The 576,716-nt window shown below is 45.3% G+C and overlaps 7 protein-coding genes across 12 annotated transcripts; 6 read left to right on the top strand and 1 right to left on the bottom strand.

The window, feature by feature from the left end:
* Positions 1 to 39,215: 39,215 nt before the first annotated feature.
* Positions 39,216 to 56,043, top strand: SLC5A7 (solute carrier family 5 member 7). Its single transcript, XM_060117749.1, has 8 exons — positions 39,216 to 39,384; positions 43,841 to 43,954; positions 44,711 to 44,866; positions 48,673 to 48,821; positions 49,652 to 49,795; positions 52,907 to 53,060; positions 53,634 to 53,851; positions 55,414 to 56,043. Exons 1-8 carry the CDS (start codon positions 39,378 to 39,380, stop codon positions 56,041 to 56,043), a joined length of 1,572 nt encoding a protein of 523 aa, XP_059973732.1. The 5' UTR covers positions 39,216 to 39,377.
* Positions 56,044 to 236,413: 180,370 nt separating this feature from the next.
* Positions 236,414 to 244,746, top strand: LOC132501379 (sulfotransferase 1C4). Its single transcript, XM_060116967.1, has 7 exons — positions 236,414 to 236,576; positions 239,231 to 239,356; positions 240,080 to 240,177; positions 240,464 to 240,590; positions 240,806 to 240,900; positions 243,584 to 243,764; positions 244,631 to 244,746. Exons 1-7 carry the CDS (start codon positions 236,423 to 236,425, stop codon positions 244,744 to 244,746), a joined length of 897 nt encoding a protein of 298 aa, XP_059972950.1. The 5' UTR covers positions 236,414 to 236,422.
* Positions 244,747 to 255,330: 10,584 nt separating this feature from the next.
* GCC2 (GRIP and coiled-coil domain containing 2) lies at positions 255,331 to 292,251 on the top strand. The gene is made up of 23 exons (XM_060117083.1): positions 255,331 to 255,406; positions 255,520 to 255,576; positions 256,519 to 256,603; positions 257,944 to 258,011; positions 262,710 to 262,814; positions 263,837 to 266,293; positions 267,024 to 267,093; positions 269,594 to 269,694; positions 269,788 to 269,886; positions 273,509 to 273,628; positions 274,076 to 274,240; positions 274,758 to 274,862; positions 275,509 to 275,671; positions 278,702 to 278,802; positions 278,899 to 278,976; positions 279,699 to 279,836; positions 280,626 to 280,747; positions 282,103 to 282,279; positions 283,995 to 284,212; positions 285,681 to 285,875; positions 286,867 to 287,006; positions 288,945 to 289,146; positions 290,205 to 292,251. Exons 1-23 carry the CDS (start codon positions 255,401 to 255,403, stop codon positions 290,273 to 290,275), a joined length of 5,043 nt encoding a protein of 1,680 aa, XP_059973066.1. The 5' UTR covers positions 255,331 to 255,400; the 3' UTR covers positions 290,276 to 292,251.
* An 11,268-nt stretch (positions 292,252 to 303,519) lies between these two features.
* Positions 303,520 to 404,327, top strand: LIMS1 (LIM zinc finger domain containing 1). Of its 4 annotated transcripts, none has more exons than XM_060118063.1 (10): positions 303,520 to 303,640; positions 386,881 to 387,040; positions 393,473 to 393,539; positions 394,185 to 394,305; positions 395,130 to 395,279; positions 396,542 to 396,692; positions 397,129 to 397,221; positions 398,032 to 398,080; positions 399,180 to 399,255; positions 401,635 to 404,327. In XM_060118063.1, the coding sequence occupies exons 1-10, from the start codon at positions 303,609 to 303,611 to the stop codon at positions 401,747 to 401,749; spliced, it is 1,014 nt and encodes a 337-aa protein (XP_059974046.1). In that variant the 5' UTR covers positions 303,520 to 303,608; the 3' UTR covers positions 401,750 to 404,327. The 4 variants fall into 4 exon arrangements, with proteins under 4 accessions (XP_059974046.1, XP_059974047.1, XP_059974045.1 ...); XM_060118064.1 differs by lacking the exon at positions 303,520 to 303,640 and adding an exon at positions 338,774 to 338,991; XM_060118062.1 differs by lacking the exon at positions 303,520 to 303,640 and adding an exon at positions 359,865 to 360,015.
* Positions 404,328 to 415,719: 11,392 nt separating this feature from the next.
* RGPD4 (RANBP2 like and GRIP domain containing 4) lies at positions 415,720 to 466,416 on the top strand. 3 transcript variants are annotated; one of them, XM_060117467.1, is made up of 29 exons: positions 415,720 to 415,902; positions 420,638 to 420,705; positions 422,000 to 422,111; positions 422,639 to 422,791; positions 427,120 to 427,350; positions 427,694 to 427,839; positions 429,732 to 429,924; positions 433,791 to 433,878; positions 436,015 to 436,224; positions 437,225 to 437,406; positions 437,492 to 437,667; positions 437,826 to 437,949; positions 438,632 to 438,793; positions 439,061 to 439,198; positions 439,277 to 439,423; positions 440,488 to 440,667; positions 440,755 to 440,838; positions 443,497 to 443,632; positions 446,931 to 447,025; positions 447,899 to 452,690; positions 455,618 to 455,788; positions 456,405 to 456,497; positions 456,799 to 456,977; positions 458,611 to 458,815; positions 459,401 to 459,502; positions 463,089 to 463,234; positions 464,137 to 464,410; positions 464,537 to 464,862; positions 465,234 to 466,416. In XM_060117467.1, exons 1-29 carry the CDS (start codon positions 415,831 to 415,833, stop codon positions 465,537 to 465,539), a joined length of 9,291 nt encoding a protein of 3,096 aa, XP_059973450.1. In that variant the 5' UTR covers positions 415,720 to 415,830; the 3' UTR covers positions 465,540 to 466,416. The 3 variants fall into 3 exon arrangements, with proteins under 3 accessions (XP_059973450.1, XP_059973451.1, XP_059973452.1); XM_060117468.1 differs by lacking the exon at positions 422,639 to 422,791; XM_060117469.1 differs by lacking the exons at positions 446,931 to 447,025; positions 447,899 to 452,690.
* Positions 466,417 to 467,344: 928 nt separating this feature from the next.
* On the top strand, positions 467,345 to 522,103 carry CCDC138 (coiled-coil domain containing 138). Its single transcript, XM_060117727.1, is given in 17 exon segments — positions 467,345 to 467,437; positions 467,908 to 467,965; positions 468,433 to 468,471; positions 468,474 to 468,557; positions 470,561 to 470,682; position 471,849; positions 472,358 to 472,545; positions 477,786 to 477,944; positions 481,182 to 481,301; positions 484,001 to 484,078; positions 484,191 to 484,298; positions 486,991 to 487,155; positions 493,709 to 493,825; positions 503,626 to 503,818; positions 510,900 to 511,076; positions 519,620 to 519,758; positions 521,650 to 522,103. Coding segments are annotated over 17 exon segments (2,007 nt in total). The 3' UTR covers positions 521,816 to 522,103.
* Positions 522,104 to 527,079: 4,976 nt separating this feature from the next.
* EDAR (ectodysplasin A receptor) lies at positions 527,080 to 543,988 on the bottom strand. Its single transcript, XM_060117705.1, has 11 exons — positions 543,938 to 543,988; positions 543,319 to 543,441; positions 542,736 to 542,917; positions 537,914 to 537,999; positions 532,421 to 532,507; positions 531,039 to 531,164; positions 530,870 to 530,944; positions 530,681 to 530,753; positions 529,671 to 529,830; positions 528,810 to 528,870; positions 527,080 to 527,402 (listed from the first exon to the last, which is right to left on the bottom strand). The coding sequence occupies exons 1-11, from the start codon at positions 543,986 to 543,988 to the stop codon at positions 527,080 to 527,082; spliced, it is 1,347 nt and encodes a 448-aa protein (XP_059973688.1).
* Between the last annotated feature and the right edge of the window lie 32,728 nt (positions 543,989 to 576,716).

The raw sequence follows: 576,716 nt of genomic DNA, 5'->3' as shown, positions 1-576,716 counted from the left end.
TGTGTTGATGGTTAACTTTTAATTCTCATAGAACTGTTATACTACTCTTTCCCACTTCCCCAATTTCTTGATTTTTTTTCTCCAGAACTTGGGATTCTGAAAAAAACATGAATTTCCTGAGAAATACTAGGAGGAAATCTCCTCTTAGAAACATTACATTCACTTTACCATATGTCGTTCTATTAAAAAAACTTGACTTTGTGCTTTAAAACAATTATCTGGATGAGAGGTTTCTTTTTCTTTGTAATGAATATCCATAGGAGACGATTCAGGAGTAATGTGAAAACCTGTGTTCTTTTGGATGAGATTAAATACCTGTTATGTCTGGTATTCTATTTTCTCTCCAAGCTGTACCTTGCTTTGCTGCCATGAAGTCAATTTTAGGCCTCAATCTTAAATTACTCAGATATCTGCAAAGGTTCTGTCCAATATTTTATGTTCACATTTTGTTAGCTCTCATGTTCTGAAAATAGATATTTGCCAGCTGGGAAATCTAGCTTCAGTGTCACAAATGGGTAAATGCTAGAGCTGAATATATCTAATCTCTTTCATCAACACTTAAACAAAGAGTCTCAAACACTCCATTTAAGTCATCATGGAAACATGATTTTTGTACCTGTCCAAGGAGAGAATGTTGCAATGTTTGTTTGTTTGTTTTGACTTAAAATAATCCTTTGATAGTTTTCCTTTTCTTTCCTTTTTGTGCTCTTTCACTCCATGTGGTTAGTGACTATCTTACCAAGATATCTTCAGGGATTCTTAGAGTTTGTGTCACTGGGAACTCCCAAAGCTGATCAGTGTGGGCTATATTTCCCTACATTATACAATATGACACTTTGAGTTATGCCCGGGAGCTTGTTCTGACAACCTTCCAGTTTTTAGATCCCAAGAAATTTAGATGCTTCTCCTGATTCTCGTTGCCAAGAGCAGCCAAAGACCAGGAGCAGTGTCTCTTTTATGAGTTGTTCTTGGAGAAAGCACAAAGGAGCCACCCTCTGGATACAAGGAAGGTCAAAACTCAAAGTGTCCTTAGATCTCTGTTTGTTCAAAAGAGCCTTTGAATAGCTTGGTGCAAATGATTATTAAGTCTCTTTGTTCGTGGTGATGTTGGCAATGTTGGAGGGTGGGAGTGGGGTCCCTACAGCTCCAGGATGGATGCAGAATAGCTGGCACTACCAAGGACCACAAATTCTACAATCCTTTAAGTCTCTCTAAATATCCACACAACCCCAATCCACAAAGCTACCCACACCCTCACTGACCACGAGTGTCTGCTCTTAATCTGTATCCGGAATCTGGGCCAGTGCTTACCTCTGCATGTGGGGATAAGTATGCAGACTTGCCCTGTAGTGTCTGCAGGAAGAGTCAAGCTCTGTCCCTGACACTGCAGCCTACCCTGATACCCTAACATTCCATCCTGCCCTGCCCAATGCGAGCAGCCTCTGAAGAGGTCACTGGGTTGCTACATTGGTTTTATCATCTTCCTGGGTATTGATTTCCACTTCTCCCTGGAGTGCTACAGGTTGGGTCATTCTCAGCTTCAGTCTCAGAAGTCCTGTCACCATCTGGTCTCGGGCAGCAGGAGTTACTCAGTGACGGTGCCACAGATTCCATCACTCCGTGTGGTCAAGCCCTACCCTGCGGCTCTAGCCGCAATTCAACAGGTCCAGTTTTCATTTAAAGCAAACACGGTAACCTAGGGGCAGGACAGGAATAAAGACACAGACGTAGAGAATGGACTTGAGGGCACGGGGAGGGGGAAGGGTAAGCTGGGACGAAGTGAGAGAGTGGCATGGACATAGATACACTACCAAATGTAAAATAGATAACTAGTGGGAAGCAGCCGAGATCAGCAGGGAGATCAGCTCGGTGCTTTGTGATCACCTAGAGGGGTGGGATACGGAGGGTGGGAGGGAGACACAAGAGGGCGGGGATATGGGGATATATGTATACGTATAGCTGATTCACTTTGTTATACAGCAGAAACTAACACAGCATTGGAAAGCAATTATACTCCAATAAAGATGTTATAAAGTAAATAAAAATAAATAAAATAAAACAAACACAGTAAATTCCAATTAAAGGTCCTAATTTGAACTGTGGGCAGAATACATATGCTATTAGCATAAGGAAAAAAAAAAACAAATGTAGCATAAGCAAAATATGACCCCATATGATGTAACTAATCAGTGATTCTATGATATTCCTATGATTCTATAACTCATATGATCATATAATATTCCTATTATTCTAAGATAACAAACTCTATGAATAGGATTCAGGGCAGAAGGCTCACTAAAATAATTACAAGATGTATTTTATAAAAATAACATAGAATAAGTGCTGTTACATATAGAGAAGATATATAACTTTTAAAATCAAATTCTTAAATGCATTTTCATTTGGATTTTCTTCTCCAAACCGTTCTCAAAGATTAAAAGTTTAATATCAACACCACCATTTTCTGGAAGTTGGAAAGGTAATCGCCACTACTAATGCCAATCTGTACTCTTCTCTAAATTTATTTAAATTTGGAATTAAGCCTGAATTACACACTCCAAGTCCTCAGGTAGCATAGTTGCTTCCAGGCCAGCGGGAAGTCTCTACAGCCTGAAGTCTGCCACTATGCCATCTCACGACCCACTTTTTGACTAGAAAGTGTAGGTGACCAGATGCCAATGGGTACATTCCCCAATGACTATTGGGAAGGAACATAATATCTTTATCTTATATGCTGTTCACATCCAACATAACATCTACTTCACTATCCATGCTCGGTTTTAGATAAGAGACCTTAAAAATAATCATAATAGGGGCCTCCCTGGTGGCGCAAGTGGTTGAGAGTCCGCCTGCCGATGCAGGGGATACAGGTTCGTGCCCCGGTCTGGGAGGATCCCATATGCCGCGGAGCGGCTGGGCCCGTGAGCCATGGCCGCTGAGCCTGCGCGTCCGGAGCCTGCGCGTCCGGAGCCTGTGCTCCGCAACGGGGGAGGCCACAACAGTGAGAGGCCCGCATACCACAAAAAAAATAATAATAATAATAATAATAATAATCATAATCATAATAGGGCTTCTCTGATGGCGCAGTGGTTAAGGATCCACCTGCCAATGCCGGGGACACACGTTCGATCCCTGGTCCAGGAAGATCCCACATGCCGCAGAACAACTAAGCCAGTGCACCACAACTACTAAGCCTGCACTCTAGAGCCTGTGAGCCACAACTGCTGAGCCTGCGTGCCACAACTACTGAGCCCGCATGCCAGAACAACTGAGCCCACACACCTAGAGACCGTGCTCCGCCACAAGAGAAGCCACCGCAGTGAGAAGCCCGCGCACCACAACAAAGAGTAGCCCCTGCTCGCCGCAACTAGAGAACACAGCAACGAAGACCCAACGCAGCCAAAAATAAATAAATAAAAAGAATCATAATAAAAACCTTAACCTACCCTAAGGACTGATAAATGTAAGAACTTTTAGGACAAAGTAGCACAAGGCATACAACTTGAAAATCAGCTTATTTTATTTCTTGCCTTTTTGATAGAATGAAGTGGCTCTCTTATTATGCTTTTTTTTTTTTTTATCATTCATCTTGTTCTGGTGTTCTGTGGAGTCAGTATTCAAAGAACCAGGATTCTCTTTTCTCTCCTGTGGGGGGAGCATAAGAACAGGGGTGATGTGCTTTAAATAAACGGGAGCTTGGGAATAACCATGACACTGGCCCACACTTGCAAAAGTAAGTTGTCTGCCTAAGTCAGGAAATGGGATGAATATTTTTCTGCCTAAGTCAGGAAATGGGATGAATATTTTTAAATGTGTCATTAAAAGCCAATATGTAAATAATTTCAACAATTATATGGCACCTGTGCCTGGGCTGATTGAAGAAAATAGCAGACATTTTTCACTCAGTCATGCACCAGCATAATAAGTAACCTTCACCACTCCAGTAGAAAACACACACAAACACACACACGTGCACACACAGGCACATGCACGCAGGAATGGCCTGTTAGTCAAGATGGGACATTCACACCTCCCCCCTCCCTGTTAGCAATTTTGTTCCTCTGTGTCTGCCTTATTTGCACTTGACTCAGAACAGCAGGGGTCTGCAAACAGCACGTCCAGCCTCTTTGCCCTGATGGACTCACTGAAGTATAGAGAGGTTCGTTGTTGCACGGCTAGGATAAAACTAGGTTCTTTTTAAAAACTAAGCTACACAGATGTAGAAAACAAACTTAGGTTACCAGGGGTTTAGGGGGTGGGAGGGATAAATTGGGAGATTGGGATTGACATATACACACTACTGTATATAAAATCGGTAACTAATAAGGACCTACCGCGTAGCACAGGGAACTCTACTTGGTACTCTCTAATGACCTATAGGGGAAAAGAATCTAAAAAAGAGGGGATATATGTACATGTATAACTCATTCACTTTGCTGAACCCCTGAAACTAACACAACATTGTAAGTCAACCATACTCCAATAAAATTTTTTAAATAAATAAATTTAATTTATTTTTTAAAAATAAAAATAAAGGGCTTCCCTGGTGGCGCAGTGGTTGAGAGTCCGCCTGCCGATGCAGGGGACACGGGTTCGTGCCCCGGTCTGGGAGGAACCCACATGCCGCGGAGCGGCTGGGCCCGTGAGCCATGGCCGCTGGGCCTGTGCGTCCGGAGCCTGTGCTCTGCAACGGGAGAGGCCACAGCAGTGAGAAGCCCGCGTACCGCAAAAAAAATTAAAAAAAAAAAAAAATTAAAAAATAAAAATAAATAAATAAAAAGCTAACCTAACCGTGTTTAACTCTAACCTTGCTTAAAATCCTTCAGTGGTTACCTGTTAATCTGCTAAAATTCCAAATCCATGGCCAACCTCTCCAACCTCATTTTACTCAACACTTTCCTGAACTCTCTAAGTCTGGCCATAAGGAGTATTTCTTTTCTATGCCTCAAATGCATTCTCATTCCAAAACCCCTTTCATGTGTTGTTTTCTCGGCCTGGATTACTCTCCTTACGGCTTTGACCACATAATATTTACTCACCTGTAGGTCTCTACCTAGAAGTTATTCCCTTAATAGAGCCTTCCCTGTGCCCTTGGTGAGAGCTATGTTCCCCTGCTATAAGCTCTTTTACCCACACTGTCCCCCTATTTTGTTAAGACTCGTCACACTTTTAATTATTTGTCCCATGTGTGTCCTTCCTGCTGGACCGTTGACAATTGGAAGGCAGGAATGACTTCTGTCTCAAGATAACTGTGTCTTCAGTTTCATGGGGCAGTACATAGACATACTACATATTCAATTAAAATTGGATTATTTATTCTTTATTGGTTAATCAAGGTGTCTTGCTTGCAATGATTATTTCTGAATTATATCGTACTGCTTCTTCAATACAAAATACATTTTACAAGTACCCAACTCTGTAAATGTTTACTGCTTGTTGCAACTAAAGATGCTTTGAGATGTTTCCTTCAGTAATGACAGTTACCGTACCTAGTGGGAGAAGCCAGGGATTTGAAAGGCAAGCATGAACGCGGGGTCTCACTGTGTCAGTGTAAGAGTTTTCCCTTTGCATTCTCCCATTCATGGTAGGGATCAAGGCAAATTTTGATGGTGTCTTACGGGGCTCTCTCTCCTCATTTCTAAGTCAAATCCTACAAAAAGGCGAAATCTGCCCAGTTACATTGTTTAATTACTATTTAGAAAAGGTTTTCTAGTCTTCTGAGCTCATTAGCTCTCAATTAAAGCAAATTTCTCATTTGTGTCTATTATTTTTCATAGTATTTTCTTTGCAGATTAGTAGCCTACATTATTCCCAACAAAGAGTCTACCTGGGCTTCCCTGGTGGCGCAGTGGTTGAGAGTCCGCCTGCCGATGTAGGGGACCGGGTTCGTGCCCCGGTCTGGGAAGATCCCACATGCCGCAGAGCAGCTGGGCCCATGAGCCATGGCTGCTGAGCCTGCGTGTCCGGAGCCTGTGCTCCACAGCGGGAGAGGCCACGATGGTGAGAGGCCCGCATACCGCAAAAAAAAAAAAAGAGTCTACCTGCCCTTTACTCTGCTGCTAAAGTCGTGAAGCAGAGGCAGCTTCCAATCAGCGCCCTCGTACCTCTGAGCTGCCTCACACGCTGGTTCAAACAGCATTAACCATGGCGGCTAAGTTATCAGCAATTCTGGATGCCCCGTTGAAGCATAAAAGGTGCTCAGCGTCCAGAAAAAAATTTAGATCGTATCTACTCTCATCGGCATTTCTCTGGCTTTTACACATTTAAGTATTCATGTTCAAATGACCTGATGCTCTGATACATTTAAGTTTTTTACTCTCATAACCAGCTGGGGAAAAATACACTCCCAAGTAACTTATATTTGCAAAAAGCCTTAAAAAGGTTGACATTATCCTAAAAGTTTGTCTGATTCATTTATGGTCACTGGACAGGGAAGCAGTCCACTGAAGCACACAGGATGGCTCATGGTAGGAACAAAAGTGATGAAGGGGTGACTTGGGATGTGATGAGTGAAGAGAAAATTCAACAGGAACAATCATCATTACTGTCATCATCACTACTGTTTCCCCCCATCAGGACATCCAAGGCTGAAAGCTGCCACAGCCAGACCCACACTAGAGACTGTCTACACACCCTGTCCCTGACATGGTCATAAAGGCCCAAGACGCCATATGGCCAAGGGACATTTTATTTTTTTTTAATTACACAATATTCCACATATTAATTGAACTGTTTTATATTTTTATTAATTTATATTTTTCTGAATTTATATATTATATTTTTCTTAATTTATAGTATGTGTGTGTGTATATATATATATATATATATATATATATCATCAGTTGTTTACAAGTGATTGTACCTGATTTTTCTGGGCACCGGGCTCCATTTGGCTTAATTTTTTTTTACATAAATATGTGCATTTTATTTTACTTATTTTTTTGGCCGTGCCACGACGCTTGTGGGATCTTAGTTCCCCGACCAGGGATGGAGCCCAGGCCCTCATCGGTGAAAGCACAGAGGCCTAACCACTGGCCTGCCAGGGAATTCCCCATTTGGCTTAATTTTTATTGATTCACAAATATCGTGTCCCAGATTGTTTTGAAATGCGTGCTTGTTAATTAGCATTATCATATGCAGTGTAGTTAAAACTGAACAGAGAGACAGAGAGAAATAGAGTTCCGTCAGCAACAGGAATGACGTGGCATGAAGTAAAAATCAAGTAGAACCACGCTGGGAATCAGTACAAGCCTGTCCTTACTTTCCTGTCACACCAGGGAGCCAACCCTCAAGCTGCATTATTCAGAAATGAAAAGGAAGATCATTAGGTTCTTAAAGGACTAACTTCATTTTAAAATCAGATTCGGATTGTAGCTCAGCCTAATCAAGAAAAACCCAGTAGGCCTAATTCTTACACATCCCTGAGCACCCCCATTTACACTCCTGTGCCTGAAACGCTCGGTGATTTCAAAAGCCCTGAGCCGCCCTGGGCAAGTGCACAGGGAGGATGGAAACTGGGCCACATGACTTTTTCTAGGAAATATTAGAAAATTCTGGTGGTTTTCAGCCAGAAGACAAAGTTTCCAGGGGACCAAAATCTCTTTGATTAAAAGTGTGAAAAGTAAAACTCACACCAACAGACATCAAGACATTATCCTCTGGGATTGTCAAAACTAGATAAATACCAGAGTTAATAGCTCTGCAATACTTTGAACTGGTCCGTTCATATCTTTTCTCATTGGTTAACCCCACACGCTTATACCCGACAGAGGGCTCAGAATTCAGGCTAAGATGGCTCATTTATTGGCGCACAATGTCCATGCTGACCCTGACTGGACTAAGTGAACACGGCTGCCAGGCTTGCGTTGACTCAGCCAGGGTCTGTTCTGCACCCAAGCAAGTGCCGAATAAAGGGAAGAGCTCTGAAGTGGAGGGGATCTTCATTGTTTCCTGAAAATAATGCTGGAAGCCAATTTTTGACATGGTATTTCTAGAGGTTTCCTGGCTTATTTCATCATTCTTGTCATAGAGTATCAAGGGGAGAGAAACTTCTGATCAGAAGTGCCTTTACCTGTTTCTCTGCCTGAGTTGATTGAAAATTGCATCACTCTTTCTGCTGCGTGAGAGAGAAGACCTGGATTAACTGAGAGAGAAAATTTGCTTACATTACCTTTGTTTTCTCAGTTAAGGTATATTTGGGGGATATTACAGAGATATAATGACTCACCATAAACTGAAGTATTGCATTTAATGAGAATGAATGAGCACCTTGACTTCTATACAATTGAAGGAGAAAAACAGCTCCAATACAATAAAACATTCTCCAAAATGAATTTTTATGATTCTTTTCAGAGATTTATGACCGCTGGAACACAACTTCTAAGATAAACTCCACATCAAAGATATGAATAAAAACAAATATAAAATCCTATAAAAATTTACCAGGGTCATTTTGGTTGCAAATGACTGTAGACCACAGCCCAGTTTCCTCAGGCATAAAGGCAGCATCAGCTCACGTAACCGCAAAGTCTGGAGGGGACGTCAGGGCAAAGCCCAACGCTCCCGTCTCCTCTGGGTTCGGCTCAGTTTCTCCTCTGGTTGTTGCAGATTCTGAGATAGAAGCTCTAGACCTTACATCCTCCCAAGTTCATGTCCAAGGCAGGAAAGAGTCCTTTTCAGAAGTCTCTAGGTCTTACTTACGTCTGGCTCACCTACCTCTCCCCACACGAGTCCCTGTGGTCAGGGGACTGCAGCATCCAGGGTCCCGTGCTCCACCCTTAGACTTGGCTAAGACACTTTGCTAAAGCCACACGGTCTGTGAGTGGAGGACCAGGTACCTTTCCATGGGAAAAGGAAGGTTTGGTTAACAGAAAGAGCAAATGCCTTTTTGTGGGAAATAAAACAGATGCTCACAAAAAAAACACGTTTTCCCTTCTTTGGAGAATTTGGAACACAAATTAAGAGGAAATCTAACAGTACCCACTGCTCCAATACCCAGAAGCATATTCCATTAATATTTTGAAGTATTTTTTTACAGATACCTATTTTTTTCCTCCACATAACCTCATCTGTTCTATTTTTAACCAACGGACTTTTTTTTTTTAACAAACTTATGATCAAAATCCATACGTTCTTGGAAAATGTACATTTTCTTTATTTAAGGCCATTTTGTTTAGGCCATTCTGTGAAGGCCTTTGGGAGAATCAATGTAGTCTTTATGTTAATTCTTCCTGAGCAAAATTTATATCAGATAATCTGATCGTTAAGCCCATTCTGCCCTTAAGACAAAGTAAGTTAGGTGTGAAAAGGTACAGAGGTGCCCCTTTGATAATAGTATATATTTAATATAATTGGTAGCACACTCTTGAAATATGCCCCACCCGGACATGTATCTTTATATCATGCTTATTTTTGTATGTGTCTCTGGATAATATTTAACAGCATCAATTTTAATAGAACCTTGTATTCCTTTGTCTGGATGTTCCATATTTCATTTGGCTGATTTCCACTCTGGTACTTCAAATATTACAATTTTAACAATTCTATATAAAAAATAACTTCAATTAATATTCTTGCATATAAATCTATCTTTGCATCTCTAATTATTTCCTTAGGATAAATACTTCAAAGCAGAATTACTGGGTAGGACGATCTAAAATGTTGTACGGCTTTTGATACGTATTTGCCAAAATGCCCTCCAGAAAGATGGCTCCATTTATATTCACAATCCCACTCTTGCTAACGCTTGGTTTTAAAATTGTGTTATTTTAAATTTAGAAACAGTGTGCTCACATCGTTAAGAAATTCAAACAGACCCAGTATTTCAATAAATTCTGCTTTCAGCACATCTGCTGATTAACACTATACAGCCGTGGAATATGTTTCTGTTTCCTGATACGTCAAATTTGAATTAACGCCTGTGCTATAGATTAAGTAGCTCAGCTCACCTCTACCACCTCCCTCCCCACATCTTCCCGCAATTTTTATATTATTTATATATTATTCCATTATTGTAAAAATATATTGTTTTATATTCTATTTTTCTGATCTCCATATAATTTGCTCTTCTAAAACTAAGAGTTTTAGTTTTAGCCATTGGAGTTTTCTTAAATTGGGGCAGAATCCTTCACTTCTCCACACAGTAAGATAGAAATGTGTTCACAGTACCTCTGCCCCCCTCCTCCCCGTATCCAGTCCCTTCACCTCCGGCCCATCGGTCAGTACAGGGCACCAAGACAGTGTGACATTGATGATTGATATTTAAGGTCTCGCTTCGTCCACAGCAGGGCTTCTCCACCTCAGCACGACTGACACTCGAATCACAGCATCCTTGTTGTAGGGTCTGTGTGGTCCCTGGAGGGCATCCCTGGCCTCTGTCCACCAGACGCTGCCACTCACCCTCCCCGTGTGACGATCCAGCGTGTCTCCCAACTTGGCTCAGTGTCCCCCGTGGGGGCTTCACCCCGGGGTGGGGGGAGAACCGGGGGGCTCCCAGGAGACCCCCAGTAGGGCTGTCCACTCTGCTGTTTTGACTTCCTGGGAAGAGCAGTGTGATTCCAAGCAGGGCTGCAGCAGTTGGGTTCGGGGGCAGGTAGAGGTGACAGAGGTGCAGCCAGGGCTGAGCAGGGGCCCCTCTGCTCGGCTCTTTTCCTTCCTGAGAAAAACTGACCACTTTTACCCCCAGGCCTGTGTGGATACTTACCATCTCCCTTCTCTCAAGGAACACCCCACCCCCAGAGCCAGAAAGGGGATCCTCACATATTTAAGTTCCCTTCTAAATCTAGCTGCAACATTTCTTTCCTAATGTTTCGTAGTTTCCTTGCAGATTCAAGTCCAACCTTGTGCATTTTGAATAATTGAAGGACTCTTATTGAAAATTGTTTTCAGATTACTCTGAACTTAGAGCTCATCGTTTGTGAATTCTCTGTGTCTAATTTTTGCTCTTACTTTGGACTCCAAACTTATGCCCAAGGTGCCTCATTTTCCGCAGGAGTTTTGCCAGGGGCTGGTGATGGAGCCATCAGTGTGGGGCAGTTTTGCCTCTCGCCAGGCACTGTGAATGGCACCAATTTCACAAATCAAGTATTTATGGTTGATTTCTTAGCTCATGATTTTCTCACCATGTAAAAAATTCAAGATTGGATCCCAAACTTAGGCAGAGCACACATTTGGGTACCTTGCTTTCTTGATGCTGGAGATTCTTTCCATGCCCGTGGTCCAAGGTAGATGGCATGCTGTATGGGACGTCTCTGGTGTGGTGAACACAATTTTATTTTCGTTTCCATCCATTCATTTATAAATACCTCTTTTCAGCTCCCTTATTCAAGGACCCTGGTTCTACTTCACATGGAGCACAGGGAATGCAGCCCTAATGCCTCTGTAGAACGGACGTGAAAACCCTACCTGGAGATGTAGACCAAATTCCAGTCCTTTGGGGTTAATTGTCGGAAGCCATCCTGGAGCCATTGCACCATGACAAAGTCATGAAGCAACGGAAGGCGAAACTGCAAGGCAGGGCCATACCAGGAGGGTGGACTACAGCTCTGTTGTTATGTTTTATGATAATAAATTTACATATAGGGGCAGTTTTAGGGGGATTTTGTTCCACGTGAGAGAAAAATTCCTCTAAGTCTCCCCCTCCTGAAACTACCACAGAATGGGAAGTACCCACTAAAGCCCCGGGGAAATGGGTAAAGAATTAAGAGCCTGGAACTAAGAGGATGTTTTTATGGAAAACACCCTCTAGTATGGAGTTATGGCCATGGACCGGAGTTCCTGATGACGTAGGAAATTTATGGTTCTATTATAAAGGAAGATTAATTATAGAAAAGCAAATGCCTAGAGCAGAATTGGATGTTAGGATAGGGAGAAAACACTGTCTCAGTTGGAGGAAACAACAAGAAAGGGCATGCAGGGTATATTGTAAATATTTTTGTGGAACCATTGTAAAAGGTTGCCCATGCAAGAAGAGAAATAGGAACAAATAGATCCAACTTCTGCGATTAAAATAATTATATAACTGCTTGGCTTGATTACTAAGAAATAACCTGTGCTTAATGGGAACTTGGGGAAATATCTTAATGGGACATCTAGAAACTAGGGGATATTCTTTAAAAATCTTTATAGAACATTTTTTTTTTTTTTTTTTTTTTTTTTTTTGCGGTACGCGGGCCTCTCACTGTTGTGGCCTCTCCCGTTGCGGAGCACAGGCTCCGGACACGCAGGCTCAGCGCCCATGGCTCACAGGCCCAGCCGCTCTGCAGCATGTGGGATCTTCCCAAACCGGGGCATGAACCTGTGTCCCCTGCATCGGCAGGTGGACTCTCAACCACTGCACCACCAGGGAAGCCCTATAGAACATTTTGAGGTCAGATTGTGCTAAGATTGTTTGGTCACATACCTGGTAATGTAATCAACTACAATATATAAACCTGTGATTGTAAACAATAAAGGAGAGACATGCTCTGCTGATACTTAAGAAGTGTAATAGATTTATTATTTCCTTCGCCGACGCTATCCATCCCTTGGGTATCCCTGGACCCGCTGGAGCTGGACTCTGGCAGTTAATGGATGGTCCACTCCTTCTCAGGCACCTAGAGGTTTCCCTTTCTTACCTTTAAGCTCAGCTATGCATTTTCTTTTATTTTGTGTTATTTTTGCTATTGCTGCGACTTAGTTCCTGTCTGTGTTTAGAATGAAGGTAAGAGGCAGCATCGCACATCGGTCTCGTCTGCCATCTGGACCCAGTGCTCTGCTTGCATGTGGGGACAAGCACACCCCCGGCACACAGAGACCAGGTGCGCAAGGCAGGGCTGCACAGGCCTGAAGCCGTGAGGCAGACAAGGAACAGGTAGGTGCCAAGGGTGTCACGTGGCACAAAAATAAACCCATGCCTTTTCTTCCCTCGTAGGGCCGGAAGTCAGTGGAAATTTTTAAGCATTGGCAGGGCATGACCAGACACTTTTTAAGAAGCAAACTCTGACAGTGTGTAAGCTAATTGATGGCATGGAGTATGAACGTCTAGTGAGGTGAGCCATTTAGAAGGTGGAGGTTGGGGTCAAGCTGAGATAACGTGATATGGAAACGCATCGATGCAGTGCTAGTCACGATGGGTAGGAGACCGAATTTAGGGAAACTTCCTGAGGTGGCTTACCATGTTTGGTGATCACAACGGATGAGAAGGGATGGGGCTGGGAGGACACTGAGGTTGCTGCGTCATGGGAGGGAGCTTGTGGACACATGAAGGACCAGCAGGGGTGGGTGTGCACCACACCCAGACATCCACGTCTTGTGCTCCCGGGAGCACGGGGCTCAAAAAGAGTCATGGGGGCTTCCCTGGTGGTGCAGTGGTTAAGAGTCCGCCTGCCGATGCAGGGGACACGGGTTCGTGCTCCGGTCCGGGAAGATCCCACATGCCGCGGAGAGGCTGGGCCCCTGAGCCATGGCCGCTGAGGCTGCGCGTCCAGAGCCTGTGCTCCGCAACGGGAGAGGCCACAACAGTGAGAGGCCCGTGTACCGCACAAAATAAAAATAGAGTCACAGCTGGAAACATAGATTTGGGGACACAAGGCAGCACCAAGATTCAAGACGTGGGAATTCCAACAAGTACAGGGCAGGTAGAGAAGGAAGAGTGGGGAGCACCGATGAAAGTTAAGACACAGTGTTAGGAGGAGCATCCAGGCAAGACCAGTACCGGCAGGAAGACATTAGAAAGAAAGGATTGTCCACATGGTCAATTCTGCAGAAAAGTGGACAGAGAAGTACTGAAAAGATGAGGTGAGTATTTAAATGTACTGAACGATTTTATTTCTTAAAGGGGGACTATTGAAGAGCACATGAGGAAGTATTAACCTAAGACAAAATCTACTTAGTACTTTTGCGGAAGTGTTATATTATTTTTGCGTACTTCCTATACTTTCTATGTGTATAGAAATACATAAAATGTCATTATTAAAATTTAATAGAAATGTAAGGTAAATAGTCGAAGAGCTGATTAGATTGGGTGATCCAAAGACATTAGCTACCTTATTACAATTCTTTCCACATTAGCGGGAGGCAAGCACGTCAGGATGAAGGGATTTGGCTGTGGAGTAAGTAACCAAGAAGAATAGTTATTCCTACAGAAAGTTTAGAGCGTAGAAATGGTGGAATCAGAACAGTTGCTTGAGGTGCCAATAGGACTGAGGGAAGAGTTTTGAGAACGGGCCACAGATTTGTGGACTCATAGCAGAAAAACAGAGATTAGACATTTAGGAGACAGAAGAAATAGTTGATGAAAAATACTGGAGAAGACAGCCATTTTTCAGGTTAATAATTATAGAAAACATTTTAAATGAAGTGTTCAAATCATCAGTTACTGCTATGTAACAATTCAAACCTAGATACCAGTTTTCTTGGACACAGAATACATTTTAAATTGAGATCTCCTATCCAAGCCTTGCGAAGGTAACCTCCAGAGAGTTCACTCTCAGAAAATGTCTTGAGGTGTCCTGAGCGTGGGCTTCAGAGAGCACCTGATACTGATGTTCCCCAAATCTCAAAATGCCGGAGACAATGGTTAGGGCTGTGATGTCATCAGCAGGTGTGTTGGTTAGTAATCATTGCTTAGCAGAACTTCAGGTAAACACAGACATCACAAATTCTAATGATCCCAGGGAAAAAGATAAGCCAAACAGATCTTCAAAACTGTCTTCAGCTGTAATTTCATCAGCATATAAATTGTATAATAAATGTGAGATACAGTAAAAGGAATCTATGTTCCATGATATAGTTTCATTAATTTCAAATTTCTTGTATATTTGCTATAAAATTTTAGACTCACTGTAATAGAATTTAGCATCCAGGGAAGATGATCTTTACCTTTGCCTTTTTTTTTTTTCTTACATCTTTATTGGAGTACAATTGCTTTACAATGGTGTGTTAGTTTCTGCTTTATAACAAAGTGAATCAGTTATACTTATACCTATGTTCCCATATCTCTTCCCTCTTGCATCTCCCTCCCTCCCACCCGCCCTATCCCACCCCTCTAGGTGGTCACAAAGCACCGAGCTGATCTCCCTGTGCTATGCGGCTGCTTCCCACTAGCTATCTATTTTACGTTTGGCTGTGTATATACGACCATGCCACTCTCTCACTTTGTCACATCTTACCCTTCCCCCTCCCCATGTCCTCAAGTCCATTCTCTAGTAGGTCTGTGTCTTTATTCCTGTCTTACCCCTAGGTTCTTCATGATATTTTTTTTTCTTAAATTCCATATATATGTGTTAGCATACGGTATTTGTCTTTCTCTTTCTGACTTACTTCACTCTGTATGACAGACTCCAGGTCCATCCAACAAACACATGAAAGAATGCTCAACATCATTAATCATTAGAGAAATGCAAATCAAAACTACCTTCGCCTTTTAAGCATTATCACTGAGGAACATTTTTTGAACATCAACTATATATGAAGCCCCTAGGTTAAGCATGGGAAAGGTTGTGACAACAGAGTATCCCCCAAGGAGTTTATCTCCTAGCGAAGGAGCCCAGTGGTGTTAATGAACACTAAAGGCCACCAGAGCTGAGTGTGGGCCAAGCGTGGACCTAGCTTGCTAAGATTTCAAAATGGAAATATTGTACTAATTCTATATTTCACCTCAATAGCAAGTAGGTAATTTTATCTAGATGTAGAAGTAGGAAAAAAGTAAGAATGCCCGGGCTTCCTGTAAATTTGCCCATAGTCCTTGAGTCGAAGGGCAGACACCAAGGTCACCACATGGTGCTCCAGACAGGAAGGGTCTAAATGTCAGCTGACACTTGGGGCGGTTAAGACTTGAAACCAGGGACTTGAATTTGCGATTCGTGTCCCACGTTGCCCCTTACTCCACGAGAGTTTGGGGAAGAGATTTAATCTCTCCAAGTGACTGCGCCCCCATCTGTAAAACAGGGCTATGACTCCTACCTCTAAAGTTATTGTGAAGATTAAATAGATCATGTATTTTGAAACTGTCTTGTAAATGCAAAGCTTTATGTAAATGTTAATTACACATAAACATTAAAGGAAGTTATAAAGAGAAGAATGTCTTTAAATATGAATAAGCTAAATACATCTGTAGAGAATATGTATCCTACATGAAAGTGAACTCTTTCTGTATGCTATTCAAGAATAAAAACTTCATTTCTTTAATAAAAGCCATAAAAATTATGCCCTAGGATTCCTTTCAGTCGGTGCCCCAAGAAATGATGCACGACTTTTGATTTGCTACAATTCCATATAGCAGATGGTGTTTTTAACCTTCAGCAGCATTTTACATTTTAGTTTTAGTTTATCAAGAGGTGGGGAAAGTGGGCTCTTTCCAATATGTTTTACATTTTGATAAACTTAGACATAGCCAGTAAAACTAGAAACCTTCTAGCAAAGGAAACACATTTTCTCCTGTGAGAGCAAAAAAATAAAATACTGATTACAGTGACTAGTTTTTAAAATTAACACACAGTGCTAGATTTAACAACAGTTTATGATTATATGAATTATCATTTATTATCTCTTTGCATGCCTTTTTTCCCTCACTGAAAGCCATACATTTTCAAGTTTCCAGGTATCATTTCTGCACAGAACCAATTAGTTTACTCGTATTTTATTTTTTTTATTTTATTTTATTTTATTTTTTTTGCGGTACGCGGGCCTCTCACTGCTGTGGCGTCTCCCGTTGCAGAGCGCAGGCTCAGCAGCCATGGCTCACGGGCCCAGCCGCTCCGCGGCATGTGGGATCTTCCCGGACTGGGGCACGAACCCGTGTCCCCTGCATCGGCAGGCGGACTCTCAACCACTGCGCCACCAGAGAAGCCCAGTTTACTCGTATTTTAAACAAACCCCACCTCATTTGTCTAGGAAAGGTAACAATATATCAAGCCATCCAACCTTCAACAAGCCACAGTGTCTGAGAGAACAGGATTCAAACCAGGAGGAGAAGGCAACACTGAATAAATGATGGGCAGTTGTGTGATCGAGCCACGGGCTCTTACCTGAATTAACGGCTAACTCATTTCTGCCGTGTAACGGGCTTGCTTTTTTTTCAGCGATGACATGTAAGGATTTGTTCCATATTACAATGGAATAATTTAAAGCATCTTAGCAAGAGTCTTTGGAATGCATACATTTGCTTTCCAGGTCGTAAAACCACCACGAATAATTTAGGTCAGATTGGAAAGTCTGCAATGCACTGATCACCAGCAAAGCCCAGTGCTAATCCATATTTTATGGAACATACATATTTAATGGACTAGGAGCAGTATTCCATTCAGAATGAAATGAAGTGCAGTTGCTCCGTAATTAACAGGAGGAGGGTGGTGACAACCACCGGCTGCAATTTGTGTTTAATACTCAGCTTCCGGGCAGGGACCCTCACCCCAGGGAGAGGCCACAATTCTCTCCTTCTCCTTTTAAAGCTGTGGGGCAGGGGGCAGCACTGCGTTCACTTCCCCACAATTGTCTTTAAACATTCCTGTCGGAGGCTATTTAAAGTTCACCCCAGGTATGTTTGCCTCACGACCCCAGGGAGAGTGTACAAGAAGCCCACGTGACTTCTCTCTCCAAGGGCTAATTTTGGTTTCTTCTGTAGACAGTTTTGGCCAAGCTAGTAAGGGTTTGCCAGTGCCTGGGGGTGGGAAGAAAAAGAAGAGATCATTTCACCAAGAACGACTCACTTCTGTGATCCCACAGTGAGACACGCTAAAATAATGAGCCTCACCTGAGTTTGGATACAGAGCAAATAGACACACAGTCTCAGAAACTTGACTCAGAGAACCTTCCTCCGTGGTTTGGCCCCAGCACTCAAAATGTCGCCAGCATATTTTAGCCCTCTGGGTAAAAACACGTGTGTATCCAGAAAGATTCCACCATGTGCAAAACCTCTAAAACAATCGAGTCCCCAGAAGGGATAAGAGGAGACGTGTAACTGGCAGGTTGCCTTATTATTAGACGTGGTGAGTGCACCGAAACTGTATTTATGTTTTGATTCCTAACAATCTTCATGGCCGAGTACCAACGTCAAAACTTTTAAGATGCCATCCTACAATCTACAAGCAAGAGAAATTTGGAGGACAAGCAGGGAAATGATTTCATTAGGTTGTTTCCAGTGAAAATCAAGGGAAGAGAGAGCAGAAGAAAAATATATATGTTATTTGTGAATGCTTTTAATTGACACAGAAACAGAAGACATCAAATCCAATCAGTAATCAACTCCTAGCCAAAGAACGCACTGACTGAGTAACCACTATAAGTTTATCCTCAAGGGGAGGGCACGATGCCTTAATTTGCTTCCCCGTTGGATCTGACATTTAGACCCGAGCTGTTTTTAGAGAGGTGCAGAACGCTAACCTAAATGGGTACTGGGTTTTCTGTGTGATTTCTGGCTCAGCTTCTTTGAAACCTTTTCCTCTACCCCCCTCTAGTGAGTCAACGGCAACAAAACAGAAGGAACACGAGCAACTCCTGTTAAAATTTTAAATTGGGGGGAAAAGTGAAAACAATGAGCCCCCAAGGTTTGTATGCCAAAGGTCAGAGTATCTTGCAATTTAAGCTCATATTTGTTTCAGTTTGGGCATTCATTCTATTTTGGTGGAGACTGTTTCCGAATACAAATAATCAGATCTTTTAAAGTAATGTAGAAGAAATCAGAAATTTTACCAAGTCCGTCTGTGCTGGTAGAACATCTCTGATCCAGGATAACAGGACTCGAGAAGCTTTATGAGGCAAGAACTAGGCAGTTCACACACAGATAACACGTGTTTCAAGAATCCAGGTGGATGTGTCAGAACAGAGATGGGCTGTCGTCTACACCATCTAAATGACCAGCTACATAATCACGTCCCCTCCTTTCTACCAAGCTCCTCGGAACCCAAGGGAACCTATGAAAACAAAGCCACAGGAGGAGAGGAAGCTGAACTATGTGCCAGTTAAACTCAACGAGTGGCAGTGAATTTTTGGATCTGACAGGCAAAGCAAAGGCAAAAATAAATGTGTGGAACTACATCAAAAGAAAAAGCTTCTGCACAGCAAAAGAAGCAATCGACAAATGAAAAAGTAATCTGTGGAATGGAGAAAATATTTGCAAACCATGTATTTGATAAGGGGTTAATATCCAAAAAATAAGGAACCCATACTACCCAATAGCAAAAAATCAAACAATCCAATTAAAAAATGGGCAAAGGACCTGAACAGACATTTTTCCAAAGAGGACATAAAAATGGTCAACAGGTACATGAAAAAGTGCTCAACATCACTAATCATCACGGAAATGCAAGTCAAAACCACAATGAGACGTCACCTCATACCTGTTAGAATGTCTTTTATCAAAGAGGTAAGAGGTAAATGCTGTTGAGAATGTGGAGAAAGAGAACCCTTGTGCACTATTGGTGGGAATGTAAACTGCACAGCCTCTATGGAAAGCAGTATGGTGGTTCCTCAAGAAATTAAAAATAGAGCTACCATATGATCCAGCAGCCCCACTTCTGGATTTATATGCAAAGGAAATGAAATCATTATCTCAAAGAGATATCTGTATTACCATGTTCATTTCAGCATTATTCACAATATCCAAGGTATGTAAACAACCTAAGTGTCCACTGACAGATGAATGGACAAGGAAAATGTGATATATACATACAGTGGAACACTATTCAGCCTTAAAAAGGAAAAAAATAATCCTGTCAACCTTTGTGATAATGGAGATGCAACTGGAGGACATTATGCTAAGTGAAATAAGCCAGACAGAAAATTCTTGATACTGTACAGTATCACTTCCATGTGGAATCTTAAAAAAAAAAAAAAAGTTGAACTCATAGAAACAGAGAGTAAAATGGTGGTTGCCAGGGGCTTGAGGGTGAGGGAAATAGGAAGAGGCTAGTGAAAGGGCACAAACTTTCAGTTATAAGATGAATAAAGTCTGAGGATCTAACGTATAATACGGTGACTATAGTTGATAACACCATATTGTATAACTGAAACTTGTTGAGAGTAGAACTTAAATGTTCTCACCAATAAATTAAAAAGGTAAGTATACGAGGTGATGGATATATGGTAATAACTTGCTGGTGGAAATCCATTCACAGTGTATAAGTATATTAACTAATCACGTTGTATACTTTAAACACATTATAATATTGTCTATTATACCTCAATAAAGTTGAAAAGCAACCCAGCTATTAACCTCACTGTATTTCACAGCTGCTTTCTCCCACCCAGTTCTGTGTTCTACCCTTCAGACCCAAAGTGCAAGCCCTCATGTCTCTGAGTCCCGATCCTGTAATGCTTTAACAGGACTGGGTGGGGAGGGTGGAGAGCCCCCAAATATGTCATCTTATCCTTCCAAAGTCTTGACTCATTTTTATTTCTTATGTGGGCTCACCAGCAGAGGGCCCCCTGATACCATTTTTCTTCTCCCCCTGCAAACAAAACGATTTGAACAAGTGGCCAGAAAAATCAGAATCCACTTGATTGCATAATATAGATCATTTATCATCCTTAAAAGCAATCAGAGGTGCTTGTAAGGTCACAGAACATATGCGTGTATCCTTCTAGATACGAAGACAGGCTGTGTGTCATGCAGGACACGCTAAGGGGTGGAAGGTAGTTTGTAGCTATTCCAAGGAACACCTAGCCTGACTTGACAAACGTTATTTAATATGAAATTCTTGCAAACGATATTTCAGGATTAATATCAAAATGCTTGCTTTTGTAAAGGGTCTGATTTCTTCGCAGGCTAACTTAGCTGAGAATTTAGTCTTCAATCAAGCTGGAGAACCCAAGGCTATTACTTTGCATGATTTCTTCGCAGGCTAAGTTAGCTGAGAATTTTGTCTTCAATCAAGTTGGAAAACCCAAGGCTATTACTTTGCTTGATTTCGAGTCTAGGTTAATCAGTTAAATCATGTTATTTGCTTCCAGCCTACTTTTAATTAGTCAGTTTGAACTTTATAAATGCAGAGTGTTTTCACCATATCTCTTTTGGGGGTAAACTATTCTAAATCCATAAACTACCTTATTTCCTATACTGGTTTTTGTTTCTCAAGGCATTTAATGAGGAATAAGGACTTTACTTACCTAACTCATTTTCTCTAGGAAAACCCTGTGGTCTGTAAATGTTAATTTACTTAAAATTAAGTTTTGTGTTCTGTCTGATACTGTGTAGACGGATACATGACAAAATCCACAGAACCGAACAACAGAGTGAGCCCCCACGTGAATTATGGACTTCAGCTAATAATAGCACATAAATGTTGGTTTATTGGTTCTAACAAATATACCACGATAAAGGAAGATAATAATAGGGAAAACTGAGTGATGGGAAGAGGGGTAGTTTTTCTAAAGAGCTAATCTGCTCTAAAAAATAAAGTCTATTGACAGTCTTAAAGTAGAGAGAGAGGGCTTCCCTGGTGGCGCAGTGGTTGAGAGTCCACCTGCCGATGCAGGGGACACGGGTTCGTGCCCCAGTCTGGGAAGATCCCACATGCCGCGGAGCGGCTGGGCCCGTGGGCCATGGCCACTGAGCCTGCGCGTCCGGAGCCTGTGCTCCGCAACGGGAGAGGCCACAACAGTGAGAGGCCCGCCTACCACACACACACAAAAAAAACTGCAAGCCAGTGAATGTAGTTTTTTGGTAAAAAGTAAAGATGAAGAGCTTGAATCTGGGTCTATTACTGACAGTCTTCAATGTTGAACAAGTCTCTTCTGTAGACTCTGTTCTTATCAGTAGAAAAATGCTCCCAGCCATTGTCAGAGCACTGTATTGGGAAGATGGTGAGATGCTACTGACAAGGCTTTGTGGCTTCCTCAACTGCTTAATTTCAATGCCATCATGCCACAGACGATTCTTATTCAACAAGCAAGAATATTTTATCACCTGTCACGTTAGCCTGGATCATAGTTGGTCCACATAACACAAAGCAGTCATTAGAGGGAGGATGTCAACATCTGAAGGGGAGACTTGCCTTCATTTGGTGCCTTTCCAATAAAATGAAGACTTCTGCAAGTAGTAAAAAGGCAGGTCGTTAAGGAAGATTTCAGTCGATGGCCTGCCAGGTCCTTTCTTCTAAAAAGTAGTGAGCAAGTTTCAGAGCAAGGTCATACATTGCACAGGAATCAAGTGAGAGATGGTAGGGAGAGGCTGTAATTTTCAGTTACTATGTTACTTACGGTGTCTCAAAGGAAAAGATGGACAGAAGTCGATGGTTTCCCTTTTTGTTAGTATAAACCAATGTTTCCCAAAGAGTCATTGGGGAACGCCAGTTTATTAAAATGTTCTAAAAAAAAATTAAAACATAACATTACATGTTTAGGAAATGCCTTCTCACCTTTAGCATATCAAGGGCTCTTAGATATCCTTTTTTAAAGAAATCCCTTCAGACATCATTGGACAAGCAATTCCCAAACATACACGGCCACATATCAATTTGAGGAAAACTGGCCTAAGCCTTCACTTCTCACTGTCAAATTTCAACAAATGGGAATCTACTGAACTCTATTTCTTTTTACTGTACTTATATTTATTATTATTATTATTATTATTAATTAAATATTGGTCTGTACGAGTCCTCCTCGATGTGATTACATTCTGCATGATGTGCTTATCCTAGGTGAACTCGTCCTCCCCTGTGAGGCTGTCTGGAAAGTTCCATCTCTGGGACGTGAGCAAAAGCAGGAATATAATGTCCATTGGGCAGCCAGTTAGTTAAAGCAGTAGCTGCTCAGATGCCATGTACCTTAAACCTTGTCACAGACAGTGAAGAAAAAAGGACCCATCCTGTGTGTTCAAAGACTCTGCAGGGACAGAGAGGTGTGGACTCGGCAGTTATGGAGACTTGCATTTGAATCCTGGATCCACCGGTCACTTATTTACCCTCAGGAGGCCTTGGTCCCCTCCTCTGCAGAATAGGAACAATGTTACTACCTCATATTGCTTTGGGAAGGTTAAAAGAATTCACGAATATAAAGCAACTGATACATAGTAAGTTCTCTTCTTCTCATTCCTTTTCACCTTTTTGTCCCAGGCCTGTAGAACGAGCAGTGGTCAGAAAGTTGAATACATGGGCTAGTTCATATCGTTTGGGAATTAGGCCATCATCTAATCCAGTGGCAATGATTTCAAAATTATACACATGGATATTCAAGAAGATATTGAGCCTTAAATGGGTTTTGTAATGTTCCTCAGGAAAGAATAAATTTATTAAGGAGTGTTGTCTTTGAGCACTGCTTAAGCAGGCAGCCTTTTCTATAATATTTTATTCAGGTGGTACTTTTAGCTTATTACCCAGACATCTAATAATAACTTAATTAATGTTACTATGAAATGAAAATAATTTATAGATGAAACTGAGTATGAATGAGAATTACTTGCAAAGATCATTTGCTTGCAGAGTTGTACAAAGAAACCAATTCCCAGTGTGGTTAGAAGCAGGCTGGGCAAAAGATTTTACCCAGTAAATTAGAAAATCTTGACAAAATTTTTAATATTTCCAATTTCTGACATGAGAAACAATATTTCAGTGGTATTATTTTAGGAATTATTAATGTGATCTGCATTCTAAAGAGGAAAATGCTGTCGGCAGTAAAAAGCATTCAAATGACAGTACCCAGTTCCTTCCAGAGTCACAAAGGACACCAGATTAAATGTTTGCTTTTCTTTTTTTTTTTTTTTTTTTTTTTGCGGTACGCGGGCTTCTCACTGCTGTGGCCCCTCCCGTTTCGGAGCACAGGCTCCGGACGCGCAGGCTCAGCGGCCATGGCGTACGGACCCAACCGCTCCGCGGCACGTGGGATCTTCCCAGACCGGAGAACGAACCCGTGTCCCCTGCATCGGCAGGCGGACTCTCAACCACTGCGCCACCAGGGAAGCCCAATGTTTGCTTTTCTCACATGATCCTAAATTATTACAACAGTTTTGCTTTAGTCATTTTTGAACAGGAATGGTATTTTTAGTTTTATGTTTTTTTTTTTTTTTTATTGAAGTATAGTTGATTTACAATGTTGTGTTAGTTTCAGGTGTACAGCACAGTGATTCGTTTATACATACATATACATCTATTTTTTTTCCAGGTTCTTTTCCTATACAGCTTATTACAAAATATCGAGTACAGTTCCCTGTGCTATACAGTAGGTCCCTGTTGGTTATCTATTTTATGTATAGTAGGTGTATGTGTTAATTGCAAACTCCTAATCACTAATGAACTTATACACAAAACAGAAATAGACCCACAGACATAGGAAACAAATTGAATGGTTACCAAAGGGTAAGGGGGGAGGGATAAATTACAAACAGGAATAGTTTTAAGAGAAGAAAGGAAACAAGAATACGGCTGTGTTGTAGGGAAGGCAAATTTCTGATGGCTTCCCTGAGAATTCATCTAACTTCCACCATCGTTACCTAGCAACTGGTCTCAGAACCAAGCTGTGGGATTTCTCTTGATCCCCACTATGTTTCTTCATCTTGGAGCATCTCTAGCCTCACCTTCAACCCCCTCAACCTCAGTGTCGAGATGACCACGCTCTCAACAGAGCAATCACTTAGGGCTTTAATTGTAAGAGCTTCGGCTGAATCCACTGCCACTGTGTCTTACGAACTGATTTCTCTCCTGCGAGCTCTTCCAGTGGAAGGATTAAGAAATAGAAACCCATCATTCTGTGAATCCCCACGGTGTATAATGAAAGTGTTGAAAGTTAGTGATGGTAAAGCCTGCCTGGAATTATGGACGTTTTTTCACTTTCTTTCCCAAACAATATGATAAATCCATTCATGGATTTGACTGATGTTCAAGTAATGACAGATGAAGTGATCAATTTTTTTCTCTGGTGGAGTTTTTCCTTTTCTCTGGGTATTATCTTATAATTCTTGCCAGGAATTACTTTTTACTCAACAGAAATCATCTTAACCTCCTCAATAAATCCGTTATCGGGTTTTTTTCACATATACTATCAATAAGTTTTGGAAAATTTGTTTGTAGACTTAAATGAAGAATACCTTTGAATAAGTGAGTTTAGGTTTTGGCCATGATCTAAAGATTAGTGTATATTTGGACTAACAATTAATGACACGGGGAATTCAGCACTAGTTCAGGGGATTATCATGCAACACACAATAAAAAGAGGTACATTTTAAAGGATGAAAAATGAATGAGGAAACAATTATCAAGGATTTCGACTGTAGTTGCCTGGACCACGAACTCCTTTATAAAAATATCACATCTCATTCATTTCTGTGTCCTCAGGTCTTAACGGAGTGCATGAGCTCTCATTAATTCAATGTCCACTGCACTGAATTTAGCTAATGAAACCCACAGCACACATACATACACGAGTGCATATTTATTCAAAATAATGTTCAGGTACAGTGGAGGTCACCACTGAAATATGCACATAGTACAATTAGTGAGAGGGAAAGAGAGAAACAATTGACCCTCTCTGCCCATCTTTTATTTTCCTACTTTTGGTAGATATTAATTCAATAAACAGTGCATTTTTCTCCAAACCCTCACTCTTACTCTAAAATGCAAAGTAAAGATGTAGAATTAAATGCAAAGTGACACTTGCCCTTGGCCTCAGGAAAGCAAGAGCCGTCAGTGAGGCCCGTGGCTCCACACTAAAAGGGAGCAGCGACCATTCTACCTGAGCCATCATGTCCTTCCCTGTGGAAACCCACAAAGCCAGGCCAGCTCATCAGCTCTCAGGAGAAATCTGAATTTTGGGGGAAATCTGGTTTTAAGGCATTCAGATATGTCGGAATTCTGTGACTAAAACACAGCAGACCTGCAGACTGAACCCAGCTCATGGAACATCTCCCTGCTCCTGGGAGGGCCAGAGAGCTGAGTAAGTAGGAGCTGAAAGCTCAGTGAAAACATGTCCGTCACCAATCCCAGTAACGATCGTAACAATAAACCATTATCTCTCTACTACTAATACAGGTTTAGGTGCACATGACTAGTATAAATTATTGGGATGGAAAGAGAAAAAGATCCTATCCACCTGCCCAAGATTTTATTCCCCAGATATAATGACCTACTTTGGCGAGGTGGAGAAAAGAAAAGAACAGACAAATGGGCCGAAATTCAGGCTCTCACCTCCTTAGCCACTGCCCAACAGCATTTAGTAAGCAAAAGAATCAAGTTACTGAATTGTTTGCTTTTTTAAATAAAATACTACCCTTTCTATAATAATGCCACATTTATTTTTATTTGAAATACTTAAGTAGACAAATTAAAAGAAGAGTGCAATGACAAGTATTAGGCCAAGGATTAGGAAAGCACGGTTAGCAGGACCTTCTGTGGTCCATGTGCTACAGCACCTAAAAGAGCACGTAGGGAGCTCTGGGTCAGCAAGGAAAGAGAGAGGTAAACAATAATACACACCTTGTCTTGCTTACTCACAATACCAGCACAGTGTGAACCAGTGCTTATTCCGAGAGGATCACAAGTGCATAATTACATGTGTCTTTAAATAAAATTTGACTCTTATGACTCAACTTTCATGGCATGCAAAAAAAAAAAAGATTAAAAAGCTATTATGGGGGGGCTTCCCTGGTGACGCAGTGGTTGAGAGTCCACCTGCCAATGCAGGTGACACGGGTTTGTGCCCTGGTCTGGGAGGATCCCACATGCCATGGAGCGGCTGGGCCCGTGGGCCATGGCCACTGAGCCTGCGCGTCCGGAGCCTGTGCTCCACAGCGGGAGAGGCCACAACAGTGAGAGGCCTGCGTACTGCAAAAAAAAAAAAAAAAAAAAAGCTATTATGGGGACTTCCCTGGTGGCACAGTGGTTAAGACTCCGTGCTCCCAATGCAGGGAGCCCACATTCGATCCCTGGTCAAGGAACTAGATCCCACATGCATGCTGCAACTAAGAGTTCACAAGCCACAGCTAATGAGCCAGCGAGCCACAACTAAGGTCCAGCACAACCAAATGAATAAATAAATATTTAAAAAATAAAAATATAAAAATAAAATATTCTTAAAAAATGTTACTCTTAAAAAAAAAGTTATTATGCACGTAAGCCTGGCATACAATTGGTGATCAATATATATTTGTTGAAAGAATGGATTGTTTTCTTACCATGTCCAGCACAAGAGCATATATGGGTCTTAGACATTTATAACTAAAATTAACAGGAACATACCACTGGGTCTGCTTATGTAACAATTTAAAAGCCATTGATTATAGACTTATTGCGGCTAATAAAATTCAGTCTGAATATAAACATAAAAATATATACAATAAAGAAATACATAGAAATTATAGGTTAAATTGCTTTACTATTATTTGGACCAAAGGTGAAATCTTTGCATACAGAATAAATCTTCTTTTAATAATCCAGGGTGTCTAAAATTATTTTACATTAAGAGTATAGGTAAAATGTTTATCCTTAATAAAATTTGGAAATCTATTGTTTATTTATTTTAAGGAGTTAATCAGTAATATAAATAATTACAGTGTTGGGCTTCCCTGGTGGCACAGTGGTTGAGAGTTCGCCTGCCGATGCAGGGGACACGGTTTCGTGCCCTGGTCCGGGAAGATCCCACATGCTGCGGAGCGGATGGGCCCGTGAGCCATGGCCGCTGAGCCTGCGCGTCCGGAGCCCATGCTCCGCAATGGGAGAGGCCTGCGTACCGCAAAATAAATAAATAAATAAATAATTACAGTGTTAATTTCTGTTCATTTTTATATCAGATATCTTCTGAACATCCACATCTATTAAGTTGTTGAATCATGGGTTGGATAGTGGTAAAGATAACGTTCATTTTTGTTTTCTTCCTTACTGAGCAGTAATGTCAGAAGCACTTACGTACAGAATGTGTTTACATTCAACATATGAACAGAGTAAACGATCAAAACCATCAGTTACAATGTGCAGAACATGACACCCAATCCAGACGATTCTCACTGTGACTAAGGAATGATTAATGTCTCACTGCTATGAATCACAGAAGAGGCACCACATGGCCCATTACACTCACATTCACAGACTCACTGTAAAATTGAATTAAATGCTTACAGAGTTATTCATCTCTAAAATAGCAAGATAATTATTAGAAAAAAACTAGCAAAGAGACCTATCTTTAGTTTCTAGTTTTTATGATATTTATCCCCTAAAAATCTAGGATTCCACAATTTTAAACATAATAGTCCCCAAAAGATAGCGTATGTATCTTAGATGACATCAGGCCTGCTTGGTGATACTGGGAATAAAAGAAATTGTCTTATACAGCATTGTAAATCAGCAGTATTTCAATAAAAAGTTTTTTTAAAAAGAAACTGTCTTCCGTGGTTAAGGAGTAGGTCTTCACGTCTGCTGGATTAAAGCTGCAGCATCAAATTTCTCCTAACAGGAGAGCATGATTTCTCTCTGGCAACAAGAGTGGTGGATGAAGAATTGGCTCATCTATTTTCCCCTTCACTTCTAAGTAATACTAATAATACTAATAATATTAGTACTGATACTAATAATAATTCATGTGAATAGCAGGTGGAAAACTAAAGTCCATTCCCAATTATTCATCTTAACTGGGTTTCAATTTCCTTAAATGCATAAAATATTTCTTGTGAGTACGTAGTACAGAATCCTTTATGTTACGAAAGAAAACTACACAGAGTTCAAGAATCTCCTGGGCTAACACAATTTTGTTTTGTCATTAAAATATGATGTTGATGTTGAAATTCTGAAACCTCTATACACGTGTACTGGAAGTGAACAACTAAGCAAGTGATGGAAGATGATGGAAATCAGGTATCTCATTCTTGGAGTTGGAGGCTGCAGAAAAGTGAGGGGAAGAGGCTCAAATGATGGAAGATGATGGAAATCAGGTATCTCATTCTTGGAGTTGGAGGCTGCAGAAAAGTGAGGGGAAGAGGCTCAAATGACCCCTCGGGAGCTGGACTAGATTGGGGGGCATCAGTATGAACTGGTGTTTCAAAACACATTCAGATGGATGTACCGATACAGATGGACCTATGTAGACTATTCATAGATATGTTCATAAACAGTGGTTAGTATTCATACATATTTCCAAACTCTTTTATCTGAAAGGAGCTAGAAGAAATGATATTCCAGAAACAATGAGCTCACCCACAACCATTGTCCATAAAACAAACTAGGGTTCTTTGGCAAAAGGGCTCATTCTACAGCAGGGGTGGGAGATATACAAAATGAGTTTGGAACACCTTGTAGTTGTAGAAGGTAAAGAAATGCTAACACACACACACACACAATTGGGGACATCAAAGGGGCACAGTAGACAACTGTAAAGCTCCTAATTCTAAAGCTGGAACAACTTAAGCAACAAAATAGATAATTCAGTTGAGATAATACTAATATAAATAAATATTTATTTATTTATTTATTATATTTATATTATATTATATATATATATTATATAATATATATTATATTATATATATTATATTTTATATATTTTATATATATATATATAGGGTAAAATAGACAAATCTTCCATGCAGAAGAATTCCAAGTAATGTATGTAGCTATTCCCCCCAAAAAGAGGTAGAGTATAACTCCTCACCCCTTAAACGTAGGTTCCTATAGCAAATTTTCCAAAGAATATAGTGTGGAAAGGGGGAGAGGAGGGGAGGGGAGAGAAACTTTTCAGTGGAGATAACGTGACAACACGACCTCAACCGAGTAATTAGGGTCAACATCATCAGTGGGTTGACAGCATGTATTCTTTTTTGTTGTTGTTTGTTTTTGCGGTACGCGGGCCTCTCACTGTTGTGGCCTCTCCCATTGCGGAGCACAGGCTCCGGACGTGCAGGCTCAGCGGCCATGGCTCACGGGCCCAGCCGCTCCGCGGCATGTGGGATCCTCCCAGACTGGGGCACGAACCCGCGTCCCCTGCATCGGCAGGCGGACTCTCAACCACTGCGCCACCAGGGAAGCCCCAGCATGTATTCTTGATACGATACGAGAAGAATGGTATTTTACCTCTGTGATCTTCCTCCCCAAAACCTGTAATCACAATCTGATCATGAGAAAAACATCAAACAAACGCAACTGAAGCACATTGTATAAGTTACCTGATCAGTGCCCTTTCAGATGGTTGAGGTCATCAAAAACAGGAAAAAGTCAGAGACACTGTCACAGCCTAGAGGAATCTAAGGAAACATGGGGACTTGATGTCACACGGTATCCTGGACAGAAAGGGTAGAGACTAAGGGTATCTGAATAAAGCATGGGTTTTAGTTAGCAAGAATGTATTTTAGTTCAGAGTGACAACATTACCACACTAATGTAAAATATCAACAATAGGGGAAGCAATGTGGGATATATGGGAACTCTTTTATCTATTCACAAGTTTCCTGTCATTTAAAAATATTCTAAAATAAAAATTCATCGAAAAAATATAGGATGTTGATTTTTCCCATATTGGAATAATGGTATATTTTTGGAATCTACCGTATTGGAATAATGTAGATTTTTTGTTTGGTGTTCTCCTACATGAGCGCTTGCTTCCTCTCCGTGTTGCTGAGATTTACAACCTCTTACTGACTGCAATGCTGAAAACTGGCCCGTGCTGCCAGCCATTTCCCAAATCCTTACTGACGATACCTAGGATATAGACAGTGAATCTCTATTACCCTTTTAATTATATTTACAACAATAAGAAACGTGTTAATTATCAACGTCAAAATCCAGTACCGGCACATCTCAGAGATACTGCAGGTTTGGGTCCAGACAACCTCAATAAAGCAAATGTTGCAGTAAAGCCAGTCACACAATATTTTGGGTTTCCCAGGGCATAAAAAAGTTATGTTTACTCCATACTGTAATCTATTAGGTGTGCAAAAAACCAACTAAGCATCTAAAAAACAATATAGATACCTTATTAAAAATACTTTATCACTCGGGGCTTCCCTGGTGGCGCAGTGGTTGAGAGTCCGCCTGCCGATGCAGGGGACGCGGGTTCGTGCCCCGGTCCGGGAAGATCCCACATGCCGCAGAGCGGCTGGGCCCGTGAGCCATGGCCGCTGAGCTTGCGCATCCGGAGCCTGTGCTCCACAACGGGAGAGGCCACAACAGTGAGAGGCCCTCGTACAGAAAAAAAAAAAAAAAAAAAAACTTTATTGCTAAAACATGCTAACCATCATCTGAGCCTTCAGCAAGTTGAGGTAGTAACATCAAAGGTCACTGATCACAGACCTCCATAGCACATGTAATAATAATTTTAAAGTTTGAAATACTGTAAGAATTACCAAAATGTGACTTAGACACATGAAGTGAGCAAATGCTAAAATTGGCCCAATAGACTTGTTTGATACAGACTTGCCACAAACATTTAATTTGTTTTTTAAAAACATTGGAATATCTGCAAAGTCCAATAAAACAAGGTGTGCCTGTGTTACTACTGCCCTCACAAACCTGTCCAGGCTGGATGTTCTCAGGAAACCCATCCATTACATATCCTATTCCTATGTTCTCTGCAAGAGGCCTTTGCAATCGATACAAATGCACATGTAAAACTATTTTCTCAAAAGAGCATAATTTAAAGTTAATGGAGAAAGTTCTCAAAAGGATGCAAGAAAAATGTTACTCTAGTTTTGAAAAATAAAGTCTTTCTACCTTAAAAGTAACATATAGTACAGTCATATAGTCTCACTTGTACTCAGAGAAAAAGAAATCAATATTATTATTAAGTATAACAGAAGTCTTTATCTTCTAACTGTTTAATAGTTTAACTGAAAAAGCACACTCTTTTATATCAAACAATCAAGCAAATATAGAGGGGAGAAATGGAATGTAATCATAACTTGCTAACAGTAAGTAGCATTGAAACTTATTAAAATTAAATTTCTGGAAAGAAGACTAGTAAAGGTCTATGAAAGAAAGTGTCAGGTGTTTACACATCATGAAATGCAAGCATACAATTTTGGCTAACATGTTTTTCTTTATATTACAGCCAATTACCTTAATAAATCTTTTTGTACTGGGCCATGATTTTTGTTTGTTTGTTTTTGCAGTACATGGGCCCCTCACTGTTGTGGCGTCTCCCATTGCGGAGCACAGGCTCTGGATGCGCAAGCCCAGCGGCCATGGCTCACGGGCCCAGCTGCTCCGCGGCACGTGGGATCTTCCCGGACCGGGGCACGAACCCGTGTCCCCTGCATTAGCAGGCGGACTCTCAACCACTGCGCCACCAGGGAAGCCCTGGGCTATGACTTTTAAAGAAAATTAAAGCATTAAATGATTGTCCCAAAAATGTTTATTTCAGATATCACATTTGTCTTCAATTCAATTCTATAAACCAGGGTCCCTGAAGCAGAAAACTAGGATCAGTGAGAAGATTTTGAAATTTTATCTGGTAAACCTCCGGCCGTTTGCTGATACTACAGCCATCTTTGTTTCCATGGTTTATTTGAAACCCCAGCTAGAAATAAAGATGTGGAGTAGCAATACTAACTCTGTTTCTAAAGACTGAAACAAGAGCACTGCACAGAACTCAGGGTGCTACCAAGGATTGTGTAGAAGTTAAAAGTGGCTCTGGGCCACTTTTTTGTCTTTGTTTCTGTTGTCTATTGCTGGCCAGTGGTTTCAGCAACATCCATTGAAAAGGCTATTCTTCCTCCATTGAATTGCTTCTGCAACTTTATTGACAATCAGTTGAGCATTTTTGTGTGGGTCTATTTCTGGGTTCTCTATTCTGAGCCATTGATCTGTGTCTATCCAGCTGCAATATCACATACTCTTGATCACAGTAGCTATACAGTTAAGTCTTAATATCAAGTAAAGTAATTTAGCGCACCTTATTTTTATAAAGATTGTTTTAAATATTCTAAGGCTTGTGTTTTCCATATAAATTTTAGAATAAGCTTGTATAAGTTTATTTTTTTTAAGTTTTTCTGTGATTTTGAAAAGAATTGCACTAGAACTTTGGGGAGAATTTACATATTTAGTCTGTTGAGTCTTCTAGTCTATAAACATGGCACATCTCTCCATCAGGTCTTTGATTTTTTCCATTGGTATTTTGTAAGTTTCAGCATGTAAATTCTGTACATGTTTTGTTAAGTTATACTTCAGTGCTGATGTTGTTTGGGATAATAGTAAATGATACTGCTTGTTAAACTTTGTTTTCCCCACCTTTATTGTACATATGTAGAAATATAATTGACTTCTGAGTATTTATCTTGTGTTCTGTGACCTTGCTGAACTCATTTATTGGTTCTTAGAGTGTTTTGGTAGAATCCTCGGAATTTTCTACATGGATTTTATGGCAGTTTTATTCATGATCCCCCAAACTTGACAGCAACCAAGAAACCAGGATGTCCTTCAGTAGGTGAATAGATAAATGAACTGATACATCTGCACAATGGAATATCATTCAGCACTGAAAAGAAATGAGCTATCAAGCCATGAACAGTCATGGAGGAACCTTAAATGCATATGACTAAAGGAACAAAGCCGGTCGGAAAAGTCTGCATACTTTTTGATTCCAATTACAGTGGCTCCCCCTTACCTGAAGGGGATAAGTTCAAGACCCCTAGTGGATGCCTGAAATTGAGGATAGTACAGAATCCTAAGTATTCTATGTTCTATCTTATACATACATACATATGATAAAGTTTAATTTATAAATTAGGGCACAGTAGGAGATTAACAATAACATAATAAAATAGAATAATTATAACAATATACTGTAATTAAAGTTATATGAATGTAGTTCCACTCTCTCTCTCTCTCAATATCTTATTGTACAAATTCAATGCCTTTTCCATCTTAACTAAGCACTTGTCATGCACTGTGGCTGTAACTTTTGCAGTTTGAGGTGCAACAGCAAAACCAGAACAAATTTCTTCTTCTTTCTTCACAGTTTTCATTGATAGAAAATTAATTCTTACCATAGATCTTAGCAACCTCAACATACTATTTTTTTTCTTTCCTTATTAAGTCGAGAACTTTCACCTCACTTAAAGGAAGCACTTTACAGCTTCTCTCTGGGGTATCCGAATTGCCAGCATTACTACTCTTACACTTTGAGGCCATTATTAAGGAAAATAAGGGTCACTTGAGCCCAAGCCCTGCAATACCTTGACAGTCAATCTGATAACCCAGATGGCTAATAAGTGGTTAATGGGCAGATCTGCTGGACACAGGGATGATTCACATCCAGAGTGGGATGAAACAAGATTTCATCACGCTAATCAGAACAGCACACAATCTGAAACTTATAAATTGTCTACTTCTGGCATTTTCCATTTCATATTTTTAGATTGGGGTTACTGAAACCATGGGAAATGAAACCGTGGATAAGGGGAGACTACTGTACATTCTGGAAAAGGCAGTATGGAGACAGTAAAAAGATCATTGGTGGCCACAGGTTAGTGGGGAAGCAGGGATGAACCAGTGAAGCACAGAGGATTTTTAGGACAGTGAAACCACTCTGTATGACACAATAATAGTGGACACATGTTCTTATACATGTGTCCAAACCCACAGATTGTATAACACCAAGAGTGAACCCTGAGGTAAACAATGGGCTCTGGGTGATGCTGTGTCCGTGTAGGTTCATCCTTTGTAACAAGTGTACCATCCGGTGGGGTGTTGATGATGGTGGAGGCTGTGACTGTGTCGGGGCAGAGGGAGTATTTCAGAAATACTTTCTTCTTCAATTTTGCTGTGAAACAAAAACTACTTCTAAAAAAAAGAGAAGAAAAGAAAAAAGAGAGAAAGTCTATTAAAAAAAGATTTCAACTCTTACCCAAGATCTCCTGAACCTGAATTCTTGTGGTGGGGCCCTAGGGTCTGAAATTTTTAAAGCTCTGTGATTCTGATCATCACCCTGGTTTGGAAATGACAGGCCAAAATTGCAATTGAAGCTGAATGCAATCAACTAAAAACTGTGAAAGTTCAAGTAGAAATTGTATGAGGAAACTAAGACATGATGAAGGACAATGACTTAAGGAAAATGGATCCTCAAAAATCTCACTGTGCATTTTCATTCCTATCTGAGTCAGGTTCAGTATGTATAAGCCAAGTGATGTCTTTCTCAAATTACCAATGTTATTAAAAAGGAAAAGGTGATGCTGGTGACATTGCTTTGAGGACCACACTTTGAGTAGCAAGGCTGCAAACTGTAAGCCTGCTGAGGACAGGGCTCTTTTCCTTCAAGTCACTTGACTATATACCTACCACAGATCAGAATTCCTGGTGCATAGTGGGTGCTCACCATGTGTTTGTGGAATGAATGCTCCCCTCCTCCAGGGAGAATATCCTATTCTGTTTAAGGCCTTTTGTTTGAGTTTTCCCTGAAATCCATGTGTATAGATGATACATCTTTCCCAGTGTTTATAAGAATATACTGGAGGACAGCTTCTTCTTGTTTCCTTTTTTCCTTTCACTAATGATAAATTGCATAAGAGCAGAGGCTATATAACAGTCTGCATGTTTCTCTGTACTCAGGACAGTGCTTGGAACATAAAAGACACTTAGGAAATGTCTATTAAGTAAATGAATGATTTGGAAAGGCAATCCCTGCTTTTCTGTCCACCAAAGCTGCAACTGATCTTCCACTGACATGAATTTCTCTAAGTGCATGCGTGATCACGTATTCTCTGGAGCATGGACAGAGAGATGGTGCATATTGAAGACAAAAGAGGAATGGGTGTCAGGGAGAGCACGTCCTGGAGCAGAAATTCACAAGCAGCGTCATCCTGAGATCAGGCGGAGAGGCTCAAAGGACACGACAAATGAGCAAATGTCTCCCCAGAAGTAGACTCAGTACGTCAGCTGTTGTTATTTTCAACTGGTGCTCTTTGTCATAAAGGACAGCTCCTCTGCCAGGTCAGAATTTGTTTGGCCACCTTCAAGGTCATTGTACCTCCCAGATCTGGCACTGAATCTGGACTCTGGCAAGTCCAGCTTCTTAAAGTGGATTAGGTGGGCCCCACGGAGAGCCCACATCCTGGCTGCATTCCGACGCTTATACCTTAAAGCCCTGGTTATATTTCTCTGAGGACAGCCTCCTATTTCGTCCCTCTCTGGATCTGAGTCTACTTCCTGACCTTAGCAGTGGACACTACTTCACACACTGCCATTGCCCATGCCGGGCCTGCTACAGTCACACGCTTTCTGCCATCACCACCTGAAGTATATTCTGGTAGGAAAGACCGAAGTTAACCTGTGGCCAATGTCCAGAAGCAGAAATTGAGTCATAACTGTCAAAAACAAAATGAATGAATGAGTGAATGAATGAATCTCTGCTAAAAGCACTTGAGTCATTATATGAAATTGCATCTCTGTCTTCCCTCAGTCAGTTTCTTAAAATTGCTTAAATTAATGTAAATGTAAAACTGTAAAAATGGAGTTATATTGTCAGGCTATGCAACTGTTTTCCAGAAAAGCCGTGAGCTAATCATACAAACCAGACAAGAAAACCACACACAGGCCCTTCTCCTCGATCTGAATTGTTTGACCTCCGTAGCTTTATCTCGGCCAAGGTGGTTGGATGCTGTCATTGTGTATACAGAGAACAAAGAAAACGAGATAAGTGTGAAAGTTCATTTCCAAATCCAGTGTAAGAAAATGAGGGACGATCTGAAATCTTGCGCAGAGAGAGGTGGACAGTAGTTAAGGAACACTCATTTATTCGATCTTTTACTAGATTTTCATATATCACTGTTTAATTCACTGACACAGCTGGTGGAATACGGGACCGAGAGAACGGCCAGTAGGGCTGTGGCTCTATGGCATGCTCACGCTCTCCCTCCCTCTCTCTCTCTCTCTCTCTCTCTCTCTCTCTCCATCCCCTACACTCACACACTTACAGATATACACACAGATATCTGTATCTATCTATATAGATACATAAATATAGCTAGATGTAAATATAGCTACAGATATGCACCTATACCCGTGGATATATAAGGTAGGTGTTAGATATAGATGTCTAGGTGTGGATAGATATTTAAAACGTATATAGCAAAATTTTGCAGCACTGGAATAGCGTACTTCGGTGGGCAAGCAACCTTGCTGGCTCAACTTGTCTGGCTTACCTGCTACCTCCATTGCTGTTGTGGATGAGTCCTACAGGCTTTCACTTTGATCCTATTTTTAAGAGGAAAGGGTATGAATTTAAAAATGACTCTCGAAACCTTCCCAAAATATCTCCCTCAGAGAACACCTTGCAGGGAAGCCAGAATCGGCCTCTGGTGGAGGCCGGGGAGGGAGGCAGCCCCTGAGCACCAGTGAGAGGCCCCTCAAGAAACCACTCCCGCAAAAGTCTGGGCAAACAAAACCCCTCGACCCCTCCTCTCTGCTGCACCTCCAGCGGCTGCACCTGAAAACAACTTCCTGAGACCCTCCCCGTCTCCCCATTCCCTGCTTCCAACCAGAGTCGTGGGAAGTAGGCATTGGACATGACCCTGGGGAATCACGCCCTGCTTCCAGGAGGAGGGGAGCGCGAGTGGCAGCGCCGCGCCCGTGTCGTCAGGCCGGGACCCCGCCGGGCCGCTGGCCGGGAGCCCAGAGCCCAGCCCGGCCTGGTGGCTCCGGCGCGTCCCCTGCGCCCCACGCCCGCCGGCTCGCGGGGCACTTTCCTCTGACGTCCGCTTCCCCGGCTCTGACGATCGCCCGCCTGCCGCCCTTATAAAGGGGTCTGTGGCCAATACCGGATCGATCGCCACTTCGCCGCGCCCACACCTGTCAGCTCCGCGCGCGCCGCGTTCCGGGAGACCCGGGGTGCGGAGTCCCCGGAACCTGACCCTCCTGGCCCTGCCGCCCTGCGCCCCTGACCACCCCTCCCGTGTCCCGTGCAGCCTCGGCCTCCACGCTTCCCGAGAGGAGCCCGAACCCGCGGAGCGCTTCCCTGCGCGGCGACCTCTCCAGGTAGGAGCGCGTCGGGGCCAGCCCTCCGACGCGGCTCTGGGCCTCCCGCGGGCACGCCCGGCGGGGCGGGTCCCGCAGTCCGGGTCCTCGGGTGCGGGTGCGAGCGGCTGTGAAGTCGGGGCGCAGTAGGGGCGCCGGAGACGCGGGGACACCGGGGGCGCAGGAGGGACACTGGGGCGCGGGAGGGACACCGGGGGCGCGGGAGGGACACCGGGGGCGCGGGAGGGGCAGCGGGGCGCTGGAGGGACACTGGGGCGCGGGAGGGACACCGGGGGCGCAGGAGGGACACTGGGGCGCAGGAGAGACACCGGGGGCGCGGGAGAGACACTGGGGCGCAGGAGGGACACCGAGGGCGCGGGAGGGGCAGCCGTCCCTGCCAGCTCTGGCTGAAAAGGCAAAACCCACCCCACCTCCCCACCCGCCGCCGGGGCTCCCTTCGCCTCCCCAGAACCCCAGGGGGGCTGGTTCTTTCGCCCAAGGTCCGTCACCCACCTGCGTGCGCAGATATCTGAGTTTTCCCCCAGAAACTTGTTTGTGTAAATTGGGGAGCATGAATAGACGCGGTCACGCGGGGAAAATAAGAGAGAACAAGAGAATTCCAGAAAGTAAAGGCGTTAGAACTTGGCATGTCTCTTCCAAGCGTCTTGTTTTTAGTGCCTCTGACGCTCCATTATGTTTTAGGTATCTCTGTATTTTAAATCGTTTTCTTGTATGTGCCATTAAGGGGGTGGAGGACAGATCGGAGGAACGGAGGACAGCGGATGGGGACAGTTGATCGGGAGGGAGACCCTCTAAACAACGCAACTCTTCAGTGGCTGCAGTAACTTAAATAAACCTCGGGCACTTCACTTGTTGAAAATTGGAGGCCGTGTGGTTTTGAAATGGATTTCCCTAAAGTTGTTTTTTTTTCCCTCCCAGATATTTGCATGTCACATTACTTCTGGAACAACTCCCTGAAGTTGTTTGAAAGGAGGGGTAGGATAATGAATGAATGAGTATGGGTCAATTCTCAGAATAGTCTTTTATGATACACTTACACTACTGAGCAATTCTAGATTGAATAAGTACATAGTTCCAAAAAGCAAATACAGACACACTGTTTGTAAGTGATTTCTTGACTGTTACTGAGTTAAAACACAAGACAAGGTTAATTTTACATTGCACGAATTTATTTAACACAAAATGATTATTCCGTAAACAGTATCTCCAATTTTTTCTGTTTCTTGAAAACCCAAAACAAGGTTCAGTTGTTGAATAGAAATAGAGTGTTGGAAAGGACACTTGGCAACCACAGGTGACCGTGCGATTTCAATGTACTTCTTCTTTAAGTGGCACAGGATGTCAGGAGCCAGCACTTTCCAGGTGGAAGGGCTGATAGCCATCGTGGTGTTCTACCTTCTCATATTGCTGGTTGGAATATGGGCTGCGTGGAGAACCAAGAACAGTGGCAGCTCGGGGGAGCGCAGCGAGGCCATCATTGTGGGTGGCCGCGACATCGGGCTGCTGGTGGGCGGATTCACCATGACAGGTGGGTTCCCACGCGCCTACCCTGGCAGCCATCCCACCCTAGCTGCTCCAGGGACAAAGCAAATCTTGTTCTTTGTCCTTGGGGGATTCTCCATGTTCACTACTTATATATTTAAGAAATAATTTTTTACATTTATTTAGAACAAAATTAAAACGGTTTCAACTCAGTAGCGCTGGAACTAATGATTTTATAATCAATGACTGGACAGAATATCAGTGAAACAAATCTGGGCTATCTGGGCTGTTGAGCCGGTGGAAGCAGTAAAAACAAAGAGGTGGAGGAATGTGCAGAAGTGCCTTAGCCTGACAAGTTGTGTTTGTGTTCATTAATGTGATACAAGCAGCATCCCCTCCTGTCCATGAAGACAGGCATAAAGTTGTGACTTTGAGTTGTCTTAATGAATACGAACTAGTCAATGAACACTAGCTAGTGATTTTAACGAACTAGTTAAAACTGAATAAATCAACGTGGGGGCAACCCAATTCCAAATTGATGGATGTCCTGTTTTGAAACCTTATTCTCCCATGTAATGAAATAATTTACTCACAGGAAGACGATCACATGTTATGAACCCACGGCTCTGAGAAAAACATTCCCAGGAACATTGATATGAAACGAAGAAAGCCAGGGTGTGTCCTAGTAGGAGTCCCTCAGTTACCAGCTGCAGCTCTTGCCCATTCAAGCCTCTCTGTGCTAGGAGCAGTCTTTCCTCCTTTGCCCAGAGGTGATTCTGATTAAGTGGTGGCTTGTTTTTCTCTTGTGTTCTTCTCGGTTGTTGAAAATAATATTGAAAAACAACCATTTAAAATTATATCTGTAATATCACCTGCAATGTATTCACTAACAGCACACATTTCATTTTAGACTCTTAGTTCTTAAATGTTAGCGACATAATCCATACTAACAGGAACTCTCAGTGGATTAATATGAGTGGAGTGCTCAGTGGAAAAATATCCCATTGCAAATCATATCGAGATGATGTCAAATTTCATTCCTGAAGTGCTAGTTAAAATTGATTCACCCTGTTTATCACGAAGTTTTCCAAACCAGTCTGGGAAGACTGCATCCCTATTTGGCCATCTGAAACCTATAATGTTGTAGAATAACTGACAGACGATCGATTCTACCTTTCAGATATTCACATCTTGTTTGTTTAACTCTTCGCCAGCTGTACATGGTTTCATTCATTCTTCATGACATCACTATGGAAGGGCTCTGGTTACGTCAGGACCCAGCCTCCGCGCTTAGTAAGGACCAGAGCCAGGGCTACACCCAGGTCTGGCAGCCATGCCAGGACCCCTGCAGTGACCACACCCAGCCCTCCACAGGTCTCTCCCCACTTCTTCGTGAAGGTACCCAGGGTGAAAAGAGCTCTCTTTTACCCTGTTTCTAATTTTTTCTACATACACACATATGCAGAAAAAAAAATGTGTTTTGCAAAATATTTTCTGTGATGCACAACATACAAAGTTAGAAAAATACAGAAACATGAAGAATAAAAATCACCCACTTACCTACCACCTGCAGATGTTTACTGAAACGTTCATGTAGATTTTCTTGTTTTTTCTCTTAGTATCCAACTGCTGATGAATACACACCTTCATACCTTCATTTTCAGTTTTCATTAGAGCACAAACATTTCTTCTTCCCTCTAAAGATCCACATATGATACTGTATCTGAACTGCATTAAAGCATTGTAATTATATTTCCTTCAGATTTCTCCTATGACAAAGAAAATAAGAAGAAAAGCAAAATAGAAGGACAGAAGTTTTTGATTTCACTCAAACTGTTGAAAAGAATAAATGAGCTGTTGTATACCAAAGTATTTTGTTCATTGTAAATTATGATAATGTTCTATTACTCTAATTTAATAGTACATTTATTATGTCCATAAAGATAATATTTCAGAATTTATCTTTTATCAGAGTGATTTTTAATCTAATAGGCTATTAAATGTATAGAAAAAATTTGAATTATGATATTTCTTATAAAGTGTCATGCTCGAGCTCAGCTTTTAAAGACTTTTTTTAATCTCTCAGAACTGAAAAGAGCCTTGATCAATATCATAATTCAATTAAAAGCTGAACCGTATTATCTAAACCTTGTCAGATTCATTGGTTGTATTATTCGATAAAGAATAAAGATTGAAAATAAAAATGCATATAATTTAAAAGAATTCTTGTTCTCACTCATGAATCTGACATGAAATATACAAACATGCAAAGGACCAGATGGATAAAAATGGAGGGGCTTTAGTCATAATAAGTAACCAAGTCTGCACGTCTATATTATAATATTTGCAATCATTCAGGCACCAGTTTTCTTTCTGGAAGTGGAGAGGAGACCTACACAATGAAAAATGATCACTAATAAGTGTTGTGCTTGTAAGACCATCAGATATTTACTTAATGTAGCAAAACATTGCTGGTGTGGAGTCAAGGGTCCCAGGTGCCAGGCGGAAGGTGAGGTCTCAGGGGCTGTGCCTGTGAGAATCTGTTGCTCCAGGTCCTGGTTACTCGCCCAGTGAGGGGTGGGGGCAGTTTTTAACATTTCAGCAGGGTTTAGGATGAGAAAAGCACATCATAGCATTTGTTATATATCAACACCATGGAAAAGCTACCGTGAAGATGGGGTGGCTGCTAAATACTCATTTGTCCACTTGAGGATTTTGTATATAAGCTCTCCATTTGGGCTTCCCTGGTGGCGCAGTGGTTGAGAGTCCGCCTGCCGATGCACGGGAGACGGGTTCGTGCCCCGGTCCAGGAGGATCCCACATGCCGCGAAGCAGCTTGGGCCCGTGAGCCATGGCCGCTGAGGCTGCGCGTCCAGAGCCTGTGCTCCGCAGCGGGAGAGGCCACAGCGGTGAGAGGCCTGCGTACCGCAAAACAAAAAACAAAACAAAAAAAACCTCTCCATTTAAATGTACTTAAAATTCCTTTGCAGGAAGGTCTTTTCACGTTGACTTTTAAAAATAAGATTAACCCTTGAACGTTCTCTCTTCTTTGCTTTGGATTTGGATTAAACGCCAGATAAATTTTGGCAAGAAACACAAAAGAAACACTTGTCTCTGGCAGTTTCATATACATATTATTTATTTTACTTACATTCTAACCGTGAAACTTCAGGGAATTTTTCAGAGTCAAATGTTATTCCCCACTGCATGATACAGCCCAGAATTCAGTCTCATATTTGATAAGCTTCATGCCAGCCTATGTTCCTCATAATTTTACACAAATTCTACCTAGGGATTATTTTAAATATTTTGACTATACTCGTAAAAGGATATAAACTGCAAAGATCTGAGTGTTCCATTAACTTTAGCTTTTCAGCAAGAATCAACTAGTCTAGTGTCTTCTCAGAGAAAATGATAGAGTTTATAGAGCATTCTTGGCCCAAACTTGTTTAATCAAAATGTCTTTTCTTTGGTTCCATGGCCCTCTTCACCTATTATGCTACAGAAATGTTATTAAATAACATCTGAAGAAGACATATTTCTTATTATTCTTTATGAAATATCAAGCATCTCACTGAAAGACCTGGAGCAGAACAAAGAATTGCAAATGGGCATGCAGCCAATGTTGTAAATTCTCCTGAAGGCTGATCTAGCCCTAAGTGTAGGTCGGGTTCTTGGGAAGACAGAGAAGGAAAAGCTAACTTAAGCTCACTTTAGGGCACCTGGCACCCACCTCCCTCCACTCCCTTAACAGTGAAAGGGAGTGAGTACAACTTCGTTATAATTCAGAATAGATTTGCCAAAATCCTATGCACCCAGCATGCTTAGAGTGACTCTATTGGTGAAAAGCACACACACACACAACCATGCGTGCACATGAGCACACACACTCCCCTCCCACTCCTTGAAGACAATAGTCATGATCAATGAGAAAGATCAATACAATTAAAACAAAAGGCCCTTGATATGAAGACACTTGACCCCATGTTACGGAGGCAGGGGGAAAAGTCATAGTATTACTGAGAAGTAGTCATTTAGTATTATATACTGTATATGATCTCAGACTTTATGATATAATAATATCATTTTAAAATGTTGATGACAATGGATTTAGAAAATATCTGGGGCAACACTGTTCAATGGAAACATGATGTAAGCCACAAATATAATCTGAAATCTTCTACATATCACTTTTAAAAAACATTAAAAAATAGGTGAATTAATGTAAATAATAGAATTGCTTAATGCAGTACATTGAAAATGTTTTACTTTTGCCATATAACCATTACAAAAACAAAAATGAGAAACCTTACATTTATTTTTCCACGCTAAGTCTTTGAAATCTGATGTGCCTTTTGCATTCTTCCAACACTTCAGACAAGCCATGTCTCCGGTGGCTGTTTCACCAGCCACTTGATGTTCAGGGCCACCGTGTGGGGCTGAGCAGATCTCAGGGATGACAGGTATGACACGTCTTCCCCTCACTTCTCATTCTGTTTCAGCCACCTGGGTCGGAGGAGGTTACATCAATGGGACAGCCGAAGCCGTGTATGTTCCAGATTACGGTCTAGCGTGGGCTCAGGCACCAATTGGATATTCCCTTAGTCTGATTTTAGGTAAGCAAAAGTTTACACCTGAGTGACTCAGTCAGTAAAGTATAAAGATCAGGAGTATAAATAACAAGTGAAATAAGTCAAACGATGTAAATAACTATTGTGGGAAATGCTACCAGAAATCCCTAAGTAGCTGTTATCAGAAAGTGGTAACACTAATGTTTAGGTGATTGGATCTCTTGATTAGGGAATATGTTTTTAAAAATTCCCTTGATTGTTTTGCTATCAAAACAGTGAATTTCTTAACATAATGATGTTTTTTCTTTCCAAAATATCGTGGACATATCGTTAAAAATGAATCAACTTGAATTGTACCTGCATTTCATTTTGTAAATCAAACTAATAAAAGGTCAAGAATATTATATAACAGAGAGTTCCTAAATTTCTTTTGCACTTAGAATACTTTTGTTGGATCTTGTGGTTAATCAAATATCTGAATGCCCTGCTGGGTGACACAAATACATGAAGACATTTTACGGAGTGCAGTGCTGGTCCATGTTTTTCAATCCACATGCCTCTTCCATGCCATGTATGGCCTTGGATGCACACAACGACAATTGTATTAAGAAATTTCCACTTTGTTGCTAAATATTTCTTGGTCCTGTACTCACTGGATTTTGCAGACAGGTTCCTCAACATGTATCAGTGTTCTAAAAAATTCATTTCCCTTCAGAAATTATATATCGTAAAAGGCTGGCAAAGACTATTGTATTAGGAATTTTTCATTTTCTCATTAACGCTTGCTTTCATTTCCTTTAGGTGGTCTGTTCTTTGCCAAACCCATGCGTTCCAAGGGATATGTGACCATGTTAGACCCCTTTCAGCAGATCTATGGAAAGCGCATGGGAGGACTCCTGTTCATTCCCGCACTGATGGGGGAAATGTTCTGGGCTGCGGCCATTTTCTCTGCCTTAGGTAAGGACCAAAGAACGTCGTTCTGTGCGCATCTCTGGTTGAATGAGCATCAGATGCACAGCTTTACTTTCTTCAGCCACGGGCCAGGCCACCCCCAACCTCCAGCACCTGGATTAATGCCACCACCACCCTGCTTTTCTCCCATAAGACCGACTCTGATCACGTCCCTTTCCTGCTTAAAACCAGACCTTTGAACCAGGCTAGGAAGGCGTCTTATGTCTTGGGCTTTTCCTTCTCCCTTCCTCCAGAATGGCAGTTCTGACTCCTTGCAAGCACGCTGCCCTCTGCTTAGGACTCACGCCCCTCTCTCCTTTCTAGCCAACCAGGTAGTTTCTTCAGATCCGCTAGAGATGTCACTTCCTCAGGGAAGTCATCTTGAACCTGCTGGATGCCTTTCTTATGGGCTTCCTGAGGCACCAGGAATTCTGTTTCCATTGGATTTATCACTTTGTATGATTACGTGCCTATTTATCGATTTCCCAATTTCCAACCTCACAAAAGGAACTACAATTTCTTGAAGGCAGGACCTGTGTCTTGTTAACACATACAGTCCTATCACAAATGAATGGATGAATGAATCACCTATAGCTACATGTTCTTCAAAAGAGAAAAAGGAAAACAACAGTCCTTCCTTTCTCAGTGTAATCCCATTACATCTTAGACTGTTGGGTTGTAGACATATTCAGGGATTTGGAAAATGGACTTAGACTCTTTGGGGTCTAACTTACTATCAAGATCCATCAGTGCTGAGGACAGCCTGTCTTGGGTCCTTGGATTCTCAGCCCACTGATACGACCTAGAAAATGAGAAATGTCAGTGGGAGATCTTCAGGCTCAGTACCCTCCCTGTTCATCAAGGAGTAATCTACACTGTCCTACTGAGTGTTGAGTTCCTTCCTGAAGACCAGCAGAGCTGGACGTTCCTTGTCCTTCCTCAGTGAGCCGTGTGTATGTGTGACACCCAGAACACGCTGTGTTACTCTCCATCTCCTCTTACAAATGGAAACAATGGGCGTATGTCCACAGTCAAACTCTAAGTGTACAAAACAAAAGTCAGATAAGATGAATTTCCTTCTCTGTTGCATATTAGACTACAAGCTAGTCTTCTAGTCTCAGTATTATCATCAGATCTGGTCTCTGTAATATCAGATATTAGTTTACACCACTCTTCATTCCTGTCTCTCTAGACTCTTGTATAATCATATCTTATTTTCCTGGTCTCCAACTGTAAAATGAAGGAATGACTTGATGTAGAAAAGAAGAGAACTTGACAGTTTAAAAAAAGCTGTAATAACTCAGTGAAAATGTTGCACTTTCCTGGCACTAAGTAATCATGCTCCACAACCACCACTGCCATATCCTAATGAAATTTTATATAAAAGCACAGCTCCCTTCCCACCTTGCCCTCATTAGCTAAGAAACAATGGTAGTTTATTTGTCACTGGTTTCAACACCAGAAAATGTTGGCTTTAAGAACAAACTGCCTGCTGAGTTATCAAAAAAAGAGTGGGCTGAATATCTAACAGAATACAAAATGTTCACTCTCACTGAATAAAGATCAATTTATATAACAGAGCCTTGAAGGGAGAATAGAATGAATAATTATTATTTCTAAAGTATTTTGGAAATTTAATAGCTAAACTCAACTTTGCTGCAATTAGTTATTTTTGTAAATATATGTGTCTACATCTGTGTGTGCCTGTCAACACATATGTAAAATACATTAATGTCTCTCTACACACACACATATCAAACAGCGTTTATGAAAATATTACTGCTGTTCTTGAAATATGTGCTCTGGTAAAAAGAATGTGTGTGAATTTTAAATTAACACCTCTATTTTCTTCAAAAATAATAGTTGGACATAATTCAAAGTTAGTGTTTATTAGAAATAACTTGGGACAAGATCTTTTACCACCTTACTGTGAATATGTATGAATGAGCATAGTTCACCACTAAAGCTTAGGAGTATCTTAAACTATCTTCTTGGTATAAACAGACAACACCCTTACAGCTTCTTAAAGAAATGTATATTTATTTACACTTTTAACAGCTCAATTCAGATAATTTTTATGACTTTATTTGTAGTATATTTAGTTTTATGGCTGCATGAGTTAATTAATATTTCACAACATATCTGGAAGTATAGCTTTGATTTTACTCACTACAAATAATGGGGTGATTTAGAAAATATTTAGAGAAAAAATTCATCCCAACCTTAATAGTGGGACAAAAGTAGGTGACTTCTTTAAAACCACTGAGTTACGGCCAAATGGCAGCATTTACTAGGACCCTAAATCTTTAGGCTCCCCGTCTAGTGATCTTTCTTCTATAACATACAGCCTCCTTACCTTTTGGATGTGTAGGATTAATAGAAGTTTCACAAAAGTGTGGGAAATTAAACAGTATTCAAAAGAGGTTGGGTAATAATTGGACTTTTCATAATTCATGGGGTATGACTCTAAAATGTTGCTCTTAAAGTAGAGAACTAGACCAAAGATGAATGACAAAGAATTGTGACTAAAGTTTCAACATGAAGAAAATAATCTCAGGAGAAAAAAAAAATAACTTGTTAAATATCCATATAACAATAATTCAGTCAGTTATCCAAAGTCACTTGTAAATAATGGACCTCTTTCCCTTGTCTTCCTCTCCCAATTCCTTACTAGGCATTTCATTTCTCAACTGGTTTTTATGCAAGAAAGTAATTCAATTTTGATACCAAAGCCAAAGCACTAAGAAAAAATTTCTTGAAAAATATTTTGCATTGTTATCTGAGATCAAAATATACTGCTCTTTAGATAATGGATTTTTCATCTCAGGTGGGCTGCCTATGCTATTAGCACGCCATTGAGAAGTGATAGTAGAATGCAAGACTGCAAGATATGATTCAAAGAAATCACAGATTTGTTGCATGTATGTTAACGTGGCAGGAATATCATTGCTGCGTTTAATAATACGAAATATAAACTATACCACTTTTGAGAAGAACAGGGAAAGGGTGTGTAGAGCAGCAAGTGAATTCTGAACTGGCAGTCCAAGAACTGCAGCGGTCTAGCTGTCCATACCATAACATTCTATTGGAAATACAGACACCAACAAACACAGTAAACAAAGTCAGAAAGTCAGAAGAGCATAGATTGACTTCTAAGGCAGGTTTACAATTTTGATGCTGAAAATTACTTTAAAACATGATGCTAAAATCTACGACTCTTCAGTGCACTGGCGTCCTAGGGGCAAGACTGGAATGCTCCAGCAAACAAATAAAATAAAAGTAGTCTTTCACAATGTTGAAAAAGTTGGAAGGAACAAGTTACCAATTTTATTATTTTCTCCTACAAGTTTGTTTCAAACCTTGGTACCTTATACCATGTGTCATCTAATAAAAGCTGGCTGAGGTCAGAGTTAATGCAAAAGAGCAAATGAATGCTGATAGTAAAATGTGGAGATGGGTGGTTATGCTTATCATAAAGGCTTATTTTTCTCATGGATGTGAGTAAATATACTGCATATGTTCAACAAAGTCAGAGTTTCAGGTAGTTGGTGGCATTACTGCAAGATCTTATAGTAGTATTCAGTATAGTATATGTCATAGATCTGTAATCAAATCGTGAATTTCAGGTGTCCCCACATAAATAAGTGAGCAAAGCACTAATTTCAGAAAGAAAGAAGATTTTTAAACATATGTATATATATATATATGTATATGTATATAAATGCAGATATGCATGTGCATATTCAGTTTACTGAGATGGAAGAATTTGAATGTGAGACTTCACCTGGGCTGTTCTCATCCAATCCTTCCAGGAGCCACTATCAGCGTGATCATTAGCGCCGATGTGCGCGTGTCCGTCATTGTCTCCGCCCTTATCGCCACGCTGTACACCCTTGTGGGCGGGCTCTACTCCGTGGCCTACACAGATGTCGTTCAGCTCTTCTGCATTTTCGTGGGACTGGTAAGTGGGGCCGTTCACAGACTTTCTTCCTTCCTTCCTTCCCTTCTTCCTTTCCTTCTCTCTTCCATCCTTCCTTCTTTTCTTCCTTTCTCCTTTTGTGAAAGATAATGTGGTATTTTATACTAACTCAGCAAAAATTAACAGAAATGCTATTTTCCCATCATGGGTAATACACAGTAAGTCGTATACTGTTGGCAATTTTTCATTTCTCTGTGGATCAATTGAATGAAAAACCTCTAGTCACGTTGTGAGATTTTGACAGAAAAGTGCCCTCAGTTAAGTCTTAGTAAGGTCTAGGGCTTCCTCTCCTTCATGTCTCCATTTGATGGAAACACATGTGGGATCTTCCTTGAATAACTTCCCTCAGAGTTAAAATTTAAATCTTGACACTAATCTGTATTTGTCTCTTAACCCTTCCTTATATTAGCTTTGGTTAATCCATGAAACTGCTCATGGGACATAGAAATTATTTTCAATCAAATCTTCTCGGTCACTTTAAGAAATGGATATCTTCTTCTAATTCTAAGAAAACACAAAAAGTTTATATATAAACATATGTAAAGTTCTCAAATTCAACGTTTTCTTCCCAAAGGTCTCTGGTGGCTGCTCTGTAGTTAATGTGAAATGGCATCATTAGCACAGAAGCTAGGTGCTACTCTAACTCTCCTAAGTCAGCATTTCATGGTGTCCCACAGAGAACATGCTTCCAGGCCCTTCCTTGAACAAGAGGAACACTGAGCTGTGCCATCTACGAGAAAAAAATAATAAACTAAATCTTGCATGTCCCAGACAGCCACACGGCCTAACGCTCTCCCGTGCTCTGGTTGCAGTGGATCAGCGTCCCCTTCGCACTGTCACATTCTGCGGTTGCTGACATCGGGTACACGGCCGTGCACACCAAGTACCAAAAGCCCTGGCTGGGGACCATTGAGCCGTTTGAAGTCTACACGTGGCTTGATAGCTTTCTGTTGTTGGTAAGTGATGCTCTTACCCAAGGAATGCACTCTCACTTGTCCTAAAATCAAACGCACTTCCAAGATTTTAGTGTTTATACGTAACACTAAAATGCACGCTCCTGTCTATTTCTGGGTTGACTGCTTCCTGCTGGAAGAAGGATGGGGCCACTGACAAGTGTCAAAGCAATCACTTCCCTGGGGTTATGTGTGGTGTGTCCACACTTGTGCTGAACACCACGCCCTACTGCCGGATACCTCCCCCAGTCTGAGAGCCACACCATCTAAAAATTCTATTTTGTATCTTGGATTAAGGCATTAAAATCCAACTTCTTCTGAAATAAGTAATTCATTCAGCCTCTAATTAAATTTGTGGTGTCATAAGGCCTTAACTGCATGAGATACGTAGGGAAGGAAGGTGTCACCCAGGACAGATGCCAAGAAAGAAGGCTGGGAGGTCAGGCAGCTGAGAATGTGCAGAACCTGTGGGTGAAGGTGGTGGCCTTGAGGGGTGGGCATGGAAGAAATCAAGGCAGATCACAGACTGAGGGAGAGGGAGCACCAGAGAACCTCTCCCTCAGAGATTTTGTGATTTTGTGATTTTGCTAGAGGGGTTATGTATTTTAAAAAAACAATGTATTTGATTTCAAAGTAAGCAATAGATTAATTGTTATCAAAATTAAGGGGAAATTGTTTATGTTTGTTCCCTTTTTAGAAGATTCACAATATTTTGTGATTTCATTTTGTGTCTGTGGCACTTTGTTAAATCTTAACACTGAAAGTAGATGTGTCTGCCCCCGTGAAGAACTTACTGGTAAGAAGACAGGAAAACTTGTAAACTAATGTTTCCAGTGGTGGGGAGGAGGGCTTTTTCCCCAATGATTGTTAAGAAATGCATTGGCTGAAATTTTTCTGGCATGGTTTATAGTTATGAATTGAATGGAGAAGGCGATTAAATATTATATGTATGTATGATTTTACCTTCATGGCTGGTGTATTTTATGGTTATATGGGAGAGATGATGAGACTTAGAAAAACTAGGCAATTTTTTGATTATCAGTCACACCACTGTCTGAGTGACAGATTGAAACAGAGAACCAAGACCCCAAAGTCCTTTCTCCTACACCACACTTTAGTCCTCAGATTTACTCATCTTCAAGATAAGGCATTATATCCAGTGGTTGCTACAATTTCTCCCATCTCAAAAACTTGTATGACTAAGTCATGTTCATCCTTCAAATTGTAAGATAAATTGAAATGAAATAATAGATGCGGAATGACTGACTGAATAAATAAACTGTAGATGCGAGCCTTGAAACGTTTCACCAATGGTCTCTGATCTTCCAGTTGCCATGGAAATGACTTGTCAAGTCCTGCTCATGGTACCCTAGAGGCATCTCCCCGTCCCACCCTAAACTTCCCCGTCCCTATATTAGCACTAGATCAAGCTCCTGGATCACCTGGCCCTATTGTGACAGCCCCTCACTGGTCTCCCCGCTGGCAGCCCACCCACATCCCACTCCTCCAAGCCCATTTCTACCTTTCCATCAGAGCTCCTGTTTGTGAGTGGAGGCCAGATTTTACCTGACTTACAAACCTGGATGACCTAAATGTCCATAGACACAGGTATGTAAATTATGATATATCAATTCACATAGTCATTGAAATTTTATTGACAAAATATTCATCAACATGGAAGATGTCAATGATATACTGATTTACAGGTTGCAAAACAAAAGGAAAAGTTTTGGAAGCATATAGATTTGAGGCATGGGGTTATGAATTTTAGAATTTCTTCTTTTGCCTTTGTTTTGTTTTGTTTGTTTTGCTTTTGAGCTTGTATGGCTTTTATAAGAAGGAAATTGTTCTGGAGCCCATATGTGACTGGCACAGATGTGACAATAATAAACAAGACAGATATCCCAGAACTCGGAGCCAGTGAGAGAGACAATCAAAAAAGCAACTTCAATACATTGTGATGTGGGAAGTTCCCTCCTCAATTCACTCACTCACATGATAAATATTTACTGCACACTGACTCTACGCCAGTGAGAGGATTCTCCAGCCTCCTCTCTCACCACCCACACACACCCTGACCTCTACCCATACCAAACACACGGTGGTCTAATGGCTGCCTCTTTGTTTTTTTGTTTTTCTTTTTCATATTGGGTTCTTTCCCAAGAACTCTCCTCCCTCTCCATCTCCACCTAGTGACACCCTCTTGATGCTTAAGGGGACTCAAATGCTGTTTCTGTAGGTTACCATGCCTCTGTCTTCCTCCCACCTTTCCCCTCCCTCTGTTACCCCCAGATGATTGTTTCTCATTATTGTTCCCATATGTACCTCTTTGTAGCATCAACAGATTACACGCAAGTTCAGTGTCTGCAAACTTTTTTATTGTATATCCTCAGTAAGAATGTAAGGCACAGCCCCAAGGTAGGGGTAGGAATTATAAAGTGCTTACATGTACTGTACTAGCACGTCGTGTAAATCATTAATAAAACAGCAATATAACATTTAGGTAGGAGGTAGAAATGAATATAAAGAGAAATTCTAGTATCTTCTTGATGCTCTATATTGTCTTGAGCCTCTGCACACCCCAGTCTAGAAAACACCATAATGCACTGACTCTCCCAGTGGACAGTGATCTCAAGAGCAGGAACCATTTTTTCACTCATCTTTGGGCTCTGACAACCATTACATTGCCTGGCACATGATTGGAATCCAGAAATATTCATTGGGTGTTTTGAATCAAATTAAACTTCATGGTTTCAGAGTCTTAATTTTTTGAGATAACTTTGTGGTTGTTAAAACTTCCAGATAAGAACAAATTGAAGGTTTCTGGGTAGTTGTATATCATGCAGCTTAAAGTAGGTAAATTAAGCAAAAAAAAATATTGTGCTACATAATTATGAGAGAAAAGACCTCGAGAAATTCTGCGCAACTGAACCTATGACAATGACTTAGTGACAGCAGTGGAGACAAGTGGCACGTAGGACCATTTTGTACCCTTCAGAGCCATACATGTGACTATTCTGAATGTGATTGTTAAAAAAAAAATCTCATTTTAAAAATGCCTAATAGATGCTATTTGCCTCCAATTCATTTTGAGTCCCCGTGGTTCCCACGCAGATGCTGGGTGGAATCCCATGGCAAGCCTACTTCCAGAGGGTCCTGTCTTCATCCTCAGCCACCTACGCTCAAGTGCTGTCCTTCCTGGCAGCTTTTGGGTGCATGGTGATGGCTCTGCCAGCCATACTCATTGGAGCCATTGGCGCATCAACAGGTAAATCTCTTGCAGCTTCACTAATTGACTCACTCAGGCTTCATCCAAGTCACCAGTTACCGCTCAGCTGCCCTCCCTCCCCCACTTTCCCTCTTCCCCCCACACAATTAATGGTTTCTCATATGTTCATATATCTACCTTTGTAATATGTCAACAAATTGTCTTATAGTTCAGACACCATTGTAACATTGAAGATGAGAATTATATATTAAATATATATTTAATTTTATACACACACACACACACACACACACACACACACACACACACACATATATATATATTTCACACCACCATATTCTGTTCAGGTCTTGTGCATAAGACTAACTGTAACCCATTAGAAGCTGGAATATATGAGACAATTTCACTGGACTAGTACATGGACTTCCCACCTAATTAAACTAACATGCCCTATTAGACTAATTAGATTTCTCACTGATTGACTAGTTTATAGGTTCTGATTTTATTTTGAAAGCTACCTAGTAAATAGGATGACCCCAGATGGATGGATGGATGGATGGATGGATGGATGGATGGCTCTTTGGTTGTTCTGTTTCTTGTTTCTATCCACAGACTGGAGCCAGACTGGATATGGGCCTCTCGACCCCAAGGACAACCAACAGGCAGACATGATCTTGCCGATTGTCCTGAAGTATCTCTGCCCTGTGTACATTTCTTACTTTGGTCTTGGAGCCGTTTCTGCTGCTGTCATGTCATCAGCAGATTCTTCCATCTTGTCAGCAAGTTCGATGTTTGCTCGCAACATCTACCAGCTTTCCTTCAGACAAAATGTAAGAACAGTGTTTTCAACATAATGTTAGTGCTCTTGTTCTCATCCTTGCACTTACTGTGTAGGTGTTTCTCTATACTTATTAATAGTCTACATGAAAACTTGACCCTACTTTGATTCAGCACTTTATGCTGTATATGAGGTTTTTAATGCATGTTGTCATTCACGCTAATACTGAAGGGCACTAATCAATATAACTATTTCCCAAGAGGTACAGTCATATTGCAATAATTTAAACGTCTTTTCTTTCTAATGAACGAGCAATGAAACCTAAAATAACTTAGAAAAACTTTGAGTTTAACTAAATACGATAAGAAATTCAGGAACCCTGGCAGAGGCAGAAGATAATGAGTAATTATTTCATGGGTGTTGGTCTCACACCTGTCCTGCTCTTCACTTGAACCCCAAGTCCTCCTTTGTCAGAAAACAGCCTCTCAATCTGATTTTCCTTATTGAATGCAAGGGCGCAGAGCAGCACGATCGGGCTCACTGGGGGCCCAGAGCCCCCCTCCACCTTCTTCCTTGACTCAGGCTTGCCTTTCACTAGGTTTTCTAGGTCATAGTTAACAAAATGGTCCCACTTGTTTTTTAAGGCGGTTACCCTCCAGTAAGAGAGGAAGACAGATAGGCTACAACCTCTCACTGCCACGTGAAAAACTATTCCTTAACGTGGAAAGTAAAGAAATCCTCCCCTGCATTTTCATTCCCCTACCAGGACCCAGCGCGCATCTCACGTCTCCCTCTGACATATTCAGCGAAGAGCGCGAGAGGGCTCTGTTTACTGCATATGGGTCACTGAAGCATCTCCCAAGGTCGCCCAGGGAGGCTGCCTAGATTGCTCGCTTCACATGCTGTGGTTTCGGCCAGTTTTACCCACAGACTGAGCCTTTTGAACCAGGGGGATTCTCCTTTTTTTTTTTTTTTTAAGAAGATGTTGGGGGGCCTCCCTGGTGGCCCAGTGGTTGAGAGTCCGCCTGCCGATGCAGGGGATACGGGTTCATGCCCCGGTCCAGGAGGATCCCATATGCCGCGGAGCGGCTGGGACTGTGAGCCATGGCCGCTGAGCCTGCGCGTCCGGAGCCTGTGCTCTGCAACGGGAGAGGCCACAACAGTGAGAGGCCCGCGTACTGGAAAAAAAAAAAAAAAGAAGATGTTGGGGGTAGGAGTTTATTAATTAATTTTATTTATTTTTGGCTGTGTCGGGTCTTCGTTTCTGTGCGAGGGCTTTCTCTAGTTGCGGCGAGCGGGGGCCACTTTTAACCGCGGTGCACGGGCCTCTCACTGTCGCAGCCTCTCTTGTTGTGGAGCACAGGCTCCAGACGCTCAGGCTCAGTAGTTGTGGCTCACGGGCCTAGTTGCTCCGCAGCATGTGGGATCTTCCCAGACCAGGGCTCGAACCCGTGTCCCCTGCATTGGCAGGCAGATTCTCAACCACTGTGCCACCCGGGAAGCCCCCAGGGGGATTCTTTAGAGCACCTTTAAAACACAGGAAGGCATCTCATGCTCCTCCTAGAGGAGCCAGCACGTCCTGAGAAAAACTGACTCGCTGTCGATTTCCTACAGGCTTCTGACAAGGAGCTCGTCTGGGTCATGCGCGTCACGGTGTTCGTGTTCGGAGCTTCTGCAATGACCATGGCCTTGCTGACGAAGACGGTGTACGGGCTCTGGTACCTCAGCTCCGACCTCGTATACATCATCATCTTCCCGCAGCTGCTCTGCGTGCTCTTCGTCAAGGGGACGAACACGTACGGGGCCGTGGCGGGTTACATTTCTGGCCTTTTCCTGAGAGTAACCGGCGGGGAGCCGTACCTGAACCTGCAGCCCTTGATCTTTTACCCTGGTTATTACATTGATAAAAGTGGCATATATAATCAGAGATTCCCATTTAAAACCCTTGCCATGGTCACCTCATTCTTATCCAACATTTGCATCTCTTATTTAGCCAAATACCTATTTGAAAGTGGAACCTTGCCACCAAAAGTAGATGTATTTGATGCTGTCGTTGCAAGGCACAGTGAAGAAAACATGGATAGGACAATTCTGGTCAGAAATGAAAATATTAAGCTAGATGAACTTGCACCTGTGAAGCCTCGGCAGAGCGTAACTCTCAGCTCGACTTTCACCAATCAGGAGGCCCTCCTCAACGTGGATTCCAGTCCAGAGGGGTCTGGGACTGAAGATAATTTACAATAAACACATCCTCGCTGCTTTCCTAGACGGAGCACTATAGCAGGCTAGTCCCAGAAGGGTGGTTTGCGGCATATAAAATATATTTTAAAAATAACGTTCAGGAGGACAAAAATCCATATAATAGTGTAATTGCACATCCAAGACAAGCCAGAAGGAAGCACCCCTGAAGCAGCATCTCTCTCTCCCTCGTGGACACATCTCATCCTCATTTGATTTCGACTCTCAGTAGTTTTGTTAAGTATTCAAACATAAATAAAACCCCACTCAAAGAATGGAGAGCCAAAAAGAGTGTTCACCTTTATTATGGAAAAAGGAAGTAGATGTGAGAAAGTCAAGGAGACTGGAGAGCCTTGATCCCGACCTTGTTTGTGAATGTCCTGTGAGTCTAGTTTAACTCTCACACTGAAGTTGTGAGAATAAATCCCCATCACTCCAGTGAATGGTGCTGCAAATTAATCAGCTGATTTCCCTGATGTGATGAATAATTCCTTCTTTCATGTTCTTAATTATAACATTCGCTGAATATGCAATTTGTTTTTCTTTTAGTAGCGGTATGTATTATTCTGAGTGCAGGCAAAGCAGACACACACAAAAAATATTGTGTAGTGGCATTTCTTGACATGCAAAATGATAGGAAAGTAGATTCCATCCTGATAGAGGATCCCTGGTTCCTTTGGGTGTGTCTAAAACTACCATACAACTACCATATGCATTGGGGAAAGTACCTACGGCGAGAAAGTCGTGATTATTGGGCAACCTTACAGCAATAAATCAAGAAGGCCACTAAGTAGAAAGTGACAGGAACAACAGTGAACTTTACCTTCATCGGAAGTTTAGAAAATTTTGCTTCATGAGAAAAGAAGTAATCTGTTGACTTGCTATGTATTAGTATTGGAAGTGAAATTGAGCCATTTGTAAGGTGAGATAGCTACACACCGATCAAGCTTAGTGAGAGGCAAACCACACCTCCTGATAGTAGTAAGATTAGAAAAACGAAACCACTCGATTTTGAATGTTAGTTAATGAGGATGATTTAGTGTCAAGAGAGCTACTCTGTGGCCCTTTTTTGCAAAAACCGGTCTTAGGTACTGGACAGATCACCACTACAAATCGTATATAGTGAATTTTAAAATGCAGAAGAAAGGAGAAAGTAAAATTAAGTCCTAAAGGGAAGAAGGACTTAATTTTAACATTTGGTGTCTACATAACTTTCATGAGGTTGGTCATTAAATATTATTTTACTCCTTTTCTGGAGTTAAAAAAAATATGTGTATATTTATATGTAATGGTTTGTATCCATTTTCGAATTTTAAATGCTTTCCCATCAGTCACATTATAGAAATAACAGGAGCTGCGTCTACAAAAGCAGAGTGAGCTGATCAGCAGAAAAATTATCTAAGCATTTGATCCAGTTAAAGAAAGGCAGCCTGAATTATTCAAACTAAAGCACTTTTTCCAAAAAATATTTCTTTTTTTGTGATTCATAGACAAAGTGAAAATTCAGTGTTCGACATTAAGTATAAAAGTTGTGTTTGGGAAGCTAGAATTCCTTTTTTTATTGCAATTGTCCAAAAGCATCAAATAATATTCTCCTTTGTTATTAAACATGAATTAAATTTACAGGGTAATTTTTAAAATGTGAAATTAAATAATTTTATATGTTGCCATTCCCATATTTTTAATGCTTTATCCAAGCTTGATGGTAAATGTGACATTGCATTCAGAATCTTTACAAAGCATCATCTGTAACCTAAATGAAAAGGGAATTTTTTGTACCCATCTCTTTGCTCAGAATGGAGTGCTTGGAAAGGAGCACAGTTTTGGAACCAGTAAGTGTGGGAGTCCCAAGTTTCTCGGACATGGGTTGAGAGAAGAAACAGGGTCAGGAAACACATTTTTTAAAAACTACAAAGGTGGAAATATTTGACAGGTGAAGGTAGTTAATTGATGGGGACTGCAGCTCCTGGCAAGGGTGATACTTCATATGTGCCTCTTTCCAGCACTCTACCTGAATAATTATTTTCACCCTCTCCATCATCATACATTTTTGTTTCAACCCCTTTAGGCACATGCTTTCATAGAAACACATCACCCATGTTATAGTAGAGTGAAACAGGGAAGTATGGCCTCTACCGATATTATATTTTACAATTTTGTTGGGCAACAGTTGTCCAAATGACCATATTTAAATCCAGTGAAAAAGAATTAATACTAATAGTGAACATTTCTTCCATTCCATTCATTTTGTAATAGTAGAAAGATAAAGGGGGAAAAGCATTTACCTTGTCCAAGATATTAAAAACTAGAAAACTTAAATAATTTAAGCTAATAAATAATGTTCTGTGTTTATTTAACTTTTTCTTTCCTACTCTCAAACTAGATATACAAAAAAAAAAAACTAGGTTAGGGTAAAATACACCAGTAAATGGCTAAATATTAGCAAGATAATTCTTTTAAAAGAACACAAAAAAAGTTGAGGATCAAAAGGAATGAAACAACAGTCGTAGGGTCTTTATTTAGGATCATTTACACACAAATCCCCCAGCGTCTAAGGAAGGAACAAAATTGTGAAACATGGTAGACAACGCTTTATGCTCATCATTTACTCTGTCTCGACATCACGGGTAATGCACGCGGCTTTGTAGTCTTCTGTCTTTCCTCAGTGGGCCTAATTTTCAAAAACCCATTCTCAATGAAAATAAAAGAGCAACATCTCAGACACTGGGTGTATTAACCTTTGGAGGCAATACCTGTGGATAAAGCGTTAGAATAAAACACTTATTTTCATACTTTTACAATAAGTGTAACATGTTTCTTGTGTCATTTTAGTGTTTCTTTTCACACATGCTTTTCAAAATATCAAGCTTGTAGCCGGACTGAAGTGTTAGGAGCAAACTTTCAAACACTCCATGTTAACATCCAACTTCACTGCTACACTTATAAGTGATGAATTTGATGTGACTATCAAATGACTGTAAGCTTGAAATAAGTGAATCTAATGTAATGGCTGTTAGCTTTTTTTATTTGGAAATAATGAACTAGTACTGTATTTTAAACATAAATGTGACTTTTTCTTTTTAGTCTTTAAGAAAATTTACTCTGATATAATGTATAATTTATTGCAAGTTTGCTACTGAATAGACAGATACATATAACAGTTCTAAACATATATTTTTGTCTGTCAAAGTATTATATAAATTGTGCTTAAAATAAGTAGATTTGCAACTGTCTGTGTAAATGTTTTAAATGTAATGGTACTGTATTAAATTGTGCTGGTGCAATTCAGGATATAATTGTCTAGGTTTGGCTTTTGGGGCCCTCTCTTATAAGGAATATAAATGGTGCTGCAAGACAGTAATGCACCGGAACTGAAGTAAACCATCTCATCACCGGAACATATGAAAATGCTAAATGGAAATGCTGCACCTCACATAAGTCTTGGGGCAATATATGATATCATAGCTCCAAAAAATGTGAATTATTTTGCTTGGAAAAGAAGTTCTATCACTGTACCCAGGCCTCTCTTTAAATCAAAGAAATCAACAGACATTATATCTATACCATTAATATCAAGAAGATCTGCTTTTTAAAAACCATAGTAACTGATAATTGTTGATTTAGGATATGCAGCCAGTCGTTAGGTGATGAACTTGTTCTTTTTGTGCTCCAAGTATATACTTCATATCTCTTATCTAACTCCCTCAGGAGTCTTTAAAAGTATTATTATATAAACTCTCAGAAGAACCTTTGCCCCTTACACCTCAGGCATAAGCATTTGTGCCTACAGATGTATATACAGGGAGTAGGGGCCTCGAGTAACCTAAAGAATGAATGAAGAAAAGAAAAATAGTTTTGGCAGGAAACTGTTAACCACCTGAGATAACATCAGTTTGGTCTGCCATATGGACACATTTCTGGAGAGCATGTACATTTGCTTTATCATAAATCTATACTATAGGAGAAATTATTAAGAGCTAGAAAAGAGAATTTAGAATATGATATTGGAGCTTGTATCCGCCTTCTTCATTTTGACCATTGTATTAAGAGAGTTTAATTTGACCATCAGCATTCTCCTAAGACAGATATTGTGAGAGAAATCCAGGGAGCTACAGGGTAATGAAAAATGATTATTCCTTCCTTTTTTATACAGTCATCTAAAGAAAAACTCCAAAATAGTGAAAACAGTCATCTGATATTACTCATATTCCCTAAAGTCAAAGAGTGTATGGAAATTTTATGTTGATTTTTAGTTGGAAAACTATGGTTACCTATTTAAAAGAAGTACTGCATTATGTATTTTGAAGCCGAAATACTCTGTTGGTTTAGTAATTTTTGATCTAGAAGTAGTTAAAAACTAGTTAGGACTAAAGGCCTAATGATAGAGTAGTGGGTTTTAATGAAAGGAGTAATTGGAAATATCCCCCTAAGAGTGCTGTGAATGCAGCTGAAGTGAGCCACAGCACAAGAATCAGACTCCTGGCTTCTGGCCTGAAAATGGATGTAGCTGGGAGAATTACTGAAATCTCTTGGGCTCTGTTTTGTCCTTTTAACGCTTGTGATTCAGATCATCTTTAATGTCTCTTAAATCTCTAAATTTTGATGACACTCTAATTTGGAAACCCGGGTAGGGACCACAGCATAACTTGGGGTCAGCAGACAGGAGGGAGACCACAGAGTAGGACACATGTGGCTTTGATAGCAGCTCTGCCTTAGACTGAGGGTCCAACAGCTGTGCGATCAGGCCAAGTCTCTGAACCTCTGGGGCCTTAGTTTCCCAAATGAGGTTCACAGTTACCTGTCATTAGGCTGAAATTATAGGATACATAAGAGACTACATGGTAGAACACACCTTAAAAATGCAAATATATAGAACTATAAACAGAGATCTCCAACTGAGAAAATTGTGACAAAGCATATCTAGCTACTTGGGAAACCATTCTGACTTTGAATCTTGTCATATTCAACTAGTTTTAAGCATGGATTCTAAGTTAGGGATGAAGAAAGGAGAGTCATGTTTTAAAGTACATTGAGCTAGAGATCATATTTGCTCTATTGGGCTTTTCAAGGACCTAATTTAACAGAATTTTAGTGCTGCTCTGAATGCAGCAAATTGTGGATCGCATATGAATATGGCTGAACTAGGAGCGGCGAAGTCTATGGGAAGCTGACCTCTATTCATACTGGGATTTTCAGGCAATACCACCTCCCAAGAGTACTTTGTACTGAGAATAAGGAGTAGAAAGTCTACGGGAGGTGTGCAGGTTTGGAAAAGTCATTTTAAAATTCTTTAATTTAGTTGCTCTCTATATTTCTGATCATTCCATTAAAAAGCATCATGATTCAAACAATTCTTTACAAGGTAATAAAAATTATAGATTGAAAAAGCAAATTTTGTTCTTCAAATACCACCCAAAGCTGAACTTCAAAGTCCATAAATGTATATGCCTGGGTGTGAGTGGGAAAGAGTGCTGATAGAAACCAATAAAAATTAACATGAAATGTAAAGACATCAAGGTCAAGAAAGTATTGCAAACCATATTACTCTATATAGGTTAAAATGTCCCAGGCCTAGATGGCCAAGGGCATAAAATATAAGCTATGACTTAAGTGCAGGGAACAATCTGGGTTGAATCCATGCAAGGCAATCACAATCCCACCACATTTGTTTGTGTTCTCGGAGCTTGAAGAGATACAATGGACGCTGCAGCCTCTATTTTCTGCTAATCAACAGTAAGTTGAAATTTAGCCTTCGGAAAAAATCTGACCTACATAGGCTTCCATAGGCTTTGTTTTCATATACTTTAGTTTTGAGTAAAATTTCTATTAAATGATACTACGTTTGGTAAGTATTTCCCACATTTCATTTTTCAGAAAGAACTAGAGATTTTAAAACATAGTATAAAATAAAAACATCTATGTGTGTGTCTGCTTCACGCACATTTGATTCAGTCTTCTATTCCTTTTACACCTAGTATCTACAAAACAATTCTGAGATCAGTTATTTAGAAAGATGGCTAAAAAAAAACCTTTAAAATTCACTTTAGTTTACTCTATCTTCTAATTTACGAAAAAAATTAGAGACTTTTAAACAATGATGTCTGAAATAAAAGCAAGTTTTCAACATTCGTTGAAAACGAATTAGGGCTTGTACTTTCTAGCCTTTACCACCTCCTGAACCAAGGAGTTAGGAGACGCAGCCCCTCACTCCTGGTTTTGCTCCTGTTTGATCTTCAATGAGCTAATTGACCTGTCTTGGCCCCAAGTCACTTTCTATAAATGATGATCTATAGGGCATCTCTCTGGCTTGGAATTTAACAACTACATGAGTCTACAGCTTCCCTCCGTATCAGTCCAGACGTACTTCATTACTCATCCTAGAACTACTCAAATTATTTGCTTTCCAATATCTCAAATTCAGTGTTTTCTGTGAACTGAAGAATTATGGAAATGGAAGAGTACCTTGTGGTGATGGATCTGTTCTGTATCTTGATTTGGGTGAAGGGAATTTAGAATGGCTGGCAGAGAAGGGGGACAATGAGCATTAGCTGTGGCCCTGAAACCACGTGCGGTGGTGGGGCTGTAGTTGGTACCATTTGCTTGCCTCTTCCAAGTTTCCCCCAGGAAAAGAGATCCACTGGAATCCTGAAAGACGCACTTAAAACTTCTGGACCCCTCAGTAATGCTTGTCTACTCCCTCCTTCTAAGTGGTCCTTCAGAGCACACTGAAAGATACCAGTGAAGGATCCTCACCAACTCCTGAGTCCGCCTACTCAAATATTAGAAATCCCCTACTATTCAACAAACATTCATCTTGTTGGGCAAAATCTGCATTTCCTTTAAACTTGATCTCTGTAACAAACTGCAAAGTTAAGCTTCCTTTCCCCCAGTTTTGATTGAAAACAAAACCGGAATTAGAAAAGATACATGCACCCCAACGTTCATAGCAGCACTATTTACAATAGCCAAGACATGGAAGCAACCTAAGTGTCCCTGGACAGATGAATGGATAAAGAAGAAGTGGTACATTATACAATGGAATATTACTCAGCCATAAAAAGAATGAAATAATACCATTTGCAGCAACATCGATGGACCTAGAGATTATTATACTTAGTGAAGTAAGTCAGACAGGGAAAGACAAATATCACATGATATCACTTATATGTGGAATCTAAAAAAAATGATACAAATGAACTTATTTACAAAACAGAAATAGACTCACAGACTTAGAAAACAAACTTAGGGTTACCAAAGGAAAAAGGCGGGGAAGTATAGTTAGAATTTTAGGATTAGCAGATACACACTACTAAATATAAAATAGATAAATAACAAGGACCCAATGTCTAGCACAGGGAACTATATTCAATACCTTGTAATAACCTATAATGGAAAATGATCTGAAAAATTATATATAGATATAGATATAGGTAAAGATATATAACTGAATCACTTTGTTGTATACCTGAAACTAACACAACATTGTAAATCAACCATATTTCAATTAAAAAAATAAATAAAAGAAAAAAATGATAATTATCATGAGAAAAAAAAGATTACATGGTCAATTACCATTTGACAAATAGAAGTTGCAAGTTTCTTTTTAATTCCATCAGCCACTTTGGTTGTGACTAGTCCTAATTTTTAGTCCTCTATTAATTTTCTACTATATTAAAACCCCACTCTTTTGTTAAATGTAATTTGCTACAAGAATCATACACAAAAGCCTTTACTACTGTAATCTCAGCTAGGAACCATAGAAATATATAACTATAAATATATGAATACTTCAATATGTACAATGAACCTGTTGTATTTTATTTTCTAAGTAATGCAAAAAGATAAAGCTATAAGGATAAAGCTATCAAGATAAAACCTATATATCATCTTTTTGACAGTAAACGAAAACGTGGATGGTGACAATATGTTTTCTTCCACAAGGGTAATTTACTGAAAAACTGAAACATTAATCTAAAAGGAGAGAATATTTGGGACTTAGCTGCTTCTGTGGCCAGTTTTGCCATTATGACGATACTGGATGTATTTTTTGACACGACTCATTTCAAAAAATGTGAAGCAATATTTCTGCTGAAACTCATATGCTTATGGCTTCGTGAGGTTCTCATAACAATATACCCACTGTGACTGCTAGAAATCTACCACAGCACTAAGCAGTGACACTGGAGGAGATGGGATATTAACCAAAAATCCCCAAAGAGCCCCAAACTCTAACTCGAGTTGGTAAGGTCAATGTCTCTACTCCTAAGCATTTCACCGACCTGCATTGTTTTACAAGTTCTTGAATTTGATTTTCTTCTGCTCACTCTGAAGTCAGCCAGTCCCAGGAAGAAGGACCTGCCTGAATAGAGGCCGGAGCAGCAGCCTCCATTCCTAAAGACTTCACCCAGCAGACCTGGTGTGTAGGCAGAAACAAAGGACACACCGAGCACAACCAGAAGCTTGGCTGATCAGGGGCTGCTTGACTGTTACATTCTGAGCACAGAAGCCAGAGAGACAGAGAGCTTTCCCTGGGGGACCAACCCTTAATAAGTTCATCACCTGCCTGGGGACAGACACTTAAATGGCAGTGCCGTCACATGGACTTATTTGTCGTCCTCTGTAACTTCCCAGGATGGAGGCCAAAACCCCTGGGTGGGAGCTGCCCACAGGAGGGCCGTGGAGCAGGGCGGAGAGAAACTAGGGCTGCATTAGCCCAGAGCAGCATCTTAGCTCCAGGGAGCCCAGAGCAGAGAAGCCACGCTGCTCGGGGAAGGAGCCCCCTGCTTCACTGGGATAGGTTTTGAACTTTGCTCTTCCAGAGCAGCAAAAAAAGGACTCTCTTCAAAAGGGGGTTTCTTCTGCAGGGTGTGTTTTTTAAAGACAGTCTACAGACACACGCTCTCCAGAGGAAAGCTTTTGGTGAGCACGAATACCTATGCTGTGCAAACTGCTTCAAGTCGCTTTCAAAATTTGCAGGTGCAGACGATCACCTTTCAGCCTATATTAATCATCTTTGATACCTGCTGATCCCAAATGTAACAGGCAGACTGAGAGGAAAGGTTTTTGGTTGAGTTGCTGTTGTTGTTTTCATTTTCTACTCTACAGATTATGAAACTAGTATAAAAAACAGGAAGCGATACTATGACACCTAAGTGTTAGCATCAGGCTGTAGGGCTTATGAGAAAAGATTATGTACATCTCCAGATATAATACGGAAGTTTATTTTGGAGACGTGATTTTAGTTCATTTAAGTTTGCACAGTGTTTGCAGGCTCCAAGTAGAAGAATGGTTCCCAGACAGATGGCAGGAAAGGCTGACGTCTGGAAAAACAACTGGGCTGTGCACTGTTTCAGTGTGAATGCCAAGGCTAAAAAGTCGTGCCAAAGTTCTGGCTGTTAAACATCCGGAACGTGGCTCTGGAAGCAGGAGGCCTGAGGTGGAGCATCAGAGGAAGGCTGGGAGTCCCTGGGCTAAGTTCTCAGGGAGTGAGGGAGCTGCAGAAAGTTCTGTCCATCATTGATTATCCAACAAGAAGAGGGATGACGAGAGGAAGGTTTTGGCTTCAAAGAAAAAGTCTGGAAGAGGGAGAACAAGGTTTTCAGAGAAGCCGGGCTCTGCGGGTTCATAGCGAAGTTCCAATCTAGAAAACCACAAAGAAAGTCTTAAAGGAGAACCAGGGGCCAAAAGTTAAGCAGAGGAAGCATTTTCGGAAGGTGTAAACGTTTCAGTGGATTACGATGGAAAATAAAAGGACTTTAAGATGCCTAGAAACTAATAGAAGGATCCTGGCTGAGGAAGCATGACGTCCTAGGGGAAGGAGAATTTCCCTTAAGGGGGAATTCTCATAATTTCCCCTCTGTTACTCCTCTGGTGAAAAGGTTTTCATAGGTTATACTGTCTCTGCTAAAGGAATCGGGGACTTCTGCATCCACTCCCGGCGCAAGTGTTAAAGGTACAAGCGATATCCCTTAATCTGCTCCTGCCGGGGGGCCAAGTAGTGCTGGAGGTGAGCTCAGGGGACAAGAAAAGTGGACTTCACTTAACTGTCCCTTCCTCCAGGGAGTCTCCTTCCCCTGGCAAGCTCGGAGGGTTAGGGTTTTACTTCATGAAGCAAGATAATAATCCACTGACCACAATAGCCAATAGTAGCTAGTATTCATTCCTTGTAAAAAATAAGAAAAACACCAATTAAAAAAATAACTATTTATTAAGCCATCACCCTATGCCAGATTCTGGGCTACACCCTTCACACATTTTTAACTTATTAAATACTCCCCTGACATCCCTGTTAGAGATGAGAATCTGAGGGCCAGAGAGGTTAAAGAAACGCCCCAGGACCGCACCGCCAAACCTAAGGATGATGTTTCAGAAAGAGCAACGTGATGCTGTGCCGCAGGCTGGACTGGGGGGGAGAGGGGAGGGGGGAGGGGCGAGGTTGCTGAGTACCTGCTCAGCTGGGGGTCAGGGGGAGGGGAGTCCAGCTCTCTCCTCGCCTCCGCCTCCGCCTCCGCTTTGAAGCCCCAAAGGCTCGCACAGCCGTGGCTCTGCTTCTCTAACTCTCTGCCCTGGATCTGTTAGAATTTCATTTTTGCCCCAACAGGACACGCGAACGCCTCTCGCTGGGGTCACCAGCAGCCTCCTTTCAACGAAATCTGATCATACCTTTCAGCCTTTGCCTTCCTGGGGACTTCACCTCCTCAGGGACTGCATTTTGTTGCCCACCCGCGCCGCCCCAGTTCCCGCAGCCCCTCCCCCTTCGCGCTCCCTGACAGCACCATTTCCTGGCTCTCTTGCTAGTTTTGTGTCCATCCTACGCCCCGTGCTGTGGGGCCTCCTTTGAAAGCCCCTTCCCCCCCCGGTCCCCCCCCCCCAGCTTCCTAAATACCGGATTCTGCCTTTGCCCTTTTTCCTTGTAAATATCCTCACTAGGTCACTGCATCCACCTTTTTGGTTTTACCACCTACACTACAATATTCCTCAAATCCTGATTTTTAATCCAGAGTTCTCAGTTCTATTCCTACTGAAAACCTCCACAGACATCTCAGATACTTCCTGTTCAAAGCGGAGCTCGTTGAGTTACTTCTCCCTGGATAGTCTTTCCTAATGTATGGCAGCCACACCCATCCAAGCCCCCAGTCAGAGCCTTGGGTTACCGCTCACCGTGCAGTCACCAAGCCCCTTAGGTCTTTCTACCCTGGGTTCCTCCCCTGTCCCTGCTTCTCCATCCCCGCCACTGACTTACTCCCACTTCACATCCACGCACCTGGGACATTCTCTCCGGCCTCAACTTTCTCAGATCTATACCCTGGGCTCTTACCAGAGACAGCTTTCAGAAATTCGGATCTGATTATATCACTCACTCATCAGATCAAACTGTCCAAAATCTCCAGATCTTGAGAATAAGTACTCTTCAGGGCCTGTGAGTAATAAAATTTAATCCTCAACGTTCCCTAATGATTTTTGCTGAACTGTGTTGTGCATTCATAATAAGAACACCAAGGGCTGGTCCAGGCACAAAATTGGCCCTGAAAATGCCTGTAGAGGCTTGCTTGGAGAGTGACTGCCCTGGTGAGTATACCAGGCATTGCTAGCCAATAGCATCCCTATCAATAGACTAGGACAAACACAAATGTCAACCCAGAACTCTATACCCTATGAAAATATTCAGCATGAATGTATGCAAAATAAAGGTATTCTCAATAAAATAAAACTAAAAGGAACTGTTGTCAGTCACATGCACCAAAACTAATGGTAAAAGAAGCTCTTTAGGCAAAATGGAAATGATATCAGAGGAATCTAATACTTTAGGAACAAAGGAAGAGCAAAAGAAATGGCATATATCTGGGTAAATACAACAAAAGGAGATGATTTTTCACCTAAGTTCTGTAAAATATGTATGTCAGTTGAAAGAGAAGTTATACGATTGTCTGATAGAATTTTCGATGCCTGTGGATACAATAAAAGTGTAAATTATAACACAAGGGAGGAGGAGGAATGGACGCATATGGGTGCAAGTTTTCTGCTTGCACTTGAAGCAGTAAATAGTAGTTCTAAGTAGACTGTTAAAAGTTAAGTTGCATATGGGCTTCCCTGGTGGCACAGTGGTTGAGAGTCTGCCTGCTGATGCAAGGGACACGGGTTCGTGCCCCGGTCCGGGAAGATCCCACATGCCACGGAGCGGCTAGGCCCGTGAGCCATGGCCGCTGAGCCTGTGCGTCCGGAGCCTGTGCTCCGCAACGGGAGAGGCCACAACAGTGAGAGGCCCACATACCACAAAGAAAAAAAACAACAACAAAAGTTAAGTTGCATATTGTAATCCCTCGCTCAACCACTAAACATATTGTTCAAAAAGATACAAATGGCCAATAGATAACTTCAAATGGAATACTAAGTAATATTCAAATAATAGAAAAGATACCATGACAAAGAAGATAGAGGAAAGAAAAACAAAGGGATCAAACAAGATAAATAATGAAATTGCAGAACTATATCCAGCCATGCTCATAATTACATTAAGTGCAAATGTTCTAAAAGTATCAATCATACTGAATTTAAAAAACCAAGGAAACATGCAACCACATGCCAGAAACACTATCAGAAATCCACTTGGAATGTCATTGATATAGATATGTTGAAATAAAAGAAAAACTAAAAAGAAAAAGGCAATGAAAATACTAATTTAAAAGAAAACTAGAATAGCAATATTAAAATGAAAAAACATAGACTTCAGAGCTAGGAAAAGTGCTAGGGAAAACAAGAGACACTCCATAATGTTAAAAGGGTCAATTCACTAAGAAAATAAATCTATGTTACCTGCCATATTAACAGACAGAAAAGAAAAAGCATATGATCATCTCAATAGACACAGAAAAAAATTTTTGAGAAAATTAAATATTCTTTCCCAATAAAAATTCCCCAGCAGACCAGGAATAGAAGGAAACTGCTTTAATCTGATAAAGAAAATCTACAAAAATCCTACAGCTTAAAACATACTTGGGCTTCCCTGGTGGCGCAGTGGTTGAGAGTCCGCCTGCCGATGCAGGGGATACGGGTTCGTGCCCCGGTCTGGGAAGATCCCACATGCCGCGGAGGGGCTGGGCCCGTGAGCCATGGCCGCTGGGCCTGCGCGTCCGGAGCCTGTGCTCCGCAATGGGGGAGGCCACAACAGTGAGAGGCCCGCGTACAGCAAAAAAAAATAAAATAAAAAAAAATAAAATAAAACATACTTAATGCTTTCCCCCTAAGTTCAGGAAAGAGGCAAGACTGTGCACTTTTGTCACTTCTATTCAACATAGTTATTTCTGGCAAAGGAAGGAAGGAAGGGAGGGAGGGAGGGTGGGAGGGAGAGAGAAAAAAGAAAGAGGAAAGAAGAAAGAAAGAAAGAAGGAAAGAAAGAAAGAAAGGAAGGAAGGAAGGAAGGAAGGAAGAAAAAGGAAAGAAAAGAAGAAAGGACATACAGAATGAAAAAAAAGAAATACAACTGTTCATATTCACAGAAACATAACTGTTTATGTAGAAATTCTCAAGGAATCTACAAAAATCTCCAAGAATAAATGAATTTAGCATGGCTGCAGGATACAAAGCCAACATACAATACTTAACCATATTTCTATACACTTGAACAATTATAAATTGAGCAATAGTAAACTAAAATTAGTAAAACAGTACCATTTACAATAACACCAAAAGGAATACTTAGGAATAAATAAAACAATATATGCACAAGATTTACATGCTAAAAACTATGAAATACTGATAACAGAAATCAAAGAAGACCTAAATAATTGGGGAGATATGCTGTGATCATGGGTTAGAAAAATTATGATAATATAGGTAATATATCGATTCTCCCCAAAGTTATACATAGGTTAGCTCAGATGCAATCAAAATCCAAGCAGCGTTTGTTTAAATATACATAAGCTGACTCTAAACTGATATGGAAAAGAAAAGGAAATAATAGAATAGCCAAAAAAACCTTTTCAAAGAAGAATAAAGTTGGAGGACTTACACCACCAGCAATCAACACGTGATATGGGTGGAGCCACATCTGGGAGTGGGATGCGCCTGGACTGGAAGCGTCCCCCAAGCAGGCAGCTGGAGCTCTGTACTCACTAGCTCGCTCGCTCATATTCAGTTGCGCTCTCTCCCAGTTTCTTCCACCCCTGTGCTCCCGCACTCCCACCTGGCTCACGTGCTTTGCGCAGGCTCCCTCTTCCAGGCAGGCCTCTGAGGTCCACACCATGGGCTTCTGTCACATGCCCCGCCCAATTCCCTCACAACCCTCCCCCTCCCCCACCCCTTTCCCATTCTAGTACCAGAGTGTGGTATTAGCAAAAATATAAGACACAGAATAGAGTCCAAAGATAGATTCATGGTAAGATGATCAATTGTTTTCTGACAAATTTGAAAAGGCAATCTAATGGAAAAGATAATTTTTTAAAGAAATGAACAATGGTGGACAGATTGACGATGAAAAAATATAAGAGAATTTGGGGAAATGATGGAAATTTTCTTATCCTTATTGCGGTGCCAGTCACATGGTTCTATGCGTGTACTGAAACTCATGTAACTGTACACCAAGAGGAAGTAAATTTTACTGTACATAAGTTTTTAAAAAGCATTTGCACTGTTGTCTGTGAAACAGTAATTGCATAATGGAAAGGATCCAGAAGAAAAAGATTCAACCCCAGCTCTGCTTCTTCAAGTTTGTGAGTGTGAATATTTTGATAGTTCTACCCTCATTATTTTAATCTAAGAAGTAGTAACATTAATACCTTTCTCAAAATTTTGGTGTGAGCGTTACACATGAGGTAATGTGCATAAAATATTTTGTGTAGTAAAAAAGCATTATATAAGTACTGAATGTGATTATGATAAAACATGCATCAGAAAAAAATTTTTAAAGAATCTTGAATTATTTATTTAAAGGGTATATTAATTAAAATCCAAGCAGGAAAGATGCAACACACTCAAACTGGGTAATTTTAGGAGAGCATAGGTAAGCGAATATTTAAAGGTTGTGGGTAGGGTGCAGGGAAACCCTGAGGAACAGCAAAGTCCTTGGGCGTAGCTAGCAACACTGACGGGTTTCTCGAGGTAATGTTGATTCTGTCATACTTACATTTGAAATCTAAAGGTCACTACCAGTAGCAGGGGGACAGAGGGGGAAATAAAGTTAATTAACAGGAAACAAAGCTCTGGGAGCCCCAATTCTGTAGCTGCTCATGAAGCGTAAGTTGGTGTAGAGCTCCATATTCTCACACCCAATCTTTGCCCCCTGTCTTTTCCTGCACTGTAGCTGTGTGGGACTGTTTGCCCAGCAGGATGCATCAAACCTTTATTCTTTTGGTATCTGAATCCTTGCGGGTCTGATTTCTGGGTAGGCCGCAGGTTTTCACAGACCAGCACGTTTCGACGAGACAGTAATGAGAGGCTCCCCAGTAGAGCTCTGACCCAGGCATGGCCCTCCTCGTGTAAACTGTGTAACAGAAACCTAGATTTCCTTCAGTCACTGAGATCGACCCCGCAGTCATCACGGCCACACCCTCTTCTCTCTCTGTTGGTTCGATAGCCGAAGAAGCCAAAACGGCCAGGAGATGGTCTCAGCTTCCAGCTCAAGGAAAGGATGGTCATATTCCTGGATTCCTCCCTAGGGATCAGATCCTACACACACACACACACACACACACGTCCAAGGTGTGGGAAGGAATCGAACATTCTTCCAGTGGGGTAACAGCTAGGATAGTGAGAGTGACCTTTCCCACCTCTGGGTCCATGGTGGATAACACCATGTGTTTTCCACTCGTACAGAGCATTTACCACACGGGTAAGTGTGCAAACTCACCCCCAACTCTCCCATAACTGAACCCGCTGTGGGCCATGCAGGATTCTACCCGGCCAGGTGCTTCTGGGGTGTGGGACCCCATAGTCAGCTAGGGCTGCTATAACAAATGCTGTAGGACAGATCCGGAGGCTGGAAGTTCAAGATGCAGGTGCTAGTCGACAGGGTTTCAGGGGAGGGCTCTCTCCCCGGCTTGCACGCTGCCCTCTTCTCTCTGTGTCCTCGCATGGCAGAGACCAGAGAGGCAGAAAACCAGCTCTCTCCTCCTTGCAAGGGCACTGGTCCCATCAGGAGAACTCTTCCCTCGTGACCTAGTCACCTCTCGAAGGCCACATCTCCCAGCACCACCACACTGGCCATTATAGTCTCAACATATGGGTCTGGGGACCTTGGTAAAAACCAGAGAACCATGGTTGAGACCCACTGTCACACGTCCTTTGCTGCCCACTGTGTCCCCTGTAGTATGTCGATGGATAGAGATGCTTACAGGTCAGGGAGTCAAATCCACAACTGAAATGTGAGTCCATCCACAAGGGCAGTGGATTGGGGTCTAATATGGCCAGGAACCCTGAGCCCAGGGGCTCACCCCATCCCTTTTTTCTTCCACGCCCTCCTGAGCTCCAGCATCAGACTACTTTTTTTCACTTTTTACATCTTTTTTTGATAAACACAACCAGGAATCATTATTATTTTCATAATATGATAGATGAGAATAAAAAGGTTATCTTTGATTTATGACATTTGATTTTATCTTGATTTTTAAATTTTATCTTGAACTTGATTACTGAGATATTCTCTTTTGATAGCCATATACTTGACGTGTATTTCTACCTGTCATATCCCGCCTGTCAGCCTCTCACTGTGATGACCCTTGGGAAGATTTGAAGTTATGAGTCACCAGTTCTGTGAAGTTTAGTGATGGCTGAAAACCTAAACCCCTGTAAAAATCAGCACAGAAACATCAGCCAGTAAATAAAGCGTAGTTTCTCATTACCTGTGTCTAGTCCTCTCGCTTTATTTTCAAGAACAAAGCTGCCCGCTAAATCACAGGGAGCTGGAATTCGACTGGCATTCCATTACACAGGGCCTCCCCCCAGAAATCAGGCCACAGGCACAATAATAAAACAGCCAACTGTACAGGAATGAGAGAGCAGGGAGTATGAGGCCATCACCGCTGCTGCCTGGTTGTATTTTCTGTTTTATTTGTATGGAAACTATTCACACAATAGAAAACATTCATGAGGAAGCAACTTCCCTTCTGTTGCTTCAACAGAAGACAAGATAAAATTCAAACTCACAAATTAGGTCATTACCTTCCTGATGGAGCTTCATCACTGAGGAAATGAATATCAAGGTTTTTAACGATTTGTAAGAAATGCAAAAAAAAAAAAGTAGACATCAGTGTTTTGATTGCAATAAACCTGTGATTAACCTTTCTAGACAGGGAACCAACAGCTTGTGCTAAAGAAAGGGTCTCTAGATAGAAACCATACTTCTCACCCAGCAGGATGCTTTCCATTAAAATAAAATGTTCAATATTTCTGCACACATTAGCTTTACTAATTGAGACTAATCTAATGGAGAAACAGAGATATTTGCAGGCTTTTACTGGCGGCTTAGCAGCATGTTTCTGTAAACAGGTGGCACAGCGGTTGGCCCACCTGGAGATGTACCATCAGACCTTGATGAACAGTGTTCACTCTCATTTGCGTTAATGGCCTCTGACATCATTGTTTCACACTCTACTGCCGGCCTTCTCAGTGGGTATGGATGCCAGCTGCCCTCGGGATGGCTTGCCATTTGCATTAAGTATTCATCACAGAGATAAATAGTCAGGGCCTGGCACAACAACACATTGTGGATTTGGAGAAATCCCAGCAAGTCCCTGGGGGTAGAGTGGAAAGGAATGTAAGGCTTTTGCTTTCAGGAGATTCAGCCCGTCTTTGCAAAGCCCCTGGGGTTCTCATTTCAGTTGGCGCAAGTGCAGACATCTGTTTACATCAAGCTGTGAAACGCACCCTGTCTACCTACACAGACATTCGGCGTCTATTCATTTATTCCACAAATACTCTTCAGTTTCTACACGTATTAGGCACAGCTCAAGAAAGTGTTCCCGCGTAGTTTCTAAAGCCAGTGAGAAGAACCGATGATAAACAAATAGCTCCATCTCGACGTAACGTCAGGGAGGACATCCCTGTCCCTTCACGGGAAGTGGGTGTCTTAAACAGGCTCAAACCAAAGTACAGTGGAGAGTCCCCCTCACAGCTGAGCTCTGTGTGGGTTTACAGAAGAGGGGGGCAAACAGGGAATTCCAGACCAGACCTGAAAGTAAAAAGAAAGGGAAGTAGAATAGAAAAAAGGAGAAAGAACAATTAAAATGAAAGGAAAAGAGGGAACATGAAAATGAGAAGCAAAGAGAGAAAAATAAGTGAAAGGAGAGGGGAAGTGACCCCTGTAAATGGGGCAGGAACACAGCACCCATGACTGGGGCCCAAGATGCCTCTGTTCACCAAGACCTTTGTGAGGTGGATGACCTGCACACACACACACACACACACACACATGCACACACACATGCACGCACACACACGCAATGATGAATATGAAGTGGACCTTTCATGTCACACAATGAATGTGTTTTTTCCTCTGCCTTCAGGTACTGTTGTGCAAACACCCCTTGTACGGAAAAGTGTGTGTGTGTGACATCGGATTTGATGCCTGCTAGCAGCCTGGGAACTGTATCAACGGATCTGCTTATGTATAGAGGGCAGAGAGACGCCCATTGTGTTTAGAATCTTTAGAATCGTTTAGAATCTCTCCAGAGATCCTGATCTTCAGCTCTGTAATTTTCTTGTGTTTAACATGAATGAGTAACCTTACTTGTGCTGCGAATGGAAGGAGTCAAGTCAGGGTGAATGAAAGCCATTTAGGCAAAACTCAAGTAAAAAAATCTGTGGTCAGAGGTCTCCGTCAGCCTTTAGGAGAAAGAGGGCATTCATTCATTCAAAACTGCAACAAATATTAACTCTGGGCCGCCCTTATGTCAGGATCAGGGTTCAGCTCTTGGGATAGGAGAGCTGAACAAGACTGGCCAGGTCTCTGCCCCACGAGCCCCGACCCTCCGTGCTGTCACCCTCCCCAACCTCTTAGCAAGAAGCCGCAGGAAGAGGAAGCGTGGCCTGCGAGGGTCAGTTTTGAATCGGGCTTAACCCTGAAAACGTAAGTGGTGAGGCCTCTTCTCCTTCTCTTTCTCCCCCTTATACTTTTTTTTTTTTTTTTTTTTTTTTGCGGTACGCGGGCCTCTCACTGTTGTGGCCTCTCCCGTTGCGGAGCACAGGCTCCAGACGCGCAGGCTCAGCGGCCGTGGCTCACGGGCCCAGCCGCTCCGCGGCATGTGGGATCCTCCCGGACCAGGGCACGAACCCGTGTCCCCTGCATCGGCAGGCGGACTCTCAACCACTGCGCCACCAGGGAAGCCCTCCCCCTTATACTTTTTATTCCGGCAGGATGGATGGGGAGGCTGAAGCTCCTCCCTGGGGGCCACTCCAAGCACTGGTGGGAAAAGGTCCGTCCTGCTCTCGGCCACTCTTTCCCTTCCTTTTCCCTGATGCGGACTCTCCTCCATGGTAGGTGTTACAGCTGGCATGGTCATCAGGGAGGTGTGGTGATGGCATCTCGATGGGGAGACCCAGGGATGCCTGGATCCTGCTGTGACCTGACTGCCCCTCCCTCCCTGCCCTGCACGCACCTGTGCAGGTGCAGAGAAGAAGCCAGGCCGTGCACATCTCAGCTTCCAATCCCAGGCACTCAGGGGCCCTTCGTAATCTCCACATTTTTCACAGACTCACACGTGATCACAGCAGTGGCATATTCATCATCTGTTGATTGAAAAAAAGCCTTAATGGTGAAAATTTTTGAGATGTATTCAATAATTTTTAAACTGTTTAAATTATTAAGCATAACAATCTCTGCACATTTAGAAATCGCTCCGCATATGGGAAGAAAAGCTGTGTGTTCGGTCTCCAGGTTGTGCAAGGTGCACACTTCGGGGGCAGATGCCCAGCTTCACGTCGTCCACGGCCCCAGGGTTTCCACCCCCAGGTCTCCAGCTCACCGGGTCTATGTGGTTAGACTGGACTAATTTCCCACTGGTACAGGAGACTGCTGCTTTATCCCCAGATGCTCGGCCTCGTGAAGCCGCCTCAGTGCTCTCCCCTCCTCTGCAAACAAAGGAAGACTGTGGCTTTGCAAGAGGCTCGTGGGGCCAGTTGAGGGTCCATGTCCCTGGTGAGGACATCCCGGAGAGAATAGGACAGCCACTTCCACCCTCAGAGCAGAGCCAAGAGACAGTGTGCTCTGGGCGGGGCACATGGGTGCTTCTTTAATGTTGATTTGCTCAGAATTGCTATGGAATAACTGACCCCCACCAAGGGGAGAAAAACAATTTGATCATCTTGCAAGTGAACTGTGTTTTCTTTCCTTTGATTACCCAAACAATGACCTGTTCTGTTAAGTGTGTGTGTTGGGGGGTGAGCCTTTCTTCTCCCCAAGGAAGTGCAAACTTCCATTCATAAAATAGAAACCATATTTTCACATTTCCCCTTTATCCTTAAGGGAAAGAAGGAAGGAAGGGAAAATCTTATCTATTCCTTTGGTGAGGCATTTCCTTATCCCTTGGGGGAAACTGTTGTACACATCAATTTATACTCTGAGCAAGTCTGTGGGTCAAAAGAACCATGATTTGTCAAAGACAAATTTTCTAACGCAATACATTTTAAAGATAGGAAAAGCTTCCAAAGAAATATACATCCACTTCTAAGAAAGGGATACAGATTAAACCTTCAATCTTTCTTCTGAAGCTCGTGAATAAAATCCACTTGATGAGTACTATGAATATGACTTGCCCAGAGTCTAAATATACTGCTGTTTATTCATTTTGTTTTCTTGCCAAGGAAGCATTCTTCTCAACAGAGCAATAAGTCTAGTTAATGCCAGGAATGATCCTACCCCAAGTTCAGGTAATAATGGCATTGAACAATATGCACCTTAATTCTCTCCTGACTTGAAAGAAATACATCCAGAGGATATTTACTTAGCATCAGCTGTGCACCAGGTTTCAACAGCCGCGGAAATAGGAAGGTAAATAAAACATAATCCCTGTAGGTGTAGGAAAAGCACAGCCTGCCAGGGAAGCACACAGGAGAGGGATCAGGCCAGTCTTGGGGACACTGAGGAAGGCTTCTGGGGCAGGGACATCTCAACTGAGACCTAAAGGAAGAGAAGAAGTTGTGGAGAAGTAAAGCCAGTGCCCCTCAAAACAAGGACCCCCCCCCATGCCAATCGCTGTAGTTATCATGGAGAGAAAAGTACAAAACAGAGAGCAGGCATGAAGAAGCTTTTCTAGCAATCTGAACTACCCTGACATCCAAGCATGAGATCAGTAGGCTTATATTTTATGGCTTTTGTTTCTTCTTTTCTAATAGTTCTTTTTATTGTATTTTACAAAAAGTACTAGTCTGTAATGCCTTGGAAATTTGGTCCTTCCAGCTTCCAGTTGAGAACTGTTTCTCCCTCAAACAATTTCGTTGGCTCAACACGACTTAGAAAAATGTCTACAACCCTGCAGTTGTTTCCTTTCCCTACACATGAACAAAGCTTTCAACTTGTTTCCCGTGGCGACCTGCGCAAAAGATGACCGTGGCTTGCACTACCCAAAAGCACGCTCATCATTTTGATTTCTGACCCCTTCGCCCCCAATAACGCTTGCTAGGATAATTCTCAGTCCAAATTCCCAGATTTTGGGAAACTTTCATGAGGATTCTTTTCTTTCCCCTTTTTGCTCATTTCAAACGAAATCAGGGAAGAGGATGACTGCAGTAAAACTCGGCCATGATGACTGGAGCTCCCTGAAAGCCGGCTGCCTCTGGGAGTTCATGCCGCAGCTGGTTTCCTTCCTACTTCATCCTCCACCTGGAGCTCCAGGTGGCAGGGAGGTTACCAGCTGATGCAGCAAACACACAGCGTATACTCTGATTGTAAAACTTTCTAAAATGCAAACATCTCCTGCAAGTGCCCAGACGGGAAGCTTTTTTTGTTTTGTTTTTTCAAATGTATTCCAGTCATCCGAGAAGCAAACTCCCCATGAGTTTTGCCTGTGGTGATAAAAGGGTTTGAGTCTGTTGCATGAGGGGAAGACCATATGGACAGCTTCTCTGAAAGAGGCAACGAATAGAGTTACATTTCAGGGAATTTCAAAGAATGTTCCTGGGGGAAAAGGTATTAAGGATCGTCTAAGATAACCTGAGTTATTTTATAAAACTAATTTGAAAATAAATCTTCCCTTCTGCTCCCTTCCTAAACGTACTATGAAATCAGCATATTCAGCCTGGAATCCATAGTTTTATTGCCAATTCTTTATTGTCAGGATTACATTGCCAGTACGAGAGGGGTGCCAGAAGAAAAATTAGTACTGGGAGATGGAAACATTTTGACCTACTGACGAAGTAGGTGGGTGCCACCAACTCCATTTAATAAGAGGACTTTCTTCCAGGTCAGTTTTGACCTTAACTTGCTTTGTCTCACCCTTGATGTCATACATCACACTCACTGCTTCAGCCAGTTTATGGGATTTCTTTCTACTTCTGAATATCTCATTTAAAAGATATTTAAATCTAGGATTACCGCCTTCATATCTGAGATAAAAAGTTCGCTAATTCAAATAAATTAGCATTAATTTTGTCTTATTTTCCAGATTTTTGCTTTTAATATTTTCCTTTTTTCTTTGGCTTCAAGTATCTGTTCTACTTGGGCTCCTTAGTCGTATTGACTAAAAAATTAAATGCACAACTTAAAAGTTGAGAGTTATGCTTTATTCAGCGGGAATGTTTAGGACTTCAAGCCAGGGAAGCAACATCTCAAGTAACCCTTAGAGAACTGCTCCGAGGAAACGAGGTGGGGACCCAGGTTATATAGAAGTTTTGCAACAAAGGGCAGGTAGTCAGAACATCAGAAGATTATTGTTAATTAAAGAAAACCAGGTATCTCAAGTTAAGGAATGTAGTGCATTTCTATGTATGGGAAGACACAAGAGTCTGGGCTCTCTGAAATCATTCCTTTGATGTGCACCTCAGCCATCTGGGGCCAGTATCCTGTGCTTTCACATTCTGAGTTCCCTCAGGGTTTTCACATCTTTCCCCAGGGCTCACCTTAGGGAGTGGCTGCAGTGTGATGGCTGCTAGGTGGCAAGTATTCTTTTCCTTCCTGAGTTCCCTCAGGGCTCACCAGCTCACCATCAGAGGTTGGGTTGCAATCTCCAATGACTGTGACATCCTTTGTTTACTGATATGGCAGGAAATATTCCATTTCTCAGTTGATTTGATCATTAGCTGATTAGAATAATTATCTTTCATGTCTGAAATATAACAAATTGTTAATGGTAAAAGACGCATTTTTCAGGTCATTCATTGCAATATCTTCATTCTAAGTTGGAGCTGGAAGGTTTAGAGGACGCAGCGAAAGCTGACTGACCCGGCTTCCCCGGGACCACGATCTCCCTCCTCCTTGTTTCCCCGCTCCAAGATTCAAACATGCTGCTCCCCAAGCACTGCGTTCCTTTCCTAAAAAGCAATAGTTAATGTCGACTGAAAAACAATGCACAAGGTGAGAGTTGTGAGTTAAGTTTTATTTGGGGCAAAATGAGGACTGTAGCCCGGGAGACAGCATTTCAGATAGCTCTAACTGCTCCAAAAAGGCAGGGGGAAGGTCAGGGTATGTGTGATTTTGTGAAGGGGGGATACATGCACATATTTTTTTGCAGAAGGTTCTGCTAGGGCTTCCCTGGTGGCGCAGTGGTTAAGAGTCTGCCTGCCGATGCAGGGGACACAGGTTCGTGCCCCGGTCCGGGAAGATCCCACGTGCCGTGGAGCGGCTAGGCCCGTGAGGCATGGCCGCTGAGCCTGCACGTCCGGAGCCTGTGCCCTGCAACAGGAGAGGGCACAACAGTGAGAGGCCTGCGTACCGCAAAAAATAAAATAAAATAAAATAAATAATAATAATAATACTATTCGTGGTGAAGCAGCAGTGGGAGAGGGCAGTGGATCTCCATCAGATGCACAGCAGAACCACTTGGATGGGAGGCGTTTTGTTAAAATGACAGTGTCCAGGTCCCACTCCAAGCCAAATAAATCAAAATTGCTGAGGGTGGAGTCTGGTGCTGGTCACCTTTCTAGAGGCTCCTCCCACCCTGGTATTTCCAACGTGCAGCCAGGTTGAGAACCACTGTGCAGTGGAAAGCTCTCCCACTTTGGGTTCAAAACACCTGGATTTGAAATCTGTGTCTGCTCTTACCTGTGCTATGATTTGGGATAATTTAATCATTTCTCCAAACCTCAATTTTCTTGTCCCTAAAAACTGGAAGCGTAGTTTGTGAAGGAGCCCAGCACAATAATGGGCAGATAGCACGTTTTCAATAAATAATAGATTCCCTCTCCTGTCCTGTCAGAGTCACAATATTAGAAACATGATTCCTTAGGTCACGTAATCAAAAACATACATATCTGCTTATGTTTTCCAAATAACAAGCTGTGGAGTTTCCTAGAAGAGAAGATGGGTGCTTTTTGCACATATTACATTCATATATGATGGGCTACTAGAAATGTGCCCTCAGACAACCAAGTTAGAGTATGATTTGCCCAATGAACGACAGCTGACCTAGTGCTTAAGCACTAATGCTTAAGAGTTTTTGAAGCTGCCTTTATCAACGGCATACTTAAATTCAAGGCTAAGTAGCATTTTGAACAAGTTCCAAAAATGTACAGTAAGACCTCACTTGGCGAGAATGCATCACAAAGCACGTAAGCCTTAGTAACCAGACTGAAACTAAAAAGAGCTTCTGGGCCAAAGTCAAATTTTGAATTATACTCTGACCAACTACCAAGAAGCCCTTATGCGTCTAACTGGAGAGAACTCAGAATGTCTTGGCATCCACTATCTCATTCTTGTTTTGTTATTTGATATTTATAATCTATAGCATGAGGGCAAGTTAAATGTCCCAGAAGAGGGAATACACTCAGAAAGTAGAAATACAGGATAGTGATGAAATATACTTATTCTCAGTCCATGGTTAGGAATTAGGTGATGGTTGTATGCAGGAATGACTACAGTGACTAAACAGATCGATAACATAGTTGAGATGCATGAAAAGCGTCTCACCTGTTTAATAAGACAGGGTGACTCCAAGACCATGGAATACACAGTGACCTGCCTCACTCCAGCTGGTGCTCCCTGATGGACATAACGCTGGTTATTGCATGTTAAACTGCATTCCTTAAAGTTTCTAGAACTTGGACTTTACACTGACTCAGGCTGGCTGTTTTCCCCACCTCGTCCAAGTGCGTGAGCCTTTGATGCTGTGATAATTCAGATCACTCAGCTAGTGCTGTGGACTGAATGTTTCTGCCCCCAGAATCCATATGCTGAAGCCCTCGTCGAGGATGTGATGGTCTTTGGGTAAGGGTGATTAGGCCATGATGATGAGGCCCTCACGATGGGATTACTGCCTTTATAAGAAAAGACTCCCAAGAGCTTACTCTCTCTCTGTCTCTGCCGTGTGGGCACCCAGGGAGAGGGTGTCCACTTACATGCCAAGGAGAGTGGCCACAGAATGAAACCTACCTTGCCACACCATGATCCTGGACCTCCCAGCCTCCAGAACTGTGATAACTTTCTGTTATTTAAGCCACCTAGTCTATGGTATTTTGTTATGGTCGCCAGAGCAGACCGGTACAGAAGGGCGAACAGTGACAGGGAAGCAAACAGACTGGAGGGGACCCAGGGGGCTATCTGTGACCAGTTCCCCTACCCTAGCTGATGCCACTCAGTGGAATTAATAGAGGTAATTACTTGTGCTTGGATGCACTGCTGGCCATCCTAAATTACAAACATAACTTTAACATTGGTCATATATTACTTGTGATTACTCCTATCTAGAAGAGACTGTCATAAATGCAGTCAGCCAGGAGTGGGGAAGGCTTTTGCTAATAGTACTGTGTGTTTCAGAGAGTTAACAATTAATCATCCACCCCTGTTGTTTACGAAAGGGCCAGCCATCTATCTAAGGTGGGACAACAATTACATACCTTAATAATCAGAACTTAATAATAAAATGCATAACTTTACAACAGAGGAAGTCCAAGAAGCTACCTCTTTCTTTCTTTCTTCCTTCCTTCCTTCCTTACTTTCTTTCTTTCTATATTGAAGTATAGTTGATTTATAATATTATGTTAGTTTCTGGTGGATAACATAGTGATTCAATATTTTTATATTTATACTCCATTTAAAGTTATTATAAAATAATGGCTGTATTTCCCTGTGCCATACAATATATCCTTGTTGCTTATATATTTTATACATAGTAGTTTGTACCTCTTAATCCTCCACCCCTATCTTGTGTCTCCCCCCTTCTCTCTCCCCGCCTGGTAACCACTAGTTTATTCTCTATGTCTGTGAGTCTGTTTCAGTTTTGTTTTATTCGTTTGTTTTATTTTTTAGATTCCACATATAAGTGGTAACACAGTATTGTCTTTCTCTGTCTGACTTATTTCACTAAGCATAATACCCTCCAGATCCATCCATGTTATTGCAAATGGCAATTTTTCATTCTTTTTTATGACTAATATTCCATTATATGTATGTATACATACAATATATATTGTTCTATATATATATACACAATATATATATAGTTCTCTCTCTCTCTATATATATATATATATATGTATATATAATTTCTTCTTTGTTCAGTCATCTGTTGACAGACACTTATGTTGCTGCCATATCTTGGATATTGTAAATAATGCTGCTATAAACACCAGGGTGTGTGTATCTTTTCAAATTAGTGTTTTCATATTTTCTGGATATATACTCAGGAGTGGAGTTGCTGGATCATATGGTAGTTCTATTTTTAGTGTTTTGAGGAATATCCATACTGTTTTACACAGTGACTTCACCAATTTATATTCCCACCAACAGTGTACTAGGGTTCACTTTTCTCTACATCCTCACCAACATTTGATATTTGTGGTCTTTTTGACAATAACCATTCTGACAGGTGTGAGGTGTTGGTCATCCGTATTTCTTCTTTGGAAAAATGTCTATTCAGGTCTTCTACCCATTTTCAATCAGATTTTTTCGATAGCGTTGTCTGAGATGTATTTTGTATATTAAGCCCTTATCAGCTGTATCATTTGCAAATATTTTCTCCCATTCCATGGTTGTCTTTTTGTTTTGTCAGTGGTTTCCTCTGCAGTGGAAAGCTTTAAAGTTTAATTAGGTCTCATTTGTTTATTTTCACTTTTACTTAGGATACACACCCAAAAAATATTGCTATGATTTATGTCAGAGTGTTCTGCCTATGTTCTTTTCTAGGAGTTTTATGGTTTCCAGTCTTACATTTAGGTCTTTAATCCACTTTGAGTTTATTTTTGTATATGGTGTGAGAAAATGTTCTAATTTTATTCTGTTATATATAGCCGTCCAGTTTTCCTGCCACAACTTATCAAACAGACTGTCTTTTCTCCATTGTACATTCTTGCCTGCTTTGTCATAGATTAATTGACCATATGTGTGGGGCTATATTTCTGAGCTCTCTATTCTGTTTCATTGATCTAAGTGTCTGCTTTTGTGCCAGTACCATGCTGTTTTGATTACTGTAGCTTTCTAGTAGTATAGACTGAAGTCAGGGAGCATGATACCTGTAGCTTTGTCCTTTTTTTCTCCATTGCTTTGGCAATTTGGGGTATTTTGCAGTTTCATATAAACTTTAGCATAATTTGTTTTAGCTCTGTGAAAAATATCACACATATTTTGATGGGGACTGCATTCAATCTGTAGATTCCTATGGATATTCCTTTAGTTAAGTTTATTCCTAGGTATTTTATTCCTCTGATGTAATTTTAAATGGGGTTGTTTTCTTGCCTTCTCTTTCTGATAGTTTATTATTAAAGAAAAAGCAATAGATTTCTGTGTATTAATCTTGTATCCTGCAACTTTCCTGAATTCATCTATTAGTTCTAATAGTTTTTGGGTGGAGACTTTAGGGTTTCCTATATATAGTATCATGTAATCTGCAAATAATGACAGTATTGCTTCTTCCCTTCCAATCTGGATGCATTTTATTTCTTTTTCTTGTGTGATTGCTGTGCCTAAGACTTCCAGCACTGTGTTAAATAGAAGTGGCAAGAGTTGGCATACTTGATTTGTTCCTGATTTTAAAGGAAAAGCTTTTAGCTTTTCACCATTGTGCATAAAGTTAGCTGTTGGTTTGTCCTAAATGGAATTTATTATGTTGAGATATGTTCCCTCTATACAAACTTTTATGCGAGTTGAATTTTGTAAGATAATTTTTCTGCATATATTGAAATGATCATGTCATTTTTATCCTTCCTTTTGTTAATGTGGTGTATCACATTAATTGACTTGCTGATGTTGAACCATTCTTGCATCCCTAGAATAAATCCCATTTGATCATTGTGTATGCGAAATTTTTTTAGCATATTGCTAAATTCGGTTTGCTAATATTTTGTTGAGGAATTTTGCATTGATATTCATCAGAGATGTTGGCCTATAAATTTCTTCTTTGTGGTGTCTTTGTCTAGTTCTGGTATCAGGGTAATGATATCCTTATAGAATGACTTTGGGAGTGCTCACTCCCCTGCAATTTTTTTGAAATAGTTTGAGAAGAATAGGTATTAGCTCTTCTTTATATGTTGGGTAGAATTCCTATGTGAAGCCATCCAGTCCTGGACTTTTGTTTGCTGAGAATTTTTTGATTACTAATTCAGTTTCACTACTAATGAGTAATCTGTTTTGATTACCTATTTCTTCCAGATTCAGTCTTGGAAGATTGTTAGTTTCTAGAAATTTATCCATTTGTTCCAGGTTGTTTAAGTTGTTGACATATAACTGTTCATAGTATTCTCATGATTTTTTATATCTCTGTGATATCAGTTGTTATTTCTCCTCTTTAATTTCTTATTTGATTCATTTGAGTCCTCTCTCTTTTTTTCTTAATGAGCATGACTAAAGCCTTATCAATCTTACCTTTAAAAAAAAAACAGCTCTTAGGTTCACTGACCTTTTCTAATTTTTTTTTTTTTTGGTCTCCATTTTATTTTCTCTGTAATCTTTATTATTTCCTTCCTTCTGCTGACTTTGGGCTTTGTTTGTTCTTCTGTTTATAATTCCTTTAGATGGTATGTTAGGTTGTTTATTTGAGATTTTCTTGTTTCTAGAGGAAGGCCTGTATCACTATAAACTTTCATGTTAGAACCGCTTTTGCTGCATTCCATAGGTTTTGGGAAGTTGTATTTCCATTTTCATTTGTCTCGAGGTATTTTCTGATTTCCTCTTTGATTTCTTCATTGACCCATTGGTTTTTTAAAAGCATGTTGTTTAGTCTCCACATGTTTGTATTTTCCCACTTTTCTTCCTGTAATTGATTTCTAGTTTCATACAATTGTGGTCAGAAAATAAAAATGCTGGATATAATTTCTAGCCTCTTAAATTTGTTGAGACTTGCTTTGTGGACTGGCATGTGATCTATCCTGGAGAACACTCCACGTGGTCTTGAAAAGAATGTGTATTCTGCTGTTTTGGGGTGCAATGTCCTGTAGATATCTATTAATTCCAACTGATCTAATGCACCATTTAAGGCCACTGTTTCTTTATTGATTTTCTGTCTGGATGATCTATCCATTGATGGAAGTGGGGTGTTAAAGTCCCCTACTATTATTGTATTATTGTTCATTTCTCCCTATATACCTGCTTTATATATTTAGGTGTTCCTATATTAGGTACATATATGTTAATTAATGTTATATCCTCTTGTATTGATCCCTTTACCATTATACCATGTCCCCTTTGTCTTTTGTTATAGACTTTGTTTTAAAGCCTACTTTGTCTGTTTTGAATATTGCTACCTCAATGTTTTTTCACTTCAGTTTGCATAAGATATCTTTTTCCATCCCCTCATTTTCAGTCTGTGTGTGTCTTTAGCTCTGAAGTGAGGCTCTTGTAGGCATCATGTAGATGGGTCTTGTTTTGTTTTGGCTTTTTAATCTAATCAACCACCTTATGTCTTTTGATTGAAGCATTTAGTCCATTGATATTTAAAGTGATTATCAGTTGGTATGTACTTATTGTCATTTTATTATGTGCTTTCCAGTTGTTTTTGTCATTATTCCCTGTTCGTTTTTCTTCTTTTAGTTTCTTCCCCTGCAATTTGATGATGGTTTTTTTTGTTTATTTTATTTTATTTTATTTTTTGCGGTACACGGGCCTCTCACTGCTTTGGCCTCTCCCGTTGCGGAGCACAGGCTCTGGACGCGCAGGCTCAGCGGCCATGGCTCACGGGCCCAGCCGCTCCGCGGCATGTGGGATCTTCCCGGACCGGGTCACGAACTCGTGTCCCCTGCATCAGCAGGCAGACTCCCAACCACTGCGCCACCAGGGAAGCCCCTGATGATGTTTTTAGTGGTATGTTTGTGTTCCTTTCTTTCTTGTTTTTGTGTTTCTATTGTAGGTTTTTGATTTATGTTAATGTGAGGTTCATATATGTTGACCTGTAACTATATCTACTTGTTTCAAGTAGCTAGTCCTTTAAGGTCAAACACATTCTAGAAGATCTACATTTTTTTACTCGCTTCCCCTACACTTTGTGTTTTTGATGTCATATTATACATCTTCTTGTATATCCCTTACTGCAGTTATACTTAATTTTACAATTTTTCATCTTTAAATCTTTGTACCACCTTATTTAAGTTGATCCTCAGCCTTTACTATATATTTGCCTTTACTAGTGGGATTTTTCCTTTCCTATAGATACTTATTTCTTGCTATAGCCTTTTCTTTTCCACTTAGAGAAGACCCTTTAACACTTCTTGTGGGGTTGGTGTAATATTGATGAATTCTTCTAGTTTTTGCTTGTCTGAGAAGTTCTTTACCTCTCTCTCCTTCAATTCTGAATGATAAACTTGCTGGTAGTGTATCCTAGGTTGCAGGTTTTTTCCTTTCAGCACTTTAAATATATCCTGCCACTCCCTTTTGCCTGCAGAGTTTCTGCAGAAAACAGCTGACAACCTTATGGGGCTTCCCTTGTATGCAACTCTTTTTTTCTCTTCTGTCTTTAAAATTCTCTCTTTATCTTTAATTTTTGCCATTTTAATTATGAAATGTCTTGGTGTGATTCTCTTTGGGCTCACCTTGCTTGGGAGTCTCTTTGATTCATGCACCTGGAAATCTGTTTCTTTCTTCAGCTTCAGGAAGTTTCCATTTATAATTTCATCAAATGTATTTTCAATCCTGTACTCTGTCTTTTCTCCTTCTAGGATTCCTATGATGCAAATATTGGTATACTTGATGTTGTCTAAGAGATCCCTTGAACTATTCTCATTTTTTAGAATTTGTCTTTCTTTTTGCTGTTTTGATTCATGATTTCCATTAGTCTATCTTCCAGATTGCTTAAGCATTCTTCTATATCACCCAGTCTGATATTAATTCCTTGTAGTGTGTTTTTCATTTCAGTTGTATTTTTCAGCTCTGACTGGGTTTTTTTTTTTTTTTAGTCCCTTGTGAAAATTCTGAGTTTATCTATTCTTTTCCCAAGTTCAATTAGCATTTTTATTACTAATAATTTAAACTCTTTATCTGGTGATTTGTTTATCTCCATTTCATTAGTTGTTTTTTCAGGGTTTTTTTCTAGTTCTTTCATTTGAAACATATTCCTCCATTCTCATTTTGTTTAATTTTCTCTGTCTCTATGAAATTAGGTCAAACATTTACCTATCCCTGTCTTGAAGGGGTGCCCATGTGTGGGAACATCTCTATAGAGTCGGCATGTGCCCAGGGGCTTTGGTGGGAGAGCTAGATTTGACGTGAGCTCCTCAAGGCCTGTCCTATTCAGGCTTGATTTGCTCTCCTCCTCAGCCTGCCTCTAATGCTGGCATTTCAAAGCATCTTGTGCCCAAGCCTATATTTGTCCAAATATATCTCCCTTGCCAGTCATGCCTGGCCATCTGAGATTTTCACATTGCTAACTACTTAGTTTGGAGATACTGAATCTCCCTGTTAACCTGAAAATGTTATCAAGGAATATAACCTATTAAGCCATTTTCAGCCTATAAATTTTTTTGCCTGTTTGTGTTTCTGTTTTGTTTAATTTTGTCAAGACTAAATAGAGGCACCATTCTTTATCTGAAATACCATCCCACTCATTTCTACCATTCCTGAATCAACAGATATTTCTAGAACAAACCATTTAAAATTAGCTCCAAATAAAATTAAAACCAGCATTATTAGATACTCAATTTCAAAAAATTGTATTTCTCTCTCTAAGAATATATTATATTATATGTCTTCCTCTCATGATTTATGTGTATTCCTATTTTTTTCTGTATCCAACTTAATTACCTCTCAATCTCTGTGAATTCACTGAGCAATTTCTCTGCCATTGTGGGTCATTTTGTGTGGGAAAGGCAGCCACTAAAATCTTAACTCAAGTGAAATTACTGTGTAACAGGCCAGGTATTACCTAGAGAAAATGGAACTTTAACAATATTTTCTCTGGAAGCAGTCCCAGAACTAGAATTTGAAAATTCAGGGTAACAGGAAGTCTAAAAGGGGGCTGGGGAGAATCTTCAGATGAGCCATCCCCCAGGGCCACTAAGAAATCAAAAGTTCCCAAGAGTCATATGTATGATTTTAAAAGTCATAAGGGGAAATAAAGGGCTCAGCATCAGATAAACCTTGCAGCATGACTGTGGGCAGTTTGATTTCTTTGAGCCTTGGTTTCCTTATCTGTAAAAGTGTGTATCATAATATCAATTGTTCAGGATATATGTCCAGAACAAAGGAAAGGAAATATAAGAAAATGTTGAACTGTGCCTGGAAGAATAAAAGAAAAAGAAAACTGTTTCTTTCAACCAGCACCTCTGCTGCCCGTCACCTTTCCATCTTCTGCAGGCTGTACCTGCAGGCACCTAAGGCCTTGTGATAGAATGGGTTCATTAGACAGTGAATCAGGAAAGTAAGGAAAGGACAAAGAGCCCGGCCACTGAGATTTTGCACAAGCAAATCGGCACCTTGAAAATAACTTGCAAGTCATTTTAGGAATCACAGAGCCTCCCATGGAACAGGACCTAAGGAGTCATCTGGCTAGAATTAGAAACTCCAGTGAGATCTCCCTCCCCACATTCACTGGCTCTGACTAGCAGTGTCAAAGAAGGGCCACACCAGGACTGCCCATGGCTTTCCTGCTGAAATAGATGCTTCAGCAGAGTTAACTTCAAAATAATGAAAGTAAGGAGGAAATGCACATTGCAATGCCTGCCATGGGTTCAATCTATATTCATAACCTCTCCCTCCTGTGCCTTAGCTTTATGACTTGGCAGTGGAAGTCATTTTGACACAAGGTCCTTAATAACATCGGTATTCATCCCAGACTACTCAATACACCCAATTAATATGTTCTGCAGATGATCTGTCACCCTGCAAAGCTGCTAAATGAATCAAACTCATTAAGTGCTCTTCTTTTATTAATAGCACAAGCGTCTCTGCAGAAAAGCTGTTAGCAGAGCTGGTTTCTGGCTCTTGTTGGAGCACGTCATACAGAAAGGATATGAATCAAGATAAGTGGAGCCTGTCCATAAGCCTGGAACAAACGACTCCAGGCCTGGCCTGGGGGCAGCCGATGCACTGCCTCACCGGCTCCCAGGAAACAGGTGTCCAAGGCGAGTTCCGGTGGAGCGGAGCCCACCCACACGTAAGTCAGCAGAAAAACCATTATTTAAGAACTTCTCTCTAACAAAAGCAAGCAAAGGAGTCATACATTATTAGATTAGGAAGGCCCTCAAAGATCATCTAGCCCAGTGGTCCTCAACTGTTACCGTAAATAAGAATCATCTGGAATCTTTTAAAAAGTATCAATAGTTACTAAACTGGTACCAGTAAATCCCAAAAGATCAAAATAGTACAGAGTCCGTTCTCTGACCACGGCTGAATTAAAATTAAAAAAGGTATCAGAAAAGTCCCTTTTAGAAATTGTGCAACAGATTTTCAAGTAATCCATGGGTCAAAGAAAAAATTATAAGTAAATTAGAAACTGTTTTTAACTGAATGGTAATGGATATACAACATATTAACATTTGTGGGATGCAGCAAAAAATAGTGTTTAAATATAAGTTGATGGCTTTAAATGGATATAAAGAAAAATTTAAGTCAGTAATCTGTGATTCTACCTTAATAAATTAGGGAAAGAAGAGAAATTAAGCCCAAAACAAGCAAAAGACAGGGAATACTAACAATGAGTGGAAATAAAGAAAATAAAATAGAGACAAACAATAAAGAAAATAAATGAAATCTAAAGTTGGTTGTTTCAGTTCTTCAAAAAATAAATAAAGTTAATAAACCTCTAGAAAAACTGACCAAGAAAAAGAGAAGCAAATTATTACCATCAGAATAAAAAAGGAGACATCACAAAAATTCTATATATATTAAATGGAAAGCAAGCAAATATTATGAAAACTTTATTCAAATAAATGTTAAAAGTTAGATAAGATTTATAAATTCTTTGAAAGAATTAACCAAAATTGACAGAAAAAGAAACAGAAAACTTTAACAGCACTATCTGTTAAAGAAATCTAATGAGTAAACAACATTCCGGTGAAGAACGTCAGACCAAAGAGTGTTTCACTGGTAGGTTTTAACAAACATTTCAGGGAAAAATACTCCCAATGTGATATGAAAACCAGACAACGTCATTATAAAAAGAGAAATGCATTGTTAATATCCTTCACAGACATAAGGACTTCCCTGGTGGCGCAGTGGTTGAGAGTCCGCCTGCCAATGCAGGGGACACAGGTTCGTGCCCCGGTCCGGGAGGATCCCATATGCCGCGGAGCAGCTGGGCCTGTGAGCCATGGCCGCTGAGCCTGCGCGTCCAGAGCCTGTGCCCCGCAACGGGAGAGGCCACAACAGTGAGAGGCCCATGTACCGCAAAAAAAAAAAAAAAAAACAGACATAAGAATATTCAACAAAACATTGGGAAATCAAATCCATCAAAAAATAACCATGATAATGTATGCATGGCCAAGTGTACCATGTCAACATAATCTTGGAGAGGCAGCAGGGAGTGGTGGCGTGAAGCGAGGTCTTAATTCCCTGCGCAGGAATTGAACCTGGGGAGCCGGGATGAAAACAAGGAATCCCAGCCACCACACCCCCTGGCTCTTGCACCCCGTGAAAAATGCATTTTTCACAGAGGCAAAACTCTAAAAACAGGTACAAGTTTATTATTAGAGACATAGCCCAACAACAAGTGGGAGAGCACACAGAGAAGCAGTCTGTTTAGTTAAGACAGAAGCAAGGCAGAGATGCACACCCCGAGAGAAAGGGTGTGGGCGTCCCCCCAGTTAGGAGGAGCGCAGTAAAGAGGCGGTTAAGTCATTCATATAGGGCAGTTCTTCCGGGTCCCTGTTTACCTCTGGCCAATTATCTGGTTTCTTTCTCCGCACCTGCCCTGCCCTAGCACCCTCCCCAACATGCCTGAGCAACTTTTTTCCAAGATGGATTACAGCCCAGAGGCCTATGGGACGGCCTTAGCATCACCTATTATGAGGTGGTGCCCCCTCCTTTTTGACCCCGAAGGAGCCTTTCTGTGCATGTACAATGTCTCCCTTGCCCCAAGGATGGGAAATATGTGACCTCTTGATCTTTTAACAGGGTTTAGCCCCTCTCTGTCCCTGCCATGACTGTTATCTTACGGTGTCCTCAAGAGACAAAGCCTGGCTACTTACCCTGTTTCTGCTGTTACTTCCATTTCGGAGAGCAAACAGGAGGCTGATTTTAAATGTCTAACCTGGAGCCCATCTATCTCCTAATGCAAACAGGAGACTAGTTGTAAGTGTCTGGCCTGAAGCCCAGTTTTTCCTGCCCCATGAAATGTAAATGGGAGGCCAGTTGTAAATGCCTAGCTTGGGGCCCATCTATGTCTTGCCTCAAACAGAATAGAGTTGAAAAAAAACTCTTATGACCTCAGATCATATAGATACAGAAAAAGTATCTGACAACATTCAATACCTTTCATGATAAAACTTCTCAGCAAACTAGGAATAGAAGAAAAGTTCCTCAATTTGACAAAAGTAAATTTCAAAAATAACCTTACATCAGACTTCATGATGAAAATTACATGTTTTCTCAATAACTTTGGGAATCCAAATAGAATTTAAACAGACGAGTGGGAAATGACTTCTCCAAAGCCTGAGACACTATTTAGATAGACTCTCAGGCCCACACAGGGTAGACCAGCCTCCTGAGATAAATAGTCATTGGAGCTGAAAGGGGAGGCGGGACCCGTCCAGACACAGTCTGTGCACCCGCAGCCATGGCAACACGCTAAGTGTGCCCATCACTCCTCACACGGGCCAAGCGTCAGGAGGGGCCACCAAACTGCCCCCATACCTCACACACGCGGGAAAAGCCAAAGTCGGGCCAGCGGTCCCCAGCTGGTGGGAGGGAACCAGGGTGATCCCAAGAGGAAAACTGCATAAATAAAACCAAAAGTCAGGCCTCAGTCCAATCAGAGATTAGTCCAAAGTGGGCGAGTGACACCAGAAGGGGACATCAGGTTTCTAGATGAGCCAGGGTGGGTCCCACCGTGAAACATCCTATAAAGGCAGATAAGCGGGGGAGGCTTGTGTTCGGTCCCAGGGAGACTGAGTCCCACTCTCGGCCACTTCTCCACCTTTGACGGCCCTGAAACTGAAGAGAAGGGATGTCCCAGGAGGTGGCTGGGCCAGGTGATGGGGGCTGTCCCTCCCTTGTGTTTTCCTGCCCCTTTGACACAGCAGGTGGCAGGTACTTCAGAAAGAAGCTGCCCAGCGGCCCCTGGGATGCTCTAGAAGCCTGGGAGTGGGGTGGGGAAGGAGAGCCTGAGGGGTCGGCTGGGCCCCCTCTGGACAGAAGGTCGAGGGCAGGCAGTGGGAGGAAAGGGGAAGCTCTGGATTCTTGCTGGCTGGAACTTTCTACGGCCTTTTAAGCCATCAAGATATCCTTCCCAGAGCACCAAGTGAGGAAACACCCAGGAAGTCTCCACCAATCATACTGTGGGTCTGCCCTAAGCAGAACTGTGGTTCAGCTGAGTCTACACCTAGTCTCACCCCACAACTTTGTGAAAAGGCCTCCAGATGTCTGAGGCTCCAGATGCCTGGAAACACCCGCAGACTGGAGGCAGATCCTCCGCTAAACTTTCAGACTTAAATCCTCACATCTTAAATCCTCGGGGCAACGTGTGTGGCTTCCAGCAAGGTTAATAAAAGAGTATCAGAAAGGAAGCATCCTTCCGGCCTTGCAAGAGTAAAGATGCTCTGAAGCACCCCTTCCTCACCCACCACCTCTGCTGGAAACTTTGTGCTTAGGACACAGGGTGGTTTTGATACCAAGCAGGGCCCTGTGGGGCTCCTGGGCACAAAGTCTTTCTGCGTCCCCCATTTCTTTTCAGCCTCCAGAACCTTCCCTGAGTTCCAATGGGCAGATTCAAGCAGTTGGTAAATAGGGAAGGGAGGGGATGCAGAGACCAGGGAGAAACAAACCGTCAAGAGAAACAACAGCGCAGCCTTGGGGCAGGGTCCTGGTTCCCCCTCAAGGGATGCACACAACAATGTCTTTGAGCTGGTTTGCAGGTATTGAAACCCCTCCAGGCAGAAGAAGTTAACTGTCTGCTGCTCACAAGCACAGAGACCCCAGACTGGTTGGAACCAGGAGGTTGATGATGCCGACTCTCGATGACCTCACCACCAGCCAATCAGAAGAGTGGCCACGAGCTGACCACACCCTCTTTGAACCATTCCTATAAGACTCTTCATGACCCCCTCCAAATTGGGACACACAGTTTTGAGGGCACTAGCCTGCTGTGGCCCCCTTTGCCTGGCAAAGTCATAAAGCTATTCTTTTCTACTTCACCCAAAACTCTGTCTCTGAGATGCAGTTTGGCACTGGTGCACAGAGAAGCTGAGCTTTTGGCATCAATTTGGGCAGAATATTTGGGGTAGGATCACTGGGGTGGCCATGAGGTAAGGAGGACACAAGATCTCCAACAAGTAGATCCAGGTACTTCTACTTGCTGTCCTGAGCCTTCTCTGTGCGCCAGGACAAGGCTGCCCTGTCCAAACCCTTACAGAGAAACCTAAGCCAGGTGAGATGCCAGCGTAAGAGGGAGAAGGAGAGAAGGAGAGGAGGAGGTGTGATGAGAGACGTGAGAGCCCGAGAGGAGCATCAGAGAAAGAAGCCGCTGTCCACCACAGCAGATGTGTTCCAAGGTCAAAGGAGATTTATGAATGCATATTTGGGGGGGCAGGCAGAGCCATACTGTGCAAGCCTGACTTGAAGGGGAGCTGCAGGCTCACATCAGAAGCAAGAAGGTCCTGGGGGCTGTGACTACAGGGCGAGGGCTCGGCCGAGTCACACCAAACTCTCTGTGATTCGTGGTGGCTCTTTCTGTCTTAATGCATTTTTGTGATATTAAAAAATCCTATCAAAAATCAAATTGAACCACAACTTAGCAGTTCACAGATCTTCCCCCAAATGTCACATGCTTTTCATGGTTCTGTCTTGTCTTCTCCGGCTCCTTCGTAACCACTGGGACGTGAGAAGAGGTGCCGTCCTAGTCCCCAACCCCCTACCCCACGCTGACTTAGCGATGCCAACGCCTGTATCTTCTCCCGGACCTGGACAAGCCCACCCAGCTGAGGTCAGTGCGTGGAGGCATTGTTTCTTGCTGACTCGGAGCGCAGCCAACCAGAGAAGAGGCTGCAGAGGATACTTGCTATTTCATTCCTTTTACACCCGTTGCCCGTGTAAATCCTTGGAGTCTGGTCTCAACTACATTAGGACCTAAGCTCCCAGCCTCCTGCTGTTCCCCTTTCTCTCTCTGTCTGTTGTCTAACTCTACAGCCTCAGGGGCAGCCACATCCCAGGCAACAAGGAGGAGAGAGAATGACCAGGGCTGTGCTGGATTCAGGACACGAGGGCACAGGGGAGCTTGGGAGGGTGGAGGCAGGGTTCCACTGCTGCAGATTCGGAGGCCATTCCGAGTGTGGTGTTAGCAAGGGCTGCACAGGCCAAGGTCGGGGAGGTGGAGGGCCATCCATCACTGGTCCAGGACTAGCACAGGCCCAGAAAACGTGGGGATCTGCCCCATGAGACCTGTGAGCCTGAATCTGTAAGGAACAGGACAGGCAACGGGCAGCGTTCCAGAGACAACATCTGCATTAGGTGGTCCGGCATCAGCGAATCCAGGAAGCCAGGCTCGGGGGATGGGGGGTGGGGGGGTGTAGATTCAGCTGCTTCACCCAGAAGCTGTCTCCAGATGCTGCATTCCCGGCTCAAAACCCACAGCGCTTGCAGACACGCCGATCACATTTGCTCCCAATTAAGGTGGCCTCAGAATTTAGAGCATGTGATTACAATGGGGAAATGTAATTCCAGAGCTGCATAAGTAGTTTTTCCAGAAACTTGGCAAAGCCTCTCCATCATCAGCGAGGCTGGTCTGAGGCTGAGGACCATCTATTGCCCAGCCGTCCCCTCCGCAGCTCAGCAATCCCGAAGGAAGGGAGGTCGAGTTTGCATGACTGATCTGTCTCCCAACAGGGTTCTCAGCATAACATCTTTGGGAATTTTTTATTGTTTTGCTCTAATTTCTTGTGTGACCTAACATTTTTCGAGGCAAATTGGATGAAGAGGGTAGTTCAGTTGGTTTATGAAAGCACAGGGATTGTCAGAGCCCATTAAGTAGGAAAAATTATGATCTAAACAGATGAAGCTCTTCTCGTTTACGTTGATTTCCCTGGGGCTTCCTACAGAGGCCGCCAGCAGCTTCATTAACGTCAGTCTGCAGAAGAGGCCCCCGGGGCTGTGCCTGCAGCTTTAGGGTCAGGTTGGAGACCTTTCTGGAATCGTGCAGCTTAGGGATGGAAAGCTTCCCTAGCACACTGAAGGTCTGAGGTACCTCAGGATACCATGCGTGTGGTCTTTCTTCACAGCAATATGCTTTGTGAATTCAGCTAGAGGGTAACTCTGGGATCTGACTGCATGATATTAATTGGAATTACCTGCAGTCTGGCTTTATTCATTGGCTGGTTTGTTTAGATTACACCAGATCTCAGAGTTCTAGTAAAATCCCACCAGTAATTGTTCTATACTGAGATCTCCACAAAAAGATGAACTGTTAAATTTGGGGGCCCTGATCCAGCATCTATTTTATAACAGTTTGTTTTGACTGTATAATAGTATACATAAAATAATGCATGAATCAGAAATGAAAACAGAATAAATTCTTGTTTTTGTTAGAACAGAGAGCAGGCTTTGAGATGCAGCTTAAAGCAGACACCAGTACAAGAGCCAGGCTGGGGGGCTTGCCCATGCCCACCCGGGAAGCTGCGCATCACCTGCTCTCTCCACTAACAAAGACTAGTCTAGCCACAAGAGCTCCCAGAAAGGAGACTGAGGCCGCAGTGCTGTGACTCACGGGGTGAACAACAGTCCCAGCTGGCCTGCTGCTGAAGGGTTTCCTGGGATGTGGACCTTTCAGTGCTGAAGTCTTATTATGGGGCAGGACAACAGCCCTCACACCGCTCCTGCCTGAGCCCCCTCGTGTAAGGTCCCATGAATGTTCCTTTCCAGTTTCCCACTCCAGACTTCTGTCTCTCTTGTTTTTTCCACTGACAGACTATTTGGGGGAAAGTACAACAGTTTCACTGCACTGTGCTTTTTCTTCTTGATTATATAGGAACAAATATATTCTTTTTTTTTTTTTTTTTTTTTTTTTTTTTGCGGTACGCAGGTCTTTCACTGTTGTGGCTTCTCCCATTGTGGAGCACAGGCTCCGGACGCGCAGGCTCAGCGTCCATGGCTCACGGGCCCAGCCGCTCCGTGGCATGTGGGATCTTCCCAGACCGGGGCTTGAACGCGTGTCCCCTGCATCAACAGGCAGACTCTCAACCACTGCGCCACCAGGGAAGCCCCAAATATATTCTTATCTTAAGTGTTCCTGACACTTTGTTGAGACGTCTCCTTGCAAATAAAGCGAAGAACTCAGCAGCAGCATCTGATGTTCCGGCCCCTCGCAGGTTTACCGGGGGCCTGATTAGACCTGGGCCAGGCTTCAGGGTCGCGCAGCCTCAGAAGTGTTAGGAAAAACAGTCACAGCTGAGATGCCGCCACCACTTGCTGGGGCCGCATTAAGGGCTCCACGTGCTAAGGCATCGGACCTGCTACTATTCACATTTTCCATGGGAAGAAACTGAATCTGAGAAAAGGCAAGTGACTTGCCAAGGCCCACACGATCACCATGTGATGGACGCTGCCCCACACCCAGGATGCCTTGTTCGCGCCAAGTCCGAGCTCCAGGCGCACAGAGAGGCCAAACGCACTGAAACGTCAGAGTGTGGAGCAGAGAAGGGTTATTGAAGGGCCACGCAAGGAGATGGGTGGCTCTTGTCCTAAAAGCCCCGAACTCCCCGAAAGGTTTCAGCGAAGCCTTTTTAAAGGCCAGGAGTTGGGGGGTGGGAGGGGGCGTCGCAGGGTACGTGATCAGCTCGTGCATGATTCTCTGACTGGCTGATGGTGAGGGACAAGGTGATGTCACAGGGAATCAGTTATCAGTCCGGAGGCTCCAGGAGGCCTGGGGCTCTGTGCTCGTGATCATCAAGTAGTTCTTCCATTTGAGGGGCGGGGGCAGTTCACATCTGCAAAACAACTCAGGAGTGTGCATCAACTACTGTTATCCAGGTGCTTCAGAGACGAGCTAACCCAGAGCATATGGGGAAGGCACCAGAGGGTCCTGCTCGGTTACAGCCTGGCTCTAGAACCTGCGCTCTTAGGGGCTCTGTTCTGCTGTCTCCTCTCAAAGACTCCCTTGGGTGGGGGCCCTCAGGAGCTGCAATGAGATCCTGCTGGCAACCCCACGGAGGACAAGCTCTTGTCACCAGGTAGAGTCAGATGACGGTCATGTCACAGGAAGACTGAGAGGGAAGCTGCCTGGGGGCTCACCAGCAATACCAGGAATTGTAGAAATTCTCCAATTGGCCAGAGGAAAAGTAATGACATTTCAAATAATAAATTTACTAAGAATTATTTCGTATGTCTGCTGGGAAAGGCAAAATTTTGATTAGTGGCATTTTATTATTTTTCTCAGCTTTCGCTCTCCCGCGGGATACCAACCCCTCCAGATGGAGACGTGGCCCTCGTTTCTTTCTGAACCGCTTATTTCTCAGCAGAGCTCAGGGTACAACGCTCGGCATGTTCTCAGCGTTTAGGAGTGGATTATACATCCCGACCTTGGCTTTTCTACTTTCCTTTGCAGTCACGTGAAGGGGAGACACAAGTTCACAAGTACTGACGGTGAACGAATGATTCCTCCAAAAGCAGCTTGCAAACCCAGCTACCCCAAGCCTGTTGAACCAAGTGGAAGCTTTATTATTCAGATTCACACTCCAAACTCTTAAAGTGTGAGTGGGCATAAAAAATAAACCACTTCTTTTTTTTTTAAGATTTTTTTGATGTGGACCATTTTTTTAAAGTCTTTATTGAACTTGGTACAATACTGCCTCTGTTTTATGTTTTAGTTTTTTGGCTGCAGGGCATGTGGGATCCCAGCTCCCTGACCAGGGATCGAACCCACACTCCCTGCATCGGACAGCGAAGTCTCAACCACTGGACCACCAAAGAAATCCCTAAACCACTTCTTAATCCATAGAAAATAGACACCCAGGGCAGTCTCTTCAGATCTCAGCTAACAGTGACCACGGGGACAAAACGGGCTTCGTTGGCAGATGCCAGGGCATCACGCAGCAGGTCACAAGGGCAGCTGCCTGCACAGGCGCACGTTTTTCCAGACAGTGGCTTTCGATATATGTATGGGCTCTCGGAGCAGAGTAGTCTGTAATGCAATTTCAGCTCATCTAATTGAGAAAGAAAAATGGGCAGTGTTTACCAGACATGTCTGCCTAAGCCTTCGCTGGATCCACGGCATTTGTATCAATACAGGAAGTCAAGGAGGTAATTTAATTTATAGACTTGTGAAGAATAAATCAATTTCCCGTGGAAAAACCCTAAGACCAGAGCTTATCCATAAGCTTCTTCCTTGGCTATTTTTATTTGTATTTGCTTAGAGCGTTGTACAAAACAAAGAATTGTGACAAGTCTAAAATGAGTCATTTTTGGAATGAAACCTTTGAGAGATTTTTCTCTAATAGCGGAACTTTCCTCTTTCCACATTTGTCTTGATTACCTGGCAAAGCTATGGAATTCAATAACACTTAGGTTTTTTAAAAATCACTCTTAGGATATTAAAACAGAAGGGAAGAAAGGAGAGTATTTTTAATCATTTATCTTTCTAACAGCCATTCAAATTCTTTCTTATATTCTCCTCTTTAGATCATAAGTTTGAACATATTGAGCAAATGTGATGTTTTAGAGATGCCCATATAGATCTAAATGACTAAAATGAGCAACATTCAGATCTTAAACAAATTACATATCTTTCCATGTTGCACCAGGCAGGGTTGCAGCAGGAAACAGATGGTCCCCTCAAGCGGCTGACGGAAGAAAGGTCAATGTCAGGACAGCTCACAGAAGTGTGGGCTCGGTCAGGCCTCAGGAGAGGGAGGTGAAGCCCCCTCACAGGGGTGAGGGAGAGGGGCTGCCCGGGAACAGGCTTTGCTGCAAGATGCTGCAGGATTCTGTAAGATGGGGCTGCAGGGAAGGGGCGTGGCCTGGCCGCAGTCAGGATGGGGGGCGGCGGTGGAAGGGGCACCCCTTCCCCTCTACCTGTCCTCTCTCCAGTCTCTTGCTGGTGCCCCTCATTGGCCAAATGCAACCAGAAGTTGACAAGGAAGAGGTAGATTGATCCCTGCAGGCTGATCTTCAAGAAAAAGCCGACCTCCTCCAAAGCTCCATGGAAACCAGCTACAGCCCTGTTCTTAAGGCCATGGACCCTGAATAACCTCCAGGCTTGGCGCCCAAAGCTGGCCCTCCCCACACACCCTCGCTCAGCCCTAATCACAGCTGGAGGGATCCACGCTTCCCTAATCACGCAGCTCTGATGCCACAGCCGCAGCCTTCCTAACCGCAGCCAACGCCACTAGAGCCCTGCGCGCTGCTCTAGAATGAAAGCGAAACAAGGAACCCCCACTGGTCCTACTGATCCCACACCTGAGTTTTCCCAGCGAGTGCCCCGTACGTGTGCTCCCTGGTCACCACTTCTGTTTGCGTTGAGCAAGGAAGCCAGGTTGACGTAATGCATTGAGGTCAGCATCCACACAGGGCGGGAGGCAAGAGTGTGCGGACTTGATCTGGAGGGTCAGGCTGTGCCAGACACCGCCGTGTTGGGCGCGCGCGCGCTCTCTCTCTCTCTCTCTCTCTCTCTCGCTCGCTCTCTCTCCCTCCCCCTCCCTCCCTCCCTCTCTCCAAGTAAGCCCTATGATCCTCTCCTGTCCTCATCTTCACATTAGGAAGCTCAGGTCACCTGCCCAGGAGATGCTCTCCTTCCCCAGTGGCTGACTCCTCCAGGCTCCCAGCAGAGGACGGTCCACCCAAACAGCCACCAGCCCAGCCCACATTCACTCCACCTCTGACTGACTTCATTTGCTGGTGACACTGATCAGGGCTGAGGGAGAAAGCTGATGATGAATTGATTTCTGTCCACCTCCGTTAGGGAAGATGAACTTGGCACTTTCCATCAGCTTTCTGTTTACCGCCCAGCGAGGTTTCGGGAATTTCAGCCATGGGTTCCCTCTTCTGCTGAATATAAACCAGGAATAGTAATATCAGCAATTGCATTAATAGCTACCAGGGCGAACATTTATCATTTTTCTATGTGTACACACCATTTTTCACATTTCTCATTTAATTCTCTCAACAACCTTATTTACAATGTTAAGTATGAAAAAATGGAAACAGAGAAGATAAGTTACTTGCCTCTGTTTACACAGCTGGTATGTGGCAGAGCTTGCTTCAAACCTAGATTCAATCTCAATTATTATCGTTATTCTTCAATTTCAATTATTATTATTAGACTCCAGCACACGGACTGTAGGATTTTTTTTTTTTTGCGTTACGCGGGCCTCTCACTGCTGTGGCCTCTCCCGTTGCGGAGCACAGGCTCCGGACGTGCAGGCTCAGCAGCCATGGCTCACGGGCCCAGCCGCTCCGTGGCATGTGGGATCTTCCCAGACCGGGGCACGAACCCGTGTCCCCTGCATCGGCAGGCGGACCCCCAACCACTGCGCCACCAGGGAAGCCCGGACTGTAGGATTTTGAAACAGCACAGTCCCTGAAGCCGAAAGACCTAGTTCTTCTTCCTGGCACCCGGCAGGTGAGCCTGTCTGAGGCCAGCAGCTCCTGTTTGAGGCCAGGAGGCAAAGGAAAAAGAGTATCAAGGGGTCACAAGACGGAAGCTGAAGAAATCTTTAGAGATATGAAGGCCAGTTGCTTGTTTGGAAAACCAGTCTTAGTTTCCTGACATTACACTGAAGAACCTAGAACCCTGACCCCAGGTTCCCAAGCTGAGCTGGGACAGACGCCGGTACAGAGTCACTGGTGAAGCTGCCATCCCCAGAGACACTCTTGTCTCACAGAAGAAAAGAAAGTATGAACCAGCATAGATGGTCTTTCTCAGTTTCTTCCAATAACCAAACAATTTTACCTGCTAGCTCCGACCCCGTAAATACAAAGTAAGACCCCCCAACTGCTTCCCTTTTTGATTGGTTCATGATGGTAATGCCGATCACCATCCCTGTATGAAGCCCCAGGCTTTGGCTCAGACACTTAAACCCTCTGCATTTACACGTGAGGACACAGCAGCGTCGTTACCAAGACGGGATGAGGGAATCCATGTAAACCCTAAAGCACGCTGAGGCGTAGCCTGGGATCCAGTAGTCCATGGCCAGCAGAGTGTTACAGGCCATTGAGATCCTTGAAGGAAGAAATGGTCCTGCTCTGCAAGAACATTCGCTTCGCATAGACCACCCTCCCACCCTGAATGGGGCAGACGCAGCGCCCCACTGCTCGCATGCTCCCGCCCAGCTGCCCGGGTGTGGACCGATTTCAACAAAGCAGGAAAGATCAGAGGCCTGTGATGTGGGATGTCCTGGGATCAACCTGCTCCCTCACAGTTTTAAAGGGATGCCCCAGACTTCAAATTTGACTTTACAAAGCTGAATGCTGATCACAAGCACGGGATGTTAACAGGGATGTAGAGGATGCTCTCAGAATACGAGGACCAGAGACCCAGGCTGGCTGTGCAGCTAGGAGACCCAAGGCGCATCACTGCTGTGTGCTCAGGAGGGAGCTCGCCCCTCTCACTCCACTGATGAAAACCCGCTATCAATTAAAGAGATAAATCATTAAAAACCACTTTGTGGTTCCAAGCCATTAACGGCAGAAGGATAAACACAACTATTTCCACTAAGTGTATTTTTAATCAACCTTCCATTTTAAAATTTTTGTGTTTAAAAATGGACACCATCGACTATGTTGCTTTTCCAGACTACAAATTCACATACATTAGGGGAGATTCCTGAATGAGTGCATTCAAGATTGGGTCCCATCAAGTAGAAACCAGGGGTTTTCATTATCTGCAAATAACCCAGAGACCTTCAGTGAGTCGCATAAACCCCTGGAGGCCAGAGTTCCATCATGGGGGCGGGGAGGAAGGGGAGCAGGTGACTCTCAGCTCCCTTGCAGCTCCCACGTCACCAGGTCCTAGGATTCTCCCAATATGGGCTGTTTTCTGTCAGTCACAGCGCCGGAAAGAGCAGGCTCTGCTCCACCGCGGACTCCCGTCCACCGCGCACCGCGCTCCTTGGAGATGCTCTGAGGAGCTGCGCTCTGTCCACGTGTGCAGTTTCCTTACACCTTCAGCAGCTCCTCTCCCTCTTGGCCCCATTAGCTCAGCTGGGTCTTGGACCACCCCACCACCACCCTCCACACAGCCCCCCTCTCCAGCTGAAGCCCCTGAAGCACAACTGCCAACAGAGAGGAGGACAGAAAGGGAGACTGACCCGCTGGCACCGCCCCTCCGTGGCTCCCACCTGTGCAGGGAGGCGAGGTTCCGCCCAGCGACAGGTGGTAAATCACCGTGTCTCTCATTCAGCGGAGAAATTGCTACTGGCATCTTGGCGTCAAAACTCCAGCACAATTTCCTTTGAATTTTTTTTTCCATTGGCATTAAAAAATTTTTTTTATTGGAGTATAGTTGATTTATTTTGTGTTAGCTTCATGTGTACAGCAAAGTGAATCAGTTATGTTTATACATATATCCACTCTTTTTAAGATTCTCTTCCCATGTAGGTTATTACAGAATACTGAGCAGAGTTCCCTGTGCTATACAGTAGGTTCTTATTAGTTATCTATTTTATATATATAGTACTGTGTATATGTTAATTCCAATCTCCTAATTTATTGCTCCCACCCCTTTCGCCTTTGGTAACCATATGTTTGTTTTCTACATCCATGACTCTATTTCTGTTTTGTAAATAAAATCTGGAGAAAACCATAATTCAAAAAGATACAAACACCCCAATGTTCATAGAAGCACTATTCACAACAGCCAGGACGTGGAAGCAACCTGTATGTCCATGGACAGATGAATGGATAAAGAAGATGTGGTACACATATACGATGGAATACTACACAGCCACAAAAAAGAATGAAATAATGCCATTTACAGCAACATGCATGGACCTAGAGCTTATCATACTAAGTGAAGTAAGTCAGGCAGGAAGAAAAATATCATATGCTATTGCTTATATGTGCAATCTAAGAAAAACATGGTATAGATGATTTTTTTTAATTACGATGAAAATAACAACCCAAATTCTCTACCATCTTTCCTTAGTAGATGCTTGTTGTCTTCCCTAATGATGTAATTATTGCCTTAAGACTCCTTGTGGGCTTATGTGCTGTCTGTGGAAAAGGTGAGTTTCCAGAGATGCGGGACGGAAATGACAAGAACCCTTCCGAGGCTGTGTCTGGGGAACAGGAGCCTGACTCCTTGGCCCACTGTGGGGTTTTGCTTTGTAGTTGGAATTACACAGACCAGGGGAGGATACTGAGTTGTCCTGGACAACAAAGGAGTATTTGAGAGGCCACCGCCAGCAGCAGGAGGGGTGGAAAGGGACACCTAGAGGAGGAGGGAGCTGTCTCCTAGAATCACCCACGGAGTCCCTGCTTCCTGGTTTGCAGGTGCTTCTGCTCCTCCTCCCATCTCCATGGCGTCAGGGTAAAGAGGGAGGCTGCCTGAGGGGCACCGGATCCTGAGGGTGCAGACAATTTGTGCCCCCAATTTCCCTGGAACATAACCCTCAGGAGATCGGACTGTATCATCCAGCCAGTTCCATCTGTTGAAAGATGATCTTACTGCAAACAAAGGGAAGGCACTTGCAACATGATTTCATTAAATACATAAGTTACAGAAAATAGGGCCACCTGAATATTTTGCTGTGGAAATATTTTGACCACGGAAATCGATATTATCAAGAGGATGATAGAAGAACGAGTGTTCACTCACACTCGCCCTGTGGCAGGCATCATCCTATGCACTGGAAGGCCCTTGAGAACTCTCAGGGGGTCCTGCCCTCCTGGGCTCACATCCCAGGAAGAGACAGACATTAAGTAACATAATTACTACTCCTGTAAGTGCTAAAAGGAGTGTGGAATAATAAGAAAGAATATACAGGGAGACCTGCCCTGGTCTGGGGAGTTGGGGAATTTCTCTGAGGAAATGATATTTAGCTAAAATCTGATGGGTGGGAAGAGATAGTTTCAAAGAGAATGCAGAGCAGCAGCAGGAGCATGTACAAAGGCCCTGGGACAGCAAGTGGAAGGACGTGCTTGTGGAGCAGAAAGGACGCCATGTGGCTGGAGCTTGGAGGACGAAGGAAAGAGGAGCAGAGCAGGGCACTCAGGGACTTCAGCAAATCTGTCCTAAAGCTCGGGCGACCCACTCACCCCAGTTCGCCTTCGATTTTCCTGGTTTCAGCGCTGAGAGTTCTGCATCCCAGAAAACACCTCTGTCCCAAGCAAACAGGGACAATTCCCCCCAAGACTGTCCCAATTTTAAAACTGAAAGACTCACCTGTAGGAATCCCCTTCCTCTTGGGCACACCAGGCCCGCTGGTTCCCCATACTTCGGAGTAATGGAAACGGCATGGTCAGATTTGTTTTAGGTGATTTTTTAAAATCGCGTAGCCGCTTGCAGAGGAAAGGATTAAATAGGCTTAAGATGTGAGCCTGGGATGTAAGCTAGGAGGATCATACGGTCGTGGTGTAGACTCGGCTGAAAATACAGTGAAGCTGAGAGCAGCTGACAGAAGGGGGCTGTAGGCCTGGGCCTTGACTCTCTGTGCGGGGCGGTCCCCACGTCTGTGACCAATGGCGCGTCCCACTGAGTCAGAATCAGAAAGAGGACATGGGTTTGGAACATGAAGTCAGGAGTTCGGTTCGGAAGGACCTGTGTGTCTTCCTGAGAGCGGCATCTACTAAGCAGTTGGAGCTTCAGAAAAGCTTCTAAGTATCTGGATGTGAGAGGGAAAAACCTAGAGAGGAGATATTTATCTGGCAGTTATCAAATAGAAGTTGAAGTCTCTGGAAGTTACTGAAATAAACTAAGGAGAATGTGTAGTGAGAAAGGGGTCTAATGACTGAGCCTCCAACATTTGGAAATTTAGTAAAAGCAGATAATCCAAGAAAGAAGGCTGAGAATGGAATACCAGAGAAGTCGGAGAAATACAGGAGGAAAGGTCATCATGGAATCCAAGGAACAAATGGCTTTCAGGAAAGATGAGAGATCGGTGTTAAGGGATCCCCAAAACCACTACCGAATTTCACAAGATGCAAGTCATTGGTGAAACTATTTTTACTTTTGTAGATGAAATTACTATTTATTCTTTCAAGTATTAGTTAATATTGTCAATTCTTGGTACACAGGAACCATTTGGATCCTCAAAAATAGTAGGTTGCATCTATAAAGGGACAAAAATATACACACTCATCTCAGTAAATCCAGCATAGAATTCAGGGGCTTCTTTGAAAGTTTTATTTGTATGGAAGCAAAGTGCTTATTTCCCTGGAATTATAAGTGAGGTTGGTGCTACACGGGCCAGATCTTGGTGGAGATAACATCCAAAGGTGAGAAAATAAGGCTTCTACTCAATGTATTTTGATTGTGCAAAAGATATTAACTGCAAATACTGCAAACAGTACAGTGATTTTTTTTCACAAATATACAGAAAATGCTTCATCTTAAAAGATGTATTAGGGGCTTCCCTGGTGGCGCAGTGGTTGACAATCTGCCTGCTAATGCAGGGGACACGGGTTCAAGCCCTGGTCTGGGAGGATCCCACATGCCGCGGAGCAACTAGGCCCGTGAGCCACAACTACTGAGCCTGCACGTCTGGAGCCTGTGCTCCGCAACAAGAGAGGCCGCGACAGTGAGAGGCCCACGCACCGCGATGAAGAGTGGCCCCACTTGCCACAACTAGAGAAAGCCCTCGCACAGAAACGAAGACCCAACACAGCAAAAATAAATAAATTAATTAATAAACTCCTACCCCCAACATCTTCTTTAAAAAAAAAAAAAAAGATGTATTACACTAGGGATTGGCAAACTGTTTCAATAAAGGGCTGGAAGTAAATGTTTTAGACTTTGAAAGCCAAAAGACAAAATTAAGGCTGTATGTAGAGTTTATTTTGTAACAAGAGAGAAAACAAATTTCCACAAATATATATAAATAGAGCAGTTTTTTTGTCTACCAATGAAAAGAATGTTTTGGGGGGTGGGGAGATAGCTAATTTAATTGGAGTTCAAAGTTAATTTTCTATATTATCATATTGATTGCAAATGTGTTTCTGTAAAATCCATTCTTATTTTGTGGATTGTACAAAAACAGGCAGCAGGCTGGATTTAACCCATAGTTCCTATTACACAACGTACACACACACACGCACAAATATGTATAATATTTATATAAATTTTTCGCTGAGATAACTGAATAGTTTTTATCTAGGACCACAAAATCTCCACCAAAATGAAGATTTTCTTTAAATTACTGAATTCACTGAAAAGGGATTCCAGTGTTCCATAACAGATAAGATATAGCTGAGACAATTGCAGAAAATTATCATTTATTTTGGGAAAATTTATTTGGGAAAAATAACAGAATCTTTTGCTTTGATCTATCTTGTTTTAAAAGACCATGACTGGGCTTCCCTGGTGGCACAGTGGTTGAGAGTCCGCCTGCCGATGCAGGGGACACGGGTTCGTGCCCCGGTCCGGGAAGATCCCACATGCCGCGGAGAGGCTGGGCCCGTGAGCCATGGCCGCTGAGCCTGCACGTCCGGAGCCTGTGCTCCGCAACAGGAGAGGCCACAACGGTGAGAGGCCCGCATACCGCAAAAAAAATAAAAATAAAAGACCATGACTTACACACATATATATATATATATATATATACATCTCCACACATATATACGTATATATCTCCATATAATACATAATTTATAATTTGTCTTTTAGTCTTAAAATTTATATAATAACATTTGTATCATTCTATTATGTTTTTACTCTTTTAATTACAATATTTTATCTTTCACTTAAAAATCTAGGAGAATATGACAAAATAGAAATATTTGTTAATTTTGGTAGAGTATGAACAGCATTTAGCCTTTATTTTCCACAGTGGAATTTGTTTGCTTCTTACCTATAGGGACATTCAAGCTTCACAATCTGAAAAGAAGGCGTAGCAAGACCTCAGAAAGGTCTCCATTCCAATCTCCAGTTAGTTTATGACTAAGACAGTGACCATCACTTAATTGCATTAAAAGTGGAAAATCAGGGCCTCCCTGGTGGCGCAGTGGTTGAGAGTCCGCCTGCCGATGCAGGGGATACGGGTTCGTGCCCCGGTCTGGGAGGATCCCATATGCCGCGGAACGGCTGGGCCCGTGAGCCATGGCCGCTGGGCCTGCGCATCCGGAGCCTGTGCTCCGCAACGGGAGAGGCCACAACAGTGAGAGGCCCACGTACCGCAAAAAGAAAAAAAAAAAAAAGTGGAAAATCAAGCAAAGGAATTTGAATGGGAGATATTTTATCCATTCAGATAACAAAAGAAACTACTAAATTAGCAAGTACATGAACATGGAAATAAAGATGATACAGGAGAACTGAAGGGGGAAGGGCATTCTTTTCCGCAATTTGAAAATATTGTTTCTGGAACCTTTTCAGATCTTCCAGTGACCAATCATATTGTTCGCCCCGGTGGAGAAAACTGCAAAAGTCAATGTGGGTTAACTCCAAGCCCTGCCTCAGTCCTGTCTCTGCGTCACATGAGCTGTTTCTATTTTCCATTTGAGGTGACCCTTCAGCACCGCACCCACCTCCCTGCATCACCAAGGCCTGCCCCACCCCAGGACCACCACAATAAGCCGCTGTCTCAGTTGACTACGGGTTTCACTTTTTGTCATTATCCAGGCCAAAGTAAAAACAAAAATCCTAGATGGACAGCGAGAATACTTGGACAAATGTGCCTGGGTCACTGACATTTTAGATTTGTAATAACACTGAGGTTTGTCTTAGCTGATTTCCCACACAGGCAGGTGCCAAGAGGAAGGCTTTTGTAAATGTAAATTATTCAGGAAAGTGATTCACAGGGAGCAGGAATAAAGAACAGGGGATTGAAACATGAAGGGGGTAAAGCTAGTAACACTGGGACACAAAAAGGAGTTGGCTCCTGCTATGGGCTGCCCCGTCACGCGGGACTGTTTGAAGCATGTGTCGGGTTGCCTTCCCTGGAGTAAGAAAGGGGAAAGCTTGTCCATCAGTATGTGCCACCCGTTAGTCAGTGAGTCCACGGTGACCCCACAGTTGCACACGCATAAAAGCCGACGGGCACCCAGGGCCGCAGGGTCGGAGAAGCTCCAGAGCACGCAAGCAACTGCCCTGAAGTTGCACAGCAGCTGTGCAAAGCTGGGAAGCCTGCCCAGCCCCAAGCATCTAATCGTGGGTCTTCCCATAGGAGAGGACGAACCTGAGGTTCCTCCCAGCACAGCTCTGAGCCTGGGTACAGTTAGGCTGCTGAGACATGGCCACATGTACTGGAATGTGACCTGAGACTTACGCACATTAAACAGTTCTCATCCCAGGCTGGAGAAATTCCCACAATGCCAAAACCGAAGTCAGAGTTTCAAGGTTTGCAAAATACCCTCCTCCCTCCTTCCCTCCTTCTGAATTTTTTTCAGGGGTAGAGAAAAAGACTACATCCTTTATGTTTGTTAGAAAGAAAATCTAAACACTGCCTGGATATGAACATAACTGGACATTTATTCCCCCACTTTTAAGATGTTAAATCCAACTTATGAGTAAACAGATGAAACTTCCCTAACATCCCAGGCCTCCCACCATCGCCTCATGTGACTGTTTTGTCTGTTGTCAAATAGAGCTGAGCTTTAATTATTAATTTACAAGTTAAATGATCTCTTCCATTGAATCATTCCCCCACAGACTGAAGGAGTGCTTAAACGTTGTCTAGACGAACGTCTTGCTTTGCAGATGAAGGAAGTGAGGATGACAAAGAGGAAGCAACCTGTCACAAGTCAGCCAAGGAGTCAAGCTCAGGTCTTCAGACTCCGGGTCTAACGTTTTCTCTCTGTGACTCCAGTGGGATTGCTTTGTCTTCTTGATATTTCATTTCATGCAGCTGTACTTCCTATTTCCACCTGAAATGCTGCCACCGTCATTTTTCTGTAGGACCGCACTGCAGTTTACGGCTCATTTAGTTTATAGTGTTCGGGCAGCCAGGCACTTCCTCCCCCAGATGGAATTTTCATGATGAATCCTGAGTGTCAGGGCCACCCCAAGAGGCACTGCTTATACTTCCCACAAAATGCCTCTGGGGTTGAACTCTTGCGCCCTTGTGAGGAAGGGGCATGTAATCGGGGCCAAGCACGTGAGGACCCCAGGGCTCTGAGGTCCTGGTGGTGCACCCTCACCTCTGGCCTCCGCCACCCCGCACCTGCACGGAAGAGTAGAAATGCAAGGGTGTTAGCTTCGAATGTAAAGACCCCACGTTTAGACTAGCGGGGTCAGGACTGCTTTATGAGCAGGTGGAAGATCTACCAACAAATGTGGCTGGAGAAGCCCGGACGCCTCTGCTCACAGGTATCTTCCTCTGGGACCTCTGCTCCAGAAGTTTCCCCATGTAACAGCACTTGCACTTAACTGAGTTTCGTATTTTAAACATTCACTGGTCAAATACAAATTGGGTCCCTCACAGCTGGGTCTAGCGAGGATAACTCACCTCATAAATATCTCATCGTTGCCTCTCACACAGCAGGGACTAGGGCACTAATGTTGTGAAACCAGTGGGGTAGAAAGAGACCACACACCAGGATAATAATGTAATATCACGCAGACCTGGGAGCCGGGAGCCTGAAACTGGTCCTCCAGCCCCTGGGGCATCTTCTTCACCCCCAAACGTCTTTTTAGATTTCTTGTAGTGGAGGCTCCCAAAGACAAATGATCTCGGCTTTTGTTTATCTGAAATGTTCTTATTTTTGCCTTTATTTTTGAACGTTATTTTCACCAGCTAGTGAATTCTAGGTTCATAATTCCTTTTGTCTTTCAGCTTTTTAAAGGTATCTTTCTGCTTTCTTCTGGATTGCTTCATTTCTGATGAATGTTCAGCACTGGTTTTTTTTTTTTATCATTGTTCTTCCTTTCCTCTGAATGCTTTTAAGATTTTCTCTTTCTCTTCTGTTTGCATCAATCCAAAATGATGCAGTTTCCTTTGTGTTTGTCCTGCTTTTTAAATCTGTAGGTTGATATCTTTCATGAAATCTGAACATTTTCAGCCATTATTTCCTCAAATATGTAGTTCTAGCCCAATTTCCCTCTCTTCCTTTTCTGGCAGTTCGATCACATGTGCATTAGACCACATGCCCAGAGGCTCTGTTATCTTTTTCAGTCATTTTTCTCTCTGCATTTCTGTTCCCATCACCCTATCTTAAAACCCACTAAACTTTCTTCTCTTAACCTGCTGTTGAGCCTAACAGATAAAATTTCCAGTTCAGACACTGTGTGTGGCAGATGCAGAATGTTCATTTGGTTCTTTTTCTAAAGAATTAATTTCTGTACGGAGTCCCCATCTTGTCATCCTTTTTGTGCCCTTTCCCCTTAAGTCCTTGAACATAATTATCACTGCTGTATTCAAGCCCTTATCTTACAAGTCCAGCATCCCTTGGGGTTTTCATTTTTTATGGATTTCTGAAAATTGTAGATGTTATGTTGCAGAGTCTGATTTATGTTAACTTCCTTAGAAGAAGATAGAGCTTTATTTTATTCATTTACTGGCCAATTAGCTTTATGCTGTTTGTGCTTATTTTTAGGCTTTGTAAGGCAGGTTTAAGCTCCCATACTCTAGGGCTAGTGCACCCTGTGCTCTGACCTTGCTGGAGTCTCAGTCGGATGCCTGCGGTACCCACGATGGCTTCTCAGATCACCAGCATCTCTCAACATTGTGTGACTCCGACAGCCCCTAGTAGCTGCTCTTTGCCGGCCTTCAAGGAGTTTCATCCTGTGTCTGTAGAACTTAGTATCCGGCTAAACACTCCAGGGAACTCCTACACAGGGCTCCTCCTCTGTGTGCCTTCTTCTCTTACACCCTGTTCCTCACATTCCAGCAGCCTGAGTGCCCCTGAACTTTATTCTGTGTGTCTTCCACCCAGCAATGACACTGGACCTGGGCTCCATTACCCTATGGCACAGTTGGAATGTACCCCCAGCAAGAAAACCAGGGCACGTGTGAAGCTCATCCCATGAGAGTCCCTTCCCCCGGGACCACAGCGTTATGTTCTATCTCATCCGATCCCTAAACACAGCGGTTTCATAGCTGTTTGCACTGGGAAGATACATCTGCTATCCATCACTGAAGCGTGGTGCAAACCAGAAGCACCAGCATTACTTTTAACATAATGAAAATAAGCTTCTTATAAGTACACGTTGAATTCATTGAGAGATGCCATGGTAGCAACACGTTATAATTGAATAAGGTCTCTTATGGGTTTTAGAAATTTGGGCTTAAGTTCCCAGCTCCGTGACTTCAGTTAATCATTAATCAGTCTAAGCTTCAACCTTCTCATTTGTAAATTAAAGAAGGATCTTCCTAGTTCTAGTATCTTTTTATTCTGTGGCACAAAGATAAAATTCATGAATTTTTCAGTTTTGAAGTAGTCCAAATAAGCAACCCCTTTATTTTAGCGCTGGTAATAGTTCATAAGGGCTTTGATAAGAGAAGATGTGGAGAGAAAACTGAGTGCTTAATGTGCTATCAATTGTCTTCTATATGCTATGTCTAATGCTCAGCATATTACAGGCATTTAAATTTCCCGTAAGAGTAACTGTAACATACCTAATAGCTCAGTGAATAATACCAAGAACTCATTACTCCCTCTTCTCCCAAGTGGAACAGATAATGTGTTTTATATTAATTCTAAGAATGACTTGAATAATAGAGGCCAACTTACTTGTCTAGACTTCCTCTTTTATTGTAGACTGTTCTGGTTTACTGACCAGATTTAAACAAAATTGGAGTAGTTGGTGTAATTTGGGACTGAAGGATCACAACTGTTACCTTCATTTATTTATTTACTCTGCAAATATCTATTGAGAACTTATTACATACCAGCTTCTAGAGACAAAATTATGAGCAAAATAAACTGGCTTTCTGCTGTCACAGAGTCTTGTGGAGGAGACAGGTACTAATAAAATAATAATTTATAAATCAATGTAAAGTTTCAACTCTGAAATGGTCTATCAAAGAGGAGACGGTTATAAGAGGCTAGAGTGTGGATTTTAGCTTGGGAATAAAACCGCTTCCCAGGAAGAACAGTCTGTGGTGAGAGGGAGGTGGTGGGCATCCTTGTCTTGATCCCTATTTTAGACAAAATGCTTTCAACTTCTCACTGTTGTGGATGATGTTAGATGTGTGCTTTTCATATATGGCCATTTTCATATATGGCTCTTATTATGTTGAGGTAGGATCCCTCTATACCCACTTTGTTGAGAGTTTTTATCATAAATAGATGTTGAGTTTTGTCAAAATCCTTTTCACCATCTATTGATGATCATATGATTTTTATTCTTCAAGTTATTAATGAGGAGTATGACATTGACTGTTCTGCAGGTATTGAACCATCCATGTATCCTTGGGATGAATCCCGTTAGTTTTCTAGTTTTAGCAATATTAATCCTATCTTCCATAAAACATAATAAAATTACCTACACATCACCAACAATTCCTCGACATAGTGTTCATTCATCACTCTGAACATTTACACACACTACTCAAAGCATTGTTTAAAGTGACAAAAGGGCTTTCCTGGTGGTGCAGTGGTTGAGAGTCCACCTGCCGACGCAAGGGACGTGGGTTCGTGCCCCAGTCCGGGAAGATCCCACATGCCGCAGAGCGGCTGGGCCTGTGAGCCATGGCTGCTGAGCCTGTGCGTCAGGAGCCTGTGCTCCGCAACGGGAGAGGCCACAGCAGTGAGAGGCCTGCATACCACAAAAATAAATAAATAAATAAATAAATATAAATAAAGTGACGAAAAATGCAGACGACCCTATGATCTGACAGAATGATGTACACAGCCATCAAACATTGTAATATCAATCCTATTAGTTACTGACATAGAAAATATCCATACTAAATTATTAAGTTTAAAAAATAAGTTGACTTTCCCAAGGAGTATGTTAACTAATAACCTAATTTGGAAATATATGCATATGTTACTGTATACATAGAAAAACACCTAAAAAATGTATACACTACAGCTTTAGCAATGGACCTTTTTGTTATAAATTTTTATTTTTAATTTTGTACATGTTTTTAATAGCTTGGGTTAATTTTACAATCCAAAATTTTTTTATTTTATTTTTAATGGAAATATATTAACAGATTGTTTTAAACAAAAAAGTGAGGTGATAAGATTTTCATATTGAAAAATTCACTCTAGCACATGTATGTATGCAGAGTAGATGCACATACACAAGTGAAAAGGCTTGCACAGAGGCCCAGGCGGATGACCATTTGAACTAGGGGTTTGGTGTTGTGACAATGAGATGAATTCTAGAAATAGTAGAAAAAATTGACATGAATTGATGATGTTTAGTTACCTTCTGCTCTCAAAATGCTACACATTTGGGATAAGGACATGAACAATGAATCTCACTGTCCATTTTCTTGTTGAAATTATAATCACCTGTGACTGTTTGTTTCTTATTTAAGTCTTTTTAAGCACTTAAAAAATCAAATCCATGTAATTATTTTCCAGTTTCATAGCAATCCCAAACTGTCAGAATGGTATTCATGAATAACATACGTATATTAAACCCAAATAATTTCTGTGATATCGCCAATGGTTGCTAAGAAAATTACTTTAATAAAATAATGGTCTAAGTTGAATAAAACAGTGATAACTTGCAATGGACTTGTTTATTAAATAATTTATTTGGCAAAAGCTGACTGAATAACTACTATCCAACTTTGTGCAGGACTGCATGTTGTAGAAGATTATGATCAATTGAATAACAAATGGTCCCTTTCCCAGAGAATTCATAATCTGGGGAGGATACTGAAGAAACACATCACTAACCATACTGCAACGTAATAATAACAACGATAGTCAGCATATACCAAATATATATACTGTGTCAAGAGCTGGAATAAGCAATCTACATACATTATCTCATTTAAGCCTCACGACAACCCTATAAAACATTAGATATAAAATCATTATCTCCATGTCACATATGAGGAAACAAAGATTTAGAAAGGTTTTGTAATTGGATCAGTAGCAAAGAGCTAGTGAGGGATAACACAGAGACTCATGTGCATGATTCCAGAGCACAGGTGCTACACTGTTAGGCCAACAGGATGAACAGCTTCTGCACAGAACACAAACAGTTCATTCCTTGGGGGGAAACTAAGGAAGGCCGTACAGAGAAAGTGACTTTTGTTCCAGACTTGAAATTTTCCACATGCTTGAAAATGGGTAGGAATTCAAGGCAGAGACATTAGAAGAGGCATACAGAACTAAAAATGAATGATATATAGTCATGTATGACTGAAAAACAGAATGTAGAAAGCTATTCACAGATGATGAGACTTCAAAGGAAGGAAAAGTACTTCCTGAATTTAAACAAAGGTCCTTAAATGTCAAAGAGCCAAGAATAACATGGCTTTTATCTAGTCAGAATCTCATTAATTTTTAATGAATATCAGCAAATTCGATGTGTACATAAAGCTATAAAATGGCCACAGGGAATATACCATCAGATAGTTTGCATTCTTTAATTAAATACTATTAGGAATTTAAAGGTTTGAATTTACTGTCGCATAAATACATACATGTTTGTCAGCTGTGTTGGATGTGGTTGACCAATAGTTCGAGTTTAATAACATGCAAAAGAAACAGAGTATATATCCCCTGTGATTTGAAAGTCACCACAAAGCCCTGTGTGCCAAAAGTTCTTCAGGCTAGCCCATCACTGAGAGAGAAATTCTTATACTCAGTCACCCTTTACGTTTAAGACAAACTTCTCTTAAGTGAAATAGAGAAAGACAAACACAGTATGAGCTCACTTATATGTGCAATATTTTTTAAAAAGCCAAATGTATAGAAACAGAGACTAGAATGGTGGTTTCCAGGGGCAGGAAAGTGAGGAAAATGGGAAGATGATGGTCAAAGGGTACAAACTTCATTATAAGATGAATAAGTTCTGGTATGTAATGTACAGTATGGTGACCATAATTAACAACACTGTATGTATCACATACTTGAAAGTTGCGAAGACAGTAGATCTTAAATGTTCTCACCACAAAAAAATTGTAATTCTGTGAGGTGATGGATGTGTTAACTAATACATGATTGATAATCATTTCACAATTATATGTATATTAAATCATCACACTGTGCACTTTGTTATATGTCAATTGCATCTCAGCAAAGCTGGAATGAAATAAAAATAAATAAGACAAAATTCTCCACAATAGCACAACTAGGGGCAGAAAAGGATGCCCGCTACTAGCATAAATTCCTTCTTGGTTTCATGATTAACCTTAAGATTTAACATGAAGTGAAGCTGATGCTCTATAACATAGCCATAAATATACAATAAATCTATAAAAATGTAATGTCATTTAAAAAATTACTCATCACAATGTAATCTTAGCACTTCATGAAGAAGGACTATAGTTATCCCATGACTTACACTGCATTCAGTGGCCAGATTCCAGTTTAAGAAGTACTGGATTAAGATGCTATCTTTAAACACTGTTTTTAGAGCCATAACTTTGTCCTCTGACAGACTGGCTTGGCAATTAGAATACAGGGCCAGAAAGGAGCAGTACACAGAAGCTGTGCATTTCAGCAGGACTGGAATTAGACACTGAGTACGGTTCTATTGATAGGGCACTGCCAGGAGAGACAGCCAGTGCCAAAGGGGGGCTTGGAAGAATTTGTGAGGAGGGTGGAGGAGAGGCAGGGAAAGAGAAGAAATGAGGTTTTGAGTTAATATCAATATTGATTTTAGTATGAAACCCATAGACTGTACATGCAAAGGAAGAAGACAATGGTTTCAATGGAGGTATTAACATAGAGGTAAACACTGGAATGAAACTACAAACTACTTCAAATAGCAAAACAAAATAGTAAATATTAATTTATTGCAATCTATAGACCTTATTTAATCTTAAGATGAACTTTCAGTATTAATGGGACCTTAAATAGCGAGTAATGGGTATTTGATGATAAAAAGGAATTATTGTTTGTTTTCTGTGCTGTGAATGGTATTGCAGTCATTTTTTTATAAAAATTATTCAAAGAAACATACTGAAATTTTTACTAGTAAAATTATATGATGTCTTGACTTTGCTCAAAATAAGCAGGGAAGTAATTGCGGTTATAAATTAAACAAGACTGGCGATGAATAATAACTGTTGACATTGGAAGATGCTTACATGGCTTTCCTTGCAGTGTTCTCTCTACTTTTGTATACACTGAATATTTTCCATTAGAAACAGGCAAGTGTTGAGAGGCAAAAGTAACATTCAGAAGCTAGAAGACAGAGCTCTGAGTGGGAAAGATCGGAATGAGAAAGGTCGGAAAGCGGGGGGAACGGCAGGGAATCGGGAGGGAAAGCACATCGGGGGAGGGATGTTGTTTAATAAGCAGTTGATGATATTTACACCCCCCAATTTCACCTGTAAAATCTTCAAATTGTTTTCTTACATTCTATACTTCTCGTTAGGGCTGAGTACATTCTTTCTAGAAAATGCAAATGGCTCTGAATCCCTGCAGCAAGGTGGTTGGTTGGCAGGCAGGCAGCAGCAGAGACAGAATAGTGCTCCAGGCAAGGGCACAACGAAAGGCACAGAGAGCAGAGAAGCTCCTGTTGGGAGGAGACACTAAGAAAGAGGATCCGAGTTGGTAGAAACCTCATCCCATGGAAGATGTGCCTGTCTCACTGGTCCTTCTGCAAGTAACAGCTCAAGCGCTAAGCAGAATACAGAAAAGCAACTACCTGAGGACTCTGGACTTCGATTTTTCAAAAAGGCAGATTTGGAGGCTGTCTAAATTTGGAGCAAGCCCCTGATTTTTTTTGCAGCTGTGCCCTTAGGGCAACACGGTCACCGTCGCAGCAGCATAATGATGTCTGAAATACCAATACAGAAGCCACTGTCTTACATGACAACCTCAGAACACACAGAATCGGGGGAAAGTCAAGCCCAAATGTTTTAAACTCAGCCCAAACCTCCAAGATTCCTAACCGTGCATGTGTAGGAAAACTGAAAGTGATTTGCAGCTAAGGCAGGAAGACTGAACTGAGAGCTGAGGGGCAGCCCAGAACAGCTGTGCAAGGTGCAGTTTGCATCCGAGTTAGTTCCCTTGCGTAACAAAATGGCAAAATTCTTCAGAACAGTGAGAAAATACAGAATTTCCATAGCATAATATTTACACCATCAAGAATACAATCTGGAAGGACTTGGTATGTGAATATAATTTTATAATGGAAAATTATAAACCAACTTTAGAAGAAAGGCCAGCTAATTAATACCAACTCTAGATCAATCAGATGTAATTATGAGACAGACTATTTTTTCTGAATTTTTAACCTTTTTAAATTAATTTTTATTGGAGTACTGCTGCTTTACAATGTTGTGTTAGTTTCTGCTATACAGCAAAGTGAATCAGCTCTACGTATCCATATATCCCCTCTTTTTTGGATTGCCTTCCCATTAGGTCACCACAGAGCATTGAGTAGGGTTCCCCGTACTATACGGTAGGTTCTCGTTATTTATTTGTTTTATACATAGTAGTGTATACATGTCAATCCCAATCTCCCAGTTTATCCCACCCCCTCTTCCCCCCCACCCCGGTATCCATACGTCCGTTCTCTACATCTGTGTATGAGACAAAGACTTTAAAGCAGCTATTATATCTATGCTTGATGAGGTAAAAACTACACATAGCTATGTACGTACACACACACACGTATATATGCATGTATAGCACATATATATTTTATAGCACATATATATTGCATATGTTTTCAAAAGGGAAATAAAACCATTTTTAAAAGAGCCAGAGGGAGTTTTAGAACATAAGACTACAATAGCTGAAAAAAGTTCACTGAATGTGTTTAGTAGAAGAACAGAAGGAAAATCAATAAACGTGATGATAGATCAATAAAAACTATCCCATCTAAATAAGAAAGGGGAAAAAAATGATGTTAAAAAAAACCCAGAGCCTCAGGTACCTCTGAAAGAAAGTAACTAATAAGAGTAAGAGCTAAAATCAAGTAGAAAGAAAAATCAAACAGCAAAGAAAATTAACAGAGCCAAAATCTGATTCTCTGAAAAGACTGACAAAATTGACAACCTAGCTAGATTGATGAAGAAAATAAGACAGGGAGAAAACACAAATTGCCAATATTAGAAATGAAAGAGCAGTGATCACTACAGTTACTAGAGACATTAAAAGAATAGGAAAAAAATGATCAACAATTTTATGCAAACAAATGTTACAATTTAAAGGGACAAAACTAGAGATTAATACTCCTCATGAACATATCATAAAACTTCTTAACAAACATAGCAAAATAAATCCATAAATATTTATAAAGGATAAAATATGATGAAGTAGGGTTTACACTTGGAATGCAAGATTGAGTATTCAAATGTTAATAAATTCAGCATATTAACAGGAATAAGGGAGAAAATATACAATAATCTACATACAAAGAAAGTGTGACCAAATTCAATCATCCATTCACATGTAAATATGAACTTTCCTCCCCTCAGAAAAACAGGAATAGAAGGGAACTTCATCTGCTAAAGAGCATATACCAAAAAAAAAAAAGTCTTTAGTCTCATCATATGTAATGCTGAAATATTGAACATCTGCCCCTTATGATTGGGAACAAGTTAGGAATCGCCACTGTCCGCATTTTTATTCAGCATTGCACTAAACTCCAAGCCAGTACAATAAGACAAGAAAAAAATCATCAAGATTGGGAAATAAGATATAATGCTGTATCTCTCTGTAGATTACATGTTTGTTTACACAGAAAATCTTCAGAAATCAATAAAACACTTAAAGAAACTAGTAGTAAATTCAGCAGGACACAGAATACAAAGTTAATAAAGAGAAACTAATTATATTATATTCTATTAGCTGCAAACAATTCTATTTTCAAATTCCATTGTAATGGTGTCTAGAAAAACACCGAATGAAAGTCTTAAAAACCTCCACTCTGAAAACTACAGACACTGCTGAGAATTCCATTGTTCAGTTAATTAACTCCAGTTCACCACAATTGCTGGACTTATAAATACCTGAAAATTCACTATGTCTAATTCAGTACCACTGATGAAATGATTTTTATAGTCTCTCATTACACAGCTCACAAACTGAGAAAAGGCAAATGAAATAAGTTTTATGTATTTTCTCCATCACTTTGCTCCACTGTTATTTATAGCAGCTTTCCAGAGTAAAATGGTTCAAATTTAGAGAGAGAAAGCAGTCTCGGGAGTATTCAGAGAGCAGTGAGTTTAGTTACAGCCATTTCATCATGGTTAGAAAGACACCAACAGTGGTACCTTAAAGTTGTCATTACTCATTCTGAAAAAAATAATGAATAATAGTGTTTTGGAAAGACTCAAGTCAGAAGCATGAGAGAAAATGGATTTGCTTCAGTATGAAAATGTATATGGATGCAAGGGATCATATTCTCAAAACACAGTAACGAAGGTGGAGTCCAGGACACAGCAGCTTTCCAAAAATCAGACGACTATGGCCACTCATCGCTGCCAGCTTTTCCCTGTGAAGGGCTGAGGATGCTTCCAGTCAAGGAGACCTTCCTGGATGAGACATGGTAGCTCTGGGTGTGGTCAAGGTGTCCAGAGACAGATCATAGACCATCTGAGTAAAGTGCAGCACTGATATAGAGAACGATCAGATGGGCTGTTCTGATTATAACACCAAGGGAAAGCATCACAGATGTACATGATTTTGACAGATGTTTCTGGCACACACTCTATTTTCTTGAGCACACTCTACATTTAAGATATTGGGCTAGTTGCTGGAAAGAACACAAATATAATTTTAACACAACTTCCACCTGAAGTGACTGACAATTCATTAGGGTTAAATGATTTTCTATGAAGATGCCACTGAAATTCAATGAGGAAAGTCTTTTCAGCAAACTCTGGGGAGGAGCTACTGGATACCTTTGTGGGGTAAAAAATAACATTAACCCTTAACTCAAGACAAACGTGAAAATTTGCTCAACACGGATCATGGGACTAAATGTAAATATTTATAGAAAATAAAATAAATAAGATTCACACAAAAATAACTACAAATTGAGGCATAAAGGAAAAACTTCACAAAAACAATGCAAGGCATAGTAAACAAGTCAAAAAGAGTGAAATTGTCTCTAGATGAAAAGAAACTACAAGCCTTCATGAGGAGTGACTCTCTTGGGTTGCTCTTACGCTGGTCTTTAAAGCGATGGGAGAATTAGCATTTATCTTTGTAAAACACTGGCAAGTAGTAGAGAGAATCTGAGCTGGTCACTAAATACTAGGATGGGACAGGGACAGGAGATCTGGCCAGTTGCAGGGTATCTAGGTAAGAGAAGGAGAACGTCCCTCTGTAGGGAACCTGCTGACTTCTACAACAACTTCAGACAAAGTGAGCGAGCCCTGGACGTCCAGGGGAGGGTAGAAGACAATGGCCAGGTGTTTGGGCAGGAGGGACAGGCACAGTCAGGTGGAAGAGTGAGTACCATCCTGAAAACACACCCACAGGTGTCGGAGGAGTGAGCCTAGAATTCAGCAGCGAGAGGAAATCGGAATTAGTAGCGCAGGGCATCAGAGGCTCCCATGGATGGCGCTTCAGAGAAGGTGCTATGAACTCAATGTCTGTATCCCCCCCAAATTCTTATGTTGAAATCTAGTTGTCAGTGGGATGGTGTTTGGAGGTAGAGCCTTCGGGTAAAGTCATGACAGTGGAGCCCTGGTGAATGGAATTAGTGCCCTTAGAAGAGGCCAGAGGTTGGCATCTTTCTACCGCACGAGGAGACAGCGAGAGGTCAGCAGTCTGTACCTCAGAAGAGAGTTCTCACCAGAGCCCAACCACACTGGCACCCTCATCTCAGACTCTCAGCCTCCAGAACTGTGAGAAATAAACTTCTGTTGTCGATAAGCCACTCAGGCTATGTACTTTGTTAGAGCAGCGCAAACAGACAGAGAGAAGAACTCCAGTCTCAGAGAAGAGGGGACCGCTCATCAGGGCAACTGTGGAGCTGAAGGAGGACAGGAAGCAGTTCTAGAGCCTGGGATGAAGGCTGGTGAGGTAGCAGGGTGAGGAACTCGGGCTGAAGACAGGTGAGCTTGGCAGCACAGAAATTCAGAGAATAAGGTAGAATTCGGTGACGTGGCTGGACCATCACCAGCTCCTATTAACATGTACACTCCTCAGTCAGTGCAGGCAGCACTGGACCTGACAGTCGAAAGCTGGGGCAGGAAGAGGCATCGTGATGCCCTCAGGTTGGCTTCCCTTAGTAACACACGTTGAGGCAAGAATTTGAGGGTAAGTCATTGTTTGAAACATGATCCCAGAAAGCACTAATAGGGCAATATGAAAGGAAACGGGGAAAGAAATACAGGAATCATTATTGAGCAGGTTACTGCATCTAGAGGTAAGTCCCGTGGAAAACTTCTGGAACACAGTATAGAATACTCCAAGAGATGGCCTTTCGAAAATGGAGACACCCAGAGCATTCTTACACCTACTCCTTTTTGTCATTGATTAAAGGATGCATCTGAGACTATTAACTCCTTTAATTTTGACCTGCCTTGTGTATAGGTCAAATATGTTCCCTTCACCAAAGAATATTTGTCAGGAAATTTGATGTGCTTGCAGGAAGAAAGCTTCCATGGGAATGGAAATGCTGAAGGGATTCTGGCGGGGCACCAAACCTATCCACACCGTATACCTCCATACTGCCCAGGTCCACCCATGTTCCATGTTAAGATCGTTTTGTCCTGTCCCTGACTCTTCAATATAGTGGGCAGTTACAGTTTCTGATAACAAAGAACGTTTTGCATGACTTACCACATAGGGGTAATTGCCCTGAATTCTCGTCCCTCCTACTACAATTGCTCCCTGGACGACAATTTATATTCCTCATTTCCCTCTTTCAACATCCATCTTGCCATGTCTTCGTCAGGCGAGGACTGGGGCAAGTGCCCATTTGTGGGTTTTCCTGGGAATGGAGGCACCAAGAAGTGCCCCACAGAATCACCCATGTTCCTTCATATTCCGCCCACATTAAGTAGCAGCAAGCTTATATGATCATGATTATAAAGGTTCATTTCCCCTGACAGTATGACTTCTTTCATTGCCTGCTGGTCCATTGGTGTAAGAAGCCCAAAATGATGACCCATAGCTTTGGGTTCAGTGGAACCCTTACTATAGTCCCTGGTAGAAGCATCCCACTCCAACCTGGAACAAGGGTTTCTAAATACCACATAGATTAAAGTAACAGCTACAGGAAACATAAATTCCCCATCGTCAATTTCGAGTGATGGTGAAGAGGAATACTCCTTCCATTCCTCTGTTCCTGAATACAGGCTCTCCACCCACCAGGGACACGGTGCTGTATAACGGTTATTGGTTCGAAGTGTAGCCTATGTCTAAAGGACAGAGCCCAAAGCAAAACAGCATCATCTCCAAAGTGACACCTTAGCCTAAGGAGGCAATCCTCATGCTCTATCAGGCCAGCAGCTCCAGGTAATGCAATAACTGGTCCAACCTGTACCAATAAATGGTCCTGTAACCATGCACCTGTGGTTCTGTAGGACCTCATGCTGACAACTCATAAAGCCTATGAACCCTCAAAGAGTGTAAGCTGAGGCACTGTGGGAAAGGAGGCAAACCCAGATCTAGTACATACATCAGTCCCAGCATGGACAAACCACCACTTTCTCCAAAACAGAAATCAACCTGTCACCAAGTAGCCCACTGATTTCCTTGAAGGATGGAGGGATGGTACCATCTTGAGGTCTCAGTTTTAATCTCTGCTGACAGCTCATAAATTCAACGGTGGCAACAGCTAGCCTGACCTGGGGAAGACGGAGCCCATGCGGCCGCCGTGTCTGCCCTGGTGGCAGAGCTGCACACACAGCTCCACTGGGCCAGTAGGGAGGTGTCCAATTCCAGAGGTTGGAGTTCATCCTTTGGACAAAGCATCCGTCTCCTCAGTTGCTTAGCGCCCCTCTGAGGTGGATGCTCTCCAGCAGGTGTTGACTGACAGGTGCACACTTTGAACCACTCCCATGGACTCCTTCACTGGCCTCTCCCCTGTTTCCCTGACCTGCACCCCTCCAATACTGTCTCTTCCGGTCCCCAGAGCAACAAGTCACGTCATTAGCTGTACCCGGAAGGCCCTGTTGAGTCCTTACCTCAGACGGATCTCTCTCCATGTCAAGTTTCTGACCGGGTTTATCGCTCCGAGCTCTGCCCATTGCAAGGAGGTACCCCATCCACGGTCTCTCAGAGCTGCTCTAGTATGTGGGATGGAATGTACCAACAATCCAGTTTTGCTCGCATCAATTTATCAAACTAATTTATTCATGAACTAAACATGAAATTGTTAATCCTCTATCAGCTGGTCATAGGGAATCTTCTAAGGGACCACAGGTGTGTGCTGACAGAGACACAGATGGAGCAGAAGCTGTGACCCGGGGTCTGAGCTCCTACTGCATGACTATTCCTGTAGTGCACTGACGCCCCTGGACCTGTTTACACGTGATCGATCACATGCCATTTCCAACACGTGATGGATCGCTGCTGTGCTCACCCAACCTTATGACAGGTGAGTAGCATCACCCGGTGACCTTGTCACTTGATGTCCAGTGTCAGGCACTTAGTCTCTACCGAGGTCTAGCTGCGTCCCAGGACTACTTTCCTGCAGTGAATTCCGAGTGAACACGAGCAGGGGATTAGAATCACGTCAGAGAGAGAATCCAAGGACAACACTGAGTACGTCAAACACCTGAACGTCTATCGTTCCAGCTTCGTCATGGTGACCTTCCCTTGGGGTCCTCATGACCACATTCCCTGGGAGCACACGCAGCCTCAAATGTGCAGTCACATCCCCCAGCATGCACAGAAAATAAGCAAAAACCCCACAGTCGAGAAATCAGAAAAACAGTAGGGAAAAGAGTCACTCTTAGTCCCCAAACCAGCCATTTTTGTGCATTTTACCGAATTGAAACAGTAATTAAAATTGTCCAGATGCTGTCGGTTCAGGGGAGCACTAAAGTAGAAAACACAAAATTGCTTTAATTGCCTTGAGGTGATTAAATTTGGAAGTAATGGGTTCTCCATCAATCTAGCCTCCTTTTTTAGCAGAGAAAACACTGACCAGGTTGCATTTCAAGAATATCGATCTGTCTGAGCTGTGTGTGTGTTTTTAAATAACTGTAGGCAGGTTATAAATCTGCTTTCCGATTCTTAGTGGTGCCTCAGACCTTCCTATTCATCCCACCAAGACGTGTCTACTTCCCAGTTCTACCTCACTAGCTCAGAAATTTCTCAACTGGGTGCACACACAATAGCAAAACTATAAAGGTAAGCTCTCTGGGGTAGAAATTCTTATAGTGTCTCTAACATAAAAATAGACTAGATTGATGAGGTCACTTAAAGTGCTGCCTCTAATGAGCTGAAGACTCCCATCTGTGCTATTTTCTCATGTGGAGGAAGCCAGGGAGAACGAAAATCAATGAAATGTTGATGACCTCTTCATCAACATTCAAGTAACATTCAAGTAATACTCAGAGGGGGGTCCTGAAGGCACTGAGGTTTTAGCCTAATAACTGAAGACAAACAAACAAAATTAAAGCGTTAATTCAAACCCTGAGTGACAAATGTAGCTGTAAGAAAATGCAGTCCTCTGAATCTACAGACATTAACCAAACAAACAAATCCTCCCTCCCCGAAGGAAAGTACAGATCAACTGGCAAGTTAACGTTTCCTTGGAAAATAAGACACACCATGGACCCTTCCCCGGGTGAGTGTCACAAGCGTTCCGTGATCCATCACTGTTTTCCAGATGCCAGGAGACTTGGCTTCTGAGTCTTCAGTTTGCTAATGTGGTGAAAGGCAAGGCTGAGAGAAAGCCAAGCAAAATTGGACTCAGAAAGTGCAGCAGAAGGTGAATGAGCATAGTGAAATGTTTGTGTTTTCAGGTAAATCATGTTTATAAAATACACTGGAGTAATATTCATACACCTGTGGAAAGTTACCGCGGAAGTTCTCAGGAAAATATCTTGTTGCACTTACCACTACTTTAATACTTTGAGGCAGATACTTTACTTTGCTGGCTAATATTCAGGACTCCAGTTGACAAGACTGAAAGAACGATGCTCAGAGATGGAAGGAAATGGCTTCCCTGAATTTTCTGCATTTTCTCCTTCGGACGTTCAACTAGCCTAGTCTGACTTCACTCTCCAATCCTATCTAATGAAATATTCCAGTGGATGTTAACACCTGCTGCAACCTGGGGTCCTTCAAAGTGGAGTGCCCTGCACAACAGTTCATTCAAAGGAAATGCAACTGTCAGGGCAGAAACAAAATGTTCCTTTGTGAATCTGCCTCAGGACCTCGCAGCTTCAATAGCAGCTGTCCTTGGGATGGAATAAATGCGGAGCGGAGGGAAGAAAATTATTTAATGAGAATTCCATACTTATAGGAAGCATCACGCTTGCAGAGAAGGGCACACTTCAGCACCCTCTGAGATTAATGATATTTAAATTCAATATTAAGTTTCATGATAAAAATATGTTTCTATTCATCACAATTAAACCTGTACAAAAGTGAACTTTTATAACTGAACTACAACATATTAATGTTTATTTTAATTAGCAGGAAATCATAAGGTAGAAAAATATTTTGAGGCATCTGTTTGCCAATCATATGACATAGATTGCACTTTTTTCCCTGAGACTGTAATCATTAAATGCCTTTGTCACATCCTACTTGATAAATGGAAATATTTCCTTCTACTCAAGGCCACAGCAAGACAAAAAAACCTGTGGAAGGCAGTGAAGATGAAGTTTGCCCAGTGTTAAAAACATTGTTTATAGTTTTCTGGTTTGGCTCAATCAAGTAAAGCGTCAGAGAAAAAGAACAGTGAATACCAGTAAACAAAGAGGGCAAAAGACCGAACTCAATGTCTGTCAAATGACCTACATTCATAAATATTTATTATGCTGTCTCCAAATATAAGGTTTTAAAAAAAGCATCTGTGCTGATGTATTTGGCAAACAACTTGGGGGATTAAATCTAGTGACCTGAGACTAAGGGATAATGATAATTGTTTTAAAGGAAAGAATTCCAAAACCATCCTAGTCTGGTCTTTTGTTTCTTCAACTCCATTGTAACATTTAACTTGTTGAAGGGAAATACTTATGGAATAAATACTGCCCTTTCTCCTTATATACCCCATCTGCCTTTCAGAGCAGCAGAATGTATGGTTATCATGAGTTCACACATAAAGAGTTTCTTTAAATACCTTAAGGTGTTCAGTAGAAATCTGTTATAAGCTATAGGAGGAAATATGGAGTAGTTTTAAAAAGCCACAGTACCTGGAGTAAGATATACCTGCATCTGAAACATGGACTCCTGTAAGATCACAACTAAGAGGTCTCATCTGGAGGCTTGACTGGGGAAGGATCTGTCTCCAAGTGCATGTGGTTCTTAGCAGAATCCAGTTCTCCAAGAGCTGTTAGCTGAGGGTCTGCACTCTTAGCTGACTTCTGACCAGAGACCACCCTCACTTCCTTGACACATGGCCTTCTTCAGTGTGGCAGTTTGCTCACCAAAGATGGAAGCCATGAGGGCAACAGACAGAGTCAACTAGCAAAACAGAAGTCACAGTCTTTGTACCTTAATCACAGAAATGACATCCTGTTACTTTTGCCATATTCTGTTGGTTAGAAGCAAGTCAAGGTTCCCACCCAAACTCAAGGAGAGGATTGCACAAGGCTGTAAATACCAGTTGGTGGGAATGTCTTCCTCTGGTGTGGGGTTACTGTGAACACTGAGTCATCTATCTCATGGTGAGCACCTGGTAAAGATCAGTTCCCACCCGCTGTCAGGAAGCCTTCTCTTCCTTAGTTGTTATTGTGCTCAGTTACTTCTGTTCATGTTCTGCACACTGTCTCAACCATGTGGGCTTCCATGAGATGGTTCCAATCAACTGTTGAAACTCCTTTCTACTGACGACATTTGCCCTGATGTCTTCCTAGTGGAGTAACGGGAAGGGAAGCTTTTCAATGGAATGGAGAAGAGAAAATGGGCAGATTATGAACGGAGCTTACAGTATTTGGGGCAACAGCAGTCTTGCACTGGAAGAGAATACCTCCAGAAGGTAGAAGTTATAAGTAAGGCAGAATTCAAATAAATAAATAAATAAATAAATACACTTTAAAGCCATATGTGGATGCATATATAAATCCACCACTTAATAACTATATTCTTGAGCAAATTGTTATTTAATGTATCTAAGACTCAACTGCCTCATCTGTAAAATAGATATAATAGAACTTCCCTAATTTATAGGTGTGTTGTGGAGCTCAGATGGGATAATCTTTGTAAAGGGTTTCAGTAGTCCCTGGAACACGGAAAATACTCAGTAGATTTTGTTATCATCATCATCATTATTAGTGTAAGAAGCCAAGCTGGGATTAGATTACAGGGAACCTAAAATGCTGGACCAGGGAAAATTTCTTACTCTGAAGATAAGAGGAAGCCACTCGAGGTTTTCCTGGGCACGCATTGTCACTGCGCCTCAAAAATCACTATCTATAAAGAAGTGTATGGACTTCCCTGGCAGTCCCGTGGTTAAGATTCTGTGCTTCCACTGCAGGGGGCATAGGTTCAATCCCTGGTCGGGGAACTAAGATCCCGTGTGCCAAGTGGTGCAGCAAAAAAAAAAAAAGATTAAAATAATAATAACAATAAAAAGAAGTACAACAATATTTTAAAATATGTATATAGCAAAAACTCAATTTGAGGGAGAAACAAAATTTTTGTTAAAAGGCAGAGGAGGGGTGGCTGTAGGAGAACCCAGTTATAAGATCTGAATCAGTAAACAATTGTCACTGGCATTCTATTACCTGGTTTTTTAATCTATCCTTTTTGCCTTGCTTGTACATCTTTGTGGAAACTGCAGGCTTACCTAGATAACGCCGTGAAGTAGATCAAACCATCCATTCAGTCATACAGAAGAACAGATGAGTAAACAGTTACCTTTGTTTAACCTGAGTCTAGAAAGAACCTTTGAACAAAAACAAAAACAAAACAAAACACCATGCCCAGGTGTCTCCAGGTTGCCAAAGGTAGTAGAGCTGAGATGACAGAACCAGAAGTGACAAACCAAGTGGTCTGTCTTACAGAGCTGCTCTAGAAAATAACTGTCTTCAAGCAGGTAGGGACGGTCAGAGCTTGCTCACCTTCTTTCTAGTGCTTTGTCACTGTGTTTCTCTTTAATACCTTGTAACACGTCAGAAAATATTGAGAAAACTATTATCTACTCATGCACAGAAATGAGGGGTGGTTCTATTCCTTTTGGCTTTACACGCACATGGTCTGGACAAGCAAGACATCACAAAGGCTGCTTTTCATCCAGGATGAGGGACGACAGAGCCACGTGCGGCACTCCCGAGAAGTAACGTCAGAGAACTTATCTCAATAAAACCTCTGAAGAGAACTTGAGGTAAGATTCTGCCATTTGCCCGAAATCCCTTTGCAAAATCACCAGCAAGTGGAAAGCCAGTTTCTACTTCAACACGCCTAGAGGTAAGGAATTCATTTGCTTCCTAGACAGCCAACTCCGTTTCCAGGAGTTAAGCTGATCAAAAGAACTGCCAGGTACTGAACTGAAGTCGGCCACCTGCAGCTTCCATCTTATTGGTTCTAGTTACATACTTCAGAGTCAAACAGGCTCTGTGTCATTCCTTTGTCACAATGCAGGTTCTGTGTTCATTTTTCACTGACATCCTTTCTAGTATATCATCTACATTCCCCTTAACTATTCCTTACATCACGCTTGTGAGACCACTTTCCTCTGAGAACAAGAAAGAAAGTAGAAAACCTCCCTGGAAGCTGACAGGAGCTAGGCTGTAGTCTTCCGTGATGAACACAAACAATCCAACAATAAACAGACCAGGTCACTGTTATCATGACGAAGAAAGACAAAAACAAGACCTCTCTGTATTCATGTCTGAACATAAAACAAAGATAAGAATGCTCTAGCACCACAAGTAATGAGACACTCCTCTCTCCCTGCTAACCTGAGTGACTACTGCTTCTTTATCAGTGACTACTCTAGCCTCACTTCATTCAACCTGGATCCTAAATAAAAATTAAGATACCCTGATTTTTACAACAGCAGTATCCGTACAGCCAAGAGGTATAAACCAGCCAAATGTCTATTTAAGGACAAATGGGTAAACAAAACGTGGTTTATCCACACAATGAAATCGTATTCAGCCACAAAAAGGAGTGAGGTTCTGATACACGCTACCATGTGGATGAACCTTGAAAACATTATACATGGAAGAAACCAGACACAAAAAACCACATACTATATGATACCAATGGTAAGAAAGTCCAGAATTGGGAGACTTACAGATACAGAGAGTAGATTAGTGGTTGCTAAGGTCCTGGGAAGAGACTGGGGTCTGGGGGTGATAGCCAAGGGCACAGGGTTTCTTTTGGGGATAATGATATTTCTAAAATCAGTTGTGGTGATGGATGCTCACATCTGTTGGGGAAGTTAATGAAGACCAACTGAATGAAAACAGACAAAGTCTATTCATTCAGAGCTTGATGCAGCAAAGGGGTCAGCCACTGTCACTTCTGTTTGGCAGAGACTCAAAAGTAGTCAAAGGAGTGAGAAAGCTTTTTAACAGAAAAAAGGGAAGGGTTTAGGTGTGCCCTGATTGAAGGCTATTGGGGTGAGGAAGCTGTAGGTAGGCTAAGTGGAAGAAAGTGTCCTGTGTGACTGGTTAGGGATGCATTTTTGCCTTTGTCTGCTTGGTCCTAGGTTGGAAGCAAGGACAAAATTCAGGGAAGCTGTCAGTTATTAATCAAGTCCTGGACATTTGGGGTTGATTTTTATAGGTTTTATAGGTTTCTGGCCATTGTCTATTGCATATTCAGTCTCTCACTGCGAGTATACTAAAATCCATTTAATAATGTACTTCCCATTGGGTGAATTGTGCATTATGTGAATTATATCTCAGTAAACTTTTTTAAAAATTCAAGGCGGGGGGGGGGAACATACCCCAATCCTTCAATTGCATCTGCTTCCTGCATCACCTAATCCAGAATCAACACTTGTTCCTTTAAGCCTTCCCCATGACCACCCAGCACAAGCCCAGTCCCTGCAGTATACCCATCCTTCCTTCCTCTGGCTGAAATGCCCCTGGTTTGTGTGCTATCTTGCTGTAGCAGTTAGTGACTGAACTTTTAATACAGGTGTGTTCCTGGCAATCTTGGAGACAAAGCACTGGGTTTTGGCCCTTGTCTGGTTACTCTCCTCTGATACATCAAGTCTATCCACACCCTCTTTGCATCATTTACTAAAGGTATCCTGTGTGTGGTCAGATCAGCAGAGAAACGAGCAACAAGCTCATGTCGCCCATTCATGTCACTGAGTTTCCATCATAAGAATGCAGTGTGATTATTCTTCTGGCTCAGAAAAGTGCAGAAACATCTAACCTCATATATAACAAGCATCTCAAGGCAAGGAAAGCCAGATGATTGTTCTCCCATAATCAGACCCTTCTTTGAGGAGACATTAAAGAAAAATAAATGTAAATATATCTAACACACATATGTTTTAGCATACATATACATACATATGCACATGCATATACATGCATACACACGTGTGTGTGCCCACATGTGTGCACCTGTGTGTACAAAAAGCTATATTTCAGAATTGGCTATGGGCCCATATTAACTCTCCTGAAACAAGCATTCATATGGAAATGGTCAAACATAAGGAAATTGAGAATCGATACTGAATAATTTAAGTCAGTTATTAACTTTATTACTTAAGCAGTAACACGTTCATTTCAATTACTGATCCAGCCGACATGATTAGAGGGGGCAAAGCTTTCTGTATTGACAACAAGCCAAATGGGAATGAGGAGAGGCAGAGAAAGGGAGATATTCTTCCCATCAACCTGGCCCCTTCAGCTTTCCAACAGGAGAGCTTCATCCCTTGGAACCATCAGGAGCTCCACCATCTTTTCTCACTCAAGCTATCAGCAGTGTTTCCCCCACAGAGAAAGTGGTAACCCTTTGTCCCTGTGCTTCCTGTATTTAGAATATTCTTAAGAAGGATGTTATGGTATCCAGGCTATAAATGCTGATACCAACGAATTAAAGGGAATCTTATAGGAAAGAAGCGGTAAGAGACTGAAAGTGTGCAACCTGCTCACATTCTACACAAAGCATTTGAGGGGCCTGCAAACCCCTGTTCCCTCCCCACCCCCCACCCAGCTGCCGTCCTCACAGGGCACCTTCTACAGCAGAGAACCATCCACATTGCCCCATTCCTGGCCCTGGACTAGAGCAAAGCTGCTGAGGCAAAGGCGGAACTGAGTCGGAAGGAGGCAACAGAACACAGTGCATGCACGCACACACACACATATGCACACATACACACGCACACACATGCACCAGACGTACATGCACATATACACACATCAAGTGATACGTGACAAATCCTTAGACATGAATAGCGTTAAGTTATGTTGAATACTTTAATCTCGGGAGAAAAGAAATTCAAAACCAAGCTAAAGAGTTCCATGCCTTACTTGGAGAAGAAAACACACAAACCAATCCTCCAACAAAAAACAGCAATAGATGCTGGGCAGAATATAAAACACAACTACCTGAGAGCTCTGGAGATTGAACAAAAGCAGACAACTTGTGGAAGGGAGTCAAAACTTGGACTAAGTAACCGGCATGGAGGTACCCTGAGGGCAGCCACTGTTGGAGCAGGGTCGGTGTCAAGCAGCTCAAACCCAACAGAAAGTTCACCATTTTTCAGACCAGAAGGACCAGGACAAAGAGCCAGGACAGCCAGGTCCACTGAAGAGCAAAAGAAAAACCTCAAAATAGAGGTGAAGGGGAACCCTTAATTCTGTGTGTGAGCTCAGACTAAGTCTCTAGCTGATCCCTGAGACACAGATGTGTGTGACAAACTGAAAGTAACTTGCAGCTAAGGCTTAAAGAACTGGTCTAAGATAGGCAGCTCCCACCTCCTTCCAATCCCTGCATTTTTATAACTTCTCTACGTGAAGAACTAAAGAACATCTCAGAGATATTGAAGATCTAAACAAGTGGCGTGATAGACCACGTTCACTGGTCAGAATGGAGCGAACCAGTTATCCCCTCAATGTGGTCCAGCTGTGCTGGTGTAAAAGCTGAACCTGTCTGAAAGTTTATCGTGTGGTCTGATGATAAAATGCAGGTTAAGTGCTTAGCATCGTACCTGATAAAATGTAGGCACACAGTAGGCACGTAACAAGACTTACCTATTATCATTATTTACAGCTTTCTCCAACTGTTCTTTTACAGCTTTCTCCATTTGTTCTTTTTTATCCATCTGTTTCTTCCAGTATTTTCTCTTATCAAGCTGATAGAAACTTCCAGATCGCCAGATTATTTGAGGCTCCCCTTGAGTCTGAATAGATAGACTCATCTTGCCTTTTCATGTACCAAGTTGGACACAGAACTTTAGAGCTAGTCATATAAAGCACACTGATTAACTGGCATGGCTAAGTAGATGCGTTGCTCTGACTTTCTTTATAGGTAGAAATGAATACCATAACAAAAATCAACTGTCATCCTCTGTCACATTTCTTGTCTACCATCACCTTGCAAGAAAAACAAAATTGAACTCAAAATGTGGCTCTCATAAACCAGAAGTACCATATAGTCTTAAGAAACAAAAAATCTTAAAACCATTTTTGAGCTATGATAGTTCAACCTAAATACACTGTTATATGCTCAAGTAAATTTAGACAATGAACAAAATGTATGTAGATAAAATACCTGCAGATACGAACGGATAGCCTACTAATCCATCTTTATACACAGCTTTCTCTGAAGAGAGACCCAGGTTAGACAATATATTTCCCCCACTTCTTTATAGCGTATATACTTCTGCGGAGTGTGGGCTTAAAATAACTAATTTCACTCCCTCGGGACTTTCTACATGTGTGCTGAAGTAGTGTTATAAACCAAGGTTTAATATAGAAAAGTTTTGGGGCTTCCCTGGTGGCGCAGTGGTTGAGAATCTGCCTGCCAATGCAGGGGACACGAGTTTGAGCCCTGGTCTGGGAAGATCCCACATGCCGCGGAGCAACTAGGCCCGTGAGCCACAACTACTGAGCCTGTGCGTCTGGAGCCTGTGCTCCGCAACAAGAGAGGCTGCGATAGTGAAAGGCCCGCGCACTGCGATGAAGAGTGGACCCCGCTCGCCACAACTAGAGAAAGCCCTCGCACAGAAACAAAGACCCAACACAGCCAAAAATAAATAAATAAATTTATATATTAAAAATATATATAGAAAAGTTTTAAAAATTGATAGTTTTAATGAAATAAGTTATAACCTGGAAGATGATCAAGAATTCAGTCTTGGGCCTCCCTGGTGGCGCAAGTGGTTGAGAGTCCGCCTGCTGATGCAGGGGATACGGGTTCGTGCCCCGGTCTGGGAGGATCCCATGTGCCGCGGAGCGGCTGGGCCCGTGAGCCATGGCCGCTGAGCCTGCGCGTCCGGAGCCTGCGCGTCCGGAGCCTGTGCTCCGCAACGGGGGAGGCCACAACAGTGAGAGGCCCGCATACCGCAAAAAAAAAAAAAAAAAAAGAATTCAGTCTTTCTCAGCCATTATTGGGACCCTCTTTTGACCTTTTTGCTCAAGGAAACAAAAAGAACAAGCCATAATGGGTAACTTCTTTTGGAACCAAGGGATGTAGTCATCATGCAATGATAGATAAATCAAGGGAAGAGTCTTTTCCAGTAATGTGATTAGTAATTCCAGGGTCAGAGGCAGAGTGCCAGAAGAAAATCTGATGACGTAAGCTTATAACCTTCACAGCCTAACCGTGTCTGTTACTAAAGTAGCTCAAATGGCATCATTTTTTATTATACTAGCAACCAACCAGCTGGGTCAAAAGTGGGGAAAACCAAACACGTTCAGCCTCAAAGCACCTTATTTGGTTTCCTAGCAATCGAATAACAACATCTGGTGAGTTGCTAATGAAATTCTCTCCTCTTAACATCTGATCAAAATTCACAGCCAGAAGCAACATAGAGTGTAAGCCCAGCTAAGCCATTAATTATTCTGGTGATTAAAACTGCCTCAACAGTGGGCTTCAAGCAGACATATTCTTTGTGACCAGAAATGCTTAAAGCATCTTGTTCACCCTTTGATGTTTTAACATTTCAGATTAGGTAGGAGGGAGGGCACAGAAGCAATCCACTCCCCCACAGGTCCTAGTGGGCAGCTTGAGAATCAGAGGAGAAAACTTGTCGATTTGTAGCTCTTGTCCTTCAAGTCCTGAGAAAATGACGCTTCATCTCTGAAAGCCATGAGCATAGGAGCCACGCCAAATTAAAGCGACTGATTGCTTCAGCCCCATTTAGTTAACAATAAGAAGACCATCGTTGTTCTAATTCTACAGAATTCATCTGACAGGATACCAGTATTTGTTAAAATTAGAACAACCTTGGACCTACTCATCCATTGTAAAGTTTTCTCTAAATGTAGAAGTGCCTTGGCAAGGCTACGAACATAAAGTATCACAGGCACCATTATCCTCAAAAAGAAAACAGCCCTCTACACTTAGTGCTTGCAGCACTCTGTGCATGCAGGTGATCTGGAGAGAAATCCAATATAACCTGCCAACCATATGGCCTAATTTCAACTTCTTTTCTTATGGCAAATATGCATGGCCTTCAACTGTCATTCCATAAGCAACCAGATGGTAAAATTTAAGGCTAAAAATCAATAAGAAGTGATCAAAGGCTGGGTGGGAAATAATTAGAAATGACTCTCTGACAGACACCTTTGTAAACACTTTACCTGGAGCATATCATTTAATCCTCATATTAACTCTGTGATATAGATAATATTATTATGCTTATTTTGTAGATGAAGAAACTTGATGCTTAAAGAAATTGGTGAGTTACCCCAGATCACGCAATCAGTAAGCTGAGGAACAGGGTTACTAGCCCATGGCCATAGGAGCCCAGACCATTCAACCTCTACCATCTTGGCAAAGAAACAGCGGCACAGACACATCTGACAGGCATTGACATAAATGACCAGACATTTTTCAGGGCTTGAAGTCACTGAGTCCTCACAACCTTATGAGGTAAGCATTGCTTTTACTACTGTTGTCGTTGTTATTATTTTTTCCATTTTACTGAGCAGGAGAAACAAAGATACAGAGAAGCTGCTAGGACACCAAGGTCACATAACTATCTAGTGATGGTTCTGGAATTTGAAAGCTTAATGGCTCTGGAGTCCACACTCAATTACATAAGTGCCCAAGGCCATTATTCTTTACTTCCTCTGTAAACTTCCCTTGGCTTTCTAGGCAACTGGAAAATGTAACAACCTTTTACTGGGATATGAATTGCATGGTCGTCTACAATTGGATTTTATGGAAAAAAAAAAACCCTGGAAATCAGAAAATAAAAACCCTGATTCTGATTTAGGTAAAATTAGTTATAATTAGTATATGTGACATTGAAATAGTCTTTTAATACATCATGGGCTTGATCTCCTTGACGACCATCAGTCTTTGCCATTCTCCTGAGTGTGTGAGCCCTTGACCTGCTATGGATCTTCTATCATTGTGTCCAAAGCCGAGGCATGATTTCCCAACTTCTTCTTCGGCTCTTTTTACCCATGCTTGGAGACTCACCTGATGGTGTGCTTCTGAACAGATAAAGCTTTACTGCCTCCAAGGAAAGTCCTAGTAGAAAAACACAAATCACCTCTCCTGGCAACTGGTTTGAGCATCTTTGTAATAAAAGGGAAGTGATCAAACCATCCCCTCCACAAATTGTGGGTGCGACCATTCACATTCATTATCCTTGGGAAAAGGACTTTGCAATATGAATTTTCCAAAAACACCTGAGTCCATAAAATGCAGTTTCTCAAGCATGAGCCCAATTGAGTAGATGTCTTTAAATCTTCTAAAAGCTAATTCTTACCAGGAGACTCAGGAGGTATTTCCCCAGAATGGGTACAAAAAGCAAGACACAATTATCAAGTTTGGGGTAATTATGCAAAGAAAATGAAGCTCAGAAAAGAAAGAATGCAAATGTGTTAGGGACAATGAGGTTATAAGAAGAGCTGCCTTCTGAGAGGGAGTTTAAAACCCTTTAGGTAAAGTGTCACCATTTTTTAATGAAGAGAGCTACGAAAGTCATCCATGGCAATTAATTCTTTAAAAAGCATGTTTTGATCATAAAATCATGCTTGGAATGAAATAAATGTTTGCATTTTCAAAAGCTGTCCAAGAAAATAACCCAACTATATAAAAATAGGGGATTGGTGGAGTAAATGTTCACATCCATAAAACAGAATGTTGCATAGTCATGAAAAATGATAACCCTGGAAAGCCCCAACAGACATAGAGAACAGACTTGCGGTTGCCAAAGGGGAGTGGGGTGGGGGAGGGAAGGATTGGGAGTTTGGAATGAGCAGATGCAAACTAGTATATATAGGCTGGATAAACAACAAGGTCCTACTGTAGAGCACAGGGAACTATACTCAATATCCTGGGATAAACCATATTCTTTTCCATTCATAATGGAAAAGAATATAAAAAAGAATGTATATACGTGTATAACTGAGTCACTTGGCTGTACACCCAGAATTAACACAACATTGTATATCAACTATGCTTCAATAAAAAATAAATTTAAGAAAAAGATACCCTGGAAACATTTATTGAGTGGAAAGGTGCCAATTATGTATTTTGGATTTAAAAAGAATGTTCCAAAACAACCCAGTTATGGTGCCAATTTGAAATGCCTAAGTGTAAGTGTGTGCATATCTATGTGTGTACACCAACGTGCTGCTGATTACTTCTGAATCGCAGAGCATCTTATTATCTTATTAGTTTATGTGTATTTTCTTATTTTCCATAATGAATATGCATTAATTCTATAATGAAATCAAATAGATTTTTAAAGTAACCTAAGCGAGCAGACCCTGTGTGCAATCAACAAGACACGATACCTATCAAATGCAGAATTGCTTAAACTGAGGAGTTGTGGGTGTAGGTTAGACCTTCCTGGGGAAGCTGTTCTGAGCACCACTTCTGCTAAGCTGTCAATAAATAACCCTGGCTTGGCAGGCTTAGTATGATCTTCCCGTGGACCTCCGCACATAAGCTGAGAGGGATCAGGTATTCATCTAAGCAGAGGGCCTTACACCAACTCCAGCTGACCCTACAGCAGCTCTGGGAATGAAGAACTGTGAGGCATGAGCTTTTCAAAAAGGTAAAATACAACTTGAACCCACCCATGAAATTTAACCCCATCACCGGCAAGATCAAATTTACAGCTGGGGTCAAAGAGCCTGTTGTTTCTCTCCTAGATTCACTCTTAAAAAGGAGAAAGAGCATTAAACAGATCAAGATGAGTAATTCTAGGAAATACATCTACTGAATACTTCACCCTGTTAGTGGCAGAAGTAGTAGAAACCATAAAAATAAAAGAAGCTGGGCTTCCCTGGTGGCACAGTGGTTAAGAATCCGCCTGCCAATGCAGGGGACACGGGTTTGAGCCCTGGTCCGGGAAGATCTCACGTGCCGTGGAGCAACTAAGCCCGTGCACCACAACTACTGAGCCTGCGTGCCACAACTACTGAGTCCGTGTGCTGCAACTACTGAAGCCCGTGCACCTAGAGCCCGTGCTCCACAACAACAGAAACCACTGCAATGAGAAGCCTGTGCACCACAACTACTGAGCCTGCGTGCTGCAACTACTGAAGCCCACACACTCTAGGGTCTGCATGCTGCAACTACTGAGCCCGCATGCTGCAACTATTGAAGCCCGCATGCCTGGAGCCCATGCTCCGCAACAAAAGAAGCCACTGCAATAAGAAGCCCACGCACTGCAACGAAGAGTAGCCCCTGCTCGCTGTAACTAGAGAAAGCCCGTGTGCAGCAACGAAGACCCAACGCAGCCAAAAATAAATAAATAAATAAATAAAAAATTTAAAAATAATTTTAAAAAAATAAAGGAAGCTGAGGCAGAAGCCACCAAACTATGTCCTAAAACGCTTTGAATCCTTTAGGATAAGCTCCCAGGATGGAGGGGGGCAGGGAATGTTGGCCTGAAAAACTCTTCACATTTGTCCTTTTAAAAAATTATTTTTCCAAAGTGCCCTCAAATTTTCTAAATGAAAATAGAGTAAATAAGTTTTACCTATTACTAAATCTATAGCTACGTTCAAGTGCAGCATCATATACAACTTAACAATGGTCATGCTGGCTGCAGTGCACAAGAGCAGGTGTGCATTAGCAGTAGCCTCAGTAGATGACAATCCCTGGAACTGAGCCACATGGCAGGACTGGTGACATCCTGTGTTCAAACCATACATCACAGAGCAATTTCCCCCACTACCCATCTCGTTTGACCTTTAAAAATACTCGGGGAAGTATGCAGAGCAGGTATGATTGTTATTATCCCCATTTTTCAGGTAGGGATACTGAAGCTAATCAATTATTTACAACCAGAAACAGTACTTAGAAATGAGATTTCTGACCCCAAAATGACAATGTTTAGCTCTCAAAAACAGAAATACTAGTTTAGTAAATCACTGCTGTATTTCCCACTCTGTAGGATGAAAAAATCTTAGGATTTTAAAAAATTAAGTTCTAAGGGAGGGTGGGAGGGAGACGCAAAAGGGAGGGGATATGGGAACATATGTATATGTATAACTGATTAAATTTGTTATAAAGCAAAAAATAAAAAAAAATAAAAAAATTAAGTTCTAGAATATGTCTTCTTTTTCCAAATATCCATCTACCTCTTTCTGGATGACAGTTCCTTTATTTTTTAAATTGAGGTGAAATGCACGTAACACAAAACTATACATTTTAACGGGAACAATTCAGTGGCGCTTTTCGCATTTATAGCACTGTGACACCACCACCTCTATATTGTTCCAAATGTTTTCCTCACCCCAAGATAAAGCCCATCCCCTTGGAGCAGTTACTCCCCTCCCCTTGCTTCCCTCCCCCGGCAACCATCCGTGTTGTCTCTAGCTGACAACATTGTACATGTCACATAACCGATGCATATATGATGTGACCTTATTGTGGCTGGCTTCTTTCAAATGGCCTAGTGTTTTCGAAGTTCGCCACGCTGCAGTTTGTATCAGTACCTCATTCCTTTTTATGGTTGAATAATATTCAAGATTTTTCTCCTTTGTCTTTAGCCAGGGAGACTCCACCCTACAAGAAAACTAGGTCAAGGGTATCAGAGCCGTAGTATTCTTGGTTTGCCACACCTGAGGAAGGGTGACTGTTCTATAAGCAGGGGCTAGGTGGAAAACAGGTGCCCTGACCTCTGAGAAGCACTTGTCTAGAGTTCAGGCCTGCAGCACACAGCTGGTGGGCAGGGTTCGTGCGATGAGACATTCAGGTGGCCTTCCCCTCTGAGGGAGATTGCATGGCCTCAGCTGGGAGCTGAGAAGCGAGAAACGCCCATGTGCTTGGCCGTACACACCTAGGGTGGAATTCCATCACATTGAGAGATGAGGACGGAGAGAGGAATTGGGTCATGGGTCAAATGCCAGATTCTCATTGTTTTTACCAAGTTTTAATCTATTTTCTTAAACAAAAGCTTCTTCATTTGCTGTATGCTCTTGGAACAATTTCCGGAGATTTAAATGATTGCTTTCTTAAACATAATTTTTGGCAGTTATGCTTATTTTACTGGGGAGCCAGACCATGAAGCTCTTCACACTGCTGTAGTGGAAGTGGATCTCCACTCTGATATTTTAGTGCTGGAGATAAACCTGGTCCCTAAGCAGACCAGGATGAGAAAAAATACACAAAATGTTTAGAATTGGTAAGAATCCTGATGGCCAGTTAATACAGTAAGTCAACCCCCTTACTGAGCATTTTACAGACTTTTTTCAAATGGAGACTTAGAAACAGAAGCATCCTGGCCACACAGCTACCTAATGTCAGATAGAGGGGTCAAGAGGGTGTCATATATGGGGATATTTGTAGGTTTCACCTTAGAATAGTGTTAAAGTTGTCATGCAATAAATCTGTTTCTTGTCTGCCTGGACTGTCTACTCTCAAGTTTCCTAAGTGGCCTTGATTAGCTTCTCTGTGGTACCCTAATATTTCTCCATTTGTTTTTAGCTGCAATGCGTGAGACGCAGTGGAAATAAAACTCATCCAACATTTCACAAGAAAATGTGCTGCGATGCTTCAGAACTGTGTCAGTACTCACACCAACCATTCATATAACTTGCTTATGCATTTTAAATCAATCACATTGTAAGCATAGATAGGTATAGGTATGTAAAAATAATAGGGTATTTTTCATTTCTTGTAAGTCCAGAAAAAAATAAATAACACATTTGAGAAATGCTAAAATTCAATAGAGAAAACTTACCTTAGAAAGCTGTTTTCTTATAGGACAAAGTAAGAATTTAATATTAGATGATGAACCCTATCTTAATATTGTAATACTCTTTTTTAGTATAGTCCCTAAAATATTTGTTACACAATATCAAATATTTAGGTCAAAACAGAAGGTATCAGTGTATCAATCCTTTAAAAAGGAGCACTCAAGGCCACCATGATGTCTGTGAAATGGGATAGAAAAAAATGAAATTCTGAAAAATATGTTATCAAATGGACTCTACCTAATAAAAATATAAGGGGAAAAAAATCCCAGATCCTACAGATGACATGCACTTTTGGTAAATGCTTCCAATCAGTGGGATTTAAAAGTCAAGGGAGATAATCAAACGATTTGAGGTTTCTCTGCTGGCTACCTATCCAGTGAGCCTTGAGATTTCTCCTCTGCCATCTTTGTAGAACTATGGTAAAATTAGGACTTTTGCATCCTTCAGTTGAAGATTTATGTATTGGGCTCCTGACCACATCAGATACAATTCAATAAAACCAAAACATATTTGCACTGGCTTGCATTCACATTATCACATTATCAAGCTTTTAAAAATACCTATTGAGATTTCACTTGAAAAGGAAGAAATTTCTCAAATGTTAAAGATTCTTGTAACAAAAGCAGCACAACTTCAAATTTTTAGATACAGACTATTTCTTTTCTCTGTAGGCAGAAAAGAGAGAAAGAAAGAAAAAAAGGGCCCTGCAGATGAAAAGTTCTACTCACTCATCTGCTAATGTTTTGAGGTTATAAATATTCTTTTATTCCTTAATGTAGAACAAATGTGAGCAACTAGCCAATAACTTGAGAAAGCTATCTGGACTTTTCCTGAGAACTGTCACTCTCTGTGGTTTAGAGTCTGTGTTTTAGAGAAACATATGTTTTCTTTTTTTTTTTTTTTTTTTTTTTTTTGCTGTACGCGGGCCTCTCACTGCTGTGGCCTCTCCCGTTGCGGAGCACAGGCTCCGGACACACAGGCTCCGCGGCCATGGCTCGCGGGCCCAGCCGCTCCGCGGCATGTGGGATCTTCCGGAATCGGGGCACGAACCCGTGTCCCCTGCATCGGCAGGCGGACTCTCAACCACTGCGCCACCATGGAAGCCCCATATGTTTTCTTTTTCTTGCCAGGGATTTCTTGTGTCTCAGGAAAGCCATAGAATATAGGCGAGCCCGTGGGCATCTATACCATTTATCAGAGGGAAGCTTTGGATAGAGACACTCTGTGATGTGTCAGACAGGGCTTGACACACCAGAAGGGAAGAAATAAGTGAAATTGTTATCAGTGTTTAGTTACGGAAAGAATCTGTAATATCTAGGATATTAGTTACAGATATATTAGTTACGGATATATTTAGGAACATCTAAAAGGTAAAGTCTGTACATTGATTCCAGGTTGTGGAGTCAAATCTTACAGAAGTCATCCAGACAATCAGATAGCTTGGTCGAGGCCACAGGAATTCACTAAAATCCACAGGCAGGCCCAGGTGGTCTAAGACTTCCCTGATATCATATGCGATATTCTGTGTGTTTGTGTACATGTTCACCTTTCATGACTTCTATAATATGCAACTTGGAGAGTTGCCTTGTTTATTCAATAGGGACTGTGTTATTTCTGTGTAAAAGAAAATTCCCCAAACCTATTGGCTTAAAACAGTAAGAATTGGGCCTCCCTGGTGGCGCAAGTGGTTGAGAGTCCGCCTGCCGATGCAGGGGATACGGGTTCGTGCCCCGGTCTGGGAGGATCCCATATGCCGCGGAGCGGCTGGGCCCGTGAGCCATGGCCGCTGAGCCTGCGCGTCCGGAGCCTGCGCGTCCGGAGCCTGTGCTCCGCGACGGGGGAGGCCACAACAGTGAGAGGCCCGCATACCGCAAAAGTAAAAAAAAAAAAAAAAAAAAAAAAAAAAAAAACAGTAAGAATTAATTTTTGTGCATGAATTTATGGTCATCTATTGATTTGCACCAGACTTGGTTGATCAGAGAAGGGCTTGATTGTGCATTCGTGGACAGCTGGTGAGCTGTCTGGGAACTGGCAGGTCTGGGACAGCCTCACTCACAGGTCTGGCAGTTGCCCACCTGGGGCATTAGTGGTGACAGAGCCATGGGTCTTGCATTGTGCAGCAGGTTGGTTCAGGACCATGGATACGGCAGTAGCAGGGTTCCAAGAGAGAGTAAAGCACTCAAAGCCCATTGAGGTCTAGGCTTGAAACCGGCACATTGCATTCTGACACATTCTTTTTGCCAACGCAAGTTACAAAGCCAGCCTAGGTTCAAAAACTAGATAAACACACTCCACCTCTGGGTGACAGAATATTCAAAATCACACTGCAAAGCTATGATACAGAGAGGAGTACAGAATTGAGAGAGTTTATGCAGTGTTCTCTGTCCTGTCATCCACACCCTTGCCGTGGCCTCATCGTGGGCACACTGTACTTCCCACTCCTTGACTTTGTATTTGTCCATGTGACTTGATTTGGCTAAGGGTGGAGGTCAAACCATCTGTTCTCAGCGTAGGTCTTAAGAGGCCTGTGTGTTCTGCTTGCCCTGTCATACCTGCATTGCTCGAAAACAAACAAACAAATCCCAGAAGGAGGATGAGAGAAACCTGGAGCGAGACCTGGACATGCAGAATTACACTGTAGGGAAGACTACCCCGAACACCACAGCCTGAAGATAAGACATCCTAACCCGATCCACAGATCTGTGAGAATAAATGGCTATAGCTTAAGCCATTGAGTCTGGGGATGATTTGCTACACAGTGTTATTTATAGGCAATAGTGGTAATAGCCAAATGATATTGGAAGGATATTGAAATGCCAAAGATAGACAAGGGCTCTTCCTTCATGGAGCTTAAATTCCATTGGGAAGAGATACACCATAAACAAACAGAATTATGTCAAATATAATTAGTGCTATGAATAAAATAAAGTTAATAAGAGTTTGGTAAGGGGTTTCTTTCCTTAAGGTGACTTAGAACTTATGAGGCAAACTTCTGGTTTCATTTTTAAATACATATGGGGAGTAGCAACATAGCCTCAGTCACAGAAGCCTGCGTTATAGAAAATGGTTGTCACTTTACTACCATTTTTTTCCACATCTTTATTGGAGTATAAATGCTTTACCATGTTGTGTTAGCTTCTGCTGTATAACAAAGTGAATCAGCTATTCGTATACATATGTTCCCATATCTCTTCCCTCTTGCATCTCCCTCCCTCCCTCCCACCCTCCCTATCCCACCCCTCTAGGTGGTCACAAAGCACAGAGCTGATCTCCCTGTGCTATGCAGCTGCTTCCCACTAGCCATCCATTTTTTTTAAGCTTCCCTAATTCCTAAACTTCAGCTGTATCTCTGATGATTCTCAATAGAGGAGTTTAATATTAGTGCAGGCATAAAGTGAATAGCATTTGGCAAGCAATCCAATAAATAAAGTTTTAGATTACATAAATATAATCTAAAGCACTACAGTAGATTGTAAGGAAACAGTGCTGCTAACTTTACGTTTTATAATGAGCAAGGTAGGATTTATGTATGCTCAGTGTTTGACTTTCTTGGTCTCTGATGTGCAAACTGAATTTTATGCACCACTGTGCCGAGTTCAAACACACCATTAGGTTTTACTGAAACTGAGTAATTACCACTTCTTGGCTAGAGATACAATTCCCAAACAAAGGGAAGACATCTTAGAGCAATGTTAGCTTGGCTTCTAATAATAAGCATCAGAGAAGAGAACAAAGCTTCCTTACCTACAGTAACTCTGTTTCATCCCTTCACAGATCTGTGCTGGGAACAAGCCAGCACTTGATAAATGCAACCTGGAACTAACAGGATGCGGGACAGACTTGGGGTAAAGCAAGCTGTGTAAACATAGTCCTTGACCACCACTGTTATTCTATGCAGAGTGTGGCCAGTTCCACATGCAAATGACCCAAAGACCTGGTCATTTCTATGCCCTGCCTTCTGCCTGGGACAGGCAGACATTCAGTCCTACCTGTTTCCATCCTTTAGACCTTGAGCTATTTCATTAAAACATTCCCATGAAAATAGTTCCCGATTCATCATTTTCATTAGTTTCTTTGCCCTCGGAGACCAACAGCTATCAGAAGTAGTGATATGTTAAAAAATTAATTGCTGGGCAAATATTTGGGAAATTACTCTATTTGCAAACAAATCTCTGGTACTACCAACTAGAGTTTCTGTTTCCTAGCTCAAAGTCTTATGGATTAAGGACACCTGCAGGAAAATAAATCCACAACTTCTTTTTTTTGCGGTATGCGGGCCTCTCACTGTTGTGGCCTCTCCCATTGCGGAGCACAGGCTCCAGACGCGCAGGCTCAGCGGCCATGGCTCACGGGCCTAGCCGCTCCGCGGCATGTGGGATCTTCCCGGACCGGGGCACGAACCTGTGTCCCCTGCATCGGCAGGCGGACTCTCAACCACTGCGCCACCAGGGAAGCCCCCACAACTTCTTAAGACATCATTTATTGCGATTGCTATTTCATGCCAATCTCGGAGTCACAACCTTTCCTTTGGATATAATCTTACAGCCATTATACATCCCACCGACAATTATTTTCATGGAAGAAAAAGCAGGAACTAGGTTGCTTCAAATCATTCAGAAAAGCATCTGTTACCAGGAGCTGAGGCAGCCACATAATAGTCGCAGAGCCCAGGGGCAACAGGTGAGCAATCAAATTTTGTTATTCTCCACCAGATTGAAAATCATATTTTACTCAAAATCTCTTCTGGGTTTGGACTGTTATGAAGATTCCCCAAAGGAGAATATGCCCCAACCAGACCCAAGCTGAGCTCATGCCTGCAGTTATGTTAGCCTTTTCTGATGACACGGTCCCACCAAGCACACACTGAAGTAGCATTTGTGTCTGGCATCTGCCTCTGTCTGGCTCTGATGTAGGGTAGAGGCCACAAGGGCTTGTGCTGGCCCTGAATTAGGAATACCTGTTATTCTGAAGAAAATCCCAAGCACCAAAGGAAAAAGAGGAGATGACTTGGAAAGTTCTTTAAATTACACTCAAGTTGAGGGGCCTGAGGGGTGGTGATGAGCAGGTGGGAGGGGTGGAAAGATGAAGGGAGGAGTGAGGGGGGGAGAGGCAGCCACGCTGCAGGTCTGTTGCTTTAGCTGCAGAGCTGTGAGCTACTCAGGGATGCCACTGCTCCCATCACCTACCCCGAGGTTGTTCAAATGTCTGCAGAGGAGGTCACAGCTCTCGACCACACTGGCTGTTTCTCAGGACGGCGGGATGCCTCTTTCCGGCCCCCGGGGCCTCTCAGGGCCCTTCCTACTGAAATGGGAGTAAATGCGACATGAAGACAGACTTACACATCCTACCTTCTTTCCTTTTCTACAGCCAACACTACCAGCCATTCCCGCTGCAAATACGAAATCAGAAAGGTGATCCCCACGGCTTCCTAAATAGTTCCTGGATAAAAATCAAGTACCTGGTGATTTGGGGCCAGGAATTAACGTTATTACTTATTCCCGCTTCAGGGCCTGCCCCGCCTACTGCAGGTGTTGCTCTGAAGGGAAAGGGGGTGAAGGGAGCGGGCAGAGAGAAGACAATCCGTCAGTGTAGACGTCTTCAGCACCACCACGGACAGCTCTGCCCTGGAACCAGGCTCCCCAGTTCTCACAGTGCACGTGACAAAGACATTTACAAAGACTGCCACCCACCCGTTCCCTTAAAATTCTTCTCAAGTATCATTTAACTCTTTCTACACTCAGGGACCCTTATGACAGTGACGTGTTCAGGCAACACATCAGCAGTGCAGGAACGCTGAGTACCTACGTAACAAATCACTCTAACTCGCCTCATCAACACTTTTTGAGTGCAGTGTTCTTTCTTTTCAATATAACTGAATTATCTGTGACCTCATTAGCCATATCACTTGCTTTAGATAAAGAAATGTGTACATACACCCCACATACAATGCTTAATTTTCATACTTGCTGGAACCCTAGTAACTCTGCATGCTCTGGCCACAGGTGCCCAATCTTAGCTTCATGTTAACTGTTTAAAAACAGAGGTTACAGGGCTTCCCTGGTGGCGCAGTGGTTGAGAGTCCGCCTGCTGATGCAGGGGACACGGGTTCGTGCCCCAGTCCGGGAAGATCCCACATGCCGCGGAGAGGCTGGGCCCGTGAGCCATGGCCGCTGAGGCTGCGCGTACGGAGCCTGTGCTCCGCAACGGGAGAGGCCACAGCAGTGAGAGGCCCGCGTACCACACACAAAAAAACAAAAACAGGGCCTCCCTGGTGGCGCAAGTGGTTGAGAGTCCGCCTGCCGATGCTAGGGGATACGGGTTCGTGCCCCGGTCTGGGAGGATCCCATATGCCGCGGAGCGGCTGGGCCCGTGAGCCATGGCCGCTGAGCCTGCGCGTCCGGAGCCTGCACGTCCGGAGCCTGTGCTCCGCAACGGGGGAGGCCACAACAGTGAGAGGCCCGCATACCGCAAAAAAAAAAAAAAAAAAAAAAAAAAACCAAAAACAGAGGTCACAGGGAGCCTCCTTGACCAGTTTAGGCCAGAACTTTGAGACTGACTCCTGGGGACCATGAATGTTTTTAGAACCACACCTGAAAATCACTCTACCCAGTTACTTGTTAATAGCTTCTAGTTAATTTTAATTCCAAACATGGCTACTGGTCACATACTGTTCTCTCTTACGGTAAAAGGAAATGGATGTCAAACAAAGAACAATGGACAGGGAACAGAAGTCTTGGTTCTTAATCTTGGAACTGGTCCTAAACAGCAGTGTGGCCTTGTCAAGTCACTTAATTCCTTGGGCCTCAATCTCTTGAAATAGGGTGTTTTAGATTAAATTTCTGAGTTCCCTTCTAGCTGAAAATTGGTGTTTGTGTGTATATGTCTATTTTATAGTAACCAAATAAATCACCTAAAATTAATCACACTCCAGGTTTAAATGATTCCACCATCAACTGGAGTTCAGCAACATTTGTCCTGTACCTGGTTTAATGTTCCAATTTTAATGTGAATTTTCATCATGACAATTTTCAATACAGATATTCCTATTTTCTACACTGAAAACCTAGTCCCATTTAATGACTTCTGTAAACAGAAAGGGAGGAAAGAAAATTTTGTGTTCAACCTAAGGATTAAACTGCAAAAAAAAAAAAAAGACAGAGCAGACACAATTAGAAATAGAACTGGCCAAAACAAAAATATCAATCACGTTTTCCAGAAGTGTTCACCTTACACCTTGATGCGTGATGGTGCTCTTGCCCATCTTCTGACGTGCCCATCTTCTCCTCTCCCTCTCACTTCCTCCCAAAATTTCCCTGTTGGCATCAGTTTAGGTCTCTGAGGCTACTGCCCAAAAGCCAATGAGGAAGAGCTTGTTGTTTTGGCATCCTAACTCTGTTCCTGTTTTCTCAAAAAAAAAATCATATGTAGCAACAGAGAAGACATTTGAGGATAGATGTTATGGCACCTCTTCCTCATGAATGCCCTAGTAGAAGTTTTGCCGAGCTTTGAGTCACTTTTTAACACAAGCTCCTTCTGTGGTTTCTACTTGCAGGTGACAAAGGTGTTCCCAGTGGGGAACAGGGGCAGTCAAAGCTGACTCTATGGAACTCATGGGGAGGAGTCTGCAGGGGGAATGGCTGGGGAACTTGCACATAGTAAATCCTCAATAAATGGCTGGAGAATTACAAATTGAAACCATAATTTGATGTGCAAAGATATTGGTTTACAAGTTCTACTAAGAATCTTGATGAGCACTGAAAAGCACCATTAATGCCAGCTGAGAACTCTGGAATAGCGTCACCATTTCCTAATGAAACTTGGAAGCTTGATTCATTTTGTTCATTTTCATCCCTGCTTGAGAGTTTTATAAATGTATCCCATGTCCTGCCCTACCAAAACTAATCATGAGCCATCCTGCTGTCACATTATATTTCTTCAACTTGGGAATAAGTTAAAAAGGGGTAATATGACCCAAAAACAATAGGATAAGGCAGCACACTGGAAACATTTTAAGTATTAAAGTAATACCATATATCTACACCAACTTTCAATTCTGAAAAGCTACCACTTTGATGCGCTTTTACAACCTCTTAGAACACTATGGTGATAGCCATTAAGATTTTATTTTCGACTTCCGGGTAAGATGGCGGAAGAGTAAGACGCGGAGATCACCTTCCTCCCCACAGATACACCAGAAATACAGCTACACGTGGAACACCTCCTACAGAACACCTACTGAACGCTGGCAGAAGACCCCAGACCTCCCAAAAGGCAAGAAACTCCCCCACATACCTGGGTAGGGCAAAGCAGAGAGATTCCCGCACAAAGGAGCGGTGCCGAGCGGCACTCACCAGCCCGAGAGGCTTGTCTGCTCCCCCGCCGGGGCGGGCGGCGCTGGAGCTTAGGCTCGGGCTTCGGTCAGAGCGCAGGGAGAGGACTGGGGCTGGCGGCGAGAACTCAGCCTGAAGGGGGCTAATGTGCCACAGCTAGCCGGGAGGGAGTCCGGGAAAACTCTGGAGCTGCCGAAGAGGCAGGAGACTTTTTCTTCCCTCTTGGTTTCCTGGTGCGCGAGGAAAGGGGATTAAGAGCGCCGCGTAAAGGAGCTCCAGAGACGGGCGCGAGTCGCGGCTGAAAGCGCGGAGCCCAGAGACGGGCGTGGGACGCTGGGGCTGCTGCTGCCGCCGCCAAGAAGCCTGTGTGCGAGCGCAGGTCACTGTCCGCACCGCCCTTCCGGGAGCCTGTGCAGCCTGCCACTGCCAGGGTCCCGGGATCCAGGGGCGGCTTCCCTGGGAGAACGCACGGCGCGCCTCGGGCTGGTGCAATGTCACGCCGACCTCTGCCGCTGCAGGCTCGCCCCGCACTCCGTGCCCCTCCCTCCCGCCCGGCCTGAGTGAGCCAGAGTCCCCGAAGAGGCTGCTCCTTTAACCCTGTCCTGTCTGAGCGAAGAACAGATGCCCTCCGGCGACCTACACGCAGAGGCGGGGCCAAATCCAAAGCTGAGACCCAGGAGCTCTGAGAACTAAGAAGAGAAAGGGAAACCTCTCCCAGCAGCCTCAGAAGCAGCGGATTAAAGCTCCACAATCAACTTGATGTACCCTGCATCTGTGGAATACATGAATAGACAACAAATCATCCCAAATTGAGGAGCCAGGAGTCAGTGCTGAGCCTCTGAGGTGGGAGAGCGAACTTCAGGACACTGGTCCACAAGAGACCTCCCAGCTCCACATAATATCAAACGGCGAAAATCTTCCAGACATCTCCATCTCAACACCAGCACCCAGCTTCACTCAACGACCAGCAAGCTACAGTGCTGGACACCCTATGCCAAACAACTAGCAAGACAGGAACACAACGCCACCCATTAGCAGAGAGGCTGCCTCAAATCATAAAAAGTCCGCAAACACCCCAAAACACACCACCAGACGTGGACCTGCCCACCAGAAAGACAAGATCCAGCCTCATCCACCAGAACACAGGCAGTAGTCCCCTCCACCAAGAAGCCTACACAACCCACTAAACCAACCTTAGCAACTGGGGACAGACACCAAAAACAACGGGAACTACGAACCTGCAGCCTGCAAAAAGGAGACCCCAAACACAGTAACATAAGCAAAATGAGAAGACAGAAAAACACACAGCAGGAGAAGGAGCAAGATAAAAACCCACCAGACCTAACAAATGAAGAGGTAATAGGCAGTCTATCTGAAAAAGAATTCAGAATAATGATGGTAAAGATGATCCAAAATCTTGGAAATAGAATAGACAAAATGCAAGAAACAGTTAACAAGGACCTAGAAGAACTAAAGACGAATCAAGCATCGATTAAAAACACAATAAATGAAATAAAAAATACTCTAGATGGGATCAATAGCAGAATAACTGAGGCAGAAGAACGGATAAGTGAGGTGGAAGATAAAATAGTGGAAATAACTGCTGCAGAGCAAAATAAAGAAAAAAGAATGAAAAGAACAGAGGACAGTCTCAGAGACCTCTGGGACAACATTAAACGCACCAACATTCGAATTATAGGGGTTCCAGAAGAAGAAGAGAAAAAGAAAGGGACTGAGAAAATATTTGAAGAGATTATAGTTGAAAACTTCCCTAATATGGGAAAGGAAATAGTTAATCAAGTCCAGGAGGCACAGAGAGTCCCATACAGAATAAATCCAAGGAGAAATACACCAAGACACATATTAATCAAACTGTCAAAAATTAAACACAAAGAAATCATATTAAAAGCAGCAAGGCAAAAACAACAAATAACACACAAGGGAATCCCCATCAGGATAACAGCTGATCTCTCAGCAGAAACTCTACAAGCCAGAAGGGAGTGGCAGGACATACTTAAAGTGATGAAGGAGAAAAACCTGCAACCAAGATTACTCTAGCCAGCAAGGATCTCATTCAGATTTGATGGAGAAATTAAAACTTTTACAGACAAGCAAAAGCTGAGAGAGTTCAGCACCACCAAACCAGCTTTACAACAAATGCTAAAGGAACTTCTCTAGGCAAGAAACACAACAGAAGGAAAAGAACTACAATAACGAACCCAAAACAATTAAGAAAATGGGAATAGGAACATACATATCAATAATTACCTTAAATGTAAATGGACTAAATGCTCCCACCAAAAGACACAGACTGGCTGAATGGATACAAAAACAAGACCCATATATATGCTGTCTACAAGAGACCCACTTCAGACCTAGAGACACATACAGACTGAAAGTAAGGGGATGGAAAAAGATATTCCATGCAAATGGAAACCAAAAGAAAGCTGGAGTAGCAATTCTCATATCAGACAAAATAGACTTTAAAATAAAGACTACTAGAAGAGACAAAGAAGGACACTACATAATGATCAAGGGATCAATCCAAGAAGAAGATATAACAATTGTAAATATTTATGCACCAAACATAGGAGCACCTCAATACATAAGGGAAATATTAACAGCCATAAAAGGAGAAATCGACAGTAACACAATCATAGTAGGGGACTTTAACACCCCACTTTCACCAATGGACAGGTCATCCAAAATGAAAATAAATAAGGAAACACAAGCTTTAAATGATACATTAAACAAGATGGACTTAATTGATATTTATAGGACATTCCATCCAAAAACAACAGAATACACATTTTTCTCAAGTGCTCATGGAACATTCTCCAGGATAGATCATATCTGGGGTCACAAATCAAGCCTTGGTAAATTTAAGAAAATTGAAATTGTATCAAGTATCTTTTCCGACCACAATGCTATGAGACTAGATATCAATTACAGGAAAAGAGCTGTAAAACATACAAACACATGGAGGCTAAACAATACACTACTTAATAACGAAGTGATCACTGAAGAAATCAAAGAGGAAATTAAAAAATACCTAGAAACAAATGACAATGGAGACACGACGACCCAAAACCTATGGGATGCAGCAAAAGCAGTTCTAAGAGGGAAGTTTATGGCAATACAATCCCACCTTAAGAAACAGGAAACATCTCGAATAAACAACCTAACCTTGCACCTAAAGCAATTAGAGAAAGAAGAACAAAAACATCCCAAAGTTAGCAGAAGGAAAGAAATCATAAAAATCAGATCAGAAATAAATGAAAAAGAAATGAAGGAAACGATAGCAAAGATCAATAAAACTAAAAGCTGGTTCTTTGAGAAGATAAACAAAATTAATAAACCATTAGCCAGACTCATCAAGAAAAAAAGGGAGAAGACTCAAATCAATAGAATTAGAAATGAAAAAGGAGAAGTAACAACTGACACTGCAGAAATACAAAAGATCATGAGAGATTACTATAAGCAACTCTATGCCAATAAAATGGACAACCTGGAAGAAATGGACAAATTCTTAGAAATGCACAACCTGCCAAGACTGAATCAGGAAGAAATAGAAAATATGAACAGACCAATCACAAGCACTGAAATTGAAACTGTGATTAAAAATCTTCCAACAAACAAAAGCCCAGGACCAGATGGCTTCACAGGCGAATTCTATCAAGCATTTAGAGAAGAGCTAACACCTATCCTTCTCAAACTCTTCCAAAATATAGCAGAGGGAGGAACACTCCCAAACTCATTCTACGAGGCCACCATCACCTTGATACCAAAACCAGACAAGGATGTCACAAAGAAAGAAAACTACAGGCCAATATCACTGATGAACATAGATGCAAAAATCCTCAACAAAATACTAGCAAACAGAATCCAACAGCACATTAAAAGGATCATACACCATGATCAAGTGGGGTTTATTCCAGGAATGCAAGGATTCTTCAATATACGCAAATCAATCAATGTGATACACCATATTAACAAACTGAAGGAGAAAAACCATATGATCATCTCAATAGATGCAGAGAAAGCTTTTGACAAAATTCAACACCCATTTATGATAAAAACCCTGCAGAAAGTAGGCATAGAGGGAACTTTCCTCAACATAATAAAGGCCATATATGACAAACCCACAGCCAGCATCGTCCTCAATGGTGAAAAACTGAAACCATTTCCACTAAGATCAGGAACAAGACAAGGTTGCCCACTCTCACCACTCTTATTCAACCTAGTTTTGGAAGTTTTAGCCACAGCAATCAGAGAAGAAAAGGAAATAAAAGGAATCCAAATGGGAAAAGAAGAAGTAAAGCTGTCACTGTTTGCAGATGACATGATACTATACATAGAGAATCCTAAAGATGCTACCAGAAAACTACTAGAGCTAATCAATGAATTTGGTAAAGTTGCAGGATACAAAATTAATGCACAGAAATCTCTGGCATTCCTATATACTAATGATGAAAAATCTGAAAGTGAAATCAAGGAAACACTCCCATTTACCATTGCAACAAAAAGAATAAAATATCTAGGAATAAACCTACCTAAGGAGACAAAAGACCTGTATGCAGAAAATTATAAGACACTGATGAAAGAAATTAAAGATGATACAAATAGATGGAGAGATGTACCATGTTCTTGGATTGGAAGAATCAACATTGTGAAAATGACTCTACTACCCAAAGCAATCTACAGATTCAATGCAATACCTATCAAACTACCAATGGCATTTTTCACAGAACTAGAACAAAAAATTTCACAATTTGTATGGAAACACAAAAGACCCCGAATAGCCAAAGCAATCTTGAGAACGAAAAACGGAGCTGGAGGAATCAGGCTCCCTGACTTCAGACTATACTACAAAGCTACAGTAATTAAGACAGTATGGTACTGGCACAAAAACAGAAAGATAGATCAATGGAACAGGATAGAAAGCCCAGAGATAAACCCACGGACATATGGTCACCTTATCTTTGATAAAGGAGGCAGGAATGTACAGTGGAGAAAGGACAGTCTCTTCAATAAGTGGTGCTGGGAAAACTGGACAGGGACATGTAAAAGTATGAGATTAGATCACTCCCTAACACCATACACAAAAATTAGCTCAAAATGGATTAAAGACCTAAATGTAAGGCCAGACACTATCAAACTCCTAGAGGAAAACATAGGCAGAACACTCTATGACATAAATCACAGCAAGATCCTTTTTGACCCACCTCCTAGAGAAATGGAAATAAAGACAAAAATAAACACATGGGACCTAATGAAACTTCAAAGCTTTTGCACAGCAAAGGAAACCATAAACAAGACGAAAAGACAACCCTCAGAATGGGAGAAAATATTTGCAAATGAAGCAACTGACAAAGGATTAATCTCCAAAATTTATAAGCAGCTCATGCAGCTCAATAGCAAAAAAACAAACAACCCAATCCAAAAATGGGCAGAAGACCTAAATAGACATTTCTCCACAGAAGATATACAGACAGCCAACAAACACATGAAAGGATGCTCAACATCTTTACTCATTAGAGAAATGCAAATCAAAACTACAATGAGATATCATCTCACACCAGTCAGAATGGCCATCATCAAAAAATCTAGAAACAATAAATGCTGGAGAGGGTGTGGAAAAAAGGGAACACTCTTGCACTGCTGGTGGGAATGTGAATTGGTACAGCCACTATGGAGAACGGTATGGAGGTTCCTTAAAAAACTACAAATAGAACTACCATATGACCCAGCAATCCCACTACTGGGCATATACCCTGAGAAAACCATAATTCAAAAAGAGACATGTACCAAAATGTTCATAGCAGCCCTATTTACAATAGCCTGGAGATGGAAACAACCTAAGTGTCCATCATCGGATGAATGGATAAAGAAGATGTGGCACATATATACACTGGAATATTACTCAGCCATAAAAAGAAATGAAATTGAGCTATTTGTAATGAGGTGGATGGACCTAGAGTCTGTCATACAGAGTGAAGTAAGTCAGAAAGAGAAAGACAAAATACTGTATGCTGACACATATATATGGAATTTAAGAAAAAAATGTCATCAAGAACATAGGGGTAAGACAGGAATAAAGACACAGACCTACTAGAGCATGGACTTGAGGATATGGGGAGGGGGAAGGGTAAGCTGTGACAAAGTGAAAGAGCGGCATGGACATATATACACTACCAAACGTAAGGTAGATAGCTAGTGGGAAGCAGCCGCATAGCACAGGGAGATCAGCTCGGTTCTTTGTGACCTCCTGGAGGGGTGGGATAGGGAGGGTGGGAGGGAGACGCAAAAGGGAGGGGATATGGGAACATATGTATATGTATAACTGATTAAATTTGTAAAATAAAAAAAAAATTAAAATACAAAAAAAAAAAAAAAGATTTTATTTTCAATGTTACTAAAATCACCATGAAAATGTCCCTACATCTAGATTTATAGACTAAGTCCTGACATTAAGAACACCAAGCAGAACAACAGTACATCTATTCAAAGACCCCTGTTTTTATAGGATCTTTGTGCTACACATTCAGTCTCATTCTACTTAGGATAGTCATATTTCTTCATTAGCTTGTTTGTCCATAGGTTTCCAAATTAAATGCAATTACTTAAAAGGAATCAATAACACAGCTAAGACAGTTCAGACCATGGTTGGTTCCTAAAATAATTCTCAATCTGTTTTACCAGAATAATGTCTAGTCAACTCTGAAGAATATTTTAAGAGGCCCTAAATCAGATTAAGTGCTGGCTTTCGGATCTTGCTATCTCGGAATGCTGCCAGATAGCAATCTCTGTGATTGAGTCATTCTGCATTAGGCGAGCTTGTTCTGATGATGTCCAAATGACTCATGGCTTCTAATTCTCTTAAAAAGAGCCATGAGACCTGCAATGTTAATTACATTATGGGACAGAGTGGAGGAGTATTTAATAGAGATGGATCCAAATTATGCATCGCAGGCTCCTGTCTGCAGAGTCATTTTGGGGTGTAGATTTGTCCTCACAACAAAGGCATCTTGCTCTCACGGCACCAGGGTCGTTAGTTTTTCACTTTGCAAATATATTTTTAACAAATGAAATACTAGCTAACATGACCAGAGTAATCAGAAGATGTGCAATTTGTCCTCCTCTGGCCCCGGCTGCAGGAAAAACAACCATGCTGAGCAGTAGCTGCTGGGCGCTTAGATGGAATATGGGGTATAGATTTCATTCTGAAAGGAGTGTATCATAGGAAACGGTCGTTTCCTCTGAGTGTGAGTGATAAATCTAGTGGACAGCCTGCTCCAGACGTTTGTCTGATGGAAGAAGATCTTGCTATGCCTTACCCAGACACTACCCACATCAATCAAGGACGGTTTGACTTCTGTGTTCTTAAAGGAATGACACAAAGGAGTTCTGTTTAGTGAAATGTATCTGGGAATACTGAGCTTTAGCCACAAGAAAATCTTTTCCACTTCTCATTGCATACCCGGCTTTGGTGGACATGTGTCTTTGCTGACATAAAGGAATCAGATTACAACAATCTGAGACCTATATTCCCTGTTGCTGTGCAAGTTGTACGGACAATGGGCTCTCCTCTCCACCTACCCAGAGCCTGCTGGGTCATGAGTGGTCAAATGTTTTGAGAGGGTCTTGGATTTTTCCAGGCTCATAGAACTCATTTAGTTTAATTCTGTTAAAGAAAAAAAGACAACCCCTAGCACCACCTGAGTTCTAGGAGCATCTTAGAGACAGGAGACAATATGAATCCATACCAGCTAATTAATCTGCAGGCTTTTCTAGGTACAAACCTGTGAAATCAGAGCCAGGATGCTGGACTCTGCTCAGTTCGCGATTCCACCACCTCAGACCTTCTGAGTAACAGCAAACAAAGGGAGGGGAGCATGGAGAATGGCTTTCCTGAAGCAGGGAGACCACTACGTGGGAGAGAAAGCCCAGCATCTGAGACAGGGAGAGAAGGGAGAGGAGCAGCAGGAGAATTCCTGGAGGGAAACAGTGGTCAGAGTAAAAACAGAGCCTGGGGATTACAAGCCACTTTTAAGCCTATTCTGCATAGATTCCTGTAGCCCTTGGGAAAATCACAGTAGTTTTATTTCACTTTAGCTAAACTACAGAAATAGTTCATAGAAATATAGAAATAGTAGAATTAAAGCAAAAGTACTCCTTAACTGACCTCCCTCAAATTCCAGGAACCTCCCCAGGGGTCACCTTCGTGATCAGATTAGTACCTCTCCAGGCCTCCTCAGATGCTTGAGGGCTGGGGATAAATCTAATACTTTCAGTAAGTTAAATGAAATGCTGAATAACACAGTGATCTTGCTAAAATAAAGATTAAAAATAAATGTGTTGTACAAGAGAAGCCACCGCAATGAGAAGCCCGCACACCACAACGAAGAGTACCCACTGCTCGGCACGACTAGAGAAAGCCTGCGCGCAGCAATGAAGACCCAACGCAGCCAAAAACAAATAAATAAATTTTTTTTTTAATGTAGTACTGCATTCTATTAAATAAATAAATGTGTTGTAAACACAGTCGTGTGTGCATTATATATAGCTTTATTTTATTATCCATCTAAGCATTGCTGACCCATGAACAGAACACCCAGGCATGTATTGGGTTGGCCAAAATGTTCATTCGGGTTTTTCCATAAGATGTTATGGAAAATTTTTTGGCCAACCCAATACAATCATAACAGCTAAACTCAGTTCTCTTTGATATTTTGCAGACTTTTAGTTATATATACTTATATTTTTGCTTTGAAGCTGTGATTTGTAAAGGTAGATTATATGAGTGTCTACATACGCACATGTATACATAAACATCTACATGTTCATTAGCTTGATTTATAACTTTAAATACTTAGGCACATGGTCCTCTGCTTGTGCTCTTATCCTACCCCTTGCAGGTGTCTTGGCCTGTTTGACACTGCTCATTTCCAATATTTTGTTTTATTTTGTGTATTTATATATTTGCGTTCCACTTATTTTCAAAAAGTTTCAGAGATAATTCACAATAAAAACATCCACATGCATATACAGTGTGGTCAAAACTAGTCATTAGAATCTACAGTGGGTTTGCCAAAAATATCCACTGTGGAAAAATATTATTAAACTGTATTAAAATATAAAAATTGCTAGAAAGTCAGGCTCAAAGAAGAGAAGAATTTGAGGAATTCAATGACTTCTCACTTTCCTGCTGTGCTTCCTGTTAGCCTGAGCCTGAATGGAAGCAATCAGTTATATATTTCTCCTTCATAGAAAGTGAGAAACACAGATTTCCCAAGAAAACCAAAATTCTGAAAGAAGTTTCTGGTGTGGAAGTCCACAGCAACATTTTTATAGCAAATGTAATAATGGGTAATATGTATGGCTTTTATTTTTGGTGAAGACTTGCAACAAAAGTTGAATCAGTTTAAAATCAAGTTAATGAAAATGATTCTGTTGTTCACCGAGCCACCTTCTGGTGACCCAATGCAAGAAAGACCCAATTTTTTTTTTTTCAGAGAAAAACAGGAGTGTGCCATTGCCCACAAATATGACGGTGGTTTTCTAAATGTCTGGTGAATTGTCCAGGTTAGCATCGTGTAAGCATTGCTTCTGCCTGCCACGTGCAGACAAAGCACGAGAAATTGCTGGGTGCACCGTGAGTCCTCCACACACACCTGTAGAGCTGAGTAAGAGCCGTCCCTCCAGGACGCAAACGGACCCTTGATGGCGGCTATGACAGAATGCTCTTTGGAGCATCCTGCCGGGAGCCACATCCCCTTGCTGGGAAGCTCGCTGTCCCAGCCTGGAATTCGGGGGATGCTGCAGCTGATCTGGAGCACGGCGTCTCACGAGTTTTAGCGTTATTTTGCTTTTCTTCTTCAATTTCCCCAAAGCTCTTGGTCTGGGTCCTGGAACAGAACACTTTTGTGATAAATTGACCTTAACTAAGCCAGTGTATGGGCTAAGTTAGATTAAAAGAGCCTTTGGCCGCCAACAAATCCATTTAGAGATTTAAAAATATTTACCTCTTGCTAAATACGACAAGCTCTGCACATTTAGTCAGAATGATAAATTTTTCTCAAGGAGCTGAAATCCGCTGGAATAGTTTCCACAGTATGAAATATAACCTAATATTCTAAAAGAAAAACATTGTGAGGCATTTATCATTCCATCCCCTGCCCCCACAAAAAAAAGAAAGAAAAACTATTTTCCAGCTTTGACTCATCACCTAGGTCCCAAGCTGCTACTTAACGCAAACGTCTTGACAACATACACCACCCACTCTCAGCGCGTCCTAGCTCTGCGGCACACTTTGGAAATTCTGATTGAAGTGCTGCCTTTTTATACATCTCATTACTCATGGATAACAACTATGAGGATTCATTTTGGGATCAAAACAGAACATTTCGATGCTGGACTCGACATCATCACTGTCTGTAACTGCCAAAACAGAAACTGATGGGATGACAGATCATCTTGTTAAAAGAGCTTTGCTTCAGTGGTCTGGAACCTGCAAGCAATTTAGTCACACTGGCTGCCGGTCGCATCTAGTAACAGGGCATCATTCAAAACGATACAGACACATTAAATATGGCTTTTCTTTATGAAGTAAAGTCCATGAGCTCATTAACCATGGACAGGCATTGGGTCTCACATAAGTAAGATCACTTTTAGTAGATTGTTTGAGGGCAAAACTATCTCATGATTAAAGGATCTTGTATAGGATACATTTTATTTTATTGGGTTGGCCAAAAAGTTCATTCAGGTTTTTCCATAACATCTCCAACACTATTGGAAATAAATATTTGAAGGATAAAATGGTACTTTATTATATCATTATTGCCAATTTACAGTCATGTTCGTTTTAATTCAAACTTTTCATCTTATTTACAGCTATTATAATAAAATCAAGCAAAGATTTCACAATAAGACACTATATACGTGGGCCACCTTTTCTTTTTACACACAAGTCAGCCAGGAGCACCATTTCAAGCCAGACTTCCTGTGATTTAGTAACAGTAGAAGCCGGTATTTGTATTTCCACTAAGCAGATCTGTAAGGATGTTCATTCATGCATCCCACAAACACTGACTGAATGCCAGTTTCCTATGGGGACTGTGCACAAAGTTCCATTCGACTGACCAGGGGCAACATCATGCCTTAGGGAACAGGGTTTCAGAAGCCCTCACCCTGGTTTTCTATCCCTCTGCCTTCAGGAAGTATTGGAGAAGCCCCAGCACCCAGGTTTCTTCTACTATTCCATTTCCCCATGCCCCAGAGAGAGAATCTGATTACAGAAACTAATTCAAGTTCTACTGTTATGCATATAAACATGATTTTATATGAAGAGCTCAAGGTCCTAACACTCGATTTTCTCTCCCTGATCAGAAGACAATGACTCAAATAGTAACTAGGAAGGGACATTCCAGAAGCCAGAACCCAAGGTCTCTGTGAATTGGGGACAACCCACTGCCTCGTCAAGGATGTCTTTTCCCAGGAGAGTTTGGCTTTTGCTATGGGCTGAATTGTGTCTCCTCAAAATGCACATGTTGAAACCCTAACCCCCAGTATGATTCTTCCTTGGAGACAGGACCTTCAGGAGTTAATTCAGGTTAAATTCGGTCATAAGGGCGAAGCTCTAATCCACTAGCACTGTGGCCCGATAAAAAGAGGAAGAGAGAAGTCTCTCTTCACCGTGAGAGAACACAGCAACAAGCCAGGAAGAGCATCCTCACCAGGAGACGAACCCTGTTGGAACCTCCACCCTGGACTTTTCAGCCTCCAGAAGAGTGAGAAGATAAATTTCTGTTGTTTGAGCAGCCCAAGCCGACTAAGACAGCTTTTATCAGGGGTTTTGTCAGAAGAAGGATAAAAATTTATTGTGAAACTGAAGGAGCCCTGGAGGAAGCTGGAATATTGTACAAAGTGTCCCAACCTGATAAATAATATTAGCTGTTATTTATTGAATAATTAAAGCCAGGCACCGTGCTTTGCGGACACACACACACACACACACACACACACACACACACACGATCACATTAAGTCCTCAAAGTAACCCTATCGGATTGATAGTATCTCCCCCATTATACTAACTGATGAAATTGAGTCTCAGGAATGTTGATCCATTTGCCAAAATACACACAACTAGCGGGTCCAAGATATAAAGCCAAACCCCCAAGGTCTACCTTTTCGGCCACTAATTTACAGTGATTCTAGGCAGAGCACCTGTCTTTGGGGTCACTTAAGGATGCCTTTTGTGCTGTATGCCTTCAAACCAATCAGAACCAGCCTGACCCCAGGTCGCTGGCGAGCCCAGATGTGTCCATTTCAGTCAGTGTTGGGCCCTGGGAGGAGGAAAGCCCCTCAAATCGGGGTACGTAGGAAGCTGCAAACCCGACCTGCATATATTCTGTCTTTTCAATATTCACCAACAAGATAAACTCCTGAATGGACTGTGGGGAAACCTCTGGGGACCCAGCACGGAAGCATCTGAAAGGAGTCACCAAATCATACTGTTATGGGTTTTGCCTTTTCCCAGCCTCTGTAATCATCACACTTCCACTGCCTGGAGGAAAAGCCCCCGAGCACAGAGTCCAGTGCAGAGAACCAGGGAACTCGCCCGCTTAGCATCTCAGGAGCCACCCGCTCGCAGGCTCTGAGTGAGTCAAGCTGTCTTTCCGGGCAACATCCTTTCTGTCCTGAAGCAACAGTGCATGGCTGGAAACTTAACATCATCCAGTTAATGCAAAGTATTTCCTCTGCCCCTAGCTGAGCCTGCTCTGAATATGTGCCAAAATAACTATTAGCAGTGATTAAAAGTGAGACGCCCGAGCTGCGATTCCGTCAGGAACAGAGAGAAGTGCCTTTCCACCCTGGGCTCATCAACACTGACGAAGGCTGGGTAAGGAGCCTGGTCAGGTGTGGAACAAAGACCTGCAGAGAGAGGGCTCAAGAGCGTTTCTTCTGATTAACCCACCAGAGGCATGTGGTATGGAAAAGTCAAGCAGAGTATTTTGTCATCTCGCTCTTTTTGAGGAGGGGCCAGAGACGAAACAAAGCAAACTCCTAACTCTGTCTATTGTAAATGGACTTCATCTAATTTGGAAACAAAGCCAGTTCAAACTACTGTCACTGGCGTGTGAGCAAACCTAGACTCACCTGACTGTGGGTAGCAGCCCATGCTTAGAACTATGGAACTCCAGGAAAACTCGTCCCAAAATGGTGCTGCTTCGGCTCTTCCCAGGAGCATCCTACACTCTCCACAGCCACAGGACCATAACTAGAAGACACAGAGGGCAGCGTGCATCCTGTATTCCAGCCTAATTTTGTTGGGTCCTGACAACCTTAACATTGAAACCTGGGCTAGTCTTCCTGGAATAACCAATCTAATTCTGGGGAAAGGGTAACATCAGGCCAGAGCTGATTTTCTCATGGTAATACTTGAAAATGGAATTAAGGAAAGTATGGAATGTCATGTCCGTCTTGTTTGCTGTGTACATTTTTTTTTTCTGCAGGGAGGCACCTGAATGTGGGGAGCTGTGAGTTGTCACAGCTCTGTTTTAGAACAATGTAAAAATGGTGGGAAACATAAGGTGGCTCCCACACTGTCATCCACGGCTGGTCCCCGTGTCCCACACCAATGAGGGCAAGAAAGATCCGGGGTAACACCATGTCATGTGAGGCTGGAATGCCGTGTGGACTGTGTTGGACTCCTCTCTAAGGCGAAGTGCATGCTGTATGAGATTAATACCTATCGCTTCTTCTTGAGTTCGGTTGCCAGCTAGAGTGAAGCCCTACTCACTGCAATGCCGTTGACCAGCTTTCCTTTCATCATGGCAAGATCTGGGGACCAAGTGAGCCACATTCATTGCGTTTTGTGATTTAAGTTAGCCCAGAAATTGACCTAGAAATCCCAGGTAAGCTTGGTGTTCCTATTGACTTTGAACCTGCCTTATTTTCCCAGGAATCAAGGGGAGAGGCAGCCAGAAGGGCTGAGGATTTTCCAAATTTGATCCAATTCTCAGTCAAATGTTCAGAATTGAATGATAACACAGGGACTTTCCCAGTGGTCCAGTGGGTAAGACTGCACTCCCAATGCAGGGGGCCCAGGTTCAATCCCTGGTCAGGAAACTGGATCCCACACGCATGACTCAACTAAGAAGTCCACAACCCCGTGTGCCTCAACTAAGACCCGGTGCAGCCAAAATAAATAAATAAATAAATAAATGATGACATGGAGAAGACCCACACAGGACCCTCTTTTTTTTTTTTTTTTTTTTTTTTTTTTGCGGTATGCGGGCCTCTCACTGTTGTGGCCTCCCCCGTTGCGGAGCACAGGCTCCGGACGCGCAGGCCCAGCGGCCATGGCTCACGGGCCCAGCCGCTCCGCGGCACATGGGATCCTCCCAGACCGGGGCACGAACCCGTATCCCCTGCATCGGCAGGCGGACTCTCAACCACTTGCGCCACCAGGGAGGCCCAGGACCCTCTTTTTATTCATAGCAAATTATGAGTCTGTCATCTTGGACATTTTTACATTGTCATCATACACAGTAATCCTGGGAGTTACCACACAGTTACCTCTGAAATAAAAATTAGCATAACTGATGTTCACAGAAGCTGTGCACACTAAAGGGACTAATCTCAAGGGACTGATCTCAAGCTTAGCAGAGTTGGTGGCTTCTCTGAAGAGAGAGCCCAGTCACAGCAAAGATAATACATTTAATGTTACCCGACATCACCATACATATTCTCACATCATAGGCTTCGTGAAGGTGGGGAGAAAACTACATTAGCCCTCAAAATGAGGCTCAGTGTATCAGTCAGTGTTCAGTCAGGAAAATGGAAACCACTATTTTTGCTACTTGCCATGTCAGAGAAGCTGATTCACAGGAACCCATTGGAAGGTCACTACAAACCTCATGCCCCATCCACCTGTGGGTCCACCAGCAGCTGCCAAAGGGCAGTAATGGTCTCCCTTTCTTTTCCAGCTTCCAAATAGCATTCAGCTGACTCTTACTGGTGAAACGTAGGCCAGAAATGTCAAAGGAATGTGGAAAATATCGTTTTCAGGTTTCTAGCCATTGGGACACAAGTTAGAGTTTAGAAGATTTGAGATGGTTCTAGGTATCAATGGACAACATCTAGCAAACTCAGAAAGAAAGACAAACCACCCCAGGAGGTATTTGCCTACTATATCATTGAAAGGTAAAGGTCTAGAGAGAGCAGCCAATTACAAAATGAACAAGATGATAATACAAAGCCTGGCAAGTAGGTAAACAACTGAAAGAAAGATAATGGAGGAAGGAAGGAAGGGAGAAAAATAACAAAAGAAAAGTGAGGAACTAAGGAGAACTCATTCTGGAAGAAAACATGACCCAGGGGAGGGGATAAAACCTACAAACGCTTTAAGCTATAGAAGAACTTAAGGATACAAACTCAATCAAACTCGAAGAATTCCAAATCTAGATGACCAAACAGAAGAATAAGATGAAAAGAAAAAAAAATCTTAGAGTGAAGAAAGAAGCTGAAATTAAAGGCCAGTAGAGATTTGCTGTATTAGAAAAAGCAAGGGTATAAATAAACTTGCTACAAATCCAATTACTGAAATTCAGGAGAAGCCTAAGATAATAGCAGGGAAGGTAGAAGAAACATGGAAAGGGATCAGATAAAAGATGACAGACATGTGGGGAATTTCAGATCTGGCATTTCAGGATGATGGCAAGTCTTATTTTTCATCTCCCATGATGTTAGGAAAAAAATCATATTTTACTCAAAATTAATATGGATTTAAAGTTTTTAGAATTTTTCTAATCAGCACTTGCAAATTCTTTGTGCTATATTTGGTGATTCTTGGATCTTCCAAGAGTAATTATAACTAAAATTCTAGAATCCACTAGTTTTGACAACACGTAAATTAAATTTGTTATAATCCAATTATGGAGCGACAACTCTGGTATTATAAAGCATAGCAAAATTTAATTTAAAGATATGCTTATGTATGCGTAGATTTGACCAATTCTTAGTGGGTCAAATCTCTATCAAAGACTTGAATATTCAGAAACCATAATTACCGAAGAAAATTGTTTTTTTGTTGTTGAGGTATGAATTATTCATTTTATTTGAGTATTGCAGAATTCATATTGAAAACTTGCACTATAAATTCAATATATAGCATCCAAGTAATTAGCACAATGACAGATTCATGGGCAGAGAAGCAACTTTCCCTTTGTGTGGTGGTTGAGTAATAGTAGTTTCAGAAAGAAATATAAGCAGTTTGAGCTAAAATAACAAAACTTGAAGCAAAACAAAATGCAATACCATTTACCACTATATTTTTGATTCCCCACTACAGTTTGTTTTATTCATCATACATAACTCAAGCTAGTGCATTTCAACAGTACTGGATGAAGCCACACTCCCAACCCCAAACTCGCTTTTCCATAATGATACTGCATACATACATATTCTTTAAGTCCAACTCTTCTCAAATTCTGATTGCCTCTGCCTGTATAGAATTGGAAAAGACTTCAGACTACCCTTACCCTGGGGGGAGAGGCGATAAGAAAAAATATCTTCATTTATCAGCTGAAAGGGTTCTAAGAAATAGGACAATATTCCTGGCATGCTTTTGAATGACCTTATATGATAGAACTTCATTTTCTTCTAGTGCTTAGATCTACAGTCCTAATTTTTTAATAAAAAGTACCTGGGGTGACCTCATCAAGATAGCGATGTAGGTCATTCTCAACTCTAGTCCCCCTCACAAGAAGGCCAACTAGAAATTACCCATGGACAAGACACCATTAGGAACATCCCAGAACCCAAGGGTGAGGCTGAAGCACCCCCTGGACAGCAGAGATCAAGAATGACACTTAGGGCCTCCCTGGTGGCGCAGTGGTTGGGAGTCCGCCTGCCGATGCAGGGGATACGGGTTCGTGCCCCGGTCTGGGAGGATCCCATGTGCCGCGGAGCGGCTGGGCCCGTGAGCCATGGCCTCTGGGCCTGCGCGTCCAGAGCCTGTGCTCCGCAACGGGAGAGGCCACAACAGTGAGAGGCCCGCATACCGCAAAAAAAAAAAAAAAGAATGACACTTAGTAGGGGAAGAGGAGCAGCTTCCTTTTGACCTCATAGCCCATCCCCCAGGCCAGCACAGGACCACACTGAGAAAGCCCATCCCCTCCCCCGGACCTACGGCTTCTCCAGTGGAAAAGAGAGAACCCAAGGCAGACATCCAGTTTCCCCACTGTTTCAGGAAGCTTCCCGGGAGGTCCACTCAGGCCTCACCTTACAGAGCTTGACCACTGGGGGTCAGATAGAGAGAAGGGAGGCAGGGCTTACAGCCACCAGTGCTCAGATCTTAGCAGACGGCGTTCTTGCTCGCAGTAGTGCATGCGAGAGTGGAGATCCCGGCCAGCAGAAGACACAGGGAATAAGCTTCTCGACAGGGACCTTGGCAGTGAAGTTTTGGATATAATATCAGAAGCACAATCAACAAAAGCAATAATCAACAAGTGAGACCATATCAAACATAAAAGCTTCTGCCCAGTGAAAGAAACAATCAACAAAGTGAAAAGACATTCTACAGAATGGGAGAGAATATTTGCAATATAACAGATAAGAGAATAATATCCAAAATATACAAGGAACTCAAAGAACTCAGTAGCAAATAACAATAATAATAATAATAATCCAATTAGAAAACAGGCAAAGGATGTAAGGAGTCATTTTTCAAAATATATATATATATATACAAATGGCCACTAGGTACATGAAAAGGTGCTCAACATCACTAATCATTAGGAAATGCAAATTAAAACCACAGTGAGCTATCACCTCACACTTGTTAGAATGGCTATTATCAAAAAGACAAGAGATACCAAGTGCTGGTGACCGTCTTGTGAAATAGGAATATTTGTATGGTGTTGGTGGGAATGTAAATTGGTGCAGCTACTACGGAAAAAAGCATGGAGGTTCCTCAAGAAATTAAAAATATAACTACCATATGATCCCAAAATCTCACTTGAGGTATATATCCAAAGGTGAATTATACTGCAATGAACATGGAGGTGGAGATATCTCTGAGAGTGTGATTTCATTTCCTTTGGCTATATATATTATATATATTATATTTTGGAATATTATTCAGACATTTAAAAAGAAGGAAATCCTTCCATTTTCAACAAGATAGATGAACCTTGAGGGCATTAGGCTTAGTAAAATAAGTCAGACAGAGAAAGACAAACACTGTATGATCTCATTTATGTATAGAAAACATATTTTTAAACTCATAGAAACAGTGAATAGATTGGTGGTTTCCAGGGGCAGTAGGGTGAGGCACTGCAGGAAATGAGTGAAGGTGGTCAAAGGGTACAAATTTCCAGTTATAAGCTGAATAAGTTTTGGGATTTAATGTATAGCTTGGTGACTACAGTCATCAACATTGTATTGTATACTTGAAAGTTACTAAGAGTATATCTTAAAAGGTCTCACCACACACATACAGATGGTACCAAAAAGATGGTAACCCTGTGAGGTGGTGGATGTGTTAGCTAATCTTACTGTGGTCATCACTTCACAATATATACGTATATCAAATCATTACCCTATATACCATAAACTTAGACGTTATAAGTCAGTTATATCTCAATAAAAGTGGAAAAAAATTAAACCTTCGAAAAATGTTTAATAAAGGCATTTCTTGACCTTAGATAAGAGAGAATCATAGAACAGACCCTAAAACACAACACTAGTCATCAGGGACCCTCACATTACTCATACCATACAGATGGATATCTAGAATGCTCTTGGTAAATAAGAATTTCAGGGCTTCCCTGGTGGTGCAGTGGTTAAGAATCTGCCTGTCAATACAGGGGACATGGGTTCGAGCCCTGGTCCGGGAAGATCCCACATGCTGTGGAGCAACTAAGCCCGTGAGCCACAACTACTGAGCCCACGTGCCACAACTACTGAAGCCTGCGCGCTCTATAGCCCGTGCTCCGCAACTAAGAGAAGCCACTGCAATGAGAAGCCCACGCACTGCAACAAAGAGTAGCCCCCCTGTGTTTCCCTGGTGGCGCAGTGGTTGAGAGTCCGCCTGCCGATACAGGGGACGTGGGTTCGTGCCCCGGTCTGGGAAGATCCCACATGCCGCAGAGCGGCTGGGCCCGTGAGCCATGGCCGCTGAGCCTGCATGTCCGGAGCCTGTGCTCCGCAACAGGAGAGGCCACAACAGTGAGAGGTCCGCTTACCACAAAAAAAAAAAAAAAAAGAGTAGCCCCCGCTTGCCGCAACTGGAGAAAGCCCGCACGCAGCAACAAAGACCCAAAGCAGCCAAATATAAAAATTAATTAATTAATTTTAAAAAAAGAATTTCAACATCTTTGATTCGGTAAAATTTTAAATTTACATTGGGACTAATGTGTGTTTTTGCTGAGCTCTGAGAGTCATATTTTCAAATGCAATTAAGGTACCTTGAAGTCTACAGTGTAACCCTAACTATTGAAGCACAGTTCTTTCTCCTTGATGGCGGCATCTGCTGAGAAACAGGGTAAATCATCTTGTACGTAAGACCTGTGAATGGGAGGAGACTGTAATAAACAGACTTCATTGTAAAAGCATATAGTGCATTACCACAGTGTCAAAATGCATGAGACAATATCATAAAAACAATCAAAATCTTAAGGAAGATCTTAACGAATAAGACAGACTTAACTACATGCTGGATACCTAGATTAGAAAAAGCAAATATGGAGAACTGAAAAAATGCTTTTGATTAGATATTTATTTGATTAAAAATATTAGAATAATCTGGGGATATATGTATACGTATAGCTGATTCACTTTGTGATACAGCAGAAACTAACACACCATTGTAAAGCAATTATATTCCAATAAAGATGTTAAAAAAAATTTCCTACTAGGGAAGATTCAACTTACCTCTCTTCCTCACATACAGTGTTTACAACATCATGATCCTGTAAACATTACATACAGCAGAACTATGTAGTGTACTATAGTTTCATTTTCTTTCTTGTGCATTGTTTTCTTAGAGTGAATAAAGCCCTCTGTTTTTTTTCAAAAAAAAAATATTCTAATATAAAGTTTGAGGCAGGCGGTATTACCAGCAGCATCTTCTGCAGTAGAACTAGGTTCCAAAAGTACTCTTATTTCTAGGCACTTACTTCTTGTTATGTCTTTTTTATCTGTTGATGCCTGGAAAAACTCAGAAGCACCTTTACACAACTGTGCAGTGGCAATTCAAATATATAACTGACTCAAAATGTAAAGAGGAAAAAGCATAGATCTTCTTATCTAGTTTAAAAATGTCTTTCACACATTTCCAAATACTAAATCCCAGCTTAGTGGAAGCCATAACCTCCCTACTAAATGTATTTTTAAAATTAAAAAAAAAGAGGAAAGAAAATATCTGCATTTAGATACAGATCATATGGAATCATGCGCAAGAATTCCTCGGCAGTTCAAGGTCAATAACAATGGAGTCAGAGCCAGGAGCCTGGGGACCATTTCACCATCGCGTGCACATCATCGCACCACGCGTGACGGAAAACACTAGCAACTTGAATGTGAGAATGTGTGCAGTTGTCCTTTTACACTTCTTTCCCTTTTTTTTTTTTTTTTTTTGGTAAGAAACCTTACTTAACATGAGATCTACACTCATAACAGACACTTACACGTACAGTACATCACTGTTGTCTATAGCACAGTGTTCTATATCAGATCTCTAGAACGTGTTTATATGGCATAACTAAATTTTACATGCAGTGATTAACAATTCCCCATTTCCCCCTTACCCTAGCCCCTGGGAATCATCATTCTATTCTTTGCTTCTATGAGGCTGACTATTTTAGATACTTCATAAAGTAGAATCAGAAATTGGAATGTTTATACAAGGTTGGTAGGAGTGCAAAATGGTGCAGCTGCTATGGAAAACAGTATGGGTTTCTCAAAAAAAAACAAAAACAGAACTATCATATGACCCAGGAATCCCACTTCTAGGTATTTATACACAATACTTGAAATCAGGATTTCAGAGAGATAATAGCATTCCCACGTTCACTGTGCGCTGTTCACAACAGGCAAGATGTGGAAACAATGCCAATGTCCATCAACAGACAAATGGATAAGGAAAATGTGATATATTCATAAAATGTAGTATTACTCAGCCTTAAAAAAGGAAGCCCTGTTATATGCAGCCACGTGGATGACCCTTGAGGACATTACGCTTCGTGAGATAAGCCTTCCCTCCGTTTTCACAGAACCTTCCTGTCTCTTTCTCCGCCTCCTCCCACCTCCATGTTTTTCTCTTTCTCTTTTCAGCCCCTGAGTCCTTCCCCCACAGGGCAATTAAGACTGTGCTTGGGATGCAGGTCCAAGAGACAGCCCCAGCGTTACCCCCGCACCCGCCTGACGGATTCCGGTAACAGCCCCGAGGCCACGCAGGGCCTGGGGGTCACAAGAACCTTTCGTCCCATCCCTGTTCTTTGCCTCCTGAGTGACTTCAGTCATTTGAACACCAAAGAGATGCAGCAGGAGCATCTCACAGGCATCTTCCCGTTCTAACATCTCAAGGTGCAACGCTTCTGAGACCAAGGGTCTTTAAAATGCAGAAGCATAGAGCTCAGGGGTGGAGTTCCTAGGGCCAAAGTCTGGGGCTTCATCATTCCGAAGAGGAAGGAAGAGAAGAAATGCAGGCAGAGGAGGAGGAGGGGCCCTAAGCCACACGCTGCTGTAATCCTTCAGAGGAAAGACGTGTGGTGGGGGTCTGGGGGAGGATGGAGCAAACGACACAGACAGAGGTAGGCAGCGAGAGACAGCCTGGGTTCCCTCCAGCTTCGGGGAGCTCAGGAAGCACGGCTAAGGTTCGGAAAGAGTTTATCAGCAAAATAAGACACTCGGAAGGTGTAAGAGATTGTCTATGTCATGAAAGACTATGAGACCCAGCGTGGAGGAAACGCTTGTAGTGCAACGGGGAGCGAGTGTGAGCTGTTTCCAGCTTCAATCAGACCACGGCATGGAACGCTCAGTGTCTTGGACTTGCTTATGCAATAAATGCCGTGCTGCACTCAGTGCTCATTCTGCGCCTAGCATGGTACAGCGAATGGTCCAGGAACACGATGGGAGCAGAGGCATGCGTGCTGCCCCTGGGATGCTCCCTAGTGATGCCTCCCCACTCGTGCAAGCACCTCGACAAAATGCTGATGATCCCACAACACAGGAGGCCTTTACTGGCTGACACATATGCAAACACATGTACATTATTGCCAACCAACAGGAACACTGAGTAGAAAGGCGCTTCCTCCCTGCTCTGAGCCTGTGCTTCGTGGCACTTCAGGGTCAGAACAATGAAAATTATTTTTGCCGTGTACTCAGTCCTACATGGGCTGAACCGTTCGTGAGTGCGCCTGGCAGGCTTTCCCACAGAAAACAAGCCTCCCCCGTTCTGTAAGCTTAGCTTTCTGGCAATAGAAACTTCCAGTGTCACACCTACACTTAAAATACAATCACAGACACTTGTGGTTCTCTTATTTTCAGAAGTACATAGAAGCCACTTGAGTAAATGTTAAAGAGAAGGAAGGAATTATTAGTGGCTCTTTGGCATCTCTAAATTCAGCATAGGAAATTTTAATAATTTAGGCTCATTACTTGTAGAACCATCAGGCTAAGCTACCAATTCCCCACACCCACTATCCATCATCCACTCCAGCCGCTGGAAAAGATGCAGATGTTCAATGATTTCTGTCAGCCATACACACCTCTTGAGATGCTCATGTACATAATTCTCTTAACCCAATTTCTTTCCGATTGCAGAGGGTGTATTTCTTGGCCCTGCACAATTGTACTGAAATCCTCCCAGTCAGCATCCTCACTAATCCCTTTGGCCATCTTTATCAAAATAAACTTACTAAACCCAATTACAAAAAACAGCCTCCAGTAAACCTGTACCTTAACATATGTGCTCGTTGGGTCACCACACTGATATATGGTCATGCTTATGCTTCAGACAAACAGCGCAGCTGCATCTTCCATAATAAACATCCAGGGATACGGAGAGAATTTCATTTCAACCAATGTTGCCTTGAAAATCACCAAAGGAGATTGATAACATGTAACTTTGGACGTTAAATTATTAATAGTCGTCCTGGGTTAAAATAAAACGTGAAATCAGGATCAAAGCCCAGAGTGAAGTTGAGTTCACAGGAAGTATTACAAAATTAAGAAAAAAGAAATACAGCATCAATAATTCAACAACCCGGTAGATTAAATGTGCAACCCAACCAGCAAGAAAAATCATACCGGGTTTCTGGCTTTCGGGGGTTTAGGAAAACTATTTTTTTTTTATTATTGGAAAGGGCAGCAGGAATATGTCTCTCTTAATCGCTTTCCTTCTGCTCTGGAATTAAAGAGAATGAGAAGGGAAAGCAGGGAATTTAAGAGATACCAAGAAGGCCATTTTACATCTCAAGAGGGCACCAGCTTTGTTAAAAGTCAGATAGAAAGAAAAAAATGTATAGAAAATTCTGACTTTCTACCCCCAAATAGAATCGTCATTTTATTAGAAATAATACAATTATTTTTAGATCTTTAAAGAAGAGCTTCAAAAGGAAAATGTGAGAGGTGGTCGGCAAAGACCCCTTAAGTGTAAACACTAAATATAAATACTGAAATATTTTTTTAAATTCCTTCTAGATATCCAAGGCCAATAAATACACGTGCCCCTCTGCCCTCTTTGCTTATAGTGGGTGGGGCCCATGTTGCGCAGCAGCAAAGCCGACCGGACAGCTGTCTCTCTGCGCGGGTGGTGGGGAGCTTCACGGGGCTCTCCCCCCATTGGATGGTCACTCTTGGCTTCCTTCCATGGGCAGGGCCTTGGCAGCAAGGGGTTAGGGCCTCAGTGAAAGCAGCTTTGCCCTCTTCAACGGTGTAGGCCGTGTGAACGCCTGTGCATCATCTTTGCATTCACGTTCACGTACCTGGGCACTGGGTCTGAACTAACAGGCCCAGGAACATTCACTCCTCCACCCGCTCTGTTCATGACGTGTGGCCAACGGCCTCATGCCCGCCACCCCCACCCCACCCCGGACTTAGGAACGCTCCATCCTCGCCTTGCTTTGTATTTGCTCACACATGACCTAGACCATCTCAACATCTAAACTCACTAAAGACAGACTTAGAGCCGCTGGGATTACACGCTCACTGAAACAAATGCTGCACCAATGACTGTGTTCATTGCAGCACCCTTAGACCTGTGTCTGGAATATTCAGCTGCCACTGGAGGGACCGAGATGAGAGAGGTGACTGGCACCTGCTTACCCTCTAGGCTTCGGTTTCCTCATCCGTAACAAACGGAGTCTGAGTGAGACACTTTGATGATCTGAGCGTTATTCGTCTCTTGTATCCCCTGCCCTCCACCCCCCAGCCCAGGAAACCTTCCGTACTATAGCTCTCCCACCAAACCCCCGTTTCTGAGGCCTCCGAGCAAATGCTCATGCTGCTCTCTCCTGCCCTCGCTCCACTGGGAGGATGCTGTCTTCCAACTCCTCCTCGCCACTCATCCTGGTATGTCTCAGCTCAGACCGCAAACCCTCAGGAAACAGCCCACTTCCTCTCCTCCGCACAAGCACCCTCGTCTGGATGTGGGCTCATCTCCTGCACTCTTCTAACTCTCATAACCTCTTCTACACTCTTATGTTTTTAATCATAACATTTATGCCATCCTAGGTCTGCTCCCCCACTGGTCTGTGTGCACCCTCAGCACCTGGAAGACTTCCTGGAGGAGGTGAGGGACTCAGTAAATGTTCTCAGATGAACCGAATGGAAAAGAGTGGATAGAAAAATGTGCAAGTCACACTGTGTCTATACACACATTTCACTAATGCCAGTCTTCTTAGAAATACAGGAAGGACTCATCTGTTAGAATGGTGCCTGGTGCATAGTAGGGATTCAATAGATATTCGGTTAGGGGATGACAGAGTACTTTCTAGTAGTTATCCTGGATGCTGGCATTGTAGTCTTCCAGGGAGGAAGAAAAGTGGTATCAGTATAGATATACACATATACATATACACATATATACATATATCTTTTAGTAAATAAATTATATATATATAGATAGATAGATATCCCCCCCCGTGGACAAAGACTCTATTTTCACAAGGATCAAATTCAACACTACAATTTAGACTAATCAAAGTGAAGAAACTTCTATTCAGGCCAGTTGTTCTGGAAAATCACCCCTCTCTTGCTGGAAGAAAAGGGAAAAAAACAGCTATTAATTACAAGTTATTGAGGAAGTGAAATATTGCCCATGTGAATGCAAAACATTTCACTAAATATTTTTATTTTTATTACGTGTTGGAATTTTAGTATATTTTTATATTGGGTTAAATAAATATTTTATTAAAATTAATTTCACTTTTCATTTTGCTTTTTCCAATATGGCTTCTAGAAAATTTTAAAGTATATATGTGGCTTGCATTATATTTCTTTTTGTCTCATTATTTTTTTATTGAAGCATAGTCAATTTCCAATATTATTTTAGTTTCAGGTGTACAACACAGTGATTCAATATTTTTACAGATTATACTCCAGTTAAAGTTGTTACAAAATAATGGCTATATTTACATGTAATAAAATAATCCTTGTTGGTTATCTATTTTATACACAGTGATTTGCATTTCTTATCCCCTACACCATCTTACCCCTTCCCCCAGCCCTCTCCCCACTGGTAGTCACTAGTTTATTCTCTGTATCTAGGAGTCTGTTTCTGTTTTGTTATATACATTCATTTGTTTTATTTTTTAGATTCCACATATAAGTGATAGCATAGAGTATTTGTCTTTCTCTGTCTGACCTACTTCACTGAGTAAGTAAGGGGCTCGTCTTCCCTGTGTTGGACCCCAGGGCTAGGGGTCCCAATATGTGGCTCAAACCACTCACTCCCCAGGACAGATCTCCACTCCCCCACCCCCACCCCCCAGTGCATGTCATCTCCCTTTTCCTCTGAGTCCCCTCCCACGGGCACAGGTCCCGACCTGATGGCTTCTCTTCCCTTCCTGTCTGATTCCATGTGTGTCTTTCTTACAGCCATGGTTGTACAGGAGCCTGTCAGTCTCCAGGGCGCATCTCCCGCCCTTCACCCCGTCCTCCTACTCCCCCTTCTTGATCCAGGTAGACTCGCATTATCTCTCTGTAGGATAGTGTTGTTATAGGACCTATAGTTAAACCTATAGTTAACCTATAGTTAAAATTCTTTTGCTACTATACAATTTCTATCTTTGATAACAAAGCTTTGGAATTTATGACAACGAAATCCTCTTTATTCAAAGAAAGCTTACTGTATTCCACTTTGTCAAGGTAACTCAACCAAAGCCTATTTATTCAAAACAGTGCCATCTACTGAGAGAAAATAATCATAGCTCGGAAGTGACTTCGCTCTTTGGGTCCTGGCATGGGAGTTTCTCTCCCGCTCTTATTTCCAGTCAGGCAGAGCTGTAGCGAGCCCAAAGCAGGGTCACTGTGAGAACCGCTGCGTTCTGACCTGTGATGCTGCATGTACACACCTGGCTCCGTCCCCTCTCTCTCTGTAGACAGCAAGGACCACCCAGGAGCACGGCCGGTCCACAGTTCAGCTTCTGGGCAGCCTGAGTGCCCGGCTGAGGGAGGAGGGAGAAAGTGCAGCTACAGCACTTCAGGTAGGAGGTGCTGTTTACTGTGGAACGTTCTCCGCCCTCGCAGAGCCTCATCTGGGGTACCGTGGTGCTCAGAGCCTGCCCTTGTGCCTAAAGACATTTCCAATGCTTTCAAGTGATGTCTCCAAGCCAACTTTTCCACTTGAACACATTTTAAACATCTTCAACCCCAAACCCAAGTTTCCCAATGGCCTCACTGGAGCCTTAAACATAGCTACCTGTGCCACCTGCAGCCCAGCAGAGGCAGAGGGGAAGGAAGAGCAGAACGGACACCAAACCACCCTTTGACAGGGGATTCTGACAACCTATCCACCCACCCCCAGAACAATGCTCAAGGTGGAAGTGAGGCTGTGTCGCTCTGTGGAAATTCACTTTCAGAAATTGCATCAGCCCCTTTTGTAAATGACATGAGCACTTCCCATGGCTATATCTTACAAGAGGATTATTAGTTGAGAATAACCTGCTTAACTGTTCTTAAGACACTAAAAGGTAAAGCTTCGCATTTTGAGTAATTACATATTGCCTGTGTGCACGCATGCATGCATGACTGTGCGCGCGTGCATGCATGGCTGTGCGCGCGTGCATGCGTGACTGTGTGCACATACATGCATGACTGTGCACACACACATTCGCTCATGATCGTTTTCACTCCAAACGTTAAGCTTTCTTTCCATGAAACGGGATTCTACATGAGTTTGATAATTTCTAACTTTACGGTTTTCTATATTTTCCAAATTTTCTATAGGATAAGAAAAAGAAAGGAAGGAATAAAGAGGGAGAGAAGAATGAGAGAGAGGGGGAGACAGAAAAAAGGAGAAGGAAGAGGAGGGATGAGGGGGGAGAAAGAGAGAGACAGACTGTCTCAAAGCTACTCCTTTTAGAGAAGGAAGTCAGTTGTGATAAAAGCCCTCCTCTCAGATGGCCTGGAGGAAGCATCTAACAGAACTTGGTAATGCGCTTCCACGGTCAGGCATCCCCTCTCTCACGCCCCTTGGTAAAGAGTTTCCCCCAAGAAGGAATGGGTAGCATTGCACGCAGTAAACGTCGTTTTTCCTTTTCACTTATTCAAGACAATACAGCTAAGATCCAGCTGAAGATTCTTTTTTTGGCACTGATTTTAATGCTGATCCTCTGGATCAACCTTCACATGCTCAAAGGTAATAAAAGGAGGATGCCTGTGGTGCTTTAAGACCATTAAAGGGCTCAAATAAACTTCAACTGTCAATTACCATTAACAAGCAAACACCTCTTAACCACAGTTTAATTAAGGATCAAAACTGGATACTTCTAAGAATATGATTTCCAGCAGGTATGGTTATTGAAGGGTAGAAAAAGGGAAAGGGGAAGGACAAATCAGGGTATGGGATTAACAGATACAAACTACTAAATATAAAACAGATAACAAGTATTTACTGTATAGCACAGGGAATTATACTCATTATATGGTAATAACCTGTAATGGAGTATAATCTGAATAATAATCAAAAATACCGAATCATGCTGTACGCCTGAAACTAACACAATATTGTAAATTAACTAGACTTCAATTTTAAAATTTCAAAGTATTTTAAAAGGTAGAAAAAGAAATAAAGTACAGAGATGGAAATTCCCCAGATGCATCTCTCTTTACCCTCCATCGCAGTGAGCATACCAGAAACAGAAATGGGTGAAAATTCCCAAATTAATGTTTTCCCAGTGTATCGGGAGTGGAGGTAAATTCTGACAGTTTACAGCTGTGGGAATAACTCATCCCACCATCAGCTGCGACCATGCAACAAGAAAGATTTTCCTTGCTTAGAGAGCAACTTTACAAGACTTTGACAAATTCCCAAAACTTTCATGTTTCAGTAATGAGAATGAATATTTATGAGCCCCTAAAATTTAAATTTGGGGTGTTTTATATTGACTTTGTGAGGTTTTATGGATTGCCAGTTATTCTCCATCTGCATACCCATTTTCTAAAACATTGTCCAACCTTCTCTGTCTTGCTCGGTGCCCTGGGAGGCAACCCATACAGAGGACATCACTGGGTGGGGCCCCCTTGCTGGCTTGTTTCCAGGTGGTTTCAGCCCTTGAGTGACCACCCAGAGGCCAGAAGACAGAGGAGAGAGAGGTCAGGGTCTTTATTCCCTGCAACGTCCTGCTCTCTAGATGCAGCCAGGTCCCTTCACAACTGCAGGTGCCTCTAAGTGGTCCTTGTTCAAGGCTTCAGCTCTCACAGCAACTCGCCCTTGTCCCCTTGCTCTGGGACTGTTGACAGTTTTATTCTAGTGTTAGTCTCTGGGTGTCTAATCCCTCCTCCAGGAACAGAAAGGCCTTGCCAATGTGTATCGGTAGATATTATATGTAATTATATACATATATATTTTCTGTATAGTCTAATACACAATATATACTATACTGTATATTATTACTATTATACTATCTTCTATTAACATCTTACCTAAGTATAATATATATTCTAATATAAATATAAAAGCATGATGGAATACACACTACTATATATAAAATAGATAACCAACAAGGACCTACTGTATAGCACAGGGAACTCTGCTCAATACTCTGTAATAACCTACATGGGAAGAGAATCTTAAAAAGAATGGATGTATGTGTATGTATAGGTGAATCACGTTGCTGTACACCTGAAGCTAACACAACACTGTAAATCAACTCTACTCCAATATAAAATAAAATTTAAAAAATAAATAAAAGCACAATGGAGTGTATCTTAAAGGTGTTAGATCAACGAGCACACTGTGGGAGATTTACTGTCTTCGCTCACTCAGCAGCAAGTGGTCTAGCAGTTTGTTGGTTTGATCAGTTGAAGCCTGGATCCAGTGATGCTACAAGTAATGAACTAAGAAGTGGAAACCTCGCTGACAATATTGCAGCTGAGGAAACAGGAGGTCTCAGGAGATGGAATGTGGGAGTGGACCTCTTATGTGCAAGACCTGTAGGCACTTCCTAACCTTACCCCGTGGCAAAGCAAAAAGAAACACATTGGTGAGGGTTCCAGCATCCCCAAACCATTCTGTGTGGCTGTCCTATGGATCCCTGAAATGATAATGTGAGATCGTGCCATTGACTTGGAAGCTCTGATTTTACTGGGTTAGGGTTAGAATAATGAAATCTCAGGGTGGTGGGGACCCGGTCACGAGGCTTAACTATCCGAGACAAATTGACCCAATAAGCATAATACACCACAGAGATGCAATGGTGGAGTTTATCGACACTTAGAAATCTGTAGAGGTTTATTACGGGCTCCCTGTTAATAGACGGGTGACCTACTAAGGTATTCCTTGATTAAGATAATCCAGAAATCACTATGAATCCATAGCCGGACACTAGACGTTAGGGCAGTTCACACATCCTGAACCCCTGGAGTGAGAACCGTTAGGAATGGACCTTAAAACATGGCCCAAGTACACACCATAAAGCTTCCTCCACTCTTTCCCAGAGAAACCTGCAGCCATTTAAAAGGATGAGTGTGTGAAGAAGAGACGACAGATCTTCAGAAGGTTACAGGTGTCGGCTCTAAACTGACACTAATGTAGGGGACACGGATGACACTCTGGTTGAATGGTTAGCATGGGGCTTATAGGACACTTGATAAATAACCTCGGTCTAAATTTATCTCAAAGACCCATGCAGTGCTTATTTCCCTATTTTCTGCATGAATAATTGGAATAAATATACTCGGAACTGGCATAATTCCCACAATGACCCCGACTATGGTATGCTAGGTAAACCAAAAGTAATACTGAGAGCATTTGTGAGAGAAACAGCACAGTTTAGTGTTACCATAAAAGACATCAAAGATGCAAGATGGTGAAGCCAAATGATACTTCTATACTGACTCTGAGTTACTATAAATTTGATCGAGCTATAATTATGAACGTCGTGAACGTACACCTAGACTGGATGCAGAGATTGACTCGGCAAATGCTTTTTCAGCCCTAAGCAACCCGTCCACCTGCACCTGCTGGAGACAGCATATACCCTACTGGCCCCCAGGCCCCCAGCCATGACGACTCTCCTCTGCTGACCTAATCCAGGTTGTTGATTAAATCATGTAAATAGCAACAGGGAATACCAAGTAGCCTATAGACGCCTTGGTGTCGGAATGAGAATGATAAAACCCAAGAAATTCAGAAGCATGACTCCTTAGTGAAGCTAGGAGGGATGGAGTGATCTTGGTCATAGAGGTTCGAGCCTCTAAAGTGAAGGACAGTTGCTGCACTTCGACTGATTCTACAAACAATAAAAAAGAGACGCAATACTTTGCCTAAAGGAATAAAGAGATGTCAGCTATTCTTAGAAGACAAAATAGCTGATGCAACAACCCTGAGGCACAAAACAGCATGGCTTGTCCTAGGGATGGAGGGGACACCAGGGTGACCACAGCGTGGGAAGCAGAAAGAGTGTGATAAGGTTGAAGGGATAGATCATAGGGCCTCAGTGAAGATTTTGGATTTGGTCTTAAGTGCAACTGAAGAGTTTAGAGTTTTAAACTGGGGTAAGAGTGAGGAGGACAATTGTGATTTGATTTATGTTTGAAAACAATGAAACTGGCTACAATGTGAAGGATTTGGGAAACAAGACTGGGAAAATTAGAGGCATTAATTTGACAGAGGAAGAAAGGGAAATAATTGTGGAGTTCGGGGTGTTGACTTATTCAGTGACAAATTATATCTGTGTACTGTTATCATTAAAGTCTCAAGATCCCCTTGATTGGTTCCAAGCAAGCTGCCATAAGTCACTTTTTACCAAAAGCAAATGGAACGACAGCTTTTGACCAACTTTCCAACGTACAGGCTGTGAGAGAAGGTGCTGGTATTAAAGATTAATAATAGTTCTTTTTTTGGCTTAAAAAAATAAGAAATTCCAATATAAAAGATCAATAGGATTATCTTACCCCCCCCCGGAATGTAAGTGTTCACCCCACTTTGAAGAAAACTGGCTTAGAGGGATATTCAGTGGTATGGAGTTAATGAAAGTTCAGAAAACTTGAACAGAAGTGGGTTTCATTTCCAAACCTCCTGGGAAAAGTCCAGGAGCCCTGGGGAAACTGAGTAATATATTCCCTTCTACAAGCACCCTAAGTATTCCCCAGATCCTCAGAGTTTAGAGGACAAGACAAAAAGCCCTGTTTTCCACCTCCATTTTTTTCCATGTCTATCTCTGTCTCTTCCCCAAATCTATACCAAACCAACCACATAGTAAAACACTCAGCTAACAAGCCTGTGGGCATCAGACCTGCACTTGAGGGTCAAACGCACACAACTGCCACTTTCGCAGTGATCCACGTGATGGGCAAGAGTGGTGGATTGTCCGCTGGGCTTGAGAATTGATAAAGTAAGTACTTCACGTGAACAGTGCCTAATCATCATGCGAGTTACGATCATCTCGCTTTCTGCAGATTAGGAAATCGAGGCTCAGAGGATTGAAGTGAATGGTCAAAGGTCATTACGTCATCCAGTACCTATTTGGGAATGTCGGTTAATTGATAATACTTTGTCTTCTTATTACTAAAAAAGTAACATCAAAAGTGCATGTGGTAGCAGCCAGTATAAATTCAAGCCAATATTGGTTTGATGACCAGCCTACCATCACACAGAAATAAACTTCAGGGATTCAGATTGGAACTGACCCTTTTATTTTTCTGGAGCACCATTCACATTCTACAAAATAGTTTTTGATAGAATCAGAAGTTTCTCATTGTCTTTGTTAGCAGAGTCTAGGCATTCAGCCACGTTCTCCATTTTTTTCACTTAAAAAGGACAGAATATCAGAGTCTTGTCTGGTTCTCGGACAAATGTTGGGAACAGCATTGCATAGTAGCTCCAAAGGCAAAACGCAAAGACACCAGACACCGGAAAGTGTGGTGGGCAGCATGGGCAGGGGCATGCAGACCAACGCAGACGCTGGTTGGCCCTGTGACCTCACCAGCCTTTTCCTCTCCCTGAGCCCCATTATCCTCAACCGTACAGAGGGGAGAATGAGACGTGTAATCTAACACTGATGTCAGGGTTACATGAAATGGAAAGGCGGCATCATATGGAGGTTGAGACAGTGGGCTTCGGAAAGAAGTCACCTGGATTTCTCTCTGAGTCTCTCTCACTAGCTGAGTGGTCCTGGGCTGATCACTTAACCTCTCATTTAAGTTCCTTCCTTTGTACAGTGGGCAATGGCAGTGCTAACCCTTAAGGATCTAGTGAGGATTATGTGAGTTGGCACGTGAAGACTCATTGTAGAGCCTAACCTGTTGCTAATGTTTGGTGTCAGCTCTGATGACACTGACGATAGTCATGATCATGGACAAGAGTAAGGGCTACCAAGGGCCCAGAACATGGAAGAGGCTCCAGATAGGAGCCACCCTTCCCATAATTCAATGATATCGTCCCCCTTTATGACGAAGACTCCAATTCAAGCTAAAACATCAGCCCACATACACAGAATTGTAGACATTCACATAGAAACCATAGCCCTCTCAAGTCTACTCAGTATCTAAGGCAATAATCTGACTTGCTTACATTCTTCCAGGTCCATCAATGACTTTAACCATTTCATCTCAAACTTTTCCAAAAATAATCCAACTACTTTGTTCTTTTGTTGTGAGATAGTTAGATTCAATGCTTTTACCATAAAGTCCTATCCTAAATAATCAAACACTCCAGGAGCTAAAACATCACCAGGCACTTTTATAGGGTTTTGATGATGAGTGAGAAAGGTCTGTCCAGACAGACCCATGAAAAATCACTATTACGTTAAACACACTTGCTTTCATACATCACCCACTAATACCAAGGGGAGAAGGGATTGACAGCTCCATGTAATGTGATTTAAGCATCCCAGAGCCTGTGGGCTTCACCATGGAACATAAATTTCTTGCCACTTTTCATGTTGTCATATTTTCAACGGAATAGTTACAGCAAACAATAATATTTCGCACACACACATACATCTTCTTCCCTCTCTAGTGTATTTATGTTCACATGCTTGGAAGAGCTAATAGTCCATTACTGCATCCAACCAGTAACACTGGAACCAGGGCTGTACTTGGATCTGTAATAAATCACACAAAGAGAGCAGCACTCTTAATAGTGGGACCTAAACACGACAGTATAAATATATAGTTCTTTTCTGAAAAAATTGTATAGAAATAGATGTAGATAGACATTGGTCTGTCTTGGATAATATCAAAAGATTCCTGTTTTTCTCTTCTCTCTGTATGTTTCCTTATATTTATGTTTTTTTTACATACCTTCCTTGCTTTGCAGAAATATATGTAATCAGGTTAGGAACATGACAAACCAACATAATGAAGAGCAGTGGTTCTCAAATCCAAACACCTGGGTGGCACCTTGTTTTAACACTGATTCCTGTCCTGACTCCAGGAGATCCTGGGTCAGTGGGTCTGGGATGAAACCTGAGAATCTTCATTTCCAACCAGTTGCCAAGTGATGCTGATGCCGCTGCTCAAGGGACCACAGCTGAGAGCCTGTGATGTGGAAAAGCAATCACCAGACTTACCTGGAGCCTCAGAACCAGGGTTCTGTTCTTAGCTCTGCTATGCGAACTGAGGCATGGTGTCTACCTCTCTGGATCACAGCTCGTCAGTGGTGAATGAGGCGTCTGCACTGGACGAATTTTGAGATCTCTTCCAACACCAATGACCCAGGACCGCTATGCTCTCCTGGCCGCCTCTGCCCCAGGAGGGCTCCACACCCACCTGGGTGCCACTCCCCCATCCCGCGCAGGGGTTTCTCTCTTTGACTCAGTCTCCAGCAGTGGTGTGCAAAGGTTTTCTAAGTAGCAAGGGCAGCTAAATACATCTATTTCTATTTCCTATTTCTAAAAGGTGAAATGCTTTGCCATTCTCTATCTACTCTTCCCATGCTTAGTAGAAAGAGAGGGTACACTGCAGACTTGGTTTGGAGTGACCAGCCTTCATGGTGTCTGTCATCACAGAAAGACTGACATAATAATAACAGTAGCAATTAACATTCGTTGAACACTTACTGTGATAGGGTCTTTACATGGTCATCATTTAATCCTCACAATAGCCCCACGAGGTAAGCCATCACTGTCGTGCTCATTTTAGGCAGGAGAAAACATACTCAGAATAATCTTTCAACACATTCATAGTCCATCATGGAACTAGGATCAGAGCTGGGATGAAAAATCAATTTTGTTTGATTCCAGATCTTGGGTTCTCGGCCGTGGTCATAGTTAAAATGTATCACCAGTTCTACCCCAGAGTCAGGGTGGAGGTGAGGTTTCAACAAAGGATCAGGTGAAGGGGTGAGGTGGGAGGGGGTGAGGGTAGAAATCCACTGGGCGTAGCAAACCATCTAAGCTGGGAGGACCAGGGTCAACACCAGCATCAACTCAAGAATGGGAGAAGAGCCCATGAATGTGGCCAGGGCTTATTATTCAAGAAAGAATCTAAAAATGAGTGGATATATGTAAATGTATAACTGCATCACTTTGTTGTACAGCAGAAACTAACAAAATATTGTAAATCGACTATACTCCAATAAAAATTTTTTTAAAAAGAGAGAGAGAGAGAGAAAGACACTGAAATCCTGGTGGGCTCAGAACACAGAAGCCATGAAAGCAGCTCAAAATCAAACCCAGAGCAGCAAATGGGCAACTGAGATGTCAGGACCGGGAATTAGGTGGAGCTCACCCAGGGTGGTTCCTGGAATGAGACTTCTCAGTGGAGACCTGACGTGTCTGCAGAAGCCATTCTCCACCCTAGAGCTGGACCCCAGGGTGTCCCTCCTCCAGGTCATACGTGGGCAACAAAATAAATGCTGGGAGGAGAGAGCACAGGAATCCACAGATGTTATGCTAATTCTCCAGGGATCGTGCCCATTTAAAATGCCAGGGAAAACTGCCTCAATTCTTAAATTACTTAATATGAAAATCATCTTAATTGCACTAACAAATAGAATAAAGTAGGACATTATTAACTTCAGATGACTCAAAATGACTCATTAGACATCCACCCATCCCCAGAGCCCGACACGTTGCCAACCAGATCCAAAGCACTAACCCCCTGCCTCAAGGCCTTCGATAGTGGCTCCAGGATTTCTGTCTAAGAAGGGCCATTCTGTCTGAACTGCATTTACCTCCCCTTGTTGTAGGATGGTACATTCACTGGGGGTGCCTTGAAGTGAATTTCCATGGCAAATACAGCGTTTCTCATTTTTAATATTGGTCCATTATGTCTGGAGGACGGAGGAGACCACAGGGCTATCCCTGGACCCTGTGCATCTCACACCCTTTACATTCTCAGCAGGCGTTCCACTCCAGGGGCTGTGAAGATGCTGTCAGAAAATGGCTCACCTCCCAGCCCTTCCAAGGGGCTCCAGACACATAATGCTGACAGGCACGTAAACAGCTACATCAGAAAGAACTGCATGAGTAATTTCTCTCCCAAAAGACTCCCATGAAGTTGTCCCCGTTTCATTAAACCATAACTGTAAACATTTTTGCAACTTTTACAATGTGTTCCCCTGATTACATATATTAGCTAATTAAATTATTACAACTACACTACAATATTACGAATTCCATTTTACAGATGAGAAAACTGAGGCGTAGAGAAGTGACTCGCCCACAGCTGCACCAAGCAAAGAGCAGAGCCAAGAAGCAACCCCGGCAGCCTGGCTCGTGCCCAAGGTCCTAAGGCACACACTCCCACACACTCCTTTCTATTTCTTTGTATCATCTTCCATTTCCTTCCTCAGTGTATTATAGTTTGCAGAGTACAGGCCTTTCACCTCCATGGTTAAGTTTATTCCTATTTATTTTATTCTTTTTGATGTGATTCTAAATGGGATTTTTGTATTGCTTTCTCTTTCTTATAGAACATTATTTGTGTCTACAACAGCAGAAGATTTTTGCATATAAATCTTGCATTCTACAACTTTGAATAAATTAATGCATTTATTCAAATAGTTTTCTGGTTTATTTTCTATATATACTATTATGTCATCTGCAAATAGTGAGTTTTACTACTTCCCTTCCAACTTGGGTGCCTTTCGTTTTCTTCTCTGATGGCTGCAGCTAGGACTTCCAGTAATATGTTAAATAGAAGTAGCAAGAGTGGACATTCTTGAATTGTTCTGGATTTTAGAGGAATGGCTTCTAGTTTTTTGGGGTTTTTTTTTCATTTTACTGATTGTATATTTCAGTTCTGTTTCTTTTTCATATTTTCTATTTCCTTGTTAAATTTCATATAGCGTTCATCTATTTTTTTCTAATTCGGTTAGCGTTATTACTAATGTTTTGAAGTCTTTATCTGGTAAATTACTTATTTGTTGTATGTTGTACACTTAAGTCAAATATAATATTGTATGTCAATTACAACGAGGGTTCACCTTGCACCAGTCCGAAAGGCCATCATCAAGTCTACTAGGAATAAATTGTGGACAGGGCACCGGCAAAAGGAAACCCATTATGGTGCTTGTGGGATGTAAATGGTAAGAGCCACTATGGAGCAGAGTATGGAAGTACCTTTCAAAGGTAAAAACACAGCTACGCTATGATCCGGCAGTCCCATTCTGAAGACTATATGCGGAGAAATCCAGATTTCCAAAAGACACATGCACCCAACCGAGCATTGTAGCATGATTTACCATAGCCAAGACATGGAAGCATAAAAAATGTCCATGGACAGATGAATGGATAAAGAAGAGGTGACACATGTACACAATGGAATAAGCCTCAGCCATGAACAAGAATAAAAGAATGCCATTTGCAGGAACATAAGTAAATCTAGGGAGACTCCTACGAAGTGAGCTAAGTCAGAATCAGAAACACAAATATCATTTGATATCACTAATAGGTCGAATTTAAAAATACACATCACTGTATTCATTGAGAAAAGATAAAAGACTCAGAGACTTAAGAAACAAACCTATGGTTACCACAGGGGTAAGAGGGGGCAATGGTTGAATTAGGAAGTTGGGATTAACTAATACAAACTAGTACATATAAAATAGATAATCAGGGCCTCCCTGGTGGCGCAAGTGGTTGAGAGTCCGCCTGCCGATGCAGGGGATACGGGTTCGTGCCCCGGTCTGGGAGGATCCCATATGCCGCGGAGCGGCTGGGCCCGTGAGCCATGGCCGCTGAGCCTGCGCGTCCGGAGCCTGTGCTCCGCAACGGGGGAGGCCACAACAGTGAGAGGCCCGCATACCGCAAAAAAAAAAAAAAAAAAAAAAAAAGATAATCAGCAAGGACCTATGTATACCAAGAAGTTCTATCTCCAACCTGTAAAAACCTATGTGGGGAAAGATTCCAGAGATGAATAGATGTATGTCCACGTATAACTGAAAACTTCTGGACACTTACAGCACACGCAACGTTGTATATCACTGTTACTCCAATAAAAAATAAAAATTAATTGAATTTTAAAAAAAAGATAAGGAGACACAAGCTGTTGGGTGTTGGTCCTGGCACATTCCACTCTAACTGACAACCACCAAACAGGACATGCCCTCAGGCTCTGATTGCCTGGGTAACTAGAGATGGGCAGGAGGTACTCCTGCCGCCTTGTGGCCATTTCTCAAAATAGCAACCTGAAGACGATTGCTTATGAGCACCTCATATATTCACCAGGACTACCGGGCTCTCAATGATACCTGCCATCCAAAAATGTCCAGGGTTAAGTAATCGAAAATAATTGAAAACAGGGCAGACTATCCAGAAGACATTGTCAACTAGTAAATACTACTCAGACTGTTTAAAAGAAAAAGAAAGCACATGAAAAGATGCTCAATATTTTGAATTACTAAAGACACGCATATCAAAACTAGAATGAGGTGTCACTTCGCTCCAGTCTGAATGGCCATCATCAAAAGGTCTACAAAATATAAATGGTGGCAAAGGCATGGAAAAAGGGAACCTTCCTATGGTGCTGGTGGGATGGAAATGGTAAAAGCCAGTATAGAGAATAGTATGGAGATGTCTTTACAAGGTAAAAATAGAGATATCATATGATCCAGCAGCCTGGCACCTAAGAGTACATACACCAAAATCCAGAATGAAAAAAAAAAAAAACATGCACCCAAACGTGCACTGCAGCACCATGTACAATAGCCAAGACCTGGAAGCAACCAAAATGTCCATCGAGACATGAATGGATAAAGAAGTAGTACATGTAGGCAATGGAATATGAATCAACCATGTAAATGAATGAAATAATGCCAACTGCAGGAACCTAGATAAACCTAGAGATAATCATACTAAGTGACACAAGTCAGAATTAGAAAGACAAGTATCATATGACATCACTTATAGGTGGAATCTAACAATTTACACCAAGGAACTAATTGACAAAACAAAAATATCTCACAGACTTCAAAAACAAACTTATGGTTACCAAAGGGGACAGATGTGTGGAAGCCATAATGTAGACAGTTGGGATTACATATTACATGTGAAACAGATGATCAGCAAGGGCTGAGGTGTACCAAGGGGGGTCCACCCAACACTCTGTAATAACCTATACAGGAAAGGACTCCGATGATGATATATGCTTATGTAGAAACTAAAAACATTCTCTGCCCTTACAACACACACAACATTGTGTATCACTGTTACTTCAATAAAAAATAAAAACTGAATTGAAAAGAAACCAAGAAGTGATGAGACACAAGCCTTTCAGTGTTTGTTCTGGCACATTCCACCCCAATTTGCAGCCCCAAAACGCCACATCCGCTAAGGCTCTGCTTGCCAGTGACCGTAACTGGGCTCCGAAGAAATCCTGCCTCCTTGTGGCCGTTTCCTGAAACAGCAACTTTGAAACGATTGCTTATGCGGACTTAATACTCAGGACTGCAGGGCTGTAAAAGACACCAGCCCTCAAAAAAATTCCAGGGGTAAGTAATCAAAAAAAGTTTTTTTAAAGAAGGGAAGACTTTCATGAAGACGCTATCAAAAGATAATTACTACTAACACTGTTTAAAAAAACAAAAAGCACATGAAATGATGCTCAATATCATGAATTATTACAGTCATGAAAATCAAAACTACAAGGAGGTATCACCTCACAGCAGTCATAATGGCCATTTTCAAAATATCTACAAACAATAAATGCGGGAGTGCACCGTGAGGTGAAAAGCAGAGCATCCTGTGTTTCAGGTGGGATGTAAATGGTAACAGCCAATACAGGGAACAAAAGGGAAGTGCCTTTAAAAGGTAAAAATACAGCTGCCATATGATCTGGGAGTCCCAATCCTAAGAGCATATCTAGAGAAAAAAAGAATTCCAAATGAAACACGCACACAAATGTGCACTACAGCGCCGCTTACAATAGCAAAGACCCGGAAGCAACCCAAATGTCCATCACCAGATGAATGGATTAAGGAGAACTGGTACATGCACACAAGGAATATTAGTCCTGCATGACAAAGAAGGAAATAATGCCATTTGCAGGAACACAGATGAAACTAGAGATATTCATAGTTAGTGAAGTAAGTCAGAATCAGAAAGACAAGTATCATGTGATATCACTTATAGGTGGAATCTAACAATTCACAACCATGAACTAATTGACAAAACAGAAAAAGTCTCACAGACTTAAAAAATAAACTAAGGTTACCAAAGAGGAAAGAAGTGGGGAAATGTAAATTAAGTGGCTGGGATTAACAAATACAAACTATCACGTATGATTTCGATAATCAGCAGGGACCTAAGTATACCAAGGTAGGTCTGCTCAACACTCTGGAATAACCTATAAGGAAGGAGAATCTAAAGATGAGTAGATGTATGTCTATACATAAATGAAAAAGATTCTGGGCACCTACAAAACACAGAACATTGTATATCACTGTTACTGCCCCAAAAATAAAAATTTTACAAAAAGAAGTGATGAGACAGAAGCTTTGGTTGTTTATTCTGCCATATTTCACTCTAATTTATAACCCCAAAACACGAACCAGAGTTGGTCTTGGAAGAAATCCTGCCGCCTTTTGGCCGTTACCTGCAACAGCAGCTTTTTAAATTATCGCTAATTCATATTCACACGCACTGCTGGGCTGTGAAAGATACCAGCCCTCAAAAAATTTCTGGGGGTAAGTATTCTAAAAAATAAAAAAAAAAAAATAGGGTAGAGTTTCATGAAGACAATATCAACAGGTAAATACTACTCACACTGTTTAAAAAAAAGTCCATGAAATGATTCTCAATATCACAAATCATTAAAGACATGCAAATCAACACTACAACGAAGTATCACCTCACAGCAGTCAGAATGGCCATTATCAAAATGTCTACAAGCAATAAATGCTGGATTGGGTTGGAGAAAAAGGGACCCTCCTATATTGCACGTGGGATGTAAATGGTAACAGCCTCTGTAGAGAACAATATGGAAGTGCCTTTAAAAGGTAAATATACAGCTACCATATGATCCAGCAGTCCCACTCCTAGAGTATATCCAGAGAAAATCAGAATTTGAAAGAAAACTTGCACCCAAATGTGAACTTCAGCACCACTTACAATAGCCAAGACCTTGAAGCAACCAAAATATCCATCGACAGATGAATGGATAAAGAAGTTGTACAAGTACACAACAGAATATTACTTGGGACTGACAATGAATGAAACAATGCCATGTGCAGGAACACAGACAAACCCAGAGATAATCATACTAAGTTAGAATCAAAAAGAAAAGTACCATATAATATCACTTATAGGTGGAATCTGAAAATTCACACCAATGAACTAATTGACAAAATAGAAAAAGTCTCACAGACTTAGAAAACAAAAACTTATGCTTACCAAAGGGGAAAGATGTGGGAAAGGGATAAATTAGGAGGCTGGGATTAACAAATACAAACTATTACGTATAAATTCGATAATCAGCAGGGACCTAAGTATGCCAAGGTAGGTCTGCTCAACACTCTGGAATAACTTATAAGGGAAAAGAATACAAAAATGAATAGATATATTTGTATGTATAAATGAAAAAATCCTGTACACCTACAAAACATAGAACATTGTATATTGCTGTTACTCAAAGAAAAAATAAAACTTAAATTAGAAAAAAAAACCAAGAAGTGATGAGATCGAGCTTTTGGTTGTTTGTTCTGGCATATTCCACACTCATGTACAATCCAGGAACCCGACTTCCACAATGGCTCTGGTTGCCTGGGTAACCAGAGTTGGTCTTGGAGGAAATGCTGCCGCCTTGTGGCCCTTTCCCGCAACAGCAACTTTAAAACTATTGCTTATGGGGACTTAATATTCACAAGCACTGTTGGGCTATAAAAGATACCAGCCCTCAAAAAATTTCTGGGGATAAGTATTCTTAAAAAAAAAACACACACACACACAAAAACCTAAAAATCGCAGACTTTCTTGAAGACGTTATCAACAGGTAAATACTACCTAAAATGTTTTTTTTAAAAAGCACATGAGGGCTTCCCTGGTGGCGCAGTGGTTGACAGTCCGCCTGCCGACGCAGGGGACATGAATTCGTGCCCCAGTCCGGGAGGATCCCACATGCCGCGGAGCGGCTGGGCCCGTGAGCCATGGCCGCTGGGCCTGCGCATCCGGAGCCTGTGCTCCGCAACGGGAGAGGCCACAAAAGTGAGAGGCCCGCGTACAGCAAAAAAAAAAAAAAAAGCACATGAAATGATGCTCAATATCGCGAATTACTAGAGACATGCAAATCAAAGCCTTGCAGCAGTCAGAGTGACCATTATCAAAATATCCTCAAACAATAGATGCTGGAGTGGGGGGTGAAGAAAAGGGGACCCTCCTATGCTGCTCTTGGGATGGAAATGGTAACAGCCACTATAGAGAACAGTATGAAAGTGCCTTTAAAAGGTAAAAACAGAGCTACCATATGATCCTGCAGTCCCACTCCTAAGAGTATATCTGGAGAAAACCAGTATTTGAAAATATACATGCACCCAAGCATGCACTGCAGCACTCTTTACAATAGCCATGACCTGGAAGCATCTAAAATGTCCATTGACAGATGAATGAATAAAAAAGAAGTGATACATGTACACCATGGCATATTACTCAGCCATGAAAAAGAATGTAATAATGCTGTTTGCAGCAACATAAATGGACCTAAAGATAATCATGGTAAGTGCAGTAAGTCAGAAAGAGAAAGACAAATATCATATGATATCACTTACAGGAGGAATGTAAAAATTGATACTAATGAACTAAATCATAGAAGTGAAACAGATGCACAGACCTGGGAAACAAACTTATAGTTACCAAAAAGGGAAAGGTGGGTGGATGGGATAAATTAGGAGGTTGGGATGAACATACACACACAAATACATATAAAATAGATAATCAACATTGACCTACTGTATAGCAAGGGAGGTGTACTAAACACTCTATAATAACCTATATCTGAAAAGAAACTGAAGATGAATAGATATATGTATATGTATAACAAGAAGATTCTGTACACCTACAACAAACACAACATTGTAAATCAACTTTAGTCCAATAATAAGCATTAAATTTAAAATAAAACAAGCAGTAATGAGACACAAGCTTTTGGTTATTTGTTCTGGCACACTCCACTCTAATATACAACGCTGAAACATGACTTCCATTAAGGCTCTCGTTACCAAGGTAACCAGAGTCGAGCATGAGAAATCCTGCCGCCTTGTGGATCCTTTCGGCAACAGCAACTTTAAAACCAGTGCTTATGGGCACTGAATTCACAAAGACTGCAGGGTTGTAAATGACCCCTGACCTCGATAAATGATCTGGGGTAGGTAACAGCAAAAAAAGTCAAAACAGGGCAGACTTTCCAGAAGCCAATTTCAACAGGTAAATTTTACTCACAGAGTTTAAAAAAAAAAAAGCACATGAAATGATGCTCACTATCACGATATATTAGAGACATGTAAATCAAAACTACAACGAGGTATCACCTGCATCAGTCAGAATAGCCATCATCAAAAAGTTTACAAACCATAAATGCTGGACAGTGCTTAGAGAAAAGGGAACCCTCCTGTGCTTCTGGTGGGATCTAGGTGGTAACAGCCTCTATAGAGAACAGTATGGAAGTGACTTTAAACAATAAAAACAGAGCTACTATAGGATATGGCAGACCCACTCCCAGGCATATATCAAGAGAAAACCAGAATTGGAAAAGATACATGCAACAAAACATTCACTGCAGCACCATTTACCATAGCCAAGACCTGGAAGCAACCAAAATGTCCATCGAGAGATGAATGGATAAAGAAAAGGTACATGTTCACAATGAAATATTACTCAGAAATGAAAAAGAATTAAAGGATGCCATTTGCAGCAATATAGATGGACCTAGAGATGATCATACTAAGTGAAGTAAGTCAGAAAGAGAAAGACAAATATCATGATACCACTTACAGGTGGAATTTAAAAATTGATACCAATGAACTAATTTACAAGAAAGAAACAGGAACTTTCCTGGTGGTCCAATGGTTAAGAATCCGAGCTTCCACTACAGGGGGCGCAGCTTTGATCCCTAGTGTTGGGAGAACTAATATCCTGCATGCCGCACAGTGCAGCCAAAAAAAAAAGAGAGAGAGAGAGAGAAACAGACTCGCAGACTTAGGAAAGAAACTTATGGTTACCCAACGGGAGAGGTCGGGGGAAGAGATAAATTAGGATGTTGGGAAAAACCTATACACACTAATATATATAAAACAATAATCAACAAGAACCTACTGTATAACAAAGGGAAGTCTACTCAACACTCTCTAATAACCTATATGGAAAAAGAATCCGAAGGTGAATAGAATATGAATATATATAACTGAACAAGATTCTGTACGCCTACAAGCACAATATTGTAAATCAACTCTAATAAAAAATTAAAATTAACAAAAAACAAGAAGTAATGAGACACAAGATTTTGGGTGTTTGTTCTGGCACAGTGCACACTAATGTACAACCCAGGAACCCGACTTCCACAATGGCGCTGTTTACCCGAGTAACCAGAGTGGAGCATGAATAAATCCTCCTGCCTGTGGCCATTTCCACAACAGTAACTTTAAAACATGTGCTTATGGGCACTTAATATTAGCAAGGACTGCTAGGGTGTAAATGACACCTGCCCTCAAAAAATGTCCTGTGGTAGGTATTAAAAAAAAAATCAAAATGGTAAGACTTTCAAAAAGCCAATTTCAACTGTAACTTTTTCTCACACTTTAAAAAAAAAAAAACATGGGGCTTCCCTGGTGGCGCAGTGGTTGAGAGTCCGCCTGCCGATGCAGGGGACACGGGTTCGTGCCCCGGTCCGGGAGGATCCCACATGCCGTGGAGCGGCTGGGCCCGTGAGCCATGGCCGCTGAGTCTGCACGTCCGGAGCCTGTGCTTCGCAACGGGAGAGGCCACAACAGTGAGAGGCCCGCGTACTGCAAAAAAAAAAAAAAAAAAACATGAAAAGATGCTCAACATCTCAAATTATTTGAGACATGCAAATCAAAACTATCTCCAGTCAGAATGGCCATCATCAAAAAGTCTACAAACAATAAATACTGGAGGGGGTGTGGAGAAAAGGGAACCCTCCTATGCTGTTGGTGAGATGTAAAATGGTAAGAGGCGCCACAGAGAACAATATGGAGATGCCTTTAAAAAGCAAAAACAGAATTCTGCCACTTGCAACAAGGTGGATGGGCCTAGAACATTTATACCTAGTGAACTAAGTTAGAGAAAGACAAATACTCTGTTTTCACTTCTATGTGGATTCTAAAAAATGCAAGAAAGGAATGTATATAACAAAATAGAAATAGACTCACAGAGAACAAATTAGTGGTTACCAATGGGGAGAATGAAGGGGGGAGGGAGAGATAGTAGTTTGTTTCTCTTAATCCAGTACCCCATGTATAAAATAAACAAACAAGGATATATCATACAACACAGGGAAATATAGCCATTATTTTGTATAACTTTAAGTGAGTGTGATCTATAAAAATATTGAATTCATATGTTGTTCCCCTGAGACTAATGTAACATTGTAAATCAACTATACTTCAATTTAAATAATCCATAGGGTGGCTGAGTGGATTTTAAAAAGTACAATTATATACTGTGTACAAAATATTTATGTTAACTTTAAATCCATATATAGGATAAAACTGAATGATTGGAAGAAAGATATTCCATGCAAATGATACTTGCCTGCCTAGTCTATTATCAGGCATAAAAGACTTTAGGTCAAACCTCTCAAAGAAAAGAAGGTTATCATAAATGATAAAGGGATTAATTCATCAATCAATTATGACAATTATAAATATATATGTATCCAGCATTGGAGCCTCTAAACATATAAAGAAAATATTAACACATATGAAGCTGAAAATGTGCAGAAATTAAATAATGGTAAGAAACGTCAATATCCAACTTTCAACACTGTATAGCTCATCCAGACAGAATATTAATCAGGAAACATTGAACATGAACACACACTTGATATCAAGTGAAACTAACAGACATATGTAGTACATTCCATTCAACAGCAGCAAATTTCCATTCTTCTTAAGTACACACAGAACATTTCCTAGGATAGGTAAAATATTAAGCCACAGAACTAGTCTTCAAAAATCCAAGAAGACTGAAATCATATCAAGTATCATTTCCAACCACAATGGTAGGAAACTGAAATTTAATATAAAGAATAATTGAACATTCAAGAACCCTTTGAAATTGCACAAGCTCCTCAACAGCCAATGAATACAAGAATAAATCAAAAGGGAAATTTTAAAAATCTTAAAAATTGGAAACACAAAGTACCTACATTTACGGAATACAGGAAAAACAATGCTATTCAAAGAGTTATGTTTACAGTAATAAATGCATATATTTTAAAATTTTTTCTTGAGAGGGGATCAAGATGATAGAGTTGGAAGATACTGAGCTCCCCTCCCGCCACGGACACACCCAAATTACAACAACCTACACGGGAATTATCTCTGAGAATGACCTGACGACTAGCAGAGAACACTTTCCACAACTAAAGATATGAAGAAGGAGAAACCACAAGGCAGGGAGGAAGGACTGGAAACACTGTCTAGCTGGAACCCACACGTGGAGCACAGTGACCCACAGCTGGAAGATATCACAATTGCATAGGTCCTCCACATGGAGGGAAGGATCTGAGCCCTGCATCAGGCTGCTCAGCCCCAGGTTCCTGCACTGCGAAGAAAAGAACACAGCAGGTCTGGCTTTGGAAACCTGCAGGGCTTACTTTCAGGAAAGCTGGAGGCTAAAGAAAACTGAGACTTTGCTCTCATAGGGCACACACAAATCTCACACGTTCTCAGTCCCTGTGCAGAGCCAGCAGTGTGAAAGACACCTAGGTCAGACCCACTTGCTAATCTCGGAGAGCTTCTTGAAAAGGCAAGAGGCAGCTGGGATTCCCGCGAGTGACTGAGACACTGGCAGGCAACATTTTAGAGTCCTCCCTGGAACTGATCAGAATCAGGGGCCTGCCCCATCTACCACCATGCCCATCGCACTCCTGCACCACAAGGCCTCACGATCAGACACACTGGGGGCCTACCCTGTCCACCTGTGCACCTGGAGCACCACACAGCCACCCATAACGGAGGGCTGCCTTGGCTATCAGCACACCCACGGCAATCACATAATGCAGGGCCTTACAGCCATTTAGGCCAGGGTCCAACACCGCCTACCAGCTTGTGCACAGTAGTTGGCCCTGCCGTAAGAGAAAGGTGTGTGCAGCCCACACAGGGGACACCCCTGGAGCATGCAGCTCTGCTGGCCGGAGGAGAACATGCTGCTAGGCCCTATCAGTCATCTCCTATATGAGGCCACTTCTCCGAGACCCGGGAGTGTAATGACCTGAACCTACAGAAGAGAAATGCAGGCTTCCCTGGTGGTGCAGTGGTTGAGAATCTGCCTGCTAATGCAGGGGACACGGGTTTGAGTCCTGGTCTGGAAGGATCCCACATGCCACGGAGCAACTAGGCCCGTGAGCCACAACTACTGAGCCTGCACGTCTGGAGCCTGTGCTCCGCAACGAGAGAGGCCGCGATAGGGAGAGGCTCGCGCATCACGATGAAGAGTGGCCCCCGCTTGCCACAACTAGAGAAAGCCCTCGCACTGAAACGAAGACCCAACACAGCAAAAATTAATTAATTAATTAATAAACTCCTACCCCCAACATCTTCTTAAAAAAAAAATCAAAGACATAAAAAAAATAAAAAGAGAAATGCACAGAGAATTGGGAAACGTAAGCAAAGAGACGAACATGTTACAAATGAAGTAACAAGACACAACCTCAGAAAAAGAACTAGATGAAACAGAGATAAGGATTCTATCTGGAAAAAAAAAAGTGTTCAAGGTAATTATTATAAAGAATCTCACCCAAGTCAGGAGAAGAATAGATGGACAGAGTGAGAATTTCAACAAAAAGTAATAAAATATCCAAAAGAACCAAACAGCTGAAAAATAAAATAACTGAGATTAAAACACACACACACACACACACACACACACACACACACACTCACTCACTCACTCACTCACTCACACAAACTAGAGGGAAGCAACATTAGATTATATGATACAGAAGAAAAGATGAGGACTTCCCTGGTGGGACAGTGGTTAGGAATCCGCCTGCCAGTGCAGGGGACACAGGTTCGAGCCCTGGTCCAGGAAGATCCCACATGCCATGGAGCAACTAAGCCCATGTGCCACAACTACTGAGCCTTCACTCTAGAGCCCACGAGCCACAACTACTGAGCCTGCACGCCACAACTACTGAAGCCTGCACACCTAGAGCCCATGCTCCTCAACAAGAGAAGCCACTGCAATGAGAAGCCCACGCACACGAAAAGCAGCCCCTGCTCGCCACAACTGGAGAAAGCTCTTGCACAGCAACAAAGACCCAACACAGCCAAAAATAAATAAATAAATATTTTTTTTAAAAGAAGAACATATCAGTGAAATGGAAAACAGAGTAGTGAAAATCAACCAAGCTGAATAGCAAGAAGACAAAAGAATTAAGACTATAGGCAAAGAGACCTCTGAGACAACATCAAGAATATTAACATGAGCATTATAAGGGTCCCAGAAATAGGAGAAGAAAGGGGCAGAGAACTTATTAGAAGATATAATAACTGATAACTTTCCTAACCTGGGGAAGGAAAAAGACATCCAGGTCCAGGAAACACAGAGTCCCAAACAAGATGAAGACAAACAGGTCCACACCAAGACAGATTATAGTTTAAGTGTCAAAAAAAATAAAGATAAAGAGGCATCATAGAAGCAGTGAGATAAAAGCATGTAGTTATGTGCAAGGTAGTCCCATAAGACTATCAACTGACTTTTCAGCAGACCTTGCAGACCGGGAAGGAATGACAGAATATATTCAATGGAGCTAAAAGGAAAAAACCTACAACAAGAATACTCTACCAGCAAGATTACAATTCAGAATTGAAGGAGAGATCAGGATTTTCCCAGACTAGGAAAGCTAAAAGAGTTCATCACTAATAAAGCAGTCTTATAAGCAATGTTGAAGCAATTTACTTAAGCTTAAAAGAAGTCTCACTAATTATTGATAGTAACAAGAAAACACACAAAAGTAAAATTCTCACTGGAAAAAGTATACAGTAAGGGTAGTAGATCAAATGCTTATTAAGCTTCTGTAAAGAATAAAAGACAGGGCCTCCCTGGTGGCGCAGTGGTTAAGAGTCCGCCTGCCGATGCAGGGGATACGGGTTCGTGCCCTGGTCTGGGAGGATCCCATATGCCGCGGAGCGGCTGGGCCCGTGAGCCATGGCCGCTGGGCCTGCGCATCCGGAGCCTGTGCTCCGCAACGGGAGAGGCCACAACAGTGAGAGGCCCACATACCGCAAAAATCAAAAAAAAAAAAAAAAAAAAAAGAATAAAAGACAAAAGTAGTATGTTTTTTTAAAAAGAGAGGGCCCAAATAAATCAGAAATGAAAGAGATGAAGTTACAACAGACACCACAGAAATACAAAGTGTCATAAGAGATTACTACAAACAATTATACACCAACAAATTGGACAACCTAGAAGAAGTGGATAAATTCCTAAAAACATAAATCTTCCAAGACTGAGTTAGTGATAAATAAAAAAATCGAAACACATCAATTACTAGAAATGGAACAATCAGTAATGAAAAAACTCCCAATAAAGAGAAGTCCAGGACCAGGTGGCTTCACTAACAAATTCTACCAAACATTTAAAGGAAAGTTAACATCTATCCTTCTCAAACTATCCCCCAAAATTGAAGAAGAAATGCTTTCAGTCTTACTCTCTGAGACCAGCATCACCCATATATGAAAAACAGATAAACACAGTACCAAAAAAGGTAAATTAAAGGCCAATATCCCTGATGAACATAGATGCAAAAATCCTCAACAAAATATTAGTAAACTGAATTCAACAATACATCAAAAGAACCATACCCCATGATCAAATGGGATTATCTCAGCAATGCAGGAAGGATTCAGTATATGCAAATCAATTAAGTGACACACCAGATTAGCAGAACAAAGGATAAAACATATGATCATATTCATACCTCCAGCAAAAGCATTTGGCAAAATTCAACAAAATTCAACATTTGAATTATGATAAAAACTCTTGAGACTTACCTGGTGGCACAGTGGCTAAGAATCCATCTGCCAATGCAGGGGACACGGGTTCAACCCCTGGTCTGGGAAGATCCCACATGCCACCGAGCAACTAAGTCTCTGCGCCACAAGTACTGAGCCTGCGCTCTAGAGCCCGCGAGCCACAACTACTGAGCCCGTGTGCCACAACTACTGAAGCCTGCGTGCTCTAGGGCCTGCATGCTGCAATTACTGAGTCCACACACCGCAGCTACTGAAGCCCGCACGCCTAGAGTCCGTGCTCCACAACGAGAAGCCACCGCAATGAGAAGCCCATGCACCGCAACGAAGAGTAGCCCCCGCTCGCCGCAACTAGAGAAAGACTGCACACAGAACAAAGACCCAATGCAGCCAAAAATAAATTTTAAAAATTAAAAAAAAAAACTCTCAACAAAGTGAATATAGAGGCAACATACCTTTTTATAATAAAGGACAGGGACTTCCCTGGCAGCCCAGTAGTTAGAAATTTGCAATTCCACTGCAGGGGGTGCTGGTTCAATCGTGGTCAAGGAATTAGGATCCCGCATGCTGCATGGTATGGCCTAAATAAATAAATAAATAAATAAATAAATAAATAAATAAATGCATACATACATACATACATAAAATAAAGGGTATAAATGACAAAAGCAGACCTAACATCATACTTAACAGTGAAAAGCTGAAAGCATTTCCTCTAAGAACAGGAACAAGACAAGGATGCCCACTCTCACCACTTTTATTCAACACAGTATTAGTATTTCTAGCCACAGCAAAAAAAACAATAAAAATACAAAATAGGATCTAATTTGTAAAGGAAGTAAAACTGTCACTGTTTGCAGATAACATGATAATATGTAGAGAAAACCCTAAAGATCTCACCAACAAATTATTAGCATAAATAAATTCATTAAATTTGAAGTATACATATATTTTTCTTTTTTTCATTAATTTTTATTGGAGTATAGTTGCTTTATAATGTTGCTAGTTTCTTCTGTACAGGAAAGTGAATCAGCTATACATATACATATATCCCCTCTTTTTTGGATTTCCTTCCCACTTAAGTCACCACAGAGCACCAAATAGAGTTCCCTGTGCTATACAGTAGGTTCTCATTAGTTATGTATTTTATACATAGTATCATTAGTGTATATATGTCAATCCCAATCTCCCAGTTCTTTCCACGCCCCCCCTCCCTTGGTGACCATATGTTTGTTCTCTACATCTGTGTCTCTATTTCTGTTTTACAAATAAGATCAATTATAACATTTTTCTAGATTCCACATATATATGTCAATATATGATATTTGTTTTTCTCTTTCTGACTTAACTTCACTCTGTATGACATTCTCTAGGTCCATCCATGTCTCTACAAATGACCCAATTTCATTCCTTTTTATGGCTGAGGAATATTCCATTGTATATATGTACCACATCTTCTTTATCCATTCATCCATCGACGGACACTTAGGTTGGTTGCATGACCTGGCTATTGTAAATACTGCTGCAATGAACATTGGGGTGCATGTGTCTTTTTGAATTATGGTTTTCTCAGGGTATATGCCCAGTACTGGGATTGCTGTGTCATATGGTAGTTCTATTTTTAGTTTTTTAAGGAACATCCATACTGTTCTCCATAGTGGCTGTACCAATTCACACTCCCACCAACAGTGCAGGAGGGTTCCCTTTTCTCCACACCCTCTCCAGCATTTATTGTTTCTAGATTTTTTAATGATGGCCATTCGGATGGGTGAGAGCTGATACCTCATTGTAGTTTTGATTTGCATTTCTCTAACAATTAGTGACGTTGAGCATTTTTTCATGTGTTTGTTGGCCATCTGTATGTCTTCTTTGGAGAAATATCTATTTAGGTCTTCTGCCCATTTTTTTATTGGGCTGTTTTTTTGATACTGAGCTGCATGAGCTGTTTGTATATTTTGGGGATTAATCCTTTGTCAGGTGCTTCATTTGCAAATATTTTCTCCCATTCTGAGAATTATCCTTTCATCTTGTTTATGGTTTCCTCTGCTGTGCAAAAGCTTTTAAGTTTAATGAGGTCCCATTTGTTAATTTTATTTTCATTGAAGTATACAAAATTAATATACAGAAATCTGTTATTTTTCTCTGCACTAATAAACTAACAGAGAAGTTAAGAAAAAATTTATGATTGTACCAAAAATAATAAAATACCTAGGAATAAATTTAACCACAGAGATTAAAGACTTATATCCTGAGGAGTATAAGACACTGATGAAGGAAATTGAAGATGACACAAATAAGTGAAAAGATACCCCATGCTTCTGGATCGGAAGAATTAATCTTTTTAAAATAACCATATTACTCAAAGCAATCTACAGATTTAAAGAAATCCCTATCGGGCTTCCCTGGTGGCGCAGTGGTTGAGAGTCCACCTGCCGATGAAGGGGACACGGGTTCGTGCCCCGGTCTGGGAGGATCCCACATGCTGCAGGGCGGCTGGGCCCGTGAGCCATGGCCGCTGAGCCTGCGCGTCCGGAGCCTGTGCTCCGCAGTGGGAGAGGCCCACGTACCGCAGAGAGGGAAAAAAAAAAAAGAAATCCCTATCAAAATACCCATGGCATTCTTTACAAACAGAAGAAATAATCCCAAAATAAATACAGAACCACAAAATACCCACATTGCAAATGCAATCCTGAGAAAAAAGACCAAAGCTGGAGATAGCATGCTCCCTGACTACAAAGCTACAATAATCACAAAAACAGACACACAGATCAAAGGAATAGAAGAGAGACCCCAGAAAAAAACCCACACACTTATGATGAATAAATCTACTACAAAGGAGGCAAGAATATACAATGGAGAAAAGATAGTCTCTTCAATAAGTGGTGCTGGGAATACTGGACAGCTACATGTAAAATAATTAATTTAGAACATTTCCTCACACCAGACAGAAATATAAATTCAAAATATATTAAGGAGGGGCTTCCCTGGTGGTGCACTGGTTAACAATCCACCTGCCACTGCAGGGGACATGCATTCGAGTCCTGCTCCGGGAAGATCCCACATGCCACAGAGCTACTAAGCCCGTGTGCCACAACTACTGAGCCTGTGCTCTACAGCCCGCGAGCCACAACTACTGAAGCCCACATGCCTAGAGCCCGTGCCCTGCAACAAGAGAAGCCACTGCAATGAGAAGCCCGCACACCACAACGAAGAGTAGCCCCTGCTCACTGCAACTAGAGAAAGCCGACGCACAGCAACGAAGACCCAACGCAGACAAAAATAAATAAATAAATAAATAAAATTTATTTAAAAAAAAAAAAGAATGAAGGCATTCAGCTAAATCCTTTTACACCCACTGCTGACAGAGGGCAGGGGAGTTTGACTCACTAACCTTCTTTCCATGCGCTTCTCCCTAATAAGACAGTCCATTTAGAACTTGTCAGGTGGGGGAGAACATCATGTAGCGCACTAATCTCTACTACAGATTCTGAAACAGCAAAAATACAAAGATGATGAATCCTACCAAAGGGTTCTGTCTATATTGGTACAGTGGTTTCCTTCCCACTGTGAACACTTTTCAAACCCTATCACTTGAATATGTTTTTATTTTTTTCAGCACCAAGAATGTTAATCTATTGTAGTTTCAGAGAAGGTAAAGAATGAATTCATACAACATTAAAAAAATACAAAGTAACTACAACAACAGCAGTAAAAAAACAGAAAACAATGAAAGGGTAATTTTTAGTCCTTATCAATGATTAAGTTAAACTTTAACGGACTAAATTCTCAAATTAAATAACACAAAATGGTTGAATTAATTTTTAAAAAGAACCTATAATATGCTGTCTACAAAAGGCTCACTTTAATTTTAAGGACATATATAGGTTAAAGTGAGAGGATGTAAAAAGATATCCCATGAAATGGCAGCCAAAAGAGAGCAGGAGTAACTATACTTGTATCTGATAATACATATTTTCAATCAAAATCAGTCACAAGAGACAAAGAATGTTAATATATAGTGATAAAGGGGTCAAATTATCAAGAGACAATTTTAAGTATAAATATACATGGACCCAATACCAGAGTATGTAAATAATTAAAGCAAATATAAACTGCATGGAGAAAAAGCAATAAAGTAATAGTAAAGCACTTCAATACCCCACCTGTAAACACTGAATAGATCATCCAGATAGTAAATTAATGAGAAAACACCGACCTGAATGACACTTCAGATAAGTAAACATAACAGATATATACAGAACACAGGACTTGTATGACTGGTCAAATAAGTGTTTTACTGTCTCTGTTAATCAGTGAAATTGACCTTCCCGTGAAGAGGCAAGAATAATATGAGAAGACCCAATGGAGCTTTAATTAATTAATTAATCAAAACAAAAGTAAACCACTGAACTCTAAGGGACAATGTAGCTTTCAATGAATTAGCAATTTTGGTTGGGATGACCTTGGAGAAAAAAACCACCTCAGTGATTAAAATTTAGACCAACTAATCAAAATGCTTTATCACCTATTGTTTTAAAACACTGATCAATGGAACAAGTTAAACTAGGGATAACAGTGTAATCGTATTCTAGAGTTCTTATCAACAATAGGGGTTATGACCTGATGTTAGATCAGGACATTTCAATGGTGTGACTGCTATCAATGGTCTGTTGTTCAACGATTAAAGTCCTACCTGATCTGAGCTCAGACTGAAGTCATCCCAGTTGGTTTCTGTCTATTATATGTAGATTTCTCCCAGTATGAAAGGACAAGAGAAATACGGCTTACTATACAAAATGTCTTCAAACTAAATGATGATATAATCTACATTCAATTAATTTATACATACCCTACTGTAGAACAGGGTTTGTTACGGTGGCAGAGCCCAGTAATTATGTAAAACTGAAACATTTATCTGCAGAGGTTCAAGTCCTCTTCCTAAGAATATGTTTATAATCTACATTTTTTCACAAATTACACAATTTTACTCACCATAGCATTCCTCATATTAACTGAATGGAAAATCCTAGGCTATATACAAATCCAGAAAGGGCCAACAATCATCAGCCCCCATGGATTATTGCAACCCATTGCTGACGCAGTCAATTATTTATTAAAGAACCACTATGACCATCAACATCATCAATTTATATATTATTGCACCAGTGCTAACCTTAACCCTGGCTCTCACTACATGAATTCCTCTTCCCATATGTTATCCACTAATTAATATAAATGTAGGCATACTATTTATATTAGCCATATCAAGCATAGCCTTTTATTCTATCCTCTGATCTGGATGAGCTTCAGATTCAAAATACTCATTGGAGATCTATGGGTAGTAGCACACACAATCTCATACGAACTAACATTAGCAGTTATTCTCTTATTAGTCCTGCTGATAAATGGATCATTGACACTTTCAACAGTAATTATTGCACAAGAACACCTGTGACTAATTTTCTCCTGACCCCTACCCAAAATATGAATATCTCTATACTAGCAGAAATCTAGCAGAGCCCCATTTGATTTAACAGAAATAGAATTGTATTTGGCTTCTATGTAGAAAATGTAGCAGGCCCATTCGCCCTGTTCTTCCTAGAGAATATGTCAATATCATTATAATAAACATTTTCACAGCTATCTATTTTTAGGAGCATTTCACAACCCCTTCATGCCAGAATTATATACAGCCCATGTCATCATTAAAACACATCTAACAATCTCCTTTCTATGAATTCGAGCATCCTACCCACAATTTTGATATGATCAACTTATACATCTCTTATTAAAAACTTTTACTACTAACATTAGCCCTATGTATATCAGAGGGCTAATCACATTACCTGTCATCACATCAGGCAACCCACCACAAACTTAAGAAATATGTCTGACAAAAGAGTTACTTTGGGCCTCCCTGGTGGCGCAGTGGTTGAGAGTCCGCCTGCCGATGCAGGGGATACGGGTTCGTGCCCCGGTCTGGGAGGATCCCATATGCCGTGGAGCGGCTGGGCCCGTGAGCCATGGCCGCTGGGCCTGCGCATCCGGAGCCTGTGCTCCGCAACGGGAGAGGCCACAACAGTGAGAGGCCCGCATACCGCAAAAAAAAAAAAAAAAAAAAAAAAAAAGAGTTACTTTGATAGAGAAAATGATAGAGGTTTAAACACTTGTATTCCTGGAACTGAACTTACTCCTGAGAACTGTACGTTCTCCATGCCACCACATTACACCACATGCTATATAGTAAGGTTCTCTAAGTAAGCTTCAGGCCCACACCCCCAAAATGTTGTCGTATATCCTTCTTGTACTAATAAACTCTCATTGTTTTTACTATCATTCTACTGACTATTATCTCATGAAATATAATTGTATAAGAAGCTCACACTGGTTAATGGTATCCCCATTCTAATAAAAACACGAACTCATAAGCTACAGAAGCATCCAACAAATATTTCCTAAAACAATCCACCACATCAATACTACTTATAAAGGCTATTATTGTTAAGCTAATATACTCTGGTCAAGGAACACAATGAATTACAAAAATCTTTAATCCAGCAGCATCCACCTTCATAACGGCCGTTGTCACAAAAGTGAGACTTTCCCCCATTTCACTTCTGAGTGCCTGAAGTCACACAAGGCATCCCATGAACAGCAGGCCTGATGTTATCAGCCTGACAAAATTGCACCCCTATCAGTTTTATACCACATGTCACCATCCGTCAACCTAAATATACTACTAATCATAGTGATATTATAAATCATAGCTGGAGGCTGAGGCAGACTTAGCCATACTCACCTGGAAAAAATTACACCCTCCTCATCAATTGCCCATATAGGATGAATAACAGCTATTATAAAGTATATTCCAATTGTAACAATCCTAAACATACTAATTTATATCATAACAACACTCTCTGCTTCTTATTTATGCCCAGATCATGTACTACAAGAGTATCATTATCACACACATGAGATAAAACACCTCCCATCACAATCCTTTTCCTCACCATTAGTAACTGGGGCACTAGTAACTGGGGGACCTGATAGAGCATTTCCCCGAATAAACCATATAAACTTTGACTACTTCCCCCATCATTCTCACTCCTGCTCGTATCACCAGTAGTAGAAGCTGGTTCTGGTACAAGTGGAGCCGTATATTCAGCTCTAGCCTGCAGTCTGGCCCACGCAGGAGCCTCTGTCGACCTAACCGTTTTCTCCTTACATTTGGCAGGTGTCTCTTCAATTCTTGGTATTATTACTTTTATTAGTATAGTCTTTAATACAAAACCAGCAGTCATATCCCAATACCAAACACCAGTATTTGTTTGATCTGCCCCAACTGTAGCCATATTACTATAACTATCACTCTCAGTCCAAGCAGCCAGAATTGCCACACTGTTAACAAACAGAAATCTCAACACTACTTTCTTTGACCCTGCAGGAGGAGCCCCAGTCCTATACCAACACCTATTTTGATTCTTTGGTCACCCTCAAGTCTGTAATTGTAGCCTACCAGGGTTTGTAATCATTTCACATATCATTGCATACTATTTAGGACAAAAAGAGCCTTTCAGCTCTATGGGAATAGTATGAGTCATGTTCACTGGCTTTTTAGGATTTGTCTTGTTGGCCCATCATACTTTTACTGTAGGGCTGGATGTCAACCCATGAACGTACTTTGTATCAGCTACCAGCCCTCCCACCCAAATCCCACTGGTTTTACAGGCTCCATGTCCACTACCACCAGCTCCATTTTCCAGATTCCAACACTCACAAAGGCATGCAACTTGACAACGGCAAGACCAAGATTTAAGTTAGGTATTTCTGGGTTCAGAGTCGTGTCTCTGGTGAAAGAACAGGCACTCAGAGTGCAGAGAGCCTGCCAGCTCCCCACATCAGATCTAACGCCAGGAGAATTATCACTAGTAGAAGTCAGCAACTGAGTTGTATAGAGATAGTCATCGAATATTAGTTTCATCTGAAAATGTTTTATACTCATGAGCTGTTCCTTCTTTAGGTCTAAAAACCAGCTGCTATGTCAGAACTCCTAAATTAAAGGATCCTAACATTGACAGGACAAAGCCTACATCGTGGACAATGATTAGTAGAGGTCGTTTTACTGTGTTCAAAGACAGGACAGAGGGGTATGGCTGAGACACAGGGTGAATCCAAAGTCCATGGGGGACATGCTCTCCGAGCTCCAGGATAGGAACGGGGCCTCCGGGGTCCCAGGCTGCCCACCACGCCCTCCTGAGTGAGATCTTGGGAACATTCCCTGTCAGTGATGAGGTAGCCAGAGCACTTGTGAGGTCCCAGTGCTGTGTCCTATGTGGACCCATGTTCTTGGGACCACACCCCACACTCTGCGGGTCTGCCTTGCATGGTCCTTCCTGCCTTAGGAGCAGAGACCACCCAGCAAGCAGTCCCCTCCCCAACCAGCAGGACGAGGGGAGGATAGCGGGGGCACCAGGGGAATCTCTCTCAGACAACAACACCCCAGGGGTGCGTGGGGACAGTGATGATGCAGATGAGCCACAGCCCAAGAGACGTGACCAGAGGGTCCAACAGGCACCTCTCACCTGCACTCTGGACACGCTGTCCCTCGTATACCCCCTTCCTCATACACCTCTCCCTAAATGCAGATTCTTCAGATGCAAACAGGCAGCACTTCAGACCGAAAGTCAACTCTTCCAAAATGATCCTTCAGCAAACACTGCAGGACTCCACTCAAACGGGGGCCCTGGAGTCAACAACGCATGGACCAAAGTGGACATCGGTACCAGGGGCAGGGGGAGGGAATGGGGAGTGAGACTTCCATGGTTGTGGAATTTTGGTTTTGCAAGATGAAAAGTTCTAGGGATGGTGGTGATGGCTCCACGAGAAGGTGAATATATCTGATGCCTCAGAAACGTGCACTTAAAACGGTGATGATGGTAAAGGGTATGTGACGTGTGTTTTATTTCACTTAAAATAAATTCTTAAAATAATGTCTTATTGAGATTCCATTTGGACTCCCCTTCATCACAAATGTCGGAGGCCCAAGCACAGTCCCCCACCTCGGGCGCCATCATGGTACCCTCACATGGCAAATGGGGGATCATCCTTAGGGGGGCTAGTCTGTGCTCACCTGACCTCTGTCCAGGGGGACCCAGACAGTGGTGACCCCCATAGATTAGACATATGATATGCTATGATATTAATGAGATACCACCAAGGGTATTCACTCAGCAGAACACACAGCAGCAACCCACTCAAACATGCCTGACCTCATATGAATTTGACAAGATTAAGAGCAGAAAAGGAACCACAGGTTAATCAGGGTAACACCCTCAATTCAGATGTTGGAAATCTCAGAGGGGACAAGAACCACTGCAGGCAAAGAGCAGATATGGGGTCTCCCCATACACGTGATCCTGACCCATGCAAAGGGGGTGAGACCCACACAATCGCCAGACCCTGTACTTGGGGCCACACATCCACACTCACCAGGGTGACCCCACCTCCCCAGACCCTGCATCTAAAGTCACACATTCTCTCTCAACAGGTGACCCCTCCTACCCAGACCCGTCCACCTGGGTCACATGTCCACAGTCCCAGGGTGACCCCACCTCCCCAGACCCTGCACCTGGGTTCACACATCCCCTTGGTCAGGACACCATGGCTCTGCTGGTTGGCCCCCTAATGCAGAAGCGAGCCAGGCTCCTGGGACCTCCTGGCACGGTAGAAAGAAGTGTAGGGCCAGCCTCCTCTCCCCACACTTGTCCCAGAGAAGTCCTCCTCTTTTCACTTTGGTTCTGTGTGATTTTAACTGTTTTTAAAGCTTTCATGCTAAAGTTGAACACGCTACCTTGGTGCTGGCAGGCTCGGTCCTTTCTTGTCTCGCTGAGGTGTTGAGAAAACACCCGGGACAGCGGGGCTGAAAGCCGAGGGGCAGCTCTGGACGCTGTTGAGTAGGGATGGTAGACTGTGAGGAGAGCTCAGCAGCAGCCTCACCTGTTGCCCATCGGCCTTAAGCCCAGATCCGCGTGCCCTGCAATCAGTTCACCAGATAAACCTGCCTGCCTACCTGCGATGCACGGACTGGGATAATTGGGATAATATCCAAGTAGCCCACCTGAGGAATCTCCATGAGCCCCAGGGAAGGGGAACCTCGTGGGGTAAAGACTAAGGCCCTGATCGTAGCACTGACGGCTGGGAGGGTCAGGTAACCACACTAGGGGCAGAGCGCTGCTACCCAGAGCCCACCTCAGCTCCAGACCCAGACATCTAAGCACTGACATTCAGATGCAGGCACGGAGTTTTCCAGTACTGAGGCCAGGCCGGGTCTCTACCCAGGTGTCCATGTTCCCCCTCTGAAGCTCCCAGGACTGAGGCCAGGCCGGGTCTCTATCAAGGTCTCCACGTCCCCCTTGAAGCTCCAGGACTCAGGTCTGGCTGGGTCTCTACCCTGGTCCCCATAGTCCTAGGTACAGAGAACACAGGTCTAATTGTTCTCATTATAGACAGCACATGGTCAACTCTAAACATAATCAGTAGACAGGACATGGAGAGGTCTGCATCTACCGTGTACACAGAACTTGGTCAGGTTTAAACTAGCTTAGGGCTTATCTCCTAGGAGGCACAGATCACACACATGGGGTCTCTCATCTTTGGACACCCACATCAGGAAAGTGAACAAAATCCTTGTCATTAAACATTTCAACAGGCAAAACAAAAATATTACCAATTTCTCTGGCCACGTGATGGTCCGGATCCAGGGGTGAGGCTGGAGCTTCTTGTAGTGCAGCCCAGTCTCCTCCAAGGACAGACAGGAAGTGGCCTGATTCCAGCGTCCCAAGCTTCCAGAAGGAGGCAGCCACACTGGAAGCCCAGGCAGGACAGTCCTGCACGGTCCGGGCCGGGAGAGCCTGTCTGTCCGTTCCACTGGCCGATTCCGGGCGGGGCGCTCAGGGCCGCTGAGGGCCCGGCGCTCAGGTCCTGCTTCCCTGCAGCGTGCGTGCGTGCGTGGCGTGTGCGTGCGTGCGTGGCGTGTGCGTGTAGAGGGGGCGGTGGCTGACGGCTCCCATGGCTCCGGTCCCGGCCACGGCTCCGGTCCCGGGCACCGTGCTGTCTTCGAGGGGAGCCACGGGGAGAGGTAGGGGCACAGAAGCCGTTGGAGAGGAGAACCCACCGCAGAACTCCTTGCACACTGGCTCACCTCACCCGAGGACCCACCTGCCCATCGTGGGCCCCATGTCACCCCCCAGCCCCCCACCCCCCCACCCCCGAGGGCAGGGCGCCTGCTCTTTCAAAAGCACAGGGTCTCAGGAGGCCCAGGGGGGGCTGTCACCACCCCCCATTCCTGATGCTGAGTTTGGGAGAATGAACCTCCTTGACTGGGCGATGGGACCCTGTGAGGAGTGGCGGCCCCATCCATGTCGGGGCCTGGCTGAGAGATGGGAACACAGGAGCCAAGTGCAGAGCCTGGAGGCCAGGCCAACAGGAGGGGCACCCCAAGCCTTGGCCGGGCTCTCCAACTGTGACACTGTAGCTTTAGGGGACCTGGGGCAGGTGACTGAATGTAATGGGGGTCTAAGCTGCACCCTGAATGGGGCTTAAAGAAGATGTGAAGGATGTTACTGAGACAGTGACAGTCATTGGAAGACAGACTCTGTGTCAGGACATCCTGCTCCATCCATTTAAATCCCCGAGATCTGTGACCTTTACGTGGCTACGCAGGATTGTTAGAGCACGTGCGTGCGGACATATCTGGGGCACAATTCAGTCTGCAGCCAACTTGCAAGTGGTTACAGCAAACACATAGGTGTGCACACAGGCAGGCACAGCACACAAACATGCACGTGCACAGCACAAATATATTCACACACTAGCATATGAACACACATGCACACATATGCCCATGCACACATTAACGTGTGCAAACACACACACCCATGCACATACACAGCACATATACATGGTATGCAAACAGGCACACACACAGAGAATAAAGTGAATACCGTAAAGCGCTAATTCCTGAACACAAGTGAAGCTCACATGTGTTCTTACCTTTTTCTTATCTTTGATGTTTTTCAAAATAAAATGTTTAAGGAAAAAGTTAGTGGCAAATGACTTTTGATTCATAGGACTTTCTGACGTTATTCCACAAATATCGTAAGACATGAGAAATGAATGTAAATATTACATGTGTCCATTGACGGATGAATGGAGAAGCAAAACATGGTCCATCCATACAAGGGAATGTTATTCGGCCTAAACAGAAGGCAATTCTGACGCAGGCTGCAGCAGGGATGACCCCTGAGGGCATTATGCTCAGTGATGTAAGCCAGACACAAAAAAACAAACAGTGCTTGATCCACTCATACAAGGCCCCCAGAACAGTCAGACCATAGAGACAGAAAGTAGGATGGTGGGTGCCAGGGGCTGAGGGAGAGACAATGGGGAGTGAGTGTTTAGTGGGGACTGTTTCGGTTTTGCAAGATGAAAAAGTTCTGGAGGAGGATGGCGGTCAGGTTTGCACAACAGTGCGAATTACTTCATGACCCTGAAATGTGCACTTAAAAAAGGTTAAGATAGTAAATTTTATGTTATGTGTACTTGACCACACTTTTAAAAACTTTTCAGTGGCCATGGCTCACGGGCCCAGCCGCTCCGCGGCATGTGGGATCTTCCCGGACCGGGGCACGAACCTGTGTCCCCTGCATCGGAAGGCGGACTCTCAAGCACTGCGCCACCAGGGAAGCCCTAAAAACTTTTTTAAAAACAACAAGAAATAGTCCATGAATGCGACAAGATGCACAACTTCACTAATAACCCAGGGGTTAAAACCATAAGAAAAATACTGTGCATACACCTACCAGAATGGCAGACGTGAAGGCACAGGATCAAATATCAGCAGGACGTGGAGCAATGGAAAGCCTGGTGCGCAGCGGGAGGTGCAACCATTCTGAAACAATCAGGCCTCAGAGAGCGCAGTCCGTGCACACAGACCCACAGTGTTCCTCCCAGCTGAACACAAACCCCCCAGCCCTGCACCAGGACACACGGACATGGATTCTGCAGCCACAGGAGCCAAACCTGAAAGAACCTGAAGGCCATCACAAGCGGATGCAGAAATGAACCATGCATGCTCCTAGGAAGGAATATTCCACAGCAATGGAGTACATTGTGTTTAAAGGTAGTAAAACTATAAAAATTATTTTAAAAAAACGCTATATGCACAAGATGAAAGAATCTCATGGACACAATGCTGAGCCACCAAAAGCAACAAAGCAGCAAGCACGGTACAACCACGTACAGAGTCTGGAACTGGGCAAAGCTGGGCTGTGTCATTTAGGGATGCGTGCTTGGGCATAAACTATGAGGACAAGATCACTGTCACAAAATCGGGAGAACAGCTACCTCACGGAGGGGAGGACGCTGTGAGGAGGGAAGGGCACTCCTGGGTGTCCACTCGTCACGTTCTGTTTCCTGATCTTTATGATTTTTCTTTTTTTTTTTTTCGGGCCTCTCACCGTTGTGGCCTCTCCCGTTGCGGAGCACAGGCTCCGGACGCGCAGGCTCAGCGGCCATGGCTCACCGGCCCAGCCGCTCCGCGGCATGTGGGATCTTCCCGGACCGGGGCACACACCCGTGTCCCCTGCATCGGCAGGCGGACTCTCAACCACTGCGCCACCGGGGAAGCCCCGGGGTTGTCAGTTTTTATAGGAGTGGGTAATTTCATAGGCTAATAAATGGGAGGAGTATTCCAGCTATTTTGGGAAAGGGGTGTGGATTTCTAGGAATTGGGCCACTGCCCACTTTTTGGCCTTTATGGTAGGTCTCAGAACTGTCATGGCATCTGTGGGTTGGTCATTTAGTGTGCTGATGTGTTACAATGAGCGTATACTGAGGCTCAAGGTCTAGTGAAGGTCGTCTGCCATCTTGACCTACTTGGTTCTTATCAGTTTATGTCGTGTCCTTGGGCTACGTCATTCTTTTAAAAGTTGTGCCCTGCTCCTTTCCCTCCTGTTTCACTTTGTTTTCAATTAATGCTAACAAGTTCATCAAACCATGGAACTGTGTCCACTTTTGCTTTCTTTCTATGCTTTGGAGATTTTTTAAAAAAACAAATAAACATGATTACTGATTTAAAACGTAAGTCTATCGAGTCATTGAGTTTGTACAGCATGCGTTCATACATTCAGTGAACATGTGTTGAGGGTCTGGAATGTCCCAGCCACTGTTCCAGTGAAGGGGACCCAGGCAACAGGGCCCAGGCCTGCTGAGGAGGGGCTTGTGGCCTTACTGGTGGGGAGAGGTGTTCACCAGATTTATTGACAACGTGCTACATGACATCACAGAGGAAATGGCAAGGTGTCCTGGGGGCACAGAGGGAGAGGACCTACACACCAGTTTGCCCGGGATATAGCTTACATCAGCTGTGCTGTGGGAATTATTAAAAGCAGCCTCTCTCACTGGACTGGGTGATCAATGACACAGTCACCCAAGGAGGGGGCACAGGGCAGCCTGGGTCAGGGGCCAGGTCACGGAAGGCTTCCAAAGACAGGAACGTTTCACCTGAGTCTTGAAGAACGAACAGATCTGTGCTAGGCTGCTCAGACTGCCATACAAAATACGCAGACTGAATGACTTAGACGACAGAAATTTATTTTCTCACAGCCCTAGAGGTTAGAAATCCAAGATCCAGGTGAGGACAGGTTGCTTTCTCCTGAGGCCTCTCTCCTTGGCTTGCAGGCAGCCACCTTCTGGCTGTGTCCTCACGTGGTCACCCCTCTGTGTGCGTCTCTGCCCTAATCCCCTCTCCTTACAAGGACACCAGTCAGATGGGATTAGGACCCATCCTAATGACTTCATTTGAACTAACCAAAGGCCCCATCTCCAAATACAGTCACATTCTGAGGTGTTGAGGGTTAGGACTTCAACACACGAATTTGCCAGGACACGATTCAGCCCATTCCAAGATCTTAGCCAGAAACTAAGTTGGGGGGTGGTGCAGGCAGAGGAAACAGTGTCTGCTAAAGATGACCTTTAACAAATGTGTCTGGGTTTATTTCTGGAGTGTTTGGGGCTGACTCGGCTCCCGCCGAGCCTGCCCAGGGTGGGTGAGAGTGGGGGGCCAGTACCCTGAGCACCCAGAAGAGACTCCTGTGCTCCTGGTCCTGCCTGAGGGGGAGGGAGCTCAGAGCTGGTCTGGGAGCCCCAACCGTAGAGCTCCTAGGAAAAGCTGCGTGTCACCATCACAGGTCAACCAGCCAAGGCTGGTCTAGTTCCAGATCAAGAGTCAGGCCCAGGTGCTTTGGCTCACCCCAGGCTCCCTAACTGGTCAGAAACACAAGCCCTTTGTAAAGTCCCAAGGTCTCTTTGTAACCCCTCCAGGACCTGCCCACTGAGCTCTGCTGTCCAAACTAGGACACATAACAGGCACTGGGACACACAGACAGGACATGGCCCCCATCCCAGGAACCTCAATAAAAATGAAAGAATCTACCAAGGAACTCAACCCTGGGGGAGCAAATTTCTGGGGGCTGGGACTCCATGTCTCAGAAAAGTTTACTTTTCTCCTTAGAAATTTTTGGTTCTGTTTTGTTTGGTTTTCAAATACAGACTTACCTAAAATTATAGTCCTGTCCTTTCTGAGAGGTGAATTTCACCGAACTGCATTTTTCCTCCTCACTTGGTAAGGAAGGAAGAAGCTGGTGGGTGGTCCGGACACGCCCACTCCCCTCGGCCGGCACACCTGCTCCCAGGCCCTCCGTGCACTTCACTCGCTCTGAGCAGCAAACAAGTCTCTAATCCTTTTATGGCTGCACACAATTGAGCTTATTTCCACCATGATGAAATCGTGTTAAGTCCCCTAGGAAACTGAGCAGTGAGTCAGGCCTTGCCTGATAACACTTCTATTGTGGAGAGAAATGAATGCCCCCTGCAGCTTTCCAAAAGGTAAACCAAGACACCCCAACAGGTGTGCAGGGGGGTAGGCAGCTGGGCCCTGGGACTGGTTCTTTCTCTGAGGACAGCACAGGTCTGTAACAGGATCAGCCACAGTGCACACTCCCACAACCATTGCCAAAACCTGCAACCCAGAACGTGTCTATAAAGCACTTGTCTTTTTAGCATTACTCCAAGGCTGAATAAATCCCAGTGAGCCATGATTTGGGTGCAGAAGAGTTTCTGTGCCACCCTTGCTGTTGACATCCCGGTCCCCGGCGAACCATTTTCCAGCAGCAGCCAGCATGCTCTCTGCCCAGGTGAATCAGAGCCCTGACTGTGAACAGGGGATGCAAGCGCCCCAAAGGGGCCGTTTTGATTTAGAACAAAAGCCAAACTTGCTTCCAGGCCCAAAGCGGCGTGACCTGACCCCACCCACCTTTCTGACCTTGCCTCACTGGGAGGCTCGGGCCCCTATTGGTTCCAGGAGCTGGTCCAGCCCTGGGTCTGAGGATCTGTAGCCCTTTCTGCCTGGAATTCCGCTGCCAAGGCTTTAAGCCAGCCTGGTTCCTTCTGGTCTAATCCACTCCCTTGGGGAGCGTGTCCATGACTGTTGGTTCCTCAGCCAGCATCCCATGGCATCCATCACTAACTCTCCTTATCCTCATCATAGCACAGCACCTGCTCTAACCTCGTTGGCTAGTTTGTCATTATCTGTACTAGATGGGAAGATTCATCCCACAACACCAACCCTTTGGCAGAGCCTAGCACAGGGGAGGTGCTCAGTAACTCTTTTTTGGACAATGGATGGATGGATGTATGCATGCATGCACAGATGGATGATGCATGGATGGACTGATGGATGGATAAATAAGGACCATCTATCTACCTATAGAGTTCAGACAAAAAACTCCACAGTGATCTAGTGCTCAACTATCTAAGTGCCTATACCCTGTATTTCACTCCACTGGACTCACAAACCCACCCACCATTTTCAACTGTGGTCCAGACGTGAATAGCAGTCCAGCCTTCTTTGGTCACTTCCCCCTGGGGAATCCGCCATCCTTCCCATTGGCTAGTCCAGTTAGAAATCCTAAGGCATGTGAACATGGGTAGCAGAAGCAATACAACTATTAAAAGCTTTATCTGTGATTCACAATTAAACACACATTCAGAGAATCACGATTTAAGTTCTGGGTGTGCACCTAAGAGCTGATGAATATTAAATGTCACTGAAAGTCCAAAACATGAAACTTCCAGAAATTGTCCTTCCTGTAAAGAGAAATATACTATTTCTTCCGTCTCCCTCTTTTCCTCCAGAACAAACAGAAACAAACAGATGTTATAAATTGGGATCAAATATATGGTACTTTAAATTTAACATTTTACAGCTTAGAGCAAGTATCCTTAGAAGACACTTGGTTTAACATTTTTTATTTTTTATTTTTATAGGTTTTTTTTTTTTTTCGGCTGTGTTGGGTCTTTGTTGCTGCGTGCGGGCTTTCTCTAGTTTCGGCAAGTGGGGCTACTCTTTGTTGCGGTGTGCAGGCTTCTCATTGCAGTGGCTTCTCTTGTTGCAGAGCACAGGCTCTAGGCACGCAGGCTTCAGTAGTTGTGACTCGCGGGCTCAGTAGTTGTGGCTCACCGGCTCTAGAGCGCAGGCTCAGGAGTTGTGGCACACGGGCTTAGTTGCTCCACGGCTTGTGGGATCTTCCTGGACCAGGGCTCAAACCCATGTCCCCTGCACTGGCAGGAGAATTCTTAACCACTGCGCCACCAGGGAAGTCCCAGTTTAATGTTTTTTAAATGTAGTAATATACACATATATAACTTGGTAGGCTTTTAATTTGATCAGTTTAACATATAATAATGTTACAGTTTATTTGGACAATTATAAATATGCTAATCTAATTTCATAATCCAATTCATAATCTAATTTCACAATCTAAAGGCATTGCTTCAAAATATGGAGAATGCAATAAATCTGAGATGTGATATTCAAAGTGGTGTCCTGAGATTGACCTGTCCTCTCACTTCATTGTGGGAAGAACATAATAGTGGCTACGAGGCTTCGAACCTCGTAGTTTGACCAACTGGGTCCAAACCTCATAGTCTGACCAACTGGGTTCAAACCCCTGACCAGCTCTCAGCTCTGGCGGGTTACCTAAGCTCTCCAGGACTTCAATTCCTTACCTGTAAAATGGGTAATGATAGTACCTATCTGGGAGGACTGAGGGAAGGATTTTTAAATCATTGTAATACAAGCAAGCACTTAGAAATAAATAAAACAAACAGATTTTAGCAAATGTGCAAGGGTACATGCAGTGTGTCCACAAGGACATTTTATGACAATAGAATTGCGTGAACACCCAGGTAGTTCAATTAAACTAGCAAAACAAAATAAAAAGGATTGGGATTTCCCTGGTGGTCCAGTGACTCTGCACTCCCAATGCAGGGGGCCCAGGTTTGCTCCCTGGTCAGGGAAATAGATCCCACACCCCACAGCTAAAGACAGTGCAGCCAAATAAATAAATATTAAAAAACAAACAAACAAAATCAGAAGGACTGGTTAAGCAATTGTCAATAAATGGAATCCTAAAAAAACAAAATAAATTTCATTGCATTCTTAACCTTTGACTTTTTTCTATCAGAATATTATGTACACTCTAGACCAGGGAGGGCCACCAGGCTTTATCTTTTAGCCCAGCCGTCCCCAACATTTTTGGCACCAGGGACCGGTTTCGTGGAAGACAATTCTGCGGACCGGCGGGGCGGGGGCGGAGATGGTTTCAGGATGATTCAGGTGCATTACAGTTATTGTGCACTTTATTTCTAGTATTATTACATTGTAACATATAATGAAATAAATACAACTCACCATAATGCCGACAAGAGGTGGAGCTCAGGCGGTAACGCGAGCGATGGGGAGCGGCTGTAAATACAGAAGAAGCTTCGCTCGCCCGCCTGCCACTCACCTCCTGCTGTGCGGCCCGGGTCCTAACAGGCCGCGGATCGGTACTGGTCTGCAGCCCGGGGGTTGAGGACCTCTGTTTTAGCCAACTCAATGGGAAGTGACACTCTGGAAAGAGTTTAAAGGATTCCCAGGACACGTTTGGGCGTGTGGGGAACGCGTTCCCGGTCAGTTATTGAACTCAGTCCAGGAGCAGGAGAAGCCGCTGCATGTGCCACAGAAGCACTGCTCCTCGTCCTCGTAATTCCAAAATGGTTTGCCAGGGCCAGGAAATAGGCAGCCACAGGCCGGGTTCCGGGGACCGAAGACCAAGCTCCCGGAAGACCGAGGGGAGGCAACGACCAGGGCTCTCACTGGCCACTTCCTTCACCTTCTGCTTCCATCTGAGCCCTGAGGTGCAGCCCCATCCAGACCCACCTTAAGCAGGTCCTATTTCAAGGGAACTAAGGGGCAGGACCAGAGCAGGAGCGGCTCCTCCTACAGGTACAGGAGCAGAGGTCAAGGTCGGTGAGCCCCCAGCTGGGGTCCCCGTGAGTACCCGGTCCTTCCCCGGAGGAGAACAGAGCCAGAGGCAAGGAGGGGAAAGCGCCTGCCGCTTGCTTCTGCTCATACGGGAAAAACGTTTTTCTCCAAGATATGAGGGAGGAAAATTACTTTTCTGCCCTTCATCCCAAACTTTCCTGGAGACACTGTCCCTGGTGCCAGGGTGGCCTTCCTGCACGAAGGGCACCCCCTTCCTGGGGGGTTCACTTGGGGTCCATCCCTCCCTGCAGGGGGGCCTGGCCAGCCACCTCCATGGAGTAAGGCCCTCACAAAGCGTGTCCTCCAGAGAACATGGCGGGGCCTCCACGGCGGGGCCCAGACCACCCAGGAAGCCGGGCGCAGGCTCCCTGCCCAGGGTGTCACCCCGAACCGGGGTCCCTGCTTTAGCTGGAAGTCGTTTTGGAAAGAGCAGACGGGAAAACTGACAGCAGATCAGGGCCCAGGCAGGCAGCCCGCAGAGCTGGGACGGCCAAAGGGCTTCTCAGCCTTCCTTTTGGCTGCAGGAAAGATTCCATCCCCTCACTTGTCACCCCAAGACGGGCTCAGGCTGGGCGGCTACAGACATGGAGAGTCCAGCAGAGCCATGTGTGGGGGGCGGGCAGGACGACGGGCGGGAGGCGGGTCCCAGGACCCCCAAGCCTCCGCCCAGGGAGAGGGGCCTCCCGAGGCCTCAGCGGAGGAAGCTGACGTGGTGGTTTAACACCAGTGACAAAATCGGGCTCCCGCCCTGTGAGTCATCAGACCGGCACGGCGGGGGGGGGGGGGGGGGGGGCGCCAGGTGAATAGGACAGGCTCCTGCGATCAGAAGCTAAAGCTAGTTCATTTCTAGATTTCCAGAGCAAAGTTCGCTCAAGTATCACTGTTTCTCTATGCCACTGAAATTGCTTTTTACTAAACTGAATGTGTGTAGATTACCTTTTAATTTAAGAAAGAATTTGGTTATTAGGTAAATGTTTTTTTCTTTTCTGACTCTGTAAATTTTAAAAGTTTGAAACGTATCCAAGGAGGTCCGTTCTGCCAACATACAGGGTAAAGAGGTTTTACGTAAGCCAAAAATAATAGATTAAGGAACTTCCGGATCCAATGACGAGATCAGATTACTTGAAAACCCTCCCAACACAAGCATCAGGAAATTCTAGATGCAGACAACAAACAGTCCTTTAAATGTGGAGCCACGTGTGGAGTGGGCACAGGACACTCAAGAGGTCTGAGCCACAGGCCGGAAGTGCTGACCCTGCCCTGGGCAGTGGGTGCAGACGCCCACCTGGGTGTTTTAAGGCCTGTGAAAGTCAGGAGGGGAGACGGGGGACCTGTCTGAGGGGATCTGGAGTTGGATGAGCTTGGCCTCTTCAAAGTGCCCTGCAGAAAACGGGAGTCCATGCAGGGCAGGGGTGAGGAAGCTTGGGACTTGGAACCCCAGGCCTGGGATGCAGGCCCATCTACACAACCCACTCGGTCCAGCGACCCCTCAAGGCACTAAGTTAACATGAAATTATATCTCAGGTTAGTGGTATCCTGGGCCCCTGCCAGGGCATGTCCACAGCTTCTCCAGAGAGAGAAGCCCTCAGCAGGCCGCACAGGATCTGACACGTGTCCCCACAGAAAACGAACTCGCAACCCAAACGGAAACCTTATTTAGAAAGAACCAGCTGGAAGGACACACAGCATAGTAAGACACCCACCCTCACCAGAACTGCAGGTAAAGGGAATACATAGCCATCAGTATTCTAATATATGGACTACGCATTGCCAGAAAGAGAATTCTGTGTTTGGAGAGGTCAACACCCTGCAGAGCATCTCCCAGCCTTGGCTGGGGGGTAGGTGAGGGGGCGTCTGGGAAGCAGGGAGCGGGGGTCCCCCAGCACATCAGAAACCACAGGTTACCCATGAAGCCTCCACAGCCCACATTCACGTTATCTCGGTAGTCAGGAAAACAAACGAGACTTTCGTTTTTCTCTTATACTTTTCTTTAGAAAATTGTAAAACTAAAATTTTTTAAATGGTTCAAAGAACACCTGTGAACGTTCTCCTGGATTCACCAACTAAGATTTTGCTGTGCCTGCTCCCCCGTCTCTCCCTCCCTCCCTCTCTCTCCTCCCTCTTCCCCACACACGTGTATGTGTAGGTACACCTACACACACCACTGTGTACCAGTGAACATGGACTAATTTAAAGAAGCATCAGAGTGTAAGTTGCAGTCACTGCGACCCTTCATCCCTACACAGTTCAGCCAGTATCTCCTAAGAAAAATACATTCTTTTTCCCTATAAACGCACGGTCTAGTCCAGCCTCCCCAGCTGCCCCCGTAATGTCTTCCGGAGCTTTCTTTCCAGCCCAGAATCCTGGTGTGTCTTGCGCTGCGTTTGGTTACGTCTCTTTAGCCTCTTGTAATCTGGAACAGTGCCCCCAGACCACATGTCATATATTTCCATGATATTGAATCTTTTGAAAAATTCAGGCCAGATGTCCCATAGAACACCCACACTCTGGTTTTATCCAATGATTTCTTCATGTTTAAATTCAGGTTAAACATTGTTACTAGAAAACTGCACCTGTTACGTTGTCGGTATCAGACCGTGAACCCACTGGGTGGCCCTGTCATTCGGTGCTAAGCGGCAGCATTGAGTCAAAGTGGTCTCCTGCACATCATTCCATACGAAGGCGCATTTTCCATCCATAATCTGTGGGCTGAGATTGTGAATAGCCTGTTTCTCTCCCCATTTTATCCAGTGCTGGTCAGCATCCATTGGTGATTTTTTTCTAATATTCCTTCCCCATTTATTAGCTGGCATTCTTCAGAGAGATCAGCTGAGACTTCTAAAAAACAGTCACAGACCCTGACAGGAGCCTGCCTTCAAAATGAGCAAAGAACTCCCACATATAAAGGGCTGTTGATCATGACTGCAGGATGAGAAACTACAGAGCAACTTAGAAAAGGCTAGCTGGAGCAGAACTAGCTGAGTGCCACCTGCAAAGATCTGAAGCTGGGATCGCCAGCAATGTAAAGTATGTCCACTAAGATGTGTAAGGATAAAGTCATAAACCACGTTAAATGAGAAACAGACAAAATATCTATGAGTAAAAATAATGACAACAGTTGAAGCTAAGAATGCGTTAAATAACAGATTCAATACAATTTATAAAATAGAGGCAGACTGAAAAAAATTACATTGACTGTAGCCAGAGATGCAGAGCAAGGAAAGGCTAAGGGATCTGAGGACAGAAAGAGAAGGTCAAACAGGGCCAGCTGCAGTCCCAAGGAAAGAACAGAGAGAAAGGGAGAAAGAACTGAGCATGTTCCAAATCTATGAAACCCGCGATCCTTGAAATCAAAAAGTACAAGTTCCAAGAAAGAGAAATAAAAAATGAATGCAAGCTTAGATATCATCCTATAAATCTATAAACAACAAAGAAGAAATATTATTTTTAAAATTAGGGAAGAAACACATTTTACTTACAAATGAGCTATTTAAGAGAGCAAAATTTTCAATAACAAAAAAAGGCCAGAAAACAATGGGATAATGAGGCTGACAATAAAGGTCTAGGAAAATGTATACCTGGCAACACTATCTAATGGCTGTGTGGGTGCATCGATAAGTGAACGGATAAACAAAGTGTGGTATGCCCATACAATGGAACAGCACTTCATTATAAATAAATAAATAAAATAGAATATCGATACATGCACCAACAGGGGTGAATCACAAAATAATTATGACAAGCTGAGTCATGTGCGTGAAATGTATTCAGGTGGAGGATTATAAACAGGGCAGTAACATGACATTTATGTGAAATGCTCCTTGGGCCTTTCCCAGAATGTCATACAGTTGGAATCATTTGGTTCATAACCTTCTTTCAGATGGGCTTGTTTCACTTGGTATAATACTCATCAAAGGTTCTCCATGTCTTTTCATGGCTTGGTAGCTCATTTCTTTTTAGCACTGAGTAATAGTCCATTGACTGGAGGGACCACAGTTTTTTCCTCCATCCCCTACAAAGGCATCTTGGTTGATTCCAGGTTTGAGCACTTGTGAGTGAAGTACCATGGACATCTGTGTGCAGGTTTCTGTTGTGGACATAAGTTTATCAACATGTGCTTTTGTGTCACCTGTTTCTCTAGTTAGGTGTATGTTCAGATCTTTTGCACATTTTTGATCATGTTGTTTGCTTTCTACTTGTTGAGTTTTAGGAGTTCCCTGTATAGTTTGGATAGCAGCACTTTATCAGATATGCCTTTTGCAAATATTCTCCCCAAGTCTGTGGCTTGTCTTCTCATTCTCTGACAATCATTATATTCTAATGCAGCATATTCGATACTTTCTATGCTTCAGTCCACCAAATCTAGCTGGGTATATATTGAAAACTGAGCAAGATAAAAATAAAAATATTGTCAGAAACACAAAATAACAAAACATGCTGATGCATACTGTCATCCAAACAATAGCTTCTATTCATAAATATACTGAAGAAAAATTAGGAATCCATTTGGACTCTTAGAAAACGTTATTCATGAGTAAGTCAGGTTTTCCATGTGAGTGTAGGCATCCCCAAGGTCACTGGAGCACAGAGTTACAGAAAGATAGCAAGCATGGAAACAGAATTACACAACATTGTTTGTTACTTTGTTCCCTGAAATCATCACTGTTTCAGCACTTTAAAATTATGAAGAAACTTCCTAATTCCTTCCTAGTGGAGATGATTGTTTGTTTTATATTTGGGGGAGCAAGGTGAGGAATCATTTTTAAATAAACATCCTTGTTCTTTCTAGTTTATGCAGTTGAAATTGTTGGAAGAAAGAAATGAAAACTTCCAGGCTTCGATATGTCCAAATGTCAAAATCTTGCCTCGCGAGTCCTCATCCTCACTATTCACTATGTACTTTTATAAGTTGGGAATTTTCCATAATAACAAAGTTAATTTTTTTTTTTTTTTTTTTTTCTTTTTGCGGTATGCGGGCCTCTCACTGCTGTGGCCTCTCCCGCTGCGGAGCACAGGCTCCGGATGCGCAGGCCCAGCGGCCATGGCTCACGGGCCCAGCCGCTCCGCGGCATATGGGATCCTCCCAGACCGGGGCACGAACCCGTATCCCCTGCATCGGCAGGCGGACTCTCAACCACTGCGCCACCAGGGAGGCCCAAAGTTAATTTTTTTTAATGGGTGCTTAAATACATTGAAATTTAGCAATGTGGCTTATTCCACTGAGCAGCCATGTGGAAAACATCTAAAAAAGATAGCTCTTATCAAAATTACTTTCAGGTGAATCAAAAATTTGAATATGTAAAATAAAATAATAAAACTATTAGAAGTAAATATAGGAGAATGTATTTCTTTTTGGAGATAAGAACGCTTTTCTGAGCAACACACAAAAGCCAAATTCCAAAAAGATTCATGAACGTGACTAATAAAAAAATCTTTTTTTCTGCACAGAAAAAAAATTACCACACAAAGTCAAAATATCAACTGGGAAAAATACTTCAACACATGACAATGAGCTCATTTTTTTTAATATATAAAGACCTCTTACAAATCAGTTATAAAAGACCATTAAACCAATAGAAAAATTGACAAAGAACTTATTAGAGGCAGTTCATGGAAAAGAAACACAAATGGTTTATGATATATGAAAAGATAGTCAACCTCAATCATAAAGAAGTGAAAAATAAAATGTCAACATAATATGATTTTTCATTTATTGGAAGGCAGTTATTAAAATATGTCATTAAGAAATATTTAAGTGGAAAAAATCAAGATGTAGAACAATCCATATAGTATGCCTCTACCTGTGTAAAAATAGCTACATGTCTATATACGTATATCTATATACACACATATATGCATATATGCTTAAATATGCATAGAACATTCTAGAATAACATTGTATAAACTGGTTACAGTAGTTGCTTCTATGGTGGGAGCCTGGAAGTCTCAAGTGAGGAGTAAACATAACTTTCCATCCTGTGTTCTTTTATGATGTTTAAATTTCTTCCTTTTTTTAAGTAAGTTTATTTATTTTATTATTTTATTTTGGCTGTGTTGGGTCTTCGTTGCTGCGCGTGGGCTTTCTCTAGTTGCGGCGAGCAGTGGCTACTCTTCGGTGCGGTGCACGGGCTTCTCATTGCGGTGGCTTCTCTTGTCACGGAACACAGGCTCTAGGCGTGCAGGCTTCAGTAGTCGTGGCATGCGGGCTCAGTAGCTGTGGCTCGTGGGCTCTAGAGTGCAGGCTCAGTAGTTGTGATGCACGGGCTTAGTTGCTCTGCAGCATGTGGGATCTTCCTGGACCAGGGCTCGAACCCGTGTCCCCTGCATTGGCAGGCAGATTCTTAACCACTGTGCCACCAGGGAAGCCCCGATGTTTAAATTTCTAAACCTATGTCTGCATTACCTTTTCAATGAAAAATAACTAGTTGATAAAATAAACTAAATTATTTTGTTCAACAGAAGTAAAATAAAATAAAGGTTGTGTGCATACTGATATCAGACAAGCTACAAGAAAAAAGCAACAATAGAGATAAAGATGGCTTTTCATAATAATAAAACGAAAAATCACCCAGAAGGTAAAACTCTTCTGAACTAATGTGCACTCATGAACAAAGTACAAAGAGTGAAAAATTGAGAGAATTACGAGAAGAAATTGGCAAATTTTATTATCCTAGTGGCTTTTCCAATAAATGTTGAATCAGACAAAATATAATTAAGCTATCAAAGACTTTAGCAACAAATAACAAACGTCAGTAGAGAAATGAATGAATGAACCAAGTTCATCATATAATGAATCAGTGATTAGAATAAAGGGCTGTTTCTGGGGACGCTCCTTACGCGAGCATAATACCCTTAAACACAGTCAGAATTCCCAGCTGTCCCAAAAGCTCTTTTTTACTGAGATCTAATCAGGTGCCAAAGCATTTGGCTGTGTGTCATCTAGAACAGTCTGCCAGCCTTTTTTTTTTTGGTTTTCGGGACATTTTGAAGAGTTCAGGCCAATTGCCCTGTAGAATGTCCCACATTCTGGACTAAATATATGATCATTTCCTCATGTTTAGATTCAGGTTAAATAATTTCAGCGAGAATACTATGGAAAATATTAACCACAATGACAAAACTTTAAAAATGTAACATGAAGTGAAAAAGCAAAAGGATGTATGCAATATTTTTAGGGAAAAAGTTTTAACTCACAAAAGCTGTATTTATCATTTACTATAAATACAGATATAGAAATTAGAACACTACCTAACACCATACACAAAAATAAACTCCAGATGGACTAAAGACTTAAATGTAAGACCCAGACACTATAAAACTTTTAGAGGAAAACATAGGAAAAACACTCTTTGACATAAAACACAGCAAGATCTTTTTTGACGCACCTCTTGTAACAGAGAAAAAAAAAGAAACGGGGGACAAAGAGGCCTCCCTGCCCGGGAGCCCCACAGGGCCCTGCTCAGTTTCAGGGGCACCACTGCCTCGCCTATCTCCCAGCTGCGCTTCCCTCCGGGCCTTTACCTCCCCCAGATCATGTTTATTTCTTCGTCATCTTCACACCCTGAAATGAAGCTATTTAAAATGCTCAGTTTCCCGCAGTTTTTACTTCTCTTCTCCTTAAACATAATAATGAATTCCCAATGCATCTCTCCTAACTTTCTCAGAGAATTTAAAAAAAAAAAAAACAAAGAATGACTGTTCAAAGCTTTAGAAATGACACAAGCACCCTTTTCTTTTTTTTTTTTTTTGCGGTACGCGGGCCTCTCATTGTTGTGGCCTCTCCTGTTGCAGAGCACAGGCTCCGGACGCGCAGGCCCAGCGGCCATGGCTCACGGGCCCAGCCGCTCCGCGGCACGAGGGATCTTCCGGGACCGAGCAACGAACCCGTGTCCCCTGCATCGGTAGGCGGACTCTCAACCACTGTGCCACCAGGGAAGCACACCCCCCCCTTTCTTTTTAGCACCTGTGAAATAGGTCCACATAGAAAGATGTCCTTGGAGGAAATGAAAGATCTCCCCCTGGAGAAGAAATACCTGCAACCAGAAACCAGAGAAGTGAACGGAATCCTCCTGACCCAGATAATAAGAGACAACTGGGAGAAATCTGGAATTTCCAAGCCAAGCCTGATGACCTGCTCGTTGTGACCTACGCAAAGGCAGGTAGTTTGGAGAAAGTGGTGGTGGGGAAGCCAGCTTCAGCAGAGCCGGGATACCTGGAGGGGCCCCCGATTTTAAAATCGCAGGTTTTCACCACGGCCAGGCCCTGGAACAATGAAAACCAGACTCACTTATGAGTTCCAAACCCCCAGGATCCAAGAACCTCCCTTTTATTTTGGCCCCTGATAGAGAAAGAGATGGGCAGAATCCCACATGATCAAAGGACTGGATCAGTTACAAAATTACTTGAAAGCACAGGGTCTGAGAAAGAGCGCAGAGGTTCTTCCGGGAAGCCTTGCCCCTCCCTGTGCTCCTCCCCTGGGCTCTCCTGGAAGCGGAGACAGAGCTGGAACTGAGTGGAAAAGTGTGAATAGCATTGGATCCAAACCTGCACGAGGACTGTGGGAAGGGGGCGGGGCGGGGGGGGAACATGTACCAGAATCCTATGAAATGGAGAGGAGCTTGTGGGGAAGTCAGGGTGGGAGAGGCAGAGAAGCCAGGCTCGTGCAGGGTGGAGGAGTAGGGACCCCAGAGCCCAGAGCGCTGGATGGAAAGTCAGATGGAAGGTCTGAGGATGCTCCGAGTTACGTGCTCATCACTCCAAGCAGTGGCACGGAGGGAGGTAACCAGTAACCAGTCTGGGGAAGTCTCTCAGTGGCCACCGGACTTCACAAGACAAACCCGGGATGTTCAGAACCAGGAAAATTCCAGGAGAGCCCCTTCTCCGCAGGTCCTGACCACGCTGGCGTGTATTCTGTCCTCTCTGGCTCAGGACGCCCTCCTCAGCCTCTCTCTGCTCCCAGCACACAGCACTGCCGCCCAGGCTTGGTCAGTAAACCAGGGTAGGGACCTCCTGCTTACTCCTGCTGGAAGCTTTCAGTTTCTCAAGAATCACCTTCTGTCTGGCTTGCACTTCTCCTGCTCAGATCGGAACTTAAATTGGTACTGCACCTCATCAGAAATCTGTTCTCAGTTCACCTTGGAAATTATGCAGTCAACCCCCAGACCCTCCCAGCCCTCTCTCTGCAGCCTCGTTGCCCCCTTCCCCCAATACCTCTCAAACCCGCCGTGAGTCCTGCTCACGCTTCCCAACGTGGGAGATACGTCGCCCTCATCCTGGCTCCCAAGGTTTTCCTCCCTGGGATGCTCTGGTTTCTTAATGCAGGTGGACACTCTCGTCCTGCTCTGACCCTTCCCTGCCAAGAGACCACCTCGGCTGAGCCCACCTACCCCTTCCACAGGGAGCTGCCCCTCCTCCTGTGAACTCCCGTGGCCCTTTGCACACCCCTTATGGCTCTTACTGGAGACCGTTCACCTTTCAGTTACCTGTGTATTGTCGTACCTATCAGTGAGCACCAGTCTTGGCTAAGACTCAGAGGCACCAAATGCCTTTGGTGTGAAGAGGAAAATGGACATGTGGTGGGCAGGGAGCACAGTCTAGCTCTTTGCCCACCCATGTGTCTATTTACACCCCTCTTCTGTGTCAGTTAGGATTCAGTTTGGCTATATGTGTCAGAAAACTCGAAAGAAAAAGTAGTCTGGAGGTTAAAAGTCCAGGTGAAATGAAATGGTGGCTGCACTGATCCTCAGAAACCCTGGGTCCTTCAAACTTTCTGCTCCACCGTCTTCAGGCTTAGCTTTTGGTTTTATAGTCCAGTGTGACTGCCGGAGCTCCAGCCATCACATGCACATTCCAAACAGCAGCAAGGAGGTAGGAAGGGAGGAATAAGGTCATGTTCCTTCCCTTCAAAGACAGCTTCCCAAAATGTAATGACATGGCCACCTTTAGCAGCAAGAAAGACTGAAAACTGCAACCTGTGAGGCTTGAGCTATATGTCCAGCTAAAAACTGAGGCTCTGTTACCTTGAGAAAGAAGAGAAGAATGGGTATTAACCAGGCAAGAAGCAGTCTCTGTCATATCTTATCTCCTCCAAAACGACTGGAAGCTTGTTGGGGCAGGGACAGCGCCTACTTCATCTTTGTATTTCCGCACCTTCCTCTGAGTCAATATTCTTTCACTCAAGCTACATTTATTAGGTACAAAACCCTATGTGAGGTATGAGGTATGAGGGACAAAGGAGCAAAAGGACAGCCCCTGCTTCAGTAGCGCTCACGGTCTCACAAGAAGACAGGTGTGTGTGAAGACCTGGACAGTGAGGAGAGGGGACAGGTGCTCAGAGCGGAGGCCCGTCCTCCCTGGGTGTCACTCAGAGGAGGTGATAAGCGAGCTGATTCCGCTCAACACAAGCGAATGTGAATTTTACTGAATATGTGAATAATCAAGGAAATAGAATGAAGCTGTCCAGCAAGTGGGTGGAATTGAGGATAACTAACACTTCCAAGCACGACCTGGACCCAGGAGATCGTGGACATGATCCAGAAGGACAGGAATGTACAGAAGAGCCAGCAGGCAGGACCTTCGACCGGCATCCTTTCATGGAGTGGGCCCTGCCCCCGCCGCTCAACTCAGGCACGCGCCCGTGGGGACCCGTGGGCTGTAACCTGAGCTGGACTAGTGTGCATGTGAAGGAGAGTTATCTCCACGGTCAGCCTTCTAGAAAATACTTCCAAAGGGAGCTGGGAAGGAGTTGAGGATGGCTCGGGTCAACACACTCCCTTCAGCTGGGAAAAAAGACCCCTCAACCCGTCTCCTAAAATACATGATTGGGTGGCTTCAGACAGCGCATTCCTCCAGAGCAGGCACGAACGTCCAGCGCAGTGGAGGTGGGGTGAGGCCTGCTGGCCTCCAGCGAGTGGGAACCTCATTCCTGTGTCACCGTGCTACCATCTCCTGGAGGAATGTCTTCTGCTGTATTTTATCTACAACCGGTCTGCCAGAGAATCAAGCTAAAGTATATACGGTACCATTATTATCAACAGAGGAGGTGCTTCACATCAGAGATACTAAGAAACAACGGCAGGCAGGTAGGCAGCACCCTTGAAGAGTTTGCAACCAATTAGGAATAAAGGGCATGATTTTACAGAGTAAATAGTAGCAAAGTGTAGCTTTACAATAGGATGCAAGCCAGTGGTGAAAAGGCACAGACTTTGGAATCAAACAGTCCAGCTGCAGTTCTGGTTTGGATTCTTATCTGGGTGACCTTGAGCAACTTATTAAACCTCTCAAAACCTAATCTTGCTTCACTTGTAAAATACTACCTGTTGAAAACCCATGACTGACTGGGCCAATTCTTCTAACACCACTGGTTGAAAAAGTTGTCTTTTCTCCCATCGAATTCCCACGGCCCCTTCACCAAAATTGAATAACCATACACGTATGGGTGCATTCTGGGTTTTCTTTTCTGTTCTTTTCCACTGTGTGTCCCTCTTTGGGCCAACACCACACTCGTTGACAACCGTAGCTTTATGTGGTCTGACTGGTGACACTGGGCCGGCCCCAGCCTGGGATGTACTTCATGGAGACGTGACGTCAGGAGGCAGCGACGGGCTTCAGCATCACTCAGCACCACTTAAGGTAGAAGCAGCTGAGCTCCGGGTCAGAACCCACGCCCGTGGGGCTGTGGCCAAGGCCCTCCTACCGGGGCCGGCGGCATCTGACACCCAGCCACCCGTGGAGCAGGGGCCCACCCGGCTGGCTCTGTCCCAGCACTGCTCCTGGGGGGTCTGCTGGCAAAAGCCTGTGACCCGGGCTGTCAACTGGAAGAGCCAAAGGAGAGCGCGTGCACCGGGCAGGCTGGGGGCCTCCTCTGGGGAGAGCAGCCTGATTCTGACCGAGGTCGAGTGTCCTCGCTCTGGAGCAGGGGGCCATCACCTCTTGTCTAAGGTGGGGCGGACACCTGACCTGAGTCACCGACAGTGACCCCTTGATTCCGGGGCTCCTTTGTGACTGACGTCCACCAGGTAGAGGCCTCGTTTCCTCTCCCTGGGGTCCACAGTCCCGCCAGGGGATCCTGGAGCTGTAATTTCCATCTCCTGCAACGTGTTTGATGCATTGGATTGAATTAATGAGGTTTTATAACCTGAATCGTGAGGCAGAGGCAGGGGCCTCAGCGTTTCGGCTGGTGCTGTGCCATCGTGTGGGCTGAGAAACCTGTGTAATCACGAGTGCAAGAGCTTGGGGGATCCCCCTGGGCTCTCGGCTGCACAAGGGTCACTCTGCACAGCCTTCCCTTGCTCGAGGCGCCAGCACACGGAGGACAGCCAGGCGGTCGGAAACCCTGACTGGTGGCGTGACATTCGCCTGGCGAGGATGTCAGAGGGGCGGGGTCTCTTCAAGTGCTAACAGGGAGGCTTGGAGAAGACTGGCGGTTGGTGTGAGGGCTGGAAAGCTGAGGGCTGGGAATTCCGCAGTACTGGGGCCAGGGGTTAAATTTCTGTCCATGTGGAACCATCTGTTGTTTAAAACGCTTGAGGAGCATTTCTTTGAGTGGCCTGTCATTTGGGTCCCCTCTATGAGCCCACCGCCTGGGGCTGGGAGGTTGTGTGTAAACCCCACATGACTCCGTGCTCTGGACCCACGACCGCACACCTTAGAGGTGAAATGAGTACCTTGATCTGACTTTGTGGGGTCTGGTGGGCCAAAAGGGAGAAGCATCGACCTGGTTAAGAAGGAGGTGACGTGACGGGAAGCAGAGTCTCTGCAGGAGATCGTAGAGGTGCCCGTACTGGTGGCTGCGAACCGTGGCACCAGCAGAGGCTGGCAGCGCTCCCATAAATCAATTTGCCATAGGGAATAGTGTCCAGAGTTTTGGGGGGAACAATGGGGACAGTGATCTGCCATCACCTTGGCTGTGTGCCCCGTCAGTGGGTGCTGTCTGCCCCACCCTGCCAGGGGTGCGGCATCGCTGGAGGAAGAGTGGTCCAGGGCTGTCTGGTACCCTGGGAGGGGCTCACGGGGGCCTCAGAACAGGCTTGTGGTTTGGATAAGGAGTCTGCAGCGTCGTCACGACGTGTCTCTGGTGTCTGTTGGCCGAGACATGGGCGACCTCGGAACAGGCTTGTGGTTTGGATAGGAGTCCACAGCGTCCTCACGACATGTCCCTGGTGTTTGCTGGCGTGTGCCGAGACACGGGCGGCCACAATGGACGTGTCTGAGGTCTCCAGGTGGAGGCCCCCCAGGGAGGCTCTCCCTGAACCATGAAGTTATCCTTTTGCCACTGTCCAGACCAGACTGCCAACCCATTGGCTACTGCCCAGGGTCAGGAAAAATGCACGCCCTTGGGGGTCTCATCTGTATGGCCTGTTGTATAGCCAAGGGCACTGCCCCCAATTCCACCCATCGGGCCAGTCTGGAAGAGCCTGCTCGACCAGGGGTGCACCAGCAGGGTGACTCGGCCCAGCTGTCCAGCGGGCTGTCATTGGTGAAGAACACAAGGGGCTCCCCAAACTGCTCGAGGGGGCGGCATTGGGGGAAGCCACCAGCTGCACCTCGATGTCGGTGGGCAAGGGGCTGAGCTTGGGGAAACCTCATCCTCCTGTAATCCGCAAAGTCCCTGACAACCTGGAAGGTGCCGTTTCCGATTTAACAGTGAGGCCTCAGCGGCCGTGCCGCGCCTCTGCGGGTTGAATCCCTGACCCCAGCGGGATGGGGGCTTGCGTACGGAACCGTATGGGCTATGAATACCTCTGTCTCTAAAAGGGCCCAGTAAGCTGCCAAAATTTGGCGTTCTGGGGAGGTGCTTTTGGTCCAGAGTCCATGGTCAGCCAGGTGGAGCTGTACTTAGTCCAGAGACCCCTGGACTAAGGCACAGTCAGGCGTCCCAGTGCTTCTGAGCCCAGAGAGGCTAAGGGCCGGGCCCTTAGTTGGCTTCTCCCCCGGGGAAAGAAGCTGATTTGCACGCAACTGCACAAACAGGCTTTAGTAGGATGGACAAGTGTGCTGTGTGTTGTCTCCCAAAGGTGAAGAGACCTAGCGTGTGCTGCGCCACAGTGGCAGGAGGCCTGCTGGCGGGGTGGAGGAATCTCACGGCCCCCAGCGGACCACACCCAGCCCAGAAACTCCAGAGAAGTGCTTGGTCCTTGAATCTCAGCGGGGAGTGGCCCATCCTCTCTGCTGCAGAGCTTGTATTACTGGGTGTAAGTCTTCCTAAGGGCATCCTCAGAGGCCCCTGGGGCAGAACGGAGCAGAAGGCCGTCTACATGACGCCAGGGGCGGCAGTGGCCTGGTTGGGTGAGTTCAGATCTCACCTGCACAGGTTGTGTGAGGTGGTGGAGACCTTCAGGTAACCCACGGCAGCCCAGTGAAGGGAACTGGGTGCCCTCAAGAGTGAGAGCAAATAGGGGCTGCAAGGCTTCTGTGATTGGGACCGAGTGTGTAAAACGTTAGGTGGCCGGATCTGGGGCGTCAAAGCCGGAGCCCGAGCTTTGGGGCGTCATCTGCCTGCTCCATAGTATGGGGACTGGGAGCCTTCAGGGCAGGAACCTCTGCATTTAAGTACTGAGAGTCGACTGTGCATCTCCACTTGTCGGCGGCCAGGTTCAGCGCTGGCGCCATTGGGCTATTGTGGGGTGACACGGTGGCACACTGACCTTCCGCACAGCCGTCTGAGCGGTGGGGAGCCTGGTAGAGCCCCTCACTAGACTTTAGACGCTTGAGCCTCATGATCAGGACACTGAAAACAATGACTCCCTTCCCCCCTCCTGAGCTTTGCACACTGTCTGTAGATCCCATGCCACATGATACACAAAATGCGATCACACCCTGGGTAGAAAGAAGTTTAAAATTAAATCACACGGGCTTCCCTGGTGGCGCAGTGGTTGGGAGTCCGCCTGCCGATGCGGGGGACGCAGGTTCGTGCCCCGGTCCGGGAAGATCCCACATGCCGCGGAGCAGCTGGACCCGTGAGCCATGGCCGCTGAGCCTGCACGTCCGGAGCCTGTGCTCCGCAACGGGAGAGGCCGCAACAGTGAGAGGCCCATGTACCGCAAAAAAAAAAAAAAAAAAATTAAATCACACAGTCGTTCACAGAGGCCCGGCCACATGTGATGCTGGAGCAAAATAAGCTTAAGTTAACCCCCTAACTAGTGCACAGCGCCTGGCCTCCCAGGGTCAATGCTCATGAAAAGAGAGAAAAGAGTCAGATCAGACCCTTGACATAAGAGGCACGTAAGACACAAAGAGATGAGGAGGGGGCCTCGGGGAGAAAGTGAGAGGCACCAAGTCTTATCCCCCAGCATCCAGAATGAGGGAGACTCGGGGCCGCGAGGCTCAGAGGGTGGAACGGGGACGGGGTCTGACGAAGATGGGGATGGTCTGAAGCCCAGAGACCAAAGCATGAGGAGCGCGGGGTAAAAGCAGGCCTGAAAGCCCGGGAGATTTCATATTCCAGGTAGACTTCTTAGAGAGAGAGGAAAAAAGCCTCAAATTAGCCCAAGAGAAATGAATTAGAGGAAAACACCCAGCACCATGTGCACGTAAAGGACAAGGTGACCGTTGGGTCTCTGGGAGGAATCAATCCCACATTATGCTTTGTAAACAGACGCTCTTAGCAGGATTGTCAGGATGGCCAATTTGTTTAGCTGCACATGTAATGTTCTGATTCTTTGTTGTTGTTAAAACCTGCCTGCGAAAGTGCCAACCCTCATTCACACAATTCGTGCAAAGATCAGTGCTTTATTTTAAAAGAAAGTCAGGAAGGTTCCTTCTGTGGGAGTGGCACTTTCCTGTGCCACCAGATCGTCTGGTACTGAAAATCACCACCTCCTCCCAGGATCTACGTACGCCCTGTTTGCAGTCCTTGGTCATTTACCTTCTAAGGCAAGCGTGCAAATCATTAGCCACAGGACACATAATCCCATGTGGTGTTTGTGCCAATCGCTGAGCTGCACTGAGGAAAGGGAGGGGACGCTGAGCCCGCGAGATTAAACAGCAAATACATTTCCATCGCTGAACACCCACACCTAGTGTCTGCAGTTCACCTTCCAGGAGCTCTTAAAAATCCAGACAGTGAGCACATAACGGTTCCCATCCTGTGCACAGTATGGCCTGGGCATAGGCAAAGCTTGTCTTTCTTCTTTTATAAATTGTAAAATTCTTCTTGATTTCACGGTAAAAGTAAATTCCACTCATATTCTCAATAAATCTCAGGCACAGAAAATACGGATTTCTCTCTTACAAAGCTCTGCTCTGTCCTTTTAAAAAATACTTGCAGGGGCTTCCCTGGTGGCACAGTGGTTGAGAGTCCGCATGCCAATGCGGGGGACGTGGGTTCATGCCCCAGTCCGGAAAGATCCCACATGCCACAGAGCGGCTGGGCCCGTGAGCCATGGCCGCTGAGCCTGCGCGTCCGTAGCCTGTGCTCTGCAACGGGAGAGGCCACGGCAGTGAGAGGCCCACGTACCGCCAAAAACAAAAAAAACAAAAAACAACAAACAACGCAGACCCCTTTGGCCATCTGTGCTGGAAGGTTCAATCTAGGCTGTCACTGTTAGCAGCACGGAAACTTCCCTCCAGCCTTTCAGTGTAGGCATTCTGCATTGCAACCTGTAATCCCGTGGGCAGATTCCCTGCAACTTCTTAATTAGCTTAAAATTCCCAGAAGAAACAATGAATGGAGATCTGTGAATTATTTTGTGGACACAGAGGAGAACTACAAGTGAGGTGGCACTGACTCTTGCTAACGGTACAGCAGAGCAGGGCTGAACGCACACGGGACCCTGCATGGCAGCCAGGAGCCAAGGGCTCAGAGGCTACATCAGAGCCCTGCTGGGGCTGTTTAGGACTTTGCGCTGTGTGCAAAGTCCTAAACAAGAGTCCCAGCTCCCTGGATGGCTGGCTTCCCCCTCGACTGCCAGCCCAAGGCAGGACCTGAGGTCTGAGCTCTGCCCTGTCTGTACGATGCCAAGAACGCAGCACTGAGCTGACTGAGAGTAACACTTTCCTGGAGCAGAAATCTGATATCCAACACTCTTGGCCTTGAACAAAATGGAGGATTTAAAATTTGACGGCACGGAGCGCCTGGCTGTGGACTACGTGGAGGGAATTCTGCAGCCCACGCCCACCTGTGACACCTGGGATCAGATCTGGAACTTCCAAGCCAGGCCTGATGATCTGCTCATTTCCACCTACCCAAAAGCAGGTAGGTGGGAGGGATGGGGGGAGACTCAGAGGAGGGTTAGGAAGAGAAGCGGGAAAGATGCATCAATAATGAAATAAAGAAACCGACCTGGATTTGAGTGGAAAGCTGTTTACTGGGCAGAGTGATACTGCCAAGACAAATCAGGTAGTAACTGAAACCACACAAAAAATATTAAAGTGAGGGCTTCCCTGGTGGCGCAGTGGTTGAGAGTCCGCCTGCCGATGCAGAGGACGCGGGTTCGTGCCCTGGTCCGGGAGGGTTCCGCATGCCGTGGAGCGGCTGGGTCCGTGGGCCATGGCTGCTGGGCCTGCGCGTCCGGAGCCTGTGCTCCACAATGGGAGAGGCCACAGCAGTGAGAGGCATGCGTACTGTAAAAAAAAAAACATTAAAATGACCTACACATCTTAAGAATTTAATTCTTTCTGTGATGTACCTGTTTTTTTACTTCCCTGAAAGAGAGTGAATCAAACAGCCCAAAACAAAGGGGCCAGACTTGCTGCCTTACTTGTTCCCAGCACAGGCCCATATAGCAGAGCCAGACAGGGCACCCCTGCCTGATCTAGGGAAGAGGAGGGGCTTGGGCTCTGCAGTGCTGAGCTTGTAAGTCTCCCAGCTCAGCGTCCCAGAAATACTCTCTTAAGTTCCACCCTCCCTGGTGGTAGGTTGTGAACCTACTTTCTTATTTCAATAGTCAGTTTTACAAAGTCACTGAAGAAACAACACAAACTTGAGCTCAGCCACTGCGTCATAAAAATGCGGGGGTGAGCAGAGAGAAAGAGTTCTCTGCAGTTATTTGTGTATATCTAGTTAGACCAAAAATATAGTATTCAACTCATACTCCGATTGCATTGACATCTGCTCTTTGCAAACTCAAGCTCCATGTCAATAACTTCTGCTACATGCTCACACACATGTGCACGCGCACACACACACACACACACGCACACACGCTCCACTCCCTTTGCCTTTATCTGTAACAATCTGACAAAAGGCTCTACAGGCAGACGGGGCCTTAGACTCACCCGTCCATCGGTTTCATATCGGCCCTGATTTTCTGATCTTACTCATCATGAGTCTGTTCAGAATTAAAATTTTCTAAATGTGAATTTCTGAAAGTACCCACTGGTGGGGATCACATCTCACTGTCTTAATTTCACCCACAACTCTTAATTTATTACCATAAGTTCAGTACAATGCTTAATCATTCATCTTTTCTCCACCTGCCAAATGTGAGCATTAAGATTTGGTTCATTTAGAGTTTTCATGGGTTAGGGGCAAGCAGGACTGTACAATCCAAATAACACACTCAAAAAGTGAAGCACTTGCCAGCTAAGGTAATATTTAGTCAATCACTCAAAACTTGTACACTAATAAAGGCTATATTGATCAGAGGGAAGAAGATACAAGCTCAGATCATGGAATGGTTTACACTTAAATTTTTAGCAGAATAATAAATGTCTGTGACTGCGGTGAGATAAACACACTGTAGAACCGCTGACTGCTAGGGGACGATCTGACCCTGAACCTCCAGTTGCACTGGAGTCTGCCCCAGCGTTAGCCCGTGGCTGTCAATTCAGAATAAACACACAAAACGAGTACACTTGAACTTCCTTTGAGTCAATAGCTAAAGAAATATTGGTCCTGGATCCTGTAATGAAAGAGCTGTGCCAGAAAATATTAGAAGCCAACTCATCGAGGATATAAACTGTAGCTGCTCTCATTTTCTATGCTGTGCCCCCTGGTAGACCTAGAAGTGCTGAATTGGGAGCATGAGAAAGGGTCTCGTAACCAGAGTTGATCAGCCCAGACCCAGGACTCAGAGCTCAGTCTCCCAGCCTCCTCCCGCCACGGACTCAGTCAGGTGTCTGGTCAGTAGTCTTCAGCCAAGGCTGAAGGTCAGGTGGCAGCCCCATACTGGTCAGGATGGGGCGGCCCGCAGGAGCTGACCAGAGCTGGGAGACAGAGGCCCTTCTCGGGGGCAGCGGGGGCAGTGAGGGCGCAGCCTCTGGGTCGAGGTTCCAGGTGGCAAAATGCGGAGTGGCCTCTGCACATCTTCTATCCATCAGACCTCTACCTCCTTCCCTCAAATCCCAGAATGTAAGTCAGATCTCAGGACATTTAGAATCTCAGCGGCAAATGAGCCTAGGGAATGTACTTTTTAGCCTTTCAGGTAAAATAAAGGAAAGTGTGAAAATGGAGACTAAGCCCTAATCATTCATCCATTCAGCCAACATATAACAAGAGCCTCCTCCTGAGTAGCAAGCCCATGCTAACGCAATTGGGAAACAGAGTCTGAAGACCACACCGTGATGACTCTCCACATCACAGGCTGGTGAGAAAGACTCTCGTTCTGCCTTTCTAAGGAACTATGCAGCTAACTCAATAGCATAACAATCCTAATTAATGGTTGTACAGAATAAAAGAAGAACTATATATTTATGAATCTAATGTCCACTCCAAATTGGCGTCTTTGTATAAAAATCCATATTATACCATATTATGATAACACAAGATATAAACAAAGAAGGATGGTTTCTGAATTCCATTATGAAGCTGGCTTTAAAGTTCCCACAGCTGCTCTAACAAGTGTTCGGTCACATTCTAAGAACTGCAGTAGATAAAGCCTGTGCTTCCTCATCTTCCTGGGGAATAAGGAACAACCTGGACGCAGGAGATCGTGGACTTGATACAAAACGGGGGTGATATTGACAGAAGCCAGCGGGCACCTACTCACAAGCGATTCCCCTTCATCGAGTGGAAAATCCCGGGCATGAAATCTGGTGAGTACACGGCACATCTGCACCTGACCCCGGGCCTAGACACCCACCAGGGATTTTTACTATCCAGTAGCCCTCTCAGAATTCTAGGCATTCAAACAACCATCGATGGACTCCGTGACTATCTTTCTCACCATCTGGCCATCATTCTAACTCCAGACATTTTCTAATCAAGTTACTGTTTATTCAAAAGTAAGTTAAGTTTTGATTCTCCAATTAGAAATTAACTTCACTCCACAAGGATGAGCCTAGGTAAGATAATTTTATGGTGGAAGGGTTTGAATTGTTTAGGTTCTTCTTTATTTGGCTTATTGTTATGGTTAAAAACTGCTCTAGCCGGGCTTCCCTGGTGGCGCAGTGGTTGGGAGTCCACCTGCCGATGCAGGGGAAACGGGTTCGTGCCCCAGTCTGGGAATATCCCACATGCCACGGAGCGGCTGGGCCCGTGAGCCATGGCCGCTGAGCCTGCGCGTCTGGAGCCTGCGCTCCGCAATGGGAAAGGCTACAACAGTGAGAGGCCCACGTACTGCAGAAAAACAAAAACAAAAACAAAAAACTGTTCTAGCCCAAAAAACCCATTCGTGAGCTACAAGTATTCTCTCAGATGAGATCCACAGAGAGTTACAGGTGGCCTGGAACTGTTCCTAACGTAGTAATAACAAAGCAGCAAGATTCTGAAGCAAATAGAGAAAAATAATGGGAAGTCATTGAAAATTCATTTTACAGGCTTGGAACAAGCTAATGCAATGCCTTCACCACGGTTCCTGAAGACGCACCTTCCCATCCACTTGCTGCCACCATCCTTCCTGGAGAAAAACTGTAAGGTAAAGAGCCAAAGGAATTCAGAGTTGACCCCTTAGAAGGACCTCAGACTGGTCCTCAATCCATTTCCTCTTAAAACACTTCGCTTGTTAAAAAAAAAAAAACGAGTCCACCTTGTCACATCGTCAATATGCAAATTGATATGAATGCTTTCCACCTCCCACAAAAGCCAAATCACAGAAATGCAGCATCGGAAAAATTCATCTGTATGGAATATACCCACCCTAACATAACTGTTGGTCTAATCCTGGTTTTGCTTCTTCCCTCCCTCCCTCCCTCTACTCCCAGATAATCTACGTAGCAAGAAACCCCAAGGACAGCATGGTGTCTTATTACCACTTCCAAAGGATGAATAAAGGGCTTCCTGCTCCAGGAACCTGGGAAGAGTACTTTGAGAGTTTTCTGGCTGGGAATGGTGAGAGAACTGTTTTGTTCCCATCCTTTCTCAAAATCCTCAAATACTCTACAGAGAAGTCATCATTTCCTTAGAACAGCAGGGGCTCTGCCTTCTTTATGGTGAGGGAATCACCAGTGTGACCTTCTCCCTCTCTTCAGGATTCTCCTCCCAGGTGGGTGCTTGTCAGCTGGGTTTCTGCGGCTCACTGCCCTATTTCTGATCGCGTCCTGCAGTGTGCTGGGGCTCCTGGTACGACCACGTGAAGGGATGGTGGGACGCCAAGGACCAGCACCGCATCTTCTACCTCTTCTACGAGGACATGAGGAGGGTAAGGAGCAGGGCTGCCTCACGCGTTCCCCTCTGACCGTAAAATATTTCAGTCATAATGTGCGGACCCCATCAGGGACTCACAGATTGAAACAGGGCACAGAAGATGCTACATTTCACCGGCTGCAGCTGTCCACGCATCAAAGCACACCTGGGACGTTATGAGTTTCTGTATCACACAGTCTCACCTGAGCTTCCTGGAGCTCTGGGCTCTGGGACACCTTTTCCTTATAGGCAGAGGATGGCAAAATGAGGGATGCCTTTTTTTCTCCTTGTATGTAGATTTTAAAATTCCATTTAGAAGGGAAAAAAACCCTAGCATATTCTGGGGTTTTTTTATTAGTACTTGAGGAACGTCATAGTTTCAAGAAATGGTTTAAGAAATTATGGTGCAGTGAGAAACACTAATGGTTTAGAGTCAAAATTCCTGAATCCCAGTTCTGGCTTTACTGCCTGCTGGCAATTATTCTTTGTGAAGATGCTTAGCATCTAGGAATTTAGTTTCCTTACATGCAGAAAGGAGATAGTAATATGCACTCCAAGAGCTGTTATAACGACTAAATGAGGTGGTGTCATGAGAGCATATTGTAAATGGTCATCTACCCAGTCCTTTCTGTGACTCCACTGAATACAGGGATCTATACAGAATTACAGTCTCTGTTCTTGAATTTATAACTGAAAGCCTGGTTCTCAAAAGGTACGTCACAGACAGCTGCATGGCCTCTCAGAGCCCATGCCAGGCCTGCTAAGTCAGACGTGCAGTTTTAAAAGATTCCTCGGGGATTCCTGTGCACATTAGTTTAGCTGCATTTCTCTTAGGTTCCATCACTACTGGGCTTTATCCAGTTGTGTCTACAAAATATCTGAAGAGTGAAAAACACAGCATCATTTTTCTATGTTTTTTATTGAGATACAACCGACATGTAACATTATATTCGTTTCAGGTGTACAGGATAATGATTTGATATTTGTATGTACTGAGAAATTATCTCCATAATCAGTCAACATCTGTCAGCACACATAGTGACAAAAATTTTCTTTCTTGTGGTGAGAACTTTTAAGATCTATTCTCGGTACAGTGTTATTATACTGTACGATACAATGTTATTAATTATACAGTACAGTGTGATTAGCTATAGTCACCATGATGTACTCTACATCCTAGGACTTATTTATCTTACAACTGGAATTTTGAACATTTTGACCCCCTTCACCCACTTCACCTCCCACCTCTGGCAACCACTGATCTGTTCCGTATGGTTTTTTTAAATAGATAAGTTTCTAGGATTACATTTCTAGGATTCTCAGAACCATGATTCAAGGGCTAGCAGGACAACCCATACAGGTATCAGTATAAAATTCTCTCCCTTGTGTTTACTTGGTACAGAAGTGTGGAGACACCACAAGAGAGCACCGAAAAACTAAACAACAGGAGGGCATACAAAAGGAGACTCTGGCCACATGTACATATATGCACTGCTGCAGTTCAGAGAGTTGTCTCATCACAGGATTCCAGATACAGACACTCAACCAAGGAATATTATGGCAGGGGTTATAAGGAAGGGTTTGCTCTTCTATGACTGGATGTGACAAACAGGGGCCATGATATCAGATGCTACTAAGCTAAGGTCAGGGAAAGTCCATGTAGGTGACGCTTGCCCACATATCGTCATAGCAGTGTCAAAGGAGGATGTGTCCCTGGGAACAGTGGATAGATCCCTGGGGTAGATCCTAATGCATTATGAATGCCAGGAAGAGACTTTACCGAAATTGGCAGTCTAACCTCAGGGTCCCCAGCGCCCTCTTACCTGTTTCTGTGATCACGCTCTGGACTGTCACCTGCCTGTGGTCACTCAGAGCGCACAGTTCTCAGCACTCTTGCTGATTCCTAGTCTGTGTGCGGCCAACTAAATTAAGCACTTTTGACATCCAAGCTTCAAAGCAGGAGCCCATTTTAAAGCAGGAGACACAGTGGCGGGGATAAACGCTCCCACCGGCAACGCACCACTCCTCCAGGACACAGGGGCCTTCCCACACCACAGCGCCCCTGGGCTGCGTCCCTCTGAAGAGGAAACAGTGGTGACAATAGGGCTGAAACCTTCTCAGAGACACTGAAGCACCCGGGCCAGCTGGGCACTGCAGCTACTGCCACGGGGCCTCTTGGGTGCAAAGAAGTCCCTCCCACCCTCTTGCCCCCTCACCGGCACCACTGGGAAAGTCTGGGGCCACTTCTGTCCACATGAGAAGCAGGAGACGGGCGCTGTGGCCAGGTCCCCAACGCTGCCGCAACACCTGCTCTCAGCATCAGTCCAGTGGCTGTCCCCGTGGGGCATTTAGCTGGACGGGCTAGAGCAGGACATTTGGGCCTAATTCTGGACACATCCCTCCATGGCACGCGCCCCATGCACTGCATGTCACTGTGTGGTGAGTGTCTCACCGACACGCTCAGTTGACACTTCCATGTTAGAACAAGAAGAGCGTAATGACTCCAGTTGACACAGTCACCACATCAAAATGAGTCACATCTGAAAAGCTGAGCATTTGTGAGACACGATTTTTTAAAATTTTAATTCATGACATGTTACTGATTACTAGCATTAATTCATTCCAACAGTCTTTTGAAACTGTTATTTATTGATATAAATTATCTTATATCAAGTCTTTTCTTTTGACTCTGATCATAGAACCCAAAGCATGAAATTCAGAAGCTGGCAGAATTTATTGGAAAGAGCCTAGACGATAAAGTTCTGGATAAAATTGTCCATTACAGTTCATTTGACGTCATGAAGCAGAACCCAATGGCAAACTACACGTCGATTCCAGCTGATTTCATGAACCACTCTATTTCTCCATTCATGAGAAAAGGTTTTTATGTTTCCTTCTCACCATAATCTTAAAGGAACTGTCCAATATTTCAGAGTCTTTGGGGAGTTTCTTTTCTACAGATAAGAAAAATGAGATCAATAATAAATGGTTCTGGGGAAAAAAATTATTTAAGAAACCACAGCTGAAATGAAATCAATGTTCAGCCACAACTGGAGAGTGAGGTTTGGTGTCTAAGTCCAACCCTTTATCCTCACCTTCCTTCTGGAGTTCTGGCTGATAAGATGAAAATATACAGTATTAAGTCAAATGGAGCAAAGAATCCACTTTACAGAGGGCTCTAAGCTATCAGAGAGGTCCATTCACTCCAAAATACTTACTGACTGGAGTGGCTACTATGTGCCAGGCACTGTTCTGGGCAATGTTCAGAGCAGTGAACAAAACACACGAAAATTCAGGATAATAGTTGCTAGTAAGTACTATGTAGAAAAAGCAGTCAGGGAAAGGTAACAGGGATTGCACTTGGAGAACTGGAAGGGAATCTTCTTTTTCTCCCCTCCTTTTTCAAAACCGCACATTGAGTCCTTCCAGAAGCAGGCCCTGCCTGGTCTGCCTGTAGGATGCCAGCCACAGGCACAAGCACCGAGCGTGCTGTGACGGGCAGCAGGGAAAGACAAGAGAGCTCCTCAGACCTGCTGTTCACGCGGCCGTGTCACCTCCCGACCCACAAGCCAGACAGGCGATTCCTCCCCCTTCCAGGAGGAGACACTGCCAGGCCAGCCAGAGAAATGTTTGCCCGACTCTGTCCCTCCCTGACGGGGAGTAGAAATCCTCACACAGAAACGGGAGAACAGAGAAATCCAAATCCCCCCACGGTACTGACACCCACCACCCCACGTCTGTTTCAGGGGCTGTGGGAGACTGGAAGAATCACTTCACTGTGGCCCAGAACGAGAGATTTGATGAAGATCACAAGAAGAAGATGGCTGACACCACTCTAACTTCCCACTTCCGATTCTTGTAAGGAAGAAAAAGAACCAGAGTCCGTCAGTGTGAAAGCTGATTACCCCGACCACGTGACACTGGATTCAGGTGGTCAGACTAGTGTTCCTTGTGTTTGCTTTTGTTCATCCTAAAAAAAGTGACAGGGCTATCAGAGGCCAGGGCAAGGTGGAGGGTGGGCAGGGTGGCAGCGTGAAAACCATGGCCTCATTGCTAATTATCATCACATGTCAATTTTCCACAGATGGTGAGCTTGTTAACGTATTAAAAATGCTTCAGTCATCACACAAAAACACACTAAAATTTACAGATTAAGTTCAAGCCAATTTTTAAATCCAGCACTAAAATGTGTAAACAGTTACTTCTAGCAATTTCTTGGTAGCCAAGTAATCATCAGGTGACTCTGTTTCTTGTTTTTTTTGTTTTTTTTTTTTTGCGGTACTTGGGCCTCTCACTGTTGTGGCCTCTCCCGTTGCGGAGCACAGGCTCCGGACGCGCAGGCCCAGCGGCCATGACTCACGGGCCCAGCCGCCCCGTGGCATGTGGGATCTTCCCGGACCGGGGCACAAACCCATGTCCCCTGCATCGGCAGGCGGACTCCCAACCACTGCGCCACCAGGGAAGCCCAGGTGACTCTGTTTCTAAGTCACTCCAGTGCATCCACCCCAGCCTCGCACCGCAGCCTGTACATTTAATGGGACCCGCCCCCCCCAGCCCAGCCGCGCTGCAATCAATCCCGGCCTCCCATCTTAACCTCCCTCCCTCCAGCGCCTCTGCAATCCTGCTCTAATCCATCAGCAACATCCGTCGGTTTTACTTCCAGGAAGTCTCATCTCTACAGCCATCCCCCTGGTTCAGAAGCCTCTCCCTCTTGCCTATAAGCTACCTAACTCATTTCTCTGTTCATCATACATCTGCCAAGCTTGTTTTCCCACAAGACTCATTATATTTCTCTTTAGCTCAGAATCCTTCAACGATTCTGAATGTTTGCTGCCTAGAAGATAAATCCCAAGCTTCTTAGCCATCAGTTCAAAGGCAGCTACAACCATATGACCTGGTTGACTGACCTTCCAAACCACCTTCCAGCTGGATTTCATTCTGCCAACCACCCTCCTTGCCTCAGCGACGAGTCCCCTGCGCTGGGCCCGAGCGCATCTCACAGGTTCCCAGACGATGAGTTTCACTTTCACCCCACCTCCTCCTGACATTTCCTTTCCTTCCTTCCTACCCATCCAAAACATAGACAACAAGTCCAATAACCAGCACAGGTCTCCCATCTTCCTACAGATACTGCAACCTGAAGGGACCAGCTGCTCTTCTGGAGTCCTTTACACTTAGCATAATTCTTCTGTGATTAAGATTAAAGTATGTCATGCTATCTCTTGGATGTCTATATTGTCTCTTTTGTGCATATTTAAATTTTCATTTGTTTATTTTTTCTCCAAGATAGGGACATTGCTAGATACTTCATTGCAAACCAAATGGCAAACAATATGCTCAAAAATAAGTAGCTGAAATACTATTTCAGTTAAGGAAATCTAAAAAGCCAACTGTTTATATTCTAAGTAGTCCCTGGAACAGCTATCATCTATAGCTGTGCTGTGTTAGCTACTAGCTGCATGTAGCTATTTAAATTATTTAAAATTTGGAAAGATCCATGCACCCCAATGTTCACAGCAGCACATTTACAATAGCCGAGACATGAAAACAATCTAAATGTCCATTGATAGATGAATGGATAAATGAGAGGTGGTACATATACACAATGGAATATTACTCAGGCATAAAAAATGCAACCTTGTCATTTGTGACAACATGGATGGACCTAGAGGATTTTACACTAAGTGAAATAATCAAAGACAAATACCATATCATTACACTTACATGTGGAATCTAAAAAACAAAACAAACAAACAAACAAAACAAAACAGAAACTGACTCACAGGTACAGAATGTAATGTACAGCACAGGGAATAGTCAATAGCACTGCAATAATTTTATATGGTAACAGATGGTTACTAGACTTATTGTGGTGATCAATCCTTAATGAATATAAATGTGAAATCACTATGTTGAACACTTGAATACTAATATAATATTGTATGTCAACTGCAACTTAAAATTTATTTATTTATTTATGGCTGTGTTGGGTCTTCATTTCTGTGCAAGGGCTTTCTCTAGTTGCGGCAAGCAGGGGCCACTCTTCATTGCGGTGCGCGGGCCTCTCACTATCGCGACCTCTCTTGTTGCGGAGCACAGGCTCCAGATGCGCAGGCTCAGTAGTTGTGGCTCACGGGCCTAGTTGCTCCGTGGCACGTGGGATCTTCCCGGACCAGGGCTCGAACCTGTGTCCCCTGCATTGGCAGGCGGATTCTCAACCACTGCGTCACCAGGGAAGCCCTCAACTGCAATTTAAAAAAATAAAAATAGGGCTTCCCTGGTGGCACAGTGGTTGAGAATCCGCCTGCCAATGCAGGTGACACGGGTTCGAGCCCTGGTCCAGGAAGATCCCACATGCCGTGAAGCAACTAAGCCCGTGTGCCAGAACTACTGAAGCCCGCGTGCCTAGAGCCCATGCTCCGCAGCAAGAGAAGCCACTGCAATGAGAAGCCCGCGCACTGCAAGGAAGAGTAGCCCCCGCTCACCACAACTAAAGAAAGCCCGTGTGCAGCAACAAAGACCCAACACAGCCAAAAATAAATAATAAATAAATAAATTTATTTTTAAAAAAATAATGAAATTTTTAAAAAAGAAAAGAAAAAAATCTGGGTATTTTCAAGTCTACAGCCATGGATGTACATAAATAATTTGTCTATATTGCTTTTAAAATAAATAATTACATTGTTAAGTGTTTAGACTATTACACTGAAATACTGTCTAAATGAAAATAATAAACTGTCATTTACAAATTTTTTAAAACTTAAAAATAAGTTTAAAAGTCAAATATGTAGAGGCAGCAAGCAGAGCTGTGGCTACCAGGGGCTGGAGGAGGGGGAAACTCGGAGATACTGGTCAAAGGGCACAAAGTTGCGGTTATGTAGGATAAGTCTAGAGATCTGGTGCACAGCATGATGACTACAGTTAATATGACTGAATACTGGAGATTGCTAAGAGAGTAGATTTCAGATACTCATCACACACAAAAAAATTGTAAGTGTATGTGGAGATGTGTTAATTACCTGACTGTAGTAATCACTCTGCTATGTTTATGCATACCAAATCATGTACACCTTAAATATATACAATTATTGTTAGAAAATAAAATAATTTTTTAAATTAAAATGAAAATAAAACAGATCCTGTTATATGACATTGCTTTATTTTCTACATAACTCGTATATCTATTAAATTAATGGTTTCCCTGCTTATGGTGTGTCTCTACCACTAGTTCAGCAGGGAGTCTTTTTCTGTCTTAATTACAGTTGTACTTCCCCCACCCAGTGCCTAGCAGAATGCTTGGTGCACAGAAGATGCTCTGTTAATGTGTGTGGACTGAATGAACCACTACACAGCAGTAGCTCCCACGTTTTCCTGTTCTAGCCCAACCCAATTAACCATCAGCTGCAGGATGTCCTCCTCAGTCTCTGAGCCAACAGGAAGTGCCAGGCTGACCTCCTTGCCCGCTCTATTGGCCAGTGGAGTTCGGAGACAACCTAGCGCACCACTGCTTTGGACCTGCAGTCTTAGCCCAGAAGAGCCACCCTGCCTAACGACCACGGTGCCTGGAACCGTCTCTTGTGCTTGAATTACCCATGCTTAGTTTCTTTGCCAGTTATCTGGAAATAGGCAGAAAGGGATGAAACTTTACCTAACAGACCCTTGCCTGGATCATGTGCCTCCTCTGTGTCTGCGTCTTCAGATGATGCTTAAAAACACCACATTCAAAAGTAGCAGGAGAGCTTCATGAGGCCACTGTCCTTCTGAAACACACACACACATTAGAGGTGAATCCATCTAAACACACCAGTCCCCTTATTTTGAACTCTACTCAAATTCAATCCTATAATAATAGGTAATCTGAAATGATCAGACCTAAAACTCAACATGCAGTTGTTAAAGAAATGAGACTACAGGTGTGATTTCTTATAAATTCCTTCAGCTTGAGGAAGGTCTCTGTGTCTGGTTTTATTTCATGCAAATAGAAACAAGAAGGCCTTAAGGGCTGTAAACAAGGTGCACTGAGATATCTGCAGAATTCAGTGGATTAAAGATAATTATCTAATGGATAGGACTATACTTCTTCTGAGATTTTAACATGATTTTTTCAGTTTTCATAAAGGGATGTAAGGCTTACAAAGAGTAAAATTTGGTTTTGTTTGTTTCGGCCACACCATGTGCATGCGATTTTACTTCCCCGACCAGGGATCGAACCCGTGCCCCCTGCAGTGGGAGCACAGATCCTTAACCACTGGACCTCCAAGGAAGTCCCACCAAGAGTAAAATTTGGATACTAAGCCAAGGTCATTTGTTTGGGAAAAGTAATTGCATCTGGAGATCCAGCACACAACGACCAAATCTTTGGGAGAAGGGGTTTGCCTGTTGTTGCCTTGTTGAGTTTACTAAAAGGTGTACCAAATTAAATCAGCAGATAGTGGGAGAAGTGGGATGAAGGGAACACGACAAGAATAAGGGTAGTGGACTGAGGCAAATCCTTTTAATTTCACCAGACCTATATTTAATTTTCATAATAAAGACACAGTGGTATTGTGAAAACAGAGATTTGTTGTTTTTTAACTGCAGGTGCAGAGGGTTGATAGAGGGCATCCACACAAAACCTACATTTACCATGATACCTAATGGTCAAAGACTGAACACCGCTGCTCTTAGATCAGATCATGGCAAGAATGTGTGCTCACACCCCTTTCAACGTAGCACTGGGGGCCTCAGCCTATGCGGCAGGGAAAGAAATAATACATACAATGCATACTTTTGGAAAAGAAGAAATAAAACTGTCACTCTTCTTAGATGACATGATTGTCTATGTGAAAAATCCAGAGGAAAAACGTACAAAAAGCCTCTTAAAACAAAAAAGTGAGTTCACAAGATACAAGGTGTTGAGAGGCAGTTCTCCTTGGATTTCTCACATTTCTGAGCATCTTTCAGGCAGCGGCAATTACGGTCTTTGATCTGGACTATCTTTTCAAAGACACAGGGGAGCTGAAACAAATGGTGTCAGCAACGAGGATGTAGAGCTTTCCATGGATCGAAAAATCAGAAGTTCACTTGGTTAAGCCCTGAGCAGCCACCTGCCTGCTTAAATAAAGTGTAATTAATATAAAGCCTTGTTTACTGACATGGAGCTGCTCGGGCCCTCTGCTTCCCGGATCCCTCCCTCCACATCTATCCCCCCTACCCAGATCCTTGAAAAAGAAAGATGATTAGAGTATGGGCAACGGTCTCGCCCCCTCCAAGATGGATATGAGTCTGTACGCATCCATGTGAACACGCTCAGGAACACCAGGAGCGAGGGGCTCAAGTTTCTACGACTCTGTTAGGTGAAGACACCCAAGTCACCATCCTCCCCGGACCCTGGTAAGGCAGGAGCGCCCACATTCTCCTGGCGGGGTCTGGACATGGTTCACCAGTAGAAAGAAAGCCAAAGGGACCCTATGGGAGGGGCGCTTTCGGTGGATTCAGTGTCCTACTGTCTCTACATCTGAATGTTATGTGGGAACTGACACGTCATACGTCTGTGCTTCTCCGTCTCCTGAGAGCCAGAGGGGATCATCCCTGTAAGAAAGAGCCTCTTGTAAAAAGGGGGAGTGGGACAAACCCCTTTGCCATTTGCTACCAGTGTGTGTGTGTGTGTGTGTGCATGTGTGTGTGCGTGTGTGTGGGGGGCGGGGGATTTTGTGGCGATGCGTCTTACATCCAGAGCACCCCGACAGAGATGATGGCTCTCAGCTGGCAGGTTAGAAGCCCCCATTTCAATGGCCCTGAAGGGGACTCACCACACCCTCCTAACAGGTAGCCTCCCCAGTGAAAGTCAGGGGCCTGACAACAAGTAAAGAGCCTGGAACTATGGCTCCAGACTGCTTGCTCTCTGCCCTACCCCCACCATCACCACCATAGAGGCCAAAAGCCTTACTAGGGGTACTGGGGACATTCTTCTTGGTCCTTTACGTTGGCTAGCCCATAAACTGGCACCATTTGAGCGTCGTGCAGAACGACAGGCTTCACCTGAAGGGGTCCGGCAAGCTGTGGCACGCTAGCTACTCTGGTGGCTCTGCAACCCCAGTAAGCAGTGTGAGCCAGAAGTCTCTGTGACTGATGACCGCTGACAGAGCCTCTGGGGAAGGGAGGAGCCCCACCTGCAAGTGACCCTGGGGGTTTGCACTCGGTGCCTCCCGGGATGGTTGCCCGCCGCGTCCCCCCTGAAGAGCAGCCATCAGCTTCTCGGGAGCCCCTGTCAAAACGGGGTGACTGACCGAGGGAGGCCTCGTGAACCTCCAGCCTGATACTCCCATTTTGGGGTGGCTCGACTCACAAAACCTTGCCTGTCAAGTGCAAATGGTGGATTCAAGAGCAGCGGCCTGGCCACGCAGGCATCTTGGCCCTACCTGAGAAAGCAGCAGCTATCTCTCCAGGGAAAGCTTCGTCCCCCGCTGAGCCAGGTGAGTCACTGCACCCCTCACTGGAGCCCTCAATTTACAGACGCCCCTAAATGCTGAATGCCTGCTTTGACTAAGCGAAAGCTCACTGATTTCCACTGGACTGCAGTGCCAGCCCTGCAACACCAAAAGCGGACACGGCCCCTCCACCCAGAGGCCAGAACCCAGGCCCCTCTCAGGGCTCTGGCCAATGCCTGCCTTGATGAACTGTGCTCTGTGCTTACTGACCCCTGGGCTTTGCCAGTGGCCTAGCTACCAGGTCTACCATTATGAAAACTAGAGTAGCGTTAAAGACGCCCCCCTTGGGGCCGTGAACTGTGGAAACAAATGATGACTGCTGACTGCACTTTCCGGGGCCCTCATGTGGATGTCCACAGAAAGGACCCTTCTCTGATGGGACACGCTGGAACTAAACTGCTAGTTGAGCATGCGCTGCCCTGGGTGCTACCATCCTGCTGCCTGGATCCACCATCACATCAGACGTGACAACGCAGCCACCATCACAGAAAAGGCACAAAGTGAAGGGCTCCGTCTCTGCAGAGGCTGCCACTGGGTTCTGCACTGGTGACTCCTGCCCAGAGCTGCTCTGGTCTCTCCTGGCAGACTGACCTCCGACCTCTCCCAGGTGTTTTATTGGGGGAGCCTCATCACCGATGACACTTTTTCAGGTTTTGGTGCTGCTGTTTCAGTCCAGTCAGCCAACTTCAGTCACACCGTTGCAGCCCCTGAAACTAGAATTTGTCGTGTGTTTGGTTTTGTGGAGTTTGCAACCTGAAGATAGCATGCCTTTTACCAAAAAAGCAGCTCGACAATGGCTGACTGGGGGGTATTCAATGGAGTTCCCGTGCTCCCTGCCTTCCACAGGCATTTGATACTGTTAAGCATTGAAATGGCCTCTGTAAAAATCAACTCAAAAAGGGTTTGACTGCTTCCCTCACATCCTGGTCTGCACACCTTACCAAGGCAGGTGGTCACTAAATGTGGCTGTCCCCAGAAGGATGCCCTCTGCCACTTGCTGGGTAATGATCAGGATGAACAGTTGGCAGTTCGTTAAAAAGTTAAACACATACTTACCACAGAACCCAGCAATTTCCCCTCCTAGGTCTGTACCCTAGAGAAATAAAAACTTATGTCCACACAAAACTCTGGACGTGAATGTTTATAGTGGCTCTATTCATAATTACCCCAAAACTCGAAACGAACCCAAATGTCCTGCAGTTGGTGAATGGATAAATAACGGCACATCCATACAATGAATATCAGTTAGCGATGAAAGGGAACAAATTATTGACAAATGAGACAACCTGAACGAATCTCAAAGGCATTTTGCTGAGGAAAAGAAACCTGTCTCAAAAGGTTTGTTTCCATTTATATGACATTCATGAATGACAAAGTGATAGTGATGAAGAATAGATGATGGTTGTCAGAGATTAGGGGTGGGAGGCGTGGCGGCCACGATGGGGTAGGATGAGGGTAATGAAACTATTCTGTGGACTGATTATGCCAGTGATTACAAGAGTCTGTACATGTATTAAAATTCAAAGAACTGTATGCTAAAAGAAAAGATAATATTACTGTACGCTAATTGAAAAAATAAAATAAAAGGTGGGGAGGACTTCAAAAATGCCAAATTTCGGGCTTCCATGGTGGCGCAGTGGTTGAGAGTCCGCCTGCCGATGCAGGGGACACGGGTTCGTGCCCCGATCCCGGAAGATCCCACATGCCGCGGAGCGGCTGGGCCCGCGAGCCATGGCCGCGGAGCCTGTGTGTCCGGAGCCTGTGCTCCGCAACGGGAGAGGCCACAGCAGTGAGAGGCCCGCGTACAGCAAAAAAAAAAAAAAAAAAAAAAAAAATGCCAAATTTCTTATTCTTTTTTTTTGAGATACAATTGACATATAACATTAGTTTCAGGTGTACAATATAATGATTTGATATTTGTATGTATTGAGAAATGACCATCACAATAAGTCTAGTAAATATCCATCATTTTTTTTCTTGTGATGAGAACTTTTAAGATTGACTCTCTTAGCAACTTTCAAGTATACAGTAGAGTATTATTTGCAATCACCATGCTGCGCACAACATCCCCCGGACTTATTTGCTTCATAAATCAGAGTTTGTACTTTTCGACCCCCTTCACCCATCTTGCCCACTTCCACACCCTGCCTCTGCCACACCAATCTCTTCTCTGTATCTGTGAGTTCGGTTGTTTGGGGTTTATTTTGGTTTTGTTTTATAAAATGTCAAAAATGTCCAAAGTTTGACCAAAATGTCCGTTTTATAAAAGACAAAGAAAGGCTGTGGAAATGTTCCAGATTAAAGAAGCCTAAAGAGATGTGACAATTAAATGCAAAACCTGGGGCTTCCCTGGTGGCGCAGTGGTTGAGAGTCCGCCTGCCGATGCGGGGGATGCAGGTTCGTGCCCCGGTCCGGGAAGATCCCACATGCCACGGAGCGGCTGGGCCCGTGAGCCATGGCCGCTGGGCCTGCGCGTCCGGAGCCTGTGCTCCGCGGCGGGAGGGGCCACAGCGGTGAGAGGCCCGCGTACCGCAAATAATAATAATAATAAAATAAATAAATAAATGCAAAACCTGATTCTAGCCTGGATCCCATACTGGAAGGGAAAAAAAAAAATGCTATAACGTCCTTGATGTTAATAGACACAACAAAATCTCTGTAGTCTTAGTTCTAAGTTTCCTCAAAACCCAGAAGAAAATGACCAGTGATTTTAGGTTCTGTCCTGCTGATTGGTTTCTGTATCAATTAATTCCTAGATTCAATTAAGTCTGCATGCACTGCAATGCATGAATATATATACAAGGCAATGGACTAGATGGAGGGGGCAACAGAAAGTTCTCTTTTTCTCCAAAAGGTGCTCCAAGTCTCGAGTTTCACCAACACTACCTGTCAAAGCATTTAGTCACTCTTCCTTAACGGTATTCACTGCCACGTAAACATTGAGAACTTTGGTGGCTTTTAGGAATTACTCGTGATTTTTCTAAAAAGCTGTCTGAGGCTCTTTTTCTAGTCCCGAGGAAAGTCACTCATTTTACAACCCTGCCCAGTGTCCAGATTTACGGGCATTTTCCGAAGCCAGCTCACTGCAGGGGGATCCTTTCCAAACCAAGCTAGCGAACTTCATGCCACGACCTGCGTCAGGGCGTTACAAGTGACAAGTGACAGCCAGTGCCAGGCTGGTGGCTCACAGAGCGGAGGGGAGGCACCGGCTGCGGCAGCACGTCTTTGCCCCGACCATCCTGGTGCCGCCCGTCCCCACCGTCCCCAGGCCGACTCCTTCCCCCCGCCAGCGTCCCCACACTCGGGCCTGTTTTCTCAGTCCCGCTCAAAGAGCTACCGGCCACGAAAGGCAGGTGTCAGCACAGGTCCCCAACCCGCCCGTCCCCCGGAGCCGGGCTGGGCGCCGGGACTACTCACCGTCCAGGAGGAGGGCCGGTGTCCAGGCTGCCAGGCGGAACAGCGCTCCTGCTCTGCGGTCACCCACTGGCCTCAGGAACAACTGCACCTCGTCCCCTCGGCCACCTGCAGCCGCAGGGCACAGCCACGCGCCCGTTCCGAGGCTAAGGGCGTCTGGGGGAACTGAGGGGGGCTGAGGGGACAGCTGAGGGCACAGGAGAAGGACAGGAGATAGGACAGGTGAGGGACAGCTGAAGCACAGGTGGGGGACAGGAGAGGGAACAGGAGATGGGACAGCTAAGGGGACAGGTGACGGGACAGGAGACTAGGGCGGCCACCTGAGCGCGCGCGGCCCGACAGTGCCCGACCCTCCCGGGAGGGGCCGGGGGCCCCACTGCCCCCACTGCCCCCACTGCCCCCACTGCCCGAGTTGCGCGGGGGGCCCCGCCCACGGGCCCGCCCCGCCCCCTCACGGGCCGGCCCGGGGGCGAGGCGGAGCGCGCGGGGAGCCACCTCCCGAGGCGGAAGCGGAAGCGCCGCCGGGCCGCGGCCTTGGAGACGCGGGGGCGGGGCCGGCGGAGAAGCGCGACCTTTGACCCGCGGCGGGGCTCCGTGGGAGTCGGCGGGCGGAAGTGCGGGCTGCGGGTGGCCATGGAGGTAACGCGGGGCCACGGGGGCCGAGGGACCACCGCCCCTCCCCTCCTGCCCTCCCCGCCCGCCGGGGTCTGCACAGCCGCATGTGACCGGCTGGCTTTCGTTGTGTTTTGCAGGAGCGTGTTCACGACGGGGTGGCCTCGCCGGCCGCTCCTGGGACCGGGAAATCCAAGGTGAAGAGACGCTGGAGCGGCGGGGTCCTGCCGGGAGGGGAGGGGGCTCCCTGGGGGACAGCTTTCCTCCGGGCTCTCGGCCTGAGCTGTCACGGTCGCGCGTTTAGTCCCTCCTCTCGGAGCTCCCTGATGTGAAGCCTGAGTTCGTCTCCTTGCCGCCCGGCTCAGCGCTGCTGAGGGATCCCGCAGTTTCCCAACGTTAGGTGAAGCCGTCTGGTTTGTGAGGTCCGAGCGGTGGGCGGGCGTCGCGGGCTCGGCTCTGCCTGCGCTTCCGCTGATGTGAGCGATGTGAGCACAGGTCACCGCTGGGGCCCTGAACGGGCGCCCAGGAGATGGGGACTTGCCGCCGAGGTTTATTGTTTCAAGCTGACTTTGAGACACTCGCCCAAACACTCGTCTGCATTGAAGCTTCATGGTAACCGTGAGATAAATAATGTGGTTATGCCAGCTTTACGCCTAAGAAAACTGAGCCCGCAGGGGTTAAGGAACTTTCCCTGATTTTTAGGTAAAGCCTAAACGCACCCTGATTCATCTTACCGCTGTAATTAGGCTTACGTGTTTTCATGTGGCCAGAGACTCCTTTCAGCCTTGAATAGGACGAAGCAATTTTACAGATCTAAGGAACTTTACGTAGAATTAGTCCCAGTTCCCTAATTTTGCAATTAAAGAAATCAAAATCTAGAAAGTGTCTTAACCTGTAACAAGGATATCTGTAACGTAAGAGGATATGTGCGATTTTCTGTACATTTCATAATAGTTGCCGAGCTAATAGTTATTGAGTGAAACTTGCATTTGCTAATCTTAAAAAATGTGGTGTTTGGTTGACAAAGAGATCTATTCAGTAGGATGTTTTTTTATTTTTAGGCAGACTTTATGTTTCTTTATTGTAGTATAGTAGAAACATGAATTCTCGCAAATTGGTAACATCACTGCCTCTTCCAGCTGGAAACATTGCCCAAGGAAGATCTTATCAAGTTTGCCAAGAAGCAGATGATGCTAATACAGAAAGCTAAATCGAGATGTACAGGTATTGGGTTGAAAATATTCGTCTTGACCGCAATCTTGTTTAATCATGGTTACAACTCTTAGCTTTGTAATAGTACATTGGCTTGTTTCGTTTATCAGTGAATCCAATAATATTAGCATAGTGGAATCTGTTATTACTTAACATTCTAAATTTTGCTTCTGGTATTTTTTATTATCTCATATCCCTAAACTGCAGTTACCTTTGAATTAATAAAGTCAGGGAGGAGGATTTTTAAAAAGTTTGTTAAAGTTCAGCACTTTTTTTTTTTTCCTCATGTGGATCTTATATTCTTCTGAGTAAAGCATTTTCTTCTAGAGTTGCCAGTTGAAATGTTAGAGACATGAAGTTCTGAGCCCAAGGAAGTAAGAGGCCCCAAGTAAAGTAGTAAAAGATTTCTGTTCCTGGAATTTTGAAGTATATTTATTTACTGAAGTTGGTTGATTGCCTATTCAGTTTCCCTTTCTTTATATTCCAAAAAGACAAAGATATTAGTATTCTTTTTTTTTTTTTTTTGCGGTATGCGGGCCTCTCACCGCCGTGGCCTCCCCCGTTGCGGAGCACAGGCTCCGGACGCGCAGGCTCAGCGGCCATGGCCCACGGGCCCAGCCGCTCCGCGGCATATGGGATCCTCCCAGACCGGGGCACGAACCCGTATCCCCCGCATCGGCAGGCGGACTCTCAACCACTTGCGCCACCAGGGAGGCCCTTAGTATTCTTTTTTAATATGTGTAGGTGAGCTCTTGAATTTTTAGTAACTTAACTGCCCAGCCTAAAAGCCAAGACTTATTTACTACTAGAAAAGGTCAAACTGTGTTTCCGGAGGTTGGATCAGCTTATGATAAGAGAGTAATTTATTTGGAAAGATGTTCTAGGCTCCAGACCTAGACATGAGTTGATGAAATAGATTAACATGTATGTTTAATACGAGGTTAGTTGTTGCTTTAAGATTATACAGTAAGAAGTTATTTACAGCTGAAATAATGTCTGGGATTTGCTTCAAAAATATCAGAATGCATAAGACAAGAGGGGAAGGAGGAAGTGAATACAGATTGGGATGAAACAAGGTTGATCATGTAGTAATTATTAAACCAAGATGATGGAGCATAGAGATTAATCACACTATTCTCTCTGGGTTCTTTTAACTCGTTTGGAGTTTTCCATAATAAAAAGGAAAAAAAAAGGTAATGCTGGGTGAACTTAGTGCTTTCTCAACATATCTGCTGCTTCTTAAATGTATTCTAATTTATAGTGATATTTTTTAAGAATATACTTATCACTTGAGCCAGTAATTATCTTCTTTATTTCTGAACTAGTATCTTTTTATTTTTTTAATTGTTTAGAATTGGAGAAAGAAATTGAAGAATTGAGATCGAAACCTGTTGCTGGAGGAACTGATGATATTATTAAGGTAATGAAACAGTTGTGAGTATTGCTTTAATATTCATTTCTTTACTTAGAGGAGATGCCTGGTGATAAATCGGATTTCCTTCAGGGCTGTCAGCCTGCTTGAGCACTATCTGGCTTCCGTGCCTTTTGTTCCACTTCCTCTCTGCCCTTGGTTACACTCTTCACCTTTCTGATTGACTGTAAAAGGAGAGGTGAATGACCTCTGCGTCGCTTTCTGTTCTGAAGTGGTATTACTTTCTGTCCTTTCATCCCTTACACATTCTGTAATTATGGTTATTGCTTCAGTCTCAGGCCTGCTGTTCCCTCTCCCCATCAGAAAACCCAGCCACGGTCAGGACTTTGATGATTCTCTCCATTCCCATGGTTCTTTGTTAAACACGTCATGTCTTACTTGCTAACCACACTTACCTTGATAACCCGTAATTGGGCTCTCTTTCTCTTTTACTTCTACAGATTCTCATCAGATGATAGAATGTTGTTTTTATATTGTTATTCCCTGTTTAAGACCCTGAGTTGCTCATTCTTACTTATGTGCCCTTAATGTAATTAAATGCTTTTCCTTCCCCCACTTCGCCTACCTTCTTTAAAGTTTCTTTGCTTCTCAAAGCTCTGCAGAAATTTTTTTCCTTGCTTTTGCATATTTGTAATTTGAGTCATAGTATCTATCTATTCTTTGATTATATGTTATCTTAGTCTCCCAACTTGTGAACCATGCACAATTGAGGGACTCCCAGGGAGCTACTACCAGGAGTCTTTAAATCACTGTGCATACCTTGCACTACCGTTTTGTTCTTCATTTAGCTGGAACAGTTTATGAATCCTGAGTGGTGTGCACAAATACCATTTGGATTCGTAATGTGCTGATTGGTTTAAGCATTACTGAATTCGTAATGGTTTTGTTTATTTGGTCACTATGTATTTCCCTAATTAGTGATAGCAAAAGTACAACTCCATGTAGTTAAAGAGCACTGACTGTGGAGCCAGACCTCCTGATTCAGATCTTCAGACCCCTGCTGTGCCACACACCAGCTGGGTGACCACGGCTAAGTTTCTTAACTTCCTTCTCTTCCTTCATCTCTAGACTAGGGATAATAATAAGGCCTACTTTTATAGAGTTGTATTATGAATTAGTACATACAGTACGTAGAGCTGGATCTCTCACGTAAGTACTCAGTGGTTTTATTATTACCATATATTATTTGGGGGATATTTTCTACACACATGTCTACATACATACATCCATGCACACCCACACTAAAAAGGAGGTTTTTGTATTTGAAAAGAGCACTGCAGAGATTCTGTTCTAATTTTGCATCAGTTAACTCTTAGCCCTTAAAATACTTTTCATGCTGTTGCATTTCAGAATATTCAAATATCTGTCCCTTATTTCCTCCTTATCAATGTATTCTCCCCTTCTGTCAAAACTACTCCTAAAAATTTAAGGGTAGACGGGCTTCCCTGGTGGCGCAGTGGTTGAGAGTCCACCTGCCGATGCAGGGGACACGGGTTCATGCCCCGGTCCGGGAAGATCCCACATGCCGTGGAGCTGCTAGGCCCGTGAGCCATGGCCACTGAGCCTGCGCATCTGGAGCCTGTGCTCCACAACGGGAGAGGCCACAACAGTGAGAGGCCCGCGTACAGGAAAAAAAAAAAAAAAAAAAAAATTGAAGGGTAGAAAATTTCTCTCAGTTAGCTAACTTTACCTTTCAAGTTATTAATTTAATATTAAAGCATGTTATCCTGGCCACTCAAATCTCAGAAAGTTAAAGGCTGGTAAAATTAAATGAGAATGAAATCTTTGGTTTCTAGTGTTAATGAGAAAATTACATTGGGGAGTGATTGGCGGAGCTGTGTATCAGTTATTCAGTTGCTGTAAGTAAGTTTTCTTTTTTAGGAAAATCATATACTGCAATGTGATATGTCCTCTGCACCTCTGGAAAAGGGAAAAGACTTTCTTGCTATGTTTTATCTCTTCACTGGGAAAAGTACACTGGAAAAACATGGCTTTGAATACAGAATTTTCTGTCCTTCATAAAAATGTATGGCTTTTTACAAGTTGTAGTTGTTAAAATTTCTGATAGTCATCTTCTAGTGCATTGAAATACATCTAAAGTTTTATTGCAAACCTGGTATATTTGACCTTTAAAAAAGAGGAATAAAAACCCATATTTTCGGGCCTCCCTGGTGGCGCAAGTGGTTGAGAGTCCGCCTGCCGATGCAGGGGATACGGGTTCGTGCCCCGGTCTGGGAGGATCCCATATGCCGCGGAGCGGCTGGGCCCGTGAGCCATGGCCGCTGAGCCATGGCCGCTGAGCCTGCGCGTCCGGAGCCTGCGCGTCCGGAGCCTGTGCTCCGCAACGGGGGAGGCCACAACAGTGAGAGGCCCGCATACCGCAAAAAAAAAAAAAAAAAACAAAAACCATATTTTCCATGTCAAAATTTGAGGTGTATGGTATTACAGTGAACTTATATGCTGCTTCCAAATGCAAGAGGAAGGTAAAAATTGCATGTCAAGATATGGAATTTCTAGTACGTATCACTTATTGTTTTCCCTTTGCTGGAATCAAATTTGTATTTCCTAGGAAATAACTGTCCATTTGTGCCTCTAGTCTTTAAGGATATTTATAGCTGTTTTCAGATAATGTCCTCTGTATATCTCCTAAAATTATTAATGTTTTCAGGCTTCCCCTGATAATTTACCAAACAGAAGTTTACATTGCAATATTATGTAATGTGAAAAAACTAATTTTAAAGCTAAAATTGTTTTAACAAAAGTAATATATGTTCATGATTTAGAAATAGTACTAACAACTAAATAACTTATAATTCTAAATAGCTTATGGAAATTATCTCTGTATTTCTGAATAGTATGCTTATACTGCTTTTCCTTGATTTATCCCTTGGTGAGACACTTAGCTATTAACTTCCTGTTACAACAGATGAAAATTTAGCTGTCTTTCACAATGACTCCTACTTTCCAACTGGTCAAACAGATCAAATAATCGTTTACATTTTTTTCTGGACACCTGCCTCCTAAAGCCTTCTGTCCTGTGCTAATTTGGTCTGGTTGTTCTCCAGGTTTGCTGTGGTTTTCCTGGAGTTGGTCTTTTGCCATGATTCAGTGAATTATACTGCTTTCATATGTTGGCCCCCACCCCGTTTGCTGGGTCACAGGTCATTCACTTTCTTGGTTAACCTCATTTTGGTAGAGCATGTCCTTCTCCAGCTTCCTAAGAACAGATGCATAGGAGGAAAATTTTTGTGTCATCTTGTGTTTAAAAGTGGCTTTATTCTACTCTCATGTTTGAATAATAGCTATAACTTGGTATAGAACTCTAAATATTTTCTACATCTGCTTTGTTTTTGTATTTTTGAACAAAAGAGTTTTTCTTTATTATTTCACAAAAGAAGTTCAGAGGCAGTTCTGGAGTGATAGTTGACTAAGGTTTGTTTAGGATTTTATCTCAGTTTTAATGTTTAAGATTAACTTTATCTGGGGCTTCCCTGGTGGCGCAGTGGTTGAGAGTCCACCTGCTGATGCAGGGGACACGGGTTCGTGCCCCGGTCTGGGAAGATCCCACGTGCCGCGGAGCGGCTGGGCCCATGAGCCATGGCCGCTGGGCCTGTGCGTCCGGAGCCTGTGCTCCGCAACGGGAGAGGCCACGGCAGTGAGAGGCCCATGTACCACAAAAAAAAAAAAAAAAAAAAAAAAAAAGATTAACTTTATCTAAATTCACAGTGAAATGGGTCTGTGATTTTCCTGTCTGTAGGGTCCTTGCATAATGTTATCAAGTTATGCCAGTTGTGTAGAATAACTTGAGAATTCTTCTTGCTTTTTTGTTTTCTCTGAAAAAATTCATATGTAATTGGGATAATCTGTTCTTTGAAAGCCTGATAGAACTCACCTATAAAATTATCTGTTCCTCCTGTTTTCTTTGGTGGACAATTTTAAACCACTAGTTTGATTTTTAAGTAGTAATAGTATTGATGATGCTTTTTAATTTTTTTTCTTGAGTTACATTTTTCTAGGAATTTTTATCCATACCATTTTACTTTTCAGTATGATTGGCAGATTTATAATTAATCATAATATTCTTCTTAACTGTATAATCTGTAATTTATATATAGATAGGTTCCCCTTTTATTCATAATATTGTTTGTGACTTCTGTCTTCTCTTGATCAGTCTATTTTGTTAGATGTTTTTTTTTTTTCAAAGAACTGACTCTTGGCTGTTCTATTTTCCACTTCATTAACTTCCTTTCTGGCTTCATTTTTGCAGGAGGTAAACTTTCTCTGGGGGAGGGGGGGCACTGGTGATTTCTTGCCCATTATTCTAAGCACTCCTGATTGAGATTGTCAGTCAGTCCAATTTTTGAACCTGACTCTCCAGTTCCTGAGCATTTAGTTTTCTAATTAGTGTTTGCCAGTTTGTCATGTGTTTCCCTGCACAAGCCCTTAGGTTATAGCTTTCTTCTTTCTAATTCACGTCTTCCATGTCCTCCACTTTCAGTTTTCCAAAGATATATTGAAATTTCTCATACCCTTATGTCTTTTCTCCTTTTTACTTTGCTCTTATGTATATAGCTTTTTAAATATTCTTACTTTAGCATGGTTTGGAAAAGGTGAGGAGGTAATTATGCATGAAGTCAATCCACCATTTTTAACCTCAGGCAAACAAATCATCCTGTTCCAAAACAGGCATTGACCATACGTCTAGATGCTATTCTTTTGGAAAAAGCAGAGACTGAGCAACGGTGTGTTTCTTTGAAGAAGGAAAATATTAAAATGAAGCAAGAGGTTGAGGTAAAGCAACATTTTAATTTTTTTTGCTTTTTATTATATAGTATAGTTATGCATTTTAGAGCCACGACCTTAAAAAGCATCTGATCTGATTTTAACTGTAATATTTACAGACAAAGAAACAGATTGATATTTAAAAAGAAAAATAACTGGGCCTCCCTGGTGGCGCAGTGGTTAAGAGTCCGCCTGCCGATGCAGGGGATACGGGTTCGTGCCCCGGTCTGGGAGGATCCCATATGCCGCGGAGCGGCTGGGCCCGTGAGCCATGGCCGCTGGGCCTGCGCATCCGGAGCCTGTGCTCCGCAACGGGAGAGGCCACAACAGTGAGAGGCCCACATACCGCAAAAAGAAAAAAAAAAAAAAGAAAAATAACTGAAATCACCCAACTACATAGAGATAGAGCTAACATTTACTTGTTCCATTGTTTAATCTTCATTTTAGTTGTAATATCATTCTTTAATAAAAATGGGAAAAATACCTATTTTATGAAAAATTACCTATTTAAATAAGTTGATTGTCACACATACTCAATGTTATCTAAAAGAAAGAGAGAGGGAGAGAGAGAGAGAGAAAGAGAAAGAAAAAGAAAGAAAGAAAGGAAAGAAAGAAAGAAAAAAGGAAGGAAGGAAAAGAAAAGAAAAAAGAAAGAAAAGAAAGTTGTGTGTTCAGTTCTGAGATATTCAACTGTCTTTTGGGTCTGTGCTAATTTTCTCCCAAAAGCTGTATTACTCTATTCAGGAGATATTCATTAAAGCCTATGACTTAATACAACTTACATAATTTATTACCATTTAAAGGAAAATTAAATTCAGAGATTTCCTAGCTTTTAGTTATTGCTTTGAGTAACCTATTTAGTACTGCTTAAGGTAGTTAGAGCTTCTAAGCAGAATTCTTGGAATCTCAGTATCATATTTCTTTATGTACATTTCTGCTCATTTCTTCTTTTATGAGCCTATGTCTAATATTTTTCCTGAGGGCAGGGGTTTGTTTTGTCTTAAATAATTTTTGTGTGCTTACTTTTATAGGATTCTGCAACTAAGTTGGAAGATGTGCACGAGGAGTTTGAACAATCACAAAGAAACTATGTGAAAGAAATGGAAAATTTGAAAAATGAATTAATGGCAGTACATTCCAAATACAGTAACGATAAAGCTGGTTGGCAAAAGGAACTGGAAGAAGCAGCAAAAAAACAATTAGAGCTTTCAGAACAAATCAAATTTCAGAGTGATTCTGAAGATAATGTTAAAAAACTACAGGAAGAGATTCAAAAAATTAAGCCAGCCTTTGAGGAGCAGATTTTATGTCTGCAAAAGCAGTTAGAAGTTGCCACAAATGAAAAGGAGCGAGAAATTACTCATCTCCAAGGAGTCATTGAGGCTAATTCTCAGCAGTACCAAAAAGAAATTAATAGTTTGCGAGAAGAACTTTTACAGTTGAAATCTACACACCAAGAAGAGGTGAAAGAATTGAAGTGCCAAATTGAAGCATCTGCTAAAGAACACGAAGCAGAAGTAAATCATTTAAACCAGCTAAAGGAGAACTTAGTCAGCCAGTGTGAGCCAAGTGAGAAGAACCTTCAGGAGAAATATGAATGTGAATTAGAAAACGCAAACCAGGAAAATCAAATGTGTTCTTTGCTCTTACAGGAAGATACTCTTGTAGAACAAGCAGTAAATGAAAAAGTCAAACAATTAGAAGATACCCTAAAAGAACTGAAGTCTCAACATAGCATCTTAAAAGACGAGTTAACTTACATGAATAATCTTAAATTAAAACTTGAAATTGATGCCCAGCATACAAAGGATGAGTTTTTTCACGAACGGGAAGATTTAGAGTTTAAAATTAATGAATTATTACTAGCTAAAGAAGAACAGGGGTGTGTAATTGAAAAACTAAAATCTGAGCTAGAAGATTCAAATAAACAATTTTGCTGTACCATAGAACAACATAACAAAGAAGTACAGAGTCTTAAGGAACAACATCAAAAAGAAATATCAGAACTAAGTGAGGCATTATTGTCAGGTTCAGAAAAAGAAAAATTAACATTGATGTTTGAAATACAGGGTCTTAAGGAACAATGTGAAAACCTACAAAAAGAAAAGCAAGAAGCAATTTTAAATTATGAGAGTTTACGAGAGATTATGGAAATTTTACAAACAGAGTTGGGGGAATCTGCTGGAAAAATAAGTCAAGAGTTTGAATCAATGAAGCAACAACAAGCATCTGATGTTAATGAACTTCAGCAGAAGCTCAGAACTGCATTTAATGAAAAAGATGCTCTTCTTGAAACCGTGAATCGTCTCCAGAGAGAAAATGAAAAGTTATTAACACAGCAACAAATTGTACCAGAACTTGAAAATACCATAAAGAACCTTCAAGAAAAGAATGAAGTATATTTAGTTAGTCTCAGTCAGAGAGATACCATGTTACAAGAATTTGAAGCAAAGATAAGTTCTCTTACTGAGGAAAAAGATGATCTCATAAGTAAAATTAAAAGTTCTCATGAAGAGGTGGAGACTGTCTATCACAGACGTGAACGGGGAGAAGGGATTATTGTAGGACCCAGGGAGAAAGTGGAGCAGACTACCCAGTACAACAGTGAGCTAGAACAGAAGGTAAATGAATTAACAGCACAACTAGAAGAAACCTTAAAAGAAAAGGATCAAAGTGACGAAAAACTGGAAAAGCTTATGGCTCAGTTGAAAACTCTCTCTGAAGACCAGGAAGCAGTGTCGTCTGAAGTGAAGTCTCTTCATGAAGAAAATAGTAGACTGAGTTCAGAAAAGAACCAGTTGAGCAGGGATTTGGAAGCTCTCCTGTCTCAAAAAGAAGGAGATTTTATGCTGAAGGAGCAGATTTCTGAATTAGAAAAGAAACTTCAGTTAACAGTTGAAGAAAAAGATAATTTAAATAAACTCTTGGGAAATGAGCAAGTTCAGAAATTATTTGTCAGAGCTCAGTTGTGTGGTTTTCTTGAACAAATGGAGTCAAAAGTTTCAGAAGAAAGTGAAGAACAAGATGTTGTAAGTGTCCTACAAGCTGTAGGTGAATCCTTAGCTAAAATAAATGAAGAAAAGCACAACTTGGTCTTCCAGTATGGTAAAAGGGTAGCAGAGTTAGAAAAAGAGATTAAGTTCCTCCAAGAAGAGAATGTGATTGAATGTGAGAAACTTAGGTCTTTACTAAGAGACCATGAGGTAGAGAAAGCTCTCTTAAGGAAAGAGTTAGAAGAAACCCTCTTGGAAAAAGAGGCCCTGCAGTCTGATCTTCTAGAAATGAAGAATGCTAATGAACAAACAAGGCTTGAAAATCAGAATCTCCTAGTTCAAATTGAAGAATTATCTCAAAAATTATGTAGCAAAAATGAAAACCATAATGAAAAAGAAAAATATTTTATAAAGGAGCTTGAAAACCTAAGGCCATTACTAGAACAAAAAGAATCAGAATTGCAAGATGTGAGAGCAGAGTTGAGATCATTAAAGGTACTATTAATTTGCATTTTATTGATTTTAAAATACTTAGTGCTAGTCATAGACTCTAGAAAATATATAATTGCACTTTGAAGTCAGAAGTAAATTTTTAGCATTTAAGATCACATGCATATTTCTGAAAGTACATTAAACATTTTCACATCACACTTTATCACATTGATCACTTTTTGGTTTTAGATCATTTCAGAATTTTGTTTTTATATAAGATTAGATGATTAGGGGGTTAAATGTTAAAATTGTATAATTAGTTACCAGCAAAGCTACAAGTAAACATGGAAAAATTTGAATTTCATCCTTGTGTGATACACATATTAACTTAAAGAGCACTGTTGAGCAAAAATGTAGGCTAAAGTGGTATTTAATTTTAGCCAGAAATTTAGGGTTTTTCCCCAAGTCATGACAGGATAAACTATAATCATCATTTAATCTTTTCCTTATTGCATTATATATTTGACATCTGTTGGGTGGTTCGTCTTGGCCTTGGATATTGCTGTTTTTTATAGTAAAAAACATGACCTATACTATGTTTATAGTAAAAAGCATCAGTCTACATGCAAGATAAGGTCAGAATTACCTGGTCTATCAAGGGAAGAAAAAGACTGTTCACCATATTGCTTTTTGTATGAATTCTCTTTGATAATGATTTTTTTCATGCTTAACATGACAGCCAGTACATCATGGGGAATGCAGTGATTGTCTTTGTTTTTCCTATAAAATCTAGGATTCCTTAGAGAAATCACCTTCTGTAGAAAGTGATCAACCTTCAGTAAAAGAGTTTGAAGAAAAAATAGGTAACTATGGTTTTGCATATGTTGTCACAGTTAATTACACAGATTCTTCTTAGTGTTAGAATAGATTGGGAAGTATTGTCACCAATTAATGAGTTGTTGAAAACATGAGTAGCTCTCTCTTGCTGATGCTGCCACTCTTGCCCCGCTGCCATCTGTTTGCCTTCCCTTTCAAAACTCTCACTTTCTATTGTTTAATCCAAAGGAATGATGTGATTCCATTTATAAATGGTTCCATGATTGGTTTTGGATTTTTCATGCATTTAGCAACCTTATTTGAATGCCCAATTACCTAGGCACTGGTAATAGGAAGGGGGTTAAGATACACACCACGCAGATCATGTCTTCAAAGAACGCACTGCAAGAAGGGGCTGTTACTGCAGTACTTCGGGGTGTGGACGAGGTACGCTGGTGACAGTACAGGAAGACATGATGAACTGCTCGTTTTGAGTTAGGAAAAACATCACAGAATCGGCTGTACTTGTGTGTTGAAGAATGAGAAATTTGACACGAGAAGAAAGGTACTGCAGCAGGAGGGAACAGCAGGTGCTTGTACATTAACATCCATGATGTTCAGGAGCCTCCTAGGAAATTCTGGAGAGGCAGGAGTCTGAGCTTGAAAGGGCTGGTGTGTTGTGCAGAAGGGCTGGGACTTCCCCATACCCATTTATTCCTCAGAGTAGCATTAGGAGGTAGCTCTTTTACTCCCATTTTAAGATGGAGAAACAAAAAAAGTGTTGTGTGATGTACCCATAATTCCTCAGTTTAATGCCCAGTGGGATTGGTGGGGGAGAGGGGACGGGTGGTTGAAAGAATTTGGAATGACCCACAGTTTTCTGTAATGGATGACTGGCGAAGGTCGGGTTAGGGGAGAACATGAGTTCAGTTTTAGACAAATGAAACTTAATCACCACCCCAACTGGAGATGTCGAGTAGACTACTAACTGAGCAAATCTGGAGTTATGGGGAGAGGGTTAGACCAGATAAAACTCCATGCTTAACACACTGGGCATTAAAAGCCATGAGGTTGAGATCCCAAGGAAGTGAGCGTAGGAGAAAAGACGAGCACCAGAGACAGTTTTCTGTCAAAAGTCAGAAAGATAGAAACAACCAAGGAGAAGGAGAAGGAATAGCCGGTGAGGTAGAGCCCAGAGCATTAGATGTCTTTGAAGCTAAGACAGGTGAAGTACAGGTGGAGGAAGTGCTTGAGGAGGGAAGAAGGGTCACACTAGCACTCAGAGCTAACCTGAACTAAGCAGCATCCAGCTCACTGGCGACTTGATAACACTTGCCATGATGTACTGAAGCCAGAGCCTGGTTGAAGTAGGTTCAAGGGGAAAATGGGGGAAGAGAAATGTGAGGGCATGTATAGACCATGCCTAGAAGGAGTTTTGCTATAAAAGAAGACATGGGACTGTGTCCAGAGGGGAGGTGTGCTCCTTTTCCTTTCTTTGTGTGAAGTTTCACCTGTCCTGTCATGACCCCATGACCCTCCCCTCTAGCTGCTTCCACTCTTTGTTCCTGACCTTAATCTCTTGGTGATATTTTTCTTATTGCATGTTTGTAAACTGTTTGGAAAAAATCTGTTAGGGGGATTTGCTGCACAAGAGGGGAGAATTGCTACACTGATGCCTGAGTAGGTGAGAATGTGCGGGATGACATGCAGAAGTGGAACACTTGGCCTGTGCTGCGTGCACACACAGTGCACCTGTCGCAGCCAGAGGAGGGCAGCATAAGTGAACACAGGTGCTGTGAACACTGGATGAAGAAGCAGGGACAGAAATTCAGATCATAGCTGAAGTTAAGCAGAGATACCAAGAAGTAAGATCTGGAACACTGGCGTTTAAGTCGGGGAGATGGCAAGAGAGGCTACGGGAGAGATCCAGGTTGGACATGTAAGCAGATTGCAAGTTCAGTTGTGAAAATCAGACCCACCAACCAAGAGGCATGTGCCTATGGATCATAAATGTTTAAGTGCGTCTGATATCTCCTCTACTTGATCCTGATCTGCACATCACCACCTAAAAGCCTAGCATACTTGGCGTTTCCAGGAAATTTTCTACTGTTAAAGGAGTCCTGACAGCCTCTCCAGTTTATAGACACTTATGAAATAGCTAAAAACAGTAGGCTGGGACTTCCCTGGCGGTCCAGTGGTTAAGATTCTGCACTTCCACTGCAGGTGGCACGGGTCTGTCCCTGGTCAGGGAGCTAAGATCCCATATGCCACGTGGCATGGCCAAAAAAAAAAAGGCTGTTTTGGAAGATTGAAGAAAATGAAAATTCTTTACATTGTTTGCCTCATTTAGAAAATAAGTAATTAAGCTTTTACTTTAAAAAATAGATATTAATATTTTGCTTTTACTTTATTACTTTTAATCTCGAATTGCAGATTTTGTGTTCCAGATTAAAGATCCATTTCTAGGGCTAAAGTAAGTAAATAATGGGTGTATTTTTTCTCTTTTCCTTTGAGTCTATAGATAATTGTTTCATTGTATGTTTTTAGCATATCTGGAAGAAGACTGCAAAGACAAAGAGGAGAAAATAGAGAAGTTAAAGCTAGTTGCTTTGAAGGCAAAGAAAGAACTAGGTTCTAGCAGAAAAGAGGTAAGGTGACTTAAAAAGGCGACGTTTAAGGAACTTACATGTTAGAAAATCAAGTTTATCTCTACATAAAAAACTATTGTATATTTAAAATAGGCCCAGACACTACGGGAAGAACTTGAATCTGTTCGTTCAGAAAGGGATCAGGTGTCTACTTCCATGAGAGATCTCATTCAAGGAGCAGAAGGCTATAAGGTAAAAATAGTTATTTTAATAACAAGTTATATTTGTAACTTCTAAGTTAAGGAATGCACTAGAAATGTAAAACTCTTGTCCATAACATAATCACCTTGTATTTTTTAGTAAATCTTTTTTTCTATTTTTTTATATAATGTATCATCCTAGTATCAGATTTTAAGTGACTAAGCTTTAAATATGCCTTTAAGCTATTGTTTTTTAAAACTAAATTTCTGTTTTGGGATTTCCTAATAAAATCAGTAACAAAAAAGATGGCTATTGTTACTGTTATTATTTAATAGTCTTCTGGCCAGGTGAATAAATGTGAAAGTTAGACATGTCTAACACGAAAGTGAAAACATTATTTGAAGGCAGTATTGCTTGTCTACCTAAATAACATGAGAATCTATTATAAAAAAATATAAGAATTAAAAGTAAGAGAGTACCATTATATTTCTTTATGCATTCAAATATTTATACAGCCAGGCTAAGTACTGATTACTGGGGAGACAGTGGTCAACCAAGTAGATGGAGTTCCTGTCTGCTTGGGACTTAAATTCCAGTGGCAGACAAAAATCCAAGAAAATACTGTGTGGAAAAGTAAAGGCGGGTGGGGGAGGAGAGTGGCCAGTAGTCAAGTGGGATTTGATGGAAAGAAGAAAATACCAAAGTAGTCCAAAAAAATGAAATTTCAGGAAGAACTTTAATGAGACTAAGTGAAAAGAGAAAATTGACATCTTGCTCTACCAGACACTAAACTTTATTATAAAACTGCATAATATGATACAGTTCTGATGCAAAAATAAGGCAGATTAATTGAACAGAAGACAGAGACTTCTGGGGACTTCCCTGGCAGTCCAGTGGTTAAGACTTCGCCTTCCAGTGCAGGGGGTGTGGGTTCGATCCCTGGTCGGGAAGCGAAGATCCCACATGCCTTGGGGCCAAAAAACCAAAACAGAAGCAATATTGTAACAGATTCAGTAAAGACTTTAAAAATGGTTCACATCAAAATATCTTTAAAAAAAAAAAAAGAGAGACTTCTTTATAAAAACAAGCACTTAACAGGCCCCAGGCACTCTTCTAAGTGCTTTACATGTCTTATCACACCTGATATGTATGTGATAAGTATGTTATTAATGTTGCTGATTCACCAGTAAGGAATCAGAGGCACGGAGGTCACAGAGCAAGTAACTAGTAGAGCTGGGGTTGGATTCAAGCAGTCTGGTTCCAGATCTGTTCTTTTACCAACTAAACTATGCAACCCCAGTAAGATTTGAAAACAGAGAAGCCAATGCAGAAGGAATCAGAAAACTACTTCAGGAAAATTTGGTTAGATTTTTACTTCATGCCACACACCAAAATAAATTCTGCAGTTTTGTCAAAAATGAAAGTGATTTTTTTTAAACCTAGAATAAAATACTTGATCATTTGAGCTCTGGATACAAAATACTTTTCTCAACTTAAAAGCAGTTAAAGAAGTTACAAGGGAAAAGAAAATTGAACTAGATAAAATACAAAATTGACATATGAAAATATGACAAGGGGTTAGTATCCTTAATATATAAAGATACAAGTCCATTTTTTAAAAAACACTTCTTTGAAATTCAGATATGGGGTTGTCTTTTATGAGCCATTAGGAGCTCGCTTCTTTACGTTTTCAGAACCCATATGATTTATTATCTCCTGCAAAGGTAGACCAGGTATACCAATTTATTTGTTTAAAATATGTATTTCAAAGGACTGGGAAAAAAGGAATAGAACATCCAAGAACTGTGGAACAGCTGCACAAAATATAGCATATGCATAATGAATGCCATAGGAGAAGAGAAAGAGCAACAGAAGTATTTGACACAATAATGACTGAGAATTTACCCAAACTAAGGTCAGACACCAAGTTACAGATCCAGTAAGCTCAGAGGACACCACATGGTACATACCAAAACAGTTACACCAAGGCAAGTCATTTTAAACTACAGAAAATCAAAGATAAAGTCCTGAAAGAAGCCATAGGGGAAAAAAATATCTGATTTATAGAAGAGCAAATATACGAATTACATCCAACTTCTCAGAAACCATACAAAAAAGAAGCATGTGGAATGAGTTAAAGTGTTGAGAGAAAAAACCCACCAACCTAGAATTCTGTGCCCTGTAAAATTATACTTCAAAAGTGAAGGAGCAATAGAGTTTCTCAGATAAAAATTGAGGGACTTTGTTGCTAGTAAACATGCCTTTCAAGAAATGTTAAAGGTTCTTCAGAGAGAAGGAAAATAATATAGGTCAGACCCAGAAGAGACAACACAATATTTTTTGTTTTTTGTTTTTGGCCATGCCTCGCATGTAGCATCTTAGTTCCCGACCAGGGATCAAACCCAGGCACCCTGCAGTGGAAACGTGGAGTCTTAACCACTGGACCGCTAAGGAAGTCCCCAACACAATATTGAAGAAGAACAGAAGAACAAAGCGGGAGGATTAACCTACCCGACTTCAAGACTTCTATAAAGCTACAGCAGTCAAGACAGTGTAGGATGATATTGGTAAAAGAATAAAGAAACAGAACAGTGGAACAGAATAAAGCCTAGAAGCAGACCACAAATATAGGCAACTCATTTTTGACAATGGAGCAAAGATAATCTTCAACAAATGGTGCTGGAACAACTGGACATCCACATGCAAAAAAAATGAATCTGTCCACAGACATTACACCTTCACAAAAATTAACTCAGAGTGGATCACAGACATAAGTGTAAAACACCAAACTATAAAACTCCTAGAAGATAACATAGGAAAAACATAAGTCATCGACACCCTCGATGACCTTGGGGAAGACTCCAAAGGCACAATCCATGAAGGAACTGATAAGCGGTACTTCTTTGAAGGCCACTTTCAAGGAAAATTCAGAACCATTTTGTTAGTTATTTTGTACAGGGATTCATTTTATGCAGGAGAGCAGTCAGTAGTCCAGGAACAAGGCAAAAACAGGATTTATAAGAAGCGGGGAGAGGAAACACAAACTACAGGCAATCTGGAAGCAGTGACTCGTATATTTTGGAGGATAACCCCACAGGCTGGTGTATAGCACAAAGATCAGTCCCAGGATTCTGTCCTTGAGTAGGGGCCAACTAGGAATATCAAAGAAAAATATTCAGTTGGTTTTAGAGTCTTCAGAAATTGATGAACGTTTTGCATCAAAGGGTGAGACTGTATAAAATGTCTTCTTGTGTTCTTCGATTAGCACCTCTGCCTCACCTCAGGCCAGGCCTGAAACAATTCCCGCAGCAGAATTCTTTAGGTGGAGTTAACGGGACCAGGTTAAACTTTTTCTCCTCCCTCCTTAAATGTATACATTTCAGAAGTTTATTTTGGATGACTAGGATATATAACTGGGAGATGCTATATTGTATACATTTTAAATCCTCTTCCCTTTAATAGATTTCCCCACCCATACTAAAAGTCGTCTGGATTATGCTAATTGTATTATATAACGCCATTGGGTATTCTATCAAATGTTGAACCTAGGTAAATATTTCAGGCTTCCTGAATGAACTCATAAATCTTGTATTAAGATGGCTCAGTAATACAGTCTGGCTGGTTGAATGTATGATAATACCCTAAAGTTAAATCCTTTTGTCTTTTGTTGAAGAATCTTGTATTGGAATATGATAAGCAGTCAGAGCAGTTGGACCTGGAGAAAGAACGGGCTAATAATTTTGAGCACCAAGTAGAAGACCTTACAAGACAATTAAGGAATCTGGCTTTTCAGGTAACTTTAGATTGAGCAAATGCATACATGGAAATTGTAATAAGTATATTTCAATTCTAATATTTTTTGCACAAAAAATTAAAATTAATACATAGTCAGAAACTTTATTTTCTTCTTCCCACTGTTGGGAGAAGAATATGACAGAAAACTAGCCACCATCCCATCTTACTTATTGCTGTAATCTCAGTTCTTCTGGGTTTTTTGTTTTTGTTTTCATTTTCGCCTTTTCCTCTGTTAGTGCTCCTGGTCTCTTGTAATGTTTGCCAAATTAATATCAACAGTGATAGTGTTTTAAACTTACTCTTGATTTTACGTTTTCATTCTGTGGAATCGATTTTGAAATCTTTTTTATGCTATCCCAATATTCTCATTAATGTTGCATTTTATTCTTCCTCTCCTGTGTGTATTTTCTGCATGTTTACAGTAATGAATCATTTGTCATTCTAGTGTGAAAAATTAAACTCAGATAATGAAGACCTCCTGGCCCGTATTGAGACACTGCAGTCTAACACCCGGTTATTAGAAGTGCAGATTTTGGAAGTCCACAAAGCCAAGGCCGTGGCAGACAAAGAGTTGGAAGCTGAAAAGCTTCAGAAAGAGCAGAAAATAAAGGTAAAAACAGTTCTGTGGGGGGCCTCCCTGGTGGCGCAAGTGGTTGAGAGTCCGCCTGCCGATGCAGGGGATACGGGTTCGTGCCCCGGTCTGGGAGGATCCCATATGCCGCGGAGCGGCTGGGCCCGTGAGCCATGGCCGCTGAGCCTGCGCGTCCGGAGCCTGTGCTCCGCAACGGGGGAGGCCACAACAGTGAGAGGCCCGCATACCGCAAAAAAAAAAAAAAAAAAAAAAAAAAAGGATTAATTCATTTATACAGTGATATTTTTATCAAAGTATTTAAGTGAATGAAAGACTTGCTAATGAGTAGCATTTGTTAATATAGCAAAGTTTATTAAATCCTTAATGTATGCCAACTATGAATTTGAGAATCCAAGTTACAATTTTTGGGTGTATTTTTTTTTTAAGTATGGAACTTTCTGTACTTTATATGTCATTTATTTTATAGCTCCTTACAAATACTTTTTTTTAATGCTGGTTGGCTTAGAGGTGGCGATGTTTTTATTTTTAATTTTAGGAGCATGCCAGTTCTGTAAACGAACTTGAAGAGCTTCAGCTACAACTGCAAAAGGAAAAGAAACAGCTTCAGAAAACCATGCAAGAATTAGAGCTGGTTAGAAAGGTAAAATGAAACACCAGACTCAAAACCGATACCAGTATTCACATTCTTAAACTATTCTGTAAACATAGAAAAGAAATATTTGAAAAACAAGGTTACTTGTGGTGCTGAAATACTGCTTTATAGATTATTTGCCTCTAAATACTGAAAATTTAACTTAGTTCTCTGAGTGCCTGTCTCTCCAGAAGAATCCAGGCTCACAAATTATTAGACTTCAGTTTGCTATTTTATTTTTCATACCTGATTGTTGTATGACAAATGAAGATTTAATTAATGTCAAAAGCTGAAGTTTGTATTATGCTTTGAGCTTTGGCTAATTTTTCTCTACTTTTTCAAAGATGAGGGCAAAAATAAAGGTACTATAAGAGTTGCTTAAATATGAATATATATAAATAAGAGCCCCACAAGAGCAGATAGACCGATTGTAGTTAATGAAAACTATAATGAAATACAATGACACTGAAAAGTCAGATTATTACAAAAATACTTTATGAAATTACAAACTAGAATATATCCAACTTGAAGTTTCTGCATTAATGTATAAACTTTCTCTATAGAACCAGTGTGTTCCTGTGGCATCCTTTTAGAAATTCTGGAACAAAATTAACTCATCTAGTGTTATGTGGATCTTTTATTATAATATGTGCAGGATGCCCAACAAACCACATTGATGAACATGGAAATTGCTGATTACGAACGTTTGATGAAAGAATTAAATCAAAAGTTAGCTAATAAGAACAGCAAGATAGAAGATTTGGAACAAGAAATAAAAATCCAAAAACAGAAACAAGAAACCCTGCAGGAAGAAATGAGTGAGTAAAATAGAACCCACTTTAGCTCATGGTCACTGCCCCCAGCAGAAGTAGGGGTTGGTGGTGGTGGGGGATGCTAGTTGTTGGTTTCACTAGCCCTTGGCGGCCAGGTCATCCACACAGCAGGGACCCTGCCCGAGGACCAGAGAGGGGGCTGTGAAACCACTTCCTGTACCCTTGTGTGCAGTCCAGGTGGGTGCTTAATGTATTCATTCCCGTAAACGTTTCTCAGGTGGTCCTGGGCCACCATTTGCTGATTGTCAGCAGAGTGGGATAATGCAGTAGCGGCGAAATCTTTCTTTTTCAGGTGATTATATTCCATTTTATCTGTTAAATAATTTCTAATGTAAGCATCTAGAGCTCTAAGTATCCCTTTAGGCACTCCTTCAGCTACAGCTAACAAATTGATACGTTGTATTTTTATTTTAATTCAGCTGAAAATACTTTTTAATTTCCTTTGAATCTTTTTCTTGGCCCATGGGTTTTTTCTTTTGTTTTTGGCTGCATTGGGTCTCGTTGCTGCATGCAGGCTTCCTCTAGTTGCTGCGAGTGGGGGCTACTCTTCGTTGCGATGCGTGGGCTTCTCATTGCGGTGGCTTCTTTTGTGGAGCACGGGCTCTAGGTGCGTGGGCTCAGTAGTTGTGGCACGCAGGCTCAGTAGTTGTGGCTCGCAGGCTTAGTTGCTCCACGGCATGTGGGATCTTCCCGCACCAGGGCTCGAACACGTGTCTCCTGCATCGGCAGGCGGATTCTTAACCACTGCGCCACCAGGGAAGTCCTGGCCCATGGGTTTTTTAATTCCTAAGTAGTTAAAGGAATTTTCAGATATCTTTCTGTGAATGGTTTCTGTAAATCCTCACTATGCACATAACCATGTCTTCCAGCTGCGTTCTTGTGCAAACTGGGTAGCAGGGCTCCAGGTCACACACGTTGCAAACATTTGGTTTTGCGAGTTAGTCAACTAGCTGAAAAAGAGTCTTGAACCTGGGAAAAACTAAAAAGAGCTGCTTATTCAAGAAGCCACCCACTGTCACTGGTGAATAAGTACAGGAATGAGAGGTTCAGGCAGCAGGTGCCAAGAGCTCAGAGGGAGGAACTTCTTCCGACAAGCGATTGAAAGTTGGGGCTTGCGCTGGGCCTTGAGATTTGAAGAGAAGAAGCAGGTTGGGAAAGGGTGGTCCTTTCTGCAGCATAGTTACGAGCAGAAGTGAAAAGAAATAACATAATTTTGGAAGTCTTAACTAGTTGGAGGAAAAGGCTTGCCCTGTTAGGGAGAAGTGAAATGTAATTAGGAAGCTCTTCTTTATCCAGTTCGGAAAGGCCCTGAATACCAGAATGTACTTGGGCCCTTTTGAAGGACAGCAGGACAGATGAGTGAGCACAGTGTGGAGTCTTGGAAATGCTGCCAAAGCCTCGGGTAGCACATTCTCCGGAAGGCTGAGCTGGGGAGCCGGGGACCCCCCGGGGAGGAGGGTGAGGACACATCAGGACAGTGTCCATGCAAAACCCTCAGCCAGCTTACTCTGCCTGGGGCGTGAGGAACACACATCTCCTTAATCCCAGGCCCTCCAGCATCAGGTCCCCGTGTACCTTCGCAGCCTAACCTTCGTTACTCCCTCGATGCAGAGGCCCTTCCTTCTTCCTGAAGCATGACTCATGTTTTTCCACGACTGTGTCTGCTGCTGTGCCCTCACCCTCCCACCCCTTGTGCTCACCTTCTGGAATCCTTACTAATCTTAAATGTTTGCTGTTCCAGGAAGTCTTCCTTGTCCCAAGCAGATATAACCTGGATATAACCTTGAGCCAACGTGGGTCCGCATGGCCTTTTGCATTTCTGTTTTAATAGTTATATTTTGCATTACATTATCACACTATCCCAGGCGGTATCCCCTAATTTCCTTCTGTGTTCTCGGAGCTCATATTCCTGGAGCACTTAAAGGCTTTGTATGTAATTTGTGCCTTGTACAATCTTTTCAGGACTGGGTAAATAGTTGCCAGGAAATAACTGATGATAACATATCACAAAGGCAAGTTAAGGTATTTTCTTACAGGACACCTGCTCTTGTTTACTGAGTGATACAGTCATTGCATGTGGATTTAACTTCATGGAGTTAGTCATTGCTGGTGGGGTCTTCTAGCAGCGGTCACATGGCCACGTTCGGGACCTAGACTCAACATCAGGCACACTTGTTCTGTAAAGGACCAGGTCGTAAATCTCGGCCCCAAGGTTTCTGTCGGACGTTCTTTATTTGCTTCACAATGACTGTGGCCAGGTTGGCCTGCTGGTGTGGTTGGTACTGTGATCTGGACAGTGGATCCACTTATTCCCATTTGATGCTTGTTTCTTCTTTACCTCTGTTAGCATGAACGTTTTTTGTTTTAATCATGTTTCAGTCTGTTCCTTAATGAACTATCTTTGTCCTACAAAACAATTAGTATCACAAACAGATCAGGTCTGTGCCTCTAAGGTGATTGGAAACACACAGCACCTCTTTTGAGGTATTTCTTACACGTAAAGTCTTTATGTTTTAGATAGTAAGTATATGCCTTTATTTTAGAGATACGTGCTAAAATACATACAGACAAATGGATTTCAAGCGTGGGGGGCCCAGGGGGCACAGGAGTAAGCGAGAGTGTGGGTCTGGGGTTGCAGACGTTTGCTGTAAAGGGCCAGAAAACAGGCATTTTCAGCTTTGCGGGCCCTGTGGTCTCTTGCTGCACTAAAGCAGCCGTAAACAGTATGTAAACCAACTGTTCACAGAAACAGGCAGCAGCAGTGGCCTGTGGGCCTGACGCCTGGTCTGGGTGGAATGCGATGGGCCATGTGTTGGTGATCGTTAAAGGCGGTGACGGGTCCAGTGGGGTTTAGTGTGTTATCGTCACTGGTGTCATACATGTTTGCAATGGCCCGTAATAAAAATCCAAGGCAAGTTCCTTTCAGAGATGGGCTAATGCAAAGAAAAGACTTATCATATGTTCACTTAAATTCACTCATGAAACTGTTGCTCCTGAAACGACCTCTCCCACTAGCTTCGCTGCAGGCTTCAGTACAACAGTATGAGGAAAAAAACACCCAAATCAAGCAGTTGCTTGTGAAAACCAAAAAAGAACTGGCAGATTCAAAGCAAGCGGTATGTGGATTTCTCAGTTTCATATTTCAGTCCTTGTTCACAGAGTATTTATGAATAACTTCACTATTTAATTTAACCGAGTTTCTTGTTCTGTAGGAAACTGATCACTTAATACTTCAGGCGTCTTTAAAGGGCGAGCTGGAGGCAAGCCAGCAGCAAGTAGAAGTGTATAAAGTAAGATTCTTTTTACTCTTTAAGATTTTAAAAATTTGCATGTGGAAGTAAGGTACCACTTGGGGGTTTTTCTAAATATATATGTATATATTAAACACATGTGTGCACACACACACACACACACATTTTTCCCCCTAAATATTCTTCATCAACATTTTGAGGAAGGAGAAGCAGTGAGCCAAGTGTGGCTTATAACTGGGTTTACCACTGAGCATAAGCTTGGTTCTTTTCATGTATTTGAAAACCCATAATACATTTAGAATATGGCAGCAGAAAAGAAACAGGGCCCCAAACCTACATCTGAACTTTCTAAATGATAGTACAGTCACAGGAATCTGTTTATAAAAAGGTTTTATATATTCATGTTACATTACATCTATTACGTTTATTTTTTGTTTATATTTTTTTATATCCATTATGTTTATATATAATATCTTTAGGTATTTAATTAAACATTGAACTGTAACGTGTGGTCTGGAATTTTCTTCATGATTGATTATTTGATTGATTTTGATTCAAGGAAAACCAAGTTAATTTATTGTGAAAATGTTCTACTCGTATTGGCTCCAGTCTTTCAATAATCATAAGTTAAAAATCTTACTATTTAATTACGTCCCTTAAATATAGTCCTCTCTCAAAACCCAAGTTGGTGTTTAACGAAAGTCGGTTTAACCAGCGAAGATCTGATTCACCAGAGCCTGACCGAAAGCCTCTGCCCCCAGATTCAGCTGGCGGAAATGACGTCGGAGAAGCACAAAGCTCACCAGCACCTGAAGGCGTCCGCGGACCAGCAGCAGCGCACGCTGGGCGCCTACCAGCAGAGGGTGGCGGCCCTGCAGGAGGAGTGCCGCGCAGCCAGGGTGCGTCCTCCCCAGGGCGGGCGGCTCCCACCCGGCTTGGCCCCATCAACCCCAACCCCAGCCCATCCCTGACTCTCACTTGCATAACTTCTTTTTGCTGAAGGGAAAGACATGGGTACATACTCTTTCCATTTTAACCTTGTTTTACAGTTTCTGTGTGGAAGAAAGGTATTTTTTTCTTTTTTTTAGTTTTTTCATTAGGAAGGTTACAGTTCTCTCTGAGGGCTAAGTGATTATAAAATCATATTCTGTTAGAACAGCCACTTTCTTTCTTCAACGTACAGAACAGACCCCTGCAGTGGTTTTGTTACAGGTGCAGCTCTAAGCCACCTTGGCAAAGGGGCCTTGGAAGGTCACAGGTCACTTCAAGAAAGTCCAAGACCTAGAATTTAACTTTTCCCACTCTGTTTTGAAAAGTGAAGTTCAAGTAGCTTAATTTCTTTGAATTAATTTTTCTTATATTTATCATAAGTGAAAATTGTTCTGAAGTTCCAAAGGCAAATAGTGCTATTATAAAATTTATGGGCAGTAAATTAATCTACATGGGATGAAAACAGGTAGAAATGTACCTCTTGTCAGACAAAATTATGTTATTCAAAGGCTAAAAAGGTGTAAGGCCAACAGAAGTACACTTTTTAGGGAAAGATAACTGGGGGCTAAAAAGTATCAGCCATTTTGCTTATTTTTAAAGAAAGGTTTTCATCTTAATTCATTAGTCTCTGAGAGAAAATAGGAGGATGACACAACCTAGAAAATGCAGTAAATTTCTCTCTCTCCGAACTGTTACAGGCAGAACAAGCTGCTGTCACCTCTGAATTTGAGAGCTACAAAGTCCGAGTTCACAACGTTCTAAAACAACAGAAAACTAAGTCTGTGTCTCAGACGGAGACCAACGGAGCCAAACAAGAAAGGTAGAGTCTGAGCTACAGGGAACCCCCCACGGGGGTGGGAGATCCTGCTCTGATCGCTTTTGACCGTGGAGGTTTACATGTAGTCACCAGTGAGGACAGAGCTGGCTTCACCGCACTGTTCACGCGGAGAGACGTGTGTAGGAGCCGTGGAGCCAGGCGGCGTCCGGACACCCGGGCCACACAGTCCAACCCTGTCCGTCAGTTCCGGTCACAGTGTAAGGACAGACGTCACCGTTACGTCAGGACCAGTTTTTCCACTTTCGAAAATATAATAGGAGAATAAAAATGCTTCCTTGATGTACTTATTCACCATTAGTTAGGCTAAGCATAAGTTGATTAAAAACATTTTACTTATTTCAAAAAGTTTTAAGTTAAGAACTAAATTTCCATCTAGAATTAAATTTTTCTTCTTAAATTTATGACAATCTCAATTACATACTGTTTCAATAGTATATTAATGCTCCTTAAAAACTAGCATACAGGTCACTTATGTGAGTTATTCAAAAATACACTAGGAATGAGAGATAGGTAGGGCATTCTACAGCATGTATGTTTTGTTTTTGTACATAGAGACCTGCTGTTCAGAGCAATTTTATATCTGGCTCTTACTGTTCTCAGTGGGACTAAATACCCTGCAGTATTTGTGTGTTTATGCTTGTGTTACTTTTTAAGTATTTAATAAACAAAGGGAACTGTAGGCTAAAAAATGATGGGATATTTTTTTCTTTCGATAGCTCATCTTAAAGCCAAAGTTGAATATTGACACACTTACTATAAAAATATCACCACTTACAAGAGTCGATTTTGATCATGACAGAATTTTGTGTTAAAATTATTTTAATGTAAATGTTTTAAGTTCCTTCTTCTTTCTTATATATTCGTTTTTTTAAAAAGAAATTAATAGTGTATTATACCACTTGTGACAGAGTTATAGGTTTTAGCTGTTTTTCTCCAAAGACTTTCTTTCACTGTAACTTGGTGTAACATGCTGTTCCCAGAATGGTTACCTTAGAACTGCACTTCTTTTTTTTTTTTCAACTAATGACATAGTCCTGTAATATAAAATAGGCTATTTTGATGCCATTTAATGGTCTACTCCATTTGAATGTGAAATTTGTAAATTCAGAGACTTTTGTAAACATGTAGTGTCTGCGATCTGAAGTCTGATTATAGCGTCTTTTATTTCACATTTAATCCTATTCTCTGAATATTTGTGATTATTATATTTCCTTTAGAATCATCCATAATTGCAGAGTATGACATTGAAAGGTTATATGATTAAAGTAAAATTTATTTGAAATCACAAAATCAGTTTTACATCTTTCAAAAAATTTTTTTAACTATTTCTGTTTCAGAGATCATCTGGAAATGCTGATTGACCAACTAAAGATCAAATTACAAGACACCCAAAATAACTTACAGATCAACGTCTCTGAACTGCAGACCTTGCAGTCTGAACACGACGCCCTACTAGAAAGACACAACAGGATGCTGCAGGAGACCGTGTCCAAGGAGACCGGGCTCCGAGAGAAGTAAGGCTGGTGGCGCCAGCAGGCCTGCGGGTGCTGGGCAACAGCATGTGTTTGCTGGAGCTCCCGGTGTGGTGCTCCTGGGGAGGATGCAGGCTGATAGCTGGAAATAGGTGTTTCCACGGGCTTGGTGACTTGCTGCTTCTACCTTAGAGCTCCCCCTTTTGATTGTTTCTCTACTTAGCTTTTCTAAGAGTAATTTTATCTGCTCACCCAGTGTTCTGTCTCCCGTGGCCTTCATGGCCAGATGCTTCTTTCCAGCCAGGTGTCAGAGGACAAGCACTTTTCTTTCTCTCTAGAGGAAAACATTCCGAAAGCTGCTGACTGAGCTCCCTGTGCAGCTGCATCCTTGGCCTGTCACATTGCCACACTTGTGTTAATCAGTGCTCCCAGGAGTCGCTGGGGTGTCGGCAGAATAGACGGATTATTGTGAACAAGAAGCTTTGAGCTCCTGGGATACAGCAGTTGGGTTCACGGAGCATCTTCTGTCCGGGGTGTGGGGATGCTCTGCAGAGCTCAGGTGTGCTCGTCTTAAGAGTTGAAAGCACTTGGTTTGCTTGGCTTTTGACCTTTCCACAGTGTGACTTATCTGTGTTAATCATGTAACTCACAGTTCCAGGAAGACCCACCAGTCTTCTGACTACCTGGCACCAGGTTTTCCATAAGATTAGCTTACACAGGGATGGTCACTTGCTATTCACATCAGAAGTTTCCAGCACTTATTCTTTTTTTTTTTTTTTAGTTTCTGCTTTATAACAAAGTGAATCAGTCATACATATACATCTGTTCCCACATCCCCTCCCTCATGCATCTCCCTCCCTCCCACCCTCCCCACCCCACCCCTCCAGGCGGTCACAAAGCACTGAGCTGATCTCCCTGCAGCACTTATTCTTTACTCTAGAAGGCTGGTTGTGACTATGGTGCTAACACGACTGAAGTGCAGTTATTTCATGCTCCACATGTAGCCCTGTGCTCTGATAAACTATGAAGGAGGCTCCTCATCTGAACACCCGGTGTACTTCCTCAGCCCAGGCCCCTCGTCAGAACTGGGTGATGGCCGGGATGGTTCTGAGCTCAAGATCAAGGCTGTAATCCAGGCACAGAGTCTATTAAGAAGCACAGCACGTGTGGGGGGAGCACACGGAGAAGCAGTTTATTTACAACAGAAGCAAAGCAGAGCTACACACCCCGAGAAGCGTTTGGGTGTCCTTGCTGATGAGGAGTGTGCTAAAGGGGCGATTTAAATTGCTCATTTAGGGGCCATCTTCCAGGTCTGTCTTGTCCTCTGGCCAAGCATCTTGCTTCATTTCCCACACCTGATCTGACCCAGGGCCCTGCCCAATATGCGTGTGCATCTTTTAGCCAAGATGGATTTCAGTGTGAGGGTCTCTGGGAGATGGACAGCGCGTATTATGGGATAGTGCCCCCTGCCTTTTTGACCCTCCCGAGAAACTCTTCTGCACGTGCAGTCGGGGAGGTCTCCTTCACCTTAAGAATGGTAGATGCGGTTGTCGTATCTTTTTACCCCAGCAGCTTAGTTTCTCTCTGCTCTGCCATTAACCTTTTTGTTGAAGTGTCAGAGGGACACAAGCTCCAGTTTGCTCGGACCAGGGGCCCGTCTGTGTCCTGCCTCAGTTCCCCAGGTGCACGTGGGGTCCACGTCTCAGGGCAAGGCAATGTCTGGGGTGGAAGCTCACACGGCGCGGCCCTCTCCGCAGGCTGTGCGCCGTGCAGTCGGAGAACTCCGCGATGAAGTCTGAGCATGCACAGACCGTGAGTCAGCTCTCGGCCCAGCACGAGGCCCTGCGTGGCAGCTTCCGAGACCAGGTGCTGCAGCTGCAGGAGGAGCACCGGCGGACGGTGGAGACGCTGCAGCAGCAGCTGAGCAGGCTGCAGGCCCAGCTCTTCCAGCTCCGGAGCGAACCGTCCACAAGAAGTATGTATGTATGCTCGGGACACTGCCTTCCCTGTCCTGCCCTGTGTGTCTCCGCTTCCCATAGTCCTGAGGAAGCAGGTGACTTACGGGGTGACCACCAGCATCAGTGCTGTGGTCAATGAATATTGGATCCGCTTACTGAGAGGAGACTTGGACATTGAACCCTCCTGTAGTACTTACAGCAGCCTCTGCACCCCTCAGGATACCGACCTTCACGTAATTGGGTTTTCCTCCGACTCGGGACGCTCTGTCGGTCTCAAGACCTGTGTCCAAATTCCAGTGTCCACTGCATTCGTTTAGGGTTCTTCACTGCTAGTCTTCAAATACCTCTGTCCTTTAATCAGAAATTCTAGAAAGAGCTGAACTTGTAGGATCATTTGGCCAAACACAGCTTCTTCCCTTTCAAGTTTCTAATTAGTGGAGTTGGAGTTTAACCACACACACGACTTCTGTTCTGCTTCCTGGAAGAGATGGGAACCCGTCAGCCAAGTTGAGGCCACACTTCATTATTAACTATCAGCTTTATACTTGATACCGATTCCTTGTCACCAGGGCTTTGGCAGCTGTGGTCACTCCTCAGGATTGAAACCTATGCCAGGAGTCATCAGAGGAAAGTAACCAGCCAGGGAGACCCTGGAATCAAGAATTAGCAGTAGCATAAGCAGTTAGCAGACTTTCAGGAAGGTGCTTCAGCAAAGGCAGCCAAAGGGCTAATGTTTGAAAAGGGGGGCGGGGGAGGGAACTTCATGGAAAGGAGAATAAAGGAAACTTGAAGTGAAAAGATCTGGTCAGAATTCTGGTCCCTAACGCACCTCTGAGATCTTGGGCGAAGCCATTTAATTTCTCTGACCTCGCGGTTTCTTGGGATTAATAAAGTAACGTGCTCGGAAGCATCTTATCAATCTCCCAGTTTCGTCAGTGCTGCTTATCAGCAAGCAGGGGAGCCCGGCCTGGACTCTGTGATGAGTCAGCCTGCCCTGGGTTCGGGGCTCTTCTTTGCTGGACGCCACGAAAGGAGCGGGCAGTGGCAGGAACCAGCAGGGCCGGAGTGTGAGGCCAGTGGTCAGCAAGAGCCTCCTCGGAGCTGGTCTCAGCAGCAGGGTGGTGTCCCGGAGTTTGCAGTGCCATGAACACCCCGTCCTCAGAATCTGGTGGAAGGGGGTTTGCCCTTGTTTAGCAGCTGGCCAGACCTCTGCACTGTGTCATCTAGTGGTTTATCTTAACTCTGGTAGCAAGTACCACTTTTGCTGACTTGACTTAAATGGTTAAAAGTTCAATAACTAAATTGTTAGGGCTGTTTCAGAAGTTCTTTCTTTCTACACCATTTGCCTGCCTTCTGGTTTTTCAGATTCCCTACCATATCATTTGCCATCCCTAGAATCATTTTAACTTTACTGTGTATCCCTGTTGATGCTGAATCCATAATTTTGGACAAACTCTTACTCTTTTAAAAAAAAAAACGTAACAGGCCCAGCTTCTTCCCAGCAACCTTTGAGGAGCCTTCGAGAAAGGAGAAGCACAGACCTCCCGCTTCTGGATGTGCCGGCCACGACCCGGGAGGAGGGGGAGGGGATGGAGACCACGGACACCGAGTCCGTATCTTCCGCCGGCATCCACCCGCGGTCCTTAGAGCAGCTGCTCCGTTCTCCCGAAGCCAGACTCGGTACACTTCCTGCTTCATTGTGATTTTAGTTAATTCTGCTGTCCTATCCAGCTAATATTACTCTGATTTATAAATGCTTTTTTGAGCTACTCTAATAAAATTTTTTTTCAGTATTCCACCCTTTTTCAAATGGAAAACTTTCCTGCAGAATGAAACCAAAAAAAAAAAAAATTTTTTTTTTAAACAAAATAAAAATTTCCGTCCAAAGCTTGAGCCAGAAATAGGTGGTTGGAAGTTCTGTAGTGGTGTCAGAAATAGGATAAATTTCTCTCACCCTTCTAAGAAACTGACAGTTTCCGTTCCTCTTGATGAAGTGGTCACGCTAAACTTGCCTTATTAACTGTAGTAAAGTTTTGGACTATTTTCTTCTTACCTATAATGCACATTAATGTTCCTAGTTCAGATGACTCTCTTCGTCATCTCGGAGTCTCCAGGATCTGGAGCGAGGACCAGTTGTGTCCTCGGTCCTAGACTGTGATTGGTCCTTGTCCTCCAGGAAGAGTTAGTCCTGATATGCTGTGGCCACAGCTCCACAATCAGACTTGGCTTTGCCATTTTTACCAAAATTACTTGTTGACTTTGAGCCCCTTCCCTCATGTATTAGATTTGAGCAATAATACCACTCCTTCCCTGGTAGAAAATCCTTGTGAGAGACCATGATTTAAGTGATCGGTAACTGCTGGTACTTCCTCCTTTATAAGTAAAGAAACACCAGCTCTCAAGTCATTAACAGATGTAGGAGGATGAAATCAGTAAGTTGGTGCCTACACACTGGCCTGACAGCTTCCAGAACGAGCTCGTCGAGCCTGTGTCCAGGCAGACGGCCCACTCCACAGCAGAGTCCATCTTACCTGTGTCACATGCAGCCTTTTAACTGGGCCATGGGGGATGGAGAGCAGAGCGAAGTGTCAATACTTGGGTATTTTCTTATTTAGAATCTTTGCCTGTGACCCCTCATTTTGGAAATAATTGTTGGGGCAATTCCTTGCAGAGCCTCCTTCCTGGCACGCTGAATTCACCAAAGAAGAATTGGTTCAAAAGCTCAGTTCCACCACAAAAAGTGCCGACCACTTAAACGGGCTGCTTCGGGAAACAGAAGCCACCAACGCCATCCTCATGGAGCAGATTAAGGTGAGGGCGGGACGCCACCTCCAGGAAGCCTCCACACATAACACACACTCATGTGTCCATCACACCTTGATCCCTTACAATGTTACGTTTCTGAAATGGAGAAATATTCTTGGCTTTTATATCTTTTATATAAAGACTATTTTAATTCCTACTTTTTCTAAGACGCCAGAATAGATTTAGAGATTAGACAGCCATTCACAAGTCCTTGTTCCACGTTTGCTTGAGTAAAACCTGAAAGGATGTGTGTCCCTAAATTCCAGACATGGACCATAGAGCACTTCCAATTAGTGGCAAAGTGGCATGGGAGAGGGGCTTCCCTGGTGGCGCAGTGGTTGAGAGTCCGCCTGCCGATGCAGGGAGCGCGGGTTCGTGCCCCGGTCCGGGGGGATCCCACGTGCTGCGGAGCGGCTGGGCCCGTGAGCCGTGGCCGCTGGGCCTGCACGTCTGGAGCCTGTGCTCTGCAGCGGGAGAGGCCACAGCAGTGAGAGGCCCACGTACCGCAAAAAAAAAAAAAAAAAAAAGTGGCATGGCAGGTTTTCCTGTTTAAAGTCGACTCCATTGAGGATTACGCAGCTATCTGCACCTGAACTCTCTGTAATACAGTCATGTTGTTTGTTGACCACTTCTCACAAGCCAGGCCCTGCACTTTACATTATGTATCATATTTAATCCTCATCATCTCTGGCTGAGAACAAGTTGATCAGGGTGGAGAAAGTTCAAACTTGTGTCTGTCTGAAAAGTGCCTGCTTCTGCCCTGGACCTGCTTCTCCAAATAGATGGTCCTATCTCAGTGTAGGGCCAGAGGCTGTCCTTGTCAAATTTTGTTTTATTGGGTTTTTTTTTTTGCAGTAGGCGGGCCTATCACTGTTGTGGCCTCTCCCCTTGCGGAGCACAGGCTCCGGACGCACAGGCTCAGCGGCCATGGCTCATGGGCCCAACCGCTCCACGGCATGTGGGATCCTCCCAGACCGGGGCACGAACCTGTGTCCCCTGCATCGGCAGGCGGACTCTCAACCACTGCGCCACCAGGGAAGCCCCTCAAATTTTGTTTTTAATGCTGAGTTAATTCGGTTATTTGCAGTAAATTGTATATATCATGACATCCCACCTCTAACTATTTTAGTATGCGTCTCTATAAAATATATAAAATAACATTTTCCCACATTGTCAAAGCTTTATCACAGCTAAAAAAATCACTGAGTAACCCAGAACCTGAGTGACTATTCAGATGTTATGCTTCCAGAGACTGACATTGTCCCATGATTTCTTAGACCTTAGTGTCACTTTTTTAAATGACCCTATGTTTGAGGACAGAGTTGGCCAACTTTCATGGACTAACCTGAAACGATAAGTTGTAACCATGTATTTTTATTTGTTTCAACCCAGAAATCTTCCTCAAATATTCACCATCCTGCATCTTTTTCACATCGTCTTGTGCCCTCTTTTCTGTTAGTTTCTGATTGATATTCATTGTGAATTGTCTGTCTGTCCTGGACTCAACTTTTGTTTGGTCAAGTGCTGTTTGTCTTGTAGCGGCTCTGGCTGTGGACACCCTGCCTGCCTGCTGGGCGGGGGCGGGAGTGGGGATGGCGGTGGGTGTGGCCCACAGTCTGTCATCCCGGAGCCCTGAGCCCTGGCCCCCTTCTGCCGAGTGCGGAGGGGGCGCCGACCCGCGTTATTCCCCCACCCCGGTCCCCGGTCTCGGCCCCGCTTCCCACTGTGCGCGGTGCTGCCTCTGCGGCCGGGCCCCTTGGCTCCGTCTCCCACGGCGCCTGCTTCCCGACTTCTAGGAGCCTCTTGATGTTTCTCATCTACTCTTTTCTGCCGGCCTGGTTGCTCCTTTGTTGCCATTTTGGGGGCATTTCGGGGAAGAGAAAGAAGACCGCGTGCCTCCAGTCTGCTGTGTTAACCCGTCTGCACTCCTTTCTCTGACACCAGCTTCTGAAGAGTGAAATAAGGCGGCTGGAGAGGAACCAGGCACGAGAGCAGTCGGCCGCCAACCTGGAATACCTGAAGAACGTGCTGCTGCAGTTCATCCTCCTGAAGCCGGGAAGCGAGCGGGCGCGGCTGCTGCCCGTCGTGGACACGATGCTGCAGCTCAGCCCCGAGGAGAAGGCCAGGCTGGCCGCCGCCGCCCAAGGTGCGCGTGCCTGGGACGCAGACCAGAGCTTTGAAACTTTGTCCATTGGACGCGCTCTGCCGTGTGTGTCCCCATGAGTAGGGTTGAAAAGCTGGCTCTTTAACGTTTTAGGGCAGCTATGGTGTGTTTGCGTCATTTTCACACAGCAGGCAACAGTGCAGTGTCCAGTTTGATCTTCCAGTTCTTTGAAATTGGATTTGTGATCCTAGAGTTGAATCCTGCCCACGAACACAGTTCCCTTTTGTGTCGTACTTTTTATCGTGTGGTCGATGTCCTCACCCTACCCACCCCCCGGGAGCCGTTCCCCACAGGGTCGTGGGAGAGAAGTGTCCCCAGTGGGGCTGCCGAGGCCCAGGACCGTGCGTGGAGAGTACATTCCTACCTGCATCTCAGACCTTCCGCTAGAAAGCTCTCCTTACACACGAAGTGCATTGCGGAGAATTTCCAGCGGGGCGAATTCGTTGCTGAGAAGGCCGTCGTGGGCCTAACTGTTTACTCCTTCGAAGGCAATGAGGCAGCGTGTCTCCTTTCTCTGGTTGCTATTAAGAGTCTTCTCTGGGGCAGTTTCACTTTTATGTGAACAGGGGAGAACTTCCAGCCTCTGTGTGAGGAAAGACAACAGAAAGCGCCACCCTGGTCCCTACATGAGCAGCGTGCAGGGGGCACTGTTGGGCGGGGCAGGCTGGTGCTCTGCCGGCCGTGCGTGTGTTAACACGCCTGCTCCCTGCGTGTCAGGTCCCAGCAGGTTCACAGGCTGCGTGTGTCTTTCCTGCTTGACGTATGACGTGTGATAAGTCAGCTTTGCTCCCGAAGGAAGTGAGTCACACAGCATTTTTCTGTGCAGAATCAGGATCTCAGCCCCCTGACAAGACGGAGCCTTGCTTCTGTACATGTGTGCTCCCAGCTGGCCACAGCTCCCAGGGCTGTATGTTGTTGCTCAATATGCATTCGGGGATTGTCTGAGACAGACAGGAAATGCTATAAGTGTAAGGACAGACAGGTTTGTAGCATGAAAATGTGGTGTGTGAAGATTAACGCTTTTGTTTTGCTCCCCACAGGTGAGGAGGAAAATGCTTCCCGTTCCTCCGGCTGGGCGTCCTATCTGCACAGCTGGTCTGGACTTCGATAGACCGATGGGAAAAGCATTATTTATTAACCAAATAGAATCCATTCGGCAAAAAAGGTTCACATATATGTCTGTCGTTCTTTTGTCCAGAAGCGTGTGTACATAAGTCACGTCTCCGTGTGTGTGTCCGTACGTGTGTCTGATGGGTTTAAAAGGCTCGGCCCGCGGTGAACTCCAGCAGGTGGAGTGTGGGAGGGGCCGCGGCCCAGGGACCCTGCCCCTCCCGCTGCCGCCAGACCCAGGGGCCACGAGGCCACCCCACTCCCTCCTCCGGACCCTCAGGCCACCTGTCGGGGCCGCACTGTGAATTCTGAAGTTAAACTAGATTTCGGTCCTGTACCAGCTGGGATTCAGGCTTTTAAAATAATGTTTGAAGACCATTTATCGCAAGGTCAGACTTGCAGATAGATTGTTATTAGTGACAAATGATGAGAGAAAATTTGTGAGTTAGAGTGTGAAGGAAAACGCTTTATCAGTAACGCTGACGTCTTTATTACGGGAATGTAAAGTGAATGTGCTGCCGTTTGTTACGAGACTAAGTTAAAATGTGATTCATTTCGTTATTTCCTTTCAAATGAGCTGTTCTTTTTTCTCTGAAGTGTATTACCTCAAAACCTGTTCTGGGGTCAGATCATAAGCCCTTGGTCGCCACGTTCCCGTGGGGGTTGGTGGGGGCCCGGGGCCCTGCCCAGGCTCCTGCTGTGCTTCAGCTGCTTCCACGCCAGGAGTCTGGCGGGACCCGGGCCGCCTCCACAGATGACCGTTCACCGGGGCGCCGGCTTGCGGCTCCGCGTGCTCCCGGCCCCAGCGGACAGGTTGCTGCGTGCTGCATGGGGCCCTGGGAGGTCGCACAGCCCCGAGAGAAGCTCTAGGTGCGGGTCACCTGCCTGGGCGCCTCTGAATATTCCATGGAGCCCATCAAACACGTGTCCTTAAATCATAAACGTGAGAATGCTAGTTGCAGTATTTCTTTGTGGAAAAATCGCCTCACAGTAGCTCTGGGGAGCTCTCTTAGCTTCCAGTTCATACGCCGATCTTCAGTCTCAGCTGGTGAACTGACTTTGTACTTTGGTGACTGGGAACTTTGGTTTCCAATTTAATTTAACTGAAATTTGCTGCTGACATGTTGAGTTTGTTCTTTAAACAAAAATCTCAATGTCTGTCTTTCCTCCTGTTTTAGAAGAACAGACCTACTAGTGAATGTATTAATGAAATGCATCTATTTCAGAGCTGGCTTTAAAAGTTTAAGTTTAGTTTTTTCCTTTCTAAGCTGTGAATATGAGTATGCCAGCAGTATGCACTATAACTGTCACAGTATTTAAATAAATTTCACTGTCTCTGCAAGTCCAGGCCTCTTTGAAGTCTATAAAAACTTGTTTTGAAATATATTCTCTGCCTATGGACATCATAACAAAAATGCCTTTTAGCAAGATAAAAAATATATTACTTTGATTACAAAAGGGGTATCCTTCCCTGGTTTCAGCAATGAGAGGAAATGTAATGATTATTTTAATATTTCTATTAAACGTGTTGCATTGTTACGCCTGCTCATCTTCAATTAACCGAGGTCTCCTGGGCATTTTGAGATGCTTTATGAAATGAACCTTGGGTTCCTTCTCTGCTGTCTTTACCAGTTGGGACCTCGGACCCTGGGTGCTTGGAGGAATGCAGGTCGCCCTTTGGGTCCGTGGTGCCTGCCGCATCTGACACCCAGCTGAAACTCAGGCCACCTTGGCCTTTCCGTGGGCACCTCTCAAGTTCCGGCCTCTGTGGTGTGAGGGTTTCTTGTACAGCGAACTCTGCTTATGCTGCAGTCAGCGTAATTGGAGAATTACATTCCTTTAGGCAGAAGTGGACTACTCACTAGCAGTGCCGTGTCCTTTACCCCCATCAGCCAATGATGAATCTAATAGTTCCCATGAAGATACAGCAACGTTGCTGTTTGGTAAACAGAGCACACAAACGCTCATGTTTGATTAAATAGGAACGTGGTGGTGGCACTTGGTGCAAGACTGTTGTGGTTTGTTTTTTTTTTTTTTTTTTTTTGCAGTACGTGGGCCTCTCACTGTTGTGGCCTCTCCCGTTGCAGAGCACAGGCTCCGGACGCACAGGCCCAGCGGCCATGGCTCACGGGCCCACCCACTCTGTGGCATGTGGGATCTTCCCGGACCAGGGCACGAACCCGTGTCCCCTGCATTGGCAGGCGGACTCTCCACCACTGCGCCACCAGGGAAGCCCGACTGTTATGTTTTGATTTGGTGTCTGAAAATCAACTGTGGCTTCGGCATAAGCCCAGGAGGACAACCTATTACAACTTTGCGGTGTCTTTGGGCTGATTTTCACCCATGAGTGTTAAAAAGCATCTGGTTGTTTATGTATTTGGTTATATGGAGAAGGGAAATGTTGTTCACCTGCATTCAAAATGTGATTACGTGGGAAAAGAATCAAGTTCTGACATTCAAGTTGTTACCGTTTAAAAAAACAGAAAGGCTCCTGTGAGTTGAATGCTGAATATGGTGAGGAAACGTGATTTCAGGTTCAGTAATGCAGGTGACCACCTGGTTTCCTTGGAGGATGGGCCCACTCCCACCCACCTCTCCAGAGTCTGCCCTCACCCCTGCTCTCAGAGGACAGTCACTGCCCCTTCCCCACACACACCATACATACAGATGCAGGGAGGCCCAGCCATAGTCACCTGGACCAGGTGCAGGGCCCTACCCGAGCCAGACCACCTAGATTCTCTCAGGGTGAGGACTTGGGACCGAGAGTCAAGTCAGCATGTCTGTGCGCCCGGAATCGAGACATGTAAACGCAGGGGCTCCGGATGCCCAGAAGGAGTGGGGAAAGCCCAGCGCAAAGAAGGCCAAGCTGATGCTCAGGGATCACGGAAACCTGGGGCAAGAGTTCCAGGGCCTTCAACTAGCAATATGGAATGAGCTCGTGATATTAAAGTTCAAACAGAAAAAAAAAAAATTGAACAAAAAGAAGCAGACATTCTAATCTAGGAAGCTCAGAATTTAATGGTCTCTGGTCTCTGAAAATAAAAGAAATAGAAAATTTCAAAGAAATATTGCAAGAAAGCTTTGCGCAACTAAAAGAGAAGTTCAAAATAAAGGGCCGATCAAAGATCCAGTAGAGACAGTCCTGACTTCCGACAGGTCGACTTAAGATTTTTTGACTTGTTGATGGTGCGAAAGTGATACCTATTCAGTAGAAACCGTACTTGGAATTTTGAATTTGGCTCTTTTCCCCCAGGCTGGCAGTACGTGGTCCGGCCCCCGCCGTGCTGCTGGGCAGTGGAGCCATGACTCCGAGTCACCCCGCGACCAGAGGGTGAACAGCCGGTACACTGACAACCATTCTGCTTTCACCTTCAGTAGAGAATTCAACAAGTTACATGAGACAGTAAACACTCTGTTATAAAACAGGCTTCGTGTTAGATGATTTTGCCCAACTGCAGGCTATCGTAAGTGTTCTGAGCACGTTTAAGGCGGGCTGGGCGACAACACTTATGGGGTCAGGTGTACTAAATGCATTTTCCACTTTCAGTGGGTTTAGTGGAACATAGCCCCATGGTAAGTGGAGGAAGATGACTGAAACAGGAATATCAATGTAAATTTTAGGAGAAAACGAGGCTCCTAAAAGGTTTCCAAAGAGAAAAAAAACAAGTCACATACGCAGGACACAGGAGGGAAAGGGGAGCCGCATCAGACCTCTCGACAGCAGCACTGCACACCTCAAGGCACTGGAGAAATTCCTTCAGAATTCTGAGGAAACATGATTTCCAGCCTGGAATTCTGTAAACACAAGCTCTCAGTTAAATGGAAAGAGAAAGACATTTTCAGATCCTTAAGCACTGAAAAAAAAAAAAAAAATTACTTCCCATGTCCTTTCTAAGGAACCTTTGAGAGAACCTGCTCCAGAGGGAGAAGAACACGTAAAACAGCAGCCACCGAGCAGAGACTCGACATGGGGAGAGCACTGAGCCGGGTCCCTGGATGGTGGCTGGGCAGCGGCCAAGAGGCTGAGGATGAATAAACAAGGTTCCAAATGCGGGTCCTCCTAGGGAAGAAAAAAAGTGGAACTAATAGATTATTTGATGTAGCTAATGTGTAAAGTTTTTTTGAAGGATGTTGGAACTAATAAGGACCTATCGTATAGCGCAGGGAACTCTTACTCAATACTCTGTAATGGCCTGTATGGGAAAAGAATCTAAAAAAGAGTAGATATATGTGTATGTATAACTGAGTCACTTTGCTGTATAGCAGAAACTAATGCAACATTGTAAATCAGCTATGCTCCAATTTAAAAAAAGACACAGTTTGGGCTTCCCTGGTGGCGCAGTGGTGGAGAGTCTGCCTGCCGATGCAGGGGACACGGGTTCGTGCCCCGGTCTGGGAGGATCCCACATGCCGCAGAGCGGCTGGGCCTGTGAGCCATGGCCGCTGAGCCTGCGCGTCTGGAGGCTGTGCTCCACAATGGGAGAGGCCACAACAGTGAGAGGCCCGCGTACTGAAAAAAAAACCAAAAACAAACAAATAAAAAACAGTTTTACTGAAAAAAAAAAAAGGTGTTGGAAATGGAAACGTGAACACTGACAACATATTTGATATTAAGGAAATATTTTTAGCTTTTTTAGTTTTGATAATGTTTAGGTTTAAAAAGAATTCTTTTAAAAACATGCTGAAATATTTATTAAAGTCACATTTGATCTAAATTAATATGGGAGGAGGGAAAAGTGGGTGAGAGTGTAAATGAAAGAGGATCAACAATAAATTCATGGTTTTCTCATGACAAACATGTTCATTTTATGCGTTCTTTTCCCACCTGAAGCACACAGTTTTCTCTTTTTTACATAATTTGTACATTGTGTTTTTTAAAAATATTGAGGTATAATTTACCTACCATAAAACTCACTGTGTAGAGTGTACAGCTGGATGGCTTCAGTGTAATCACAGGATTGTGAAACCAGCCCCAATTTTCATCATTCCAGAAAGAAACTCCCTACCCGTTGTTAGCCTCTCCCCCACTAACCCATCCCACCTTTGGCAACCACTAATCTGCCTTCTGTCTGTAGATTTGCCAATTTGTGTAATTCCTGTTGCATTGCAACTAACTCATTCCTAATTGCCCAATAAAAGTAATAACCTCAGGAGATTAAATGAAATGATGCAGTCAGAGGCTGACTCAGCACAGTGTCTGGGACATAGGACACACACAATAAATGTTAGATGTTTTTATTTTCCACTTTCAATGTAGAATTACAGACTAGTTTCAGCACACTCTTGTCACTGTCATTACCAAGAAGATTAACATTAATGTTATCCAGAGAAACCATTGTTTGTGGCTATAAATCTTTTCTGAGGGATGTACTAAATTCTAAATACAAAAATTAAATATTTTTAAAATTAATATCAATGACATTTAGGTCATTTCTGTTACTGCTTTCCTAATTAGCAAAAGCAATTTAAAATGTAGTTTATCCAAGATATTGCGATTTCTGCTAGCTGTGTTTCTTGTATCTTTTTTGGTAACTTTGAAGAAAGCAGGTGTTTGGGTTTTGTTTGGCTTTTGATCAACTTTAAATGTTATGCTGTTTCTTAACTTGTTGCTGGCTAGACACAGGGTACGCTTTCCTAGGGGGGGCCCTTGAGGACTGGCCATGCCTTCTTGCTCCTTTTCTTACCCCAGTAGATTACCAGAAGGCCACACTCCCTGGAGAACACTTCTGTTTTAACTTCAGTCTTTACTCTTAGTAACTTCCCCGAGGAAATGGAACTGTGCGTGAAGCCTGGTCTGCCTGGCTTCAGAGTACCTACATTATCCCGTGATGTATTTTCCAGTTGCTTTGTCTGAGCATAGGTATAAATGTGACTCACTGCACGGGGTGGGAGGGGTAGTGGTGCATTAAGTCTAGTGGCGCAAAGATGGAAGAAAACCGAGGACACCACAGACTTTCAGTGAAAGGGATTCTTTTTAAAATTAAGAAAATTTATAAACATGAAAAACAATCAGTAAACAGACCTTGTGCCCATACTGTACCAGGTTCCAAAAAGAGTCACCCTTTGCTAAGAGCACTGCTTGTTATTCACAATTGATTTCTTTCGATATCTTGTTTGTGCACAAAAGCATGATTTTTATTACTTATAACCAAAGTAGAGGCTAGAATTCAGACCTGTTCTGAGCAATGTAACAGATAGTTTATATTATTTATTTTAGTTCAGTTTAAGATGATAAGATACAGTTCCCAAAGAGTGAAATGCCATTTTTCACAAAGTATGGATCTGTAGCGTCTAGAACAGCGTATCAGTATACCTGTTACACTAAGCATGATTAGGAACTCTCTACATTTTATGGTATAGAGTGATCTCATTGTAAGCTGAAAACTCCTGTTAACCACCGGACGTTGTCCAGTGTTTAATTCTTATGATTCATTCTGAGCTTCTGACTGAGATCAGTCTCTCTGGCCTTGTGCGTTTCTCCTGGGACCCATAAAATATGCAGCTAACTTAATTTCATGACTGCACTATTTCTGCCTCCTTTCCTGGAAAAGGAGGAACCATTCAGATCAGCTTTCAAACTGCCTTATATATGACAACTTTGAAATATTTTAGAATGAACTCCTTTGTTCTAGAACTTCTGTGTCTAATACAGTAGCCACTATTCACATGTGGATATTGAAAGACTGAAATGTAGTTATTCCAGACTGAGATATACTGTAAGTATAAAATACACATGAGATTTTAAAGGCATATGAAAAATAACTTGGTTCTTTGAGAAAAGTAGTAAAATCCTGCTTATTATTCTCATATCTTTTAAAAGACACAACTCTGGCAGGATTGACCAAGAGAAGCAGAGAGATGACACAAGTAACTTTATTAATAAACAGGGGACACATAATAGATAAAGTTGAATTTTAAAAGATACGAGAATAATATAAATAACTGTTAACAATTGTGAAACTTTAGAAATGAAATAAAACAATTTCTTTAAAATTTAAATTTACTCTGTATTACTGTGTACGATGATTGTGTAGAATTTAAAAGCTTGAAAAACCCTATACCTACAATAGAAATTGAAATGGTGTTTAAAATCTTCTCAAGAAGAAAACACAAAGTCCAAGTGGATTTGCAGTCATGTCCCACCAAATTTTCAATTAACAACTGACCCAATTTCATACAGATTTATTCAGACAATAAAAAGGAAATATTCTCCAACTTACTCTATAAGGCCAGCATAAACCCTGATACCACAGATAAGATATAATTGGAAAGGAACATTGTAAACCATTTCATAGTGAATATAGCTACAAAACTTCTAAACAAAATTTGATTAACAAATCAAATCTAACTCATGTGTAAAAGAAGATAATACCTCATGACTAAGTTGGGTGGATCCTCAGTATCCTCAGCCCGTGAGCCACAACTACTGAGCCTGCGCGTCTGGAGCCTGTGCTCCGCAACAAGAGAGGCCACGATAGTGAGAGGCCCGCGCACCGCGATGAAGAGTGCCACAACTGGAGAAAGCCCTCACGCAGAAATGACCCGACACAGCCAAAAAATAAATAAATAATAATTGAAAATGAATTATCTGCTTATTAAAAAAAAAGAAAAATGCAAATTGTTTAAAAAAAGTTCTAATGGATTTTATATAGTGTATTCTCTGTATAAAGTTAAACCAAACTAAAATTTTAGTTGCTTGTTTGCAGATATGTGAGTGTATGTTCAAGAATTCATATAGATTCAATAAAACTATATAAAAAGAAGAGATGGTAAACAAGGAATTCAGGATGAGAGCCGCCTTGGATGGAGCGAGGGAAGAGGATGGTTCCAGGGGGTAACCATGTATTTATGTAAATTATTATGAAGGACCTAGCTTTTCTTTAAGTGGTATTTTCATGGGTTCTTACTACATTATTAAAAATAATCAACTGTGTAACAAAACGATGAACTGAAAGTGAGCCATTAATGGACCAAGGATGAAAGTGTCAGGAACAAAGTGTTATGATCAACCAGTTCCATGTCCCTAAAGTTTAAAACTTGAAAAATACAAGCAGTGTAAAGATCACCCCGAGGAAGCCGTTATTAACATTGTGGTTCATTCTTTGCCGTGTTTTCCTCCATGAGTGATCACACACACACCCCATCGCCCTCCTGACCAGCCCCTCCCCGGCCGTGACACTGTGGGACGTACGTCACCAGGCGACACACGAAGCCAGACTGGCTTCTGCAGTGACTGCACTGACCTCGTGGCGGCGGATAACCCCGAGGGGGAGGGTAAGGGGCTGGTCCCTGTGTAGCTCAAAGGAGCAGAGTTTTAGGAACCTGTATGAAAGCTGAGCCTCCTTCACCTTTCAGCATCCTGTGCAATGTCCCCTGGCCCCGGGCTCTTTCTTATCCACGTGAAGTGGGGCGTTTTCAGGAGGCCGTAGGCTCGAGCCCGGGAGTCTTCGTCTAAGCATCCACCCTGGTAGCAGGGAGTGGGGAGGAAAACTGGTGTCCACCTGTAGGCGGCGTGGAGGTGGATCTGCAGAGCTACAGTAGCGCCTGAAATAGAGGCTCGTGTGCAGGTGGTGCTTCAACACAGGGCAGAGCAAGAGACAGCGAGACCTACAGCCAAACACCCCTCACATAATGTAACGTGGACATTTACAAACCACCATACATATTCTCCAACAACATAAGCAAGAGTTGGGAGCAGTGGGGAGGGAGGGCATGAGTGTGAAGGGAAAAAATAGGAGAAAGAAATTATGAAAGAAAATTTAAGTTAAATTGAAAAGAGAATGGAAAGGATGTGAGAAGGGCCTTGCATTAATTACTAACTATAGTGGAATGATAAACAAGTCTTTCCCCCCTGGGGTTAAAACCAATTAGGACTCTATTTTTTCATGTGCCTGTTCTTGCTTGCAGATCTGATCGTTTCATTCCCTTTGCTCAGTGGTTCTCAAGGTGTGCTCCCCAGACGACAGCCACAGCATCTCCAGGGAGCTGGTTTAGAAATGCAAGTCTCAGCCCCACCCAGACCCCCTGCATCAGAACCACAGGCCAGAGGCCCAGCAGGCAGGGTTTAACATGCATCCTGTGTGGTTCTGGTCCACACTCAAGTTTGGGAACCACCGGTCCGTGGGACTTAGCAACAAGGATCCACTGGAGCCTGCAGAGAGCTGAGGTCAGATTAGAGAAGAAATTGGTGTGAGCACAGGGAGAGGAAACAAGTTACATGTATATATATATATTTTTTCGATTCTTTTCTATTACAGGTTATTACAAGATATTGAATGTAGTTCCCTGTGCTATACGGTAAATCCTTGCTGTTTATCTACTTTATATACGGTAGCATGTGTCTGTTAATCCCAGTGGCATTGGCAGTTTTTAAAAACTTCTCAGGTAATTCTAACAGCCAGGGTCGAGATCCATTGATCTATAAATAAATGGAATATACAGTGCAGCTGTTAAAAAGAATGAACTAGAGATATCCGTATTGAAGTAGAAGACTATCCAGGATATATATTTTTAAAATATTAAGATGCAAAATAGTATATATAGTGCCATTTAAGAAAACATACACAGTTGCTAAACATATAGAAAACATCTGGGAAAACAGACACCAAACTGTTTTCAATTACTATCTCTGCAACATGAGATCACAGGTATTACAATATGCTGTCTCTTGATAAGTTACCTGTTTATGTAATGTTTGAATTCCTGAATAGTAAAGAGTATTGACAATTGTTATGCTTCTATGTAACTGGCATTGTTCTCAGTGCTTCTATTGTGTCTTTTTTTCCCCTACTGATTCCCCAGTGCCTGGCACCAATATTTGTTGAAAGGTGAATCTTATTTAATCCTCTAACTAACTTTTGAAGTAGGCCCCGTTATTATTTCCTTTTTGAGGAGGAGGAGTCTGAAGCAGGGAGAAGGTGAACCACTCAGCAGGTGGCTGGGAGGGTTTGAACCGGAATGTGCCTGAGCCACACCCTTCCCTCTCAACCAGGACACATCACGTATAAGCAGAGCTTTTCTGCTATGGAGCCAGAAAAGAGATCAGTATATATCGCCTGAGGACGCAGGAAAAAGCTGTCTAACTAACCCACCATTTCTGGACAGATAAACGCTGTTTTCCCTGTCCTCCTAGTATGTACTTGTCTATTGGAGATTCATGGAGGATGAAAAGAAGAAAAGCCACATTAAATAAGTGTTTATTCTGAATACAACCTCTAAACTATTTCCAATCAGATGCCTTTTGTGTGTAAATGTGTATCCACATACGTATAACACATAAACTTACAAATACCAAATTTCATTTTTGAAAGCTGAGTAATGAGAGTCAAAACAAAAATGAATGAAGCAGTCTTGGAGACATTGTGGTTTCATCCTGAGAGACTCCAAGGAAATATGAAAAATAAGAAATACACTTTAACATTTAAGACCAAGAGACAATATTTTTTTCCGTCTTTGTGATAGACATTGGTCAACCACAGAAGCAGCTCACCCAGATAACCATCCACAGACAGGATAACTATAATGAAATGCACTACTGCTTTAAAACCACCATTAGAGACCCAGAGGTAGCCAGTTTTTAGCCAAGTGTCCTGAAGTGACAGCAAGATTAATAGATCACAAACTAAAGCATGTTGGAAGCAAGCTACCATGAAAAGAAACCTGCTTTATAAAATATAACCACAACAACAATTAAGCAAAACAATTGATATGAAATTAATCTCTTACTTTTGGGAACATTTGGAATATATATGCAAAACAACCCCAACTCTTTATTCGAAAAGAAGTGGGAGATGAAATTTGTTGGGAGATGAGATATCAAGACAAGTACAAGTCTCTAAATATTTTGATTTTTTCTTTAAAAATTAATACATATTCTTTTCTAGAAAACAAAGAAATATAGGAAAACATCACATAGATTGTTCTCCAAACAGAACTACTGTTGATATTTAAGCATTTTTAACCAGTTGTAAATCACACACTGTATATAAAATTTTTAACTTATCCCATACAATTAACCATACTGCATATTTTCTCAAATTACTACTCTTATAACTAGAATTTTTAATGAATTTATAATACTCCATTAAGGAAATGTATTTTGTGTGCATGTTCTAATCCTTTCTAATCCCTAGACCCTCTACAGATTCAACTGTTACTAGTTTCTTGCATATCTTATATTTCCAGATATTTCTTAATATACAAGTGGTGAGTGTGTGTGTGTGTGTGTGTGCGTGCGCGCGCGCGCCTGTGGGTGGTGTCTCCCTTTTCTCTTCCCTCGAAGGGCAGCATACTAAACAAACTTTTCTCCTTTTCATTGTTTCCTTACTTAAAATATATTGCAGAGGTCATTCTTTATTACTACAAATCATCTGCCTTATTTTTTTAAACTGTTGTAAAATATACATAACATAAAATTGACCTTAAACATTTTTAAGTGTGCAGTCCAGTAGCGTCAAGTATATTCACATTGTTGTACAACCAACCTCCAGAGCTTTTTCATCTTTTTTTTAAAATTAATTTATTTGTTTTTGGCTGCGTTGGGTCTTTGTTGCTGCACGCTGGCTTTCTCTAGTTGTGGCAAGCGAGGGCTACTCTTGGTTGCGGTGCGCGGGCTTCTCATTACAGTGGCTTCTCTTCGTTGTGGAGCATGGGCTCTAGGGGTGCAGGCTTCAGTAGTTGCAGCGTGTGGGCTCAGTAGTTGTGGCGCACCAGCTTAGTTGCTCCACGGCAGGCGGGATCTTCCAGGACCAGGGCTCTAACCCGTGTCCCCTGCATTGGCAGGTGGATCCTTAACCACTGGGCCACCAGGGAAGTCCCAGAGCTTTTTCATCTTGCAAAACTGAAAATGTACCTGTTAATCAAAACTCCTTACTTCCACCTCCCCCAGCCTCTGGCCGCCACCATCTACTTTCTGTCTCTATGAGTGTGACTCCTCTGGGGACCTCATATAAGTGGAATCAGATAGTATTTGTCCTTTTTTGTCTGACTTATTTCACTCAGCACAATGTCCTCAAGTTTCATCCGTGTTGTAGCGTACGTCAGAATTTCCTTCCTTTTTAAGGCTGAATAATATTACATTGTATGGATGGACCACATTTTGTTTATCCATTTCTCCATCCATGGACCTGTTTCCACCTTTGGCATTTGTGAATAATGCTGGTAATGAACTTGGGTGTAGCCCCAAGTTCCTCTAGCCCCCGCTTTCAACTCTTTTGGATGAATACCCAGAAGTGGGATTGCTGGATCATGTGGCAACTCTCTTTTTAGTTTTCTGAGGACCCTCGGTACTGTTCTCCACACTGGCTGCACCAGTGTACATTTCCACCCGCAGTGCACCAGGGCCCCAGTTTCTCAACCAACACAACACCCTGCGTGTGAGGTCGGTTCGATTTGCGTTTTCCTGATGACAAGTGATGTTGAGCATCTTTTCATGTGCTTGTTGGCTATTCTTATTTTTTTAACATCTGTGTAGTATTATGTGTAGAAACCGTGATTTATTTCATTAATGTCCTGGTTAAACAAACCTTCTCAGTTACTCTTAAAAACAAACTGCATTGGCCCTGCCTGTACAAGCGTGTGACCAGTTCTGTTCCGCTGCCGCACGCCGTCCACCCCCACTGCAGTCCTCCGTAAGAGGCAGCCGCCACCCCTCGGGGCTCACCGGGTTCCCCGGAACGCTCCGCGAGAACCGTCCGTAAACGGGGTCTTCAGCGCTGCTGCAGCTCCGGGAGCTGGCCCCACAGCGCGCACCGGGTCAGAGCGGAGCTGACTTCACATCAGCACCGACACCGCCCACCTTCCCCGCCCGCGGGATTCAGGTGCGGGCACAGCGGAGCAGGACGGAGGGCGACCCGGCCCCGCACCCCGACCGGGCCGGGCCCTCAGGCCCCGGGACAGAGTCCTACTCCGCTAGGGCGGGGCCTCGGCGCGCGGGGCGGGGCGGCCTGTAGGCGAGGGCAGAGCCAAGGCGGGGCGGGGCCGACATGGGGCGGTCCAGGGGCGAGGCCTATCTGGAGGCGGGGTCGACCTCCGAGACCCCGGTTTCGGAGACCCGGGCTGGAGGCTGGGCAGTTCCGGGAGCTGGGCCGACGCGGGCGGGGCCTAACTGGAGGCGGGGCCGACATCCGGGCGGGCGGTTCCGGGGGTGGGGGGTGGGTGGGGCTGGCTGGGCGGGGCCGAGCCTAGGTGGGCGCGGCCTCCGCCCCCGCCCCGCCCCTTCCTGCCAGTCCGCGCGGCGAGGAGGATCGGCGGCAGCGGCGGGAGCGGCGGCAGCGGCGGGAGCGGCGCGGGTACGCGGTGCGGGTACGCGGTGCGGGTTCGCGTGGCCGCCGGAGATGCTGGGCGTGGCGGCAGGAATGACCAACAGGTAAGGCCGCGGCGGCCGTGAACCCGCAGCCGGAGCCGGAGCCACGTCGGCGGCGCTGCCGGCCCCTCCCCGTGCGCTGGCGGACGGGCCTGCAGAGCCGGCGGCCCGAGTGGACCGCGTCCCGGCCCGGCGCTCCCCACGCCCGGCGCTCGCAGCCCGGCTCGGGTTGCGAGAGGCGTCCGTGAGGGCGGGGACGTCTCAGGGCTCGAGATTTACCGAATTAGAAACGAAACTGAGACTTTAAAGGACATTGACTCATTCATTAAACGTAAAATAAGTCTGTGATCTCAACATACATAACGCATGCTTTATGAAAATAGCATTTTCCTAACGCATGCTTTATGAAAATAGCATTTTCCTGAACAAAAAATTAGTGTGACGAGAGCCCTGCTCTTACATTTTGCATATCTCCTAAATGTCTGCATTTTCCTGCCTGCTCTGCTTTCAGTCCATTGCGGTCCGTTTTGGTTGAAGTCTGAAGAAAATCTGCTCCTAACCAGACGTGTGGTTGGAAAAGGGAGCAGTAGTACTTTAATAGCTTTTCACGTAGTTGCGGTATTTTTCATTACTCCAAAACTAGACAAGCTTAATGTTTCTTAAAGATTAGTTTGATGTGGAGTCTGAAGCCTTACAAGGAGGTTTTCACTCTCCATGACATTAAAATTCACCGTCTGCCCTGCAGTTGGAAGGGGCTTGTGCCCCGTTGTAACATCACCCTCATTTGGAAAATGTTGATTCACTGAGTTAGGCAGCTCTTCCAAATGTTGACACATCTCTTTATACAGCATCACTAAATGACATTTCTTAATATCACCGCTGATCTCCTTAGAAACTCTCTAAGTTTGAGAAGCTGTCAAGCTCCAGGTGGTGGATACAAGTTTTCCAACATTCTAATTTTCAGTTGAAAGCTTGATTTTTATTATAGATGGGAAACTCTTGTCAATTGTTTTCTTCAAAGTAACAGACTCACTTTGTTTAGTTTCAAGAAATGTCTGCCAAGTGCAAGTGTAAAAACCGTAGTTTGTTATTCTTTCTGGTAAAAGTGGTAGACCATGAAAAAAAGCATCTAATTCAGCCGGCACTGGATCACACTCGTGCTTTCCCTGCAGACAATCCTCTTACTGTGGTATGCAGCCCAAGTGCTTTGTTCATCACAAGAAACAGAATACGAGGTCAAAGTTCGAGATTTAATAACAGTAATTTGTATTGCTTCATCAAGGACATTCTTTTTGTTTTTAAAAGAATTTATTGCGGGCTTCCCTGGTGGCGCAGTGGTTGAGAGTCAGTCCGCCTGCCGCTGCAGGGGACACGGGTTCGTGCCCCAGTCTGGGAAGATCCCACATGCCACGGAGCGGCTGGGCCCGTGAGCCATGGCCGCTGAGCCTGTGCATCCGGAGCCAGTGCTCCGCAACGGGAGAGGCCACAACAGTGAGAGGCTCGCGTACCGCAAAAAAAAAAAAAAAAATTATTGAAAATTCAATCAATACAAAATTTAAAATATATGTATGATATAAAGAATAACAATACAGTGTATACAGTATGAATTAAGAGTAGAACCAAAAAAAAAAAAGAGAGTATAACCCTTTCCTTTTAAGAGCCTTGGTCATCTCCTGATCCCATCCCATTCCCATCCTGAATTTTCCCTTCACAATGCCTTACTTTTCTGTGTGGTATTAAGCACGTTTATAATGTTGTGTGGCCATCGCTGGCATCTGTCCATCTCCAGAACTCTTTTTTCTTGCAAAACTGAAACTCTGTCCATTAAACAACTTCCCATTCCCCTCTCCCTCCAGCTCCTGGTCACCCCTGTTGTATTTTCTGTCTCTGATTTAGACTATTCCAGGTTCCTCATATAAGTAGAATCATCCAGTCTTTGTCTTTTTGTGACTGGCTTATTTCACTCAATATAGTGTCCTCAGGGTTCATCCATGTTGTAGCCTGTGTTAGGATTTCCTTTCTTTTTAAGGCTGAATAATATTCCACTGTATGTTTATACCATTCGTTTATTCGTTCATCCTTCAATGGACATTTGGGTTGTTTCCACCTTTTGGCTATTGTGAATAACGCTGCTATGAACATGGATGTACTTTTTGTTTGTTTGTTTTTGGTTTTTTTGGGGTACGCAGGCCTCTAACTGTTGTGGTCTCTCCCGTTGTGGAGCACAGGCTCCGGACGCGCAGGCCCAGCGGCCATGGCTCACGGGCCCAGCCACTCCGCGGCATGTGGGATCCTCCCGGACCGGGGCACGAACCTGCGTCCCCTGCATCGGCAGGCAGACTCTCAACCACTGCGCCACCAGGGAAGCCCGGGTGTACGTTTTTTAATAGAAACTTTTATTGAGAGAATTGTAGATTCACATGCAGTTGTAAGAAATAGTATAGAAAGATCCAGTGTATCCTTTACCCAGTTTCCCCCATTGATAACATTTTGCAAAATTGTAGTGCACAGTCTCAACCACAGTACTGATGGTCATACAATCCATTAATCTTATTCAGATTTCCCCAGTTTTACCTGTAGTTGTGTGTGTGTTGTGTAATTTTATCACGAGTGTGGGTGTGTGTATCCACCGAGGTCCAGATAGAGGACAGTTAGTGCCCTCACCCCAAGGGTCCCTCCTATTCCATTTTCCTCTGTGTTCTCCTCCGCCTGCTCTTTAAACCACGCATCCATTCAGCATCTCTAAAGTTTTGTTATTTCAGAAATACTGTATGAGTGGAATCATACCGTTCTTAACCTTTGGGATTGCATTTTAAACAAGTCAGCTTAATTCCCTGGAGACTCGTCCAGGCTGTTGTGTGTATTGTAGTTTCTCCTTTTATGGCTTAGTAGTCCTCCTCAGGGTGGGTGTATATAGGACAGCTTAACTGTCAAATGAGGGACAAATGAAGGACATTTGGGCTGTTTCCGGTTTTGGCTATTAATAATAAGGACATATGGACGTTTGTGGACAGGTTTTTGGTGTCACCATAAGCGTCCCTTTCTCTGGAATAATTGTCCAAGAGAGCAGTGGCTGGGTGCGTGGTGATTCCATGTTTAGCTTTCTCAGGAGCGTAGACTTTCCCAGAGTGACTGGGGCAACACCGCTGTCATCAGGGACACTGAGAAGGGAAAGGGGTGTTCTTTCCCTGCAGGTGCCTGGGGGTGAGGCGCTGGGTCCCATCACCGCTGCCCCTGCCTTGATTGGTGCTGGGGGCTGGCATTGGGCCCACGGCTGCCTTTGCACTATCAGTGAGAGTGCCAGCACCATGTGGGGTGCTCAGCATCTTTCCGGGGCTTCTTAGCATTATTATGAAAACAGTTTTCATCCCCAGGCTTCTTGAAAAGGTCTGGGGACCCTCCAGGGTTTCGAGATCACCCTTTGAGAGCCACTGTTAACATAACCTGAAATCATGAGGGAAATGCAGATATTTGGAATATTTAAAAAGGGAAATCTACAAAGAGTTTTCTTAGAAATGTGTGGCAAATGCTTGTTGTAGTGAGTGCTTTCTAGTTGGAGGCAGTTTTAGTGGGACTTGAAGAACCACTAGGGGAAAAGCAACTTTTGCCCTGAAGGATTTTTCCGGGCACGATGCCAGCGTGTTATGAAAAGGGAAGGTGTCCTGACAGTGAGGGTCTTCGTAGGTCTTCAGTGCTCTCTGCCTGTTTGTGCGCTGAGGAAATTGAGCACTTAGTTTAAGGAAACTAATGAAAACTTGGTAGTAGGAAAGATGCCTCAGTTCTGGTTGCCGTGTGCCCTGCAGGCCTAGGACTGTCAGGACTGCTGTCTTGACTATTCATCGTCCCCCCTTTCCTTTGGGGTGACCCTGAACCACTCCTGGACGCTCTTTCTCCTGCTGGATGTGGGTGCAGTGAGTGGCCTTCCCTTTCCTCCCCGAGGGGACGGACCTTCCTGCCCTCCTCAGGGTCCGGGGGCCTGCAGTGGGGAAGGCAGATCTAGGTCGGTGATGGAAGCACAGAGCTTTACCCCAGGAGCCTCTGTTTTCAGTAATCTTGTGTCTGTTCCTCAGAAGATCATGTAAATAAACCTCAGCGTAGGTCACGTTCTCAACTAGGGCTGCACTTAAATAGAAGGAAAAGCATCTCAAACTGCTGGTCGATTTTACATTTCTCGTTAATTGTGCTTTAAGCTGTGGTTTCCTGCCTACAGAAATGACATCTACATTACACGCTGGCCCGTGGCCAGGTTGTCTTCCAAAAACTTTAATTTTAAGATACTAGAGAAGTGAGAGCTGGGGTGCCCATTGCCACGTTCTGTGGACCCTCCAGCAGCTGTGGTTTTACCCCTTGTGCGACGACCATTCATCTCTCGTTTCATCTCATCAGACGTTTGCACACAGGGGCTCACGGGAGAGGGGGTCACGTTCCTGCATCCTTTTCACGTCGGAGCATACTTTTTGCCTTGATGAGTCCACAGTGACACTCTGTGTGTGGGTTGGAAGGTGCAGACACAGCTGGCCGTGGCCAGTGCATCCTGTCGAAGGGGAGGGGCGCGGAGGGTGGAGGGTGGGCTTGGGCTGGGACACGCAGGAGCGACGTAGCTCACCTGAGGTCACGTAGGGCCCCATTCAGCAGTAAGAAAGAATTCAGAAAGATCCAGTGTATCCTTTACCCCGTTTCCCCATGGCTAACATTTTGCAAAATGGTGGTGCGCGATCCAAGCCACAGTATCAACGGTCATGCAGTCCCTCGATCTCACTCGGATTTCCCCGGTTTTACCTGCGGTCCTGACCCTGGGACATCCCCATAGGCTGCAGACGCCCAGGTGAGACCTTGTCTGGTGTATCTGAGCCCCATGAACATGGTAATTCTGGAAACGTCTGGATGAAGTATTAGATGTTGCCCCAGAGCTAGTGTATCACAAAGGTCCCGGATGTCAACCTCTTTGAAGTGGATTCCTTTTGTGAAGCGCATCCTTGGGGACTTGGGGTTCTGAGGCCCTCGTGCTGGTGATGGTGGCTCTTCGTCCCCGGAGGCCTGGGTCTCCTCTCCACCCCGTGCGCTGTCCCCACAGGGCCAGCCCGAGAGGCCTTCCTGTTGGTGGGCTCCTCTGCTGGTGCATCTGTTAGGAGACAAGTCTGACCATCTGTTTAGACAGACCGTGAGGTACTTCTCACGGGGAGAGTGGTAGTCCTTGTGTCGTGTTTCGTGTGTCTGTTTCGACTCCTGAGGCCGGCGCGTTGCCAAGCAGCACAGGGCCCGCCTGGGGGGGCGTGTGGGCACAGCTGGTGGTGGCACTGGGCCATTGGTGGATCCTTCTCCTTCTCGACATGGTGGATGGATGCGGCATGTGGTTCTCAGGTGCCAGGTGGGTGTGGCTGCGGAGATTCCCAGGCGGATGGGATGTGGTCCCAGCTCATGAGAATCTTTCAGTTTGTTGTCATTCATGTCGGTTCCAGATTCTCCTAAAGCATCACGTGGGTCGTGCCCCCCCTCTTTTCAGAATGTTGAGAAGACTCCCGATTGCCTGTCAAATAAGGGCCAAACTCCCGCGCCTGGAGTTCAGGCTGTTTGTCACCTTCCAGCCTGTCACAGGCCCCTTGGTTCTGAAAACATCCGGTGCTCTCCCATCGCAGGGCCTCTGTCCACGCGGCTCTCTTGGGCTGGAAAACCTTCCTCTCCTGTGTCTTGTTTGCAGTCGGGGCAGGGTTGCCTCTGGCCCCTGGATACTGAGTTCCTGCAACGTGGACTGAGGTTGTGTGCTGGGGGCTCAGGGCTCAGAGCTTGTGTCTTTCCTCCCAAAGCACTTTGGCTTCTTTTCGGGTAGTTATCAACTTCTGTTTTATGTTATAGTTACTCGTATAGATATCTAATCTTTTCTGCCAAATTGTAGGCTCTGGAAGTAAAGGAACATCTTCATCATGTTTGTTAGACGTCCAAGAAAAAACAAACGGGATTGAAATGAGCTTTATTTCTCCTTTTATTCCTTCATTCATTAGTGAGTTGAAGAGTCCAGAGCCAGCTCTTCTGAGTGTCTGTGACAGTGCTTGAATAAATTCGCAGAACGTGGGCTAAGACGAGATGGCCTTCACATGTGGTTTAACTTAACTCTTCAGGCAGAGGCCCAGCATCCACGGACCACTGGGAAGAAGTTCAAATGATGTCATCCCTGTTTAGATTATTTCATTTCATGGCTAGGCCCCTCTTTTGGAAACTTTCTTAGTAATAACCATCTTTTATTAATGACCTGCGATGACACAAGTACTTTAAAGGAGTTAAACATCTGTTTCACAAATCTGACACGACTGCACTTTGAGGCAGGATTTTTATGCCCATTTTACAGATGAGGAAACAGCACAGGAGGTTGGGAAGTCCCCGCGTCACAGGGACAGGGTGAGATGAACCGAGGTTGATGCTGAGCTGTGCCCCCTCCCCGTGTCCCCTCCTGTTCAGGCGAGGCTGTGGCTCCCACTTCTCCTCGCTTTCAAGGCGTCCTCTTTGTGTGGTTAATAGTTGCTCCCCGAGCATGGCAGCCGCGAGGGAGCTACATCATCTCACTGCCGGACGGTCCTTCTTTCTGAACTTGGAGGGTGCCGGATCTCACTCTGGAGGCCCAGCCGAGAACGTATCAGGTGAGATCACGTTCTTCACTTACGTTTGGTGTCTGTGTGTGTGTGTGTGTGTGTGTGTGTTTGTTTTCATTTTGAGCTCCTGGCTGTGCTGCGCATGTGGTGGTGACCTTGACAAATCTGGGGACCAACGTTCCAGTTCAGTGCAGGTCTGTCCTGTGCGCTGTCCGGTACTGTCAGCCGGGGGGTGTGTGGTTACGATGCAGTGTGGAGCTCGTTGTCTGTCTTGTGTGGGGGTTATTTGTGTCCAGGTACCAGAGGAGAAGTTAAAAAAGTCTTTGCGAAATTAAAGGAGAAACTGATCATTTGTCACCAGTTATTATAGCTTTGCTGTCATTTATGTAAGACATGGGCCCCAGGCAGTGTCTCTTGAGCCCCTCAGGAGGTAGGGACATGCCAGCCTTCAATCGGGAGCCCGGTTTACTTGGCACGTCACGGGGGAGAGTCAGGAACCGGGTAGAGCCGCTCCTGAAACGTGGGCTGCAGAGCTCCCCGCATGGGAGTCGTGCCAGTGCAGATTGGCCAGCCTTATCCCCTGCTTCTGGGGAAGAATGTCATGAAGTCTGTACTTTTAAACTTGTTTTATTTTTAATTTAAAAAAATTTTTTAATGTTTTGGCTGTGCTGTGCAGCATGCAGGATCTTAGTTCCCGGACCAGGGATCGAACCAGTGCCCCCTGCAGTGGCAGCGAGGAGTCTTAACCACTGGACCGCCAGGGAAACCCCTAAACTTTTTTTAATGGAGAGTTCAGACATAAACACAAAAAGTAGAATAATGTGTCCCCATGTCCTACCTTAGCTTTAGTCCTCACTGCTTGGCGTGACCTCACCTGTGACCGAGGCCCAGTCCTGTCCCTCTGCTCTGCCCTGTGTCGTATCCTAGAGATTTTATTTATTTAATTTTATTTTTTGGCCTCGCAGCATGTGGGATCTTAGTTCCCCGACCGGGGATCAATCCCGCACCCCCAGCAGTGGAAGCAAGGATTCTTAACCACTGGACCGCCAGAGAAGTCCCTAGAGATTTTAATAGGTATCCTAAGATGGTAAGGACTCTTCTAGAAAAGATTTTTAAACATAACTACAACATCATTATCCCACCTGAAAAAGATTAGTACTATTTCCTGTATATCATCAACTACCCAGTTAGTGTTCAATTCTCGTTTTATCTCAGACATTCACTTTATAGTTTTTTCTGAATTGGGATCTAAATAAGGTTCATACCTTTTGAGAGCTTGATAAGTCTTTCAGTTTCTTTTAACATATAGGTACCCCTTCCATCTTTATTTTCCCCCCTTCCTGTTCTTGTGATTTTTTTTGTTGAAGAAACAGGTTCCTTGTTTTGAAGAATTTCCTACAGTCTGGATTTGGCAGGTCGTATCCTCTGGGCATAGTTTAACTTCTTTGTTTCCTATAAAGTGTATAAATTGATTGTTGGATCTAAAGAAGCAGTTCTCAAACTTCTTGGCCTCACGACCACTTTCCACTCTTAAAAATTATTGAGGATCCTGAAGAGCTTCTTGATATTTGCTGTATTTGAAATTTAATCAACCTTTTGTATGTTAACATAAATATTTTGTGATTATTTTCCAAAGAAACCAAATAGTGAAGAGTGGAGTGGCTTTAAAATACTTTAGACGTATAGAGAAGAATGGCTTTAAAAATACTTTTTGGGGGGCCTCCCTGGTGGCGCAGTGGTTAAGAGTCCGCCTGCCGATGCAGGGGATACGGGTTCGTGCCCCGGTCTGGGAGGATCCCATATGCCGCGGAGCGGCTGGGCCCGTGAGCCATGGCCGCTGGGCCTGCGCATCCGGAGCCTGTGCTCCGCAACGGGAGAGGCCACAACAGTGAGAGGCCCACATACCGCAAAAAGAAAAAAAAAAAAAAAAAAAAAAAAAAAAAAAAAAAAAAAAAAAAAAAAATACTTTTTGGGCAGATCTCGTCAATGTCTTAATGGAAGACAGCTGGCTTTTCATCTTTTGTAATACTTCATGTCATGTAGCTTCTGGAAGACTTCACAGTGACCCGTGAGAGGAGAGTGAGAGAGGCAGTTGCTGTCTTAGTGCTGGTGTGAACGTGGCCTCGACCTGCACGTCTTCTTGGAAGCTGCGGCCCAGAAGCCTGACTGGGCTCCCACACCCGTGTCTGCGTGAGGGAAGGCAGTGGGTCCTCCTGTCAGGAGGCGATGATGTTGGCAGCTGTGGATGATCAGGGCCCCCCATCAGGCCTTTTCTCTAAAGGGCCACGTGGTAGATACTGTCACCTCGGCTCAGCTGTGCTGTTGTAGCGTGAAAGCCGCTGTAGACAGCATGTAAGTAAATGGGCACAGCTGCATTCCAGTGACCTTTTAACTACAGACACTGAAATTTGAATTTCATAGAATTTTCACATGTCACAAAGTATTAACCTTTAGATTTTTTCCCAGCATTCAAACTGTTGAACCTGGGAAGTATGGATCAGGTGGACATTTTCCTATTCCTCCCACTAAGCACAATAAACGCTGGACATTATGTATAAAACAAGTGTAAGACTCTGAAATGTGGGGAATTCCCTGGCAGTCCAGTGGTTAAGACTTGGTGCTTTCAATGCCGTGGGCCTGGGTTTGATCCCTGGTCGGGGAACTAAGATCCCACAAGCTGCATGACACGGCCAAAAAAAAAGTTCTGAAATGTGGTCTCTCCACAGAAGGCAAGCTGGCAGGGACCATGGGGTCTATGAACAATGGGGTGATGAGTCGTCTGGGTTTTCTTTTTACCTTCTTATCCCCGTCTTATCCCAGACTCTGGCCATCTAGAAATGCCAGCAGGTACAGACCCAAAACATGTCACAATGAAGACTGTTCTCTGTTAGACCAGGAAAGACAGTCTAACAAGAAGAAAAATGTGTAGACAGTAAATGCTCAACTTCAACCAAACACCCAAAAACAACTGTGGCCTCACCCGCACTCACGGCAGAGAAAATAGACTGGGGAACAGAGCAAAGCCTTGGGGACCTGTGGGACCTTGGATTTCTGAAAGCAGAGGAGGAAGAGCGTGGGGTGGAAAAGGCCCAGAGGAAAGAATGGCTAAAGATTTCCCCAAATTGGCAAGAAACGTAAACCTACAGATTCAAGAGGCTGCACACACCACAAATAGGATAAACCCAAGAAATTTCAGGCCAAGACATATCATAATTAAGCTTCTAAAAACTAAAGACATTAAAAAAAAAAAAAAAAAAAAAAAACCTTGAAAGGGACTTCCCTGGTGGTCCAGTAGCTAAGAGTCTGCGCTCCCAGTGCAGGGGACCTGAGTTCAATCCCTAGTTCCCTAGTCAGGGAACTAGATCCCACATGCCGCAACTAAGAGTTCGCATGCCACAGCTAAAGATCTTGCGTGCCGCAACTAAGACCCGGTGTAGCCAAATAAATAAAGAGGTAAATATTAAAGCAACAACAACAAAAACCAACCTTGAAAGCAGCCAGAGCAAATTGACACCATTCGTTTATGGGAAGGAATTGGAAAGACAACAGGTTTTCATCAGAGACTATGGAGGTTGGAGGGAAGCGGCACAGTGTTTTTGGTGTTGGACTCTTACATCTCCCCCAGAAGTGGGGGACTGAAAGGTCTTTATAAGGACCCTGCAGATCTCAGCTTCCTCTAAGCTACTGTTAGAAACACAGGCTGGCTTCTCCAGATGCAGACCGTCTGGCTGAGAACTGCAGTTGTTTGGATTTGAACTTTTGCATGGAAAGGGTGGGAAGGTATGAAGCCCCCCGGTGCCTCTGGAGCAGAGCTCAGGACAGGTCTTGGAGCCTGTGTCTGAGCTTGTCCGGGCTGTGTCTGTGCGAGCCTCACATCACAGGGGAATGTTGACCGTTGGTGATGACTTGGGCCTTAGTAACGATTGTCCTGAACCTCGTCTGTGTGTGCAGAGCTTTGGGATTTATGAAACCTTCTGTTTCATCCCCCAGTCCCTACCTTGACAGCCCCATTTGTGATTCATCCGCCCCTCCCTTCCCCCAGTTCCCCAGAAGAAATGTGTTCTGAGAACTGTTTGAAATTAGGACACACCTTTTTCTTTTGTGTCTTCAGGTTTTTACATATCCTGTTTCCCAACATTTTGTGCCTTGTGAGGTGTTCCCAGTCCTCTGGGTTCGTTTCTGGAGTGATCTTTTCCGTGCTGCCTTGGCAGTCCAGCCCTGTGGCTCCCCCTCCTCCCTCCCCAGCCCCGCTGCCAGCCCCGTGCACCATGACCCCAATGGTATAAAACCTGCCACGTCGCTTGTGAGGGGTGATTCCCCAGAGCTCCACCCTACACCCCACTCCCTTCAGAGGTGGTTTTTCTCAGTTCAGCCTGTGTCCCAGGATCTAGCGACAATGCCTGGCACCTCTTAGATGCTCAGTAAGTAGGTGAATGACTAATAAGAATAAATACGAACATCCTTACTTTCGCATGAAGAATCGGAGATTTGGGAATTTGAAAGATGCGGTCAGGATAGGAAGCTGACCCAGGAAGGAGCTGGAGCTTGAATTCTGGTGACTTGATTCCAGGGATGTTGGTTTTTCCAGCTGGAGCACCGGCCCATTGGCGCTCCTGTACCCCTGCCAGCTCCATGTTACGGGGATGAAAAGAGCTGTGCGATCAGATGTTACCATGGGAAAGAGCCTGTGCTCAGACCCCAGCTTTGCGCTCACCCGCTGGGGGTGGCCCGGCTCGCCTCTGCCTCGGGTGCGGAGCAAAGGGAATAGCGCTGGTCTCACGTGCTGGTCACGGAGTTAGACCAGTTTCCACGTGTGAGACATCCAGAACGAACGGGGCCCCGCACATCACGCACCCTCCATGCTGGTTGTCAGGAAAGAGGGAGGAGAGGAGGTTTCCTGAACACGGGTGAACACGTGAGAACTCTGAGCTCACAGGCCTGGGGGCCGCGTTTTGCGTACTTCCCACCCAGATGGTTAACTCCTTAGGGTTCGGCTGATGTCGTGATGCTGCAGTTGAAGGCATTTCCTGTCTTAGCTGCCGCGCTTTTGAGAAGAGAAGCTTCCTCTTCCTCCGTGACGACTTGGTAACCCAGTGTAACCAGGTGACAGATGGTGCGCGCTGTCAGGTGACTCGGTCCAGGCCCCTGTCCATGGCTGCTGCTGCCCCACACTCGCCCCCTGAGCCTCGTGCTGCACGGGAGCCCTGCACTCGGACGAGCACGTGGTTGTGGTGCCCGATCGTCGTGCTCCTGTTCCAAGAGGGCTCGGTTGGGGCCGAGACCCGTGCTCTGAGCCGTGCGCCTTCCCTCGGTGGGGGTGGGTCTCCTCCAGTAGCTCATGAGCCCCTGAGCCTGCCCAGGAGGTGACCCCGGCCAGGTCCAGGTCCAGGCGGTGGCCCTGCGGGCGGGGCTTCTGTGGGAATTGCTGGCGTCCTGCCGTCTCCACTGGAGGACAGCCGGGGAGGGGCGGGATGTGGTGACGTCAGTCGAGGATGTCTCTCTCGAATCTTTGGAACGTGATGGGGAGATCAGCAGCCGCTGCCTCGAGTGCCTGGACGCCCTCTAGGGCAGTCGTGCTGTCAGTACTGGGCTCACAGAGGCAGATGCAGAAACGTAAAAACGACCCCTGCTAATCAGTAATGAGCCCATAATTAAAGAAGGGACCTCTGGCGTCTGGCTTATGCCTTCCTTGCAGCTTGGATTTATTCTTCAGAGGTTTGAATATAGGTTAAAATTGAGTCTGACTCCTCAGGCTTGAGCTGAATGCCTCTTTCTGATATTCTAATGGGAAATTTTACAACAAAATAAATATTCATTCACTACTTTCAAATTTTCTCTTTCGGAGAGAGTGTGGTAAAATGGTGTCCAAAACATCACAGTTTAAGGTCATTGCCCGCATTAGAATACCCCAATTCCCTTGGGTCCTGATGGATTGCTGTCAGAACTGTTCTTTCTGTGAAGCACGGTGTAGATTTTGTCACCATGAGACCTGTGTCAGGGATGAGAGAGTAGTCTTCATTAGAATCTGGAGGTGGAGTAATTCATCCACCAAACGAGCAGCCTTTGTTTTTGGAGTGTGGGTAGTGATGTTTTTGTAGAAGCCAAGGATCCTTGGCTTTACAGGGAACATGGCTGAGACTAGTTTTCTGTTTTCAAAAATGAGTCTACTTCCCTGGTAGCACAGTGGTTAGGAGTCCGCCTGCCAATGCTGGGGACACGGGTTCGAGCCCTGGTCCGGTAAGATCATGCTGCAGAGCAACTAAGCCCGTGCGCCACAACTACTGAGTCTGCACTCTAGAGCCTGTGAGCCACAATTACTGACCCCCGTGCCACAACTACTGAAGCCCGCGCGCCTAGAGCCCGTGCTCCACAACAAGAGAAGCCACTGCACTGAAAAGGCCACGCAACGCAACAAAGAGTAGCTCCCGCTTGCCGCAACTAGAGAAAGCCTGCATGCAACAACGAAGACCCAACGCAGCCAAGAATAAATAAATTTTAAAAAAAAATGAGTCTAAGATAGTAGGAGCTTCAGCTCCGACTAGAATCTGGAAAGTTCTGTTAGCACTTAGCCGGTTTCGGGTGATTGAGTATATTTACATGATTAAGGATGATGATGAAAAAAATATGTTTAAAAAATTTTTTAAGATATATGTATAGGACACTAGGTTATCTGTTTTATAAGACAGACCAGAATTACAATGATGTAACTTTGAAGTGGGTGCCAGGCTAATGTCTGAGATAATTTAATGGTGGTTCTGGACTTAATGTCCTTTTTTTTTTTAAATGCTGGCTTCCTCGCATCAGGAAATGAGAGCACTTTTTGTCTCTTGGGCATTTGCCAGATTTGCACACAGCAGAAGGCATCTGCAGATGTCTGTTTAAGGCAGTTTCTTTGTGCTTTTAACAGAATGTGTTAGCGTGGGTACTTATGCGTATGTAAGCTGCGTGATTTCTGCTTCCCTGTGTTAGAACTGGGCTTTCCAGCCTTTGTCAGGTGCTTTCCCCTCTCTCATGTTACTGGTGATGACAAAGGACATCGGTGAAGTTTAGAAAGCGGTGCTTAATTTTATTATATAGCTGTCTATTGAATTTGACAACAGACAAAAAAGTCCCAGCGATTCCTCAAAATTTTAGAGGTCTGTTTTTTCCCACAAAGGTCATTTGAGGACCGTGAGACCAGACTTAAAAAGAAGCGTTTTCCCAGCTTGAGCCCTTTTGATTTTTAAAATAAAGAAACACCCACATCTCTTTCTGATAATACGTTTGGTCATTTAGATGCTTTCTATGAAGGAAGTTGTGGTGATAGTTTCTGGAACGTGAAGGCTGCAGCAGACAGATTAAGTGAGTGATGGGAAAGCCAAGGATACAGGGCTTGGGAACTTTTTAGAAATGAAGCTTTGTTTTACGCAGTCTTGGTTAATCATGCCTCCCAGGAGGAAGCATTGCTAGAGATTAGCTAAACAAATGGGATGAAAGTCAAAATTTGAGGTTGGATTTGTTAGATAAATTTTGATTAAAGGGCTTAAGTTGTAAGAATGCAACATTGTCCCACAAAAAGCTGCTGATGCTTTTTGGGATACCTGTGTATCCCACGCCCAAGTGACAATGCAGAGCACACAGGAGGCACTCAGTAAGTGCTTGTCAAAGGAATAAATAATGGTGTCATATGTTTTATTTGGTATGTATGGGGTTTGGCTTAGTGAGGTAGAGCTCTTTAAATGTTGCCGTATAACATTAACAATGTTAATGTTATAACAATAACACGTGAGTAAATGCTAATAAAGATGCCTTCAGTCAGCATTAAAATAGATTTGAAGGCTTATTTCAACTCCATGTAATTTCAGTAATTCTGTGCAGCATTTCAGTATTTCTTCTCTCCCTCGGGATTAGTGCAGGAACAGTTCTCGGACACGGGAAGATGCCGTTCTGCGCCAGTGAGGCTTCCAGGTGAATGGGTGAAATCTTCTGGATCAAACATGAACATTTTTTCTTGTGAACTTCTTCAGTTTTCCATATTAATATATAGCTTCAATACCATTAATCAAAATTCCAGGTGGGAGCCATCTGGTAAAATTGATAGAATTATCCTGACGTTTCTTTCTTTGGAGGAATAAAGGGGCAAGAATAACAGAAAGCTGGTTACTGCAGGGAAGAATGTGGTGGGGGGGGGACATGAGCCGTGTTGGCTGTTTACACATCATAGGTCATCACACAAGCTCTGTGATAATGAGTTTTTCAGGGGGAAAAAGGCAAATTATTCAATTAGTGTCCCACAAATGGTGAGATCATTTGTTAGCAGTTAGGGGGGGAAAACCAGTTTATAGCTTTATAGCCTTATATTATTACATCAGAAGAAATTCCAGATGGATAATATTTAATAGTTACTTATAAAATTCAGCCAGATAAATGCTAAAATATAATAGAAATGTTTATTAACTTTCTCAGACTGAGAAGTACTTTTTAATTTATAAATTAAATTTATAAAATAATATTAAATTAAATTTATAAGATAATTTATAAAATAAATTAATTTATTTTTGGCTGCGTTGGGTCTTCGTTGCTGCGCGTGGGCTTTTCTCTAATTGAGGAGAGCGGGGTCTGCTCTTCGTTGCAGTGCGCGGGCTTCTCATTGCGGTGGCTTCTCTTGTCGGGGAGCACGGGCTCTAGGTGTGCGGGCTTCAGTAGTTGTGGCACGCGGGCTCTAAAGCGCAGGCTCAGTAGTTGTGGCGCATGGGCTTAGTTGCTCTGTGGCATGTGGGATCTTTCCAGACCAGGGCTCGAACCCGTGTCTCCTGCATTGGCAGGCGGACTCTTAACCACTGCTCCACCAGGGAAGCTCCAGCAGGCGGATTCTAATCAGGAAAGTCCTAGAATGAGAAGTACTTTTTAAATTTAGAAGTTTTAGGAACAAGTTACAAAAGGAAAGATATTTGAATAAGAATAAATTAAATTTCTGAAAATTACAAACAAAAAACAGACTGGGAAAAACACTTGCAACAAAAGCAACATAGAAAATATTGGTATTATGCGTTGATCAGAATATGAAAACCCTAGAACATGAACAGAGATACTATAACAAAAGAGAAACAAAAGAGGATATATAATTAATGTACAAAAGTACAAAAAATGTCCCAGCGTGATTAGTGATTCATCAAAGAAATAAAATAGACATTATCAGTTGCCTCCAATATTAGCAGATCTTATTAAAAACATAATTATCTTATATCACTGGTATGAGGGTATATTTGTAAAATTTGTTAGGAAAATAATTTGGCAGTATGTATCAAGTCTGAAATGATTTATAACTTGTAATCCAGAAAATCCACTTCTGTAAATCAAACCCAAGAAAGGAATTGTAAATGTGAAGAGAATTTGATGTGAAAAGATTTTGGCAGCATTATCTATGCTACAGTTTGTCCTACATTTTAATTCAATTCTGACACTATCCACCTGGAGTGTAAAATTAACCATTTTTGAGAGCACCGTTCGGTGGTATTAAATACATTCATAATGTCCCCACCATCCGTCTCCAGAACTTTCATCTTGTAAAACTGAACCTCTGTCCCCACTAAGCATCAGCTCCCCGTCCCCTCCCCCAGCCCCTGCCCCACCATCGACTTTCTGTCTCAGTGGATATCACACAGGATTTGTCCCTTTGTGTCTGGCTTATTTCACTCGACACAGTGTCCTCAAGGTTCATCCATTTTGTAGCCTGTGTCGGAATTTCTTTCCTTTTTAAGGCTCAGTAATAATCCACTGTATGTGTAGACCCACCAGTACAAGGATGACTAGAAGTGGCCTCCTTGTCTTGTTTCTGATCTTTTGGAGAAAGCATTCATCTTTTGACCATTAAGTATATCTCTTTTATTCCTAGTTTTTGGAGTGTTTTTTATCATGAAAGGCTGCTGAAATCCTTTTTCTACGCCCGTTGATAGAATCGGGGATTTTGGTTTTTGTCCTTTAGGCTGTAAATATGGTATATTACATCGATTGATTTTTGGATATTAAACCAAACTTGCATTCCTAGGGTAAATTCCACTTGATCACGGTGTAAAATCCTTTTTAGATGTTTGCAATGTTTTATTTTTTAGGTTTCCTTAGGTTTTTGTTTTTTTGTTTTTGGGTTTTTTTTTTTTTTGAGGATTTTTGAGTCTGAGTTCATAATCCCTGTGTTCTATAGTTTTCTTATTTTGTGTCTGGTTTTTGGTGTCAGGGTAGCACTGGCCTCATGCGGTGAGTTAGGATGTGATCAACGCCCACTATGTCCACTGACCATGAATTCACAGCTCCTGGCGCGTTCTTCTTGTTATGGTTCTTGGGAAGGGTGCGTCTCTGGTCTTAGGGGAACCCGGGTATCTTTTTCTGTGGCTTGCTTCTTTCTCTGGTCATTTTCCTTTGCACGTTTGAGGAAGACAGGTCCGTTTCTAGAGTGTGTGAGGTGAGCCCTCGTGGCAGGACTTGTGCCTTGTTTGTAGCTGTGTCAGCCGTGCAGTGTGGACCCTTCCAGTTTGGGGCTTTCCTTTGGGAAAGTACCGTTCGTTGATGTCTGAAGTGCCCTCTTTGTTGGCCATAAAACACAGAAGGAATCGCTCCATGTTTGCAAAGGGGCACAGAGTACATGTGCTGATGGACCCCGTCCCCTTGTCAGGTGAAGGGCTCTGGGTCATCTCTGAAGCTGAGTGACCCGTCCTGCTGTGCAGGGAAGTGCGTGGTTCTCCGCAGTCATTCTGTCTGTCCACTGGGCTCTTTTGGTTACAGACAACAGAAAGCAGCTCTGGCTAACCTAAGTCAAGAAAGGGGGTTATTGGAAAGGTTGTGAAATTGTAGATAAGAGGAAAACTAATTATTCATGTCTTGGAAAGAACCGGGGTGTTAGTCACCCTGTCTTCAGATTGCCTTTCTTGGGATGAGTCCTTTCTGGCTTTTTTACCCGCTGTGTCATTGGGCTCAGGATCCCGGTGTCGGGAGCAGCAGGTCGGCCTGGCCTCAGTGGGCAGGTGTCCACCCGGGGGCGCAGGGCTTCCTCACTTGGTCTCACAGAAGGAGAACGGAGGCGTCAGCACTAGAAACGGGGGTGGATCAGGGAAAACAAATGTTTTCTGCCTGGTTGTGGTCCATCCTTTTAAAAACAAAGGTGATTCAGGCACTGTTGTTAATCTGAGCACCAGGTGCCCAGTGGGGTCTGCAGACACAGCTGAGACTTATTCCTTTTGAAGGATTTTCCTGTACGTTAAAGAGAGAGACCCAGAGAGACAGGAGAGTAAAGTCTGCAGCCTGGGACCGAGTAGAGGTGCAGCAGGATGCCAGAGAAGGTTGGCGGGGGGGGTGGGTCTTCAGCGGCCTGAACCTTGGGAGGGACTAGTTCATACAGTAAACAGTATTCGAAGGAACAGTTCTCACTAAGAAATGTTTCCAAGCCACAGACTCCAGGGGGTGCTGGGTTGATATGGTGTTGATGTCTTTCGCTCGGGGCGGCTCTGGTATCTGCGTTAGGGCTGGAGTTTATGGTTGATTTGTCACCATTGTGTGTTTGTGCAGCCGAGGGAGAGCTGCATGGTGAGCTCCCAAGCGCCCCGGCAGCCAGCCTGACAGATACAAGACGAGGCAGTCAGATGCTGGGGGAGGGGGGGCAGCAGCCTCAGCATCACCTATGACCTAACCCCGCCCTGACCCACTGAATGAGATCCTTGGGGGATTCATGGACCTATAAAAGTTTGAGACACTGCAGAGTGGGCATTGTTGCTTGCCTAGCAGCATCCATTCCCTGTGTTTTTCTTTTTTGTTTGTTTTTTTGTTTTTTGTTTTTTCAGTGCCCTTTGTAATAATGGTAGTAATGAACCTGCAGATGATTAAATGGTAGTCCTCGTTCCCCCCTGGCAGCCATCCTGCGACCATGAAGGGATCAGCCTTGAGACAAATCTGGCACGAAGCTGTCAGAACTGAGGATGGAAGGAACCTGGATTTGTGAGCTTCTGATCTGTCCTGGGCCTGGGTCTCTCCCAACCCTGATCTCCCAATTATGTGTGATAAATTTCTCATAGTGTACACCAGCTTGACTTTGGGTGTTTTTGTTCCTTGCAGCTGAAAGCATCCTAATGCATCCAGATGTGGAAATGGGTGCTGGACACACAAGGTGTTGTATGTGCCCATCCTCTGTAAAATACCTACTTTTGCAGATGGTCACAGGTTTTTCCCTTAGTCTTATGAATAATGCTTTTACCCCCGGATGATCATTAAATTGTTCAGTTGAAGGTTGGTGGAGAGAGGGGGAGTAAGAAGAACGAGAAGGCTGTCCAGAGAGGGGGCGAGCCCTGGGCTGCAGAGCCCGCTGGCTGGGGAGCTGATCCGTGCTTTGCCCTGATGTGGTGTTTGGACCTCAGTTTTTCATTTGTAAAATGGAAAGAATAATAATGAAATGGTGGAGGTGAAAACGCTTTGAAAACTGGACTCCTTTTTTTCCCCAGTTTAGTTCTCATTTCTAATTGCTTTTGTTTTTTCCTTATGGTGCTAAAACATACATAATGTAAAATTTACCATTTAACCACTTTTAAGTGTACAGTTCAGAACTGTTAAGTTCGTCAGATTTTTTCAGCAGAAACCTTACAGGCCAGAAGGGAGTGGCTTGACGTATTTGAAGTGATGAAAGGAAAGACCTTCCAAGCAAGAATTCTTTACTCAGCTCGGTTATCATTTGGATTTGTGGGAGAGATAAAGAGTTTTCCAGACGCAAGAGCTGAAGGAGTTCATCAGCACTACACTGACCTTGTAGGAAATGTTAAAGGGACTTCTTTAAGCTGAGAAGAAAGGGCACCAACAACCTAAGTGTCCATCGACAGATGAATGGATAAAGAAGTTGTGGTGTGTATGTGGTGGAATATTACTCAGCCATAAAAAAGAATGAAATAATGTCATTTGCAGCAACAAGGATGGATCTAGATGGTGTCATGACCTTGTAGGAAATGTTAAAGGGACTTCTTTAAGCTGAGAAGAAAGGGCACCAACAACCTAAGTGTCCATCGACGGATGAATGGATAAAGAAGATGTGGTATGTATGCAGTGGAATATTACTCAGCCATAAAAAGAATGAAATAATGTCATTTGCAGCAACAAGGATGGATCTGGAGGGTGTCATGCTAAGTGAAATAAGTCACACAGAAAGACAAATGATCTCACTTAACGTGGAATCTAAAAAAAACAAAAAAACCATCAAACAAAGCGAAACTCACGGATACAGAGAACAGATTGGTGGTTGCCAGAAGTGGGGAGGGGGGTGGGCAAAGTGGGTGAAGGGGGTCAAAAGGTACAGACTTGCACTTAGGAAATACATACGTCCGGGGGATGTCATGCACAGCATGGTGACTATAGTTAATAATGGTGTTCTGTGTATTTGAACGCTGCTAAGAGAGTCGATCTTGAAAGTCCTCATCACAAGAAAGAAAACTTTGTAACTTTGTATGCTGATGGATGGTAACTAGATTTATTGTGGAGATCAATTCTCAGTGTAGATGAATGTCAAACCGTTACGTTGTAAACCTGAATCGAAAATAATGTTATATGTCAACTATACTTCAACTAAAAAAACCCCCAAACGTGTGCAACCATCACCACTATTTCCAGAACTTTTTTATCATCCCAAACAAACCCTGTCCCTGTTAAATGCTAACTCCTGTGCCCCTGCCTCTCGCCACTGGGGGCTCCATCCTACTTTCTGTCTGTACGAATCTGATGACTCTGGAGAACTCGTGTAAGTGGAGTCCCACAGGATCTGTCTTTTAGTGTCTGGCTTATGTCACTGAGCACAATGTCCTCCAGGCTCGTCATGTCGTAGCAGGTGTCAGGATTTCCTTCCTTCTATAGCTGAACTACATTCCATTGTATGTATGGATCTCATTTTGTTTATCCATTTACCTGTTTTGGACACGTGGGTTGCTTCCACTTTTTGGCTTTTGTGAGTAATGCTGCTGTGAACATGGGTGTGCAAATGTCTGTTTGAGTCCCTGCTTTGAATTCTTTTGACTATATACTTAGGAGTGGAATTGCTGGGTCATATGGTAATTCTGTGTTTAACTTTTTGAGGAATCGCCAAAGTGTTAAAAACTTGAGTCTTTTTAAAAATGAGTTGTTGTGACTTCCCTGGTGGCGCAGTGGTTAAGAATCCACCTGCCAATGCAGGGGACAAGGGTTCGAGCCCTGGTCCGGGAAGATCCCACAGGCCGCGGAGCAACTAAGCCCATGTGCCACAACTACTGAGCCTGCGCTCTAGAGCCCACAAGCCACAGCTACTGAGCCCGTGTGCTGCAGCTACTGAAGCCCATACGCCTAGAGCCCGTGCTCCGCAACAAGAGAAGCCACAGCAGTGAGAAGCCCACGCACCGCAACAAAGACCCAAGGCAGCCAAAAGTATAATATAAATAAATAAATAAATTTATTTTTTTAAATGAGTTATTTATATTTAGAAACAGATTACAAGGTGAACCTATGCCTTTCTTCTTGGGACCGTATTTTTTCGTTGATTGCAAGGACTTAACAGTTTTAACACGGGACTCATGAACTGACTTTTTTATAACATGCCGGACATACTGTCAGATTCGTATATATTAACCTCTTTAATCAAAATGAGAGAATAGGGAGTTTCTGTAAGTTAAAGTTTCAAAGTTTGAAGTGTAAAATGCTTCATGAGATTTTCGATGTCAAGGTACCCAACTTTGTGTGTGTGTTTGAGAAAGAATTGATTTATTTCTTCCAGTAAACACGGCATCTTTATGATGCAGGAGAAACAAAGGGCTGAATGTCTAATGAAATAAAGATGTAAAATACAAGATCTTACTGCTCTATTAACACTTTCCAGCAAAGAGAGATGACCTTGGACTGTTAGATGTTAACGCTTTCCAGCAAAGAGAAATGACCTTGGAGTGTTAGACACCTGAGACATTGCAGGTTCAGGAGCAAGAGGAAGGTCATTGTGGGCATTCTTGCTGCAGCGTCCCTGATGTCTCCTGGCAGGTAATCACAGATGTACAAGTGTTTACCCTTCCCTTCCTTGGATTGTAGGCTCCGTTCTAACAGCCCAGCAGAGCTTGCTAATGTTTTTATAATGCTCAATGCCTCTGTTGTTCTGGCATTTCTCTCTCTTTTTTTTAATGTGACTTAGTCAAATTGGCTTAGTCTGCAGAATGTATTGGAGGCAAACATCCTTTGACATCAGCTGTGAGAAAACTTTTAAGAGCACGTTGAACGGTCAGAAAGCAGCAGCGCAGCGGCCCCACCAGGGTGCGTGACGCAGCACTTGGGTCCCACCCTCGGGGGCGGTTGAGCTCACATCTCCTCCTAGAAGCTGTTCTGTGTGGATTGACGTCCACACCCATGCAGACCAGCCTTGGCTCAGAGCCTGCAGGTGACAGCTGTCCAGAGGCTGTGCAGGTGGAGACCTGTGATGCTCCCAGCTGTTCCGGATGCCCGTCTGGACAACGTGGGCATTGATCCTGAGAGTCTCTAAATGTCCTTAGCAGTGTTAAAAGTGTCTGAAAAGAACCAAAGTGTGTTGTCCTCAGGTAGCTTGCTGCATGGCATCGAAGAAGCTTCTTTTGGTTTCTTAGTCTGTAAATATGAGTTGATTCTAATTGGCTGTGTTTGAGTAAGAAAATAAAACTTTCTAATTGTCATCTTATAATCGACTATTAATAACTTCCCAAACCGTTACTTTTATTTTGCAGCACAGTATTGGTTTGTATTCCATTGGAAATGACTGCGGGATTATGAAGGGGTGTGGTGACACTCTAACCTCTGAAGAGGTATCCCAGTCTGCACACTTAAAATAATTTTGTCTTGACCTTTTAAAACAGCCTATTACCCTCCACCCTCAAATACAACCTCTGTGGAGTGGAACTTACTCTGTGGTACGGTTGGTGGGAGATCTGGAGTCCCCTTCAGCACCCGCTTGTGAGCTGTGTGTGTTACGATGTTTTCAGTGAGTTGGTCAACGTTTAAACAAACAGGCAAACATTTATAACTGGTTTGGCACTAAATCAGCCTTGAGAGCCATTATCTGCAGGTCGTTTATTCTGCACACCTTTATCCCAGGGCCCGCCCTAGGCGCTGGGGATCCCGCAGTGAGTGATGGAGCCCCTCCCTCCCCTCCCCCAGTGCCGTGGGCTTCCCACCTGGACGGTCCTGGCCTCTTCACTCCCTGCCCCAGCAGGAGGTGGGCGTTTGGGTTCACGGCGGGCCCCAGGGAATAAATGAGGGGGTCTGATGAGGTCGCAGTCACCTCGCACCTGGCCTGTGGGAGCCGACCCCTGACTGTCCCCTTCCTCCTCCTGGCTCCCCGCCCGCCTGCTCAGACAGCAGCCAGAGGGATCTCGGTAAACCCTGAGCGCCTTCCTGGCCTCTGGCTCAGAGGCCTCCCTGGGTGTCCCCTGGCCGTAGAGTAGCCCAGGTCTTCGCAGTGGCTGAGAGCCGCCGGTGCCCCGCCTGCGTTCCTGTGGCTCACCAGCCAGGCCCCCCGCCCAGAAGCTTTCATCAGCCGCCACTCTGTCCACAGCTGGCTGCAGGGCCCACTCCATCGCCCTGAGGGGCGTTCTCCAGGGCGTTGCCTCCCTGTCAATGGCTGTGACCTCCTGTCCCTGACCCCTGACCTCCTTCCCAGGAGGAGGCGTGGGTGACAGTGCATCCGGTCTGTCCGAGGGCTGCTGTTGCTGGGTCTCAGGAAGGGAGGGGCGGGGCTTCAGGAGGTGTGTGCAGGGCTGGGGCGTTGAGCTCTCTCCAGCCTGATCTGTCTACGCCCAGGGCTGCTCCACACTGGACTGACCTCTGAAATGCTCCTTCCAGCTCAGCCTGGGTGTTAACCGGCTCTTTTCCATCTTAGTTGGGGTAAGAAGTAAGAAAGTACATTGATTTAACCATGGGAATTCCCTGGCGGTGCAGTGGTTTGGACTCGGTGCTCACACCGCCCCCAAGTTCAGTCCCGGGTTGGGGAGCTAAGGTCCCGAAAGCCACATGGTGCAGCCAAAATAATAAAATAAAATAAACTGCAGCATGAGGTGGAGTTAAAACTGCCTTGAAATGAGTGTCTGCGGGGGGCCTGACCTTGTGTAAAGGTAGGCCTGAGATTAGATGGCCTTTCAACCAATGTTCGGAAACGTAGTTTGTAAATGGAAAAGGTATCTTCTTTAATCCTGTCTGATCATTTAACTGACCTTTGGGACACTGTCCTTATGGCCTGTTTCCCATGTTAGGCCCCTTTTGTTTCCACGCTGTCACTTTTATTCTCTCACTGCCAGCTCCGTCTCCTGTCTGTGAAGGAAAGTGAGTGTTTTAGGGTTTGTCGAGGCTCCGTCACTTACTTTGGGGCTGGGGCAGGTCAGGCCCCAAAGTAAGTGCTTCACTTTTCTCTTCGGCAAAGTGGGGATTACAGTCCTGTCGACTTTCCTTCCTGTGAGGGTTGGATGTGGATTCCTGGCGAATCTCCCAGAGCGAGCCTTTCCTTGGGGGGTGAAGGCTGCCTTGATGGTGTGATGCAGGGGTGCAGTCCCGGAGGTACGATCACCGCGCATGTCTTCTGTGTCAGCTGTTCTTCTCTAAGCTTCAGATCAGCGTCTTAGGATATATATTATTTATATCCTCATTTATAGAGATGAGGAGGCTGGCACTCAGACAGCAGCTTACCCCGGGCCACCCAGTGAGTGGCAGGGCTGACGGGACGCAAACGTGGGTCTGTAACGCTCTGACTCGTGCTGTTTCAAATATGTCGTGGGTTTTCTAAAATTGCGATAAAAACATGTAAAATTTACTATCGTAACCATTTTAAGTGTACAGTTCAGTAGTGTTAAGTATATTTACGTTGTTGTGAATCAGATCTCCAGTTCCACATTTTCATCCCGTGGAACTGAAACTGTACCCATTAAACAGCACCCCCCGTTTCCCTCACCCCCCAGTCCCTGGCATTCTTGCTTCTGCTTTCTCTGTCTATGGATCTCACTACTTTAGCACTACTTTACCTCACGTAAGCAAAATCATACAGTATTTGTCCTTTGGTGACAGACTTATTTCACTGAGCATAGTGTCCTCAGAATTCATCCATTTTGAAGCACGTGTCAGAGTTTCCTTCCTTTGTAAGGCTGCCTGGTGTTCCCTGAAGGGATAGGCGACATTTTATTTATCCATCATCTGTCCATAGATGTTTGTGTTGCTTTCACCTCTTGGCTATTGTGAATAATGCTGCTGTGAACATGGGACGTCAAATATCCCTTTGAGACCCTGCTTTCAGTTCTCCTGGATACACACCTAGAAGTGGGATTGCTGGATCATTTGGTAGTTCTGTATTTTAATTTTTTGAGGAACTGCTGTACATTTTTCCATAGCAGTTGCACATTTTACAATCCCACCAACAGCGCACAAGGCTGCCAGCTTCTGTACATCCCCACCAACACTTGTCATTTTCTGTTTTGTTTTGTTTTGTAGTAGCCATCCTAGTGGCTGTGAAGTGGTACTTCATGATGGTTCTGATTTGCATTTCCCCGATGATTAGAGATGTTGAACATCTTTTCATGTGCCTGTTGGCCATTTGTATGTCTTTTTTTGGAGAAGTGTCTATTCTAAGTCCTTTGCCTAGTTTTTAGTTGGATTATGTAATTTTTTGTTGTTGTTAAGTTGTAGTTCTTTATATATTCTGATTAGCCCTTTATCACATATGTGATTTGCAAATATATTCTCCCGTTCCATAGGTTGACTTTTAAACCCTGTTGATTGTATCCTTTGATGCACAGAAGTTTTTAAGTTTGATATAGTCAAATTTGTCGATTTTTGCTTTTCTTGCCTGTGCTTTTGGTGTCATATTTGAGGAATCCTTGTCCAATCTAGCGTCATGCAGCTTTTCTCCTATGTTTTCTTCTAGGAGTTCCATAGTTTTGGGTTTTACTTTTAGGTGTTTAATTCACTTTGAGTTAATATTCGTATATAGTTCAAGTTAAGGGTCTGACTTCCTCCTTTTGCATATAGAGGTCCAGTTTTCCCAGCATTATGTGTTGGAGAGATTCTTTTCCCATCGTACTGTTTTTTAAGGGTAGGAGAGAGAGAGTGATAAGTGGGGGAGATAGTTATTTGGGGAAAAAATAAAGCTCAAGTATTTTTTAGCTCGATTACTGCTGCATTCATGGAGAAAGGCATGTGTAAATCTTTGCCTGTGTGACATCTTTACAAGAGTTATGGAGAAGTTGCTTCCTCAACTTAGACAGAGTTCAAGTGTTGTTTATATTTGTTTGTGTGGAGAGAAGTAAGTCAAGACATGACAGGAATACTATATTCTCTCTGGCCCTGAAGAGTTCCACTTTCCAGAAACCCAGGGTTTCTGGAAGCCAGAAGTGCTGGCAGGTTGGTGGAGGGGGCAGGAGACCTTTTTATTGGCAAAGTCATAAGGCCCTGCACTTGCAAGAGAGAAACAGAGCCCATGCCTCCACCGAATTGTGTCCCTGTTCTGCACCGGCCTGGCTTGGAGCGTGAGCGTCTCGGGGTGGTGACCATCCTGGAGGGCCTGGGCACAGACCCTGAGGAAAGGGGACCCCCTGAGGCACCCAGCTGTGTGGCCCCAGCGGGGGTCGGGGGCACAGAGCCACTCCTCCTGCAGCTGAAGCGCTGGCCTCAGGCTGCCCAGAGACACGGGCTCCAGGAGAACTGGTCCACGGGGACTCTGCGCCGCTAACTGGGGGACAGGTATATCCCTCTCATTTGTGTCATATATGTAAATATATGGGTTTTTTTACTAATGTGCTAACATTTCTCTAAGTTGCTAAACATTTCAAATGTCTGATTCTCTTGCTAAAATCTCTGGGCTATAAATAGACTTATGGAAACCGTATTAGTGTTTTTACCCCTTTCGTTTCTGCAGTAAGTGTTAAGTGTATGTGTGTATTATTATTATTATTATTTTTTTTTTGCTGTACACGGACCTCTCACTGCTGTGGCCTCTCCCGTTGCGGAGCACGGGCTCCAGACGCACAGGCTCAGCGGCCATGGCTCATGGGCCCAGCCGCTCCGCAGCATGTGGGATCTTCCCGGACCGGGGCACGAACCCGTGTCCCCTGCATCGGCAGGCAGACTCTCAACCACTGCGCCAACAGGGAAGCCCTGTGTGTATTATTTATTGTGAGGGATTTAAATGTCAGGCATCCTCCCCTCAGGTCACAGTGCGGTACAGAAGACAAGATGTTTATAAGTAACAGTAATAACAATGAGAAGACAGAAGGTGGTCTTTTTAGATATTCTTTGGAAGTTATCTGCAGGAAGAGAGAGGTCTTTTAAGGCTGGGGTGAAATATTATGTAGTTTATGGGTCTAGGTCCTCGACCACATTGCGTCTTGTGTGGAAGTAGCAGGACTTCTGTGGGTCCCATCAGGGAGGATGGTAACTGAGAAATGTTTTGAGCCACGTTTCATCCCTGTTCCACTATTCTGGATGTTCTCTTGGAGCTGTTTGCAAACACTGTGGATACCCCCAAAAATAGACATGGACGGATGTAGTCGCTCATCCCCACACGACTGACGCCAGGTGGGCAGTGCAGTCCCGTGGAGACGCTGTGATACCTTCCTCTGGGGTCGCATTCAGGAGGGACCAAAGCAGCCTCACGTGACATTCCGTAAATGCTCACCAGCCGGTGGTAAAAGAGAGTGATAAGTGTTTTAGACAGTGAACCTCAAACATTTCATCTGCTCTTTCTTGGAAGGCTTTCGCTCTTTAGTTTTTGTGCATTTAGCACATAATCCTGTATGATAAGAAGGTACACACAGAGAGGCGTGGGCTCAAGTCCTTATTTGGGGGAGCTGCTCCGGGGGTGGAGGGGCAGGCAGCCCAGAGACAGTCCTGCAAGTGGCCGACGGGGAAGGTCTCCCTCGGAGTCATGTGTCCTTCGGGAGCTCGGCCAGATCCGACCAACAGCCTGCCTGTAGGTTAAGGACCACTGACCCTTACCTGTTAGAAAAGGTGGGTAAAGGGTGAAGTTCTCCCGGACAGTGTGAATTTAGTGCAGCGGTTGCAAAACCGTGATGAGACACAGACACGCGAGCAGTGAGTGCGCTGCAGCTCATGTCTGCGCGCTGGCGGTGCTGCGCGTGGCCCGTCAGAGCTGCTGGGGACGGAGGACTTGAGGAACTGCAGCCTGTTCATCCTGACCTGACTTCATATCCATCTTCCGTGCCTTATGTCTCTCCTTCGCCTTACAGGAATTTCCCTGTACTGGGGTGTAACTGGCGCACGTAAGCTGCGTACGGAGCTTCACACTGTCAGTTTTTCCTCGTGACGTCATCTCTGCCAACAGGGTGGTTCCGTGCAGCCCATCAGCCCCAAGGCCCCTCGTGCTCCTTTGTCATCCTCTCCCCCTGGGCCTCTGATTCCTTTGCCACTGCAGTCATAGGAGAATCTGAGAACATCGTCTTAGGGAATTCTCTTATGTTCTGGAACCAGCCTGGACCCCCGAGGCAGCTCCTGGCCGAGCCTACGTCTCCGCCCGCCCCTCGTCTATCCTCTCTTGACCTAGAACCCGGCCCGATCTGCAGTTCCGCACATGCAGTGCAAGCGAGCTTTGCTGGTTCTCTGCTGCTTCCTAGGCCCCGGCAGGTGTGCGTGACCAGTGCTCCCCAGACTGTAGTGAAGAGTGAGGCTTTTCTTTAAAAAAAAAAAAAAATTCCGGTCCATTGTTTACCGATGCTTCTGTAAAAGACAATAAAAATGGGTTACTAGAAAAATGAAGTGAAAATAAATCATATGAGTACAAATCTCAATTTTTTTCTTTTTAGATTCGGAAGATGTAAAATTTCTATGTCAAGTTAGTAACTTTATACCTGTTCTCAATTTCTGCGCTGATCTCATTGTAGGTTGAAAAGAAAATCTCATAGTCACAGCTACACTGAGTAGTACTGTCATAGACAACTCTGCTTTTCCTGTTTGTTTTACTGGGTAGGGTGATCTTTTGACCATGCTTTTAGAGTTTCCCACCTGGAGTGTTCAGCAGCTGTTGGCCAATTATCTTGACTTGGGAACTGAAAGGAAACTAACAATAGTTGAGTACTTACTGTGTGCCGGTCAGTGTGCAAAACATTTTTATTTTTTATGATGTTAGCTATGGGATTGTCATGTACAGCCTTTATTATGTTGAGGTATTTTCCCTCCGTACCCACTTTGTTGAGAGGTTTTTTTTCATGAATAGATGCTGAATTTTCTCAAAGGCTTTCCCTGCATCTATTGAGATGGTCATATGATTTTTATTCTTCATTTTGTTAATATGCTGTATCATATTGATTGATTTCCTGATATTGAACCATCCTTACATCTCTGGAATAAAATTCTCCTTGATCACAGTGTATGATTCTCAGCAGAGGGGTGAATTAATTCACTTGAATTCACATATTCAGTTAAATATGTCTGAAACCTCACTCTGGGCCGGATATGTCCCAGTCTCTGGGGATACAGCAGGAAGTAGAGCAGATGAAACTCCCCATACTCAGGGGGCTTATGTCTTTGTTGTGGGGAGAGATCATAACCAAACAAATGAGACGCATTAGATGGTGATAAGTGACGGGTAGAGACGTAAGTTAGAGGAAGGTCTGGGTTGGGAGGTTGGGGAAGGTCTCACCGCCATGACCTCTGAGCAAAGATACGAAGGGGCAGAGGAGAGGCCCCCCCGCCCCGCCATCCCCACCATCAAAGCCAGCAGTGATGGTGAGGCTCCCGGAGGGTTTTGAGGAGCTCAGTGAAGTTAAAGACCTTTCTCCCAGGTAGTAGATGGCTGATCTGGGTTTGAACTCAAATTTGGCTTTTTTTTATCATGCTTTAAAGTCTTTATTCAGTCTCCATGCTCCTGGTTTAAAAGACGCCTGAATCCAAATACAGTGGAAATCCATTTGGGAGTGCAGTTTACGTGTGTCAAGGAATTAGGTTGAAAGTCTGCTCTCTTTGTGGACTTTGCTTTTGATTAGGTCTGGATATTTTCCAAGGCTTTGAATATCTTTTTCCTAAGGGTAGAAAATACATGAATTTTGTGGTTGAATTTCCATTTTTAAGTGGATGAAATTTCTCTAGGGGCCATAGAAAGCTAGATAACATCAGGGAAAGACTTTTCACAGGAGAACAGATGATTAAAGCTCTGGAAACCTTTTGCTGTTGCCCTTGCGTGAGCACTTGGCAGTGCAGGGCTGTGTAAGGTGCTCCCTGCTCACCACGACCCGTACTTAGCAGATGCCTCTCTTCTGCGTTGACAGGCGCCCTGGCTGGGGACTCTTTTCCCTCTGGCCCGTCTCCCACTGCCCAGGACCTCCTTTCCACACAGACCCTGTACCCGTGGTCCAGGCTGCTGAACCTTGGACTCCCCTCCGCCTGTCACTCGGCCCCAGATTGGGTTCAGGGGGGTTGTCCCTCATGACTGTCGGGTGTAACTTTCTCACTTGAACTTGAACACCACATGAAATTCCCATGGCGGGTATTCCCATACCTGCTTTACAGACGAGGAGTGTGACGTAATTTGTCCGAGGTGATCATCCCTGGATTGCTGCTATGCCGTCTCCCTTTTCAGCTACAGTTTGGACTTGAGCAAGCTTTTGTGGGTTGGTCATGATTTTATTAATGAAATTTATTATATGGCTCCTGTGGAAATTGCAAAACTGTAAACAGAATTGGCTTCAAATTTTTGATGCTTGAGTTGGGGACTACTTGAGTATCATTCGGTTTTTACAGCCTTGCTAATTTTTCTTAAAGGCTTTATTTTTTAGTGTAGTTTTAGGGTCACAGCAAAGTTGAGGGGCAGGTGCAGAGATTTCCCATACACCCCCTGCCCCCCCGCCCAGCCTCCCCCATTATCAACATCCCCCCCAGATGGTGCATTTATTATAATTGATGAACCTACATTGACAGATCATAGTCCCTAGTTTACGTTAGGGTTCACTCTTGGTGTTGTCCATTCTGTGGGTTTTGAGAAATGTGTAATGACGTGCATCCACCGCTATGGTCTCGTGCAGTGTTTTTATTGCCCCCAGATCCTCTGGGCTTTGCCGCCTCATTCCTCCCCCCCCCCACCCCCATGCCTCCCTTTTTTTTTTTTTATACATTTGCAAACATAGGATATGCTTAAAAACGGGAACTAACCTTTCTTCAAACAGTGGGCAACAGAAGGCAGCAAGCTTGGCCCCGATGCCTGTGAGGCCAGGCCTGGCTCCCCACTCATGCCCACCCAGCATGGCTCCCTCTCCGTTCCTGGCCTTGTAGCCATCCCGATGTCCTCAGCTCTCCCCTTCTCTCCGGGGAGTTTGTCGGGGCCTTTGTTCCGCTGCGGCCTCATGGTCCTGCCATCGTGGGGCTGAGGGTCTGGACAGGATGCTGACCTGTGGGCGGGGCGGGGCAGTGCAGCTGCACCCTCCTGTGCTCCCTTTTCCTCTTAGGCCCTCTTTCCTCTAAAGAATTGTATGTTTTGATCTGTAATGACTGTCCAGAAGTCAATCTGAGTCACCAGGTTGTTTAATCTTTCTGAGAGTCAGGGGGGCTACTTGGATAATGTGGGATACAACATTCTTGAATCTGTAGCCAAACCCAGCCCCAAAGAGGTGCCAACAGGACAGGAGAAATTGCAGGGTAACACTGAAAGGACATCTGCCTCAGGAGACAGAGGGACTGAACCGAGGCCAGTGTGACGTTTGTCTGCACTCGGTGGGGGAGGAGCAGGCAGAGCAGGGGGCTTGGTGGGGAGGGGAGGCCTGCGACAGAGGGTCCCTCAGATACTCAATCAGCGCTTTTGCCGTTAGGTAGCTTGATGGCCTCAGAAATCCTCCGGCTCAGTAGTTCTCAGTGGGGCTAGAGCTGTTCCCTAAGGAGCCACTGGGAACTTGTGGGCATTTTTTGTTACCTTGATGGTTTGGGGCATGTAGATATGGAGTTGGCTAGGGCCAGGGTTGCTGGATGGGATTGGGGATGCTGGATGGGGCTGGGGATGCAGGATAAGGTCAGGGATGCTGGATGTCACACAGTTCGCATCCACAGGACTGTGGTTCAAGTTAAAACAAAAAGGGGAAAAACGTTTTTATAATTCTCTGAGCATAGCACACACTTTTATCTTAGAATGATCACAGAGTACTTTTACACAGTTTTAATTAACACTAAGTTCTCTAGGAATGCCCTGAGATTTGTAAATTGAGTGAAGCACAAAGTTTGCTTGGGATTTTACTTTAGTCTTTACTCTCATAAGTGGTATTAATTTCTTTTTTATCCTATTTAGGAGCTCAAAGCCTTTAAGACATTGATTACAATCTACTGGAAAGGTTTTTGTTTTGTTCTGTTTTGTTTGTTTTTAAATGAGAGATGGCTTGTAAAGTAAACTAATATTTTTTCCAGTGAAATAGAGCAGAGACCTCAGGGAAAGCTTATATATAGGGATGAATATGACAAATTTGGGGGGTTATAAATGTGTTTCATAGTCAGGATTAAGAAGAGTATTTAAAGATGGAGCAGTTCAGTAGCACCTGATAGACTGAGTAAAACAAGTTGGGTGAAATTACTCCAGAGTTTTTAAAAAGCAGAGAGGAAAAGACATGCAAGGACATGGAACGCGTTATAAACCAGATCCATGTGCACTCAGGGGGTACCCCATGGAAGGCATTTAACCTGACTGCTTTCTGTCTGTGTGAGGCCTGCGAGGGAAAACAGAAGCTTGGCCGCAGACGGACAGAGAAGATGGGTCCCGTTACCAGGCACCCAGCCTGAGGCAGGGGTGACATGGAGCAGAAGCTCCACCTGGTGGAGGATGCTGGGCCTCGGCTGGGCCTCCCTGCTCGCTGTCCACCTGCGGGTGTACCAGGCACCACTTGCGCGCAGCCCCTGTCCAGCTCCAGGGCGACAGCCCCGTCCCCGCTCTGAGAGGCGTCCTGTTCTTGAGAACCAGGCTTTCACGTGGCGGCTGTGCTCTGACCTCCGCGGCTGTCTTCTGATGCTTCTCCCTGGGGGCCGTAAGGAGTCTGGAACCTCCACCTGCACCACCGTCCTCATCTGAGAGGTTCAAACCGCCACCCCTCCTACAGGCTCGGTTTCGTTGAACTTTGCCAAGTGCCCAGTGTGTGCCAGGCATGGGCCTGGGGCCTGGACGGGCGGGAGTCCAGCTCCACGGAGCGCAGGAAAGGAAGCCGTGTAGCAGAAACACGAGGGTCGGGGTCCTGCAAACCCGGTGCCCCCTCCGTGTGCAGGGATGTTGGTGAGGGCACGTGAGGAGGGTCTTCCGGGCCGAGAGGCCAGTGTGCGCTGCAGCTCCCCGCACTGTGTGCCTGTGTGTGTCTGTGCGTGTGCACGCGTGTGCGTGTGTGAGCGCACGTGTGTGAGCGTGTGTGCGCACGCGTGTGCAGCTGCCGGGCTGCACTGCCTGAGTGGCGGGAGTGTCCAGAGAAGAGGATGGGGATGGGGTGGGTCAGGGGCTGCAGGTGAGCTTCCCCGCTGAGCGGAGCCAGTTGGTTAGGGACCTTCTGCCTGGGGCAGTCCTTGCTGGCTGGGTCTCTGGGGGTTGATCACGGGCACTGGCCAGGCACCCGGGAACCGCAGGCCAGGCGGGCAGCAGGGGGCCTGGGCTGGGCTGGGCTCCAACAACGGTGAAGTGGGAGAGAAGAAATGGGAAAACTGCTCAGGAGCCAGACTGAGCAGAAGCGGGGGGTCTGAGGACAGGAAGGCACGGGTGGCTGGGAGCTCACCGGCTAGTGGCTGGAGCGCATGGCCGGGCCACAGGAGGCTCGCCCAGAGGGTGCAGGTGCCGTGCGGGCAGTTTCATTTAATCCTTGAGTTACTGGTGAGGATGTCCCGTAGAAGTAGCCCGCAGACAGTTTGGTGCCTGACCGTGAAGTTGGGGGGCTCTGGCTGGCGTTGCTGGCACAGAGGAGGTGGTGGAGCCATGAGGAGGGGGGTCATGGGGAGACAGTGGAGCCAGGATGGGGGCTTCTCCCTCCTAAAGGCAGGAGCGGAAGGGGTCCTGCAGGAGACAGTGACAGGTGACCCTGATGCGGGCGGGGCCGTCTGGAGGCTGAGGGAATTGAGTTGGGAACTTGCTGGAGAGCCTAGTTTATAAAGTCAAACATGAGGGAAGGATTGAGAACAGCCTCCTGGTTTTATCTTTTAAAAGGTGACTGGGACCTTAATAAGAGGTGTTTCCGACGGCAGAGGGTTGGAGAACGACTGGGATGCCCTTAGAGAACCATCTGGAAAGGAGGAGGGGCTCCAGGTGGCCGTCTGGACACCTTGCCCACACACCCTGTGGGTGTCCTCTGTGGTGCCCGTGATCAGTCAAGAATGGGGCCAAGATGTCAGCATTCCCCTCTTGGGTGTTAACTGCAGTGGCATAAGCTACATTCTTAGGGAGAATTCCACATCCCGGGGCTGCAGCTCCTGAGACTTCCATTCTGTTCCCCTTCTCCTGAGAGAGATCGTGGCTGCTTCCCAGGGTTTGTGTCTGGGGCAGGAATTGGGGGTGAGGGCCTGTTTCTCCCCACAGACTGGCCTGCACTGCCCGCTTCCTGAAAGGGAGTAAAAATCAAGGCCAGAGGAAGATTCTCCCTTTTTTTTTTTAAGATTGATTGATTGATTGATTGATTGATTGATTTTCTATTTTATTTTTGGCTGCGTTGGGTCTTCGTTGCTGCTCACGGGCTTTCTCTAGTTGCGGCGAGCGGGGACTACTCTTGGTTGCGGTGCGTGGCATCTTCCAGGACCAGGGCTTGAACCCGTGTCCCCTGTATTGGCAGGCGGATTCTTAACCACTGCACCACCAGGGAAGCCCCCAGAGGAAGATTCTTGCTGGAAGTTTACTGTGCGTGTATCGTGTGAGAAATCTCCACCAGTCCTGAGGGTCAGGGTGAAGCTCAGGGCTGAGCCCCGAATCTCAGAACTTTCTCTGCCCTGGCTTGCCTACTAGGCGCCAGACCCCCTGAGGTCACATGCCCTACGAGGGGCCTGCCATGCTGGAGGACAAGCAGAGGCCATGGGTTGTTTTCTTGTTTTCAGAGATTAGCCTCAGGGCCTGTAACCCAGGAATCTGCTCTGTAGTAAAGGAGGCGGTTAAGGACCGGCCTTGTGTTCTCGGTGAATCCGGGTGGGGATGCCGTGTTCTTGCAGAAATGTTGACCTAGTGGCTCCCGAGTTCTTCCTGCATCTCCAGCAAAGACCCCTTTATTCTTCTGTGGAAACTTGGCATGAGGTGGCCCTGACTGTGAGTCAGCCAGGACAGAAGGAGCTGTTTCCACTGCTCGGCCTGACAGAGGACGGCCGCCCGGCTCTGGGTTGGGCCACGTCACCGAGAAGATGAATAAAGACCAGCTGCTTGACCTGATGTGCCAGAGAAGGCTTTAGAGATGCTCGGTCAGTTCACATGTGAAGGTGTCGTCAAGACCCAAAGGGGTTCAGCTCCTTGCGTGCTGACCAGTTATTATTTATTTTCCTCAATATTTTCCTGCATATTACAAGTGCTTTCAGTAAGTTTGTGGATGAACTTCTTGACTTAGTAAAGTATGTAAAACAAGCCAACAGGATGTGAGTTGTGACATTGAGGGTGTTGTCTTGCTTCAGGGCTGCGGGGTTATCGTGTAACACTGTCACATGGCTCAACTGCGTGCAGGAAGAACCCTCCATGTGGCTTCATCAGCTTAAATATAGTTCGGGGCAACAGACACAGAGTTGAGATGAGGAAGTTCTATGCAGTGTAGGAAACAGGAGCTTTAAAGATAACTCGCTGTGATGGGAACCCAGCTTCCAGAGCCCTGATAAATGAAGGGAGTAAGGGCAGACGCACAGAGAGGAGTCCCCCATTCCTGAGTCTGGAGGCAGCAGGTAAGGACCTCTTTGCAGAGGTGTGGCCATGCACGTGCAGGGGAGAAGATGGGCAGTGGCCTCCAGAGAAGTGGAGGTGACCGCCCAGAGCAGCCAGTCACTGGCTTCTGTTGTGTTTCTGGGTTTGTTTCCCTCCTGACCTGTCCTTCTCAGTCATTTGAAAGCAAACCTCAAAGACATTGGTCTAAACTTGCAAGTACAGTAGCAGAATGGTCTCCTAGTAGCCTTTGGCCATGCTAATGTCTGCTTCTTGCTGCAAAGGGCAGCGATGTGGTCGTTACTTCCTGTGGGTGTGTATTGTCGAATGTGTGTAAAAGCAGCTGTATGTTTTATGGGTTTCACAGCAAGGGTGGGTGAGAAAGGGAGGTTATACTCTATGTTTGCAGAGAAAATATTAACAACCTTGATAACGTTCACAGTGCCATAGACTTTATGGTCCTGCAGAGACTTTTTCTATCAAAGACCTCAGGGATGCTTTTTGGCATTTTATTACATGAAATATATATATATATTTTTTGCGGTACGCGGGCCTCTCACTGCTGTGGCCTCTCCCGTTGCGGAGCACAGGCTCCGGACGCGCAGGCTCAGCGGCCATGGCTCACGGGCCCAGCCGCTCCGCGGCATGTGGGATCTTCCCAGAACGGGGCACGAACCCGTGTCCCCTGCATCGGCAAGCGGACTCTCAACCACTGCGCCAGCAGGGAAGCCCTACATGAAATATTTTTAACTCAAATTCTGTCTAGGGTCTGTTTAACACTGTGGTTAGTGAACTTTGGTCTTACCGTGGTGAGAAAAAAGCAGCATAACTAGTGGGGGAGCTGCTGTTACTCATTAACCGGCAGCTGTTTAAAAACTGGGAGGACATTTTAGAGAAAACTTAATGCGCCAAGTCTGCATTTGTAAAACGTTTATCAGGAGGAGATTATTCACCCCAAAAGGATCTCATGCCTTACACATGATTTGCCCTATGCAGTGAATTTCCTGAGAGACTTAAATGTATTTATGAAAACATTTATTTTACAGCTAATCTTCAGGAACATGATAACCTTGAGAGGAGTAGTCCTGTGGTACAGGGTGGGGTGTATTTATGTATCTGTATATATATATAATAGAAGCATACATAATCATGAAATATGGAATAGTTACAGTGATCAGGAGAAGAGAATTATCTTTTTCAGGGACAAGAAAGGAAAAGTTAAAAAGAGGGTGATGACTGATCACTTCCATTTGGCCTTTCAGTTAATAAAAAGGGTGCATACTTTAGTTTGCAGCCAGAGGCACTGTGCATGGCTGATAGGATAAAAACACTCTGGATGAACACACACACTTGGTGTAAAAACGCAGCAGAGAACAAACACAATCAGACCGTCATGAGTGTGGTTACGTCGGGGGTGAGAGGGGGAGTGCTAATCCTCGGGAGTGGCGCTGGGTGGTGGGTGATGGGCTGTGGAGAATGAGTGTGTTTCACACTCACAGGCAGTGGGAAGGGGGCTCTTCAAGGGGGCTTGGCGGGACAGCAGGAGGAAGGTTTGCAGGTCAGGTTGGCTTCTCTGTTCAGAACCCTCCATTGCCTCCCTCTCCCAGAGTGACAGCTGGTTCACGAGGGCATGTTTGCTCTGTGCCCTGTCCTGGACCCCCTCTGTCCTGGGCCCCCTCTGCCCTGGGGCAGACTGGGAGGTGGTGGCACATGAAACGTGGTGTCACCGATTCCGTCATCCAGGTGACAGTGACTCATCTGCTCCATGCTGAGCGCTGCGCTAGGTCCTGGGGACACTAAGATGACGGAGAGATGGTGCAGCTGGTGGGGCCAGGTGTGTGGACATCCTCAAGTGAGGGTTCCGTGATGGGGTGGGAACCCGGGTCTCCTTGGGGGGTGGGGGGAGGGGAAGGAGTCTTAAGTTTCACTAACGACTTTTTTTTTTTACATCTTTATTGGAGTATAATTGCTTTACAATGGTGTGTTAGTTTCTGCTGCTAACGACTTTTTTTTTTTTACAACTTTATTGGAGTATAATTGCTTCACAATGGTGTATTAGTTTCTGCTTTATAACAAAGTGAATCAGTTATACATATACATCTGTTCCCATATCCCTTCCCTCTTGCGTCTCCCTCCCTCCCTACGGGAGAGGCCACGACAGTGAGAGGCCCGCGTACTGCAAAAAAAAAAAAAAGAAAAGAAAAGAAAAAAGAAAGAAAATGGCATCATCGAAGCAGGAAATTCAGTCTTCAAGGCTGCCAGCCCAGCACGTTGCTAGCAACAGCTGCAAGGAAATCATAAAAGTGGCTTTTCCACAAACCAGCCAGAAATAAAGTCCAGACTGCCAAGTCAGGATATCTTAGTCAGGGTGCTTTTCATTCCTTGTAATCCTGATTGGCCTGGCCAGTAATTGAAAGTCCGTGTTGAGTCTGACTTTACTTATTTCTCAGGCCACTGTAAAGGTCTTCATTTGTGGTGCATCTGATCAGACCCTGTGGTAAATAAAGGACGTATCCATGCGTCTTAGGAGGCTGCAGGCGTGGGCAGGAAATAGCTACAGTTATGGCAGAGCTACACTTAAATGTGGGCGGTAGCAGCCAGTTATTAATAACGGTCCTAAGGAGAACATGAGCCGCCGCCAGAATTTTGGAGTTAATTGTACTGATTTGTGAATTCATGGACCAGCGCGAGGAGGTGGGAGAAGCTGACGGAGGATCGGAGCCAGCAGTGCAGCTGTGGGAGGGGATGCGTTCGCCCGGAAGGCTTTGCACACGCCCTGCCCTATGAGGCTGAATTCCATGGACGTGGTTGGAGTGGAGAGGAAGGAAAAAAGAGACTTGAGGTCAGGCTCTCTGACTAACCCTGGGGTGACTGAATCAGCCACTGAGCATGTCCACAGGATTTCTAAGACCTTAAAAGAAAGGGCAGCACCCTTACTGAGAACGCGCTTCCCCGTGCTACTGTGGAAGTGCTTTCCTTCGGTTCTAGTCCTCTGCAACCCCCAAGAGAGCTTCATGTGCGCGCGTTATGGGCGGAGTCGAACCTGCCCCAGCTGATGAGGGTAGGGGTCCCAGCCCAGGCTGCCCTCCCAGCCCCACCCCGGGCTGCACGGTTACAGTGAAAGGAATCAAAGGCTCCTGTTACCCTGAGTTTGCACGGGGTCGCCTGAGTTTTCAGTGCCTTGGCCTCAGGATGATTTCTGGGCCACATTTCTTGATTCCGTAAACGGGACCTGTGACCTTATCTAGAACCGCCTGTCCAATAACATGTCACGTGAGCCACGGCCACTGTGTAGCTTAACGTTTCCTAGCAGCCACGTGCAGAAAGGAACAGGTGAAACTAACTTGAATACTATATTAGGTTTAACTCAAAATGCCAAACTATTATTATGTCCAACCTATATACATCCTGTGGTCACATTAACAATTACTGAGATGCTTTACACTTTGGGGAACTAAATCTTTGGAATCCCGAGTGTATTTTACACTTAGAGCATGCCTCGATTTGGACTCGCCTCACCTGAGTTGCTGTGTGTGGCTGGTAGCTACCAAGCTGCACAGCGTAGGCCTAAGGAGAAGTCACTGAGACTCATCCAAACATAGAGGCTCTGTTTGAAGCCCTCGGGAGGGATTCTGGGTGGGCAGGAAGCAGCTTCGCCTGAGACAGAAAGGTCCCACTTACGGACGGCAGAACGTCACCGCACGTGTGAGCACGTTCCTGACTGAGGGGCCGTTCGTCGAGAGCAGTGAAGTCATGCAGCCTCAGTGTCCACGGCCAGCAGTGACCACAGGAAAACTGTGAGACCTTGACTGCCAGACGCTGAAGCATACTTGGGCGGGATGACTTGTCTTGGCAAATCTACGGGCCATTAAGAATGGAAACCACAGCCTTCAATGTATATATGGACGCTGTTGCCAAAGAAGCTTTTCCTCCAAATGCCTAATGCCTTGCTCAGATGAGGAGCTGTAGCGTCTGCCTGCGGAAACAGCCATGAGCAGGCGTCCTTATATGGGAATTTCCACAGATCTCAGCTCCACTGTGGGCAAGATCAGCCACGGTGCACACTTCTCTTCCAGCAAAGCAGAAATTATTTTTAAATGTTCTTGGAATTTCCCCTTCCTTCTTTTTCTTCCTGTGGTTCTGCCTCCTTTGTCCTCTTTGCCCCACTTAACTTCTGTCTTCCACTCTCTTCCCCTCTATACCCACTTAATCTGGTTGGTTTCTGTTGTTGAGTTGTGTGAGTTTTTTTATAGATTCTAGATATGAACTCCTTATCAGATACATGATTTTCAAATATTTTCTCCCATTCTGTAGGTGGCCTTTTCACTCTGTTGATTGTGTCCTTTGAGGCACAGAAGTTTGTAATGATGGTGTAGTTCCCAGTGTCTGTTTTTACTTTTGTTGCCTGTGCTTTTGGTGTCATATGCAATAAATCATAACCAAAGCTAATGTCATGAACTTTTTCTCCTATATTTTCTTCTAAGAGTTTTATTTGGGCTATTTGGAGTTAACTTCTGTTTATAGTATGAGATTAAGAGTCCAGCTTCAGTCTTTTGCATGTGGATATACATTTTTCCCAACACCATTTGTTGAAAAGACTGCACTTTCCCCATTGAGTGGCCTTGGCACCCTTGTTGAAAAATTATTTGACCATATTTGTGAGGGTTTATTCCCAGGCCCTCCGTTCTCTTCCATTGGTCTGTGTGTCTGTCCTTATGCCAGCACCGCACTATTTAGATTACTGGAACTTTGTAGTAAGTTTTGAAATCAGGAAGTGTGAGGCCTCCAACTTCATCTTTTTCAAAATTGTTTTGGCTTTTGGGGGTTCCTTGAAGTTCCTATGAATTTTAGGATGGATTTTTCTATTCCTGCAAGAGACATCACTTTGTTAGGGTTTAGAGCCTCATTTTTTTCCCATTCATAAATGAGTTATTGAGGATACTCTGTGATAAGAAAAAAGGGCAAAAAAATAATTTATTATTCAATGTTAGTCTTCAATATATACCTCAAATATAGCTTTAAAAATAGTTATTTATTTTGGCAATTCTCTGCAAAGATGAGGATTTTCAATACAACTTACTTTCCCTCTTTTTGTAAAATACTTTTTAACGATGTGCAGCCTTTAAGGGATAGCGATTGGACATCATTAAGCATTCTCTCTATCCAGGACACCAAAAATTATTTGTTCTAATTAAAGTTAACAGAGCCCAGTGGCCAGAGCAGAGTCCCCTCACTTTAGGTATTTTTGCTTGGTTGGGGGGGCAGTTAATCTTACTGAACCTCAATTCCGAAGTCCAGAAAATGATCCTTAAACTCAGCCTTTTTAATCCACCCCACAGGGTCATATTCTAGAATGTGGGTTCACAGTTGAAATTTACTGGAGAGGCTGAGGGGCCCCCATCACTCTGGCTTTGTCAGCCCCTTCTCTCAGCCTTGAGATGTCACAGCGATAGGCTGGCCAGACCAGTTGGAAAGACGCGCGCAGTTTTCTCAGTTGCACAGCTGAGAAGATGAGAGTTTTAGGTTAGGTTAGGTGGTCGCGTCGGTGGTAGCGCCCCCTGGAGGTGACGGTGCACGTGATGATGGCGTTGTGCAGACGGGGTGGGGACGTGGCCGCCCCTTCAGGAAGCTTAGCTTAGTGTAAAATGATTACATAACACGTGGGTGGGTTCGGTCTCCTGTCCTGCATCCCTGGTAGCGGTGCGCACAACGAGGGCGTGGAGAAGAGAGGCCGGAGGTGCTTGGAGCAGTTGGATGGGTCGTTACAGGCTTAGCTGGACTTACTGGTCCAGACCACTTTGAGGCGCTGAGGCTTACAGAACTTAACAGAAAAATGCACAGAAGCACGTACACGAAAATTTTCTTATAACGTCAGGGGATTCGTGCTCCCAGCCTCTACCACAACACACGATTGTAATGGCGACTGCATTTCTGAAGTTTTTTTAGAAGCCTTGGATTAAATAGGACAGTTAAAATATTGTGAATTCTTGATAACTGAATAAGCTGCAAATTCACTAGCACAGAGCGGTCTGGTACTTTCCGGCAGGTGCCTGTGTATGTGTGTGTTTGCCTGTGTGAGAGACAGGGACACACACAGGCTCTGTCTTTCCACTTCCACAACCAGAAGAATTTCTTTGCGCACATTTCCTTTTTCTTCCTTTTCCATAATGCAAACAGAAATGCTGTTCTTTTAAAGCCTTCTCCGACATGTTCTACACATTAAATTCTAAACTCCTTCTTAGACGTCCTGTTTATGGTGATAACTGCCAGTTGCAGGTACCTACCCCATGTGGGGCTGTGCAAGTCACCTCTGACCCCTGCCTCAGCCCTGCAGGGCACGCATGTTAGAATCAGGACCTGATGTGTAAGAAGCTGGCTCAAGACCCTCCAACTAGTCAATTTTCCAGTATATCAGATTCACAATGAACCAAAATAAATATATACTTTCGCCAAATTTATTACTTTACAAGTGGATTTTTTCACCAGGTGGGTCTTAGATGTGATCTGAGGGGCAAAGAAAGCTTTCTGCTAAAAAATACCTCCCACTGTGGGTGGTATTTCCATGTTGTTGGTCAGAATAATGAAGGTAACTCTCAAGTAAAAATGTTCTGGGGAATTATAGTTTCAATCCTTGACATTTTAGTTTAAAGTAGTTTACCAGATTTTTTTTTTCTTATCACAGCTTTAATAGAATTGAAGGAAACTTATGGCTTCTTATAAGCTGGGAGAAAGGAAAAGTTGATTAGTACTATGCTTAGAAGGAGAGATTGAAGACGGAGCACCTGGGCGGTGGGCATCTCGGTGCAGGTCAGTGATGCTAAAACACCCAGTTTGGAATTTTGCGTGGGATGGAGTCCTGATTGTTGTACACTAGCAGTTTGGGGAGAGGAAGGTGTGTCTGCCCCCTGAGCACAGCAGTCCCCGTTCTTCCCCGACTCCGCAGCTGTCATCTTCCTCTCTGCGCAGGTCGTCCCGTGGGGAGTGAGGCCCCGGTCAGGCGGGTGTGCGCGGGTCAGACCCCGTGTTGACGCTGTCATGTGTGCAGGCGCAGTGGAAGCTGGGAGTCTGTTTTTCTCTTGTTGTAATTCCGCCCTCGTCCTTGTGAAGGCTGTGATTGTGGTTCTTTGGGGCATTCGTTTTGGGAAAGTGGGGTCGGATATTTTGCTTGAGGAGTTAACATAAAGAAAAATCTGTTTTCTCACGGCTCTCCAGTAAATGGTGCTTTGAGTGAGTTTGCCAGATATGGTTCAGTCTGCAGGCTAATAAATCTAGCCCACAGCCTGTGAGCAAAGAATGGTTTTGATGTTTTTAAATGGTTGAAAAAAATGAAAAGAAGGTGTGAAAATTACACGAAACTCAAACATCAGTGTTGGGAGGCAGCCCAGCATTTGTCTGCTGTCGTCCGGGGCCACCTCTGAGCCACAGGATCAGGTGAAAAGTCATGACAGAGGCCGTGTGGCCCTCAGAGCCTGAAATAGTCTCACTCTGACCTTTATAGAAACAGTCTGCTGGCCCTGCTGCGGAGGAGGTTAGCAATCGTGAAGACACTGTTTAACGTTGTCAGGTTTTAGACATCACTGCATTCAGATCCTCGCAAGTTAAATCCAGTTCTGTGGAAATGACTAGATAGTGACATACTTTAACTACATCAAAACAAGTCTTCACTTGGTCGCCATCCTCACGAGTGGATTTCTTGTAACCAGCATGAACTAGCTTCCTTCCTTCCTGTCCTGGAAGAAAACTGGAGACTCATCAGGGCCACCTGCCCTCTGCTCCTTGGAGCCAACCAAGGACCAGGGGGCTGGGGGCTGGGGTGTCCGTAGAGCTGCAGGGCCGGCCCCGAATCTCGCCAGCACGTGGCAGTCAGACATTGAACCTCTACCAGGTAAGAACAGTTCCCCTGGGGGGAGGTTTGTGTTTGTTTTTGTTTGGGGGGGGTTAATTTATATCATTCCTTTTTAATGGAATCCCATTGTTTGTCGATTTCCCCATCTGATGAGTCTCCACGGGATGCTGAGTCCTGCTCCCACTCGAGGCGCTGAGCCCCCCGCCCCGGCCTCGCCAGCCCCGGGTGCAGCTGAGACCCAGGCGTGACTGCCGGCTGTCAGGTTCAGAGGTGCAGGCAGGGATGCCCGCCATCATTCCTAGAGGGCGTGGCTGCAGCGGGGCTGGGCTGGGGGGCCAGACACACCTGCGGTGCTGTCTGCGCCTGGGGAAGATCTGTGACTGGCGGGCAGGAGGCTCTCTTTGCTGTTATGAGCTCAGTGCCTTGTTGATCCCGGAGATTCTGTGAACAGCCCAACATCCTTTTTTAAGTACCTCTTCTGCTGAAATTAACCTGAGGTGGTTTATATTGCCTGCATCCTAGAAAACCTGCGTGTGTTGAGCTGAAAGTGCCCATTCAAAATGTCAAATATTTTGTATTCAAAAATTTTTTTTCTTTTTGAAACTTTTATTTATTCTTCTTGATATGCTATGTTATCCACCTTTTCCTCTATATCCACAGTTATCTACTGTGTACCTGCCACCTGCCAGGCGTGTGGTTAAATGTCAGCAGAGGAACGTTTCACGTTGGGCTGTAGTGATGCCTCACTTAGGGGATGTTGTGAAGGATGGTCCCGACCTCAGTCCCCAGGTTCTCTGTGCCCATGTCAACTCGGGGACAGCAGTGAGGAGCCCAAGAGCAGTTTAGGAAGGAAGGAGGTCAGACTTTGAAATCAGTACAGGACAGAGACCTGTAGTCACCTTGAAGGACGGAATGACTGAATGTAGAAAGAAACAGAAGGAAATAGGTGAGGCCTGAGCACCAGGTTCCCCCGCAGCAAACCTGGTAGCTTGTGTGATGCCCCGGGACGCCCACCAGACAAACCTTCTGACGGTGATCTGACTTCTCACCTGGTCTACACCCGGGAGGGGACGGCTGGTCGTGCAAACTGAGTGTGTTAGTTAGCCTGGTGGTTACAGCCTGGCTTCCTGGTTTTCATATCCGCTCTACACGTGTTAATCACAACTGCTGAGACGCGTCCACTTTGGATAAACTGACAAAACGGGGTTGCCAGCCTTCAGAAACTGAAGGTCAAGCTTTCAAGCTTTTGAAAATTCACCAAGGAGAGTCTCTTTATGGGAAGCTGCTCACCTTCCCAGCACCCAGCCAACTGTCCCCATGAATCACGTACCTCTTTGGGGTTAACTCCAGTTACGGTCGTGTATACGTTAGTAAGAAAAAGTATCACAATTTTGTGAGACACTTAAAAAAAATCGATCAACATTCTTGTGTTTCTGTGAAGTTTCCAAATGTCAGTCATTCAGCAGGCTTTTCTGTGGACCCACTGTGTGCTGCCTCCAAGCATCACAGTGTGGCAAGTGCCGTGGGGAGGATCTGTCTGCAGGAGCCCCTCCGGGAGCTCTGCGAGTCCCCACAGAGTGGAACCTTGTGGGGATCCAGATCTGCTACCGGCCTAGTGGGGCAGGGGTGTCTGGCAGCTCATCACGGAGGAAGACGCAGAGCGTGTGGACTCCGGGAGGGAGAAGTGGCAGGAAATGAGGCCGCAGGCAAGGAGGTGGTGAAGGCTTATGTCTCCTGCGACACCAGGGTCCCTGGACTTCGCCCCCTGGAAAATAGACATCGTCTTCCGAACTGAAACATAATATGCTCAGATTCGCATTTAAAAAAAAATACAGCTTTGACAGCAGTGAGGAAAAGGCGAAGTATTGATGATGATGTGATACTTGTTTTTCATCGAGCACTCCCAGTGTGCTTAGTACTCCATTTATCCACGTCCTTTTCACAGTAGCTCCGTGGGGCATGGGTATAACCATCCCTTAGGAAGAAAAACTCTCCAGTAAGCCCCTGCCCAGGCTGGGATCTGAGTTCAAGGCTGACCGACCACGCCTGGCCTAGCGCAGAATGGCGGGCCTCGGGACCGGGGGACAGCGGGGTGTGCGGTGGTGGCGTGGGGGCCTGGGGGGGCGTGCATATGAAGGGGGGGCGACGTGACCTTTCTCACAGTGGCTGGGCTGGTGAGAAGGAGGCTGCTGAGGGCGACTGAGGGTTTGGGGGCAGCGGAGTGCGAGGGGCAGCCTGATCAGGATGAGGGGTCGGGCGAGCGCCGCTGTACGCCCTCCCCCCCAGGGATGAATGGACCGCAGTTAAGCCAATTGTCTGCCCCCTCCACCAAATAAGTGCACGTGTGCAAATAATCCCACACGAGGATGTGTTTCCACATGTCTAGTTAAGACCACCGTGTATAAGCTTTAGGTTTGCTTCTCTCCAACCTTGGTGTTGGTGCTGATCTCAGGTAAAGTGTGCTATTAAAAGTAGTACGTTCTGCACGTCAGCGTCCATACTGTGGACAGCTTTCTTTTTACTGTGCTCTTCCTGCTTCTTTACTTCTGGGTTTGGAGTAGAGGTCTTCATTCACCTACCAGGTAGTTGTGTCTGGAAGCCGGCCCGCTCACCTGGTTTTGCTGGCCTTATGACTCATTTAACCCTCTTAACTCTGATGTAGCCTACATGCATCCTTTTTTTCCTACAGTTTATGTCCAATACTTTCTCATTATCTTTGGGCTTCATAGCATAATGTTTCAAAAAAATTTTCTTTTTCCCGCTTTACTGAGATGTAATTGACGTGTAACATTGTGTAATTTTAAGGTGTGTAATGTGATAATTTGAGATGTGTGTATAGTTTTGCAAGATGCTTACCACAGTAAGGTTATTAACCCACCCTTGACCTCACATAGTTACCATTTTGTTGTGCTGGTGAGAACATAAAAACTGTTCTCATGACTTCCAAGTATACAGTATTGTTAATGGTCGTCACCATGCTGGACATCACATCCCCAGAACGTATTCCTCTCGTAACTGGAACTCTGTGCCCTTTGACCAGCATCTCCCCATTTCTGCCCCACCACTCCCCAGCCCCTGGCACCTCCCTTCTACTCTGTTTCTGTGGGTGCTTTTAGATTGCACATGTAAGAGAGATCGTATAGTATTTGTCTCTCTCTGATTTATTGCACTTAGTGTAATGCCCTAAAGACCATCCATGTTGTTGCAAGTGGCAGGATGTCCTTCATTTTTATGGCTAACACTCCTGTGTGTGTGTGTGTGTGTGGTTTTCTTTATCTGTTCATCCAGCGATGGACACTTAGGTGGTTTCCATGTCTTGGTCATTGTGGATAATGCTGCAGTGAACAAGGGGACACAGATATTTCTTTGAGATCGTGATTATATTTCCTTCAGATATATTGACCCGGAAGTGGAATTGCTGGGTCACATGGCAGTTCTATTTTTAGTTTGTTGAGGACCCTCCATACTCTTTTCCATCATGGCTGCACCAATTGACGTTCCCACCAACAATGCAGGAGGGTTCCCTTTTTTTCCACATCCTTGCCAACATTTGTTATTTCTTGTCTTTTTTTTTAATATTTATTTATTTGGTTGCACTGGGTCTTAGTTGCGGCAGGCGGGCTCCTTAGTTGTGACATGCGAACTCTTAGCTGCAGCATGAATGTGGGATCTAGTTCCCTGACTAGGGATCGAACCCGGGCCCCCTGCATTGGGAGCGCGGAGTCTTAACTACTTTGCCACCAGGGAAGTCCCTTCTTGTCTTTTTGATAATAGCATTTCTGATAGGTGTGAGGTGATAGCTCATTGTGGTTTGATTTGCATTTCCCTGATGATTAGTGATGTTGAGCATTTTTTGTGCACCTGTTGGTCATCTGTATGTCTTTGGAAAAATGTGTGTTCAAGGACTTCCCTGGCGTTAAGACAGCGCTTCCCATGCAGGGGGCATGGGTTCGATCCCTGGTCGGGGAACTAATATCCCACATGCTGCATGGCCAAAAAGAAAGAAAGAAAGAAAGAAAAATGGCTTGTTCGGGTCTGGTGCCCTTTTTTTTTCTTTTTTGCTGCGTCCCACGACTTGTGGGATCTTAGTTCCCCGACCAGGGATGGAACCCAGGTCCATGGAAGTGAAAGCACCGAGTCCTAACCACTGGACTGCCAGGGAATTCCCTCATGCCCATTTTCATTTATTTATTTATTTATTTATTCATTCATTCATTCACTCATTCATTCATTCATGGATGGCTGTGTTGGGTCTTCATTGCTGTGTGCCGGCTTTCTCTAGTTGCAGCGGGGATATAACAACAATCAACAATACTGTTGACAGACACTGGGGAGGCTGTCAGACCAGGAGGGACGGCAGACCGGGAGCTAGGGACGTGGGCCCCCGTCAGGCTACTCTTCATTGCAGTGCACAGGCTTCTCATCGCGGTGGCTTCTCTTGTTGTGGAGCACGGGCTCTAGGCGCGCGGGCTTCAGTAGTTGTGGCCTGCAGCCTCAGTAGTTGTGGCACATGGAACTCAGGCTCAGTAGTTGTGGCACATGGGCTTAGGTGCTCCGTGGCATGTGGGATCTTCCCGGACCAGGGATGGAACCCATGTCCCCTGCACTGGCAAGCGGATTCCTAACCACTGCGCCACCAGGGAAGCCCTCGTGCCCATTTTTAAATCAGATTCTTTTTTTTTGGGGGGGTGTTGAGCTGTATGCATTCTTTATACATTTTGGATATTAACCCCTTATCTGATATGTGATTTGAAAATATCTTCTCCCATTCTGTAGGTTGCCTTTTTATTTTTTTATTGTTTCTTTTGCTGGACAGAAGCTTTTCAGTTTGATGTAGTCCCACCTGTTGACTTTTGCTTTTGTTGCTTGTGCTTTTGGTGTCATATACAAAAAAATCGTTGCCAAGACAGATGTCAAGTTGCTTTTCCTTTATGTTTCCTTCTAGGAGTTTATAATTTCCGGTCTTACATGTAGTCCTTAATCCATTTTGAGTTAATTTTTGTGCATGGTGTAAGATAGGGGTCCAGTTTCATTCTTTTGCACCTAGCGTGATGCTTTCTGTCTTCTGTGTTATTAAGCATCATTCAGAAGTGGTAAGAAAGGCTTTTAGTGTTGGTTACGTATCGAGTGGTGGACATTCAGACTCTCGCAGTGGGTTACATTCCTGTGACTTTGCACCTGAGAATTAACAATGCCCTTTTTTAGCCTTTCATTTCCCGAAAATCGTGTGCATGCAATACCCTGAGAAGCCACATGGTGGCAGAAGTGGTGCTTTGAAAGTTGTGGATTTACAAACCTGCTCTAGGAGAACGTCTGCTCTGCATCTTCTTCTTCTTTTTTTTTTTTTTTAAATGAAGGTGTAGAATTTGTAGAGCCTCCAAATTCCCATCACCTACCTTAAATAAAACATTACAAGTACAGTTGAGCTCTTGGTACACTTCCCGGTCTGATGATTTTCCCTCCCGCTTTTCCTCTGGGAGGGAACCACTCTCCTGTTCATCCTTTTATTACACACTGTGTATTCTTAGCACTCATGGGGTTGTTTATTTTGTTTTAGATTTTAAATAGTGTGTGTTCTTTGTGATATTGTGCAAGCTGTGCTTTTTCACTCTCTCTCTTCTTGGGTAGATTTATCCATGTGGATTTGTGCAGCTTTAGTGAATTATTTCTCTTCTATAGCTGTGTGGTATTCCAGGAAGGGGTCACGACTTGTTACATGCACTTTCCTGTTGACAGACACTGGGGAGGCTGTCAGACCAGGAGGGACGGCAGACCGGGAGCTGGGGACGTGGGCCCCCATCAGGTCCCCTGTTGCTGTCCAACAACACACTTGGTCTCAAGAACACCCTTTTTCATTAGAATCTTTGCCTCTTTCCCCGAACGCTTGGCCTGAGTCATCACACGTACCCTGAAGGGAGACAGCCTCCAAGGAGTCCAGGAATTCAGCGACATCAAGGCTCAAGTCTGACGCCGTCCACTGGCTTCTGCCCCCGGAGCTATAGGAGGAAGGTCTGTGTCAGTGACCTCGGCCTCCTTCCCAGCCCTCGGCGGCCCGACCACCGCGTGGACCCAGGTGCAGCTGGGCTCCTGCCTCATTTCTGGGAGAGAAAGTAGGCAGGCGGGGGGACCATGGTTTAGTCTGTCTCCAGCCTGTGTTTAGTCTGGGGTTGTCCCCCGGGCCTCTGTGCCCACAGTGGGGAGGGGACACCTCCCCTGCCCCCTGGAGTTCTCATTGCTGAATTAATAGGAAAACCGGTGCAAGACATGAACAGGAGAAGAAGAAACAAGTTTCAATTCCTGCGCACGGAGGTCTCGCAGAAATGGGACCTAAGATGTGGCCAAAGCAGGTGGCTTTTTTAGACAAAGAAACAATAAATTTGTGAGGAATTGACAGGACTAAGAAACGTAGGCTTTGGATGCTCAGTTAGTGAAGGATCTGAGCGGTTTGGCCCTGGGGTTAGTCACCGAAAGAGGTCGCGGGTTTGTTTGTGCGGGCTGCCCTGTCTCTGGCCATTAGGGTGTCCTTCTCCCTCCTTCACATGGAGACTTATCTCCTGCTTCAGGGAGACAGGAGGGGGTCAGAGTGTCCCTCTTATATCGGCCGTTTCTTAAGCAGCTTTAATTCAGAATAATCTATGTGCTGTTGAGGGACATTTGGGGGCAGCTCACCCTGGACCCCAACACTGCCCTGCTCCTGTGTGTCCCCGAAGCTTCCTGGGTTGGGCTTGTTCGCGTTCAGACCTGGGTGTGGATCCACAGTCTCCCTCGTTGGCTGTGTTGCCCGTCAGGACCTTGAGCTGCTTGGAGACTCAGTTACCTCAAATGCATAGTGGGGACAATAATGATCCACGGCTGGTGGGACGGAGGTGAACGTGGGAGCGTGTTCCTCAGCTGTGAGTAGCACTTACATCAGCTCCGCGTACGCACGGCACGGCGTGGGCATTTTTGTGCCCCAGCCCTTGCTTTTGTAAGTACTCTTTGAAAACGGTCTTCTTAGGTTCAATCAGTTTAAAATGCTGGCTTTCTGCGGGCAGGACTAAGGCAGCACGAGTGCAGCGCGGGCTCCGCGTCTGGTCTGCCACCGGTTCCTCTCCCTAAGACCCTCTCCCGCCCACTCCCCACCCTCCCATCCCAGCCGCCACCCCTGTCTCCGCCCTGACAGCTCGGTCTCCCCCCACCCCAGGCCTGGGAGAGGGGTCTTTGGACTGGAGAGACACCCCTGACTGGCTCTCTCGCCTCACCCCCTAGCTCCTCCCTGCAGCCTCCGGGCCTTTGCACGAGCTAAGCTGCTCTCTCCCCAAGCCTCCCCTCCCTCCGGCTCTGGGGGATCAGACCCGAGGTTTCTGTCTTGGGAGGCATTCCCTGCGTCCCTGCCGTCCTCACAGCAACCTTGTCTCCTGTGACTTGACACATTTTCAGCTGCATATTTATTTGTGGGTTAGATGGTTGGCAAGGTGTCCCCCCAGACAGAAAGCTTCAAGATGAGACTTTACACAGAACCCGGGGATGTTTTGATGCCCTGGTGAAATGGTTTGGAGGTGGAAGTTGACAGTAGTAACTGTGGCACTGAAACCAGGCTGGGGCCGCGCAGGTGCTGTGGTCATGCTCACGACACCCTGGAATTCCGGGGAGAAGAGCCACGGCCTCAGAAGCTCAGAACTGCTGCCGGTAACTCTGCCGTCCGGGGATTCTTGCTCCAGGACCTTCACCTGTTGGTTTTGTCACAGGAATGTTTAGTGCGGAAATGTGCTCAGCAGGTCCATGCCTGCTGCGGGGTGGATGGGTGGAATGAGTGGAAACAGTGTGTGTAGCAACTTTATACAGAAGATGATAGCAAAACACATTTTAAGTCAAATCATGTGAAAATCTGGATTTTCAGCAAAGCTCTCTTATGACCACTAGAATTCCTTCAGAGAATTAAAAGTTACCCTATTTACAGAAGTTTAGCTTGATGTGCAGTCTTCTGAAACCGTGTTGACGGTGTCACATGGGGTTGCACTTGCCCGTGGATGGAGGCCGGGGCCCCGCTGACTCTGCCCTGTCTCTCCCCGTGGCCTCGGCGTCTCCGCGGCTCGTGTGCCAGGCGGGTGGTCAGGGTCCTTTGCTGGGGTTTTATGTGCATCTCGGCTCTTGGCTGTGGAGCAGGTGGCCGGGGAGAGGGCCGAGGCGGGGGTCAGGCCGGGGAGAGGGGGCACGGCCGGCCGAGCGTGTGTAGCCAGCCTCAGGCCCCATTTGGGTCCGGGGTGGGAGCCTGACCTGTGGGGAGGGGTGAGCGTGCCAGGAGCCCGCCAGCCTCGGGCCCTCCCCTGCCGTGGACCCTTGCTGAAGTTTTAATCTGCAGAAAAGACCGTTCAGATCATCGGATTCAATCGCTCTATTTCCGAAGGGAAAGATTGAGGCCTTCGGGAGTGATGTGACTCGTGTGCCTGCCTGCCCGCCGGCCGAAGCCGGGACGTTGCCCGTGTGGACCCACCAGCCGGGTGACCCCGGGCTCCCTCTGTGCCCTCGCACCAGCTTCCCCCACCCTCGGCCCCGTAGAAAGGTTGGGGGTGGGAGGGTGACCGAGAGTTTTGTTTTAAATCCTTTTGAAGGAGGATGCAGGAAAGCTTGCTTGTTGCGGCGTGGCTTTGGGAATGTTCTGTGATGGTCTCGCAGAAGACGGTGGGTGACCCGTGTAGATTCTCTGTCTCTGACGGCTGACCTATGGGGTCTCAGACTTCGGCCGAGGCTCCCCCGCCTGCTCGGCGAGAGGAGGGTCGAGGGGATGTTCAGAGGGGCTCGCAGACGGGCCAGGGACCGTGTCTTTGGTGATATTTTCTGACGCTTTTGGACGGTGGATTCTGCCCTCTCACACTCTGCTCTGGTTGACTTGAACTTGAATGTGCCCCCGAGAATCGCCGAGGTCTGAGCCCTCTTGTGACACCCGGGACATGCCTGGGGGCCCGTGTGGATTTGCAGACGGGATCGTGGAAGGAGGGAGGCCGGTGCTCTGCTTTATCAGAGAAGCTTTACTTCCCCTGCAGGGGATTATTCATAGGATAAAGTTAAACTAAAAAGGATTCATTTCCATTAAGTTCAGAGTGGCTGCAAAACAAAATTCTTCTCTTACTGCGTGTGTACAAGGAAATTAATGGCCTGGAAACTTACAGCTGCTCGACCATCTGCAGGCCTGAGGCCCCTGGTCTGGAGGGTCTGCTGACGGGGCCAGCCGCCAGCTGGGCACCGAAGCCAGGGTGCAGCCTTCAGTTCTGCCGAGAAGGAGCCGTCAGCGCAGGAACGCTGGGGACGGGTCTTAGGGGCTTGATGCCTAATTAGGTTTCTTTACCCCCCAGAGCCTGAAGGGGGTACTGGGACCAAGTACACTGAGAACTGGACTGAGTCAAGTAGAGGGTGGTTTTTTAGTTCTTATCCCCAATGGAAAGTGTTCATACTGGTGGAAGGTGTTGCTCAACTCTACAAATGTGCAGCATCTGAGTTTTTGCAATCTCACAGGAAAGTACAGTTTTCCAAAACTGTGGAATGGATGTGCCTTTTAAGAATCTCATTTAGGTAATGTGGAGGGTTAAATGCACAAACAAAACAAAACAAAACCAGTTTCAAAGCTCTGGAGCATTCATCTGAAACGCAGCATCATCATAAAGTGGCGAGGCTCTCAAAATCAGTTGGTGGAAAAACTAAACCAGAGAACTTACTGAGCAAACGCACACTACCATGTACCTAGCCTTGTAAGACGCAGCGATACAGTAGCTACACGGCTGCCCTGGAGGGCTGTTATCTGGGGGGGATGGGGGGATGGAGACCCTGGTGATAGTGAGTGAAGGGTCTCCAAAGCCCTCCTGTGAGAGGGACCCCTGCGCTGAGTCCAGAGGCAGGACTCGGGGCCAGGACGCCCCATCTGTCCTGGGACCGCGCTCAGCACGGGGAGCAGCCATCGGGTCACCGCAGGGTCTTCCAGGACCTGCGAGTGACCGGTTTACATTTGGAAAGAACTCCTGGAAATTTGGAGGATAGAGTAGAGGCGGGTGAGGCCAGAGGCAGAGAGATGACTGGGAGGTGGAGAGAAATGGGGGGGGGTACAACAGGGGCTCTTCTGAACCAGCGTCTGGCCCGCAGTTGAGGTCAGTGTCCCGCCCTGGAGCAGGGATGTCTGTGCAGGTCGGAAGGTGAGTCCACCTGCCAGTGCCCTGAGACGGGGGCAGTGTTGTGCTCGCGTGCATTTCTGAGACTCACTGACCTTCCTCCGATTCATAGAAGGTCCGTGACCGCCTCCCCCCTCCACTTGGAAAGGTGGAGGACGGGGTCAGAGGTCAGCCTGCAGAGCGAGGCCCTGTGTGATGCATCTGGGCCTTCCTGTTTAGTCATTTCAACCAAGAGCACAAACCTATTGCAGTAGAAAGTACCCGCTGAGCTGATGTCGCATTTCGCTGTGAGTCGGAGCTCAGGTCCCAGGAGAGCCCGGCGGTCGGGGGGAGCAGTGGGCAGGTTCACAGAGCCGCCACCCCGCGGTGGGAGCGGGCCGGGGTGCCCCCTCCACACGTTCTGTGAACCTTTGCTCGTGGACAGCCGCTGGGCTCTAAGGGCGGCAGCGCGGCCCTTCAGAGTCCGTTTAGGCCGCGAAATGGACATCCCTGTGTGGACACCCACGTGGGCCTCCCTCAAATGCTAAGACAGTCGTTTGAAGTTCAGAACTCATTTAAAATAGGCCTGATCTACAATCCAGGCTCAACTGATAACTTTCTACGGGAGGGCGTGAAAGGAGGGAACCACGGGGACGGCGATGGGGACGTGGGGCCTCTCCTGGCATCACATCACCTGCCGCGTCCCAGGGCTGTGCCCTCTGTCCCTCTCTCCCCCCACGCAGATGCACAGAAACCTTTGTTCGGGGGTGTCATCTGGCTGCAGCCTGAGCCATTGTGTGGTAGGGGGTTGTTCCCTCCCAGAAATGGGCGCCCCTCCCTGGCTGCGTGTGGCGGGGAGGGAAGGGTACCACTGTCTCCCGCTGTCTGTGTTGTCAGTGAAATGGCAGTGGTCAAAGACCTTTGCCCAAAGCCCCAGGATTTAACTTTATGCAGGTGTGACAAGCCTGGATCTACTGAAGTGTGCACGCGTCAGCACAGCCACTTTAAAAGTCCGCAGGCAAGAACTGGTTCAGTTTGTTTTACATAACTTTTCTTACCCCTGTTCACATCCTTTTAACTTTAGACTCATCAAATAGAGGATTCGTCCTACACGATAGTGTTTCCTGTCTTGTCAACTTTACTAGTTTACAAGCCTTTTCCCTTGTCAGCGGGCTGCATTACTCTTTCTCAAGTTCTCTTTAAACATCAAGCTCTCTTATGTTCATTTTCCTATAGAAACAAGTCCTTTTCAACGTTGAGGCTTCTGTGTTTGCAGTGGCTACAATTAGTTTGTATTTTATTCCTCAGGCATTTATTCTGTTTTGATGCCTACAGTTAAAAAAAAAAAAAAAAGATTGGTGCTTGTTTCTCTGCGTTTTTCACCTGTCATGACAAAAATGTAAGAATTAGGCACTTTAAGGAATCCTAATTTTATGTTTCTATTACTGTAAACGTCAAAATTTTCTGTGTTTTATGTCTCAGTAGGATCCTAGAGCTTTGTACAAAAGGTATATGTAAAACTTCTACATTTTTTCTATTTATTTTTGAATGTGCAGGGTATTCCAAGTCCAGCAGGTATAGAGCAGTGGTTACAGAGAAGCTGTCTTATGCTGCTCTGCCCATCCCCCAGGCACCCGATGTTACCAGTTTCCTCTGTATCCTTCCAGAGAGAGGAAGAGATACATTTGTCCCTCGATTTTTTTTGGTAATGTTTTGTCACTAGTTATATCTAGTGTGGTAACAAAATTACTAATTTTCCCCCTGCATTTCTTTAAAAACGTATGTTACACTTTGATGGTGACTGTAAAAAGTTGTGTTTCCACTGGGGCGGGCGTGGGTGGGTGGGGACCAGGGCTGCAGCCCTAAAGGGGCCGGGGCCCCACAGTCCCGAGTGAAGGAGTGAGATGCAGAGCCCTCCCCCTTCCTTGGGGTCCTGAATATTTGAATTTATAATACCGATCCTTCTAGAGAGGGGAACGTATTAACTCTTTAACTATTGGTGTGAAAAGAACTTTCAGACCCATGTCTCTGCGCTCTCGTCCTGGAGGGGATTCTGGGAGGAAAGATGCTGACACGCAGACAAACTGCCGGCACCGCGAAGCCAAGCTGTTGGCTGAGAGCAGGCCCGCGCTCGCGCCGGCTGGGAGTCCTCCTGAGAGGGGCTGAGTCAGACTCGCCTGCTGCCGCGCGGGCGTCCCGCGGGGCCCGGGGACAAGGACGTGCCCCTATGATCTGCCCCCCACACTGCAGACACCCACCCCCCACCCCGGGAACCAGACCCTCCCTCCTGACGCGGGGGCCGCTGTAGGCGGACAGCGTGCGCATCTCCCGCGAGGGGACCCGTCCCCGGGGGGGGGGGGCGGCTTTGGGTGTAGAGAATCGCGGGATGGCGGGTGGCAGAAGAAACCACCTCCCTTTCAGTTATGAATTTTTGAGTAACACTTAATGGGGGAGAAAAAAGACACTTCCTTCCTTTCTGAAGAGGATTTAGAGCACCGTGGAGAGCGCGGAGCGGCGTGCTGCCCTTCGGAACTGTGCTTTTCCGTTTGAAGGAAAATGTCCCAACGAGCTCGTGATGACCAGGCACTTCTTGAAACCGACGGCTGCGCGTGAAGTGTTGGTGGATTTCCTGGTCCAGAGAACAGGGCAGGACCCTTCTTGAGTCACGACCTTTCTGGAGCGTTTTAGCCCGGTTTTGATGCACAGCGATGCTGGAACGGTCCACGCAGGAGCCGGCGCGATCGCTCAGGGTGGCCGGGCTCTGCTCGGCGGGAGCACGTGAGCACCAGGCCCTCCCAGGTGCGGGCGCGGAGACACGGCCGCCCGCGGGAGGGTGTGTACCCAGCAAGCAGGAAGCGCGGCCGCCGGCGCCGCAGACCGCTCCCCGGGCCAGGTGTGCGCGGGGCGGTCTCCAGCCCTGGCGGCCGCCCGCCCTCCGGTGCCGGTGCCAGGCTCCGAGGGTCGCGGGCCGGGAGCATGACGGCCTTACAGCTCAAAGAGCTCTCGCAGTCGGGGCTCTACCGCCGGAGGAGGGACCGGCCGGACAGCCTGCGGCTCCTGGGGCCGCAGGAGCAGGCTCTCAGGTGAGTGGAGCCCGGCGGGGCGGGGTGGGGGGGGCGGCAGCCTGAGCCCCGGCCCGGCCGGACGGTGAGCGGCGAGGGGCGACGGGCTGAGCCCCTGGCGTCAGCTTCCCAGCCCTGCAGCCTCGCTCCACCCCCAGGGCCGAGGATCGCAGAGGGAGGGTTTGACCTGCCCGCCGCTGTCAGAAGGCACATCGCTTGGGCTTCTTAGGGCGCGTTTCAGAGGGATTTTTCTCTGCGTTTTGACGGTGAGGGTCGCGGGCGATGTCTTGGGTGGGCGTCGGGGTGTTGTTCTTCGGTGTCGACGTGGGTTTCACAAAGGAAGGCAGGGCAAGTTTTGAACGTAACCTGGGAGGGAGGGAGACCTTTCTAACTGAAAAGGTTAGGGGTTTTCTGTTTCCACCGTTAATTGGCCTAAAACAACACGGTGTTAGTTTTTCGTACCGCTATTGAATTCTTTTTAGGTTACAGGTTCTGAACAGCCCCTGCGCATTAAGCTGTTGCTTAAACTGCTGTGTTTGCCGCGAGGGGTGGGGACTCTGAGCTGACAGCAGGGACCCTTCTCCCCGCACGCGTGCTGGGTGGCACCTCAGTGCCTTTGTGGACACTTGATCCACGCGCTTGAATGTTCCACCCAGATGGTGAGAGGAATAGATACGTTTTATATATATATATAAGTAGTATATAATAGTTATAACCTCTCTCTATATATATTTCACCTATAAATTCGCTTTTAGAGTTTATTTTAAATTCTTTAAACTTAACAGGAAAAAATTGACAAGGAAGCTCTTTAAACTTATATTAAAGTTGTCTACAAATTTACTACAGGAAGTGTACTTTGGGAGGGATATGTTTATTTGAAAATGTTTGACTCTGGCTGGTACTGATACTTACACTATTAGAATTTATTCCCTACCACGTCGGGTGTCTCTTAGCTACAATTAGTGTATCAACTTTGAATTGACTGGATTAAACAGAATTTTAAAGCTTCAGAGTTTGACTTGTAAATTTTCACTACAAGGTTAGTGAGAATTCTGAGCCCCCTCTTGCTCGACCAGATGGGCACGGGTGGACGTGAGCCCTGAAACTGCCTCCAATCTGCTCTTGATCCAAGAGTGAAAACTTACCCAAAGTAGTTTTAATTTCAGATTCGGGGTCCTAATGAATTTACTTCAAAAGAAATAAGATATGTAAAATGACATTCAAGACCAGCCAACTTTCACTTATTTTCAGACAGTGGCAGAAGTACCCATGAATGAGATTACCTGTTATGTCTGAGGGGGTGGTTATGTATATAAGTCATAATGGCCTTTGAAACAACTAGGTTGTTTTGTTTTCTCTCGAGTTTAAATTACAGAAGGAAGAATCATTCTTAAGGTGTATTACTTGTTGCCTTGGGGTGAGGAGACATTTTCCCACTTTTTCTGCTGTATTGTCCCCTGGTGATTAGAAGGGGCTTAGGCTTCTGCCATGTCTCTGTCCCCGGGTTCAGAGAAGTGACCGTTTACTTATTTTAGGACTTCGAGCTCAGCCAGGAAAAGAGCCTTTTATCGATTTAGAGAGGCAGGGTTTTTGCCTAGTTTTATAGGAAGCCTGTTTTTAGTATGAAATCGGGTTCCTCCGGTAATAGGAGCTGGAAGGGTGACTTCGAGGTTAGACACGCCCAGTTCAGGCCGCTGGGTCAGGCAGATAACCTTGATGGACTCAGGTGGCTTCTCTTTAAAAGGAGGATAAAAACCATTGCCGCTGTTGAGTGTCGTTTATTATCTCATAAAACCCTCGCCACCAGCTTGATGGCAGGCGTTGTCATCCGGTGAAGGGTACCTCGTGCATTACTCACTCGGCTACCGTTCATCCATCTCCTGCTGTGTGCCCCATCGAGGCTGGGCCGCGTTAGACTCAGGGCCGCCCCAGGGACACCAGCATCTGGGCCCTGGAGGGTCACCTGCAGGTGTTTCTCCCAGGAGCTGTCGCTGGACTGAGCACCTGTGACATTGGGCACCTCAAAGTAGCACAGACCCACTCCCACTCTGACCCCCTCACTCACACACTGTTTTCTCAGCACGTTTATGGATTCTGGCAGAAAAGCCATCAGAGACTAACAGGGCTGTGCCCACTGCCAGAAAACATGTTTAAGTTTAAATTGAAGACTGTGCTCTGAAACAGAACACAAGTGTTTAAAGAGCACATAAAAGTCAGTGAAGGACTTCTCTGGTGGCGCAGTGGTTAAGAATCTACCTGCCAATGCAGGGGACACGGGTTCAAGCCCTGGTCCGGGAAGATCCCACATGCCATGGAGCAATTAAGCCCGTGTGCCACAGCTACTGAGCCTGCGCTCTAGAGCCCGCGAGCCACAACTACTGAGCCCGCGTGCCACAACTGCTGAAGCCTGGGCGCCTAGAGCCTGTGCTCCACAACAAGAGAAGCCACCGCAATGAGAAGCCCGCGCACCGCAACGAAGAGTAGCCCCCACTCACCGCAACGAGAGAAAGCCCGCACACAGCAACAAAGACCCAACGCAGCCAAAAAAAAAAAAAAATTAAAGAGCTGGTGAAACTGCCTCCGGCTTCAAACTCCAAACTGTTTAGAACAGAACGCTGCCTGTATTGATTTTTATTTTAAAGTATCCAGTACAGCCTGAAACGTGCTCTCCTTGCTTTGTACAGCAGACCGTCAGCCTCCACACCTGAGCGCTGAGTCACGGCAGGCGGTTCATCTCGTTTAGACTTTGTCACAACAGGAAAAAGTTGTGTGATGGGAGCCTCTTAGTTCTAGAACGTGTCCTTAAGTGTGGCTGGAACCTGACGTGCCTGAGAGACCCCTGGACGTCACCTTCCTCCGTGGAGGTGGACCTGAGGACTCTGCGTGCAGGTAGCGTTGGTACCACCTCCTCATTCAGGGACAGGACTTCTGACCTCCTGCTCTGCCCGTGGGTTCATTCAGTGGAACTCTTCACCCGCCCCCTGTGGCGGAAGCTGTTCCTCGTACCTTCCCGGGCAGGGACCCTCTTCCTAAAGTGCCTGATGCCTGAAAATACCGTCCAAGATATGTGTGTGTGTGTGTGTGTGTGTGTGTATTTACTCCTTAGCTATTTATTCTCCCTCTTAAATTGTGCTGCACCCAAACACAGTTTTTTTTTTTTGAGGAAACCTGAATGAAAAACACACCTGTGCGATCCACAACCCCCCACCCCCGTTAAAAATTCTCAGAGTCACCTGGGCTCTGCCTCAGACACATGGGGTCTATAACTAACTGGGGACATCTCAGAATCAAGTCTTTGCCAGCCGGCTCAGAAAGGAAGTTTAATGCAGGACCAGGGGCTGGCGAATTATGACCCTTAGGCCTGATCTTCCTGTTTCTCTGTGGCCCACGAGCTCAGGATGGATTTTATATTTTTCAAATGGTTGAATAAAATGAAAAGAATATTTCACGACATAGGAAAATTACATGAAACTCAGTGTCCACAAATAAAGTTTTATTGACACACAGCAGACGTATTTGTACACGTGGTCTCTGGTGGGTTCTTGCCGTGGTGCCCGAGCTGAGCTGTGGCCACAAAGACGGGTCTGGCCTCCGGCTCTTTGCAGTCGCCCCCTGGTCTCGAGCTCAGATCAAGGACCCTTAGGTCCTCCACTCTTATTCCTTTAGTTTTGCCCCCCTCCTCCCCTCCGCCTGCATGAAGCAAAGGTGGATCAGAAGAGGCAGCTGACGTTTGTGCCCCTCTGTGAAGTCCACTGGGGAGGACTCACTTGTGCTGTGCTTTCCTACGCTATTCCTGGTGGAGCTGGGGCACCAGGACCAGAAAGGGGGTGCAGAGAGAAGTAACCTTTACTTTATGGTGGTTAAGTAAGGCTTTGGATCTCCTATCCTTCTAGATCTGGGATGGCGTCGTTTTCCAGCAGCAGGATGCCTTTGCTTGGTTAAGAGTAGGAAACACGGATCAGGCCCCCATGCTGACTGAGCCCTTGCTGGGGGCCAGGCGCTGTGGTGAGAACTTCCGTGGTTCTGTTCTTAACTCAGTCCCGAAAGGGGGAGAAGGACCCAGGCCGTGAAGGGGCCCAGCTCCCAGCCTTGGTTCAGCGTCCTGTCGGGTGGGAACTGGGCCGTCCCAGTGCCCGGGGTGGGCTGGGGGAGCGTTTCCTTCAAACCTGTCTGCTGTTTGCTGATCATCTGGGGGACCCATCTTTTGACTGAAAAACCAGCGTTTGTATTTTAGTTTTAGAAACATAATCTGTTCGGCAGAGGGATGAAACTGCAGCTTGGCCATTTTGTCTGTCCCCATTTCATGGTTCAGCAAGAACACATTTAATCTTCCCAACAGTGAGCTCAACTGATAACAAGTATTTCTTCTCTTTGGTCCAGGGAGGTGTCAGCCGGCCAATGTTGGTTTTTGAAAGGTAGTAGTGCCTTCTCGTATGTGTTTAAGGGTGTAATTCACACACACACACACACGAAAACATACACGCACGTGCACGCGCACTGGAGTACTATTCAGCCGCGAGAAAGAAGGAAATCCTGCCAGTCCTGACAGCAAGGATGGGCTCTGACAGTGCCAAGTGAATGAGGTGGACAGGGAAAGACAGACAGCGTGTTCTCTGTCTTAAATGCAGAATCTAAAACCAGAGTGGAATGGGGGTCCAGGGGCAGGGAGTGGAGGCCTGGGGAGGGGCGGTTTAAGGCACAGACTTGCAACTAGAGGATGAACGAGCTCTGGAGGGAGGCCTGCCACACGGCACGGTGACGGCATTCAGCAGGGCTGTGCCGTGTGGCGTGACGGAGGTGTCACTGACGCTCTGGGGTGATTATACAGCAACACTAAGCATGTCAAACCAGCAGCCGTGCATCTCAGACTCGCACGTTTACGTGTCCGATATTATCTCACTTTAAAAAATGTGTAACACAAGTGTTCCTGTTGGAATAACAGGTTTCACAGTCACCCCTTCCTCACCCTTCTCACCACCCCCCCTAAATTGAGTCCAAGCCACAGGCCCCACCGTCCACCCCAGGGCCTGGTAGCCATCCCTGCCCAGGGTCTGCTGCTCCCTGAAGGAATGAAAGCACACTGGCTTCGAGGTGCCTCTTTTATTCCAGGTTAAACCCCTTTGACTCTGAGAGAGTAAGTTAAATTGATGTCCATCCCTCTGATGTCCCACACAGAGGAGTGTATCTACCAAAGGATGGACCGTGACCTTCCGGTTTTCCTTCTTCGGTGGTTTTGGGAGGCTTATTTTCTGAAGGGAAATGTTTTCCTCTCGGTCACCTAAAGTATTTCCATATAGTTGAGGGGGTATATGCTGAAAGTAAAAATAGTATTAATGCTTAAAGTTAGTGTGTGTTAAAGGGACAGTTGAAGGGTTGAAGGTCCTGTTCTGTGTCTCTGTGCTGCTCTGAGACCCTTGGGAGAGAACCTCGGCCTCAGCAGAGTCAATTTGTTAATTTGCTGTCACTCACATAAAGTTTTCTAAATGATTTACTATGACAATTAAGTGCCAATATTTTAATCATTATAAATTGCTTTTCTGTTGGTTAAAAGAAAAAAAAACTTGATGTATCAGTTATAAATCACTTATAAAAACAAAAAAAAATACAATTGGCTAAAATGTGTGCTTTATATTACTTTGGAGATATGCTATTAAAATGAAACAATGCTATTTATTTTATATGTATTTACATATCTTGGAAACACAGCCACTTAATTGTGTATCTGTGCGACCCAGTGGCTATTCTGTGATTAAAACAGACTTTAGACAAATATTCTCCTGCATAAAATCTACTTTTAGAAACAATCATTAAATAAGAATTAATATGAATTATGAAATTAATATGAATTATGAATTAATATGAAACAGTGGTTGCATTAGCTTCTTAGAGCTGCTGTAACAAGTACCACACCCTGGGAGGCTTCAGACGGCAGAGATGTCTGGTCTCTCAGTTCTGGAGACTCGGGGTCAGAAATCAGCATGGCAGCTCTCCTCGTGCCTCTGATGTCAGCTGCAGGGCTGTGTGTGCAGCTTGTGGGGCATCACCCCACCCTGGCCTCTCTCATCACGTGGCTCTGTCTCCACATGGCGTCCTCCTCTGTGTGTGTATCTCCTCTTGTAAGGACACCAGTCATATGGGAGTTGGGCCCACCTACTCCAGTGTGACCTCAGCTTGTGCCTTAATTACATCTGCAGAGACTCCACTTCCAATAAGGTCATGTTCACAGGTACCAAGGTCAGGACTTCAACATGTCTTTTGCAGTAGGAGCCCTAACAATGGTGTCTGCATGATACACTGCAGCGTTCTTATTTAAAAAAAATTTTTTTTTTAATTTTTTAAAATTTACTTATTTATTTTATTTTTTGGCTGCACTGGGTCTTGGTTGCTGCGCACAGGCTTTCTCTAGGTGCAGCGAGCGGGGGCTATTCTTCGTTGCAGTGCACGGGCTTCTCATTGCGGTGGCTTCTCGTTGCGGAGCACGGGCTCTAGGCGTGTGGACTTCCGTAGTTGCAGCATGTGGCCTCAGTAGTTGTGGCACGTGGGCTCAGTAGTTGTGGCTCGTGGTCTCTAGAGTGCAGGCTCAGTAGTTGTGGCACACGGGCTTAGTTGCTCCGTGGCATGTGGGATCTTCCCGGACCAGGGCTCGAACCCTTGTCCCCTGCATTGGCAGGCGGATTCTTAACCTCTGCGCCACCAGGCAAGTCCCTCAACACGTCTTTTTAGGGGACAGAATCCCACCCACAGCAGTGGTTTTTTTGAAGGTTAAAGATCATTCCAGTGTGCAGTTTTTTAGAAACAGCTTTATTGAGGTGAAACGAATGGGCCTCAGTAGATGCACAGTTTAATGTGCAGCTTGGTCAGTGTTGACACGTACACAAAGTCAAAGTCACGCACGTCCTCCACATCATCAAGTCCCTGCCTGCATTTGTAGCCCTCCCACATCCCTAGGCAGCTGGTGGCTCTGGATGCTCTTGCATTTTCTGGAGTCGTGTATAAATAGAACCATTCGGTCACGTACCCTTTGTTTTCTTTAGGCTCCTTTAACTCAGCATCATTATTTTAAGACTCGTCCGTTCTGCAGGAGTCAGTATCATTCATTTTACTGCTGAGTCACCTTCCGCTTATGGATTTACTGCGTTTGTTGGTTCCCGGTTGAGTGGTGCCCAGCTCTTGGCCGTTTCAGATGAAGCTGCATGAACATTCGCACACAAGTCCTGTGCTTTCATTTCTCTTGGGTGGAATGGTGGGGTTGTTTGGTGGGCACACACTTAATATCTGGAGAAATGGCTAAACGGTTTTCCAAAGAGGCTGTACCATTTTGTGTTCCCACCAGCAGTGTTTGAGGTTCCATTTTCTCCACACCCTCAGCCACACTTGACACGGTTGATATTTTCCAGTTTTAGCCTTTCGGGGGAGTGTACTGCCATCTCCTTGTGGTTTTATTTGCATTTCCCTAATGACTCACGAAGCTGGGTATCATTTCTTGTGCTTATTTGCAGTTCCTGTATCTTTTTGGCAAATTTACCATTCAGGTTTTTACCCAACTTTTTTACTGGGTTATTTCTTATAGTATTTAGTTGAAACAGTGCTTCATATGTTCTAGATACAAGCCCTTTGTCAGCTACATATTTTGCAAGTATCTCCTCCCAGTCTGCAGTTTGTCTTCTCATTTTTATAAATGTCTGTTGACAAGCAAAAGTGGTTTTTTTGATAGTTGATTGATCTTTTTCTTTATATAAAGTTTGTGCTTTTTGTGTCCTATTTAGGAAATCTTTCCCAAACCCACAGTGAATAAGGTTATTAATAAATATGTTCCATATAAATGTAAAATCATTAATTATTTCTTTACACCAGCTTGGCCTCTCTTGCCCTTCACTGCTTTTCTGGCTGTGCTGAGTCCTCACAGGGATGCTGTGCAGTTCACAAGAAAGGAAAAGGGCCCTGGAGACCCATGGTTGGTAATTCAGGAGTCGAGCCGGGGCTGTTCCCCGTGTGTCTTATGCTTTTAACTACACACTTAGGCCTCACTTAGGTTTTAGGGTAAGGTTTCTTACCTGGAAGGTCTGAATACACTTGATCGTATCTTAAAAGTTAAAAATTTACCAAGGGTGACCTCCTGTGATGCCCGTTGAAACAAAAATGGAATTTTTCTGCCTCGTAGATAATTCATACATGTTTGCCAGAGAAACTATCTAGGTTAAGAAAGCTAAAACTATTCTATTTTTGTGTCATAATGAATATATTACTTAAAATTAAAATTAAGCACTATAAGAATGTCCAGCCTTTTATCTTACGTAAAACATTTGTCCTCCTGCCCCGGCATCAGGATGTGGGGGAACAGACACTGTAGGAATTGACCAGGCATCAGGGCACAGAGGATGTTTGCTTATGTCTAAGCGTGTCTGCTGCCAACTTTATTTCTCAGTTCTAACAGACAGACAAAACTGGGACAAAACAAATTCTGCAGTGGTTTGGAAAATTTTGTTTCTTTCTTTTTTTGCCGCACCTTGCAGCATGCGGGATCTTAGTTTAGTTCCCCAACCGAGGATGGAACCCGAGCCCTCGGCAGTGAAAGCGCAGAGTGCTAACCACTGGACCGCCAGGAGTGATTAGGGTTCCGCGCTTTCACTGCCGAGAGCCGGGTTCCATCCCTGGTCGGGGAACAAAAAAAAAAAAAAGAAAAAAAAAAAAGCCTTTCTGGAAAATTTCAATAACATTTCCAGGTGCAAGGAAATACGTTCTTTGTTTCATGGTAAAAGCTAATGTCAGTCATCTTGGCAGTATTGGAGATAAACTGATGTTATGGGTATTTTAAACAACGAGGTTTTATAAAAGTATAGCCAATTTAAAAGATCAAAAATTTTCCTGGATATGGAATCATTCTTTGTGTGGCAGTCAACAAATGCCTTTAAAAATGGATTCAACTGGAAATATCAGCTATTCAACACAAATTGCAGTTTTGTCTCTTCTTGATTTAATGTCGTGCTTTATTTAAAGGATATATTGTCAGGTTATGGGTTTTCTGCATTAGGCGTTTGTGGTTCAGTCTGCATTTGCTAAGGTCCTGTCATGTGCCAGGGATGTGAGGCTGGTTGAAACATTCATTATCTGCTAACATAGAAGTTCTTGTGTGTGGACAACAGACAACAGAGAGATACTTAAAGACCCCGCATTGCTGGAGGGAGGCCCATAGCACTGCAGGAGCAAGTGCGTTAATCCTCTGTTGTGAGAAACAGATTACCCAGCACTTAGCGGCAGTGGGAGTTGGCGGACTTTCTGTAAAGGGCCAGATAATAAATGTTTCAGGCTTTTGTAGGCCTTCTGTCAGTGTCACAACTGCTCGGCCTGCGGTTGTAGTGTGAACACGGGCCGTGGAACATGTGGGTGAATGTGTTGCTAAACTTAAAAGCAGCCGGGGATCCAGGTCTGACCTGTGGGCACGCATTTGCTGACGGCAGGCCTGTCATCACCATCGCTGGTTGTCTCCCGCTTGCTGAGGGTCAGGAATCCGGGTTCAGCTCGGGCCAGTGCCTCTGGCTGAGGGTCTCTGAGTCAGGGCTGCCTCTTCTCGAGGCTGGAATGGGGTGAATGGCCCCAGAGCGTTTTGTAGCCTAATTCCAGCAATGACTGCCAGCCACCTCTACTGAACTGTTTTGGTCAGGAGCCCTTCAGCGAGTCCAGCCCACACCGGGGAGGGCGCCGTTACACACAGGTGCGAACACTGTCAAAGACAAAATACTCATGACACCTGGTAGAGAACAGGAAGGACCATCAGGATGGATGTAGGGACCCCTGCAGTGGGGCAGAGAGAAGGGGCTCAACTCCGAATCCACCAAGGAAAACGGGATTTACAGCGAAGGAGCAGGCGGGGGTCAGCGGACGGAAAGTTACTGAGAGGGAACATCCGGGTGAAGGGATTCTGGCTAAACTGACCTTCCAGGATTCCTGCTGAAGACAGGCCAGGGCATCAGACATGGCCTGGGGGAGGGGTGGAGGCCGAGGAACCGGTCAGATACAGAGGGCCATCTGATCTGCAGGTAGGGCGTTCTGGCCCAGCTGACAGAGCAGGATTCCGGTGAAACTGGACCCTCAGAGGTCACGGCCTCGTCAGAAGGCTCAGCAGGGAGTCTTTGTGGGTGCCTGGAGGTGGCCTCCCCAGGGCTGCCGCAGGGGGTCCCAGAGGAGAGGCAGTGGGTGCGGTGCAGGGAGATGAGACCCGCATGCCCACTGGCTCTGCTGTCAAGTCAGCCCGGGCTCCTGGCCCAGCGTCGGTGCCTGTGTCTCTCTTGTTGTCACGGTGCGTCAGCCTCCCGGCAGCATCGTTTCCCTCCATCCTGCTCCTCTGGTCCCCGACTTCTAGTTCCATTCATTACTTCACGGCCGGGCTCAGGTAAACACTTGCTGAATGAAAGCGAAGGAGATCCAGGAAAGAAGCGGACATCTGCAGACGGGATGCCGCAAAGTCGCGGCCGTTCTCCCACGTCCATTGTTGACCCCTCCTTCGCCCGGTTGGTGCGGGGGCACTGGGGTGGGGACAGCGGGCGCTGGGGCTCGCGGCCGCCCCGCCCACATGCCCTCACGCTCCCGGGAGCCCCTGTCACTGTCCCCGCCAGGCGGGCGGGCGTCCCGGCTCTGCTGACGTGCGAGAGGTGCGGGGACCAGGTTTTCCATCACGGTGGCTTCTTGCTAATAGACACTCAGCACAGGGTTGCTGAGTTGCAGGAATAAATGAAGGTCCTGGTACCTGGCTGTTGGCTTCGTGGTTCCTCGTGTCCCCTGACAGCAGCACGGCCCTGCGGGGCCCATCACACGTCCTGAGGCAGAGCCACCCCGTCGAGAAGCTTCCCCACTGTGACAGCAGCCTCGATCCGCTAGGCCATCCAGACCTCTGGCCCCAACACCCTCTGCCCTGGCCAGTCTGCCAGCCTCCTCAGGCCATTTAATGCCCTACACACCTCATGGCCACCTTCCCAGGCCAGTTATTCCCTGGACCGATTCCCAATTCACGTAACTCCTAGACTCTGATTGCTGGGTGAACAAGTGATATAAGACAGATTTCTGTCGTACAGCCACACCTTCTTCCTGGTTACCACTGGGCAGTCTTCTTCTTTTACTGATTTTTCCATCACCCTCGTTGTTATAACTATTTGAAACCTCCCCCGTCATTGGTTTTGTTCACCGCACCTGCTTTCCTGAAACCACCGATGCTCAATGGTATAAGATTTCTCTCTCTGTCCCCCTCGTATTTGTGCAGATAAACTTCACGTGGGGACACGTTCAGGTTTGCAGGGATGTTATGCAGCCAGTGCGCGGTTCCTCCCTTGTGTCTGTGTAACTGCTTCCCGCGCCCCGTGGGTCTTGCCCGGCCCCTCAAGGGCCCTCCTCCCCGAGCCTCTTTGACCTTTCCCCCTGCCCTCGGTGATAGACGGTCCCACAAACGCTGTGACTGTGGTCTTTTTTCAGCCGAGCCCTCGCAGCCCAGACAAGAGTTTGACCTCCGCGCCGTCACTGGCCCACGTCACCTCCTCAGCCTTGGTTCTGGTAGGGGGCAGTGACAGTAGCAGGCTCTGGCTGGCTGAGGCAGGAAAGAATCTTACTGGAAAGAGTTCAGGTTGCTCACAGAATTGAGAGAAATGGGCAGATGGAAGAGCCGGGCTCAGGGCGGGGCGGGAGGCTGGGAGACCCCCTGGCAGGCGCCCTGGCCGAGGTCCCGGAGCTGGACCGAGGCGTCCCGGCTGGAGCTCGGTGCTGCTGCCTAAGCTGCGTCTGTCCCTAAAGACACCTCGTCGGCGGTGAGGTGCTGGAGCCAGGGTCTTGGGCCTGCAGGACCAGGAGGAAGCCCCAGGGGCTCAGGGTCCATGGTTCTGGACAGTCTGCTCCTGCACGGGCAGGGCCCGACCTCAGGGCGCAGGATAAGGGGAAAGAAGGGTGGTCAGGCTGCAGCAAAGCCTGTGGCCTCCTCCTCAGCTGTGAGGACGTCAGGGGGACGCAGGTGGCCCAGAGAAACCGAGTCAGGCTGAAAAGGAGCTTCCAGAGCTGTGCATGAGCCCAGGTGCATGAGCGCAGGTAGGTGCGTGAGCCCGGATGCAGCCTCGGGGCTCAAGACCAGTGCTCAAGCATCCAAGTCCATGGGGAACGTCAGACGGGGGAGGGGAGGTAACCTGGCTCGTGCAGGTCTCCCGTGAGTAAGCAGTTCCCCTCGGCACCATCTACACCTGCACAGCGAGTGTACAGGCTGCCTTCTGGATGAGGAAACGTGGACGTCGGCCCCTGGGCCTTCAAGCTGTGGTCTTCCGGCCTGTGCCCCGGTGGTGACCGCACAGGCAACGCCCCATCCCCGCCCCACTCCGTGCTGAAGGTGCTCAGCCATGTGTCCGACTCAGTGTTTTTACCATGATGGCAACGTGAGGTGTGGATTTTGTCCTTGTGAGCTGTTCTTGTTTTTCTGTCCCTTCACTTTTGCCAGCATCTTACCCTTAGTAATTGATTTGGTGGGTTTTTAAAACTTATCCTTTGAATACAGAATTCTTTTCTGTATCTGAAAGGAGAAAACCGTCCCTTGAAATAACCCTGGTCATTTGTCTCCATGGTTTAGAGTATTCTCACCTGTGGAGTGCTCTTAATAGAACTAAGTCCACTTGTGGTGCAGCCTTGTAGCCTCATGACTGGAGGGCTAGCCGCTCTTACTGTTACTCAGTCCACGTGGTTCTGTTCGTTTGTTTGCACTGTTCTCAGTATTCGTCTTTTGATGGACTTTCTTAGTAGACTGAGCTCTTTGTTTTTTTGTGGGTTTTTTGTGCGGTACACGGGCCTCTCACTGTTGTGGCCTCTCCCGTTGCGAAGCACAGGCTCCGGACGCGCAGGCTCAGCGGCCATGGCTCACGGGCCCAGCCGCTCCACGGCATGTGGGATCTTCCCAGACCGGGGCACGAACCCGTGTCCCCTGCATCGGCAGGCGGACTCTCAACCACTGCGCCACCAGGGAAGCCCAGACTGAGCTCTTTGAAAACTCGGTTATTTTGTTCTTTCTGTTGTCCCAGCTTAGTCATGTGACCTGGGCCAGGCTAGTTCTGATGGCATTTTTGCTGTCCTTTATGCCATGACAAGAGGTTGTTCTGGTTTGCGCTTTGCTGTGCTTGGTGTGGACCCGGGATGGGGCAGGTGCCACGTGGCCTCCTGCACGGAAACCGCGCCCTCCACCCCCATCAGCTCCATTTACGAGAGAATTGGAGCCCCCGCAGTCAGGAAGGCTTAAGGCTGCTTTTATATCATTTAAGTACTTAAATGTGAAAGACGCAGCGCAGGCGCTGCCCTGAGCTCCGGAGCTTCCCCTGCACAGACCTTTCCTTCCACACCTTCCTGGGAGGTTTGTGGCTGAGGCAGGAGGGAGGGGGGCAGGACAGACACGGCGCGGGATGGGAGAGGAGGGCACGGGTGGGAGCTGACCTGGACTCCCAGCGATTTTTATCACGTGACCCGCCACCCTGCCCAGTTTCATGTGTAGGTGTGGGTGTTTCCAGCTGCTGAGTGAGCCCCGTGCCTATTACTGGATCCGGGCCCTGGGGTCTGAGCATGGCCTCGTGCCTCGATCTGGGTCCTATCAGGAGGGGAAACCCACACAGTGATTAGAAGGAGGAAGGTCCACTGCAACGATGAAGTTCGTAACTCTAACGGGCTTGGGAAGAGGGGCTGCAGGGAGGGAGCCCACTGGGCGCGGGGCTGGGGGCCCAGGGCCAGGAAGAAGGGGCAGGATCTGAGCCCGCAGAGGGAGCCGGGAGCCGGCTGGTGGGATGTCGCCTGGCCCAGCGCCCGGACCAGGTCGTAGCAGAGACCCGAGTGATGCTGCTGAGGAGCCGGCTGGCCTGCCTGAGGTCGGGTCGGGTCGGGTCGGGTCGGGCGTGACCACTGCTCCTGCAGACACACAGACCCCCCCGCCCCTGAGAAAAGCCAGGGGATTGGCCGAGAGCTTTCTCCCTCAGCCTGCGGAATGGCCTTCAGAAACCCAGTTCACCCAGTGCGGGGAGGGGTGCCGGGCGGACCAGAAGAGGGGGACACGCGGGGCACACGTGGACCCATGGAGAGACACCGGCCGGTGCCGGACACCACTGTTCGGGCCCCTCACGTCCTCCGACGGTCCCGCGGGGGCATCTAAGGCTCGGCAGCTGAAACACGTCCGGCCTTGCTGTGCACACCTCGTGAAAGTTGAAGTGAATGAAAGAAAAGAAAGCTTTTTAAAGTTATCAAAAAAACACAGATTTTTCAGTTCCCCCACTTTATCTTGTCCGATATTTTTCAAATGTTGCTTAATGTGCTAAAACATACATGAAAACATGTTCTTTGTTTAAAAGAAAAGCAGTGAGACAGGTAGATTAAAATTTGAAAGGGTTGTTTTCACTTGAATGAAATGTTTCTTTCTGTCCTTTGTCCTGAAATTCTCACGGTTTTTTTTCCTTGAGGAGGGCAGACCTCACAATTAGCTCGGTCACGGTCACAAGATAACTGGGCTGGCTTCCTCCCCCGAAGGTCTGCTGAAGGTCAGCTTTAAGGGAGCCTTCCCGGCTGAGTCAGAACTAAAATAAGGACCTAACGGAGAGCCAGAAAGCAATTGGCACCGGTGGCCACCATGGCCGTAAAAGGGCTCGTGGACACACTGCAGGGATTTCCTCGTAAACCGGGCTTTCTCTGGAGTCCACACTCTTGCTAAACATGCTGCCCTTTTGTATTTGAAATACGAGACCCTCTTAAGTTTGTCTCTTTTGGTCAGGACACAATAGGTCCCTTAAAAAGGATGTTTCGGGGTGAGATGGTGTGTTTGTGGATCACAGTATGAGTGCCAGGCAGAAGTGACCTGAGAGTGGAGGGCTGCTCCAGGGGCGTTTTCCCATGGAGAGGGCTAAACACGCAGAGAAAACGGCCCAGCCTGTAAGAGGAATTCTGAGCATGTTCTTCAACCTGACCTAACCCTGCTTGTTTGAGTGACTGTGGGGACCCAGTGGGAGGGAACCTGGGAGCCCAGTTCCAGATTCCAGCGGTGATGACAGTTCGGGGGGTGGGGGCAGTTTCTTTACTGAGGGGATGAAACCAGGCTGAGGTGGTGAGTGAGACCCTTAGATGGAGTCATGCAGTCCCGGGGAGGGCGGCAGCCTGCCCACCAGCTGGCCCATCCCGTCCCCTGCGACTTCACACAGGGCTGGTCCAACTGTTGGGAGATGGGGGAGCGTGATGGGGCCGGTGGCAGAGTGTGTCTGTGGCGCTGGTCCCTCTGCAGGGTGGAGCAGGGTTAGATCTTCCCAAATCCCATGGCTCCCGGGCCGCCGGTCAGCACAGGCGGAATGTCAGAGGAGCTTCACAGGAGGATCTGAGCGCCAGGCGGGCCTCAGAGGCCTGGAAGGTCTGGGAAAGCTCTGGAGAAAGGTCCTGGAGTGTCCCTGTCCTCTTGGATGGTGTCCTCAGTGCTGGCAGTATTTGATCGTCACCAGTAAAGGCGACTGTAAACAGCCACGTGACAACAGCCCTCTTGAGTGTGTGTGGATTTTCACAAGAAAAGGGATCGGGTATTATCAGGCTGTCTCCACACACGGAGGTCTGGGGACGTCCCTCTGGCTTATACACGAGTTAACTCAAATTTTACGCCTGTTTGTGGCCTATCAGGCATACGCCGTACACCTGTTTTAATTATTAAAGAAAAGTGCACACTGACCAGAAGTAAAGTCCTTCTTCATATAAAGATATAAAGACTTCCCCAGACCTCTGTGTGTGGCAGGAATATAGTGAGTCTTCTCTGCCTTTTGTACACTTTCTGTAACAAGCTGCACCATGTTTGGGCCGACGGGGTCAGGGAGTCTAGCTCACCCCACAAAACTGTGCAGTCTGGCCCTCCTGACCCGGTGCCCAGTGTCCCTGCACGCGGGGCTGCCCACTGCACACATCATTAGCCAGTTTCCTGCTATTAAAGATTTTGCCTTTTGCTCCTGTTGATGGAAATAATCAATAAACAGTCTAGAATAGGAATAGAAAAGAGTTTGGGACATTTGTCTGAGCCAAACTGAGAGGACCGTAGCCCGGAAGACAGCCTCTCAGGTAACCTGAGGAACTGCTCTGGAGAAGCAGGGTTTTCAGCACAGTTTTATGTGTCTCAGAACAAAGAACATTAAACAAGCCAGGGATGCATTCCTTCAAGGTTTAAAACAACAGACCAGGGCTTCCCTGGTGGCGCAGTGGTTGAGAGTCCGCCTGCCGATGCAGGGGACATGGGTTCGTGCCCCGGTCCAGGAAGATCCCACATGCCGCGGAGCGGCTGGGCCTGTGAGCCATGACCGCTGAGCCTGTGCGTCTGGAGCCTGTGCTCCGCAATGGGAGAGGCCACAACAGTGAGAGGCCCGCGTACAGCCAAAAAAAAAAAAAAAAAAAGCAGACCAGCACACATGCAGTGAGTCAGCGTGGCCTTGGCACCTGGGGAGGGAGGCTTATCATCCAAGGAGGACCAGCACTGGCGTCCCGGGAAGGGGGGCATTTCATTTTTATATTAACAAGGACGTTCGTTCTTTACTTCTGGTCACTGTGCACTTTTCTTTAATAATGAAAGCAGACGTACGGCGTATGCTTGATAGGCCCCACACGGGCATAAAGTTTGAGTTAACTTGTGTGTAAGCCAGAGTGACTTCCCCAAACCTCCGTGTGTGAAGACGCCTTCCACGCTTCCCCGTCCCTCTGCTGCCCGGGCTGGGCCTGCACAGCAGGTGACAGGTGTGCAGCTCCCTCATTTCCACTTGGTTGGAGGAGGTGTGCAGCCTAGTCTCTTCACTCTGGCCCGTCGCGGTGGATGATTTCCTTCTTTGCAGCCAGGAGCTGGGAACAGTTTAACGGACAGGGCAGACGTCATGGTAGCAGCAGTACCCTGTCCCTCCCGTCCGTTGGAGGGAACGGGGCATTTGTGCTGGACGGGGATACAAGAAGGACCTTTCCAGCACCAGTATCTTTACTGCATGTCACGACTGTTTTGTTTTAATAGGAGAGGAAAATCAGAGTAGGTTTTCCATTTGAGTGAAATAGAGAAACAGTGAAAATAGTTGGTTTGCCATCCCTACACTCCGAACGCCCCGGGTTCCTGTGGGTAGAGGTTGGAGAAGCTCCTGCCAGGTGCTGGGGTCACATCCACACAGCGACTCTGCCTGTGTGACAGGAGCAGCATTAACAGCACATTTCCTATGTCAGGGCCCACTCTTTACAGTCAACATGTTCAGCCACGTAGATGAGGACCTGCTGTAGAGCACAGCAAACTCTACTCAGTACTTTGTAATGACCTATGCGGGAAAAGAATCTAAAAAACAGTGGATCTATGTATATGTATAACTGATTCACTTTGCTGTACCCCTGAAACTAACACAACGTTGTAAATCAGTGATACTCCAATAAAAGTTTTTTTTAAATGTAGATGAAATATTTGGTAGTGATGCATGTAATTCAGTTGTTGCTATTTGAGGGAATTTGAATTTAAAAGGTACCAGTTATTAAAAAGTTGCGTTTTTGACTTTGCCAACCATGCTCAGGCTTACACTCAATGTTTGAGCTGGTGGAAATAGCTGCCCTTTCTTGGTCTGTCGCCTCTGAGCAGTTTATTTGTCTTGGGCAGGGTGTTTCCTCAGGGGCGGAATTTGTTCTGGCTGAAATCATGGCGTTAGCTGGGTTGATGGACCTGAAGCCTTCTGTGCAGGACCCGGGAGTGGTCAGCTCAACAGCAGATGTGCTGCGTGTGGTTTGGCATCTAACACGCAGTCAGGCACACTCAGCCAGGGTCCCAGATCCTGCCTGCTCTGGTCTGAATGTTTGCGCAGCCACTCAATTCATGTACAGAAGTCCTAACCCACGATGTGGTGTTAAGAGGGGATGAGGTCAGGGGGCGGGGTGAAGGTCTTGTGAACGGGATGCACAGAGCCCCTGCCCCTGCACTGTGTGTGGGCTCAGCGAGGAGGTGCCGGCCAGGACCCAGGGGAACGGGAGAGTCCTCACCCCACACGGCCGCGCTGGTGCCTTGGTCTCGGGCTTCCAGCCACCAGGACCGTGAGACATGAATTTCTGTTGTGTAGAAGCCACCTGGTCGGTGGTGTTTGGTTACAGTGACCCTAAAGGACTGAGCCGCTGCCCAGCATACAATAAGTCTCTCCACTCTGGATGGATGTCTGGGGTCCAGGCCTGTCCTGGGGGATCCCCCTGAGATCCAGGTCAGCCTTGGTGAGGAGGAGGCCTGAGCCGGTGATGGAAACTCTCGGGAAGAACCTTTGGGAACCCAGGACCCAGGAAACCACCTTACAGGCCCACTGTTCAGAAAAAAATGGCTTTGGGATATTTTATAAAACAGCTTCTCACCTGCTTCAGGGGCTGTTCTGCTGCGCTGTATGGCCCGTAGTGATTTCAGTCAAGGGAGTTCAGATAAATGTTTTTCTCATGGTTACGATCACAGTCTAAAAGGATTGTTTGCATTTCTAAGAGTGACATTATTAAGTGCCAAAAATGGGTTAAAAGTAACAAAATGCCTGGCTATGAAAATTGAGCGATGGTGTTTATTTGGCCTCAGATTACCCTTTGCCCTCTTGGATAAATTACACTCTTTTTTTTTTTTTTGCGGTACGCGGGCCTCCCACTGCTGTGGCCTCTCCCGTTGCGGAGCACAGGCTCCAGACGCGCAGGCTCAGCGGCCATGGCTCACGGGCCCAGCCGCTCCACGGCATGTGGGATCTTCCCGGACTGGGGCACGAACCTGTGTCCCGTGCATCGGCAGGCGGACTCTCAACCACTGCGCCACCAGGGTAGCCCTTACACGCGTCTTTGAGGTCCACCCCGCATGGCTGGATGGGGACGCGAGGGACCAGCCGACTGTCCTGTGCAGCCCTTTGGGCATGTGGTGCCCTGACCAGTGGATGCCACGTAGTCACGGCTCTGCCCTCGGCTCCAGGGCCCGGGGAGAAAGGTGCTCGTCACCTGCATAAGCAGTGGAGGGCACACGTGCATCCCCGGGCAGCTCCTGCCACACGCAGACGCGCCTGTGTGCTGAGTGGGCGCCTCTTACGTACCGGTTAGGTGTGTAGAATGGTGAGCACGTAGCAGAAGTTCCGTATGTTCAGATGTGACACGTGTGATGTAAGGAAGTTACTTGAGCAGTTACTTTTTAAGAAGCTGAGACCCCAGCCGAAGGGCTGCCGAGGCCGGGCGTCCCCCCGCCCCCCTGGGACACCCTTGGGGCCGAGGCGACCATCCGTCCAGCCCTCCCCGTCAGCCGGCGGCTCTGCAGCCTCACCTCTCGCTCCCATGTCGTTTGAGCATGAGGGGCGTGTGGAAGGCACAGGGACTCCCCTCTGCCCTGAGAGCTTCTCTGCGAGAACCAGCTCCTGGGACGGGGCCGGTAGGGGGAGATGTGTGATGAAGGGCCCACGGCTCTTCCATGTCCTCCCTTCCAACCTCAGCCTGCCCTCGACCCAGGTCCCAGTCAGGCTACACCTCGGTGATGAAAAAAATGAAAGGAGGAAAGAATGAGAGGCGGCAGAAATGTAAGCAGACGGAGCCTCGTCTACCCCTCGGCATCGGCTGCGGTGCCCTTGTGCTGATGGGCAGAGGGCACCTGGGGCTTGGACTCCGGTGGCAGGTCAGTCTCTCTGGGGCGACTGTGCGCCCTCGTCAGCACAGTTCCAGCTGGAAGGAGAGGAAACCGGGAGAAAGGAGGGTCTCCTCCTGCTTCGCCTTCACACAGTGTTCCCGAAACAGCAGAGCTTCAAGAGCGGAGGGACTCTTTACTAAGTTTGCAGCACAGTCTGAGAAGAAGGACCTCGTGGAGGGTGTGGAACAGTTAGTAGCTGGTGGGGAGGAGGGTTGGGACGTGTTTCCTGTCCAGGCACAGCCTTTGGCATCTCTGTCCGTGGAGAGATTGGCGAGCCTGGCTGCATTCAGGGCGCCGGGGAAACAAAACACACAACAGACCAGATTTGCCCTAATCGCAACCTCAACTCTCTGCCTTGGTGATCAAGAATCAAGTCATTCTTTAGTGAGCGCTTTAGTTCATCAAAGGCACAGTTGAGATTCGTAGGACAAACACAAAATAAATAGTATGACACCTTACTGTTCATTCTATACATCTCTGTAGCGTTTGAATTTTTTCCCCAAATAACATGTATTACTCTTTTTCCCTTCTGTCAGTACAATTGTGTGGTGGAGTGACATTTCTGACTTCCTTTTTGTACTTATCTGCATATATGTGAACTTAATACACGTGCATAATAAAATTGGGACTGCACACCTATTAGAACAGCTAAAATAAATAAAGATAACACCAAATGCTGGCGAGGGTGTGGAGGAATTGAATCTCTCATGCTTTGCTGGTGGCATGTACAATGGTACAGCCACTCTAGAAAACAGCTTGGCAGCTTCTCAAAAAACTAAACGTACCCTTCTCATACAACTCAGCAATCTCGCCCTGGAACATTTATCCCAGAGAAATTAAACCTTATATTCACCCAGAAACTTACCCACAGCTGGATTCAGAACAGCCCCAAACCGGAAGCTACTGAAGTGTCCTCCAGTGGGTGATGGTTAAACAAGCTGTGGTGTGTGCACACCACAGAATACTACTCAGCAGTGAAAAGAACAGGCAATCCACATATGTGGCAACTTGGTGGGTCTCACAGGCATTTGCTGAGTGGAAAAGGCCAGTCTCAGACGGTCACAGGCTGCGTGATTCCCTCTACGCAGCTGTCTTAGTCGGCTCGGGCTGCTGTAACAAAAATGCCATAGCTGCATGGCTTAAGGAAGGGTTTGTTTCTCAAGGTTCTGGGGCCTGGGAAACTCAAGATCAAGGCTCCAGCGGACCCTGTCTGCTGAGGGCCCACGTCCTGGCTAGTGGGCGGCTGTCTCTAGCTGTCTTCTCGCCTGGGTGTCTCTGACCCCATCCTGGGGGATTAACGCCCCTCCCTCATGACCTCATTCGACCCTGCTGACACCCCACAGGGCCATCTCCAGATCCCGTTGCCTTGGGATTAGGCTGTCAGTATAGTGTGTTGCTGGAGGGTGGGTGTGACCATCAGAGGGCACGTGAGAGAGGTCTTTGTGGGGATGGAAAAGCTCCAGGTCTGGATGGAGGTGGCGGTTACACGAATCTACAAGGTGTGGCAAGGTGACACAGACCTGTACACACATCGCGCTGGCATCAGAGTCCTGGTTTTGATTGTACGTAAGATGTAGTCATTGGGAAGCTGTGTGAAGGGTACAAAGGTCTTCTCTGTACAATCTTTGTAACTTCCTGTGACTATAATTATGTCAAAATAAAAAGTTTAAAGTGTGATTGCAGGTCCTTCACATTATCTTTAACTCCTTGCTGGATGAGAGACTTCATTGCGTCGTGTGTTCAGGAACCATCAGCTTCTCCGCAGTCCTGCTTTCCTGTCTCGTAGAGATGGGACTAGTCGTTGTGGAGGGAATGAGATAATTGGTTACGTTTTTAGATGTGCCAACAGCAGCTGATTTTCATGGTTTTCCAGACCAGGTAGATGGATGATTAGCCCCTTTCACTCACCAACAAGTACCTGTCACGCATCTTTGTGTCTGTGTGTGTCTGTGTGTCAGTGTGTGTCTGCGTGTCTATGTGTGTCTGTGTGTCAGTGTGTGTCTGAGTGTGTGTCAGTGTGTGTCTGAGTGTGTGTGTGTCAGTGTGTGTCTGAGTGTGTGTCTCTCCACACCAGCTGTCTCCTTCCCTCTCTATTCCACATGGTCACTGTAAACAAACATTTTTTAACCATGAGGCTGTTTCTTTCCTGTTTAACAATGGCGAACCTCTTGCTCCATCCCCTGCAGGCTCTGGGCCGGGGCCATTCTGACCTGTACCCTGAGATCCTTAGGGTTCAGAGTTGGGAGAGCATGTCTCATTTTCTGCCTCCTGCCCCATTTGGTACGCACTCCCCAGCCTTTCTAGATAACCTGTCTTGCTCCCCAGTGATTGCGTGGAACCGTTTTCCCACAGAGTTAGCATCTCATCTCTGGGATCAGACCACCTGGGTTTAAATCTCGACTCCACCACCTACTTACTGGTTATCCAGCCTCTTTGTGCCCCGGTTTCCCCACCTGTACCTCCTGGGAACACGGCAGTGAGCACCTAGGAACGCCGTTTACAGTTCTGGCCGTCATGCTGCGGACGTCTCAGACGTGTTTTGTCTGTTGGCTGATGATTTCATGGCCCTTCTGTCTCGTGTGACCTGCTCTGTCAGTCAGTGTGCCTTTCACCTGCTCCCTAGGTTTTCTTTTTTTCTTTTTGCTTGATTAGAGCACTAAATTTTATTTTGAAAAAAACCCACTAAATATAATTTCAGCATCTTATATAACCATGTAGGTTTAAATTTTTTTTAATTTTTAAAAAATGATTTTATTTTCTTGATGTTTTAAAATTGAAGTATAGTTGTACAATATTGTTTAAGTTACAGGTGTACAATATAGTGAGTCACCATTTTTAAAGGTTATACTCCATTTATAGTTATTAGAAGATATTGGCTGTATTCCCTGTGCTGTGCAGTATAGCCTTGTAGCTTATTTGTTTTATACGTAGTAGTCTGTGTCTCTTAACCCCCTGCCCCTCCCCGCTTCCCTCTCCCCACTGGAAACCACTGGTCTGTTCTCTGCATCTGTGAGTCTGCTTCCTTTTTGTTGTGTTCACTAGTCTGTTGTATTTGTTAGATTCCCACCTGTTCCCCTTGGTCTGGTGGGAGGCACAGGGGTGCCGGGAGGTCGGTTTGGAGAGACTGGGCCCCTCTCACTGCCCCGGGGCACCGTGTCCTCATCACTTCACTGCTGACCCTGGTGCACTGGAGCCGACAGTGGTGTGCAAGGAGCACAGCGAGCCTGCAGCGCAGCATCCTTTATCCTTTATCTTTTATCCGTGATAAAGACCCAGAAGGACTGGCTGCCTTGGTTCCAGGCTCAGCTGGGGCCAAACGGAAGGAGTTGTAACTGGACGCGGGCTCCTCCCCTGCTGAGCCTGGGACTGAGCTGTCACTGCGCCGGAGTCACAGAGCAGGGTTCACGCCTGCACCCCCTGCACAGCTGTTCCATCCCCCCCCCCAGGGCGGCCGGGCTGCCCCACAGCTGGTCGCGTGTGTGCGGGGAAAGTTCCTGGAGCTTCCAGACCCTAAGCGAATCCACACCGTCTCGGGCACAACTGCCTTGCCCGGAGCTCTTAATGTGAAGGGGCCGGTGTGACCCTGGAGCCGCTGAAGTGTGGGAGCGGAGAGGGGAGTGACCGGGACGCCGCCTGGGTGTTGTGCCTCCGTCCAGACCCCTCCAGTCCCCCGTTCTGCTCCGCGATGGCACTCCCGGGCCCGTGCCCCGCTGCCATCCCGGAGGGCGAGGAGGTCCCCCCAGCGGCCTGTAACGGGGAACACCGGGCGCCCTGCGGCCAGGATGAGAGGGCCGTGTCCAGGCTGCAGCGCAGGCACAGCGACGTCAGGGTCTACAAGGAGTTTTGTGACTTCTACATCAAATTGTGAGTGCCGCTCCCAGCCCTCTCCTGGGGCTCGAGTTCCCTGCCTTGGGCTTTGACACCACCCCACCTTCAGTGGGGCCTCCCGGGTTGGAGGGGGCGTCCAGGACGAAATGCAGGAAAGGAGGAGGAGAGCGCTGCCTTCAGTGGCTGCCCATGCAGCCCTGAGGTCTCCCTGTTGGGAGCGGGGAGCGCCCGGGGCCTCCAGGGAGTCATTAGCCGGAAGGAGCATTTAATGGGCCTGATTCTGTTTCCACCCATCCCTTCCCTGCGCTTTTGCAACAGATGTTGCTTCTCTTCACATCTCCTGAGGAGCTCTGTTTAAGACTAATTGGGCGACTATAATTACACTGTAACCAAAATACTTGGTAAACTGTCAAGACGCTTTTAGGGTTTACATTTCTGCACTTTAATGCTCGAGGTTTTGTTTCGCATGCTTTGATAAACGAGGCACTTGAACAAGGGAAAGCTCGAGGTCGGCAGGTTTTCTGTGTGCAGCTGATGTGTGGAAGCAGGTCGGCCAAAGCAATTCTGACCCGACAGTTACGAAGGCTTTTCTGTTCCCCGAGGTGTACGTTTCCCGACGTGGAAATCCTTTTCTGAAAAATTAGCCTATTGATTATAACTAACCAAGTGACAGCTCTATCATCCCTGACTTTTAATAAGTAGCTTCTATCATCTGTGTTAACTGTGACAGTCAGTGTGGAAAGAATGTGTGTGTCAGTTTCCCATCCAGGGGATGTTGGCCATCGGGGACACTGTGCCTGCAGGGTCGGGGATGTATGGGAACTCTCTGTATCTTCCACTCAGTTTTGCTGTAAACCTAAAACAGCTCTAAATACAGCCTATTAAAAACAAACAAACAAACAAACAAAAAAAACAGTGCCAGAGGGTCAGAGACAAGAGAGGAAGGGAAATAATGTAAACAGTTGAGTAGGTGGGTGAGACTATTGGTTGGTTGGTTGTTTTCCTGGAAGTCTCCTGTAATGTTCTGTTTCTTTTCTTTTCCTGCTTGTTATTAAAATGAGTACTTCTTCAAAAATACATATTACTTTATCTCTAAAACTACTTTATTTTTCCTGTGTGTGGGGAAAACTTGTTTGTATAATGTGTCTATCTGTTTTCTAACTATTTGAGTATTTGAACTTGAATGTAAACGGTCTATAGTGTAATGAGTATAAATAGGTCGATGATAAACATTTTGATCTTGGGACCCGTTTACATTCTTAAAACAATATTGAGGTCTCCAAAGAGCTTTTGTTTTATCAGCATTTACTGTATTAGAAAATAAAACTGAGAAAAAATTTAAGTATTTATTGGTTCATTTAAAATAACAATAAGCTCATCACACATTAATAATATTAATACATATTAATGTTAATTAAGTTTTTATAAAAAATGTTTCCAAAATGAGAAAATTTGGGGGGAAGAGTGGCATTGTATTACGTTTTTGCAAATCTCATTAACGTCTGTCTTGATAAAACTGTTTCACCTGCATTCAACCTGCTGCAATATGTTGTTTCACATGAAATTTATAAAGAAAATGTGGCCTCCCACAGAGATGTGGGAAAAGAGAGGACATTTCCACCCCGAGAGGGTCACTGATCTAGGAAATCATGAGTCAGGATGTTCCAGGATTTCTTCTTTTGTAGCTCTCTTGGGGCTCTACTAAAATCATTGAGAATTCGGTGACTCTTGAGAAAGTTTTAAAGTAATAATAATGCTTCGTATTTGAGTAGCATCTTCTGGTTTCCAAAGTGGTTTTATATACTTTTTCTTACTTCATCCTCAAAATGGTCCTAGGCCCATGGGGGCAGCTGTGGGCTGAGCACACTTTGTCGAGGGACGCCTGTGGATGCTGGCCCCCGCCTTTGGAGAAGGGGGGCAACAAGCCTTTCCAGAGTTTTGATAAAACTACCGCCGTTCATCTGGCTTATGGCAAAGCCAGGTGACGAAGGGAGTTGATGGGTTTTTCTCCCTGATCCACAGTAATTTTGCAGTGACAAAGTAGAAAATTCAATTTAGTATGAGACTCAGGTCAGGTTTGCCACAAGCAGTGAGGCTGCCTCCCTTCCTTCCTTTTCCGGTGGCGTTTTAATTGAGTTTTGCTTGGTGTGGGGTTGTGAACGTGGCACTTCTGGTGGAGTGTGAATACCACAGGGCAGGATACTGCTGGGTGAGAGCTTTGGGGGAAGAGGGCGGGGTTGTCTTCTGCTGGGGTAGGCGGGGGTGAAGCATGCGCCGTGCCAACCTTGCTAAGGAAACAGCGAGATGTAGGCTGTGATGGGACGGGGCAGCCCGTCTGCCTGCGGGATGCACCCCCGCCCACCTGCCGCTTGGGGGTCTGGGAAGGTTCGGAGGACGTCGGCGATGACTTCCCCAGGTGGGCTGACTGGGTGTCTGGGTGGACAGAAGCTGCCCCGGGGCCGGCCACAGAGCAGAGCGTGTGCTCTGAGTGGGGTCTGGATATCTGAAAATACACTTGCAAACCACGAAGCTGGCTGGGCCAGTGCCTGCTCTGCCTGGGGACCTTCCCACCTGGAGGCCGTTCCTTTATGGGAGATTCAGAGTAAGCAGTGGTCTGGTCACGGGCTTGATTGGATGCTTTTCCTCCAGGCTGCACAGGGTTGGGTGGGATGTGGGCCTTTACTGCAAGCACCTGCGTGTGCTGGGGTTCAGGGGGACCCCGGCCTGGACTCACCAGCCGGGGTCTCGTACAGGGTCCTCTCACGTCCTCTCGAGCATTTGACGTGACACCATCATCTGGTTGTGACTCGTGGGCGGGGGACCTGGATTCTGGGCCTGTGTCTCCCGTGAGCTGGACAGCTTTGCAAGGTTGGGCTCGTTCGTCTCTGAACCTGCACTTCACCATCTGTAAAATGATCTTCAGAGTGGAAAATTCTGTGCTTTCAAGACACGTTTTGTAATATTAGTGTTCAACATTTGTCTTCCCAATTGGATTATAGGGCTGAGGCGTCTGGCGGGTTGTAGAGCTACTGAAGCTGCTTTCGGCAGCCCTCACGGCGGGTGCGAGGGGGCCTGTGTCTGGCCGGGCCTTCAGCGTGTCCGGACCCACGTGAGGGGGACTTAGTGAGGCCGCTTGTCAGGCTGTCAGCTCAGCCCTTGAGGCGGCTCTCGGTGCCCCCTGCATCCCTGCCTCCTGGAAGGCGGTGTGGGTGCGCTCGTGGGCATTTGGCAGGGGATGCAGGAATGTCCGTGAACCAGAGGGTCTGCACCCCGGACGCTGGGTGGGGTTGAGACCTTGGGTCGCAAGCGGGAAACGGGCTTTATGGACAAGATATGATTGTTGTGGCCTCAGACTGAGCTCCCGGGAAGGGCCGCCGTCCTTGACCTGTGTTCCTTGTGTGTTGCAGCAACATGGCCAACGCCCTGGCCAACGCCAGCTGTGAGCGCTGCCGGGGAGGCTTCGCGCCTGCCGAGAAGATCGTCAACAGCAACGGCGAGCTGTACCACGAGCAGTGCTTCGTGTGCGCCCAGTGCTTCCAGCAGTTCCCCGAGGGCCTCTTCTACGAGGTGTGTGCCCGGGGTGGGGGGTGGGGGGCGGCAGCTACAGGCGGTGCCCAAGGGCGGGGGTGGCCCTGGGCAGTGACGCTGGCGGGTCCCTGGGGCTCGCCCGCCGGCCCTGCAGGTACCCCCCGCCCCGCCCCAGCACGGCCCTCTTCCTCTTGCCCCACGACTCCCAGCACCTGTGTCCTAAAGGGGCTCTTGTTTGGGGGGGAAGGGGGCAGCCCCTCTGTATCCAGCTCTTCTCTGTGTCTCCTCTTCTTCCCCAACACTTGTTCTCCCTGATCCTGTGGTGTCACCACGTGGCCCGAGCTCGCTTGTGTTCATTCCGACCAGTCCTGAAACCCCCTTCTCACGTCTGCTTTCGGGGGGCTGGTCTAGGGATGACCCCGAGCTGTGAGCGAGGATGACAGAGTGTGTGTGCGTGCGCGCGTGTGTGATCACCTCCTTACGCATTTGCATGTGTCTCTCTATGTGATGATACGTATACGTAGAGTTATGTGATACCCAGAGATGGCCACTGTTTGATTTCTCCTTCTCCTTCTACCAAGCAGATTTTAAACTTTTTCTGTTTTACAGGCCATTCCTGAGGAAGGAACGGTGGTTTTTAAAGGTCATTAGTAAGTCAATTGTTGGCCAACTCGACAGCATTTTCCCATAGAAACAGTGCCCCTGGGAGGGAAGCTCCCGGCCAGCCTGCGGCACAGCGTGTCGGGACACAGCTCAGGGAACACCATGTTATTCACTCAAACGCATTTTTCCAGCTCCTGCTGTGTCCCAGAAACACACGTTCCGTACGACAGAAACCCGTGCAATTGGAATGAGAATCTCTCTTTCTGTGAAGGGCGATGGCTTTCGGGCTGGGAACGGCAGGGACAGTTTGGGGGGCTGAGTGGAAGAGGGGACCCAGTGACCCACAGCTGGAGGGTGGGGCTGCCCTGGGTGCCGAGGAGGGTGAGGGGAGCAGGGGGAGGGGGGTGGGGTGGGGGCTGAGGTCTCATGAGGCTCTCTGGCCCCTAAGCCGGAGCAGGGCCGTCAGACCCAGAGCACATTTACGGGGCTCCAGGGAGCCTGCCCCCAAGCAGACATTGGTCTCCACACCCTGGAAAGCCTTTTCTTCCTTGAGGCCCAGAGAGGCTGAAATGCTCTTGCTGACAGCAGATTAGTGACATAAATGGGATTAGAACCTAGTTTGGTCCTCTAATATCCGATATGGTGTTCTTTCCCTGACATACTCTTTTCAAATCTAAGATCTTTTTATTGAAACGAGTAATTATGACAAAGGGCTTAGGAGAGAGATTCCAGGGGAGCAACAGAGAAGAAAGGCAGGCTCTGTTTCCCAAACATTTTTCTTATTTCCATGGCCCGCTGTTCCCTCTCTGTCGCTTTCTCTTTCCCATGCTGGGCGTCTGCCGGCCGCATTGGGCAGCAGCACCGGGTGATGAGTGTGATGCAGGCGGCACGGCACGCGCAGTGCCCGTCGGTTAGCCAGCCCTGGACGCGCTCCAAGCAGCGTCCCCGTCCTCTCACTGCCGGCCCTCTGTGCTGGATGGCGCTTTGCTGTGGGGCGTCCCGTGTGTCGTAGGGTGTTAGAAACGTCCTTAGTCTCTCCCCTCACATCCCCACTTGTGACAACCGGAGGTACCTACACACATTGCCGGCTTTCCCCTGGGGAGCACAGCCACCCTCGGCCGAGGACTGCTGCACTAACACCTCTTCCCATAGGTAATAAACTTCCCTGTGCTGGCAGCAGGTTGGCTCTAAATGGCTCATTCCCCAGGCCGTGTACGCAGAGCCCCGCACAGAACAAGACCTCCTTGTGGTCTGTCTCTAAGAATCCGACTGCGGTCAGAGTGCATTCTTGTGCCATAAAATGTACTTAGAAGGTGTTTCTAGAAAGAACTCACTTAAGAAAGACCTTAAGGAAAGCATACACCTTCTTGTGTAAATTGGCACAGGGAGATAAGTACAGGCAGACCTCGGATAGTGTGGGTTTAGGTGCAGACCACCCAAGAAAGCGAGTATTGCAATAAAGCGAGTCGCACGAATTTTTTGGTTTCCCAGAACATAGGAAAGTTATATTTACACTATATGTAGTCTATTAAGTTGCCGTAGCATAATGGCTAAAAAACAACATACACACCTTAATTAAAAATAATGCTGTTGGAAAAATGGCGCCGACAGGCTCGCGGGAAGCAGGGTTGCCACGAACCTTCAGTGTGTAGAAAACACGCTGTCTGCGAAGTGCAATTAAATGAGATGTGCTTGTACGCATCCTTGGGCAGCTCGTCACTCAGCTGTAACGAAAATATCGTCGTCATTCACCAGAAGCCAAGACACACTTTCTGTGTAGTAACTAGAACCGGCTCCCCAAACTGAAATTCAGTTTTCTCTTTTCAAAGATTCTACTTCTACATGTTAATTTTAAATAACTTTTGATTACTAATGGTTATGAAAGTTATCCATCTTTTTTTTAATATAAATTTATTTATTTATTTATTTATTTATTTTGGCTGCGTTGGGTCTTTGTTGCTGCACACGGGCTTTCTCTAGTTGCGGTGAGCGGGGGCTACTCTTTGTTGCAGTGCGCGGGCTTCTCATTGCGGTGGCTTCTCTTGTTGCGGAGCGCGGGCTCTAGGCGCGTGGGCTTCAGTACTTGTGGCTCGAGGGCTCTAGAGCGCAGCCTCAGTAGTTGTGGCACACGGGCTTAGTTGCTCCGCGGCATGTGGGATCTTCCTGGACCAGGGCTTGAACCTGTGTCCCCTGCATTGGCAGGCGGATTCTTAACCACCGCGCCACCAGGCAAGTCCCCGAAAGTTATCCATCTTTTAACTTTATCCATATCGGAAGACAGTGACCAAATAAGAATAAAACACTGCGTGTGATTCGTGATCCTTACTTTGGTGTTGCGGTTAAATCTCGAGAGGGAAGCCTGTCTTCGTGGCCTGTCAGTTTGCCCATCATTCTCCAATAACGTGGAGAAGTGTTTGTAAAATGGCCAAGTCATAGGCGGTTGATTAAATGCCATTTCCAGGGGGAAACACCCATTTGGCCCCCAGGCCCTGACACTGTGTGTGGCCATGACTCCACTTCCTAAATCTCCTTTTGTGACATCAGGATTTCCTCCAAAGGGATTATCTTAATTTTTCCCCAAAGGAAATGGTTTGTGAAATAAAGTGGAACCAACAGTTCCAGAGTGACGTGATTCCAGAAAAGTTACCGACAGGATGGAGCGGGGGAGGCCAGGCAGCCTGCCCAGCTCCGCTCAGGACACCTCACCTTTCTCTCTCCTTAGTGTGAATTCCCCCAATGTGACCCCCCCCCCCCATCACAAATGCATAACAGGAAAGTCCAATTTGTGGTGAGTGATTTAGTGGGAAGACTTTACAAAGAGGTTACTTCCCTCGTTTCCTCTAATAAGGAAGGAATCATGATTCCTCAGGAAGCTGGACCCTGGGGGCAAGGCTGGTGGACAGGAAACCTGGGAAGACTTCTCACATCTGCATGTGGCTGGAGGTGAGACCATCAGCACAGTTTCAAATTCTGAGCTTTCTTTAAAGCGGCAGCATTCTTCTTTTCCCCCAAAGAGAGTCTTCACGGAACTCCAAACCAAACTTAGAACCATTAAAAGCAGGGCTTTTCTTGGCCAGGGTCCCCTCCCCATCCTGGCGGGTCCCAGGCTTCTTTGGCATTTTGTTAAACGCTGCGAATTTGGAGCATTAATTTTTCTTATTCTACAGACTTGTTCTATGATAAACCAGTTCTGGGTTGTACCTAGAAAGACAGTATTCATGGAAGTTTGATTCTTCCAACTTGATGCGTTCTGACTTTTCTTCATTTCACACCCTAGAGTTTTACTCAGCCTCCGGCCTTTCTCCTGCGCTCAGAAATCGAGCCAGAGTATGTCTGATCATTTCTACATGCTTAGAAAAGAGGCAGCTCATCCTAGCAAAAGAAGCTCTCCCTTTTCAGAAGTCTTCATTTGGGGGAGCACACCCCAGGCATGCAGGGCGGTTGCCGTAGGGATGGCTTCAAGGGCCCATTTCTGGACCCTCAGATTCCGGTCTCAGGGACTGTTCATCCTAAAATCGATTTGCCTGATGATATTTTTGTATTCCCGATAGCGCTTAGTCCTCGCCCTTGACGAAAGGAAGGGATGTGAAATCCTACTCTGACGAATTGCTCTAGGACCCCAATCAGAAGAGATTTTTGGGGGTCCCTAAACCCACAGGGCTACCCACCTTTCCCGGCCTTATGTATTCTCTCGCTAAGGATGCAGCCCAGCTGAGGAACCGTTGTATTGGGTGTTCTGTATGCAGAAAGATGGCAGGTTTGGGAATGTGGGAAGTCGTTGTGACAACTGTCTTTTAGGACTTTGCCCTAATTTCAAAAGGACTCATCGTTTTAAGGCAGAGAGAGGCGTGCAGAGAGCCTGCGGAAGGGCGAGCGTGGTGGGAGCCGAGCAGAGCAGGCGTGACGCTCACGGGGCCCCGAGCAGGTCACGGTCCAGCCGGGCTGCGTCCAGGGCAGGCAAAGTCCTTAAGCCCCACCGCGTCCTGCCCGCCTGAATCACAGCTTTGAAGACTTACTCCAACCACAACCAGCCCTAAGCTTTTCAGTCTTCTACTAACAGATACAGCATATATGCCAACTGCTGGCCTCCTGTTGCTTTGTTTTTTTAAGCAATATGTGTCTTTCTCTTTTCATTAAATGCAGTCATTGCTGATCATTTCTTTTATTTTTCTCCTTACACTTGATTTTAATGGGTCTCAAAAGTCTGTGACAGATCTTTGATCGAGTTATTTCCATAGAAAATACTGATTTTCTGATAAACTGATAAATTAAAACTGCCACTCGCGTGTGCACACAAGCCACAAAACACTATCCTTCTGAAGCCTTTACGACGACTTGTTACCATTACCCAGCCTTTCACTAGTAAACTTAAGTGGCAAATTGAGACAGTTTGAGTCTCCTTCCTCCACTGAACAAGACGGGGTGGCAGATAAAAAGTCGATCATTTCTAAGTACAGTTATTTCTGCATTTTTATATTATGTTTGTTTAAAAAATTACTGCTAAAAGCTCAATATCAGATTTCTATGAATGTACACAATGTACACTCAGTAAAGGAACATATCTCACTTATAAATAACTTCTGCTTTGGGCTACACGTTACAATGCACTGTGACGGAATATTGAGTAATAGTGTATTGAGTTAATATCTTCTGTTTGTAACTTTAAAAAATAGACTCATTAAATGTATCAGAGCTCATTCATTTGAGTTTAAAAAAGAAGTAAGAGTTTTTCTGGCACAAGATAAACGTGCTTTGCCCGGAATGCCAGTTAAGCTGTAGGGGATATGGTCAATAAATTGAATGAGCTAAATCTGCAGCTAATTTCCATAACTGAGGAGATTGAGTTGACAACTGGAACGTCATTAAGCATGGATTTTGATAATCAAACAATATGTGATTTTGACAAATAACTGGTAAGGAGCTCAAAGATTCAAAGGGACGCATTATATAATTCCCACGACTTATTTACGTGAAAAGGGTACAAGCAACCCCCAAAATAGAAAATAAATCTAGAATTAATGTTGAACCCTGAGTCTTCCAGTGGTCAGTCATCTTTATCCATGGAAGCATGAAATAATGGTGAGGGTAAAGAGTGGCCCTGCTCATCTCATTAGGGTTTGCTTCTCATGTAAATAATTAAATAGTGAATAAAATGTAACATTTGTAACATACCTATGTTTTCATCATTTGTATACCAATAATCATTGTAATGATAACTTAATCCAGAAGAAAAAGAATGTTAACCTTTAGGGCCTATGGATTTGGAAAGTAAAACAAATTTTAAAGTTTCACAATACATTTTAATTGCAGAGAAATACGGTAGGATGATCAGTTAAGGACCTTGGTGGAAAAAGTATTGTTGTAGCATAAAACTTTTGGGGGGAAATGAAAGGAAAACAGGTCAAGGAGAGAAATGAAGGATAAATTTTCCACCTGTAGGAAAAGAATATTTTTTAAAATGGGTTTTGGACCCATTTAAAAATGTTTATATTTTTAAAAAAAATATGCTAACATATTTACTGTTCGTAAGTACGTATTCTCAGCGTGGGGGGAGGTTTGTACGTCTGTGCACATTATCTGGGGGGGTGTCTGTGGCTCTTGTCCGAACCCTCCAGGTGGAGCCAGTGTGGAGGAGCTCACCCTTCTCTGGGGGCAGAGGATCGGTTCTGGCCTCAATGGGTCTTTCCGGTGCCCGTGCTCGGTGCCGGGACGGTACCAAAGTGTGTCTGCCTTTACGTATCTCAGGAGGGTTACAGATTCTGGGCAGAGCTCTAGTCCAGAAACCTCTTCCCTACAGTCTCCGCAGAAAAATTCCATTCATCCCGGGATTGCTTCCTATTTACAAGTCGCTGGTACTTTCTGTTTCAGTTTGAAGGAAGGAAGTACTGTGAACATGACTTTCAGATGCTCTTTGCACCCTGCTGTCACCAGTGTGGTAAGTTTCACTGCCCAGTGCACGAGAAAAGTAAGTTTCCTTCAGAACGACCTCATAGCAGTGCTCGTAGGAATGAAAGCGTGCAGGCGCGGTGCTTTGTCAGCCCTGTTCCCGTCAGTAATGTTAGTGACGCTTCTCAGGGCCTGTAGGGTGAAGGCCAGGACTCACCGGACTTCTGTTCGATGCCCCGTAGGATTCCTTTCTTCCCTCTCAGTGCAGCCCGGGCGGCCTCAGCGGGAACCTTGAGACGTGCAGGGGTGGCCTGCGTGTCACACAGCAGGAGAGACTGGGGACACCGAGTAGCATGCTGACAAGGTTGAATGAAGGAAGCAATTAAGTATGTGGTACAAGAAAACATGCGGTGGATTTCTGTTTTCTGTGTCTATGACCAGAAAAAAACCAAAAGACCTTCGGGAGAGGGAGAGCCCGGTACTTCCTCTGGAAAAGCAGATTCAGAGATGTGATAGACAGCCTGAAAGTGTGGCAGCTACAGAACCCAAAACAAGGACTCAGATGACACGGAAGCACTTTTCTAACGTAGCGCTTTGTGCGGGAGCCGCACACGTGGGGAAAGGGGCAGGTGTTTTGCCAGCGGCGGCTGAAGGCGGCGAAGCCGCGCTGCAGCCCGTGCGCTCCTCTCCGCAGGGGAATTCATCATCGGCCGAGTGATCAAAGCCATGAACAACAGCTGGCACCCCGAGTGTTTCCGCTGTGACCTCTGCCAGGGGGTGCTGGCAGACATCGGGTTTGTCAAGAGCGCCGGGAGGTAGGAGCAGGGCACCCTGTCACCTGTCGGGCACGGGTGGGCAGTGGCGCTCCGCGGTAGCGCGTGCTCCCTGGGGCCTCGGACACGGAGGTGGGGCGTGGGGCCCGGCGTCTGCGGGAGAGGCTACTGCAGGGAGTTTCTCAGCCGTCAGTCTGGTCCTCTGGGAGGGATAAATAACTTTCCGTGTGAAAAGTCGGGGCTCGGTTCTGCTCTTTTAAGCCCAGCGGTGAGGTTTAAAGAAATGGTTTCTTGGGCCTCCCTGGTGGCGCAGTGGTTAAGAGTCCGCCTGCCAATGCAGGGGACACGGGTTCGTGCCCCGGTCTGGGAGGATCCCATATGCCGCGGAGCGGCTGGGCCCGTGAGCCATGGCCGCTGAGCCTGCGCATCCGGAGCCTGTGCTCCGCAACGGGAGAGGCCACAACAGTGAGAGGCCCGCGTACCGCAAAAAGAAAGAAAAAAAAAAAGAAAGAAATGGTTTCTTTAATTTCTTTTCGTAGATACGGGAATCTTTTTTCTTTTTCAATTATCAGGGAGAAGCTTAGATTTTATTTTTTGTTATTATTTTTTTTTTTTTTTGCGGTATGCGGGCCTCTCACTGTTGTGGCCTCCCCCGTTGTGGAGCGCAGGCTCCGGACGCGCAGGCTCAGCGGCCATGACTCACGGGCCCAGCCGCTCCGCGGCATATGGGATCCTCCCAGACCGGGGCACGAACCCGTATCCCCTGCATCGGCAGGCGGACTCTCAACCACTTGCGCCACCAGGGAGGCCCGAAGCTTAGATTTTAAACTTCAGTTTCTAAAACAGTTTTGGCTCTGTCTGTTCAGACACCTGTGTCGCCCCTGCCATAACCGAGAGAAAGCCCGAGGCCTCGGGAAATACGTCTGCCAGAAGTGTCATGCCATCATTGACGAGCAGCCTCTGATATTCAAGAACGACCCCTACCACCCAGACCACTTCAACTGCGCCAACTGCGGGTACTGCAGTGTCTGCCTTCTCGTGGTACACATGGAGGGAACCGGCGATCGCACTGATCTAGAGTCTTTCTGTTACTCTGGCACCCAAATCGGTTTCCTTCAACTTTTAATCTGGAAAACGTTAAACCTGTAGAAGGGTCAGGAGACTAACACACAGAGAACTGCCATACCCTTCATTCAGTTCCACCAGGCAACATGGTGCCACATTTGTGTGTGTGCGTGTCCACATGAATGTATACACATACCTTTAAATAGTCAGCTCATATGAAAATATCCCTAATGATTCCCACAACTGTTTTTCATCACTGTGTTCTTCCCATACAGGATCCCCCCACAAACAAAAGACTTAAAAAGGTCTTATTTTCGTACGTGCATAACAGGGTGTGACAATTAGAGTGTTATCTTAAATTACATGTGTTACTTTTGCTGTATTTACACCTAAAGGGAATTTTTTTTTTTCCCTCAAAAGCTCGTGATAAATTGTTAGGCTATGAGCTTCGGAATCTGCCATCTAATATAAGGACTTAATGGAAAAGATACTTTACTGTAGTCAGCATGACCATCAGTGCTAAGTTTATGGTAGGGAGTGGAGAGCTGAGGTCAAGGCTGACAAACAGCTTCTTTTGGGAGTTCAGTTTCTACCTTATCTCGTTCTCTTGCCTGTCCTCCCTCGGTTCATTTTTCATGAGCACTTCTAAAGAATCTTTTAAAACCGATGAAATTCATCTTGATTTGGGGCCATCTCTGTTTTATTGACTCACGAGGCTGACAATAGTAGTGAACTTAAGCATTTGGAAGAGGAACAGTCTGAGCATTTCATCTGTGTATTTTCTATTAACCTAAAACTACTCTTAGCAGCTTGCTAGTGAGTGTCAGTAAGTAGAACTAGTCTCCAAACTCCTCGGTTATTTTGGGAAGATAACATCGGCGGGTCTGTCCTCACGACTGGGATCCCCCTCCCCAGCTTTTTAAGGAAGATGAGGGACTCTAAAGTGACAGCAGACAGGGGACAGTAACTGTGGCCGGCGTGGTGGTGTGTGTCCGGCTTATCAACAGTGAATGATGTTGATGTTTGGATACGAATCTGAAGCCTATTCAAGCCTCTTGCTCAGACTACTCTGACCACCTCCAAGGGGGAGAAAAGCAGCTACAGGGGTTGTTGTGGGTTCTCTTCGGAAACCTTCTCGGAGGCACGTGGGCCGCACCGGTTGCCTGCCTTCCTTGCGGTGTTGCTGCTCAGCTGGTCCCTTTCTCATGGGCAGGAAGGAGCTGACCGCCGACGCCCGGGAGCTGAAGGGGGAGCTGTACTGCTTGCCGTGCCACGACAAGATGGGGGTCCCCATCTGTGGCGCCTGCCGCCGGCCCATCGAAGGGCGCGTGGTGAACGCCATGGGCAAGCAGTGGCACGTGGAGGTGAGTTCCCTGCGGAGGAGTGACCGGGTCCCTCACATGCCCGAGGCTCAGGTGCGCTGGCGAGGCTGGGAGATGCTGAGGGGTGCATGTGGACCTCGTGGAAGACGAAGAACATAGACTCTGCACGGCTCTGTGACCTCCAAGTGACGAGGCGAGCAGTGCTCTTGGTTCCTAGATCCTTGAGGCAGGAGGTGTCCTGGTCCAGCCCAGAGATGTGTCCCCACGTTCACCTCTGTCCTCACTCTGTGCTGTCGCGTCTACGCCTCCGGATGCCTGGACGAAGGCTGGATGCACTACAGGGTCACCTGTGGCCCAAATGACATAAGCACCCCAGGCTGTCATGGATCTCCTCTGAGCTACTTCAGCTTTGGGGTTTTGCTTCACTGTGTAAATAAAACACAGCAATCCAAGTATGACCTAACGCAATTTCTTTCAGCATTTTGTTTGTGCCAAGTGTGAGAAACCGTTTCTCGGACATCGCCATTATGAGAGGAAGGGCCTGGCGTACTGTGAAACCCACTACAACCAGGTAGTGACGGGGCTCGTGGAATACTACACACACATGTATGAGCTTGAGCTTCTCAATGTTTAAGTATAAGGAGAGCTCTGGGAAAATGTACGTTGGGCTATAGCGATTGCTTTTTAACATTTTATTTAGAAAATCATTTCAGGCTCACAGAAAGGTTGTAAAATAAAAATATACAAAGAAAATACCTACCTGTTTTACTCAGGTTTACTACCTGCTTCAGCATGTGTGTGTCCTGCCCTATCTATGAAGACGACACTGACGTGAATGCACGTTTCCTTATATACAAATTTATGTACGCATATAAACACATGCGTATTTTTTCAGAAGCATTTGATGATGAGTTCCCCACGGTCCTTTACCCCTAAATACTTCAGTGTACATTTCCCAAGAATACGGGACTCTCTTATGTAACCATGGTTACCTGTACTGATTACTTCAATCTCTCCATTCCACTGCTGTCACTTGACCCAATAAAGTCCTTCTGGCCTTTTTTCCACTCCAGTACCAGACCCAGTGTAGGGTTTTCATGCTCCTTTAGCTTCCTGAAATCCAGAACATTTCCAGAGCCTTTGTTTGTTTTTGATCATGATGAAGAATAAATTCTTTTCATTGTAGGAAGTAAAAACTAGTCAGTGAACTTTTACTGATTCTCTCTCTAGTAATGGCAAATTCTGGGTTTAGGTAGCCAGCTGTGTGTTTTTAAGTTGTACAAAGAACTGAAATTATTTATATTAAGTGTTTGGTGTTCTGATACTTAGTTGTAACACATCTTTACTCTTTTTTTTTTTTTTTTTTTTTTTTCATTTTCAGCTATTTGGTGATGTTTGTTTCCACTGCAACCGTGTTATAGAAGGTGATGGTAAGTACCTGCAGGGATTTTAACCTGTAGGGCACCGTTTTGACACAAAAACCCTTGGGTCACATGAAGATTGAAAAAGGTTGTTTGGAATGTGATCGTTATCAGTTACTTTTCCTCTTTCTTTGCATATTTCCCAAGTATTCTCTAGCAGGGAGATGCGAACTCCTAAGAGGTGGGCTTGTTGCTCGTTTATGGTGATGCTCTAAGCCAGTGCCTTAGGGGTCCGGTTGTTACCATAGGAGCGGCTGACCCCAAGGCCTCTTCTCCGTGCAGTCCCTCCTTCTGGAAGCTGCAGGGCGTGTTTCTTGGGAGCACTTAGGAAGGGTCCCCTGCACCCTGGCAGTCATATCTAGGTGTTTCCAGGGCCCGCCCCCTCGTCCCTAATTGATGTGGACAGGAAGGAAGCAGCTGTGTTTGCCAACAGGCGCAGCAAGTTCTGCCAGAAGCTTCCTGGCGAAGTCGCAAACATTCCTGCTTCAGCCTCTGAGCAGAGAGCCTAACTCGGCAAATGCTTTCTGAAACACTGCCCGTGTGCCCTTCACGAAGGGGTGGGTTCAGGAAAGTGATCTCTAGCGCCTTTGGGAATAAATCTTACCCCCGCCCACGGGAGGCAGCTGCCAGGGGAGGGAAGCTCTTGCCTTAGTGTTGGCTTGGAAGACAGGCTCCTGCAGGCCGGTGAGTCAGTGTGTGGACTTCGTTTTAATTACCTGCTGTGCTAGGAAAGCCGGGCCGCGCCGTCACAGCTTGGCAGTTGGGGCGGGGCTGGGGGGTGTGGGCGTGAAGACCTGGTACCTGCTGGTTCGGATGCCTCACGGGAGAAAAAAGCATGAACCACCAACACGGGTTGAAAAGGCAATGGTGATCTTCCCTAAGGGGAAGCCTACAGTCGTGGGAGACAAATGCAGAGCTGGGGTTGTGTGTTCTGACAACGGGATGCGAGAAATTAATGAAGAACGTCGACTGGTCCTGTGAGCGTCAGTTAACGGCACTGAGGTTTTTAGTGCTGTGTGTGGCTCTTTGGTGAGAAAAGCCCTTGAGGAGGGCACCCACCCCGGGAAGGGTGGGTGCGGCGAGTGACGGTCCCCCTCCTGTCCCCTAGTGGTCTCCGCCCTCAACAAGGCCTGGTGCGTGCACTGCTTCGCCTGTTCCACCTGCAGCGCCAAGTTAACGCTCAAGTAAGTCTGCCCTCGGCTCCCGCGAGCCCTGCGACGAACGCTTGGGGCACGTTGTTAACAGAGTTTAAAAAGAATGATCTGATGCCTTATTTCTTCTTTCTGCTCAGGCCTTCTAAGAGCAAAGCTTCTTCCTTTAATTGTTCCCTGTTTTCTCCTGTTCCTTCTCTGTCCTGCGCAAAGGGATAAGTTTGTTGAAATTGATCTAAAACCAGTCTGCAAACACTGTTACGAGAAAATGCCAGAAGAATTTAAGAGGCGACTTGCCAAACGGGAGAGAGAAGCAAAGGATAAGGACAAGCAGAAAAAGAAAAAGCCAGTCTGTTTGTAAACTTTTCTATCCCTGTGTCATCATTTTCACTGCTTTCTCCTTTGGTTAGTCCTTTAGAATATGTTTTCATTCTGTTTTTTGTCTCTTGCTTTTTTCGTTACTTTCGGGCATGTATCTGTAGCCACGGGAGATTGAAATAGAAGCATTTGTCCCATGTAGAGCTGGTCCTTTTGCCTAATTATTAAAGTTACACACCTTGAGAAGGGTTCACACTTAACACTGGCTTGTACTTCACTTTTGTCTCTGAACCTGTAGACTCTCTCAGCTCGTTTTTTAAATCACAATATGGTATAGATTTCTTTTTTCTTTTTCCAGTGGATTCAAAGGGAAGAATTCTAATCTCCTAATAGATACTGGAAAAGTTTCAAAGTATTCTTGTCCGATAATTGCAGCTTTTAAAATCCTGGTTTTTGGTTTCTTTGCCTAAAATAATATAATTTGATCAATTCCTGTGTTGCATGTTCTAAGTTCTATATTAAACTGAATCCTCTCAGCATGTTTCCTGTCTAAGCAGAGACCTTCTAAGGTACATAATAAGATACGGCATCTCTGGTGTGTGTATATGTGCTTTCATTCACTGCCCACATGCTGCTGGTTATGAACTCATTTTCTTGATGTTTTCAAACTCAATTGTATTCCTGATTTTTATGGGAAATATTTCAATCTTCTGAATTCTCTTGAATTGCTAGCATGATTGTCCCAGTTCCTTCATAGTACCATTGTGTTCTGAGCTCTAAAATTTTTTTATTGTTTAAAGTGAAAGAGGAATTAAAATTCAGATATAAGATTAAAACAACATAAGGTTTGTTTAGCATTATCTCTGGGAGCAGGGATAATTTATTTCTTTCATCAAAAACATGGTGGTTTTAATAGCTTTTGTTCTAAGAAGACTTTGGGAGAACTTTTAACTCAATGGTACTATTTAAATCAAATTGCCAGTTGAGATGTAACATCATTTGAATAACTGTCAGCATTAGGATCTCTGAAAAACAGTAGAAAATAATTCCCATGTGGTGCTTTAAAAGATTTTTCCCTTTAAATGTGTGGTCAGGAATTAACTTTGCCATTAATGTTGTTCTTTAAAATTATATCAGCAGATATAATAATTTGTCACAGCTGACAGTGTATCACTGGACCTGTCCCACAAATGCTTCCTAAACGTAATTTCACAGAAAATGAGCAAGTTGTAAAATTCTGCATTTGCTCCATTCACAATTAAAGACCCATGATTTCAACGGTGATAAGCCCTCATAACTGTCAGCTGGAGATGTATCACCCATAGCTAGGAGGCCATCTCAACACCTGTCCACAATTGTTTTACAAGTGAATTGAGAGTGTGTATTGCCCTGGCTTTTAAAAAAGAGTTGAGTTCTCCTATATACGCCGTTCACAGATGTGACCACAGACCACAGGTCACAGATGTGACCAACTGGTCCACTTGTGCTCTTGAAAAGTGATTTAAAGCTTTCTGTCAGACAGCCAACCAAAATAACCTATATATTATGTTAGATTTTTTTTCAAGATGCTTCTTCTTGTTGTTGTGGGGATGGGAGGCCAGGAAAGATGAAACCTCACAGCTACATGATATAAAATACTAATAAGTAAGATGATTTTGCCTTCAGTAAAGAGAGGATCGTTCAAATTACAGAAATATAGTTCTTTGCTTTGAATGACTGTTCTTTAAAAGTGCTCTCATGGTACTTTAAAATGTGATTGACTTTAATTATCTGAATTTTATTTACATTATATTCCCTATATACTTAGCACAGACTAAAATGGATCGATAATATCCATTCTGTATTAGATAGATGTACAAGATCAATTTACAAGGGCAACTTCCTTCAAATGATATTGTGAATTTTTTATGTTTACCATAATGATGAGAATTGAGATTAGAATTATAGTTTTTTGCTAATACGAATATAGATGTAATATGCATAGTGTCTTCATTTACTTCAGTAAAGTTACTGCACATTATTTGTCTGTCTATATACAAATGTTGACTACATTTCCACTAATTTCTTTTTTATTATTATTGTTGTTATCTTTAGGAATAAGTTTGTGGAGTTTGACATGAAGCCAGTCTGTAAGAAGTGCTATGAGAAATTCCCGTTGGAGCTGAAAAAAAGACTTAAGAAGCTAGCTGAGACCTTAGGAAGGAAATAACTTCATTTTATTTTTTCTCTTCTATGCAAAGATAAGAGATTACAACATTGGTTGACCTGATACACCCTTACTTAAAGCTGTATCGCAAAATAGTTGAGAGTGAAGAGGACCTATTGAATGGTTTTCTTCATCTCCTTTTTCTCATTAAAAAAAGTTTGTGTAATCATATTTAAAACATGGATGAGATCAAAATTTGCCTTTGTTAGTAACCCTTATCAATTTGAAATGTCAACTATACTTAATAGCAAAAGAAACATGGTTAAATGTTAAATTTTAATTGAGGTCCAGAAAGTTAAGTATAACTTTTAAAAATGAAAGTAAGGAGTCAGCTTTTACATGACTCAGATAAAAAATATAAACACTATTTTACTTTGTATTCAAAAGCAAATTAATTGCAACTGCAGTTTGGGAGGATATAAGAAAGAAAAACAACCAGCCAAGAAAAACAGACCTTACAGAATCTTAGTACATTTATCAAACTAGTGGCTGTGAAATGAATATACACATTACTAAGATAAGAAGCAAGTACATTCAGAAGTACGTGATTTGGGGGTTTTTGCTGTTAGGGTTATAAATGCCGTAATTACTGTGCTTAGTTTTATATTTTGTTCTCCTTGTGAACTTCTTCATACAGTTACTTATCATAGTAGTTATAGTTAGCTGATAGTATTCCTTTTTAAATTTTGTGCAAAAAAATTTATACTAGGTATTTGAAAATACAGTATACTTTATAATATTGGGGAAATGAAGTATTTTTTAATGTATTACATCAATTATGCTTCTAAGGTTAAGGTTAAAGATGTAGTCTTAGAATAGGACATGAAATTAAATGTTATGTAGTTTGGAATGTATCACTTTAAAAAAAAGTGAATGTATATGTATTGCTCATATTGCCTTTATAACCAGCTAATATCTGTGCTTTATACATAAATGAACTTGCCTTGCCTTAGAAGAATACATACATTAATCAGGAATTCTAGCTGTTTCACACCTTACAAACTAAAAACAAGTGCACTGACTGAGATTTGTAAACTCAAATTCATTTACCACAGCTATGATTATATGTTAAACTTTTTTTCACTTTTTGGGGAAACACATTGAAATTAATTTCTGTAATCTTACTAGAAGAGAAGGATGTTGATGTGTGTTTCAAATTTTTCATTACAAATCTCATAATTAGATTTTATTTATAAGTAGGAGGCATAAATGACACTTTTAAATTGGAAGAGGAATGTTTAAGTATCAATTTTAGGTCAAAAGTAGTGAATTACTTTACTTTGTAAAAAGTTTTATCCTGAAGTTTCTGGACCAGTCTTTCCTGATAAACTTGTATGCAAAGCAAATTTTGTGAACATTTTTTAAATGTTGCTGCTGCTATGTTATCATGTAAAAGAAAATTGCCAAGATGGACTTAGGGGAAAATTATTGGTTTTTCCAAAAATTGCTGAAATACTGTTTTACCATTAAAAAAAAAAATCTCAGGATGCTACCAGTCTGCCATTAAAATATTTGTATGCATGTATTTTTTAAACATTTGTGCATGCACTTTACAGAGTAAACTGTATTTCAGTTAATTTATAACCAATTGCTTTATTTTTTAGTGTTCTTTTAGAGTTCAAAGAATTATCAGTGATTGAAGATAATCAATATATAGTTTAAGACTGTGCTTAGAAGTCTGAAACTGTCTTTGCATTTGACAGCAAGAATCAGAATCCCTTCAGCGTGCCTTTGTCAGCTAATACATGACCAGCAACAAAAATCTTCAAAGTATTTATTAAATACTATACTGTGGATACAGGCAGAATAGTGCAGGGTTTTCAGTCTGGGGTCTCGATGCTCAATTCCTAAATGCTCTCACACCAGAAATTCGGAGCAGAAGGCGCCCATTTGCCTGTGTTTCTGATCACTGGGAAGAGGCATGGGCTGAACCGCTGCTCGGTTCACGTCTCTCCTGTAGCAGAGGTCCCACCGCTCACCCCTCTCATAAAATACGAGTTCGTATTTCCTGCAAGTCAGCCTCATTAAGCCTCCAGGGCTGTGGGGTGTTTTATCCAGACACATACCTTCTCTGCTGTAGGGGACACAGAGCCCTCACTCGTGGGGAGAGGAAGAGCTGAACAGTTGTCAGTGGACGAGAGGACGGACTTGCTTACTTTACGGTGTTTCGCACGGCTTCCTCTGGCCGGAGAGAAACTCCGGCTAGTGAGCAAATCTTGGCTTAAAATCCTACAAGGCAGTTTGAAATAATTCACTGTTTACCACTTCTAGGTGGTCTTTTTCTTATCAAGCCTAAGATAATTGGGAAAACGTTTGGGTACAAGTCAAACGTTCTTTGGATCATGTTCAAAGCCTTATTAACATTGTAACTGATGGTAGATCATTTTGCCTCACTTATTTGCCAAAATAGCAATTTCTAAATTAAGGAAATTTAGAGGTCGGCTTACAGCATTGTTATTGTATTTCATTTTAGATTGTAAGCTCAGTGGCAGGGACACTATGTCAATAATTGTGTTTTTACATAGCAACCAGTGCAGTATACCCTTGGTGCTTAATAAATGTTCATACTTGTTAAAAATAACTGTTGTGTTTTGCTTAACTTGAATGGCTTTGAGACATGGAACCATGAGAATATAGGACTAGTGCTTAAGAAAGCTGTTTTGGAAACAACCTAAGTGTCCATCGACGGATGAATGAATGAAAAACTGTGGTCTATATATCAATGGAACATCATTCAGCTAGACATAAGCCAGGAATCTTGCCATTTATGACAACATGGATAGGACACTATGCTAAGTGAAATAAGTCAGAGAAAGACAAATACTGTATGATCTCACTTATATGTGGAATCATTAAAAAAAACCCAATAATCATAAAGCAAAAGTCATAAAAAAAAAAAAACAAGAACAGATAGGTGGTTGTCAGAGGCGGGGTGGGAGGGTGGAGGTGGGCAAAATGGGTGAAGAGGGTCAAGAGATAAAAACTTCCAGTTATAAAATAAACAATTCATAGGGATATCATGTACAGCAATGGTGACTATAGTTATTAATACTGAGTTGCACGTTTGAAAGTTCCTAAAAGAATAGATCTTAAAAGTTCTCATCATAAAAAAAAAATGTTAAAACTGCATGGTGGGGACTTCCCTGGTGGCACAGTGGTTAAGAATCCACCTGCCAATGCAGGGGACACCGGTTTGAGCCCTGGTCCGGGAAGATCCCACATGCCACGGAGCAACTAAGCCCGTGTGCCTCAGCTACTGAGCCTGCACTCTGGAGCCCGTGAGCCACAACTACTGAGGCCGCGTGCTGCAACTGCGGAAGTCCGCACACCTAGAGTCTGCAACAAGAGAAGCCACCGCAATGAGAGGCCCACTCGCCGCAACTAGAGAAAACCTGCGCACAGCAACGAAGACCCAATGCAGCCAAAAATAAATAAAATAAAATAAATTAATTTTTAAAAAATTCCAGGAAAAAAAAACTGCATGGTGATGGATGTTAACTAGACATTGTGATCATTTTGCAATGTGTACAAATATGGAATCATTATATTGTACACCTGAAACTAACTTGATGTTATAGGTCAGTTACACTTCAATTTTAAAAAGAGTTCTACATTTTTTTTAAAGCCATTTTAAACTTTTACTTGTATGTAGTTTTTTTCTGGAAAACAGTTTAAGTGGTACTATATCTAAAACCATGTAAAAATGTCAAACAGCCTCTGTGCATTCACAGGGCAGCTACCTTGTAGGTAACACGGTGTTACTTAATCCTGACAATCATCCAGGGCTGTGAAGTCAAGGAGGCCCTTTGAGTTTGCACGGCAAGACGTAGCGTGTCCAGAACCTGAACACAGGTGGTTCCTGTGCTTCCGAGCTTGTGCACATTTCTACCCTGTTACTTGGTGGATGTCTGTGTGTGTGAAAAATTCAAGTCTTCTTGAGTATATCACGGAAACATTCATGTATACGAATAAAAGCAAATGGGCTGATTGCTGTATATAAGGCAAATCTTAGAACCATGTAGGCTGGTGGTGGAGTCTTCCCACGGTTCACTGTGAATTCTGACCTGCTTCAGTTCTTTATCTTCACACCCTTCAGCTGCCCCATGCTCTTGGGGCTCCATCGTGCCCGGGCTCCTCCTCTCCTCCTCAAATGTCCGACCTGAGTCCTGCACACCTTGTCCTCCCCTGGGCAGGTGCAGGCCTTGGCTTCCTCCTGGCCAAGAAAGAGAGATGGGCGATTACAGCACAGCATGGGAGGAAGCATAAGGTTTTGCAAGATCACACCGGCAGCACCCCGCAGGTGGCGGGGGAGGGTCTCCTGGAGCTGGATCTTGAAAGGAGAATAAATACCCACTAGCCCGGCCTGGGAGCAGGGGCCCTGGCCCTCTTCCAGTTCCCATTTCCTCCATTTTCCCACTGCCCTTAGTGGCATCACCATCTCTCCAGGCTCCCAGGCTAAGGTCGAGTTGCCTTCTGTTCTCCCCTCCCCCACCCCTCCCATCCCCACAGCTAAGGACTCCAAAGTCCAGCCCTTCAGCTGCTGAAGGTCCCAGAGCCCTTCTTCCTCCCACCTGGCGCCCTGGCTGGCTCCACGCTGTCCTCACTCTGCTCTGACCTCCAAGCAGCCATCACTCGACTCCCCTTGTTTACCAGCCTCATTAGGCTCACCGAACAAGCAGGTCCCAACCTATTGCTGAGTCTGTTTTCTCCCAATGGCCATGCCCATCACGCAGGACTATCTTTCCCAGACCTTCACCTGCCCTCCTGAGATCCATGTACCCTCCTCACTTTTGAGACTCACATCAAATTCAACCCATTTTTTAAACCTTTCCTGACTTCCTCAAGCAAAACTAGTCACTCTCCTCTGCTCACACCTCTGATTCAGCAGTGGTTTTGAGCACTTGTACGTATTGGTCTGTGTTCCTGCCAGAAGGATGGCTCCCAGCGGAAGGACTCGTTTTGTCCTCATACCCCTGCCGCCCACAGGAGGAGCTCGGCGATTGCTGGATACTTGGCAAAGCACATTCCACCCTGAGCACAGTTTCCAGCATTCCACAGAGCTATCAGAACTTCTAGAGCTCAGAAGCAGCAGCGCCCACGGCCCCCAGCTGGCCCTGGGACACATACGTGCCACGACAGACCATGTTGCCTCTTCATTTTCATTCATCTCAAGGTGTTTTCTAAGTTCCCTTGTGATGTCTTGACTCACTGGTTATTTACAAGTATGCTGTTAATTTGCACATATCTGTAAATTTCTCAAATTCCGCTCTGTAGTTGAATGCTAATTTCATTCCATTGTTGTGGGAAAACATACTTCGTATGTATAATTTCAATTCTTTTGCACTTATTGAGGTTTATCTTATGCCTTAGCATATGGTCTATGCTGGAGGATGTTCCATGTGCACTTGAGAGGCACGTGTATTCTGCTGTTGTTGGGTGGAGTTGTCAATAGATGTCATTTAGGTCTAGTTTGTTTAGGGTATTGTTAAAGTCTTCTCTTTCCTTGGTGATCTCTGTCTAGTGGATCTGTCCTCTATTTTTAAAATATATTTGATGACAAAGGAAAAATTATAACACTGTTCAGTGGCATTTACAGTTCATGTACATGTAAGATAAGACATCTACAACATAAAGGGGGGAAGGTAAAGCTATCTATATGGCCATAAAGTTTCTACATTCTACTTGAAATGGTGAAGTATTCGTTCTGAGTACTCTGTGAATAATTATCTATATTGGAAGCCCTAGAGCCACCATTTAAAAAACAACTATAGGGCTTCCCTGGTGGCGCAGTGGTTGAGAGTCCGCCTGCTGATGCAGGGAACACGGGTTCGTGCCCCGGTCCGGGAAGATCCCACATGCCGCAGAGCGGCTGGGCCCGTGAGCCATGGCCGCTGAGCCTGCGTGTCCAGAGCCTGTGCTCCGCAACGGGAGAGGCCACAACAGTGAGAGGCCCGCGTACCGCAAAAACAAACAAACAAACAAAAAAACCATCAGCAAACCAGGAATAAAAGGAAATTTCCTTAACTTGATAAAGGCATCTACAAAAAACCTATAGCTAACATTGTACTTATTGGTGAAAGTCTTTCTCCTTAAGATTGGAAACAAGGAAAAATGTCCTCTCTCACCTGTCTCATTCAAAATTGTACTAAAATTCCTAGACCATGATGTAAGGCGAGAGAAAGAAATAAAAGGCATACAGATTGGATAACATGATTGTCTATGTGTAAAATCCCAAGTAACCTACAAAAAAATGTTTAAAAACTCCTTGAATTAATAGGTGAGTTTTAACAATGTCACAGGATATAAGGTCAACAGACAAAAACCAGTTGTATTTCTCTATATGAGCAATGTACAATTGTAAGCTGATATCTAAAAAATAACATTTACAACAGCTCTATGAAAAATGAAATAGCTATAACCTAACAAACATGTCAGGATGTGTATACTTAAAACCACAAAACACTGATGAAACTGAAGACTGGAAGACATGGTAGAGATGGTGATTCTCTCTGCCCTAATCTACAGATTAAACAAGTCCACAATCAAGTTCCTACAGAATATTTTATAGATATAGAAAATGTGATTGTAGAATGGATGTGGAAAGGCAAAGGAACTAGAATATAACAATTCTGACAGAGAAGTGTAAAGTTGGAAGGATCACACTACTTGATTTTAAAACATATATAAAGCTGCAGCAATCAAGACAGTGAGGTATCTGTAAAAAGTTAGATGCATAAATCACTGAAACAAAAGGGAGAGTCCAGATACAGATGCTAACATAGTCATTTGATTTCTATAAAGGGGCCATAGCAATTTAATGGAAAAGGATACTGCTATAGCAATTAGACATCCAGAGGCAAAAAGGTTCTTGACAAAAACCTTCCACTTAGTGAAAAAAGTAACTCAAAGTGGGTCATACATCTAAATATAAAGTGTAAGACAGAAGAAAACCTTCATGACCAGGGGTCATAAGTCCTTAGATGTAACAGCAAAAGCATGATTCAGGAAACAAAATAATTGATAAGCTGTACTTTATCAAAATCAAAAAATGTCTGCCTTGTGGAAGACACTGTTGAGAGAATGAAATAACAAACTATAGACTAGGAGAAAATGTTTCCCAGTTACATGTCTGACAGAGGACTTGCAGTCAGAATACCTAAAGTCCACTCAAAACTCAACAGTGAGACAACTGTTGATGAAAATGCAATTAACAATCAAGGTAAGAAGAAAAAAAAGGAATTTTATTCGAGCCAAACTGAGGATTATAACCTGGGAAGCCGACTCTCAGAAGATCTGAGAACTGTTCTACCTGTTGTTAGATGTCGAAGGCACAGTCATAAACCGTTTTCAAGACAAAGGATCGTAAATAAAAATGACTTACTGATATTTTGCATAAAGTTCACCAAGGATACATAGCCCAGGTGAGCAAGTCACCATGACCCCATGCAGAGCTGGGAAAGAGCGCGATTCTTTTAAGAAGTCACATTGCTAGCTCAGAAGAAAGGAAAAAGGAAAGCTCTTTACCTTCGAGCAGGCACTCCCGTCTTTGAGGAGGTCTGGTTAATGTGTAATGCAGATGCGCACTGCTCATTAGGGAGGGAGGGGGAAAGCCCAGGGGACTCAGAGAGAGAGAACTTGATGTTTAAATTTTCTTGTCCTGCCTTAAAATGTAGATTTTATTTCATCACAACAAACAACCTGATTAAAATATGGGCAACAAGTAAAACACAGAGTTTACTAAACAAGATATATGGATGGCAAATATGCCTATGAAAAAATGTCCAGCAATATTACCTGTGAGGGGCTAAAACAGAACCATGACAAATTCTGCTACACACTTTTTAGAATGGCTTAAATTTTAAAATGCTGACAATACCAAGTGATGACAAGGATGCCAAGCAAGCAGATCTTTCATATACTTCTGATGGGAATGCAAAATTGAGGTGGCCACTCTATCAGCTTGGCAGTTTCTTATAAAGCTATACATAACACCCACTATACGATCTAACCATCCCACTTCTGAGTCTTTTCTTTTTCTTTTAATCCACTGGAAGTTTTATTTCATTAGGATTTTATCCCAACCAGTTGTTTAAAAACCAAGTAACACAGACCTGGGGCGTAGGGACTGGGGACTGCACCTCCCTCCTCCTCACCATGGATGGCAGTGGGAAAGAGGGAGGGGACGGAACAGGTGGCTGCAGCAAGACAGCAGCAGCAGTAATGGGGGCAGCTACCCCCCAGAGCCAGCTCCCTCCTCTCCTAGGCCCTGGCTAGAGCCCCTATGGCTTGGGGTGGGCAGTGGGTAGAACCCTCCCCAGGCCCTCCCCCATCCCTCCTCAGAGAGCCTCCTTGGGGCTCAACCCATTTCTTCCGGCAGGAGACTGAGGCACACAGAGAGGAGGGCGTGGGAGAGGTGGATGCTGGAAAGGCAGGGAGGTGGCACGAATGAGGTGAGAGGCGTGGGCGAGACTCTGGCTTGGAGGCCTGAGTCTTTCTTTAGAGGACTTATAAGCAAAGTTTTCCTGAAAGGGCCAGAGAGTAAATATTTTAGGCTTATAGGACATAGGTCTCAGTCACAACTAACTACTCAACTCTGTCACAGCGCAAAACAGCCGTAAGACACCACATAAACGAACGGGCATGGTCGTGTTGCAGAAAAGTTTTATTTGCAAAAACAGGCAGCCAAGGACTTCCCTGGTGGCGCAGTGGTTGAGAATCTGCCTGCCAATGCAGGGGACATGGGTTCGAGCCCTGATCCGGGAAGATCCCACATGCCGCGGAGCAACTAAGCCCGTGCGCCACAACTACTGAGCCTGCGCTCTAGAGCCCGCGAGGCACAACTACTGAGCCCGCGTGCCACAACTACTGAAGCCCGTGTGCCTAGAGCCCATGCTCTGCAACAGGAGAAGCCACCTCAATGAGAAGCCCACGCACCTCAATGAAGAGTAGCCCCCACTCACCACAACGAGAGAAAGCCAGCACGCAGCAACGAAGACCCAACGCAGCCAAAAACAAATAAATTAATTTGTTAAAAAAAAAACAAACAGGCAGCCAGTCCACACAGAGGCCATAGTTTGCAAACCCTTGCCCTAGAGAAATGAAAACTTGTGTTCATTGAAGAAAAAACTGGTAAAAAAATGTTTACAGCAGCTCTCTTCACGACCACCAGAAACTGGCAACAACCCAAATGCCCTACAACTGGTCAATGGATAACCCTGTGGTCCGTTCACCTGTGGAATGTTACTCAGCAACGAAAAAGAATGAACTATTGAGGATGCAAAAACTTGGATGAATTTCAAAGGCATTATGCTGAGTGAACAAAGCCAGTGTGAAAACACACTGTATGATTCCATCCATAAGACATTCTTGAGAAGACAAAACTATAGTGTGGGGAGTGATCAGTGCCAGGAGGGTGTGATTCTAAAGCAGTCGTGTGAATCAGTTTGGGGAAGGATGGAGTTGTTCTGTATCCCGACTGTGGTAGTGATTACATGAATCTATGCATGCCTTAAAATTCATGAAACTATACACCCCCCAAATGGGCAATTTTTCCATGTGATTATTTACCAAAAATACCAACGTCAGTTTTCCCTATTAAAAAGACAGTAATCATCACTTTGTGCGTTCATTTCTTCACCACCTAATCCCTCAACCGTTTGTAGGCTGCTTTTTGCCTGCACCATTTCTTTCAAAAATCAACTTATAGGAAACAAGTCTAAAGAGTTTTCCTCAGTCATCATTCCTGATCTTTTTGCAGCATTTTACACTGTTGATTATTCTCTCCTTCAAGCTCTGTGTTTTAGCTTCTGGGACGCTGTAGTTTTGGGGTTTTCTGTCAGCCACACTGACTGCTACAGGTAGTATCTATTTTCCAACACAACTTGTTCCTTTCTAAGTTCGACGTCAATAGAATTATGAGAGCTTTGCCATCCAACACACCAGACACGCATGGCAATTGAGCACTTGAAATGCAGCTGGTGCTCCTGAGGAACTGGATTTTTAATTTAATTTTAATTCATTTAAAATTTAAAATTTGCTATTCAATTATTGATAACTTCTAAGTATGTTTGGAACAACTTGGGTATAGGAATCTATTTTTTCAACCCTAAATTTTATGAAATCTAAACACAGATTCAATTTCCATAGATCAGATTTTGAACGCTTGGTACAAAAAAAAGAATGTAAGATAGCTTATTAACAATCTGCTCATATTAACTGCATGTTGAAATTATAATGTTTTAAATACACTGGGTTGAATAAAAGGCTATTCAAATTAATTTCTCCTGTTCCTTCTTATTTTTTAAAGTGTGGCTTCTAGAAAATTTAAAAATCCATGTTGGGTCACATTTTATTTATATTAGACAGCACTGAGTTAGGGACTTCAATTTCCAGAGACACCTACATACAAACACACATGTGCGTGCATATACATACGTGTACACATACAAATAGATGTACACATACAAATGCATATACATACGTGTGTGTATACACATTTCTTAATTTATGATTTGTGCAAGCTCTGCCTCCATGATCCCAGGCAGGGTTGTGCTATCATGGGATAGTTCTAAATCCTTCCTCAGCTCATGGGTGAAAGATCCATTTCTGCACCTGTAAGGCAGTTTAGGTTGTACAGACACTGAGAGTAGCATGTACAAAAGCCTCTATTTTTACAGATGGGATGAAAGCAAAAGTTTTAAAATGAAAACTTAATTATGTCCAAGAACAAAAGATAGCATTGGTGGCAACGTGCAGTCCTGTCGGTTCCTCCTGTTTCTGAGGTTCTTTATGAACGTTTTAACCTCGTCGTGTCTCCTAAGTTCAAAAGTCATGAGAATATTCACAGTGCTACCTACAAGTAGTTTAGGATTACTGTAGAATCACACAAAATAAGAGCGCTGAGAAAATGATGGGATGAACTGACAATATGAGTGATTCTGAAGAAAGAAAGAGTCATGTGATTACATGAAAGACAAGGTGTCTGACAGGGATGATAACGAGCAATAGAGGACAGGGGGACTTGAGGAGATGAGAAAACTCTTGATTTTGATCAGCATCAATGCTGGATGCCTGTCAGTTCAATTAGTTCAGAAGTTGAGGACTCAGATTAATCAGGTAAAACTGCGGCTGATGAAAGACGTCATAAGTCAGATATTTCTATGGATTCAACGCTCATTTGAATGAAATTTGCAATGCATCAACATGAGTGATGCAGCCATTAGAGTGGAATCCATCCCACTGGTAAGGTGGTCCTCATAGAGAACATTACAGTTAGCTGTGTGATTTGGGGGAAGGATAATTACTTGTGAGAACAAGTTGGGATGGATCTGGTCCATGCTGGGAAAAGATGTGGGCTAGGATGGACATCTTCCTGGAGAAGAATGTCTATTTTTAAAGCCCAGCAGGACAGACTCATCCTCCCATTTGGTGAAAACTGAAGTTTCAATGCTTAATAAATGTATTTAAGAAAAGCCTCTTGAGTGCCTCAAGGTTTTCTCTTTGGCTTACTCCTTTTCAGTATGTTCTAGTAAAACAGATTAAAGGTAGTCATTTTACCACTTACCACGTGTGCTTGGCAAAGCTGCTTTCCTGTCCACTCCTTTGGTTTCCTTATCTGTCGACTTGAGCATAATAACAAACAACATTACCTTCACGAAGTTGTTGGAAGCATCAAATGAGTCAATACATGTGAAGCTGTTGGGCTGCACCCCGCAGGCCTACAAGCCCTGTGCTTGCCCAGCTTCAAGACGGAAGAGCCCGGAGTCAGCAACAGAGACATCGATGGTTTAATGGATGGGGGAGCTTACACGTCTGAAGCAAGATCCTGGAGCAACACCCCACTGTGTGCGGTGGACCGAGGGCAGGACAGGGTGGCGTCCTCACTTCCTCAGGGAAAGAGAGACTACCAGTTATAGGGGAACTGACGTCAGGTGGGCTCATTAGTTACCAGGGAAACCAGTAGAGGGGCAGGCCCCTCACCACTGCCTTGATAAGCTATCATTAGCTGGGACCTGGGGCAAGTACTGGGTGGGCCAAAGTTTCGTTTGTTTTTTTCCATAAGGTGCTTCTAGCAGCACTTAGTGGTCTTTAACTTCATTCGAAACAATTTTGTTAGACTGTATGTGACAGCTGTCATATCAGCGTGCATTTAAAAAAAGACTTTTATCAAAATTGGTGAATTTTTGTGTAACCATTTTAATGTTGAAGATGGAAGGAAAAAAGCAACATTTTCAGAATATTATGCTCTATTACTTCAAGAAAGGTAAAAACACAACCGAATTGCAAAAAAGGACTTGTGCAGTGTATGGACAAGGTGCTGTGACTGATCAAATGTGTCAAAAGTGGTTTGTGAAGTTTCGCGCTGGAGATCTCTCGCTGGACGATGCTCCACGGTCAGGTAGACCAGTTGAAGTTGATGGCGATCAAATCGAAACAATAATTAAGAACAATCAATGTTATACCACGCGGGAGATAGCCGATATACTCAAAATAACCAAATCAAGCGTTGAAAATCATTTGCACCAGATTGGTTATGTTCATCACTTTGATGTTTGGGTTCCACGTAAGTTAAGCGAAAAAAACCTTGACCGTATTTTCACACGTGATTCTCTACCGAAACATAATAAAAACGTTCCATTTTTAAAAACCAATTGCGATGGGCGATGAAAAGTGGATACCGTACAACAATGTGGAACGGAAGAGATGGTGGGGCAAGCAAAATGAACCATGACCAACCACACCAAAGGCCAGTTTTCATTCAAAGAAGGTGGTGTTGTGTCTATAGTGGGATTGGAAGGGAGTCCTCTATTATGAGCTTCTTCCGGAAAACCAAACAGTTAATTCCAACAAGTACTGCTCCCAACTAGACCAACTGAAAACAGCACTCGACGAAAAGCGTCCGGAATTAGTCAACAGAAAACGCATAATCTTCCATCAGGATAACGCAAGACTGCGTGTTTCTCTGATGACCAGGCCAAAACAAAACAAACAAACAAAAAACCGTTACAGCTTGGCTGGGAAGTTCTGATTCATCTGCCGTATTCACCAGACATTGCGCCTAGGGATTTCCATTGATTTCGGTCTTTAGAAAATTCTCTTAATGGAAAAAAATTCAGTTACCTGAAAGACTGTAAAAGGCACCTGGAACAGTTCTTTGCTCAAAAAGATAAAAAGTTTTGGTAAGATGGGATTACGAAGTTGCCTGAAAAATGGCAGAAGGTAGTGGAACAAAAGGGTGAATACGTTGTTCAATGTAGTTCTTGGCGAAAACGAAAAATGTGTCTTTTATTTTTACTTAAAAAACGGAAGGCACTTTTTGGCCCACCCAATACTAGGAAGTTCAACTACCCAAGGTAGACTCTTCCAAACCAGCCACCCTTATTCACATCCAATACGATTGAAATAAAACAGAACCAGAATGTTGTTTTATTTTCCCTCTTTATAAAGGCGATAATTGCTCATTGTGGAAAATTTGGAAAAATTGAAAAATCAAAAAGGAAAGGCTGTAAGAGGCCAGGTTAGTTCCATGTGTTGGATAAAACTGTATTAAGTCTATAAAAAAGGATCAAAATTATCCATAACCATAAATCCAAAACTCCCTGTGTACACGGATGTGATCTTTTTAATCCTAAAACCTACTGAAAACATTTTATGAAACTTGTTTTAAGCTAAGACCTAAAAATTCCAATTCCAAAAATGAGCGCTTTGACGCACACGACTGGCGCCGAAGAGTGACGTCGGCACCGGGTACACCCCGTCAGCCTCCAGCGCCTGCGGGGCGGGCTATTCACGGACGCAACTTCTCGCGGCCCGCGTCGTCGTCATGCACTTTCTGCCGCGTCACACAGCCCGCGAGCTTCTCATTTCCGCGCCGCGCAAGCGCAGTCACCTCTGCGCGCCGGCCCCCGCGGGCCTGAGCGGCGCACAGAGATGACGCGACACGCACGCACGCACACTCGCAGGCGCGTCGGCCTCTCGCCGGCGACGGCGCTGCGTCACAGAGCTTTGGGCGCCGCGTTCCCCAGACTGCAACCGTTGCGGCCTAGTCGCTGGCGTCTCGCGCGCGAACCCTGGTCGGCGGCGCTATGAGGCGCAACAAGGCCGACGTGGAGCGGTATATCGCCTCGGTGCAGGGCTCCGCCCCGTCTCCCCGGGAGGTGAGCGGGCCGGGACTCGCAGCCTCCGGGCGGGCCAGCGGGCGGCGGCGCCATGGTTCGCGCTGAGGCCGGGCGGCGGCCGGGGGGCGGGGAGGCGGCGGGGCGGGCGGCGGGCGGCGGGCGTTGGCGCTTTCTCTCCCTTCTCCTTTTTTTTTTCCTCCTCCACTTCCTCTCCTCTTCGTCCCCGGCGCCCGGGCGGCCGGGGAGGCGGCCCCGCTGCGCCCACGGCCCGGGCTCCGCGCCGAGGCCCGGCCGCCGTGCTGCCCCTCACACCCCGCCGCCCCTCACAGCTGCTTTTACCGGCATTTTGTTCTTCATCGGAGCCCTGGTGGGGTCTGAATTTCCTCCCGGGCCTTGTGTCTGGGGCAGATTTTGTGGCCTTCCGGCGACGCCTGTCGGGGTACTTTTCCTCCTTGGAGGCAGATAGCGAGCTGGGTGCACCGTGGATCCGACAGTCGCTGGTCGGATCCCTGGTCGCTGTCCCGGGTCGAATCGCAGCTCTGCCATGCACACGCTGTGGGGTTTGAGGTCAGTGTAGCTTACTTCATTAGTAGGGTGGCGTTTAGGAGGGTCTTTGTTAAACATTGAGGGCAGTGCTCGGCGCGTTTGGTGAGCCCTCAGATGTGGCTATTAAAGGGACGGTCGTTCAAGGTGTTCTGGGCAGGGGCCTATGCGAATAAAGATGCATGAGGAAGTTAAAAACCGACAACCGAGTGACAGTCGTGAATATAATGGTACCGTAATTGTGTCTTTAACCACATACTAGGTGTATGTTGTGTTACTGCCGACGACCCTGTGGATATTGAGATCTGGAGAGATGAAAGATACTTGTCCTGGGGAGACAGGTGGCTCGGCAGGATTTTGGCAGTGGGTGTGGTTTAGTTTCTTTTAGGACCAGCGGAGTGGCGGGCAGTCCATCCCTCCGGAGGAGGGGACCAGGTGCCTACATACAGATTGTAATTCCCAACTGCTGGCGTACTCATGAATACAAATGTGGTACCAGAGCCTAAACCAGAACCTCACTGAACGTTTCTGTACCCTTGAAACCGGTATAACTTTTTTTTCTAAAGCAAGTTGAGAGCTTTTATGAAATTCTAAGTGGGGACCCTGGCTGTCAAAAGAGTAAGAACCACTGTGTAGACAGGAGTTAGAATGTTCTTTGAACTAAGGAACTTTTCTGTCAAATAAATAAAGGTGGGGACAAAACTTTAAGTATTGGTTATTACTGTCACCTCTTTTACATTTATAAAGAGTATTTTAAGCAGATGTTTTTCTTCAGACAAGGAGAAATCATTGATTTTAGAACCTGGGGCCTTCAGTGGAATATTGACTAGCAAGTGCATAACTTTGGAACATGTGACAGTAATTCTGTAAACTTGGGTCTCAGTGAAATGACAAAACAGGGCGCTGTGGACAGGTTGGGAGGGAGACGGTGGGGTGAGCAGAGACAGCAGTTGTGAAGAGTAGGAAGAGATTAGTATCTCCTTGGTACCCAGTTTGGCAGAGACTGGCCATTTGTGAACAGACCAGGCTTTCTAGGATGTCCAAGTTCTAGGTGCCGTGATGGGTCCATAGTCTCCCATCTTCCCAGGCTTCCACTGTGCTTTCATTTGTTCACCTCATCTTTTGTTCTCCCATTTTCTGCTCCTTTACATCTGTTTTTGTTCTTGTTGAAAATGTCACTTAACGTTTCTTCAATTTTTTTTTTTTTCCCAGATGGCTTCTATTTAGTTTTCGTAGTTTTCTGTCTGGTTGGCTTTTTATCCCACACCCCTGATTTCCTGCTCTTTAGAGGCAACTTGACAGCTCTTAGGTGTTTGTTCTACCGTTAACATCTGTATTTCATACTTCTGAATAACATACATATGTACAGTTGACCCTTGAACAACACGGGTTTGAACAGCACAGGTCCACTTAAATGTGGGTTTATTTTCAATCAATCTGTACTAGAGTACTATGCGATCCACGGTTGGTTGAATCCGAGGATGTGGAAACTTGGGTATGGAGGAACCGAGTGTGTATACAGAGGGCTGACTGTACGTATATGTGGATCTTGAACTGGGTCAGTGCCCCTAACCCTTGCTTCGTTCAAGGGTCGACTGTACTTCTATTTCTTTATCTCCTTTTCCTCATTTTAGACACTTTCTACTGGCTTTCACCTTTCCTCCAGGCTGGTCCACAGATGTATTTACTTTTCCCCTCCTTTTTTCAGTTCTGTTCTTGTAAATTTTAGTTAAATGAATATCTAGTGTTTATATAATTACGGTAAGGTAAATATGTTTGCATTCAAGTCACCTTTATTGTGTAGTTTTATTTTTCCTAGAGTAAATAATAATTGCTCTATTTTTTTGGTTGGTTTAGTTTCCTACGATGTATCCCTTTTTAAAAAAATATTAATTAATTAATTTATTTTTGGCTGCATTGGGTCTTTGTTGCTGCGCGCAGGCTTTCTCTAGTTGCAGCAAGCGGGGGCTGCTCTTCATTGCGGTGCGCGGGCTTCTCATTGCGGTGGCTTCTCTTGTTGTGGAGCGCGGGCTCTAGGCACGCGGGCTTCAGTAGTTCTGGCTCGCAGGCTCTAGAGCACAGGCTCAGCAGTTGTGGTGCACGGGCCTATTTGCTCCACGGCATGTGAGATCTTCCCAGACCAGGGCTCAAACCCGTGTCCCCTGCGTTGGCAGGTGGGTTCTTATCCACTGTGCCACCAGGGAAGCCCGGGTGTTGGATTTTGTCACGTGCTTTTTTTCTTTTGGTGGCATTTGAGATGATCTTGTGGTTTATTTCTTTTTCACTTTTAACGTGATGGATATATTTGTGTTATGCTTTTGGCAGGTGTAGTGGACCCACCTCTGCCTCCCCAGGGTGTAGAGGGGAGGGAGGTGAGTGGCACTGAGGGCTTTCCACTCACTCTACTTTTCACATCCGTTTATGTGCCAGACGTGAGTCATGCTTAACATGGTCCTCCTTGTCAGCTGATCCTCTCAAACTCATTGCCCCCTAGCTGTTGTTTGACTAGGTTAGTGAGAATCTTGTTCGTTAATTCCGTACGTCTCTAATTAGATGATAAGGCATTTGACTACCTTAAGAGACTCATAGTTACTCTGCCATTTATTTACCTTCATTGAATTTCTCTACTCTGACATTGAATGTACTGGGCAGAAGTCACATCACATCAGTATCTACAGTTGCCTTTGTTTAAATTAAGCAGTGAGACTCCTCACGGCTGCCCCAGTTGGAGAGATGCATTCTGGTTTTAGTCACAGGCTAGACCATAGTATGCAAGGGGCAGATGAAGTAAAGTTGTAGAGCTGGGCAGGTGCCATGTCATGCTAGTCTTTGGTGAGAAGTATGGGTATTTTCAAAATGTAATGAAAGCCATAAAAGGATTTAAAATTTTAAAGAAAGGCACAGTGTGGTTTGTCTTATGTTTTGGCGAATTAATTTTGGGAGGGAAACAGGAAGGAATTAGTCGTTTTGGTAGTCCCAGAGAGAGAGCATAGCAGGCTTGTACTTCGGTAATAGCAGTAGAGATGTCGAAAAATGGATGGATTGAGGTAACACAGAAGGTAGAACTGACAGGTCTTAATATTTTACACATAAGTTTAGAGCTCAGGAGAGCTGAGAGCCAGAGATACACATTTGAGAGTCAGCGTAGTCATGGGTGAGATGGATTATGTATCCCAGATGAGATGCTCTGAGAGGGAAGAGGACTTAGGACCAACCCCTGGGGCTCTGCCAGTGGGATGGGCACAACGTTAGGGTGCCTGTGCTTCGTGCGCTGAATCTGACTGTAGCCTTGTGAAAATGCAGGGCACTGTGCATAATTGATGAAATACTGTAAAATAGCACTCTCTCCTGCCTCTGTGCTTGGCACCCTTCCTGAACTGCAGCCTTCGTGCATGAAGACAGAGACTTAATTTTCTGCCCATTCCCCAGTGCCCAGAATGGTGCCTGGTGAATAGCAGGCACAGTGAACAAATCTAACACCTGTATTTTTAGGAATAAAATCAATAAAAGAAAACATTGCTTTGTAGGCTGCTTTTTCACTTAATATATGTTGATTTTTGTTTTTCTGTGTCTTTATATAGCTTTCAAAAATAAAATGCTTGATGGCTGTGTACTTTTATCACATGTGTGTAACATCATCTGGTGTGTCCCAGCAGGCTGGACTTTGGAGCTTATAGAAATAAAAGAGCCAGGATGTGGACTTGGATTATTACCAGAAGAGTTCAATTTTTATTTCTGCCTCTTTAGCTCCTTGAGTGTAGAATAATGATCTGTGGAGCGGTCAGTAACTGGACCAGGGAATCCCCAGTGCCTTATGGGTCTGAAGTACTTTGGTACTCTCCCCATAAAGGCTTACACATGGCAGGAGAAGTGAAGTCTCTCGTGTACTGCTCCTCCCCTAGAAAAGTGGGCTTCTGTCTGTTCACTTATCTGTAAAGTGAGAGAGGGGCACCACTCGTTTTCTGAGGTTTTTTGCTGATATAAATTCTTAATTTCCGATGTCATCTTGCCTTGATGTTCTTAAATTTATTTTTTTGTTTCATGAAAATTAGAACACATGGACTCGGGACTTTTAGAACATGTGCATTTCTACAGGCAATTTAAAAAAATCTTCTAAGTGAACAAAAATCAAATATATTAATATTAACCTTGCTAGGACAGATTTTAGCTCTTGTGAAAAATATGCAGAATTCAAAATATGATAAATAAAAGAATTCTTAATTTTTTTTAGAAGTCAATGAAAGGATTCTATTTTGCAAAGCTGTATTACGAAGCTAAAGAATATGATCTTGCTAAAAAGTAAGTACCAAACTGTAAACATGCCTTAATTTTCTAAAACCGGTGGTTTAACCTCATGTTCTTCTTCGAAATGGATAAATACACGTTTTTTAGCAGTTCTTCCTAAGTATGTCCTGGAAATAAGGGATTCATCACTTAGATTGGTGATAAGAACTAGTCTGGATTCTGTATGCAGGTTGAGTCTAGAATGATACTTTCTGCATGCCTGCTGCTTGTTTACACCTAGGGCAAGAAATCGTTTGGCATTAAATTTTCTCTAAAGATTGTCCTGGGTTAGAACAAAAGAGAACCATGCCTATATCTTAATTTCTTCCTGGTTAGATATCTGCTACTTTTATCAGCTGGAAAAAAAATGGCAGTGAATACAAAATTAAACTAATTCCTGGGCAGGAGACTAGCTTGTGTAAAAGATCTTTAATTGACTGGATAGGTGATCCTGTGAGGCTTTGTCTCAACATAGAGCCAAGAAGCTTGGTGGTCTGATTTCCTGATTTATAGTGACTTAAAGCTGGAAATTCTGAGGGAGGCAGGCTATTAAAGGCATCGATGGGAAGATGAAAATTCTGATAAGGAAAGTGTTAGCACTTTTATTTAACTAGCAGCATTGGGGCTGTTAACCCTGTTCCTTATTAATATGACACTTTTTCCTCCAGTGTTGATCTTTGGTCTAATATCTCCTGTGATAACATCCACTGGACCTAGAATATGCTTATTTTTAGTTGTCACTTGAGTTAAGGAATGGAAGTCACCGGCATTTGGTGGTGTAGTGAGTGATTTTTCTTCTGTGCTGTTTTAGCTGTGTACAGTCCTGTTAGATGTTATTTTCTTGTTTAAAAGGTGAATACATTCTCTTAGTTGTTATTTGGAAATTGTTGCTCTTTAGTGTTTTGCATTATGATAGCTTAAAGATTTATTGTAATCACTTTCTAATGTCTGTGCAAAACTTAGTGCTATTCCCAAAGTGTAATAATAGAAAAAAAAAGTAACTTATGTGTTGTTCATTTCTTAAAAATGGGTAGCACTAGAAAAAAAAATTTGGTAAATGTACCATTTAATGGTAAAATGAGTATGTTGTCAACTTTATACATGTGTTTTTGTTTAAGTATTATCTCTTTCTGTGGATGCTTTTCACTTATCTGCATATTCTACTTTAAATAGTGGTGGTCAACAGTTAGAATAACAATATAAATTATTTTAGTGGTTGCTTGGCTTAAGATATTCTCTCAGCAGTTCAATGCAGTTCTAAATGTGATAATTTAAAGATTGTTTTTATATTATTATTATTTTTAAACAGATATATATCTACATACATTAACGTGCAAGAAAGGGATCCCAAAGCTCACAGATTTCTTGGCCTTCTTTATGAAGTGGAGGAAAACATAGAGAAAGCAGTTGAATGTTATAAGGTAAACTATATAAGATTAAAACATAGCCTTCGCACAGCCAAACACACATAATGCCCAAATTAATTTATGTAATAAATAATTCAAATACATTTTATGGATGTCTTGAAAATAAGCACTGGTATCATCGTACTATTAAGTGAAACAGCCTGAAACAGATTTTGAAGTACTTAGCCCAAAGAATGCTATATTTTATCATTAAGAGATTAGCGATTGTAAAAGAAGATTAACACCTATAAATTTCAAGTTTACCATGATCAGAAATGCTGTTGTGTGTGGTTCCCTCCCTCCCTTCCTTTTCTTTTTTGTGTTTACCAAATAAAAAGATAATTTTTTTTAATTCATCTTCAGAAAACTTGCAGACACTGTTTTTTTTTTTTTACTTGCAGACACTTTAACAGCCTTGAAATAACATGCTGTCATTTAGAAATAGAGTTTTAATAGAGTCACTTGATAAATTTTTAATTTTTGTGTATGAGTGTATGGACTTTAGGAATCCTACTAATTTCTTAATTCTTTTTTGATATCAGCGTTCAGTGGAATTAAACCCAACACAAAAAGATCTTGTGTTGAAGATTGCAGAATTGCTCTGTAAAAATGATGTTAGTGATGGAAGAGCTAAATACTGGGTTGAAAGAGCAGCTAAACTTTTTCCAGGAAGTCCTGCAATTTATAAACTAAAGGTAAAAAATTAAACAAAAGAAAGCATATAATAAAAGCAGTTGGGGAAAACTTAAGACACAGTTATTTCTAATATTTGGAGTTTAAATGATTTCAGTAGTAACCTTTAAACCGGTGTGTGGGGGAATGGGGAGTGTGGGAAGTGGGTGAAGGGGGTCACAGGGGTACAAACCTTCAGTTATAAGATAAATAAGTTCTGGGGCTGTGAAGTACAGCTTGTGACTATAGGGAACAATACTGCACTGTGCATTTGAAAGCTGCTGAGAGTGGATCTTAAAAGTTTTCATCACAAGAAAAAGTAATTTGTAGCTGGGTGAGGTGATGGACGTTAACTTATTGTGGAAGCCATTTCACAGTACATACGTTATCACAATATGCTTTTTCATTAGGCACGAGTTTGCTTCACACATGGCATCTCATTTACCCTTTGGAATGATTAATATTTTAGGGATTTTACAGTTTGTTAGCTAGATGGTGGAGCTAAAATTAAACTGACTTCTATCTGATATGAAATTTTTGCTTCATTGGGTGAAAATTACCCATAGGGTGACAGTTTAGAGTTATAAAGTTTTTAAAGAACTGTTATCTAAATTTGGAAAGGACTGTGTTATGGGATAGTGAGGTTTTCAAGCAAAAGTTAAAAGACAGTTTCTCTAGCATGTAATTTCTAAAAATGATAGAAACTTGTTGCTAATATATTAACTCATTCTGCTTGTTATTCTTTACTGAGTAAAATATAGTTTACTAAGTGACTGTTCTGGAGAAAGTCTTTCCAAATATACTAGGCAAACAGAATTTTAAGTGTATGTTGGGTTGTAACCAATGTATTGGGTGGCTTGTAGGATCTTAGTTCCCCGACCAGGGATCAAACCCCAGGCCCCGGCAGTGAGAGTGCTGAGTCCTAACCATTGGACTGCCAGGGAAGTCCCAGTGTACACTTTGTAACAGGACCCCCTCCATCCCGACTTATACATGTTTCCGATAGAATTTTTTAAACTTTTTTATTTTGAAATAATTATAGGTTTTTCTCAGGAAGTTGCAAAGATTGTACAGAGGAGTCCTGAGTTTACTTCATCCAGCTCTCTCCCCAGTGGTTGCCTCTTAATGTAACTATAATACAGTGTCACACCAGGATTTTGGCGTTGGTGCAGTGTGTGTTCAGTTCTCGTTCATCTCATCACGTGTAGATTTACGTCACCAGCACCGCAGTCAAGAGACAGAACTGCCCCATCACCACAGGGCGTCTTTCATGCTTGCCCTTCTGTGGTCACATCCACCTCTCCTTCCCATCGTCCTTAACTTCTGCCAACTGTGAATTTGTTCTCTGTCTTTATAATTTTATAATTTAAAAATGTTGTATAAATAGAATCAGGCATCGGGTGACCTTTTGAGGTTGGCTTTTTTCATTCTGTACAGTGCCCTTGAGACCCATTCACGTTGTGTGTATCAGTCAGTAGTTGGTTCCTTCCTTTTATTGCTGAGTAGTATTTCGTCATATGGGTGTGTTCCACAGTTTAACCATTTACTTTAGAGGGAAATTTCGGTTGTTTCCAATTTTTAGCTATTACAAATCTGGTATGAGCAATTGTGCACAGATTTTTAAATCAAAAGTGTTTAAAAAACCCCTAGAGATAAATACTAGTAACATTAAGTTTTTCTCCCTGTGATAAGCACCTGGATTTTAAATATTAATCTAGGGGCTTCCCTGGTGGCGCAGTGGTTGAGAGTCCTCCTGCCGATGCTGGGGACACGGGTTCGTGCCCCGGTCCGGGAAGATCCCACATGCCGCGGAGTGGCTAGGCCCATGAGCCATGGCCGCTAAGCCTGTGCTCTGCAACGGGAGAGGCCACAAGAGTGAGAGGCCCGCGTACCGCAAAAAAATATATATATATGTTAATCTAAAATGTTAGGTTTCAGTGTGTAGATCTCTTTACCTTACTGTCTTTGTTTTATGCCTCAAACATAATGTCCTTATCGGCCATGACAATCCATTCCATTGTGACGTTGTGGACCATGTATAAATGGGAGGGGATTATTTTTCTTGCAGTATAACCAAAGTTAAATGTTTCTAAAGCATCCTGATTTTCTTTAATGACTCTTTTTTTTTTTTTTTTTCTTTTTGCGGTATGTGGGCCTCTCAGTGTTGTGGCCTCTCCCGTTGCGGAGCACAGGCTCCGGATGCGCAGGCCCAGCGGCCATGGCTCACGGGCCCAGCCGCTCCGCGGCATATGGGATCCTCCCAGACCGGGGCACGAACCCGTATCCCCTGCATCGGCAGGCGGACTCTTAACCACTTGCGCCACCAGGGAGGCCCTTTAATGACTCTTTAAAGACAGTGTTGTCTAAAACTAAATCTTATGTCAGATTCCCCCCCCCACACCGCATCTTTTGGAATAGAAACCCATGAGATTTGTAGCTATTTAGCAAAGTAACTCTATTTCTCCTAAAATTTGAGGCTTACTTACAGTAAATAGTTTTTTGGCATTTCTTTAATGAACAAAACTACTCAATATTATTAATGAGAGGGCTTTTTCTCTTGGGTATGGGAGCAGAATTTTTTTTTTTTTTAACACTTATTTACTTATTTGGCTTGCACAGGGTCTTAGTTGTGGCTCATGGGCTCCTTAGTTGTGGCTGGCAGGCTCCTTTAGTTGCAGGTCGCCGGCTCCTTAGTTGTGGCATGCGAACTCTTAGTTGCAGCATGCATGTGGGATCTAGTTCCCTGACCAGGGATCAAACCTGGGTCCCCTGCATTGAGAGCGCCGAGTCTTAACTACTGCGCCACCAGGGAAGTCCCGAGAGTAGAATTTTTGAAAACCATCCATAATGGTGTTGATTTTTTACTTATTTATTTTTAAACATATAATTGAAGTCTAGGGCTTTTTTGCAGTTATAGACACACCAGGAGTAAGTTACGGAACTGATCCAGGAGGAGAGAGCTTGGTGAGGGAGAAAGGGCACTAATGGCGAGCATGGTCTGCGAGGTGGCGGGGTGGGGAGGTGAGTGCAGGAAGGTCGAGTGGAGCTTAGGGGTGGTGGCTTCCATTTTCTCCGCGGGGGATGAGGTGTGATCATAAGTTGAAAGTGAGGGTTGGAGGAAAGAGGAGTATGAAGGGAACTCTTCAGGGAATGGAGAAAGTGAGTTTATTAGACGTAAAGTAGGGCTTTATTTTTTCTAGGCATTACCAGTTTGGCAGTTTGAGATTATGAAAGTAAATCAGTTAGCTTGCTTGTGATTTCCCAAATTCCCGAATGCCCTACACTCACTTGTTCCTCTGTTAGTGTATGGGCGCAGAGGAAGCAGGTGGCGGAGTCTCCAGGAAAGGTGGAGGGAGTTAATTGAAGGCATCTGTAAGTAAGGAGTAATTGTGGTTATTGGGACTGTGGCATTTCAGCTGGACATGGAAGGAAAGTGTATGTGGGTATTTCATGGAAAATTAAAACTTGGTGATGTCAGTGTACTGAAAGCTTTTCAGGTGGTAGATAGAGGCAAAGAGATGTGGCAGTGAGGGTATGTGAGCCCCAGTGAGGTGGGAAAATGAGAGGGTGTGGTGGTCTGAGCGCTTTGATCAAAATACAGATTTTGCCAAATGGATGGCTGAGGCTGGAGTGTGGAGCAGCGGAGATGAGGTCGTTAAAGAGCAGGATGCCCAGGCTGTTGTGTGTCTTGTGCACTTCTCAGTTGCCACTGGCGGGGGTAGTTGTTAGGGATAAAGGAAGACGGTTCTATTCCAGTTGCTAATGGGGGGTACTGACAGGAGTAGCCGGATAGCAAGTCCTTCAGAAAACAGAGTTAGGAGCAGGGATGTGGTGGTGACGCTGGGAGACCCCCACCTCCTCTGCTTGTGCGTAGGCTAGCAGAGAAGTGATGGCAGCTGTCTTGGAATGGGACTCCATTCAGAAAGGCCAGAAGGTGAAGACTTTGAGAAGATAGTAGAGCAGTAGGAGCTCCAGAGTGGGAGCAGAGGGGGCAGGGATGAGTCAGCCTTAGGGAGATGCAGAGCACATTGAGGCTGAGGACCCTGGTGCAAGGGCTCCTGGGAGGCTGGGCTTCTGGTAGTGACCGGAGTGTGCAGGGACGCGGGCCGGTCGTCCTTACACACTCTGAGGTGAGCATGGGCAGCCACTGCTGCTGTGTCATCCCAGGTGTTTCTCCCCACGTACATTTCTTGAGGTTTAGCTTCTGGGCTGGAAGTGACTCTGAGGGGCTAATGAGGTAGGTAGAGTGGCAATTTACTAAAGCCAGACACAGTGGGATGATGCTCATAGGAGCCATGATGTGTTTAGAGTTGCACAGATGTTTCTCTAATTAACGGTTCTTTAAAAACAGGAACAGCTTTTAGATTGTAAAGGTGAAGATGGATGGAATAAACTTTTTGACTTGATTCAGTCAGAACTTTATGCAAGACCTGATGATGTCCACATGAACATCCGACTAGTAGAGCTGTATCGCTCAAACAATAGACTGAAGGATGCTGTGGCCCACTGCCACCAGGCAGAGAGAAACATAGCCTTGCGTTCAAGTTTAGAGTGGAATTCCTGTGTTGTACAGACCCTTAAGGTAGGTAAAAACTGCTGGGTCTCACACTTCTTGATGGACAGTTACCGTATATCCCTTTGTATATAAGCGCTGCCTTCCAAGACCTAAATTTCTTTCATTTATGTATAGCAGCTGTGAAATGAGATTTTTACTAGCATGATTTCAATTTATATTGGGTGGATTGGAGAAATAAATATGAGAAATATGTTTATATATTTTTTGGTGTTTTTATGGGCTGATTTAAAATCGACGTGGTTTTACAGCATAGGAATGGGCAAAGGAATTTGTAGGCATAAAGCACTCAGTTTTGTAACACATGATAAAGTTTTGTAACTTGGAGTTTCTTTCTCCTTTTGCAAAATAGGAATATCTGGAATCTTCACAGTGTTTGGAGTCTGATAAAAGTAACTGGCGAGCAACCAATCAGGACTTACTTCTAGCCTACGCTAACCTTATGCTTCTCACGCTGTCCACGAGAGATGTGCACGAGAGCAGGGAATTGTTGGAGAGGTATGTTGACCTACGGAGAAAGTACTTCGGTGTCAACTACAGGTTTTCTGTTTGTGGTAATTCCGTTCATTGGTCTAAACATCTTAATGGCATTATTTTTTCTGTAGTATATCAAGAGGTAATAGTTAACATAATGAACTACTTAGAAGGAATCTTCTTTTGTGAGGATATTGTAATTGGTTTCGTGTGACTTTGATTTCTAGAGAACTGTATTACTGCTTAGGCCTTATTAAATTATAGTTAAGTATTTAGTTTTGGCATACTTAGTAAAGAGTTGAGCCTGAAAATGAATGTTCTAACTGATGTTCCATATTCTGTTTCCAAAAAAATGATACAATCTTGATTGAAAATCAGAGAATAAACTTCATTTGTCAGATATTCTGGTATAAGCTGTTAACGTGACTGATATTTCAGAAAACAATGTTTTAGCTTAGAAACAAGATAACTAAAATATAATACATGATTTTTCTGTTTTCCACGTTTTAATTTTGAGGACCAGTATCTCCACTTGATTAAAATAAATTCCACTGAACAGAAACATCACTTGGATTTGTTTGTTAGTTTAGAGCAGGGGTTGACTAGAGCTTGTGGGCTAAACAAGGCTTACAGCCTGATTGTATGAATAAAGTTCTCCTGGCCACAGCCATGCTCATTGTTATGTGTTATCTATGGCTCGTATCTACACACTGCAGTGGTAGAGCTGAGCACTTGTGACAGAGGTGGTGTGCCTGCAAAGCCACATTCGTATGTGGCCCTTTATAGGAAAAGTTTGACATTCCCTGGTTTACACTCTCCATTTGTCTGAAAAGTAATTCTTTTCACTGAAGGGTAGAGGTAGTTTTCTTGAGGAAGTACTTAGTGTCTTAACATGGGTAGGGTAAGGGAGTATCCCAAAAAAACTAAATTGAACTTTTAGATCATTTTAGAAACTATTTAGGTTTTTTTGTTTTTTTTATTTTGGTGTGGTTATATACTTAAAAACTTGGTTACATGAGGAAATAAAGGAGAAAGAGACATTTTTTTAGTAGTAGTAAAAAATAATTTTAACTTCATGGATCCCTAGGAGGGGTGTTAAGACCCTCTAGGGCAGTGGTCCCCAACCCTTTTGGCACCAGGGACTGGTTTCACGGAAGACAGTTTTTTCCAGGGACTGGGGGTGGGGCGGGGGCGGGGAAGGTGGGGTTGGGGGTGGTTCAGGCAGTGATGGGAGCGATAGGGAGCCGCAGGTGCAGCTTTGCTCCCCTCCTGCCGTGCGGCCCGGTTCCTAACAGGCTGCAGGCCGGTGTTGGTCCGAGGCCTGGGTTTGGGGACCCCTGCTCTAGGGGTTCCAGGAACTCACATGCTAGAAGAAATGTCTGTTGTTCAGGTTTCTTACAATCTACCTTAAAATCATCCTTCACATTTCTGTTGTGTTTGCTTTTGATTTTCTTACAAAATTAAGATTCTGAGAACCATTAGGATTCAAAAGCATTAATTAATACATAGATTACAAATAATAGTGAGAAATATAATTTATTTAACTCTAGTTATGTGTATAGTAAGAAGAGCAGTTATGGTATTGATAATGCACATATTTTAGTTATAATTTGAAAATGGCATGTTTAATTTGAGAAATTTCAACTTTGAATTAAACAACTAAACCATATGATGGAGAAGATGTTTTGGATTAAGACATTCTAGAGGTAAAGCTTGAAGTATAGGAAGTGTGTGGAATAACAATAAGCACTAGATGATTTATAATTCATAAAAAAGAATATGGATTATTAAGAGTTATAGTGTGGAAGATGAAGCTTGAAATAAATTGTTTTATTAATTTTATTTTGAATTAAATAATGAAACTGATTATTTACAATGCAGTAGTTTAATGCATGTTTAATACTTTAATATTACAGTTTTGATAGTGCTCTTCAGTCTGTGAAATCTTGTGTGGGTGGAAATGATGAACTCTCAGCTACTTTCTTCGAAGTGAGAGGACATTTCTACATGCATGCTGGTTCTCTGCTTTTGAAGATGGGTCAGCATAGTGACGTGCAGTGGCGAGCGCTCTCTGAGCTGGCTGCGTTGTGCTATCTCATAGCCTTTCAGGTAATCCACTCCCAGTTTTGCATGCAATTGACATTTCAGTGAGACTTTGTTGTATTTCACATGGAGGTGTGTCCTGGTCCGTAATGAAAATATGGGTAAATATGTAAAATTAAAATGAAATAGTTACTTTGATGGGTGAAGAGTAACAAGATTTATATAGTACTGGTGAGGCTGGTGAAACAGGTACATTGATGCATTGCTGGTGGCAGTTGGCATTGCTATGGCTTTTTGGAAGATCAATTTGAAGAACTTGATCTTTTTACTCTGCCATTTCTGGGAACCTGTAATATGGGAATAGTCTCAAGGATGGATAAAACTTGATTCAAAAAGGTACGCATAACTTGGACAAAAAACTAAGTAAATTTTGGGGTATGGTTACGTAAGCTATGATAGAAGAATGTGTTTGCCACACGCATTTCAACATGTTAATTGAAAACGTGTATGTAATATGTATACAACATTAATAGTATATTTAACGTATAGCAGTATACTGACTTATCTTTGGAAACATGAAACTTCTTTATACATAGAACATGACATGAAGAAAGTACGCCAAAATATTAACCATTATTTTTAGATGATGGCTCTTAACCCTTCCATAGTTCATTTTTGTAGTTTTAATGTTTTCTTTAGTGAGCTTCTCGTAACTCTGAAGTGAAAAGAAATGAGCAGTCTTCCAAAAAATGAATTAAGCCCAGCTTGTAAAAATTATCGTTAGCTTTGGAGAATAATCTTTTGCCTGAGAGAAAGAAAAAGGGGTTCACTACAGAATTACTTTTAGAGAATGTTCCTCCTTCTAGTTCACATTACCTAGACCTTTTAAAAACCTGTTGATACGTGGTCCACAGTGCTACAGTGTGCTCAGTGAAAGCATTTTGGTCCATAAGGAATATATTTTAGTGGAAATTAGTGAAGTTAATGAAGTTTGGTAATTTATATAAGCACTAGAAGGTACTTATGATTAATATTTTTATAGAATCATCAAGTAGCTGACAGTTTTCTTATTTTTAATGGAAACTAAAATTATTAAATTTTTTAAAAATGTGTATTTTTAAGTTAACACACAGTCAACCATTCTAAACATTGGCCCTTTTAAAACTGAGGCATAGTTGATGTACAGTATTGAATAAGTTACAGGTATATAATATAGTGAGTCACCATTTTTAAAGGTTATACTCCATTTATAGTTATTATAAAATATTGGCTGTATTCCTTGTGTTGTACAGTATATCCTTGTAGCTTATTTTATACACAATAGTTTGCACTCTTAACCCCACACCAGTACCTTGCCCCTCCCTCCTTCCCTCTCCCCACTGGTAACCACTAGTTTGTTTTATATATCTGTGAGTCTGTTTCTTTTTTCTTGTATTCATTAGTTTATTGTATTAAACTTTGACCTTTTTAAATAGTAAAAACTAAATCTCCCTCTTAATTGATTGCGTGAGGCTAATAACTTTTTTAATGGTAGGGTTCTCAGACCCTTGCTCAGGGGACCACTGTAGTTCTAGTGAGTCCAGGTAGTCCCCCACTTATGATTGTCCGACTTACAGATTTTCAACTTTACAACGGTGTGAAAGTGCTACGCATTCAGTAGAAACTGTACTTTGAATGTTGACCTTTTCCTGGGCTGGCGATACGTGGTACATACTCTCCTGTGACGCTGGGCAGTGGCAGCAGGCTGCACCCCCCATCTGTCACACAACCATGAGGACTTACAGCCATCTGTACCCAGGCAACAACAGTCCTGCTTTTCATTTTTAGTACAGTATTCAATCACATGAGATATTCAACACTCTACAATAAATGGGCTTTTTGCGTTAGATGAGTTTGCCCGACTGTAGGCTGATGTAAGTGCTCTGAGCACGTTGAAGGTAGGTCAGGTGTATTAAATGCATTTCAACTTAGGATATTTTCAACTTACTGGTTTATTGGGGCATAACCCCCATCGTAAGTTGAGGAAGATCTGCGTGTCTGTGTTTCAGCTAGGCTTTAAGCAAATTCTCTCTTGAAACCTTTTTTTGGCCGCACTGTGCAGCTTGCGGGATCTTGGTTCCCTGACCAGGGATTGAACTGGGGTCCTCCGCAGTGAAAGCGCTGAGTCCTAACCACTAGACTGCCAGGGAATTCCCTCTTTTGAAACCTTTTAATTAAGACGAGGAAGTGTTGATTTGAGATGATGTGATTAGTTACTATGACCAGTAACAAATTTACTGGTCCCAAATGATAGTGGTTGAGTAAGTAGTTCTGGAAAAGGTGCCAGTTTTATGAATTGAGGTCAGTTTGAAAGCAAGAAGAATTATGTCACATTTTGTTTCTTATTTTCTGTGGTCTTCAACATCAATCTATAGATGACTAAGTTTGGCTTCATGCTTTAAAAACTTCTGGGTAAAAGCATAGGTCAAACTAATGTTTCTAAAATGCAAAATCAGAAGTTTTTAGGTTCATAAGTAATATATTTATTTTGAAAAATTATCTTTGGAAAGGTGGTTATATTCACATGGTTTCATATTGTAGTGGCATGTAAGAATATACAGTGAAAAGTCCTTCCTGTGTCTGTTCCTTAGTCATTTACTTCTCTTCCCTGGAGGAACTAATGTCATTAGTTTCTTATGAGTTCTTCAAGAAATGTTTTATGCACACACACTCTTCTTAGAAAATACAGAAAGAAGAAATTCTGTACATTCTGTTTATTTTGCCTTATTTCCATGAAATATATCTTGGTGATATTTCCATATCAGCCCAGAAAACATAGCATGAGTACAGCACTCTCATTTGTTCTGATGTTTGCATGTTATTTCCTTCTATGGATGTACCATAGATTGGGTTTCTTTAAACCAGTGCCCTAAAACCAAGATACCAGGTTTTACTTTTTTGCTATGCTACTTCAAAATAATTCTGTAACGACTAATTTATGCCATTTCACACGTGACATTTTGCGGGTGGAATAAATTCTTGAGAGAAGAATGGCAGGATCAAAGTGTATTTATGCATTTATAAGTTTTAGAGCTATTGCCAAATTTCTAGCCTCACAGAGGTTGTACCAAATTATACTCCCACTACCAATTTAAGAAAGTCATTAGAGGTTTAACAGCAGTTACCCCCACCATCCATATAGTTAAGTTTTAGGAGATCTCCAGTAAGAGTTCATTGTCTGGAACTGAACATTTTCAGTGATGGACATTTGCTGCTTTTCAAGATAGCCTGTTGCGTTTTTGGATAATTTGGTTCTTGGTGCTTCCTTATATGGAGTAAAAATCTTTCTCAAGCTGCTACCCATTGGTGGTGTTTTTTTCTTTTAGTACTATTAAAAAGTCTAGCCCTTCTTTTACAAGATAATTTTCCTAATATCTGAAGGCAGCTGTTGTCTTTTCACCATTGTGTTTATTCATAATTGTTCCAGCTCTTCTTCATAGGATATGGCTTGGAGCCCTTTTACTCTCTTGGTTGTCCCAGTTATCCCAGTGTTATCTCAGATTATTCTCCGGAAATGTGCTGTCCACAGTGTGGCATTTCCAAGTACAGGCCCACCAGTGCCAGGTCCTGGAGAGCTGTCATCTCTTCCACTGCTCTCATTCTGTTTATGCAGGGTAGAAAAGGTCTCTAACCAAGTACTCCCGTTTCCCCACCTGTAACTTGAATGTGCTTTTAGTAGAAAGTAATTTCTCAGAAGTGCTTTTCGTAGGCATCTTTTATAGATTATCTAAATTCCTTGGCTCCGAGTGTTTTGCAGTTAGATTTCCAACTCTGTTTAACATTGGATAACTGTGTATTCTTTATCGAAAAAGTACAGTGTAATAGAAAAGAACATCTTACTATTAAAAATGTGAGTATCACTGAATTAAGATTTTTGATTCTAAAATGATCAGGTTCCAAGACCAAAGATTAAATTTATAAAAGGAGAAGCTGGACAAAATCTACTGGAAATGATGGCCTGTGATCGTCTGAGCCAATCAGGTAATAGTAATGTATAACTGATTTTATTTTTAAAAGAAAAGAAAATTTCTGTTTGAGCACATCTTATGATAGTATCTTCTCTCTGTCCAGGAGATAATTTGTCATAATCATTTGTTTCTCTTTGCCATATTGGATTAGGGAGCGAGATACAGAAAGAATGATAAGAAACTGTATGTTCTTTAAAAGGAACAAATATTGTTTGCTCCCAGGTAGAGAAACTCCTTACCCCCCACCCCCTCTTAATCTAGCTGCTAGAGCCTCCATCCAGAATTTTTTTTTCCTTTAAAAAAAATTATTTTTTTAATGTTTATTTTATTTTTTGCTTTCTCTAGTTGTGGTAAGCGGGGGCTACTTTTCGTTGTGGTGCGTGGGCTTCTCATTGCGGTGGTTTCTCTTGTTGCGGAGCACGGGCTCTAGGCGTGTGGGCTTCAGGAGTTGCAGCACGCGGTCTCAGTAGTTGTGGCATGCGGGCCCTAGAGTGCGCAGGCTTCAGTAGTTGTGGCGTGAGGGCTTAGTAGTTGTGGCACACAGGCTTAGTTGCTCCGTGACATGTGGGATCTTCCCAGACCTGGGATCGAACCCTTGTCCCCTGCGTTGGCAGGCGGATTCTCAGCCACTGCGCCACCAGGGAAGTCCCTCCATCCAGAATATTTTAAAGCACTTCCTAAACAAAGAATAAGTTACTCATCAGTTGCTTATAAGACATTACTATGGGGGATATAAAGATGAAAATGTTCTGGATCTCTCTCTTAAGGAACTGACATCATAGTAACAGAGATAGAAGGTATATATTCACATTCTGTTAGGCTCTTGGAATTTTTAGATTTATTCCCAGTTTTGACTATTTGGGATGGATCCTAAATGTCTATTACAGACTATCTGGCTTTGTTAAGGCAGAAACTTGCAGGTGTTCACGCAGGCAGTGAATCAGGCAGTGAAATGAAGACTCCATGGGGAAATGTTTCTATAAGAAGCAGTTTTCGTATAAAGTTGAAAGGACTTTGTTAAGAGTTAAGAAGTGGTCTTAAATCAGAGTAGCTATAAGCTGTTGTCTGTGGGTAGATGGTTGATCAAGGCTTCTCTGTCCCACAGCTTCCTTTTTTGTGAGAGACAGACTTTGAGTCCTTGAAGAAGTGACCTTCTGTTTTTTTTCTTAGGTGTCCCTTCTACCTTTGCACAGTTTGTAAAATGAACTTACTTTACTGTCTTTGATCTGGGCCTTACTGGGTTTGTCTTTGCAAATTTTCAGAGAGATAATGGTCTGGCGGTAACCAAACCTGACTGACCAGCAGAATTACTCCACTTTTTTTTTTTTTAAACGGCTTGATTGTGTAAAATTCACACATGATATTATTCACTCATTTTAAGTGTACAGTTTAGTGGTTTTTTAGTATGTTCACGGAGTGGTGCAATCATCACCACAATTTTAGGATATTTTGATCACCTCATAAAGAAACCTCGTACCCGTTAACAGTCAGTCCCCATTCCTCCAGACCCCCTCGTCCTAGGCAACCACTAGTTTTCTGCCTCTTTATATCTCTCTGTTCTGGACAGTTCATATAAATTGAATCATACAAAGTGTGGTCTTTGGGTAACTGTCTTCTTTCACTTAGCACAGTGTTTTCCAGGTGCATTCCTGTTGTAATGTGACCTAGAACTTCATCCAAGGAGCGTTTTTAAAACAGATTCTTCACCCCAAATCTGTGGAATCAGAATCTCTGGGAGTTGGGCCTGGAAATAAAAAAAGAAATTTTTTAAGCTTTTTAAAGGATGATTCTGACCAGCCAGGTTTAGAAGTCAGGTTTATCAGGTCAGAAAATTTGAGCTTGGTCCCTTTCTCCTGTGGCCACTTGAATCCCACACTTTTCCATCTAAAATGGAAATCCTTTTGGTATTTTTCGCACACATTTTTTTCTTTCCTTTTATTCTAGCACATAGATACAGATACTGTTACACCTGTAGTCTATTCATTTTTCGCATCAGCACCCTTTTGGGTCCAGCTGTGGTTGTTGGGCTGGAGGGCTGGGTCTGAGATAGTCATGTTATTTCCCCTTAGGGTATGTGAATGAAACTATTGAGAGAGATGAATAAAAACAATCTGTATTTTTTAAATGATGGAAATAATTTGTTTTTCAGGGCATATGCTGCTAAACTTAAGTCGTGACAAGCAAGACTTTTTAAAAGAGGTGGTAGAATCCTTTGCCAATGAAAGTGGGCAGTCTGCTGTATATGATGCTCTGTTTTCTAGTCAGTCACCTAAGGATAGATCTTTCCTTGGTAATGATGACATTGGAAACCTTGATGTACAAGCACCAGGTCCTGAGGATTTGGCTCGATATGATGTTGGTAAGTTGTATCTTTCTAAGGAAACATTTTGCATTTTAATCCTTTTATACTAGGAGACAAATAATAGGAACAAGGGGAATAAATTGCCCATAATCTCATTACCCAGAAATAATGACTTAATATTTTCCTGTATTCCTTAAAAGTTTTTTGAAGGGTTGGGGTAGTATGAGGGGTTGGGGTAGCCGTAGTGGTGGCGTATGTTTTTCTTGTAAATAGTTGTTTATACTGTACACATGATTAGTCTCATGAATTCTTTCTCATCCTGTCTCTCTCAATATCACTTTTAGTGGCAATATGATCTTTTTAGTGAAGTAGCCATAATTTGTTTGCCACTTTTTATTGTTGGGTATCGAAGATGTTTCCGGTTATTTCACTTATATTAAAATACTGATGAAAACTTTAATATAAAGTGCCTCCATTTCAGTTTTTTCCGTAGAGATTCCTAAAAACAGAATTACTGGGATAAAGTTGATGAACATGTTTAAGTCTCTTGCAAATTGCCGTATTACAAGAAAACTTGTACCTATTTATGCTTTCCCAAGCCCATAACTTTTTTAGTATTGAATTTCTTGTAGAGGAAAAGATCTATTTATTATATTCCTAATGGACTAACGTAGTGGTATCCCATTGTTTTAATATTTCTTTACTGAAAGGAAAATCTATTGTTTCAAGATTTCTTACTGGGTGGCTATTCTTTATTTTACCTCTATCAGTAGATTTTGTTTTATTGAGTTCTAGTGAGGCTCTTTTTTCTTCTTAGATGGACTTCAAAAGAACGTTTTCCATTATAACTGTCTTTATTAAAGTTCCTAGATGGAGTTTGAATACTTTTAATAAGAACATAAGACTTTGCTTATCATAGATTTCCCCTGTGCTCTGATATAGAAAAGCAGTTATAAAATTAAGGTACATTTAATATGAGTCAGTTGTTTCTGTTGGCAAAACTGTTGGGACACAAAGATTTCCAAAACCTCAAGCCAATTTTTTTTTTGTATTTCAGGTGCCATTCGAGCACACAGTGGTAGTCTTCAGCACCTCACCTGGCTTGGCTTACAGTGGAATTCATTGCCCGCCTTACCTGCGATTCGAAAATGGCTAAAACAGCTTTTTCATCATTTGCCCCAGGAAACCTCAAGACTTGAAACAAATGCACCTGAATCAATATGTATTTTAGATCTTGAAGTAAGCAGAGATTTTAACAACTTAAATATTATGAGTATTGTTTGATTTTTTTCTACTTAAATTGATTTTTCTTTAAATAAAACAGGTATTTCTACTTGGAGTAATATATACCAGCCACTTACAATTAAAGGAGAAGTGTAATTCTCACTACAGCTTCTATCAGCCTCTGTGCTTGCCACTTCCTGTGTGTAAACAGCTTTGCACAGAAAGACAGAAATCTTGGTGGGATGCAGTTTGTAATCTAATCCACAGAAAAGCAATGTAAGTAGTCAGATAAAAATACTCCTTTGACTTATTGCCTAGGGACTTTAATTCTCATGTGAAGTTTTAATTTTTAATTATCATGTGATGATTAACATACATGTAAGTGTTGAATTGCATGTTTATAAATCAATTTTATTAAATAAAACTTTTTTTAGACCTGGAACCTCAGCAAAATTGCGACTTCTAGTTCAGCATGACATAAACACTCTAAGGGGCCAGGAAAAACATGGCCTTCAGCCTGCTCTACTTGTGCACTGGGCAAAGTGCCTTCAGAAAACGGTGAGTTCACTGAAGTGGAAGCAGTTTTTAAGAACATTACCGTCATTTTTTAAAATCACAGACTTTACATTGAAAGCCTTTCAGTTGTAAAAACAGTAGCAGCTTATTCATATTATGTCAGGTGAAACGTATTTTCTTAATCTTGCGACAGAGTAGTTAGTCTGGTTAATATATAAGTGCTTAGAACGGTGCCTGGCACAGTAGATGTTACATAAGTATTAGTCATTGTTGTTATTACTTATAATTACCTTACGATAAATATTGTCCAGCCTGAAGATTTTTTTACGTGTTTGGTGGCACAAGGCTCTGTAGGTAAGGGCATCATAGATCTCTTGCTAAGTAGTTGAGGTCTGTTCTGTGGCAAGATTAGATTAGTTTAGCCCTTTGACCAAACAGTGGCACCTATAAGAGTGGCAGATTTCGGCTGTCTAAAAATAGCAACTTTAAAAAAATAAAGTGGGCTGCCTGATTAGTTAGTGTCATTGAAAGTGTGTAAAAATTGGTTCTAGAATGATCACTGGTATTAAAGTGGTTAGTTATTCCAGTATTTGGAAAGGTGAGCATATGACTTTTGAGATTCTATTTTTCCTTGATTTGAAATTTTAACCAGTTGTTCAGACCATCTATAAATGAATTTTTGGATCTGATCGTTTGTGTCTCTTCTAACTTTGTATTTTTTTAGGGCAGTGGTCTTAATTCTTTTTATGATCAACGAGAATACATAGGCAGAAGTGTTCATTACTGGAAGAAGGTTTTGCCATTGTTGAAGATACTTAAAAAGAAGAGCAGTATCCCTGAACCTATTGACCCTCTGTTTAAACATTTTCATAGTGCAGACATTCAGGTAATGGAGGATCCCTTTGTGAACTAACTGGAAATACGGATTTCCAGTTTATAAACAAAGAAATGGAAGTATAAACTGCTTAAATTTGTTGCTTGGCTATTTCATGGAGGTCTTGTTTTCTAAGTCCACTAGCTGTCACAAATACAGTATGGCAGAAAAGAGCACTGAGATGCTAATCTCATTAGATCGTATAAAATCTTTGGGAAATCATTTGGTTTGATATTCTGGGTAGAGACAATCTGACTAAAAGTTATCCAATATGTTTAGGCATCTGAAATGGGTGAATATGAAGAGGAAGCACACATAACATGTGCTATATTGGATGCAGTTAATGGAAATATAGACGATGCTGTGGCTGCTTTTGAATCTATTAATAATGTCGTTTCTTACTGGAATCTTGCACTGGTAAGTAGTGTGGTACTTGAATTAAAAGGTGTTTGTTTTAAAACATAATTGTTTCATAAAAGCACTCTGTGTATATAGATTTTTCACAGAAAAGCAGAAGACATTGAAAATGATGCGCTTTCTTCTGAAGAACAAGAAGAATGCAAAAATTACCTGAGAAAGACCAGAGACTACCTGATAAAGATTTTAGATGACAGTGATTCAGATCTGTCAGTGGTTAAGAAAGTAAGTTGCAGGTTGTTTGTACTTTCTTATTATTTTGATACGTACTTTTGCCTTGGTATTATATTTTGGTAATTTCAAAAATGCTTAGTAGTGCCTTATTAATGCGCAAAAGGGAGGGTGTTTAAATATTTAATTAGCATTGCTTTGCCTTAGGTTTGGGGGGGTGGGGTGTGTGTTTTTTTTAAACTTGGGCATTTAAGTTTATACTCTTCCAAAAAATGCTTGTTAGGGAATTAGAAAAGTTTTCCAAGGCACGCATTTATTTTTGTTACCGTGGCAATGAAATCAACAAATACTGCCACCTAAGGACTAGTTCTGCATGGACTTCGCAGTTAAACATGTCACTTAAAGGTGATTGCTGACTACTTGAGAGGGTTTCTCTCATCATGACCATCTTTTCCCAGCTGTCAGCAGTTTGAGGCTGTTGTGATGGTATTAACCTAAACTACATTCAACCTTCCACCTGTTTTGTTGATTAGTTTGTGTTGCTGCTCTTGGATTAGGATTTATGTTTGGTGCATTCCAACATCTGTGTTTCTCCTCATATTCAAAATCAGTTAGGGCTTCCCTGGTGTCGCAGTGGTTGAGAGTCCACCTGCCGATGCAGGGGACACGGGTTCGTGCCCTGGTCCGGGAGGAGCCCACATGCCGCGGAGCAGCTGGGCCCGTGAGCCATGGCCGCTGAGCCTGCGCGTCCGGAGCCTGTGCTCCGCAACGGGAGAGGCCACAGCAGTGAGAGGCCCGCGTAGCGCAAAAAAAAAAAAAAAAAAAAAAGTTTGTAAACGTCAGTAACTTATTTTGTTCACATGGAAAAGCTTCCCCAGTTAACATTGCTCTGTCATTACTGTGGCTAACGAGGGATAGAAACAGCATGGACTTGAGGGTTGGAAGCCTTTGATTACACAGCAGTTTCATGTTTGTTGTTACATAAAGTATAATGTGCGTGTTATATAAAAGTGAAAAATGTAAATTAGTAAGAAAAAAATCTGTGTTTATTTTAGAGAGAGTTCTTACTTTGGTAATTTTGCAGGCTAAAGCCATTGATTCATGCCTTTTGTTTTTAGTTGCCCGTGCCCCTGGAATCTGTAAAAGAGATGCTTAATTTAGTCATGCAGGAGCTCGATGACTTCAGTGAAGGAGGGCCTCTTTATAGAAATGGTTCTTTGCGAAACGCAGATTCAGAAATAAAACATTCTGCACCGTCTCCCACCAGATACTCTCTCTCACCAAATAAAAGTTACAAGGTAAGTGGGGAAGAAATGAGTCACTCCACTATGGAATATGTTTCTGTTCTACATGTTTTAAGTGCTACTTTGTTGTTGTTTTTTCAGTATTCTCCCAAAACACCACCTCCATGGGCAGAAGATCAAAATTCTTTATTGAAAATGATCTGCCAACAAGTAGAGGCCATTAAGGTAAATCACTTGATATCTCTAAACTGTGCCTCTCTTATTCCTAGATTCCTTCCTTGTCCACTTTCTCACTTATTTCTAAAACTGTTCAGAATGTTCCTTTGCCATGTGACTGTAAAGTCATACTGTGTTTTACGTGCTTTCATCTAGACACTTAGCATATTTTTGAAACTACTTAAGTGTCTGCGTCCTCCACTAGACATGAATCTTTCAAAGGTAGAGACTCCTATATCCAAAACATAGCCTTGTTTCTGGCATAGAGGAGGTTCCCAGGTGATTGAATTGAACTAGTGAAATACGCTCTTCATACCTTGGTCTATGAGTTTGTCTCAGACTGACTGTGGTTGTGTATGTTAAGTTTATATCTAGGACGTCACAAGTGGTCTAAACTTCAAAAGGTCTCTTTATCTTTTTAATATTTCATATGAATTTGACTTAATTATGTAAAGAAATAGTTATGTGAACATGATTTTATTTTAACTTTATGGAAGTGACCTTAACTATAACACTCAAAGGAGCTTTACTTTGAAATTGGAAATACGGGTAAGTTGTTTCACGCTCATTGACAAGAACTAAATCATTCATACTTCTGCAATTACACCAAGGAAGTATTGGTATGTGTATGACTATTGCACTGCTGTCAGCAATTTGTGAGACTTAATACTATTTGTATTTTTTGCACTTGTGAATTTGCACAGTTTTTTTCATTTTTAAACTTATTTTTGGCTGTGTTGGGTCTTTGTTGCTGCGCGCAGGCTTTCTAGTTGTGGCGAGCAGGGGCCACTCTTCGTTGCAGTGCGCAGGCTTCTCGTTGCAGTGGCTTTTTTTGTTGCAGAGCACGGGCTCTAGGCGCACGGGCTTCAGTAGTGGCAGCACTCGGTGTCAGTAGTTGCAGCACGCAGGCCCCGGAGCGCGCGGGCTTCAGTAGTTGTGGCTCACGGGCTCAGTAGTTGCAGCGCGCGAGCTCTAGGGCACATGGGCTCCAATAATTGTGGCTCAAGGGCTCTAGAGCGCAGGCTCAATAGTTGTGGCACACGGGCCTAGCTGCTCCACGGCATGTGGTATCTCCCTGGACCAGGGATCAAACCCATGTCCCCCGCATCGGCAGGCGGATTCTTAATCACTGTGCTGCTAGGCAAGTCCCTGCACAAAGATTTTGTATGTTAATTTTCTATAATCGTGGCCTGTTATGATATTACATACTTACCATGTAGGTTTCTGGTACCCGACATTGTATTCTTGGAAGCACTAGTAGTGGAGGACTAGTCCAAGTGCCTAGAAAGCTGAGTTCTAGGCCTAACTGCCATTGATGAATGATCTCGGGTCAGGGAGTTCCTTATCTTTCTGTCTGTTTGGCTTCTCATCTGTAAAGTTGAGTGAGAATTGTTGAAAACGGTTTTCATCATATGTTCTAGTTGTTTGAATTTTTAAAATTACGTTTATAGCTTTAATTGCATATTTAAATCTATGGTCCAGATACCAGTAGTGACCAGTAAAGTTTTCCAGTTGATTCCATCAGTTTCTTATTTTTGGATGTGAAGCATCTGGACTAGACACAGTAGATGGACGAATGGGAAAATTTTGGTTTGAAAATTCAAGATATTTTTCACCTCAAGAGTTACAGTTTTCAGGAAATTTCTTTTCCTAAAACACTTTTGTTTCTTTGGCCACACTGTGCGGCTTGTGGGATCTTGGTTGGTTCTCCGACCAGGGATTGAATCCCGGGGCCACGGCAGTGAAAGCGCTGAGTCTTAACCACTGGACTGCCAGGGAAATTCCCTCTAAAACACTTCTAGAAGAAGAGAGCAGACATTCTGGATTTGTCTCTGACCTCATTTGTTAATTTTACTATTCCTGAAGAGTGCCTGCTTTGTAGGTTCTGGGGTTGGGGAGGGCGTTGTCATTTGGTTGTCTACAAAGTGATGGATCTGATTGCTGACCACTAGCTGTCATTGGGGAAGGCATTATGTCTGCTGGTTTGGAACTTTGCAAGAATTGAGAGATAAGAGCGTAAGTAAATTGTCTGGAATGTGTCATTGTATACAATGTATATACATAATATATATGGTATACTATAGGTAACATATTCGGAGCAAATGTTAGCAGTTTTCCCTTTCCCAGTAGAGCATTTGAGCTTTACCTTGGGAGGTTGGCAGTGTTTGGCACCGTGTATGCGGCTGAGCGGGAAGCTAGTCTGGGAGGGAATGTGGGGTGTAGAGCAGTCCAGGTGGACTGAAGAGCAGAGCAGGTGCAGTGGGGCACTGGAAGGGCGTGTGGGGTGACGCTGCTGAGCACTGGCAGTGTCAGAGAAAGAAGTTCATTTCGTAGGGACTTGTGTTTTTGAGCAGGTAAGTGTCTTGGCTAGAGCTGAACTTTAGGAAGATTAATTTAAGCCAGTGCAGAATGGAAAGGGAGATGAGGCCGTTGTTTAGGTTAGAGCTGACTCTAGAATGAATGAATTAGGTAATGGTACTAAGGAGTGAAAGAATGGGAGCAAATTACAAGCTTTGACAAATTAAGGATCATGTTTTAAATCAGCACCTGGTACTCAGATCCTACTGGAGTATAGAATCTCTTAAAAGGCATCATCAAGTATTAAGTTTGCTTTAGCACTGTATCTGCTGTGATATGATTGCTTAAAATTATTTCCTCTTCCAACAGAAAGAAATGCAGGAGTTGAAACTAAATAGCGGTAACTCAGGGTCCCCTCATCGTTGGCCTACAGAGAATTATGGACCAGATTCAGTGCCTGATGGATATCAGGGGTCACAGAATTTTCATGGGGCCCCACTAACAGGTGAGTTGGCAACTGGATACTCCCAGGTATTAGTGAAGTCTGTACTTTCTCCTCCTCTGAACAGGTAACTTGTGAAATCACCTTGTCTGTATACATTTATCTATATACATGTCTGTCTGTGTCTGCCTATATGTTACTTAAGCTGTATTTGGTATTACCAAGATTTCTATAACTCTAAGCAGAAACAAAACAAGCTTTATCTGATCCTGTTTATATAAAGGCTAAAGGCTTTTAAAGAACCTTTTAATGCACATCTCAGAGGAGCTGAGACTGAGTTGGAACTATGCCTTATGATTGAAAAAACGTTAACTGACAGACAGCGTTCTTCATTAAGAGATGCCTAATTAAGAACTTAAACGTCTTGGGAATTATTTTGATGACATACTGAGAGAGGTATGACAGTCATGGGAAACCTTTTATTTTGAAATACTGTGGTCATATATAGAGGGAAGGAGTGTGGAGCTAGAGCATACTGGATTTTTAGGTTGTGCTCTCTTAACTTACCTCTCTGAGCCAGTTTGTATGAAACCTGGAACTAATACTTTGCATCACGTGATTATTGTGAGCATTTGTGTGTGGGTGGTGTGCATTAGGCATTTACTTAGAATATGCATTAAACACCTAATGAACCAAAGGGTACGGACTGTGTCTCCTGTGGTTGTCTGTGTGCCAAGGTGCTTGTGTATGTAATTTTATTTAATGACGGTGACCCAGAGTGGTGGGTACCATTATGAATCCACATTTTTTAGATGAGGAAATGGGTTTGGAAGGGTTAGGTAACTTACCCATTATTGTACAGATAGTTATTGGTAGAGCTGGGGTTCAAACTCTAGTGTTATAACTTTAAAGCCACTTGTCCCCAGGCAGCCAGAGTGATGGGGAAAATAGGTTTCTTTCATGAGACAGATTCCTGAAATGTTGGTAATTAGATTAATTGGTTTTGATTCAGAATGGTGTGGCCTAGTTTCATACCTTTGTGTGATGGTCCATAGGGCCGTACTTAAGGGAGACTCACGGTCCTCTCGTAACAGTGTCCTCCAAGTGCACGCAAAGTAATAGATAAATCTTTGTGAAGTCAAACTCACTAAATGTCATATGTAAGTCATAGATAAATATATGAGAAGTCAGGGTTTAAACATTGTTTACCTAAACCCTGTGCACCGCGTAGAGCCTTGACCGCAGAAGATAGGCAAGCTGGCTGGCTTTCTCCTGGGCTCTCCCAAGTGCTGTGTGGAGTCATCATTTGGCACCTGTGGGTCACAAGTTCTGTTTTCTTCTTCTTTGTACAGGCATAACAGGTCTTCTGGTTGTTACACACACATATAAGCATAACATTCACATTGTCTCGTTTTATTCTTGCGGTTACTCTGTGAAATGGGTAGAAGCAGCACATCCTCATTTTACAAGTGAGAAAAATGGAGACCCCAAGTGGCTACTTGACAAAGTTGCAGGCAGCTTTGTGGTCATGAGAGGAGAGCTCAGGTCTCCTGATTGCCATTCCTGTGTTGACAGACTGTTTTTCATAATGAAAGTGCAGATGTGCCAAGATGGTTGTTACCTTTTTAAAAGAAGATGATTAAAAAACAATTAATAAGCTTATAATAAAGAAATATTCAGAAGTACTGACCAGTGTAAAGAAAACTAAACACTAACCATATCACACAGAGTTCTGCTAACATTTTGGAGCATTTCCTTCTGGTCCTCTCTCTTTGTGTATTAGAGAACTTTATCACGTTGTATGGAGACGAGTAGCCTGTTTTTAAATATTTAAGTTCTGAGCAGTTTTTCTACTCAATGTTTTTCTGACAGTACTGTTAATGAATACAAGGTATCCATCATGTGGAAGCTCTGCAGATTTTATTCCCTTATTTTTAAATTTCCAGTTGTTGCTATTGTAAATAATGCCGTGAACACAGTCGTAGGATTTTAGGGTTTTGTAAAATTTCTTGTGTTGGGAAATTGCTTTCCTGAGAAGCTGTGCCAGTTTTACACTCTTACCACCAGTATCTGGTAGTGCCTATCTCTTTGCACTCTTGCCAAGTGTTTGCTATTACCAGTTTATAAAAACCTTGCCTATTTTTAAAAACAAAACTAATATCAGCTTTTAAGTTTTTGTTTTTTTAGTACTAGGCATGCTCAACACTTTATAATCCTTTATATTTCATGAGTTATCTGTTCATTGGGTACCTTTTTTCTATAGGATGTTTTTAGTACTTTTTTTCACTATCCCTGATAAAGTCACCAGTTAAGTTTCAGACTTTATGATTCTTGGCTTATATCCATCATCTTGTTCTGTGTTCTTTGCCTGTTTTCTCCCCAGAATGTGTCATGGTAGCCGTCATCAGGCAGCCCGTTAGTTTTCCATGCTCAGGCTTGGGCCTCTGCAGTGGCTCTGTTTCTCTGGTAACTGCAGAGAGGACAGACAGCCTGGCTCGCCTTTACTGGGTCTTTTTCAGGGCTTTCCACAATCAGCTGCCCAGCACCTCTTGGGTCACAATTTCTGCTTCCTCTTCCGTGTAAAGGTATAAATGATCTTTAAGTTGTTTTGTTTTCTGTTAAAACTTTCTTAAAACAGATCAAGCAAATGATTGATGGTTGTTTTTACCATCAACATGAGTGTCTTCTAGTTGCTGGTTTCCTGATAACACACACACAAAACAGATGGAGCAGATAGTTTGGACACCAGCATGAGTGTCAGTCGTGCTGTGCCCTTTTTATCAAGCCAGGGAACACATTTTGTGTTATTTGTGAGATCCTTTGCATGACTTTGTTAGGTGATTTTTGACCTGAACGTTCTCAGCTTGAGTTTAAAAAAATGCAGCCCTGTCATTCTGCAGATTTTCAAGGCTCACTTCAAAAATGTGGCCCTGAGGCCCTCACGTGTGTTTTGGTCCCTTAAGTCCTTCCTGTGGCTAGCGCATCCCCCATGTTTCTGATGCGGCACGACTGAGCCTTCCCGTCGCGCCCCTCTTTCTCACGGCGCGGCCCCGCCGCTCGTCCTGGCTCCTTGTGGTGCCTGTGTGGGGACTGTTCTTGCGGACACCCTGCTGCTGCTCTCACTCCTCCTGTGTCACACCTCGCGGTTACTCCTAGTTTGTCATTTGATAATCTTTATGATGATGTATTTTGATGTATAGAAATTAAAAAAAAATCTGTGTAGTTAAATCTCTCTCTGATTTCTACTGCTTTTGTATTTATAGTTTTTATAGTTCTTGCCTAGATAGTCCTAACTGCAGCATAGACTTTTTTTAACAGTGTTTTCTTTCTTTTTTTTACTTTTCTTTTTTTTTTTTTTTAGTTGCAACTACTGGCCATTCAATGTATTATAGTCAGTCACCAGCATATAATTCCCAGTATCTACTCAGACCAGCAGCTAATGTTACTCCCACAAAGGTAACAAAGGAATAATTTGTACATTTATAAGTATCTCCTTTTTAATTGTCCAGGCTTCCTACAGAGAAATTCAAGAAGTAGTTCAGCATTAAAACTTAAATGTCCCACCAGATAACAGATATTTTAAATTTCTCTCAGATATAGAAATATGTTTCTCAGTTAATTTCTATGTTACAATAAGTGTGAACATCTAGAATATTTTTAAATTGGGGTGGTGGTGGGTCCTTCGTCATTTGGTCGTGACAGAAGCAGGACTGTGATGTCCTCACTGGAGCACTGTGTGTAACTTGCAGGCCTGGGGTGCTGTGACCAAGTGTCCACGGAGACCGGCATCCAGCAGCGCCGGGCAAAGACACCGGGCTTGGGTGCCTCTAGGCCCTGGCTCTTCAGTTCTTCACTTCTCTATGCATTAGTTGCCTCATATGTAAAATGAGGATAATAATGCCTTAATTCATAGGGTGTTCGAGGATATTAAGATGAGGTAATACATGTACAGTGCTTAGAACTGTGCCCAGTTGGCACGTTAACAAATGTTAGTCCTCATTGTCATCATCATCGTTGTTAACATCATTGGACACCTTGTTGAGGAGTGAGGAAGGTATTTATTCTATGGATCTATTGTAGGAGAATTAGGTTTTTAAGGTGCTGTCATTAGTTAAAGCAATTTTCATTATATGCCAAGAAGGACTAGAGTTGTAAGTATCTTTGTAGTAATGTAGAAGTGTCTTCTCTTAAGGATGCACTATATGCCCTAGTGATGTATTTACCCTGTACTCATGCTTGAGGTTTATGAGAATTGGGTTGTATCTAGTTAAGCTATAGTTTTATAGACAACCTACAAAAATGTGCGCTTTTATTTTTATTTTTTTCTAGGGACCAGTTTATGGCATGAATAGGCTTCCACCTCAGCAGTATATCTACGCCTACTCACAGCAGATGCACACACCACCAGTGCAGAGTTCGTCTGCTTGTATGTTCTCTCAAGAGATGTATGGTCCCCCATTGCGTTTTGAGTCTCCTGCTACAGGAATTCTATCACCTAGGGGTGATGATTACTTTAATTACAGTGTTCAACAGACAAGCACAAATCCACCTTTACCAGAACCAGGTTATTTTACAAAACCTCCAGTTGCAGCTCATGCTTCAAGATCTGCAGAATCAAAGGTTATGGAATTTGGAAAAACCAATTTTGTCCAACCCGTGCCAGGTGAAGGCATGGGGCCATCTTTGGCAGCACCTGTGCGTGCATCACAGCCAACTCCTTTTAAATTTAATTCAAATTTCAAATCAAACGATGGCGACTTCACGTTTTCCTCACCGCAGGTTGTGGCACAGCCCCCTTCTACGACTTACACTAATAGTGAAAGCCTTTTAGGTCTCCTGACTTCAGACAAACCTTTGCCAGGAGATAGCTACAGTGGACCAAAAGCTGCTCAGACCATTGGACCTCGAAATACATTCAATATTGGAAGCAAAAGTGTGCCTGGAATTTCATTTACTGAAAACATGGGCCCAAATCAGCAAAAGAGTTCTGGTTTTCGACGCAGTGATGATATGTTTACTTTCCACGGTCCAGGGAAATCAGTGTTTGGAACACCAGCCGCAGAGCCGGCCAGCAAGAGTCATGACACTGATGGGGGTAGTGTGCACGGGGACGAGGACGACGACGGCCCTCACTTTGAGCCGGTGGTGCCTCTTCCCGATAAGATTGAAGTGAGAACTGGTGAGGAGGACGAGGAAGAGTTCTTCTGCAATCGTGCCAAGTTGTATCGTTTTGATGCGGGTTCAAGAGAATGGAAGGAGCGTGGAATTGGCAACGTAAAGATACTAAGGCACAAAACCTCCGGTAAAATCCGCTTACTGATGAGACGCGAGCAAGTGTTGAAAATCTGTGCGAATCACTACATCAGCCCAGACATGGCCCTGGCGCCCAACGCCGGCTCGGACAGGTCCTTTGTGTGGTACGCTCTGGACTATGCAGACGAGTCGCCCAAACCAGAACAGCTTGCTATTAGATTCAAGACACCCGAGGAGGCAGCACTTTTTAAGTGCAAGTTTGAAGAGGCCCAGAGCATGTTAAAAGCCTCAGGAGCAAACAGAGCCACAACCTCCAGTCAGTCTACGAGAACTGTAAAAGAACCCACGGGGCATGACAATAAGGATATGGGCAAATCTGCTGTCGGAAACGTGAAATTCGAATTTCAGCTTGCAAAGAAAGAAGGGTCTTGGTGGCATTGTAACAGCTGCTCATTAAAGAATGCCGCAACTGCTGAGAAATGTGTATCCTGCCAAAATCTAAACCCAAGCACTAAAGAGCTCCTTGGCTCACCATTAGTTGAAACTGTTTCCACTCCTAAACCTGGCTCAGAAAATACTCCAGATAGATTTGCATTGATGACTCCAAAGAAGGAAGGTCACTGGGATTGTAGTATTTGTTTAGTAAGAAATGAACCCACTGTATCTAGATGCATTGCATGTCAGAATACAAAGTCTGCTAACAAAAGTGGATCTTCATTTGTTCAGCAGCCTTCCTTTAAATTTGGCCAGGGAGATCTTCCTAAGTCTGCCAGCAGTGATTTCAGATCTGTTTTTTCAATAAAGGAAGGACAGTGGGATTGCAGCGTTTGCTTAGTACAAAATGAAGGAAGTTCTGCAAAATGTATGGCTTGTCAGAATCCAAGAAAACAGAGTTTTCCTGCTTCTGCTGTCCCAGCACCTGCCTCTTTTAAGTTTGGTGCTTCAGAGACAAGCAAGGCTCCAAAGAGTGGATTTGAAGGCGTTTTTGCCAAGAAGGAAGGACAGTGGGATTGCAGTTTGTGCTTAGTGCGAAACGAGGCAAGTGCGGCCGTGTGTGTGGCTTGTCAGAATCCACCCGCTTCTGCTGCTCCACCACCTGCGTCTTCAGAGACAAGCAAGGCTCCAAACAGTGGACTTGAAGGGATGTTCACCAAGAAGGAAGGACAGTGGGATTGCAGCGTTTGTTTGGTACGAAATGAAGGAGGTTCTACAAAATGTGTGGCTTGTCAGAATCCAAGAAAACAGAGTTTACCTGCTTCTGCTGTCCCAGCACCTGCCTCTTTCAAGTTTGGCGCTTCAGAGACAAGCAAGGCTCCAAAGAGTGGTCCAGAAGGGATATTCACCAAGAAGGAAGGACAGTGGGATTGCAGCGTTTGCTTTGTGCGAAATGAGAGTTCTTCCATAAAATGTGAGGCTTGTGATGTCTCTAAACCAGCCCATAAACCTGTTGCAGAAGAACCTTCAGCTTTCACTTTGGGCTCAACAACTAAGGCAAATGACTCTTCTGGAAGTCAGGTGGGAACAGGATTTAAAAGTAACTTTTCAGAAAAAGCCTTTAAGTTTGGCAATGCAGAACAAGGATTTAAATTTGGGCGTGTGGATCAAGAAACTACACCTTCATTTACATTTCAGAGTTCTTCTAATCCAGATTCTAAGTCAACAAAAGAAGGATTTAGTTTTTCTGTCCCTGTGTCTGCTGATGGGTTTAAATTTGGCATTCAGGAGCCGGGAAGTCAGGGGAGGAAGAGTGAAAAGCCCTTTGGAAATGACGCTGGTTGTCAGGCTCAGGATGCTGGTGGTCAGAAAGATGCGAGTGCTGTGGTTCTTGGTCAGACTGGCAGCACTTTTACCTTTGCAGATCTTGCGAAATCAAATCCAGGAGAAGGGTTTCAGTTTGGCAAAAAAGACCCCAATTTCAAGGGCTTTTCGGGTGCTGGAGAGAAGTTATTCTCCTCACAAAGTAGTAAAATGGCTGATAAAGCCGACACTTGTGGTGACCTTGAGAAAGATGATGATGCCTATAAGACTGAGGACAGTGACGATATCCATTTTGAACCAGTCGTCCAGATGCCTGAGAAAGTAGAGCTTGTCACAGGAGAAGAAGATGAGAAAGTTCTTTACTCACAGCGGGTCAAATTGTTTAGGTTTGATGCTGAGATAAGTCAGTGGAAAGAAAGGGGTTTGGGGAACTTAAAAATTCTGAAAAATGAAGTTAATGGCAAACTGAGAATGCTGATGCGGAGAGAGCAGGTGCTGAAGGTGTGTGCCAACCACTGGATCACCACCACCATGCACCTGAAGCCCCTCTCCGGGTCGGACAGGGCCTGGATGTGGTTGGCTAGTGATTTTTCTGATGGCGATGCCAAACTAGAGCAGCTGGCAGCAAAATTCAAAACACCCGAGCTGGCTGAAGAATTCAAACAGAAATTTGAGGAATGCCAGCGCCTTCTGTTAGATATTCCACTGCAGACTCCCCATAAGCTTGTGGATACTGGCAGAGCTGCCAAGCTAATCCAGAGGGCGGAAGAGATGAAGAGCGGACTAAAAGATTTCAAGACGTTTTTGACGAACGATCAAACAAAAGTCACTGACGAAGAGAGTAGTAAGAGCTCAGGAGCAGGAGCTGCCAGTGCTGCGGCCGCGAGTGGCATGCCAAGTCCTGAGGCCACCGGGCCCACCCTCGAGTGGGACAGCTACGACCTAAGGGAAGACGCTCTGGACGACAGCGTGAGTAGCAGCTCAGTGCACGCCTCCCCGCTGGCCAGCAGCCCTGTGAGGAAAAATCTCTTCCGCTTCGGTGAGTCAACCACCGGGTTTAACTTCAGTTTTAAATCTGCTTTGAGCCCGTCTAAGTCTCCTGCCAAGTTGAATCAGAGTGGGGTCTCAGTGGGCACGGATGAAGACTCTGATGTCACTCAGGAGGAGGAGAGAGATGGACAGCACTTCGAACCTGTCGTCCCTTTGCCTGATCTAGTCGAGGTGTCCAGTGGTGAGGAAAATGAACAAGTTGTTTTTAGTCACAGAGCCAAACTCTATAGGTACGATAAAGATGCTGGGCAGTGGAAAGAAAGAGGCATTGGCGACATAAAGATTTTACAGAATTATGATAATAAGCAAGTTCGCATAGTGATGAGAAGGGACCAGGTATTAAAGCTTTGTGCCAACCACAGAATAACTCCAGACATGACTTTGCAAAATATGAAAGGGACAGAAAGAGTGTGGGTGTGGACCGCATGCGATTTTGCAGATGGAGAAAGAAAAGTAGAGCATTTAGCTGTCCGTTTTAAACTACAGGATGTTGCAGACTCGTTTAAGAAAATATTTGATGAAGCAAAACTAGCCCAAGAAAAAGATTTTTTGATAACACCTCATGTTTCTCGTTCGACCACTCCCAGAGAGTCACCCTGCGGCAAAGTCGCGGTAGCTGTGCTAGAGGAAACCACCAGAGAACGGACGGATTCGGCGCAGGGTGATGACGTGGCAGGTGCAACCTCAGAAGTTGGCGGGGTGTCTGGCACACCTGAAACAACAACAAAAGCAGTGGTCTCACCTCCAAAGTTTGTATTTGGTTCTGAGTCTGTTAAAAGCATTTTTAGCAGTGAAAAGTCAAAACCATTTGCATTTGGCAACAGTTCAGCTACCGGGTCTTTGTTTGGATTTAGTTTTAATGCACCTTTGAAAAATAACAGTAGTGAGGCCAGTTCAGCAGCCCAGAGTGGATCTGAAAAAAGAGCGGAGCCTGGTGGTCACCAAGAGTCACAGAGCTCTGATGTCACACCGTCTTCTGACAGCAAAGTCAAAAACCCCTCTCCTGCTTTTCCAAAGGAGCAGTCCTCAACCAGTCACACGTTTAAAACACCAGAAAAGGGTAAGCACTTAGCCTTTAGATTAAGCAGAATTTGTCTCTTTCCTTCCTCCCTCCCTCCCTCCCTTACTTCCTTCCTTTTTCTTTCTTTCTTTCTTTTTTTCTCTCTCGCCCTCCCTCCCTCTCTCCCTCTCTTCCTCCCTCATTTTTTTTTTTTTTTTAACGTTTATCTTGGTGTGGACTCTTTGTAGCAGGCTAATGTTTTAGTAAAAGTCAGCTCATAAACACAGTGCTCTGTGAACAGCCAAAAAATACTTGTGCGGATTTTTTTCCTCCCTAAAGCAGTTGACTGGTGAGTGTTCAAATGTTCAAACAGCAGCAGAGAGCTTGTGTGTAGGTTGTTTAGGAGATGTTGGTTCCTGGGAGATGCATCTGTCCGAGCAGAGCACAAGGACTCAGCTCAGCCCTGGGTCCAGCTTAGGGCCTGGAGCGTGAATCACGAGCATGTTCATTCTTCAGGTTATTATCCTCGTGTTCTTGTCACTCAGAGAGCATGGTACTGAGATGTTCACATTTTATGTAAGGCAGTCTTTCCACCCCTTGTTAAATGAGCAAAGAATGAAGCCCTCGGGATAAATGGGTACGTGAGACGGCCACATTGGTGTAAATGGATGGACTCTGGCTTTTATATTTTAAAATTATATTCATTTTGATTCTCCATATGTTCAAAAATGAAATACTCTTTATTTTCTAGGATTTAATTTTAGCCTTTTTAAATCTAATCCAATGGCATTTTGGAGCAGCACTCCTTCCTCCCAGCCTGAGAACAAAGGTACAGAGCTGGCACTGGCAGTGTGAGAGGACATCCGTTTTTCAGCAGCTGCTAGTCCTCAGCAGAGTAACTGGCTGTGTGCAGTTAAGGGCTTAACACTGCAGCATGCATGTGACAGAATGCTGGCGTGACCCCTTAATGCTGCTCTCGTGTACTTGGATGTCATGTTTTCTCACATGTTGTACAACGTCGTTTTGAGGTAGATCCGTGTGGTCTTTCCCTTTCTCTGTTTTGCACATCAGATGCTGTTTTCAACTGTGATTAATGAAGACCTGTATGTTACCTAACCTTTATTGTCTGCCAGTGTCCAAACGTGATGGCAGCAGCATGTGTACCACAGGGAACCGAGTGTTTCTTTTAGCGCTTTCTTTTTGGACATGGAAGATGCTGTGTCTGAAAGTAGGCCCCACGTATAAGAGCCACCATTATATCCTGGTGTGTTCCCGGTGTAGTACAGACCACTTGTGGGAGAAAGCGTTGGTGCTGCAGTGGAGTACTTGGCAGCTGGCTCTGTTAGAGACGGTCAAGGAGCAGGTTGTGGAGGTGAAAACTCACTGTTAGGGTTTAATAATATATCTTGAGCAACACAGCTGTGTTACAAGTTGTCAAACAACTACAATGATCACATGACAACCTGTGAGTTCTGGGACCCTCAGTTTTAAAGTACACCAGTCGTACTACTTGCTACAGCAGCTCTTAGCCTTTATTCTTAAGGATGCATTCCTTGAAAAATTATATGAATAGTGTGGACTTTTTTCTGTAAAGGGTACATACTTGTACACAGACTCTGTGGGCCCTAGGTGAAGAGTCCCTGATCTGAGAGCAAATTTACCAAAATACTGCTGCAGGACAAAGAGTCCTGTTCTGTTTCAAGTCTGAGAATGTCATGGTTTCAAAGGACCATAGAGATGAAGACTTGAGGCTGTCTGATAAACAAGAATCTCTATCTCACAGTGTCTTTTTGTGGTCCTTGGCTAGGAATTAATGCTACGTTTTTGTAACAAAGGAGGATGAAAGGCAAGTTCAGTATTGCAAAAGGGCTGTTCTCTGGATCAGCATCATCCAGTAGAAATAAAATACGACCTGTGTGTAATTAAAAAGCTTCTAGTAGTCACATTTAAAACTAAAAAGAGAAACATGAAATTAATTTTATTAATCTATTCAGCTTAACGCATTATGTCCAAAATACCATTTTAACTTCTAATCAGTATAAAAAATTAATAATGAGATATTCTCCCCCTTGTTTTTGGTGGGTATTTTTTGTTTGTTTTTTGTTTTTACCAGTCTTCAAAACCCAGTGTGTATTTTTACACTTGCAGCACATCTCAGTTTGGACTGGTTGCACTGCAGGTGCTTCATAGCCAAGTGTGGTCAGGCGGCCATATTGGACAGTGCCAGTTGGTACAGAGCATGCTTCATGGTTTGCTTACTCTTATCAGTTCCTTTAGCCAGAAGTCCTTCTTTATAGACCAGAGCACATTGTACGAAGAGTTCCTTTTCTCTCCATCTTTTGCCTTTTTGTTGTTTTGGTTTTTCAGCTAATAGAAATTGTCTTAGGTTCCTACAGGATTATTTATTTACCCAGAGGATAACGGGTTTAATTTAATTTTATCTATTATCATGCTTGGAAATATAGAAAATTGGATATAATTCTAATCACCCGCCATCCTTGGCAATTGTTAACTTTCCTTGTAGGATCTCATCGAGGTTGGCTTTGCTTTAGTTTTGTATTTATACTAATCTTTGCTTATGACTTCTTTAATGTTTCAGCTATCGCAAATATATGGATATTTTGCTAAACCATTTAGTATTCCAAGTATGATTGTGGTCGCACTTTTTAAATACCTTTTTAATTTATAGCCATTAATAGTAGTTTTTTCAATGATCAGTAAGTAGAAGCAGGATTTTTTTTGGGGGGCGGTGCTTATTAAGTAGATTCTGTGTCCACTAAGGGTTTTTGATAGAACATTACCTCAGGCTTCTAATTCTAATTCATGGTTATTATGAGCTGTGTCCAAATCAAAGTATGTGTGTTTTTATCAGCATGCTGTTTTAACCTAAAGATTAAGTTCCATGATTTTTATTTTCAGTTAGAATATTGACATTAATTAATTACTTAACACCTTGTCTTTATCAATTTTTTTGACTTGTCTTACAGTGGAAGAGAAGAAAAAGCCTGAAGATCTTCCCTCAGATGACGATGTTCTCATTGTGTATGAGCTAACCCCGACCCCTGAGCAAAAAGCTCTTGCAAGCAAACTTCAGCTTCCTCCCACTTTCTTCTGTTATAAGAGCAGGCCAGACTACGTCAGTGAAGAGGAGGAGGACGGTAAGTCTTCTGTTGCTTTAAAGCATTCTGCTCATGCTCCTCATAGTGAACGGGGTGATGAAATTGTTTTCAGCCTGCTTCCTAGAGCCCACCCCTGCTGCCCTGCAGGTCGATATTGATCCTAAATGTATGTGTGAACACTCAGTGCATGTCATGACTGAAAGAGCTGCATTCATTTATTAGCATTCCCTGGGTGGCTGCCGTGAACAGGGCAGGCATTTTGAGGGGACTGAAAGCAATTCTGATTTCCCTGGGGTCTCAGAGGGGTGGGCGAACTGTGAGGCAGAGACAGGGTCTTACTGGGGAAAGCTCTGTGGGCCCTGTCCACGTTTTCAAGCAGAGGAGTTATACGTGCTCCGAATAATTTCAGCAGGACAGTCGGGCAGTGGTGTGGAGGACTGGGTCGTGGGAACTGGAGATGGGAAGGGGAGCCAGAATGCCAGAGTAGCTCAGACAAGGCATTCGGGGTGTGGAATAGGCAAAGTTGGTTGCTATTTGGATGTGGGGAGTAAGGGAAAGTGTGAAGTTGGAGATAATTTTCCTAGATTCCTGGCTGGAAAATCTCCTGAAATTTACTGGAAGTTCTTTTATTTAATAAACCAAATTATACTTTAAGATGAAGATTTCGACACAGCTGTCAAGAAGCTTAATGGAAAACTATATTTGGATGACTCAGAAAAATGTAGACCATTAGAAGACAATCTAACAGGTATGTAACAGGAAAATTACTAGTTACAGTGTTTTTAAAAAATCTTCTGTTTAAAAGGAATCTCGCAATCTGGTCACCTCTGTAATTACCAGTTTTGCCTTTTGGTGACTTAAAATATTTAAAAATAATGTGAAGTGAAAAACACTGTGCTCCTGGTGTGCTTGTTCTCCATCAGCATCCAAGGTCTTGTTATTTGGGTCTATAGTCTGTCCATGACACTGAGGGCCATTGTGTGTGGAGTAGTTGGACTTCATCTGCTTTCGTCTTAACTTTCTTTTCCTTGGGTTGTTGGAATTTTCAGATAATGAGAAAGAATGTATTATTGTTTGGGAAAAGAAACCAACAGTTGAAGAAAAGGCAAAAGCAGATACGTTAAAGCTTCCACCTACATTTTTTTGTGGAGTCTGCAGTGACACTGATGAGGACAATGGAAGTGGGGAAGACTTTCAATCGGAGCTTCTCAAAGTTCAGGAAGCTCAAGTAAGACCGTCTCTGAGTGTTCCTTCTGGCCCAGTTGCCTCTGTTGACGCGATAAGCTAGAGGGTCCTCACCGCGTGGTAATAATGGGGTGCGTCTGGCAAGCGGTCAGACACCTCGGGCAGCTCTGGCCAGAGAAGGAGGACTCGTGTTCTGCCCGAGGACCGGAGGCCCCCCTGTGACCGGTGTGTGTGCTGGGCTTGGGGAGTCAGGGCGGCAGCGTGGCGGTGCAGATGTCCCTAAGAAGGTCTATGCCCTGCAAAGAACGGTGTTAAGTAGTTCATTTTCTGTGCAAGTTAATTGATTGTGGAGTGGGCAGAGTGGATAGGAAATAGCATTTGAAACTTAGTTCCCCTGACGTATATACCTTGCTTTGCCAATAACTTCGTGATTTGGTTACTTTCTTAGCTCAGGTGTAGTAATTTTAGTAGCTGTCAACACCTTGGTGTCTTAATTTGTATTCCACGGAAACTAGAAGACAAGGTCCCTGTCTTGTAATTGTTTACAATCTAATTTTGACATATTCAGAATGGTTCCTTGCCTCTCAAGAAATACTGTTTTTTAAAAATTGTTGGAAAGATGGTTAAAATGAAACAGAGTCCTGGAGTTAGTTATGAATGCAGTGTTTTATTTAAAGGATACGTGGGTAGAGAGAGATGTGGCCCAACACGTGGCCTGAGTCTGTAGGAGACTTACTACCCTTCACCGTCTGTCTGACTCTGAGGAGTCTAGCTGGCCTGCTTTTTTAGTTGTCCACCTAGGACATGCTGCCTGTTCCACAGGCTTCAGCTTATTCATCGGTGCACATATAGCTAGTGGCCATCAGCTGATGTAAAGACATTACTTCCTTGTTTATAACCAAATAGATTTGTGGAAGCCCTATCTGAAGTTTCTCCATCAGCAGCCTTGCTATACTAAATCTGAAGTATATTTTAAATCCCTCAGCAGTTTCCCTGGACTCAGTGGAAGTACACAATTGCGATTTCTCTTAATCATCTTCTGTAATTGCTGCTGCTGCTGGAGGCTTTATTTATTTAAAAATTTATTTATTAAAAAAATGTTTTTGGGGATGCATTGGGTCTTCGTTGCTGCGCACGGGCTTTCTCTAGTTGCAGCGAGCAGGGGCTACTCTTGCAGTGCGCGGGCTTCTCATTGCGGTGGCTTCTCTTGTTGCGGAACACAGGCTCTGAGCACTAGGGCTTCAGTAATTGTGGCATGTGGGCTCAGCAGTTGTGGCTCACGGGCTCCAGAGCACAGGCTCAGTAGTTGTGGTGCATGGGGTTAGTTGCTCCGTGGCATGTGGGATCTTCCCGGACCAGGGCTCGAACCCGTGTCTCCTGCATTGGGAGGTGGATTCTTAACCACTGCGCCACCAGGGAAGTCCCATGTCTTGAGATTTTTAATCCTTCTGCTTTCATCCACTTTTCAGAGGCTTCTTCTAGTCGCTCTGTTTCAGTCCAGTTCAGCTGTAGGTGCTGGGAGAGGTAGGATGGAAGGTGGAATGGGAGAGAGAAAAGTATGCTTACTCCATTTTGTCCAGAACTCCAAGTCCTCAATTTCTTTTAAAATAGGGTATATGATCCTTTTTGTCAATCAGTACTTAATGGCATAGTTATTTGTTACTTTCTCTTTGCAGAAATCCCAGAATGAGGACATAACTAGCATGGCGGACAGTGTGTGTACAGATGGCAGTAAAGTGACTGTACCATTTTTGTGTAAATCTGAAGAACCAGAGTTTACTACCAAATCTATTAGTTCACCATCTATTTCTTCTGAAACTGTCGATAAACCTGTGGATTTATCTACTAGAAAGGAAAATGATGCAGATTCTACAAGCCAAGGTACAATTTGATATATGTTTATAAAAACCTTCTAGGCATGCATTACTACATAAGGTACACCTGTGATTTTGAGAAGATAGACTTTTAAATGCAGATCCAGAAACTCCCTTTCTTAAAACAAAATTTGAGATGTATAAAGGGGCATGAAATATTTCGCTTTTATGAGCTTATTTTTTACAATTGAGAATACAAAAAATCTTTAGGTATTTCTTGAAATCCTGCCTTTGAATGAATGTTTTAGATTATATTAGATTGTGTAAAGCAGGAACTGTATAGCTCTCTATCTGACTTAGTATAGATCTACATCTCATTTTTAAAAAATGATTTTGGGTATGCTTTTGGTATATTGTTCATTGAGAATAGTACCTGAAAACTTAATAACAATGAAGAAGCTCAGAACTTGGATGTCTTTCATAAGTTTTCTTCAGAGAGATAACCAGATTATAAATGTTCCACACCCCATCCCACCCCATCCCTCTCAGTAGTAGAGCAGGTCCTACCCCCATTCTCTTTGGGTCCTGAGTAAAGCTTTGATGTTCAACATGTATTAAATGAAATATTAAATTGCTCTTTTCCTTTTGCCAGTGGAAAGCAAAACAGTTTCATTTGGATTTGGAAGTAGCACAGGGCTGTCATTTGCAGACTTGGCTTCCAGTAATTCTGGGGATTTTGCTTTTGGGTCCAAAGGTAAGATCAGGAGGAGCGGTTTTAATGATCGTATTACAGAAATATGCACACCTGGGGGAGCAAGCCCTTTGTTAATTCACCCGGCCATTTGTTTCCCCAGCCTGCCCTCCAGCTGTCTAGTGTTGTAATAAAGGAAGGGCTTCTGTTTTATTGTTACTTTTGCTATTATTAATATAACCATAAGAATTTTCTCTTCATTCATTGTAACTCATGGTGCTAGTCTTCCTCATCCTGAAATGCAGAACCGTCACTCCAGTTTTGGAATAACCTTGGGACTGGCACATTGTTCTTTTAGTTATACTTTTGATTTACTAATATTTCAAGATTTGTGCATCAGTAATTTTTAAGGAGATGATTTTGCAGTTTTTTATTTTTGCAATATCCTTGATTGTGCTTTTTAATATAAGGGTTGTGCTCATTTATAACTGGTGAGCTTTCCCATCTTTTCCAGTGATTTTTTTCTATTTTTGGTCCATTTGGGTATCATTTGTAGAAAATAATCCTTTTCCTTGATTGTTTCAAAAGCTTGAAACAATTAGCATCTTCATTCTGAAGATAGCTTTCATGTATCTGATTATAGCACCACCTAAATTGAACAAGATGCTTGATTTTTCAAATAAATTTTATTGAAGATACATACTTATTACATGATTAATCTAATTCAGAATAGTGTTCTTCCCTCTCTCATATTTTTACTTGTTTCACTAACACTGGGTTTAGCCAATCAGCAAAAAAAAAAAACAAAAAAAACACAAACAGTTCCTGTCATTTATGGAAACACATATAAAACTTTTAGAAATTACCTTCAGATGCTACGTTATGTTGGAATTCATAGCTTCACTGATGTCAGGTTGCTTTATTTTTAATTTATTAATAAGTAGCCTGAAGTCACAGGGTCATAGGTCAACAAATACAACAGTATAGTGGGTATAATTATCCACAAATAAAAAGCCAAATAAAAATTGATGTGTTAGGTTGCTTGATACTTGGTATACCTTTTTCAAAGTACTCCATCAGTACTGTACAATAAAGTGTGAGGTAGGCAAGACTCATGCTGTGTGGGAGGCTCTCCCTGAGTATTATTTGCTGATGTTCACTCCTTTTTCCGTGAGATTATTTACCAAGCTCTTTTTTAAACTACACTTCTTGTTTTGTTCTTAGATCTGACAGGAATTTGTGCTTTGTCTTTTCAAAGAAGTAGCTTTTGGTTTTATCAGTTCTTTTGTTTATGTTTTTTATTTATCTTCAGATTTTGTCACTACTTTCCTTTAAATTATCATTAGTTTTCTTGCATGTTGAATGCCTGCTTTATTTAATTTAGATTGTGCTAGTAAGCAGAGAATAGCATTTTGAAACTAAAGTCCCCTGGAATCAATTTCATAGCTTTTCATGGGGAATTTTCACACTACTGTAAGTTTTTTTAATATTTTAGAATTTCATCTTGCCTTCTTTGATTAAGAGCTTGTGGGATTAAAATTTTTTTTTAAGGTAATCAATTTCACCAGAATTTTTTTTGTTTTTTAAACTTATTTCTGGCATTGTGTAGACCTTTCTGATCTTAAACTTTTTGTTTTGGTTGGTTTTAAGCTACGAGGAGTCTTTTTTTTTTTTTTTAATCCTTTCCTCCTCTTCTGTTATGTGTTATTTCTGTGGTGATTACTTTTTCTTCATCTGTTCATTTTATTTTTGTTTCATGTTTTCTTTTGTTCCTTTTTTATCCCGTCTTCTCCTGAAAGTCCTCTTCACAGGCAGGTCTGTCAGTCCCTCCCTGTCTTTTGTGTAATATTTCATATGGAAACTAAGAGAACACAAGGAACACCTGTTTATCTGCTGCTCCCCTTTGTCTGTGGTTTGACATTTTATCTTATTTCCTTGAGATTCTGTAATGTTTTCATTAAACCTGGACACAGAGTGGAAGCTTCCTAGGTACTGTTATCTAGAGCACAGTTGTTGTTAAGTTGATATTACTGATGTGTGCACATCTTTATACTCTTACTGTATAAGTTCTTTCTTCTGTCCCTTTAGAACAGTGGTTTTCAACTCTTGGCTTCATATTAGAATTTCTTGGGAGCTTTTTTTTTTTTCTTTTTGCGGTACGCGGGCCTCTCACTGTTGTGGCCTCTCCCGTTGCGGAGCACAGGCTCCGGACGCGCAGGCCCAGCGGCCATGGCTCACGGGCCCAGCCGCTCCACGGCATATGGGATCCTCCCAGACCGGGGCACGAACCCGTATCCCCTGCATCGGCAGGCGAACTCTCAAACCACTGCGCCACCAGGGAGGCCCTCTTGGGAGCTTTTTAAAGAAAAAAGAAACACCTGATAGTTATGTTGGGCTCTCTGGGCCTGCGGCCCAGGCATTGGTATTTTACAGAAGCTGTTGGTGTGATTTTAATATGCACCCAGTGTTAAGAACCATTGCTTCAGAAGAATTTTGAGACTTTCTGCCATACTTCTCAGGGTATTGGGGTAATTTAAAATTTTTTTCTGCTTGGGAGTTCCTGAGCCAGTTATTTTTGAGCCCTACGCCTGTGTATCATGTAGATCTGTGGTTACTGTTCTCAGGAAGCCCCACACACAACCCGAGATTGTGCTCTTCTTGTTTCAGAGCATTCTTTTGCTGTATCTTCTTAAGAATTTTTTTTTCTTTTTTTCCTGTTTTTTCTCCCCATTAAACCTTGCTTAGGAGTTACTGCTTTAGACACTCATTTTGTTCTTTCTTCAGGGTGCTGAGTTTTTAACTGATCCATGACATTTTTGCCTTCTCCTGAGTTTTTGCATCAGATGTAGGATTAGAGAGCAGTGATTTTTGTCAGCAAGTGATGAAGAGTTGGGAGGTTTCTTTCCCCTAAGATAGTGGGGAATGTATTAGCAGGTTGGGTCCTCACATTCGAGATGCGGGTGAAGAAGCTTTTAGTTTTCACGTTTAGTTTTCACCTTCTCCCTGTGAGGGAGAGTAAAAGTCTTTGTTCCTCTGCGTGGGAGTGGGGACCCTTTTCACCCCTTAACTAAGTTAAGCCTAGTATTGCTTGAGGACAGTGGGGGTCAGCTTCTCCCAAGGCTGCCAGTGCCACCTGGCCAAGAAGTTTAAGCTCCAGCCCTAGTACCTTAGGAGGAAGTTGAAGTAGAGAAGTTATAAACGTTGTTTAGTCTACTTCGGCTAATATGGAAGTAGCAGATTTGGCTTCTTTGGGAACATGTTTAGGTTCAAAAGTTATATTTTTCATGTGATAGAATGTTTTATGAAATGAACTACCTTTGGAGCTGAGCTGGGTTTTCAGAGTTTCAACGTATGTACTTTTAATTAAGAACCTGCGTCATTACTGAAAGTTCTTCTGTCGTTTAGTGTCATGAAGACCTAAGGCTCCGACAATCCTAGACCCTATCTGTATATCCAGGCATAAACGTTACTAAAAGTCCTGTGTACTCGCTACATGAGTTTAACATGCCAGAAGAGTACAAGTTTAAACATTTTTATTAGAAGTATGTTACATCATTGGAAATTAGATTCATTGATAAAGTAATCTAACTGGGATTAAGAGCTTATTAAAATAGATACCACTGTTTAAGTATCCTAATTTATTCATCAGATAAAAATTTCCAGTGGGCAAATACTGGAGCAGCTGTGTTCGGAGCACAGTCAGCCAGTAAAGTTGGCGAAGATGAAGATGGTAGTGATGAAGAGGTAGTTCATAATGAAGATATCCATTTTGAACCAATAGTGTCATTACCAGAGGTAAATATTAAAGAGTGAAAACCTTACTAATAACGTCACATTTTAAGTTTAAAACTTGACGTGGGCTTGATTTGTAGGGCTGGCCTTTATTTGCATTGCATTTCTTTCAGAACATTGACCGTTTCAAATGGAAGCTCTTTATTAGAAGTTCAGCCTTTAAGTTCAAATAGTCGTGTGTGTGTGTGTGTGTGAGAGAGAGAGAGAGAGAGAGAGAGAGAGAGTTACGCGGGCCTCTCACTGCTGTGGCCTCTCCCGTCCATGGCTCACGGGCCCAGCTGCTCCGCGGCACGCGGGATCCTCCCGGACCGGGGCATGAACCCGTGTCTCCTGCATCGGCAGGCTGACTCTCAACCACTGCGCCACCAGGGAAGCCCTCAAATAGTCTTTTTAGATAAATTTACATACAAGTGTTATTTGGTAAATTCTATATGAAATCTTTGGGAAGAACTTAATTTTTTCATGTTTGTTTTCAGTAATGTAATTCTAGGGGCAAAAAAAAAAAAAAAAAACCCCAACCAACATCTAATCTCATATTCGCCACAGTCCTTTCAATAAAAAGTAAATGGAACTTTTTCTGGATAAGAATGTTTTAGGCAAATTACTTTTATCAGTTTCAACCTCAATCAGTAGATAATCTTTCTTTAAGAACAAGCATTTTTTTGAAACCTCTCCTGTGAAAGAATGTATTTAGTTTCCAAAATGAGGAAGAATGTTACATAAGAGGAAAATGTGTAATGACAAATTTTTCCTGCCTCATCCAAATCAGATGTATTTGTAACCCTAGGATGTTAACTGTTTTCAAATTCTGTTCATGCCAGTGTCTTCAGGAATTTGGATCTTGGAATTTGTTATGGAATATTTTATAAGCAGCAGCTTAGAGATAATTTCATCTCCTGTCACAGGTAGAAGTAAAATCTGGAGAAGAAGATGAAGAAATTTTATTTAAAGAGAGAGCCAAACTTTACAGGTGGGATCGAGAGGCCAGTCAGTGGAAGGAGCGTGGGGTTGGAGACATGAAGATCCTCTGGCACACGATGAAGAATTACTACCGGGTCCTGATGAGAAGAGACCAGGTGCTCAAAGTGTGTGCAAACCACGTCATCACCAAAACAATGGAACTGAAACCCTTGAATGTTTCCAACAATGCTTTAGTTTGGACTGCCTCAGATTATGCTGGTGAGCTCTACACTCAAATGCTACTTTCCGGTTTGGGGATTTTTCTAAAATTGATAACAAATACATAAAACAATTTATAACAGTTATTATAACACAAAGGTCACTGTGTTGTTTGTTGTTTAATAGATGGAGAAGCCAAAGTGGAACAGCTTGCAGTGAGATTTAAAACTAAAGAAATGGCTGAGTGTTTTAAGAAAAAATTTGAAGAATGTCAACAGAATTTATTGAAACTCCAGGAAGAACAGGTATCACCGAGAGCAAAGGAGACAAATCCTGTGGTGTTTTTTGATGTTTGCGCAGATGATGAGCCTCTGGGACGTATAACCATGGAATTATTTTCAAACATTGTTCCTCAAACTGCTGAGAACTTCAGAGCACTGTGCACTGGAGAGAAGGGCTTTGGTTTCAAAAACTCCATTTTTCACAGAGTGATTCCAGATTTTGTTTGCCAAGTAAGTCTTAACTGTACATCACAATGGGTGTGTAGAAAAGTGCAGCACACCAATTTGGGAAATTTGGGTGTTTCTCCTTACTTATAATTTTCTTTAGACTTCTTTAGCATTTCCACACCCCCAGCTTCTGTCCCCACAAGAACTTTCAGCCTAAAACGGTTCATATTTTTAATGCCTTGAACCTGCTAGAAATCAAGGGTGGGAAAAAGATCTTTTCATTTTTTGTCTTCTTTCACAAGTGGGTATTTCTTAGTTTTCAGACTGCATTCTCAAAGAAGCTGGGTGTTTAGGACCTACCCTTTAGTGGTTAGTTGTGTATGTATTTTTAACATTTTATTTGGGATTCCTGTTAATTGAAATCTTTTTTTCAGGGGGGAGATATCACCAAACACGATGGAACAGGAGGATGGTCCATTTATGGAGATAAATTTGAAGATGAAAATTTTGATGTGAAACATACCAGTCCTGGCTTACTATCCATGGCCAATCGAGGCCAGGATACCAATAATTCTCAATTTTTCATAACACTGAAAAAAGCAGAGCATTTGGACTTTAAGCATGTAGTATTTGGGTTTGTTAAAGATGGTATGGATACTGTGAAAAAGATTGAATCTTTTGGTTCTCCTAAAGGGTCTGTTAGTCGAAGAATTATTATCACAGAATGTGGACAGATATAAAATTGTTTTTCATAGTAGATTTTACCTGTATAAACAGTTGAATTGAAGCCTGGCTGTTAAGACAACATGGTAATTATGTTCAGCTTTTGAAAATGGACATTTCCAATGTATAAATATAAAATTGCAGCTTATAGCTGTTGTCACTTTTTCATGTGTTATAATTGACCTTGCATGGTGTGAAATAAAAGTTTAAACACTGGTGTATTTCAGGTGTACTTGTGTTTATGTACTCCTGACATATTTGTATTAAAATGGAGTAATACTAATCTTGTTAAAAGCAATAGACCTTCTCAAACTATTGAAGGAATATGATATATGCAATTTTAGTTTCTTCTAAGATATTAGACTTCCTGCATGGACATACTTACTGTTTGGATAAAGGGACCATGACTTGGATAGTTTTTATTTCAGATTTGGAATGTATTTGGTAATTTTCACTATTGGTGTGCTCATTTATGAATAAAGATTCACTTGTGAGTGGGCAGCGCCTGAGGGTAGAGACTTAACCAAAGTGCTCTTCTATGAATTCTTGCACCTCCTGTATAGCTAACGGAGTACCTTCTTTCCTTAAAATGTTACGTAGCTTCCTGTGCTCTTCCCAAGGGATTAAATTAATTTTTACATTTTGAGTAAGTTGAGTATTTAGAGTTTTTAAAAAACCTGTCATCTGTTTCTACTACCTCAAACTGCATTTGGTTCTGATAGAACTTGAATTTTTCCTTGCAGTTATTGTGATAAAGTATGAGTATTTTAAAAAGGTCTATACCATGTTCTTTGGTTAAAGATTTGGTTTATACTAGATTGTTGCAGTACCTTTTTCTGGTGAATTTTGTAGCAAAAATAAAGTGACAATTGTTAACAGCCCTGACATTTAAAATATTCATTACTTGTGCATCTAGTTCTTTCATTCTGGAACCAAAGTAAGGAGATAATTAAAGATCCGTAAACTTAAACTGCCACCTAATTTCCAGAGCTCCCAAGGAGAGGACTGTTTTCCAGTTGGGTATACACTGAAAACTTACTTGGAAATGGCTAGTGTCAAAAGTTCGACAGAAAAAGGGGGACGTTCTCATCGGCCTACTCGTGTCGCACCGCAGCACCGCGGGAGAGCACGTTTTGCGTATTCCACCCACTGCCGGCGGTGCCTTCTGCCCTCCGGGGTTCTTTCCAGCGGAGCTGCCTCATTTTGGGTGGTGAGGCAGTGGGGGTGTCGCGCCGTTTGGGGTTTGGAAACAGGCTGTCCTGGGACAGCACCTGCTGACCGCCCGTAGTGCGGGGGTCACGTGGGGTCCGTGTGCCGGGAGCGGGGGACGGCCCCGAACCTCCGAGTGTGGGTGTGTGTGCGTGTGTGTGGATGCGGGGTGGGCGCGCGGCTGCTTGGCGGGGACACGTGCCTGTCACGTTTCGGGGCGCCTCCCGAGGGATTCCAGGCTGCGGGAGGCACTCGGAGGCGCCCTAAAGATTACAACTGTGGACTCAAGCTTGGTAACGAATGCTTTGGGCGAAACCGACTTCTCCAGGATTAGTGTCTCACAGCTGCTTCCGATGGGTTCGAGCGCTTATGAGATGGACCCGCGCGGACATCCCCTCGGCGCGACCATCGGGAAGGAAAGGAAAACGGGAGAGTCCCGCGCGCCGGCCCCCAACGCGCCCCTATGACCCAGGAGCATGGACCTGCGCCAGCGGCTGCGCTTTTGCTAGGGAGACGGCGGCGGCGCGGCGCGCCGTGCGTCACGGCGCAAATCCGCTGCGCTCGCCCCGCCCGGACGCGCGCCGTTGCCAGGGAGACGACGGCGGCCGCGGCCATGGAGCCGACGGTGGTGAAGCCGCCCGGGCAGGACCTGATGGTGGAGGTCCTCAAAAACCGCTACGGCGTGAGGGGTGGCTGCCCCGCCGAGGTGAGGTCCTGCCCTGCCTGTCGGCCCATGCCAAGTCCTCGGGTCGCCGGATCTGCGGGTCGGAGTGTGGGCGCGAGGCAAGGCCCCTGGCGGCGGCGGCGGCGGCGGCGTGCGTGCACTTGTGAGGAGGGTGCTCTCGGCGGGCACCGGGAGCGGGAGGGGCCGTTCACGTCAGCGCGCAGATGCGTGGCAGGCGTTCCCGGCTGTGACTTGCGTGCGGGTTGGAACCGCCTCGGTCCCGCCCCGTAGCGGCGAGTCCGAGCCGGTTTCACGCCGAAAGGTGTGGGCGCGCGGCCCGGTGGATCCGCGGTGGCCGCCTCTGTGCGCGCACCCGGCGCGCGTGTCGGAGCGGCAGGGAGGGGGCGCTGCGCCGGGGCGGGGGCGGGGACCCGGGATCAGGCCGGTTGTGCGGGGCGGGGGCGCCGGGCGGCCCGGCCCGCCCCGGTCACCTCTCCGTCGCTCTCTTTCAGCCCGGGCGCCGGCGGCCGGACGTGGCGGAGCGGCGGCGGCGGCCTCCCCGCACCCCAGGTAGGGCGGCGGGCCGGGTGTCCGCGCGGCTGGGGGGGCGCTCGCTCTTTTTTTCACCGAAGCAGATGTAGTTTATTGCGCAGCGTTTAATGCTTGAAGTGTATAAAGGGGAGAAATAAAGTGTTGAACGTTTGGGCACTGGCGGGATGTCGTGACGAGGTGGAAGGAGGGCGGATTCTGAACGTTCGGGGAGTTCCTGCGTTCCGACCCATAGAACAGGGTTAGAGGCACCTGCTCTGCTTGCTTCCCCGCGTTATTGCCGGCGTCATGTGCCGGGGGGCGGGGATGAACGTCAGTGCTGTTTGAAGAGCTGACTTGATGCCTGTTTTCTGGAAGTCTGCATTAGGGAGACACACAGACAGGAAATCGGTACGTAGCTTTGTTCTCCTACGTTTCGGGGTCGAGAATGAGGTCGTTGATATCTGACCTTAGTGAGCAGCCTCTGCAGTCTTCCTTCCTGTTCACAGAGGACTTCGGTTTCTGCTCACGTGGAGATGAAGCTGGTCCGCGCTGAGATGTTACTCTGATGAGAGGAGGCGCGGCCCCGCATCCCCCCGTGGTGCCCTCAAGCGCGGGACCGTCAGTTGGCAAGGTACCCTGAGTCCTGCTCGGGCCTCCCCTGGGCATCTCTGGAAACTAAGGAGGGTCAGGGGCTGCCTGTGTGTTTGCTTTTCTCTGAGAGGAGCCTACTGAGTGGTTGGAGAAACTGACTGATTGTTACTGAGAATTTGATAAAAGCACAAACCTAGCATCGTGTTTGCTGGCATAATGCAAAGTTACTTACACTGTGTGATAGATGGCTCTTCATCCAGGACCCAAATGAAGACCTTGCTCCCCCCCCCTTTTTTTATTAAATAAGGAATTAGGGTAAAAACGAGTATAAGTTTGTTAGGCGGCGGTATTAACTCAGTTTGTGTCGTGTGTCTCCTGGTGTGGTGAGCGCTGTGTTCCAGGTAGCAGAGAGAGAGATGGAAGAATTCAGCCCAGGGAGTTGGTATCAATGCCTACAGTATATGTATGATGTGGTGCTGGGCTGTGAGGGGTCAGCAGTTTTGTAGAAGAGATTTTACTCTGGGTAAAACCACTGTAAAAACAATGGAAGCTAGGGTGAAATAAAGTTCTAAGTTGAATACTATTAATGCCAAAAATATGTGGCAGAAGAAAGTGCTTAGGTATCGAGAGGGAGCAGACATTTTGAAATAACGTTAAACCATAAAGATGTGTACGTGTACAAAATGAAACGTTGGGGTAATTGTGGAGAGAAAAGAAGAAAATTGTGCCTAAAGTATCTGTTGTTAACGTGATTGATATTTTGGAGTTTGAATTGCTTCATTCTCTGATTAAACGAATTAATCTATGTAAAGGACTTAGAACAGTGCTCAGTACGTAGAGAAGCACTCAGATGCACCGCTATTTATCATCATTACTGTTACTGCTGTTTCCTTTGGCGCTCACACAGTCACCTAGTTGATCTGGAGTCAGGATTTGGACATGGGGTTGATCGAATATAGAGGAAGGAAAGAGAAAATTGCTGTAAGTTAATTATGAATTCATGGAAATTATTTTCATATATTTAACTAATAGTTTTATCATCTTTAAGGTAAGCAGTCTGGGTGTAATTTCAAGTTACAAGTTGAAGCTTGTGGACTGTGACTGTTTCTAACATTGGACAGTTTTTCCACAGTCCCTAGTTGTGATCTAGTGTGGAGTCTTAGAGCTGCCCAGCACAGGCTGCAGGTGTCTGTTGAATTCTTGAGATGGGGCTTGTCTGAATTGAGATATGCTGTGAGTATAAAATACACAGCTGATTTTAAAGATGGATAAAAGAATGTAAAATGTCTTATTTTAAAATATTGATTGTATGTTAAAATGACAGTCTTTTAGATATACTGGGTTAAATATAGTATATTGTTAAAATTTCATGTCTTTTTATGTTTTCAATGTGGCTGTTAGAATTTTGTTTTTTCTTCTTGTGGCACCGAGAGGCTTGCGGGATCTTAGTTCCCCGATTGGGGATTGAACCCCGGGCCATCGGCAGTGAGAGCACAGAGTCTTAACCACTGGACTGCCAGGGAATTCCCCCAAATTTTAAATTATCTTTTGTGACTTGCAGTATATTCTCTTTGAACAGCACTGGTCTGGAAATGTCAACGTTCAGATGATCTTTTTGGAGAGAACACCTGGGATTCTAGTTCTGCTTCACCTTTTGCTGGTTATGTCACCTGTCAGTTAATTGAACTTTAGGGTTCCGTTTTCTCACCTTAAACACTAGTTCTCTTAGTTACAATTAGAGAAAGCAGTGCCTGTCAGATCTGCCGCACGGCAGCATCCGGGGTCAGAAGGAGAAGTGTGGAGTGTTTTCAGGGTGTGCAGTTTGCAGTTGAGCCTGTTTGAATGTGTAGAAGGATCTTTGTAGTGAGTTTTCAGCATCAGTGATTGGTACTTTACAATTTTTCCTTTTGCTTTTTTAAACATGTTTACTTGTTACATTTTTCACAGTTGTTACGCTGTTAATATTTGAAAAGCAGTCTCACCTGCTTTAAATGCTATAGGAATCTTCCAGAATGCTGTGATAGAATTTTTTTTAAAGCCTAGATGATGAACTGGATTCTTTTCAAGATTTAAAACAGCAGGAAACAGAAGAAGAGTTCATTGAGAATGATCATAGGGTTAGTACCTCCGAAATAAACAAGCAGTCTTTTAAAGAGATAAACAAAGTAAGAGAAATACTCATTTTAGAACAGTCATTTAAACAGTAACTCTGTCAAGTAGGGCACATAAAGCTTACCCCATAGTAATAACCCTGGTTCTCAGGGGTCTGTATTTCTGTGTCCTGGATTTTTGTAATCCATGAGCTGGTTACTGTGCTTGTCATTAAGCTAAAGGAGAAGAAAAAATAAACTTCATGATTTTCCAGTAGAATTTCTACACTCTCAGAGTTTATCAAGAGCGCCTAATAATCAACTGAATATTTTTATAATTTCTTCAGTTCTTTTTCATGCCATTATTTCTTAGGAAGTGAGTAAAATTATGGTAGCAGGTGGCTATTCCTTAAACATTTTAGGAAAATAGTCCAGATCACTTGAGGTCTGGCTTCCTTTGGCCCTGAGCCAGTAGTTGCTCTCTGTGTACCTGGCTGCCTATCCTAGTTTTGCCAGGATTTCAGGAAAAGAGGCAGCCGGGGTGGTGCCCTCCCCTCTTGGCCGCAGGACCTGGCTGCCCCCGGGAGCCTCTGCGTCTCCGACACACACAGGACACTCGCTGCTCCATCCTCTTCCTGATTCATCTCAGTGTGCGAGGAGCATGAAGAATACTGCCGGCTTGTGTTTCCTGCGGTGGATTTTCCCACGGATGACCATTGAACACATGCTGAGTGTGTGTAAAGGCTGACAGAACTAAGGAGTCTTCAGGCCGGTGCTGGGGGGATGGTGTCGCCCCTTGAAGGGCGTCTGCTGAGTGAGGGAAGGGAGACGCTTTCCTTTTTAAATGTTCCTACTTTTTGTCTTGGCTCCCCAGTCTGTCCAAGACGGGGAGTACTGTGGGAGAGCCCTTCTTAAAGCCGGGGCAGCTGGAGGCCAACGCAGGGGAAAACCACAGTACTCGGGATTAGCGGAGCGTGCGTTCTGATAGCTCAGTGCTGGCGAGGAGCGAAGCAGCAGGGCCTCGCCCTCCACTGCTGTCAGGGGAGCTGGCTAGCTTTGGGCGCCGCACAGTTGGCTCTGCATGCGTACCGGGAAACCCTGCAGTGTCGCTGCTAGTCATGTGCCCCGGGGGAGCGCTCACCGTGGGCGCCAGGAGCCAGGTGCAGGGCCGCCTGGCCTCTGTGCAGGCAGCACCGCTCAGGTGTCCGTGCGCAAAAAACAGCACAGGTGAAGCAGTGGAGGGTGGTGAACCTGCCGCCATCGTTAATACAGGAACGTGTTATTTACCGGGGGAGGTTATAGAGGTTATGTAATTATATGATTATTTAACTACAGACGTTATATAAAGTTTAAAGATAGGCAAAACAAACAATTTTTAAAATATAAGTAGTAAAAATTAAAAAGAAGTGAAACAGTGATGAACACTGTATTTGGGTTAGTGGTTACTTTGGTGTAAGGGAGAGAAGGGAATGTGCTCCGGGGTTTCTGGGGTAACTTTCCATTTCTTGGCCTAGGCAGTTAATCCATAAGTGCTTTCGCGCACTCATCTTTGAAGTAATCTCAGATTTATAGAGAAGTTGCAAAAAGACCACAAAGAATTCCTGTGTGGGCTTCATCCAAATTTTCTAAATGTTAACTGTTTGCTATATCATTCTTTCTCTCTGCATATAGTCCTTGAAACTTTTTAACAATACTATGAGGATATTTAAAACTATAAATTAAGTTTTTAATTTAAGTTTAATTTTTTTAGCAGTTGCTGGGCCAACTAATTTGGCCTCAGATTCAAGGAACTGGACTGACTGTTGCAGTGATGCTAGTGACTCTCCTTCGAAATGTGTCAGCTCCCCAGCGTCCAGAGCTTCAAACAAGCAGGGTGTGCTTCCACGTCAGGTCAACCAGATCTATGTTGAGTTACTCCAGATATACCAGAAACTTCAGGTGAGCCCTCAGGCTGAACCGAGGGTCCGGAAATGTTGGTGTTGTCAGCGCCGAGCATTGAGGAAACATGAACACAGGTGTTTCGTTTTAATTGTGTTAGTTAAGTGTTTATTTCTATCCCATCCTTACTGAAGAAATAAAACAGAATTTGCTGGTAAAGTATGCTTTTTGAAGTAGGTGTTCTAGATTCATTGTTTTAAATACCTGTATGTGAAAATTTCTCCTGTCAGCTCTCACCAGAATTCAGTTCAGAACAGCGGCCTTTATCTTGTTCGTCTCTAAAGGATGTAATTCATGTCTTTCTCAAGCATCCACTGTGTGGGAGTACAGAAGGAAGCAGAAGTATATGTAATAACAATTTCTATTTGAAATTCTTCTGGTTGGAAATATATTTTTAGACACATGAAATAAACATTTTTTAAAAGCCAGTATCATTTTGTCTAAATAATTCAGATCATAATTACTGTAGCATTTCAGAAGATTATTTTGGCCTAAAATCGCTGGGGGAAAGCTCAGGGAGAGACTTAGTGTGGTAACTTGACAGAGAGGCAGAAGTTCAAGAGGACAGGAGCAGGGGAGGACATTCTTGGTACATGGAGTTGGAGGTGAGACACTTCCGAAGGAGGCTTTATCAGGCTGTGAGGTCACCAGCCTGTCGGGGGAGAAAATGCGGACAGCTCAGGCCGAGGAGCGCCAGGGTGAAGCCAGTGTGTTAGGAAGATGCCTTCGACCGTACTTCACAGGGTAAAAAAGAGTAAGGGTTCTAAGGCCATAGCTATCATGTATAGCAAACACAATAAAGATATAAATAGGTAATTTAAAAAATGAAGTACAGTGGGTTAATCTGGTTTAATTAATCTGCAGTTTAATCTGATTTAAAAAACTACTTTGTGGTCTTTTATCGTGTTCTCGTTAAACATACATTTTTGTTATGCTGTGTGATATCATTCATTCAACAAATATTTGAACACCTGTTAATATGCTTTTTGATGCTAAATGCTGAGTATATAGAAGTAAATAGAGTATATGGTCCTTGCCATACATAGCTTATGAGAAGTGACGCATAAGTGCCCATGTAGTTACAGTTGTACAAATTTTAGTGAATAATATAGTTATAATATGAACACCTGATTGGAGTGGACTGAGAGACCAGGCAAGGTATTTCTAAGAAAATAACACTGAAGTCAGACGCTGAAGGTTGGGTAGCGTTTAGCTCAGTGAAAGAGGTCCATAGTAGACAGACGTTCTGTTATGAGAAGCCCCTGAGGCCTGGTAACACTCATTCAAGGGAAATGTAGCAGGTGACTGCAGAGTTGCTTAAATAAATGGATTGGAGGGGACGGGTGTGGAAGTTGATAGCCTAGATAGGGTATTCTACTGCAGTGGTCCCGGTGAGGGATACTGGTGACTCGGAGTGGGATGGCGGCAGAGAAACAGAACTGAGTAGGTTGGAGATTTATTTGGGACTTGGGGTGATGTGTTGGATATGGTGCAGAGAGAATAAGGTGTTGAGGATGATTCCCGCGTTTCTGGTTTGTACCACTTGGAGGAAGAATGGATTTAGGGAGAAAGATCGAGATTTTCATCTGGAAAGGATCAGGTTTGAGAGTTAAATGGAGATATAGGTCTCACGCGGTCAGTAGGTGAGGTCTGGAGCGGGTGCAGTGTGACGAGGTGGAGCAGTGCCCTGGGCTAGGGTGAGGGCCCTGGGGGTGGAGGGGAACCAGGGGGGGATCAGAAGGCCTTGGAGATTGTTTCAGTTTGGGAGATGTGCAACAGGCTTGTAGTTCAGGGGAAATGCAGGTCAGTGTTTTGGGTATTGGAAATGGGCTGCTTTTTGCTGAGAGAGGGAACAAAACTAGAGAAGGAGAGGATTAATTAATTCCATTTTTAAAAAAATTCTAAGTTTTTGTGCAGGAAATAATTTCTTCATTTTCTTTATTTTACTAGGTAACACTGTATTTTCGTTTTTTATTTGTTTTCTTTTTTAACATTGTATTTTTTGGCTGCACCACGTGACATGCAGGATCTTATTATTCCCGACCAGGGATCGAACCTTTGCCCCCTGCAGTGGAAGCACAGAGTCTTAACCAGTGGACCACCAGGGAATTCCCTGTATAAGTTTTATTTATAAAATACAGCATGTAGAAAAACATCAGCAGTGTGCCTGTTGCCCATATTTTAGTATTTTAACATTTTATTAATATTTCTATTTGATATTTTAAAAAAAGTAAAGCGTTTCAATTATAGGTGAAGCACCCGTCTCCCATCCCATTTCCTCTCTTCCCAGGATAAAGCTCTCCCCTAAAGCCAGTGTGGGATCATTTGTGTTAGGTTTTAACTAAACCCTTTATGTATTCGTATGTATGCGTTGTTTTTGAGTGTTTTAAAATTTTATGTAATGACACATTGTGGATATCTTTTTACAACTTCCCATGCTTCATTATTATTACATTTTTGAGATTTACGTATGTGGAAAATGTAGATCTAGTTTGTTGATTTTAATTGCCATTTTGTATTCCAGCCTATAAATAAACCAACAGGACTTTATCTGTTTCTGTGTAGATGCACAGCAAGGTAGAGTGTGCCCAGCAGGCAGCTCTGTTTGCTCCCCAGCCCGTGAGGAAAGGCAGCACGAGCGCCACGTGGTCCTCCGGGGGAGTAGTGCCCGTTCACCTGTGTTCCTGTCGGCAGCATCCTGGTGCTCTTTTTTCCCCGTGATCTGATGGGTGTCTCAGTGATGTTGTAGTTTGTATTTTCTGCCTTTGAGTGTTGAGTCCATTAACGTGATTCTCTCTGAGTTTAGACACTAATGATAAAACCGTATTTTTAAGCCAACCAGGATAGTAATCTACAGTGCAAACCTAAAGACCTTGAGAGTACACGAGGTAACAAGCCTGTGTCCAGGAGTTCAGTTTCAATTCTCCAGAATTCTGTGGTTCTTTGTTAATCAGACAACATAAGCAGCATATTAGAATTTTTTGGTTTTCATCATCTGCTAAGATGAAAAGTTTCCAGCAAGTTTCTGCCAGTGTTTGACTGATTATGGGGACTCTTCCAGTGATTGTAGTAGAACCCATCCCTCTGAGGGCTTCATCCATGTGCCTCAGGAACCGCTGGGACTGAGGCCTCGCTGGGTGTTCAAAGGGGAGGCTGGTCCTGTGCGGAAAGCTTCTGCGTCCAGAACTGGCGGTCAGAGGAGAGCCTGAACGTGAGCCATCCCAGGAAAGGGGAGGAGGGAGGTGTACCTTCACAGGGCCTGCCAGGCACTGCAGGAAGCAGCAGGTCAGGGTCTGATGAGAGCCCGCTTCCGGGTTCATAGACAGCGTCTTCTTGCTGTGTCATCACATGGTGGAAGGGCCTCTTTAATTTTTTTTAAAGTGTACAATTCATTTATTTTTAGTATACTCAAAGAGTTACACTGGCCATCACCCCAGCCAATTTTAGAACATTTTCATTATCCCAGTAGGAAACTCCCTTACCCATTGCATGTCTCTGCTCATGTCTCCCATACAGCCTTAGGTCACCACTAATCTACTTTCTGTTTCGATGGATTTGCCTGTTTTGGATTTTTCATATAAATATGTAGTAAGTCTGTTGCATATAAGCATGAGGTAACTGGCTTCTTTCACTTAGCGTGGTGTTTTCAAGGTTTATCCATGTTGCAGCATGTATCAGTACTTTGCTCCTTTTTATTGTTGAATAATATTCCATTGTAAGGATGTTCCACATTTCCTTTATCCATTCATCAATTGGTGGACATTCGGGTTGCTTCCACTTTTTTGGCTATTGCGACTGACGCGGCTGTGAACACCCATGTTTAAGGTTTGTGTGGACATGTGCTTTCATCTCTCCTGAGTGTGGAATTGCTGGGTCGTATGCTAGCCCTGTGTGTCTCACTCTTTGAGGACCCGTCAGACTGTTTTCCAAAACGACTGCACCATTTTACATCCCACCAGTGCTGCACAGGGATTCCAGTTTCTCTCTGTCTTTTTGATTATGGCCATCCTAGTGGATGTGAAGTGCTGTCTTGTGGTTTTGATTTGCATTCCCCTGATGGCTAATTGATTTCAATTTTGGACATGAGTATTTTGTGCTACCTGAAAGCACACAGGTGGGGATGTTAGTAGGCAGTTTGGACTTGAGTCTGGAGCTCGGGAGAAAGAGCTGAGCACCGCAGTTCGGAAACAGTGAGTTGCGTACGCAGTGCTTTTAGCCCCTGGGTGGATGGAACCAAGCAGAGAAAGTATGGAGGAAGAAAGCAGCTTAATCCCCAGTCTTGAGGAGCAGCAGTAATTTAAGGGCAGTGGAGGGAGTAGAGCCCGTGGCGGGGAAAGGGGACCCGGAGGAGGTGGTGTCAGGGAGGCGAGGAAGGAGGGGACCAGAGTGTGCGACGCGTGAAACCAGGGCTGGAGCGGGACCTGCGGGTTCAGTGTTTGGGCAGCTGGTTCAGTAGGGGACATGGGTTGAGGCCAGATGAAAGTATCAGTATGTCCAGGAGTGACTGGGATGTCAAGAGGGCTCAGCAAATGTAGACAACATTTTAAAGAAGTTTGTGAGGAGGGGAGGCCAGTGCGGGGGTCCAGAGATATTTCATTTCTGATGCGACAGGAGTGTTGGAAATAGTAGAGCAGTGCGTGGCGGCAGTCTCCCCGGGAGGCAGAGGCAGTGGGAGGCCAGCCTCCCTTTGTAAGGCTGCGTCCTCGCACTGTCTTCTGTTCCCCTGTGAAGGCAGAGACCGGGCTGCCTGCACAGAGGCTGGAGCAGGTGATGGATTCAGGGTGGAGGGTGGAGAAGGTTTGCATAGGCGCCGTGGGGAATGCGGGGAGGTGGGAGAGGATTTCTGGGCCGCACAGGAGCGCCTCTTCAGGTGTGAGGCTTTCTTCTCCAGGGGAGCTCAACTGGTGGCATCGGGGCAGGGAAGGTGGCTGGAGGGCAGCCCAGGCGATGGGAAGGGGAGGGGTGGAGGGCATCCCGGCGGGCACGGGGAGCTCCGCGGTGCTCACCTTGCTTGCACCCCAAATTCTCTCGAGTCCTCACGGTGGAATCTCACTGGTGGATCCTGCAAAGTACAGGGTCACCTGCATGCCCGTCTGGTTGTTGCTGCGTCTGCACTCACTTGGTTCCCGTGCATCTGAAACGCCGTTCGATTGAGCTGCCATCTCAATGAATGAGACTTTCACTTGTACCGCTGGTATGTGTGCTTCTGAAAAACACTAAACTCTGCCCTTTCTATACAGTGTGAAACTGCAGCACAACAGGAATTTGCTGAAGAGCTTCAAAAGCGAGAACGTTTTCTGGCTGAGAGAGAAGAGCTGGTTTTCAGACATGAAAGTGCCTTGAATAAAATTAAAGGTGTCAAAGAAGAGGTTCTTACAAGGTTCCAGATCTTGAAGGAGGTAAGTGCATGGCGCTGACTTTAGCGTGCAGGGCCCTTCTCCTCTGGTTTGGGCTCCCTGCTCGTTCGCATTTGCACATTTGCTCAGCCTCCCCGCCCTCACATTTTCTCCTGGACCAGTTGAAGGTGGGTTGCAAAAATCAAGAGCCAACACCCTAAGTCCTTCTTCCGTGCTATGAATCGCCTCAGAATGAGGGTGTTCTCCACACCACTGTTGAACAGGAAATGCATGCTAATTATATAATTTAACTTAAAATACACAGTCCACGCTCACTTTCCCAGTGGGTCCCCAAATTGTCTTTTATTGCTTTTTGTTTTGTTCTCTGATCAAGGAACTAGACAAAATGCAGGCAAATCTCATTGGTTTCTCTGGATCTAGAGCAATCCATGTCACCATTTTTGCTTTTTCTGAGGCTTTTCTTTGAAGACTTTTGGCCTGTAGTCTTAAAGAGTGTGTCTTATTCTGTATTTGCCTGATTGTTTCCTAATGTTTATATTCAGATTAAATGTTTTTATTGAGACTGTCAGGTAGGTGGTACGGTATTGTTCTTCGTTTCCTATCAAGAGATGGGTTACTATACATGCAACTTATATAGAGGAGAATTTACTATTTGTTTTGAAAGCGCGTGCAGTCTCGCGATGGGCGCCGTGATCAAGAAGAAGAGTAGTCGCGGCCCCCAGTGTTCCCACGTGCTCCTCGTAGCTATCCGTCCCCCCCCACCTCCCCGCACCCCCCAGCAAGCACCCCCCCCAACTTTGCTGTCACCCCGCAGGTTTCTGAGGCTGTTCCTCTCTCCAGTCCTTTTCTTGTGCGTCCTTCAGATTTGATCACGGGATCACAGTGTCTTCTTTCATTTCCATGTTGCAGTTGAGCTCGTCTAGAGAATTTTTTTTATTTCTGGCATTTTAAAGTTCTAAATTTTCCAATTATTTTCAATTTTTCTCATGAGAATTTCTGTCTTTCCATTTGCATTCATTGGCATTTGGAATTCAGTTAAAAATCCCACCCCAGATCACCTAAGGGTTGGCATTTTTCTTGAAACCTAATCACATTTTTCTGGTTCTTTGTATATGCAGTGAGTTTGGGATTGTCTTCAGGACCTTTTGGATATTATTAATTTTGTATAGATTCTGGATCCTTTCATAACACTCTGGAGAATGCTGGTTGTATGTATTCATTTCTTAAGCAGTGAGCCCAGTGGGTTGAGGCTGAATGTTTTTTCACCGTGTGGACTGTGCCCCCCTCGCTCGGTTTCCAAAGCCTGTGCTGTTGCTCTGGAGCCTGTCATGCAGGCACCGCTGGGGGTTCTCAGCGTTTGCTGTGATGTTCTGGGTCTTTAAAGTGCCTACGCGCAGTGGGGCTGTTTTTAAACTGAACTCCTGTCTCTACCCCTTTGCTCTGCTGCTTTCGCTGGCTCAGGGCTGATCCAGATTTGAGCACATTTCTTGGCTCCTGGGGTCCCCTCTTCCTGGTTTCCCAGACCTGAAAAGCAGTTTCTCTCCGATTAGCAGTGTCTGGGGCCTGCCCTGGGGCAAGACTGCAAGGGAAAAGGAAACCCAGGAAACTTCAGCCCCTTGATGGTTTCTTCTCCAGGTTTTCCCTCCTTTCTACTATTCCCTGCTTTTGTTTCCCTTTGACATTCCTTGGGTAGTTGCTTTTTGTGTTTTGTGTATAGTTGTAATCTGTAAGAGAGGCAGAGTGCAGTGGGCTTATCCCTCTGGAAATGGAACCCATGTCATACATTTTTAATCTCTTCTGGAGGTGGAAGATTTGTACAGTGAGAATGTTAATCTAATTTTTAAAATACGTATAGTATTTGTGACCATATCCTAAGTTATTTAAGGAGTCATTTAATGTAATAATAAAGTTGCATAAAGCTAATTTTTTTCACAAGCTTGGATTTTTAAACAGGGCAAAAGAATGAATGCTTGGATTCTCAGCGCTCTCCATCCCAGTTTTAGCCTTGATTTTTTTCTCTTTGGATTTGTCTGTTCGGTACTTGTAATAAGTATAAAGCTAACTGCTTTATTTATTTATTTATTTATTTATTTTTTTGCGGTATGCGGGCCTCTCACTGTTGTGGCCTCCCCCGCTGCGGAGCACAGGCTCCGGACGCGCAGGCTCCGGACGCGCAGGCTCAGCGGCCATGGCTCACGGGCCCAGCCGCTCCGCGGCATATGGGATCCTCCCAGACCGGGGCACGAACCCGCATCCCCTGCATCGGCAGGCGGACTCTCAACCACTTGCGCCACCAGGGAGGCCCTAACTGCTTTATTTTAATGGAACCTAGATGATTACTTGAAAGAAGGAAATTAACTCAGTTTCTTGATTTCCTGTGGAAACTTGCTTGTTTTAATACATTACGCATAAATTTGAGAGTAAAAGGTGAAAGAAACTATATAAGTATTCACAATTTAAATCTAAAATTGCTCTCATTTAAATGGAATTAGAGGGGAAATTGATTTTAATCATTATAAAACTGGTTAAGGAAAGTCGAATAGTTTGGGGCTCAGGAAATTTTCTTATGTATTTACGTTTTTTGAGATGTACAATTTTAGCTAATTTATGAGAACAAGAAATTAGTTTGTTCTGTCTATGGAATATTTCTTCTACTCCACAAGGGTAATTTAAACCTTAAATTTTAATTCACAAAGCTATGAATAATTAACTAGTCTCTTGAAAAGGATCAGAAATCCTTCATTGTTTTATCATTCCATGATGTCAAATAGAAATTATTTCAGTGTGTTTCTGTTGTGGATTTTTCTGAGCAGAAGCAGAAAGTAGCCTTATTGCTAACTAATTTATGTAATATGTTTTAATAGGTATTTAACATATGCTTTTTTTTTTTTTTTTTTTTGCTGTACGCGGGCCTCTCACTGCTGTGGCCTCTCCCGTTGCGGAGCACAGGCTCCGGACACACAGGCCCCGCGGCCATGGCTCGCGGGCCCAGCCGCTCCGCGGCATGTGGGATCCTCCGGGATCGGGGCACGAACCCGTGTCCCCTGCATCGGCAGGCGGACTCTCAACCACTGCGCCACCAGGGAGGCCCTTAACATATGCTTTTAATGCTTTGTTATTAGTTTGGTTGATTATACAGTTTTTATAAATCATTTGCAATATTAGTCATTATGCTTAAATATACTGATTAAAGTCCGTGTGATTCAAGGAGTTTTAATTTTTAATTAATTTATGTTCAGTGGCATTAGTGACATGGAATCTGTATTTTTTCCCTCCTAGCAACATGGTGCAGAAGTTGAGCACTTAACTGAAATTCTTAAGGAAAGAAATAAAGAAAGCAGGAGGCTAAAGTCCTCTTTTGATGCATTGAAAGAATTGAATGATAGCTTAAAAAAACAGGTAAGACCTATTTTATCTATATTAGATTATAAGACATTCTTAGAACTATATAGATTAACAAATTGTAAGTCAAAATCTTAGAACATATTCTGGCTAGAGAAAACCTTGATTATCTTTATTTGTTACCTTTATTATAAAATACTTCCAAATATAAATAAAGTATTCTTAAGCCCTTGGTTTCTCATCATCTGTTCTGACAACCAGCTGAGATGTTTGACAACTTGAAATTTTTTAAACTATTAAGAACAATGACTAGATTAAAAACAAGCAAAAGAAAACCTGCTAACCTGGGTACTTTAGGCGCTTATTTGTAGCTTTGTGCTGTTCTTGCACCTGCTGTTACACACCACTCTTTATTTTTGGAGTGTCTGTGATGTGTTGATCCTGTGCTGGGGAGTGTGAGCTCATGTCCACTGTGTCACAGTGCACTGCCCTAATGTATGTAAGTGCTGTGGTTTACCGTGCTTAATAATACTCAAGTTGCACCAAATTCTTATGAGTTGTACTTTTTTTTTTCACTTCCCTTTGCCAGTTTTTGCCTGAAAGATGTGGAAGTGAAGGGCTCTGTGGAAGAGGGACAGGAGAGCGATTGTGTGTGTTCGTGGGGAGGGAAGCATAGATGAGCAGAAGCGGGTAAAGCTTGTCACTTTAGTGGTTAAGGCCTTGGGCTGGGGAACTTCGTGGATTCCAACATGTTGGTGAGCTTGTACTCTGAGAGAGAACTGGGCTCCTGGAATCCCTTGGCTAGCTGTGTGTTCTTCACTACTTGTTACAGACTTTCCCCTTGGTAGTGATAACTAGGTCCCCCATTTCTCACTTGACCTGATGCTCTGGCTTCTCTGAATCAGGTCTAACCTCCCACAATTAGCGTGTGACCTTGACTCACTGTTGTCTGGAAGCCTCCTTATCCTGGAGAGACTGCTTTTTCCCATCACAGTCTCAGGCGAGCATTTTTTGAGAAGGGTTTCTTTAACTGCTGGTATAGGTGCATTGTTGCCCATACCTGTCTCTTAGGTGGATATAATCCTTGATAATCTTGTGTGTGTTTGATGAGTGTGTGACGGGAAGTGTGCATTACTACGAGTTTGAACCTATTGATAGGAGTGGGGAAAGGTTGGAAAATTCACAAGAGAGGCATGTGGGACATAATGAAGAAGTTTAACACGGGAGTTCCAAAAGTAGTTAATAAGGCAAAAATGTAATATGTGAAGAGGTGATATCCAAAGCTGGTGAAAGATGCCAACCTGTAGATTCTAAGAAATTCTGTTAACCCTAAGCAGGGTAAATATTGAGGAAAACCATATAGGCACACTATTTTAAGACACGAAGACTTTAGATAAAGATAAAATCAGAGAAAAATAAGACACCTTACCTTCAAAGAAGGAGCAGTAAGACTAATGGCTAACTTTTAAGGAGGAAATATCATGTACCTTATTTACATAAACAGAAAAAGAGAAATGCTCCCTTTCTTGTTGTATGAGACCAGCATAACCTTGAAACTAAACCTGTCAAGAACATTACAAGAAACAAAAAAATGCAAGCCAGTCTCCCATGAGTACAGATGCAAGAATTTTTAATATCAGCAAATTGAATCCAGAGGTACACAAAAAGTATAATACAACTCAGCGGACTTAGTCTAGGAATACAGGGTCGTTTATCATTTGAAAATTAACACATCATCTGATAAAAGGAGAAAAATCATATAATTCCTTGATTTAAAATTCAGCACCAACTCAAAGATAATAACTAGTAATAGAAGAGAACTTAATTCTCATAGAGTATCTACAAAAAAAAAAAACGAACCAACTTGTGAATCACACTTAATGTAAGTTATTGAAATCTTTTCCCTTGAGATTAGAACAAGATAAAGGTGCTCACTGTTACTGTTTTGTTGAACTTTGTGCTGAAGTCCTGGTCAGTGCAGTGAGGAGAGGAAAGTCAGGGTTGGGAAGGAAGAAATAAGAATTATTCTCCGATGACATGATTATGCACAGATGTAGTAAGTATCCAAGTGAGCATACAGACAAGTTATTAGAATTAAGCAAATTTAGGAGAATTTTTGGGTATAAGCTCAGTATATAAAATATCAAGTGTATTTCTGTATATCAACAATAATCAAGTAGTGAATGTTTATTGAAAGATACTATGGGCAGTAGCATCAAAAAGCATTGGCTATCCAGGAATAAATCTAAAGAAAGATTATACATGTATAAAACGTGCATACTGAGGAGTGCAAAATGTTATTAAAAGCAACTAAAGAAGACCGAAATAAGTTGAAGGCTATGTTATGTTCAGGGATGAGAAGACTCAGTATGGTAAAGATGTCAGTTTTCCTAAATTAACATTTACTCCAATCCCAGTAATTCATTATGGTGATATTTAATGATTTGTACAGTTTTCTGTACATACATCATAGTTCAATAAAAAGTTCAACTAAAAGACGTTTCCTATTAAAATGTATGCATGTAAGATGTTAGGAGACTTGCACATTTTTCATAGAATGAAGTAAACTTTCTTAGAAGCTCTTAATGTTTTAGGACCAAATGGTGGTTTTAGCTGTGATCTTTAACCATGGATGCTACCTCTGTCTGTTATGTTGCTTGGTAACACAGACTAGATAAGATAGTACACTGGGAAAAACTTCAGTAGGAAATCGGCTTGAGGTTTCTATTGAAATATCTAATGTTTTCCTACTTTAGTTAAATGAAGTAAGTGAAGAAAACAGGAAGTTGGAGGTTCAGGCTAAAAGAGTTCAAGCTCGTTTAGATAATTTACAGGTAAGGTACCTGCTCTTCTCTTGAGACACAAGTGAAATTTAAAATGACTGCCTTTGGACTTTCTCACTTTTAATATAATTTTCCTTTAATTCACGGATATGTACTGTCACAGAGGAAGTATGAGTTTATGACAATACAGAGATTGAAAGGAAATCCCCACGCCGCTCACGAAGCAAAAAGTTTAAAACAGGAAAAAGTACCAGTTTCAAAACCTCATAAGGTATGATATGATTTCTCCATTGGAAAGCCAGGACATTTTTCTCTTCCTTTTTTTTTTTTTTTTTTTGTGGTACACGGGCCTCTCACTGTTGTGGCCTCTCCCGTGGCGGAGCACAGGCTCCAGACGCTCAGGCTCAGCAGCCATGGCTCACGGGCCCAGCCACTCCGCGGCATGTGGGATCTTCCCAGACCGGGGCATGAACCCGTGTCCCCTTCATCGGCAGGCACACTCTCAACCACTGCGCCACCAGGGAAGCCCTCTCTTCCTTATTTTTTTTCCCTTTGGCAAACATTCTTCTTGGTGTGAAAGGATTCACTGTGATAATTTCTTTGTAGAAAAGTATCGCTATAGTATTTCAGATATGCTTTTGTTTGCAAAAACCAAAACATTTAGCTGCTAAGAATATTCATGTATAAGGCTTTCTGGGGACATGTGTTTTCATTCCTCTTGGAAATACAGCCAAGACTGGAATTTCTGGGTCATAAGGTAGAGGTATATTTAACTTTTGGGGCAACTGCCAGTTTTCCAAAGTGGTTGTACCATTCATACTCCTGCTAGCAATGTGTGTATGACAACTTTGCTAAAAAGTTTGCCCAAAAAACATTTGGTGTTTTCAGTCTTTTTCATTTTGACGTTTCCAGTGGGTGGGTAGTGATACCTCACTGGGCTTCAGTGGTTTTGATAAATGCTGTCGTTTTTCATAAAGTGAACTGGGTGGATGGCCCTGTTTAAGGACAGCAATGGGAGCCCCAGCAGCAGAGGCGGGAGCTGCCGTAGGACGGGCACCGTCTGGCCTGTGACGGGCCAGTGCGGATTGAGCAGGAGCCGCCGCGCTCCCAGCCCTGCGCCGGGGTCCACGTACAGGACCTCCTCAACAGAAGGCCGGGGGCCTCGTCTGTCCGCAGGGCCAGGCCTGGGGGAGCTGCTTGTGCCGAGCTCTCGGGTTCCCCGCTTGGCGGTGCTGCGGGGTGTCAGCAGGGAGGTGCCGCGGCTCTGGGCCGTGCTGCCGAGAGCACAGAGGACCCGGCCTGCGTCCCCTCAGGCACCTGCAGTGGGAGGTCAGCCCGGGGCGGGCTGTCGACGTGGGGCGGGGAGGGAGCCAAGCCCACAGCATCGCTAGCCCGGCCTCCGCGTCTCATCCAGGAGGAGCACGGCGGCGGCCACAGCAAGGGCGGCAGCACCGGCCGCATGGCTCTCCTGGGGGCTCCAGGCCCAGGGCCCCCTTCTGACCTGCAGGGACCCCTCCTGGGCCCCACGTTGCGCTCCCAACGGGTCTGCACCAGCCTGTGGCCGCCCCGCCTGCCCTCACCTCTACCAGGCCCCGGCTGTGCACAGAAGGTTTAGTGGTTGGAAAAGGTCGTATTTAACTCCCCCACCCCTTTTTCTTGTCATGGATGCTGGCTGTGAAAAAAATAATTTTTTTTAAATTAATTAATTTATTTTATTTTTGGCTGCATTGGGTCTTTGTTGTGCGCGCGGGCTTTCTCTAGTTGCGGCGAGCAGGGCCTACTCTTCGTTGCGGAGCACAGGCTTCTCATTGTGGTGGCTTCTCTTGTTGCGGAGCACAGGCTCTAGGCACGCGGGCTTCAGTAGTTGTGGCATGCAGGCTCAGTAGTTGTGACTCGCGGGCTCTAGAGCACAGGCTCAGTAGTTGTGGTGCACGGGCTTAGTTGCTCCGCGGCATGTGGGATCTTCCCAGACCAGGGCTCAAACCCTGTCCCCTTGCACTGGCAGGCAGATTCCCAACCACTGCGCCACCAAGGAAGTCCCATGAAAAAAATTTTTTAATTAAAAAATAATAATAAAGTAAATTGGAAAAAGTGGAGATTTATACTCAGGTTAGTCAAGATGATTGCAGTTTTCATCAAAAGTTCCTATTTGAAGAAAATTGAGAAGGTTAAAAGTGACTCTTGGTCAGAATAGTATAACTTTGTTTTCATTCATCTGATTCTGTTTTTGTGGATTGCTGTCTGCTTAATTTTGCCTTTTTATTAATTTGCTTTTGTTTTTCTCTGTCTAAAATTAAATCTAGCATAGTTCCTGTTTAAGGAACATGTGTGATAAATGTTGAATTAAATTGACTAAAAGTGATTTGAAGGAACATGGAAATCAGTTTAGTTGAATTTATAATTTTTTTATGGCAGTATGTTCTTATTTTCCTCCCATTTTGGTAGACTCTCAGAGAACAGGATTTCCAGGAAAAAGTTTTCATACCCTATTTATAGAATGTTACGGTGTAAAGGAAAACAAATTTTTTAAAAGGGAAAAAGAAGATATCAAGTTTCATGGTGGAAATTGTTTAGCTTTTGAGACCTTTAAATTTGTTAAAATCTATTAGTTATGGTGTTCATGCTCTTGAGTTAAGGCCAATTTTACTCTTCTCCGTTATCAAACTTGGGTAAAGAATTTTAATGAAAATTCTCTCTTTTGGTTATAAGGTGCAGTTCTTTCAATTTCCTTGTTATGGTGGGTTTCTCCCCTTCTGTCAGCCAGCATTTAACATGTTTCTAATATTAATTAGAGATATTTGATTTGTAATTTCTTTCATTTGGAGAAGCTTTGTCATCCAGTACATGTTTTAGCGTTTTAGATAAATTATGCCATAATCACTTACCAAATTTAAAACTTGCCTTTGAAGTTTTAGGAGGCTGTGAATTGAAAGAAGTGCTTGATTTAGTTTTTTTGCATATAGGTACCACTTAATGGACAAGTTTATGAACTTTTAACTGTCTTCATGGACTGGATTTCGGATCATCACCTTAGCAAACTGAAACATGAAGAATCTGGAATGGATGGTGAAAAGGCACTACCCACATTTGCTTCTCAGAGAAATGATATTCAGGAGAAGTGTGTGAAGGTTTGTTTTTTAATTTGAAATATATGACTCAGTAGACACGAAGATTGAAAAAGTGGTACATTTTACAAGAGAAAAAATATTGAAAGTATTTTTGATAGAAAGTTGATTATACCAATAGTCCTAAAAAGATTCATTTCAGACTTAATTCAAATTAATTCATACTTATATTTTTTGGAACATGATGGGAATTTCTTTTTTTTTTTTTTTTTGCGGTATGTGGGCCTCGCGCTGTTGTGGCCTCTCCCGTTGCGGAGCACAGGCTCCGGACGCGCAGGCTCAACGGCCACCGCTCACGGGCCCAGCCGATCCGCGGCGTGTGGGATCTTCCCGGACCGGGGCACGAACCCGTGTCCCCTGCATCGGCAGGCGGGCTCTCAACCACTGCGCCACCAGGGAAGCCCGGGAATTTCTTTTTAAAAGCAGACCAGAAATTGAAAACCTACTCCAAAAATGGCAAAATAATTGTGTATTAGAGTTAGGCGGATAATCAGTGATAGGAACAATTCCTGATACACATCATTTTAGGATTCAAATCCCACTAAAATAATTTTATTTTGCCTTTTGTCTTGAAGGGTTAAATAGTATTTTCAAGGGGCTTCTCATTAACAGAGAGAAATGACCATTTTCTTAAATTACAGACATTAATTTAGATATTGATACTCAGGATTTCCAGTCAGTATAAATTGTCATTAGAGACTGACGGTTGCTTTCTACAAGAAATACTTTAAAACTCTGAAGAGTGGATATCTGAAGTTGTTTGGTTTAACGAATTATTAAATACAGGCCAGGGTTTCGTTTGAGGAAATTATTTCCGGTTTTCATCCTTACCTAAAAAGTTTCTTGTAAATGCTTTTTGTGCTCGGCAGGATAATGGCCCCGGAGATGTTCATAACCTAAGCCCTGGAACCTGTCAGTATGTCACATTTACATGGAAAAAGTAAATTAAGGTTACTAATCAGCTGACCCTCAAGTAGAGATTAATCAGGATGATCTGGGTGGGTCCAGTAATCACGTGAGCACTTCAGGCCAGACAAAAGAGGCAGAAGAGTAGGTGAGACACTCAGTGAGACACTCGGTGCATCCTCAGTGGCTTTGAAGATGAGGAAGAGGGACATTAACCAAGGAATGCAAGCTGCTTCTAGAAGCTAGGAGTAACCTTCTGCTGACAGCCAGCAAGGAAATGAGGACCTCCATCCTACAACCACAGCCCAAAGGAGCAAAACAGGGATCCTTCCCAGCCTCCAGGGAGGAACTCAGCTCTGCCCACACCTTGATTTTACCTGGTTGAGACTCAGTCACACTTCTGACCTGCAGAATTGTGAGATAATAGATTTGTGTTCTTTAAACCAGTAAGATTGTGGTAACTTGTTATGGCAGGAATGGGAAACAAATACATCTTCGTTTAGAATTTGTCTCTTTTAGCATCTGCATCAACTATTCTGTCTATATCTAACCACACTTTAGAAGTAGCTGCTAATTAGGAAGGCCTCCAGTATTAAAGTTTTGTATAGAAATATCATTTGTTAGAGCTAGATGCAATAGGGCAGTCCTAGGATTTTAAGGCTAACAATCGATAATTTTAGCAAATGGAATATGGATCATGTAATATTCTGTTTTCACATCAGGTTAATGGCATAAGAGGAGAATGTTGAGCACACATTTGGCACGGGATTCTTGTCATCATCCTTAAGTGAGGATCGTTACTTATTAACTTCTTCTGGATTTACAGTTTTTGTTGAGCCTAGATCTTTAAGTAAAATATTTTTAATATATGGTCCCTGGTATATTAGTAAAGGTAGAATAATGTTAAAACTTATTAATAGCCTTCTTAACAGAATAAGAGACAGATAAATAGTACCAAACTAATGAATTACTTAGCTGAATATACTTGTGGCCAACAGAAGCAACTATTCAGATCTTTTTAGGAGTATGTACAATTTGTGATTTTAAAATAATGAAGCCTTTTTTCTAACAGCATGTATTGAATCACTTTGATGACTCCTTTATTTATTTATTTATTTATTTATTTATTTATTGCGGTACGCGAGCCTCTCACTGTTTTGGTCCTTCCCGTTGCGGAGCACAGGCTCCGGATGCGCAGGCTCAGCGGCCATGGCTCACGGGCCCAGCCACTCCGCAGCATGTGGGATCTTCCCAGACCGGGGCACGAACCCGTGTCCCCTGCATCGGCAGGCGGACTCTCAACCACTGTGCCACCAGGGAAGCCCCATTTTTTTTTTTTAACTTTTATGCTTCAAAGTATACTATCGTGAGAGTCAAAGGCAACCCAATGAATGGAAAAAATATTTTTCAAATCAGATCTGATAAGGGACTTCCATCTTGAGTATTTAAACAAAAAGACCTTACAACTTAGTAATTAAAGACAGCGTAATTGAAAATGCTCAGTGCATCTGAATGACGGTTCTCTAACACCCAAATGGTCGATAAGCACGTCAAAGGATGCTCAGCAACGTTAGTAATTTGGGGAATGGAAGTCAGAGTCACTTTGTTTTGTGACTTCACACCCCCTGGGATGGCTAAAATAAAAATGCCAGGTAATCTTAAGCATTGACCAAGATGTGAAGAAATCGGAACTCTCATGCGCTGCTGGTGAAAATGTAAAAAGGTGTAGTAGGAACTTTGGAAAATAGCCTGGCAGTTCCTGAGAAGATTAAACGTGGATTTACCAAACGAGTCAGCAGTTCCACTCTGAGGTGTGTACTCAAGAGAAATGCAGACGTGTGCGCACATAGATTCATATGTGAATGTTCGTGGCAACGTGACGCATGATAGCCAACACGTGGAGACAACCCAGATGCCCGTCAGCTGACAGATGGCTCAATAAAATGGTGTATGTAGATTGTGGAATATCATTTGGTGGTAAAAGGGGATGATGTATCCATGCATACTACAACATGAGTGAATTTTGAAAATATTGTAAGTGAAAGAAGCAAGTCACCAAAGACCACATATTGTGTGATTCCATTTATATGAAAATCCTGGAACTGTGTAAATCATTGTAGAGAAAGTAGCCAGGTAGTTGTGAGGACTGGATGCTGAGATGCCTGCTAATGGTTAGGGTTCTTGGGGGGGAGGGTGATGGAAATGTTCTCAAACGGATTCTCACGATGGTTTCACAACTCGCTGAATATACTAAAAATCACTGAACTGTACAGTTTACATGGGTGACTCGTATGGTGTGTGAATTATATCTCACTAAAACGATTACCAGAAAATTCACCACCACCACCGTGAAAGACAGGAAAGACCCGAGGTGCTCTTGCTCTTGGCGTTCCCTGGGTCCTTAGACCTGGGACACTCCGCTTCCTCCCCCTCCCCTCGCTTCCCCTCCCCAGCTTCATGCTGGTAACCTAGTGAACTTAACGGAATATCTCACACTTCTAATTTTCCTGCGTGCTTCCTTGTGTTATATGCCTTGTTTGTGACAGAAACACTTTATACATAGTTCTGTGTACTTTATCTTGTATGCCTATGTGTGGTCCCAGTTGAAAGATTTCTCTCTGCAACGAAAGACTTTCCTTCCTTACCAGTTTTAAATACTGTAATTTAAGGGCGGGGGAATTAAGAATACAAAATGTTCCTGTGATTATGACCTTAACAGAGTAGGTGGTTATCAAATTCTGTTCATCCACAAAAGTACTCAATTTCGAGTGTCTGTAAGTTTTCAGTTTTCCTTGAAATTTCATTCTAGAAAATAACTAAGACTAGGAGGAAATTAATGAAGAGCTTTCAGGAGAAAATAGCGTCAGGTTTATGCTTTGAAAGGGTCGTGTCTCCTGTGATGCGGCAAGAGGGTCGAAGAGATGCAAGAGTGGAGGACACTTAGGAAACGCACTTAGGAAACGCAGGTGGTTCAGGGGAAGGACGATGTGGCTGTGAGCTGGAAATGGGCCGTCTAGAGAATGTTCAGGGGGGAAGATTGACGAGACTTGGTGATGGATCCTGTATAAATGGTGGGCTCTCAGGGTTGGCGCCCAGGCTCCTGACTTTGCACCGGGATGAACGTTGGTCGCATTCACTGCGAGTAGGGAACACTACACGAGATCTGGGTTTGAGCCTCCACTGTTGGTAGGTGAGTTTTAGACAAGTTGAGTTGCAGACACCGGAGTGCGTGTGCATCTGTGGGTGTGGGTGTAAGTGTGGCTCCGGGGGCTGGGGCTCTGCGGAGGGGCCGGAGCTGGGCGTGTGGATGTGGGGGTTGTGAGTCTGGACTGGCTAGCGCTGAGTCGAGGAACTCCGGTATTTAATGGTCAGGTGAGTGAGGACCAGCCAGCAGGAGAGAATGGTAGTGGCCCGAGAAGTAGAGGAGAGCTGGGTGTCGCGGGAGAAGTTGGTGACACAGAAGCCGGCGGGGGGGGGCAGGGGGGGGTTGTTTCCAGAGGAGAGCGTAGGTCATATATGTCCTTCCAGACTCAGAGGTTTATCTTTATACCTTATTTATCACATCTGGGGTCCAATTACATATGGTTTTATATCCTAGCTTTTATTATTATTATTTTTTTAAACTTTCTTTTCTTGCCATCTTTTTTTTTTTACATCTTTATTGGAGTATAATTGCTTTACAATGGTGTGTTAGTTTCTGCTTTATAACAAAGTGACTCAGTTATACATATACATATGTTACCATTATCTCTTCCCCCTTGCGTCTCCCTGCCTCCCACCCTCCCTATCCCACCCCTGTAGGTGGTCACAAAACACCTAGCTGATCTCCCTGTGCTATGCGGCTGCTTCCCACTAGCTGTCTCTTTTACGTTTGGTAGTGTATATATGTCCATGCCACTCTCTCGCTTTGTCCCAGCTTACCCTTTCCCCTCCCCATATCCTCAAGTCTGTTCTCTAGTAGGTCTGTGTCTTTATTCCCATCTTACCCCTAGGTTCTTCATGACATTTTTTTTCCTTAGATTCCATATATATGTGTTAGCATATGGTATTTGTCTTTCTCTTTCTGACTTACTTCACTCTGTATGACAGACTCTAGGTCCATCCACCTCACTACAAATAACTCAATTTAAAACCCCTGCAGAAAGTAGGCATAGAGGGAACTTTCCTCAACATAGTAAAGGCCATATATGGCAAACCCACAGCCAGCATCGTCCTCAATGGTGAAAAACTGAAACCATTTCCACTAAGATCAGGAACAAGACAAGGTTGCCCACTCTCACCACTATTATTCAACATAGTTTTGGAAGTTTTAGCCACAGCAATCAGAGAACAAAAGGAAATAAAGGGAATCCAAATCGGAAAAGAAGAAGTAAAGCTGTCACTGTTTGCAGATGACATGATACTATACATAGAGAATCCTAAAGATGCTACCAGAAAACTACTAGAGCTAATCAATGAATTTGGTAAAGTAGCAGGATACAAAATTAATACACAGAAATCTCTGGCATTCCTATACACTAATGATGAAAAATCTGAAAGTGAAATCAAGGAAACACTCCCATTTACCATTGCAACAAGAAGAATAAAATATCTAGGAATAAATCTACCTAAGGAGACAAAAGACCTGTATGCAGAAAATTATGACACTGATGAAAGAAATTAAAGATGATACAAATAGGGCTTCCCTGGTGGCGCAGTGGTTGAGAGTCCGCCTGCCGATACAGGGGACACGGGTTCGTGCCCCAGTCCAGGAAGATCCCACATGCCGCAGAGCGGCTAGGCCCGTGAGCCATGGCCACTGAGCCTGTGCGTCTGGAGCCTGTGCTCTGCAATGGGAGAGGCCACAGCAGTGAGAGGCCCGCGTACCACACACAAAAAAAAAAAAAAAAAAAAAGATGATACAAATAGATGGAGAGATATACCATGTTCTTGGATTGGAAGAATCAACATTGTGAAAATGACTCTACTACCCAAAGCCATCTACAGATTCAATGCAATCCCTATTCAAACTACCACTGGCATTTTTCACAGAACTAGAATGTATCACTATGGTCTTAATCTTTCAGCAAAATGACATACTGTTGAAGCAGCGTTCATAAATATCTTTTTTAAAGATTTGCATTATTTTTATAAGTTGACATTAAGATATTTATGAAAGACAGACATGTAAAGAGGAAAGTAAATGTCACTCCAGTTACTGAAATCTCACTGTTAATATATTTTAAAAACATCTTATCTCTTTTTCAATATAAATTCATACAGACATATTTTATATAAGTGGAATCTTATTACACTTTTTGTAACCTGCTTTTATAACCTCAGAATATGCCATGGGAATAAATATAGATGCCAGTATCATTTTTAATGGTTATATGTGCACCATAAGTTTATTTAACCATTTAAGATTCAGAGTGTGTTTTTATAGGTTAATCTTAAAATCCTAGATGTGCCATTGCTGGGTCAAGGGAATAGATATGTAATGTTTCAAATACATATTTCCTTATTGTATTACATATGGTTTTAAAGTGAAGATTTTTTGTGAGAGAACTTTTTTTCTTTTGGAAAAAGATAATTTTTGGAAAATTGTGATAATTGATTTCAGACATCTAAAAATAGTGTGTGTTTGTATTTTCCATCCTTTTATCTTTAGCTTTTGCCTGTGATGACAGAGCAGCTACAGTGGATGCCTTTTGTGAATGCCAAGCTTCACGAGCCTTTTGTAAAGTTTATTTATTGGTCTCTAAGGCAGCTGGATGCTGGAACACAGGTAATTGGTGAATGGGAGTCTATCTGCAAGTAAAATCCTGTTGCTCTTGATCTTACTCTTTCACAGCTTTCCCCACATGTCCTGTTCTGTTTCGGGACTTTTCCTCACCTCCCTTTCTTTGTTCACCACTTTCTCTTCTTTCCCCTTTTACTATTCTATTTCTCAATGCTATAGATCGGATTCAGGGTGTAACATTGTTTTTGAGTTTCAGAATTGTGTAATAAGGAGTTTCACTGTGTTAGGTTATTGCTGAAACCAACTGCCCCCCCCCGTGCCTCATTATTTATTTTATAGTTTTTCATATCCTTCTGAAGGTAACAGAAATTGGTTTTTTGTCTTTATGCCAGTAAACACACAATAGCTAAATGGAACAGTGATTATTAGGATAACCTAATCAAAGGGGGAAAATTATTCCAGCGTCTTATAAAATGAAGGGTAGGTATTACCAGCTCATGTAAGGGTTATTTAATCTAAATATGACGTGCATATATAACCAATTGTGCTGTGAGTTGTAGTAGGTTTGTAAAATGTTACTTCCCCAGTTAGTATTGATAAATGCTGTTACAGCTTTCATTTGGTTAAAAATGGAGAAAAACAAATTAGTGCTCGAGTAGCTCACTCTTGGTCCTGTGGAGCTCAGGAAGCACACGGCTAAACTGCTAAGTGCAGGACTGGTGGTTAAGTAGTGGGATGGTTGAGGTTTAGGGAAAATGTCTTTCTGAGGATTTCCTAAATATTTTGCCTTCATGGCACACATGAGCGAGTATGTGAGCATGTGTGTGCGTGCACACGTGCACACACATACATAACATACACACAGTTGACCTTAACTGTGTGTCTCACCAGAGTTATATAAATTATCTGATCTGTTAATGTCACTGTTGACTTTGCTGTTCATGTGATGGTTTCTGAGAAAGGTTGGCTGCATGCTTGCTTTCAGCCGCAAAAGCCTAGACTCACAGAATTGAGTGGAACTTTGTTTTATCTTCCTTCCAGAGGAGTCTTCTCATTTTTCTTCGATAATTTGTACTCTGTTCTTGTCTTCAGATCTCCACTCAGCACCACTCTGTGTGCACTGCCAGCCTGCACCCACTTTCTAGTGAAAAGTAGCATTCTTGCCACTCTCCCATTCGTTTGCTCAACATTTACTGATGATGGGTTTTTAACATTTTAGTTTTAACAGTTGTCTAATTGCAAGTACTTTTTTAAAAATTAAGCTTTTTATTTTGAGACAGTTGTAGATTCACTTGTATTCATAAGAAATAATAGAACGATCACTTGTTTCCACTCCCCCAAAGGTGACATACTCCAAAACTAGTTGCAGCACCACAACCATGATACCGACATGGCTATAGTCAAGGTAACAGAACAGCTTCATCACCGTGAAGGTTTCTTATGTTGCTTTTTTAATATATAGACTTTATTTTTTAGAGCGAATTTAGGTTCACAGCAAAATGGAGCACAGAGAGTTCCCGTAACCCCTGCCCCACACATGCACAGCCTCCCCACTACCAGCGTCCCACCAGATGGGACCTTCGTCACAGTCAGTGGACCTGCACGTGCACGTCACCATCACCCACAGTGTGAGGTTCACATCAGGGTCACTCTCGGTGTTGTACGTTCTCTGGGTTTTGACAGATGTATCAGGGCATGTAACCGTCATTGTAGTATCATACAGAATAATTTGATACAAAAAATCCTTTGCCCTAAAAATTCTCTGTGTTGTGCCTATTCTTGCCCTCCCCGCAACCCCTGACTCCCGGAAACCACCAGTGCATTTACTGTCTGCAGAGTTATGCCTTTTCCAGAATGTCATAGAGCTGGAATCATACAGTGTGTACCCTTTTCAGATTGGCTTCTTTCACCTAGTCATATGTATTTAAGGTTCCTCCCTGTCTTTTCATGGTTTGATAACCCTTTTCTTTTTAGCCCTAAATAATATTCCATCGCCTGGATAGACCACAGTTTATCTATCCATCACCTACTGACAGATATGTTGGTTGCTTCCAAGTTTTGGCAATTATGAATAAAGTTGCTATCACATCCATGTGCAGGTTTTTGTGTGGATATAAGTTTTCAACTCCTTTGGGTAAATATCAAGGAGCATGATTATTTGATAGTATGGTAAGAATATACTTTTTTTTTTTTTTTTAAGAAACTACAAACTGTCTTCCAAAGTGGCTCGCTATTCTGCATTCCCACCAGCAGTGATGAGAGTTCCTGTTGCTCCACATCCTCACCAGCATTCAGTGTTGTTTGTGTTCTGGGTTTTGGCCCTTCTAATAGTGTGTAGCAGTATCTCCCAGTGGTTTTAATTTGTGTCTCCCTGATGACGTATGATGTGGAGCATCTTATGTTTGCCTGACGTCTGTATATCTTCTTTGATGAGGTGTCCAGGTCCTTTGTGCACTTTTAAATTGGGTTATGTATTCTCTTATTGCTGAGTTTTTAGAATTCTTTGTATATTTGGATAACAGTCTTGTATCATATGTGTCTTTTGCAGGTATTTTCTCCTAGGGTCTACCTCCTAGCCTAGGTATTTCTCTGTGGCTTGTCTACTCATTCTCTTGACCAATGCCTTTCACAGAGCAAGAGTTTTTAATTTTAATGAAGTCCAGCTTATCAAGTATTTTTCATGGATCGTGCCTTTGGTGTTGTATCTAAAAAGTGATCACCGTACCCAAGGGGTTGTTATACCCTCTTGGAGAATTGACCCCTTCATCACTGTGCGATGCCCCTCCTTTCCCTGGTAACTTTCCCTGCTTTGAAGCCTGTTTTGTCTGAAATTAAGATTTCACAGCTGTTCCAGCTTTCTCGTGATTACTGTCAGCATGGTATATCTTTATCCATTTGTTGAATACTTTTAATCTGTATGTGTCTTTAGATTTAAAGTGGGTTTCTTGTAGACAGTGTATAGGGATCTTCTATTACAGTCTCTTGTAATTGGTGTGTTTTGACTATTGTTATTTAGAGTGATTATTGATACTGTTCGGTTAATATTTACCCTAGTTGTCAGTTTTCTGTTTGTTGACATTGTTCTTTGTTCTTCTACTCTTTTCCTTTCTTTTGTGGCTTTAACTGGACATCTGATAGTCTACTTTCCATCCTTTTTAGCATGTCATTTGTACTACTTTTTAAACTTTTTTTTAGTGGTTGAGTACCTTATTAGAACAAAATATTCCAAATTATTTCCTTCTGTGCTTTATTCCTTTGTATCATTGCTGTCATTCATTACCCCTATACATAAGCACACACACGTGTGTATATATGTTATACACACATGCACATATAAACACACATGCATACATAATCGAATACATTGTTGCTGTTATTTTCAACAAACTGTTATCTGTTAGACCAATTAAGAATAAGAAAAATAAGTGTTTTTATTTTACCTGCACTTCTTCCTTTCCTAATGCTCTTTATGTACATCCAAGTTCCCCAAGATACATAATTTCCTTCTCTCTAAAGAATAGTTAGTATTTCTTGCAAGTTAGTATTTCTTGCAAGACAGGTCTACTGGTTACAAATTCTTTCAGTTTTTGTTGATCTGAGAAAATCTTTATTTCCACTTCATTTCTGGTGGATAATTTTGCAGTATATAGAATTCTAAGTTGGTGTTTTTTTTCCCTCAACACTTTAAATATTTCCTTCTGCTCTCTTCGTGCTTATGTGGTTTTTCAAGAGAAACTCAATGTAATTCTTATCTTTGCTCTGCTATAGGTGAGCTGTTTTTTCCTCTGGCTTCTATTAGGATTCTTTTCATTAGCTTTTCTTTTCTTTCTTTCTTCCAGCTGCGCGACATGTGGGATCTTACTTCCCCCACCAGGGATTGAACCTGTGCCCCCTGCGGTGGAAGTGCAGAGTCTTAACCACTGCATCACCAGGGAAGTCCCTAGCTTTTTTTTTTTTTTTTTTTTTTGCGGTACGCGGTCCTCTCACTGTTGTGGCCTCTCCCGTTGCGGAGCACAGGCTCTGGACGCTCAGGCTCAGTGGCCATGGCTCATGGGCCCAGCCACTCCACGGCATGTGGGATCTTCCCGGACCGGGGCATGAACCCACGTCCCCTGCATCGGCAGGCGCACTCTCAACCACTGCGCCACCAGGGAAGCCCCCTAGCTTTTATTTTCTGTAGTTTATGATACACTTTGGTGTAGTGTTTTGTTTTCTTTTTTCTTTTGCTACTATCCTACTTGCTGTTCTCTGAGCTTCTTTGTTCTGTGTTTTTGTTTCTGACATTAATTTGAAGGAGATTCTTGAGTCATTATTGCTTCAAGTATTTCTTATGTTTCTTTTTCTCTTTTCCTTCTGGTATTCCCATTACCCGTATGTCACACCTTTTGTAGTTGTCCCATAATTTTTGTATATTCTGTTCCATTTTTTCAGTCTTTTTTTTTTCTCTTTGCTTTTTTTTTTTTTTTTTTTTTTTTTTTTTGGCAGGGGTGGCTGCGTTGGGTCTTCGTTGCTGCACATGGGCTTTCTCTAGTTGCAGTGAGCAGTGTCTGCTCTGTTGCAGTGCGAGTGCTTCTCATTGTGGTCGCTTCTTGTTGTGGAGCACAGGCTCTGGGCGCGTGAGCTTCTGTAGTTGTGGCACACGGGCTCAGTAGTTGTGGCTCGCGGGCTCTAGAGCACAGGCTCAGTAGTTGTGGCACACGGGCTTAGTTGCTTCACAGCATCTGGGATCTTTCTGGACCAGGGCTCAAACCCGTGTCCCCTGCATTGGCAGGCAAATTCTTGACCACTGTGCCACCAGGGAAGTCCCTCTCTTTGCTTTTTAGTTTCTGAAGTTTCTGTAGAAGGTATCATCAAGCTCAGAGATTGTTTCTGGAGCCCCGTAGATTCCACTAATGATCCCAGCAAAACTGTTCTCCATTCTCAGTGGTTTTCATCTCTAGTGTTCCTTTTGGTTCTTTCTCAGAATTTCATCTCTCTGCCTATTTTATCCGTCTATTTTTTTATGTTGTCTCCTTTTTCCATTAGAGCTCTTGGCATGTTAATCATCGTTGTTTTAAATTCCCAGGCTGATTATTCCAACATTCCTACCATATTTGGGTCTGATTCTGTTGCTTGCTCTGGCTTTTCAAACTGTGTTTTGCCTTTTGGTGTGCCTTGTCATTCTTTCTTGCTACCGGGACATGCCGTACTGTGCACCGGAGCTGCTGCAAATAGGCCTTTAGTGCTGTGGTGGCAGGTGTCTGGAGGGGGAGTGCTCTGTGGCTGTGTGATCAAGTCTCAGTCTTCCAGGGAGCGCTTGTCCCTGGCCTGTGAACTTCACAGGTGCTTCTCGGGTCTTCTGCCCCTGAGGTGGGGCAGGAGCGTAGAGTTCACTGGAGTTGGGTGTCATTTCCCTTCCCCTAGGCTGATTGGACTCTGATAAAACTCCAGTAGGTTAGGCTCTGATAAAGTAGTTTTTCTCGAGGACAAATCTAACACTGGACAGTGTTACCATTTTTGCTTCAGCTGTCAAACATGACCTCAAGATGAGCAGGGAAGTCTGTCTGTTCACCTGTGTTTGAGCTCACCGTGCTCTTCCTTCCCGATGTTCCAAGGCTCCTTCTTCCATCTCTCCTGTTTGGAGAACTTCCCTTAGGCAGTCTGATGACAAACTGTCTTTTCTTTTTTTTTTTTTTTAATTTAATTTTTATTTTATGTTGGAGTATAGTTGATTAACAGTGTTGTGTTATTGTCACCTATACAGCATAGTGATTCAGTTCTACATATACATGTATCTATTCCTTTTAAAATTCTTTTCCCATTTAGGTTATTACAGAATATCGAGTAGAGTTCCCTATGCTATACAGTAGGTCCTTATTGTTTATCTATTTTATATGTAGTAGTATGTATATGCTAATCCCAAACTCCCAATTTATTCCCCCAACCTTTCCCCTTTGGTAGCCATAAGTTTGTTTTCTAAGTCAGTGAGTCTGTTTCTGTTTTGTAAGTAAGTTCATTTGTATCTTTTTTTTTTTTTTTAGATTCTACATATAAGTGATATCATATGATATTTGTTCTTCTTTGTCTGACTTACTTCACTTAGTGTGATAATCTCCAGGTCCACCCATGTTGCTTCAAATGGCATTATTTCATCCCTTTTTATGGCTGAGCATTATTCCATTGTATATATATATACCACATCTTCTTTATCCATTCTTCTGTCAGTGGACATTTAGTTTGTTTCCACGTCCTGGCTGTTGTAAATAGTGCTGCAGTGAAGACTGGGGTGCATGTGTCTTTTTGAATTGTGGTTTTCTCGGGATATATGCCCAGTAGTGGGATTGCTGGGTCATATGGTAGCTCTATTTCTAGTTTTTTAAGGAACCTCCATACTGTTCTCTATAGTGGCTGTACCAATTTACATTCCCACCAACAGTGTAAGAGGGTTCCCTTTTCTCCACACCCTCTCCAGCATTTATTGTTTGTAGATTTTTTGAGGATGGCCATTTTGACCGGTGTGACATGATACCTCATTGTCGTTTTGATTTGCATTTCTCTAATAATTAACGATGTTGGGCATCTTTTCGTGTGTTTTTTGGCCATCTGTATGTCTTCTTTGGAGAAATGTCGATTTAGATCTTCTGTCCATTTTTTGATTGGATTGTTTGTTTTTTTGCTGTTGAGTTGCTGAGCTGTTTATATATTTTGGAAGTTAATCCCTTGTCGGTTGCTTCGTTTGCAAATATTTTCTCACATTCTGAGGGTTGTCTTTTCATCTTGTTTACGGTTTCCGTTGCTGTGCAGAAGCTTTTCCTTCATCTTAGAATGCTCTGATTTCCCCATCATTTCTAAAGCATATTTTCGCTGGATATCAGATTTAGGGATGACAGTTCTTTTCTTGCAGCGTTTGAAAAATGTTGTGCCAATTCCTTTTAGTCAGTTTCTGTGGTTTCTGTTAAGGAGTCTGCTGCCATTTGAATTGCTTTCCCGTATATGTTCATTTCTCTGACACTGCTTTTTGTTTTGTTCTCTTCCTTCAGTTTTCATGAGTTTGGCTGTGCTGTGTCTCGTTGATCTCTGGGTCTGTCCTCTTTGGGGCTTGCTCAGCTCCCTCAGCCTCTGTAGATGGTTTCCAGCCACCGTCCCTTCAGCTGTTCCTTTGGCCCCGCTTGGCTTTCTGCTCCTTTCAGGGTTCTGATTTTCATCGCTGTCACAGCTTTTGTGACAGGCCCTCAGTTTCTTGAGTCTCTTATTTTTTTCTCTCAGTTTTTTTTTCTTCTTTCTGCTCAGATTGGGTAATTTCTGTTATTGTATTTTCCACTTAACTGATTCTTCCCTGTGTTCTCTCTGTTCTGCTGTTCAGGCTGTTCATTGAGGGTTTTGTTTTGGTCGTTGTGTTTTCAGTTATGAAATTTCTATTTGGTTCTTTACATTTTCTTTGGTAAGACTTTCTTTTTCTTTGATGAGATTTTCTGTTTTTTTCTTCATTTGTTTCAAAAATGTCTGTAATTTCTCATTTCGTCACAGCTCCTCTAGCGTGTTTGTCATGTTGGTGTTGGCAAGTATTGGTTTTCCTTTTTCATTCAGTTTGAGGTCCTTCTGGTGTGATTAGTGATTCTCTGTTGGAAACTGGACATTCCGGCACTGTGTCATGAGACTCCAGATGTTAGTAAACATTTTGTCTCGCCTGGCTGGCACTGCTCTGCAGACGAGGGGCCTCCTCAGTCAGAGCCCTGGTTCCCCGCCAGCCTGTGTGGCCATGGGAGGTGGTTGGGGGGTGGGGTCTGGGCCGCTCCCTACCCGGGGTGGGGCTGGGGGCGCCTCATGGCTCCCACGTGGCCTCCGCTGACACTGCCGTTCTGCCTGGCGGGGGTGGGAGTCCCCGCCTTCCTGACGACCTTGCTGGCTTTGGGGGGCTGGGCCACAGGCTGTTCTGTGGTGTTTGGCTGGAGCGCAGTTTTGTCTGCACATTTCTTGTCTCACAGGTCTACCCTTTCCCGCCCTGTGGCCAGAGATCAGCGCTTGGTGTTAGGGTGGGCATTCTCTATCCTTTGGTGGCCGCTTTTTCGGCACCAGATCTGGGAAGTCTGAAGCCGTATTGGGTGTTTGGGGCCCCAGCCGGCCTGCTTTCTTCTGTCTGCCTTTCCGTCATCTGGTGTTTGTTTTCTGTACAATGTCCAGGGGGTTTAGTTGTTTTCAGAGCAGGAAGACTAGGGGGAGGTAATACCTACTCAGTCTTGTGGCCAGAAATCTTATTTTCTATTTAAAAAAATTTGTTAACCTTGGGGGGTGGTCAAAGTTGTTTTTGACATGTTTTTTGCCTTATAGTAGAGAAGGTGACCTGTCCTACAAAATATGGTTGAAGTCCTGGGACGAGCGACCCCCGTAAGCGGGTCCTGGGCCACACTGAGCACAGATGCGTGAGACATCACGTTGTTCTTCAGCAGAGACTTTGGTTTCTCTTCTGTTTCCACTTAGAGGGAAGTAGTATCAACACACGTTTTAAGAAAACAAAAAGCTTATTTTTAAACATAAGCAAAATTCCCTTAATCCTGTCTTTCTAATGCATTATTCTGAGTAGGATTTTGAAATATTTTCTTCTATTACCTTTTTACCCTGAGGCTTTAAAGCACAAATGTATTCTCTCTTCCTAATGATATCAAAAGCTTATTGATAATATATGTGAATTAGATGGCACTGCTTGTGCAACTCATCACCAAATCACTCGGCCTCTGACACTCATAAATCTCAGTATATCTGTCTCTGGTTTTATGTGCAGAAATTCTAGAGCTGATGCTTTTTATCCACATTGCAAGATCAGTGCTGATTTGGGTACAGATGGGTCAGAAATCCCCAGAAGATGAGGAAAGCCGTTACAGAAGTCAGTGATATGGGTTTATAACAAAGGGAATTTTTTTTTTTTTTTTTTTTTTTTTTGCGGTATGTGGGCCTCTCACTGTCGTGGCCTCTCCCGTTGCGGAGCACAGGCTCCGGACGCGCAGGCCCAGCGGCCATGGCCCATGGGCCCAGCCGCTCCGCGGCACGTGGGATCCTCCCGGACCGGGGCACGAACCCGCGTCCCCTGCATCAGCAGGCGGACTCTCAACTACTGCGCCACCAGGGAAGCCCAACAAAGGGAATTTTAAGTTAATTCTGAGTGTGGCTTCAGCACTCCCATCTGCAGCAGTTTGAATGCTTTTCCTGTGTTGGCTTCTTACTGTATTTGTGGAAAACCGTCAGAGCCTGTGTTGTTTTAGAGGTAGTTAATATGCCATCATTTCTGTTTTGCTCATTTTCTTGTTTGAGTTGATTGGCCCTGAGAATTGTCCATGAATCTAACCCAGCATTTTTTTCTTCGGAAATGGATAAAATGTATTGCAATCATGGTGACATTTACCATCTGACTGGGCTGTGAAGCAGCGAGGCGCTAGATGACCGCGTGTGAGCGGGCACTGGGGGATGCTGGGCTCTTCACCAGCAGTGGTGAAGGTGGGCAGCACAGACCCCACGAGCCTCCCCTTGTTCCTTTGGCTGCTCTGTGCCAGAGATCTCTCGTGATCTGCTCTTAAATGTTTTGAAATGGAATCTTGTCATAGTGCTTCTCCTAATTTAATTCTTTGGAAATTACTGTTTCTAATTTCTTAGTTGTACCCATTTCTTTTAGAGAAATATGTAGTATAAATAATTTTTTGAAGTTGATTATAAAATTACTGCTTTCTAGTCTTACATATTTTCAGCTCCATTTGATCTGTTTTTAGTTAGCAAAAGATTGGCTTATTTTTAGTTCATATATTGGATTGTAGTATTTAAAATACATACCTTCTGAACATGAGTAAGTGTACTAAGACAGGACACGTTTTCAACAGCACTCGACTATGGCGTCAACACTGAGGCGGCTGGGTGAGGACGTGTTCAGAGGAGTGGTGACCAGGGGCCTTCGGGAGAATTCTTACGAGCTTTCTTTGGAGAGTAAACCAAGGACAGCTGCTTTCTTTAAGAGCTCCAGTTTACCACTGAGATTTTTATCAACTTTAATTGTTCTCAAAACAGTCACACAAGGTAAGCTTTCAGATGTGCTTGTGGTATATAATTACTTGTCAATAACCAGAAGAGCATCCTCTGTAGTGGAGCAGTTCTTACATAGTTAAATATATTTTACATTTTCAGAATGAGCTTTTAAGTTGTTTTATACTGGTGACCCATTGTTAAAAGCTACTTTAATTGCTGAATTTGAGAAAAATGAGTGGTGGGTTGGCTTTTTTGCCCCTCCCAGAGGCCCTTGTTGATGCTCTTAGATCACGTGCCCATAGCAACCTTTGCTGCCACTGCCCTTGCATTTCCCGCATGGTATTGAGATTGCTATTAATAGTTTACTGATTCCCACTAGAGCAGGGCTTGGCGGACTAGAGCCCATGGGCCAAATGTGGCCCACCACCTGTTCTGTCAGTAAAGTTTTATTTGAACACAGTTATGTTCATTTGTTTCCTGTTGTCTCTGTTTTTGCCATATAACAACAGAGCTGAGTAGCTGGCAACAGAAACAGTCTGCCCTCCGGAGCCTATAAAGTTATTATGTGGCCCTTCACAGAAAAAGTTTCTCAGCCCCCACACTTGTGTGTAAGTTTACTGCCTTGTTGCCCACTGTACACCCCGCACCCAGCCTGGTGCTTGATGTATACGAGGGAACGAGGAAATGAATGCATTAAAAATGTTTCCTTCAGGGACTTCCCTGGTGGTCCAGTGGTTAAGTCCCTGCGCTTCCACTGCAGGGGGTGCAGGTTCGGTCCCTTGTCAGGGAACTAAGGTCCTGCGTGCCGCACAGCCCCCAAAAAAAAAAAAAAGTTTCCATCAAAGTTGGCCATTTCTAGTACAGTTTTGATATACACCTATAAGTAGTTATCTTTTTTGGATTATTAAGTATGAGAATTTGTGTTAAGGTGAGTGATACCAATGTAGTCAAACAATAAATAGACCATCTTTCTACCTTCCCTGTTAAATTATATAACTCAGTCTGGTTGGTTGTTTTTTTAAGTGCGCAGTGGTGGTAAATTATTTTGACTACTTTCTCTGAAGTATATTCTCCTGATTGTAAGGAATTTAAGGGAAAAACCAAACTGTGACTCTTAGTTATTTTCTTCCTTCTGGTTATGGTTCCCAGAGTTATAACAGATAGAGTGCTAACTGTCTGAAAGGGTGTTTGTGAGAAGGGATATTAGCCAAGCCAGAGTTCACCACATGTCAGCATACATGATAGTGTCATTTGATACAAAGTGATATTCATTACCAATGAAACGAATGGAAAGGAGAAATAAGCAGGAAGGGATTTGGCGCTTCCTGTCCCCCTTCTGTGCAGCACAGTATTGGATGTGCTGACCGCCTGTGGTGACCTTAAACAAATGGGAATGAACATTGGAAAGGAATAGAGAAAACTGGTAACTCATGGGTACTCTGTGTAAGTCAGACAGTCAGAGAAACTGGCTGAGAGATCACTGTGCTGTGATCTGAATGTGTGTCCCCCTCAAAGTTCACCCGAGGAGACGCTAATCCCCAGGGAGGTGGTGTCAGGAGATGGGCCTTTGGGAGGCACTCAGGTCGTGAGGGTGGTGCCCAGATGAACAAGACCCCACAGAGCCCCCTCGGGCCTCCACCACGCGAGGACACAGCAAGAAGACCGTGAAGGGGGAGGAGGGCCCTCGCCAGACACCAAACCGGCCAGCACCTCGACCTCAGACTCCCAGAGCTGCGAGCAGGATGCTTCTGTCCTTTCCCAGCCGTCCAGTCTCTGGCATTTTGTTGCAGCAGCCCGAGTGGACTAAGGCCTAATCTGGGTTTCAGAAAATGGGCTCCAGAGGAAATTCACAAAAATCTGTTGATTTTGACCACTATCATGACTAGAGCGTAACTACCGTGACCATCAGTAATAAGCAGCTGTAATGTGTGAAAAACAAGAGATCTTGTTCATGTAAGCAAAACAAAATAATGTAAAAAATGTGGATATTAATCTAACATGGTGTCTGTAAAACCTCATCTGTTGTGAAACATAACAGGACATAAGTAAAGATTTGGTAAATAATGGGTGAATGAACAGGTTGATAGAGATTATCGCCGAAGTTAAAGGGCAGCAATAAAGGACTTTTATTCTTCTTACCCGCGAAGACCAAGAGTATTAAAATCTATAAGACACCCCAGGTGGCTGCATCTAATGATACCAATTAAAATTCCAATATGGTTTGTGTAAGTTGAGAGAGTAGTAGAAAAGTTTATTTGAAAAAATATTTGCAGTGAATGTGATAATTTAAAGGAAACAAGTGAAATAGCAGCCCTGGGGCAGAGGCTTGCCTTAGCAGATTTTAAAACAATTGTGATGTATAATAATAAAAAATGAGTAATATTGATATAAATCATTATAATAGGAAAATAGTCCAGAATTGACACACAACTGGCACTTCATGTGGACTTAGTGAATTAATGAATTTGATTGCTTCCTGGTCCAAGTCAGTTTTTTAAGAACATAGAATCGTAAGCCAGTCCCTGTGGAGCTGGTCCCCTGGTCCCCTGTCAGCCTTCATTTGTCAGGTGCCCCAGAGAGGTCCTGAGGGCTGGAAGGGGGCTGTTGGGTCTCAGCCAGAAAGCCAGGGAAGAGCCAGGAGAGCAGGAGGGCATCTAGGAAGCGCTGTTAAGAGCGGTGGTGCGAGTGTGGGGAAAGGGGATTGAGGCATGCTGTCTTGCCACGCACTGCAGCAAGTTCTGGGAGAAGTAGAAAAGTAAATGTAAGAAAAGCTCTTAAATTAAACAATAGACTTGGTGAGAGGACATTTCCTACTTATAAAATAGACGTGTCTGTTACAAGGTCGGTAAACTTAGTAGAAACAATGGAGAACAGATGTGTTGGATAATATGCATAATATTAAATGTTTAATAACCCAAACATATGTGGGTCTGTAAGGTGACTTCCTGTTCCGTTGACTGGACAGTGCGGATAGACTGTTCCTGAGACTCGGCACGGGTAGTGGCCCTTGGTGTGGATGTGACATGGTCATGTCAGGCCCTTTGTGTGTTGTCTGAACGTGGTTATATCCCCATTTGAGGGGTTATAGGTCACAGAGCCTAGGCCTTTGTGCCAGGGCCACACAGCGGTGTTCGCCGGCGTGGTTCAGCTCAGCTTTGTCCGTCTCTAAAGCCCACCTCGTGACCCTCCGGTGTGACTTCCCGAGACCATCAAAGAGGTAATAATAGCAAACGCCTACACAGTGCCTGCTGTCCTGGGCTAAGCGCTGCATATTGGCTGCTCTAACCCTTCCAGCAGGGTGGCGAGGGGTCAGTGTTCTCTCACCTCCGTCCTGCAGGTGATGCGTGGAGGCTAAGCCTGCGCCCTCCACCACTGCCGTGCGGCTCTCTGACATTCACTGTGAGCTGCGACCTCAGACCCATCACACAAAGCTAAGTGATCGGGGGATGTGCCACCGGAGGGGGCATGTACAGCTTTGATTGCACTGTAATTTATGATCACTTTTGAAGTGTATTCTGGTTTCAGGAGCCACCAAGATGTATCATAACGTTTAATAAGACTTACTGTAAGGAAACGGTTCAAAAGGGAAGGAAGTCCCAGGTTGCTGGTGTGCTGTCTGCGCTGGTGGAGAAAGTGGGTGGGTTCTCGTGCCGTTGCCTGTCTTTTTCTAGCCACACTCGGTGGTTTCTGGGGTACTCCCCTCAGGAGCCTGAGGAGGGACGTGGAGTTGTCATTTTTACAGAAGAACGAACTGTAAGGGAGCCAGATCTTTCTCGAGGACAGAGAGATGTCATGCGTCATCAACAGTGATAATGCATAGGTGTGGGGGTCAGTGTGAAACACTTCAATACAACTCTCCGTGCGTGCACGCTCGCTTGATCCGTGTAGAGATACGAGGAGTAGAAGAAGAGATGAGAACCTTACCTGATGGGATTACCTGTCTTAGGGGCAGCCTTCTCCCGTTTGACTTAATGCGGGCGTCAGGGCTCGTTCTGTAGTCCTGCCCTACCCACTCTCGGCCTCGACCTACGCAGGTTTGTGTGTTTGTGATTATGCTCTCACCCCTCAGGCTTAGAGGGGTGCAGGGTGTGACTGCCGTGCTCAGGGGCAGGAAGGCTTGGCCTGGGGAGGCGGCAGCGTGACCGGCAGGTGAGAGCTCAGCTCTGCAGCCACAGGCTCAGCCCCGTCAGTGGTGTGCAGCATTGGCCCCTCCCTTTTCTGTGTTTCCACCGCGACATTGTGTCCTGAAGATTGAATGAGAAGGTTTAGCAAAGAGCCTGGCATCCAGCAGGCCCCTAAGCAGTACGCTAGCCACTCTCGTTGTGGCCTCATTACTATTTGCTGTTATTAAACCGCTCAGGGTTGGTTTCACCTGAGACAGAATCGATCTGTTGGATGCCGTTGGGTTTCTGTCGCTGCTCAAATGGACCATGTAAACACTTGGTTCTTTGGGCTCAGCTCCGCTGGGAGGCTGGGCTGGGCTCCTCCCCATGCTGCCCCTCACCTGTGCCTGTCTACACCACACCAGGGGCTGCCCGGCTGGAGGTCTCTGCCGCCTTCTGCGGTCACAGTCCCAGGTGGGCCCGGCCGCAGAGGCGGAGTCACTGCCAAGACTTGATCCGATCCTCTCGAGCCGGCCGTCGCCCGCCAATGGCCTCTGATCAGGACTAAAAGGTGGTCTCGTTGAACGTCGGGACGTTTCTTAAACACTCAGTAGTACAGCATGTGTATAGAAGGAAACCAGGTTTGGCACAGTTGGTAACTGAATTTTTTTAGAATACTCTCTTAGGAGTTAAATTGGTTTTTAGGAAATCTTCATTATTAGAGAAATTAAAGTAAGGAGGTAACTTTTAATTTCCCCTGAAAGATTAGACCACTTTTAAAAAATAACCAGGGCTTCCCTGGTGGCACAGTGGTTGAGAGTCCGCCTGTTGATGCAGGGGACACGGGTTCGTGCCCTGGTCTGGGAAGATCCCACATTCCGCGGAGCAGCTGGGCCCCCGTGAGCCATGGCCGCTGAGCCTGCGCGTCTGGAGCCTGTGCTCCGCGACGGGAGAGGCCACAACGGTGAGAAGCCTGTGTACCACTAAAAACAAAAAGCAAAACAACAAAAAAAGAGCAAATAGCATCTTTCTATCCCCTCCAAATTAATAGAGGACTACTTTTTAAGTTTGCAAACCTGCTGTATCGTGCAGCCTTCGGCCTGTTTCATCTGAGGCAATGCCGAATGAGAAGGGAGAGGACTTTGTGTCAGATGCAGCAGGGCAGCACCCATAGTGGTGCTTGTCCCCAGGAGGGGCTGTCTACGCTCTCCTGCCTCAGCAAGGCAGCTCCAGAGAACAGCTGCAGCTTTGCCGACCTAGATACGTGGTCGCTTTGCAGTGCTCTGTGAAGCTCAGAAGTTAAGTGCAGTAGTGTGCCTTGGGCTAGATGCTACTAGAAGTAAAGATGAAGTGTGTTATAAATTGACGCAGAGGCACAGATCTTAGGTTCTAAAAATTCTTTCACATGTGTTTTAATTTCACACAGGTTATTCCCAGCTTCTCATTCTTTTTTTTAAATAAATTTGTTTATTTATTAATTTATTTATTTTTGGCTGTGTTGGGTCTTCATTGCTGTGCGCAGGCTTTCTCTAGCTGCGGTGAGTGGGGGCCACTTTTCGTTGCGGTGCGGTGGCTTCTCTTGTTGCGGAGCACGGGTTCTAGGCGCGCGGGCTTCAGTAGCTGCGGCACACAGGCTCAGTAGTTGTGGCTCGTGGGCTCTAGGGAGCAGGCTCAGTAGCTGTGGTGCACAGGCTTAGCTGCTCTGCGGCATGTGGGATCTTCCCGGGCCAGGGCTCAAACCCGTGTCCCCTGCATTGGCAGGCGGATTCCTAACCACTGCGCCACCAGAGAAGTCCCAGCAACTTCTCTTTCTTAGTAATTAGGGTTCTAATTATTTATTTAGTTTACGTAGCATGGACAGCAAAGAAGAGACAAAACCTGAGGCCAGAGGACAGAAATTTTAGTGGTGATCCTATCATATTTCCAGTGTGTTTCAGAACACTTCTGAGCCTTCTTAAAACAGAACTTTCAGGGCCTCCCTGGTGGCGCAAGTGGTTGAGAGTCCGCCTGCCGATGCAGGGGATACGGGTTCGTGCCCCGGTCTGGGAGGATCCCATATGCCGCGGAGCGGCTGGGCCCGTGAGCCATGGCCGCTGAGCCTGCGCGTCCGGAGCCTGTGCTCCGCAACGGGGGAGGCCACAACAGTGAGAGGCCCGCATACCGCAAAAAAAAAAACAAAAAAAAAACAAACAGAACTTTCAGCAGAAAAATTAACTCACTAGTGCGTGAACAGCATGAACAGTTTCTATTGCTTCGAATAGTGTGTTGAAAGAGTTTTAGAAAACTGGAATGTTCTTGCACATTTGAAAGCATGGTGTAAATTGTTGTAGCCATTGAAGCATCTTAACTCATCTGCGTTGATCCCGGTCACATCAGTGCTTCCCAGTCACCCGTGGAACATCTTGGAGAACGTTCCAAGGCTCCTGACCGCAGGTGCCGTCCCTGCGTCGGCCGTGGTCGGACCTCCAGCCATTCGTCACGGTGGAGGCATCACAAGAGACTCCGGGCAGGTCAGCCTCCTGAGGCTCTTTGAGGGGCTCCTGTTTGGTCTGGATCAGAAGGCAGAAACCCTGGTTTAAAACCCATTGAGCACGTTTGTATGAACTTACATTTTGAAACAGGTGACCGTGTGGCAGCAGTAGCAAGAAAACACCATCTCGGGAGCCTTGTCAAGATCATATGGTGCTAATGCCGTTGAGGTTTGTGGAAGCATGGGGCAGTTCCAGTCAGATATGGGGACTAACATTACTTGTGGTATTTACTATTAAACATCCACTGTTCTCTTTCTTGATGTAAAAAAGGAGTGGTGTTTATTGTGATTTCAGTGTTACAGTAGGGAAATTCTTAACGACATTTGCCCTGTCATAACGTAATGTCTCTCCCCGTTTGCCTTCAGCCTGTCGCCTCAGGTCGTTCAGTTTTTCCTTTCCTCTTGGATCCGTGGAAGTGGCGGTGTTCCCTTCCCGCCATCCGCGTCTGTTACCAGCTGGACCACTGACGCAGCTGCTGTTTGACGCCCTGTCTTTCAGCCGACTACCTGGTGCAGGCGTTTGACTCTCTGTGTCTGGACTTGAAGGCGGATGAAGGGAAGAGCCTGTTCTTGGAGTACCAGGCTGTCCCGGTGGTGCTGAGCCACCTGAAGATTTCCAGCAAAGGGCTCCTGTCCAGCGTCATCGACAGCCTGCTGCAGATGACAGTGGAATCCAGTGAGTGTTACATCTCTTATGAAAGTGTGACTCTGCAGGTCAGGCCCTGGTGCCTCTTATACTCTAAATGCTGTGTGGTGGAGTCTTTAGTCCCACTCCTGACCCTTCGTCCACATTTCCACGAACTCGGCGCAGTTTCCAGGGGGCCCCGGTTGTGTGGATTCGCTCTGCAGCGTCACTCCGTCCTCGAGCCTCTCTCTGCGCTCTGTGTCCCGTGTCGTCCCTGAGGCTGGGAGGGAGCGGGGCCCTCAGACATGTCCCCACCTGCAGGGGGTGTGGGGACCCGGTTCCCTCCGGTGGTCGTGCTGGTGTAACGCGCTCTTCTGACTTGCGGGCGGTGGCTCTTCACCTAGCCCGGATACGGATGGGGGTGCCGAGCCCAGGTGCTCTGATTCACTTTGGCTGCCTTGTTGTTTGGACCCCAGGTAAGCTCTCGACTTGTAAGAAGCAGCCATTTAGCTTCGGTCATTCCTTTTCACATGGAGCTGCTCCTCTTCCCTGTGTTGCATTTCTGATTATGCCTTTCAGGAAGCGGAGCCCACAGACGGGAAGCCCGAGCTCAGCCTGGGAGTGAGCGCGTGAGGCCGGGTGCCTGGTGGCCGGCCTCAGGCAGAGGGTTTGTAGGCAAGACACAGAAGCAAAGCGAAGCACCTGTGTGTTTGTCTCTAATATAATGTTTGCCTTATTTGGCTGTTAGGATCGTTTTTCTTGAGTTCGGTTTCTCAGATTCTGGTTGGGTTCTGCTCTGTCTGGTGGGCTGTGACCTGGGGGGACTGGAGCCACCTAGTCTGGTGACCGCCTTGTTTACTGACTGTCGTGACAGTATTTGGGGAGAGTGTGCTGGGTTCCCGGCGCTGGGTGGCAAGTTCAAGAAGACTGGTCCTTGGTGCGGAGGTGGAGAAGCAGTAGTAGCTCCATCCGCCCTGGGCCCCTGCCTCAGGGCCCCTCTCTGCCCAGCCCCGCTGCTCCCCAGGCTGAGGGCTGCCCTTAGCTGTGCAGGCAGAGTTCTTTGAAAGCTGCTGTGACGCGTTTCCTTGAGTGTAAATTGAGGTCTGTGCATTGATTTACCTGAACATATGTATTGTGAGCACACTGTCATTTTTAGATTGAGGGCTTCTGATTATCTGTTTTGGGCATGAATGTAAATCATACAATAATTGAGCAACGTGCTTTTAGAAAACCACTCGGCGGTTTCTTTTTTTTCTTCCTGTTAGTGGTGAAAGCTGTTACTTATCTGGGTTTAGCTGTGTAAGAACATGAGTCTTACTTTATTTTAAAGAATACTTTCCTTTTCTTGTCAGACGTAGTTTAAATAGAACATTTAAGTTTGTGTTTTTATTGTTAGTTTATTCTCTTGTGTGCCCCAGAAACCATCTTGTCCAAGGTGACACACCTGAATGGCAACAATGTATTTGAGTACATTTTGCACACCTTGTTTTTTTCAAGTATAATTTACTTTTATTATAAAAGTAATAGAAATTTGGAAACTGGCAAAAAACCAGAAAGTCTTAGTATCCAAAAATATGTACATTTGCAAGCACACCCTGCTCTATTGTGCTTTTTCCAAGTACTCCTTTTTTTTTTTTTTTTTTTTTTAAACATACTGAAGGGGCTTCCCTGGTGGTGCAGTGGTTGGGAGTCCGCCTGCCGATGCAGGGGACACGGGTTCGTGCCCCGGTCCGGGAAGATCCCACATGCTGCAGAGCGGCTGGGCCCGTGAGCCATGGCCGCTGAGCCTGCACGTTCGGAGCCTGTGATCCGCAACGGGAGAGGCCACAACAGTGAGAGACCCGCGTACCGCGCAAAAAAAAAAAAAAAAAAAAAAAACCATACTGAAGGTTTGTGGCAACCCTGCCTTGAGCAAGTCTGTTGGCACCATTTTCCCCCAGCATTTGCTCACTTCCTGTCTCTATGTCACATTTTGGTAATTCTCACAGTGTTTCAGACTTTTTCATTATTATCATATTTGTTCTGGTGATCTGTGATCAGTGGTCTTTGATGTTACTCTTGTACGGGTTTGGGGGGGTCATGAACTGCACCCTTAGAAGATGGTGAACTTAATAATGTGTGTGTTCTAACTGCTCTGCCGGCCGCTGTTCCCTGACATACAACAGTATTGAAGTTAGGCCAATTAATACCCTACAGTGGCTCTAAGTGTTCAAGTGAAAGGAAGACTCACACTTCTCTCGCCTTAAATCAAAAGCTAGAAATGATGAAGCTTAGTGAGGAAGGCATGTTGAAAGCCAAGATAGGCCTAAAGGCAGGCTTCTTGCAACAAACACTTAGCTGAGCTGTGAGTGCAAAGGAAAAGTTCTTGAAGGAAATTAAAAGTGCTCCTCCAGCGAACACACAGATGATAAGAAAGCAAAATAGCCTTCTTGCTGATTCCAGAAAGTCTCGCTGTCTGGATAGAAGATGAAACCAGCCACAACATTCCCTTAAGCCAAAGTCTAATCCAGAGCAAGGCCCTGACTCTCTTCAGTTCTGTGAAGGCTGAGAGAGGTGAGGAAGCTGCAGGAGAAAAGTCTGAAGCCAGCGAGGTCGGTTCATGAGGTTTCAGGAAAGAAGCTGCCTCCATAACATAAAAGAGCGAGAGGAAGCAGCAAGTGCTGGTGTAGAAGCTGCAGCAAGTTATCCAGAAGATCCAGCTAAGAGAATTCATGAAGGTGATATGAAAAAATAGGGCTGAAAGCTTACCAATTTGAGGAAAGACATGGTTTTACAAATCTAAGAAGCTAACCAAATTCCAAAGCTCAGTGAAGTTCAGGATAAACCCAGAGAGACCCACACAGAGACATATGATATTAAACTGTCAAAAGTCAAAGACAGAGAATCTTGAAGGCAGCAAGAGAAAGTGTGGTCTGCACACAATGGAATATTATTCAGCCTTAAAAAGGAAGGAAATTCTGGCACCTGCTACACCTTGGATGAGCCTTGAAGACGTTATGCTCAGTGCAATGAGCCAGATACAGAAGGATAAATCCTGTATGATTCCACTCATGTGAGAGCCTTAGAATCATCAGATGTATAGAGACAGGAAGTAGGATGGTGGGGGCAGAGGCTGGAGGGGTGGCTGGTGTTTCACGGGGACAGAGTCAGCTGGGGAAGATGAAGAACTCGGCGGGGGGGACCGGGGGGATGTTTGCCCAACGGCGTGAATGCACTTCACACTAACAAAGACTACACTTTTCTAAATGGTTAAAATGGTAAATTTTATGCTACGCATGTTTAACCACAATTTGAAAATTAAATATAAATGAACTTTTAGTACTCAAAAAATAAAAAAAGTCAAGCAAGGCAGAACTGTAGAGAGCATTAAGTGTTTTTTCCAAAAAAATCCCCAGAAACCTTGTCATTTGGAAATACACATCATCAGCGTTCGGTGGATGTGATTGCAGACCCCGTCCTGTGCGTGTGTCCTTGGAGGAGGGGGGCGGTTGGGTGGGTGGCAGGTGGAGACGCTGTAACACAGGGGGCTTGTTACACACGTTATTTAGTGAGACGTGCTTAATCTAACAGGAAAAATGAAGCGGAGTTGAGTCAAAAATGATCCCAAGCTCCTTCTGTTAAGAAATAAGGTAAGACATTGAGTCTATTTTTACCTTTTTTATTGTAAAATATATACAACATGAAATCTCCCATTTTAGCCGTTTTTAAGCGTGCCCTGTTGGTTGCACCGCTCGGTTTAGGCAGTGCTGACACCCAGCTGTGGAGGGTGGGGCAATGGCGCCGCCGCTCCTTCCTTCTCCCCATCTCCACTTCCCGGCCGTTTAGTTTGTATCTTTCCTGTGACCGCAGAATCTGCACATTTGCTTCATGCTAGTTTCTTCTTCTTACTTTGCTTTATGTTAGGTTTACATTTAATCACATTCAGTGCTCAGGATTCGTCCTTTGACTGCAACCTCTGCATTTCTGTTCTTAATTCTCAATGACCTCTTTTTTAAAAAATTATTAATTAATTAATTTTAGTTATTTATTTTTGGCTGCTTTGGGTCTTCGTTGCTGCTCGCGGGCTTTCTCTAGTTGGCGGCGAGCGGGGGCTACTCTTGGTTGCGGTGTGCGGGCTTCTCACTGTGGTGGCTTCTCTTGTGGAGCACAGACTCTAGGTGCGCGGGCTTCAGTAGTTGTGGCTCGTGGGCTCGGTAGTTGTGGCTCACGGGCTCTAGAGCGCAGGCTCAGTAGTTGTGCAAGGGCTCAGTTGCTCCGCAGCATGTGGGATCTTCCTGGACCAGGGCTCGAACCCGTGTCCCCTGCACTGGCAGGTGGATTCTTAGCCACTGACTGCACCACCAGGGAAGTCCCTGAATGATCTCTTAATCTTGCTCCCTAGCCTGTGTGCACCCCCAGTTTAGGAGGTGCTGTGGAGGCTGCTTCGTGTTGTGTTGGAAGCGCTGCCGGGGCGCCTACACTCAAGGAGGTCCCGTCTGAGTGCTCATGCTGGGTCGCACGTGGTGCTTCGCGGCTGTCTCGAGAGGCCAGAGGGCAGCCCGGCCTTCCCAGCATTGGTGCCCTGCTGCTGTCCTGGGTGGTTGATAGCTGCTTCCTCCCTCAAGCCCAGGGTGTAGCCCTTGGATGTTGCCTGGGTCGCTGTTGTGCTTGTTGGATCCGCAGGTCCAGTTCTGTGTCCACTTAGCATTTCACATATAACATAATATGTAATATTTTTCTTTTATTAACTTTATATCGTTAGGAACACCAGTTGTCCTCATGGATCTTTTTTGATGGTTTTCCATACATATCTTGGCTTCTTTCTGGTCCTTTCATTTTGGTTTTCATTCTCTGTGATGATCGGATTGTTATGATAGTAATCTAATTTTCAGCTCTGTCCTTTCGGTTTCTTGATGTTTTAATTTATTACTTCTTTAATGGTGGTGTTTTTTTTGTTTTTGTTTTTTTTTTTGTGGTACGCAGGCCTCTCACTGTTGTGGCCTCTCCCATTGCGGACGCGCAGGCCCAGCGGCCATGGCTCACGGGCCCAGCCGCTCCGCGGCATATGGAATCTTCCCAGACCAGGGCACGAACCCGCGTCCCCTGCATCGGCAGGCGGACTCTCAACCACTGCGCCACCAGGGAACCTCAATGGTGGTGTTTTGATTCTCTCTCTCTTAAATCCTGTTGCTTATCATCTTTTCTTATTTTATTGACTAGCCTTGTTCTTATTAGGTTAACTGAGACCTCAGAACTCATGGAAAACTGTTCTTTGTGTTTTCTTTTAGGTTTGACTCTGCCTTGTGTGTGCTATATCCCTTTCTGATTGATTGATTGATTGATTGGTTGATTGATTGCTATAACATGCTCACCAAGTTGACGTGCTGTCTCTTTTTAAATCTGTTTTATACATATTAGTGTATATATGTCAATCCCAATCTCCCAATTCATCCCCCCCCGCCCCCCGCTTGGTGTCCATACATTTGTTCTCTACATCTGTGCGTCTATTTCTGCCTTGCAAACCGGTTCATCTGTCTCTGATGACTCTGGTTCCCTGTCCTCGTGGACAGGGGCGGGCCTTCTACACTCTGCCTACCATTCGTCCCAGTCCAGGTTTTCTCTTCCTTCCGTGCCACAGTTTGAAAGCCCTTTTCCCTAATGTATCCCTTCTTTCCTGTAGCCAGTGGCTCTGGTGGTGACGTGCTCTTTGCCAGATTCTCAGGGCTATGTTCTCACTTCTCAGATTCTGCTAAAATATCTCGTTTGGGTTCATTTAACCTAGTTAGTGGGAGGCGTGGGTGTTCTGTTCCCATAGAGAAATTCTCTTGGCTTCTGCTGGTTCCCAGTACAGTTTGCTCTGGGACTTTGTTTTCAGTCGATTCCCTGTCAGAAGAGTGAAGGGGCGGCAGCGGCTCCCCTGTGGGTTTGGGACTGGGCGGTTGGTGAGAATTCCTGAGGTTGTGTCCCCTTCCCCGTGTCTTGTGGAAGAGGGGCGTCGAGGTGGGCTCAAGCCCTGCTCTGGAACTTCGTGCTTCTGTCCTGGGCCGCCTGCTGCCAGTTTTAAGGTCATGACGAGGACTTCTCCCCTTCCTGTGTCTGTGTGTGGGTTTGGTTTTTGTAAATGAAGTTTTTTGTTTTTTTGTTTCATTTGTTGTACAGTTTTTGATCCATATGACTAGGTGTTGGGGAGAGAAATTCTCTCAAGCACTTTTATCTTCCCATTTTAATCAGTGAAGACGTCAGTGAAGTTTAGAAGAGGAAATCACCTGGCCTTTTGGGCCTTCGGTTCTTCTTTTCCTCTCTCGTACTGGCCACGTGTATTCAAATTGAAATTCTTCTAAGCTTAAAAAATATATAATTAATTTAAACACTGTAGTACTGAAAAAAATGTTGACTACAATGTTTCACCCTTATAGGTAAACCTAACCGAATGCATATATGAATCTTAGCGTTTCCTTTCTCTTGTCTGACGTCTGTCTCACAGGTCGGAAGAGAGATTGGAAATCAGGCCAGTGAACCTCTTCTGCTTCTAAAAGACCTTTATAAGCTTTACTTTTAAAATATGCTGGTGTATTAAACTCTTTGCATGGTCTTGGCCTTTTTCCATTAGAGGTCATACAAGGAAGTTCACTTTTATTTGGAAGTGCTTACTTGTAAATTTCTGTGTTTTATTCATGCCAGGACCTGATTTACACATAAAGTAAAGCAAAATAAAGGGAGATGCACTCTCTTACACTTTCGCAATTTACAAACAACTATGATAACTTTCTTAGGTGTTTTGGGGGCTTTTATTTTATTTATTTATTATTATTATTTTTTTTGCGGTACGCGGGCCTCTCACTGTTGTGGCCTCTCCCGTAGTGGAGCACAGGTTCCGGACGCGCAGGCTCAGCAGCCATGGCTCACGGGCCTGGCCGCTCCACGGCATGTGGGATCTTCCCAGACCGGGGCACGAACCTGTGTCCCCTGCATCGGCAGGCTTTTGGGGGCTTTTAAATGGAAAGCATTGATACTGTGGCCTGTAGCAGTGTTGAGAACCCCCAGAGGTGGCTCCGGCAGTGACTGGGGACTGTCCCTCTCCCCGGACCTCACTCATCAGCCGTGCAGTGGTCAGCCTTCCGGTTGAGAGTGACTTGCACCACGGGTCTCAGGATCTGAACCGAGGAAGGTGTACAATTGCTTAATGAAGCTGCTTGAACTCTCGGTGTATTTTTAATCTGTTTGCAGATTATGTGCACCATACTCATGACCTAAAGTTCATTCTTCAGAGAGTCTGTGTGTCTGAGATCGAAACACATGTAGACACTTGGTGGACTCCTGTGGGGAGGTGTGCATTTCCCCTCCTGCTTCTCACCACGGGGTCCCGTGCAAAGGGCACACCGACCTTGTCTCCATGCACCAGCTTTCACTTCCTGTTACCAAAACATTCCTCCGACTGTTATTTTGGGTTTTGCCAGTTTCACTACTTAATAGTATATTTTACTCAGTACACCATCAAAATACCGACATAGAGTCTTTCCGGCTGTGCTTATGTGCTCAAAAAGAATGATGAGTACAAATTTATCTTATTCTTATGTCCTTTAGTCACTGATTTGTGCTTGAAACAAAGTTCTGTCTCCATTGTGGGAGCCCCTGAGTTTTACAGGGGAACTTAACTATTTTAAAGGCCACAGTTTAATGTTATTGTATGATTTTTGTTTCTGTCCAAGCTTCCCTAATTACAAATATAAGTGATTTACACCTTGGAAAGCATGTTTACACATTGTTTTGTTCAATGGAGCTTTCAGTTTTCACGGTTACAGACTTTACAGGGACTCTTTTTCATACACCTTTGTATACGTCTGTCAGAGTCAAAGGATATACACACTTAAGTCTTTTCATACGAATTTGGCAAATTCCAGTTATTTCATTACATCAGTACTGAGTTGAATATTTTTACTGCTTTTGTTCTGTTGTGAGTTGCTTGCTTGTACCCTTTGCTCATTTCTAAAAATATTAGGTCCATCTTTTTCTTAGTGATTTATAAGAGCTCTTTTTATAGTAAAGTATCAATTCTACTGGCAAATATATTACGAGGAGATTTCTGCCCCCAGCTCCCGCCCCACCAAATTTGACATTTCCCTTTTTTTTTGTTTTTTAGAGCTTTCACCTTTTAATTTGTTCTAATTTCCTTTACGTAGACATTTAAGTTTTTTACTTTATAAAATTTTTCCATCTTTTCTTTTATGAATCTTTCCCACTTTTGCTTTTATGCTTTAAAAAGTTTTTTCCTATTCAGCGATTATGTAAGTTGTCATTAGCACATAAATGAAATTCTTAAATTTAGGGTTTTTAAAAAATTACTACCCCAATACAATTTCTTACTGCTAAGTATTTAAACAGCCTCCTCTTACAGACTTTCTTCTAGATTCTGCTTAATAGAAGTTTGACACCAGGGGAAATGGTCTTACCTTCGGTTTGCATCGTTCAACAAGAGCCAGTAGTATTTTAATTCTTCAAATGATGGTACTTTTCCCCATAGTTTAGGAGGGGAAGGAATGAACACCCAGTTCGGTGTCGGTGAGCCCCGTGCACAGGCACGCTGGCCCCTCACCGCAGACCCGCCTGTCTCGCAGGGTTCCTGCGGCCCTTCCTGCAGGCGTGCAGCTGTTCCCTCTTCTTCCGAACCTGCTCGGTGCTGCTCCGGGGCCCGAAGCTTGATCTCCGCGTCCTAGAGAAGCTCAGCATCATCCTTCAGAAACTGTCCAAAATCAAGTAAGAATTTCGTATTTCTAACATTTTTTATTAGAATGTATCTTACTGTGATCATTTAGATGTTTCCGAATCCTGTAGTGGCTCAACTGTGATGACTAAATCAAAGTTTCCAATAAATGTGTAGAATATTAACACTGATCCAAGACCACACGCTTAGGGACACAGTGAACCCTCGAACAGCTTCCTGCACACTGGTATTCTGTGATGCAACAGGTGAAAAGAAGGGAAAGAATAAAAAAATATATTTTGTAGATCCTTATTATTGACTGCAGTGAGTTTAGGGAAGAGAATGAATCAGGCAGAAAAGCTTTTAAATGATGTGGGTAACAAACTCTTACGGACATGCTACTGCCGCTAGTTTGGTTTTACTGCAAGAATTGAGGGCTTTCTTTTCATATTTCTTCTTTCCCCAGTGCACACATTGGTATAACCAGTTTTTAAATTATAAAAAAAGGACATAGACTTTAAGCTGTGTTTTCCTGGAATCCTGTATACGCTAGTGTTTCTCTTGAAGCACCTCTGAGCACCTTCTGTCTGTTGCGTTTTTATGACAGTGCAGCGTTGGGCTGGTTCAGCTCCTCTGTCCGCCCCGCCCCCGTCCCCTCGCCCGTGACCTCCATGGCAGCGAACCTGGGTGTCTCAACAGGCCTCAGCATGCGGGGATAGTGAATACAATGCATCCTGAAATTCCTTGTGGTTGTGTGACCGCAGGTCTGTCTCTTCTGTTTGGTGTCGCACACCGTACCACACTGTAGGGAATTATTGTCAAATTGTAACCTCATACGCAACTCACCAACTTAATTAGTTTGGCTGTGGTATCAGCTAAACTTGTCAGTTCGTTGTCTTCCTTGGCCTGCAGGCTGACTGGCTGTGATTGTCTCGATTTGTAATCAGTAAATTCTCGAGGAGGCCTCTTGGCGTTTACCCTCTGTGGTGGCACAAGGCTGCAGTGGCGTCCCTTAGGTTTAATTCCTTCTCAGCTCTTAATCCCTGGGCTTTGTTGAAGTAGTGCCCAGTGCAGCTGTGTCCTTGGGCCAGAGTGCTGTACGGCTGGCAATGTGTTTTGTAGTTCATATTCAATTCAGACGTAGATAAAGAACTAGAACGAAGCTTGAATGAGGAGTTGGGAGTAGTTGACGCCCAAGCAAGTCTTAGGGTAAATCTGTAAACCCTTCTGTAGCGGGTGGTGGTCACGTGGGTTACTGGAGAGGCAAACAGATAGATGTACACAAGGAAATAGGAAATAATGCTACCAGGTGTCATTCTCACTGATCGAAAGTGAAGTTACTGACTGGTTACTATACAGAGGATGGTTGCAAAGGTATTTTGGAGCCAAGTCAAGAGGCCAAGTAATATTCTGCTACATTAGAAAGCCCAGCTTACTTAAAATAAGGTGGTCAAGTATTTCACTCTTTCTGGCTATGAGGGAAAAGTCTGCTCTAGTAGTGAATAGGGTGCAGGTTTAAGGATGATAAAGCATTCTCTTTTCTCCTTGAATACTTTTCCACTTTAGGCCCATTTCATACAAGCTATTTTGTCTTGGCATGTTAATCCTTTAGTTACCCATTTCCTCCATTTTTTTTTTTTTTTTATTTGCGGTACGTGGGCCTTTCACTGTTGTGGCCTCTCCCGTTGCGGAGCACAGGCTCCGGACGCGTAGGCTCAGCGGCCATGGCTCATGGGCCCAGCCGCTCCGCGGCATGTGGGATCTTCCTGGACTGGGGCACGAACCCGTGTCCCCTGCATCGGCAGGCAGACTCTCAGCCACTGCGCCACCAGGGGAGCTCTCCTCCATTATTTTTAAAAACAGGTGCCATTTCCACACATTTACACATAACATACCTTTCACTGTTCCTAAGTGTGTGTAATTAATGTGCTCATTCTCTTACAGGAGTAATAAGAAGCTCTTTGAACTCTTTACAGTTCATCTGATGCTTCAAGAAATACAAAGGACGACACATCCAGAGCATGCATTTCTCTGCATTAACCTGAATTCAACTCTGTTCAATTTGGGTTTAACAAAAGGTAACTCCCTGGCCGCCAGTACAAACCCTTAGGCTGGCTCATTACTATTTATAGGTATTACCGATGTGCTGCTACTTGTAAGATTGTAAAAATCACCAAAGTAACGACCAAGTAAAGTTATGAGTAGCATCATTTATCATGAAAAATGGAAAATTTTTTTAACCTTTAAAATGGAACCTGTAGAAGCTGTGGAATGTGGATTTTTTCCATTCAGCTAAGGTGGTACTAATGTACACGATGGAATTTTCAGGGTTAATGACCCTGGGGTTATGTTTTGTAAAAATGTTTTAGGAAAATTCTTTGGAATAAATTGGCGTTCATGTGGGAACAAGGTTAGAGCATGTCATCGTTCTGTTTTCTTAATATGTTAAAAGTCCCCCTTCTAGAAGCGTATGTACACACACTTTAGCTGCCATAGTTCCCACACCCAGAGAGCTCTCTTGCCATCAAAGGTGAGTGACGTAGCCAGAGGTCTGGGTAGAGCTCGGGGCGTAGGACAGAAAACTGATACACAGAAGAAATCATCCTGAAGACTCACAGAGATTATCCTCTATCAGCATTTAATCTCATTTTTAGAATCTGGAAGAAAGTCTCAGGAAACTTGGGCCCCTTCAAAAGAATGTAAGAAACTGTGCTGTTTGTGAAGCAGAAACAGAAATCCATAAACAAAGAGCTGGCTAATGTGATGGTGAGGCTTACAGGCACTGAAAAATGCAGAAGCGACAGTGAACGTGAGAAACAAACCCATCATCAGTGCTTGAGGAGGCGGAGCCAGTGCTGGGGGGCAGGGGAGGTGCCAGGAGAGGGCGGCGGGCGCCTGGCGGCGGGGCCGGCGCTTCCTTCCGAAGGGGCCACGGGGCACAGGCCAAGCAGGAGCCGAGCTGAGAGCCAGAGTCGAGCGGGGACTGAAGGCCTGTGAGCGCACGCCAGGGGTGATGGACCGCTACCTACAGGAGAAGAAAAGCAAGCCGGCTCCCGCGTTGCCAGAGGTCTATCGGGAGGACTCACACCTAGTGGACATGCCTGTCGCCGGTGTTTTCAGATTTGCAGGTGTTCAGGAGTTATCCAATTATGTACCATTCCTGAGAAAAGAAACTGCACAGATTATTCTAACCAACTTAAAATTGAGTTTATTAACTCAACCTCGTACCAAAAGACTGTAGTGGGCTCTGAAACCACTGAAACGTAAATAGGTTTAAAGATTTGTTGTAATTTGTGTATAAAATGGAGTGAAATATTAAATTCCTCAAAAGGGTAAATAATGGGGAAAGCAGTAGTTAAGAGTATTTGGATGAGACTCTATTAATCGATGTCAAAAACAGAATTAACGGGGGCCCTGGGATCTAGGTGGAGAGGGGGAGCTAGTAAAGAGCAGTTTTCTGCATTTTCACTGTCCATCTCAGTACTGACTTCGGCAGAAAAATGAAGGATGAAGGCTTTTGGAAAACGTCAAAGTAACCACTATTAAAAGCAGAAGAGATTGCTTTTAACTGAAAACTAAAATACGTATACAGACATGGCAAAACATAGAAAGCCAGGAACATGTGAAGAATAAAAATATATATTTAGGATAAGTAAGGGAGATTTTTAAAATTATGAATAAATTCTGTATTGCCCTATGTTGATAAATTTGAAAATCTGGATGGAATGGACTGTTCTCTAGAAAAAGACAAACTTTCAGAATTGCCTCAAGAAATCTGCAATAGAAAATCATTAAAGTCTTATAAAAGCATGAAAATTAATTTTTAAAATGACATTAATTCCAGATGTTTTGCAGGTGAATTGTTTTAACATTTCAAAGAGGAAATATTTAAAGCTATTTAAACTGGCCCAGAATGTAGGAAAAAACATTCATTTTATATAGATAGCATGAACCCAGTACCAAAAATTGTCAAAGTAAGAAAGAATAAAAGGTTCAAAAGTTTCAAAGAAATATGAACAAATCAACACCAACCGTATGTTACAGGAACATTAATCCATGACCAACTAGGGTAGCATGTATTCTAGAAATACCAGGTTGGCTTTATGGTAAAAAAAAAATATATATATATATATATATATATATATATATATATATATATATATATATATATATATATATATATATAGTTTCCTGTATTTGCTGAGCAAAGGTAGAAAGCCATACACTCAATAAATGCCTAAAAATATTATAATTCAACTTAGATTCCTGATAAAACTTACTACAGTATGTTTAAAGGGCCATGAAATCAGCAAAGTTACTGTGAAACACTGGACACATGCCTGTTAAAGTCCTGTGACACACGGTGGATGTTTAAGGAAGCGTTAACTTTGGGGAAGGAGGTGCAGGTGAGGTGCCCACCTGGGGAGCTTACGGAACCTCAGCAGGATGCCTGGTTACAAGATAAACATACAATTGCAGAGCTTTTAAATACTCCAGCAATCACTAATTAGAAATTACTGTTTCACTTCAGTGTTAGTAGTGAAGTTAATAGTTTACATGATAAACTTTTATAAAACAGGAATCAAACATAACAAGGAAGGTTCAGAACCTAATGAGCAACTGTCCAAGCTTGTCTGCCAGACATCGGGGAGAATTTGATGGGGATGGACTCCGTGTTCCGGGTGGGAGGCCACTTCTGCCTGAGTTGCTCTACATTTCAACTAAAACTAATCCCAATCAGAATTCCTAAAGAATTCTTTTTAGAACTTGAGAAAATCATCGTAACTCATCTGGAAAATTTAACAGGCAGGATTAGAGAAAAGTTTTTGGTCCTTTTTAACACTGAGCTGAGTTCTTACCTGTGTTATTTAATCCTCGTCAGAGCCTTGCACTGGGTCTTGTCACTGTTGCCCTCACACAGGTTGGAAGAGACACGGGCTGGGGAGACCTGCCGCGAGGGGCAAGGGGAAGGCGAGCGCTGGCGGTGCTGGGCTTCACCCGGTTCTGGGTGGGGCTCACGACCAAGTCTCCTCCGGCCCCCATGCCTGCTGGAGTGAGAAGCAGTCAAGTAGAGAGCCTGATGCCAGCGGGTGGTGGACTCCATCCCCCAGGTCGTGGTGCAGCTGAGAGTGTCGGGGACACTGGCCCCCGCCCCGCGCCCTGAGCTGGTGGTAAAGTAGAGGATCCCTGGGAGCCAGAAGTGAGGGTGATGCAGAAGAATCAGGTGAGTAATGGAGGCCTGGGGCCCAGGGGCCCTGAGCCAGGAAGGCTGAGGCGAGGGGCCATCAGGGGGGTGGGTTGAACTGTGATCCCTGCAGAGTTGGGACCCCTGAAGGCAATACGTGTGATGAAATAGGGGAAACCCTGGTCTGCGGAGGGCGAGTGGGGAGGCACCTGCCTGAGCAGTGGAGATGCTGAAGTACAGTATGGGTCCTGTCACCTAGGTTTAAAGAAACGAGGTGAGTACAGATAAAATGAAGAAACAAGGGACTAACAACATTGACTGCAAAGTTTTGAAAAATAACTTCTGGAAGTGAAAATATAACCAATGAAATTAGACACTCAATGGATAAGATTAAAAGGAAAATTGGTCATAGAGATTATGCAGAATGCCCATAGAGAAACAAGAAAAACCTAAAGGACTCTCTTACATAAAGCATAAAAAGAGCTAACATACGTATAAACGAGCTCCAGAAAGAGGGACTGCAGCAGAGCTGAAAAAGTAACGGCTAAGGATGAATTACAGAGAAGGATGGAAAAGATGAATCTCCAGTTCAAGAAGCCAAATGAATTAGAAGCGAGAAAGGTACAAAGAAATCACTACCTAGAAACATCGTATAGGAAGAAATAAAAGAACACCGAAGACCAGCAGACGCTTACACGCGGCCCGAGAGAGAAGACAGGTTGATTCAAAGGGCTGGCAGTCAGCCTGGGGGTTCTCAACAACACCCTTCCCAAGACAGGGGCAAGAGGAGGACATTTCAGAGAAACCAAATATTCACTACCAATAAATTTCACTTAAATCTCTAAAGGGTGTACTTTAGGAAAAAGAATGGTTTCAGAAGGTCGAAGAGGCAAGATGAAGTAGCGAAGAAAGTGGTAAATACGCGAGTAAAACTAAACTCTGTGAACAGCCATATTTAATATGGCTAAAAAGAACTAAAACCTGTGAGGGTGCAGGTCTAAGGGGTCTCCAGGTACAGGGAGCACAGTCTGGGATGCAGAAAGAAAACAGAACTCCTATTCCCGTTTTTAATGCTTTGCTGCTGTTTGAAGGTGTTTTTGTACACGTGTACAGTTTAAAAGTTTACATATATGTAAGCACACAAGTGCACGTAGTTGAAGTATGTTCCAGCCACTGGTCTCATTCTCCATGACTCCACAGCTGACCCTTTTAGTCCCATTTTCCAGCAGTTAGCAGTCATTTGTCTAACGCAGTGACTTTCAATCTTGGATGCACATTCCAGTCGCCTGGGTGGGCTTTAAAGCGTCCTGCCCCACCCCCGACGTCTGAGTTCACCGTCCTGGGGTGTCCTGGAGGGTTTGGAAGCGCCTCAGGTCGTTTTAAGTGTGACATCATCCCCACCAGGGCTCTGGGCGAGGGGCTCGTCCAGGTGTAAAGCTGATGTGTGTGGAAGCCCCGCCCAGGTTCTTGGCTGTAGATTCGTTAGGTGGGCTGGGAAGTGCCAGCCCAGGTGGTGTGTCCCTGAGCACTGCTGCCCACAGAGGGTGCCATCCGAATGCGGATTAGAGCGGGAAGCGGTGCAGGGACCCCAGCACCCAGGCTGGACTCGCGCAGCGGCGAGGTCAGCTGTGGCGGCCCTTGACCGGACGCCCTGCGGACCAGCGCATGGGGCAGGTGGCAGGGGCTTCCGTGTGACCGGAAGGGCCGCAGGGAGACAGTGACCCCAGGGCCATGTGGGTGATTCAGACCCACTCTGAGCCTGGAGTAGGAGGGCGTGGCACGGGGCCTGCCTCTTGCAGCTTTCCCAGCCTTGGAGCTGTGTTCCTCGTGGGGACACCCGCCCACCTGCTTCATCTCCCAGAGGAAGCGCTCCCCAACCTCGGGTTGTGTGCCGTCTTCCAGGCGAACATCTGTCTCTCCCGGGCTATGAACTCCCCACCGCCAGGGATCAGAGGCTTCACGTCTGTCCTCCCGGCACTGCTGGTGCGCACAGGTGGTGCCGTGTCCACGGAGGAGGGAGTGGTGGGCGGGCTGCACGGATGCGCACAGACTTCGCTGGGGCTGGCGTCCACGTGGATTTCTGTCTTTGGTTAGACCGGGAGACGGGCCTGTTCCCTCCCGTTCCTCGGACCAGTGAGGCGTCCCTGGTGTGCAGGAGGCAGCCCAGCCACGGGGTCCATGGGCCCCGCTCAGGACACGGGGGGCGGTGGGGCGGCGGGCGGTGGGATCCCCGCCCATTCCAGGATGTCTGCGCACAGGGACTCCACGGCGTCCAGCCGCTCGATCTGCACCAGCTTGGTGAGCAGCTCTGGGATGCTGTAGCCGGCTGTGCTGATGCGGTCGAAGAGCTGCAGGCCGTCCGTCATGCCCCCGATCTCGTCCCGCTTGAGCCCGAAGCTCTCGGCCAGGTGGCGCCACGTCTTCACCACAGCCTTCTCCGAGTTGTACGTGGCGCTGAGCATCCGGCTGGTCTTCTCCAGGCAGTCGAACGGCAGCTCCGTGGGGCTGAGGCCTGCGCGACAAAGGGCCACAGTTAGAGATTGGCAGAAGCGCGACACCCTCGAAAAGCCTTTCTAGACTCTCTTTTTTAAAACTGTAAAATAAAACACAAATGCAGAAAACCACACAGAATACATGCTTAAGGCAAACAACTCCCGGGACACTTCCAGCCACATGCGAAGCCCCTCCATTTCCCTGATCCAAGCAGCCCTCTAGGATGCCCTCTAGGACACGGTGGGCCATCACCAACGCCTTTGATACGGGCCACCCTTAGGTGCCCCTGCCGATATCAGGTCCCTTTATGGGGACCACAGTCACCTTCATGAAAGGTGCTCCAAGGACAGCCTGGCGTGGGTGTCATCTGAGCCAAGTCACTGCCAAGTCAGTGGCCTAGCGTTCCTCAGACCCCGCTGTACGTCAGACTCGGCCAGGGGCACTTAAAAAAGAATGTGCTTCCGCTTCTGAAAGATGCAGTAGACATGCTCTTCCCTCTTCCTCCTGGTAGCACAGCTGAAGACCCGGGACACACCCACAAGCACAAGACAAAACGCCCGTCAAAAACCTGCGCTCTCAGCAAGAAGAAAACACTCAGACAGTAACTGCCCTTTTACAGCCAGACACACACAACAGCCCTGGCCCCACTCCCTCCGAGGCCAGCAAAGCTGAGTGGGAGCCTGGGCGTCCACCCCCAGGAGGCCGTAGCACCAGGTGTGTCGGGAGGGCCAGGTGGGGACAGGGGCTTCCTCCTCATCAGCTGGTAACAAGCCTCCCTGCCCCCATGGTGTTGGTGGAGACCACTCGGAAGAGCACATGCCCACCCGCACCCCCATGGGTGTCAGTGAAGGCCGAGTGGGAACCCGCGCATCCACAGCCACCTGGCGGTGACAAGGGGTGCCCCTCCCCCACCCAGGTACGTCAGAGGAAGCCAGCTGCACAGAAGCTTCAAGTAAGACCCTGAGTCTCAGAACATCCCATAAAACTGTTCAGGTTTCCATAGAAACTCACTCATCATGATCAAGAACCAGGAAGATCTCAAATGAGTGAAAAAAGACAATCAGTAAATGCCGACACTGAGATGAGATGTTGGGATATCTGACAAAGATTTTAGAGAAGCCGCGATGAAAGTGCTTCAACAAGTAATTACGAACATACACTTGAAACAGATAAGAAAAAATAGGAAGGTTAACAAAAGAAAGTATAAAGAACCAAATGGAAATGTTAGAACTGAAAGAGGTAATAACCAAGATTAAAAGCTCAGTAGATATGGCAGAATAAAGAGGAAAGAATTAGTGAACTGGATAGAGGAATAGAAATTACCTCCCTGAACAAGAGAGAGAAACGGAAAGACCCAAGAGCCAAACCCAGCCAGATGGCCGGACAGGGTCCCTGGGAAGTAAGTGCCCCCTGGCCCTCCGCTCACCTTCCATGACGCCACACACGTTGGCATACACGTCCAGTATTTTCTTCCTTCGACTCTGAATCTACGAAAAAGGGTGAGTATTAAGTTTCAGAAAGTGGGAAAACGGCAGCAAAGGACCTAATCCTCCACCTCAGTGTTGGCGGGCAGCTGCCTTCCCCGATTTCCCATCAGAAACGCTGAACTGCGGTCCTGGCAGGAACGGCTGTCAGATTAGTAGAAGGAAGCCTCTCCCCTGGGTCACCCGGCTCCGGCACCCTCCTGGCTCACAGGGCCTTCTTGGGCTCCACTGGACATTCAGATTCAAAGACGACCAGAGGCCACATCTGGCCTCGGTCTGTATGGCAAGACGGACCTGGGGGTCCCAGCCTGCGGGCGGGTTCCTGCAGGCGCGGAGCCGTGTGGCGCTCTCCTCTCCAGAGCGGGCGGCTCGGGGTGCACACGTGGCCCTCGGAGCCACCATCTCTTGGGACGACCCCACAGGCCCCCTCCAAGGGTCGCTGAGCTGGGCAGCCAGGGCGCATCCTTGTCGGGAGTGACCCCAAGGCTGCACCTCAGCCCCCGCGGCGCCCGGCCGTTCTCTGGGCGGCGTCCGCGTGCATCTTGTCTGGGTGGGTATATTCCAGTATGTTTACAAAGGATGTTGCTGTCCTGTGCTGTTCCAAGCCATTTAAACTTTCTCCTCTTGGTTTGTTGTTTTTCCTTTTCTTCTATAAAAGCTGCATAATAAGGGAACTAACTTTTCTGTCCTTAATGCCTCCTTTTGAACCTGTCTCCTGGCGGGGCTCGTGGGAGGAACCCCTGGACTCAGCAGCGCCTGTTCAGTGGAAGGCGGTGTGTTCAGGGGCCGGGCGTGGGCCTCACCCCGGCCGCCTTGGGGGCGGTGGCCGACTTCTCCCTGGCCAGGTGGACCAGCGACAGCAGGCACAGCTCCGGGGGGCCCTGCCCGTCAGGGACCAGCTCCTCGTCGCTGTCCAGGCTCCGGTTCAGCAGCTGCTCCTTCTCCGACGAGGTGTCGTTCTCACTACGGAGACAGGGTTAGGGTTAAGGGCGCCGGGCTGGCTGGCCTCACTCGCTGCCCCAGCAGTGGGGACTGTGGGTGCCAACAGCTGTCCCTGCTGTACCGAGCGGCTCTGGGCACAGGACTCGAGACGGAGAGACACCGCTCTGGGGCCTCCCCACCTCCCGGCCGTCCACACCCGAGTCTACCGGCGCCGCACCCCACAGACGCCTGGAGTTACTGGAAATGAAGCTGAACACAGCCTGCGCCCAGGGATCCCCTCCGACGGGGTCTGGGCGGGGGCTTCGGTACCCCCCACGGGGGGCAGGGGGGCTCACGTCACCCCCCTGCCCCCGCCCAGGCCGCGGCCCTAGTCACGCTCTCGAAATCACTCCACGCGGACGAAGAACAACATTCTTCCTCATAGGCACCCTGCTCGCCTCCTGTGGTTTGGCTGAAGATCGATTTTAAAAACAAAGAGCCCTGGGCTTCCCTGGTGGCGCAGTGGTTGAGAGTCCGCCTGCTGATGCAGGGGACACGGGTTCGTGCCCCGGTCCGGGAAGATCCCACATGCTGCGGAGCGGCTGGTCCCGTGAGCCATGGCCGCTGAGCCTGCGCGTCCGGAGCCTGTGCTCCGCAACGGGAGAGGCCACAGCAGTGAGAGGCCCGCGTACCACAAAAAAAAAAAAAAAAACACCAAAGAGCCCTGTGTCCTGGCAAGTGGGTCACGGAAGAGAAGCCCGCCACAGCGCCCCCTGGAGGGACCGGACGGCGGGGGCGGCCTAGCGCCCCTTCCCGCTCGCAGCCCGAGGGCCCACCTTTGACCGCGCCGGGGGCCTGCCCACCGCGCCGGGGGCTGCCGTGCCCGACTCACCTCTTGGCCGACTTCTCCGGAGCTGCCGTCAGCTTCTCGAATTCGTCCTGCTCGGAGAACATCACCACGCTGTCTGTGGGGACGGGAGCGGGTCGGGGAGGCGTCACTGTCCAGCCTTCCCGGAGCGGCGCGCGCGCCCGGCCGCAGCTCACGCCCTCCCGGACGCCCGGCCCAGGGGCTGTCCCCCACCTGGGGCCTCTTTCTTCTCCTCCTCCTCGCTCACGGGGGCTTCCGGGCTCTTCACCGGGGCGCTGGGGCAGCAGGCTGCGGGGACAGAGGGTGTGGGCGGCTGGCTCGCGTCGGGGGAGGCGATGGGGGGACGGGCACGGGGGACGGGCACGGGGCACGGGGGCGGCACCTGGGGCGGGAGGCCTGGCCTTCAGGATGTAGAACATGATGATGAGGACGAGGGCGACGGCCATGGTAAAGATGGTGGACATAGCGATGACCAGGGCCGTGGCCAGGTGTCCTTGGCCCGAGAGCTCTGCTGCGGTCGGGAGAGAAGGCCGTGACTCGGATCGGGGCCCCCTGTGAGGCCGCAGCCCCGGTGAGCAGTGGCCCTGCCGCTGACCCTCCAGGGGACCCTCGGGATCCAAAACGCTGGCTTCGTCTGAGAACCGAGCCCTAAAAGTCCGCTCCGGCCGTCACATCGGGACCGCCCGTCCGGCCCCCTTGCTGGCCAGCAGCGGCGGATGCCCAGGTTGCTCCCGGGTGTTTGCTCTCGGTTCTACTTCTTTGGGGACCCGGCAGGTGGGTGTGGAGAGAAGGGGGCCCACGAGCTAAACTGTCCTGAAGACAGTTCAATCCAAGATTTTTCCCAGCAAGAGCCAGGGTGGAAGCGTCGCCTCCGAGGGCCGAGACTTGATCCCTGGTGTGGCTCCAGCTTCTCCTGCAGCCTCGGGCTCCGTGTGCCCAGAGCCCAGGCAGAGGTGTGCCCGGGCTGCCACGCACCTCCTCTGCTCGTCTCCCCAAAAAGGGGAGACCTGTCCTAATTCTCTGAGGGAACCAAGCAGGACCCGCTCTCCCGAAGCAGGATCCAGGTACCCAGGCCCCCGGCCCCCGGAGGGAGGCTGGCCCCGCTTCGTTAAAAGGCACTAGAGCTGGGAGCCCGGCGCTGCCCCTCCAGGTGGGGTGGTCCTCGTGTTTTCCTTTCCTTTGTGCGGGTGCCACCTCCATCCTGGAGGAAGTGAGGTCCAGAACTTCAGCTAAGTTCCTGCCTTGGTGCTCTGTGTGAATGTAGGGGTCAGGCTGGTGGGCCGCGTGCCCTGGGATTCTGAGACCTGGGCCCTGAACGTGCTTCCCAACCAGGCAGCACAGGAACAGTGCCCAGTCTTGGTCCGAGAGACACCAAGGCCAGGGCCCTGCAGCCCCCCCAGCCTTGAGGGCTTGGGGGTGAAGCACAGTTACTGGAAACAAGTATTAAAGTGTTGGGTGGGCAGGTTCATTTGAAAGCCAGCAAGGCTCCCCTGAGTCAGGCCCAAAGCCCAGGGGGCTGGCCTCCCCTCCGGCTCCCCGCCGCGCACACCCGGATCACCAGCGTGGTCCAAGGGGCCCCGGCGCCCATGGAGGGATCGGCTCCCCTCCTTGCAGAGAAAGTTGCTAACTTCTAGCAGCCAGGGCCCAAGCGTGGCTGACACGTGAGGGGAGTGATCCGAGGTGGGGAAGGTCCCGTCCTGATGACCCTCCTGTCCCCCCCTCACTCTCGGCCACCCCTTGGGGCTGGCATCCTCGCCACCTTACCTTTGTGGGCGAGCTGGGATGGGGACAGGGTGCTACTGCCGGGCGTGCGCGGGAAGCTGGCAGGGACTCCCAAGACGGCTCCCACACCTATGGGGACGGCGGTGACCATGGGTCCCTCGAAAGGACCCGGATGCCCCAGCCTTGGAGACGGAGCACAGGCCGCGGGCTGAGCGCCCCCGGCCCCAGGGATTCAGAATTCTCGTGAGGAAGGGGCTGGGCCTGGGGGCCCCTTCACCTCAGAGCTCATGACAACCCTCCAGAGTGCCCTGACCTCGCCGGCGTTGTTGCTCCCTACGTGGGACACACGGGTTCACAGCTGCTCAATCCAGGGGATTCAGACTCGGGCTCCGCGAGCACCCGTGGGGAGGAGAGAAGCAGGTGTGTGCGTGCGCATGCGTTTGAGGGGAAACACCTGAGGGATTCCTTCCATTGCATCAAAGAGGGACGTACTTGTAATACTTTTCCTAGTTATAAAACGAATACATGCTCGTGATTAAACATCTGGAAAATATCAGAACCCAAGAAAGAAAAGAAAGGATCACCCATAGCCTCACGGTCTAAAGTTGACATTTTGATGTATTTTCCTCTAGAATTTTCCTCTGATGACGTTTTCAAAATAGTTGTGACCAAACGGTTTAAGAACAGAGATGAGGTTTCCTTCCCTCAAAACTGTGATTCACAAACTTGGCCCCTTCGTAAACGGTGTCACAGAGTCTGATTCTGGAGTCGGCTGAGTCAGCAGCGGTTTGTCCTGTTAAATTGCCCGGATGGTAGACCTTCCTTAGGTCAGACTTGAGCTTTGTGATTCGTAAAGAGGATCATGTTTTAATAAGTTTCCTCCTGTCTGGCTTCTGTCTCTCCGGGTCCAGGGTCATTCGTGGCTCGGGTTTGCCTGAGTGAGGACAGGTGCGCGGGGCCCCCATGTCCACAGCCGGCCGTCCTGGCCCTGCAGGACCTGGGCAGCTCTGGAGGCGGGCAGGTGGAGGGTGGAGGCTGGGCGGGATGGGCAGTGGGGGACTGGCCCCGAGTGACCGCACTTCTGTTTGTTAGAAACTGAACTGTGCCTAGAGACCCTCGCGGCGGGGAGGGGGGAGGACACGCCGTCCCCACAGCCTGGCTGGGCCGCTGTCCCCCTGGGCGGCCTCCCTCGTCAGTAAAACACCACCGGCTGCTCAGATGTCCCAGGACCAAAGGCACCTCCACTGGAGATTTCGGCTCCTGCAGCCCAGGGCCTTCACCCATCTGAGCTCCCGGCCTTTGCCCTTTGCCCTCTGCCCCCTGCACACGGCGGGGCAGCCCCTTCCCCACGCCAGGCTCACGCCCGCAGTCCCCGCCGCTGCTGACTGCTGGCCCTCCGGTGAGTCCTAGCTTTCCTGCTGAGAGGGGCACGGGCGGCCGCGGTGGGTCTTCGCATCCTCTCCCGGGTGGGCTCCTGAGTGCGTCCAGGGCCTAGAGGGATGTCCCCCGGCCTTTCCCCCACCCACCAATGTCCGACACATCTCGTGACTGAAGCGAGATTTAAACGGCATTGATTTCACCATCTCTCCTGGGGTGGGGGGCAGCGTCAAGCACCACCTGATTTCCTTTCAAAAGCAAATAGGTTGCTGGGAACCAGGCCATCTTTCTGTTTAAGGGGCTTGAGGCAGCTGAAGCCACATCTCAGGAAGACAAATCCCCGTGGGCTCTACGTGTGGGTGTTTGTCGTCTCCGTCTGTTCCTGTCCCTCTCTGCTGGGCTTGCCCATGCGGCTGGTGACGGGCTTGGGGACACAGACGCGCCCAGGCCTGTGGTCTAGAGAGAGACAGCCAGAGCTGCCGGCGGCTGGACTTACGAAATGCCTCTGCCCCTCGACGGGAGGGGCTGGCACACAGTGACCACATCCCCTGCCCCGCAGGTGCCCCGCCCCCGCCGGGTGGCAGCTGGGCCTCTGCCCTGATTCACGACACCCCCAGGGGCCTCCAGCTGGTGTCGCCTGCACAGCCCTGGGATCCTTGCAGATCTCCAGTGGATCAGACGGACTGTTCTGGGTACACTGAGGGGGGAGGAGGCTGCATGGCCGGTGGGCATCTCTGTGGGTGGGTGCCCTCGGGACAGCGCCACTGGGACCCTGCACGGCCGAGTCTCTGAGTTCCCATCCCAGGTTCTGCTCTGGTCCCACGAGGACTGACTCGGCACCAGCACCAGTATTTGGTGTCAAGAGGTTTCTGTCCATCCAGCACGTGCCTCCTGGGCTGGCTCCTGAGATGAGAATGTTCCTCGGGGTTGGGTGGTCAGCGGGTCCGTCCCTCCATCCACAAGGGAGCAAAGAGGAGGCGTTTTGTAACCGGGGTGAGGCGAGGCAGGAGACCCCAGAGGAGAGCAGGTGGGTCTGGTTCTGGGTCCGGGTCTGCTCGGCCCTCCGCTGAGTGGGGGTCGTCCTCTGGAGACTCTGAGCACCAAGCACGTGGCTTAATGTGGCCGCACCTCCACGCCGGGGTTGGGGGACGCGGGTGACCAGAGTTTCTGGGGCCCTTGGTCTGTTAATCCACAAGCTGTGGATACGCTGGTTTGTATCAGAGTCCAGCTGGGATCCTCCATGTAGGGCACAGTTTGGATTTTTTTTTTTTTTTTCTTTTTGCGGTATGTGGGCCTCTCACTGTTGTGGCCTCTCCCGTTGCGGAGCACAGGCTCCGGATGCGCAGGCCCAGCGGCCATGGCTTACGGGCCCAGCCGCTCCGCGGCATATGGGATCCTCCCAGACCGGGGCACGAACCCGTATCCCCTGCATCGGCAGGCGGACTCTTAACCACTGCGCCACCAGGGAGGCCCCACAGTTTGGATTTTTAGGGACGATTTATGGATTCATATGGCTTCACGGGGTGGCCCCGGTGCAGAGGCTGGAGCAGCGGCGGAGCATCAGGGCCTGGCTGCTCTCGGGGGACGCAGCTTGGACCCCACGGGAGCTGCGACAAGAGCAGGCGATGGGTGTGCGCCCTCCCGGCTGAGCAGCTCTGCCTTAAGAAACAGCTGGAATCCCGCCGCTGGGGCCAAGGCTTCTCCTTCGAGCGGCAGCACTGCTGGGCAGAGAGCTGGCCCTGGACCGGGCGCCTCGGGCACCTTTGTCCCCACAATGCTGGGCGGGGGTCGGGGCGTCCCCCTGACAGACGAGGAAACTGGGGCGCAAAGTCAAGGACCTTCCCAGGAGTGGAAACTCATCGCGAGGCTCCGCCGTGCAGAGAGGCCTTTTTCTTCAAGGCGGGCACTGCGCGCAGGGAGGGGGCACACCCAGGGTTCAGTTGCAGGACGGCTTCCCGCGGCCGGCCTGGCTGGGCTGCTCCAGCACTGAGACATGGGGCCTGTGTCACACGCCGCCCTGGGGTCCGTGCCATGCTCTTTGACGTTGTCTGTAGGGTCCACTGCCCAGCAACCTGGGGTGTCGAGGGGCTGGCTTCATGGGGGTCCAGCCCAGGCGATCACATCCAACCAAAGGCTGGAGACAAAGGGGCTCTGGGCCCCCAACCGGTGGGACCCAGGCATCCAGCCGGTGGCTCCGGGGACCTGACCAACTCTTGGCTTTCCCGGGATGGGGCTGCTGGCAGCCCTGTGGGTTGGTCACTCTCAGCCTTTCTGGCCCTGTCTGCTGACCCCTGAGCAGGAGCCCCAGATAAAAGGTCAGCGCAGAGGAAGGTGCAGACCCCAGAGGTGGAGCCCACCCTGGAGACCCCCTACTCAGCAGGCTCCACTCCCCACGTAAGCCCACAAAGCCTCTCTTGGCTGCATCTCCCCATTTCCCAGAGGGACAAACAGAAGTCAGGTGACTTTCAAGGTTGCACAGCAGGACTCCGGGTCCCCTGACTCTCAGCTTCCCTTCCTTGCTGGCCTCTTTCAGGGCTGGATCCTGCGAACCCACTGGGGGCCTGGCTGGGGGCTGCTCTTGAGATAAGCAGTTAATTACGGGCTGGGGGCCTGGGGTTATGCGCTCATTGTCGAAGTCTGCTGGATTCGGGGACTCTGCTGTCTTTCCCCACGTGATGGGTCTCGTGTTGGAGGAGAGGAGGGGCTGCTTCCCGGGCTGAGAACTCTCCGGCTTCGGGGTGGCTAGTGGGGTCCCCCCCAGACGAGGACACAGGCCCCGTGAGCTTTCAGATGAAGGCCCATGGGGAAGAGCTGCATGAATCCCAGTTTCCACAGCAAAGAGCTTTTTCTCAGTAGGTGGGGGAGTGTCTGCCGTCTTCCCAGATAGGACTTTATCCCAAAGCCCCCTGGGATTGACCTGTTTAGATTCCCCAGAAGCCACAGAAGTGGCAGCCCAGGCCTCTGGACCTCCTCTAATTTGTTAATTAGCATCTGGCTGGGTGGGAAAGCTCAGCTTTAAAGACATGCAAACTGTCCTTGCCAGGTTCATCTACTTAAGGACTTTGGAAGGAAGGGAACACCCTCCCACTGCCCAAGGCATCTCCTCCAGCCGATCCCAAGGGCAGGAGCCATGCCACTCTGTCCTCTTGCCCTCCTCCCCTTCCTCCTGGTGCTTTCAGGAGGCAGGACCTTGTTCTAGTCTCCCTGACAAGATATGTGAGAAAGTGGGGTGGGCAGGGCCTTATGGAGAACCAGGAGGGCAGGGCCCCAGCACAGACCCTCAAGCTCTCTGGAATGGCAGCGGGGCTGCACACAGCCCAGGACCAGACTCCCACTTCCCTCCCAGCCATCCCATCGTCCATCCGTCCACCTGTCCCACCTCGTTCGTGTCTCTCCCCAACCACAGACCTGAGAGGCCACACACCGCCTTCTCTGAAGCAGAGATTCCTGGCCCTTCCTCATAAATGGACGCCCAAGAACGTCAAACCAAAATTAGAGCAGGAAAGAAGCAGCCCGGGGCTTCCCTGGTGGCGCAGTGGTTGGGGGTCCGCCTGCCGATGCAGGGGACACGGGTTCGTGCCCCGGTCCGGGAAGATCCCACATGCCTTGGAGCGGCTGGGCCCGTGAGCCATGGCCGCTGAGCCTGCGTGTCCGGAGCCTGTGCTCCGCAACGGGAGAGGCCGCAACAGTGAGAGGCCCGCGTATCGCCAAAAAAAAAAAAAGTAAGAAGCAGCCCGAGGTGAGATTCTAAACTTGAGAGACTCACCGTTTACGGCACGTGCTTTGTGATCACTCCTCATATTCCCTTGGCCTCGTCTGGTTTATAAAACACATGTGAGAACTCACAATTGCTGAGCCCTCTGCAGCACTCAACAAAACACCTTGGCATTGTGGGTGTTTGCAAATCTCGCAAGAGATGGATGGTCCACGTTACGGATGAGAAAACTGAGGCTCACAGAGGTCCCGCGACTGGTGCTGACCTGCATCTGACTCGTGGTTCTGCCACTGCAACCCCGCCCCGCCCCATGGACCTGCAGCCTGTCGCCGGCACGCAGATCACCTCTGTGCCCTCACGGTCACGAGCCAGGGTGGGAAGCTCCCGCATAACGCAAGGTATCGGAGCTGAGCCAGGACCACTGCCGGAGCGCAGACACTCACATTCCTTGGTGTTGGGGGGCGCCAGCAGGCAGGAGTAGCAGACCATGCCGTAGATGTTCCGAGGCCTGTTCTCCAACATGTAGTAGCTGCGGGGGGGCGGGGGGGAGGCGGAGAGAAGAGAAAGCAGACAGGTGAGCAGGCGTGAGCACGGCGCGTGCTGACCACTCGGCATGCCCGCCACCAAAGCCGGACACGGGAGGGCGGGCAGGCCCCTCGGAGGAGGAGTGCCCCTGCAGCACGGGCACAGCCTGCAGCCTGGTGGCGTTACAGGCAGGGGTGTCTAGGAGCCCCTGGGACTCTGGGACCTCCTGGACCACACGGACACTTGCTGACCGAGACCAAGTGGGGCTGGCCGGCGGGCGTGGCAGCAGCAGAGACCGTGGCCACGTCTAGAGCGCTCAGGGCAGACGGCCTGGAAGGCAGCCAGCTCACGACCGAGAGTCTCCCGCTTTCTCCTCAGATAAGGACGCCTGGTGAGCCCATGCTGCGGCTGTACCCACTTAAGGAAAATGTCAAGGCCTTCAGGTACGGCTGTCTGCAGGCCTTCATGCCCAGCGATGCCCCACTGATGTCGGCGTGGCAGCCGGGACCCTGCAGCCCGCGGGGCCCTCCACGAGGGCTGAGTTCTCTGCAGGCCACACCCCGGGCCTGCTCAGGCCCCCCTCACCCCATCCCCCCACCGCAGGCTTCAGCCCCTCTCTGGGCCCTTTTCCCATAAACACACGCGGAGCCATTCATCATGTGGTGAGAAGTCACTGAATAAGTGAGCTGCTGCCAGTGTCTTCCCTATTATACAGTTGAAGCGATGAAAACTCCTCCCCACCACTGGATCTGCCTGCGGTTGTTTTTCCATCTCTTTTTATTAGCTGAGCCCACCCTGGCCCGTGACGGCAGCGGTGAGGCCAGAGGGGTCTGGACTCCGGCCTCCGAGAGCTGGACGGTTACCAGGTCCGTGAGGATCGTAACCGCCTGCCCTTCCTTAGGGCCTTTCATCCCCAGGTCCCCGTGCATCCTGTAAACGTGAATTAACCGATCGCAAAACACCCCCCCCAGAGAAGCAGCATCAGGCAGGCTCACAGTTAAGCTCTCAGACACACGTCTGCCACCTCCAGAGCCACCTGCAGGGCATCTGCTCTGGGCCGGCCGAGCCAGGGCCCCGGGGTGACCCCTCCCCTCCAGCCCAGCCGTCCTGGTCCCCAGTGCCCTGTGCTGGGTGCTGCGGGGGAGGCGCGGGCAGTGATGGGTGGGGCCGGGGCTCCGGCACAGAAGCTGATGGGGCCCTAGGGTGTCTCGTGGGCCTTCCTCCCCTCCGGGCCTGGCCACTGGCCCTGGGCGTGGGCTCTGCCTAGGTGAGACCCTCCCCCGCCCTGGCCCTCCTCCGTCTTCCTGGCACACAGGCCCCTGCTGGGGTGGCTCTCTGAGCTGTGCCCCTGCCTGACGAGGCTCCTGGGCCAAGCGGTGTGATGAGCTGAAGGCCCAGCGAGAAGCAGGTTCTCAGGGTTTCTAGCATGTTCCTCCAGGAGCTGTCAGGGGCCTCCTCCTAACTGGGCCTGCATTCAACCCCTCGCTGGTCTCTAGCACCTGCTGTGCCCCGAAATTTTCAGAAACGTTAGGTTTTTCTCCTCGGGGCTCACTCGGCCTGTTCTGGGCGGGACGGGGGTCAGGATGCAGCCCGGCTGCTTCATTTCCCTCCACCCGAAGCTGGCTGTTTCCTTAGGGCCCCGTGGCCCTTGGTCTTTATGTAAAGGTCAGATTGCCTACACTTTGGTCTACACTGTGACTTTCCCCTAGTTCTTTTTTCTTTTTGCTCCTGTTCTTCAAGGGTTGATTAAGGTGAGGGGCCCAAGACAAGACTCAGTTCATAAGGGGCCTCTGGAATCTTCCTCCAGGTCGACGGGGTGTAGCTTCTCCCCAAGGACTTCCTCCGCTTGGGGCTTCTAGGCTAGTGGACGCTCCCTTGCCCTCTCCCCATGCTGGCGGGCAGAAGCCACAATGAGCTTCACCCCGTCCTCCCTCCGTCCTAGGAGGCCCGGCAGGGAGTGGCCGCGGCCAGCGGGAGCTTGTCGTGGGGAGGCAGTGAAATCCAGCCTCTCTGCGTGCTTTGTTCCCCGGCCTCCTGCACAGCCTTTCTCACAGGAAAGCCCGTGGACGGCTCCTTGTGCAGCCGGGGCCTGGCCGCCCGCCGACACACAGCACCTGCCAAACCACAGGCAGGGACACTGCCACGCAGATCCCGGGACGCACTCGCAGGGCTGAGCTGGGTTGGAGCGGCCCGGGCGAGCCTCACCCACCCGCTTCCTGCCCTACGAAGTGGAATCATGGGAGAAGCCCATCCAGACCACGAATGTGCAGGTGACTCCCAGGTCGGACCTGAGCTCCACATCTATCTCCATCCACGTGTTAGGTGTCCTGGTCTGGACACTACGACCGCCTCGAATTCCACACACCCCTCCTCCATCTCCCCTCCACCTCCTGCAGCCACGTCCCAGCAAGAGGTGTCACCTCCCTCACGGCTGGCTGGGCAGGCATCCCACACGACCCGGTCTGCAGCTCCGTCACCAAGATCTTCCAGCCGCTCTAAAGGTTTCCTCTGCCTCTGCTCCCGCCCACTCCCACGACTCCCCTGCCCTGGTCCCGGCTCTGTCTCTTCCCCAAGCGGCCCGGTTCCTTGTTCTGGACGCAGCCCGACAGCACCCTACGTGGCCGCGAAGTCCACAGGGGACCTGCAGCAGCACCAAGTGAAGCCTTGCCTCACCAGCACCGTCTTCCCTCCATCCCTGCCCCCTGCCCATCCCCACAGCCTTGCCTGCACCTTCCGCTTGGCCACAGGGACCACTGCCCCACGGCCCCTTGTACTTTGTCTTGGGCATCTGCCTCAGACAGCCCTGTCCTCTTCTTGGCCCCCGTCCCCCGCCCCTAAGGAGGGTCCTTCCTGGACCCCTAGACGACTGGGCATACCTGCCCCACTGGGCTGCAGTCACCGATTTTCCACTGCAAAGAGAGGAACGAAGTTCTCCTCTTTGTCTCACTACTACCCACCTGGGGGGCTCTCAAGTCAGAGGTTTACGAAAGTAAGTGCAGGAGCTGCTACGCTAGGTTGTGACTGTCATATCCGATTCTCACACCCGGAAGCTCTCAAAGTAAGTTGAGGTTTTGCAAAGAGCATTAGTTTCTTCCCAAGGTGAGCAAGGCCAGGTGTGCAAGCTTTTCCTCGGCACAGCTGTAGTTAATCCTCGAAACTGCGTTTCTCTCCTGAATTATCTGTCTGCACCAATAAAAACCAGCCAAGGAAAGACTTAGGAAGTGTACGTTGTGAGGGACTGATTCCAGCCACCTAAGGTCAAGGTCCTACTGAAGTTCTCTTGTTCGGGCAGAGTCTGCACAAAGGCCTCAGCAATGCTTGTGTCACTGGTGGGAAAACCTCAATTCTGCTTCTTCCGATATGTTCGTTTTGGTGGGCACACGGCAACACAATAACCTCTACAACTAAATTAAAGGCTGGCAGCTACAGAACTTCTATTCTTATCAAACTTTCTAAAAGAACAGCCTAATATCCTCCCTGGGTGTAGCTACCTGTTTTTTTGCATATTGAGAAATAATGTTCCCCTGCTTTCTTTACCCATTTGACAAATATGTTTGGATCGTACTCTGTGTCAGGGATGGGGATGCAGGCCTATCAGGCAGATACATGGCCATGCAGGTCTGCAGCTCAGTAGGTGGGTCTGAACCGAAGGCCGAAAGCTGCAGAGACTCGGAGTGGGGATGGCCACCAGCAGGGGGATGGCGGAGTAAATGGATGCTTCCCAGCATAAATTTGAACTAAGGTTAATTTCTGCAAGCTTAAAATATCTCCCTCATCTTAAAGAGTTTTTCACTTTCAATCTGTCTCTAACTTGGAGGATCTTTGTGCACTTCCCTTTTTTTTATAGACTAACGTCCACTGCTCTTGTTTGCATATAGTCTTCTTATTTTCTATCTCCTCTTAATTCAATACAGTGATTCCAGGTGGGAGGAGCGGGCGGATAACAAGTGACAAGCCGGCTGCGAAATATGGTGCATTGTTCACACTGCTGCTGCTATGACCACCTCCATCATCACCTGCATCACCACCATGACCACCACCCTGACCTCCATCACTTCTATCACCTCCTTCATCACCTGCATCACCACCACCTGCATCATCACCTGCATCATCATCACCACCTGCATCACCACCATGACCTCTACCATTGTCACCACCACCAGTGGCCTTCACCACTGCTCTCAGTCTCTATCTGCAGCCCTTGTGAGCACAGGTTGTGTGGCCACCAGAGGGAGGTAGTCACTGGGTGTCAGGGCTGTACTTTCCTTCTCCCAAGGGGAACTTGCTACTGTCTTGTCTGTAAGAAGGAAGACTCTTTCGGTCTTTTAGGCTCATTGTACTTTCACGGGAAGACTTTTGACACATAACAGAATTGTGTTGGAATTACAGGCACCATATGTCTCAGATATCTCTATTAGTAGCTTTTTATGCTAAGTTTTTTCCAGAATACTAAAAATACCAAAAATAATATATTGGTATGGAATCTTGGTTTTCTTTCCTCCAGAGCATTCCATATGTGTTGCCTCATTGAAAGCATTCAACAGATCTCCTTGATTTAAGTGCTCAGAGGTTCTGTGATGACGATGTCCACTTAGGGACACACACGCGGAGCCTGGGTGGGCGGCCCGTCCCGGGGAAGGTGGAGGGAGGGACCCCGACCCTGGACATGTGCGCCCCGCTGATCCCTGCCTTGGGACCCGGGGCGGCAGAGGAGGTGGGGCGGGGCGGCCCTGAGCTCACCCGGGCAGGCAGGGCCCACACTCGGCGTCATGCTCCGTGTCCCCCGGCGTCAGCACCGTGGCCCGGAAGAAGCCCTCGCAGTCCTTGTGGCGCCGGCAGATCTGGTAGCCGCCCTTGGAGAACTTCTCCGCGGGGCAGGGGACGCAGCCATAGTCCTCGTCTCTGGTGCCGTAGCCGCAGGACTGGCCGGGGACGGGGACACCGGTGAGTCAGCGGCCGCGCCCGCCATGACCCAATGGCAGTCGCTCTGAGCCCTCCTGCCCCGCGGCGCCCGGCCCCACGCTGCTGCTCCCGCCGGGTCCCGGATAAACTCAACCGGCCAAGCCGGTGGAGCTGCAGGCCTGGGCGCCTGACTCTCGGGGCTGCGCAAGGACCCTAAATACCGCAGCCGCGTTGGGGCTCCCAGACCTGAGATCACCGCGCGGAGCTCGTCCGGAGGAGGAGAGGCCGCGTGCAGGCGTGCAGGCCTCCAGCCACGCGGGGCAGGACACCATGGCCTCCGGCCACCACCCCCCCCGCCACCCAACCCCACCGGGCATGCGCTTCTTACACTCCCCGGGCGGGCGTGGCGCGGGGGTCTTACCAGGTAGGGCTCCTCCCCCGGCCCGCACGGGGGACACTCGTGGCACAGACCCGCGGTCTGGTTGTAGAACTCGTTCTCGCCGCAGGTGGCGTCCTCCGCTCTGGCCCAGCATGCCAGGGACGCCTGCCTCGAGGAAGGGGCTCCTTTGGCCTCCACGCGCTCTGGGAGACGCCCCCCGACTCGGGGTCTGCGTCCGGAGGTTGTGGCGGAAGGACCTGGCCGGGCCCTGCGGCCCCCGGCGCTGATTTGGCGCCTTCGGTAATGACCAGGCAGCCCCGCCCTGCTGTCGGAGGCTCAGTCCCAAACGCTCCACCCCAGGAGCTCCCCCGACTCCCCTCCCCACGGCCCTCGATTCCTGGGGAGCCCGGGGGCTTGGCTTCCCCCGCTCCGTGGCTGCAGGAGCTCAGAGCACGCGGCCGGCGAGGGGAGCTCTGAGCAGCGGCCACCTCGGGCCCGGGGCCAGTCCGGGCTTTGCTGGCGCCTTGGAGAGCGCAGTGAAGGGGGTGTGTGATCGCCCGTGTCGCTGCCACACAAACAGGCCGAGAAGGACACGGCTGGTGAAGGGCACGGCCGGGTGGGAGCTCCCACTGGAACCTACCCAGGTTCCCTGGCCACTTACCACCAGGATGGGCAGCCAGGCCATCTGTGTGCCGCCTCCCCTGTGGGCCATTCTCTCCCGAGGGGTCACCTGAAAGACACACTTCATCTGTGCGGGGGGCTGCAGGTGAGGGCTGCTCCGGGACCCCGGCCCCGCCCAGCCCCACCTTCACTGCCCCCAGGCCTGAGGGCCTCCCGGCAAGTGCAGCAGGAATGAATACGCCCTAAAAGAAAAGGCAGGTTTTAAGCTGAGCCCCAGGCCCCTTGGACGGCCTCTACCCATGGCCCCCGTAGCATCGTGCCCTCCCAGGGAAGAGCTCCAGAGATGAAGGACCAGAGCCCACTGAGAGCTGATGCAAAAGCCCAGGGTGATGGCCACTGTCCTGCTGCTCGGAGGGTCTGAAGAAGCAGGTCCTGGTCCTGCAGCTGCGGGGGCGCCCTGAGAGAGAGGTCAGAACCCAAACCACCCATCGCCCCCGCTTCCTGCCACCCCTGCCCGATGTGAGCTTCCTCCCTGGCACCCGTTGGAGCCATTCAGAGCACACTTGGGTCCGACCCTGTAGTTTTACTGTTGAGACAGCTGAGGCCCAGAGAGGTCAGGGGCTGGCCCAAGGCCACACAGCTGCCACACGGACGGGGCGACCACAGCCCGCTTCACCAACCAAACCTATGCCCTGCTGTCATTGTCACTTCTCCTTTTTCAGGATCAGAGGCCTGTGTTTCCGACGCACAGCGATTTTCCCTGGGAGCCCGGTGCACGGAGCGATGCTGGGCCCACCCGGGGCTCCTCGTTCCCCAGCAGCCACATTCGGGCCAGTGCCGTCTCGCCTGGACACGGGGTTTGAATTCGTGACAAAAGAACGCACCCCGCTCTGACGCTGGCCTGTGGGAGGAGCTTCCAGAATCAACCACCGACTCAGACCGGAGGTCAGCTCGTCTCTGGAAGCCCCCAAGGTCACCCCCACCCCTAGTCCCCTTGGCGACCACCGTTGGTCACGGAAACCTACAATCCCCACCCACGCAGAGACGGAGCAGGTGCCTTGAGCCATAGCCCTGAGGCGGGGACTCACTCCTGCTCCGAGGAGCCCGTGTGTACAGATCAGGTTCCTCACGGCCCCGGGAGAAAAGCTGCCACGAGATCACTGTTGGAGAAAGCTGGGGGTCGGGGAAGGGCGGGGGCAGCCGGCGTTGCGAAACGGGCCTTCTTTTCTAAACCGCCAGGACTCTGCTCAGTGAGACTTTCCGGAGGAGCACCCAGGCGCGCGCGCACGCTCACACGTGCACACACGCACACACACACACACACACACACACTGGCCGGGGCGGGGCCTGTCCCCGGAACTCTGCGTCCACCCGCCCCTCACCCTGGCAGGCCGTCCGAGCGGCCCCGTCGGCCTCCTGACCCCACGCTCCCCACGCGAAGGCGGTCGTCCAGGCGGGGCCGTGGGAGTCGGTGCTTGTTCATCACTCTCACAAATGCCATCCTGTGGGCCAGCGGCCCAGGGGCTGCAGGGCAGGCTCGGCTTCCCCAGAGGCGGCTCTGGCTGCTTTGTAAAGCTCCGCACACACGTGGAAGTAGTTCTGCAGCAACAGCCTCTGGCTTTTCAACAAAGACTTCTTGGCAGGGAGGGAGGAGGGAGGGGTGACCGCGGATTGAGGGAGGTTATGGGGAGCGACCCCTTTCCACGAATTAGGGGTGGACCTGTGAGCCGTGTGACCAGGAGGAGAGGCAGGACAGTTTGGGGAGGATGCCCCGCCCCAGGGAGAGACACGGGGACGCGGGCAGGGCCCTGGGGCTGAGATCTTTCCGGATCGCTCCCCTGTTGGCCTCTCACCCCAGTAACATCAGGTGGCTCTGGGGAGGGGTTGGTTTTCTGAAATCTACTGAAGAGACACAAAAAGTGCCTTCCCCACGTTCCCACACACAGTCCAGCACTCAGAACTACCTTTACGGTTGAAAACACCAAGTGGACGCGGCTAGATTAAAGCACCAGCCACCTGGTGGTGAACTCCTGGATGTTTTCCTTCCAGCAAAGAGCAAGCTGGGGCCGGTAGGAGGCGAGGGGACCGGGTCTGCCCCCGCCAGGTGGGGAGGAAAGGTGCAAACAAAGGCCAGAACTTAGGAACCGGCCCCTGGGTCAGCCAGACTGGGTCAGGACGGTGGGTTTCCCTTGCCGGCAGCCCTGGGGCCCTTCCAAGGACAAGGCCCAGGGTTTCTAACTTAACTGACTTCTAAATATAGCTGCACCTGGGAGGGCTTCCCTGTAAACCCGAGAAGGGCCGGGCTGCAGCTCAGGGCTGTCCAGGCTCCTGGATGAGCAAACCCTCGAACGGACGCAGAAAGCAAAGCAGAGCCTGTGGCTTTGGCTGCATTTCCATCATCAACCCCAACTGCCCAAGAAGGAAGGGGGTCAGGAAGGGAGGCAAGGGCAGGGCACCCAGTCAGGAGTGCAGCCCTGAGGTCTAAGCCGTCACAGAGGGTGGCCCTGCTCCAGCAGCACCTGGGAGCTGTTGGAGCCGAGTGGCTCCCCGTCGTGATCCCCAGTTGTTTTCACTTTGGGGGTCCCCAACCCCGTGCAGGGCAGCACCCTGCCCCCCACCTGTTACCGTCTCTGAGCCCGGTAACCATGGCAGTGGTGGGGAAACAGTCGGGGGCACGGAAACACCTCCTCCCATCAGCCAGTGGACTCGGCCGTAGGGATGATCCAGTTCAGGGTCAGCAAACTGCCCCGTGAACCCAGCCGCCACGCGGTCCGGCTCCAAGAGGCCACAGAAGGTCAGAGCGCATCAGGCCTGAACACTTGGTTGGGGCCTTCCCAGGAGAAGTTGACAAAGAATCTGGTGATTTGAGTTGAAAGTTTAAAATGAGAATCCCCTATTTTCATTTGTTAGTTTCAATTGAAATAATACTCAGAAAAAAAATATTCTTGCACACATAGAATAAATATAAGGCATGCAACGTGCATTAATCTTTGACCACTTCTGACTTTTCTTTTGAAGGATCACTGCTAACACAGATAAGCTCCCAGTGTGGCCGGGGCCCTAACCCGGCCTGGGGATGACCGTGTGGCTGTCAGGGAAGCAGGCCAGACGGGGGGATCCCAGCTAGCGGCGAGGAGGCTGTGGGGACGTCTCTCCCCTCCGAGGTTCCGTTGGTGGGGACGCCGCAGCCCCTGACTGCCCTCAGCTGGCGGGAACCACGGGGGCGAAGAGGAACCTCAGCAGGCTTCCTCAGACGCCCGAGGGTTGGCGGCGGAGCCCTCAGGCGTTGCTGCGGGCAGGCACCGGGTCCGGCCATGGCCTCGCGTGTGCACTGGCTTCAGTTAGTCCCCCGAGACTAGGAGCTGGGCGCTCACTGGGCCCCTTTTGATTGGTGGAGCCCGCGGAGGCTCAGAGAGGCCGCGCAGCTGGCCTGAGGCCCCAGCATACGAGGTGGCAGAGCCGGGGGGCCCGGCCCAGACCTGCTCCTGTTTCTGCCAGGCGTCCTGGGGGCACAGGAGTGGCTGGGTGGGGCTGGAGCAGGAAGGGTCAGAGGGCCACGTCATCGGCTCTGCGTGGGCTTGGTCTCATCCACCTTCTGCGGCCCCGTGAACGCTGGGCTACTCCTCACAGGAGCCGGGGGTGGCACAGCTGCTGACCCCCAGCCGCCCTTGGCGGCTCTGTGGCTGTGAGGCCCCTCCCCACCGCCCCCCCACCAGCCCTTTGAAGATTCTGGGAGCTGTTTGGTTCCAGTGCATCCTGTTTTCTCCTCTCCGCTTTGGACGGGGCATCAGCTCCCCAGATGCCTGAAACCCAGTGAGGATGCTCCCCAAGATCCCCCTGAGGACAGAGGGGCGAGAGCACCCCCAGCAGCGGGGGTCAGGGGTTTGTGTGTCTGTTGGCTCCGAGCATCCAGTCTTGGTGCCGCTGACATGGAAACGGGGGTAAGTAACCACCAGGGGCCCCCCCGACTTGGAGTCCCAGCAGGAAGCCTGGGTCTTGTAAATTCGGATCCTTCCTGTCAAGCTCAGGGGCTTGTTCTACCGGTTTGAGAGGAGCTGTTTCTCGCGCTCTCTTCACGTTTGTTCAGGGACGGGCTAGTGAGGAGGTGACCCAGTGAAGGCCCCCAGGGGTCGGCCAGGAGCGCCCTGAGGCCGCAGGGACGGAGGGAGGTCACAGCCTCACGGGCCACAGGCTGGTCCAAGCCCCCTGTTCCTGCCCGGCTCGTTCCCCGTGGCGTTAAACTATACATTGGTATGAGACAGAATCGTTTACAAGCTCACCACGTTCGTGTCCCAGCCTGTCCTTTCTCTAAGGCAAGGAGCCGGGGTCACTGCCGGCGTCCTGAGGGTCCTTTTAGAAGCACTGGAGGGGGTGGCATCGCTGAGCTGAGACAGGCAGCCACCCATCTGGATGTGAGGATGTGCCGCGCGCACCCCAGTTCTGAGCGGAACTGGCCGTGCGGCTTCCTTGGCTGATGGTGCAGGAGCCCGAGTCCACGCTGGGCTGTCTGTCTGTCTGTCTGCCTGGTGCTGGTGTCTGATCACCGCCCAGCACCTCCTTCCTTGGAGGCTGCACAGTCCGTGCTCCCAGCACGTCCAGGGCGAGCGGGATGGTGTGGACGCTGTGTCCACCGCAGCTGCACACGGAGCAGCCCGGCCGAGACCTGCAGCCTGGCCAGAGCATCATCCCCTTACCTCTAAATTGGGGGCACGGCGGGGGGTCCCTGCCTGCCCGCTCCTCGGGACTTTGCACGAGATGGATTTATGTGGGAGGGTTTTGCACGTGGGGCTCAGCGTGGACTGAGGTTACTCAGGGGCACACGGGCAGTTACTGTCCAGCCACACGGAGCAAACGCACCTCTGCTCTGAAGGAGCGTATTTTCTTTGAGAAAAGTTTGAACAGTCTAACCGTGACCACAAGAATCACGGCCACGGGGCTCACACTGCTGCTTTTTTTTCTTTCTTTTTTTTTTTTGGCTGTGCCACACGGCATGCAGGATCTTAGTTCCCCTGGCATCTCATCTGGTGCTTTACCAGCCTCAGAAGTCTCTACCTGCTTACCTGTACCCTGTCTCTCAGTGACTTTATTTAGCCAAGGGTCACTGGGAAGATAATTATATATTTAATCTCTTGTTTCCTAACAATAGTCGTCAAATGAGGGCTCTAAATCAAACCCCCGCCATGGGCTCAATGATTCTACCAGGGTCCGTGGCCGCCACGTTCGTCACCACGTTCGTCATCACCTTCTGCTTGAAGTGCCCAGACTCCAAGCCTCGGATCCACAGCCCCACACCTGGATGCGCTTCAGCTGAGTGAGGAAAGATGCTCTTGCCTCCAGCTGCATTTAAAGCATCATTGACAGGGCATAAAAAACCGTTTGACCCCCAAGCTGCCTCTCTCACCAGGCCCACCAGGGAGCCTGTGGAGGGAAGACACCTGAGGACCCTCACTTTCTGTTGGATCTGAGTTATTCCGAAGGGAAGGATGCTGGTTTTCCTTGTGCTCCTCTAATGGATGCAGCTGTGGCTCGGCCGCATCTGCGCTGAGCTAAGTATTATGTCTTTGTAACATTTTTGATCTTCATTAATTATAGCTCAGGAAAGCTGACAAAGGCAACCTGTCTCTTTAATGTAAACAAGATTAATTGCACGGTTCCTGCAGAAAATGAACTACCAGCAGTTTAACAAAAAATGTTTGTCTTTAAGCAGGCTTTGGATAAAAAAAAAAAATTAAAACTGTTACAGGAAGCGCTGAAGCTGCCACATTAGCATGCCTGCGAGCCTTGCCCTCATTATCAGCCTAAACGCATGCCCGCCTGCACTTTCATCCCCCTCCAGGCCGGGGCTGAGGACAAGAAAGGGGGAGAAGGCCCCTGCACACGGCAGCGCCTCCGAAGTCTGGAATGCAGCCTGGCTGTTTGAAGACCAGGTTTACACCCAACACCTTCCCTCAGGCTCATCGTCCAGACTCGCCTGCTTTCGCATCAGCCACAGGCCAACGGGCTGGGTGCTTCATCTTATAACGATCACATAATCCAAGATAAACACCCGGGATCGCTATCACTTTCATTAATAACCGTGAAATATTCCTTCCTTCAGCAGGTACAAAACCCAAACAGGCGAACGCACTCCATGGGCCGAGGCTTGTGGCGGCAGGGGACCGAGGGCAGAGGTGCAGCTGGCGGGCATCTCACAGCCACTCTGTGGCTCCAGGACTGCGGCTGGGCGGTGGCGGAGCTGAGCCGGGCACTTGCCTCTCCGCCCGCCACCCTCCAGTGAAGGGGCCCCTGGAGTCCAGCCTGGGCCTGCGGGCTGCCCTCTGCTGGACCACCCCCCACCCCCCACCCCCCACCCCCCGCCACGGGGTAAAGCCCCGGAGCAAGGCTTTGGACCCGGGATGCTGAGAGCTTAAGGCGCATCAGAAAGACCGGCATGGGGAGCGGGTCCTGCAGGCTCCTGGACGAGAGAAGGCAGTGGGTTTGGGACAGGACCAAGGGGCAGGTTGTGAGCATCTGGGAGCTGCAGTGCTAATGAAATAGAGCCTTCCCCGCTGTCACGTCCCCAGGAAGCGGCCTCCGTGGCTGGAGAGCAGACACTGAGCTCAGGGACTGGGGAGCGAAGCAGTGGAGTCGGCGCCCAGCCCCGTGGCTGCCAGGGGTTCCCGGCTGAGAACGTGCTGGAATAAGGCCTGATGGAGTGTGTGCTGGTCGGGGGTGACGGGGGCGGAGCAGCAGCTGCAGCGAGGCGAGCGAGGGCATCTGGGGGCCGAGTCTGCTCCGGGGTCAGGGCACCCACGTGGCCGGCGGGAGCAGAGGCGGCCTGGGGCTGCGCCCCGGGGTAGGCGCCGAGCTCTCCCAGAGCAGAAGGGGCTGGGGAGGGGAGGGACTTTCCGAGTTTGGTGACACAGGGGCTACAGCAGCGGCCTCCGGAGGCAAGTCTGGAAAGTGGACACCAGACCGCCCGTGGCGGAGGGGAAAGAGTCCAGGGAGGAGCCGGACGAGGGGTCACCCTGTGGCCCGTGAGGGGGCCTCCCGATTGTCACAACCTGACTCTGTGTCCCTCTGCACCTCGCTTTTCTGGGACGAAACGACTCAAGTTGTAAGCTTTCCAGGGACCCTGGTTCCAAGGAAGTCGCCGGGCCGAGGAGCCCCTGCGAATGTGGCCCTGGAAGCGGAGGGAGTGGCCGGGCCACCGGGCTGTCTTGATGGCCGGGCCAGGCTCTCCCCCACCATGTCCTGCGTGGTCACTCAGAGCCTGGCACAGACGGCGCAGGGAAACGAGGACGACGCACCCTCTGAGATGCGGGCTTTCCCGCAGGTCTTCAGCCCGGGGCTCGGGCCCCTCATAAAACACCGGCACGCGCGCGTCTAAGTGAAATAAGAGACTTACCCACGGTCGGCACCTGCGGCCTGCACCTCTCTCTGCCACGTGGAACCGCACACACTGCATCCTGGTCCTGGGCAGGGTGCGAGTCGTGACCCACGAGTGAACTGATTCCACGAGGCCCTCAGGGAGGGGCTGGCAGCTGAGGACACACTGCCCCAGGGGGGACGGGCACGGAGCTCCCACCAGCCGCCGGGGAGGAAGGCAGCTCCGGGGAGGAAGGCAGCTCCGGGGAGGGGCTCCTGACCACACACGAGCAGGCCGGCCTCCGAGGCGCAGTCCTGGCTCAGCCCCACCTGCGTGCGCACCATGTCTCCCGGCGGCGGCGGTTTCTCCGGCGGTAACTGACAGCCCTGTGTTCGACGATCGCCACGTTCTAACTCTGGTTTTAGAACCTGATCTGAACAGAAGCAGGCGATCGGAACCTCAGAATGTTTACTGAGGGTGGGTTGAAGTCATAGACGCTGTGGATGGTGGTCAGACATTATCCTCCCAAATGGCGCAGAACAGAAGTTCTCAAGACAAGACCATCGAGGACAGATATTTTCGGGAACTTTTGGGGGCATGAGGCCCTAGTGCCAGATGGGGGGACTCATGCCTGCACTGGCCCCCCAGGAAAGGTGGATGGGGACTTCGTCACCCGGCCTCGGTCTCCGACATTTGTTCCATTTTTTTCTTAATTTCCTGACTATAAAAACTTCGTAGAAAGTTTTCAAATACGTCAAAGTGTGAAGAAGAAACTTAAAAGTCACCTAGACCCCTGCTCTTTGAAACGTTATTGAGATTTTGATATATTTCCTTCCATTTTATATACATATAGAATTGAGAGTCATGTTGTATACAGCGTTGTATCCTTTCTGCCTAATAATTTAACCAGCATCTCCGTCTGTCACGACACAGCAGGAGCATGGCTGCGGACGTGGATCCCACCTCACAGGTCCAGGAGCAGGTAACCCAACCCCTGGCTGGGCATTCGTGTTTATCCCAGTGTCTTCCACTATTGTCATCAATGTGACAACACCATATATAAATCACACAGTGTGAGGGACTCTGATTCTTCCTTAGAAAACACTCCTGGCGGCAGAACTGTTGGGTCCAAGACCAAGAGATGCAGGGGGGTGTGGCGTGGGGTGAGGTCTGCAGAGCAGCCACCACTGCCAGGCCGGTCCGCCCGGACTTTGAGACACAGAGCGAAGAGGATGCAAAAACAAAGGCCCCGCCCAGCCCTTCCCTCCTCACCTCGGGGGAAGGAGCCACACGGCCTGGAGTCCAAGCTTACACCCAGGCTGCCCTCACCTGGAATCTTTGCAAGGAGCAGAGTGGACCCAGAGAGGGACAAGCCAAGGTCTTGGGGGACAAACATCAGATTTGCACGTCCAAGGTGGAACTGCCTTTCTGATTACAGCGATTCTGAGAAGTACAGACCCACCAAGTGACTGTTACTGGCAGAGGGGTTATAATTGTTCCTTTCCCGAAGCCCTGTGGTCAGAATGAACCCGGTTCTCATGCGGGGGCCCTGGGCCGCTCAGGCTTAGGTTGCAGGGAGGTTCACGCGGGGGTGGCTCTTAACTTCTCTGAGCTGAGCGTGAGGCCACTGCCTTGCGCGAGGGGTCCTCGTGCTGTCAAAGGACAGAGGCAGGAGCCCCGTGTCGTGCGTCCGGGCCTTCGCTTACATTTCCAAGTGGATGTTTGTAAGAAGGACCCCTGCCGTGTTCCGGGAAACCGGGGGTGGGGTGGGGGGAATGCAGCCAGAAGCTGGGTCCTTCCTCCCACCCTCCGCTCTCCCCGCGTCCAGCAGTTTGGTAAATCCCTGGAGAGATGTTCTCCCTGTGCAGACTCTATCCGCAAAGCACAGAGGGGAAATCCACGGAGACACCAGGTGGGAACATGAACCTGTCAGGGGCCGCGCGGGCCGCGTTCAGACCACCCCTGCCTCTCCTCCGGGCTTCCTGAGGCCACCAGCGCCCTGCCCGCCGTGAGCCACTAACTCCCAAATCCTAACCCAAGTTACTGCCTGTGAAAATCTTATGAAACAGGTGGGTTCACTGGGTGCATCTTACCGATAAACTGGGGATTAAAGAGGTCAGGTCACTGTCTACATTCACATAACCAGGAAGGGATGAAGGAAGTCAAACCAGGGCTTCCCACCCAAGGCCAATGCCCGGCCCAAGGCCACCACCCTGCCCCCAAGCCCGGCATGATGTCTCTCTCTCTCTCTCTCTCTCACACACACACACACACACACACACACACGTCAAGGCCACGTACCACCACCTCGTCCAAGAGACGGAGCAGAAACACTGAATTCAAATTCCAAGACCCTCGGTCTGTAATGGTTATGATGAAGACCTACCAACACCCCTGGCATTGATCTAGGATAAGGAAGGCGCCTCACGGGGACACCGAGGGGAGGGGCCGCCACGTCCTAGCTCCTGCAGTGATTTCAGCAGCAACAAACCATCAAAGGGAACCACATGCTGTGGCTCTGCTGGCGGTCAAGGTTGCCGGTCACTCACAGGCCCACGTCCAGCCCAGAAGGGGCTCCAGGCCCTCGCAGCCCTGACTCAGGTCGCTGGGGCCCACACACAGAGACGCTTCAGAGTTTGGGAAGTGCCATCAAGTAGTTTTACGCTGAGTCCTTGTTTGAAATTCGGGCAAATGTAAAGTGCAAAGAGATCTTCGCGAAGTCCAGGTTTAGTCAGGGGACGTTTGTAGGCGCTATGAGAAAAAATTCAGTGTACTTTTAAAGGTCATTCACAATCTGCTCCTCGGGCGCCCAGGGCAGGCATTCTTAACTTTAAAAAGATTTGCATTGTAGGAAGCACAAGGGGGAAACATTCAAAAAAATTAACTCTTTCGTTTTGAGGTAACTGTAGATTCACATGCAGTTGTGAGAAATAATGGGGAGACCCATGTCCCCTTGACCCCAATGGTCTCATCTCACAACTTTGTAGTTGGATGTCTCCCAGAGTTGTGGCACAGAACAGCTACGAGAGAACTTTCTAGAGACTCTTTATAACACTCCGTCAACCGCAAGAGTGAGCTGCCACTTCAGCAGAAGGATGAACCTGGGTTCTTTGGGTGTTTTGACCAGTGCAGGGCAATTCCCAGGCCGAGGGTCTCACGGGGGTGCCTAGCCCCGACCTGCCACCTGCAAACGGGGGGCCCTTCATTCTGTCAGTTCTACCTGAAAAGACGTGGACAGGAGGCGGAAGCAAGGATGCCCGCGCTCTCTGGACTATCTGTGGGCCGGGCTCCAGCAAAGTCCAGCCCCGGCTCCCGCCCCGGCTGGTCCTACTCTCACCTCCCCACTGCTTTCCGAGCCCGGCCTCATCCAGGACGACGGCCACTGTCCACACAGCCGCTAAGCCCTTGAGTACGGCTGGTGTGACTGGGGAACTGTCTTGAATGTTAATTAGCTTTAATCACTTTAAATGTACAGTCCTTTGTGGATAGTGGAGACCCCACCGGGCAGGACAGAGACAGACCTTCAATCTCTCACCTCTCAGCTGTTCTACGTATCCAGGCTTGTCTAGGTGGCCATCTACCTCCCTGTGGGATGGGCAGTGAGCCTCAGTCCCGAAGAAACTGAGGCTCCGAGTGGTCCAGAACTTTTCTGCGGGCCTTCAGTGAGTCTGTGCCCCAGCTGGATGCACGCCCAGGTCACGTGACCTCCATGCCCGGATCACATGACCAACCCACCAACATTTCTCTCATCCTTCTCCTAAATGGAGTGTGAAGCCCAAAATATGGGAAATAAAAGTTCATATTCTAAACAGCAAGGCAGACACTTTTGGGAAAAAATCCCCATGGTAACCAGTGATGGAAACGAGGATCATTTTTTGACAACTAAGAGACCCCTATTTAAAGAACCAAGTTTCTATGAGCAAAAGGAACAGCAAATAGCAAACCAATTCTACGAAGAAAAAAGCACTGAAGTAAATCCAGACGAGAGCTCACAAAACACTGGCTTCGATGCCATTTGTTAGGTGAACCCACTGCCCATGCAGGAGTGTCCCCGCGCTGGTGGGGGGAAGTTTCTCCCAGGAGACCCAGTCCTTCTCCAACAAAGCCCCCAAACTGCAGTCAACTCTACACACCACGCAGCTTCGCAAAAACACACTTAGAGTAGGGGTACTTCATTCATTCTAATTAAATCCCACGAAGTTCAGCTTAGCATTTAAAATGTATTTTTTTAACAATCTGAGGCTTTTTGTCCTCAGTTATGCAACCTGCTTATTTTACACTAACTTCCTAAAACCTTGCTCTTTATTTCATATTCCCCCAGAGAGTTAAAATTTGTGTCTGGGGGTGTGGTTTTCCCTGAGTCCCCCAGGTCATGGTCACGTCCTTCAGCAACCACAAACGTCCCAGAGAGACTGCAAACAAGGACGACCCTAGGGGGCTTCAGCCCTGTGGACCGTCTCCCCCGCCCCGACCTCCACAGGCCTCAGAGGGACTTGGGTTTTCCTCCTACCTTGGGGTGTCTGTGTTCCCTTTCATCCTCCACTCAGGCACTGCTGCAGAGGGCAGTCTCTGCCCTTCCTGGGGTTTCAGCTCCAGTGCTCGCTGGCACGTGAAGAGATCCAGGCCTGGGGTTTTATCACATCACAGATGAAATTCAATATTGGGCCTTTCATGTCTCACAGCCCACCTCCCTGGCCCCTCCCCGCGCTGGCCCTCCCCCAACCTGTATCTTCTGTACCCGCTTACCACCCACCCCCAGGCAAAGGTATATTTCCTGAAAACTGGAAAAACCAGGTACTACCAGCCTCAGATCAGTGCTAATTAAATTAGGCTATAAAATTCAGGCCCAGGTCCCTTATCTGTGAGTGACACCTCCCCATTTGCAGCTGGGACACAACATGCACAATAAATGTATCATCACCCAAGCCCTGGATGGACAGCGGTCGGGCCATTAGCACGCCTAGGGGTCTTGATCAGGCTGACTTTGAAGAATCCTCCCCTCCTGGTCTGTTCTGCACCCACTTCCATCTCATGTATTAAATTTCAAGAACTCAAAGATGTATCCACGTCGCATTCTATTAGCTGCTCAGGTGCTTTCTTTGTTATCTCTGTTGTCAACGTGTTTTGTTGGCTGAGCTTTACAACAAGCTTCCAGAGGTCAGGACGAGCAGGGCATTGGAGGCCCGTCCCCGCTGGGCCCCTGGGGTGACACCCTGTGGGGCTCAGGGAGTCCACTGCCTGGCGTCTCACCAGGTCCCCGCGGGGCCAGAGCCTTGACCTCGGGACAGTGGAGTTCAGCTCTACCATCTCTGGTTCAGTCCCACAGAGGGACCCCGTCTCTCCAGGAGGCCTGGCCACAGCGCTTTGTCGCTTTGTCGTAAGGCCTCAGCTGGGCGGGCTCTGCCTGTGGGCAGGTGCTGGGTGGTCCATCCTCCCCCCGAGCTGCGTGTGGGGTTGCAAGCAGGAGCCCGGGGAAGGCCGGCCCCTGGGAAAGGGCCCCGATCCCATGCAGGAAGCAGCTCCCCAACGGGATTGGGCCACAGAGGGACGCCGAGCAGAACCCCTTCACTGGGGCTGAGCGGACACCAGCCAATCCTGTATGTCTGCGATCAAGTCAGTTGCGGCTTCATATTTCACAGAGGAAACCAGGGAAAAAAATTAAGAATATTAAAGGTAGAATTTCCTTTTGCTCAGCGCTTTGTGTTGCCCGAGGCTGCGATGAATGTGATGGGGAAAAGGGCTTGAGGGTCTGCAGGATGGGAGGGCAGGAGGGGCTGCCTGCTGCTCTCTGGTCTTCACAGTTAGTGTTTACAGGTTTCTTGCTTGTCTTTTCATCCTTTTTTCTTATCCAAGAGGCTTATAACCGTCCTGTGTGCAACAAGTGACTTCCTGATCTTTCTGCCAAACAAGGTGGTTATAAAAGTTTAAAAGGATTAGGTGCTGAGGCTGCAGGTGAAAGTGTCTGCAGAAGTTGTGAGTTTGATCCTTTAATTGCCTCAATTTTACTTCAGACCAATTTCTTTCCCCCTTTCCCTCAAAGCTTCCGAGGACACAATCACTGGGTAAAACTAGACTGTGGATTTCTCTTTCTCTTTTCCTTCCATGCTGCGAGGCTTGCAGGATCTTAGTTCCCCAACCAAGGACTGAACCCGAACCACAGCAGTGAAAGCGCTGAGTCCTAACCACTGGACCACCAGGGGATTCCCTGTGGATCTCTGTTTGAGGGTTTCATATGCGGATTTTTTAGAAGGAAAGTAAGAGCCCTCGGGATAAAATTCTCCCCAAGGAGCAATGTGAGCAGAGCAGCAACTTCCCAGAGACAAAGGACGGAAACCCTGCGGATGAGCGAGAAGGAGACCCCTCAGGGCCCCCGCCCCAGCCCAGTGCACGGCGCGTGCAGGACATCTGGACACAGAGCGGGCTGTGCTCGCTCCCACGTGGGGATGGACGCAGGGGAGGTGTGAGGATGCGGGCCTGAGCCCAGCGCACGGGGCCGTCCCGGGTCCGGGTGGAGAGGCCCCTGCCTGGCCCTGGGCATCATGCCGAGCGCCCCCCGGGGACCGTCTCACCTGGTTCTGGGGGACCGGCGTAGGGGCGGAGCTGCAGTCGGTCTCAGTCACACGTGGGGAGCCAGGTCGTAGTAACTAAACTGCGGTGGGTCGGGGACTTGACCCCATCTGGGTTCCTCAGGTGTGGGTGACCCTGCAGCGTGATGTTGTGGGTGATTATCTAAATACCCGCTTTTTAAAGAGCACTGAACCCGAGATGCCGGAGAGCCTGAAGTGCCCGAACAGTTCCTACGCCAGCCACGGGGGGTGGGGTTGGCATCCCCCTTGGCCGGTGTTTGGGCCACACCGCCTCCAGGTGGGCCTCTGGGCCAGCAGCTTCCTAACGGTTAGGGCCTGAGCCTGTCCTCTGCTTGGTGCGTGTCCGCAGACCAGCACCCCAGCATCCCCTGTCAGCAGGGCGGAGCTCCCTCACCCCCGACCCTGGCTCCACCGCTGAACCAGAATCTGCCATTTGATTAGGTCCCCAGGTGACTCAGATACACACAGACGCCTGGGGCGGATGGATTCTCACCCAGGGCTCCAAGCTCTGCTAGGGGGCATGTTCCCGACAGTAAAAAGACTAATATGTATGTGATGTCCCGCTATACCTATCATGCTATTACATACATTACACACATTCACACATGTGGAGAGGAAAAAGCAGGATGTCAAAGATGGAAAAGCAGTATTTATTTCCTAATGGTGCAAAAATCGTTTTGGTTGTTTAAACTTTGAAAACTGGGGTTGTAGCATCTCGTGTTTGCCGTGGGGAGGTTTCTTCTCCTCGGCCATGGCCTGGAGGATCAGTGAGGGGACAGGGCCTCATGGAGCCCCTGTGCTTGTTGGGGGTTGAAGCAGAAGGGCCAGTAAGACCCCTCCCATCCCCGCCTGAGCCTTGCTGCCCCAAGGCGGGATTCTGGGAGTAGGCATCTCGGCAGCCCTGCGGGCGCTGGTCTAGACTCCACCTCCTGGTCCAAGGCCGTCTTGTCCTCTGGCTACTGTGCGCACCCTCGTCACCTGGGGCTGAAGCTTGACCCGGACTCAGAAAACTACCCAACCTGGGAAATGAGGGCCCTGGAAGGACAGCACAGCCCCCCGGGGGCCCGAGGGGAGGGGCCCCAGGCTTTGCTGCACCAAAGGGAAGCCCAGGTATCTGAAGGGCGGATTTTGGCCTCATAGAAAAGATAACCCCAAAGATGATAAGTTCATGGCTCTGCAGGACCTTAGCTGTTTTATTATCCTAACATCCTTGAAAAACTGCCTCTAAGTATCCAGTTCCTCAGATGCTCCTGGAAGCAGCTTTGCTGCGTGGCAGGTCCTCATTCATGTGCTGAAGAAATCACTGTTAACACTCAGTTTACAGGAGCCATGGTTTCAGCCCCCGACAGCTGTACCCCACATGCCCAGTGAAGGGCGGCATCCGCTTCATCTCGGTGACCAAGCACCACCTCGGAGAAGTGAGCCCATGGGGCTCAGCCCCCTCCCTGGGCATTGCTGGGTCAAAGACAACGTCAGTGTGAAGTTGACCCTCTGCTTTGCGCCTCTCTCTGCTGCGGTCCCAACCCCACCCCACCTTTTTAGATACACAGTCAGATTCTGTTTCTCCAAGACCTCATTTGAAATGACCCATTTCCCCCCATCCTATTTTTGCTGTATTTATTTGTACAGCTCACAGGTGTGATGGCTGAAGAGGCGGCCGCCCAGCCCTCCTGGCTGGTGTGCGCGCCAGCCTTGCAATCCCAGCCCGCCGGGCCCAGGGGCAGCCCAGCCAAAGAGGATGTGCGCCTGGTTCAGAAACAGGGCATCTGGCCCACAGGCCAAGTGTTGCCAAACCAGAGTCTGAACGAGGTGGGTGGATTTTCCCTGCTCTGCCATCGTAGCTATGGCTGTGGCGGCACCAGAGTGAGAACTTGGCTAAATTGAAAACAAACAAATAGCGGCGCCCGGCTGACTTGCTAATGATCAAGCAGGCGATGGCACAGAACCGAGATGCAGAGACCCAGAGGGCGTCCTCAGGCACGGCGGGCTCCTCCATCTCCATGCCTCTTCCTGCATCTGTGCTCTACCCGCCCCACCTGGCTATTCTCCCCTTGGCCTTCTTGAATTTTCTTCTAGAACTTTCTGCAGAGACGTGCCCAGAACACGGCAACCTGCACCCCAAATCTAAAGTATTTCCTACAAGGGTGCTTCACCAGGTGTTTATAATGCACCTCCCTGCCTTTAGTGCAAATAGGCCGCTACATGTCGGATGGTCCTCCAGGCTGGCCGGCGCTCAGCCTCCAGGGTTTTCGGGGCCTGAGCCTCAGCAGTGAGTAGGCGCTGGCCGGTCCAGCGTTCAACCAGTGGCTCCTGGACCCACCTGCCCAGGGAGGAAAGTGAGGGTGCATTTCTGGAGGGCCTTTCGGGAGTCCCAGACACACATGTAAGTATCGCTGTTCACAGCCCCGCACCGACCCTGAACACTGGGAACTGTCCTCCTTGGAGCCACAAGCTTGACTGCCCTTAATGCTCGTGGTAAGACACTGGCCGTCCGACTGTCCTGCAGGGAAGGACCCCGGGTCCTCAGTCCCACTCAGTCTGCTCCCACAGAGGCCAGCGGCCCCAGAGTTTTAGGTGACGCCAGGGGGCAGGCATGCAAAGCGACAAGACAGCCACCCTCTTCCTGAGCTGTAAGGTGACAAGCAACGACTGGGAGCCAGCAGGTAATGAGGAGGGGTTACAGCACCAAGCGTGTGCTGAGTCATGTGGCCCCCACGCCGGCAGCTGTTACCCCCTTTTACAGAGGAAGAAACCGAGGGACTGAGACGCAGGAGGTCTGGTTCCAGGTCTGTTCCGGCTTCCAGGCCCTCCTGCTGGACACGGCCCAGGACCCGATGCTGGAAGATGGCTCAGGAGCAGAGGATGGAACTGAGTCTACACAAGGGGTTTTTACTAAAACAGACTTCTTACCGTAGAACAGTTTTAGATCTCTGGGAAAGTCGCAAATACAGGGCAGAGTTGGGATGTGCCTCACAGCTAGATTCCCCTTTTGTTAAGATCTTACACTAGTAGGATACGTTTTCTCAACCGCTGAGCCTATATGGGTGCATCGTGGTTATTACTAACGTCCATACTTGATCAGATTTCCTTGGCTTTTCCCTAATGTCCCCTTTCTGTCCCAGGACCCCACCCAGGATGCACATCTCACTACACCGAGTGGTCCCTGCTCTGCCCCGGGATGAGTCGTTTCTCCAGGAGTTCCTGTTCCTTTATCCGAGGATGGCGTCAGGACCTGGCCCTGGACGTGGTCAGGGAGGGGCCGCCCAAGGGGCCGGCGTGCCCGTCATTCCCCCGGGGACAGAGCTTGTGCTGCGGGGGCAGCTGTGCCTCGACGGGAATTGGACGCCGTCGTTCGCGGGGCTGCTGTGGTGTTTGCCAGGTGGACGAGCCGAGGTGGACAGACGCGGCTTGGACTCTGGCCCCGATCTCTGCCCGGAGCCTCCCTGAGAGGCCCGGTGGCCTTTCACCTCTGGCTCTTGAAGCACTTGCCCTTTGTGATCATTCCTTCAATAGGCAAATGAGTCCAGGTGTTATGATGGGCTCGGTGCTTTCTCCACTTTGAGACACACACTACCTTTTCATGGGAAGACCACCTCGTTAACATGAGGCGTCCGAGCCGAGAGCGGCAGGGCCTTCGGGGTTTGTGAAAGGCCAGGAGGGCTTTCCTGGGCCGAGTGAGCTCCCGCCGAGAGGGAAACCACCTTCTCTCGCTCAGTCTCACACTCACACAAACGCATCACTTTCTTAGCCCTTATTAGATGCAAGACAGCAAGACATCACACTGTCGATGAACCCAGGAGTGAATTCTTATACCGACAGGGTTTACGGTATCTATGGACCCACAGTCTCAAGGAGCCTGTTTTTAACAGACATGTTCCAACAAGCGTCGTCTTGTAGCTCGGGCTGCGGTGCACAGTCCCCTCTCCCGGGGATGGGCATCTCTCCCTTCGTAGGGTCTGCCCGGACAGGAGGGCGGCTGTGTGGGTCCTGACCTCACCTCCAGGGGAAGCCTGCTGGGCTCTGTCTGCTCTGAGAAGAGCCGCGTGTCTTCTAAAAACAGGTTACTGGTCTTTGAAGTACAAACAGATCCAGGCAGAGTTTAGGAGGAGTGTTTTAAGGGCTCACATGACACTCAGGCCCAGAACGCCCCTTAAATCTCTGTGGTTCCCAATAATCACCTTCTCACCAGGTGGCCAGTTCTCTCCTAAGGCTAATTAAATACAACAAGCTCATTTTAAAAAGTCACAAAAAGGGCTTCCCTGGTGGCGCAGTGGTTAAGAGTCCGCCTGCCGATGCAGGGGACACGGGTTCGTGCCCCGGTCCCGGAGGATCCCACGTGCCGCGGAGCGGCTGGGCCTGTGAGCCATGGCCACTGAGCCTGCGCGTCCGGAGCCTGTGCTCCGCAACGGGAGAGGCCACAGCAGTGAGAGGCCCGTGTACCACAAAATAAATAAATAAATAAATGAAATCAAATTAAAAAGTCACAAAAAGATTAAACTTGGCAGGTTCTGGTATCTTTGCACATCTGCATGTTTGTGATGTTTTCTTAAAGATTCAAAGTTTCACAGTATATTTGTGACAAACAGGCCTGCACAGGACCCTCATGTTTAGGAAACACACAGACCCTCCTGCTAGAGGCTGAAACTGACAGCTTTAGAGAAGGTGCCTTTTTTGTTTGTTTTTAACAGTGACTTTTATAAATCATTAATTTTGACTATTAAGATATTCAACTAACTTGTTAGAATCAGAGACACAGTGAAGCTCAGTCACAGGAAATGGGTCTTGAAGAAGTAGGTACTCTGAGCAGACAGTCCTGATGCTGGAGCGTCTCAGTGTGGAGCTGGTCTTGAAGTAAAGCCAGAGAAAAGGCAGAAAAAGCCATTTGAAAGCAGGGGGGCATTGGTGAATTTGTTAGCACAGCTGCAAACTTGGTTAAATTAAACCCAACAGGAGAATAATCCACACACAGAGCTGAAGGAAGCAGATCATGTAAACGCAAATGAACACAATTTGAAAGCTTTCCAAAAGGAAACCATTAAGCCTCAGGAGTTCTTGAAAGGGGAGGGGTGTGTAAGGAGCAGACATTGAATCTCCAAGGGGGCTCAGGTGTCTGCTGCTTCCCACAGCCAAGAAGTGCCAGCTGCAAAATGCTCAGTGATGAAGAAAACGAGATTCACCTGAAACTCCTAGCTGCTGAGCAATCCAGAGATACGAAGGCTCCTGTCCCCACCCCCAAAGCATTTCTTCATCCTCCTCCCTGAGTATCAAACTCATGCCCAGGACAGACTTCTCTGGCTGTTGGTTAAGGTGCCATCCAGCTTGGGGTGCTGAGAGCCAGACTTGCCGCCTGAGTTTGGCAAACCTCTGCCCCCTTTGCTAGGGCGCTCATTCCCCCCACCTCCCCAGACTGGTCCCAGCCTCATCCCAAGCTCTTTGTTTTTGCATTTCATGCACACGCACCCTACCTACGGCACCCCAGGAACAGAGACTGGAAGACACCCCTCCCACCAGAATTCTGAGGCCAGGCTTGCACCGTTCAGACAAGCCGTGTGTCCAAAACGCCGTGAGTGAGGAGAGGAGCGAGGGGAGGGACGGAGGGAGAGAGCCTGGGCGGGGAGATGTCAGCGGCAGGGCCGCGGGGAGGCAGAGCCCTCCTGCCTCCCACCGGGGTTAGATTAATTACGAGGCAGGAACGGACAACCAGAGGACACGAGGGTCTCAGGCAGTGACGGTCAACGCAAGGACTATGTGCTGCTCTTGCCCTGAGAACGACTGGTCCCTGAGTGGAGTTTCCTCATTCTGACCCCGTTTCCCGACGGCAGACAGGTGGCGGGTGTGGGCACAGGGCTGCGGCGACCCTCTCCCTGGCCCAGTGTCAGTGCGTGTGCCCTGGGCGCCTGCGACATGGGGCCCGGTGCTGGGGGGTCCGAGGGGTGGGCCTGGGGAGCCACCCGCTGCCCCTTGCCCTCCGCCTGAAACCCAGCCGGTCCGTCTCCTGGTTGTTCTTTAACTTCAGCTCGTTCCGTCCTCTCCCCGCCGTGCTTCACTGATTCCAGACAGACCTGGGGGCTCAGGAGAGTCACGTCTGAAACCTCCCCGGGTGGCCCTGAGGACCCAGGAGGAAACCCCCTCTCTGACGGTGGCAGGGTGCCCACCCCTGTCCCTGCTGTGATCCACATCTGCACACAGACTCACTGATCGCCTGCCCAGTCTGGGCTCACACACAGATGGGGACATTTACACGACATTGTGTGAGCAAGGCCTTACACAGGAGTTTAGGGGTCAGAGCTGCTGTTTATACAGAGTGCGGCCAGGGAGGGTTTCTTTGACAAGGTGACCTGAGGGGTGAAGGTGGCACAGACGTCCTGGGTGAGAGCGGATGCAGCGCCTGCGGCTTGTGTGTGTTGGGCGGGGAGGAGGGGCAGCGGAGGCGGCATGGCTGGAGTGTGGTCAGGGTGTCACTGGGTGGACGGACGTTAGCCTGCCAGGCGCCGTGCTTCACAGGGCTCGCAGACCCTGCCCTGTCACTGCAGGGTCCCAGTGGCTTTCTGGAGCCTGGACAGATTGACAGGCTCTTCCGGGGAAAGACAGACATCTCAGATGGACATGGGTAAATGAAACCAAAGTTGTGATTGAGAAGCAGAGGTCCGGCTGCAGTAGTAAGTTCAGCCCACGAGGGCACGCCGAGTACAGACAGGGCTAATGGAGCCCCCGCCCCGTTCTCGGTCCTTTGCTGGCCTCACTGCACTGGAATCCGCTCAATAATCCCAGGAGTGAACACTACTGTCCTCTCTCGGGGAACTGGGAGTCGTTACAGTGATGACCATCCAGGGTACCAGCCCCAGCACGTGGAGCAGGACGTGGGCTCCCATCCGGCGGACACTCAGGCTGTGCTCCCACCCACCTCCCTCTCCGCCCCACCAGCATCATTTCCCAAGCCCTGCTGTGTCCTACGGCCGTGCCCACTCTGGTCCAACCCCAGCCGGACACGTCCAGCCCAACCCCGAGGAGAGGAGAGGCTTCTGGAGTTGAGTAGATCTGGCTGGTCTTGGGTCTCCTGACATCCTGGCACTGCCGCTGGGAGCAGGGAGGCTGCCTGGCTCTGGAAAGAGAAGGTCCTGCCTTCTGCTCAAGCTCCCCATGTCCTCCCACCCCAAACCACACGCGCCTGGGCTCTGGGGCCCGGCCGGCAGGAGCGGCTGCCAAGGGACCTGGAACTCAGCGTCATCTGGGGCTTTAGAAATCCCTTCAAATCTCCCCACCCGTGAAATGGTTATGATATAAAGTTAAACTTCAATCTACTCTGCAGCAGCCACCGCCCCCACCCCATCCCAGACCTGACTTCTGGAGGAGCCTAGGGAGGACACCGGGGTCAAGCGGCCCACATGGGAGTACCGCCACTTAGCAGGACAAGCTCCTGGGCCTCACTCACCCCGAGCCTCCACTGCGTGTCTGTGAGGAGTGATGGTGACCCATTTCACGGATTGTTAAGCGGAGTAAATGAAAGGAAACCATTGGAAGGCAATCAGTGTCCACAAAGGCTGGTTTACGTAAACATTTATTGGGCACCTACTGTGTGCCAGGCACCTGCTACAGACCAGAGGGAGCCCCCCGTCCTCAGAGAGGGCACAAAGTGTAGGGCGGGTGGTGGGCACTGCTGTCCAGTCCCCAGAGGACTCTGTCCTTTTGTTTGTGTGACTGTGAGGCTGTTTGTCCTGCTTCTTCCTTTCCATTCTATGGGCCATGAGAACAGAGGTCAGGCCTTCTGTTTCTTTTAGATCCTCTTACAAAACCTTGAGCAAGATTCAGAGCATAAAGAAAGCCTGCAGTGAAGCCCTGAGGAGTGCTCTTCAGGTAAACAGGAAGGACAGCCCCAGATGCACCGACCAGGCCACTGTTGAGAACCAGAAGGCAGGCAGAAGGATGCTCGGCCTGGCGGAGGCCTGCATCTCCAGAGGCCCCACTTTTATTTAATTGATGCCACAGGAGGCAAACAGGCGGTTCCTTAGGGAACAAGGACACACGTTTGTCGATGTCTCAATTCTGTTGATTCTGTGAACATAAGGAGAGGCCAACATTCTACTGTTCTGACTTTTGCAATCTTCACAAAATAAATATTTGCCTTCAAAACAACAACTGGGAAAGCCATCAGGGTAACATTCTCAAGCACTGGCGCCCCACGCCCCAGCCAGTCGAAGAAGTCAGGACCGAGAGCTGCGTGTGGTCTGTTTGGACGATGATTTTCATGTGGAAACCTCAGGCTGGAAACCAACAGGCAGCAATTTTGGAGAAGGTTTGTTTTCTTGGTGTTGAGAGTTGACTCAAAACTGAGTGTCCCCAGTCATGGGGACATCCCTGCCTTGGTTTCCTCCGGCCGTAAAATGGGGAGCAAAATAACTGAAATGAGAGCTAACAGGGCATCAAGGCGTTTGCTCGGACCTCAGGGGTCGTGGGGACAGGGCTGGCCCTGCTGGAGGCCACCGGGTAGATCAGATGCCTGCTGTGTGTTCACACAGGTCTCTCTCTCCAAATCCCTTTAAGAATGAGCTAAACTTTAAACGAGGTTCTGCTGAACTTAAGTGACACTTTTTGGACATTTTATCTCCCGTAAAGGAACCTGTCAGAGAAAATCACACTGTGCAAGTGTGCCATTTACAGATGCTGCCCTGCACCCGGCTGCCGTTGCCCACTCTGGGCTGCACTTCTTGGAGATGCTGGCTTTCTGCAGAGGATAGAGCATCTAAGTAGCCCCAAAGTGTACATTCTGATTGATTTTCTTCATTACAGTCGGGAAGTTTTATGAACAGCCATCTTGAGTCATTATTAAGAACTGAATCTTAAAGAAAATGGACTTTGAGAGTCCTGAAGTGCATTTAAGAAAGTGTGTCTCAATATTTTTAAAACTTAGGGTTTTTCTGGGCCAGATGTGTTGTTCGTTAGACAAGAACACAGGCCTCAATTAAACCATTAAACCATAAAACCCTACCTACAGTTGGCAGCTCTGACTTGACAACTGGGTGCTGAACCAGTCCCTAACTCAGTTCCCTAACAGCTCACCTGGAAGAGGAGGTTTCTTTGTTTCTTCTTTTTTTTTTTCTTTTTCTGTACGTGGGCCTCTCACTGTTGTGGCCTCTCCCGTTGCGGAGCGCAGGCTCCGGACGCGCAGGCTCAGCGGCCATGGCTCACGGGTCCAGCTGCTCCACGGCATGTGGGATCTTCCCGGACCGGGGCACGAACCCTTGTCCTCTGCATCGGCAGGCGGACTCTCAACCAGTGCGCCACCAGGGAAGCCCGAGGAGGTTTCTGAATTGAACCATCAGGGCAGTGTTCTGTCCATCCAACTCCATCTCTCTCCCATTGCTGGGAAGCACGTCTCCATCTCTCCAGGTGAGACTTGGGGAGTGGAGCTGACAAGGGCCTCTGGGCTGACTGCGGGAGTATCTAGTAGGGCTGCAAAGGGGTGGAGGGCCATGTTTGACTCTAGGAGAACCATAAGTGTTTCCTTTCCAGTTTGAGCCTTTTAAAAATGTAAGCATGGGGGCTTCCCTGGTGGCGCAGTGGTTGAGAGTCCGCCTGCCGATGCAGGGGACATGGGTTCGTGCCCCAGTCCGGGAAGATCCCACATGCCGCAGAGTGGCTGGGCCCGTGAGCCATGGCTGCTGAGCCTGCGCGTCCGGAGCCTGTGCTCCGCAATGGGAGAGGCCACAACAGTGAGAGGCCCACGTACTGCAAAAAAAAAAAAAAAATGTAAGCATGTTTCAAGTTGGAGTCTTTAAAAGTTTTCTCAGAAAGGGTCCCTCTGTCATTGTTCATTGCAAAGAGAGCAGATGTCGAGTTGAAAGCCCAGCTGGTCCTACTGCCTGATGGCCAGCCCCAGCGGCCATCCTGCCCCTCCAGCCCCTGCAGTGCTCTCAGAAAGAAGCTCCTACAGACGGACTCAAGGGCGGGGGTGTGGATTTCAAAATATACCGCCTGGTCTTGCTGTGGGCACTGATGGTCCCAGAATGACACGAGCAGCCCTGAGTCACTGTTTTGTTTGCCTTCCCACTGTCCTCACTGAAACCCAGCCTCCTCACCATGGCCTCCAGCCCTGCTCACTCCACCCCTGGTCTCCTCTCTCACTTCCTCCTGTTCACCCCACCTTCCTTCTGCTGTAGCCACACTGCCCTCCAGCTGGGGTGGGGCGTCTCGGGTCCACCCCACCCAGGCTTTCCTTGGCCACCCCTCAGATTCCACTTCTCAGGAGGCCCCCCACTCTCACCCAGGCACTTCTCTGCTCGCCCGCATATTTCTTCCTGGCACTGGGTTTACTGAAGTGTCATTCATGTCTCTGGACTGTGGCTCCTCTGTCCTCACTAGAAGGCAAGTGCCCCAAGGTAGGGGCATTTCCCCACCGCCTGCGGGTCCCAGGGCAGTGCCTACCATGGAGCAGATGCTCAGAAAAGACTTGCATGAATGAGTGAACATTAAACATACATTAAACCCACCATGAAATCCTACCTTCTTCTCTCTCCTGGGCACAAAGTTTAAGAAATATGGAACTGGAAATATGGCAACATGGACATTTTAGTAGAAAAGATTTAGCCTGATATCTGTCAAACGGTAGCCTCTCGGTTTGCATTTGTAATCTGGATTTGCGTGTCTGTCTTCACATCCAGAGAAAGTGCTTTATGCCAGGATTAAGGTGCTGTTGGCAGAATTCTCTCCCTATTATTTTCGGGAGACTAGTATCTTATTTCAGTGTTTGGGCTCACCTTTTAGTTGCTGTATCCAGCCTCTGAAAGGTGTCGACCCTGAGAGATCTGGAAACACCGCAGCTGAGCTGGGCTTCCGAGTACGGGGCCCTCACAGCCACGGTGAAGGCAGCAGGGCAGGGGCTGCTGAGTCCGTGGGGAGAAGGACTCGCCAGCAGGGCGCCTCCCTGCCAAGTGAGGGTCCCGGCCTGACTCACTGCCCGAGAGCATCTGGGGGACCAAGCTGGCCGGGGAGCACGGCCGCCTTCTCACTGCAAGGGCATCTCCCCGTGGAAGGCTGGTTTCCACCGCCCCACTGGACACACCCAGTGACCCCCATCTGCCGGAGACGGAGGAAGTCCTCCTGGTAGTTGTTTCTGTGAGAACCATGTGCCAGAGCTCTGGGCATTTCCTCAGGTCCTGGCGTGTGCCTGTCCCACCTTGGATGACCTGAGCACCAGGCTTGGAATACCGCATCTCGGCACCCAGAGGGCTGGCTCCAATGGGATCTGCTGCCTATTGGCCGTTCCTGGGCCCCTTGACCCCATGGTGTGATGAGAATGGCTGGTGACCTTTCTCTGACATGATGGATCCCACCTACCACCCGGACATATGTGCACCGAGTGCCCTCCGTGCTCCAGGGGGGCACCAAAGCCGCCTTGGAGCATGGGACCCATCCCTGAGCACTGTTGGGTGAGGCCCACCCTGCTCCTGAGACCCTGGCCATGCTTCGACCATGTGGGGCGCCCACCCTGGACAACGCCTGGTGCCCTTGGGACAGACAGTGGAGAGAAACGCAGCGCAGTCTCACTGTCTGTGCTGATAGAGGCTGGGCCTGAACCCCAAGGCCCCGCAAAAATCTCTCTTCATTGCTCGAGTCCATCAGAATGAACCGCCTGAAATCACCCACAGTCACCCATTTGCTCTGTAGACGAACAGCAGTGCCGTCTTTCCACCCCGCTTTCCTCTGCCACCAAACCTTTGTCGGGGAGACTCCCAGAGACACGTGTGGCGTCTAGGCTGACCTGACCCCGGAACTGAGGTCTACCTGTCGTAACTGGTGGGGGGGGGCGGTGGTCCTGGCGCTTTCTCTGCTCATCCCCACAGAGGCAGCAACTGAGGGTCTGGTGTCAGCTCCCCTTCCTGCCCTCGAGGGACACAGCCTGAGTCTGGTCGCCCGGTGCTCCACCCTCGTCAGCCACGGCTGGTGTCTCATCACCGCCAGTGCTGTGGCCACGGGCAAGTCCCTTCCCCTTTCTAGGGCCCGACCCCCTTATTTGAAAAGCAGGGAAGACAAGCATGAACATGTAAAGTGCCACAGTAATGAGGGGCAGAGGCTAAGTGCCCGGGTGTCAGCTTATCGTCCCTTGCTTTATTCCAGGGGAAATAATCTGAGATTGAATGAAAGTCCCACCCGCGCATGTGAGCTCACTGTGGACAGCAACCTCGGCTATGACGGGGAGACTCTCAGAGGGTGGAGGCGCGGCCTTCGTTTCCTAGTTGATCTAATGTGCTAAGTGAGCTTAATGCAAGTTAATTAATCATGCTCTTGGTGGGCGGAATTACCCAGGCAGAGCGAGAACAGCATCAAAGCAATGAGCAGGCAGGTGTCCCTGGGGATAATTGAGGAAACCAGGGCCAGGGGGAAAGCTGCAGGGAGGTGGGCAGGCAGGACCCGGGGGGGCCAGGAGGGAGACCGCGGGGTGAACATTTCATCACTGGGCTGGCTTCCAAAGCGCCATCCTGTTTACAGCTTCTGTGTTTGAATTTCAGGTTTACCTGAGTCTTTGAAGTTGGGTTCCTGGGCATTTCCTTGAGAATGAACTTCATTTTTTGGAAGCCACAAAAGTCAGAAAGAAGACTCGGGTGACCGGGCTTTCATCTGTGGTCCTTTGGGACCTCAGAAACTTTGATGGGAGGATGCGCCCCAGTTAAAAGAGTCAGTGGGGTTTGCACCCTGTGCGGTGCGGGACAGGCCGTGTCTGAGCATGGTGGGGCTGCACGAGGCGCGGGACACAGTAACACCCAAGGAGGAGGGCAAGCCCCCCACGTCTGAGCTTCACAAATACGAATATGCCGCAACATGAAAACCCTGTTTACTTTCAGAAACTGGATAGTAGCCAGAGAGTGAAAATCAAACATTTCAGGGAAATTTTATTGACTTTTTCCTCCCAAAGACATGTGCTTCCAGGATTACCCTCCAAATGTGCTGTCAGAGAATTCTCCTTTGTCATAGCCTGGCTCACTTGGTGGGGGGGGGGCGGGGGCCGGCGGGGGAGGGCAGGGAGGCACAGAGGAACCCCAGCTGACCAAGCCCAGGCAGGGCCCCCATCCTCTCCTCCAGTGACAAGGGACACGGGGCAGCCGTCGGGACTAATGCTCATTCCCCAGCTTTGCTGAGTTGCTCTCTTTATGGTGGACCCTGTTGAGACATAACTTGGAAGGTTTTAAGGCTTAGAAATCTCAGCGCATTCAATTGGGTGGGAAATATTTCTGTTATTTGAATTGACCCCTTTTCTCCTTTAGCTCATGATGGATTTTTACCTCTTAAATATTTTGAATTAGCTGCAGTTTCACTCTCGGTTGGAGAGTGTCTCACTAGGCGACTTCAGACTTCAGAACCTCAGGGCAGGAGGGGCCGGGATTCCTCAGCCCCTCCCCACCCCGTTTGTCAGCCGTCACCTCCTATTGCGTGTCCCTACAACTCCATCGAGCTCCCCTGATGGACGGACGGGGCTTCCGCTCTGCTGATGTATCAACTCACTCCACCCCTTACGGCTTTAACGTCCCTCTTGGACCCTCACTGTTGTCCCCGCTCCCCTAACACCTCCAGCCTCCACGGAGCAGGTGCATTTACGGTGGGAAGATGGGGAATCAGCCGCTCTGGTGCCGGAACCCAAGCCGCCCCTGATCTGTCAGGGCCTTGCGTGGGAACTCCTGGCTGAAGTGAGAGCTGAAGCCACCAGACGTGCATCCTCACCCGCTCACTCTCTGTCCCCCGCACCCCGAAAACATGGCGGCCATAACCTCGGCCTCAGTCTTGAAGGGAAGGTGGCTCAGGGGACCCGGAGTGGGACCCCAGCCACTGCTTGCCTCCCCAGGAAGCAAACTTTCAGGCTCCTGGAGACCCTGTCGTCTCAGTAGCCGAGATCCCAAGCCCGCTGAGCACACAGACTATGGCTCCTTCGCCAGATGCACAGCCAAGAGCAAAATGGGGTTTCTGCTGTTTTCCTGAAAACAGAGAACAATCTCAGGTCTTAGAACCAGTAGCGCAGACGTACAGTAACCAGGAAAGCTTGTTCAAACGCAGCCCAAAAATGACGCGCATTTCAAAAATGCACCCGGGCTGTCTCCCAGCAGTGACATCTCTGTCTCATCCACAGCCCAAGAGCTCAGGAAACCAAGAGGGAAGGACAAGGCTTACCTGGACCCCACTGGGGGATCCGTTTCCAATCCCAACAGAAGATGGTCCGTGAAGAAAGCCAGGCTCCGTCCGGTCGGGGCCACCGGGTTCCCAGGTGGCCACCGGCCGTGTCCCGGGAGCAGGTGTGGAGTGGCTGGTGGCCAGCGGAGCTGCCCGGGCTCTGCCCTGCACGCTGTCAGCCCACTTCCCTCAGCTCTCGGGCTCCCGGGACTCTTCCGACTGTTCACCCACCTCCTGAAGCCTTCCGCACGCAGACTCACCTGCACCATCTAGAGGCCTCTCCCTGCACCGGACACAGGGCCCGGGAAGGGGGCGGTGGACGGAGGGTCCTCCCCACCTCCCCTCGCGCCTGGCTCTGACTTCCTACCCAAAGACACCCGTGGAATCTGTAAAATCATTGACTCCCTTCTTTGCGGGGGGGGGGGGTCTTGCTTCTCTCAGGACAACCAGAGCCTTTGGGCATGGGAACACCAGAAAACTAAATTAGCATTAAAACCACATTCATCAAAGTGTGTGCACCCAAGGGCCCCCACTGAGATGGCCACCTCCATCCAGCTGTGAATCCCGTTCACTGCTCTTCCCCGGTCCTGCCCTCCTCTCCCCACAGCCGCTGCAGGCAGAGTCACCAGGACTGCACTCCTGTCCCCCCCCATACACCCCCATGCAACTGCAGATCATCATACACACGCCAAATCACTCCAATTAACACACACCCCATATAACTGCAGATAACCATGCACCACCCGTGAAACTCCAGACAAATATATACCCCATGGAATGAGGGATGAGGAAGACATTTGAAACAAACATTTTGAAAAGACCTGCCTTTCAGGGTTGGTCAATGCTTTCCAAAGTTCTGTGATCCTTAAGAAGGAGGCAGTGTCTCCTGCCCTCCCACCCCCAGTCCACACGCACACGGGGGTGACCCCCTCCAGGCTCGACTTCCAGCCCCTCCTTTTCCCTCTGGTCTCCTCAACCCGGATACATGCATCTTACTTCATACGTGAGAAAGGAAACAGCTTAGAGGGAAACAGAAATGTGTGGACTGGGTGAGGGTCCTGAGTGCAGCATCTACTCCTTTCTGAGGGTGAGCAGATCCCAGTTCATCCGACTTATTTGCCAACATAACGATTATCCAGACAGACAAGGTTTAAATGAGAATTTTACCCTGAATGTTGAAATTCGCTCCTTTTACACATCCCATGCTGAACCCAAACTGAAGGTTTGTGATAAATTACAATTACTAAAATTTTTAATGTAGGAACCTAGGAAAACGAACGGGAACTACATATTCTGGGCTAATCTAGAATTTCTATTGCATGTAATTTTGACTTTTTGTATGCTCGTTTTGTTACGTGTGTTTGAGGATGAAGATTATCTTTGGTGTAACTTTTTTTTCCTACTGGAAATTAAATGGTGACTTAAAATTTACCAAAAAGAGATGACACTGATACTGCAAGAGAGGTAAAAAGGAGAAATATTAGAATGGGCACAGAATATGGATGCTGCAGTAGAAGCCAAAGAGGTTTTTTCCTCTCTTTGAAAAATCTAAAACATTATGCCACCATGTCCAATGAAAATGAAGGTACAAAGTAATTTCATTGATTAAGAGAAAGAAAGAAACAAGTGAGATTATTGCTTATCCTCATCATTTAAGGCTTTGGAGATCGGAAGATATGTGATTTCTGTTTTTCTGTCTTTCCTGAAAGACGGAGGCAGCAAAAGGTTAAAAATAGCATGAAAAAAAGAATATAAATCAAGACTGCAGAGCATGGTCGGGGGAATGGGTCTCGGGGTCTGTGTCCTTCTGGTTACCTACAAACAGAGTTTATCCCCAAGTTCCTTCCAGGAAATGATGCTGCACAAATTAGAGTTGCTACTCAAATTATGAGTATTGGATAAAATGTTTTCATGCCCACGTGGGTGTGCAGTGATAAGTTATTCAGAGTAAAATGACCAAAGCTACATCTGTGGTGTGGAATTGGCAGCTCGGAGTCTGTGCAGAAATGGAGCGGACGGGACAGCTGGCTCCTCAGGCCCATCCTGTCCCAGCCCCTCCCCGTTCTCTGGAGATGCTCTGACCTGGAGCTGCTAGTGGTCAGGGTGCCGGACCTGTCCTCCTGAGAGCCCGGCCGCCTGTGCTTGCCATGGCTCCGTGGACAGAAAAGGCAGGAAAACAATTATTCATGATTTAAACGTTCACCATGTCTTCCTGGAAGTGCAGATCCTGACGAGGGCCCCGGCTTACAAAGGGATGCCTGAAATATCAGAGTGGAGTTAGGTGATACGAAGGGGACAGGCAGGCCACCGAGACGGGGAAGAGAGCCCAGGAGGTGGCCTCTCGCTAATACAGGGGGTTGGATGGTTCTGAGAGGGAAGGACAGAGTCTTGCAGGGCAAGGGAGAGAGGTGTTCGGGTGGAGCTGAGCTGTGCCGCAGCCCCGTGGGGAGAGCCCCCCCGGCGTGCCTGGGACATGGGGAGAAGCCGGGAGCTGACCCAAGAGGGCTGAGCCAGGCTCGGAGGGAGCGGGCACCGTGCGCCAGGGGAGGGGTTGGATTTTATACCGAGTTTATCCTGATTAAAGATGATGGGCTTATTTCAGCTGAGGAGCAGCCTCTGTCCTGGCAAGGTGAGAAGCAGAGAGACAGAGTCCGCGGGGCACCTGCCCGTGCTGGGCCCGGGGCTCCTGCCAGCTGGAGGCGGGGTTGGTGGGAGATGCTAAGTGAGCAGCCAGCCTGCCTGCGGTGTGACCCCACCTCCCACTCCCTCCCCACCCCAGCGCAGAACGAGAATGGCTGGTCCAGGTCAAAGGCAGAGTGAATGAGGTGGGCTTCACCTGATTTTATCCCCAGCAATGAGGTTCTGCGTTTATGACTGAACTTGGCCACGCCAACACATGCTGCTAATAAAGAAATAAACGTCTGGCTTCTCTTTACTCCCTGTTTGCCCAGGATTTGTACCCTGGACACTGCTTCTTACAAAGGAACCCTCTCCAGGGAGGGGGATGCAGACCTGGGTGGAGAGGAGGCTCTGATCAGGGCTGGGAGGGGGCAAAGGTGAGCGTCCATCCGTGCTCTTAGCTCCCTGTGCCCCCTTCTCACGATGTGACGCCCTCTCCCCATGATGTCAGCGGTAAATTGAAATGTAATTGAAATTGATCCTCCTGTGAATGACCTTGGGAGCTTGAATTGCACAAATGTTCAAAATGCTAAATCTTTTTCATGACCTGTAATATTATCATTCAGCTCTATAGCACAGATCAGTGTGCTTTTTTAATAAAGGAAACCACAGGAGTCTTATAAAACGTATTTGCACTGCATCAGAAAAATTAACAGAGGGGGTGAACACTGAACTTGGAAATGCGGAATATTGATGTCTTTGTTTAAAAATCAACAAATTCATTCTTCCATTAGACAAATTCATGTTTCTACCATTATTCATGGCTTTGGGGAAATGGGGTTAGTGGTCCAAGAAATAATCACTCTGTCATCAGTGGAAACTCTCAGCATATGGGGAATATGAGCCCATAGTATAAACATGTAAAATTGTCAGTTCATTGTGTCATATTTAACAAAGTTTATTAATGGGATTTTATTTATGAGAACATTTTCTTTTTTTTCGGCCACATGCCATGCAGGATCTTAGTTCCCCCGACCAGGGATCGAACCCGTGCCCCCTTCAGTGGAAGCACGGAGCCTTAACCGCCGGACTGCCAGGGAAGTCCCTATGAGAACATTTTGAAGTTTACCTGAAAGCAGAAGAATCATCAGTTTACGAGGCTTATGTGTTCTTGGGGGCGTTTAATTCTACAGCCCTCCCTCTTCACCTGTCAGGGATATGCCCTCATACTCCTGTGGGCAGCAAACCCCGAATGGGTTAATTTTGACGGGGATGCCACCTGGCTGGCCAAGCTGCGCCCAGTCTCTGTCTCAGCTCTCCTCCAGGTGAGGCACCCTAGCAGCTCTGTGTGGTCCCACCTTCAGTTTGACCTTCTGGACGCTTTTCTAATCTCCTCCCTCCATCCCACTGACCTCCCTACTCCAGGTGACCTTCCTGTTCCAGGTGACTTCCCTGCTCGCTCAAGCTTGGAAAGCTCTGTCATGCTCCAACCTTAGGGCATCCTCTTTGGGACAGAGTTGGAGCCAGGGGGTGGCTTCCGCCCGGGGGAAGACGCAGGGAGCCGTGCGGAGAGGGTGGGATGGAGGGTCTCTCCCGGCCCTTCTCCCTCCGCTCTCCTGGGGTTAATCCACACTCGGTTCCATCTCTCACCTCGTATTTCTGTCCTCACTTCTTCCTTGAGTTCCTTTGTTCCCCCCAGTTATTTCCATCTGCAGAGCCTACCACAGCTTTGGATCTGAAACATTTAAAACCAGACTCAGCATCTTGAGTGAGTGTAAGACTTACTGGTGGTGGAAAGACAGCCCCCACTAGTAACGGACATTTCCCTGGTGTGGGAATGGGGAGAAATGTGCTGTCTTAGGAAATGGAGATAAGCTCTGTTATCTACTGCCAAAGGTTAGAAGCCCGGCAGGCTCAGAAAATCAGGAGACTAAGAGAGAAATGCCCACCTGTGGTCAGCCTGGGTGACCGAGGGCGGGGTTGGGGGCAGGGGCTCTTCTCTCCTTCCCCCTCCTTCCTTTCCTTCTCCCTGCCCCACTCCAGCCAGCATCACAGGGTGCGCCGCTCCCACTGCACCGGGCTGACTGCTGTTTCTTTGTTTAAACACT

The sequence above is a fragment of the Mesoplodon densirostris genome, chromosome 14 (assembly GCF_025265405.1).
Source record: "Mesoplodon densirostris isolate mMesDen1 chromosome 14, mMesDen1 primary haplotype, whole genome shotgun sequence".
In the NCBI taxonomy this organism is placed as follows: domain Eukaryota; kingdom Metazoa; phylum Chordata; class Mammalia; order Artiodactyla; family Ziphiidae; genus Mesoplodon; species Mesoplodon densirostris.
Note: the sequence above shows the minus strand (reverse complement) of the source record. Positions and strands in the feature narration are given on the sequence as shown.

What these genes read in the sequence shown, in the direction of transcription:
- SLC5A7 (XM_060117749.1), top strand. An exon ending in GGCCATTTTCTCTGCCTTAG is followed by an intron (nt 44,867 to 48,672) that starts GTAAGGACCAAA and finishes CAATCCTTCCAG; the next exon opens with GAGCCACTATCAGCGTGATC. An exon ending in TCTGCATTTTCGTGGGACTG is followed by an intron (nt 48,822 to 49,651) that starts GTAAGTGGGGCC and finishes CTCTGGTTGCAG; the next exon opens with TGGATCAGCGTCCCCTTCGC.
- LOC132501379 (XM_060116967.1), top strand. Translation starts at nt 236,423, where the DNA reads ATGGAGGATTTAAAATTTGACGGCACGGAGCGCCTGGCTGTGGACTAC. An exon ending in TTCCACCTACCCAAAAGCAG is followed by an intron (nt 236,577 to 239,230) that starts GTAGGTGGGAGG and finishes CTGGGGAATAAG; the next exon opens with GAACAACCTGGACGCAGGAG. An exon ending in AATCCCGGGCATGAAATCTG is followed by an intron (nt 239,357 to 240,079) that starts GTGAGTACACGG and finishes TTCATTTTACAG; the next exon opens with GCTTGGAACAAGCTAATGCA.
- GCC2 (XM_060117083.1), top strand. An exon ending in AAGGAGCAGAAGGCTATAAG is followed by an intron (nt 269,887 to 273,508) that starts GTAAAAATAGTT and finishes CTTTTGTTGAAG; the next exon opens with AATCTTGTATTGGAATATGA. An exon ending in AGGAGTGCCGCGCAGCCAGG is followed by an intron (nt 279,837 to 280,625) that starts GTGCGTCCTCCC and finishes GAACTGTTACAG; the next exon opens with GCAGAACAAGCTGCTGTCAC.
- LIMS1 (XM_060118062.1), top strand. Translation starts at nt 359,909, where the DNA reads ATGACGGCCTTACAGCTCAAAGAGCTCTCGCAGTCGGGGCTCTACCGC. An exon ending in CCGAGGGCCTCTTCTACGAG is followed by an intron (nt 387,041 to 393,472) that starts GTGTGTGCCCGG and finishes TTTCTGTTTCAG; the next exon opens with TTTGAAGGAAGGAAGTACTG. An exon ending in CCGTGTTATAGAAGGTGATG is followed by an intron (nt 398,081 to 399,179) that starts GTAAGTACCTGC and finishes CCTGTCCCCTAG; the next exon opens with TGGTCTCCGCCCTCAACAAG.
- RGPD4 (XM_060117467.1), top strand. Translation starts at nt 415,831, where the DNA reads ATGAGGCGCAACAAGGCCGACGTGGAGCGGTATATCGCCTCGGTGCAG. An exon ending in GAATATGATCTTGCTAAAAA is followed by an intron (nt 420,706 to 421,999) that starts GTAAGTACCAAA and finishes ATTTTTAAACAG; the next exon opens with ATATATATCTACATACATTA. An exon ending in AAGCAGTTGAATGTTATAAG is followed by an intron (nt 422,112 to 422,638) that starts GTAAACTATATA and finishes TTTTGATATCAG; the next exon opens with CGTTCAGTGGAATTAAACCC.
- EDAR (XM_060117705.1), bottom strand. Translation starts at nt 543,988, where the DNA reads ATGGCCCACAGGGGAGGCGGCACACAGATGGCCTGGCTGCCCATCCTG. An exon ending in GCCCCCCAACACCAAGGAAT is followed by an intron (nt 532,508 to 537,913) that starts GTGAGTGTCTGC and finishes CCGTCCCCATAG; the next exon opens with GTGTGGGAGCCGTCTTGGGA. An exon ending in CGTGTGTGGCGTCATGGAAG is followed by an intron (nt 527,403 to 528,809) that starts GTGAGCGGAGGG and finishes TTTGTCGCGCAG; the next exon opens with GCCTCAGCCCCACGGAGCTG.